The sequence below is a fragment of the Microtus pennsylvanicus genome, chromosome 6, assembly GCF_037038515.1.
Source record: "Microtus pennsylvanicus isolate mMicPen1 chromosome 6, mMicPen1.hap1, whole genome shotgun sequence".
NCBI classification, from domain to species: domain Eukaryota; kingdom Metazoa; phylum Chordata; class Mammalia; order Rodentia; family Cricetidae; genus Microtus; species Microtus pennsylvanicus.
Window position 1 is genome coordinate 24,786,899 of NC_134584.1, and position 512,656 is coordinate 25,299,554.

Sequence of the window (512,656 nt, forward strand, 5' to 3'; positions counted from 1 at the left end):
TGTGTGTTCAGATAAGTGTGCCTGAAGCATTCCTTGATTCTTCGTGCGCGCGCTCTCTCTCATCACAGTGCACGTGTAGTGGTCAGACTATAGAATTGGTTCTCTCCTGCTCTTGTGTGGGTTCTTGAGATTGAACTGAGGTACAGCTTTTTGCGGTGAGCAGTTTTACTGATGAGCCATCACGCTGTCACCGTCGACTTTTATTTTTGAGATAAGGTCTCTCTGAATGTGAAGCTCCTTAGTTCAGCTTGGCTCACTGGCCAATGAGCTTTAAGGATCTGCCTGTCTCCTCACTGCCCACTCTCTCAAGAACCTCCCAAAATCCTTAAAGTGTCATTTAGAGTCTTTGTTTCCAGCACTGGGCTTGAAGCCAGTGCTTGTGTTTGCTAGGCTACACTCTACAGTGAGCTGTATACCCAGCTCATGGTGCCATTTTAATTTCTTTCAGGTTCACCAGGCTGGGCTAACCTGTGATTATTCAGAACTCCCTCATCACATCAGCACAGAAGAGGAAATTGAGTGCCTTATTCAGTCTGTGTATTATCTACTGAAAAAACTCCCAAAGCCTACTCTTGTGACAATTGCAAGGTATGTGTGACTGGCTGAATAACAGTCCAGCACAGATGGCCGTGCCCTACCCTCTGGAACCCGTGGCTGTGTTGCCCCTGCACAGCGGAGGGGACTTTGCAATGTGATGAACGCAAGGGTTTTGAAATGATTTACCCTAAATTACCTGAGTGGAACCAGTGTTGTCACAAAACTAGTAAAAGAAGTCTGAAATAGCATAATCAGAGAAGGAGCTAATGTTTGGAAGGGGCCATACTGCCAGCTTTGAAGATGGAGAGTAGGTCTCCTATTCTCAGCAAGGAATGCAGGCAGCATCTAGACTAGTAAAGGTGAGAGGAAGAGCAGAGCCCTCCTCAAGCTATATTCTGTGAGTATGGACACACGCTCACAGAAGAGATGGCTAAGCAGTTAAGAGCATTTGCTATTCTTGCAGAGAACCTGAGTTCTGTCCCAGCCCCCAAAATCAGGTAGCTCACGACCACAGCTCCAATTCTAGGGTATCTGATGCCGTCTTCAGCACCCTGTGATGCGCCAGCCCCCAAAATCAGGTAGCTCACGACCACAGCTCCAATTCTAGTGTATCTGGTGCCGTCTTCAGCACCCTGTGATGCGCCAGCCCCCATAATCAGGTAGCTCACGACCACAGCTCCAATTCTAGGGTATCTGATGCCGTCTTCAGCACCCTGTGATGCGCCAGCCCCCAAAATCAGGTAGCTCACGACCACAGCTCCAATTCTAGGGTATCTGATGCCGTCTTCAGCACCCTGTGATGCGCCAGCCCCCAAAATCAGGTAGCTCACGACCACAGCTCCAATTCTAGGGTATCTGATGCCGTCTTCAGCACCCTGTGATGCGCCAGCCCCCAAAATCAGGTAGCTCACGACCACAGCTCCAATTCTAGGGTATCTGATGCCGTCTTTGGCACCCTGTGATGCGCACATACATGGGTGCACACTCACACAACACAAACACACAAAAATAAAATTTTAAGGAAAAAACGTTCCCTTACCCTGAAACAACACTGTGTCACCTATTCAGGGCTTGTGAGCATTAAAGAGCATGTAGGTCATGATCTGGAGTGATGGCTCTGTGGGTAAAGTGCATGCCACTTAGTACAAGGGCCGGAGTTCAGCCACGGTAGCACATGCTTGTCATACACACTTGAGAGGCAAAGGCAGGAAGGTCATGGGAAGCTTGAGACCACCCTGGTCTACATAACCAGTTCAAGGCCATCCAGGTCTGCCTAGCAACATCCTGTCTCAAAGCAAAAGTACAGAAAATTGGTCATTGTACCTGTCCTACAGAATAGCTTTTTAAAAATAATGATAAAGAACAATTCTTGTAAAGCACCTAAGGTAGGTAAACATCCTCCAGGTCTCGGGAACCCGTGTGTCGCCTCAGTGACCACAGCACACACGGCTGTCCCTCCACACAGAACAACTCTATCATACTCACAGGTCCTTCCTCTTTCTCTCTCGGCTGCAGGTCAAGTCTGGATGGTTACTGTCCTCCTGAACAGGTTGACAGCATTCAGGAAAAGGTCCTCGGTGTGTTGAGCTCACTCTACGGGACCCTGGACACTCACCTGGTATATTCAGAGGAGTCTCCTCCATGTTGAAGCTCACAGAGCACTAGGCTCCTGTGCAATTGGTACAGCAGCAGGGCTTTTGTTTGTGAGTCTTCCAGAGGACACTTTCATTTTTTGGCTTTTTGAGACAGGGTGTCTGAGTAGCCTTGACTGTCCTGGAACTTGCTCTGTAGACCACGCTGGCCTCAAACTCACAGAGATCCGCCCATCTCTGCCTCCCAGTGCTGGGATTAAAGGCATGTGCTACCACCACCCAGCCAGAGTACACTTTTTATGTTAACTTTCGGTTGAAATCAGTCAGATATTTTGAATCTCAGGCAAACATCAGTTGTTGAATACAGCAATTGGGGTAGAGGTAGGGGATGTTTGTTGGTTTGATTTTATTGTTTTTACATCGAATCTGTAAACCCCAGTTTATGGGGACTCTTGGCTATCTTTCTTGCTTTCCATGTTGTCTTTGATTTCATGAGAGATTTTTTTCTCTTCCCCAAACAGAGCTTTGAATTAGATGAGATTTATTTATTTATTCATTCAGCTGGTGCTTATTTAGCACTCTCCTCTGCCCGACACTGCTAAAGGCAAAATGCCCTGCCCTCCTGGGGGACACGGGAGCAGCAATGATGGGCTCTGGACAGTCTCAGAGAAAGAGAACAGATGCATCTCCTGCATGCAGTCAGTGCTCGGGCACCCTGGCCTTACAGGAAATAACAGTCTCAAAAACGATGCCAAAAGATCGTTGCCGGTCCATGAAGATACTGTGCTAAGGCAGCCTGTCTAAGGACATTGGAATTGTGCCCTCGCTTTTGCTAATGTTCTCCAGCATTGTTTTTATGCCAGAGGTCTGGTTGAGTAAACAAATTTTCCCTTTCTGTTGTTACTTGTAGGTTTTTTGGTGTTTTGTTATTGTTTGGTTGTTTGGTTTTGGTTATTTGAGACAGGGTTTCTCTGTGTAGCCGTGGCTGTCCTGGAACTCGCTCTGTAGAACAGGCTAGCCTTGAATTTGAAGAACTACCTGCCTCTGCCTCCTGAATGCTGGGATTAAAAGAATGCACCACCACTGCCTGGCTGCTTGTACTTTTTGATAATTGGAAAGACTTCTGGGGAGTTTTCCTTCAGGTTGTCATTGTGGGCCTCAGCTGGCATTTAGTCACCAAGTTTCACTTTATTGGCAGTCAGGGTCAAGGGGCTAGAAAGTTACTAAGCACTTTTTGCTCTTGTAGAGAACTGGAGTTTAGTTCCTAGCACCCATATGACACACAACGTCTTATAACCCCAGAGCTAGAGGCAACACTCCTGTGGCCTCACAGCACCAGACACTTATATACTAACCACATACAAACACTTAGATAAAAATAATCTTAAAAATCAAGATGAACAAATTTTATTTAAAAAGTTTTTTTTTTCATACAGTGTTAGTCTTCCCATATCCTCCCTACCTACTCCATGTCCTTTAAAAATAAATAAATAAATAAATAAATAAATAGTATGGAGTTCCTTCTGTATAGGCTAACTGCTCCTGAGGGGACTTGCCCTAGAATGTGGTTGACATACCTGTAACACACCACTGGAAAAAACTGGATTCCCCTTTCCCAGAAAATATCCATTGTAAATTTGTAAATACTAGCTTCTTGGTTACTGGTGACCACTTCCTCTTGGCAGTGCTGGGATTCTGTCTGATGTCAGCCTTTGCAGGTCCTGTGCAGGCTGCCCCAGTCTCTGGTTCACATGTGTATCCGCCTTCTTCCGTCTGGAAGATGCTGTTTCCTTGGAGTCATCCTCTGGCTCCTACAGTCTTTCGGCCTCTTCTTCCACGTAGATCTCTGAGTCGGAGGGGAGAGATTAGATGAAGATATTCCATTTAGGGTTGAGTGCTCCAAAGTCTTTAACTCTGCACATCACCCAGTTGTGGGCCTCTGTGTTAATCACCATCTACTGCAAGAAGAGGCTTCTCTGATGCAGTTGAGCAATGCTGTGATCTATGTGTATAGCAGCATGTCATTGGAAGTCATTTTAGTGCTGTGCTCCTTTAGCAGAAGAGTAGTAGGTCTTCCCCTAGGCCTAGTATTTAATCCCAGGTATTTTGCCCCTCCAGTGGTGTCAGATACGTCTTCCATCTCATGGAGTGATTCTTAAATCCAGTCAGAAGTGATTGGCTACACCCATAGCCTTTGTGGCCACTGTTGCATCAGTATATCTTGCAAGCAGGTCTTTGTTGTCTGATGATTATTTTCTCCTCCAGCATGCAAAGCACATTCTAACCTATGGACACTAGTCAGCAGGGATGAAGCTTTTAGTGACCAGGTTGGTTTCTCTGTGTTTGACAACATAAGAAGTTGTGTCTTCAGCAACAGGGCCTTACATTCATTTCTGGACAAGAGTCAATAGCCTGTGATGTTTAGGGAATGTCTATGGAACCCCTTTGTCCAGCCCGCTAACATTTTTGACCTTGTACTTACATAGTCATAGATAGTTGGTCTTTTGTGATCTGTCCTCTTATGAATAAGATCTGATGAGAACTGTGTTCCAAATGCTGGGTAAGCATAACCTACAAATATCACAGCTTGAATTTTTGCCTAAAATTTTAAAAGCTAACATTTGACGTAATTTCCCAAAAACTGCATGTGTGAACTTTAGATCTCTCCAAATAGCCTGCTTTGGGCAAGCTTTGCTGACTACCAAAGGACTGGCACTTCTTCCCCACTTCTGGCTCTTTCCTTCCACTTAGAAGTACAGTGGTTGTCTTGCTCCACCCCTCCTTCCTAGGCCAAGGGAGTGAATGAAGGAACATCAGGATCTTATAAAAGGGTTTGTTCTGCTCTCCCCATCCACTGGTTAAGTCTTTGAAGGTAGACCACATAAACGTGGCTCACAGTGGTTCCAGTTGATGGCCAAGTCAACCTCCCGGAGCTGTTGCTCAGAGATATAATCCTGCTCCTTGCTAGTAACTGTATCAGTAATGGTGATAATTATTTAGAAAGTTAGGAAAGAAAGCTGATGTCTTTTAGATTTCCTTAAACCCCAATATAACATTTTCTTGTTAAATAGTTCATTAAAATCTTCTGCTTTATAAAATTGCTTGGCAAGTTTATAAAGTCAGCAGGTTTTTGAAATTCTGATAAAGAAGGAGATTATCTAAATGCAGTCTTTAGTTGCTTCATGACATGGAGCTTTTTAAGCTTTTTTATGGTTTATTTTGCTTTTGAGTATTAATAGACTCATAATTTGACTTTTTTCCGGCATCATGCTGAGACAGGCAACACAGTGCCTTAGGAAGATTCTCAGCTAAATAGCATGTAGTCATAAGATGTCAGCATATAGCATGTAGTCATAAGATGTCAGCATATAGGATGTTTAATTCAAAGCAAAGTACCCACAAATTAAACTTTATTGCAACCTACACAAAACTTTACAAGCCTATTAAATAATGTAAATGAAGATATGACTATAGAAATATATGATATACTAGTATAAAAATATTCAGGAAGCTACATATTGACATTTCTGTAATCTCAACAGTTGAAAAGTAGAGACAGACAAAACACCATGTATTTAAAGTTAGCCTGATCTATATATAGCTAGTTCCAGGCCAGCTAGAACTACATAACTAGACCCTGTATCAAAAACTAAAAAGGTAACTGATATTGAGGGTCAAAGACAAAAATTGCATACCACTGGGGCTCTGTTCATTGCTCCAGGTCTGATATGCTGTTCCAGAGGTGTCTGCTTCTCTATGAGTGACCCGATAGGAGTTCAAGATTGGTGTTGCCTCCCAGACAGCCACCAGGTTTATTGGTGTGGCTAGATCAGAGGCTAACAGTTGGGAATGGTGTTTGACTTGCCAGGAACCCTTTTCCCAAGTAGCAGTTCTCTCCTGTGCCATTCTGGGCTTCAATGGTACCCAAGGCCATCAGGCTCTTCTCAGTGATGGTTGCCTTCATCATCTTTTGCATTCTCTTTGTCACATGAAGCCCCATGAAGATCTTGTCTCCTCCCTCCTTCCTTTCTAGAACGTAACTCCATTCATTGCCCAGGTCCTGGGGTTGCAGGCATGAGTCCCCTTAGGATGTTTCATTGTAGCTAGTGAAACTGATTTTAAACTTAAGATGTAAAAATGAAAAAATGAAAAGCCAGGAAAAAATAAATACTAATAAATGGTTTAGGTTCCAGATGCATAACTATATTAATTAAAATTTTATTAATTAAACAGTATAGTACAGATCAGCAAACATGAACAAAGTAAGATCTAGAAATAGACCTGTGTTGGTTGAATAAAGGACATCTGATTTAGCACAAAAATAGCTCTCACCCTAAATGAAAATTTGCATCAAGTCCAAAATTAAGTTTCTACTCAGTAGGCTCCCTCTAAAGCAAGGATTCTGAACTTTAGCTGTTTTGATCTTCGGCTTCACCATCTTGAACATGTAGCTTGCAAGATTTCCCTAAGTAGAACTTCCATTCTACCTAGCAAGAATGCTGAAGATGGGCAAAGGAGACCTTTCGGATATTTGTATTTTGTTCCTGGACCATCAGTTCCCAACTATGAGAAAAGCTGGTAAAAATAGGACCAGGCAGGTGTGGTGATCTATTCCTATAGTGTTAATACTCAGAAAGTTGAAAAAAGGATCACTGAGTTATTGGCCATCCCAGGCTACAAGGAGAAGGTCGGAGCTGAAGAGCTGGCTCAGTGGTTAAGAGCACTGCTTGTTCTTGCTGAGGACTTGAGTCTAACCCCAAGCATCTACATGTGCTTCACACCCATTTACACCTCTAGTTCCAGGGGATCAATGCTATCTGGGCATCCATAGGCACCACACACACACGGTACACAATCATACTTACAGGCAAAATACCCATACATGATGGAGGAAGATCATTGGTTAAATAAAAAGAAGCTGCTTGGCTCTCATTGGTTAGGAGATAGGTGGGAGGAGTAAACAGAACAAAACGCTGGGAGGAAGAGGAAGTGAGGTCAGACTCCACAGCTCTCCTCTCGGGAGCAGACGTCCGCCATGCTCCCGGCTCCTGGGCAGACACATGCGATGAAGCTCTGAAGCTCCGACCCAGGATGGACTTAGGCTAGAATCTTCCCGGTAAGACTGGTGCTACACAGATGATAAGAAATGGGCTAGTCCAGGTGGGAGAGTTAGCCTAGAAGATGCTAGGTAGAAATGAGCCAAAGCAGTGTTTAAATGAATACAGTGTCCGTGTAATTATTTCGGGTAAGCTAGCCAGGCAGCCGGGTGGCGGGGACGCACCCCGCCGCGCCCATATTACTACAAATGACGCCCAGACGTGGGGCTAACTAAATCCACTTAAAAAACCTGAGAAGGCTTAAAAATAAGGGAGAGAGCGTTTAACACAGATTTTTGCTGTTTGTTGGTGGTGTGCTGTAGAGAGATTTCCTGATTCAGCAAGAGCAGCAGAAAAAAAGCTGTGTTATTTTAAAGCGCGGCTTCCTGGGGCTGTGCCGCCAGTGCAAACTCTGGCTTTATGTTTGTGTTCCCGCTTGGGATCGGAAGGAGAGTGCTCTGAGACCTTGACGATGACTCAGAGCTCCCCGCCTGCTCCTGGGCAGAAGGCAGAATCAGGCTTAGGCAGGCGGAAGAGCATGGCGGATTCCTGCCGCCATACAGGGACGTGTTTTCAGACTGCGCAGTGCTCTGCGTGTCAGATTTGGATGTAACTTGGATGAAAAGAATTTCTGTGCTGCACGCTCAGTCTCAGAATTAAAGTGCTGAGTTCCGCTCCTACCTGGTAGCCCCAAGAGGCTTCCTGACTCAGCTTTAGCTGCAAAACCCTGCGGCTCATTAAGAGGTCCTGTCACAAAACACTTAAACGGTGTTGACGAAAAGCTGAAGGCATGGTTTTCGGTCTTCAGCCGTAGCAGGAAAAAAGCTGCTCCGTTTAAAAATGCCGGCTTTCTGGGCCATCCTGCCAGGGCAAACTCTGACTGTTTGAGGCAGGAGGGCCGGCTACCGAGAGATTACTTGAGTGTTGTCTGTTGTAGCTTGCTGGATGGCAGGGACCTTGAAATGCCATAGAGGTGTGGCTATAAATATGGCTGCAGCCTGTTTATCCGCCATGAGGCTGGAAAGCTAAGGAATGGACTGGATCTAGCTGGCAAAGCCACGGCTTTAGTCCTACTGAGACTGCTTGGTAAATTAAAGACTCATGTGGTCAGAAAAACAAAGAGAGATATACAGTAAAGAGAGATTCAGAGACAAAGAAAATTTCTAAATGGTTTACTGTGTGTTAAAAATATATGCAAGCTAAAAGTTGAAGTTCTTAAAAAAAAGGAAGAGAGTTGTGTGTCGTAGTACACACCTTTAATCCCAACACTTGGGAGGCAGAGGGAGATAGACCTCTGTGACTTCAAGGTGTGGTAGCACACGCCTTTAATCCCAGTGCCTAGAAGGCAGAGACGTACAGATCTCTGTGAGTTCAAGGTGTAGTAGCAAACACCTTTAATCCCAATGCCTGGAAGGCAGAGACAGGCGGATCTCTGATAGTTCAAAGACAGCCTGGTCTACAGATGTAAGCTCAAAAAGCAAAAAGTTAACCTAGGAATGTCACAGCTTAGATTCTTAAGCGCCTAGTGATTTAAAGGCGCAAATCAAAAGTGCTCCTGGATAGTAAAAAATTGCAGATTCACAATAGGACAGATTCAGACCACTAAATGAGTCACACTGTTGGATGAATGTACGTAGGCTTGAGAGAGAGAAGAAAAGGAATATAGAGAATAAAGTTAATGGTTAAAAAAAAAGGTAAAGTCTTTAAAGAGACAGAGTACAGATAGTTATAGATATAAATAAAAATAAGCCGCGTAAAAATGAAAAATTCACAGAGAGTCTGGATTCTTTGTATTATTGTGTTTTCTTTAAAATTTTTGACTGTGAAGGAGCTAAGTACAGACAGACATTTCATTATATGGGCTGCCCAGTGGAACCAGAACGGATATCATGAGGGTATGATTTCAGAATTTGGATCTAAGGATATGATACTTTGGAAAAGAGATTCTTCTTTTGTTTTCACAGAGGATGAGACTCTATGGATTTCTTCTATTCCGATTTGGTATGATGGACCACGTCCTCCTGAAGGGTTGCTGTGAACATCTTCAGAAAATTGCTTTGCTCAACTGCCAACTGAGATGAAACTAGCACACAGGTTATACCATGAAAGACCTAATTAACGATGCCCCCCATTCAGCAGGAAGCAGTTTGGAGAGAAAAAACTGCGCCCATGTTCCCAAATATGGTTTATAAAACGTTCTTTTACATTTAAAGGGGGATATGATATAGACATGAATAATTTGCATTAGTATAGATTTTGCTTTATTGATAGAGATTTACGGTCAATTTTGTTATATGTATAAATGTTTCTGATGTAACTTTTACTTGATAACTGTTTTGTTATATGTAATTTTGCTATGTTAAAGTTAAAGCCTTTTTTTTTTTGTTTAAACCGAAAAAGGGGAAATGATGGAGGAAGATCATTGGTTAAATAAAAAGAAGCTGCTTGGCTCTCATTGGTTAGGAGATAGGTGGGAGGAGTAAACAGAACAAAACGCTGGGAGGAAGAGGAAGTGAGGTCAGACTCCACAGCTCTCCTCTCGGGAGCAGACGTCCGCCATGCTCCCGGCTCCTGGGCAGACACATGCGATGAAGCTCTGAAGCTCCGACCCAGGATGGACTTAGGCTAGAATCTTCCCGGTAAGACTGGTGCTACACAGATGATAAGAAATGGGCTAGTCCAGGTGGGAGAGTTAGCCTAGAAGATGCTAGGTAGAAATGAGCCAAAGCAGTGTTTAAATGAATACAGTGTCCGTGTAATTATTTCGGGTAAGCTAGCCAGGCAGCCGGGTGGCGGGGACGCACCCCGCCGCGCCCACATTACTACACATACACATAAAAGACAATAAATAACTTTTAAAAAGGAAAAAGAGGGACATGCTCATGAATTGGAAGGATTAATGTGGAAATGGCTGTCCTGCCAAAAGCAATCTACAAATTAAATGCCATCCCATCAAAATTTCAGTGCCATTCTTCACAGAGGAAAAGAAAATCTTAAAAATGAATTCAAAAGCCAGTAAGGTAGATCAGCTGTTAGAGGCTTGCCACCAAGCCTGACAACTTGAGTTCAATATTAAAAAAAAAAAAGAACAATACCACAAATACCACGCTATCTGTTTCCAAGTCATATGAGTGAGCCACAGTAACAAATGCAGAATGGTACTGGCACAAAGCAACACACGGATCAGTGAACTAGGACAGAGGACCCAGATAGAAACCCACATGGGTACAGCTGCCTAGTTTTTGGCAGATGCTGGTGAAACTGGACATCCACATGTAGAATGAAACTAGAACATCTTGAAAAAGAAAAATCAGCTTCAAATAGATTAAAGATCTTAACAGAATACATGAAACTATTAGACAATTAATTATAGAACTACTTCAAGATAATTGGCATAGGCAAGGACCTACTAGATAGGGCTCCAGTCAGCCAGGAAATAATGCTGAACAATTGACAAATGGCATTTCATGAAACCAGAAAACTAAACAGCAAAAGAAGCAGCTGAGAAAAGAGATGGCGTACAGAATGGGAGGACAGCTTTGCTAGCTGTACGTCTGACAGGATTGATAGCTAGAATATATAAGGACTCAAAAACTAACAAGAAACCCAATAATCCAGCTAATCAATGGGGTCATGAACAAATGGTTCTTGAAAGATAAGTGCAAATGAAAATCTGTTCAATGTCACCAGACATCTACATTTTTTTTGTAATTCTGTAGTATAGATCACACATGTTTTCAGTTCAAGGGCATGAATGCAGAAAAACACAGAATGTTACAGCTGAAAGAAATCCTAGAAACAATCTCTTCAACCCCCTTAATTTCAGATGAAGAAATTGAGAGCCAAGAAGACTAGGACTTGCTCAAAGTCAGAGTCATTCAATAATGGGTCAAAGGTCAAATGTCATTCTGACATTAACACTTGGGGCTCCAGAAACCCTCTCCAGTGCTCTGTTGTATTGTTTGGCCTGTTTAAAAGAAATCTCCCAGTCAGGCATGGTGGCACATACCTTTAATCCCAGCACTTAGGAGGCAGAGACTTGAGTTCTCTGAGTTCAAGTCCAGTCTGGTCCACAGAGCAAGTTCTAGGATAGCCAAACCAACACAGGGAAACCTGTCTTGAAAAATGAAAGAATAAAAAAAGAAAGAACTCTCCCAAGCTTAGTGTGTTTGTACCTGCCTGTAATTGCAGGACAGAGGAGGCTGAGGAGGGAGGGTCAGTCATTAAGATAACAAGTGTTAGCAGGGCAGTGTTAGCATTTGCCTTTAATCTCAGCCTTTAGGAGGCAGAGGCAGGCAGATCTCTGAGTTCAAGGCCAACCTGATCTTCAAATCGAGTTCCGGTACTGTTAAAAGAGAAACCACGTCTCCAAAAACAAGAAAAGAAAGAAAGAAAACAAGCACTGTGGCACATGTCTGTAATCCCAGCACCTGGGAGGTGAAAGCAGGAAGATTGGGGAGTTCATGACCAGCCTCAACTGTATAGCAGGTTTGAATCCACCTTCAGCCACATGAGATTTTGTCTACATAACAAATGCTGGCAAATGGGGATTTAAAAAAAATTTATACACCATTGGTGATAATGTAAACTAGGCCATAATATAAACAACCGGATTAGAAGTCTGAAGCCTAGTAAGTGGGAGAAAGATACAATGAAAGTGTTTAACTAGGTGTACTGAATACTGAATAAGGAAAAGAGTTCTTGACCAGGTGGGTGAGGAAGGGGGCACGTCCAGAGAGAGCATCACTCTTCTTATACCTCACCCTGTGTACCTCTTCATATGCTAAGGCAGTAAATATGCTATAGAATCTGGAATGTTATCTTTCATAAAGTATGCAAAAACCTCCAAATCATCTCTATATTTAAGTTTGATTGTGTGTGTGTGTGTGTGTGTGTGTGTGTGTGTGTGTGTGTGTGACATGCTTGTTGTGAGTATAGATATGCACATGCCACAGTATGTGTGTGGAGGTCAGAGGGCAGACAAATTTAGGGAGTTGCTTTCTCAATGGGATTCAGGGATCAAACTTGGGCTTTTAGACTTTAATAACAAACCTTTCCTACTGAGCCATCTTACTGGCCCTCTGCTGCCTCATATCAAAGTGAAAAGGAATATCAGATGTCAACCTGATGGATGAAAAAAAGAATACAAGTCTAATTCTTACAGTAGTGGTACAAGAAGATAAAAGCCTCCTTGCTATCATATCAACATCATATACAATGTCAAATCAAAGAGAAAACCTAAGACCAGCAAACGTGATAAGATTCTAAATCCCAGCCTCCATGTTCATAAGAGGTGCCAAATATAAACACAGATTATGGAATTCTTAGAAGGTACCTTTGAAAGATGAAAGAGATGACCCAGCTGAGGACCAAGTGCCTATACTATCACTTGGAAAGTAGAGACAGGAGGATTGTCTGGGGCCCAGGACCAGCCCAGACCTAAATTATTTCTCGTACCAGAGTAGAGGTGTGGGAATGAAAACACAACTCACATGACTTTATCAGGAGGGAGTTTTCAGGGATCCTTTATGAAATCCTGAGTTCACATCCTGAAAATCCCTGTGTTTATTCTCCAAACAGATTTTATATCAAAATGTAAACTGAGCAGGAAGCTCATTAGCATTCTGTTTCCTAGGTAGCCGGGAGAATGACTGTGGTCACTTCCACAACTATCTATGCCCACTTTGTCACGTTTTCCTATCTATGCCTGCTCTGTCACATAAACTGAAATCACCTCTTCCTCAGGTGACCTCCTTTGTTACAGTAGAAGGAGCAGAACAACATTAGCAATCCTGATTTGGGCTATCTCACTCTCAAAGGCTAAGTGACCACCTTCTGTGTGGAGGTTGCAAGTTGTGCCTTGCCAGGTTGCTCAAAATTTTGACTGCCGTACAATGTAGAAATATGGCCCCTACAATCCAATTTTTCTTATTAATTTTAATAAAAACCTGTGCTTTGGTAGCAGGACAGATAATTGCATCTGCCTTAGGCAAAGACTCCTTTACTTAGACTAAGCTGTCATCTGAAACAAACATTTTAATCATGTGAGGTTTTTGTCTTAGGCATCTGGGGAGAAGCTTTAAACCTGTCTGACTGTTGACCTCTGTGAATAAAAGAGATTGAGGGAGAGAAATACATTTGGGCTCCTATCTTGGAGTCATACTTTTTAGTTAGGAGGGCTCATAATGTTTTATGAATAATCATATTCCTAAAGACTATAGTCTCCTATTTAAAGGAGAGGAGGATTGCCTGGGTTGAAAATGGTTTTTTATCTGGTTTAGAGCCCACCTCTTAACAATTTTATATTGTATTAAAAGCTCCCAAGGTCCCAATGAGGAGCAGAAGGAGTGAGAACATGAGCAAAGATGTCGGGACCACGAGGAGTGCACCCACCCACTGAGACAGTGGAGATGATCTACTGCGAGCTCACCAAGGCCAGCTGGACTGTTACCAGAAAAAGCATGGGATAAAACTGCACTCTCGGAACATGGCGAACAATGAGGGCTGATGAGACGCCAAGGACAATGGCACGCGGTTTTGATCCTATGCAATGTGCTGGCTTGGTGGGAGCCTAGCCAGTCTGGATGTTCACCTTCCTAGATATGGATGGAGGGGGGAGGACCTAGGATGTACCACAGGGCAGGGAACCCTGACAGCTCTTTGGACTGGAAAGGGAGGGGGAGAGGAGTGGGGGGAAGGGGAGAGGGGTGGGAGGAGGGGGAGAAGAGTGGGAGGAGGGGGAGAAGAGTGGGAGGAGGGGGAGGGAAATGGGAGGCTGGTGGGAGGAGGTGGAAATTTGTTTTTTTTTTTCTTTTCTTTATCCTCCTTTTATCAATAAAAAAATTAAAAAAAAAAATCTAGAATTTTTAACACATGCATTAAATCTAAACATTTGCAGGGCATGCCAAACTTTTTAAACATCTTATAAGCAGTTACAAACATTATGAGGTCAATATCATAATTTTAGAATGAGAATTGACAATAAATCCATAATTTAACATATTACAATTTTTAAATCCATATTAGTCAAAAGAAAAGAAAATTTTTTTTGATGGGTGAAAGTCTAATGAATTGTTGCTATCAATACCAGTTCCAGTCTCTGAGCAGCAGTTAAACCCTTAGGCTTCCCCCCTTTTAAGTGAAGAGGGGCTTTAGTCATTTTTTATTTTGGTTTCTTTGTTCCTGAGGGGAAAGTTTGGGTCTTAGTTTTTAGGTCCAATATTTTAATCAAAATGAGTTTTGTGTCCCAAAGATTAAAGCAGTCGAATGTTTAGTCTGTATTTTTAAGTTAGCTCCAAAGCAAACAGGATTTAGACTGTAAGCAGGTTATTGTCATTGCAGTCATCGCAGCAGGGCCTCTGTGACTGTGTGTGTCCGAGTGTCCCACGGATCAGGCACTTCTCCGTGGGGGTAGGGAAGACTGGACCAGGGCTCTCTCTCCTAATCCTCAGGGGGGCATTTGCAGCTACGATGTCATGGGGACTGCCGCTCCTTTTTTGTCCATGTAGTCATCTCACTTAGCGTGTGTGTGTGTGCGTGTGTGTGCGTGTGTGTGTGTGTGTGTGCGTGTGTGTGCGTGCGTATGTATGCGTGTGTGTGTGCGTGTGTGTGTGTGTGCGTGTGTGTGCGTGCGTGTGTGTGCGTGTGTGTGCATGCGTGTGTGTGTGTGCGTGTGTGTGTGTGCGTGTGTGTGTGTGCGTGTGTGTGTGTGTGTGCGTGTGTGTGTGTGCGTGTGTGTGTATGCGTGTGTGTGTGTGTGTGTGTGTGAAAAAAGCATAAACACATCCTCAACCCCAAATTAATATAGGGCTGGGTCTTTTTATAATTTATTGTAAGGGCTTTTTTACCTTGCCTTAACAAAGGTCATCTTGGTGTCACCGTGTTAGATTTGTCTGCATCTTTTATCCTTTTGATTTTAAGGAGCCATGGCATGTTTCACAATTTTTTATTATTAATCATATATGCAGTTCTTTTGTTGGAAGAGCCATTTATAAAATTTAGTATAATGTCCTTTAAGGGATCTTAAAGGATTAAGATTAGCATTATATACATTAGCAAAACATAATTGTGTGAATAGCACCAACGATCAGCTGGAAAAAGATTATTACTCTGGCCTTTAAATTGAGCAAACACAATTTCCAAGAATCACTATCTTAAAATTATCAATTAATCTATTGCTTAATATAAGAAACATTGATCATAGTCAGTGCTCTGCTAAAACATCTCCTAGATTTTATCCTGCTCTTTTGTATTAAACAAACTACTGCTTTAAATTAAGAATTTATTATTTTAACTAGCAAAATAGAAAGGTGCAATCGTAGAAAGCAGACCACTTTTCCATAAAACTGCTATAGGAATAAGTTTTGTATTTAATATACAAATATACAATATTTGCTAAGGCTGAATCAAAATGAACATAACGTACTTGCTGGTTATATACTCTACCTGCTGATATGTACTCTACCTGCTTGAGCACCTGTTTGGCAGCTTTTGGAAGCTGTCTATTGAAAATTGGCTCATTGCTTCCTCTAAGAATGTCTCAAGATCTCCCATAAGAATATTATAAATAAGGCTTTAGCCATTGTATATCTCATTGAGAGTTTGTAAACTATCTTTCTTATAAGTTGTAAGTCTGCCTAGTTTATAAGATAATAGAAAAAAGAAGGCATATTTTACTAATGATGCTGGCATAACTGGGTATTAATATGTAGAAGAATGAAAGTAGATCCATATTCATCGCTATGCACAAAACTGAAATCCAACTGAATCAAAGACCTCAACATAAAACCAACCACACTGAACCTCACAGAAGAAAAGGTTAGAAGTACACTTGAAGGCATTGGTACATTTCAAACACAGCCCCAGTGGCACAGACATTGAGAGAAACAATTAATAAATGCAATCTCCTGAACTGAGATGCTTCTGTATAGCAAAGGACATAGTCAACAAGGCATAATATCAGACTATAGAATGGAAAAAGATCTTTACTAATCCAGTCTAAAACATACAAAGAACTCAAGAGTTTGGTTGTCAAAAGAACAAATAATCCAATAAAAGTATATGGTACGGACCTAAACCAAAAAAACTCTCAACAGATGAACTTAAAATGACTAAAAGACATTTAAAAGATGTTCAACACCCTTAGCCATTAGAGAAATGCAAATCAAAACAGCTCTGAGATTTCATGCTATTTCTGTAAAAATGGCCAAGATTAAAAACACTGATGACAACTTATGCTGAAGAGAACGTGGGGTAAAGAGAAACTCCCCCATTGCTGGTGGGAGTGCAAACTGGCACAGCCACTTAGGATACTAGCATGGCGATTTCTCAGGAAACCAGGCAACAATCTGCCTTAAGACTCAGCAATACCACTTTTGGCCTGTACATAAAAGATGCTCAACCATGCCATAAGGACATATGCTCAACTGCGTTTATAGCAGAATTATTTTGTCATAGCCAGAACCTGACAACAACCCAAAATGCTCCTCCCTTATACAAATGATAAATGAGATAGATATCAGAGAAACATCACCCTTTACAAATAGCTACAAATACCTAAAATATCTTGGAGTAACTCTAACTAAACAAGTGGCAAAACCTACATGATAAGAACTTTAAATCTTTGAAGAAAGAAATTAAGACATCAGACAATGGCAAGATCTCCTATTCCCTTGGGATGGTAGAACCAACATAGCAAAAATGACAATCTTACTGAAAGCAATCTATGAATTTAATGCAAATATCCATTAAAATTACAGCAAAATTTTTTACAGACCTCGAAAGAACAATCCTCAACAATCCTCTTTTCATAAGGAAAACAAAAACTCAGGATAGCCTAAACAATACTGAACAATCCTGTACAATAAAGGAACTTCTGAATGCATCATAATCTCTGGCTTTAAAACTTTACTACAGAGCCACAGTACTGAAAACTGCTTGATATTGGCGTAAAAACAGATGTAAAGACCCGAGGAACTAAATTAAAGACTTTGGATATCAATCTACATGCCTATGAACTACAGATTTTTAACAAATAAGCAAAAATTGTGAAATGGAAAAAAGAAGGATATTTAACCTGCTTGTTTATTTTTTACAGACCTTTAACTGTCCTGAAACTGCAGTTCCCTGAGGCTACCTTTTTTCAAACCTGCCTGTCAGCTCCTATCTGAAGCTGGGTCGCTTGGCAGGGGCAGGACGATCTCTCTCCCTCTGCCAGCCTTTCTGCCGTACTAGGGACCAGGCAGTGCCCGTTCCTCATTCCCTGTTCTGCCTGGGGATAGGCCATGTTTTCTAAGTTTAAAAGTCCCATCAGAGGTCGGTGGTAGGGGCTGCTAGTACATTTACAGATTCTCTGGCGTCTGTCAGCGTGGCGGCTCTGAAATCTGTAGCGTGAGATCACAAGCCCAGGTAAGTTTATCTACGCCGGGTTTTACTATCTTTTTTTTTTTTAATTTTAAGTTGAAACCATAAAATTAGGATAATTTTTGAATCTTCTCCTCTGTTTTGTTGGCCGACTCTGGGTGCTGACTGTGGGAGGTAAAATTAGCTCTGTAAACTTTGTCTCCCGCTTGCCTCAGGCAGATTAGATTTAGCTGGCTGCTGCGCACTGGGCAGCTATAGCACAGGTGTGTAGAACTAACGCGCTAGCTTAGGGGTAACCTAGGTGATCGCTAGCAAAAAGCTATATTTTTTTCATATTTTCTACCCATTTAGCAGTGATAAAATCTGTATCTCCACGATCATAATGCCTACCAACTTTAAATATCTCTGTTTTTGTTTTTAGCTATCAAAATACATAACTGAATACTCTTTTCTTATCTCCTATATATAGCTTATTATTTATAAATTTTTACTCCCGATTTTATTCTCCCACTTCTCATTATGCTTTTTTAAATTTTACTCCTGAATTTGCTAATTTTACTCTTAAATTTATTTTTGAGTGCTCATTTCAACCTTTTTACCTATGGTGCAGTCTTTCGTAGGTTTTTTTTATATTTTTCTCTGTACATCTGGTCATTACTTCATGTTTTTGAGGTTTACCAATCAGCCCCACGTTGAGTGCCATATCTCGGGGTCCGGGACCAGCCTGGACCTAAATTATTTCTCGTACCAGAGTGGAGATGTGGGAATGAAAACACAACTCACATGACTTTATCGGGAGGGAGTTCTCAGGGATCCTTCATGAAACCCTGAATTTACATCCTGAAAATCCCCGTGTTTATTCTCCAAATAGCTTTTATATCAAAACATAAACCGAGGGGGAAGCATTAGCATTCTCTTTCCTAAGGAGCTGGGAGAAAGACTGTGGTCACGTCCACACCTTTGTATGCAGTTTTGTCACGTCTTCCTGTCTATGTCTGCTCTGTCATGTAGACTGAAGAAGTTCCAAACCACAGGAAGGTCTGGAGCCCCCAGAGAGAGTTGACCAGCCAGACTAGCCTAAATTACAAGCTCTGGGTCCCATGAGAGACCGTGTCTTGCAGCTCCATGTCTGATGTCAAAGGGCTTACTTAGATGGCTCTACCTTTCCGACTTTGCTGCCCACAACACAATTCTCTCTCCACCTGGTTCCATTCCTTGTACGCAGATATCCCACAGCTCTGGCACCTCTAGCATCTTGGAGGCTCTAATGCAATGTGGGCTTCACTTTCACAGCTTCACACAATGCCTCCATGCAGGCATTCCCCTGCCACACACCTGGCCTCAGAATCTGTCCTTAACTTCATGGGAAGATTCTCAACCCATGTATCCTTCATGACTCTAAAGCCAGAATCACATGGACACACTGCTAAATTTGACTACCTGCTTAGGATTGATTACCTATTACCTTTTGGAACGGTAGTGTTTAGTCTATACTATTATATGTTAGAAGTATATGGTTTGCTTTTACAGTGGGATTACAATTAAGCCTCAAAAGAGACTTCAACTGTGTTGAGCCTGTGAAAGACTATGGGGACTTTTGAATTTGAACTAAATGCCTTTTACATTATGATTTGGTCATGAGCTTATGGGGGCCAGGGAGTAGAATATGTTAGTTTGAATAAGAATGGTCCCCATTCTTACATACATTTGAATACTTGGCCCCAGTTAGTGGAACCATTTGGGAAGGATTGGGAGGTATGTATGGTCTTGGAGGAGGTGTGTCACTGGGATCAGATGTTGAAGTTTCAAAGACTCCTGCAATTCCCACTGTTCACTCACTCATGGTTGTGGAGTTAGATGTGAGCTCTCAGTGATTTCTTCACTCTGCCGTCATGGACTTGACTCCTCTGAAACTACTGGCCAAAATATAAGCTTTCTTCTCTAAGTTGCCTTGGTGATGGTGTTTTATCACAGCAATAGAAAAGTAACTAAGATATCTGCCTCAGTATATAAAGTAGAGAATGCCTTACAGAGTACAATCGTACAATGACCAGCTGTGAATGGAAAGCCCAAGAATCTAGTGGCTGCTCAGCGTGAGGCTGGGTGTCCCAGCTGGTCTTCTGGATGTACTGGAAAGGCAAGGGCAAGCAGGTGAAGAACACCCTTCCTTTTTCCATTGTCCTTACATAGGAAAGGTGTGGCCCAGATTAAAGGTGTGCCTTCCAGCCTCAAGATCTGGATTAAAGGCATGTGTCATTCAGCCTCAAGATCCTGATGGCAAGTGTGCCCTCCATTTCTGGATTATATCGTTCATTCCAGATATAGTCAAGTTCACAACCAGGAATAGCCATTACAACACCCTAATGTGGGCTTTGGTTTCTCAAGGGAACATAGCATTCTTAAGGATAGCTATATATACAATTTTTGGTGACTATCCAAGTTACATTGTTTACAGTGTTTAAAAGATTAAGTAAGAACATTTTGTTATGTTTGTATCTAAGAAACTTGTGTTTAATGAGTCATGAGATCATGATGGTTCTTAGGTATTTGGCTCAGAATAACAGTCTGAAACCATAAAGGTACCTGATAACACAAAACAGGTCACTGTACTTGTGAAGTTCCAGAAACGCAGGGAAGCACTAAAGAAAACCCAAGAACTTTATCCTCTTGGTTTCCCTTGGATGTTTACTTGCATACACTACTCACATTAGGAGAAAAAAGGAGGACCCTGTTTATCATCCACAACATAAAGGCCACTCAGGAACAAGTCATCAGAGTCTAGTGGATGTCATGTGGTCATTTCGCCCTGACTGACTGATGACAGTAACAAGTTAGTTGGTCTCCATCTACCACCAGTAAAGAACCGACACTAACCTGTTTTATTCCTCACTTCCTGTAGCCCTGTTAGAACTTACTGTTGCTGTGGGACAATGGCCTGTACCCTCTCACTTGTATTTTAAATAAACGCTGATTGACCTAGTAGCTCGGGCTTCTTATTAACTAATTCTTACATCCTACATCTTAACCCATTATTCTTGTCTGTGTTAGCCACATGGCTTGGTACCTTTTCTAGCAAGGCAGTCACATCTTGCTTGCTTTATGTCTGGGTGATGACTGCAGACTGAATCTTTCCTCTTCCCAGAATTCTAATGGCCCCACCTCTACTTCCTGCCTGGTCACCTCGCCTATCAGCATTTATTTAAAATATTAGATTCAGAGTTCTTGTTTTGAAAAAAAGGGGGGAGTGCTGTGGGACAATAGTCTTTTATCCTGTCACTTGTATTATTTTTAATAAAATGCTGATTGGCCAGTAGCCAGGCAGGAAGTAGAGGTGTGGCAATGAGAATTATGGGAAGAGGGAAGTTTCAGTTTGCAGTTGTTACCCAGACAAAGAGCAAGCAAGATATGGCTGCCTTGCCAAAAAAAGGTACCAAGCCACATTGCTAACACAAACAATTATTATAGGCTGATATAAGTTATAAGAATTAATTAATAAGAAGCCTGAGCCAATCAGTTTAGTAATAATGTAGCCCTCTGTGTTTTTCTTTGGGATTTTAACGACTATGGGAAACTGGGCAGGACAGAAACCTCAGTCAACATACTATTTTTTTTAAAAAAAAAAAATTCTTATGAGCTTAATTATGACTAGTTTGTAAATAAAACCATTTACCTCGGAAACAGGACCCTCTATTCAGCTTGAGAGAGAGAGGCTGAAAATAGGAGTTCAAGGCTGCACCAGACCCTATCTCAAAATCAAAACAAAACTATATGGTTTATATTTTATCAAGCAGCATTTGGGTTTATATGTCTGCTTTCATTGATGAGAAATATTTTAAGAGTTATTTAACATTTTTATATTTACTGAGTTTTCCAACTAAATCAATAATGTTTTGGGGGGATTTGGGGAATTCTAAACACTTAGTAAACACTTTTAGACACTAACGGAGATGTTTCTTTTTCTGTTAATTAGTTCCAAGTTATATAAAAGGGGGGGGACAGAGAAAGTCTGATCAATGGCTACCATTTGACCAAAGTATAAATAGCGTATCTGTCCCCAGAAAAAAAATTAATAGGTTCTGTGGTAGGCAAAATAAGGTTGTTTGCCCCAAAGAGTAGTACATTTGTATAATCAGCTGTGTTATATGGCTAGGGAGAATTAAAGTTGCAGTTAGGACAGTGGAGATTGGCGAGTATCCCGGCTCACCATGTTGGATCCAGTGTAATCAGAGGGTCCTTATGCATGGATGAGGACACAGTGTCAGAATGATGCTCCCTGAGGAAGAATCACCGCCAGTGACTGACCCTGAAAACACACGGGGACCACCGGACAATACAGTCTACCTCTCTACAGGTGCAGAATTCAAAGACACATTCTCTGGGTGCCTTAGAAGGCACGGAGGCCCTGCCAGTCCTTTAATTTTAGCCCGCTGAGATCTATTTCAAATGCATGATTTAAATGAAGGATTATAAAACCGCCTGTGTTGTATTTAAGCCACCAAGCATGTGATAATTTATTGCATCAGTGTGGGGGCTCAGAAAAGGACACCAAAGCGCAGCATTTCGGCATGCTGAGCACTTTGAACTAAGGGAAATTGGAAGAAGGCCTAGGAAGCTGCTCGAGAATCAAGGTCCCTGGGATGTTGTTTCCTTCCCCCACGGTGCAGGGAGAAGCTTTTCTCTGCAGTCCCCTTATCTACCTACACGCAGGAGCCATAAAAAAAAGCACAAATTTCCTGCAATCCTCTTACGGAAATTTCATTAACCAAAGAAGATTAAATTCATCAGAGGAAGAGACTGAGAATCAAACACCACGTGTACAGCCCAGTGAACTCTGACCCAAGCCACTGTGTGTTCTGTGGGCCCTTCGGTTCTCCTCTAAAAATGTTCCACCCGTCTGGATTGTCTAGCCCCTCTACACCATCCCTCAGTTTTCCTTCATATAACGCCAGATGCATAAATGTATGAATCTTATTGAGTTATTGAATACTCTCCTTCCTGTAATTCCTTTAAAGCCCACACACCCTTTCTCTAATCTCTTGTCACTTTTTCAGCCCACGGAAAGACCCAAGCCCTAGTGAAGTGGGAGAGAGACCTCTGCCCTTTATAAAGCAGCAACAGTGAACTCACAATCTTTGTTCATTATTCACTTGTGTAATTGAGGAGGTTGGACACAAGGTGGCAGTAGACTACCAGATTCGTTTGCACCTCAGCGCTCATCAGTATTGGTCAACTCTCAAATTCAGTCTTGATGAATTTTCTTATTTTTAAGGAAATGGCCTCTCCAGAGCTAATGGATCGAACCCACTATTGTATGCATGCTAGGAAAGGGCTCGACCACTGAGCTGCTCCCCTAACACTTATTTTTTGAGGCAGGGTCTCAATGTCACCCACTCTGCTATCGACCTCTGTGACTATAGCCCAGGATTGTCATCCTTCAGTCTCGGCTTCCCTAATAGCTAGAGCTACATACTTAACACCAGCACCAGCTTGAATTCACTATGAAGCTCCAGCTGCCTCCAGCTTTAGATCCTCCAGTCTCTGCGCCCTGAGTTCTGGGATTAAGGCTTGCACCGACACACAATGACTAATCCTAAGGCACTTTAAAACCGATTTCTGGCAATATTGGTTTATATCCACACGATGAACAGTGAGCAAATGAAACCACAAGAATATGTGTCCCAACAGTAGAACGCTCTGTTTCTAGTGCCTGGAACGCTGATGGTGCCCATAACAGATGCCCGATAAATAATTGAATAGAAGAACATCTTGTGCCCGATTTGCATGTATAAATTGTTAGTTGAGTCTCTTTTCACATTAACCTGAATATTCTGGAACGTGAGTGAAAATCCTTTTTCCAGGATTTGCTAAAGCAGCGCTATGCACGGAGCACTTGTTTATTCAAATGCAGTTGCTGTGCATTCTCTGTGTTAGAAACGACACAGCCATTTCTCTTTCTGTAGCGCTTGCTGACCGGCCCAGGTGTATCCCATTTAAACCCAGCGGTCCCCAAGCTTCCTAGTCACCTCTCCTCACATGTAAGTGATTTGGAGGGAGCTTGTGGTCAGCCCAACAATGAGGCAGAAGCACCTGGGGACAGAAGGAACCTCTCAGTACTCGGTGCCTTTCACTGTCACCAGTGCTTTGGATGCCCGATGCTAGCTCCTTCCCGGGGGTGGGTGGTGGGAAGTGAGGGTAAGAGGTCATCTTCTATCGCCTGGCAAGCCCGCTGTGGCCAAAGGAGAAAGCATCCTCTTGGGAGACTTGCCGGTTGTTGCAGTGGGAACAGGTTTTCCCTCTATTTTCCACAGTTAACTGGAACTCTCTATGATGAGAGAAAGGAACAAGAGAAGAGCAGGCATGTTTTTTAACCTAAATTCCTCATACCTCCTGGATGTGTGGAAGAAAACAAAGAAATCTCTAGAGTAGATCTTAAAAACCAAACAAACAAAAAACCCAAATATTTAAACATCAGGCTGAAATACTATCGGGCGTTGAAACAGTGACAAGAAAGGCCTGGAAAAGCATCCTGTAACAGAAACAAGTTGCCGTGTTTGTGGATTTTGGTCCTTGTTTCTTCACTCTTTGTTCAAGGGATAAAGTCCACCCCTTGCATATGCTGGGCACACACACACACACACACAAAACAAAACAAAAAAAAAACCACTCTCCTACCCTACCTCACCCTCAAACTCTAACCCTTTTTTCCTGGTACAGCAAAGACACCTTACAAGTTGGATTTCTTTTAGAAATGTAAATTTTGTTACTGAGGGAGGTGAACCTACATAAACCTAGCTTCTCTACCCTCATGCTGACTTAACAATCCCCCAGTAAAGCTCAGCACGGTAAGGCTTCGTTTCCCACTGACATTACTGTGAGCAAGACCTCTGGAGAGTGGGCAAGACCTCTGGAGTGTGGGCAAAGCTAGCAGCTGCCTAGGTTGGTTTTCTGGGACTTGAGGGCTGTTGTTTGTAAGAACCCTGACTTCACTTAAGCCTGCAGATTCTGAAGGGTTATCAGACCAGGTGAGTCTTGGCATCTGTCTTCATATTGTGTCTATCATCTGCTGTCTTCATCTTTCCATAGGAATCTCTACTTCTGCATAGAGAGGTGGATGATTTGATAACTGCTTTGTTTAGAACTATAATGCATCGTTAGCATAGGTTTGCCTTGTCTCTCCCTCACCGGGTTTCCTTAAAGGCTGAAGAAACCTATCAGCCACCTTTTCCATAAACTCTAGACCATAAAAAGAGACAGCATTCAAATTCCTGGAAACATGGGCCTGTTCCCAGAAAAGGCGTGAATATATTAGGCTCTCTCCTTCTTTATTCCTCTCCTGTCTCTGGCGTCTCAAACCCCTAGAACCGAGGAACTGGTGTGTGAGCAGAACTGCCCCTTAGCACAGAGTAAAGCTTCTCTCTCATGCTTGTGGCTCCTGGACATTGGCTTTCTGTGGACTAACCTTCTAGACCTGGGCTTGGCAACCGTCAGAGCTATTCTTACATCTGCAGTTTCTCAAAATAGCCAGCTCTACACAATCAATATGCCAAAGAGGCATATTTGAAAGATGGCATATTCTCGCCTTGTACTGGGTGGTTTTGTGTGTCCACTTGACACAAGCTTAGTCATCAGAGGAAGGAGCCTCAGCTGAGGAAAAGCCTTCACGAGATCCAGCTATAACGCATTTTCTAATTTAGTGACCAACATGGGAGGGCCTGGCCCATGATGGATGGTGTCAACCCTGGGCTATTGGTCCTGGGTTCTATAAGGAAGTGAGTTGAGCAAGCCATGGGAAGCAAGCCAGTAAGCAGCACCCCTCCACGGCCTCTGTATCAGCTCCTGCTTCCAGGATCCTGCTCTATTTAAGTTCCTGCCCAGAATTCCTTCAGTTATGAGCAGCAATGCTGAACTGTCAGCCAAATAAACCCTTTCCTCCCCAGCTTGCTCTTTGGCCATGGTGTCGAAGCAACAGAACCCCTAACTACACTCACGAGACAACAGTATATCCTATTATATAATAGTATAGATGTCCTATAAATGCTGCTGCTTTTCCCTCCTTCTTTTTCAAGTTGTTTCATAGCTAGTTGTGGAAAGTGGTACAGAATTAGAACTTCCCAGTGACCGTGGTGCTGCATGCCTGAAATCCGAACACTTGGTAGGGGGAGGCCGGAAGCCTAGGAAGGAGTTCAAGGCCAGCCTAGGACACAGGAGACCCTGTCCCAAGAAACTGAAAGAAATAACTTCCCATAGTCAAGGTGTGTGTTGTCCTTTTATGTCTTTGCCGGACCCAACCCATAATGGAGACAACAGGAATGCTCCTAGGAAGAGGGAAAGAAAGAAGGGTTGAGGGCTCAAACTGATACCAGAGGATGGTGGTCTGGCATGCTGCTCACTTCAAACAAGTTCCCATCAGGAAGGGCTTTCTCTGAAGTTCCCTTAACTTAGCAATGTTCTTCCAGAAGCCATGCAAGTCATCCATCTGTCCATCCATCCATTCTGCCCCCCACAGTCATCAGCTAAAGAACACTGACTTGCAGGAAAGGGGCCTAAATGTCTGTATTTACAGTCTGGATTTTTTTGTTTTGTTTTGTTTTTGCTTTGTTACTGTTGTCGTGTTTTGAGATAAGATCTTGTGTATTCCAGGCTGGTCTCAAATGTGCCATATAGTCTAAATTGAAGTCTTGAATTTGAAGCAATGCTGCTTCGGCCTCCCAGTTGCTCAGGCTACAGGTGCGCATCACACCTTGCTCCTCTGTCCCATCATTGCTAAGCACCACTCGAGAGACTCTACAGCACAGCCTAACAGCCTCCCTGCTCCATGACCATGCTTCCCCTCTCCATCGCATGGCTATTCATTCTTCTGGACATCCCAGACCTCTTTGCTGTGGCCACTTCCTCTGAGAAACCCCTACTTTTTTTCTGTAGCTCAAAGCGCTATGCAAGCTTCGACCACCTGGCCCTTGGAGTCTCATATTTTGTTGGTTTTTTTTCATTTATTTATTTATTAAAGATTTCTGTCTCTTCCCCGCCACCGCCTCCCCTTTCCCTCCCACTCCCCCAATCAAGTTCCCCTCCCTTGTCAGTCCAAAGAGCAATCAGGGTTCCCTGCCCTGTGGGAAGTCCAAGGACCACCCACCTCCATCCAGGTCTAGTAAGGTGAGCGTCCAAACTGCCTAGGCTCCCACAAAGCCAGTAAGTGCAGTAGGATCAAAAACCCATTGCCATTGTTCTTGAGTTCTCAGTAGTCCTCATTGTCCGCTATGTTCAGCGAGTCCGGTTTTATCCCACGCTTTTTCAGACCCAGGCCAGCTGGCCTTATATTTTGTGTGATGCCTATGTGCAAGCGCATAAACACATCCGCGTGCCCATTTATACCCACAGACTCAGTTATCAAAGCTTTGGAGGGCAGAGGGGAAGTTCTTATTATTCCCGCAGAAGGGCGGGGCTGGCTCATCATCGGCCTCGTACTCAGAGGGGGAAATAACTGGTTCGATTTCTCAATGCCTAAATATGTATGTTTGTGTATAGTTAACCCAGAAGAAAAGAAACAAGATTATGTCCAGTTCCATAGAATTTCTGTCTGCAAGCCCTAGAATAAAATATGGGATCCAAAACCAATGTGTTTTTACTTTTTAAAAGATAAGAAAGGGATTTGAAGGCAACTTGCAATTTTTTCCTTCAAAAGAGAGTGATTTGCCATTCTTTAATTTGATCAAATTTTTTATGCTTCAAACACAGACTAGGGCTTTAAATATTAATACTCTTCAGAAAGTGGGAATGAAATTGTCAAGCTTTCATGAATTAATTATCACAGTTTTAAAACCCTAACTTTACAAAGTATATCACAAAGTGAAAAATGGTTTTTCCAAACCCTCTCTTCCTTTTGGTGTTAATTCGTGGTTAAATCATTTTTATTTGTGCTACATTGTGTGACCATATATACTTTGAAGGTTTCTGTTTCTTGGTATAATACAGTTGCAACTCTACATACATTTACTAACATAATTCTAATAATTAGCGAACTATGAATGTGGCTTGTTGGGAGAGCACTTGCCCAGCGATCACAAGGCTCTGGGCTCTAACCCCAGGAGTACACAAACAGCAATAGTAATAAACAACTTTTTCATTTTTACTAGAGTGGTCTACTTGAACACTATGAAAGGTCAAACATGGACAAAGTGTATGCTTTGCCAACAGCCCTTTGTGTACCCTCTTGCCCCTCTCGTCTACCGAGAAGACAACTTCTTTCTTCAGCTGTTTTCACTGATTGTGCTCTCTTATTTCTAGACAGTATCTAGAAATTATCTATGTCTCTTTCGATATTTTTGTTTTGCTTTCATTTCATATCTTGGTTTCACTCTGTACCTGGGCTGGCTTGGAACTCACTGGTCTAGCCTGGTTTTAAACTGAAGCGGTCTTCCTGCCTCAGTCTCCCCAGTGTTAGTATTAAAGGCATGAGTCTCCATACTTGGCATTAGCCCTTTGATTTGAAGGAGAAAGTGACTGAACGTGGAATTCTTGATTGAAAGCTCATCTTTTCCTGAAAGTGTGTAGGTACAGCTTGATTATTTTCTACCTCCCATTTGAGAAATTTGATGTTATTGAGGGTTTTTTTTTTTGTTTGGTTTTGATTCTTATTGCTTGGTTGCCTATAAGTGAATGTGGGGTGTGTGTGTGTGTGTGTGTGTGTGTGTGTGTGTGTGTGTGTGTGTGTGTGTGTGTGTGCGCGCACACACGCACCTGAGTAGACCAGAAGAGGGCATCAGATTCCCTGGAGCTGGAGTTACAGACAATTGTAAGCTACTCCATGTGGGTGCTGGCAACTGAACTCAAGTCTTCTCGAAGAGCAACAAATGTTCTTAACTGCTAAGCCATTTCTCCAGCTATTGAATATGCATTATAAAAGTACCATTTTGTTTTGTTTTAGGGGTACAATATTCTCCCCTACATCTCTGAAAATAGACTATCTTTTTTTCTGATTCTCTTTTCTCTCCATCATTTGAGTTTTCTGTGGGTTCTTTTCCTAAAGACAAACAGCCATAAACCTGGTTTGGTCTGGCTCAGCCTGGAGACCCACCTTGATCTCTGGGACCCACATGGAAAAAAGAAAGAACCAATTCCTTCAAGGTTTTCTGGCCTCCATAGGCATGCACACACACACACACATATAAATGTGAAAGAAAAAATGATGTACTTACTGGGGCATCATTTAAATGCGACAGAATGTATATTCACTTAAATTTTCCACCCGAACTTGATCTAAATTTCCCAAGACTCCAGCTCTGTTCTTGCAGGGTGCCATCCTAGCTTCTAGTGCTCTAGAATCAGGAGGAATTGGGAAGCTAAGTGTTTCTGTGGTGCTGTGCACAGGCTCGCTCACCTCCCTGGTTTTCAGTAGGCGTTCACGGCTCCAACAGCCTTATGCAAGCCCATGGCCTGGAAAGCCGTGGGGTGCTATTTAGAGACAGCAAAGGAAGAACTGAGAGGAGGACTCAGTGGGGACTGGACGTCTTGTATTACTCACCCAAGCCTCTGCCTAAGCCGAGGGCCCACATGGTGCCTATAATCAGCTGGAGTATTTATACAAATGCCGAACAAAGGCAAGCGACTCCTGGAGCTCAAGGCTGCACTAACTCCTGGCAGGTGCATTTGCTTGTCTTCCTCACCTTAGCTTCCATCACTAGCTCAGAGGAAGAAAACGGCCTGCAGCCCTCCTCCCACATCAGACTAAAAATCCACAGAACACTGGAAAGGTCGAGCTCATAGCACCAGCCTCAGACACCACCGAGGACAAGTCATGGTGGCCACCTGAGACACTGATACTGAAATGTCTCTCACACAGACATAATTCTACCCCAGATTTTCTCCTTCCTTCCTTCCTTCCTTCCTTCCTTCCTTCCTTCCTTCCTTCCTTCCTTCCTTCCTTCCTTCCCACCCTTCCTTTCTCTTTTCTTCTTCCCCTCTTTCTTTTCCTCCCTTCCTTTCTCCCTTCTCCTCTTCCTCCTCCTTCATCATACCCTCTCATGTAGGCAAAGTTACTCTGGAACTTCAAACACATTGGCCTCCTGCAGGCCATATGGCAGGTGTGGGATGCCATACCAAAGTTTATTAGCAAATTGCTAAGAAATTTCTCTTTTCTGTCCAGTTCCTGAGTCTTTGGAGCTGTACAGTGTAAGGTGGGCTGGCTGCTCTCTGCTTAGCTCACTGCCTATTTGGAACTTGCTTTCTTGAGTCCACTAATTCATTTTCCATTTGCCACTTTTCCCATCTATTTTCCAGTGTCCTTGTTTTCCTACCAGTTCTTTTTCTGCTTACTTTTTGTTTTTGCTTTTTTTTTTTTTTGACAGAGTCTCACTCTGTAGCCTAGGCTGACTTCAAACTTGTGGCAATCTTCCTGTCACAGCCGTGATATTACAGGCATGAACCATCAGGTTGGGCTTCCAATTTTTATGATGGGTTTCTGCTTTCCCAAGAATGTTTATTATGGAAGCTATAGCTCAGTGATTGAGCACGTGCCTAGCATGCACAAGCTTCTGGATTCTAACCCAAGCATGGAAAATATGATAATAACTTTTATTATTAGTTCCCTAATTGTCACAAATGTACCTCACTAAGGGAGAAACTCGGCAAGGGGCATATGGATGTTCTTTACTCTTTGCAACCTTTCTAAAAATATAAAATCATGATTTTGAATTTTTATTCTAAAAAATAAAACCTTGATTATATATCCTTTAGTTAATTAATATTACTTATTGTAGTTTTATGCAATAGTAACGTCATAATCTTGGCATCTGTAAGGCTGGCACTTGCATGTCGTCCTTCCTCAAAATAGTGCTGGTGAGTCTGAGCCCTTTGTAGTTCTGTGCAGTTCTGAAGTCTACGAAACATCTTTTCACATCACCTCAATCACACCGTTGAGATTTTGGTTGACTTTGGCTTTCTAGATTTATTTGAAAGAGTTAAGAGCTTTATGCTATTGAACCTTCTATCTAGGAATACTTTATGAAGTAGGTTGGGCATGACTATAGTTTCTCTGCAGCTCATTAAGGAGTCTAGACAGGTGGGTAGCAAATCCTCGATGCCCAGCTCTCTGCAGGCCAGTGCAGGAAGATTCCGAATTCAGGAGTAGACTGAGCTATATCCTGAGACCCCTCTTACAAAGAAATGAAAACCAAGAGGCAGAGCCTGTTCTCGGCCGTGGCTCTGGGTTGGCTCTATTTGCTTTGTGTAGCAGGATGTGACAGAAGTGAGTTTGGCAAGTCCTAGAAGATGAGGCGAATCATTTCTGACTTCCTTCTGTGGGCTGCTGCTGCCTGCCTTGGAATGCCATTCCAGGATCCAAACCCAAACGACAAAGAGAAGCCCAGGCTCTCCTGGCAGCGCCGTGGCTTCAGCGCAGCTGAATGCATCCATGTCCATGAACCCAAGCAAAAGGCAGAGAACTGCTTGGGCTGTACACAGGGTTCTATAGAATGGTAAACTGCCGTTGATTTGAGCTACTACTGCCTCCCATGGCGTTCTACTCTACAGCAGGGACAGGCTGAAAGGGAAACTGGCTCCTCATAGAGGGTGCAGCAGTGTAACAGCCCATGAAGCCCTGGCTAAGTCTGGGCAGTGAACCATAGAGGACAGGAGGAGACTTGGGCGGAGCTAGAAAAGCACTGAAGAAAATTCGGTAACCTTCTAGAAAACTAACAACCCACGTCTTTTTGTTTGTTTGTTTGTTTGTTTTGTTTTGTTTTGTTTTTCAAGACAGGGTTTCTCTGTAGCTTTGAAGCCTGTCCTGGAAGAACTAGCTCTTGTAGACCAGGCTGGCCTTGAACTCATAGAGATCCACCTACCTCTGCCTCCTGAGTGCTGGGATTAAAAGCGTGTACCACCACCGCCCAGCCAACCTTTGTCTTATGTGAGAGAAAAGCGGCAAAACCATCACTTGGGGCAAGGTGGGGGTGTGCGACTAGGAAGACAATGTGGTAATTCTTATTGACTAGCCTTATAGATTAGGTCTGAAAACCTTGCCCACATGAATTAAGTGATGTCATTACTGAGGAAGTAAGTTCATCATAACAGAGAGAGTTCAGTTTCTTTTCTTGCTCCTGTGCCTCTGCTGCTTTCTGCCATGTTATGATGCTGAATGTAGTACATGTATTATGGTGCCGCCAGAAGGCCTGTGGCAGACAGATCCTAGCACTGAACTTGGGCTTCCCAATCTCCAGACTGTGAAAAACCACCTTCTATTCCACCTAAATCATTCCACTGTGAAAAACCATCTTCCATTCAGTGTAAACCATCAAGCTTCTGGTTCCTGCTGAAGCAGCACAGAATGGTCTAAGACATAACCTGCTAATCTACTTATACAAGTTTACGTGACAATGAAGCCGTCAGAAACGAAGTCCCTACTGGGTGTGGTGGCTCAGGCCTTTAATCCCAGCACTTGAGAGGCAGAGGCAGGTGGATCTTTGTGAGTTTAAGGTCAGCCTGGTCTACAAAGTGAGTTCTAGGACAGCCAGGGCTGTTACATTGAGAAACCTTGTCTAGAAAAACCAAGGAAAAGAAAGGAAGGAAAGGGGGAGGGAAGGAAGAAGGAAGGAAGGAGGGAAGGAAGGAAAAAAGGAAGGAAGGAAGGAAGGAAGGAAGGAAGGAAGGAAGGAAGGAAGGAAGGAAGGAAGGAAGGAAGGAAGGAAGTTGCAAGGAAACTGGAAAATTGGTGTGTTTTTAAAGACATTTGTGCTGAAAAGCTGTTGAAGGACAATAGGTTATGATCTATGATAGTATCTAGGAGCAATTTAGCAAGACTTGATGTTCAGATTCTTGCTGTCTCTGTCTTTGTTTCTTCCCTCTAGAGATAAGGTACGTGAGGGGAAGGGCAGCTGGGATTCATGGCTCCAGGGGAGAGTGGCAAAGGCGTTCAAAGAGGCCTTCTGCTTCTGCTGTATTCTCAAATGCCACGGTGCTGTACTTTGAAATAATGTGCCCTAAGCCCCCAATTAAACTCCCCTCCCAAGCCTACCTTTTCACCTGGTTCTTTCCTACTTTGCCCCTAGTAGACAGGCCACGAGCAAAGGCTTGACAAATCCTTGCACACTGTGGGACCTTCCTTTGGGATACTTCTCGGAACCAAGCCATCACGCTCTGAGGAAATCTGTAGTAATGCAGAGAAGACTGCACAGAAAAAAGCCAGTAGCCACACCCACTCCCAGTTCGAACTTCTCAGACACCCTAATATCACAGCTGTGATGGCTAATCTTCATTGTCAGCTTGATTGAATTTAGAGTCATCATGGAAATACACCTCTGGGTGCGTCTGTGAGGTTTTTACAGAAAGGATTGACTGAGGTGGGAGAGCATATCTTGTGTGTGGATGGCTCTAGCCATCCCTTTTAAGAAGGCTAGAATAAAAAGGAGAGAATAAGCGAATCGGCAGTCATCTCTCTCTGATGCGCTGTGACCGACTGCCCCCAGCTCCATCTACCTTGACCTTCCCACCCTGTTGGACTGTGTACCCTCAAACTGTGAGCCAGAGCAACTTTCCCTCCTGAATTGCTTTGGATAGGTATTGTATCACAGCAATGAGAACAATAACTCTTTCAAGCAATACCACATACAGCGAAAGAAACACATGGCCAACCCATAGATTGCTGGGAAATGATTGCTTGTTGTATTGAGACAGTAGACTTGGGGGGACTTTTATATAGTAGCAGAGAGTTGAAACACTAATGAAAATATGGCTCTAATAGTTATAGACTAAACTGTATCCTCTTGAATTCATTTGTTACAGCCCTGACCTCCAATTTTGCTGTACCCAGAGAGTAGGTTCCTGGAAAGGCAGTGTTAGAGGAATCATCAGGGTGGAACCTTTATTGATTGATGCCCTTTTAAGAAGAGAGACTCCAATAATCTGTCTGTTAGTGTCTGTCCTCTGCATACGTATATGGGCACACAATGAAAAGAAAGCCATGTACAAATAAGGACGAACTCTTGACCAACACTAACTGAACTTTGATTTTGGACTTCTCCACATCAGAACTTTGGCAGACTATGCCACTCAGTCCATGGGGACATTTTAAGGTGACAGGCCAAACAAGGTAACACACTATTTTTTCTAGGAAGAATATCAAAAAAGGTTCATATTTTAAGTACATGTGATGTAATATAGGAAGATTGTATTAAACAAACAGCAGTTGGCAAGCAGAAATCCAAGAAAATTTAAGCACTCCAGGACCTATTGGGTTAGAAATTTAAACTGTTTTAAATTTCCAGTCTTCCAAACTGGCAAAAGATTCTTAGAATAATGATACATGGCCTTAACAAAGATGAAATAAAACCCCTTTGAAGCATCTCGGAGACACTTAAATGTAATCTTATAGAGCTGTATAAAGGCGTTTCTAATAATCCTAACAGCATGGTTCCGTCGCTTCTTGCATGCCTCAAAGGAGCAAGAGACTCCCTGGAGGGTGGCGAGGATGTGCCTGGGCATGGTGGTACACACTTGTAATTCAGGCACTCAGGAGACTGAGGCAGGGGGATCAAAAGTTGGAGATTAAGCTGAGGGCAGTGGCTCACATCTGTGTTCCCAGGATGTGAGCGGAAGCAGGGATGTGGCCAGTCTGTGCTACAGTACAGGACCCTATCTCAACAAAACAGAAAGTGAGTTGGAGATCAGCCCGGGTTCTATAGATTGGTACTGAGACTCTGTTTCAAAAACACAGAATAAGAAAATAAATGTCCTATTTAGGGTAAGAGGAGACCCCACTCATAGTCATAGACGTTCACAAGATTTTTAATGTTTTTTATTTGGTTGGTTTGGTTTTCTCATAAAGGTGCTGTCATGTTGGATAAAACAGAACAGATGTGGTTTGAAAAGGAAGAGGTCCCTGGAGTCCACCTTCCTATAGCTGGAGTAAATACAGGCTGAGAAGACTGTTCAGCCACAAACAAACAAAACAAAAAAAAAACCCAAAGGCTACTTCTTACATTATAAAAACATATTAAAGACTGAGGGAAGCTTTCAGAGAATGGATCCATAACCCATAGGTTATAAACAGGAGCCCAGACACTGACCCAAGTCAAGGCAATCATTGAGCTACTGGTAATAGTACCTGGGTAGATTTCCAACCTACTCAGAATAGCATCCTGTAAGGAACCTCTTATAAATGATCCCAAGAAGCCACTGATTTGCTAAGCTAGATTTGGGTGAGGTTTTTTTTTTCTTTCATCTGTTGTCATGGTCCTCTCTGTTGGTGAGCAGACATTTGTTTACATCCTCCCAGAAAAAAGTCACATGACACCTTTCTGACTCTCCCTCCTCACGTCCTCCAAGGTCCTAGTAGCTACTATTCCATTCTCCACTTACAGGTCAATGTTTTAGCATCCATGCCTATAGACTATGTCTTTCTTATTTTACTTAACATGATGCCTTGTTCAGTTACACCCATGTTGCTGCAAATTTCATTAGTTTTCATGCCTCACCTCCTCCCACTAAACCATGTTAGCGACCAAATAAGGCCCCCACGCACTCAGGGCAAGTAATCTACCGCTAAGCTGCAATCTCAGTCCCTTGGCCTTTTAAAAGGATTTAAAAGGTGTATTTTCTTATTTATTTACTCTATGTGTGTGCATCAGTGTGTGTTCTATGTTATCTGTGCCGAGTGGTGTTTCCATGTCCTTGCCAAAGAGCACAGGGAGGTTGGAAAACAACCTTCAGGAATCATTTCTCTTGCTTACCCCTGGGATCCAGGACTGAACTCAGATTGTGAGTCTCATGCAAGCCCTTGTATTCAGCGGGCCATCTCTCCCGTCCCGTTTTCTGATCTGAGTACTTTTAGATTTCCATTTCATCTTTCCTGTGGTTTGTTTTCCTCTGTGTTTTACTGTTTTGTTACGGTTCACAGTGACTGTTCTCGGGCTTACAGTGCTCAGTCTCTAAACGTATCACAGCCTAACTTCAAATAATGCTTCCACCTAAAATGTAATTATCCTTTCATTTCCTCCCTTTTGTTCTTCATGCGACTCTTGTCAGAGTTCCACTGTCACCTACATTAGAAATTCTATGATACGTTATTGCTCTTTGTTTTACATAATCAAATAGTCTCTAAATAAAATTAAAAACAAAGGAAAAATCTTTTATATTTGCATACTTTAAGAACCATTATTCCCATTCTTCATTTCTTTGTGCAATCCCAGGTTAACTCCTATTATCAAACTGGACCTTTTGTTATTGTTGTTAATTTAATTTTTTAATAGTAAATTTTGTTCTTTCATACATTTACACCATGTACTTTTATCCCTTCCCCCTCCCCACTATCTCCCATTTCGCTCTTGCCTCTACCAGACTCCCGCCCCCAACATAAATCTCTTTCCTTTATTTATTAGTTTTGGTTTTGTGTGGTACACTGTGGTGTTTAATCAGGGCTGTTTGTGCGGCCCTGGGTTTGGAACTAATGTTCTGAACCTGGGGGCTCCCTAATGTGTAGTCAACTTAGTACCATGCCTCCCCGACTCCCAGGATCTGTTGGTGGACAGTATGTGCTGGTAGGAGTACCAGGGTTCCTTTCTCTGTAGCTGACTGTTAGGGAGACCCAACTTCTGTGGGCCCAGGGTCAGCATGCACGGCTGTTAGGAGTTCATGGTTCTCACATCTTTGTCCTGCTTGGAAGCTGATGCTTCTCAGATTCTCTCCCCATCCTACAACTCTTCTGTTCTCTCTGCTCCCCCTTTCACAATATTCCTCGAGCCTACAGGAGTGGCGTAAACGTCTTGTCTGTGATCGAGCTCTCAGCTGTCCTTTATTCTCAGCATCTTTTGCAGTTGTGGGTCTTTGCCTTACCTCCATTTCCTGCCAAGATAAGCATCTTCGTTTGAAGCGGAGAATAGCATTTGTCTGTAGGTATACACATAGGTGTAGGGTGGGTGCTATGCAAATTTAGCTAAGTCTTGGGTTATTGGTGTCTAACTCATGTGTTTTAAAAGTAGGTTTACAATACTAAGCATGGAGTCCCTCTTCTAAAGGAGGCCTCAAATTCAATTGGTGAGCAGCTACTGACCCACGTAGCAGTCAGGACATTGTTATTACACCAACAGGCACATCTTGCCTGGCAGGTTGGTATTACAATTCATAGAGTTCATAGCTGGATAAGATTGTTGAAATCTGCACAGCACCAGTTGGCACCATGAGAGCCAGCCAGAAGGAATCTTCCAGGCTGGTCCCAGGTTCATTTCTCTACAGCTTACATCCAAGGAGTGTGGTGTCTACAGCAATGGAATCCTCCTTACTCTCTAGTTCTGTCCAGTAACCAAGAAGAATGGCAAGATCTTGTATTGTTTTTTGGAGGGGGCTTTGTGGTTCTTTTAGCCAACAGTTGCTACAGAGGTGTCCTGCAATTGTCACTGGAGCCTGTGTTTAATAAGCCATTGCTTCTAGGACCTAGTTGTCTAGTTTTGCAGGGTATAGTACCACATAGGTTAAATGGGGGTGGGGAAAGGGTATATTGGGTGTAGAAATGTCTAAACACTAATGATGATCTTGCTTATTCATCTTTATCTTGAGGTATTTCTGTACTGATAATATTAAAAATGTAATCCAAATGACTATATGAAAGGCAGAAAGGCCAACCCTTTATCTGGTTCTTATATTCTTTCTGTCCCTTCTTTTCATAGCACCTTAGTGTTGTCGGAGGTTTCTGTCCTGCCTGGTTCCCACAGTCATAAAGACCCAAAGGAATCACACAGAGGTCTACATTAATCATAAACTGATTGGCCCATTAGCTCAGGCTTCTTATTAACTCTTATAACTTACATTAGCCAATTATTCTGATCTGTGTTAGCCACATGGCTCAGTACCTTTTTCAGCGGTGTAGTCACATCTTGCTTCTTCTGTTTCTGAACAGGACTGCAGAGGGAGCTTCCCTCTTGCCAGAATTCTCCTGTTCTCCTTGACCTGCCTCTACTTCCTGTCTGATTGTCCTGCCTATACTTCCTGCCTGGCTATTGGCCAATCAGTGTTTATTTAAAACATAATTGACAGAATATAGACAATTGTCCCACACCACCTGAGTCTTACTATCTGGCATTGGTCTAACTCTAGTGGGAGGAGAACCTTAATTTTTCTCTTTATCTTTCTATTTTTAGGGGAGTTGGTGGCAAGTCTTTGTGGGCTTTTTCCCTATAAAATATAGCTAAGGAAAAGGCCAAATATGAGAAACATAAAGATTACCAAATGAAGACTGACAACAGTGAGAGCCTGTGGTCATAAATACAAGTTTTGGGGCTCGCCTTGGCCAAGACGTCATACCTACTTACCAGCAGCTGGTTTTCCACTGGGCCCTATGACTTCCCTGGGTTTTCTAACTTCTCAGTACCAGCTATGAGTTTCCCCGTGTGGACTAGACCTCAAGTCCAACCAGAAAGTTGGTTGTAGCTGTAACTACTTTTGTCATTTTTGTACCATCTGATGCATCTTGTCTGGTACCATCTATCATGAGGAATGAGGAATCCACAGTTGAATAGAACTCTGAACCATAATTCTCCCCAGAAACCTTACCAGTTCCTTCCAACATTGTAGGAGCTAGCCGACAGGGAGGGGACATGACTAGCCTTATTTGTCTAAGTCCTATAACCAAACCATGTGACATCTTGGGCAGTAGGGTCTTACCATCTAATTCTGGAATGTAACTAACATCAATAACAATAACCTTTTTTTTTTGTTTGTTTTAGGGGCCTCTAGGTTCTCCTTGGCCAACATCCAACCCCAGCACTAACATTTTTTCACAACTTTATGGCTTTGGGGGACCTCTGCTTTTACTCTAACTGGGCATCTTGTTTATTGTTTGCGAACTGATTTTCCATCTGTATTCCTTTATGTACACCCACATATCTCTTAAATGGGTCCCTAAATCTGTAAACACTTAAGGATTAGCTTTGTGTTATCTATATGGAACAAAATCATTTTACAGAGGATGGGCAGTTTACCAACTTAAAGTCCTGAGCTTCCATTCCATAATAAATAGTGGGGTTACAGAGATAACCTTTGCAAAGAGCTCTGGAAGTCTATCGTCATCTATTCTGAGCGAGTGTCTGGTGATCCCAGAAGCTGGGACGATACTTCATTATCAAAAACTCACAACAGCATAGGTGACCGCTCATGAGAGCTGGAAACCCTGGAGCTCACTGCACAGCCTACAGGCAGCTCAGGCAGGAAACTGCCCTTTACTGGGTAGTTCTGGTGGCCTGAGACTCTTCTAGGAACATTGGCTGGTCTCTGTCTCTTTTGGGTAGCTTGGCTGTCTGGAGAGTGTCTCCTAGCAGTTCTTGCTGCTCATATATACCTAGAGAGGGAGTGGGCTAGACTAGCTGTTTCAGTTCAGGGACTTTCTGAATCTTTTGAGTTGTTTACTTCCAGAGCTGAAAAAATTTCCCTGCAGGATGAAATGACTCCCCCCACCCATCCCCCACTCCACAAGAACATCCTATATCACCAGGCCTGGAGGCAACTACCTTTAATCTTAGTACTCAGGAGGCAGAGGTAGGTGGATCTCTGAGTTCCAGGTCAGCCAAGACTACACAGAGAAACCCTGCCTTGAAAAAGAAAAAGGCAGAGAAGAGAAAGAAGGAGGAAGAAGAAGGAAGAGGAAGGAGGAGGGAGAAGAAGGAAGAAGGAAGAGGAAGGAAGGAGAAAGAAGAAGAAGGAGGAGGTTCTATGTTTTAATAAGCATCCCTCAAAGATGGCATTTATCTCAAAAAAAATCTCTACACAACATGGCTCAGGGACTAAGAGTTTTTCTTTTTCAGAGGACCAGAGTTCAATTCCTAGCACCCACGTGCTAAGTAAAGCTGAAGACTAGGTTAGTGAGCACTTTACTTGGTGATGTCTTACACTATAGCATTTTCTATTTGGAGAGTATTAATTTAGGCACTATCTGGTTAGTTCTCATTTTGTCTTTCTACAGACAAGGTTTTGCTATGTAGCTCTAGCTAGATTGGCACCACTTATATAGCTCAGACTAAACCCAAGTTCTCTGTGCTTCCCTTACCTCAACCTTAGTGAGTTCAGGGAATCTAGACATGTGCTGCCTGGCACCCTTGGTTTTAAAAACCAAACTACCACCACCACCACCACCCTCCACTTCCCACCACCACCACCACCATCACTACCACCAACCATCACGGCCACCGCCACCATCACTACCACCAACCATCACGGCCACCACCACCACCACCACTGCTCTTTTCCCAATCATTTCTCCTTCTTCTCCCTGTTTCATAAGCCTTTACCCGTTTGAAAAGAAGCATATTAGCCATGGTACCAGCAGGGAGCTGACTTCAGCTCATCCCCATGAAGGGCCTTTAGTGAAATGAAATGCGTCTTTCAGAGGGGTGGATAGGAACAAAGGGTAGTGAGAAAACCAAGGCTGGCAACTGAGGACAGCCATTACCATATCAAGCGCAGAAGGGACAAAGGAGGAAACAGAATACTGAACCCAGTGAAGACTGAAGATGTGGAGAAGGGCAGGCAGCAGTCAGTGGTTGCGGATGGATGCAGCTCCTGTCAGACTTCACACCAACTCAGGGGAAGGAAAGGAGAACCCAATTCTAATCGCTCTTTTCTCACCCCCATCCCCTGCCTTAGCTCCACGACGGCTGCTGCAAGTCAGTGGTCAGGGAACTCAGAACATCCAGTCCACCACAGTCCCCTCCTGGGCAACCCCAGCAGGGCTGAAGACCAAAGGTGGGGACAAAAGGAGAGCCATGGATGAAGGAGGATTGGCCAAAGCTCCGTTGTACAACTCAGGAGAAAGCAAGATGTGTGAAAACCTACACATTTTCAATTGCATAGTGACAGAAACAGAAAGCCAAAACCAGTTTGTGAGGAAAAAAATTATTTCTTTACTTTTGATGCCTGTCATGTATAGAAATAGATAAGGATGAAGATGCAAGCATTTCCAGTTATAAATAAGATTGGTTCATACTGCATGTTTCATGCTTTAGAGTTATTCCTGGTTTGTTGATGCACTGATGAAACCGACTGCCCCTGGAGGGAAAGAATATCAACCCTGAGTGGAACAGTCAGGTCTGAAACTGACCAGACCGAGACATAAGCAGCTCCTGGCATGTGTGAGCGAGGGCAGTTTCAAGATCCGTCTCGGACCTGTCACAGATGTCTGTAGGGATTTGCTTAAAAGTTCAGATGCCGCAGATTCATTCCATGTATGCTGAGAAACCGATGGTGTCTTCAGTCATAAGTTCTGCTGTCACGAAGGTGATCCTGGAAGTACGATTGGTTCCTAGTATTCCATTGCTTTTCTGATAGTCTAGAAACCTTAGCAGTGTCCCACAGGGCCTGGTATCACCCCCACTTCTCTGAGCTACGGTAGACGTTTGGTTCTCCCCCTCAGCACCACACATTACTAAGTGCTGTGTCTTATTTCCAGCTCTGTCTTCTTTGGCCAGGAATCAATTCACAGCCCAGAGGACTGTGAAACTCCCAATACTCTGAGACACCGGACTTGAATGCATTTGCCCGAGGAGATCTACTAGTCCTATAAACACATGAGATTTCTTACCCCCTCGCCCTCCATATCCATCACCACTATCTGGTCTTCACCCCTGGATGACCTTTTAACTTTCTAGTTCATCATTTCAGCTTCTATGCCGTTTATTCAGTAGGTATCCCAGAAAAATCTCAAAGGAGTACAGATAGGCAAGTGAGGACCAGAGCTAACTATCTGTAAATATATTGAATATAAATAAATGCTTTGGAAGGAAAACATGGGGGAAGAATGAGAGAACTAGTAGCTTGTCTGTTGTCACAGCATAAATTGGGGGTTTGGAGATAGCACAGTCAGTCGGGTGCTTTTTGGTCAAGCGCGAGGACCTGGATTCAATCCCCAGCACCTTCGTAAGAAGCCAGGCATGATAGCTGTGCTGGTTAGCTATCGCCACCATCTAGACTCCCCTGCAAGAGAGGATGTCCAGATGGGGTTGGCCTGTGGGCGTGTCTATGGATTATTGTGATTATGTCAGCTAATGTAGCAATACCCACCCAGTGGGCGTGGCACCATTCGCTGGGCAGGGGATTGTGGATTGTATGGGAGTGGAGGGGACAGCTGAGCACTGGTATGCATGTGTGCACACATTGCTCTCTGCTCTTGACTGTGAACGTATGTGGTTCAAGTTGGAGGTGTTGCTACCTACTTGCAATGACGGACAGTAACCTGGAGTAGGGAGTCGAATAAACCCTCCTCCTTTAAGATGCTTTTGTCGGGGTATTTTATCATGGCAGCCTGTAACCAAATGAAGACAGAGGTTCACGCTTGTAGCCCCAGCTCTGTGGTAGCAGAGACCAACATATCCCTAGAGTTATCTGGCCCGGCAGCCTAGCCTAATCAGTGAGCTCCAAGGCCCAGTGGAAGACCATGTCTCAAAAGTCAACATAGTGAAGAACAGCTGCTGAGGAACAACACCTAGACATGATTGGTCTCACGATCTAGGGACGATTCATTCTCTCAACAAGACTTTCCTCGCATCTTCCAGGGTTTCTCCATGGTGGTAGAACCACATTGTCCAGTCAGCCATGGGGTTATAGGTAATACTGATAGACTATGTTGTACTCCATCCTAGAAATACTCTACTATGTGTATATAGATAATTATTTTGGGCATGGCAAAGATTTATATAGATGGGGGCAAGGAAAAAGTCTCAAACGCAAATGCCTATTGGGGGCGGGGCTTCATAGGAGATAGGAAAGTGGTATTAAGTAAAGGAAATTTCTCTGTGTCTGAAGGGGGCAGCCTTTACTCAAATCCACTTTTTAGATTAAAAAACATTACAATTTGTAGAAGTTGGCAACTAATTAAAAACATTTTAAAACAGTGTGTGGGATGAACATATGTTTTGAGGGTGTATTTGGCCCAAGGGCTGTCAGTTTGGGTCTCCCTGAAAAGGAGTTGTTCCCAAGCCTGGCTACAGATCAGAATCATCTGTGGAGCTGGAGAAACACAGATGCCCAGTTCCCTCCAGACACGTTGAGTAGAGTCTTCCAGGGGAGGGAGACGCACAGCCAGGTTGGAGACTCAGGGGAGCAAGGACTGGCTGATGGTCAGTAGCCACCATTCAGTAACTTCGAATCTCGGACAATGGGGCAGAGGATGTCAAAGCAAAGTGAGCACCATCGCTACTTGTGGGAATGCCTTCAACCAACCCTCCCATCATCTTTTTCTGTCTGTTCAATTTGCTTTTTGAGTTAAGCTCTCGCTGTCTATTCCTGTCTTGCCTCACGATCCTCCTGCCTCTGCCTCTCAAGTACTGGGATTCTCCAGTATACGTATCACCATTATTGAATTTCTTCCCCTTCTGTGTTTTCTCATATGGTAACCATTAGCCATGTGGGGATACTTAAGGTTAGGTAAAGGCCTGACGACGTGCCTCCGTGCTGCAGGACTTGCCGAGTATGTATGAAGTGCCTGGTTTAATTCTCAATATTAAAAACCAGTTAGTTTCTTGGATGTGGTACCCATATTTCCAGTGCTAATCACCAATTGTGACTAGAAGCTACTGAATTGGACAGCATGGGTATAAAGCTTCCAACAGTAAAGCCAGACTTACAGGACGTCCCAGGTATAGCTAGAATGTGTGAAGGTCAAGAGCACTTTGAAGACCTTTTAAGCCATTCATGTGGAACTCTGTTATTTACAGGGAGTAGCAATAATTAATACAGGATATAATATTTCAAAATAGGCCACATGGGCTTATGTTCACTAAGAAAGATGCTTACTTGAATGCAAATTAATTAGTAGGTAGAAAGTTGTTTTTTTTTTTTTAAGTAAAAAGGTATTTGTGCAATCATTAGGCCAATGTTGATCTAGTATTTTCTAAATGCCAAGCACTTACTCTTTGGGTTTTAAATTATTTATGTAAGACTGAAAAATCGATGTGGGCAACTTCTAAGAGTTATCTTTCCAGGTATGCTGAAATGTTCTCCTTTCTAAGCCTCGGTTTCTCTTTTAATTATATGATACCTCATGTAACTACAATAGCCGTCACCAGGTTATGACATTGTTACTTAGTGTCTGTAACATAGATGAATTGTTAAAACAGAAGAAAAGAGAAGTCGCAGTGGCTTATTGCATAGTTTTATCTCTTCCCAAAGTGTAGCTTATCTGGTGAGTCTTGGCACAACCATGTCCAGATGTGGAACCTGACTCCACCTAGCAGGGACCGTATGACACCACCCAACCAGAGCAGCGTTCTACACGGTATTCTGCACCAGTCCACACATACGTCTTGCTCTTGCCTGACTGCTTTCATTGGGTCAAAGGCTTCAGAAAGACAGAGAGAACCCCAGCATCAAGGACTTTGGGACTTGTGGTCAAGGGTAAACCTTTTTAACGATTTAAGTCTTGAATTCATTCCCTGGTTAGGTTTATTTCAGCTGCCTCCTCCTTCTGTACGTGGATGCTCTTTTCCTCCTTTGTGGTTGTTGCTTTGTTTGTTCTGTTTTGTTCTGTTTAAGTCAAAATGTTGTGGGCTATTTGTATGCTGTGCAAGATGTGATTGGTGTAATAAAAAAACTGAATGGACAGTAGCTAGGCAGGAGACGAAAGACAGGATTTCTGGGGAGACAAAGGTAGAAGAGAAGGAATCTAGGAATCTAGGCGCGCAAGAAATGCCAGGAAGACACTGAAGAGGTCGGACATACAGTACAGAGTAGAGGTAACCAAGCAACGCAGCAAAATGTAGATTAAAAATTATGAGTTAATTAAGTTATAAGAGCTAGTGGGATGAGCCTAAGCTAATAGTCAAGCTTTCATAATTAATAATAAGTCTCTGTGTCATTATTTGTGGGCTGGCAATCCAAACATAATCTGACAAGAAAACTTGCTACATCAAGGTCTTATTATGCAGCCTAGGCTGACTCAGGATTCCAGGCTCATTTAGAAATAATTTCCCCATCCTTTGGAATTTCAACACTCAATTTAACACTAAAACCAATTATTCTATGTTTAATGATTCAGTGTGTCCTTGATAGTAAAACCAATGTTATGTTTGTTTGTTCTCTGTGTGTGTCTTTATCATGTGTTTTTTTCACAGTTTTGAAAACCACAGCAAAGAGAGATGTCTCTCGTCTAATATCAACCCTGAATTCCCTCGGGCTCCCTTTAGGATCTGGTTTTCCAGTAATTTAAATAACTGCACAGAAATAGTCAGAAGCATCAGACAGCACACTCTTTCTCCTGTGTCAAATACCTGGTGAAGACAACCGCCCGGCAGAAGAATCAGAGGTGTATTCTGTTAGTTTCTGCATCCAAACTCGGGCATTTTTTAGGCAAAAGGCTTAAAAATATGACAACCTAGTGGGTTTTGACATCAGAAATGTAACAATACTGGCTTTTCTTTCTTACAGCCTTCATCTCATAGTATTTATGTGCCCTGGAGCAAGTTCCTTAACTTTTCTGTACCTCAAGTACTTGGTATTTAACTGGGAGTAGTATCTAAGGCTAGCTGCAGGCCTCTATCCAGGGCCTAGTAAAAAGTGACAGGTTCTATTGAAAACTCATTCCTCCTCAGAACTGAAGCCAGCAGGAGCGAGTGTTGTCACACTAGGATCCTGGGTTGACAACTTTCTCTTTTTCCACTAGAAAAGAAATTTAATTAATTTAAAAATTTTATTCTTTGAGAAACTCAAAGGTATATCCAACACATTATGACCATAGCCACCTATTCCCTGACTCTAAGCCCTCTGGACTCCACCTAACACATCTTCCTCCCAACTTCATTCTTTATTTGGTGTACGCATAGAAGCAGGACTGGGGAGGATCCACCCCTACCTCTCACCCCTAGGTGAGAAGCTATTGGCAGTTGATGGTGGCTAGGAGTAGGGAAGGAGGGTCACATTTTTTTGGTCACTGGGAAGGTTACCCATGCTTCATTGGATAGCCCTACATTTATGCACATACAAGCAGCAGTAATTGAATTCAGTGGGCTATTGAAAAAAACAAAGAAGCAAAAATCGTTCTGTATTTCTAAGTGATACAAAGAGTTTGCCTGCCACGTCCTGAGCAGCACAATGGAGGGAGAAAAGGATGATGCGGTTGGCAAGCGTGCACAATGCTCACAAAGGACCTCGGGGGCTTGGCTTTGCCAGCTACCAGAGGGTGCCTGAGAGCGGTACTCGGGATTACTGCACCCGGCTCCACCAGGAGCATCTAAATTGCGTACTTTTATTTTTTGAGATTTCCATACATACATAAAATTTATTTTGATAATACAGCCCCTCCTCCCTCTAACTTTTCCCAGACCCATGCCCACCCCCACCTTACAACTTCATAGTCTCTTTGGTTTTCCTTCCTTCTGATCCACCATGTCCGTTTTGAGTTGCCCGCCCCACGTAGGTGTAGAGCTATCTCGACTGGAGCATGGCCATCTCCAAGAGTCCACACCCCTGAAGAAAACTGGCTCTCCTTCCCCCAGAAGAAGCTCTCAGGAGAGGAAGATCCTCATGAAACTCTCCTCCATCCAACCTGGACTGTTGCTCATCTTGATCTTGTCTAAATGCCACAGCCGTTGAGAACTCACAAGCACACAGCTTTTTTACATTTACAGAAGACAGTATTTTGTGACAGTCCTCCTTAACTTCTGGCTCTTACACTCTCTCTGGCCCCCCTTTTGTGATGTTCCTAGCCTTGAGAGGAAAAGGGTGATATAGATTCCTATTTGGGGCTGAGCATCCCACAGTGTCTTATCTCTGTACTTGACTAATGAGCCTCTGTATTAACTGCAGCTATCGCAATAAGAAGCCTCTGTGTGTGATGAGGGTAAGAACTGTGCTCATCCATGGATAGAAAGGATAGAAGGCAGTCTGATGCTGTGTCCACTTAGCAAAATATCAATAGCATGTTTTCTTCTAGGACATGCAACCTCCTCAACCACTTGGTCAGGTTCTTGATCAGGAGTTGCTTTCTGTAAAACAGGCTTATATTCGAATCATAAAGCGGTTGGTTATCCCCATAGCGTGTATACCACTGCTGTACAAATGGGTACATCTTGATGTATACCACTGCTGTACAGATGGGTACATCTTGATGTATACCACTGCTGTACAGATGGGTACATCTTGATGTATGCCACTGCTGTACAGATGGGTACATCTTGATGTATACCACTGCTGTACAGATGGGTACATCTTGATGTATGCCACTGCTGTACAGATGGGTACATCTTGATGTATACCACTGCTGTACAAATGGGTACATCTTGATGTATGCCACTGCTGTACAGATGGGTACATCTTGATGTATACCACTGCTGTACAGATGGGTACATCTTGATGTATGCCACTGCTGTACAGATGGGTACATCTTGATGTATGCCACTGCTGTACAGATGGGTACATCTTGATGTATGCCACTGCTGTACAGATGGGTACATCTTGATGTATGCCACTGCTGTACAGATGGGTACATCTTGATGTATGCCACTGCTGTACAGATGGGTACATCTTGATGTATACCACTGCTGTACAGATGGGTACATCTTGATGTATACCACTGCTGTACAGATGGGTACATCTTGATGTATGCCACTGCTGTACAGATGGGTACATCTTGATGTATACCACTGCTGTACAGATGGGTACATCTTGATGTATACCACTGCTGTACAGATGGGTACATCTTGATGTATGCCACTGCTGTACAGATGGGTACATCTTGATGTATACCACTGCTGTACAGATGGGTACATCTTGATGTATACCACTGCTGTACAGATGGGTACATCTTGATGTATGCCACTGCTGTACAGATGGGTACATCTTGATGTATACCACTGCTGTACAGATGGGTACATCTTGATGTATGCCACTGCTGTACAGATGGGTACATCTTGATGTATACCACTGCTGTACAGATGGGTACATCTTGATGTATGCCACTGCTGTACAAATGGGTACATCTTGATGTATACCACTGCTGTACAGATGGGTACATCTTGATGTATGCCACTGCTGTACAGATGGGTACATCTTGATGTATACCACTGCTGTACAGATGGGTACATCTTGATGTATGCCACTGCTGTACAAATGGGTACATCTTGATGTATACCACTGCTGTACAGATGGGTACATCTTGATGTATACCACTGCTGTACAGATGGGTACATCTTGATGTATGCCACTGCTGTACAGATGGGTACATCTTGATGTATACCACTGCTGTACAGATGGGTACATCTTGCAAAGCTGGTCTTTATTGCAGCTTTCAGCATTGACAGATGCATAAGACTGTTAATGACTTTTCTTGCCCCAGTTACACCTGCATAGCAACTTCTATTACTATGAAAGCTAGCCAGGTCAGTACCAGCGTGGCTTCTCCATGCCCTGCCACAATAATCGGGCCCCACCATCAGGTTCTAGTAGGTGACCAAGAGCAATGGTAGTGGCAGGTATTGGGGAGTAGGGGTCTCCTCTGGAACTCCCCTGAGGAACAATTGGAAGGCAGGTATTGTAAACCTGGCAGTGGTTTTCTGTTTGAGAACCTGCTAAATCTGATAGGAGCATCCTCCAGTTCCTCCCAACACATATATAAGGTAACTTCAATGAAACTCCTTTTAAAAAAATGTATAAAATAATAGGTTTTCATATGACGAACATCCTAGGTATTTGTTGTTCCTTCCCAACCCCGCCTATGCTGTACCACCTAAATGCCCCATTAATCCCCTTTCCTTTTTAGGTTACCTGTATGGAGTGGGAGGTGGGAAGCAGAACAATGGCAAACTCTGTATAAAAATCTGAACCCTTGAGAAGCAGAAGATCTAAATTTAAAAAGCAGAGTTTTAGGTTTGAAAGAAATAATACAATAATTCAGGGGAAGACATTGCTAGATGATGTCAAAAGATGGTTAGAAAAACATGGCCGGGTGTGGTGGCGCACGCCTTTAATCCCAGCACTCAGGAGGCAAAGGCAGGCGGATCTCTGAGTCTGAGGGCAGTCTGGGCTAGAGTGGGTTCCAGGACAGCCAAAGATACACAGAAAAACCCTGTCTCGAAAAACCAAAAGAAAAGGAAAAAAAGCAGAGATGATTAGCATGACGTAAGTTGGTGACAACCCTGCTAAAGGTAGGCAGCTGCGGGGGTGAGGCAAAGTGGGAGCCTTGGGGCCCTCTCTGCTCTCTAGTAGTAAGCAGTTAGTGAACTGCTGGGGAAGCGAGGATTAAATGGCAATGGCTTGACAAGTTCACGGTTCTGTCTGCGGTGTATATCTGTGGGTATTCTGTGGTGTCGGTGTGACTGGGAGGGTAACGGGAAAGGTGGGAGCCGCTTTGGGAAAGGAGGAAGACATAAATTTAAAAAGCAGAGTTTTCGGTTTGAAAAAAAATAATACGATAATTCAGGGGAAGACATTGCTAGGTGATGTTAAAACATGGTTGAAAAACATGGCCGGGTGTGATGGCGCACACCTTTAATCCCAGCACTCAGGAGGCAAACACTCTAAATCTTTATCTTGGCCGTGACTGCGTGTCTGATGGTATTAAGGAGTTCTGCATAGGGACTTTCTTGCAGGAATTTTGCTTGATAGTGGCCTTTTATTTTAGAAATCTTGGTTATCATCTTAGAAATCTTAGTCTTACCTCACAGTAGGAACTAACTCCTTTATGGAAATGTCAGCCAGGTCTGTTGACTTTTATCATCACTGAATGTATTACACAAAAAAATGGACTTTGGTAACTTACGAAAGAGGATGTCTCTCTTTTGTATACTCAGGCACACACACACACACATGCACTTGGGGGGAGATGATAGATAGATAGATAGATAGATAGATAGATAGATAGATAGATAGATAGATAGATAGATAGATACCTCTACCTGTAATGATTCACTATGTTCCATGATGAAGCAAAAAAAAAAAAAAATCTATAAAAACCCAGACTTAGGGCCAATGAAATGGCCCACTGCATAGAGTACCTAGTACCTAGCCTGAAGATCTGAGTTCAGTTCCTGGGTCCCATCCAGTGAAAAGAGAGAATTGACTTCTGTAAGTTCTCTGACCTCCATACCCATGGTGTAGTACACACACTCACATACTCACTCACACACGCACAAATAAATAGATAAATAATAAAATATTAAAAAAATACAAATCGTGTTCTTGAAGAGATGGTATTTCTGTAGGGAAATATAAGGACATACAAAAGGTAGGAAAATGTGGACACAGACTGGGCGAGACTGTGGAAAGCCACTCCCATTTCATCACAACAAAGACAAAGAGCAATGAGGATGAAGCACTTCTAGGCTGAGCACAGTGGTGCACACCTATAATCCTGCACTGCACAGGCAAACGTAGAAGGATCAGGAGTCCAAGGTCAGCCTTAGAGAGTTGCAGGCCTGAGACCCTGTCTCAAGTCCAATCATAATAACATGGAGCATTTGGTGTTATCATATGGCGCAGGGTTGGACCTTGGCGGGTCCAAGAAGTTCCATGGCGGGTGAGAGACAGACACTCCAAGCAGACAGAACTTACATGGGAAGTTTTATTAAGAGAAAGGTGAAGCACAATTAATAAAATCTAAGAGAGAGAAATTGGGGTTCAAGCTGAAGACCCAAAAAACAAAACAGCCACTAGCTCTTACCTTAACCTCAGTCTGAAATAGCGATCCTGAGTCCCAGAGTCTCAGAATGAGGCTGTGTCTGAGAGTTGTCTCCCCCACCCCCATCCCATTTTATATTCCTCTCTAGGTAGGGCTAGGATTAAGGGCATGCACCACCCAATTTCTATGGTAACTAGTGCGGCTACTGGGATTAAAGGTGTGTGTTACCATAACCTGGTTTGTAAAGCTGACTGGTGGGACTGTTCTACTCTCAGATCTTCAGGCAGTCTTTATTTATTAAAATACAATTGAAATGCCACTACGGAAAGGAAATGAAAAAGTGGGGAAGGGAGGAGGATACTGGCCTCTGGGGACAGGAGCAGCGGAAGAGAAGAGAGAGAAAGCGGGGTGGGGGGGGGGCAAGACCTGCCTTTTCAGAGGAGCAATGGGAAAAAAAAAACAGAAATGGGCTTGTCTCTTAAAGGGGGCATGGCACATGCGCACAAACTACAGACTATGTAATGACACAAGACTACATAGTGACGTGGCAGCCATAGGGCCATTGCCTGAATCCTAATATTTGCTGTGCTGTTATATCCAAAGCAACAGCATTATGATTTTAATCTTGGTCACCATTCCTGTGTGACCCCAAAATGGCCCCAAATCCTCCTACCGCCAGACTGAACCCAGCTGGAGGAAGAACCTCACTTGAAGGCAGAAAAGAACTAAATAGTTGTTTTAGGGTTACTGTTGCTGTGATGAAACTACATGATAAAAGCAACTTGGGGAGGAAGGGTTTTTTTCAGCTTACATTTCCACATCATTGTTCATCATCAAAGAAAGTCAAGACAGGAACTCAAGCAGGCAGGGACCTGGAGGCAGGAACTGTTTTAGAGGCTATAGCACTATAGAGGGGTACTTTGTAATGGCTTGTTCCTCATGGCATGCACAGCTTGACTGACTTTCTTTCTTTCTTTCTTTCTTTCTTTCTTTCTTTCTTTCTTTCTTTATTTATTTATTTATTTATTTTTGAAGTTTGGGGTTTCTCTGTAAAACTGTCTTGGTTGGAGCTCGCTTTGTAGACCAGGCTGGCCTCAAACTCACAGAGATCCACCTGCCTCTGCCTCCTGAGTGCAGGGATTAAAGGCGTGCAGCCCCACCACCCGGCTCAGCCTGCTTTCTCATAGACCCAGGGATGGCACCATCTTTCTTATAGAACCACCAGCCCAGGGATGGCACCACCCACAAATGGCTGGGCCCTCCCCCATCAGTCACTAATTAAGAAAATGCCTGGTCATCTTTTTCTTTGCATCTAATCTTCACTTATGAGTGAGTACATACTGTGTTTGTCTTTCTGGGTCTGGGTTATCTCACTTAGGATGATTTTTTCTTAGTTCCATCCATTTGCCTACATGTTTCATAATGTTATTGTTTTTACCGCTGAGTAATACTCCATTGTATAAATGTACCACATTTTCTTTATCCATTCTTCAGCTGAGGAGCATTTAGGTTGTTTCCAGGTTCTGGCTATTATGAATAATGCTGTTATGAACATAATTGAGCAAGTGTCCTTGTGCTATGATTGAGCATTTGTTGAATATATGCCCAATAGTGATATTTCTGGGTCTTGAGGTTGATTCCTGGTTTTCTAATAAACCACCATACTGATTTTCAGAGTTTTTACTCCCATGAGCAATGGAGGAGTGTTTCCCTTACTCCACATCCTCTCCAACATAAGCTGTCATCAGTGTTTTTGATCTTAACTATTCTGACAAGTGTAAGATGGTATCTCAGTGTCATTTTGATTTGCATTTCCCTGATGGCTAAGGATGCTGAACAATTCCTTAAATGTTTTTCAGTCATTTGAAATTCTTCTGTTGAGAATTCTCTGTTTGGATCTGAACCCCATTTTTAAATTGGATTATTTGGTAGTTTGATGTCTAGTTTCTTAAGTTCTTTATATATTTTGGAGATTATCCCTCTGTCAGATCTGTGGTTAGTGAAGATCCACAACCTCAGAGAAGCTGGGTAAAAAAGAGGACCCTAAGAGGGACACGTATGGAGGGCCCCAGGAAAGGGAAATAGTTAAGATCTCCTGGGTAGAATGGGAGGGGGTAGAAGAGAGAGTGTGCGACATGGAAACATGAGGGATCGAGATGGCCAATTTGGGGGCAGGACAGAGAGGGAGAGCAATGAAAGAGGTGTCTTGATAGAGAGAGCCACAGTGGGGTTAGGGAGAACCCTGGTGCTAGGGAAATTCACAGGAATCCACAAGGATGACTCCAGCTAAGAATCCTCGCAATAGTGGAGAAGGTGCTGACCTTCATCTGTAATCAGATTAGTGAGTACCCTAACCGTCATCATAGAACCTACATCCAGAAACTGATGGGAGCAGAGGCAGTGGTCGAGAGCCAAGCACTGGGTTGTGCCCCTGAAGTTCAGCTGAAGAGAGGGAAGAGGGATCATATGAGCAAGGGGGAGTAAAGATAAAGATGGGGAAAACAACAGAGACAGTTGACCTGAGCTGGCACGGACACTGGACTGACAGCTGGGGAACCTGTGTAAGACCTAACTAGGCCCTCTGAAGGTGGGAGACAGTTATGTGGCTTGATCGGTTTGTGGGCCCCTGCAATGGGGCCAGGACTCATCCTGGGTACGTGAACTGGCTTTTTGGAGTCCATTCCCTATGGCAGGCTACCTTGCTGAGCCTTGATGCAGCAGGGAGGGGCGTGGTCCTGCCTCAACTGGACATGCTAGACTTTGTTGGCTCCCCAAGGGAGGCCTTACCCCCTCTAAGGAGTGGGTGGAGGGTGAGATGAGAGGGAGGTAGGGAGTGGGAGAAGGGGAAGGAGGGGGAACTGAGCTTGGTATGAAAATGAAAAGGATTTTTTTTAAATTAAAAAAAAAGAAATACCATACAGCTGTATCTTATGGAGGCATTTTTTTCAATCGAGGTTTCCTCCTTTTAGATAACTCTAGCTTGTGTCAAGTTGACCCAAGAGTAGCCAGTACATTAGTTAATGAAAGAATAGATTCTCATAACCCAGAGTATGGGATCCAAACACTATATAAGTGAGTATATTCTTTGGGGCAAGAAAATCAGTGCTATTGGGCAATTTGGAAAAGAACTTCAGGCCAACATCTGGAACTGTCCAGTAGACTTGTCTGTCTGTCATCAGAGCCGGCAGGGAGACATCTGGCTAACGGTGGGAAGCAGTGATGTAGAAAAGCTTCAAATGTCGTGAGATCCATTGGCAGCCACACAAACAGAATTAAAGAATTAAAAGCAAAACCATACACTTTGGATAAATTAATTTCTGACTTTATCTATGAGGGGTGGGCCTGGCCATGGGTAAACAGTTATCTTTTTATTGATGATATGGAAAACAGTGACATCATATTGTAAAATATTATTATGGGTAGGATATATGAATCTGTAATAACTGCAAAATATCCTAAGCCTTCTGGCTGCTTTTCTTCCCCTGACCTGTGTTCAGTCAGCAAGTCCTGAATTGCTGGGTGAATTCTGGTTGACAGCTAGTACGACCTACACACCAAGTAATGACTGTTTTGAATGAACCCAGTTGTATTAAGAACGAGTATACATATCTGGTGCAGACAAAATACAGCCACTGGTTCTAACACAGTCAAATTGTAGTTTTAAGCCAACAAACTTTAAAATAGTTTTCTTGGATCAGTCCTCATCAGTACATTAAAAAAAAAAAACCTTAAGATTTTTTTCCTTTAGCTATTTCTGGAAGGAAGAGATTCATTTGGATGTATAAGTTATGGCCTGATAAGCAATTACTATTTATAATAAAGAGGAATGCATGAGATAGATCTTGGGTTATTAAACTCCAGAAAGATTGTATCAGAACACACAACCAAGTTTCTTTTGAGCCATGCCCATGACTCCAGAAATGAAAAAAAAATTAAAATATTATAAATCATATTAGTTATTGAGGCATTACTATTTGTATATTAGTTATTGAGACTTTGCTGCTTGCATCTTCAAACTGCAAAGAGTCTTAGCAATTACTAGTGACTGGCAGCCACTTAACATTGTGATACTGTTAAGGTGCGTCTAAAAATAAGCATTAAATTATGACAAAATAAAACACTGGAAGAGCTGAAAACATGTAATTTTCTATCTTGGTGCCAGCGTAGACACATTAAAAGCTGATTAGAAAACGTAAGAAGTACTCTCGCTTGCCCTGTGAGTTCACTCGTCTTCTGGGTCGGGTGAACTGTAGCTTGAGTGTGTGCACTCACCTTGAGCTCCGGGTTAGCCAGCTCAGACCCCGTTAATAGATGAGCAAGGAGAGATATTTCAGACTCTAGAAGTGAGGCTCTCTAACCTGTCGCCCTTGATATTTGTCTTTGTGGAAAATGCCCCAAACATGCTTGTCCAGGGACCAGCCATGAACCAAACGAGAGGCTCTGTGTGAGGATGGATTCGGGTCTGTGAGAAGCTGTAGCTGCCTCGCACTTACAGCTTTGCTTTCCAAACTCTCTCACAGATGATCTTGGGATGTGTCCCAGGATATCTGCAGCCTCTTTTTATAGATGGAGATTCCACAGGAGAAGGCTTAGTGATTTTACTCATCTTACATGCTCAGTGCGGAGCTGAGGACAGATCGGTGTCTCCCAGCCCTCGACTTCTACCATGTTCTAGGATAGCAAAGGTTTCAAGACCAGAGAAGTCCACACAGAGGACCACGCGTGGACACAGAAGGGTCCCATTTAGGCTCGTGGGCACTTACCTCCCCTCTTACGCAGCCGAGACTTTGGGTGTCCTCAGGTTTGTGGCACAGTGCCTGGCCTATGCCAAGAACCCCACAGATATTTGAGCAGGGCGCTGACAGGCCTCCAGGGTTTGAAAGAGAGAGTGAGCTAGTCCAACAGCTGGACTCCCCACAGGCCTGAGCTGTTAACACTCCATGGGAGACCTACCTTTTTCCATCTCAAGAGGTCTCCCTGACTAGGGAGGGAAGGAGAGTCGTTTTTCTAATTACCCAGATGAAAGTTATTTTGATTGGTCTGCTCAGTATGCAAGTACTGGCAGCCATGTGGGAAAGGAAGACCAGCCATGAAGTTTTCATCCATTTGAAATTTGGCTTTGTTTAGTCAGTCCCAAGGGTCCTACTGTGGAGTTGAGATGAGACAGCAAGGCCCTCCAGGAAGTTACTTGATTTACAGCAGACGGCCTCTATGTTTAAGGTTAGGCCTGGGAGCCAGCCCTCACCAGCTGTCTTGGGAGAGAGCCCACCCTGGAGGCTTCTGCGCCGGGCTCCACTAACGCCACTCAGTGTGGGATGTTTGTCTCATTCAAGGGAAGAGCTCACGGTCTGGTGATGAATTCTCCCTCACAGTCTGCAAGCACCATCCCTTTTCCTTGCTACTCTACACCACTACCGAGCTGCTGGGCTGCCGTCCAACTATCTCAATTAAATATGGCTGCGCCGTTCATCCAGCTCCATCCAGCCTTACTTACCTTCCATATGTGGAAAAGCTACTCTGGAAGCAAGGATGACACATGGCTAGTTCCCAAGATGCAAAAAGGGCTCTGACAGTCTTCCTCTACTTTCAAGAAAGCATTCTCACACCTCTTGCGAGGCAATGGTGGCCCTTAATAAATCATGTTAGTTCCCGAGGCATTGCTATTTCTGTCTTCAAACTGCAGAGATTCCCAGGGATTTCTAGTGCTGGCGAGGACTGGTTCCATGGTTCCAGCAGAGAAGGCGCTCCTCTGCCCCAGCCCCTATTGGAACTCCTCTGTGAGTTCTGTGGGCACGGAGAACATTGTGGAGGAGAGTGGGAAGACAAACAGGTGAGGACAGGGGAGAAACTGTGCTTTCTTCCCCTTCTTCCCATTTCTCCAAGTAGTCATCTTTATCTCTAGATCAGTAGATGTCCTTTGGGGAACTTAAGAGTTTTTAATCACTAGGAAGAACGTGAGTAGGACTAGAGGAAAGTGCTGCAGGTGGAGTCCCTGGTGTCCAAGCCTGAGGACACGAGTTCAAATCTCCAGCACCTTTGTAAAAGCCTGGGGCAGTGGCACGTGTCTGTAACCCCAGTGCTGGGAGTGAGGAGGGGGATCTGAGGCAGTGGAGAGAGGTGGATCTTGGCCTCCCTGGCCAGGCAGCCTAGTCACTTGATGAGCTCTCAGTTCAAAGAAAAAGCCTGTCTCAGAAGATAAGGGGGAGAGCAATAGAAGAAGACAACTAATTTTGCCTTCTGGCCTCCACAAGCACAAGCGTGTACATACATGTCCATACACAGACACATGAACACACACACACACACAAAGAAAGAATAGGAGTCTTGGCTGGTGCTCTTACTGCATATAGGGTCCATTCTGGAAAGATTCTATGAAAATAAGTGTAATGTAAACATCACCAGGTATCTGGCTACAGAAGTAGCAAGACCTAGTGCATTGTGAAGGTCAGCCTCCCTCCCCTGTGGCATGGCGTGGCGTGGTCAGACCAGAATGAGTAACAAGACTTCAGTGTTGGCCTTTGCTCAGGAAGCCCACTAAACATTAGTTCTGAGGTTACTTTTCTGTCCTTCTACCAAAGGTTTGGTTTTTGGGGGGCAAGGAAGACCAAGAAAGTTGTGTGTGTGTGTGTGTGTGTGTGTGTGTGTGTGTGTGTGTGTGTGACTGAATGAAACTTATTCCTTAGTCTTGGCCAGGAATTGTAAGGAAGGCTCCCATGAGATGTGACAGCATGCTGTTCACAGGCACGTGACTGGAAAGGACACTGCCCTTGTCCTTGTGGCCCTCCCAGGAAGGGTTCTCAACCACTAATTCCAGTGGGGGCTGTGAGCTAGTCTCCTGTTCTGAGCAATGACAGCCAGAGTACCGTGCGAAACTGTCTGCAGCTCTGTCACTCAGGTGCCATGGGAAGTTGGCCCTGTGCCATGTCTGCTATAATAAGCATTTTTTTTTTTCTGAACTGGGAAGGTCTTTGCTTTTAGGGTACCTCCGAGGGGTTTATTTCTGGCAGAATTCCTAAGAGAGGGAGAAGGAACAAGAGACTTCTCAGCACAAAGGTAGTGCCTTTGCTTTACGGAACCTGACCTGCCTGGTACTTTATCTCACTCCCACCATCTATCCATCCCCCCGGGGCCTTCCACCTTTCCCTGCCGCTTGGCTCAATGGCTGACCTTACCTCCCCTTTCTGCTCAGTGGCTTCCCTGCCTTCCTTTCTGCCCAGTAGCTTACTTAGCTCATCACCCTCCCCAACTCAGTGCTTGCCCTGCTGGCCCCTCCCCTATGCTCAGCTGCCGTTGCCTCTCCAGGTATCAGCACCTGTCTTCTCTCCTTATCCAGATGGATAACGTGGACCTGTGTCTTTTGACTTGCTGAACTGACATAACTCTGCTGTCAGGTGGATGGCAGAGCTTCTTGACCAACAGCACACAATGTGAGCTGCCATAGACCATGGCCCTGAGACACTGAAGTCAGGATGCTTCATTTTCTAGTAAGCCACGGAAGTATATCACCCTTACACAGTTCTTCCCAGCCCCCACCTGGCTGTGCCAGGCCCTTTGAGAAACTGCTAGCGAAGGGTGCATTGACCAAAGCCTTCCTCCATTTGATTGAATGAGGTGGCTAATCACAGCTGGACACAAATGTAGCAAAATCCAGTGCATTGTGAAGGTCAGCCTCCCTTCCTGGTGGTGTAGTTACAACAGACAGAAAGGAGCAACTACAGTGCTGACCTTGGCTCAGGATGAATGCTAAACTTTAGTTCTGGGGCTGATGGTCTACCTTCATACCAAAGGATTTTCCTTGAGAAACCAAGAAAAGTGTGTGGTGTGTGTGTGTGGTGTGTGTGTGTGTGTGTGTGTGTGTGTGTGTGTGTGTGTGTGTGTGTGTGACAGGTTGAACCTTATTCCTTAGTCTTGGTAGGGAATTGTGAGAAAGACTCTCAAGGGATATGATGTCGCGCTGCTCGCAGGCACGGGGCTGGCAAGGAGACTGCACTTGCCCCTGTGACTCTCTCAGGAAGAATTCTCGGGGGACCCTCAATTCTACAGAGAGAAGGAAATGTTTTCCTGGGAATTGCAGACCAAAATGACAAGGAATCCAGAGGCAGTGCGCTAGGAAGGGCAGGCAGAGGAGGAACACGAGAGTGTTGAGACAAAGAGGGCCTTCTGCAAAACTAGAAAAGCAGGGTGTGCTGTGCATGGAGCCCTCCAAGAAGCAAATGTAGCAAATGCCTGTCATCCAAGCTTCCAAGAGCCTGAGGCAGGAGGATTGCCATGTGTTTGATGTCAGTATGTACATATCGAGTACAACACTAGTTAGGGCTACATAGCAAGACCCAATATCAAGAGGGGGGTAGGGGAGGAGGAGACTCTTACATGAGGACCTGCATGCCCAGAGCTGCCCAAATCAGTCCCTGTGGAAGCAGACAGAAGAAGCAGAACTGGGCAGAGGGAGGAGCTGGTGTGTGATGCCATCTCAACAGAGGCTCTAGCCAACCTGGGGAAGCTGGGCTAACTCCTGACATGCCCTGAATCAGAGCAAGGGCTCTGGATCTTCATTTGGCTTCAGGAGGCAGGTGTGCCCTAGGGCCAGGCAGCTCTTTTTAGCTGAGGCAGTTCCCAGAATGGCGATAGCTGACTGATACCCTTGAAAGCACACGTTAGCAAGTCAGGCAACCCAGTGTTCGGTGGACGACAGAATGGGAGATATCACAGCCAGGGCACTCAAATGAAGGAACGCTCCAGCAGGGCTGTGAGGAATTAGATGAGAGCTACACGGACTGTTGGGACCAGGCCAGGAAAAGGCCTCCGTGTCCTGGCATGGCCTCTGTTTCCATCGGTAATTGTGGAGGGAGTGATGTGGTTGATGGGAGAGGGCTCCTCCCAGGGTTTTAGCCTCCCTGAGAGCAGCTTGTCTTACAACTTTCAGGGAGAAAGAGTGAATTTGTCAAAGAAGTTGAGATTTTACAATAAACTATAAGATGGCCACTCCCTTCTGCACCGCTTCCTGGAGTGGGCTTGGTCCTAGGATACCAGCTCTCAAACTACCAGCACCACAGCTTACTAGAAGATGGGCTACTGTCCCCTTCCTGAGGGTCATTTTGGGATAAAGATGAACTCGAGTGAACCCTGGTGTAGACCAGCTTTCCTGTGCCTGGGTGTGCGTGTAGGGAAAATAGCAGTGCCCTGTTCTGTTTCCCGTTCCCTCCAAAGGGGTGCCAGGGCTAGACGGATAACTTCTCAGAATGCATTTTAACCATCACACCAGTTGAGGTAGTCCGTGCTGGCTAGTTTTTGTTGTTGTTGTCAAACTAGGATTAGCTGAGAAAGCGCCCTAGTAAGTCCGGCCTGTAGACAAGCCTGTGAGAGTATTTTCTTAATTAGTGATTGATGTGTGTTGGGAGGCCCAGCCCATTACAGGTGGTCCTGGGAAATAAGATAAAGTGAGCTGAGCAACCCGGGAGGAATAAGCCCCACTCCTCTATGTCCTCTATATCAGTTCCTGTCCCTGATTTCCCAGAATGATGGGCTGTAATCTGTAAAGAGAAGTAAACCCTTTCCTACCCAAGCTGCTTTTAGTTACGGTGTTTCATCACAGTGATAGACACTCAAGTGAGCATCTAAACTGCAATTGACTGTGTGCGTGCAAGTCTATGCATATCACTCTGTACAGCAATGCCTGTTTCTTTCACCCCATTCTTCTACATTTCTTCCATTCTTCTGTATTTCCACCCTCCTAAGTGCAATGTTTTCTACCCATAGCATTTGCTGCTGAGAGTTTCAAATGGAGTAAACTTCTTTCTTAGCCAGGCATGTAATTCCAGAACTTAAGAAGTGCGAGATAGGCTGAGGGAGCAGGCCCGAGCCAGAGACCACTGTGGGATGGGGCCCAAGCTAGGGACATCTACAGGAACAGGCCTGAGGCAGCAACCTCATTGAGAGCAGACCCAAGCAAGCAATCTCTGTGGGAGCAGTCCCAAACGACTCCCAAGATTGCAGAGCAACACCTGGGAGCACTGAGCGACCTCCGGAAAGACCAAGTGACCTCTCCGGTAACTGGAACTGTGGCCCTGACTGCATTACAAGGAGCAACCATCTGAGCCTTGAATCCACTAGCACCTGGAAGATTGATCACCAAAGGTGGGTAGACAAGGTAAGAACACAACACCACAAAGAACAACACAACACCAATAAAAACTAGTGGCCCTATAACAGTAAGGCTTGAACAACCAAATATAGATGAAACAAAAAAAATGACCTAAAAATAACTTTAGGAGAATGTTTGAGGCCCTTAAGAGGAAATGAAAAATTCCCTCAAAGAAATGGAGGAAAAGACAAACAAAAGATTGGAAGAAATCAACAAATCCCTTAAAGAAAACCAAAAAAAGCAAAAAGATGAAAAAAAAAAACAATTCAAGACTTAAAAACTGAAATAGAGACAATAAAGAAAACACAAACTGAGTGAATTAAAGAAACAGAAATTATGAAAAAACAATTAGGAACCACAAATGCAAGCACAAACAGCAAAATACAAGGGATGGAAGAGAGAATCTCAAGCACTGAAGATACAATAGAGGAAATAGACTCATCAGTCAAAGAAAACATTAATTATAACAAAAGTTTAACACAAAATATCCAAGAAATATGGGACACCATGAAAAGACCAAACCTAAGAATAATAGGGGTAAAAGAAGAAATTCAACTTCAAAGCACAGAAAATAGATACAACAAAATCATAGAAGAAAACTTTCCCAACCTAAAGAAAGATACGCTTATGAAGATACAAGAAGCTTAGAGAACACCAAATAGACTGGATCAAAAAATAAATAAGTAAGGTCCCTTACCACATAATCAAAACACTAAACAGAGAGGATAAAGAAAGGATATTAAGAGCTGCAAAGGAAAAGACCAAGTAACATATCAGACCTATCAGAATTACACCTGACTTCTCAAAGGAAACAATGAAAGCCAGAAGGTCCTGGTAAAGCGTTATGCAGACATTAAGAAACCATGGATGCCAGTCCAGACTATTATACTCAGCAAAACTTTTAATCACCATAAACAGACAAAACAAGATATTCCATGACAGAACCAGATTTAACCAATACCTAGCCACAAACTCAAACCTACACAAAGTACTTAAAGGAAAACTCCAGCCCAAGGAACTTCGCTACATCCACAAAAACATAGACAACAGATGATCTCACAGCAGCAAATTCCAAAGAAGGAAAAAACACACATAATAACACCACCAACAAAAACTAAAATAACAAGGGCTAGCAATCACTGGTCATTAATATCCCTTAATATAAATGGACTCAACTCACCATGAAAAGACACAGGCTAATAGATAAAAAACAGAATCCATCCTTCTGATGCATACAAGAAACACACCTCAACCTTACAGACAGACATCGCCTCAAAGTAAAGAATTGGGAAAAGTTTTTCTAATCAAATGGACCCAAGAAACAGGCTGATGTAGCTATTCTAATATCTAACAAAATAGACTTCAAACTAAAATCAATCAAAAGAGGCAAAGAAGGACATTTAATATTAGTCATAGGAAAAATCCATCAAGAGGAAATTTCAATACTGAACATCTATGCCCCAAATACAAGGGCACCCCTCGTATGTAAAAGACATACTTCTAAAGTTTACACCATACATTAAACCCCACACGCTAATAGTGGGGGACTTCAACACCCCACTCTCACCACTGGACAGGTCTGTATGACAGAAAATTAACAGAGAACTAAGAGAACTAACAGATGCTGTGACTCAAATGGACTTAACAGACATCTATAGAAATTCCATCCAAACATAAAAGAATATACCTTCTTCTCAGCACCTCATGGAATCTTCTCAAAAATCGATCACATACTAGACAACAAAGCAAACCTCAACAGACAGAAAAAACTTGGAATAACTCCATGTATCTTATTGGATCACCATGGCTTAAAGTTAGAATTCAACAGCAACACTAATTCCAGAAAGCCCACAAACACATGGAAATTAAACAATGCTCACCTAAAACACCAATGGGTCAAGAAAGAAATAAAAGCAAAAAATTAGATACTTCCTAAAATTCAATGAAAATGACCACACAACATACTCAGATTTATGAGACACAATGAAAGCAGTGTTAAGAGGAAAGTTCATAGCACTAAATGCCTAAATAAAGAAGCTAGGAAAGGAAGCTGAGTATTGAAAAAAAAAAAGTCAAAGTCATAGGCCATCTTTTGAACACATTGGTTATTTTTAATTATTTCATTGGCTTTAGGTTGGCTTCTGAGCTAGAATGCAATGGATTTGTTAAGAGTGAATACCAGTTTCCATGAGTATGGGTGGGCCAGACAAAGGGAAGATATTTCCCCTCTGCCATGCAAGCATGACTGATGCGGTTCCCATCCACACTTGCTTCCTTTCTTCCTGTCTTCCAATTGTCCATCATTAACAAAGCTATGAGGACCTGAGTTCAGAGCCCCAGAGCCCACATCAAAGTCTGATGCTTAGGCAGAAACAAGTAGACTCCCGGAGCTTGCAGACCAGAGAAATCTAGTAAAATTAGTGAGCGACAGGTTCAGTGAGCGACCCTTTCTCAAAAAATAAGAGAAAATGAGTAGAGGAAGACATTTGACATCAACCTCTGCTCTCTACAAATATACACATGTTCACATCCCTATGTGTACCAGTAGGCAAACACACACAGGAACGCATACATCACATACACATACACACTGCACACAATACATCCTTATTGTCACAAATTGTGTTTAAGATAATTGGAGGACATTTGATCAAGTAAGGGAACAAAGAAAGCCTCCACGTTGAGACATTCACACAGGCAGGGGTAAGGAGCCTGCCCTGGGGGGTCAGATTACTTGCATTTGAGTCCTGGCTCTTCCTGTCACTGAGGATGGAACAGATTAATTACAGTCAATCCACTGAGGATAGATTAACATTTCAGGAAAAGTTGTATTTAATGAAAGCTGAAGCTATAAATTATGAAAATTTTTATTTCATCCAATAGAGCATAGGTTATAATTCAAACTACTGCTCATTCTTGGAATGAAAAAGAATAAATCTTATGAATTGTTCTGGCATGATCTTTAAACTAAAATTCTGTGATATTGCATGATACAGTAGTCTCCACTTTGTGTGTAGTTTTGGCAAACATATTAAAGTGTCATTCATTTTCTCAGGGTTTTCATATAATTCATTGACATTAAGTCTTCACTTTGGAAAGCCATGTATTCTTACCGTTCCTTGTGTTTTCTTCTCCAAATGTTAACTGTTTTACTCAGTGTGGTTGTTTGAAAGAAAATGGCTTCCAAAGGGAGAGGCACTATTACGAGGTGTGGCTTTGTTGGAGTGAGTGTGTCACTGTGGAGGTGGGCTTTGAGGACCTATATACGCTCAAAACATGCCCAGTGAGACAGACCACTTCCTCTTGCCTGCAAATCAAGATGAAGGACACTTGGCTACTTCTCCAGCACCATGTCTGCCTGAATGCCACCATGTTGTACCATGATGATAAAAATGTAAGCAACCCCAATTAAATATTTTTCCCAGTAGAAGAGTTGCCTTGGTCACAGTGTCTCTTCACAGTGATAGAAGCCTTAACTAAGATTCCCGATTTGTGATACTTGCTCATATGCATCTAGTAATATCTCATTACTTTCACCAACTTCATTGACTCTTTCATCCTTTGAAATAATTTCACAGGTGCTTTGCAGTCAGTTTGTTCTCTCTCTCTCTCTCTCTCTCTCTCTCTCTCTCTCTCTCTCTCTCTCTTCTTATGGATCTTTAATAGCCAAACCATTTCTCCAACCCTCATTTTTATTTTTCATTCTTCTTTTCTTTTTGAAAAAGATTTATTTTTAATTGTGTGTGTGTATATATATATATATACAGGTGTCTGAGGAGGCAGAAGAAGGTGTGAGATTCCCCACAGCTGAAATACTGGTAGTTATAAGTCGCCTGACATGGGTGCTGGGAACTGAACTCAGGTCCTTTGCAGCACTCTAAACCACTGAGCCACATAATACCCTCACCCCACCTCCCACAAACACTGTACTTATAATATAAAATAAGAGTAAATCATATAAAAAAAACAGAAGAGATGCGGTAGTGAGCTGACAACCTGAGTTTAATCTTACACACACACACAGACACAAATATAATTTTAAGAAAACATTCAGAGCCCCCTTATACCCTTCACCAAGACACCCCAAATTTCAAACACTTACATATCAAGAGAACAATGCTCAAAATCAGAAAATCAATGCTGGAGCATAATTTTTAAATTAATTTGTTGGTTAACTAATTTTGTAGTGTCAAGGACTAACATCCCTGGGGCATTCTTTCCCTGAAGATAGTGAGGGCACAGGCCACATTCCCTTGATCTAACAACTGGGTCAGCCGAGTTTCTTAGGATCTGTTAGCTCACCCTAGAAGTTATTTTACCTACACGAAAACATCGACAACGATTGTCAGCAAACTGTGAATGATCAACATTCTAAACACGTCTGTCTCCCTAAACATACATGGATAATTATTGAAGTGATCATTTTTCTCAAATCCTTACCACACACTGGGCCTTGCTCAAGGTAATTTCCTCAGTATGACTTATATAATCTCTATGTAAACCCTATGAGGTGGTGTCTTAAGGTTTCTATTGTCATGATGGAATATCATGACCAAAGCAACTTGGGGGGAAGAATTTATTTGGCTTACACTTCATCACTGTTGTTCATCACTGAAGAAAGTCAGGACAGGAACTCAAACAGGGCAGGAACCTGGAGGCAGGAGCTGAAGTAGAGGCCGTGGAGGGGGGCTGCTTACTGACTTGCTCCTCATGGCCTGCTCAGTCTGCTTTCTTATAGATCCCTGAACCACAATCCTGGAGATGACACCCACCATGGGCTGTTCTCTCCCCCATCAAACATTAAGTAAGAAAATTCTTTGTAGAATTGCCTACATCTTGGTCTTACAGAGGTTATTGTCTCATTTGAGGTTCCCTCTTCTCAGATGACTACAGTTTGTGTCAAGGTGACCTGAAACTAGCAAGCACAGGTAAGCTCCATCACCATCCCATTTCACAGCCAAGGAAACGAAGGTACATTTGCATTGAAGATGTCCCAGTTGTGCTGTAACAGAGCTAGAATTCGGGCCAGGCAGTCAGACTCTGCAGCCTGTTCTGTCTCTCTGTGGGAGATGCTCGCTGTCCTAAGCCACCACTAGTTTTGCATTTGAGCTAAATAAATTAAGACTTACACAGAGGTGGGTTTTTTTTGCTTATTTCATTTTATTTTTATTACTGTGTATGTGTGTATGACATGTATACATGGGACAGGTGCACATCGGAGGATGTTTTCTTCTTCTTTGAGGGCTCAGGAACCACGCTCAGATTCTCAGAATTGCACAACAAGTGTTCATATCCACTAATCAATCCCCAGCACATTTTTTTCAGCTTACTCTAATGGGTGATTGCTTCTCTTTTTACCAATGGGTAGAACCTTACTTTTCTGAGAAAAAAGTTGGGATGTAAAATGGAATATTGGTATATTATTAGACCCCTTGGGGAATCATTTTAAGGGCAGTTGACTCATTAAGAGAATAGGACTTTGCACCCTGGCTCTAAAGAGGGAATTATTTTAGCTGGTCCTTTGACCATGGGTGTTTTGTCTGTTGTCACTTGCTAAAGATATGACATTGTGCTCTTAGCTTGGATTTGCAGCTAGGAGACCTGTGTGTGTGTTTTCCCACCTACCTCAGGAATGCAGCCAGAAAAGACAGTGGCATCCTGGAGCCATCTGGGAATGCTTCCTGAACCTGCTCTAAAGTGGGGCACAGAGCCAGCTGCACACTCGCCAGCTTCAGAGTTTACCTGGATTAGACTCACTGCAGAGGATTTATCGCCACAGAAGATTTATCTGCGATGCCAGCTGTCTGCCTTTGATGAGCGGTTCCCAGGGTGGGAAGCAGCTGGGGGCAGCTATCAGTTTAGTAGGTGAGGCTTGGAGCTGAGGGGCTCTGTGACTCTGCCACTGTCAACCACTAGAAGTCTGGGTACATCCCTCACTTTGATTGCTTCCAGATGCCGGTTGCCTACTGGAGAATAATGGGTCCCTATGCTCAGGAGACACCAACCCAACTTTCTGGCTTGCTTAGAGGAAGCAGAGAGCCATATGAGAGCCGCTTCATATTTGTTTAGGCAATGGAATTGGACCAGTTGGGGGCTCCTGTCATAGAGCAAAAGCACAGCCAAGGGAGAATAACTAAAGAGAGCGCAGTTGACAGAAAAGTTAAGGGAAAGCAAGAGGGATGAAGGAATCCAGAGGTAGCAAGAGCAGTGAGCTGTGGCTGCCCTGGGGCAGAATAAGCACGAGGAAGGAATCTGTACAGAGACTAGGCTTGTAAGTAGCCAAGTGGGCCTACTAATTCATGCCTGCAATACTCACACTCCAGATAAGAAATGGGAAGGTGGAAATTTGTTTACAACCTAGGCTAGATAGCCAGACTCTATCTCAAAACACAAAAGAAAAGTAACAAAAGAGGGTGCAGGACAGATTAGAAAAGTTCTGATCAGAACTATGACCTTAGGGAGAAAAGCGGATCGCATCACCAACCTATGACCCAGAGGAGAAGTTGGAGTAGGGGAAGGAGTCAGCTGCCTTCTCCTTGATTTCCTACCTCTGGCCTTTGACCAATGGTGTGTACTGCTCGAACCCAGACAGAAAGCAGAGTCAAAGGAGCAGAACATGAGGTTCAATGGTGCTTCCAGGGCCTGGAGTTGAGAGAATGGCAGGGTCATTGGGGGGCAAACAGGGATAGTTGAGCCCAGGAGCCATATATTAGCATGATTTTAGGCTTTTAGGTTTTGACGTACTGGCTTTTCAAAGGTCTCACATTATGGACAATTAAATATGCTTACTACAGACTGCTAAGCAGAAGAAATCAACCAAAGAACAATTCAGGTCACATATGACAAGAGCAAAATGATGTTGAGGCAGATATCTCCCCCACCCCAAATCAAGGAGTCTAGAACTAATTTTTTTAAAGAGCACAATAATTATTTATAAATGTTATCTAACTTTTACACTTACCAGGCAAATTACTAAATAGTATGTGTATTTTTCCTCCTGTTACCCTATCACAGCCTATGAGATTATTGTTAATCAACAATTTCTTCAACAAATATTTTCTAAATAGCCACCATGTGCCTAGAGAAGTCACTTCTCTAAACCAGTTCAATACAATATTTCCTATCATAAAACTTGTGCTCTACCTGAAAAAAAGTAAATAGTAAGTGGGCAATTTCATCAGGAATTAAGAGCAGTTGAGTCAGAGTTCTAATATAAAAGCGTTTTCATGGAATAGGGCATCTAGCCTGACCTGGGAAAAACTCTAGCTTTCCTAGAGTTAGTCAGAGTCCTGGAGAAGAAGAAGGAACTAGAAGAAGGGCAGGAAAACATCGCTCATGGCAAAGGAAACAAAAACTCCCAAGTTCTGGGGGAATGAAACAGCGACATGGTCTGTTAAAAGGAGGGAAAGGCAAAGAACACTTCTGCATTGGGAACTTGGGGCCAGAGTGTGTAAGATCTGGTGGTTTGGATGAGAATGACCCCCAGTAGACTCATATTTTTAATACTCAGCCCCCAGTTGGTGGAACTGTCTGAGAAGGATTAGGAGGTGTGGCCTTGTTGGAGGAGGTGTGTCACTGAGGGCTGTTTGAGTTTCAAAAGATTCAATGCCATTTCCAGTGTGCTCTGCCTCCTGATTGTGGTTCAAAATGTGAGCTCTCAGCTGTTTGTGTCACCATGTCTACAATCTGTCATCATGGACTCTAATTCTCTGAACCCTGTTAAATACTTTATTTTCTTTTTTTGTTTTTGTTTGTTTGGTTTTGGTTTGGTTTTCAAGACAGGGTTTCTCTGCGCACCTCTGGCTGTCCTGGAACTCACTTTGTAGGCCAGGCTGGCCTCAAACTCACAGAAATTTGCCTGCCTCTGCCCCCCTCCCAACACCCCCTCCCACAAGTGCTGGACTTAAAAGCATAACCCACCACCGTCTGGTTATACTTTCTTTTCTAAATTGTTTTGGTCATGGTGTTTTATCACAGTGATAGCTAAATAGCTAAGACATACAGTGAGAGGAAGAGCGGGCTAGAGACATGGGTCTCGCTTTTAGGGGCGCTAACAGAGCTGGGAAGCTTTTAAAAAGATGGTCAGTTGTACTGTAGAGAAGGACTCTGGGAAGCTTTAATGTAGGACTTGTCGAGGAGATTCCTGCAATAGTATAGATCTGGGGCAGAATGGGAAAAACTTTCTTGTCAATGGGTAGAGAGCAAATATTTCATCTTTAGGGCTCTATCACATCCAATATTCACGCTCAATTGTGCCCTTGGAGTGCATTCAGACACAGCGATGGTCTAGGACATTTTCTTTGAGAACCTCTAGGATATAGGACAGAATGGTCAAGACTCAGACTCTAAGGATTCGAGGAAGAATTGAGAGGACATAGTTTTGAGATTTGAGAGGCAAGGGCCTTTGAGAGTTTTGGTTTAGATAACTGTGTTCTACTTCCTGGGGTGGCCAATAATAGAGAAGTTTTCAGAGAAGGGAATCATGAATTCAGTTTGTAGTTAAAGAGCTGGAGGAACCTGAGGGCCTTGTAAGTCTCCTTCATGCAGAAGAGAGAGGTAGGTCTCGTTCAGGGAAGTCTTGTCAACCTGTGTCAACCTGGAGGATTAAGAAGGAAGGTTGTTTTTAGATAAGACAAAGAAGTCAGAAATCTGACCTCCATTGAGAAGATAAAATATAAATTAGAGTGGGTAGAACATAGAAACAAATATTAGATTTTGTCACAAACCACTTAAGACAGACAAGTGAAAATTCACGGCCTACCGAGGTTTCTGTATTCCTTCCATGAGCATTCCAACCGACAGCACACACTCGGGGCAGGGCAGCCTTCGTGCCCGATTGGAGTTTTCATCACAGTTGCCACCCAGGAACAAGAGTGTTTAGATAAGCAAGTGGTAGAAGTAACAGGACATAAAGTTCCCCCACACTGCTCCTGACAGTGAGCTATGCGCTTCCCCGTGTTGTGATCAAATAAACAGACTCCACTAGAGACAGCTGCTGGGGAGCCTGGGCTGTCAGTGCAAGTCTGGCAAGCAAAGGAATGTTAAGACGAGCGGCTGAGGACACGGGACACTTGTTGGCGGTAAGGGTAGGAGCGCCAGTCGGCACAGAGTTTGGGGAACATAGAATAGGAAACCACATCAGGGTCTGGACAGGGCGTTTCCATGACAAGTCCGTGGTAAAAGGGGATAACCAAAGGCTTGCAGGGGGCACAGGCCCGTGGAAAAGTGTCAGAGTGAGCATTTAAATTTCCCATGCCTCCCGCCCGCTGCTGAACCCTCAAGCAGCAGAATTCAGCTGATGTGCAGAAAATAGAAAGCATGGATATGATGGAGACTGTCTGCCAAGTGTTGACAAGTGTGCTCTCAGGATGCGTGTGGTCATTCAGCAGGGAGGGGCGAGGGTGTGGGCAAGAGCAGAAGAGTTGCATCATTGAGTTGCATCTGGATCCAGCTCCCCCAAGGTCACCCCAGACTCACTAAAAATCCTAAACTTGTACCCAGCTTGTGCCATTAATTATGACCACTGAACTTCTTCCTGCTTGGTGTCCAAGCTTTTCAGCCTTCTGCCTTCAGGCTTCTGTATCCTATGGTTCTGTAAGAGAACCAGAATCAAAACCGGGGCCAAGAAAAGGAGACATTTGGAACATTCTTATCATCTGTTTTCAGGGCTGTGCCCCATCCAGACAGCTTCTGGTTCTCGTACCCGATTGCTTTACCCTAGTTCCCACCAAGTTAGGTCGTTCTATCTTTGGGACTATTTGCTTTGGATTTGAATAAAGATTTGCCAATTGACTGGGCAATGGTGCTGGTGTGCACCTTTGATCCCAGCACTCAGAAGGCAGAGGCAGGTGGATCTCTGTGAGTTTGAGATCAGCCTGCTTTACAGAGTTCTAGGACAGGCTCCAAAGCTACATAGAAACCATGTCTGGGAAAAAAAAAAAAACCGCAAAAACAGCCAAAAAAAGATTTGCCAATTAGCAATTCCATGAAAAAAATAGATTTGCTTTTGGAATAGATTGTCAGCCTTTGCTAGGGAAAAAAAATGTACACACCTACAGTAAAGCAAGTTTGGGAAACTTTGCTATATGACCAGGCAGTCATATCTGTTAAACCGTTTGATCTCTAAAAGCACATTTTTTTCTTTTTGCAGTTTCGTGCTGGAGATACAATATTGATAAGCTGCATGACATTCTGACTGATAGCCGAGATTTCAAAAGACTAATAAGAAAAGTCACATTCTTGGAGGAGCATTTGGGATTTATCATAAGGAATTAATTTATAAGTGTGCTGCCCTCATTGGAGATTACTTCGTCTCCTCGGGGCCATGGAGCAGAGGTACCCGTCTGTGGGAGGGAATGTGAATGACCTTAGTTTTTGAAGCTGGCCCACGGTGTGGGATGTGGATGAAGTCCTAAGTAAATGTGTGTCGTTGACAAGAGCGTGGCTGTGTCTGGGACCTCAATGCCTCACACCAATGGAAACGGCAAAAGCCTTCCCCCAGTCAGGCTCAGGGAAAGGGCAAAGCCTGTGGGTGATGGTTGACGGGTATTCAGAAAGTGCAGCCTGCAGCTTCCTCCTCCAGGACGTTTTCAGCCTGAGACTACTCTCCTATAAGAGGTAGATTTTCTACCTCTTACACAGATTAGCTAAACCTGTCTCCTCATTTAGCTGTGTTCAATAAACCCAACTCCTCCACCAGCAGTATATAGTAAACTGGAGGAGTTTCTAGCTGCTGCTGCATCTCAATTAGTGCACACGGCCGCATTATAAAAGTTTTCGGTACCTGCGTCTGTCCTTTCTTCATCGTCCCAGTCAGGTTTCCAAGGTCCAGCCACACAAGTCACAGCAACTTGGTAGTACTCAACACTCCAACGCTATGAAGGCTGCGGCAGAAAGACTGAGAATGTCTAGTCGGGGTTGCCTATCAAGGTTAAGGCCATCTATCCTGGATAGGAGAGAGAGAGAGAGAGAGAGAGAGAGAGAGAGAGAGAGAGAGAGAGAGAGAGAGAGAGGACTTCTTCCTAGGTAATTAACAAAACATACTGAAGAGGTCTCCTTTGGGAAGGTCAGAGAGATGGCTGGGCCGTTTAAGAATGCTTGCTGCTCTTCCTAGAGGACCTGGGTTCAGTTCCCAGAACCAACATTAGGTGGCTCACAAATGTCTATAATTCCAATTCCCAGGGATCCAATTCCCTTGGGCACTGGATGCACACGTAGTACACATACATAGGTGTAAGCGTTCACATGTATTGAGGGCTACTGAGTACCAGACTCAGCGTTCCTTCAGGGTTCAGAACTGGACTTCTACATGTGAAAACTAGCTCGTGAACGGGACTGAGGGGTAGAGTAAACTAACTGACTCAGGCATGTTTTTCCCATGTGTTTCTTTATTCCTTGGGGGAAGAGGAGCAGAAGGGCATCAGGAATTAGGGTAAGGGAAAAGCATAAGGCTAAGGGCAAGGGATGCTATAGAAAGGAGAAAAGCCATGATTTCACAAGATCTCTAAAGAATCGACAGTAACTTCTCCAAAGGACAGATGTTCCCGTAGCTCTGCAGAAATGGGTTACTCCAAGTAAACACTTTCCATGGATAGTCCAATAAGTCTGTCAGCTGTAATTCACTGTATAACACTTGTGGGCTCACCACACACATGCACACATGAAATAAAAATAAATAAATCTTTAAAAATAAAAGAGGCCTCTTCTGGGCTCTAGAATTCTGGGATCTTTTTGCTTGTTAACACCTGCTTGGCTTTTTAAAAAAAGTTGTTTATTAATTCTTTGAGAATGTCATACAATACATTTTGGTCACATGTATTCCCTCGCTACGCTCAGTAACTCCTCCTAGTTTACCAAATCCCTAACCTCCATCTTCATATTTTTTTTAATCAATTGATTTCAATTTGAACTGCCCATAAATTTCTGGGTATGGGACTACCAACTGGAGTGTGGTCAGTTTACTAGGTGCCTGTCCTTTTTTTATTCTTTTGGTTTTTTTCGAGGCAGGGTTTCTCTGTAGCTCTGGAGCCTGTCCTGGAACTTGTTCTGTAGAGCAGGCTGACCTCCAACTCACAGAGATCCACCTGTCTCTGCCTCCTGAGTGCTGGGATTAAAGGCGGGTACCACCAGCACCCAGGGGGGCTATGCTCTTAAAACTGGCTTTCCCTCACCCCCAAACTGTCAACTATCCACTGCTACTCAATAGGTATGGGGGCTCATTTCCCACTTTGTGCTAGAATACTGCCTGGCCTGATCTTGTGTGTTATGCGTTCATGAGTGCAGACATTCTATCATGTCCATATAACACCTTTTGCTTGGGTCCTCCCCAACCCCTGGCTCTTAACATTTCTATTTCCTCTTTTGAAATGGTCCCTGAGCCTTAGAGGTGTGTGTGTGTGTGTGTGTGTGTGTGTGTGTGTGTGTGTGTGCGCGCACGCTCATGAGTGATATAGACATCCTGTTTGGACTTGAGTAGTGACACATTCTCTGCACTTTCACCAAGTGTGAGTTTCTGCATTAACCTCCATCCACTGCAAAAAGAAACTTCTCTGATCAGAGCTGCACTAATCTGTATGGGTAGAGAGATAAGAGTTACACTATATCCACTTAGCAGGATGATAGCAATAGATTCTCCACAATTATGGTTTCTCAACCAGGTTTTCAGTACCCTGCATTTGCTTCCTCCTATGGAGTGGGCCTTAAATCCAAGCAGAAAGTGGTTGGTTGCTCCCAGAACACTTGTGCCGCTGCTGCACCCATAGGTCTACGTTGCCATGCCCTTCATTATTGCATTTCACACGGTTCATAGCTGAGTCAGATGTTGCTATGGCCTCTCCTCCAGCCATCTGAATAGCAGCTTCCAGGCCTATGAAAGCCATCAGCTTTCAGTCTTTGGGTTTCTTCCCACGTTATTTCCTTGTGATCCAATCAGACAAAGCACAACAGCAAGCTATTTATTGGAAGATAGTCTAAACCATGTGTGGTGACACACACTTGTGTGTGGTGACACACACTTGTAATCTCGCCCCTAGGGAGACAGAGATGGACGAATCACCACACATCTGAGATCTGTGATGAGGTCTTTATTACCAATTTGACAGGATTTAGAATCACCATGGAAACACACACCCAGGTCTGTCAATGAAGGTGTTGGTAGAAAGATTAGATTAGAAGCCAAAACCCATCCTGAGTGTCTGTGACACCATTCTGTAGGCTGGAGTCCCCAGCTGAATAGAAAGGACAAAATGATCTGAGCACCAGCCCTGCATCTGGATCTGCCTCCTGCTTTTGATGCAGCCACCTTCCCCGTGCTCTCACCGGCACGCTGGCTGTGCCATGGTGGACTGTCACCTTTACCTATAAGCCCAAACAATCCCTCCCTCCTTTAAGTTTCTTCACAACTTTTGTCACAGCCACAAAAACTTAGCTAACACAAGGTGGTGGAGGGGACCCCCAAACAGCGGGGTTTTCCTCCTGGTCCCGGATTAGGCACAAACCACACCCAAACACCAGTTTTCACAGAGAGATCCTTTATTAAGCAGGGACAAAAGCTAAAGTGACTGCAGCCAATGACCTCGCCCAAGAGAAAAAATTGAAAATCCGTGTTAGAATGGACTAGAATGTGGTTGTGAAGGAGACAGAGGATGAGAGAGAAGGGGAAGGGGCCAAGAGAAAGGAGCAGGGTTGTTTGTCCCAGAGGGACAAAAGATTGACTGCCTCTCGATAGAATGGAGTCAGACCTGGCACATGGGCTAATGGCAGTTTATAAAGATAAAGGGGGAAACCCTGTGATAGGATGAGGTGTTTCATTTTAATTAGACATGCTAATTAGGTGAATCAAAGGGGGCTTCTGATAGCTGGTTCTTGGTAGTCAGCCTCAGGAGGAGGAAGTGGCCAAATAAGGAAATAAGCCTTGGTGGCTGACTTTAGGAAGGTAATCTAACAGTTTTTAGCAAGGTGGAGGAAATGGGGAGAAGGGCAAGGCCTGCCAGAGCCACGTGTTCAAGTGTGTCCCCGTCACAAGGTCCATCCAGTTTACACAGGGAGTCTTAGGACAGGTAGAACCCCGTGGTGAGATTTTTGTCTCAGAGAAACAAAACTAAAAATAAAATAAAGGTAGTTTAAATTATTTGCTTTATGGATACACACATCATAATAAGGAGAAGAAAAAGATGAGTCATTTTCCCCAGAGTCACGAGAATTTTAACATTAAAGAATTTTTATGTCCTCCTACTGGCCAGAAAGAGATAAATGCCTTGAGTTACATAAAACCCAGCCAAGACCATGCCTTTCTGGGCTCCATCAAGAAGCCGCTGAGAGGAAGACTACTCTGATGGGCAACTGGCTTTTGTTTTTGCTACAGGTAACCTTTCAAGTTCACCTTAGCATTTAAACCAAGGTTCTAATTTCTGTGGGCTTCATTGACTGATGATGCCCTTGCAGACAGCCAAGATGCAAAATGCATTTTTAATACCTCACTAATTGATACACCATGTGGAGAGGATGCCGACGATGACTTATCAAGTGGTCCTGGTGGCGTCCTTCGCTACTGAAGGAAAATGTAAGGCACCTTATCTGTACACACTTCGTGACAAACGGAAACCTGCATCCCAGTGGCTGCTGTTCACACATGCTTCTCATTTGGACGGGAATTTCATTTCCTTCAAAGTGCTACCGTATCTATGTTCTCTTTAGGGACCCGAGATCCTAATGAAGACCTTTAGTGGCGAGGAACCTTGTCATCATTTTAGAGAAACTCACCCCGCGTTAGGCCCAAGCTTCCTCGTGTTGCGATCGGTCTCAGAACACAGTGCTCGCTCTCTGTTGTCTTCCCAGATGAATTGTCACTTCTGTCTTCACGTTCCGAGTACCAGTAAAGACAGATGCTGAGGTTGGCAGAAGAGGTAAGGATGAAGAAGTAAATTTAAAGAAAAAAAAAAGGAAACAGCACACACGAGTGATATCCTTTTTTTTGTATGATTACCTTTTTTAGATGATTCAGTGAAGCTACTTAGAGGTAAAAATAGCATGTGACTGACTTAAAAGTGACGCTTTTCCCCCCTGAGCTGTGCAGAACAGAACAAGGATGATCAGCAGGGGAGCCAGGTCGGGATTGATGATGTGCTGTGCACAAAATCAAAGGCATCGCGAGCGGCTTACCTAAGGAGTCACGTCTGGATACGCAGTGATTTGACTGAATTCTCCCCAGGCTTGTGGAGTACATCTGCACTAGGGCAGCAGAAGCCTCAAGCCAAAGAAGACACGATGCCAAGTCCCATCTCTGGTTTGCAAAATAAAGACCAATTATAAGAAAACATAACAAAATCACAACAACAACAACAACAACAAACCCTCTGTGCCCGTGCGGCAATTAGAGCCACTTCTCCTAGAGATGCTGACTGCTAAAGACAGGTTATACTAGTCAAAGCTGAACCTCCCCTTTCTCCTTCCTTCCAAGATTTAGTAGATCAGTGTTGCTGGTGCCCTAATCCTGAGGATCAAGTAAGCTAAAACACAAGCTGAATGTTGTTGTCACCCGCAGGAACCTGCTGGACTGGGCTCGGGGAGTAGCTCCATTATAAAGTGCTTTCCTAGCATGAATGAGGTCCTGGATTTGAACTCTAGAACTCTCTGGCGCCGGCTATGTGTTGCATACCTGTAATCCCAGCATTCAAGAGGTAGAGGCAGAAAGATGAGGAACTCAAGGTTAGCCTCTACGACATGACATTTCTGTTTTGAAAAACAAAACAGGATCTGTTGGATCCACACTACATTCTGGAACCCTCTTACAAAAAGACATTGAGTCTCATATACATATATACATATATATGTGTATATATATATATCATAATAAATAATAAGTGAAGGGCTGAAGAGATGACTCAGAAATTAAGAACACTGGCTTCTCTTCCAGAGGACCTGGGTTCAACTCCCAGCCCCCACATGGCAGTTCAGAACTGTCTGTAACTCAGTTCCATGGGATCTGACACCCTCATACACACATACATGCAAACAGAACACACATGTATATAAAATAAAAATAAATAAATATTCAAAAGAATAATAAGTGAACTGTACTGGCTGGTGTAGAATTGTTTTTTCCTACCAGAATGTATAAAAGTGCAGCGATCAATGTTTTCTTAGAAGTGGAGAGCTGAGAATCACAGTAAGAAAATAGATTAGCTTGGTTGTCTTAATACATCATAGTGTGTTTTATTTTTAAGGCAATCCCACTCATGAGCAAGTCAAAACATCCGTGTATGTGGAACTATTAGACAGCTCTGAAAAGACAAAACACATCTGTCCAGGTCCCGACATCCGGCTCATGCCCCTCTTATGGAACATCATTCTCATTATGAATAAGAGAGAAAGTGCCAAATCTTTCCCTGGACATGTCTTTCAAAGAGCATCCATCAACTGTAGGTCCATTTTCTATACTGGCTAATAAAAGACTTGGCCTGAGCCCAATACCTATTACAAAGTTCCCATCAAGGTTTAAACTAAAATCTATCACTGCTGTGATCAGCTATTGGAATGTGAGCCTGGGACTGCTTCCTGCTCGACTCCAGTGTTTCTCATTGTGGTTCATCCAAAAGCAGTCACGGGGCTCTGGGTTATGAATGAAAGATGCAAGCTCCCCATACCCAACACCAGCTTCCACACACCAGAGCAAGAAGATCTCAGGGGAGAGGAGACCAAGGATAGAATTTTCCTATCTCTTAATAACCCTTAAACATAATTTGTTTTGTTTTTGAGCAGTTACTTTTCTCTTTAAGCCCTTCCTTGGTCAGGGGATGGCACATTCCAGGTTGAAGTCATGAAATGGAGGTTTTAGGGGTCAGTGATTTGCAGAAGAAAGAAAGGGTAGCAGTTAGCTGAGTAAACAGGAAGCTAGATAAAATGAACAGGCTTGGGGATAAAATGAACCAACAGACGCAGAGCAAAGTGGGACCCCAGCAAGCAGCTGATGTAGGCTCCTTTTCCTCCTGGAAAGGAACTTGGAAGAACAGTGGAGGAGGAGCAACAGAAAGTATCAAAACTTTCAGTGTCTTGTCTAGAAATACGTGAAGAGGTGATCTGGTGGGCAGATTCTGCTTCCTAAGAAAAATGCTCAGAGGTGCACCAAGTGTCAGTGCAGTATGTAATGACTGAGATGATACACTTCTTTTTCTGTTCACCAATTTTACCTTCTGTCTTAGTTATGGTTACTATTGCTATGATGAAAAACCATGACCAAAGCAACTTCGGGAGCAAAGGGTTTATTTGACTTGCACTTCCACATCAATGAAGGAAGTCAGGACAGGAACTCCAAACAGGGCAGGAACCTGGAGGCAGGAGCTGATGCAGAGACTATGGAGGAGTACAGCTTCCTGGCTTGCTCCTCATGGCTTGCTCAGTCTGCTTTCTTACAGAACCCAGGGCCACCAGCCTAGGGGTACCACCACCCATAATAGACTGGTCCTTCTTCATCAATCGCTAATTAAGAAAATGCCTTCCAGCCTGATCTTATGAAGGCTTTTTTTTCAATTGAGTTTCCCACCTTTCAAATAACTCTAGCTAGAGTCAAGTTGACATAAAGCTAGACAGCACAGCTTTCCTTCCTAAGTCTTAGTGTTTCTATGCCCTATTTCCTCCTTCACGCCAAACTAAAGTGGCAACTTAGATGTGCTAATCTGTGACTAACTACTTGATAAGAGGGCAGAAAGGATTTACACTCTGATCTTCAAACAATAGAAATCAAATGACTTAGGTTGCCAGCTTTCAAATCAAGAAGACTGCAAAGGCAAAATAAAATTTCCACGCATTTGCTTGGCCTCTTGCGAACTGGAGCTATTATTGATGAGCAAGAACTCATGAAAACATATGGGAAAAATAGCAGATGAAAACTTATTAGAACCAGAGGCATTTTAAGCATGTCAGAATGAGGCAGATAATAAAAGCACTTACTTGCATAGATTCATGTGTAGTATAAATCACACATCACATACACATATATTTAGTAATAACTCAGTTATCCGTGTGTGTGTGTGTGTGTGTGTGTGTGTGTGTGAATGTGCTGCTGCTTGCATGTGTAGGCCAGAAGGCAACCTAGGGTGTTAGTTTTCCCCTTCCACCTTGTCTGCAACTCCCACATCACCTGTCTCTTTTTGATTGTTGCTGTTTACAGTTTTGTACGCTAGGCTGCCCCCCTCTCCAAGTTTCGTAGGCCCTCCCTCCCCCCCAGATCTGCTTCTCAGCTCCTCGAAGGAACACTGGGATTAATGATGTACTACCATGCCTGGCTTTTCTACTTGGGTTCTGGAGATTCAAACTCAGATCTCCATGAATGCAGGGTAAGCCCTTCACCGTGCACCCAAAAAATTTAACTTTGGGAAATATTTTTTGAGTGGCTGGTATTGGGTTGGACACTGCACTGCACTGCACTTTAGAAACACCATAAGCTCGGTTTATTTCTTTGGTTTTGTTTTTTGTTTTCTAACTTCCAGGAGCTCACAAGCTAGAAATACACGAGACAAATGCTACCAGCTCCACGGTTTAGCGCACCCGAGAAGGGCTCAGTTATCGGTATGAACCAGGGGATACCTTTGCAGGAATTAAGGAGGATGAGGGCACTTGATGCTGGTGCCGCGTGATGAGAAGCCCTCCCAGAAGACAGACAACTCAACTCTGAAATCTCAGCAGACCCTGAAGAGTGAGAATGCCATTCTGGCAAAAGAAACAGAATTTCCAGGTTGGAGCACAGGTCGATAAGAAAGAACAGTGAGAACGTTTGGAGCGATGGCCATTTGCAATTTCAGTTGATTGCCGAGGGTAGCAGGGTTGTGCCAGGTACTGGGTACAGAGGCACAGAAGACACAGGTGCCTTCTTCACGGCTCCTGAGATTGGAAGAGGGGCGGTAGCAGGTGAACCTGGGACCTCTGAACAAGCAGATAGCACTGAATAATTGTGGAAGGATTTTTAGTGGCATCCTAATAACACCTTTCTAAGCAACAGTGTTTATTTCATTGAACACCTCCTAAGTGCTACACAGAGCAACTTACCGCTGCTCCTTACTCCGTTCTGCCTGCTAAGTGTTTCTCTATTCATAGACAGGAAAAGATGCTCCAGGTGCTGAAGACTGTGCAGTTTGTGATACAGGAGGCCTGGATCTGTACAGGCATTGATCACTGCGGCTTGGGAATCATAAAGGCTGAGGAAGAACTGGATCCAAGAATGTCTTGAGCCCAGCCCCTGCTGAAAATACTATCTAGAAATTCCTTGGGTCTACTCCAGTCTTGATGCTGAGGGACAGCTCTGTGGGGTCTGCAAATGACGCATGCCTATCTGCTCTTCCAAGATACCACAGCTTATTGCCTTGCTGGGCAAATCTAGAGTCCCTACCCCCCCCCCCCATCTTCCTCAAAGCAAAGATTTCCAATTACTGCTCTGCAGAAAATGTCAAAAGCATTATTCAACAACTCGGGATCCCGAGGTTTGTAATTTTTCGTATGTTTTTGCCCTTATCTGCCAGCTCTTGAAAAAGACCAGCTTTTTCCTCTCCAGAGAGCTTAATTTGCAGAGCTGTGCAGTCTCCCTATTATGCGCTTATCGTCCTCTCCCTGTGGTAGGCAGAATGACGAGGATGACAAAAAAAAAAAAAAGAACCAAAAATATTTGAAGGCTTCCTGAAAATCTATAGATTGAAACATCCGAAAAGCCGAAGGCTTCCATTCCCCCAGTGACCTGGAACAAGGCGAAGGGCGGTTGGCCTTAGCGCTTGAGGTCTACTCAGCAGGAGCCCCTGACTAGAGCTCACAAGGTCCAAATCCTTCTTCCTGGGGCCCATGGAATTTCCTCTAGCGGCTTAATTGAAGGATTAACAGCTCTGAGGTTCTTAAAGCACAAAGAGGATCTCTCCGGAGGAATGCCCACACCACTGCTATATTAAGTTTTGGTATCCTAAGGACCAGAGGCCAGGGTAGCTTGCATAGCTTGGCCAGGGTAGGCTGACTCTTCTCCTGTCTGTCTTGCCCACCCATTCTCTGATAAGGCAATTGACGTTTTTCTCAGCGCTGTTAAGTGCTATACAAAAGCAAGTTCAAGTCTCCTAGCTCTCATTCTTTCACCTAGATGGCGCCCCATACCCTGCCTGCATGGCAATTCTGAGCCGCTGTCTCCCTGGATCGGTTCCTCCCAGGATCCCCAGGAAGCGGGCGCACCAGGACTGCTGGTTCCCTGGGAGAGCCGCCCTGCCCGCCCAGGGGCTTACTCGGGGGGAATCCCCGCCCACCTTGTCATTCCTGCAGGGGAATCCCCGCCCCCTGGGCCTGTCACTCCGGGAAGGTAGTTCCCGCCCCTCGACTCCAGCGGTGGGAAGGAATCCCCGCCCATCCTGGAGGCTCGGAGCATCCCCTGCGCGGCGCAGCGAGCAGCTCACTCCCAGTGCCAGTGCGTGCTGGCGGCGGGCGGTGGAACGCGGCGAGGCGGCTGCTGCCGGCGCCCCCCGAGCGCCGGGGCCGATCGGAAGACGCTCGGGATTGCGCCTCCCGCCGCAACCGGCGAACCCCTGCGGCGCGGCAGCTCCCCGCAGGCGCAGCGGCGGCACCGGTGTGGCAGGGGCGGCGGTAGCTACGCGGGCACCACCGGGCGGCGCCTGGGTCTGGACGCGCCAGGAGCGGCTCGAGCCTCCGCCGACTCACGAGCAGGTGAAGCGAGCGGGCGCTGCGGCCGCGACGGGGGTGGGGTGGGGTGGGGGCTTCGGGTGGGCTCTCTGGGGAGCGGAGCCGGGTAACCCCAAGACGGTGTGCGCCGGAGAAAGTTCAGTAGCAATCGGGTACGGGAATCCCGGTCCAAGCAAAGGGTTGAGTGAGGTGGCGCAAACTCCTCTTCCATCTGGTGGGAGGTAAGCGGGGCACAGTGGAGGAGAGGGATGGACCGAGAGGGACGGAGGCAGCGGGATAACCGCAGGCGCACTGCTTGGGACACCTAAAACCGGTCAAGAGCCCTTATCCCACTGTGTTGGCTGGTCTCTCTACCCTAATCCGTTACTGTCTGAAGGACCATCGTCCCGCGCTTTATTTCTTGCTACCCTCACCCCCTCACATCCCCCCTACCTCCATGGCCCACTAAGCGGCGCGAGAAAGAGTGGGCATGAAGAGCAAGGACATCTTTGGGGTGATAACGGCATCTGCCAGAGAGAGGAGGGATGTTCCAGTAGGCAAAGTATCCCCCCCCCCGAAGTCTCCCCAACACACACACCATGAAGCACAGAGTGAATTGAGGGAGGGGGGGGGAGATCTAGGACAGCGGACAGAGTTTGCCAGAAGCCTGCCCTCGGCAGCCCTACTCTGTGCATAGTTCTTGATAAGGAACACTGGACTCAAACCAGGTCTGACATGTGTGGTGGCAGACACTGGAAAGAGACACCCAGACACCGGAGCATGCCAGAGGTTGGGCATTGTCGGAGGCTTGAGCTGGGTCTTGCCTCTTCCATGTGTTTAGCTTGACAAGTCACGATGAAGCTCCGGAATAGGTAAGTGGTTGCTGAGTGGCCGAAGAAGGTGAGCTTCTATTGCGGACACACCCCTGGATCTTCAGAGCGCCTTCTGGGGAGGGAGTGTCCTCCCACCCTCATCTCTGCTCCTGGCTTGGGCTTTAGGCCCCCACTGTTCCCACTGGGTCAGCCTTTTCTGGGCTGTGACTTCTGGGTGGGAGCCAGGTAGGTAGAGGCTGGCAGGTGCGGTGTGGGAGGGCGGCTTGTGCAGGCGGAATAAAATGTCTCAGAGCACACCCCTGGCTGTGGGTGGCTGTGCTGGCTACATGAGTGTCTTCTTCCATTGGGATGGGCCAGGAACTGCTGCTGATGCTACTATAAAAGCCACACCATGGTGTGAGCTCGGGTAGCATGTGACGGGGTAGAAGAAGCGGGGTGGTAGGTCTTGGGAGAAGAATCAAAACCGTGTGAAGTGTATAGATGCATCTCCCTTGACATAGTTAATAAGCGCCTGGAAAAAACATCGAATCATGCTTTAAATCTATCATTGAAATTGATTTTGGATGCACTTATAGCAGTTTACTATTTAAGGAAGCGTAGGATAATTCCTCTATTCATTTCTATCATTTTGGAGCACCTGTGGTTTGCTGGGCCCAGAGTTTCCAGGAGATATATGTAGAGGAATGAGGCTCGCTCTATCCCCGCTGTGAACATTTTGGTGTAGCAGGAGACAGATACCTCAACAGTGATGGGCAGTGATGACGCAAGCTGGTGCCCTTCTGATCTGTAGTAAGTCCCCTATGTTTAGTGGGTGACGGATTGAAGGGATAATTGCATGAATAATTCAAGTGTGTTCCAAATGAAACATCTCAGGGATCCGGAGGAGAAAAAGGCCCCCTTTTCCCCCATGGGGATCTGAAAGCCTCGTAGAGGGCCACCTAGGCCACCTAGGTGTGTGCTGAAAGGTCGACCCTGTCTCCAGATTCTGCCATAGCAGAAGAGGCTGAGCTCTGCCCCACAGGAATCTAGTTCTCCAGACAGTTGGGGAATGTTTGGGATTTTTGAGCAAGGGTCTGCCCTGATCAGGTATGGGCTCTTGGGCAATCTCTGGCAGAAAGAACTGAGCTGGGGAGAGAGGAGAGGCAGCAAGTCTGCTGGGGAGATCATGCTGTGCGGTGGTGGGGGAGGCAGCAAGGTCCTGAGCTGGCGGATGGAAGTTTATGAGGAAGGAAGGAGAGTCATCAGCTGTGGGCTTGAAGTGCGAGCATGGGTGGGATTTAGCAAGCAGAAACAAAGGCCGCCTGCAGGTTCTAAGAGCGAGAAGGTGAGCTAAATGAGGGAGTTTGGGTTTCTACCATTGGATAAGGCAGCAATCTGGAGAAATCCTCTTAGACTTTGTGTCCGTGTCTGTGTGTCTGTGTGTGTGTGTGTGTGTGTGTGTGTGTGTGTGTGTGTGTAGAGACGTGTGGGTGAGTGTCTGTGGATGTGTGTGTGTGTGTGTAGAGACGTGTGGGTGAGTGTGTGTGTGTGTGTGTGTGTGTGTGTGTAGATACGTGTGTGTGTGTGTGTGTGTGTGTGTGTGTGTGTGTAGATACGTGTGGGTGAGTGTCTGTGGATGTGTGGCATGGCTCATGTGGGGAAGCGAGAGGACAATTTTGTGGAGACTGTTCTCTCCTTTCACTTTGGGTCCCAGGGTCTAGGTAGACAGACTTGCATAGCAAGTACCTTTACCAACCGAACCACCCAGCCCACCCCCCAGCCTTCTTTTTCTCACTATTTGTTGCAAAACTTGTCAAGGCCCTGAGGACCTATGGGATAAATAGTTCAAACCTTAACTGTCTGCCTAGATTTCTCTCTTGCCACATTACCCAGCACACATACACACATGACAGACAGATACAAACACACATGTCACTCACACACACGTGACACATACAGTTACATAAGACAGACATGCACACACATGTGCAAGAGTCAAGGAATAGTCTTCCTTAACACCTATGGTCTTTGCCTTACAAAGCCATTTCCCCTGGGTGGTGAATTCTAGATTAATATTCTTTCTTCTCTGGTGGTCCTGACAAACTCCCTCTTCAACAAGATCCAGTTACGGGGCCGTGTCTGTGACTCTGCCACCGTTCTCCCAGGAGACCTTGTGCTGCTTTCTTTGCTGCCCACGCTAAAGAGCCTGAGGACCTGCCCATCAGGCTGCCCTGTCTCTCTAGGGCAGTGGTTCTCAACCCACAGGGATCAGATGTCAGACATCCTGGACATCAGATATTTACATTACAATTCATAAGAGTAGAAAAATTACAGTTATGAAATAGCAGCAAAATAATTTTATGGTTTGGGTCACCACAACATGAGGTATTACATTAAAAGTTCTCAGCATTAGGAAGGTTGAGAACCACCGCTCTAGGACCTTATTATATACTTGTGCCCACATGAGCCTTGGGACAGTGGCCTCAGTCTAGACAAAAAGAGTCAAGGGGGAACTGCCCCAGGCTAATGGCACTCTGGGGTCTCTAAACCCTGAGAGGGAGCGCTTAGTGGGCTGGCAAGGGAATAAGACTATTAACCTAGATCACATGAAGCTAGTGTGTCATACCTTGGTGGAGGAGGCATCGTCATCTAAAGGTAGCCCTAGGCCTGGGTACATCAACCACAAGGGGAAAAGCTATCTCAAAGAAGAAGAACTGTTCCCCCCCCCCGCCCCAAAGGTCACAGCCAAACTCAAGAGGAGGCTGAACCTCTGGGAGACTTTCTTCTGTCTTCTGGAATGTCCCCTGAGTGCCCAGCAGGAGGCTGAGCCCATCATGACATAGGAAGAGCTAGGTTGGCCCTCGGGGGTGGGGGTGGGGCAGAGACTGGCAGTGAAGCTGGTGCCCAGAGAGTTGAAGAGGTAAGGCCACTGGAAGAGACTGAGAGCAATCTAACGCAGAGGCTCTCAACATGTAGGTTGTGACCCCTTTAGGGGGTCAAATGACCCTTTCACAGGGGTCTCCTAAAACCATTGGAAAACACAGATAGTTGCATTGCAACTCATAACGGTAACAAGATTACAGTTATGAAGTAGCAACAAAAATAATTTTATGGTTGGGGGTCACCACAACACGAGGAACTGTATTAAAGGGTTGCAGCATTAGGAAGGTTGAGAACCACTGCTCCAAAGGACCGTCACTGAGCCAGCTTACGAAAGAGGAGCATGATTGAAAAGAGTGAAAACGGGGCCTCCCGAGCGCCAGCTACTCTGTGGAGTGTTTGGAGAAGGTAGTGGTACCTGAAGGAAAGTGTTTTGAGGAATGAGTCCCAGTTTCCCCTTCCCAGACCTGTTTGGCAAGCAACAGAAAAGTAGGAGAAAACAGAAAATCCAAAGAAGGGGTGTCTGAGAGGGATGAGGTTGGGGACAATCAAGAACAGGTACAGGGAAAAAAGGTTGCCTTCTGCCTTCTCGTAAGAAGGAAGGCAGAGTTTGGGAGCACACTGAAGAGAGGAGCCTATAGTGCCACACCCCGGGGATCACAGACTCAAGTCTTCTTGGTAATCTGGGAGTGCTCTGCTGAGAACTCCTCCTTAGGCTGGGGGCTTGAAAGGAAGACCCTGCCGGGTCACTGCTTGCCCGAGTGGTGAGCTTGGTTCTCTATGAGGTTGCTAAGGGGGAGAAGAAGGATTCCTGGCCTGGAGAAGGAGACTTGGCTGGAATTTAGGCAACGTGGAGAATTTTGTTGATGACCGGGTCGTTGGAATTTCCGAGTAGCTACTTCACAGCTGTTTTTAAGAGATATACAAAGAGGTGCTGAGGTGTGGAAGTTCCCAGATGACTGCCTCCAGTGTGCAGTAGGCCCTTGGAACAGCTGGATGAGAAGGGAATACATCTCTTACCTTCCCGTTCCCATTGAGTATAGTTGGGGGAACGTTAGAGGAGGTTTGACCATGCAGGCTCTCCTTCAGTGTTGGAGGAAGAGCCTTGGATTGCTCTGCCCCACCTGCCCTTGCTGTTCTTACATGAAAACCTCTGGGTTTTATCTATTGGCCTACAGTAGTGGCTCCACCTTCATCTGACATCCCTCTTAGGCAAAGGTCCAGTTTCTGGGCTCATCAGGATGATCTGCCCTGACCCCCTGTGATCTGGAGAGGGACCATATCTCATCCCTTCCAGGTCCTGTCTTTGTGAAAAGTAAGGCCTGGGAAAGAGAGCAGTGATTCTATCCCTCAGCCGGAGTTAGAACTGCAGCAGACCCTTGCTTTATCCGAAGACTCTTGTCAAATTCAAAGCAATTGAGTCTGATGAGGTAGGCAAAAAAGGAAGCATTGTACCCACTCGGTTTTATTAATGGACCTTTGATTGCACACAGAAAAATGAAGGAAATATTCTTAGTTACTAGTGAAGAAGAGGAGAAATGGAGTACCTCTCTTTATTTCCTAAACACGCAATGGATATATGCTGAGCTAAATTAACTTGGGGAGAAATAGAAGTCTAGAATGCGGTTCTCCCATTCTTCATTTTCCAAGTGGCTAGTTCATGCCTGGACCATGCTGTCCTTTGGGCTTATGCATTGGTTGCATGTAAAAAGAGAGATACCTTAAGACATTTAAAACTTGAAAATCCTTCATATTGGTGCAATGGGGAAGGGGTAGAGTTTGTCTCTGGGTAGATAGACTTTGAAAGCCAGGCAGGTCATGTGATTCAGCCTGACCGTGAACTGAAGGGTTCTATATTCTGTTGACAAATGTGTTTGACAGAATACCATGTGTTTACAGCCTGACCCTACTCAATGGTTGCAGCTGTCCCTTGTGCTGTGACGAGGCCAAGGGACTAGTTTGCTAAGGGGCAGGTGTGTGGACAAGACACCTGTATCTGCTCAGTCTCTGTCACTCACCTGGGGGCCATCTCTCTCTTAGATGTCAGATGACTCGGTCCCTGTCACATCTGGTCCTGGCTGTTCCATGCTTTTCCTACCTATTTGAATACATTGTGAGCAAGTGACTGGCTAGAAACTTACAGAGAACAAAAACCTTAAGGTTCTTAACTCTTTCTGACACAATCTAATGAAACCAGACAGCAGCAAACATCTGGCCCATGTTCAAATCATCATTAGGGGATTTTTTCCCCCGTGACTCAAATGTACTCTTACAACTTAGCGGTTTTAGGGAAGCAGGGATAGGGAACTTCTGTGTACAATCTGGATTTATTTCGCACAGAGGATTATTTTAAATTTTGGATGAAGTAATAGTAAGAAAGTGGAAAGATTTGTCAGAAGCATCTGGGTCCCTCCAGGAGGATAAGAAGGAATCGAAAACTGGGCAAATCCTAAAACAGGGTAATCTACTGCTTTGCCTGCAGGTTGAAGTCAATTGAGGCCTTACCCAATAGGACCTATGCTGGTTTAACAGTTTCTGGGCAGAGAGACCGCTATGGCTTATTTGTCCTTTGCATAATGATGCCCCAGACAGGGTTCTCCGAGGTGTTTTGCAGGAGTGGAAATGGATTTGAGCAGCTCTGTTCCTGGGCTCACTCTTATCAACACTTGGGCACCTCTAGTACTTGACTTTGTAAGGACTAGTTTTACTCTGTTATCTCAACCGAATCATCCACTCTAAAGCATGCAGCCCCTGTTGTCCTGGCCTCAGAAGAGTGCTTGTCCCTCCTTGCTAAAAATAAAGATGGCATTCAGATCATGCCACAAGGGATTCCTACTGTGAGCAGGGGCATACTCAGTGCTGTGTAAACCCAAAGTCAGTTCCTGGCTGGCACCTGCCGGCTAAGGCAGTGGGAGTTGAGCTGGGAGGGGGGGTGAGCAAGAGGGCAATTTTAGATGCTGTTGTTCTCAGTAGGGGACAGAAGTCAGGGATCTGAGCTTCTGTGCAGGGGTGGTTTCTGGGCACCAGGAGGAAGCTGGTGGGATGGGTCAGGGATTCTGGGAGTTTTGGCTTCCTGGGAACATGCCTGGCTACAGTTGCCCCAGGAAGCGTAGGAATTCCTCAACAGGGAGACAGAATAAACAGCAACTCCCCACTCTTCACCAAAGGCCAGCCGGGTTCATCCTGTTTAAATATGCTAGGTTATTACTGTAATTCTGATATTCTATACCCCGCTCTTCTTGGAGAGAGTTATAGTGTCTTTTAACTGGAATGACTTTGACTGACATATATGTGTTTGAACACCCAATAATGCTGTCTCCCTTGAGGAGCTCCAGTGATGTGGCCCCCAGAAGTGTCATCACAACCTGACCCCTCTCTATAGGAAGCAGTAGGGGGCTCATCATATGACTCAGGTTTACACATGGGTGAACACAGGCAATCTCGACCTCTTCTCAAGTGTTCCAGCATTGCTCTTTCTACACCCAAGACGATGCAAATGGAGCCAAGGTTAATGAAATAAGATGGCAATAAACTCTGTTTGTGTGTGTTGGCCAACAGACACTTATAAAATGTCGGATTTCAGCTGTGTGTCAGTCCATTCCCGCAACCCTGTTGCCTGCCCTATTTGGCACAGTGTATTTTATAGAGATTTGGGTAAAACTAGATTGAGCTATATGGGTCTCCTGGTGAGGAAATTAACTTTCAAGGCTAAAGCAGCCATGCAGATACTATTACAAATCACTCAGCATACCAAATTGGCATGGCTCCCTCCCACAGTTTCCCCTAAACCGCTCTCCACCCCCACGCCGCCCTGGTCATTGTGATTCCCAATATCATTAGGCTAAGAGAAGAGACAGCTGTGCCCAGAAAATAAGCTCCGAGTGTCCTCATCAGAAAGGGTTCTCGTGAGAGCTGGCCATGAGAGGCGTGAAGAGAGGAATGTTCCGGAAAGGACTGGCTTCGCCCTCTCTCTGAGTCTAGTGCTGATCCTGGAAACCCTAAGCAGGTGTAAAGCTGATTGACTGTTGGATTGGTGACTGTGGCGCAGCAATGTTGGGCACCAGGGAGGTACCCTTGGTACCTGAAGCACTTGTCCACCTTCTGGTCCCTTGCCTGCCCGGTTTCCTGAGCACTGTCCTTACCTTAAGCATGAGCCTATCTTAAGATGAGCTGTCATTGTCCCTTGCTCTCCAGGATTCAGCACAATGGTGAGTGTGTGGTAAAAATTAAGATGCTTCTAATGTTCACTGTTTGGCAAGCACTATTCTGAACACTCATTCAAGTCATAATAATCCAGTGAGGTGTAGCCTTTTATTGGTCTTAGGGATGCCAAAACAAATTAACACAAGCCCTGTGGCTGAAAGCAACAGAGATGCATTTTTCTCCTGGTTCTGGGAGTCAGAAGTCTGAGGTCAAGCTCTTTGGCAGGGCCGTGTTCTCTCCAAATGGTTCAGGGGGGAAAACATGGCTCACCTCCTCCAGCTTCCGTGTCTGTTGACATTCCTTAAGGCTGTGTCACTCCGCTCTCTGCCGCTGTCATCACACGACCGTCTTCTCGTGTGTGTGTGTGTGTATGTGCGCGCGCGCACGTGTGTGTGATGTGTGTGTCCTCTCATGATGGCATGATTCCACTTTGTGTCTTTTCTAAGGACATTTGAGATTAAATTTGGTGGCGAGCAGATTGTCTTAGTTGGAATTCTTTAGAGGAATAGCACCGATGGGATTGAAAATCTATTAAAAGGGTGTTTATTAGACTGGCTTATACACCACCACAGTCTAGTAGTCCAGCGATGGTGTCTTCACGTTGGAGAGGTGATTGAGAACCAGTGATTACTCAGTCCGTAACATGCAGCCAAAACACTCACATACATAAAATAATAAAATTTAGAAAGATAATCTTTAAAACACAGTTCAAGTCATGTCACTTCCTAAGTTTAGGCTTAAGATTTACTCAGTGTGATTTGAGCATGATGTGTGTCCCTTGGGCAGACCCATATCTCCTGTGACTGTTATCACCCATTGTCCTTCCTCTGTGCCTGACACACTGTCCTTTCAGTTCTCGAACCTACCATGTCCCATCATGCACTGGGGCTTTTCCGCTTTTCAGAACGCTTCCCCCAAGAGCATCACAAACTGGTCATATAAAATGGAACCTCCTGGGGCTCCATAACATGATTAACATGATTCCTGTTTGAAATAGAGCCTTGATTTATTTGCTTATTTTCTGTATCACCTCTTGGAATATGATCATTAAAGCAAAGACCTTGTTTTGTTGATGTATCTTAAGTGCTCAGCACAGTCCTGCTACGCACTAGTTTCTGCTAGTTGGAGTTGTCTTTCCACCTCTAGCTCATTGCCAACTGTGGAACCGTTGTACACTTCACTGTTCTCAGATATCCCGATTTCACAGAGTGTATCAGGGGATACAGTCTCAGAAAGGTTAAGTGACAACCTCATGCCCTCTTCATTTGAGTCCAGATCTCTGTCCCTCCTAAACCAGAGCCCTCAGCCATATTCTACAAGGAATCTCTGAGAAGCAGGAATGGCCCAGGATCCTGGCAGTCCCTACAGACTTCTGAGTCTTCTAAAAGTTCATTTCCTTCTCACAGATGGTTAATACGTCGGGAAGAAATCTCAGTCTCAGAATCTCAGTTTCTCGGAGAAGTTGGCCTAGAATTGAAGCTTGAGACGCCAAGAAGTTAATTTTGCTTTCTCTCCCCTTTGGGCTTAAGACTTTCCCTGATCTATCTTGAGATTTGATGGGTTAAGTGGTCTTCCTTGAATCCTCACAGGGAAGGTAGAGATGACCAGGTCCAGTCCTTATAGCCAACAGTGTTGAGCATGCGTGTCCTGAGTTCATGAGTAGGGAAGGAACTAGAAAACTCAGAGTGTGTGAGGAGCATTGGCATCTGGGCTATTCCTGTTTCTCAGAGGCTCTGTGTAGAACATGACTGAGAACTTGGGCTTAGGAGAGAGAACTCATTTGGAAGAATCCCGGAGGTCTTTGTTTGTCTCGTTTTTCTTACATGTGAACATTTTTTTTCTGTACTTTTTGGGTTTTGTGGCCCCTCCATCTCTCACGATGATGGAGTCCTTGGGTGACTACATAGACTTTGTCTGTAGGTTGGTAGACAACCTACTCCATTGAATCTTGCTAAAAGGCTGGCCCCCTCTGACATCAGCTTTGGGCAAGTCATGGGAGAAGCCAAGAACAAGGTCTTGCCAGGAAAGAGAGCAGCTACCTGCACCCCTTTGTTGTTGACTCAATCTTCGTTTCTTTGTTTTCTTTCTTTTTTCCCTCCCTCTTCCCTTCCCTCTCTCCTTTCTTCACTCCCACCCCTTCTTTTTCAGAATCTTGCCATACTGGTCAAGCTGGTCTTGAACTCTTAGGCTCCAGTGATCTTTGCCTCAGCCTACTGAGTAGTTAGGACGACAGGCTTGACCCACTGTGCTCAGTTTAGACATCTTTAAAAAATAAGGCCAAAAAATAAATAAATAAAAATTAAAAAAAGAAAGAAAAATAAGGCCAACCTTGAAAATTACATCAGCATGCTCGTAAGTAAACATCCAGATTTGGGGGAGGAAAAAAAAAACCCACTCTTTCAGGCCAGTAGTAATTGTAATTGAGAGCATGTCCAAGCCCTACAAGTGTTGGTTGGCCTTCCCTCATGGAGAGGGCTACCGCAGCTGATCAGCACTGCTGGCAGACGTAGCTGCTTTCCCTCAGGAAGGCAGAACCCTGGGTATTTGATACAGCATGCACTCCACCTCGGCGGTCGTGAGTGAGGTTTGCTATGGTAACCAGAACTTGCCTGAGGGTTGTGCATGTGAAGTGCCACTCATTGGTAGTACCCTTTATTTTTAGCAGCTACCAAAGAGGAGCTGCTGCTCATTGTCTTTGGTAACAGGCAGGTGGGTAGTCACAATGGAGCCAGGATGAATTTTCTGTGCTGTTCTGTGTGGAACGTTACCACCCACCACCGTTCTCAGTTATTGGATCATGGTGTGCTCCTGGGATCCCATTGGTTCCGATCCTCGCCAGAACCTGCACGCAAAGACAGTTGGACGTACTATTTTTTAATAACATGCTCTCAGCTGCTGTTCCCCATCTTCGTCTTGGCACAGCATGCCCACGTTGTAACAGTGGTGGTCCTGTAGCTAGGAGGTGGGTAGCTGCCCGTAAAAATCACGGAGAGCTGAAAGCACAGCAAACATTTGGAGGAGGTAGTATTTTTCCTCTCAACAGGATGCTCAGTTTTCTCTTAGGGCTTACACTCTACCCTTGATGCCCTCAAACTTGTTCTCCTTTCTTTTTCCCACTCAGCTAATATTTATTTAACAGATGCCACATAAAGAAGTGATACACATGCCTCCCATTCTGTCTATGGGGCAAAAATCAATGAAATTCCGATTTCTTTGAACTACCGACTCTATCAAAGTGCTCAGCATTCTCGGAAGATTGACAGGAGAGATGGGGGTTGCTTGGCAGGCCCTTCCCTTTCAGCCTGTACTCACTCCCTGAACCATCACTTCATCTGATCCTTTACTAGAACCACCAGCTTCCCGTGTCTTCTCCTGCCCTTGTGCCCCAAACTTTCTATGTCAAGTCAGCTCAGCCTCTTCTGTTTTCCAGCCCTTGCATGCTGCTGGGTCTAGGGAGAGAAGAATTGAGAAAACACTGCTTTGGGAACATAGTAGACCTGCAAACCTATATGCCCAGCACTTGGGAGGAAGAATCAGGAAAATGAGGGGTTCAAGGTTATCCTCAGCTACTGAGTTGAGTTTGAGGCTGACCTTCATTGCAAGAGACCTTGTCTTTAAAAAAAAAAAAAGACCACAATGAGCCCCCAAATCCAATTTTCTGGGGACTTGAAGCTGGCTGGGATCCTTCTGGGTAGGGGCTGTGAAGATGGCTCAGTGGATAAAGTGCTTGTGTTGCAAATAAGAGGGCATTAGTTCAAACTCTCAATGCCTACATAAAAGCCAAGTGTAACTGTGAGTGCCGTAACCCCAACACTGTGTGAGCAGAAACAGAAGGGTCCCTGGGGCTTATTGGCCATCCAGTTTAGCAAAAGTGATGGTTTCCAGGTTCAGTGTAGATTTTCTCTCAAAAACTAAGGTTCAGATTGATAAAGAATTTCCCATGTGTCCCCACGCACACACGCAGATCCTCCTTGGCATCCTGTTTTACATATCTAGTGCTCAGTGGACCCACATGGTTTGGAGTGTAAACTGTAGTCTACAGTGGAGACAGTCTTGGTGTCATCATTGGTCAAAGAGTAGAGTGGAAGGCTCATCGAAACCTTGACCGTAGGGCCAGTGAGACGGGTTAGCAGCAAAGGCACTTGCCACCAAGCCTCACAGCCTGAGTTTGGTTCCCAGAACCCACAGGATGAAAAGAGAGAACTGAGCCCTACAGACCATACATGCTCTGGTTTCTGCAGGCATGCCGTGGCTGCACATTCACACGCATGTGCACACATACACGCACACTCTAAATGAAATGGAGAAAACACATTTCTAGACTATTTGCATGGTGTTGCTGAGACTCAAGCGTTCGCTGATCCTGGGCTGTGATAACATTCATGCTTCATGAAGCACCTCTATAAAAGAATGAAATTAGTGTTTCATGTCTAGGGTGGAAGAGAAGAAATGGGACATAGCTCACACCTGAGCCAGGGAGATGCTGTATCATCAGATAGTCCAGATCGGCTGACAAACCTTCTGATGAAACCTGAAGCGTCATGCTGCCACTAACTGTTCCTTTTCAAGTGGGAAGAGTCCCATTTTGCATATAATTTTAGATGATTTCCTGAATAGTGATGTAATATGTGCAAAATTCTGCTTATGTGGTCAATAAATCAAGTATCTATTTGAGACCTACCATGTGTGAGCCCCTTCAGTTACAGTAAGACAAACATCCCATAAACTGAGTCCAGATGAGCTTGTATTCATTCTCTCCTTGATCCACACTTCCAGCTGCTTATAATCTTCTCTTCTGAAGGTTGCCAGTGACGCCACATTTGCTAACTCCTAAGATAACTTCTGACCCTGCCCTGGATCCCTCCAAACATTTGACATTATCGGTCTATCCTCTGCTCTCCTTGAGGTACTTCTTGCTTCTGTATGGCACATTTTGTAGGCGTTCCTCTTTGATCCCCACATCAACTTTCTTTTTCATTTTCAAGGCTGCCTCCTTACTCTACCCCTATCCCTCTTACAAAGCTGACGAGCCCAAGATTGAGCATTTGGATTTTCTGCCCTTCTCTGATGTCTCTCATTCTATGGCTCCAAATGCCCGCCAGAAGTCAAGAGTGCTCACCAATATACCTCCATGTTGTACTGCTCCCATATGTAACTACTTCCCTGATCCATAGGGTTCATCCTCTTCTCCCTCTTCTTTTCCCTCCTCTTCACTCCCCTTTCCTTTCGCCCTCTCTTTTTGTCTTCCTCGAGGTGGTCTCATGTAACCTAGGCTGGCCTGATTTTGAACTATTGGTCCTCCTATTTCTACCTTTCCTGGACTAGGATTACAGGTGTATGTCTGTTGTATGCGGCGCTAGGAGCTTTGTGTATCCTAAAAGCACTCTGCCAGCTAAGCTGTATTCCCAGCCCTCTTTCCCTCCCTCCCTCCCTCCCTCCCTCCCTCCCTCCCTCCCTCTCTTCCTTCCTTCCTTCCTTCCCTCCTCCCTCCTTCTTTTTGACACATAGCTCTGGCTGGCCTCAAATTCATGATTCTTCTGCCTCATACTGAAATTACAGATATGCCACCATACTCAGCTCAGATATTATGTCTCCACTTGGTCCTTTATGATATACCTGGAACCTAACCATTTCTCAACCCTTCTCTCATTCAAACTTTCCTTATCTCCCCACTGGGTATTTTAGAAGATTCCCAATGGCTCCTTTCCCGTTGTAGTTTGTTCTCAATGAGCATCCAGAATTATTCTAGTAAAATACCAATCATTTCATGTCACTTCTGTATATAGATCTTCCCAGTAAATTCCCATCAAACTCAGAGTAAAAGCCTGCTCATTGCATAGGCACCAGGCCCTTGCTGGTGCTCCCCCGCCCTGGTCCTCCCTTCTCAACTTCATCTGTTAACTCTTCCTGCTGGCTTTAGCCACCTTTGAAGTATTCTCCCTTAGGACTATGATGCCATTCCCTCCAGAATGTTCTTCCATCTTACTTTCTCCAGGTCTTGATTCAAATGCCCTCTATTCCATCCTGAGGTTTCCCGGTCCCCACTTCTCAGCTGTGTGTGTGTGTGTGTGTGTGTGTGTGTGTGTGTGTGTGTGTGTGTATACTGCTGACTTTTTGGCTCACTGCTATATATATCACCAACCTTTAGGAAAAATGCTTGTCCAGTAGTCGGTACTCAGGAAATATTAGTTGAGAGAATGAATTAGAATCAGTGGCATTTTAAATTTAAATACTGGTGCTCTGGGGCCCGTGATTTAATTGGCACAAGGTAAAACCCAAGCGCGGATATTTCTTGAAGGCTCCCAGGGGGATTCTAATGTGAGCTAGGGTTGCCAACCACTGCTTTGTGATCCGAACTCTGTGTTATTTTTTGCTTTCTTGGAGTTTTATGTCTGTGGCATATGCTGTTATATTCTTAGAAAATCCATTCATTTCGAAACCTAAATTGCAGTGAGCGGTGCTAATAAAGCTAGCACTGCATAGGGTAGCAGATTAGGGTTTTAATTGGAGCATCCTATTGGAGCGAATATTCTGGACATTCATCCCTGTATAGTCTTGGCTGAAGCTGGACTGGGAGGAACAGGCCCCGTATTACAGTGTTCTCTGTGAGCTTCCCAGATTAACCTTAGACTTTTAAAAAGGAGGGGGGACTTGCCTGTGGCTGTTTCTAAACTCCGTGTGCCTGAGTCAGCCACACACATTTTCAGCCCCTACCCCATGTCCGCCTGCCCGCTGTCTAAATTCTGCCATCTCTTGAGGCTCAGGCGACAACTCGTCTTCCTTTCTTCCCTGACTGGCAGCTCCTTCCAGGACGCTTGGCACTGTCACTTGGCATCCAGCCCATGCTGTCGAGCAGGTGAGCCTGCTGCCGAAGGCATCTTGTGTTTTGTTACTTTCCATTTTCCCTCTCAGGCTAGATTAGACTTTGTCTAGGGATGCCTGGTCACGATTTCGACATCTTTTGAGTCCCCAGCAGTAGGTGGTAAGTAGATGCTGATGGAGGGCTTGAACTGTTCCCGTTGGCAGTATGGACAGCATAGTCTAAGGAAGGCTGTCTGGACGAAGGCTGGTACATCCTTCATAATGAACACCCAGCATTTTCCACTCGGGTTTATCATTGATCTATATCATTCTCATTTGATGACTTTTTTTTAAAGCAACTGAACATGTGCCTTATGAGGTTTAAAATCCCAGGATTTCAGAACCCTGACTGAAAATGTCCTCAAGGAAGCCCAGACATGGTGACATTTGGCCTTCTTTCCAAAGGGATAGAATTGTAATTGCAACCTAGGCCTAAGAGGACTTGGGCAAACAGGTCAGTGAAGGGATTTTTACGAGGTCTCTGCCTATTCCAAGGAGTTACTTTTCTTCTTTTTTAAAAAAAATTGTATTTTTTGCTTTTTTTCAAATTTATTTATTTATTTAATGTATAAAGGTGTTTTGTCTGAAAGTATGCCTACACTCCAGAAGAGGGCGTTGGATCTCATGGAACTGTAATTGTAGGTGGTTAAGAGCCCCCGTGTGGGTGCTGGAAATTGCACCCAGGCCCTCTGAAAGAGCAGCCCAGTGCTCTTAACCACAGAACCATCTTTCTAGCCTCTGGAGATATTTGCCAACTAGAATCCCATTATCTTGGTGACATTCTCCATTGCAATAGCTTTGGAGAGCAGGTAACCTGATATCCTAGGGTTGGAGAAAGGCCTGAAACCCAGCCCTTAACACCTTTATGTCCTTCTGAGGCTTAAGGGAAAACGATATCACAGTGAGTTGGGAAATGTCACAGAGCTATAAAATGCCAGAAAGCAATCTTCATCTGGTTGGAGGTGAATAAGAAACCACAAAGAGGAGTTTCTTGTGTTTTCCCATGAAGGGGTAAGGTTATCAGAGCAGCTCTCCAGAGGGGTACTGTTGATCTAGACTTCACAGCTAGGGTTTGAATGGTTGATAAGACTGTCTTTTCATTGCTTTGTCTAACACAGGATTTTGCTGTGTAACCTAGATAAGTCTCAAATTTGCTGTCCCCCTGCCTGTCCCAATGGAGTGCTTGGATCACTGGCATGCGTCACTGAACCCGGCCTTTGTGATATCATCACAGGCAGAATGGCCTGGCCAGCAGTGGCCACAGCTTCAGCGAGGGAGGTCTTTAGGTAGCCAGCTGTGTACCCAAAGAGGTAGATGGATTGGTGTCCCCTCACCCAGAGAGTGGGTTCCAGAGAGCTCTGCACCGGCATTAGCCTGCTACTGTTCTAACGTTTTTTACCAACAACCTGGATAAAGGCGTGGGTGACATGTTTCTCCTATTTGCTCATGACCCAGATCTGGGAAGCATAGTGACCTCATTTCACTCCAGGAACCAGAATGGAAACCACGGCCACGCCTCGCAGAAGTCAGCCAAGGGCTCAAGTAGAAGAATCTGCACTCAGGTCTGAAAACGCCAACCGTGTTTATTACGGGATGGCCAAGAGCCGGTCTTAGCAGTAACCTTCGTGGAAAGGATTCATTGTGGTGTGCCCAGGTGTGTGGGGCCAGAAACACAGCACCCAGTTCTGCCCTAGTGCCCCACATTTAGCCTGCACTGCTTGGCAGAATGTGGGGTGTAAGACAGCATCTCCAAAAGAAGGGCCCAAAGTAGGAGTCGGTGGGAGATTCCGGGAAAGAGACTTGTTGTCTTCCAGGCTCTTCCACCTTCCAGCCCATACCTGTGTGGAGCATCGCTTTATCAGCTCTTTGGCTGCTGTCTCCAGCTTCCTACCCACTTCCCACACCCTCAATGTTTCTACACTAAGTCCATCCACCTGCATTTTCTGCCCTTCTGGTCTGACTGCTAAGCTTTCTATAGAAAATCAAACAAAAAACCACCCAATCTGGGTGTTGGGGTGTATGCTCCAAATCCTAGCACTTGGGAGGCAGAGGCAGGGAATTTCAAATTCCAGGCCAGCTGGGTCTTGTTGTGGGAGGCCGCTAGTTCATTTCCTGACCGCCCTGACCCAAAATAATCACACAGAAACTAAATGCAATACTGTTTGGCCAATAGCTTAAGCGTGTTTCTGGCTTATAACTCTTTCATCTTAAATTAACCCATTTCTATTAATCTGTGTATCACCATGTGGCTGTGGCCTATCAGCAAGTTTCCGGTGGGCTCCTGCAGAGATGTATGTCTCCTGCTGGTGGCTACATGGCCTCTTTCTCACTCTGCCTACTCTCTCTATGTATCTCTTTCAGCCTGGCCCTACTCTGTTAAGCCATTGGCTGAAATCAACTTCTTTATTAGTCAGTGGTAATAAAACATATTTACAGCATACATCACCTCCCACATCAGGGTCTCCAGACACAAAAATCCAGACAACAGCCAGATCCACCCACTTGCAGTGGTGTAGCTGCTGTAGCGTTAATCTCTAAAGCCATCAGATGTGTGCGCTGATACGGTATAGATGCACAGTCTGGCCCTGGACCACGTTGCTTACCGTCCCAGCATCTACCCTAACTCTGGCCTTTTCTTTAGCGCCTTCCAGTGCCTTCTCCCTCCCTCTTAGGAAAGAGCCTTAGTGGGTGTTCAGAGAGAGAAGCAGTAGAAATTCCCCCACCATGTTCCCTCTCATTACAGACTACCCATTTCCACACCCTACCTGCATGCCTTCCTTCTCATTTCCAGTCACCAGTTTAATGCTCTTGGGGACTGTGCTCTCTGGCTCTACTCAGGATCACAGCTGACGAGGAGTCTCTCTCTAGCCTTTCTGTGTCTGCAGGAGTTTCCTCACCACTCCTTAATTAAGACTGCTTTGCCCTACATCCATAATCACCAAGTCTCTTGAAAAATGGGTCCCTCATGACTGTTCCTGCTTCTCGGATCTCTCACTGGTTCCTCAGTCTGCTCTGAGGTCTGATTTCCAACACAGACTCTAGTGAAATGCCTTTGCTGTGTCTACCAACACCTGATCCACTAGGGGCTTCTCAACACCATCATCGGCTGTGAGTCTCCGTTTTCCGGGATTCTCTGATGCCGCTTTCTTTGTTGATTTCCTTCCACCCCCTCCATCTTCTACCTGAACTCTTTGCCGAGGAAGTTCTCAGTGAATTTTTGGAGCAACCTTTAGAACCCCAGTGCATTTTTGGAGATAGGGTCTTATTATGTAGTCCAAGCTAGCCTCAAACTCATGATCCTCCTGATTCAACCTCCTGAGCTCTGAGATTATAGGCATGTTCCTCCTTTACTTATTTCGATTGGATTTTGGGCTTTGCTTTATACCCATCATTTTTTTGTGTGTGTCCATACTCTGCCCCCCCCATAACCCCAGCAATCTAAGGCCCATCTTCAAACTGTATTATTTATGGATCAATTGATTATTCCTACATCTGACCCATCAACATGGTCTTCTCCTGAGCTCTGCTGTCTCCATCTGGGCAACCCTGGCTCCTCTAAAGCCACATGTCCCAAACTATAATTATCACATTCCACCTACAAATCTGCTCCTCTTCCTCAACCCCCTAGGTTGACCAGTACCCCATCCCACAGCACCCCTTTAAACAAGGAGTCTAGACTAATCCCTTATCTCTTGGTCATCTCTATAGTTTGACTTGATGGGTTTGAAGCTATAATCCATCGTGGGACCAGTGGCTTTATTGCACACGACTTATTTTTGAACAAGGGTCAAAGCATTGTAGCCAGTGACTAGAGAAGCAGTCCCATGTTGGGAATTTTCTTCTTGTATTGTCTTCTGAAAAGATGTGGCAAGCTTGTCAGATGCCTTTTCCTACAGGTGTCAAGTAGGGACTGGAGGACCCATGTCCCAAGATTAGACTTTGCAGCTCTTCTAACTCGCAACTCACTCCAGCACCGAATTGTCCCCTCTGCTTGGTCTATACCACTTAACCCTAAGTGCTCGCTAGGCTCCTTAACAGCTAAGGAGCCATGATTCCAGAAACAAGTACTTTTGCTAAGGCCATCCAACTGAGTAACTAGGCTTCCATTGCAGACCTGCTGTTCCCAAGGCCCCCTCCTCTCAGCACACCACTGTCTTCCTTTTGGTATTAGAGAGAAACTTCTTTTCAATTGAATGCTGCCAGTTGCGCTTCCTCATTGGTAAAATTAAATTTTTGAGGATAATAGAAAGACACAATTCTGTGGTTTGCAGCTTAAATTGGAGCCTAAGTTCTTCTTAAAGGAATCTCTGTGCTTCCTATATGTTACTCTTCCTCCATTGCTATAACACACAGGGCAGCTTTCTTTATTGGCCACCACATCTGTTTTCCAGAGGCACTGGAGAAACACATGAGGAACGGTTGGTTAACTCTTTGCTTTACCTAGGAAGGGTTTTAATTAAGTGTGGGTCCTAGCCTCAGAAGATCCTGGCTGTGGCTAAACAGTTTGTGATGATTTTGAAGAGGTTTATCCTGGGTCTTCCTTTATAAGCTGGCAAAAAAAGAAAATGACAGCTTATATGGGAAAGACTTCAAGCCCAGAAAGGAGACTCTCTATATAATATATGTGTATACATATACACACATATATATTATATATAATATATAATGCATATGTATATGCATACAAATATTTACCTCCCTTTCATTTTTGCCTCTAGACATTTTTTGCCAGACATTGTACTGGTGGGACTCAGAAGCCCGATTTAAACAGCATATAAGCAGCAATCTTGGAGACAAAGTAGGACAGTAACCAGGAGAAAAGGGCAAGGGGGAAGGTTGAATCTGGATCAGAAACCGAGGCTGTCAAGGCTGGACTCAAGGGTCAGCTGTGAACAGCTACTTTGATAGCACTCATTAGTGGCTGTCCTCAGCACTCAAGGAGAACTCATCTCTCCCACAGCATCTGACTATGCAATTGCTCTCTCCTTCCTTCATCTGATCCCAACGTTATTGTTGCAGCGTACCGAGCGCACGCTCGCTCGACCTGTGAGCCTGAGGGACTGCTGAGGCCCAAGTAATTAAAGTCTGCAATCATTTCTTACCCTAAAGATAGATGGAAATAACCAGCTCCTCCAGCCATCCTTTACTCAGGGGCCCAAGTGAAGAGTGTCGAGTGGAGTGGGGGTGGGCGGGCAGGCCAGGGTGGTGGAGGAATCGGGTGGGAACAGGGACAGAAATCTGGAGTGGATCAGCAAATGCTCTGTTCTCTCATCTAGTCTCTGTCTCTGTCTCTCATACTTTCCTCACTCACAGAGGGAAGCGATGATTATTAGTAATCCCCCAAACCTCTTTTCTCAATGATAATAAAGTATAACAGCTGGATGAGGTGGCACACTTAGGCATGAGAAGAACCAGGGGTTCAGCGTTAGCCTTGGCTACAAAGTGAGTTTGAGTTTGAGGCCGGCCTGGGTGACATGAGCTCGTGTTACAAAGCTAAACTAAAAGGAGAAAATGTCTGTACCAGGAGTGGCGCCATACGCACCTGTAATGCCATCATGTGAGAGGCTCAGGCAGGAGTTCAAGGCCTGCCTGGGCTACACAGTGAGACCCTGTGTCCGAACAGCAGCAAAACCAAAATAAACCAGCCTTGGTGGTCTGTCCATACCTGTCAACTCAACACTTGAGAGGACACTGAGGGATCAGACGTTCAAGACCAGGTTCAGTTACGTAAGGAGTTAGGGGCGAGTCCGAGATACCCCATCTCAAACAACAGCAAAAGAAAACATCGTAATACAGAGTTGTCGTTTTGTTTGTTCATTTGTCTGTTTTGCTGTAACCACACCGCCTGCCTTAGTCCTTCTCGCTTCTCTGTAAAAAGTACCATAAAAGACATGGCTTGTCAACAACGCAAGTATGTATTTCTTGCTGTGCTGGGCCCCAGACCTCCAAATCAAGTTGCCACTAGACCGGGGTGGCCATGCTGGTGCGTGGATGGAGGTGTTCTTGTCCTTGTCCTCGGAAGGTACAAGGGGTTGAACTGCTCCTTGGGTCTTTGAGAGTAGATCTGTGATTGTCGTGAGTGTTCAGCTGTTAGAACCCAGTCACCTCCAGAAAGGCCCACTCCTGTGAGCACCGTTGGGCTAAGTTCCCCGGAAGGACTCAGCGGAGAGCCACAGGCATTCAGACCTTTGTGCTGGCCATTGAGAATAGCCCTCCTTTCCTGTCTCATGACTAAAGACCCAGTCACATGGGTAGTGGTTTGGATTTCACCAGGCCTGGATGAATAAATTCCTCTACACTAAGCTGCTCGTGAAAGTAGCCCATTTGTGTTAGGAATAATTTCTACAGCTAGTAAAAGATTTACAAAGGTGTAAAAAAAGAAAAAAATTAGTTCCTTTCCCTAAAACTTTCTTCCTCAGACCTTAGAGATCATCTCTTCTAATTTTACATTTTCTAAGTGAACACATCCAGAAAGGCGAGACGGCTTTCTACGGGTCACACAGCAAAGACTCCTGCCCCAAATGGCAAGATACTTGGCTCTCGGCACTTAAGAGAAAATTACAGTTTTATTTCCAAGAGGGCTATTTTTAAACAAGAGATTCATTCACCTTGGAATTTTTTTTTTAAGGAGGAAAAGAAAATAAACAAGTGCTCCAGATTTGTCCTTTTAAGCTGGTTTAAAAAGTGAGCCTTCTCCGCTGTTGAAGCTGGCAGGCTGGCATCCTGCAGACACGCTGTTCTGGTCGGCTCGCTTAGCTGTTATCCCGAACGCCAATCTGACTCACGGGTGAGATCATGAGAAATCTGGACTATTTTTCTTGATGACTTTTTCTTTCCTATTCCAATTTTCTTTTTTGGTTTTTGGCTCTGTAAGACATCCATGCTGGGCAGCAGGCAGCAGAGCCTTGAAGATTGTTCTGAGGTTGGTCGCTGCTGTCCTGTGAAACCGAGATAGCCAGAGCAGGCTTGGCTACTTGGCCCTATGTGGTTTTGGTGCAGAAACTTGTGTGTGTGTGTGCGTGTGTGTGTGTGTGTGTGTGTGTGTATGAGTGTGTGTGCGCGCGCGAGCGTACTCTGTGCGTATGGTAATGACTTTCTGGGAACTTCTGTTTTATGGTATTCGAGTTCTTTTAATAAAATGGATCATTCTCATTTAACAAATGCTTTTTGGAGGGTTGGAGAGATACCTCTGTGTGTGCCATGCTTACTGTGCAAGCATGAGGACCTGAATTGATAGCCCAGGAGTATTATAAAGCTCGGTGTCACAGTGCACACCTGTTATCCCAATGCTGGGTGCAGAGACAGGGATACTGAGGGCCCACTAGCCAGCCAGCCAAGCTGAACAAGGTCCAATGAGAGGTCCTGTCTCAAAAAATAGAGTGAAGAGTGTGTGAGGAAGATACCCAGTGTCATCCTCTGGCATCCACATGCATGCAAACATGCATATGCATGCAGGTCCCCCCACCCCAGTGCACCTCCCAATGTTGATACATCTTGGGAGCTTCTACCTAAATGAATCAGTAAGCAGGACCTATTCTGTTGTATTAGGATGATGATAGGTGGGGGGACCATTCACCCACCAAGTTTTAGTGTCGCTTATGTTAATTTAACATAACAAAGTGTTTCTCAGCCAGGCATTAGTGGCACATAACTTTAATCCCAGCACTTGGGACGCAGAGGCAGGAGGATCTCTGTGAGTTTGAGGCCGCCCTGGGCTACAAAACAAGTTCCAGGACAGCCAGCACTGTTACACAGAGAAACCCTGTCTCAAAAAGAACAAACAAACAAAAAAAATGATTTCTCTTCACACAATAACTTCGTGCAGAAGCTCCTTTCAGCAGGGGTCTCTCCCTTCATGGAAATTAAAAAACAAGGGTCATTTTTCTGTCTTCCACAGTTTCTCAGGTTTCCAGATATTTTGGCTCTAGCTGGTAGGAGGGACAAGAGATAGTGGGGGAAGAGTCACATCTGTCTCTGACTTGGAGATGATACCCAGGACATGGCCCTGCTCTGATGTAAGAGGGACAGGAAATGCCATCTGTGATGGTTTTGTCTGAGTGGTCTAAAAGGGAACATCTGGAACTTCTGGAACACATGGGATTTGGGCTCCTGGTTCTGCTGTTGGGCCTTTGGGATACACTTGGGACACGACCCACTCATGGAGAGAGGAACCTAATGTGGATCTGCAGGGGAGTTATCACTTGGCCTCTGGTGACCTTGGCCACAGTTCTCCGTGCTGCCTCTCTGTGTCCTTCTCACTATGTACCGCCCACTCTGGTCTTTGACCTTCCCCACCCCATCCCATCTTGTCCATCCTCTGCAAATCCAGTTCACATGTGTCTGAAGACAAATTATAATTTTTGGGGATCCGAGGGCCACAGGAGGTACTTGTACTTATTGCACAGAAATGTTATGTGTCATAAACTTCAGCACTCAGAAGAGAGAGGCAAGAAAGCCTTGAGATAATGGAGAAGAACGGACCTTGAACTTTGACGCCATTGGGAAGGGAGCTCTTCGGTCCGGTCCTCCGAGGTAGCGGTCAGGCTATTTGGGTTCATGAGTCAGCTGAGCAGGCTTGCTTCTAGAGAATAACTCTGTACCTGGTTTTCTTGGACTACCAGACACTGCCCCCCCAATCACGACAGGGAGACTTATTACTAATTATGAATGTTCAGCCTTAGCTTATTTCTCACTTGTTTCTAGCTAGTTTTTTTTCTAACTTAAACCCATTTCTATTAATCTGTGTGCTACCCTGAGGTTCATTTACCTCATCTATGAACTGTTCATTCTGCTTTTCTGCTTCCTCTTTGTCTGTCTGTCTGTCTGTCTGGGCTCCAGCCACCCCTCCCCGTTTCTCTCTGTCTACCAACCCCACCTATCCCTCCTCTGCCTAGCTATTGGCCGTTTAGCTTTTTATTAGACCATCAGGCACCTTAGGCAGGCAAAGTAAACAAAAACAACACACCTCTACATGGTTAAACAAATGCAGCATAAACAAAAGCAACACACCTCTACATAGTTAAATACAGCATAAACAAAAACAACACACCTCTACATAGTTAAATACAGCATAAACAAAAACAACACACCTCTACATAGTTAAATACAGCATAAACAAAAACAACACACCTCTACATAGTTAAATACAGCATAAACAAAAACAACACACCTCTACATAGTTAAACAGTTACTCCATTTCACAACATAACTCAGGAGATGTTGTGCGTGCTGGCTAAGGAATGCGGTGTTTCCATGGGGCAGAGGTGCTGTTCTGGTGGTGTCTGCTCAGCCTAGAGACCAGGAGGAGTTATTTACCCAGTCCTGCACTGAAGTTGAAGGATGAAGTATGGAATCCTCCCAGACTGGGGTGATCTTGGAACGAATGTATCTTCGTGTTCCAGTGGTCCTTGATCTTACCAAGGGACCTTACAAAGGTTTTAATGTGGGACATAGGAAAAGAGCACGATTCTGCAGCCGAACTTATCGCCTTGCTCAAAGAGTATTTTCTTCTAATTATTTTTAATGATTTCCAGGAGAAGTGCTCTTTTGCAGTTACGTTGACAAGTTCATACGTGCAAGTGCCTGCTGGTCCTGCATTTACAAGGTGATGGCTGTTTTTACTGGCTAGGTTACCACTCATGTTACCTAAAAATAGACCAGTGAACTGTGCTAAAAGACTTGGCAGACTCCATTAGGAAAGGGGACAGGAGAATGCCACTGGCTCTCTGCAGTCTGACAGCTTGGCTCTCTGAAGCCACTGTCTGGTTATACCAGGAGAGATCAGTTTTGCTATGAGGACATGGCAGATGCCATCAAGAGCAAAGTATCAGAGGTATGAGGGACAATTTTAAGGTTGGGCACATTGAACCTTTCTTAATTAGCATTATTTGCAAACCCTCAGTCTCTTGGCCATCCAGACAGTCCAAGCTCAGACTTTATTCGTGCACTAAATATTGACAGATTCTACTGTGCACCTGGGGAGTTGGGCTGCAAGCTTCTGGGCCCATGTGGCAGCCACAAAGCCAATGAAAGCATAGGCAGTGAAACCAGAGCAACTGAAAGCTTCTTAAAGAAAATCAAAGCAGGTTAAGGACTATGGAGCATGGAGGGGTTGCTGTGAGGGCCAACTACTGTGAGAACACGGCGTTTGGCTCAGAGGCTGGGACAATGACGAGTTAGACACTGATCACAGGGAAGGGAGAGTCAAAGAGAAAAGGACAAAAACTTGACTAGGACTAGGACTAGGGGAAAGAGTAGAATACGCCTTCACACAAACTACAGTTGTCCTCCCCAGTCCTCCCACTCATAGCAGCAGAGCAGTGCTCCCCATCACCACAGCAGTCCTCCCCATCAAACAGCTGTCCTTCCTGTCATTTCTTCCAACTTCCCACTCACTTCATGTGTCCTCCCAATCTCCATGGTCTTCCTATTCGCCAAGTGAGTCCTCCCCATCACCACAGTGGTCTTCTCTGACATTCCATCCTTCTTCTCACTCATTTCATGAGTTCTCCCAATATCCATAGTCTTCCCATCACCGCAGCCATTCTTCCTGCCATTCCATCTATCCTCCCACTCCCTTCATGAGTCCTCCCAATCTCCAGGGTCTTCCCATTCATCACTCGAGTCCTCCCCATCACCACAGCTGTCCTCCTATCACTCTGTTGGGCCTGCCCTGCCACATACACAAGAACGTGCTCATTCTTAAAAGGCCAATAATAGGGGGCATCGCTGGAAGGCAGGAGCTGTGGGCTAATGTACTTACATGGTAGTGCCTCAGTTTGGAAGGTAAAAAGGAAGTCTGTGGAATGATCAGCATTCTCTAGCAAATTAAGGTTCTCGATGTTCTACCAGGTGAAGCTCTGGGGGTCTGCTGTCTGGTCTTTACAGGAGTTTGTTTTTGATATAGAGGAGAAATGATGAGCACAACCAACCTTGAACACCTGTTTACAGACAGCTCTTTGGATGCTGGCAGAGCATCAGACGGTCCTCTGTTCCTCCAAACCCCAGTGCTGCCCACTCCAGGCATGCTCAGGCTTGTGGGGGTGCTCTGACTCTCCTCAGATCACTTGGGGGTTCACGTCCCATTGTGCAGCTACCTTGACCATTGCCTGGCGAAGCCGGCTGATCTTTCTAGTTAAGAGCAGTGCTCTTGTTAATAAACCCTTTGAAGTCATTTGCCTTTGCAGGGGTTTTATGACACATCTGCATGTCAGGATCATCTAGGGTTGGAGTTTGGTGCTCCCGCTGTTTCTGCTGTCATAAATAGATGGTGATGGCCGTGGCGAGGGTTATGTTCTGGAGTTGTGAGTAGATGAGCTTTGAAAACATCAATCCTATTTGCGGGCTAATGATAGGCTAGGGAAAACAAAATAACCCTACTGCAGCAAATGCCTGGATGTTTCCTAAGCCCTGCTCTTAAATGAGGTATAGTAGGGAATGAAGGATGAGTGAGAAAGGAAAGCGCTAGCTACGAAAAAGGGGAGACATGGCTAAGAGAGTCTTAATATTCTTGTTATTGTCAGCCTAATAAAAACGAAATCAGGCCAACCAAGGCAAAGGAGAAGTACTGATTCCCCCTGACTGACCTGCCCCTGTGGCTGGGTCACTAAGGAATCAATTCTCTACCACTGGGACTCTCCACTCCACTGGTTTCACCCCAGGGGACATTTGTCAATGTCTGGAGACATCAGTATTGGCTGTGCTGGGATCGCTTTGAGTATAGGCCACATATGCTACTGGCTGTATGTCAGTATACAAGATGGCTCCCTTGAGCCCCAGACAACCCATCCTTTGTCTGCATCAGAGAGGCTGAGAACTGCCCATCACAGCTGAAAGGTTTCTGCGCTAGTGACCCTAGCGGGTGCCAAGACAAATAAAAAAAAACATGTAGAAAACAGAATACACCATGCAGAGGGAGCTTGGGCGTGGAGAGTTTATTTAGTGGGTATTGGGAGGAAATAAGAGGGTGGGGAGAGTATGGGGGTGGAGAAGAGAGAAAGAGAAATAGAGGCACACACACACACACAGAGAGAGAGAGAGAGAGAGAGAGAGAGAGAGAGAGAGAGAGGAAATGGGGAGAGAGACAGAAAGCTGCCTCTCTTAAGAACAGCAGGCCGAGAGAGAGAAAGGAAAGAGAGAAGGGGAAGCTTTTTAGTCACAGCATAGGCTGAATGAACTGGAAAAGACACAGGGATGAGCTCTTTTGCCAAAGGGAGAGGGGACCTGGGGAGGAGGCTCATTTGGCATAGTGCTTGTAGCACAAGCCTAAGAACCCAAGTTTAAACTCAGAACCTACGTGAAAAGCTGGTTGTGGTGTGTGATCCATTGATGGCGAGGTAGAGATAGGCGTGTCCCTGAGGCTTGCTGGCCAGCCAACCTAGCTTACAGGATAAGCTCCCGGCCAATGAGAGGCTGTCTCAAAAAGCAAGACGGACAGTTCCTAAGAATCAGCACCAAAAGTTGGTATCTGGTCTCCGCATGGGCATGCACACACATGCACACATTCGCGGTGAGGCACGAGGCGCCTTGCATCCTACTTTTAGATAATCCCATCATTCATGTAACCGGGTGCTCTGTGTCTTTCATGTAGCTGCCACCCTGCACCCCCCAATCCCCTAAGAAACTTGGATATTGCCTCATATAGGCAATGAAATAATAGTAATAATAATGTTAAAAAAACATTTGTTGAAGATCTATTCTTGGCCAGGACTGGATCAAACCCCCTAATAAGTCTTGCATCATGAAACTCTCCCCAGAACCCATGGCACAGTTTAGCAGATGACAAATCAGGAGGACACCAGGCTAGTCATCATGCCTTGGCCTTACTGGACTCCAGAGTGGACACCCCTAGCCACTGACCTCTTCTGTGTGACAATTAGAAATTGAATCGTTAGTGTGGAGAAAAGACTAGGTTGTTTTCAATGTGTTTTGATTTAAAAAAAAAAAGACATACAGATATGTTCTTCTGTTTATACCCAAATGGGAATTCAATAGGCCCACAAGTCTATTGCTGCTGATCACTACAGTGAGGGTTGGTTGGTTCAGGCTCTCAGGAAGAGAGGCCCACACTATTGTCTATCTTTGACATGACTCAAGGCTCAAAGGTGTCTGGAAAAAAATGGTACTTTGTTTAGTCTTCCAGGTTCCTTCCAGTTTTCCCAGGTAAGGATTTCTGAGGCAGGTCCTTCCCATCCCCCACTGGCCCTCCTCCTGCTGGGTGCCTCTTCTTCTTGTCCCAGGAGGGGGAAGCTTTCCTCCAGGGATGACAGTACGTCTGGTTTCCTTTGATACCACTGAGGACCTTCTCCATCTCCAGAAAGCCCTGTTTGCTCGTTTGAGTCTTACATTTTTTTTTAAGGGGGTGGAATATAGGAAGGAACTTCCCTGGGGAAGCTGAGATGCACAGGTGTGTTGGCCTGAACTCTGGGGAGGTCTAGAGAGTGTCTGGGACAGAGGAGAAGATTCAAAGTTCCGGAAGAGCAGCCACAATTATGCAAAGGAATGGGGAAGGCTTGAAGCAGATGGGACTGGAGGGGAGGGACCCTTTTACATACCACTGAACCCCAGGAATTCTGCTAATGAAACTCTTTTCAGCCTTCTAGAAATGCTGTCACTTTGCCCATTGTTATTTTTAGCCTTTGTCTGTTTCCTATTGTTAGGAGCAGTGAGAATTCTTAGGAGACCTTTTCTGTGTGCTTTAGCGAGAAGGTTTGAGATACTGTGGGGTGGGGCGGGAGAGAGAAGTGGCTATTGTCCTGCTAAAGTCCCCTCAAGAAATCACTCTAGTGTGGGGATTGAGGTCCCTAACTGGGACTATTCTCTTACCTGTGGTCACTGGTTCTGAAGGGCAGAACCAGTCACAGTAAGTGATGGCAGATGGAGGTAGCTTCCTCCTTACAGTCTCTCTGGGACAATGTATCCCAAAGTCTAAACCGCAAACTGGTGTGCGGAGGACTCCCATTGGCGGGCTAGCGACACTATCTTATGAGCCCTACACACAAAAGAATATGATCCCTCAGTTGTCCATTCATATAGGTGCAAAAGGGGGGTTCTAGATGCAGAAGACAAGTTCTAGGTGCAGAAGGTAAGAGTTCTAGGTGCGGAAGGGGAGTTCTAGGTGCGGAAGGGGAGTTCTAAACATGGAAGGTGAGTTCTAGATGCAGAAGGGGGTTCTAGACATGGAAGGCAAGTTCTAGGAATGTTTGAGTGGGATGGGCAGGAAGATTTGTCAATGCTGAGAGCTGAACACTCGTTTCCTGTGTTGTAACCCTAATCCCCACATGAAGGCATGTAGAGAGAAGGTCTTTGGAAGGGGCTGAGGACATGAGGGTGGAACCCACACAGGCATCATTGATCACATAAGGAAAGACGCGAGGTTGACGAGGCAGGTTTTTTACCAGGTCTGTCGGAGGAGCTGACAGTCTGTGGGGCTGCTTTGTGATCACAGCTTCTGCGGATTAAGACAGACAGGAAGATGACAGGTCACCAGGCTTGAGCGCAAGTGTTCGTTTGTTGCCACACGATCGCTTTAAAGAACAGTGCTGTGCTTTTCCTGCTTGGAGGAGATTAAACTATGAAAGAGTGATATTACTCACTTGTGTTTATTTAGTATCTTTATTGCAAAAAATTAAAATAGTTTTGTTCCAACAATAATTTATAAAAAGACTTTGTTGGCTTGCAAAATCCAGATGTGTAGAAATCATGGAATTGGGACATTAGGAAAATGGAAGGGGGACATGATGAGAATATGGACTTGGGTGTTATCGACAGGAAGGAAGGGTCTGGTGGGGGTGGGGCGGGGCGGGGGTTGTGTCAGGCTCTTTGTGGGTGCCTCTGAATATGGGCAACCCAGTAGTGACAGGAACTCTTAGGACACGTAGAAGCTGTGGAAGGAATGGATCTGGCCACAGATAGACCATTTGGGAACCATAACCATAAAAGTATTAATAGCTGCTGTCTGAGGATACGCTGTGATGAGCTCCAAGTCTAAGGTTTCATTTCATCAGTGAGACAGCTTTTTGAGGTCAGGGCTGTTGTTATCTTGGGGTTACGAATAAGGCCAGAAAGAAATCGGGTAACAGTGTTCTCTCACTGAGCGAGGCAGATGGAAGGCGGGTTCAAATACAGGACTCTGGGAGCATACAATTCGAGAGGCGCTCGGTCATTCTGTTATGCCACTATCTATGGGAGAACGCGATTCTGGGCTTGGATGAGATCTGTCTGATGAAAGGAATGGAAAGAGGGGATAAGGTAGAGACTAAAAGAATTTAATTAGGGCCTTCAGAACTCTCCAGATCCTGTCACTTCTCAGTCTCCTGAAGGGGAAAATCACGGTACACAGAGATCATTGACTGGTCAGCATTGTTCTGTATCCCATTGGGCAGCCTGGGATCAGCATCAACACACACACACACACACACACACACACAATGTGTAGGGACAGTGCTCTTCTTTGGGCAAATAACCAAAATAAAGTGATCTTGAAAATCACCCAGGTGGATGGCATGACTCGTAAGATCTAAATGCTTAAAAGTTCCCAGAGCAGTTAAGGGCCGGGTTACCATCAAGCCCAGGGTTGCTTGTACCCAATGGGAGAATGGCACTGGAGGGAGAGAGAAAAGGAGCATAGGGAACTTTCAAGGCAGGGATGGTGCATAGGATTGTTCATTGTCTTTGTGACAGGTGCATCGGTCTATACATACGCTAAAAGCTAGACTTTGGATCGCAGTGGTGCATACCTGTCCGTCATCCCAATTCTTTGGAAGGCTGAGAAAGGAAGATTGCAGATTCAAGGCCAACAAGGGCAACTTAGTGAGACTCTGAAAGAAATTAAAAGGAAAGAAAAAAGAAAAGGAAAAGAAGAAGCTGCCAAGTTAGGGCTTCTTGTGATAAAACACCATGACCAAAAAGCAGCTTGAGAGGGAAGGATTTATTTTGCTTTCTGCCTCACCATCCATCATAGAAGGAAGTCAAGGCAGGAGCTGAGGCAGAGGCCATGGAGGAATGCTCCTTACTGGCTTACTCCTCATGACTTCCTCAGCCTGTTTTCTAACACTATCCAGGACTACCTGCCTAGGGGTGGCACCACACAGAGTGGACTGGACCCTCCCATGCCCATGAGTAACTGATACAATGTACCATAGGCTTGTCCACAGGTCAGTCTGGTGGTGGTATTTTCTCAGTTGAGGTAACCCCTTCTAAAATGGCTCTAGCTATGTCAAGCTGATATACAAACCAGCCAGGCCAGAAACAGGGGAGAGTTCAATAGTAGAGTAGTTGACCGAGCATGTGCATGGCCTTCGTTTCAATCCCCATTAACGCAAAAGGGAAAGAAAAGAAAGCACATCAGATTGTGTAGTTTAAGCTCACTTTATTACACACCAATGACACATCTGTAGAGCTCTTTATAAATGCCCAAGCCTGCCAGAAAGATGGCCAGCAGACATCCCTAAGGACCCGTGTTAATGGTTGGATGCTGAGGGCTGAAGCTTGCAGAGCCTGGGAGGTGGGAGCAGAGGCTGGGCAGAGTGACAAGCTGGACCGCAATACAGCACAAACCTCCTGGGATCTCTGGGCTAGCACAGCCCTTAAGAACTGTCCTGTGTTGTGGTCTGGAGCCTGACATCTATCCTCCCACACTGGAAGCAGCTACTGATGACTGTTCTTTGAGAGACTGTGACCAAGGGTTGTGTGCAGCGGTGCTTATGGGCTTGGTTATCAGTTGGAATGCCCTCTGAGCGGGTCTTCACAGTACTCTCTGGAGTTCAGACACTTTAAGCTGTATTTCTTATGTCTGGGTTTTGTTTGTTTGTTTTTGTTTTATCAGAGGGAGAATTAGCTGTGGTTCATCCCCACTTGGTGGGTCTCACAATACCCTTTAAGTCACTTGGTGACATCCAAAATCGCTGCTCTGCCAGACTGTCTGCAAAAGGTGGCAGGGAAAGGTGGTTGTGTTAGCTTCTGAGCCTTCATTAGGCTAGCCAAGGAGGACTCTCTTGTTTGTGTGTGGGGGTGTTGGGGGACACCCCTTTAGCAAGTTTTACCTTCTGTGATTTCAGCTAATCCCAGTCAACTTCTTGCTGAACATGTTAGTGTTTATCTTGACTCTTGGGGTAGGATGGGAGTAAGGAGGGGAGGAGAGAGAGAGAGAAAGGGAGGGAGAGAGGAAGGGAGGGAGGGAAGGAGAGAAGGAGAGAGGGAGAGAGAGCACATTCACATAGCTTTTAGTGTAGTTAATTGTTATAATTGTTCTGTTATTAGTTATTGCTGTGCCTAATACACATTACTCTTTGTCAGAGGTTATGTATGTATGTGTGTGTGTATATGTGTGTGTATGTATGTATAGGGAAGTATATTAACTGGTACCATCTCCATGGAATCAGTGATCTGTAGATTTGGGGGACCCCTGCGTTCCTCACAGTGCTTGTTAAGATGGCAGGTACTTCTCCTCTTTCTCAGCTGAAAGTCCATGGCGGAGTGGCACAGATTCCAGATTTTCTGGGGGAAAGCAAAGTATTTGTTTTCATTTCTGCAAAGCAGCTTATGTTTAAAGACATTTCCAGCAGTGCATGTCTTCGGAAGTTTCCCTCTTAAAAACAGGGTTTTTTAGAAAGTAGGTTAAAGCAGTTTGTCTTTCACCCATGAGATGTTGTCACTAAGAACCACACCCGGGAAGCTCTCCAGAGTCTTGTGGGGTGCTGTGACCTTAAAAGATACTTGCCACTGCACCGTCTTGCCCGGCATCCAGTTGTATTCTTACGTATCAAGCAGTCAAGTTTTGATTACCATGTGCCACGTATTGTTTCCTGTGTCTCAAACATATTAGCCCATTGAACTTACTCTTTCCAGCAAGCTTGTGGAATAAAAGTCTGACGTTTGGACTATAAATTTGGAGAGTCCCATGCTTATCCCCACTTAGCCCTTTGAACTCTACCTTCAGGAATGAAGATCAGAATTTTGAAGGTTCCCTTCTGATTGTCTCAGCTCCTGTAATACCAAACCTGCATAAACAAAGGATCAATAAATTTACCCCCACAGTGTCTGGGAGTATACAGACATAATACATCCAGACAGAATACTTAAACTTATATAATATTTGTCCAGTTTTTTTGTCAAGTCTTTGAATACCATGGTTTCAGACGTTTTAAGTGTATTTTCTTTTCCCTCTTGCTTGGGTAGCAGATGTAGGATCACTGTGTGTCTATAGTGTCCTCTGTGTTCACGAAATGATAGAGAAGACTTCGGAAGTCCCCATTCTTCCCCTCAGTCTTTCGTTTGCCTACATTGAGAGCAGCTGTCCCTGAAACACTGACTGGAGGTGGCCAGGCAAGAACGGGACCCCACGATGGCTGCCCACGACAGTCTGTTTTCTGTCAGGATGATGGAATACCCGAAGCTGGCATTTCCACAGCAAAGAGCTTTATTCAGCCCAAATCTTTAAAAATTCAAGGGTTTGGGCTGAGGAGATGGCTCAGCGGTTAAGAGCACTGGCTGCTCTTCCAGAGGTCCTGAGTTCAATTCCCAGCAACCACATGGTGGCTCACAACTATCTGTACTGAGATCTGGCACCCTCCTCTACATGGAGGCAGAATGTTGTATATATAATAAATAAATAAATCTTTAAAAATAATTCAAGGGTATGACAGTGGCACTGGCTCCGTTCTGGTATGAACCTTATGGCATTACGACAGTGCTTCCAAGAGGCAGTGACTGAATGGAAAGAGGAAGAACTAACCCGGGGAACCTCGAACCCCTGGGCATTACCTTAGTCCCATCCAATGAGTGGTCTCTGTGCCCTAAACTCCTCCCAACAGTCTCCTCTTCTTAACACCACCAGGCTGAGAACCAAACTTCCAATGTGCTTTTGAGGGACAAAGCGCATTTGAGCCATAGCACTCTCCATCAGTGGGATTGTAGGGGACCAGTCTGATGGTGCCATTGGCTTCTCTTTCCAGGAAAGGCTCTCGTCAGATAGGAAATTAGAGAGGTGTAGGGGGGAAATGGGAAACATTTGTCTTGGAGATACTGCAAGGGAAAGACCTCTACCCGTCCTTCAGATGGAGAAGAAATAGTTATGGGCCTAATGAGACAGGTCTAAGTCCTCTAGATCATTTTATGAGCATGAAGCGCACGCTAGACACACAGTGATCCTACATCTGGTACCCAAGCAAGAGGGAAAAGAAAATACACTTAAAATGTCTGGAGCTTAATATTTGAAGAGACATGGTCTTCAAAGACTTGACAAAACAAACTGTACAAATTCAACGCTTTTATGTATGTCTAGGTTTTTGGGTCCAAATAAAATCCCTGAGACCCATTGCTCCTAAGTGGTAAGACTGACCTTGGCTTGGTGTGAGATTTAGTCACCTGTGAGCTTGGGAAAAACTGCATTTGGAAGGTCATTTTTCAGAGACAAACCAGCCTCCAGAAGCTAAGTCTCCCTGTGCTCTCTAGAGAGGGGCTGGAACCAGCCTGCACGCAGGTTGTTGCGTGTGGCCAGACCCTGGTGGTGAACACATGCCAGCCAGGAACAAGTCCACGGCTTCTCAGCCTTGCCTGCCAGCCTTCTGCCTGGATGTGTGAGCTTAGTTACTCCACTGCTCTCTGGAAGCGGGGCTGGCTTGACCTTGAAATCTCTGAGCCCGCGCCAGGCCCTGCTGGGTTTATTAATGCCTCCTGTTGTGGGTACAGTTTCGGCAGTGCCCAGTTGGGCAGCTTGTCTCCTGCCATTCTAAGAGATGCCCCATAGCCTTTCACCAGCCTGGGCTTCTCAGATAATGACTGACTGCTGATGCTGCTTTGGGGGGATTGGCCAAATTTGCATTTCTTTCTCTGGTTCCCTAAGCCTTCTTAGCCTTAAGGTCGGCACCTGTAAAATAATTACCACCACCCACGTATGCAAATGGCTTTTCCCATGAATGGAGCTGCTCCTTGGATGGGAAATCATTTCTGTTTCCTTTATCATGTGATAAGCATTAAGAGCTTACAGATTTTGGGTTACTGATGCCCGATGACAGCTGTTTTATTTGTCATGAAATTTTTTATTGTGAAATTACTTTAGATACACAGAAAGCTTACACTGACGGTAAGAGTTGGTCCTGGCCCTGTTCTGTTTAGTTATTTATTTGCTTATTTTTGGGGTCCTGGGGATCAAACCCAGGGCTTTGTCATGGAAGACTTAGCGTTGTGCCCTGAAGCGAACCTCCAGTGTGTGCTTCCGCTGTCATTAATGCATCGCACAGCTGTGGCATATCTGTCAGAGCTGAAGACTGACTGGCATGGTGCATTTTCCTACACTCAATTCCATATTTCATGCAGATCGCATGACTGTTCTTCATCTATTCTAGGACCCAATCCAGGATCCCACAGAGCTCTTCCTAGCTTTACAGCTTAATCTCGGAGCATCTCACCTCAGCGCACTCAGAAGACAATAAAGACCGAGTAGGAGAACTCATGCAGAGAGTACATCTTTACAGTAGCAATTAAACACCAATTAAAACTTGACTGCCAGTTGTCAACCTTGAGTTGCCATAGAGTTTTCCATTAGACTAATTGTTCAACTTTGGTTTGATTCAATCACTTCTGTTTATTAGTTTCTTAATAATTTCTTTATTTTTTGTGTGTATATTAATGTTTTGCCTGCATGTGTATCTGTTTGCCACATGTGTGCCTGGCATCCCTGGAGGTTGGAAGAGGGCATCAGATCCCCTGGAACTGGAGTTAAAGTGGTTGGGAGACATCATGTGCGTGCAGGGAATTGAACCTTGGTCCTCTGCAAGAGCAGCTAGTGCTCTTAACCCCTGAACCATCTCTCCAGTCTCTGTTTACTAATTTTATGCCCTCAAAAACTAAAACTCTAAGTTTTGCTTCTCCCATAGTGTATTAGTGCATATATTCTTCATATGTGAACATTTCATGTTTGTGATATACATGCATACATGTCTATGTGTGCCTGAGTCTCCACACCTGTTCACACTTGCCTTTTCTGCCATTTGAATTTCAAAATGCCATGTGGGTTCTCAGACATGTAGAACTCACCCTTCATGAGCTTATCACTGTAATAAAAGGTTTGCCTTTAGAAAAAACAGATTTGACGTCATTTCACACTTGTAACCTGATTCTAGCAACTGTTATTAGTACCAGAGTTGTTGGGTCGTGGTTTTGAGGAATATAGAAATCTTTATGTAAGAACCTCGGCTTGCCCAAGCCTGTTTCTCTAAAGAAAAGAGCATTTAAGAAAGCGCAGCAGAGAAGTGTTCACACCAACTAAATATATTGTAGTAACATAGTTTAGACTCCTTAGCCAGATGTAGAAAAATGCTTAATATAGGACTAAAAGAAGGGTATAATTTTTTTTTCGAATCACCGTATTCTTTTTTCTCTCTAAAGCCCACAGACATAATTATATGATTGGAAAATTATTCCCAGGAGGCAAGTTTAAAGAAACCAAGATAGGCTTCACCAGAGGGTGAGATAATGACCTTCCTGTTACTGTAGATCAGTGGTTCTCAACCTTCTTAATCCTGTGACCCTTTAATCTAGTTCTTCATGTTGTGGTGACCCCCCAACCACAAAATTAGTTTATTGCTACTTCATAATTGTAATTTGCTGCTGTTATGAATCATAGCATAAATATCTGATATGCAGGCTATCTGATATGCGACCACCAAATAGGTTGCATCCCACAGCCTGAGAACCGCTGCTGTAGAGGAAGAGGCAGGGAGAGAGAGGTACGTGCATAGTGTCGTCAGTATCTTGGGCAGTCCTGAGTACGACAGAGGCCAGCGTTTGTCTGAAAAGCTTATAGCTCTGTGATCAGGTTTAAGCTTTAGTATGCAAGGCCAATAATAATAATTTGATTTGTTCCAATGCACTATGTCTAGAGTTAGGAAAAATGCACCCAGGGAAGATATCAACCCTTCACGATAGCTTTGTGTTTCCAGAAGCCTGGCTGCCCATAAAAGTTAGTTCATTAGGAGAAGTGGAATGACACACTCTTGCTTCCAATTAAAAGCAAAGCTTTATTACAGCAAATGATGCTGGCAATAACTGTTACTAATAACTTTGTAGTCAAAGAAGGCATAAACTTTTAAAGACTTCTTAAAAAGTACAAATAAGGGCTAATTGGGTGCCTCTCTTTCCCATTTAAAACCCTTGGCAATGGCTTAGTTGGATTTTGTTTGTTTGTCTCCTGGGTTAAATAAAACCAGCTCACTCTCAATCTTTAGGCTGTGTGTATGTGTGCCCGTGTGTGTTTGCCCATTGCGTGTGTGTGTGTGTGTGCCCGTGTGTGGGTGTGTGTACCTGTGTGTATCTGTGCCTGTGTGTATGTGTTCATGATTCACCCATTTTGAGATCTGAGGACAACCAAACATTGAGATTCTACAGATGAATTTTCCCATTGGGCCAAGAAATCCATTTTCTGCCACAAACTGCTCTATTCCTTTTCTGTCCTCACTTCTTCTTTCCCTGGCTTTCTAGTCCTCTTTCCCTACTTCTTCAGTAGTACATGGCCAGCTGCACGAACCCCAGGACATCTCCCCACCCCCAATCAGACGGGCCTGACCAAGGCTCTGACTTTATCTCTTCAAGGGATCTCCTACCTGACCCTTGCCATCTGGTGTTTACCAGTTATCTGCATTCGGTCCTTAAGGTTTGCTCATTAAACACCCTAGTTGGCAGCTCTGTGGTTCCCCTGCAACTTTTATAGCTTGGCCTTGGGTACTGGCTGCTTCCAATGGAGCCTGAAGGTACAAAATCTCAGAATATTAAACAAACAAACACACACAAAAAACTCCAGAAAAAAAGGTCATACAATTTTCCTTCTGGCTTAAAAGGAACTGTACACAGTTGAAGTAGGACCATATTCTTTATTTGAACTTTTTCTTCCTTCCTGTCTTTTAATAGTACTTATGGGGATGTTTTTAAAAACTGTGCAGGGCTAGAGTGATGGTGACCTGGTGGTTAAAGAGCACTTAATGTGTAACCGTGAGCATGGGTTTGGGTCCCAGCACCTGCGTCAGCTGAGTGTGGCCTTGTGTGCACCTGTAACCCAGCACTGCGGGAGGTGCAGAGGAAAGGAGCATGGGGGCTGTGGGAGTACAGAAGGGGCTATCACGTGTCTTCTATCACGCTCGACTTCATTCCTTTGATGCAGTGAGCATGCAATTTTTTTTTAATTTCTTAATAAACAAAATAGTCTTTTTTTTATTTTTTCATTTATTCTTAAAGCAATCTTTTCACATTTTACATACCAATCCCCTCCTCCCTCTCCCTCCCCTCCTCCCGCTCTCCCACCTTCCACCCACTCCACTCCACATCCACTCCTCAGAGAGGGTAAACCTTCCCATGGGGAGTCAATAAGGTCTGGCATACACTTGAGGCAGGACCAAGGCCCTACCCACTATATCTAGGCTGAGCAGGGTATCCCTCTGAAGAGAATGGGCTCCAAAATCATTTCAGTTACTAGGGATAAATCCTGGTCCCATTGCCAGTAACCCACAGACTGCCCAAGCCACACAACTGTCACCCACATGCAGAGGGCCTATTTTGAGCCTATGCAGGTTCCCCTGCTATCAGTCCAGAGTCATTGGACTCCCACTAGCTCAGGTCAGCTGTTTCTGTGGGTATTCCCATCATGGCCTTGACCCCTTTGCTCAAATTATCATTTTCCCCTGTTTTTGACTGGACTCTGGGAGCTTGGTCCAGTGCTAGCTATAAATCTCTGCATCTGCTTCCATCACTTGCTGGATGAAGTTTCCATGATGACAATTAAAGTAGTCATCAATTCAAGGCCAGTTCAGGTACCTTCTCCACTATGGCTGAGAATCTTAGCTGGGGTCGTCCTTATGAATCCCTGGGAATTTCTCTAGTGCCAGGTTTCATACTAGCCCCATAATGGCTCCTTCAATCAAGATCTCTTTCCTTGCTCTCCCTCTCTGTCCTTCTCCCATCTCAGCCATCCCCTTTCCTCATATTCTCCTCCCCTCTTTCCTTCTCTCCTCCCCCTCCTCTCCCACCATCCCTTCCCCCAATTTTCTCAGGAGATCTTGGCTATTTCCACTTCCCAGGGGGATCTATGTATGTCTCGCTTAGGGTTCTTGTTGTTACCTAGCTTCTCTGGGTGGTGGACTATAGGCTCTTTCTTCTTTGCTTTATATCTAATATTCACTTATGAGTAAGTACATACCATGTTTATTTTTCTGGGTCTTGGTTACCTCATTCAGGATGGTTTTTTTCTTGTTCTATTCATTTGCCTGCAAATTTCAAGATGTCATTGTTTTTCACCACTGAGTTGTATAAACGTACTATATTTTCTTTATCCATTCTTTGATTGAGGGGCATCTAGGTTGTTTCCACATTCTTGCTATTGCAAATAGTGCTGCAATGATTAGAGATGAGCGAATGTCCTTGTGGTATAAATGTACATCCTTTGGGTATATGCCCAAGAGTGGTATTGCTGGGTCTTAAGGTAGATTGATTCCCAGTTTTTGGAAAAATTGTCATATCGATTTCCAAAGTGACTGTACAAATTGCACTCCCATAAACAGTGGAGGAGTGTTCCCCTTACTCTGCATCCTCTCCAGCATAAGCTATCATTAGGTGGTTTTGGTCTTATTCATTCTGACTGGTTTAAGATGGTATCTCAGAGTTGTTTTGATTTCCATTTCCCTAATGGCTAAGGATGTTTAGCAGTTCCTTCAGTGTTTTTCAGCCATTTTTAATTCTTCTGTTGAGAATTATCTGTTTAGATCTGTACCCCATTTTTTAATTGGATTATTTGGTATTTTGATGTCTAGTTTCTTAAGTTCTTTTTGTCTTTTAGAGATCAGTTCTCTGTCTAATGTAGGGTTGGTGAAGATCTTTTCCCATTCAGTTGGCTGCCATTTTGTCTTATTGACTGTGTCCTTTGCTTTACAGAAGCTTCTCAGTTTCAGGGGGTCACATTTATTTATTGTTGCTCTCCATGTCTGTGCTACTGGGGTTATATTTAGAATGTGATCTCCTGTGCCCATCATTGAAGGCTACTTCCCACTTTCTTTTCTTTTAGGTTCAGTATGGTTGGATTTACATTGAGGTCTTTAATCCATTTGGACTTGAGTTTTGTGCATAAAGGTATATATGGATCTATTTTTAATCTTCTACAGGTTGACATCCAGTTATGCCAGCACCAGTTGTTGGAGATGCACTTGATGGCAGGGATGGTGATGCCTCTGGAAGTTCCTTTAATGTACAGAATTGTTTGGCCTATCCTGAGTTTTTTTGTTTTTCCATGTACGTTGAGTATTCTTTCCAAGTCTATGAAGAACTATGTTGGGATTTTGATATGACAGAATTGAATGTTCATAGTAACATCAGGCTGGTAGCAAAGGCTTCCTGGAGGTGATGCCCAAGTCTGGTAGAGAAAGACCAAAGCCTGAACTCAGATTCTTAGCTCCTCTATGAAGATTGTCTTTCCTTCACTTTCCAATGTTATATCCCTCATTTGCATCTGACCAGAATGATCTGTTTGGCTCCATAATTGTTACTTTTCTGTCCCTGTGGTAGAACACCATGACTAAGGAAATTGATAAAGAAAGAGTTTAATCAGGCTTATAGTTTCAGATGGTTAGAGTTCATGGTGGTGTGGCCGTAGGAACAGCTGAGAGTTCACGTCTCCCAAGCAAGAGGCAAAGGTAGAACATGAGTCTCTTGAAACCTCAAGCCTGTCCCAAATGACACAGTCTTTAACAAGGCCACACCTCCTAATCCTTCCCAGACAATTCCACCAACTGGGGACCAAGTATTCAAATATATGAACCTATGGGGCCACTCTCATTCAATCTACCACAGTAGCCATATTTGACCAAACATTCTATTCATGCCAGTCCGTATTTTTTCTAACTAGCATTGCTCAGAGTTCTAGAGGCTAGAAACATGAATCAGAGCACTGGCATGGCTGATTTTAGTGAGAGCTTCCTTCTTGGTCTGCTGAGTCCTCTCTGTTTCCTCACATGGCCAAGTGGGACAGGGAGGAAGTGAAGGTAGGGAGAAGAAGTGGGAGCCTGTTCCTTAAAAGTCCCCTCTTTGTTTGTGTGTGCTCACCTGTGTGTGTTACCATGTGGGATCCAGTGTAAGGACCCTCAGTCTATCTTTCTCTCTCCCTTATTTTTTTGAGATGGGTTTCTCACTGAACATGGAACTTGCTGTTTAGTCTAAGCCAGCTGGCCAGTGAGCTCCAGGGATCTTCCTATGTTCCCCACCCCCAGCCCTCTAAGTTCCCTATCTTACAATAGTCACATGGTAGTTGTCAGGGGGTGGGTATTGGGATTTGGCATATGAACACGGGGATGGAAATGTTTTAATCATTTATTCTTGGAATGGCCCATTCATGGTTTTTTATTGGCAATCCTTGGGGCCAGATGTGGTTTCAAGCTCAGCCTTTGAGGGGGTCTTAGGAAGATCACCTAATGGCTGTACTGTATCAGGAAGTACTTCCAGGCGGGGTTTGGAGTTGTGCCTGGTTTCAAAGTGAATTACTATCGCAGCATCCCAATGTAAGGTGACAATAAGGACCAGGTAAAGAGAGATGATGACATGGTCCATCATCCCAGTGTAAGACAACTCTAAGGACCAGGTAAAGAGAGATGAAGTGGTCCAGTATCCCAATGTAAGGTGACAATAAGGACCAGGTAAAGAAAGATGACATAATCCAGCATCCCAGTGTAAGACAACTCTAAGGACCAGGTAAAGAGAGATGAAGTGGTCCAGCAGTTCAGCAAATCGGACAGAGCTTTGCTGTCACATGCCTCATGAAGCTAGCTCACAGTCCAAAGCTATTTGGATTGTGGAGTTACAAACAGATTTGTGCACCTGCCTTGGCAAAGGCCTTGGTGATTCTCCTAGAAGTGTGTGTGTGTGTGTGTGGGGGGGTGATCAAGCAGGACTGTGCCCCCTTTCTCCCCTGGGATTTGCTAACCCCTAAGATCCCAGGCCTTGAGACTCTCCACCAAGAGAATCCCAGCACCTTGCACCAAACATCAACCCATGTTCCTTTCTCCTCCCTCTCTTTTTGCAGCAGACCCCAGCAAGTCCCCTGCTGAGCCTCTTTTCTACTTGTCCTTCTATGCTCCCAGGTGAGCATAGAGCAGGCTACACTTGAGACCACACAGGCTGAGCACTCTTGGGGTGGGAGGTGGTGGCTCAACAGGCGATCTTCCCCGGAAAGCTGAAGAAAAGCACTTCAAGGGACCTCCTAGGGCCCTACCCTCTGTTTTCCCCTCTGTGGAGATTGAATAAATACATGGCAACGTTGACTGAATATTTGCTCTGCTTGAGAGAATCAGGTTTCTGTAAGAAGGAGGTTGTTAGCCAGGTCACCATAGGGCAAAACCTCTCTTTGAGAGCTTTGTGTTGAGTTTACAAGCCTCGAGGCAATTAGCATTTTCAGTTACCCAAGCAGACCGGTCAAAGGCATCAGTCAATTGTTTCTTTCTTTCTTTTTTTTTGGATTAATAGACTTTATTAAAAACGAGCTTATTTATTCAGATTGCTAAGCTCCATTTTGGTGCTGGGTTCTTAAAAGATTTCACAAATGTATAATCACTACAGGAAAAAAAACCACTGAAAATGTTCATAGTCCTTGAACTGCAATGCCCCAATATTTTCTTTTTTATTTATTTATTTATTTATTTATTTATTTATTTGTTTGTTTGTTTGTTTGTTTGTTTATTAAGGATTTCTGCCTCCTCCCCGCAACCGCCTCCCATTTCCCTCCCCCTCCCCCGATCAAGTCACCCTCCCTCATCTGCTCGAAGAGCAATCAGGGTTCCCTGACCTGTGGGAAGCCCAAGGACCACCCACCTCTATCCAGGTCTCCTAAGGTGAGCATCCAAACTGCCTAGGCTCCCCCAAAGCCAGTACGTGCAGTAGGATCAAAAGCCCACTGCGATTGTTCTTGAGTTCTCAGTATTATGTGAGGACTGCTGGGGCCTGGAAACCAATGGGGTTTAGGATGGACTTGTCCCGGCCAGGCCTCCTTTCTAGGCACTTGTAGCCATGAGATGGGCTGCTGTTCAAATGGGTCCAGGCCGTGTATAACTATGTGGAGAGCCTGATATGTCAAAATATTGGGGTTTAATTTAGTCCTCACTTTCCTTTCCTCTTACTGAATCCTGCAGAACACCGTCATGGTGGATCCTACTCACATATTCCTGGGCACAGTCAGCCAATGTTTCCCTGAGGAGGTCCCCAGAGAAACTTCAGGCATTTGTTTGTGGTATACTGATCTCTGGGGCAGGCAAACCTCTGGGAAGTTATATTTTCCTTGTGAGTCTAGTTTATCAGAGTCTCTGTTCAAAATAGGGCAGGCTTGTGTTTTGATTGATGATTGATTGATTAATTGCCCTGATGGTCAACGCTGAGGCATCTCTGGGTGGTGTCTTGGTTTCCAAAGCCTTCCTTGTGAAGAGGGAGAAATCCCCCCACAGGCCCACCAGAGCTATTTAGGTGCCGGCAAATCCATCAGAAGCACCACTCAGGTCATCTGAGATCTTGTCTCCTTGTCCCCACAATTAGTCACTCCTGACTTTTAGAAGGAGCCAAACCTCAGAGATAGGTCTAGTAAAAATATCATTTGAGATCAAAACTAAGTTCAGCTCCAAAGTGCACATTCCTGAGGCAGCAGCACAGAGGTAGGACACTGTCCAGGCCCTTCTCTTCCAGATGGAGAGAGCCGTCCATGTAGGGTTATGTTCCCTCCATCCCGGTCCACGTTGGCCAGCTTTCCTCATTTCCTATCAGTTTGCCCATCTGACGAATGGAAATAGCGCATGGAGTTGTTGGATAGCTTGTCCAATGCCTGGTGCCTGGAATGTACTAGTTCTGGTCCAGAGATGCTTCCTGTCTTGCTGCTGTTCAGGATAGTGAGTGTGTTACCCTCCTAAGAGATGGCAGTTGGGATTAAACGGACACGCTTTTGTTTTCTGTCAATTTTGAAGGCCTTTGAACCCAACACAAAGAGTCAGCAGGGCCACACTGCCTCTTGAAGCTGCTGGGAAAGCTATAAGCTCCTTAGCTATGACTGTCACTATGGCTGTCCTCTGCTGCTGCCTCTGTTCTGGCTTCTGTGTCTCGTCACTTTCAGCTTCTCTTGTATGTGTATGTGGCATTGCATGTCAGGAACTCCTGGATGATACAAGCTAAGTATCTCCTTTCATGGTTCCCACAAAGACCCTTCCTTCACAGGATGGGACAGTCGCAGGTTCTAGCAACTAAGATGTGGACACTGGAAGGGACCGCCAACCAGTCCTCTATATGAGATAGATACTGGCTGTGACGATTGCGGCGGTCACCATGGACAACACAAAGCAGCATGGAAATACTGGCGCGTCCAGGGCTCTGACTGGGAATCCTGAGGTGGCTCCCCAAAGGATTCTAGAGGCTGGCTGACTCAGCTCTCCCTTCTCTTGTATTTGGTTTTGTATTAATGCCTTAAGGATAAGAGAAGGCAGCATTGGTATTTGGTGATGCCTACAAGTGAAATTCCCGGTGAAGAGGATGCCGTAGGTTAGAAGTCAGCAGTGCAGGCTGGATGGAAGCTCAGAACCTGCTCAGAGCCTGCGGGTGGAGAGGAGTGGGGAAACTCTTTTCTGTCTCCTTCTAAGATGAGGTTTGGGGGAGGTATAGCCTCCTAGAGCACCTCAGCAGGAAACTCAGATGAACCTCAGTATCTGTATGCATTCAGCGTTCCCAGGTGTCAGCTTGATGCTGAGAGTTACTTAGCCATTTAGAAGACACTAGAGAGAAATCACTCCCCAGTGTGCTTGCTCATTCTCTAACTTGAGGATCAGTGAGAGCCGTGGACTTCTGGCTCAGAGTCGGGAGGCTTTACTGGCTTTCTGGTCAGGAAACTTTGAGGAAGTTCCTTAATTACAAGTGAGAGGCGAGAGTGCTAAGCCCACTGGCTGCCCAGCCTGAGAGAAGAGCAAGTGACATGTCCTCCACCTGAGCCCTCCAGGAAACCATCATCCCTCACAACCACAAGGGATTAAAAACATGTGACCGAAAACAATACGTACAACCCTAACTAAGATGGTGGCATTGAAAGTGTCAACAGTGAAACCCTGCATCTAGAAGTTTAGTGTCTTAGTTAGGGTTTCTATTGCCGTAAAGTTGACCATGGCAACTCTTATAAAGGGAAACATTTTTTTTTAATTTTATTTAACTTTATGTGCATTGCTACAAAGATGTCAGATCCCCCTGGAACTGGAGTTACAGACAGTTGTGAGCTGCCCATGTAGGTTCTGGGAATTGAACCCAGGTCCTCTGAAAGAGGAGCCAGTGCTCTTAACCCTTGAGTCATCTCTCCAGCCCCTAAAGGAAAACATTTAATGAGGTGACTTACAGTTTCAGAGGCTTATCCCATTGTCATCATAGTGCCTCATGGTGACATGCAGGCAGACGTGGTGCTGATGAGGGAGCTGAGATTCCTGCATCTTGATCCCACAGGGGACAATAAGTCATCTATTTCACTGGATGTGACTTGAACATAGGAGAGAGACCTCAAAGTCCACCCCGACATGTCACACCTCCTCCTCCAACAAGACCACACCTACTCCAAGACCACATCTACTCCAACAAGACCACACCTACTCCAACAAGACCACACCTCCTGATAATGCCACTCCCTTTGGGGCCATTTTCTTTCAAACTGCCACAGTTAGCAACTAGAAACACCAGAGTGCTACCTTCAGTCACGTCCTGCCCGGCTTGTTGTGAGCTCCAAGGAGTCAGCGATGGGTCCTTCTGTGCTACTCCAGGCTTCTCATCCACTGATGGGAGCAAATGACTCTTCTAATGTCTTCCCAGCCTGGGCTCCTGGCTTGGGTTCTATTATTTATTTTTACTTCCTATGTTAGTTTCTGTTTCTTCTCCAAAATCCACCTTCAGAGCTTCTAAATCCTCAAGGAACCTTTTTTGGCCTTACCCATACATCTTATTCTCTATTCCTGAGAGTGTCCCTTCAGGGCCCACCTAGAGTGAAGAGTTACAACATTGAAGAGATGTCCAAAATCTCAGTTATCAAGGTCAATGATATTTTAAAATACCAGTATACTTTTAAAAATCAAGGTTATGCCAATAGATCTCTGTCGAACCCAATGTGTATTTGAAATAGGAGACTAAAGGGCTGGCAGGACTCCTCAGCTGGTAAAGCTGTTTGCTATTAAGCCTGACAACCTGAGTTCGATCCCCAGGTTACTCCCTTCAAGTTGTTCTCTGACCTCCACGTACCCTGTGGCGTGCGTGCCCTGTCCTAAACAAACAAACAATTAAATAAACGTAGATAGAGTAGAGACAGGATCCTACCGCACACTCATAGAAGGGAGTGACTCAGCCTCACTCCCTTCTATGTTGTCCCAGCTCTGCCCACAGTAAGTGAACTGGGGAATGTAGCTTGCTAGTAAAATACTTGCTTAGCATGCATGATGCCTTGGGTTTGATCCCCAGTGCCATAGAAAACTGGGTATGTCATGCATGCCTATAATTCCAACACTTGGGAGGTTGAGACTGGGGGATCAGAGGTTTGGGATTATCTCAGATGTTGGGTGAGTTTGAATCTGCCTTGTGCTCATTTGAGAGCCCGCCTCAAATAAAGTGCAAAACAAAAATATACAAACAAAAGATTTATTTAGTTTTGTTTTACATCTATGAATGTTTGCCTACGTGTTTGCATGTGTGTCTATATGACTGGTGCCTAAGAAGGCCAGAAGAGTATGTTGGATCCCTTGAAACAGAAGGTTGTGAGCTGCCTTATAGGTGCTGAGAACTAAACCCAGGTTCTCCAAAAGAGCAGTAAGTGCTCTTAATCACTGAGTCATCTCTCTAGACACGTTTTATTTATTTATTTATTTATTTTTGTGTTTTTTCAAATTTTCGCTCAAGGTCCCTTTCCTTGCTGGTCTTGGCACACACAACCATAGGTGTTTATCTATTTGCACGGTCTCCCTGCCACTGCATCACAGACTGTGCGGGCAGGGACAGCCTCTTTTAATTTGTGTGGGGCCTCCATGCCCAGCTTTTGCTCCCTCCTCTGCCTCCTCCTCACACTGAGAACAGAAATAGCACTGCACTGGATTCAGCCCAGTCAGTCAGCAAAAGCAAGTGCTGAAGGATGCGGGTTTTCCTGACAATTTCATGGGCGAGACAGGAGCGCAGCATCTTCAGAATCCTCCTGGAGACGGTTTTTGATTTTCTTGCCCAGAGTTTTTCATTCCTGCCAGCTGCCTTATCTTCTCTTATCCTTCTTATTTCCACAGGAGAGAGAGAGAGAGAGAGAGAGAGAGAGAGAGAGAGAGAGAGAGAGAGAGAAGGAGAGAGAGAGAGAGAGAGAGAAGGAGAGAGAGAGAGAGAGAGAGAGAGAGAGAGAGAGAGAGAGAGAGAGAGAGAGAAGGAGAGAGAGAGAGAGAGAGAGAGAGAGAATTCCTGAAAGGTGGCGGCTGCTATGACTGTGGGGGGAGGGGAGGGCTGGGCTAAGTTAATGTCCTGACTCAAGGGCTCGGTGTTGCCCCCTAGATGGCCTTGGTGTATAAGTGGTGGATGAAAGAATAAATGAACGGATGAAGCCTGAGCCAGCTGGGTGGGAAGCCTGGGGGAGATGTCCCTTCCTCAACAGCTTTTGTCCCTTTTCAGATAGGATCTTGGTTGTAGCTCAGATCAGTCTCAAATCCATGATGCTCTTGCCTCTGCCTCCCAAATATTGGGACCACGGGTGTGTGCTACTGCCCCTAGCTTCCTTCCCTGTGCTTCTTCCTGAACCCGAAGCATTTGGTCTCCCCACCCATAAATGCTAGGCTCCTCTGACCCATGAATACCGGCCAGTAGAGAACCTAATGGATCAGAGTGACCCCACCCCCCGTCATCCTGTGTTAGGAGAGAAACTTCCAGCCCCTCCCATCACAAACTCTCATGATACTCTTTTTAAGTAAAGGGTTCTATTGTCATCGTAGCACCCCCGAACCCCAGGTCACAGAGACCCAACCTTCCTGTGTCAGTTTGCAGAACAGGGCTGAGGGTTACAACTTGATCCCCATCACTGAGTGTCTTTTTTATCTTTCTATCACTGTGATAAAAACACCTGACCCAGGCAGCTTATAAACGAAAGGGTTCAGCATGGAGCTCATAGTTATGAAAGGTTAGAAATCATGACCATCATGGCGGGGAGGATGGCAGCAGGCACACAACAGTAGCTGAGAGCTTGCATCTGGTCCACAGGCATGGACCAAAGCCTGCTCCCAAGCTTTCTCCAGAAAAGACATACCTCCAAGTCATTTTCAAACAGTTCTACTAACTGTTCTACTCATATTCAAACATATGAGCTTTCTCATTCAAACCACGACACTGAGTATAACTTACCTGAGGCCCAACCTTCTCCTGACATGGGACTGGTCCTTTATTAAGAATGACATAAAGCTAACCACCACCACCACCCCCAACAAATCCTTCCTACCTCAAAATATACTGTTTGAAAATTTTTAAAAATAACTTTTGAAAATTAATATAAAGAATGACATGAACATTGTAAATGCTGTCAGACAACCCAGTGATAAAAGAAAGCTGATCTGTCTGGAATCTTGCTCTCTGACATAGACTTTGATAACAGCCGTGCTAGGCTGTTCTTCTTACTAGTTACTAATGGGTCAGGTTGGGTACCACATGCTTTTAGTTCCAGCATTAGGAGGCAGACAGAGGCCAGCTCAATCTGCATAGTGAGAACCTGTCTCAAAAAAACTTCTGTATTGATCAGGGAGGGGGCTTATGAAATCCCACCCCTATCTGAGGAGTGATTGGCAGTTGCTGACTTCTGGGGGGAGGGGAGTTAAGTTTTCTTCAAGGATGCAGCCATCCTCTTGATCTTGTTGGACTTTTCCCCATGTCTCTTTGCAAAAAATAAAATAATGTTCTTTTGAGTTTGGAGTGAATTTCTGCCTGTGTAACTTTCTAGGCTATTCTTTGGCCACTGAGCCAGTGGTGGGGCAGGGTGTGGAGGGCATGGCCCTTGAATCTGCTTCTTGGGTACAAAGAGCCCTCTGAGATACCTGTGTTCCCAGGCAAGGAGCATAGCGACCTTGGGACCTAGTCAGGGTGCTTTAGACAGTGGTGTCACTCCAGGGTCATAGTCCAGAGCCGGTCTTTGTCGCCTTCCTCATTTCCTAAGATCAAGTTGCAAGAGATGTATGTTATGAATACAGTTTTTGTTATGAATACAGGTTTTATTTGGTTCTGACTATTTTGGCACCACAGGGAGGAAAGGGGGGTGGGACTGGGAGGAAACCAGTACTAAGCATCTGATAAATGCTAACAGTTTTACATAATTTCATTTATTCCTTATGACATCAATGAGTCATTATTATCTTCTTATTATGATCGAGAGACCAGGGCTTGGGAAGCTAGGAGCTTGGGGTGTCACCAAGAATATTTACAACACCGAGCCATCTGCCTCCAGAGCCCAGGCTTTGGTTTAGGAAGGGATAGAGAAGATGGTCTATCTTTGCCTGGACTGTTTTCACGGGAGATCTGACTACTGAGCCTGACCTGCTTGGAGGGTTGGTGCTGTTTGGCATGCACCAGGCTGCAGGTTTTCGTGGCTACATCCCATACACATTGTAGTGTGCTGCCCATGGGCATGGAAGTTGTAATCATGAGCTTCATTTCCTCTTTGTCTGATACAGTGCTCTGGCAAATGCAACTTTCAGAAGGGTTTATTTGGCCCACAGTTCCAAGGGTACAGTCCATCATGATGGGGAAGTCATGGCAATAGGGGCTGGGTCACACAGTTGGTTACACGGCACCGGTAGTCGGGACGAAGAGGAGGAGATGAATGCTGGTGCCCAGCTCGCTTCTTTCTATGCTGTCTGGGGCCACACAGCCCATGGGATGGTGCTGCCCACATTCAGGGTAGATCGTTCTACCTCCACTGACAGAAAGCAGGTATTCCATTACAGGAATGTTTCAGGCGTGCCTCCTAGGTGATTCTAGATCCCGATAGACTGACACTCAGCATTAACCACTGGGGAGTTTGAAGTCTGCCGTGGAGTTTTGGTAAAAGAGTAACATACATCTTCAATAAAAACACATACTCTTCACTGTGTTAAGAGTACAGGGGACGGAAAACAGAAGTTATGAAATCCAGAACAGTCTAAGGAAGGTGAGTGAGGGGTCAATTCAGGAAGGCATTGGCAGTTCTCGAGCCGAAATTGGAAGGCAGAGAGGCCTGAAGAAGCATGGAGCATGTAGGACTTCATTCGTCACGGTTCATGACAGCCATAATCGGGAGGGGGCAAAGGGCAGAGGAAAGAGCTCAGAGTGTGCCCAGTGAGAATGAGGATGGGGCCACCCCTTCCCCGCTCAGCCAGACTTTGGTGTTTGGCACTTTTAGTTGCCTCTAGTCACATCTGCTCAGAAATGATGACGTTGGTAAACGCCGGGAAGGAAATTTTCTGCAGTCACAGCAGCTTAGAGGACCCACGGTAGGATTCTGAGAATCAGCTGCGCACGAGAGAAAAAGCCACCTCTTGGCTTCTGAGCAGAGAACAGCCTGGGTGGGAGATGAGCCTGCAGCAACGAGAAGTCGTTCGTAAAGTTTGGGTTGTACAGCACTCAGAATATAGTGATGAAATCTTACACTGTCCTGCCCAAACCTGAACCATCTCTTCGTCCAGGGTATCCAGGCTGTACACCTGCCCATTACTTCCCTAATCTGTTTCAATTATCAGATGCACAGTCTCCAGACTGAGGGGCTTGCTGTACGTCACTCCTACTGCTTAATAATGGGTGGGGCGGGATAGTGCATCCATTTAGTTCTAATATACAGGAGGCAGAGGCCAGCCTACTCTACATAGTAGGTCCTAGATTGGCTGAGGCTACACAGGGAGACTCTTCTCAAAAATAAATAAATCAGTAAATAATTAAAACAAGCAAATAAATAAATAAAATGGGGGAAGGATTGGATGGGGGGGTTTGAAGTCCCACCCCTATCTGAAATGCAATTGGCAGCTAATGGTTGCTGGAAGAGGGAGAATCCGTTCTCTTCCGGGATGCGAGCACTATCCATGTTCCAGTGGGTGCTCCCAGCCCCGGCACTAAGTAGACACAGGAGGTTATTAAATTATAAAGAAAGAAAGCACATGAAGATGGGAGAAGTGGTGGCAGGAATCCGTAAGGAATGGGAGGGAATGGGGGATGGATTTGATCAAAACACACTGTATGCATGAATGAATATTGAATAAAATTGTTTTTAAAACAATAGGCCTTCCCACAGGTCAGGGAACCCTGATTGCTCTTCGAGCTGATGAGGGAGAGGGACTTGATCAAGGGAGGGGGAGGGAAATGGGAGGCGGTGGCGGGGAGGAGGCAGAAATCCTTAATAAATAAATAAATTTAAAAAGAAATAATAAAACAATAGGCCTGCTGAGTGAAGAAACTTTTCCTGGGGAGACACCACACACAGATCTGTTCACCCCGATAGGGAGCGCATGACGGATCAAGGTGCAGAGACCAGCAAAGTCCAGCTTGGTGAACTAGGAGTTTTACTGGGATTACTCACAGGAACAGAAATGACTCAAAGACAGCTGCATCACCAAAGCCCACCACAGCGTGAGTGACTGCTTACAGCCTGGGAACCTGTTGCTCAATCTTCGGGGCCACTCAGGTGGTTGGAGAGTATCTGTTCTAAGCAGCTCTCAGTTGGTCTAAACCAGTGGTTCTCAACTTTCCTAAGGCTATGACCCTTTAACACAATTTCTCATGTTGCAATGATCTCCAAACAGTAAAATCATTTTCATTGCTACTTCATGACTTTTATTTTGCTACTGTTGTGAATCATAATGTAATAATGTGATATTTACAATGGTCTTAGGCCAATCCCTGTGAAAGGGTCATTTGACCCCCAGGGGGATCTCGACCCACAGGTTGAGAACCACTGCTCTACAGCTTTTCCAGGCAGCTCAGCCGGTTTCTGTCTTTTCCAGGAAGCTGGTCTGGTCTCAGAGTCTCTTGTCTTGTCTTAGGGTCTTCTTTACAGCTTGGTTTGTCTCAGGGGATGCTCAGCATTTATCACTTATTCTGGCCAGGAGGGGCCTAGTGAATCTGGTTAGTTTCAGGGACTTCCTGAAGCTATTTATGGTTGTTTCCCTTCCTATGTAAGGAGCTTCCCTGCAAGATGTGATGTTCCAGTCTTGGAGGAAAATGTTATATAACACTCCACCCCTTCCTCTGGTTCCTAATGTTCTATGTGTCCCTCTCTTCTGCAGTGATCTCTGGGGGAGGGGTAGTGGGATAGATGTTCACTTATGACAAGAAATAGGCCACCATGTCAAAGTAACAGTCCCTTGTTCCCAGAAGCTCCACTAGCAGTTATGACTTAAGGCCGGTTACAGTGATCTATGGGTATGAATGCACATGTTTAGAAGGCGGTTTGACAGGCATGTTACATCCATCTAGAAAAACTATAGAAGTTGCTTCCCCATTGGGACCTCTGACCTTGAAACCATAGGTTTTGGTTCTAGCTCACAAACCAGGCTTGAACTCCCTCTTATGGGGCAGGTGCTAAATAAAATTGGAAGACTGTTGGTGTTACCCAAGATAGCTGGGCCACTATTGCCCAAGCAGGCATGTCCTTGCCTTGCATGTTGGTGTTTTAACAAGCAGGGGCCATAGCCAAACAGGAATGTTGGTAATAGTTCTCCACCAGAAGCCTGCCTGGCCTCTCCCTGCCAGTGTAAGCAACAGAAGTTGAGAGTCCCTCTCAGACTAGTGAAGTTTCGAAGAAGACTCTGAGGCCAGATCAGCTGCCTGGAAGAACAAAAACAAGTTGAGCTGCCTGGAAGAGGTTTAGACCAACTGAGGCACCTGGAAAGGACATTCTCCTACCTGTTGAGCTCCCGGCAGGCTGTAGGGTGCACCCCAGTTCTTAGCTTTGTGAATTGTCACCCATGGTTAGGTGGGCTCTTGAGTCATCTCTGCTCCTGTGAGTAACCCCTCACCCATGTTCCTGTAAGTACCCTCACTAAAGCCCATGATTCATCAAGTTGGACTTTGGTGGGATCCATAAAAGGAAAAGTATCAGTTCAGGACCCCAGAGACCAAGTTCTCAGTACAAAGAAGATTTGCCCAAGAAGGACAGAAGGCAGGGAACAATAGATAAAGACAGGCGAAAGGGTAAGAGAGAGAAGGGGAAGGATACAAGCGAAAGGGGGTAAGGGTATTTGTCTCAGAGGACAAAGAATTGCCTCTGGATAGAGAGGAGAAAGATGTGACCCATAGGAAAATGACAGTTTATAAAGGTAAAAAGGGAAACCCTATGTTAGGAGGAGGTGTTTAATTTGAAATGAGTATGTTAATTAGATGAGTCAAAGGGGGCTTTTGATTGCTGGACTTCAATACTTTGATAGCAGGACCTTGGTAGACAGTCTCAGGAGGGAGAAGAGGGGAATTGACCTTGGTGGTTAGCTTTAGAAATGTAATCTAATGGGTTTTTTTGTTTTGTTTTGTTTTAGTTTAGTTAGTTTGTTTGTTTTCACAAGGCAGAGGGAATGGGAAAGAAGGGCAAGGCCTACCGGAGCCGTGTTTGCTGTGTTTGAGTTGACCAGAGTCCCTTCAATCCCTACTTTGGTCTGTCATGTCCCTATCTGGAGTGAGATGTGTGTGTTTTGTCTCCCTACACATTTTGTTAAAAAAAAAAATAAGGCCCCAAAGTTAAAAGTAGCAAGGCTGGAAGTGTAAACATGCCAAGGACAGAAAATGCAGCTGTACGGTACAATCATGGGAATGCGGTTATTAGGAAAAGCATAGTATGTGTAGGCTTTGATACTCTTGCAATGTTGAGCATCTATGAAAATGTTGGAGGGAATTCCATATGGGTAAGCAGACATTGCTGAAGCCCTAAAGCTTAGAAGAGCACTGCAGAATTCTTTGCGAGTCAGTTCCCTATGAGAGAAGACCACCCCTTGACTTCTGGGAGGTGGATATGAGCCTACGGCTTTGGAGAAGGGACTCATTCAAGCTGACAGACAGCTGCATGGAGGCGAGAGGAATGGACTCGAGGGGATGAGATATGAGCCAGATCAGGAGGAATGGTCCACACTGAGATAGGGTTGGGCCCAGAGAGCGTAAGAGAACAAAGTAGAGATGCTGCCTGCTGTGGAGTGGAAGGGAACAGAGCAGCTGCGGGCCAAGGAATGATACTGCAAAGGAGAGAGGGCCTCTTGACAGATGAGCAGGAGGAGCTCATAAGTTAAATGGCTGGCTTCCTTTGGTTGTAAGTATAGAATTTGAAGGCTCTGCCCAAGTTCTTCCTGCCCCTTCCTTTTGTTCTCTTTCTGCGTCCTGGATCCTTGTACCTGCACCTGCCTGCCTTGCCATGTCCCGCAGCTATCCCAGGGCCCATGGTAGGGTCTGTTTGGTATTCTTCTCAGTTTACGAATAAGGAGACTGAGGCAGAACTGTCAAGCCTGTTTGATAGTCACAGTGAGATGTGGATGGAGAAACTGTCTGGTCAGAGGAAGAAGGAAACAAAGAGGGCACCGTCAACTCATCCCAGTTTGTCAGGGCTGGGCTGGCAATGCCAGGATGCCCTCCTGCCCTGGGTAGAGTACTGCTCATGACCTAGATTGAATGGGGAGAAGACGCCATGGAGTCATCCTGGTGTCCTGGGACTGCTCTTAGCTAGTGTCCCCATCCCCCAGGGCTGCTGTGCCATGGCTCCCAGCCCCTTTGTCTCAGAGGACACACTTGCCAGGTTATACCTGGGTCACCCTTGACTTTGCCTGAGAGCTGACAGATATTTGTCCTTCTGGAGTCACTTGCTGTCCAGGACGTGAATTCTCTGTCCTCTGTGATGAGTCTTTTACAGATCCAGCACTCAGTATACAGTGGAACACCCTGCACCCCATCAATATCTACCCAGTGGCTCTAACTTTTATGTGGCCAAGTTAAACCTGGGTAATTACTTTTTCCTGACCTATTCAACAGCATAGCTATAGCTTTGCACATGCACACGCACACGCACACGCACACGCACACACACACACACATATCTCTGTTCACACTCCTTACAGCTTCATCCAATTTTATTTAGAAAATCCAATAACTTTTCTAATCTCCCAAAGCCTGTGCCCTCCAGGGGAGGGGATGAGGGGTGGTTCCAGTGCTCAAGACGGCTTTGATGTCACACATTTGCATCTGGGGATGGAGCTCTGGTCCTCTCTCCCTCTCTCCAAAACCATGGGGATGATGGGCAGATGTTTTTCTAATAATGAGAAGATGTGCAGGCGCCAACACACGAGAGTAGTTTCCAGTCTGTAAGTTAATTAGCAAGCCAGGGAGCCCAGATAAATAAAGCTTTCTATTTCCCTTCCTGCAGCCTAAAATATCAGATCTGGAGCTTCCCTCCCTGCCTTCTCCTCTTCTCCGGGCATCAGGACTTGAGGGGAAGCTTTTACATGCCTAGTAATTTGTGTGAGGGGGAACTGCTTCCCACACAGCCTGTGTTCTGGATGGCACATTGGCTCTTGGACATGGAGTCCATTCTTAGCAACTCACCGGCTGATTCTCACTTCCCCCTTGCAGGATTGCTGGAAGATTATAGGCGACCTGAGAGTACCACTAGCAGGGGAATGTGGTGGATGAAAATCCCCACCCCACCCCTACACCCAGCCGTGATGCAGAAAAAGGAAATACTGAGAACAAATCAGTCAGCAGCACTGTTTTCCCATTGTACAGATGGAAAATTAAGGCCTAGACAAGTTAAGCTCCTACAGCTGTTACACTATTACATAGGGAAATGGATTTAAAGTGGAGGTTTGTCTAACAGCAGGCAGGTCCAACGTCTTTATCACTGAATGTATTTTACAGTTTAAGAAGAGCCAAAACAAACAAACAAACAAACAAACACAAACAAAACCCAAACACCCAAGTCAGGGAGGAAAAGGTTTATTTGGCTTACAAGTCAGCATTGCTGTTCATCACTGAAGGAAGTCAGGACAGGAGCTCAAACTTGGCAGGATCCTGGAGGCAGGGCCTGATGCAGAGACCATAGAGAGGTGCTGCTTTCTGTCCTGCTCTCCATGGCTTGCTCAGCCTCCTTTCTTTCATGTAGAACCCAAGACCACCTTCCCAGGGATGGCACCACCCACCATGGGCTGGGCCTATCAATTACTAATTAAGAAAATGTTCTTCAGGCTTGTATACAGCCTGATCGGATGAGGTGTTTCCTCAACTGAGTCTCCCTTCATGCTGATGGCTCTAGCTTGTATCAAGTTGACATAAAACCAGGAGCACAGTGACACAAGCCAGCCTTCCAACTCTGGGGTCCCCGTTTGTCCTCTCTGTGGTTCATTAGCTGTCTCCTCCCCACTCCTTTCAATGTTTCCGATTTTACCCTATCAGTCTTGGTTCTTGTGTTAGTGGTGGTATTGTTCGGAGAAATAACACAAATCGGCTCAGCTAGTAGTGTTTGTCAGCAGGTAGCACAATTATTTCCCGGATTTCAGAGAAAAAGAACATAAGGTATTTTCCAAATTTATTACCACCAAACGAGCTCTGTTTCTTCAGGAAAGAAAGAAAAAAAGTCCCCAGCACTGCAGAATGGGAGACTTGAAGTTGAACGAGAGTGTCCCCCTAGTTGATGGTGTGTTTACCAATTCTCAGTGTCTGTTGCTAACTGTGCTTTGAAACGAGAGACATGTGTTTTTAATAGAATTGCAAGTTTTATGCCTTGTTAAAAATACCCACATGGATGCTGGCTAGGACTCTGGCGGGATGCTGCGGAGGGGCTCTGAATTCCATTCCCAGCCTGCTAGGACAGAGGAGAGGAAGTGGGAAGGATGGCCCATGCCCTCCCATTTGCTTGACTGTGTACAGCCCTCCCCGGTCTCTTTGGAAATGAGTGCTGGCCCCCAGCCGAGCTCTCCAGCCCACCCCCATGTGGAGCAGCAGCAGAGGGCTCCCTCCCCTCCCAGCAGGATGACAGAATACTCATTTTTCACTTCCAGACAAGCTTTTGCTGTAATTGGGAAGAGCGTCCATTGGACTTTGTGGAAAGCCTGAATTACAGGGTTTAAAAAGATGTGCAGCCCATATTATGACTTAACGGAATATTTTCTGAACAATAGGAATGGGGGTAAAGGCCAGGCTCCACAGTAACTGGTCATCCTCTTATTTCCCAGGGCAACATATGTTAGTTACCAAAGGGGTCTTCTGAAGGCGTGATTTGACTCCAGTTTTCAATTCTCTCTCTCTCTCTCTCTCTCTCTCTCTCTCTCTCTCTCTCTCTCTCTCTCTCGTGTGTGTAGATTGTAGAAAAAATATCTACGAAATGAAGCAACTTTAATCTTAATTTTACCACCTATAGATGCTGTTCATATCAAGTGATTTCTTTTCAATCTTTGTCCTATGTGTCTTATGTATGGATATATAAATAGAATGCTTCTAAAGTTTGTGGTCATGTTCTATAATTTGTATTCCACATTTTCTCCAGTATGACAGTACACTGTGAAGTTCTTCTCATTTCACTATGGGACCTTTGAAGTGAGTCTTTTAAAAATGAATGAGGGGCTGGAGATGTAGCTCAGTTGGAAGAGTGCTTGCCTTGCATGCCTGAGGCCCTGGGTTTGATCCCCAGTGCTACATAAACTGGCATCCCGGCACACACCTGTAGCCAGGAGGATCAGAAGTTCAAAGTCATCCTTGGCTAAATAGTGAGTTTGAAACCAACTTTGAAATTAGGATACATGAGAACTCTTTTCAAAAACAAAAATGGAACAAAAATGTGTGTATAATCCTCAGTCCAGTGACTGCCTCACAGTGATATAACTACTACGCCTTTTTTCCAGTGTTTTGTCTGAGTGCATCACAGGAACCTTCTCCTTTGCTTCTAATTATGTGAAGTGTTTCTTGTGCTTTCCCCCTTGTCAAAATGTAGACATATTCTAGCAACATGAATCAAATTTCTTTTAAGTGCAGAAGAATTCCACAAGTTAAGAATGTGTTGTTTCATACACAGGTGCTGTGGGACAATGCCCTTGTATACTGTAAAGATTTGTCACTCATATTGGTTTAATAAAACACTGATTGGCCAGTAGTTAGGCAGGAAGTATAGGTGGGGTAACCAGATTAAGAGAATTCTGGGAAGAGGAAAGAGAGTCAGGAACCAGCCAGATGCAAAGGAAGCAAGATGAAAATGCTGCACTGAGAAAAGGTGCCAAGGCATGTGCCTAAGCATAATCAAGAATTATGGGTTAATTTTAAGTTGTAAGAGCTAGTCAATAATAAGCCTAAGCTAATAGACCAAATGGTTTATAATTAATATAATCTTCTGTTTGTTTCTTTGGAACTGAATGGCTTTGGGACTGGACAGGACAGAAACTTATGTCTACAAACAGGGCTGAACTTAAAAGACAAAATAGTAAGTAAGATTGGGAGAGAATGTTTGCATAGTACATCAACTTGTATGTAAAGCTGGACTATATCCTGTGGACATAGAATATACACTATATATGAAATTCCTTCCAGAAGTTTACTATCTGCTCTGCAAGGAATAATAAAAGCATAGCACATGAAAAAAATACTACAAGCTATGCTGCTGATGAATATACACTAAGAGGAGCTAGAAGAACAAGTTGGTTTTAAAGAATATCTGGGATTTAGGAAGATAAAAATTACCTTATATTGAGTCCCAGCAATGTGCTTAGTATATCACACATATCAATTAAAATTTCCTTACATTAACCCTGCTGATTTTCCATAAAAAACAATTGAACTTCTCATAAACACATACATACACAATAAATAAATAAATAAATAATTGATTTTTAAAAAATTTCCAGCTAGATGACTCATTGGCATTTACCTCCAAGTCTGATCTTGACCCTGGTATCCACATGGTAGAAGGAGAGAATAGACCCTTGTTTGTTTGTTTTTTCAAGACAATTTCTCTGTGTAAGCTTTGGAGTCTGTTCTGGAACTCACTCTGTAGACCAGGCTGGCCCCAAACTCACAGAGATCTGCCTGCCTCTGCCCTCTCTCTCCATACCCCCTCCCACAAGTAACCTCAGTCTGTAAATAAGGATCAAGTTTCATGGTAGTGGGGACAGAATGTGACCTCCTTGTGTCTGAAAATGGGGCTCTATCCCAAGTTCATATGATAAAATGCTAATATCCAGGATAACTGAATTTGGAGGGCAGAGGGACTAGGACCCTTGTAGCAGGAAAAGACACCAGGATACCCCTTTCTTCAGCACACAGGCGCACACCAAGGAAAAGCACGGGATGTTGATACTGTACTTCCAGCCTTAGAAACTGATAAAAGGCACCTAGTCTGTGGCAACTCACAGACACTCTGTAGGCAGACAGGAGACAGACTCGTTCCCACTGGGAGACTACTGCCAGGATCACATTTGGTCCCAGAAGCCCAAAGCATCACAGCGTTGATCATTTTTAGCAGACTTGAAATATGATCAGTCCCCTTTTCTGCTCCTACGTGGCGTCCCTGTCTCACCTCCTCATGGTGGTAACATCAGCTCCGATGCCCTCATTCTTACTTAGATTGGTGGAACGCTGCCAGAATCAGGCAGCGGGGAAGGCCATGCCCATATAGATTGTACTGATTGTGTGCGATCTCTTCAATTTTGGTCTGGCATTTTCCACCATATCTTTTGCAACCTTTTTATCTTAATCCCTGGCCCCTCCTTGCCTGGCCCTGTTCCTACTCTGATCTTAGATACTATTCACCCACAATTACAAATCAAAATTGCATATCATGGGAGCGGGTAATAGGGGGACAATCATGGTCACTGAATACCCTTTACTTTTGGCATCCGGCTCCAACCATAAATTCCCTTGGGCCTAGGGGAGGGCCACGTGGCAGAAACTGGGGCATTTGTTTGTCTTTGGCTGTCTTCTAGGCTTGAATTATGCTTATTTTTCCCCTTCAAGCTTATAGAACCCTCAAAGCTATTTTAAAGGGAAGATTGATGCTTGGGTTTCCATAGTACGAGGAGGTACTCTCTCTAAGTCTTTTCTCGAGCCAGCCTGCCATATACAGTGTGTGCACCCCTCAGATTAGAGGAGCGAGATTCATCAAGCCTACTTCATGGACTTAGCACTTGTGTACAGTAAGTCTGGACTTGCAGCCTGGTATCAGGCAATATCAGTTTGGAATCACTTACTCGTAAGGAATTTCATTCATTCTCCCATTATATAAAAAGCAGTAGGGGAACCCCCAAGCCTTAGGTTCTCCTTGGGACTCCCTTTTTAAATGTCTCTGCACCCCAGTTTCCTAATGCATAAGCACAAGACGTCTGTGGGCCTCGTTTCATCACAGCACTGTGGGGGTTAGGGAGATGGCTTCTGTCTTAGGCAGGGTTTCTGTTGCTGTGAAGAGACGCCATGACCATGGCAACTCTTAGAAAGGAAAACATTTAATTGGGGGTGGCTTACAGTTTCAGTGGCTTAGTCCATTATAGTCATGGCAGGAAGCATGATGGCATGCAGGCAGACATGGTGCTGGAAAAGGAGCTGAAAGTTCTGTATCTGAATCTACAGGCAACAGACAGAAAATGAGGCATGAAGGCCACATTGCCTAATAGTACCACTCCCTATGGGCCTATGGGAGCCATTTTTATTGCAATTTCCACAGCTTGCTTGCAAAGTCACTGATAGAGCATCAGGCACACAGGGAGTTAGCATTTGTAATGAAAAGTACAAGTCACAAGCCTTTTCCAGGGATAGCCTGTAGGATTAACTGTTGAAGAAGCTGCTCTAATCTCCTTATGGGTGTTTAAACAGAGGTTATAGCAGCTAAGGGTGTCTCCAGATGCTGGGGACCAGGCATAACATTCATCTGTGGCAGATCTTGGCAAAGGCATCTGGACTGTCCTTTTTGCCAAAACAAATCCAGGTGACAGGTGGTGGTGGCACATGCCTTTAATCCCAGCCCTTGGGAGGCAGAGGCAGGTGGATCTCTATGAGTTCGAGGCCAGCCTACTCTACAAGAGCTAGTTCCAGGACAGGCTCCAAAGCTACAGAGAAACCCTATCTTGAAAAACCAAATAAAAAAAACCAAACAAACAAAAAAATAAACCCAGGAAGCCTCATGCCTTGTGGTTTTGTAGCAGAACATGCTACGTATCCTAATTAAAGGGCCGAAGGTACTCTGCCCCATGAAACCAGAAAATGTGCAATTCCTAAGGTACTCCGCATGTGTGTGTATGTTAAGGGTGGGAAGGTTTAAAATACAGGAGTGGGTCATAGGAGTTTCCTTAGGGTGAAGTGTCATTGAGTTCTTACATAGAAATCTGTATTAGTTAGAGTCAAGTTACCACAATAAAATACTTGAGATAACTGAGTAAAGATAAACTGTTTATTTTTATTTATTTTAAAATATCCTGTGAATTACATTTAAATTTGTATTTAGTGTGTGTTTGTATGAGTGTGTATGTATAAGTGTGTATGTTCATGTGTGTGTGCATGCATTCATGGAAGTCTATGTGTAGGTCCCAGGGGTTGAACACAGGTGGTCGGCTTTTTTTTCCTGGTGAGCCATCTCACTGGCCCTAAAACCATTTATTGGGCTTACAGTTCTGGAAGCTCAGGTATGAGATGGAGTGGTCCCCATTGATCTGGGCCTCCAGTGAGGGAATCCAGATGACAACGACAGGTGTGTGTCAGAACACACAATCACATGTAATTCTATGGAAAAAAGAGGAGCCCCACAGTGGCCCTGGAGACCTCCCATTATGCTCCATTTCTCCCAAGCCCACAGCATCTCATATACTACAGGATAGTCCCTGCATCTAAATGGTAGTAAGACCCAGAGAAAAAGTAAGCCCATTGCTTGACTGATATACGCCTAAACCCAAGGGGACCCAGAAGGACATGCACACCCAGTACATGATAGAGGACATGTTTTTCTGATGCCGTAGCCTCCTTTCCCCGCCTCCACTGTCCATGCAGGGAGGAGGAAGCCAATCTCTCCTAAACTGTGACTCGAGATGAGTGGCCGGCTATACTCGTCCCTGTTTCCTTAGCTCTGAGCTCGACACCTCGTGCATATAAGTCTCAGTGTCTTCTTCTAAAAATTCACCAGTTGGGCCCTTTAAGCTTTGGGACCACACGTGGTTTTAGCAGATCAGGCATAGCTGGAGCCTGTGGTCACCCTATGCTCGGAGCAGGCGAGGGCTGTCTTATCTAAGGCAGCCTTGCAGCTCGGTTCTGGGGTCTGCACCACCCCTCTCAGCTCAGGCACTGGCTGCCACTCCCAGAGGCACCAGTCTCGGAAAGAGGAGGTGTTTGCCCTTTGGAGCCCTTAAAAATAGAACAATAACTAGACGACACTTAGAATCTTTGGGTCTAAAGTCAGTAATTAGCTTGCATTCCTGAGGCATTCCTGTCAGCCTAGGAGGGGGGTTGGCTGAGAGCGGCTGTGGAGGATCAGAACTCTGGTTTATCATTCCGATGCCAGAGTCCGGTGCTGGCCTGGATGTGGTAAGACTCCAGGGGCCTTGCAGAGCCCCAGGCAGTGCTTTCATCTCTCTGTAATGTGGACGGGGCCTGGGCACCGATGATCCCAGGCAGCTCCTCTCAAACTTAGGGGTTGCAACAGCCATTTTATATGAGCTCATGATTCTGTGGCCGAGTGACTTGGTAGAGTTTGACTAAGCAACTTTTTTTTTTCTAGATGTGGAATCACTGGGTCTCTAAGTGGGATTCAGCTTGTGACTGGGCTGATCCACAGGATCTAGGAAGATTTGCTTTTAAGTCAGAGGTCCTGGCCGGGAGAAGTAGGAAGGCTGAGTTTAGCTGAAGCTCTGAGGTGGCTAAGCAGCTTCTTTCTTTCTCCCTGTAGCCCCAGGGCCTCTCCCTTTGTAGTTGCTTTCTCCGTGTGATCTCCTTAGCCAAGTCATCATACTCTTCCAGGGCAGCTCAGAGTTTAATAGAAGGATGGGGTCACTTCTGCTGTGTTCTATTGATATAGCTGTCACAGAGCTGCTCAGCCTTGGGGGACAGAAAAGCAGGTTTTCCATCTTAGGGGAAGTCCTGAAGACAGCCATCTTTGAGAATATGGTACCCTGGGCCATGAACGATGGGAAAATTGGAGCCAGTGGTCATATCAAGGGTAACGAAGACTGATGATGTCCCAGTGCCTTCGAAGGTACATGTGGTGATTAGAACGGAAATGGTCCCTGTAGGCATAACTAAGGAAGTCCACAAGCCCGGAATGAAGGATAGCTGTTTATTTGGGGAATGCTCACAATAAGAAAGCCGCTGAGGTCCTCTGCAATGTAGGTGCTGGGAACTGCATACAGAAACTCAGACCACCAGCCAGGAAAGTGAACATGCTTCCTGTCTGTGCTGATCAATCCACATGCAGTATCTCAGACCATGCCCTAATGGGTAGGTACACAAAAGGCTGTTGACTGGATGAATTCCCACAACAGGTCCCCATAATCTCATATATTTGAATGCTTGGTCCCCAGTTTGTGGAACTGTTTGGGAAGGATTAGGAGGTGTGGCCTTGTTGGAAGAGGTATGTCAGTGGGGTTGCCATTCCCAGTTAGCGTGGTCTGTCTGTCTCCACACCTGATATAAAACCCCATAAGCATCGATCATGGCCCTCTTGGAAATAAGATAGTGATGTGCTATCACCTGTGCTATTCTGATTCATTCTGTACCTGAATCTGACCATGCTGTTCTTGTCACGGAAAGGAAGCAGGTATATTCATTGGTGCCGTGTGGTTTCTCACATACCCATTTACAGGATTCACTTTCTTCCTGGTGTTTGCCTACATCCTGGTCTTCAGGGCCTGCCTCTTCCTCAGACTCTGCTGTGCCCCTTCAGCTTTTAGAGTCCCATAACCTTAGGTGATGTAGGGGTTTTGCCATTAGAATCCACTGTGTATTCCTATTATCTTTATATCTCTGTGTTAATTATTTCCAGTTAGGCTACTGGGTAACTGCATCACTGAAATCCAGGATATTTCTCGGTGTCCATTTTTCTGGCCCAGTGAATTGTCTTATATCCTGATGCTAATGGCTTTAAATAAGGACTAGAAGTTTTTTTTTTTTTAGGGAGAATCTCACTCTATCCTACGCAGGCCTCAAACTCATGGCGATCCCCCTAAATCAGCCGTCCCAGCACTAAGATTCTAAGCATGAGCCGTTACCAAACCAAGAGAGGCTCAAGTCTCTGGAATCTGTTCTGCACACAGGCATTTATGGCAGAAACAGGTGTATATCCACAGGCATGGCTCTGAGGATCCTGCCAGGAGTGTTTCCCGCGTGGAAACAAGGGTCCCTGTGGTGGGCCAATCCTTGGGTACTGGTTCTGGTTGAGGTTGTTGAATGGCCATTGTGAATGTGTTTGTAATTTGTTTGGTGGGTTCCATGTTGACCAGGGTCCCATTGTCCTTGTTGTTCATGGTTTGAATTACTGCTCTGAAATGCTGAAATCAATTTCTGGTGTTAAATCAATACATGAGAGAGAGCCCAGGCCACGAGAGAGGGAAATTGTGTAATTGGGGTAGCATGAGAAACTCTAAAGGTCTCCCGAATGGGAGCTGGTGATTGAGTGGCTGGAGTGATTGAATGGCTATATCCAACCGCACACCTCCAAAGAAAAGACTTTGATCCTTCTTGCCTTTGGAGGGTGACTGCTTACTCGGTACCCACACCCCTGTATCTGGGACCCAGAACTGTGAAAGTAGATTCTTTCAGGTCATATGTTGCTATATAAGGTTTGTCTCTTTGGGCACATAACATCCCCAGAGAAGAATGTGAAGAAATAGACAGTACAGTTTATATTATTTGTTCCTAATAACAGAAATGAGTGATTCCATGGAACCTGGGTGGCTCTGTGGGTGGTGGAGCAAGGGGAGAAATTCAGTTCAGGGTAGGGCTGTGAATACCTGTTTTCTGTATCAGCTGTTTACTAGAGAGCTGGGACTGCAGCTCAGTTGGTGGTGTGCTTGCCTAGCACGAGCTAAGCCCAGGGTTCAGGGTGCAGCCATACAAGCCTGCATTTCCAGCTCTTGGTGGAGGAAGGAGGATGAGACGTTCATGGTCATCCACTGCTAGTGAGAGGCCAGTCTGGACTGTGGGAGACACTGTCTCAAAAACCACACCAAACCAGATCTCTCGTGGAGGAGGACTTGATAATTTTGGGTCGAGATTAAATTTGTCTGTTCCCCTGGAGATTAACAGGCACAGAGCTGATGCCTCTGGGAAGGGTCATATTTCTTCGGATGCTCCACAGACAAGTCATGCTTTGTCCTGGTCCGGCATTCAGCAGGTCACTCAGAGTCTCTGCAGAGTCACCTTGTGTACACCCAAGAACCAAATTGTAATCAGGATATACTTTATGATCATCAAGAATGATAGGTAATTAAGTCAGATTAATTGATCTAACATCAGAAGCCACACAGCATCTAAATGTGCCCTCGTCATCCAAGGAAGACGAACTTATATACAGCCCAGCCCCAGCGTGGACTGAATTTCATGTCACTGCCTTTCTGTAACTGGTCACCTCGAGGCTGTTGAAAAGCCACTTGCTGAGAACAGTGACGACAACTCACACAATTTACTGAACGCTGGCCCGCGAGCTTTCCCAGATACGGGGCAGCAGGCATTGTGCACCTGGGATCCTCATCTCGGCATTCTGGCTTAGTAGGCACCTCTGATGCCCTCATTAAGAAAACACGTGAAAGGGGCATTTCCTTCGCCCTTTTGTTCTGCTGGTTTGATTGGATTTAACGGAGCCATTCCTGAGAAGGAAGATGGGACGTTTCACTTTGGTGCAGAGAGTGCTGACTGGATCATCCGGTCCTGTGTCCCTGGCCTGGGCAAGCTCTGTGGGACACATGCTGAAGGAAGGCTGTCTGTCCTTCTGTACATCGTTATTCATCGCTCTTGCCCCAAACACAAGACTGGGGACTGCCCGTGTTTGGACTTGGCTCATCTTCTCACCAAACTGGCTTCCCTTCTTACTTGTATTCATTTTAATCACACACACACACACACACACAGAGAGAGAGAGAGAGAGAGAGAGAGAGAGAGAGAGAGGGAGGGAGGGAGGGAGGGAGGGAGGGAGGAAGCGCCACTACTCCCCCCTTCCTTTTGAAGAAGACGGGCAGTTTGAAAGGATTGGTTCATTTACTGAATTCTTATTCACGTTCAACTGTCTGTTTTAAAACACACCTGCAATTTGTTTTAATCAGATGTGGTAAGACCTGTAAATACAGAGATGTCTGTCAAGAGCAAGAAGTCTATATTCAGGCCCCTCGGAGGAGGCACAGCACGCCACTCGGGGCTGTGTGGGGAAGTACCTCGGTTGCTCAGAAGGATGGAGAAGGGAAAGTGGAATTTAGGGTCTTTGAGGCAGGGCCTGGGGAAGCAGTGGACTCAGGAGAGTAGGGCTGTCCCTAGTACCCGGTCCTGCAGGGAAGTAGAGCCGGAAGTGGCAAGTGAAAATTGAACAAAGGAGGGGCTTTGCCCTCTTGACCAATCTCTTTAGGTAAGAAAGAGACCGCTGTAGGCTAGTGGTTTAAAGTCTGTAAGAGCTGAGAAGGAAGGACCTAGCGCAGACAGCACAGCTGGCTTGTCACACCTGGGAGCCTGAGAAGTTTCCTTAATCTTTTAAAGACCTTAACTCAGGGAAAACTGGATTCTTGGTTTCTATACAAAGAATCTCAAAGTAAACCGATATGAAATACGGTTTTGTTTTAATTGCATGCATGCTCACACATGCGCATGTGTATACACACACACACACACACACACACACACACACAAAGCATTCATTCTTGGCCTTGAGCGCACGGACCATTAGAGGTGGCAGAGGGTGTCAGGTCCCTGGGAGCTGAAGTCACAGGTGGCTGTGAACTGCCCAACTTGTTGGTGTGGGGAACAGAACCTGGGTCCTCTGAAAGAGCAGCACACAGTTTGACCACTGAGCCATCTCTTCAGCTTGAGTTGGGATTCATTTAAAAGACTTTTTAATATAGATTTTTTTAAGCACAAGGATTAAAAAAGACACAAGGGGAAGAAGCAAGACACACCTGAACCTTGGGTTTGGGCTTCTCCCCGAGAGTGGAGCTTTGCTTCCTTGTGGGTTTTGAAGCTATTATCATGCTAAGACTGCTGAGGGCCCTAAATGCGGTCGCCCCAGGGCTCCTGACAGGATTCCACTTGATAAGGTGAAAGTCTAGCCCGCGGGGATGCTGGAAGGCAGAAGACCTCTGTGTAAACAGCTAATTTCTTTTTTGAGATTCCCAGAACACCCTGAGAAAAGGGATGAGGCCCTACCCAAGGTCATATACGGGCTGGCCTTAAGCCTGGCTATTGCTACAATAACAAAATATCTATGTATGACAGGAATATTATCCTTATGTTGGTGACCTTCACTGCCAATGCTGTTAATGTTGAAATTCTCAGCCGGTGAGAGGCCTTGGTAATTCCAGGGTGAAGGTCTCCTTTCTCTCTCCTGTCCTCAGAATTTTCCAGGTCTATCCACTTTGCCTCAGGACATACCACTGAGATAGATAGCAACCTTTAAAACAGTGGTTCTCAATCTGGGGGTCTCGACCCCTTCACTGGGGTCACGTACGACCATTGGAAATTCCAGATATTCACATTACCATTCATGACAGCAGCAAAATTATACTTATGAAGCAGCAACAAAAATAATTTTATGGTTGGGGTCATCACAACATAAGGAACTGTATAAAGGGTCACAGGTACTGTATTAAAGGGTCACAGGTTAGGAAGGCTGAGAACCACGGCTGCATGCTGAGCACCTTGCCTTTACCACTCCGGGTCCAGTCAGGAGTCGTTCATTCTAGGGCCACTATGAATGTATCATGCTGAGCCCGGACATAAGCTTGCTCGAAATACAAGCGCTACCTCAGGAGAGGACATCTAGGCTGAAAAAAAAAATGTTTAAATATATTTTTATCACTTGACGGTTGCCATTAAACCTACGGTCTGTAAAGCCGTTTCTCATGGGGGTCCCTGCCGCAGAGAACGGTTGTGGTCGCCTGGCCACGGGAGTCAGAGTTCCTCATTCCTTGCTGCCACTTTATTAAATATTCTTCTCAAAGAGAGGATGCCCTGAGACAGATTTCCGGTGAATTATCCTTTAGTCCCACTGTGGGAAAACTGGGATTGGAGTTCCAAAAACAATGGACAGGACAGGTGAGCCAATCCTCTTGTCCCGCCCACCCCTGAGGCACGCCCGAATTTCTGAACTCCAATAGTCTTGGGCTTGGGATCCCGGTGAAACCGCAGAGGGGCGTGGCCAATCACCTGTCCCTCTGCCCTTCCCCCAGATTCCAGTCCTTTCCACCTACTCCAGATGAGGCAGAGTTTGTATCCCATCCCATCCCATCCCATCCCATCCCATCCCATCCCATCCCATCCCATCCCATCCCATCCCATCCCATCCCCGTTCCCGCTTCTCTTCAGGAAAGCCATGGCCCCCTGACTGCCCAGGGTCTCTCCTAATGGGCCTGTCTTTTTGTCCTCGGTACCCAACAGAGCTCTGGGTGTTAATTTGGAGCAGCTGTATCCCAGCTACGAGTGGGCATCTGGAAGGGGAACAATGTGGGAGGGAGGCCCGGCAGGGTAAGGCAGGAGCCCTCCAAGGGGCTAAGCCACCCAGAGCGCCCCTTTCAAAGGCTCTCTTTTCTCTCTTTCACTTTAATTTCCCATCAGGCCTTCTAAAGGAAGCCAGTGCCCACTGACTGAATGGTAGCCTTTCTGTGTATGAATAACTTATCATGCGGTATTTAAGGGTCACTGTTCCTTATTGTATTTGGGCCAGAACAGAAGGCTAATAAGGAGGGCATAAGGTGTGTGCTCCAGTGCCTTCTCGGAACTTGATCCTCAACCTTCTCAGACAGCGATGTGGGGGACAAACTGAGGCAGGGGACTTGCTTAGGGAAGAAGGTTTGATGTGGGAAGCTGCAGGTCAGGCTCTCAAGAGGTGAGGAGGCCTTAATGAATACCCCAGTGATTGTGCCTTGATATAAATTTATTCTTCTCATATTCCAGAGATTGGAAGCTTGCAATCAAGGTGCCCAGAAGTTTGGTTTCTTCTGGGCCCTCTTTCCTTGGCTTCAAATGGTCACCTTTTTCCATGTGTCTTCATAGAGCCTCCAGCCTGTGTGAGCGTCTGTGTGACTCTCTCTGTGTCCGCATTCCCCTCCTAAGGACACCAGCAGACTGCTACACTCCGACAGGCTCTTACACTAAATAGCTCTGTGAAGGTCCTGTCTCCCATACTGTAGCTAGAAGTCCAGTATAATTTCATTTGATTTGTTTTAGTAAGGAGAGAGCACCAGTTCAGCCAGAGCAGGATAGCATGCTTGGACACACACACACACACACACACACACACAGAGAGAGAGAGAGAGAGAGAGAGAGAGAGAGAGAGAGAGAGAGAGAGAGAGAGAGAAAGCACAGAAGATGGACTATTAAGGGAGAAAGGGGGGACTCTACAGTAGGGAGCAGTAAGGTGGTTGAGGGGTACATGTGAATTAAGAACAATAATGTGTGTGTGAATGTATAAAAATGTTATAAAAACATTTTTTTATGCACTTACCTCCCCCCAACTTCTTTTCACTGAAAAAGATAGCTCAGGTGCCTGGAGTGTATGAGAGAGCGTCGTGACCACGCAGCAAATGTAGGTTCAATGGAGCCTTTTAGACGAACAGGGAGCAAATCTGCTGGAGGGGAGAGGAGGTTACCTTGTCATCTGAAATCCCAGCTGGCAATGGCACAGGGAAGGGAAAGCTGGGACAAAGCTGACCAGCCCATCACGTGAGGTTTCACTCCAGCATTTGCTTGCCCGACCGGTGTTTGCTCGCCAGGCGTTTGCTCACCCAGTTGCTTCCCCCCCCCCCCCCCGGCTCTTACTGACAAATAGCAGGTGCCACTGTTGTTTTATTTTAAAATTCTCATGGCAGCTCACAACTGTCTGAAGATCCAGTTGCAGGGGATCTGACACCTTCACACCAATGCACATAAAATAAAGCTAAATAAATCATAAAAAAATAAAATAAAATTCTCTGGGTTGGAACGTGGAGCTGACCAAGTCCTTCTTCTTCATGTGTTTGAGGGCAGCACACTACACTGTCTCTCTGAGCCACGGAAACATCATAGTGTTCCAAGGAAATACAGTTTGAGAAGCACCGGGCAAAGCAATGTCTCTAGGCTTTCTCTTGCTTAGTAGAGATGTTGGGAAGGTTCTTCTCACCCTTTCTTCTCCGAGGTCCCCTGCCCAGGTACACTTAAATCACTCCCCTGAGAAGTTCCTTCCCACAGAGCCATAATAATCCTTACTGCTCCTATCTGACCATTCCACTCATGGTGACCAAAGAAGATTTCAAAACGTCCTCATTGCATGAGGCTTTCCAGAGTTTGTTTTCCATGGCTGGGACAGAAAGCTCAGCCTTGCAGAGGCTGCCATGACCACCTTGCACAGAAGACCCACCCCTTCTGGTCACCTCTGGCCAGCCAAGAACCACCGTGAGCTTCCAGCCATGCCTTGAATATGACCTTGTGCACCTAAGCCCCAGGCCTGGGTACAGAGCCCATACCCTCATACTGCTGGTTTGTTCTTATCTGTTAGGCCTCGACTTAAATGTCACATCCTCTGAGAGACTCATCTTGTATTAGCCTGTGCCTTACCTCCCCAACCTGGTATTTTCTCTGTGTAGTTTCCTGTTTATTTATCTTCTGTCCCTACCACAATAATCTATACGTGATTTGGATGTACACTCGTAGATGTCTAATGGAGCAGGAAAAGCACCGGCCTCCGAAGTAGGAGCACTGCCTCCTCCCCTTGCCCGTGTAACTTCGGTCCTCCTTTTCCTTACCTGCAGAATGTGAGGGGCAGTCCCTGTTCTCGAACAGGTCTGTGGGAGCGAAATCTGTGCCTGCCTGGGGCTAGCTATTCATCCTAGAAGTATATTTCCCAGCATGCCTTGTCTTCATTTGGAAAGATGGGGCTGCCTCGGATCCTGAGACCCAGATCAATACAATTGCCGAGACAAAGTTCCTGCATGATGCAACAGCTCAGATAGTCCTGGAGCTGTACCTAAGGGACCAACTACCTGAGGATGTACCTTGCACACTCCCGTGTGCAAGACACTCCCCTGTGAGCTCAGACTTGACCCTAAAAGAACCACCATTCAAATAATGGTTTGAGGGAAAGCTAACATTGCAAAGAGCCGGTGCTGACTCTGCCTGTTCACTCTGAGACGACTCCAATGGAAGAGTGGCTGCTGGGAAATTATTCTTTCTCCCAGTACTATCTATCGCCCTTTGCAAAAATGCCAGCCCACAATTAAAGCCAGGCTCTTGTTTTAAGAGCAATTAGGACACAGTGGCTGGTCATATAGGTCAAAAAAATCTAAAGGTTTCCTCTTTTGTCTCTAAGGCAGGAATTTTAAAGCTCAAAACTAATGACATTTTGAGTAGGATTTTTTTGTCATGAGGAAGAGGATTTTCTTGCCCACTAGTGGAAGTTTAACAGCATCTTCTAGCCTCTACCCACAAGATGCTAGTAGTACAACCCCCTTATTTGTGATAATGGATTATAACCTCAGACAGTACCTCTATGAGCAAAGTCCCCCCCCCCAACTGAATATATACACCTATAGAGAAACACTGCCCCCAAAGAAACAGTACAGAGGATAGATGAAAAGAAATCAGAGGGGGAGGAAAAAGCGGTGCTAGAGGATAGGCTCACACAGAAGCATGTATATAAGTCACTGGGGTGCCTGGCTGCAGAAGAGCCCGTGCTTCTGCACACTGCCTGGGTATAGGAAAGCTGATGGAGACCACACCTGCTATGATGCTGTTTCCCTGACCTAGCCTGAGAAACTCTGAGATCAACATGCTCCTCAGCTGCGAAGATTGGTTTGTCTGAATAAAGGGGATGTCCATGAAACTAGGATGTGTTTACAGAGTGAGTAATGATGGGGGCTGTCGGGAGGGCTGGCAAACACGCGGCAAACCCAGCCTCCGACTCATAGCTCTTTAGGAGTTATCCATTCATTTCTAAGTCGTATGGTATTTATATTGTAGCTGTTATACAATGTGTCTCGTCTACGGTCTATTTATATGTCTGTCGCATTTGGTGTGATAGATCTTACTTGGTTTATACATTTTAATATGTACTGGTGCATCTTTATTTTTCTTTTGCATATATGTATGTGCATATGGGGAGGTATGTGTACACGTGTGTGCGGTGAAAAGGTTCACAGGCTCTTGTATGCATGCATTGGAGGCCAGAGAGCAACCTCGGTTATCCTCTGGAAGGCTCCGCATTCCTCTGAGACAGAGTCTTTCATTGCCTTGAAGCTCATGGAGGAGGCTAGGCTGACTGGCCAGCAAGCACCCAGAGCCTGCCTGCCTCTGCCTCCCTGGCATTGGGATTGTAAGTGAAGCTTGCCAGGCAATGGTGGCACACACCTTTAATCCCAGCACTCAGGAGCCAGAATAGGCAGATCTCTGTGAGTTTGAGGCCAGCCTGTCTACAGAGTGAGTTACACATCAGCCAGGGCCACACAGAGAAACCCAGTCTCAAAAAAAAAAAAAACATTAGAAACAAACAAACCAAAAGGACATAGTGTCAGGCCTGGTACTTTCTTTATTACCTCATCCATGTAAACCTAAATATTAATTAACATATGGTTATATATGTATGTAAAATTTGCTGTTCACAACCACCCATGATATAGATGGCATGACACCATTTTACAGATGGGAAAAAGTGATATTTGGGAAGCGTTAGCATTTTTCCTGGGTCACACATTATCCTGTACAAGAATAATGTTGGAACTCAGCTCATTAGGGCTTCAGGACTTGAAGAGTGGTTAGGAAAAAAAAGGTCTGTCCTCAGATCTTTCCTTCCATCCACCAATTTAGGAACAACCTTTTCATCAGAACATTGTTTTTGTGGGATAGATACATGTGGCTTTTCATAGATCTGGCCTCACCCAACGTCATGGAGACGCAAGAGGTCACAGCATTTATCTTGTCTCCCTTCGCTCCCCACATGTGGTGCAGAGAGTTGCTGCTTTCTAACTCTCCGTGGTTTGCTTTTCTCTGTTGTCCGCGTACTTCTGGCAAGATTCAGCATTGGAAGAGGAGTGAAAACCCTTCGTGCCTCTTAAGGAATGGAAACTCTATCTCATCGTTTAACTCTGGAGAGGAATTATTTCTTGCCCTCCAATTTCAGTCCCCAGGAGCAGCAGCTGTTGTGAGAGGGCGCGTGTGTCTGTGCTGGCACTTGCGTACACATCCTTCCTCTCTGTTCAGGGCATAAGTGTGTTAGTGGATGGTGTGGATGAGATGAGCAGCCCTGAGAGCTGGGTCAACGCTCCATGCTGCTATAAGCACGATACAGCTGACAAATGCCTACTTCAGGAAATTGAGTGTGGTATGTGTTTGTGTGAGTATGTGGACTGTGGGGCACACATGGTGTGTGTGTGTGTGTGTGTGTGTGTGTGTGTGTGTTTGTAGGAGATCTCTACTGGTAAGTGGGGGCTCTCACAATCAGCGTCTTTAATAGCATCTGGAACGAGCCTCCGAGTGAGAAAGTCGTTAGCTTTATCATGGGTTGGATCCTGAAATTATTTATATTGGAAAACGTGCCATGTATTCTTAGTCTAAAAGGGAAGGAAGCTTTGAGGCAAGGAACAAAGGAGTGAATGTTTGGGTGACGGCTCGCCTTGCTGAGTCTGCTGAAGTAGCTGATTAGGCAGCCTTCAAACACCACCGCGTCTTCTCAAGGTTGTGCGGATCATAATTGGCCAAAAGCGAATTCCTTTGCTTTGTCTCCGCTTTAAAGCAAAATGACTGCTCTCACCTGCTAGAGCTCCCAAAATATTTTCCAGCCTACATGGCTTCTTGGCCTTTTGGCTTGCAGGCTGTTGCTGTGTCTCCATCCCTGGTGCTGGTCTGTCGGTTGGTGGTCAGAGGTCCAAAACCTTTTGTGCGGTCGCTGTCTTGTTTTACATTTCCAAATGGAGAAGATGGCTGTGGTCTGGGCATGCATGCCTGGTGAAGAGGCCCAGAATGATAGGGCTTCATGATTGCTGGGCACATTGGGTGCCCATGATAGCAGACAGCCTGCCAACACAGGATTGGCTTTATTTATGGTTTTTTCTCCTGGAGGTGAAATGAACCAATTTAAAGTATATATTCCGATAATGCTCAGTTCATTCACCATTTTATGTAACTGTCACCCCTGTCTGATTACAGGACATTGTCGTCATACCCCAAGGGAGACCGTGTACCCACTAAAGTTGTCACCTCTATTTGTTGCTCTGCATAGCCCTAGGTAGTTCCAATCTATCTCCAGGGATTCAAACAGTCTGGCTATCATGGGATCATACAATATATGACCTTTTGTGTCTGGCTTCCTTTTTAGCATAGGGCTTTCATCTGTCATGCAGTGTCTGCTGGACCTTCTCTCCCCTTTGGGCCCAATTGTACTCTGCTGTATGAATAGAGCTCGTTTTGTCCATACATTCATCTCTTGGTGCTTTCATTGTTCCTCCTACCTTTGGGCTGTAGTAGACAGTGCTACTGTGAGCATCCTAACACAAACACTTATTTGGTCTCTGGATTTAGCTCTTTGGGCATACACCTCAGAGTAACATTGCTCAGTCCCTGGTTGTTCCATGCTTTAACGTTTTGAGGAATTGGGGCTGGTGTTCGTGGTTTAGACTTTGGTCTGCTGTTAGGACTCTGAGATAGGCTTGGTTGGAATCATGAGTTCTAAATGTTGTAATGAGCCTTTCCACTCCTTACCTGTCTCAAGAGTCTGAAACCTGCCTCCAAGAAGCCCCTGCATCTTCTCCACACAGTTCTAGCACAGAAGATGCCTGCCTCCCTTGGATGGTCGTTTCCCCGATGGCCATTCCTATCTGATGGCTTACAGTACCCGGCTCCACTGGGAAGTTCCTACCTGGAGTCTATAAACGTTGGGGATTTACTCACAGCAGAGTTTCAAGGTCAAGAAGGAGTTTGTAACTTCCATTAGCTCTTTAAAATTCTAGAGTGATCCATCGGGGTCTTTTCTTCTGCCTTGGGCTTTTGGAGGTTTTCCGGAACATCATCACTGAGTGACTGTAGCCTTCTGCGGACTGTGGATACCCAGACACCCAGACAAGGCCATGTTTCCCAGTGTTCCCCTATGAGAGGACAGAGCTGAGGCTGAAAGTTTGTGTGGGAGGAGGTGGGAAGCAAAGAACCATGGCAGGTCACTCCCACTGGCCCTACTTGCCCTTCATCTTGAATATCTGTGGTTAACTTCAGATACCAGAAGAATCTGAGTATTTGGTTTGTGGAGAAGGGCTGTTTCTGAGGGACCTGGTGTGTTTATTTGGAAAGATGGTGGGGGTGCTTTGGACAGTCACTGCTTTTGCCCGTTCTTCTGGCACACAGATCTTGATTCGTTTTTAAACTATGCAAAACAGAGGGTAAGAGGTAAGTGTCTAGAGCTTGTTGGTCCTCACTCAACTGCCTGCCGATGGTTATCAGAAATCACCTAGCAATGGCTGTCCATAACCCACAGTAATGTGCACAAAGGTGTTCAAAGACGGCTATGTTAGGAGTCACACTCAGAGGGACTGCGCTGATTGGCAGGGGCCCTAAATCACGATCATGTAGATAGGGGTAGCGCTAACAGAAGCACGTGTCATGTGCTATATGGATTTTCAGCTATTTACGGGTTGGGAAATACTTCCGTAAAACATTCAGTGATTTATGAGCAGTTTGTAAGCAAACACAGAGGATATTGTCAGAACGATCCATCTTCGCCATGTTTGGCGTATCCTGCTGTTGCTGCATCCAGAGCTGAGGGCACTGCTGTATTGTGTGAGGACCTGTGCGAGTGTTTGGCTGCCGGTGACCTGACCTAGTTCCAGGCAGAGTTTTTGTGCTGAATCCCACAAGTCCGCCAGCAGCTCCGTGACCCTGTTTCAACTTACTGTCCAGACTTCTTTGATGAGTGTGCTCACCCTGATGTGAACGGCTGCGATATGACAAAGAAGGGGCTTCTACAAGACCCGCAGGGAGAAACAAGATTTCAGATCTTGAAGTCCCTTTGAGGCTAGGGCCACATAATCCTGTGTAACTAGAAAGAACATGAAGGGGACCCTGACTCAGTCGCCTTGTTCTATGTGGCATAGAAGCAACTTGCTTACTCAGTGGTAAAATGGCCACACCCAGGTCTAGGGTGCCCTAAAGCAGAACACACACCTACAGCTTGGGGTGCTCTCAGCTGCTTCATTGACCTTCAGGGCAGATTTGGATCTGAGGAGGTCCTTCCGCTAGCATGGATGTCTTGATCTCTTCCTAGCCTCTGAGAGATGCTAAGCAAAGACTGGAACAACCACAGGTCATTCGATAATTTCACTTGTAGCTATGATTTCAAATTCCCCCACCCTGTGTGGCTTACAGGAATGTAATATGGATGGGACCTTTTAGGTTTTATCTCTTTCCTTCTGCTCCCTCTGGCAGGAGGCTAGAAAGCGATGGAATTCAAATGAAAAGAGTGCTAATAATTTATAGTTGAATAAATCTGCTTTTGAGCTATACCCCAATTAATAGAATCAGAACCAGCACTTGCTCAAGGTTCTTCCTACACCAGGTACTTAGGCAGCTGCTCTTATTAATTCTCACCACCCTAAGGGAGGCCAGCGTCGCAGCTGGTCCCACTTTTCAGAAGAGAGAGCAGTGTGTATTAAGTAATAGTTGCTGTCTCCTTGCTAGGACAAAATGCCTGATGAAAGCAACTTACAGGAGGAGAGGTTTGTCTTGGCGTTCAATTCAGGTCACATAGTCTATGGAGGTCAGGCAGGACCAGAGGTGTCCCTGTGGTGGTTTGAATGAGAATGTCCCCATAGACTCACATGTTTGAATGTTTGCTTCACTGTTGGTAGACTGTTTAGGAAGAATTAAAAGATGTAGCCTTGTTGGAGGAGATAAGTCACCAAATGGATTTTGAGATTTCAAAAGCCCACAATCAGACAGGGTCTCTCTCTCATGGGTATAAGAGTTGAGTTTTGGCTATTTTCCCAGCACTATGCCTGCCTGCCTGCCTGCCACCATGCTCCCCACCATGATGATCATGGATTCATCCTCTGAAACTGTAAGCAAGCTCCCAATTAAATGCTTTCTTTCATAAGCATTGACCTTGTTTTCAGTGTCTCTTTCCACAGCAGTTGAACAGAGACTAAGACAGAAAGCACCAAATACTGCTTCTCACTTCCCGTCTCTTTTTATCTTTATTTTTATATTTATTTCATGTGTGTACATGTATGCTTCTAGGTGTGCATGTGTGCATGAATACGTGCCATGGTGTGTGTGCAGGACAGCTTGCACAACTCAGTTCCTGATCCTTCCACCGTGTAGGTTCTGGGGATTGAATTCATGCAATCAGCCTTGGCAACAAGCACCCTTGCCTGGTTAGACATCTTGCTGGCTCCATCCTTTTCCCTTTTTCTTCAGCCTAAGACACCAGCCCTGGAATGATACTGCCCATATTTAGAGTGAATCTTACTGCTTCATCTAGAAAGTCCTTTGCAGACATGTTCACAGATTTGTTTCCATAGTAATCCCAATTCCTGGCGAGTTGAGAAGCAAGGTTAGCCATCACAGCGAGGTTTGGTGAGGTCAAGTAACTTGCTTCCAGTGACCCGGAGTCTGCAAGGACGATGTCAGCCGCCATGAATGACAACGGTCCAAAAGAGAAGCAGTGAGGAGGATATCCTTGCTGGTTCCAGAGATGGGGATGGCCGAGTACAATATCCACAATGAGTTTAGATCACGAGAAACTTTCCCACCTTACGTCACTCCAGCAAGCAATGACAGTCCGTGTGTATTTCTTACTTTTCTATTGCTCTGATAAAATACCATGACCAAAAGCAACTTACGGAAAGGTTTATTTTGACTTAGGATCCCCGAGGGCTAAGAGTCCAGCCTGCCAGGGTGGATGGCAGCAAGCAGTGGGCAGAGTGGCAGGAGCAGCAAGCTGTGAGGTCACATCTTCAACAACAAACGTAGAGTGGAGAAAGAGAACCAGACATGGGGCAAGTGATGTCCTTCCTCCAGCACCGTTCTGCGCCTAAACCCTCTCACCAGCCAGCAAGCCAGTATTATAACACATGAGCCTATAGGGACAATTGTCATTCACGCCTCCACACATGAGCCAATGGGGACATTCTCACTCACACGGTCTCACCCAGAGGGTATTCTCAGTTTTCAACTCTTTCTTCATGTCTGCAGGGTCTGAAAACAGAAAGAACTTACCGCAAGCGAGGAAAGATGCCACTAATGTTAAGTTTCTGTTGGGTTGTACATTTTATGTTACTTGGGACTTGGGGGGCTGGGCTTGTCTGTCCTCGTGAAGAGCACAGGGAGGCTGGGCAACGATTCCTGGGGAGAGGGTGACCCCATAGCTCCAGTTCACCTTACAAGCCTTGTTCTGCTGTTTCTAAAAATACTCCTGACAAACAGCTAATGGGCATTTTGGCTGAACAGCCCTAAACCGCTGCTGCCGTTTCCAATGGAACGCTTCTCCAGACCTGCTCGTTTTGATTTATATGATTAGGGTGAACGCAGCCATTCCATGGAACTTCCCAGCAGCCTAACTCACACGAGGTCCTTCAGAACCAATAAAGCACATTTTGCATCTTTTAGCGAGTGTTGCTTCTTTGCTCATCAAAAATGAAATGAACCAAAAGTTCATTGGCAAGTACACACCTGCAGCCACTGCCTAAGCGCTACCCCCATAGGTAAGCGGAGGGACCCCCACCCCTCTAGAAGACTGGGTGGTTCCAGAATTGAAGAGGAAAGAATAAGTGGGTTTTTTTGAAACTGTACAATTTTATAAAAATTGCCACAGGTTTTTTTTGAAAGCATATTTACAACATATATGAGGAAACTCAAAGTGCACGCTTTTTTACCCCAATCCCATTTCTATAAACACATCTTGAAGAACCAAGTGAAAATAAAGATAGTTCTATACTTATCAAGGCTTCGTTTTATGCTATACCCTAAAATCCCAGAAATAGAATTAGTAATGTAAATAATTTGGTGGCTTGTTCATTATAGTATTATAAAGTTATTAAAGTCTTTGAAGAATTATAATACTATAAAAATGTTGAAGGTAAAAGCAGTGAAAATATCTACTTAAAAATTATATTGATGGGGCTGGTGAGATGGCTCCGCAGTTAAGAGCACTTCTGCTCTTCCAGAGACCTGAATAAAGTTTCCAGTGCCCATGGTCAAGTGACTCACAACCACCTAAAGCAAGAGTTCCAGGGAATCTACCCTCTTCTGGCCTCCCCAACCATCCAAGCATGTCACACACACACACACACACACACACACACACACACACACACACACAATCTTTTTTAAATTTTATATATAATTAAACATGTGAAATACAGCATTATGTAAATTCCAGATAGGATTAAAGAAATCCAAAATCATGATTATCTCTTGGTTGATGAGAACTCATGAAGATCCAATTGCCTCTGCCTCTGCTGGGATTAAATGTGTGTACCACAATGCCAGGCCAAATGTAGGGTTCTTAATGACTCCAGAAGTTCTTCCAAATCTGCCTTTATCTTCGTCTGTCCATCCTTTCTTAACAGATAATGAGTAGCTTTTCCCACTGGTGAATTTCTTCATGTTCTTTGACCTAGACTGACTTGTTCCCTTTAGCATAGACTCTGTAATAAATTTCCTGTTTGGCTACATCCTGCTGCCCCTTACTGACCATCATCTTCTCAACTAGCGTGAACACTGCTGTAGTTTTCTGTTTTTCTATTCTGCATGATGCCAAGTGCATTGGAGATAATTGATACATTGCTCACGGAATGAATAGCTAAAGTCGTTGCTAGAAGGAGGTAACTCTTGAAATGAGTGGGGAGGGCAGCCAGTGGCATCTGAGTGCTTGTGGGACAATCACTGACAACAGTAGCACTTGCCTGCCCCTTCACCTAAAACATCTCTACGTTTTGAGAGGCTAGTAAGGAAGAAAATAAAACAAATGCTTCTGAACCCAGCAAGTAGGCTAGGCAACATCAAAGGTGGAGGTTCAGGTGTGTGTGTGCGTGTGTGTGTGCATGCGTGCGTGTGTGCATGCGTGCGTGTGTGCATGCATGTACGCACACTCGTGCTTTTCTAGACTTTTTGTTTTCCTCTTTAAGTGTGTCTTTTTACAGTGTGCGTGCATGCATGTGTGTGTGTGTGTGTGTGTGGGTGTGTGGGTGTGCATGCATGTAAATGCACTCGCATTTTTCCAGACTTTTCATTTTCCCCTTTAAGTGTGCCTGTTTACAGCGACTATACTGCCTTGGAACATGCAAGCCTCAGGGCTGGTCTCCATAGTCCCTAGGATCCCATCTAGTTCGGCCTGGGGCTCTTTGGGGTAGCTCTGTGCCCACACTTGCCAGTGTTTTCTCCTTGCCCAGGTTGAGCCATGGTGTGTGGTCTCTCAGAGGCTACCGCTGGGTGACTACCTTAGACAGTCCCAGTCGTGTTCCAATTTACAGGTCATGCCCATGCACTGAAAATGTGTTAAGTTTTCTGAGATTTGGTGGTTTAAATTCTTTTACAAACTACTGGCAGGGGAGTTACTATGATCACGAAGATGGTTCTCCTAGGCAAGGCACATCTACAGCAGGCTGACCTCTGTGATGTCCCCAGATGTGGGAAACTTGATGGCTTAGTTTTTCATAGTGGGAGACTGGGTTCCCACTCTCCCCTGAGAATTCAAGATTAAAAAATTAGCAATAGAACCTACCTCCTTCATGTTTACTGGCCTGTGACAGCGGAGAGGCAGGGGGCGTGTCACGTCGTGAGGTGAACCTCAGAGAAAGTATCCTTCCTGACACAACCAGTCCTCAAGACAGGATGTTAATTCACTTCCAAACAATAAAGGAAAGAGAATACCTAATGAGTGTGTTTTGATATTGAGCTCATTTGAATGAGTCATGTAGTCTTTTGCTCCTGACATTTAATATCTCCTCCAATATTATCTTGATGTTAATTCTAAAGAAAAAGAAAGAAAGATTCCCCCTCTGTAATTTGAATAGGAAAGAATCTTACTGTGAAGACACTGTATTCTTATTTCCCCCCTTTTTCTGTGTATAATTATTAAAGCTAAGAATACATTGAAATTATTTCAGAGGATGTTTTGCAAACTTATAGAAAAACTTCATAACAACTAAAAAGTTTTAAGAAGTTTTTGGAGCTGGGAGTGGTGATACACACCTTTACTCCCACTCTCAGGAAGCAGAGTCAGGTAGATCTTGTTAGTTCAAGGCCAACCTGGTCTACAAAGTGAATTCTGGGATATTTTGGAGGGGAGGTATTTTTTGAAGTTCTGTCTCAAAAGAAAAAGAAGAGCACTTCTTGGGCTGAAGAGACGGCTCGGTGGATAAAGGCGCCTGCTGCCAGGTGTCATGAGCTGAGTCTGGTGCCTGGGACTCACATGGCAGAAGAGAGACAACTGCGTTGACTGTCCTCTGACCTTCACGAGTGTGTAATGGTGTGTGTACTTACACATACAATAAATAAATATGTGAACTGTGAGTAAATTCTTAATTCTCCATGTTAAAGGAAGCAATAGATTACGAGTCATTTCTGTTCTTAACCTCCTGTTCCACATAGCTGCTCCTGAGTCCACATGGCGACAGCCTCACAAGGTGTCTGTAGAGAGAGGAGTATGGCAGATGGCCAGGCTTCTTCATATGGACTTCATAGTCCACAGAACAGGTACTGAGGGTCCTGGACTTCCTGTTGCTTTATCATGTGTTGCAGTGGCTTCTTTTTAATGTTTTAGTTTTTGAAACAAAACTCTTTAACTTTTATTCTTTGTGTGTGTGTGTGTGTGTAACAGAGAGACAGAAAGAACAATGTATTACAGTGTGTGTCTGTATGTGTATGAGAAAGAGAGAAAGAGAACAATGTGGGGTGTGTGTGTGTGTGTGTGTGTGTGTGTGTGTGTGTGTGTGTGTTGATAACAGGACAACTTTTAAGTCTGTTCTCCTTCTGCTATGGGGTGAGTTCCAGGGACTGAACTCAGGTCATCAGGCTTGTATAGCAAGCTCTGCTTTTATCTGAATTATCTTACTGACCCTAATATTTTATGTTGATAAGCCATATTTTTGATTAATAAAGAAATTCGTGCTGGATGTGGTGACTTATGACTTTAATCCCAGCACTCAGGAGGCAGAGGCAAGTGGATCTTCATGAGTTCAAGGCCAGCCTGGTCTACAAAGTAAGTTCCAGGACAGCTAGGGTGATTACAGAAAAACCTTGTCTCAAAGACATACAAAAAGAAAGGAAGGAAAGAGTTGACATTTGTTATAGAAAACTTTAAAACATGATGAACTTCAGGGGAAGAGACAAAGATCAATAATTTCAGTGTCAAGATAAAAACATAATTAATTCAGCCATCATATATATATCTGTGCACAGAGGGAGGGAAGAAGGGAGAATGTTTTAATGCTGTTTATTTTGCTCATTGTATTTTCCTCAGTTTCTAGAATCATGCCTCATACACAATATGTGCTCAATAAAAGTTTGATCAGAAAGTGAAAATGGGTTCCACAGGACACTGGCACGTATCTCAGACAGCCTTTCCCCAGGTCTGTCTCTATGTGACCCGAACTGCCCCCATTCATCCTTCCGTCATGCTCAGCTGCCTCTCAGCTCCCACACTCTACCGCTTAGAGGCTCTTCCATTTCTAGGAAGGCATGCAATTGACCTTTAGGTCTGCCTGTAATAGCGCTCTCTCCCGTTGGGAGGAAAGGGCTTTTTGTTTGTTTTTTTACTAGAGAAAAAGTTGCATTCTGTTTCATGTTATTATATACCACATCACCACAGTCCGATGGTATTCCGGATGCATTTTGTAATAGGGTGTTCCTACCCATGCAAACGAATCTCTATCAGAAAATAGAGTCTAGGAATCAGCAACTAAACTTCAGTAGAATTTTTTTTCTCAGTTGTGTCTCCTACCACTGCCAAAGTCTGAGAGAAGAGAGAAACCAGTGACATTTGATATGTAGAACCAAGTAGAGGGCCCAGAATTCAGCGAGCTGCCACAGACTGTTCTCATAGCAGCACAAACAGCCAAATAAAGGGCTCGAAATAGAGCTGTGCACTCTGGCTGGTTCGGTCTGATTGCAAGTCAGAGACGAGCGGCTGGATTCCGGGCATCCTAGGCAGGCATTGCTGCCAGTCCCCAAAGACACTCGAGAGTGACGGCTGGGGCTTTGGCCAAGACAGGCGCCTAGGTGCAGTGAGGAAGAGACTTTGATGGCTTTTCTCTCCTGGCCTCAGACGAGGTGTGGACTAGTAAGGGCTGATCAATATTGACTGCCGGGTGTGTTTCTTTAGCTGTAAAGGAAGTGTTTTCAAAAGCATTCGTGGCTTTGACATGGTGGGTGGAGTAACACCTATTGTGGGCATGGAAGTGAGTTTTGTCCTTTCCCTGCGCTAGAGACTGCTAGAAGAATGTCTCAACCGCTAACCTCTGGAAGATGGGATAAACTGATTCGCATTTTCATTAAATTAGGGCCCCGCCCCCCTTTGAGACAAAGCCTCAATATACATCCCTGGCTGGCCTAGCTGGAACTCACTATATTCACCAGGCTAGCCCTGAACTCACAGAGATCCTCCTGCCTCTGCCTCCTAAGTGCTGCGATTAAAGGCGTGCACCATTTATTTTCTTGATGTTAGACCTTCTGACTGAGGTTAGAGACAATGGCAAAGTTGTTTTAGTATGCATTTCCTAGATGGGCTAAGGGTGGTAAACACTTTTAAATATCTAAAATTTTTTAAAAATCACTTTTTAAAGTGGGGGTGGTGACCTACACCTTTAATCCCAGTACTTGGGGGAGCAGAGGGCAGATGGATCTCAGTTAAAGGTCAGCCTGCTTTACATACAGAGTTCCAAGCGAGACGTACACAGTGAGACCCTACATCAAAAAAATACAAATAATAAATAAATAAATGAATGAATGAATGAGACTACAAATGCTATTAAGAGTAGAGAGAAAGGAGGACCCTTATTCCCTCCTGGTGGGGGTCTAAACTAGTACAGCCATGCTATAGAAATAAGAATGGAGGTTTCTCAAAAACCAAACCAAAGCAGAATCTAAAACTCTTACAAGTAGAACTACCCCAGGACCCAGGAAGCCCCTCTATGTGCACACCCAGAGAATGCTAAGTTCTGCCCCAGAAGTACCCACACACCCGTGTTCACGCTGCACAATCACTAACAGCTAGGAAGTGGAAGCAGACCAGATGTCCACCCACAGATGAACGGGTGGAGAATGTGTGCTTAGGGCTAATGAAGAGTGGTCGTTGGAAAGAAATAGCACCGCACAAAGGGGTGTGGTGTAACTAAGGACCATAAACCGGCTGGAGAGATGATAGAACACGGCCTGTCTGTCCCAGTCTGCCCTGTGTCCGCACAGAAAGGCTGCTGCTTTGTGGATCACCTCTCCAGCAAAGGTCTCCAGAACTGCTTCAGGACAGAGGGCAAGGGAGAGTGGGCGTGGCCTCCTTCCATCTCAGCTTCCCCGGTAAACGATGAACCACACCAGCATGAGATACCTCAGAAACCTGACGACTGAGCTTGGACAGCTCGCTATTGCTGGCTTGTGCTTTTAAAACCCTGGGTCAATTTCTATTGCCAGCAAGGTCGCTGGTTCTCAAATGACTCTGAAAAGACTCAGGCGACGCAGGACTGAAGCCACCAGTTAAAAATGATGCGGTAGTGGGTGGCTGACCCCGGACTGCAGAGGCTCCTTCTGAAGGTGGCTCGTTGGCAGTATTCCTGGCAAGTGGGTTGGGCCTGCTGAAGACTAGCCCATTTCCCAGCCTGAACAGCAAGACAGTAACCTTTGACCTCCTACAACTCTTTGTTTGTTGGGTTGGTTTGGTTTAGCTGACATCTTGAAATGAGAGTGTCTGGTTCGGGAGACTTCATGCAGGAACTGACCTCGCGCATGATCTGGACTTCGTCATGCCTGCTCAAGCTCCTCCGTTCTTCCTCTGGGAAGCGGCTGGGTGGGCCACGAAATGTTCATCAAGCTGTTTCCGAAGTGGTCCCCTCCTTTTTCAGGATGTAGCATGCAACTGCAACATCCACCGCTCAGATGCTCCCAGTGGGTCTCAGCATCTCTTCAGAGGAGGCACAGTGGGTTTGGGGAATCCCCCCGAAGATGACTGTTGATCCCCCATTTCTCGCTCTCAGCCTCTCAGCCATCTTTTGGAGAAGGCTGTCCCTGCATGTAGGCATTCCCAGCACGGGGTGGCAGGTGGGAAAATTTGGAGATGAAATTTAAATCTGTCCAGTTTGCTGCTTGTCAGCAGCTCTGATCACACACACGCTTGGCTGAAGCAGGAGTTGAAACCAAAGCCTCTGAGAAGGTTCTTAGGTTATCTGGGCACTGCAGTTCCAGGTGTGTTTATCGGTGCATTGCGGGTCCGGGTGTCAGGTTATCTACACGTGGCAGGAACAGACTGTAGGCTCCCTATGCTTTGCAGTTCTGCTGGGCTGGCTTCATTGCTCCTGGGAGTATGCCGAGTGGGTGGACTGCTCCATTCTTTATCTCTCCCGAGCCCTGGCTCTCCCGGGCAGTGATTCCCAAGTCTGGAAATAGCACTTGGAATAACCCTGATCTTGAGATGCACCAGCCCCTTGTCAGCACTTATTAAAATTAGAAGCAGCCTTAAGCGAGCAAATAAGACAGAGTGACTCGTTCCTTTATCTGGGCCTCTTCATTTCCAGGCATTTCTTCAATCCCTGCAACACCCTGGGAGGAAGGGGTTAATTGGAAGATGCTCCCTTGCTTATTAGTCTCCTGGAGAAACTGATTGTGCCTTTCCACCTCAGCAATGATGTATCGTCTCTAATCTCTTGGCCCAGATCACTGGCCGAGCAGATCAAAACAGTGGGTACAGAGTAGCTTATCTTTCAAGAGATGGATTGGCTAATGAATGAGGACATAGAGCTTAGAGGAATGGGCGACTCACTTGGTCCTAAGTCTGGCATACACACCTGCTTCCATCCTGCCTGGCTGATTCCAGACTAAAGAGGACAGCAGTGTGACCCTCATGTCTTCTGCCTCCTGATCTTGGCCTGCATGGCTTCTGACCAGGTTTCCTGGCTTGCCCTGTAGGCTTATTCTCAGAATCAAGCTGAGCGGTCCCCGGCTCCTTCTTCTCAGGGAGGCTCTCACCTGGATGAGAAGTACAGCATTGGTTAAGATAATTGCCGTGTTGGGTGTGGGGCGGTGGCTAAGTCAGCAGACCTGTTGGCTATGCAAGCTTGAGGACCCTGGATCTTCACCCATCCACATCAAAAGCTAGTGCTGTAGCGTGTGTCTGTAACTCGAGGCATGCTGGAAGCTGGGAGGAGACAGGCAGATTCAGTAGAGTCCAAGCCAGGTCGGTGAGCTCAGTGAGAGTCCATTCCTCACAACATAAGCTGCAGGGGCTGGAGAAATGGCTCAGTGGTTAAGAACACTCACTGCTCTGTCAGGGGACCCGAGTTTGGCTCTCAGTACCCACATTGGGTGACTGACAGCTATCTATAGCTCCAGTTTCAAAAGAGCCGGGGCTCTCTTCTGGCCTTCATGGATATGCATTCTAACATATGGGCACGCTAACATGCACACACACATACACACAAATAAAAATAAATTTTGATAAAAGGTGAGGTGAAAAGAAATCAAAGGTGGAGCCTCATGCAGGGCATGGTGGCACACACCTTTAATCCCAGCACCTGGGAGACACAAGGGAGGTGGATCTCTGAGTTTGAGGCCAGCCTGCTCCGCAGAACAAGTTCCAGGATGCTCAGGGCTACACAGAGAAACCCTGTCTTGGAAAAACAACAACAACAAAAGGAAGTCGCACCTCACGCCAGCCTGTCACCTCCACAGTCGTGCACACATACATGCGTGTGCACCTGCAAGGCCACAGGCACACAGACACACAAACTCACACTCCTACACAGGCTGGGGATATGAAGGAGAGAATGACATCGTCCCACTGACTGGGTCCTGTAACTTCCATCACCTGCTCCGAGGCTCACCAGCTTGGTGTAGCCACCCAGGTGCTGCACCCACTTGCTTAGGGCAACCCTTTAATTAAAGGTCATTCTTTAAGCAACCAGCCCCTGGGACTGGGAAAAGTTGTCTTGCTTTTTCTGTGCGCTGTTATCAAATGCTAAGAGACCCCAGGAACTGACCTTTGCGTTGCTTGGACCAGTTTGCCCTCGTCAGCCCCCACAACACACAGTCCTGGTTTTGCATTTCCAGTCCTGGCTTCTCTCTCACATGGAGACGTGATTGCTCTCATTGGAGGTACTGCTACAGATGGCCCCAGAGACCACACTCTTCCTCCTCAACCCCCTCCCCTGACACTCAGGCTCCCTCAGCCCACCTATGCATCCTCCATCCTGACCTCTGCTAACTCCCTTGTACAGAGCCTGGGGATCAATCTTTATGCCAATCAAAATTAGTGAACTGCTGAGATCTGTGACGCACACTCACTGAGATGCAGGGATGCTCAAAGCATTCCTTCTCCCCATGAAACTCACATTTTAGTAGGGAAGACAGATAGTAGACAAGATCTCCCAAGGAGGGATGCTGAGGGGCAAAGTGGAGTGAGGAGCTGGATGGTGAAGGCTGACATTTATGGTCATGTGTTTGGGAGGGCCGGAGTGGATGACGGGGAGCTCTGTGTGGTTCTAGGTTCACATAGTTTCAGGCAGGAAGACCCTGAGGCTGAAGCAGTTTCACAGCATTCAAGAAAGAGCAACAAGCCAGGCATGTTAGTACATATCTAGAATTCCAGCTCTCAGGAAGCTGAGGCAGGAGAGTAGCGAATTTGAGGTTAACCTAAACTATGTAACAAATTCTGTGGACTCGGGCTATTTACCTTATCTACTAAATAAGTAAATAAATGAATGGCAAAGGAGCCATTGTTGCCGTGTGTTACAAGCCAAAAGGGGATGCTTGGCCCCTGGCAGATGCCTGGTAGCCAGCTGAGTGCTGTGACCAGAGGGTAGTGAAGTGGAAAGAGTTAGCCAAGGGTAAGGGTACCCTGCATGTTGAAAACCACTGTCAAGATAGCAGGTTTTATGCCAGGTAGGCAGGAAGGCTACTCGGTGACTCAAAGTGTAAGAGAAATTAGGTCACTGACCTTCTTCCATTGTAGAGAGCTCACTGTGTGGCCGGGTGGGGGTGCAGAAGGGCAGGCAGGACCAATTGGGAGGTTCTCACAGAGGCCCAGGTGGGAAGTGACTTGGGTTGGAAGATAGCAATAAAGACCACGAGAAGAGAGCGTGGGCATGCGTTTTGAAAATGGAGACTGTGAATTTGAAGACAGGGTTGACTAGGAAGCCTGTGCTGCACACCAAGGCCTTTTGTGTTCCAGCACCAGGCCGGAACAATGATATGAAATCTATATGTTTGCCCACTTCCTTCTCTGGAAGTGGCGAACTGTCTGCAGGGCCCTGATAACCCAGCCATCGCTCCATAAGCAGCCAGCACCACAAGACCAGCAGCACTAAGCCTGACGCCCTCCATGATGTCAGCATCTCCCAGAGAGAGCTTGGGTATTCTAGTGCAGAAGATCTTTGTGAGGGTGGTCCTTTAGAGCACACAGCTGTCATAATGTAGTAGTTAAGATGCCACCTCTGCTTACCTGAAGCCAGGTTGCTGAGGAGGAGGTAGCCACACTACATGGGAGCACTTCCCTCCTCCTTCCGCAAGAATCCTGTTCGGAGAATTACTCACTGTTCCCTGTACACTCTGTGCCTCTCTTCCTCTGGAGCGTTCTCCCACTCTCGCTTGCTCTCTTTCTTTTCTTATCAAAACACCCCCCTCTTCCTACAAGCCCATGCCAAATACTCTTTATGCCCTGTAGCACAGGACGAGCATGGTGAGGAAGGGCGTTTTCTGTGTCAGCAGGCAGTGGTGGAGCTCCGGTGGGCGGAGAGCATGCACCATTTATTCATATAAAGTTATAGCCGAGTCTTGCTTCCGATCCTTGCCACGGTGTTGCAGGGCAGTTGCTTTGCCAAGAGACGCTGCAAACCGAGTCTCTGACATGAAAAGCGCTTGCTTCTGGGTGCTAACATATGCCTCTGCCCTCCTCCTGCCACCCCTGCAAACACCGGGGGGGGGCTGACTACCAATGAGATCTATCATTTATACAGGTGTTAGACTTGGTCCCCCTGAGAGAAAGAAACACATTCATTAGGAAAGCCATCCAGGTGCCTTTCGGTAAGAGGGGGATGTTTGCATCTTGTTTTCGTCCTCCAGCCTTTTGTGTCTCCTTGCCCAGCTTCCTCTTGAGTGGGAACTGCAGGGTTCCTATTACCAGTGGATGCCCAAATCCCAGCTTCGTGTGGCATAAGCACTTCTGTAGCTTGCCTTGAACTCTGTGTCTCGGGCTTTTTTCTTTTCCTCGAGGAGTGGTTTAGATGGAGGCTGCAGTCTTCTGCAAGGGATAATTGGTTTTAAATTGTAGATTTAATAACATGATGTCGGACTTAATGTGTTGCCTCTCAAGCTCAGCTTGCAGTCCTTGGCAAACAGCAACTCATCGATCCCCGTGCTCTCCTTAGGAGGGGACAGCTGCTAGGACCCAAGGCCATCCCAGGATAGGACAGAACTGCAGGGAGGAGGGGACAGATGCCTCCCTTCGCCCTGGGCCACTAGGCAAGGAGGTGATGGACTCCTTCTGTGTCCTGGGCACTGGATATGCGGGGTTTGTGGTCGCCTTACTCTTCTGTCTCTACCTTTGGGTCTCCCCACAGCTCATTAGGCATCCACGGGCAGCTGAATAGAGGATCTCCAATTCCGCCATGTGCTTTCTGGGCAGAAGACTTAATTGGGAGAAGGTATTAACTTAATTGGCTATCATCAGGCTTCTGGCTGTTTTCTGTATTCTAAGAAACTTTTTCTCATTTTCTCTTCCTCTGGCCAGTAGAGCATGCCTTTAAAAGATTAAATCTTGTTTTCCAGTCTCTCTGAGTGAAAAGTGCTCTGGTTTTCAAGTCAAGAGCCTGGATTCCGACTGTGGTTTTCCGTGGACGATCTTAAATTCACTCACCTTTCCCCACTTCCTTCCTCGCCCAGCAGGGACCATGTGAGTCCCTCCCCAAGCTCTCCATGGATGGCTTCAGTGTTTCTGTGTGATGACACTGGCTTCTCCTAGGACGACAATGGGCTCGCATGATTCAGAAGTCAATCCAAATACCCATCTACATATGTTATACAACGGACTAACCAAGACTTGGACGAGCGAGGGCTTGTTCAGCGAAAACGCAGCATTTATGTTATAAAAAGCACAGTGAAGGATGCGGATGGTGTGTGATGTGGGGTATCTTGCTGCAAATTACAGGCAGCAGAAGCAATGACAGGGCAGTGGTGCACAGGCCAACTGGGGGCTGCCTGTTATTGGCTTCCCAGGCACACCCTTGGGACAAACCACAGGCGTTCTGAACGTCAGGTTCGATTCCCTGTGGAAGATGGGCAGGGCCCTCTTGGTCTACGCTCCTGACTGCCTTTGGTCCTGCACGTGTTGCTGGATGGCTTTTTTGTTTTTGTTGGAGATAGGAGGAAATTATAACATGGGAAGGATGAGTGGGAGTCAAAACGGAGACAGTGAGCCTGGAGATGTTTCTGTGGGCTTGGAGTCTGTGGTGGCCTTGATGACCGGCACGGAGGAAGCAGAGATTGTAGAGTCTGAAGGTAGAGCTACAAGAGCGTCCGTTTTGTACCAGTGTGGTCTCCCATGAAGCTCATCTTTCATTCTGTCCCTCTGGTGGGCCCACTTTGTTCCTGAAAGCCCCCAGGCTAGACTTCACTCTCCTGTCTCATTCACGGCTTTGTTTGTTTGTTGTTTGTTACTCTGTAGGAGGTGTGTTGTACATTTTCCACGGGTAAATAAGCAGCAGCTGCTAGCAAAATGTGTTGTCTTAAACATTCGTCAAAAGGATGGGATAGAACAGAATGTCAGGTTCATCAGAACAGAAACATGGCTCTTTTTCCAGAAATTCTGCCCGGCTCTCTGTGAGATACAATCTCAGCTTCTAAATGACAGACAGCTGTCACTAGTGACAGGTTGCCTGGCTGTGACAGGGAGTGAGGGACTGCAGCCTCTAACGGAGGCTGTGGATTTACTGCCTGGGAGAGATAAAATGGGTTATAGATAACTGCCCACGGGGACTCTGGGTCTGAAAAGGAAGGTCTAGGTCCTAGCTATAGAAGACTATTGTCTTTGGATTTTAAACTTTTGGGGTGGGGGGAGTTGGGCGGTAGAATCTCCTGTATCCCAGACTGGTCTCAAATTTACTATAGCTCGAATAACGTTGAATTTCTAACCCTCCTGCTTCTACCTCCTAAGTGTTAGATTACAGGTGTGTGCAACCATACCCAGTTTCTGCAGTGCTGGGGATCGAACCCGGGACTGTGGGTGCTGGGCAAGCACTCTACAACAGCTACAGTCTCAATCCTCAGACTTCTCCAGAAGGGTGGTCGTGATGGAGAATGGCAGAAGAGCGTGGAATTGAGTGAAGCAATATCTGTCGGATGTTTCGAGGTCTTGGGTTTACCTGCCTGTAGCCTGTGGTCGAGAATTTACCTCTGATCTAAGAGACCCTTGAGGATGAGGCCTGGAGCGAAGACAAGGCTGAGTGTATGTGAGGAGTTTTCTGAAGGTTGGTTACACGCTGTGAGACAGCGTCCAAGGCCGTCTTCTCTCTGAGGGGTAGGACCGCTTTCAGTGTGTGCTTATCAGTGCCTCTCCAGCACCCATCCGTGGATGTCACCACTCACAGACATCTGGTGAAAGCAAAGGAGGGTGGGAGTTGAGGAGACCTCATGTTAGTGCTGGCCAGCCTTTCCCTTGAGTTCGTGTAGGTTCTGTGGCCTCAGCAAAGCTGTTGGCACCGTTAGCCCCGGGAGCACTCTCTAACAGAGTACCTCTGGATAGTCTTAGGAAAAGAATGTAGCAAAGGATACGGTGTCAACAGGGCTAGAGGTGACACCTGAAAAGGTATGGCTGGACAGAGGTGGCTTGCAGGATGACAGTGTTGGTCACAAGGATGGACTGGGGACCGGTATGCTGACTTAGCACCTACGGTGTTGCTGGGTGCCTGTGCTGCGTCATACAAGGGACCCCTCCTTCCTCCCATGTGGAACCTGGATGGTGGGATGGGCAAGAGAAAGACAGGCATACCCTGAGACGTGAGTAGTCTTATCAAGTAAACCCAAAGAAAGAAAGAAAATCAAAATACCGCTGCACAGTTTAGCATCTTCTAAAAACCAGATTCTTTATTGAGGAGTGTGTGTGTGTGTGTGTGTGTGTGTGTGTGTGTGTGTGTGTAGGTGAACATGCTTTGGAGCATGTATGGAGGTCAGAGGACAGCCTGCAGGAACCGACTCTCTCCTTCTACCACGTGGGTCCTGGGGATGGAACTCAGGTTGCCAGGCTTGGTGACAAGTGCCCTATCCACCGAGCTACCTCATCAGCCCACATTTTCCATCCAGTCACAGTGGAACAGGCCAGTGGGTTACAGTGTACAGAGACTGTACCTCCAGGGCCCCAGACAGCTTAGTGGCCTAGGTGGCAGTCTCAAATTCCTCCCTGTGAGTGGAAGCCTTCTTACGATGTAGAAGGGAACAGCCAGGGTGGTTTCGTTATCAACTCAAGCTGGAATTCTTCTGATGGCCCCGGGGTGGGTGGGGCAGCACTAACCACGTCCATTTTCCTGTCCCAGTGACCAGCTGTTCTGAGCAGTCATTTTCCTGAGGGTTGAGGGGGGGCAGTGAGGACTGTGAGCCTAGCCTTGTACTCTGTAACGTTCTCTGCTTTCTGGGGGTTTGCATTAGTTCTTGTTATTATTGTGCTGTTAATTCTAGCTTCTGCCTGTCTCCCTAATTCATTCCACATGTCAGGACCTCTCCGCCCTGGCCAGAAGCCATCTGTTTGTCTCCGTCTGCCCAGTGTCGGCAGCTGTCTCCTTGGGAGAACTCGTAAAGTTCTTAGGTGCCACAGTCAGGGTGGCCTCCCCTCCTCTCAACCTTCTGGCTTCTGAACTTCCTGGACCTTCACTGCCTGTACTGTCGTTGTGCTTCTCTGAGCCCGACACACGGCAGAGGCTCAACAACCCATTCAATCCATGAATGGTTCCATGTACGTTGGAAAACCGCCCATCGTAAGCTGTGCCAGCCAACATTGGAAAGAGCAGGGATGAAGTCATCCCTGCATGAAGACTTGCAGTTAGGGTCGTTTAACCCGAGGAGGTATACACTGGGGTGGGAAACCTCGTGTGGATCCCAAAATGGATCTCAGATGGCACTTAGCACATTTGATGGAGTCTCAGTGTCTGTGTAGGCTCCAGATCTAAGAGAGGATTTTACCCTCACTCTTGGGCCCTGGACAGCCTGTCCTTTGTGAGAACATAGTCACATATTGATTTCAAATGGGAAGGGATCTCTAGCCTGGAGTTTTCTAGAATGGGTTCAGTCCCTCCTATTTCCTTCTTTCTTCCTTCATCTTGACCAACTCCTTTCAACTTCACTCATAAGGCAGAAACAGTGGAGAAGGTGGGTAAAGGGTCCATTTCAGGATCTAGCCATTCCCCCCGAAAGCCCGCACAGTGTATGGCCGCCCCCTTAAAAGCTGAAAGATAGCATGAGTATTGCTGGTCCTGCCTCCCCACATTCCATCATTCCCACTCCTTCCTTCCCTTCCTCCTCCTCCTCCTGCTCCTCCTCCACCTCATCCCCAACAGGTGCTCACCCATGATGAGCCATTAGCTTTGCCCCCATCCTAACCCCATTTGCAGTGCTCCAAGAACCCACATGGTGAACGCCCCCACACCAGCCGTCAGCAGCAGCCCCCACCTCCCTTTGTCTATGCCCACTCACTCCCCCACCTTTGTCCTCCGTGGTTACCATTGTTGTTATCTCTAGATGCCTGGGAGGGAAGAGCGTGAGCGGGCTGCTGCTGCAGAAGGACGGGGTATTGTGACCACCCTCCTCACCACCACAGCGTGCCTTAAAAAGGATGCATGCGACAGCTGTCGTCACGCACGATCTTTGAAGAGGGTGGGGCGAGATGGAAGCTTCCCGGTGGGAAATCAAAAGAGCGATTCTCTATGCCTTCATCTAAAACTTCACGGCAGCCTGATTTGCCAAAGCTCTTGTTGAAGTTAGAATTCGAATGCGTGGTCTATGAAAATTGGTAGGCGGTTCTCAGAAGAGAACACGAGGGCTGGGAGTGTGCTCAGTGGTATAGCATGCAGTTAACGCGGGGGAGGCACCACCAGATAATGGGGGGCGGGTAGGTATGATGTTGGAACTCACTGTTACATCCCTTCACTGAGAGAATGCTAACTGGTGAGGGCAGTTATGAGTCTGGTGAGGGCAGGGCCTGTGTAACTGTGGCTCATCCTAATGCCTGAAGAGAAAAGATTTTCTTAAGAAGATTTTGTTTTCATTTTGAAATATGGATATCAATGTATGTCCCTACAAGGATACATAAATACGCCTGCAGTGCTCAGAGAGGCCAGAAGAGGGAGTCAGATATCCCGATACGGGAGAAACAGGTGGTTAAGCCACCTGATGTGGGTACTGTACTCCGGAAGGAACTTGTTCTCTACAAGAACAATGGGTGTTCTTCATCGCTCCAATCCCTAAAAGATTTAAAATCTAAGGGATTTGTGAGAGAGTCACTCACAGCCTCTTCTGCCCTTAGGATGCCACACTTGAAGAGCATCTCTTGGATGGGGCCTAAGGACATCCCATTCTATATGGAGCAGTGCAAGGAGGAAGGGAACAGGATTGCTTAGCACTGCTTTAGAGAAATCAGATAATAACGGGAGAAAGGTCACCCTTAGTGGGTAAAGGACAATAGAGTTGGTGGCTCTAATGTTGAACTCAGGCACAGTTGGTTGACTGGCAACAAGTATGTCCTGGGCACCTGCAGTACACTCAGTCTGCTTCCTAGGAGGAGATACGTGCACAGCATACTGGGTACTTAAGCAACAAGGAGCTCAGTCCGGGCATGTTTTGGGGATTCAGGAAACGGGTCTACATGGATGGAGTGATTTGAAGCAGTAGAAGCCAACAAGTAATAGTTATTGTAGCATGCTTAATAAAAACCCAGAGACAGATACTGGGGTTCAACCTGAAGGTCAGAAAAGCAAAACAGCCAGCCACTGACTCTTACCTCTACCTCTGTCCGAAGTGGCAAGCCTACCTCCAGAAATCTCAGAATGAGACTGTGTGAGAGCTGTCTCCTCCTGTCTTATATTCCTCTCTATGGCTAGGATTAAAGGTGTGCACCACTACCACCCAGTTTCTATGGTAAACTAATGTGGCTACTGGGATTAAATTGTGTGGTCTGTAAGGTTGACTAGTGGGGCTGTTTTACTCTCTGATCTTCAGGCAAGCTTTATTTGTTAAAATGAATAATTTTAATAAATAACAGTTATTATTTATTAATAAACTATTTATTAAAATGAAATATTACTACAACTATGAACAGCAAACTCAAGAGAGGAGGTGGGTGTGTCTAGGGTTATAATGAATACATTTGGGAGAAAGTGAGACATGGGGTAGATGGGACACTGATTGTCCCGTGATAGTGTGTGCATGCCTCAAGGAAGGCCTCAGTCTCCATTTTGTCCACACGTGTTCCTAAACACTTAGCACTTGGCACCAAGCGGCCACAATACCCAGTTTGTGAGTAAGTGGCAGGATAGAAGAAAGAGAATTCCAGAAGTGGCTGTAGCACAGCAGCATGGGGTGGGATGAGTGGACGTGGGGAACTCTGGGAACAGGTGGTGGGTTCGGCACCCCACTAGGGGGTAGAAAGGTGGGACCGATAGTAAGGAGCCTTGACTAAAAGAATGGAAGTGCATCTGTGGCGCTGAAGAGTCTTAATTTAGGAGCTAACATGAGAACGCAAGGAAAAGCCGCCGAGAAGGAAAACGACCACAGCAGCCATGGTTTCGTTCTGACTTTTGGCCTTGTCGTTGGGGGTGGGATGAGGGAAAAGCTGCACTCTTCCCTGTGGGGTGTTAGGAATGTCAGCAGTCTAAGGGGTCGGAGAGATGGTCCCAGTCAGGCAGAGCTTGTAGGAGAAGAAAATGATGGTGACAACAAGAAGCAGAAGTTTAGCACCCTCACCAAATGGAAAGCAGAATGGGAAGGCGTGTCTTAAAGTCCAATTCTGGGTGTTACCATGGTCACGGTCATTAGCAGCCATGACTGAATAGCCTTCCTGAAGGTAGCTGGAAACAGTATGTTGAAGTTTGGGTGAGAAGTTTTAGAGAGGAACAGGGGAGGGTAAGGGCGGTGGACGGAACTATACGTTCATTCACGCATCTGAACATAGCTGAGATAATTCATGCATCTAAACATACCTGAGATAATTCACACAGCTAAACATACTTGAGATAATTCATGCAGCTAAACATACTTGAGATAATAATTCATGCAGCTAAACATACTTGAGATAATAATTCATGCAGCTAAACATACTTGAGATAATTCATGCAGCTAAACATACTTGAGATAATAATTCATGCAGCTAAACATACTTGAGATAATTCATGCAGCTAAACATACTTGAAATAAGGTAAGTCAGCTACAGGGGATGTTTGGGGTCTGTTAGCTGGTGGATCTGTGGGGCTGGTTCCACCATCTAGTTCTTGTGAACAGTGTTGCTGTGGGCTTATGTACAAAGCTGTGGCTTTGCACTTGTTTTCCATCCTTTGAGTGTGGAGCCAAGGAATGGAATTGCAGGGTTGTGTGGTAAATCTGTTTAACTTCTTGAGGAACTGTCAGACTTTTCCACAATGGCTGCACCAGGCTACACACCCACTAGTGACATGGGAGAGTTTCAGTTTCCCCTCATCCTTGCTGGCATTTATTTTTCTCTAAGAATCTCACTGCCCTGTGCTGCTTCTTTGAGGGACAAAGACTGGGAGAGTCCAGTGGGGGAACAATATCGGTCTCAAGACCTGGCTCTGTGATGGACTACTGGTCACCACGACCGTGATCAGTCGGGAGGGCTACCTTCATGCTGGTACCTCATGTTTGGCTTCGCAGTCCTGACTCACCACGTCACCCCTCCTGCTTCCTGCCCAGTCGCTCTATCTCTTTCCCATCTAAAAGGTTGGGAAGTCCAAGCAAGGAAAGGATAGGAATACTTCTCGGGCCAGAAGAGATCTTTCCTTCCCCTCAGTGTGACTGATCAATATTAATTCACTACTGTCCCATCAGCTGTGATAGATGCTGTGTGTCACGTGGCTGCCGGGGACAACTGGCCAAGCCACAAATCAGGTTATCAGATGGGGACACTAGATGGTATCAGGGCTGGGGAAGAAGGGATTTGAAATGGAGCATTGAGTCTGAGAGCTAACCCCAGGCTTCTTTCCAGCTCCCTCCAGATGTTCACACTTGGACTGACCCTTACAGGCATGTGTAGCCCCTCTTCTGCCCTCTCTCCACCACTTCCCCTCAGCAATGCTAGGACTGGGGATCTGAGTTGAAGTCAGGGTGGAGCTCAGCTGAGTGGATAATTAAGGATGTGATTCTTAAGAAGTGCCTAGGGGTTATTTGAAAAGAGAATGTCTATTCGGTTCAAATAAGAGTTACTGGTATATGAAGGCAGTGACTGACACGTTGTTCTCCTTGTTCTTAGAGGGTGAGGGACTCTGAGGATGGCCCTTCGTAGCTCAGGATGAACCTTGCCAGCACCAGCATGTCTCTGTTGAGTCCCTTTGTGCCAGGGTCTGCAGCTTTTGTGGTACCACACATGCAAGCTGATGCTTCCTATCATTACCCAAGGCAGAACCCAGCATGCTGCGTCTCTCTCAGCCAGAGTGCGGAACTTAATAGCTGTGCAGTTTCTTGATTACAATAGACTGAGAGAGGGAGAGAGAGAGAAAGAAACTCATGAACCTCAACAAAACAACAACTGACCAAAAGAGCAAGTGGTGTTTAGGCACCACACTGGAGGGAAAGAATTTAGAAGGAAACCACTTTGGCAAAGCCTTCACGTAAGTTTTAACGATACGTGTGTGTTCTTAACTATAACTTGAAATTAGAAACATGGAAACTCTGAGAAGTAGAGACAGAGAAGGAGCAATGTCAACAAGAAAGAGAATAGGTGGCTGGAGATGTGCCCCTCGCTCACGGAGACCTCGAGCCAACAACACACAGACCACACATACCTCTTGTAAAAGATTCAGAAACCTGCAGAAGTGTGCAACTCCACACTTTATCGGTTGCGCCCAATCACATTTGGCTCAAAGTGGGAGTTCCCAGTGTCTCGCAGTGACCAGAGCCTGTACAGCTAAAGGAGGCCAGGCCGTCCTGGGATGTCAAGATCAATCTCAGTGTGTGCCAGGTCTCGTTGGAGGGCATAGAAGGCCAAGATGTGGCCTCCAGCCCTGGCCAGATCAGAGGCATCAGAATAGGTCACCTCAGAAGCTGTTGCGCCTTCTGAGACAGATGACGGTGGGTCATCCAAGTGAGGACTGCCTGTGTGTCACAGAGAATGCCAATCCACTTCTGCCTGGGACTCAGAACCCAGTGTCTTTCCGCTCTCCACCTGTGACAGCTGATATTGCTCATCAACTTGATAATCTAGAGTCACTGTCTTAGTTACTTTTCTACTGCTGTGACCAAGGCAACTTATAAAAGAAAACGTTTTGGGGGCTCATAGTCCAGAGAGTTAGAGTCCACGATCGTTATGGCAGGGAGCACAGCAGCAGCGAGCAGGCAGGGTGATGGAGCAGTGGCTGAGAGCTTACATCATGATCCTGGGGGCGGGGAGAGAACATGCTAACTAGGAATGATATGGCCCCAATGACACACGTCCTCCATTAAAGCCAAGGTTCCTACTAATCCTTACCAAGTAGAGGCCAAGCTTTCAAATGTGGCCTGTAAAATATGGCCATTCTCATTCAGACCCCCACATCCACCGAGAAGACAAATCTTTTGGCACATCTTTGAAGGCGTTTTCTAAATCAGCATAATTGAGGTAGGAAGAATTATCCAAACTGTGGGCAGCACCATTCCAGGCTGAAGACTCAGGCTGCATTAAAATAGGGCAAGCTGAGTCGTCCTGGCGTTTGTCTCTCTCTCGCTCCTGGTTGCAGCTGCACTGTGCCCAGCTGCCTCCCGTTCCTGCCACAGTGATGGACCACACCCTCAAATAGGAGCCCAAACAAGTCCTCCTCTGTTTAAGTTGGTTCTGTCAGGTATTCCGTGGTAACAATGAGGAAACGATCTCATGGTAATCCATCATCCATTCCCCTCTGCTGCCCTACCTGAGGTCACATTGCTTATGAAGACGTAGTAAGGCATGATACCGACCTCGTTTTAGTTTCTTTATATGTTCTTGTCTATATGTGGATGTATGAATATGTATGGCAGCGCCTGTGGAGGCCAGAAGACGGTGTCGGAGCTGCGGCTGGAGATGGCCGGCAGCCCCTGATGTGGGTGTGGGACCTGAACTCTAGTCCTCTGTGAGAGCGAATGTGTCCTTAATCGCTGAGCCGTCTCTTCAGTCCCACTGATTTAATTTTTTTAAAAAAGAAAGTCAGGTAAATGGGAAATGACATGGCTGGCTCTTTCCTTCACTTGCCCCTTCTTTAAGATTTCAAAGTGTTTTGGGGACTCCGGCTCACGGCTTCAGGCTGCCACTTGTGTGCCGTCTGCTCCCACCCCTCTATGTCTCCGCCTTCCGCTTTCAACCCTTCAGGTCTCAGCCATGGGACTGAGCCCTGAGGATTGAGGTCCTGGGTTTTTGCTCTAGACCAGATGTCCAAAACTTCTGGCACTCCTGGAATACTTGCCTCAGGGAGTGAGGGGAGTGTCAGGTAAATCTCTGGTTTACACAAATTCAGGCAAAGAAAGCTTTTGTTTCCTCTCAAAGAAACGTTACCTTCTCATTTGGAGTGTTGGTACAAGATGGCTCAGCTGCTAAGGCACACGCCACTGAGCTGGTGACAGGAGTTCATGGGTCTTCAGGACCCACACAGTGGAAAGAGAAATGATTCCCACGAGTCGCCTTCTAATTTTCACGTGTGTGGTCCCATAGCACATAAACACACCAAATACAGAAATGAAATAAAAAAATTCGCACACGTCCACATGCTCACCTGACCCACATTTCAGACCCGTATTCCGCATGGTTCTGCCTCTCACCGTGTTTCATCACACTTTCTTCCGCTGCCCCGGTGTGCCGGAGCCCTATTTTTCAGCATCGTTTAGTGAGACTGCTGTCATTGCCTCAAAACTGTCTAAAGCAAACAGGCAGAGGTGGGGTAGTCTCTTCTGGCTCATCAGTGGTGCTTCTCTCTTCGAGCGCCCTTACTAGTCCCCTCTGGCATCATCCAAACTGCCACATCTCAGTACCGCTGACCTTCCTGCCACGGCGCTGCTGATGGCTACTGGAGAGAAAGTTACACCTGTCCCTCCATGGACAGTGCCCGTTCTGACTCCCAGACAGTTGGTGGTGGCCATGCGTCTCTGTGATTCTCAGTCTCTTGGCTTCCACCTTAAATCCCAAATACACATCTGGGAGAGCACTTCTTGTGCATGATGGGAAATGCTTTAAAAATGGTAATCTAACTTATAATGAGGACAAAAAGTAATTTCCTGCCCACCACTGTGTGTTCCTTCTCTTTCTTTCTCTCCCTCCTTCCCCTCCTTCCTCTCTCCTTGCGTCCTGCTGTAGTCTCTGAAAAATACAGCTTGAGTAAATATGGCCCTGGGGAATACTGGATGTGAGAAAGCTGTGTACCCTGGGCTGGAAGGCAATTAGTTATCCCGGAGCGGTCTCCATGCAAGCACAGACACATCTCGGAGGCGAGGAGGCAACAGAGTGCTTTAGTTCTGTGCTGGATGGCTTGCCGGCAGCATGCGGTGTGCCCTGGAGTCCCAGGAAGAGTGGCTAGCAAAGGCAGAGGCTACCACTTACCTTTGCCATGACCCTGAGTCGCGTGAGTAAGGAAGGGAAGGACCAAGGTGGGTTGGGACTGTGGGTGTGTGCCTGATTGGGAGTGATCATTTAGACTTAAAACAGTAAGCTAATATTCTGTATGCCTGGGTTTTGCTGGACACTGCTTTTTGTTTAAAATACAAACAAAACTGAGCTTTGTTGATGGCTTTATTTCCCACACCGCGGAACCCAGATGTGTACATCTGAGAGATGCTAATAGATGGATATGGAAAACAGAGTTCTCTGTTTGCATGCATTTCAGAGGCTCCAATTGAATAGTTTAAGCCTTAAATAGCTTTCTACAGCTCAGGACCTCCCAGAGCCTTCCCTCGGAATGATGGCTTCAAGGAGACACGTTCTCAAATGTCTGACAGTGGGAAAACCCTTCACCCTTATTGGCTAATTCCTTTGAAAAAAATATTTGGTGGAAAATGTTTTGGTGTTGTCCCTACTCCCAGACTTTGACTTTTTCCCCTTCTTTTTCTTTTCACTCTTTCCTCCCCCCTTCTTTTAATTGAGGTAGGACTCAATATAGCCCAGGTTGGCCTCAAAATTGCTATGCAGTCAAGGATGGCCTTCAATCTAGTCCTCCATCCTCTTACCTCCTGAGTGCTGGGATTACAGGTGTGTGGCATGACTTCCACCCTACTGAGCTTTCAAAACAATTAACTCCTTACTTTGTACTCATTTCTTTTACATATTTTTTTTATTATTTTGTTTTAAGGAATGGACCCCTTTGGGCCAAGTCTTAAAAGATACACCTATCTTCGTGAAAAGAGGTGAGGATTCTTTTCAAGTTTTCAGTTGCCCTTATCACCAGCAGTACTAATAAAAAGGAAACTGAGGCCCAAAGACATGAAACCAGAGTCTGTGATCAGGTTGCTGGTCAGGCATTCCAGGGCTGAGTCACACAGCAGGGTTTCCCACAGGCTGGCTCAGTGTCCATCCATGGGGTGCTCCCTTTTCCATGCAGCACGTTCTTTGACACGAGGACCCCACTCCTCATTTGTCCCTCAGTTTTTTTACTTAATCCATTTCTCTCTCTTCTCTCTCTCTCTTTCTCTTTCTCTCTCTCCCCTCCCCCACCCCATTTTTGGGACAGGGTTTCTCTGTGTAGTTCTGGATGACCTGGAACTCACTCCGTAGACCAGGCCAGCCTCAAACTCAGAGTTTGCCTCTGCCTCCCAAGTGCCAGGCCTAAAGGCATGTGCCTCTCTGCCCAGCTTAATCCATATTTCTTAAGAGGCTTTGTCTAGGCCTCTTAAATCAACTGCTGTTTTGACAGTTTCGTGTTGTCCAAGTTTAAGCAAAGAGATTCCCTGACGTGTATCTTTTGGGTAATGGATTTGACAGCAAGGCGATAGGGTGGGAGCAAGTAGAACATTGCTCCGGAGCTTCTCTGCAGCCTCTGCTTTTACCTGGTGTCACCACACCCACAGGCTTAGGCAAAAGGAAAAGGGGCCGTGCCAACTGCACAAAACCCGGAGCTGGTCTGGAGTCAAGTCTCTGCACTGGTGAGGTAGGAGTGGCTTTAGTCGAGGGCCTGGCACCAGCACATACGGTTCAGGTGAAGAGTTCCAGGCCTCCAGAGGCTGGTGAGCATCAGAAGGGAAGGCCAGCGAGCAGCTCAGGGGACAAGACGACATTCTAGATGCTACCATGAGAGCTTCCCTGAGCTAGATGAGGCCTGGGCAGCCAGAACTCGGGCCGGGTCACCAGCAGCAGTGACCCTAAATCAGTGCTAAATTAAAGGATATGCTTGAGTGGTTCTTCTGTCCTTCCCACTGATGTCGCAATCGCATCAAAGGTCCGGGCAATACTAAGCAGGGTTAGTGACTGAAGGGTTCCAGGTAGGGAACAATGATGGCCAATGATTGCACACTGTACTTTCCCCACCCTATCATTATGTTCGTTGACGTTTTTCACAAATTCCCTGACATGGGGGACATGGTTTAGCTCATCTTGGTACTGCACGTGAGCACCACGCCATCCCCCAGTTATCAGTAAACGGCACGAACAAGGGCAAGGGTGACCTATTAGCCAGCAGTGTGGATAGAATGAAGTTTACATGGAAGCCTTGAGATGCACATCTTCCATTGCTGTGGGCTTCCATTGCTGCTGAGCCCCACTCCAACAGTGTTCACAGTGCTGACCGGACAGCCTGGATACTGTGTGGCTGAACTGACGCGTCTGAAAGTAAACAACATTGTCTCTCAAGAATGCAGGTGTCTGAAAGTAAACAACGTTGTCTCTCAAGAATGCAGGTGTGTTTCCTTTGAACTCTTTGGTCTCCCTGTTTGCCTCCCTGAGGATGAAAGAGAATCTCTGAGTCCCATGGAGTGCCAGAGTTTTAGGCCGACAGTGACATTTCCAAAGTCACTAGCGAGGGTTTCTCAATTACCGCTTGTAATTTGGAGTTCCAGTGTTGGAGAAGGACACAGATCAAACATTGAAAAGTGCACATCCTCCAAGGTAAAAATAGGAGGGAAAGTCGATACTGACTTAATTTTTGACTAATAGTACCAGGTTTCTGTCCAAACGGAGGGCTTGGGTTTTATTTTCGTAGCTTTCCTCCTTGTCCTTTAAAACCCTGGTGTGTTCTGAGTCACTGAAGATTTGGAAGAGGGCGGTTAATTTTTAATGCGCAGTGCAGAGTTTGGAAGGGCTTGACGCCAGGCCCAGCCACGGCTGCAGGAGGAAAAGGTCTTAGGCTATGAGCGGAAGTTTGCTGTCACTCAGTTAGTTCATCAATAGCATCTTGATTCTTGTTGAACACTTTCAGCTGAATGTGAACCTCCTTTCAAGGGGCGGATCTGGATTTTATTATTGTTTTGTTTGTTATTTTTTTTTCTCATGCCTGGTCTCGTATGCGTCTCCAAGTGAAGTCTCCGTGGCTCCTCTGTCTTGGTTGGTGATGTCGCTGAGACTTATGAGCTCTGGCAGATGGGCGCAGGCTCTTCTCTTCCCAGAGATGAAAAGCGTGTCACTGAAAGTATTAGGCTGGAGCAAAAGCTTTGTGCGCTCTGCATAATCACAAAGGAGGGGAAAGTAGGTCACGTGTGGAGGCTGCTCTGTTTGTGGAGGTAGAAAGAGGATGAAGAAGTAAATGTCAGATCATTTGGTTTTAGCGCAGCTTCTTAAGCCGACCTGATGGGGTCACAGGCCTGGGGTTTGACACCACCGTGAATCTCTGGCCTCTGACAGGTTTATAGCAAACCTTCCCAAACCAGGCTTAGAAACTGTCACACAGTGGACTCTAATACAGCCAGCTGGATAGGATTCCCTATAGATTTCCTTCAAGGAGAATTTCCCTTGCCACTAAAAGACAGGTTTCTTTATTGCAAGAAAGGTTCTGGAGGTGTGTCTCTTTGGGCCTAGAACTGTAAGGAGATGTTGTCCCAGGAATCCTACGCCTTCCGTACGCCAGTTCTTGGGTTATCGCTTGGGGAAGAGTCTAACGAACGTATTTGCTGTTTGTAAGTGGAGAACCTTTGTAACATTCTGAGTCTGTGACTCTGCATCTGATGAAAGAGAAAACAGTGCCACAGGGACCATCTGTTACTATTTTAGCGTTCATATACCTGCCGAGAGCTGCGGCGGGGTCCCAGTCTCTGTGGATGCTGAGGCGTATCTTGTGCATAGCTGTCTGTCATCCCTGAACTCATCGTCAGCATCGTCATCAGCAAGGAGCCAGTGCACCCTGCTCGGGGGCCTCTACATGATTAGTCCGTGACTCCCTCTGCTCATGGGGAGGGAGGTGTTGGCAGGTACCAGGGCCACCGGAGTGGATGAGAATTTGCAACGTGGAGAGGCAGAGGATGTGGAATTAAGTGAGCCGTCCTGGCAGGTCTGCTGCTGGACTGGCCAGGGTCCACAGACAGGAAATCTAAACAACAAGTGGGCGAGCACAGGTAGTGGAGCCAGCTCCAAAGCTGAAAAGAATGATGTCATTTCCGCGCCATGGAAAACAAGTAAATTTTTTTTGTGTGGTAAACAAAATAATAGGGTGAGGGGGACACTTCTCCAGGCCAAGGTCAATCGTTTGCCACAATAAGGGACAGATGAAGCAGGAGAGAGCTTGGGTTCAAAGAAATGGTTCTCAACCTGTGGGTCACAACCCATCCAGGAATCTGATGATCTCTTCACAGGAGCTATCTAAAATCATTGGACATGCCAATTATTTACGTTATGGTTTGTAACAGGAGCAAAATTACAGTTGTGAAGTAGCAACAAAAATGGTTGTTTGGTTGGGGTCACCACAGCAGGAGGCACTGTATGGAAGGGTCGCAGCGTTAGGAAGGCTGAGGAGCACTGGAGGCTGATCCGCTATGGTCTGTGTAATCTTTGCACCCCTGACTCTGCCCCAAGATTTTCAGTCCTTTAGTAAAGATGTTAGAGTGTCTCTCAAACGAGCTATTTTTAAGGCACCAGAACCCTTCCTTAAGGGACACATTAATAAAGAAGCCCAGTGTCTAAATCAACAAAGTGGTTGTGCTTTGTTCTGCTCCCTGGGGATGAGTGGGACTGGGACTTCTGACTACTTGGTCTCTCTGTCTTACACATCAAGGCAAACTTTTGACATCACAGGTACAACTCTGGAAGACACGGCCTTGAATAATGAGTTAGAACCCCGCCCATCTCAGAAGATTGCCATTGCCCGGAGCTGGAGTTATAGGTGATTCTGAACCCCTGACGTGCTGGAAACTGAACTTAGGCTCTCTGGAAGAGAAGCAAATATTCAATGCTATGCAGCCATTTTGCCAGCCTGACACCCAGAACCCTGCTGACTGAAGGCTCATAGTTTAAATTTCAGTGCTGCCCGACCCAGGAAATGAAATGCTGGGGACGGGAGCATGGTGTGACACATGCCTTTAGTCCCAGAGGCAAATGAAGATGACCTAGTCTACACGGCAAGCTCCTGGCTAGCAGGGACTACCTCGTGAGTAGGAGACCAGGACAGCAAGAGACTGAAGGAAGAAAAGGCAGAAAAGACATGAGTCACAGACCTGAGGAGAGAAAGAGAAGAGCCCTCTTGCCTTTGCAGAGGTTATCCCCCCCACACACACACACCGCCATGTGGAGATGAGAAGACAGCATCAGGCACCGTACACAGAAGCACAGTCCGCCTGTGAGTCAGGGTCTGTCACAGGCCCAGACCTCACCAGTTAGGCTAAACTGGCTGGCCACTGAGCCCCAGGTGCCATCTGTCTCTACCTCCCCGGGAATGAGGCCACAGAGGTGCACCCACACACCCCACTCTGTCACATGGATTTCTGGCCACTGAAACAAGTCCTCAATGCTTGTGACGCAAGAACATTACTGCGCCATCTCTCTGGCCCAGAGGATTAAAGGATTAGCTCCAATACGAAGAATATACGAACCTGTGGAAAATATACAATAAAAAAAATATTTAAAACAACCATGCGCTAGTCCCTCCTCCCAGAATTAATGTTTTAACTGCTTTGCTCCCTGACTTTTTACACACATCAGATTTCATACAGCTAGACCTTTAGAGACGGGAGAGGACCCTCCTCGGCTGTACGCTGTTGCGTGTTTTAAGAAATGGTTGGCTGTGCTAGGGCCATCCTGCCTCACACGGTTTGCCAGCTTCCCCAGGGTAAAGGCTCCCACCGTTGCTGATTTCAGACTACCCAAATGATGTCAGCCAGCTTGGAAACTTCCTGCAAATTTCACAGTCAGCTCTTGGGAACCAGCAGGAGCCAGAGCCAGCACGCTGCCAACTAAATTCTCCTTTCTCATTAGCCTTCCTCTCTTGCAAAAGTCTTTGTATCTAAACTTTAAAAGTCATCTTTGGCAAATTACTCTTTTTTTTTTTTAAGTCAAATCACTTTTCCTTTGGGAATTTGGGACCCTGTCCTATTCTATTCAAATGAGTGTAAATGTATTTTATTTGGGAGCATATTTCCTATTCCATCCCATAGATCTTTGTGGGGAAGGGACCTATACTTCCTTTGTTAGGTGTCAGTAGTAGAACTACAGTTTTAAACAAAACAAACAACAGGTGGATGTGTGAAATCAAGAGAGTGTGGTGGCCCGGAACGGATCCTTGGGTCCATTATCTGAGGACGTGTGACTTACTAAAGACATTTCTCCTACATAGCTACTCCTCTTTAGCCCAAGCGCCTCAGTTGTCCTCGGTTCCCCTCGGTCTTTCTGAGGGGCTCTGTCCCCCCTTTCCGGTTTGTCTGGTGAGATCAAGGCTACAACTGTTTGGCCCAAGCAAAGCTTAATCAGATCCACATTTTCCTGGTCGAATGGGAGCTGGAGGTGGGAATCGAAAGAGGGCGTGGAGAGCTCCCTCACTGAGCAGCAGTGTGGGAAGTCAGCTCCTTTTGGCTCTGGCGCGAGCTGTTGGCCTTACGAAGCTGGTGGACTAGCTCATCTGTGGTCCTCAGCGAGGTGGAGAAGTTATTGGTGCCAAAGGTCTCCCACGCTGGGCTTTTAATTGGCCTCTACGAGCTGAGCGTTGTGTGGGCTTCTGATAACAAGCCTGGCTCTCCCAGGGCCAGTATCCTTAGACAGGAGCAGCTGACTCAAGCTCCATGAATGTAGGGAGCAGCATGCCTGGGGCAGGCTTTAGGGAGAGGGTGGTCCATTGCCACATGAAGAAGAAACGCTTGGCTGTTCCCTCTGCTGCTGTAGCTAGTATGCACAGAGAAAGGCACATCTAATCCAGAGTCCTGACAAGAACTTCTGGGGTATCAGAAAAGGGGCTGAGCCAGCATGGGTAAGGAACCTCTCTACTGTGTGAACCCCCAGGTCTCTCCAGCACCCTGCATCCTCTTCGACTGCTTTTCTCTCTTCTTTCCTACTTGTCTAACCCTAAGAAGGTCACCAAGTAATGCTTGGTGACCCAAGAGTCATCTTAGTTATGCTTGAGGGACCCATACTCACTCTAGGGTGTATGCTGGCTCGAGGATGCCTATCTGGTCTGACTTCAATAAAGACCTCCCATCTAACTCTCTCCAAACACTTTTGAGTCACTAAAGGAACATATGTTCTTTTGTGTCTAGCAAATCCAGAAACAGAAAGTGAAAAGCTACTGATGAACTTCCTTGAAGTGAAAAGTGTTATTAATAATTAAAAGTATTGTTCAGAGAGATTGCTAAGGAAAATTGATAAACAACCTAAGCTATTTGTTCTTATGGTGAGCATTTTCCTTATTAACGCTTCTCGAAGACAAAGCTGCAATTTGGTTGCATCCATCTCTTGTTTAAAAAGAAAACCCACCAATTGAAACCACTACCAGCCCAAACCCCTTGTCTATGTAAGGATAGCTAACTGAACACACAAGTATAACTTGTCCCCACCGACCCTTTCACAGTAGGAGACCCTGCCCACGCCCTCTGTCAGCCTTCCTTGCTTGGTGCATGAGTGCCCCAAGAATCCAGTACCCTTAGCTCGTGCAGTGACTCCACTCTCCACATCATGTCTTTCTTCCTGTGTGGTTCTTTAAAGTCATATACTTAAAATATATATATTTATTGGATTATGTATTTTATATGGAGAGACACTTTGTGTGCATATATGTCTGCATATGAGAAGAGGGGATCAGATCCCATTCTAGATGATTGTAAGACACTGTGGGCTTGCCAGGAGTTGAACTCAGGACCTCTGGGAGAGCAGTCAGTATTCTTAACCACTGAGTCACCTCTCCAACCCCCAAGTTACACATTCTTTATGTGCGTGTACCTAGGAAAACTGGCATCTCCTGAAGGGAAAAGCAGAGCTCACTGAGTCTGTACTTTTCAGTTAGTTGTGGTCATGCCTGGCACAAGGTATTGGGCACCCAGAAAATATTTATTGGCCTCTGTTTGGTATGTCTTTTTTCATCCTCTTGCCAGTGGTGTGTGTTTGTTTTATTGGTACCCATGATTAATCTGTATTGTTTTCCTCTCTTCCTTTACTGTAATAAGAGCTGTACTGGAACAAGAGGCCTTGGCTTGGGTCCGTCCACTACTTGGATTGTATCTTTGCTGGTGGATTGATGTCATTAGTTTTATACATACATTGCCGTACTGTCTAGAACCTGAGGCGTGAGCTCACTCTTCAGGGTCAGTACTGTAGAGATAAACTGCCATCTGTTATCTTAAGAGGTGACTTAGAGGTGTAAGGAAATGCCTCCAGAGTAAAAATTCCAGCCGAAGAGCCAGGGGCCAGCCCAGGGGGTCCAGAAAGAGAGAGACGGGGCAAGGCAGCTCACACAATGTGGTAGGGTGAGTATGGACGGGTCTGCCCACAGCCTCAAGGATCCCAGGCTTGAAGGATGCCTAAGGATTCTGGCCTCTGCCTTTGCCCATGTTTCACAAAAACAAAAACAAAATTAGGTATAAGACAGTTCCAGACCCACGTGCTGGCTCTTGTGGTGCTGAGATAGCGAATGTGGAGTTTCTGCTGAGGAAGGGGTACATCTATTTTCCATTCTTCCTCAACAAACATGAAAGCAGAGCTCTTTTGATTTAAACTCAGAGAAAAGGGGAAAGCCAGTGTTTGCAGGAGACTGGGAATCAGCACCTTGCTTTTACCCTCGGGGATGGAACTACAGGCAGGTGGACCCAGCAACCGTCTGCACATCCTAGGGCTGGAATCTCTATGGATATTCTCTTTTAAGAGCAGCTTTAAACAGAGAACAACATGGGCAGCTGGGTGTTTCCCAGATGTGAGGTAGAGAAATTTACTCTTAACCAGCTTCGGGAGGAAGGGTAACTAGTGGTCCCTTACTGTCCACACCTCCAAGTCCTGGTTTCGCTTTCTTTCTCACTCCATCACTCCTCGCACTAAGCTCCGACTGGCGTCCTGATGGCAGCAGCCATTCCAGACATCTCACTCACGCTGATGACATCCAGGTGAAGAGAAGGCTCCTGTGTATCCCGGGGCCACGAAGGATGGGGCAATGGTCTCCAGAATTCCCCGTCAGTGCTGGGTCACTGGCTCACTCTAGAAAGCACTGCTGACCAGGGCAGTAAGGCATCCATGATCACTGATCAAAAACTTGAATTTCTCAGCAAAAATCCCAGGGGAGGGGACAAGGATTTGAGTGTGTGCTGGGCAGACAATTCGGGGTTCTGTGCAACACAGATGCCCTTTCGTAGAACTGGTTGCTGCTTGTGTAATCTAGTGGTTCAAACAATGTTTAGCTGGCTAACTTCCTTCAGATAATATCTGTGGTGGTTTGAGTAGGTCTGGCCCCCACAGTATCTTGTGTTTGAATGCGTAGCCCATAGGGAGTCGCACTATTAGGAGGTATGGCCTTGTTGGAGGAAGTGTACCACTGTGGGAGCAGGCTTTGAGGTGTCATATGCTTAAGCTATGCCCAGGCCTAGTGTGGTACAAAGTCTCCTTTTGTTGCCTGAGGATCAAGATGTAGAACTCTCAGCTCCTCCTCCAGCACCATGTCTGTGCGTATGCTGCCATGCTTCCTGCCATTGCGATCGATGATGGACTAAACTATAAGTTGGTCCCCATTAAATGTTTTCCTTTATAAGAGTTGCCATCCTCATGGTGTCTCTTCACAGCAATAAAGCCCTAACAAAGACAATATCCCAACCAGAGGTCATAGCACCTGCCATAGAAAGCCCGTGAAAGGTTGTGGCCCAGGTTTATGGTTTGAGGCTCTCAGGCCAAAAATCTCTCTGGTCACTTGCAGCATTTTTCTGTTCCTGATCACCTCCTATCCTAACACGATCATCTTGTGCGAGACCAGTATCTCTTGTGTATTGAAGACAGCTCCAAGAGGTCAGCAGGCAAGAGGGGACCAGGAATTGTAGAATTTGGACAAATTGGGAATCCAGGGAAGGCAGCTGGTCTGAGACTAGAAAAGTTAGGACCATGACTAACAGTAGTCTGAAGTGAACTGACTGACAAGGAACTTGGAGTGAGGAGCTGTGGTCTGGGGATGGCACTGGTGGCTGGGTCCAGGGATGACATTGGCATTTAGGAGGAAACAAAGCCCACTGCAGTAGGGCAAAGGTGCTGGGTCACGTTACACGGATCACAAAAGACAGACAAAGCATGCAGGTCAAAAGCTCTAAGAGCTTCTTTTTAGATGGGGGGGGGGTGTACAGGTGCACCACCTAAAGTATTGGACACAAGGTTAAATTTGAATTTCCAATAAATGACTAATATTTCAATATAGCTGCATCTTGACTGTGGCACATATACTAAGGCATACATACTACCACAGCGAAGTCATCCTTGTTTCTAATCTGAAATTCCTGTCTAATGGGACTCTGGATAGTTTTTAACTTTTTAATTTTTGGCACGTGGGTATGACATGCGTGCCATAACCTGCTTGTACAGGTCAAAGGTCAGAGGACAACTTTGTGGGGTCAGTTCTCTCTTTCCATCTTTATGTGCTCTGGTGATTTGAAAGTCCCCGTGGGCTCGTGTTTTTGGACACTTAGTCCCCAGATGGTGGTGCTGTTTGGGAAGGTTAAGTTAGGGTGGGGAGTCTTGCTGGAGAAAACATGTCACTGGGGGAGGGCTTTGAGAGTGCATAGTCTTATCCAGCTTCTAGTTAGCTCTCACGTGTGATCAGCCAGCTTCCTGTCCCCGCTGTTTGCTGTCCTGCCGTCCCCACCATGAGGAACTCTATCCTTTTAGAACCATAAGCCAAAACAAGCTCCTTAAGTGGCTTCTGATGGTGATATTGTGTCATAACATAACAACAAAATAACCTAATGTGCGTGGGCTCCAGGGGTTGGATTCCTGTCGTGGGGATTGTTAGACAATCACTTCTACTCACTGAGCCATCTCGCCAACCCCCATGCTGTGTGTACCTGGTCAACCTAACACCATGCACAGGTAGCCAGGGGGGGATCCGCTGAAACATTATGGTGCTGCGGTTGATTCTTTCCTGTGCTCTCAGCCGCACACAGGGCAGTCAGTCCCTCTTGCTCTACCCAAACAGTAGCTTTTCAGACCAACTACGTGCCACATCAATTATCCACATTCCTCACTAAGGGTACAGATGTCTATGTTCTTGTTAGATGCCGTTCTTGTTAGATCCGGATGGGATCTGGCCCATCCAAAACAGGCCTAGGTGGTTCTGAAACCTAGCCAGGCCTCTAAAGACCATTTTAGAATTTAAATCCTTGGGGATGGAGATATTGCTTTGTTTATTGTGTTCAATAAATATTTGTTGAGAGAAAGGATGGGTCCCTGCTCTTTGAACCAGTGTTTATCTTGTGGGATTCGGAAAGACCAGAGGCGGAGGTATGTTTCTTTCCATCCTCCTCCTGATTGGGAGACTCGTGGGAAAGGATAGAGTGGAAGATGTGACAGAGAGTCTTGGAGAACAGTGGGAAGGCAGGCAAAAGGCAGAACTAAGAGAGAGAGAGAGAGAGAGAGAGAGAGAACCTGAGCCTGCCAGGGAGGGCCAGGAGCAGCCACACTGGGGAGGAAGCCAAGTTCTTAATCACCTCCTTAGGTGAAAAAGACTTGAGGTTTCAAGTTGAGAACAAGCCTTCAGGTATTTTCACAGGATTCCTTTAGACTGTGTCTCGGCACGGTCTGTGCACGCAGCCTCTCAAGGAGAATGAGGCTGCACGTGGAATCCTCCACCCGGGCACCTAAGGCACACTGCTTCAGCAGAACTCAGTGGGTGGCAGATAATAACCAATTTTGCTAATCTCAGTAATTCCCCAGATCCTTGGTGGACCTGAATGTGTTCACTTCCCATAGCTCCTCTCCCTATAGGGCTCAGGAATGTCTGGGTTAGCCTTCTGTCCGTGAATATAAACCTAGAGCGGACTGCCTAAATCCGCTCCCCAAAGATACACCTGAGGGAATACACTTCCTCAAAGGAGAGAATGATGTCATGGCTAACAGGCTCTGATCCCTGATTGAGTAACAGGTCCCTTCTCAATCTGTTCCCTCATCTGTGTAGCTGGGGAGACTGCCACAGGACTGCAGGGATCTGGAAAATGCTGGTGCTTTCTAGAATTTTTATAGCAGAAGGCTCCTCAGTGGGGCCCCAGGTCAAGGGTGGAGAAGAGACTCTGCGGCTCTTGATTTTTCCTTTGTGACTCTGATCCTGCTCCCTCGTGTCCTGGCTTCTGAGCCAGCTCAGCCCCGCTGTGAGCAGATCAAACCTGCTGCTGAGTTCCCACCGTGCTAGCACTCAGTAGTCTCTGGTAGTTACACCAAACCTAGAAGGTGTCAGTCACTGTCCGTGTGTGCTGTAACAAAACCCTGGGTTACTTATGAAGAAATTATTAATTGTCACACTTTGGGAGGTTTGGGGACAAGGTAAAAGTGTCAGCCAACTCTGGAAGAGATGAAGCTCCATTCTGAGATGAAGGAACAAGAGTCCTAATTTAGTTCCATCCTGCCCTTTAAAGGGCACCACCCCATTCATGAGAACGAAGCCCTTAAGTGCTAACTTCTTAAGTCCACCCCAAGCAACACTCAGTTTCAAGATTAAGATAGGAATTGGGAAGGGACACACTGTGGCCACAACAGTGTGTGCTTCATATGTAGGAGCCTATGCGAGGTTCCCTCCTCACAACTCTGAATTTGGGAATAAAGCAAAATATTTAACATTAAAATTAACTATAAATATTACGTATGCAATACCTAAGGTGAAGAAAAACACCCAGGAAAATATATGGACTCTAAAGCTGGAATCACAGTCGTCTCGGGGGTGGGGAGATGGGCTGGAGTGTGACTGTGCCTATAAGAGATAAAAACCAGTCTTTACTGAAGCCACCATATATGTGGTTTGGAGGAAGCGGGCTAAACAGAGGGGATGGTTAGTGTGGAATGGGAAAGAAACCTGCAGGAGGCAGGAGCCAACTGATGCTTTTCTCCCCAGCTCCTAGGGAGAAGTCTCCACCAAGTGCAAGCTGCAGAAGCTGCCTGGGCATGGGGGAGGGGGCTTCCTAGGCTCCTTGCTCTGAGGTCTGCCTGCTCGGCATCCCAGTCCTCAGGGGAAAGCTTGAGCTGAGTGGGTCAATGCAAATCGCCTGCCCACTTGGTAATTGTGTTTCCAATTGAAAAATCAATGAGTGAGCTTGCTTGCTGGTAACTGTCTACACAAAATAGATGGGGAGTCTTTCAGTGTTCCCGGAGAATTTGTGCATTTAAGCCTTGGGTCCTGAACGCATGAGTGTGGCAAAGTCACCAGGTGAGCATGGCATGTCCTTGACCTGTCCTTAGCTTTTCGCAGGGGTGTCTTTTAGTTGTGCATATATGTCTACATACCTTGACAGGATGGTAAATGAATGGGGGTGGGGAGGAAAAGAAAGAAATATGGCTGTTCCTAGGTTTATTATAGGTAAAAGGGAGGCATAGCCGGGCGTCGAGACACCTGGGAGAGTCCAGAGTGGACATGACCAGACTGAACTGTGCCCCATGGGAAGAGAGGGAGGGGAACAGAGAGGGGGAGAGCAAGGAACCAGGTGCAGCAGCCAGGAGGCCCAAAGGTACAAAAAAAAAGAAGAAAAAAAAAAGGCCACCAAAACAGGGAAGGGCAGCCCAGTCCCTGGGCTGGAGACAGTTAGGGCAGGGAGCTGGATGTGCCAGCGAGGAGGGCCCTAAACAGATAGGGACTGAAGGAGAACCTAGTGGCCAGCATCTGATTTACACGGTAAACAGGCTCCTCAGTCTTTTGTCGCAGCTTTGAAACCTAACAGTAAGCTGCAGTGGTCCAGCCTCCTCAATGTCTTGGACCTCGGCAGGTTTATGGGAATACCCTAGGCAGAATCTTCTGGATGGTTTTCAGCCTTGCCCCTCTGTTTATGGGCTCGCCTGCTTCATATCTTCTCTGAATTGCTTCTCTTACACTCCTACTCAAGGCCAAGAGAACACAAGCCTTTCCTGGAGGCCGCTGAGAGAGTTGAGGCTAGAGCACCACACTCCTTCACAGGGTTCCTTCTGACTCTCGAGTTTATAACTGGAAGGGGTCAGATGGGGACTCTGTTGCGCACTCACTCCCGGGGACACTGACTTGCCTTGTCCTTGTCTGCGGCCTTTTCCCACAGGCAGGCCTGGGAAAGCGGCCTGCTTCCCAAAGAGCTGTTCAGCCGAACCTTTCTGCTCCATGATCTTTTGAGCTTCCTCTGAGGATTCTCCCTGCACCAGGCCTTCCGGCCTGACCCTTCAAGTGAGCAGTCCGGGACAAGCAGGGGGGTGGAGAGCCAGTTTCCACAACACTAGGCCCATGCCAAGTCGCGGAGTCTGTGGGGCCTCAGTAGAAACAGGATTTCCTGTGGACCAACCCTCAAGCGAGTTCTTCCCCTCTTCTTGAAACCTTCGTTCTTTCTGCTGCTCCACAGAGCTTTTATTCTGTCGGATGTATTTCTTTTTGTCTCCCGAAAGAGCTGGGCTGGGGTTGTAGGCACATGGATCTAAAACCACCCCTGGGGCTCCCTCCTCCCTCTCTCTTGGCAGATACTCAAAGTCTGATAAAGCAATTTGGCCCATCTCCTCTGTCGCTGAGAAGTTCCATGTGTTGTGTAGATGCTTCTTAACGAGCCCGGCAGCTCCGTTCCTGACTAACACAGCTCCAGCATCCTGGAGGATGCTGCAGCTCGGGGAAGAAGCATCATTCAGCCACCTCATTTGTCAGATTAGGAAACTGAGGCACAAAGACTTTAAATGACTTGCCTGGGGACTAGAGTTAGCTCATAGCGGAGTGCATTACCGGCTGTTAGAAATATGTGTGCTGTTAATTAATGGTGACGTCAGATCCTGTGCGGTTATAAACTAAGAATTTAAATACAGCAAACAGGTGATAAACCCAAAATCTAAGGATAAGAAGTGTCTCAAATAGGCCTGGGAGATGGCTCGGTGGATGAAGTGCTTACCACACACGTGTAAGGACCATGGTTCATATCCCCAGAACCCATGTGAATGACAGGTGGGAGAGGCAGCCCACCTATAATCCCCCAGAGCCTGGAAAGCAGATGGGGGACCCCTGGAACAAGATGCCTAGCTAAACTAGTTGTGTCCGTGAAGTTCTGAGTTCATTTAAGAGGTTACAGTAGAGAGTGATTGGGCAAGACTGTTAACATCAACCTCTGGCCTTCGCATGCCCTCACACACACACATGCACATGTACCTGCATGCACGTATGCGCCCATACACGTGAACGAGCATGCATGCACACACCCACCATATGCACACAAACTGAAATACAAAAACAGAATGCCTAAAACAGCCATGTGTGCAGAAGGAGTTTGTAAAAGACCTTTCCTTTAAATGAAGATGTCACCACTGTGTGATAAGAGGAAGTGATGGATATGCCCTGACTACTGATGGTGGGATCTCCAGTGGCCTGGTGGCATCAGGGCTGTGCAGGCCACACGGCGAGGACAGGATGGTCTGGTTGTAATAATGCAGAGCCACGGTGGCTGTCAACCCCGGTCTCCTCCAGGTCCCTTGTTCATTCACCAGTCACTGTCTGAAGTGTGGACTTGTCGCTGCAGAGCTGTGCACGTGATGTCGTGTATTTTCCCCTTAAGTCTGGTCTTCTAGGTAAACAGCTTCGGACAAGACTCCGAAATAGTTTTCAGTATTTGAACTCATGGTTGATATATTTTAGAAGAAGGTTGGGAACGATAACCCTTCCTAATCTTCATTCTGATCTTTTATTATTTATGTTTATGTATATGGATGTTGTGCCTGCATGTGTGTCTCATGTACCATATGAGTGCAGTACCTAAGAAGAACAGAAGAGGGCGTTTCATCCCCTGGATCTGGAATTTAGACAGCTGTGAGTCATTTTGTCTGTACTGGGAATGAAACCTTGATCCTCTGGAAGAGCAATGTGCTAGCTAGCTGCATGTCGACTTGACTCAAGCTAGAGTTGTTTTGGCAGAGGGACCTTCAACCGAGAAAAGTCTCTTACCAGATTGTTTTACGAGCAAGACTGTAGTGCATCATTTTCTCTGTTAGTTATTGACATGGGAGGGCCCAGTTCTTTGTGGGTGGTGCCACCCACGGTATAAGAAAGCAGGCTGAGCTAGTCAAGAAGAGCAAGCCAGTAACGAGCACTCTTCTGTGGCCTCTGCTTCAGTTCCACCTCCAGGTTCCTGCTCTGACTTCCCTCCACGATGGACTGTGATGTGGACGTATAAACAAAATAAGCCTTCCCCTCCCCCCATCCTGCCCTTTGGTCAAGGGGCTCTAGCATAGCAACAGAAACCCTAACCAGGACAAGCAGTACGTACTCTTAGCCCACTAAGCCCTCCTCTCTCCAACCCCCGACTGCTTTCCTATACTCACCCTGGGGAGAAAACTTTCATGGGTGCACCTGATTTTCCACTCACCCCCACTACTTTGTTATTAAGACAGAGCCCACACTTTAGTATACATGGGGTGGGTCTCCAACCAGGAGTCTCAAAATAGCTGCCAAATTATAGTAATACCTTTTCATTTTATTGTTTTGTATTCTTTGGGGGAGATCACACTTAGAAACGGAAGAAGCTTGGACCTGTCTTGGAAGGTGGCATTTTCCTCATCTGTGAAATGAAACAGTGGATGAAGTAAACCCCACAGTACTTTCAAGATCCCTGCCTTTTAGGATTTATATGGGAAGACCTTGCTCATCCCTGAAGCCCTAGGTGGAAAGTCTAGCTTCTCAGAATCTTTCCACTGCCCTCTTTTGTACCTTATGTGGCTCAGTTTGTGGTTGTTGTTTATTTTATGGTCTCTTTCTCCTGTGGAGCCTAGGTGCTCCATCCTTCCATACCATCCCGGGATGGAGAGTCAACCCATGAAATAAAGACTAAATCAAATTCTGTGGTCTCAGGGTCACAGCCCATCAGCCTGTCTGCATGCAGCCCTGTAGACTGATAATAACTGAGCAGTCAGTAACTTGCTTCGCCAAAGCATAAGCAGGGTTGAGGATGTCTTGGTGGCCGCTTTTGTGCAAGTTTCTTATTCTATTATGTGCTTGTCTATAACATCCAAGATCACACAATAAACCAACAGAAGAATTAAATAAACCAGCAGAAAGAATTAAAGTCCTCCTTATTTGATCTTCCAGTGCCCCCCGCCAAGTCCAGGCAGTAACTCAGTAGCTGCTATTTGACAGTGAAGTCCAACTGAAGTTGAGAGACTCAGGATCATGGTTTAGGTCTGAGATGAGTGTCACTAGTGAGTGCATATGTATAGCACAATTTACTACACACACATACACACACACCTACCTATAGAAATCAAATTATCCCAGGCTGTTCTAGAGCAGGTTTGAGGTATTTGAAGCATACGGTTTCCTCTCGATATCAGTAGGTGTCTCTTCTGTTCCTCTTTGTGTTTCCAGTCAATTCTGACAGACTATATCCTTCTGTTCTGGCTCAAGAGTTGCACCCGTCTTCTTAAGCATCATGACAAGCTGTTTACTGTGTGTGGCTTGGGCAGCTGAAACAGCGACTTCTGATTATAATCTCATTGTTTCAAATACACTTAAAACACTTGGCTAGTAGGGCCCAGCTGACCCCCTTCCAATAACACTGGTTTTCACCACACTGTAGGGGTCTGCAATATGGGCATCTTTAGCAGCTTTCCCTGCATGCCGGGTGTCCAGGATGTCTTCCAAGGCAAAGTGATGTTTCTATCCATTTGTATTACCTCCATATGGAATTGACAGCCTCCAGATCTTGCTGCAGAACACAAAGCAATGATATAATTTTATTCCTATTATTGTTCCTAACTCTGCGACTCCCGTCAGTACAGAAATGGCCATCCAGGGCATGACATTTGGCGGGTTGTTCAAATATCTCACATTCCATACGTAAGCTAAGCAATATCCAGTCTTCAGTCTTGATTCCCTGACACCCGGTTCCTGGGCTCTTGCCCAGTCAGTCCCACTTCTAGGTACCTGTGATTGTTTTTACTCTTTACTCTTTAAGGGGCCCCACTACCTAGCTCCCAAATAAATACGCACCGAGGCCTATTATTACTTATGAACGCCCAGCCCTAGCTTGGCTTATTTCTAGCCTGCTTTCCTTAAATTGTCCTCCTCCCCTCCCCCATCTACCTTTTGCCTCTGGGCATTTTCTTTTTCTTCTGTATACCTTACTTCACTCTTACTCTGAGGCTGACTGTGTGGCTGTGTTTCTGGCCCCTGGTGTCCTCCTCTCCTTGTTCTTGTACTTTCTTTCCTAGATTGCTGCTATTTATTCTCTCTGCCTGCTATCTGCCTTGCTATCTGCTGTTCAGCTGTTTATTAAAACAATCAGATGTTTTAAACAGGCAAAGTAACACAGCTTCAGAGAGTTAAACATAAAAGAATGCAACACATCTTTGCATCGTTAAAACAAATGTTCCACAGCATAAACAAAGGTAACACATCTTAAACTAATCTTCTACAACAGGTGCCAAATTCTGTATTTTTTTTTTTGACATTTAATCAGACTAATCATGGTGTTTAGAAGAATCCAGATGAAGGCAACTTTAAAAAAAAAAAAACCTGGACCTGTAGTTTTCCTTTTATTTCTGCTTCTCTTTCTAAAGGTCTTGGCATCAGCCACACCCAGCAATTTCTTGATTGATCAGCTTTATGCTGCATAGCTCTCTGTACCCACAAACAGGGCTGTGTTTCAGTTGAATACCTTGTTACTCCCACAAAAAAAGGGAGGAAGGGTGACTATTAGGTAGACAGCCATAAACTCCTGACATAAGCTATGTGGTTATTACAGGGAGCCTGTTAGTGGCCACAGGACAGGATCCCTCCGCAAGCTGGTTGCTGACCTGGGTGAGGAAGATGGATTATCAGATGTAGGCTGCGTGCTGATAGAGAAGGAGAAAGGCCAGAACTGCCCCCACCACTACTCCAGCGCAGCAAATTTGTAGAGAGGTTCTGAGTGTGTTTCAGAGCACACATTCCTGAAGTTGAGACCCACATTCCCGTGCCTTGATGAGCATAACTGTCCGCACGGTAGGGTTCTGTGTGCTAGAACTCTTAGCAGCTCTACTGAAAGGAGGAAGTGACAGCCAGCAGCTCCGAGAGCGCCGCCTCTGTCCTAAACTATTGGTTTCGTCTCCAGTGTGTAGAGTCACGGGCAATCAGGAATCTGGGCAATCTGTAACCATTTGGCTTCTCCATTTTGTTCCCATGGTATACTGTTGAAATCAACCTTTTTTTAGGCCAGTCCCAAAGTTGTCTTCTCCAGAGAAACATCTTCTTAGCTTCTGAGTGAGAGGATGGGCCCCGTCCTTTGCTGACCCCGTGATGCAGTGTGGCCAGCAGCAGCATCTGTGCCCTCCTACCAGGTGTAGGGTCTTACCCCCTCAGAGTTCTGCGTGGAGCCTGGCACGTGATAGGTCCCCTGGGGAAGGTTAATCAAATGCAGTTGCCAACTGGCCTTTTCCATCAAAGAAAATTCTCACCTCCGTTCCCCATAAATATAGAAAAATGATCCCTTTCACTCGCTCCTCTAAACTTCATTTTCTCTCAGAGAAAGTCAATAAAAACCCGTGCCATCTAGGGTGGAAAACATTCTCCAGCCTTTTCGGGAAGTGACCTAACAATGAATAATAACAAATAGGAGACGGTGTCAGTAATAAACGACCTTATTACTCGGTCCCCCAAAAGAGATTTCCAATGCCGTGTGCTTTGAGCTTCTAAAGAACCTGAGTGTCAGCTATTAATTGGTTCCAAATAAATCAAAAGCTTAGCAAACACCATCTACATAATCACACGGCTATTAAAAAGAAACGTAAGATCAAAGATCATCCATCCATGTTTAAAGACTGAATGTCTTCTTTGGCCAAAGTAAGTAATGCCTTTCCCTGATTCTTACAGACATATTAAAATCGTAACGAATGAATCAAAGTACTTCCAGGCTACGGACCTTCACGACTTGCCTTTCTTCATCATGAAAATGAGAAAGTTAAACTAAGCCTCTTCCAAGTTCTCTTTGTCTGGACTGAGATGTCTTCAAACACAGTTACACTGTCCTGTTTGTCTGTCTGTGCCCCCCTCTGCTCGGCGCCTATCACATCACAGACTTAATAATTAAAAAAAAAAGTTGTAAAGATCCTTTCAATTACATTTTAATGGCTTGTGATCCAAGGTGTTAGTCACAGTTCAGATGATTCCATATATAAAAATAGACCAAGTGTCATCAGCAAGATGCTCTTTAAATATCTGATCGAGGCAAACCAACCTCAAAAGTGGAGGCTTTTCTTTCCCCCTGGTGTCGGTTCGCATCCATCCATTCATTCAGGAAGTATTTGCTGAATATCTTTTAAGAACCAGGCCTTTAAGCCATTATAAATTCTTTTATTGGATATGCCTGACACATGTATTACCACCTTTGGTTTCTGAACGTTTCATAAAGAATTATGAAAGGCCAGGTGTGGGCACACACTTTTAATTCCAGCACTCAGGAGGCAGAGGGAGGCGGATCTCTGTGAGCTGGAGGCCAATCTGGTCTAATAGCTAGTTCTAGGATAGTCAGGGCTACACAGATAAACCCTATTTTGTTTTGATCAAAACAAAACAAAAAAATGAATGAATTAAATTGGTAAGCCCAGTGGTGGCGGCACATGCTTGCATGCTTTTGATCTCAGCATTCAGGAGGCAGAGACAGGCAAGTTTGAGGCTAGCCTGGTCTATAGAGCAAGTTCCAAGACAGGATCCAAAGCTACAGAGAAACCCTGTCTCAAAAAACAAAAACAGAAACAAAACAAAAAAACAACAACAAAAGAATTAAATTGTTCACCTAATCAGGCTTTGAACTTGGCTCTGGGAATGTACTATCAGTAAAGCAAATTTATTGTCACAGTATAGAGGAATTGTAGGTAGAAGATGTTAGGGAAGCTTAGCACGGTGGGAAGATGAAGGCTTAGGATACACAAGGTATTGATTTAAATCCCTTCCCAAAGCCATTCTAGAATAAATGGAATTTAGTATAGAAAAAATCTAGGATACTTCCTTAGCACAATCAACAGAGGTTGCTGGCAGCTAAGTTCACAAAATAAACCCTCCGCAAATCCAAACCATGGCTTCTCAGCAAAGCTGGGACGGTGTTTTCCCTTGAAAATTGAGCCTGGCCGGTGCCAGGAGAAAAAGGATTCTACTTTCTTTGTGTTGGTGGTGGTGGTGGTTTTTCTGAGGCAGGGTTTCTCTCTGTAGCCCTGACTAGCCTGGAACTCACTCTGTAGACCAGGGTAGCCTCTAACTCATAGAGATCCCCCTGCCTCTGCCTCCCGAGTGCTGGGATTAAAGGCGTGAGTCACCACTGCCCACCCTGGGTCCTACTTTCTAACAGGGGCATAAGTGCGGATCTGGAGCTAGAACTCCAGAGGGTAATATTCCATCTTTCAAGTGGACTGAGTAGAAAAGAAGTTATCCTGCCTCTCCATGGAGTTGATGACTAGAGGGCAAAGGTGTGGACCAGGTAGAGAAGGCGGGGCTGTCTGCAGCCCCTCTTTCTTCACTTAGCCATCCTGCATGGGCCTGCATTCCAGCCCTCCCCCATCAACTCCTTCCTTCCTTCCTTCCTTCCTCCCTCCCTCCCTTCCTTCTTTTCTCCTCCCTTCCTTCCTTCTTTTCTCCTTCCTTCCTTCCTTCCTCCCTTCCCTCTTTCCTTTCCTTTTTTGAGACAACATCTTGCTGTATAGCTTTAGAATTCTCTGCAGGCCAGGTAATCTTCCTGCCCCTCCCTTCTTCTTGAGTCCTGGCACTGAAATTATGTACCACTAAACCCAGCTAAATTCCATTTAAAACGTAACTAGGGGCCACTGAGACAGATTCAAAGGTCCAAGCACTTGCTGCCAAGCTCGGTGACCTGAGTTCAATCCCCAAACCCACCAGAGGCAAGAACTGACTCCATAACATTGTCCTCTGACTCACACCCATGTGTCTATGTTTGCGTGAACAGAGACGCACAGGCATACGTACAATGTGTGCACACATGTTCCCATATTGTACTGGCTGGCCTCAGCTGAGGAAATGCCTCCTTGAGGTCCAGCTGTAAGGCACTTTCTCAATTAGTGATCAAGGGGGGAGGGCCCAGCCCCCAGCCCCCAGCCCCCAGCCCCCAGCCCGTGGTGGGTGGTACCATCCCTGGGCAGGGTGGCTTGGACTCTATAAAAGAGCAGGCTGAGAAAGCCACAGAAGCAAGCCAACAAGCAGCACCCCTCTGCGACCTCTGCTTCAGTTCCTGCCTTCAGGTTCCTACCCTGTTTGAGTTCCTGTCTTGACGTCCTTCAACGATGAAGAGTGATGCTGAAGCGTAAGCCAAATCAACAGTTTCCTTCCCCAACTTGCTAGGGTTTCATCACAGCAATAGAAACCCTAAGACAAATACTAATACTAACAAACAAAATTGTAATTTTTAGCTATTTAGGCCAAGTGTAGTGGTCCATATCTATAATCCTAGCTCTTGAGAGGTAGGAGCAGGAAGCTAGCCACTTCAAGACTAACCTGAGCTACATTGACCATCCCCCCCAACACCCCAAAAGCCAACACAACAAAAACAAAAAACAAAAGCTGGAGACACAGCTATGGCCATAGGTTTGCCCTCAGTCCTGGGCACAATCCTCTTTACCAAAACAAGCAATGGCTTGGAAGATGCTGCGTGTGAGGGTCTCAGTAAAGAAACTGCTGAGATAATAACAGAGTTATCAGGCAGAAGGTTCTTTTGTTTTGTTTTCCCAAGACAGGGTTTCTCAGTGTAGCAGCTTTGGCTATCCTGGAACTCAGTTTGCAGACCAGACTGGCCTTGAACTCAAGAGACCAGCCTGCTTTAATCTCTTTCATCTCTGAAGATGAAAGGCGTGTGCCGAAACACCCAGCAGGTTTTTACTCGTGATAGAGAAAGAACATCCAAAGGCACCTGGAAGAGTCCAGAGCAGAGGAAAAGAGAAAGAGATCGGACGTGGCCAGGGCTAGGGAAGGCAGAGAGTGGAAGAGAATAAACAGTGGAGACCATGAGATGCAAGAGGTAGAGAATAGAGCACAAGAGAGAGCAAGAGGGTAGCAGAAATAGAAAGCTGGGGTGAACAAATCAAGTGGATTATAAAGAGGACAAGTAAGTGGGGAGAAGCCAGGGCCAGATGCTAGTGTGGGCTTTGAAATGCGTAACAGGTACTTGTGATACTGAAAGAGCCTACAGGCCAGCATGGACTCTGAGATTCTGAGAGCCTCCACAGGTGAGTGTCAATGACTAGCTGAAGAAAATGCTCTTTTGAGGGAGATGAAAACCCAGTTCCTCACGAGTTCTCGAGGAATGCTGCCTTTTCCCTAACTGCTAGAACGCCTGGAGTCCAGCTTGAGTTCATCATGGCCTGAGACCCAACTAAAGGGGGTGGGGGAGGAGAGAGCAAAAACTTTAAAGGAGAATAGTCAATGAGCTTATTGATTTTCTTCTCTTTGCAACTCAGACGTTGTTAGAAGATGACACAAAGAGATTGGGTTATATTGGGTCATTTGTCTATCTGTATCGAGTCAATTTGGGTCATGGGGTTGCCGTCAGAAGACTAGATGACTCCTAGGAGACTACTCTCTCGTCCTGACGGGTGCTGAGGAGGTAGAAGCAGTTGTCAGAGGAGAAAAAGTTATTTCAAAAAGTGGAGACGTACTCACGGATGGTTTTCTTCGTTTCTGGATGGGGTCACCAGTTAGACCAGATGTAGCCTTGACTTTATAGAGAAGCACATGCCTCTGTGTCCTGGGTGCTGGGATTGAGCTCCAGCTAAAGATATTTAATCTTAGTCTCAGGTACCCGTTTTTTCAGCTTTTAATTCCATTCTCATCATGGAGAAGTGAAGGCGTAAGTCACAAACAATGCCAATTTGGGATTATGATTAATAGGGTGATATTTATTTAAAGGGGAAAAAACTTACAGATCACTTTCAGCCCTCTGCGTAACCAGGAAGGAAGTCAAGTCACCGGCGGAGCAGGAAGTGAAGAGAGAGAGGAGAGGGAAGTGGCTGCTTTTTTAAAGGGAGAGAGACCACGCCCCAAGGGGCTGGTATCTCAGCGACGATAGGCTGGAGGAGTGGGAGGACCTCCCGCAACACCTCCCCCTTCTGTTTAAATAAGAGAGTTCTAAACCTACTATGAAATTATATACAATAAGTACAAATATGCTATTCTAACTAGCTTAGGTCTTGTATAATAAATAACTTGGCCAAGTCATGAGAGAAAAGTAACTACATCTATATAGTCTTCAACCCCATCGAAGATCTGAGAAGGGAAATAATGTTACCTGGTTAATTAGGAAGTTCAGTAAAACAACTTCCAAAACATGCAACAAATCACAGAGACAACTAGCTACCTAGGCAATCACCCAAAGTCACATTAGCAGCGTTGAAGCAACCAACTTTGGCTAAGGCCTAACATAACTGACACACCATTTTCAAAGGCAAGCAACTTTTCAAAACTATCTTACCCTGTCTTGGCAGGATAAGACAGCCCTGTTTTATCCATTGATGCACGCTCTGTATCTTTGTCAGTGGTTGAGGTATGGGCATTTCTTTGCCCCAAGGCCAGTTCTGCCAAAAGGAAAGGCTCCAGGTGGAGTGTCTTTGGTGCTCAACATTCTCTCGGGAATAGAGTGGTGTTGCCAGGAGCAATTGTGTCTCACTACCACAAAACTCTGAGTTAGATTAAAGGCCATTTTCTACAGCTCTTTGAAGAAGTTGAAGACTATCTATCTATACTGAGTATAATCTCTATATATCTAAAGAACCTGATTAGTCTAATTATAAATGACAAACTTAGATGACTATTAATCTATATAATTCTCAATATCTATCTAACTTAAAGACTAAGAAAATAAACGACTGTGAAACAAATGAGGACAATGACCTCCAAATATAAACAATGTACAAATATACATTGCAGTAGGTAAATATATATCAATACACAAATATTATATAAGTATCTTAATCAGAGGTAGAAATGTACACTGCAATATGGTAAATATATACAATATACATATCAATACAATATATGTCAATACATAAAAAAATGTTTTAAACAGAGGTAGAAGCATGCATGCATACAATAGTCAATACAATTTAACTTTGTATCAATATACAAGAATCTATATCAATATATTTGTCTAACAACAGTAACTCACAATTACAAATCTATTATCCCATCATCCCTCTTTTTTTTTTTTTTTTTTCAAAATGATCCCTGAGCTTATAAAATTCCTCCCCCAACCCTCAATCGTATACTAATTATAATCAACCCCTAAATGAAGTCCCTAAACCCAAGGGCAAACTTTACTGGGAGAGGGGACGTCGTCCTCTAGAATTACTTCCAGCTGTCATGGGGGCGACGTTCTTTCTGGGGGATCCTGTGAAAGTAAAATGATGGTTAAATTTCAAGATCAATGTCTTTTAAAATTGCCAATAGTCTCTGAGTATTTTGTGCAGGTCTGGCCAAAATGTTGTATAAGATGTGCACCATTTCAGCTAACCAAGTTGGAACTGTCTTGTGCAGCTGGTATCCAAAGCAGGTCTTGTTGTAGCGCTATCAGTATCATGACGTCATATCAACCAGGTGGAGTTGTTGTTATGGGGCCCCATCTTCTTCCTGGAAACTTCAAATGTCACTTCAGGAAAAACTCATTGTTCATTATGAAAAACTTAAGCATTAATCATATAGACATATATATATATTCAATGAAAGACATGATAGATATATTCAATGAAAAGTATGATAGATGTGAAGAAAAGCAAAGATGTTTTCTAAACTCATATTTCTTTCTGTCCCACATCATGGCTCTTGACATGAGACAGAAACTCCAGAAACTCTGGGTTTTTCTCTTACTAACAGGCTTGGAATTGGAGAGGGACTGAGCCAGAGTCCAACTTCAAAACCAGCTTTATAAATTTAGAAATATGGTTTAATATTACTTACACAACCCATTCAGTTTTCTTGATATTTCCTATCGGGCAGGTACTTTTCCATCTGTCAGTATCCAAACATCCAGGGTCCCTTGAATTTTTCAAAGATGAGTGTTTTCCTGTGGAGATAAGAACAGAACCCTGCCCCCATTCTATATGTTTTTCTTACCATCTGTATGAATATCATATTGTAGATAAGTTGTCATTTCTCCTTTCCAAGAGGTTTTTCCTCTTCAAATCGAAACTTTATTAATTTTGATGGTATCCACAATTTTTCTTCTCCTGTGGAAACAAGAGCAAAACCCCTTCCCCAACGTAGCACATCTCCTGGCTTCCATTGAGAGGTCAGCACATCTTTGAAATAAATCGGTTGATTTAGTTCAGCAGACTTTTCCATTATCCAATGTCTCTCTGCTGCTGTCGTTCCTTTCTCATTAGCGTTAAGAAAATTCAAGGTTAATAAAGCATTATGTAATCTATTTCTGGGGGTATTTTCGGTCCCTTTCTGTTTGTTCAGCATATCCTTTATAGTACGATTTGATCTTTCTATAACTGCCTGACCTGTAGGATTATTTGGTATACCTGTAATATGTTTTATATTATAATAATCAAAAAAGCGTTTCATTTTCTTAGATACATATGCTGGACCATTATCTGTCTTTATTTGCGCAGGTATACCCATGATGGCCATAACTTCCAATAAATGTGTGATTACTGAATCAGCCTTTTCTGAGCTCAGGGCAGTAGCCCATTGAAAACCTGAATACGTGTCTATGGTGTGGTGTACATATTTTAATTTACCAAATTCTATAAAGTGGAACACATCCATCTGCCAGATTTCATTTCTCTTAGTGCCCTTTGGGTTACTCCCTGCAGGCAACGGTGTTTGATTATAGAAAGAACAAGTAGGACATCTCTTTATAATGTCCTTAGCTTGTTGCCAAGTAATGGAAAATTCTTTCTTTAGGCCTTTACTATTGACATGATGCTTCTTATGAAATTCTGAGGCCTGCAACACACTTCCAATCAATAATTGATCAATCTCAGCGTTGCCTTGGGCTAGAGGACCAGGCAGACCTGTATGGGACCGGATGTGTGTTATGTACATCGGACAAAGCCTGTTCCTGATTATGTCTTGTACCTGGATAAACAATGAAGTCAACTCTGTGTCATCTGGTATAAATTCAGCGGTTTCAATATGCAAGATAACTCTTTCTGCATATTGTGAATCTGTAACTATATTAAGAGGTTCTTTAAAATCCCTTAGCACCATAAGAATGGCATATAATTCTGCCTTCTGGACAGAATTATAAGGGCTTTGTTCCACCTTACTCAATTCATCTGACTTGTAACCTGCTTTCCCTGATTTATTTGCATCAGTATAGAACGTACGGGCTCCAGTTATTGGAGCATCACGTACAATTCTAGGAAGAATCCAAGAAGTTCTTTTTATGAGGTTAAGTCTACCACTTTTGGGATAGTTGCTATTAATTTCTCCCAAAAAATTAGCACAAGCTCTTTGCCACGGTTCATTGTCTTCCCATAACTTTTTTATTTCTTCAGTAGTAAAAGGCACTATAATTTCTGCTGGGTCTATACCTGCTAGTTGACGAAGTCTCAGCTTACCTTTTATAATTAATTCAGAGACTTTTTCCACATAAGTTTTTAATTTTTTACTTGGTTTATTAGGTATAAATATCCACTCTAAAATAATATCTTCCCTCTGCATTAGAATCCCTGTAGGAGAAATTCTGGAAGGCAATATGACTAGGATGCAGCTAAGATTTGGGTTCACCCTATCCACATGTGCCTCCTGTAATTTTTCCTCAATCATTGTCAGTTCCTTTTCTGCTTCAGCTGTCAGTTCTCTTGGACTATTCAAATCTTTATCACCATCTAAGGTTTTGTTTAAATGAACTATTAGATCAGGTGTTATCCCAACAGCTGGTCGTAGACTGGAAATGTCTCCTAACAATCTTTGGAAGTCATTAAGAGTCTTTAAGCGGTCTCTCCTAATTTGTGCCTTTTGCGTTTTAATTTTCTCTAACCCTATTCTGTAACCTAGGTAATTAATAGAATTTCCTCTTTGAATCTTTTCAGGGGCAATTTGTAATCCCCACCTAGGCAAGACTTTCTTTACTTCTTCAAACATCCTTTCTAAAGTATCTTTATTTGGATCAGATAACAAGATGTCATCCATGTAATGATAAATAATGGACTTGGGGAATTGTTTACGAATTATTTCCAATGGCTTACTTACAAAATATTGGCACAGTGTAGGACTATTGAGCATACCCTGTGGGAGGACAGTCCATTGATATCTCCTATTGGGCTGAGAATTATTATAAGTAGGCACTGTGAAGGCAAATTTTTCTCTATCCTTTTCTTGTAACGGTATAGTGAAAAAACAATCTTTCAAATCAATAACTATAAGAGGCCATCCTTTTGGTAACAGAGAAGGCAAAGGAATTCCAGATTGTAGTGAGCCCATAGGTTGAATTACTTTGTTGACAGCTCTTAGATCTGTCACCATTCTCCATTTACCAGATTTCTTTTTTACAACAAACACAGGAGAATTCCAAGGGCTGGTTGATTCTTCAATGTGGTGAGCATCTAGTTGCTCCTGCACCAGCTGTTCCAATGCCTGTAGTTTATCTTCAGCTAGAGGCCACTGTTTGATCCATATTGGCTTCTCAGTTAGCCATTTTAAAGGTAGGGCTGTTGGTACCTCTAAAGGTTTGGTATTTGCTGTATGTTCTTGTACAGCCTGAATGGCTAGTGACCTTTTTCCATAATACCTCATCATATACTTCCCAGAATTATGAGTTCCTGGAACTACAGGAATGTTAATCTGGGTATTCCATTGCTGTAGCAGGTCACGGCCCCATAAATTTATGGCAATATTGGCTATATATGGCCTTAGTCTTCCTATTTGCCCTTCGGGCCCTATGCATTCAACCCATCTTGTGCTTTGTTTTACACGAGATAGGGTTCCAATTCCCAGGAACTGAACATCTACCTCTTGAAGAGGCCAATTCGGATGCCAAGATTCTGGGGTAATGATACTTACATCCGCACCTGTGTCTAATAAGCCTTCAATAAAAGTGCCATTTATACAGACTCTTAGCTTTGGTCTTTGATCATTAATAGAAGTCTGCCAAAATATACGTTTACTCTGTCCAACTGGGTTTTTTGACTCATCCTCCACATGGATTTCATCATTTAGACCAGTATTACTTTTTACAGCAGAAATTGGAGCTTTTAATTTTCTTGGTGAGGCACGTTCTCCACTGTGACTGGGAATGACTGGGCCACTGTTGGCTTGGGGGCCTGCGAGAGGCCCCTCAAGGAGTTTCCCGACGGTATCGGGTTGCCTTGTTTGTCTGTTGTTGACCTGCATTCATTGGACCAATGTCGGCCTTTACCGCATCTCCTACATATACCTGAAGGCCTAGGTCTCCTATCTTTGTCATTCCCAGAGGAGATAATATTCCTAGAAATTCTGTGCCTGCAATCCCTTTTCAGATGTCCTAATTTACCACAATTAAAACACCTGGCAGTTTGATGTCTCCTCATTGCTGTGGAAATCGCTTCTCCTACCCAAGATTCATCGTTATAGCTAAACGTCTCAACATTCATCGTATGCTGAATCCATTCATCCATAGGTGCTGATCTAGACTTTAAAGGCCCAATTATCTTTTTGCATTCTATGTTTGCATTCTCAAAAGCTAGAGATTCAAGAAGTATTCGTCTAGCTTCTGGGTCTGTTACCCCTATGTCCAGAGCCTTAATTAATCTTTGCAAAAAGTCAATAAAGGGTTCTCTCTGTCCCTGCCTAATTCTGGTATATGATTCAACCCTTTTTGCTGGATCTTGTATCCTATTCCAAGCATTTAAAGCTGCTTGGTGACATAGACACAGTACTTCATCATCATAAAGAGCTTGGACCTGTGGATCAGCATATTCTCCTGCACCAAGAATTTGATCTTGGGAAACCTCAATACCTTTTGCTCTTCCTTGCTGTTCCATATGTTTGGATTCTTCTCTAAAATAAATTCCAAACATCAAGGAAGGTCCATTATCTAAAACTGCAGACACTAACTGATGGAAATCATGGGGGGTAGCTCTAGCATTAGAAGCCCAAGTCCTTATCATTTCCTTTACGTATGCAGAGTGCAAGCCAAAATTAACAATAGCTTGCTTAATTTCTTTTAGATCATTCATTGCTATTGGCGTCCATCTAGCTTCTCTGACTCCCTTTGAGCCTTTAGAAGTTGACGCTTTGTCAGAATTAAGTATAGGGTATGCTGCTAAAACCTTTGGTAAGCCAGTTCTAATAGCTGGTGTTGGCATTGTATCCTGTCCTTGTGCCTTATTACTCTGTTCACCAGCTCCAATCATTTCTTCAATCATTTCAAGTCTTCTTATTATTGTCTTTATTATTGTCTCTTTTGAATCCTGAATCTCCTGACCTGCATGAGTTTCTAGTAAAGATTGTATGGTTCTTAGGAGTGCCATGATCTTCCTAAATGATAGAATATTCAAAAGAATACTGAAACCTAGTAACCAGTAAATTAAGTTATCCCCATAGTCATATAAACCTTGCATGATATAACCCATTGTATTGGTAACCAGAACAGTAAAATTCGCGTTGGAAACGGGAACTGCCATATTACCTATTATCCAGCAGGTGGCGCTGTTGCCAAGTCTCGACGAAAACACGGTCCTGTTTCAGAGTCCGCCTAGTATTTGTTAAAAACTGGAAAATGTAAGTTGCTCAACAAAGTAAATGTAATTAAATCAATTCCAGAGATGGAACCAGAAACCTAGAATCCAGGGGTAGAGAAGAGCAATCTGGAAGCTACTTATGCCTCCACGTGACAGAGTCACCCTGAGGGGTTGCAGCTTTCAGCAACCGCGTGCTCTGGTTCGCGCCACTTAAGAGCTGTGCTTGCAAGGGAGATTTGAAAACGACTCAGAAAAGAGCAAACCAGGCGGGCAGAGACTACGCGGGCCTGTGGAGTTTAAATCCACAGGCAGCAGCTGAGGAAGCAAGGGCTCCCGCCAAGCCGAACAAGCGCCCGCCAAGCCAAACTTGCGGCCGCCAAGCCGAACTTCCGGCCGCCAAGCCGAACTCGCGGCTGCGAGCCGGGAGAGGTTCTAAAACCAAACGTTGGGCGCCAAATGAAGGCGTAAGTCACAAACAATGCCAATTTGGGATTATGATTAATAGGGTGATATTTATTTAAAGGGGAAAAAACTTACAGATCACTTTCAGCCCTCTGCGTAACCAGGAAGGAAGTCAAGTCACCGGCGGAGCAGGAAGTGAAGAGAGAGAGGAGAGGGAAGTGGCTGCTTTTTTAAAGGGAGAGAGACCACGCCCCAAGGGGCTGGTATCTCAGCGACGATAGGCTGGAGGAGTGGGAGGACCTCCCGCAACAGAGAAGTCTTCAGCCAGTCCCTCCTTTTTCTATGCACCCTCATTTTCCTATGATTTTTCTGTAGCAAAGGCATTTTCAGCCACTTGACAATTATTTGAGATAACTCAGAGCAGAAGTTAGACAGTTTTGCAATGCAACTTAAGAATCCCATATCCCAAAATCTGAAACCTAAATTGATCCAGAATCTGAAATGTTTTTAACACTGACTGGATGCACAGGTGGGAAAAGTCCATGCCACAAGTCTCATTTCATGTTAAAATTGTTGGAAATATTATATGAAGCTATTATCATACATGTAGGAGGCCTATGGGAACCTTAAGTCAGTTTTACCTTGGCATAGATCCTATCCCAAAATATTATGGCTATGCAAATATTTCAAAATCTAAACTCCTCTGAAACCAGATACTGTCATGAAATATTTTAACTGGACAAAGATGTGTTACATTTGTTCAAGCTGTGGATTACCTTAACTGTGTAAAGGTGTGTTACTTTTGTTTATGCTGCATTTGTATAATGATGGAAGGATGTGTTAAATTATGTAAAGATGTGTTCCACCTTGCCTGCCTAAGGCACCTGATTGACCAATAGCTAGGCAGAGAAAGAACAGGCAGGGCTGCCAGGCAGAGAGGATAAATAGGAGGAGATATCTAGGCTCACTGAAGGGAGGAGGAGAAACTAGAGGGGGAAGAAAATAAGGGAGACACCCAGGGGCAAGAAGCCAGGCAAACAGCAGACACAAGAAGAAGTGAAAGTAAGATTTACAAAAGAAAGGTACCCGCCCCAGGCAAAAACTAGATAAAGAGAAACAGGTTAGTTTAAGATAAAAGAGTTAGCCACCACGCCTAAGCTAGGCCAAGCATTCAAAACTATTTAGTCTTTGGGAGGTGATCTGTGGCCCAAAAGAGAAAGTCTGGTATAAGAAGCACCTGGACTTCAGGCATTTCTTGTGGGCTCCTCAGCCTGTACTACGTGTCTATACTAAATGTGGCTCTCCACCAGTCCAGTGAAACACTACAGTGTATAAAATGTTGATCCTGAGAAGACAGAGACCAGGAATCATTAGCTGCAAACACAAGTACTGTGCCCCCTTCACGGCTGATATTTACCAGCTTCAAAGGCTGGCTTCTTTGAGAGCAGTTATCCCATCGGGGAACGGACTTCATGGACACAGAAGCCTTTCGCAACAGCCCAATCCATTTTTATCTGTTATATATAGGTCTCCAATTAGATTCCCATCTCAGGCAAATAGCCATGATAATTTAAATTAATTTTGAGTAGCTTGAAGCTGACAGCCCTAGCATTAGAATAAATGCTTTTGTTACGGAGGTAGGAGGTAATTTATTTACATGTTGCTGGGAGCTGCCTCCTCTACTGAACTGCCTTTCAGCCAAGTCATGCAGTCTCAAAAGAGGTGACAAACTTGGAAAGGGATGAAAAGTGATCCAGAATCTTCCTGAGCCTTACCCTGGGGTCTTTCCAATTGATGGGAGAAGTGGCTTTTCACTTCCCTACTGATCAAGGAAGTTTCCTGGAGAGGGACAGTGTTCCAGGTAGGGTGTGTGTGTGTGTGTGTACGTACTCGCAATGTGAGGGGAGTTACACTGGGGAGGAGTATGGAGAAAGGTATTTGGTTCCTAAAACATCCCTGCATCTGACAAATATTCATGGGCCTTTCTCGCAAGGCTAGCTGTTGTAACTCCAAGTTTTTGTTTTTCTCCTCTTCTCCCAGGTGTGAATGAGCCCAGGCAAGATGCTACCACTGCTGAAGACACAGCTGATTTCCACGTCATCTGCATGAACCCTGCTGTGAAATGAACCAAGCAAGGACTTGTCGGATGCTTCCTCCCCTCCCTTTCTGAGCACTCAGGAGCCATTGTTCCAGGGTGGTTTAATTGTGTCTTGTCCTCTCGCCAAGGCAAACATCCCAGTCTCTGAGGAGGCATCCCCAAGCTCGTCAGCCGGCCCGAACGTGAACATGGGCAGAGCTGACAATGGCAAGCGTGCCCAAGGGACATGGGTCCCCCTGGGGTCCCGTTTCCAGAAGCAGGACCTCTCATGATGCTGGTGTCTGGGAGTGAGCACCATGCCCATCACCCAGGACAATGCCCTGCTGCACCTGCCCCTCCTGTACGAGTGGCTGCAGAACAGCCTGCGGGAGGGAGCAGACAGCCCCGAGCAGCGGCTCTGCCAGGCGGCCATCCAGAAGCTGCAGGAGTACATCCAGCTGAACTTGGCTGTGGATGAGAGTATAGTCCCACCCGATCACAGTCCCCCAGAGATGGAGATCTGCACAGTGTACCTCACCAAGCAGCTGGGGGACACTGAAACTGTGGGGCTCAGTTTTGGGAACATCCCTGTTTTCGGCGACTATGGTGATAAGCGCCGAGGGGGCAAGAAGAGGAAAACGCACCAGGGTCCAGTGCTGGACGTGGGCTGCATCTGGGTGACGGAGCTGAGGAAGAACAGCCCAGCGGGGAAGAGTGGCAAAGTCCGGCTCCGTGATGAGATCCTCTCCCTGAACGGACAGCTGATGGTCGGAGTTGACGTCAGTGGGGCCAGGTAAGCCGGAAGATCGCCAGCCAGCGTATGGCCCACTTACATCTTAGTTCTTTTTAACTTTTTATTTGGGGCTGAACTTATAGACTTATGCATCCACCTGGCAAGAGCCCAGTGGCTTTTATCCCCTACAGGAAAACAGTGACTCCTGGGCTCCTAGTGCCTCATAACATCCCAGCAATTACAGCAGATAACAAGGAAATTTGATTTCAAATCTTGCTTCCTAGAAATACCATTAATTGAACAGCATCTACTGTAGTGGACGTTGTCAGTCAGTAGGTCATTGAATAACTGGTTGGTTTTATTGTTTTCTTTTTCTTTTTTTCTTTTCCATTCATAAGAGCACCTAGACTCAAGGCATTTCTCTTTCCCCAAACTTTGGGTTAAAAAGGAAATAAACACCATGTAAAACTAACATAAGAAGTATCCCACTGAGCTGGACGATGTTATTCAGCCCAGCATCTCACTGGCAACAGAATCCCAAGGCTGTGGTCCAGGAATAGTTTCATCCGAGCATCACTTCATCTGCCACAGGCACAGGACTCCCATAGACTCAAAGTACAGACGCCCATCCTGGCATCCTTGTATTTTCTACCTGTCCTACAGTATAGGAAGTTCAGACGGGACAGTTGTGTTGTTTCCACGGTGAATCGGCTTCCCAGAGCCATGGTCAGGCTCGGAGATAGGCTAGAGGGACTCTTGGTACTCTGAATAGCTGTCATGGTTACAGCTCACCCCAGTGAAAAGATGAAGCCTGAAATCAGCCATGGTGAAAGCTACAGGGTGGAGTCTAGGGGCAACTCCATGGCCGTTTTCAGTTGCCACCTAGTATCAGTGTCCATGGTACTCAGAGGTCCCTACACAGTACTGCCACACGAGGCTCCATGTCCAGGGTTTTTATGGAGGTTGGTCATGTGGTACTGACCTTAGTCACCTCATCTCTAGTTCCTCCAGTGGTAAATTAATACCATGTGGGCCAGAGCTCCCACATAAACCACGTGGTTAGTATAAGCCCTATGGCATTGCCCTGATACAGGAGGTATTCTCCTTGCACGGGATATTCCAAGGGCTTACATGTTGCATCCCAGGGCTGGTCAGAAGCCAGTTTTCCCTTGGCATATATGTGGGTTGAATGCCTCAGACCTGAGTTCATACTGTCCTGTACACCTGGACTCCTAGGTACCCATTCATGGCTTCATAACAACCCAGACGTTAACAGTGGAAGACGAGGAGACGGGCTTCATATTGCCAAGGGTAACTTCCTGGCCTTTTTTTTTGAAGATTTAAAAGATGCACCACTTATTGAGTTAGTGCCTACCAGAGAGGGCAGCTGCCAGCCAGTACCTAACTCAGTACTTAATCACGTGTCTGTATGAGAAGTTTAACCTCTATCACATTCAACTTGGGCAAGATTACCCAAGTAGGAGATTTGAACCCAGCTAAGTCTAGCTCCACAATTTATGCTCCTAACCACGGTGTTACGTCTGTAGTCTTGTTTCCAGGATTCCCAGTGAATACTAAAGTCCAGGAATGCTCAAGTCCTTTGTATAAATGATGTATTTGCCTCTAAAGTATGCACATCCTCATGAATGCTATGATCTCTAGACTATTTACAATAACTAATACAGTGCAAATAGCTGTTAGCTATTATACGGTGGTGTTCGTGAAATAGTAATAGCTCAGTACAAATCCGAAGTGTTAGTGCTTCGGTCCACAGTTCTTTTCCTTTGCAGATGCAGGGTCCATGTATATGGAAAGTTATTGCTGGAATTTTAAAAGAGGTTTTGAGTGTTTTCAAGATTTTTTTCCCATTCATTATAACTAACACTTTCTACTTTGCTATATGGGGATTTGTCCTGAGAGGTGTTGAGTAGGAGCTGGTGTTCTACTGAGACCCCCATGAACCACTTCAGGTTTTGGCAGCCTCTTCATCCCAGGGTCTGTAAGCCAAGTATTTTGGGGGCCAGTATACCAACTTCATATCTGTCTGCTAACAATGAGTCCTATCTAGTATAAGAAACTCTTTGGGCCATCTGGTCTACCTGTCTTGAGTTTATTTCTGAATTCCAAATTGTTTTATGTGATGGTATAGGCTGAATTCTTATGTTGAAGTCCTAGTCTCTAGCGCCTCAGAATACAGACTCATTCAGAAGTAAGACAACTGCACATGTCGTTAAGATGAGGTCATACTGAAGTGGGGGTGGCTAATGCGATGTGAGTGTTGTCCTTATCAAAGGCTAATTTGGACACAGACATTCAGGGGAAAAGACATGTCAAGATGAGTTATGCTGCAACATGCCAAACAACTGCCAGGAGCTAAAAGAGAACTGGAGCAAGTTTGTCCCCAGCACCAGGGGAAACCGGCTCTAACCCCTTGATCTTGTGCCTCTAGTCTCCAGAGCGGTGGGGAGATTTTAAGTTTCTGTTTCTTAAGCCAGTCAGCTTATGGTACTTAGTTACAACAGTGTTGGTGAAGCTAACATGGGTGGTACTTCGAGTCTCTTCATATTACATAAAACTCTCTGATAACTTTATGTGTTTTGGAGGAGGACACTTTAAGAGTTTTATGTGTTGAGTGTGGGAGGAACAGGTGCAAAGTGTAAAAGATGAGGTCATGGCTGCTTATTTCAAAATTACACCCATAGCCATGGGTGGCTTTGACAGCCTTTTTGTAGGGAACCACACACCTCCAGGATGGAACCCAGGCCTGAAGGAGCCTCCTCTACGGTTGGTACTATCTTGGTCCACAGTTTGTTTCTAGGTACCCCAAGAAATTTCCAGCTGTAAATTTCAGAGAACATCCTGGAAGAGTGGGAAGTATCAGTCACACATGGTATCACCCCCCCCCCCCAGATAGCTGGTAACCCATGGGAGAACCTCTGTTTATAAGATTCATGGTCACCAATCTGGGAAAGATGGGATTTTCTGAACTGTTCCGTTTACTCCTGTGTGGTGCAGGAAGAAATGGGGAAGGTTTTTAAATTAGATCCTACAAGGCATATTTCGTAGCCCTAGTCACTCACTCCTCCAGTAACTCTCTAGAAGTAAACCAGATTTGTTCCCGGGGGGGGGGGGGCAGATCATTCCAAATTGGTAACAAAGCATGGAATTAATTAAGAAGGAACCCACACACCCAAACAAATAGACTTTTCTTAAAAGTAAAAGGGTCCACGTTTCACTTTTAAAATGTGTATTTTTTTTCCCCGAAGGTTAACTTCAGAGATTTTTATAGGTTAATAAATGTGAACAGGGCCCCAGCGCAGAGGACACAGGCCTTCTAGGGAGTCGCTCTGGCTTCCAGAAACCTTGTGACTCTAAATCGGTTCCCTTGGCACAGGAGGCCGACTCTGTTTTCCTAATCAGAGCTGCGTGGTGGGTGAGAGAATGTGATTTATGGACCCGCCACTGTGAAGCTGGCACAAGGATGTCGCTCACTCCAGAGTACCTTTAAGCACCCCACCCATTCCCTCAGGGAACCTAAACCAACAGCACACACCACAATGGAGTAAAGGCTTTTGAGTTTGAGAAAGTCTCCAACTCTGCCACAGCTCCTCAGGTACAAAAGACAACGATAGTGACGTCACAGTGAGCCCATTGATCCAGACAGTCCCTACCCCTGTACTGATGGGCTATAGCCTATACATGCATATTCATGGCAAAGGCTAGCATGTATTATGTATAGGAAGAAGTTAGTCACCTTAAGTACTATTAAAATAGGACAATCATAACAAACTACTTCAATGAGTTATTTGAATGTGCCTTCATTCTCAAAATATCTTACTGTGTTATACTTTTTGAGCATTTTGGCCACAAATACCTAAAACTATGTGGTGGGCTTCTGTACTATGTAGCTGCAATGGACTGGGTGCTGGCCACTTAACTCGAAGGGACACTGACCCGTGCAGGCACAGGGATTATCCTTTCAGTCCCCTAGCCAGATAGCACCTGTGTATTCCTGGAGTCTGAGCAGTCTGTTGTCCCACTGGGTAAATGTGGCCCTGACAGACTTACGGTGACGGACCACGTGGCCCAGGAGCATGCCTTGCAATCAAGACTAGCTGAGAGTCAGCCCTAGTTAGAAGCAGCCTTCAGTCCCCTCTGCCTCGAAATCACGTGGGGAAATAAATTTAGGGTTGGTACAAGCTTAGACTCTGGTTACCCATGGCAACCTTGAGTTCTGTCTGGATTAAAGCAGATTTAGGCAGAGTGTCAAGAGGCTACGAGAAGGTGTTACTTGGAGAAAACACGTGCAGGAGGTAATGTAGTAGGAGACCAAGGGGGGAGAATCTCCAATTATAGCTTTATAATATGGTCCCTGGAGCCACTCGGCACAGGATCTTGTCTCCCTGCATATATACCCAGAGGCACCTAGCGCTCCATGTGAGACTATATATAGAGAGTAAGAGGTGGTCACCTTGATGACCTAGAGATATTAAGGAAAGGTTAAATTATACTCATCACGCTCTCTAAGAAGCCAGAGAAGCGTGTGACACACTTTAGAAAAATTTCCATTGCAGAAGGTTAAAAGGAAAACAAGTTTCAGCATTTAAAATTCAATTATCTGGAAAATTCGCCATGTGGAATAGCCCATTCCCCCAGGACGTAGGGTGAAGAAAATGGTCTATGACCCATGTCGGTGTTGTATTTCCTTCTTCTCAGCCTGCTTTCTTTCCATGCAAGTCCATTTCATGACTTTGGTTTCTGGAAACTCTCTCAGGTTTATTCATGTCCTGCCGTCTTGTACCACAGAAGAAACCGAGGCTCAGAAGTGCTTTCCTGAGAATGCGTATCTTCACAGGCAACAAATTTGTGTCCTTTGATTGGGATTCTAGAACCTTTTTCCTTCAACTGTATAAATAGTAACAAATGGCGTTAGGATAATTCTCTGGTTTATGATCAAAACAATAGAAAATTAAGTTTTCCTCATGTTTCATAAATGAGTGGGGATAACATCTAGAACCTTCCATCTCATTAGAGTATAGCTTATAGAAACTTCATGACAAGGATCATTGAGACCGCGGAGGAGGAACACCCAGCTTGCTATCTGTCTCTCAGTTCCCAACGGCCACCCTGTCAAGGCCCTGGAGAATCTGAGAGCCGTTGTCTGCCACCTTGTGGTTGAACTCCAGCACTGAGAGAGAAAGTGCTGGGGGTTGTCTGTCCCCTGAGCTGAGTGTTTCACGGCTGTGCTGCTCAGGTGGCAATTACGGCAGGCAGGCAGTCGGAGTTCTCTGTAGAATCGCACCGCCTGAACCGTGCTGAACCATCAGAATGGGAACAGGACACTCCTGACCCCCGGGTTCCCACAGAAAATGAGACACTGAGTCATGTGACCCACCCTGCTGGGCTCCTCAAGACTGATGAGGAGGGAGTTTCTCTCTTTTCTTTTTCTTTTTCTTTTTTTTTTAACTCCAGCCACTGAGAAGCAGCAAGTCTTTTAAGGGAAGTCGGTAACTGCAGTTTCTTGCACTGCACTGGCTGATGGGGTGAGTGTGTCCTTAGAGAAAGCTGGCAGTATTGGCACACCCTCATTCACAGCCATTTATTGAGTGACATTTGAGGGTCCACATTTTTTTTTTTTGAGACCACCAACTCACTATGGAGCAGAGGCTGACCTTTAGCCTCAGACACTTCTTGCCTCTCCCTCCTGAGTGCTGAGACCACAGGCGGGTACCAGCACTCCTGCTTTACGTGGTGCTGGGGACAGGAGCCCAGCGCTGAGTCCACTTGCTTTTATGAAAGAAGAGGTGGCATTAAAGAGGCGCTCCCCATGATACAACACCCTGTCCAGACGCGCTTTCTCTCACCCCAGCCACCCGCTCTCCTGGTACCTGAGCTGGAACTGAATGCCAGAGGTCCAGCCACCGACTCCTGCCCAGGAAGATGGAAAGCCCAGTGTCCCACTTTTCAACTGTGCGTCTTACGTCTAGGAACTGCTTGTCCTGGGAAGCATAAGGAGAGACGCATCTGGCATGACTGCAGAGTTACTAGTTTGACTTTCTGTCCTCTCCAGAACCTTTAGCAGGAACCTTACCTTCTCTTCATCTCTCATATTTGGCTATTGAACAGGTTTGAGTGTTCATATTCTTCCACTTTTTGGTGCTAAATGTCCCCCACGTGGCATTCATTTTCCCTAGAGGGTCTCTGAAATTCAAGCTTTGGTACCAGGATCACTTCCTACCTCCCCTAGAGACTTCTGAGAGGGAGGCAAGACACCTGGCGCAGCCTTGCTCACAGAATTAGAAAGCCCAGACTCCCATCTTTATCCATGTTCACTTTGGGTAGCGGGGTTGGGGGCAATGAAACCTCATGTTTTAGGGACTCGCCCAGCTGTGAGCCAGGTGTGGCGGTGCACACCTTTAATCTCAGTATTTGGAAGGCAGAGGCAGGTGGATCTCTGAGTTTGAGGCCAGCCTGATCCACAGAGGGAGTTCCAGGGCAGTCAGGGATACACAGAGAAACCTTGTTTTGACAAAACAAAACAAAAACAATTTGAGGCTGTAACCCATGGCAGCTGACTTGTCTGGCATGCTTAAGACTCTGGATTCAAATCTCCACCCCACAAAACTAAATAAAACATATCTTAGTTACATGGATATCCCCATACAATTCATACATATTCAGCTTTTTGAATATGATCTTCCTCCAAAGATTTTTGACTATGTGGATTTGACTTACATTACTTAAATATTTGACAGACCGTGGCTACTGGTGACTTTCTGGGTGGCCCAGCCTAAGTGTTGGGATGTCCAGAGTAAAGTAACATGGAGGTTATTAGGGTTCTCCAAGATAAAGAGGGGTGGGTAGACAGGCTTGCAGTGATAGTCTAATCCTCCAGCTCCCCAAACAGAAAAAGGATGATTTACCCTGTCTCCTGAACTTAAGTTTAGTTTTTTCCCCCCTTTGAGGAAGAAGGAGATGAAGGATAAGCTATTTCCATGGCTAAAGTATCTGTTGACTCAGCCCTTGGCCTGGGCATGATGCTAGACAGTGTTAAAGGAACTGGGATTTCTTAGAAAAGCCTTGGCCTTTGCCATGGCAGGTGGAGATTCACCGGATGAGGCAAGAATGGCTGTAAGGGTGGGAACAGCGGATGGATATCCTTACCCGGTCAGCCCATGTAGATCCAGGCTCTGTCAGACTTCAGGGTGAGTTGTGGCTGTCCAGATATGCACTCCTGAGAATTCCTTTCTGTCTGGTCCTGAAGAGTAAGCAGAGTTGTTTGACTCCAACAAAGACAAGATAATCCTGAAGGGGAAAAATACAAAACACTTAATGTGCGTGCCTCCCCAGCCCTTGTGACCTCCCTGGAAAGAAGTCCCACAAGGCACACAGTGCAGGGTAGAAGGGCCCTTACTGGAGAGCAGAGCTTGCTCTTCAGGGATGAGAGCATGCAGTGGGTGGAGACTGCTGTCCTGAGCTACATTTCAAGCAGGTTCTATATTTTTATTTATTTTAAGAAGGCACCAGACCTCATTACAGATGGTAGTGAGCCAGCATGTGGTTGCTGGGAATTGAACTCAGGACCTTTGGAAGGGCAGGCAATGCTCTTAACTGCTGAGCCATCTCTCCATCCCCTGCAGGCTCTATATTATTTATGTTTGAGACAAGGTCCCACTATGCAGCCCTTGCTGGTCTGGAATTCACTATGCAGACTAGACTAGCCTCAAACTCCGAGTTCTTCTCCCAAGAGCTAGAGTTGAAAGCATACACCATCATGCCTAGTCTATTCTATTAGAATATTATTATTAATTAATTTTATGATACAATAGATTGTAGTCATACTCTTTCCCCTCCCTCAACTACCCCCAGACTCCCCCCCCCCCAGCAGCTTTTCTGAGGAATTTTGTGCTGTCCAGGTAACTGACAGGCCTTTTTGGATTGTCTCTTGCAGAGCAATCAATAGTATGTCATCGATCTTTATCTCCTGTTTTACAACAATCATGTAAGGGTCAGGACTCCGGGAGCCACAGTAGATGGCTAACCATTAGGTCAGAATGTTCCACCTCCTTCCCTAACCCCAGATAGGACTCCGGTGCCATTATCTAGGAGACATCCAACGCCTGTTCTTCTTAGGCTGTTGACTCGGGGAGGGCGCTACCCCCACTGTCCCCAAGACTGCTAGATTCTAATCATCTAGCACAGAGCGCCACCTGTGCGTCAATTAAATCCATAGACAGTGTGTGATGTGTAGAAGACGGGTTTTATTATGTTGCCCTGTCTAGCTTTCTGAAACACCCTACTGAGACCATGAACCCACAGAAACCCACCTGCCTCAGCTTTCAAGTGCTAGGACTGAAGCCATACATCACAGTGCCCGACAAAGGTTTTATTTTTATTGATGTATCTGCATGTATGTATGCCATGTGTGGGCAGGTGCCAAGGAGGCCAGAAGGAGGGAGGTTGCCCCTAGAGCTGGGGTGGCAAGTAGTTATCATCTGCCTGGCATGGGTGCATAGAACCAAACTTAGGCCCCCGGGAAGTGCTGTAATGATGCTTAACCACTCAATCATCTCTCAGCGAAGCTTTTAACTTTTAAAAATTCTCACTGAGAGTCCTGTTTATTCATTTTAGAGCAGTGGTTCCTCAACCTGTGGGTCTTGATCCCTTTTGGGGGTCGCATATCAGACTTTATAACTCATTTTGCTGCTGTTATGAATCATAAAGTAGCAACGAAATAATTTTGTGGTTGGGGGTCACCACGACATGAGGAACTGTGTTAAAGACTTTAGGAAGGCTGAGAATCACTGTTTGAGAGCGGCGTATGTACAGTTATTAAATTAATTCATTCCAAGGATACTCAGTTCCTACATAGGCCACAGATTTTTATTTATGTCAGCAGCAACACTGAGACAGCATTTGAAGAACAGAAGAGTGTGTGTTTCTGCTAGCCTGGTCCTGATCATTTAATGTTTCTCTGACAGGCTAATCTCTAACTACATGTTCAGCTCTATTGCACTGACTCGACAGGCTTCATCTTCTTGATTCCATCCGACCTGTTTGCATTTCCAACTACCTTTCTCCACTGTTTGTATGGGAAGGCTCGCATGGTCGCAGAGAGCTATTGAACAGAACAGAAGGGTGGCGAGCGAGAACCCAAACCCTCTTCTAACTACCTCCATCCCAGAATTTCCCTCGCTTACCATTCTTGGACTGTCTTTCCAAGAATTCTTTGTGTTTTGTGACAGGGCTTCTCTGTGTAACAGCCCCAGGTGTTCTATCACTAGCTCTGTAGACAAGACTGGGTTTCTACGTAGTCCTGGCTGTCTTAGAACTCATTATGTAGACCAGGCTGGCCTCCTACTCACAGATCCTTCATGCCTCTGCATTTGGCTGTTTTTGATGCAGGGTTTCACAGTGTTGTTTAAGCTATCTTTGAACTTGAGGCAGTCCTCCTGCCTCAGCCTCACAAGTCCTGGAATTACAGGCATGTACCACAACACTGACCTTATTCTTGATGGGTATGGTAGTCGATGATGACTTAGGTGAGCATATACTTTTGGTTGCTGACAGGCTTCGGGGCTGTCCTTAACATTTCTTTTGAAAGGCTTCTGAGTCAGCCTCTTTGATCATATTCCTTAGAATGAACATATTTTGTCTAAGGACATTGTCACGAAGTTTGTCATGAATTGTTTATTCGTGTACTCTACCACAAGTGATGTGTGGGTGATAGTGTGAACATTTCTAGGTTTACACACATGCTTACTTAATAGATATACGACTTGTTTTATGGAGTGTGTATGTGTGAATGTATTTTTGAGATAGCATTTTGCTTTGAAGCCCAGGCTGCCCTTGAATCCACTACCTCCTACCTAAGCGACAAGAGTGCAAGGATTACAGGCAAGCACTATGGCGCACCAGCTTTGTGGTTTTAACTGGTACTTGATTATGAAGTTCAACTCTTCCCCACTAGGATGCTTTAACATCATGTTTCATTTGTTCGTTTGTCTAACAGGTTACTTAACTGGACAACTGTCCTCTGCCCACATGTGAGGGTCCTGAATATTGAATAGGCATTTAGAAGTCACTGGCTTTTGTGTGTGTCCTACATGGTTAAAATTCTTCCCAATCTTCTAAAAATTAATGTTAGTGCCATCTTGAAGTTTTAAGTGTTTTAATGGATAGGAGCTGTTGGGTTTTCTTTGGTTGGCTTTTCATTTTGTTTTTTTGCAGTGTCAGGGTTGGAAGCCAGAGCTGTGCACAATCCAGACAAGGCCCCTCACACTAATACTTCCCCAACCTCGGTCAGTTTCCTTTGTAATCATCTTTGCCTGCTTTATCCCTTACATCGATATCATTTTCCTAGAAACCTCACACTCTTCTACCAATTTTAATGATTGTATTTTAAAATTCATCTTCATCATTTAGATTTTAGTTTAACTAGCATATCTCTGGCTGTGGGGCAACAAAATTATATCTTAACTCTTTCTAAATTTCAGTGTGATTATAAACACCACCACTTACTAGTAATCTCTTCATCTGAATGACTTTGCGAGGCTTGGTTATCTTGGCCGCGTGTGTGTGCACGGATTTTATTTATGTCTACGCCTGTGCTTGTCCCACAGTTTCTGTGTTATGTGTATCGCTTACTCACGCTGGTCCCCTCCACCCGACGGCTGAAATTTCTGTTGCTGCTCTTTGAAATGATCACCTTTTGCACTTCCCAAAGGCAGCTCCTGAGTCATGATGTTGAGTTTCCCGAGGCCATCCTGGGGCAATGCTGGCTTTTCCACCATGCGGCATTTTTCTAGGTCCAGTTCAAGTCCCCCTAGAGAATTTATCTCTGCCCCCCAACACATTGTAAACAACTATGCTTTACATATTGCTCCAGGAATGGGGGGTAGGCTTGTAAAATATCCCGAGATTTCGCACTCCTGTCTTGCCTGTGCTGTCATACCCCTGAGCCTAAATTGGAAGGGTTTCACTCTCATGATTAAGTCGTATTTCATAGCATAGGTGACTTTAAGAAAGAGAAATGGTCAGGGTGGGTCTCACCTAATCACATGAACACATTCAAAGCACTTTACCCAGAGACAGGAGGGATAGAGAGCATGCTCCCATCTGGCCCGAGGAAGTCAAATATCTAAGTGAATAGCCAGGAATGGGATTTTAATCCTACACGTGTGAGTGACTGAATTCTGCCGACAGTAATGTTGGCAGTCCTGAGCTGTAGGTGACATGGTCCTCAGCCCCGGGGCAACATCCCATGCCAGCCATAGATCATGTTGAGCAGGGCCTGGCTATCCTGTAACTTGATCTTTCCCTTAAGAGCCTTGGTAAGGGCTGGAGAGATGGACCAGCAGTTAAGAGCATGGACTCTGCTCCCAGAGAACCCAAGTTCAATTCCCTAGCACTGATAGGGAGATCCACAACCATCTGTAACTCCAGTCCCAGGGGATTCAGTGCCCTCTTCTGGCCTCTGAGGGTACAAGCATGTATGCAGACAAAGCATCCATATACATTAATATATTTGTATACATCCATATATGGTATAATCCGAACACAATAATGATGGGTGTTTTCCCAAAGCCTCTGCATGCATGGCATTTGCTACACAATAAGATAAAAGTACTACGAGGGCCACGAGCTGGTCAGTAGCAATCCCCCCTCCAGTCTCTCCACAGTGCTCTCCATGTAGGAATTCCACCTGCCTCATGATTAAATCTCCCTGGGAATGAGATCTGCTCTGGTGCTTTCTGTGCAGCAGCATCGCCATCCATCCCACGGGATACAGAGGGGAGGAAGGTGGTTAATCCTGACAGCCCAGCATCAGCATCAGGAGCTTCAGCTTAGACCTTGGCTCAACCTTGCTAAGCTTTGGGTCCCGCTTTTAAGTGGAAATGAAGCTTTGGGGAAAACATTGAGGATGCTGTCATTACTGCCAGTGGTTCCTTCTGAAGAGAAGACTGATATGGGAGGGCTGTGGGGGTTCAGTGAGGTCATGCTTGGGGGTCTCATGGAGGGTGGTGTATAAGCACCTCTAGAAACAGTAGGTCATGGGTAGCAGTAGAAAAACACTCTTGGAAGCACCTGTTCTTCTTGCGTGCACTTCAGGGTTTTCTAATTTGTTTTGTCTGGCAGGACTCTGGTTCTTTCTCCCTCCACCCCCAGCCACCGTTCTAACCTCCACCTATTGGCCACCACTCCCGCCGCCCCCCAGGATAGATAAGCTGAGTCCCTCCTGGAGACTGATTAAGATTAAGTCCTGGGAGTTTGGAGTTGAAGCCCTGAGGCCAGGCTGCACAGTGGCATAAACAGACTTGCAAGGTCCTCATTTTAGACGCCTGGAATCGGGTCCTAGAAGCAGCTGGAATGAGTCATCCACCAGTCACAGAAGGACAGAGGAAGCCAACTCCTTTAGAGAGACTTATGAGGGGCAAACAGGGCTGAGAGGGTTCCCAGGAAGACACGGGCAGACCCTAGTTCCCACCATTCCCAGCTGGACTCTGTTCCGTGACATTTCCGTGTCCTCAATAAAAGATGTTTTACAAACAGATAAGCCCCTGTCAGAAACTGCTGTGGAGTCAGGGCTGGTTCTCATCCACCCAGGAACACCATGCCCAAGCGCTGATTCCGTATACACACAGAAGAAAATTAAATTGCTTTTTCTTTGGACTTTTTCCAGACTCTGTGAGCACAGTTAAATTCCCAGTGGCCTCTGGAGGGCACTATTTAATTAAGTTTAATTTCGTGGTAGCAAGCAGGGCACCAACTAAATGTGGTAAGAAACTTGGGTTTGTCCCGTTGCTGCCCTATGGTTTGGTGAGACCTTGCGATACCACGTGCTAGCCAGTTTCTGAGGCTCTATGGCTGCTGTACCTTAAACAATGGCCATTCCTCTGCCGTCTGGCACTTGTGGATTGCTTTCTAGAACAAGATTGCTCTTGTTTCTGCAGGCGTGTTTTTGACAGGTGCTGAACTAAATGAAAGCTTTTCCTTCCTTTTCGTTTCAATGAATGGAGAGACACAGAGGTTACAGCTTGTGAAAGGGACCAGTTCAAGTTCAGCTGGTCTTCAATTACTTGGTGGAGGGAGGACATAGTTTGTATGTTTTCTGGGCATGTATTCCTTTTTAATTAGAAGAAAAGATGAATGAATGGAGTGCAGTATAAACAGAAAGGAGAAGTGTTGAGAAACTATTCAGCCTAGCGAAGGGGAGGCGATTCCTGCATCATGTCTTAATCGCCCAGGGTGTTGTGTTGGTTTCCGACTGGGCTGATTCCTGAGAAATGGGAGCCAGAACAAAGGGGGGGGATGGGCTTTTTCTGTCTGCTCACTGCCACCAAAGCAGGAAGGAAGGAGTGAGGGTCCCCTGCTGTCTTAATTAACAGTTCTTCACTAATCCTGAAATAACCAGCTCTCTCCTTCCCTCCCTCTCTCAAACCTCCCCTTCCTCTCAGACTCTCTCCCCTTTTCTTCCCTTCTTTTATAATATATTTGAGTAAAAAACTTTGCCATTTGATGCAAGGTTTGCTCACCAGCAAGCCTCTGGGGTCCTCCTGTCCTGACTCCCCGTCACCAGGATTGCAGGTGCATGCTGCCACGCCCAGCTCTTTACACAGATGCTGGCTCCCCATCACGAGGATTGCAGGTGCATGCTGCCACGCCCAGCTTTTGACATGGATTCTAGGGGCCAAACTTTGATCCTCACGCTTGTATAACAAGCATTTTACTGACTGTGTCATCTCCTTCTCTGCTAGACAGTCTGTTAATCTTTATATTTTTGATCCATGCAAAGATGCTTATTGAATCTACACAGAGCTTTTGATTTCCTGGAATATGCCTTGGAAAACAACCTTTTAGACCTAATAGTGATGAATAATATGAAGGAATTTTAAAAGTAAATTTTTTACACTAACTTTATTGAGTATATTTTACTTCCTGTAAAAGATTTCCTTTATGATGTATGTTTACATTATTATGAGTGATGCATGTCTAAATTTAGGATATTTTCATACTTCCCCGGAGAAACTATATAGCCATCACCAGTCATCCCAGTTCCCTCATCCTCGTTTGGGTCTCTGGAAGCCACCAATCTACTGTTTATCTCTCTCCATTTGCAGTCTGTTCTGGACGTGCTTTTGATATAGGGACTGCCATGGCATGGCTTTCACTTGCTTTGGTGCTTTCTGTGTTCATCTACTCCAAAGTGTGCTTCTGAACTCCTCCACCTTCATGTTTCAACAGTTCTGAGGGTGATAAGAGCGCATTTGTCCGCTCATCCATCAGTTGATGGCTGCTTGGATATTTGGGTCATTCTCATTTTTTTCACTTTTTTTTTTATTTCAGAGAGAGAGAGAGAACACCACAGCGTACATGTCACAGGGTACATGCAGTAATCAGGAGATAGCTTCTCTCAGCTTTCTGGAGTCGGTTCCCTCTTTGATTTTGGTTTCACCGATGCTTAAGGCTTGGCGGTAGCACCCTTCCAAGCAGATCCACCTCAATGGCTATAGTGTTAGCATCATAGCTAATACAGCTACAGATAGGAACATACAGGGTTTTCCTGCACAGACCTAGGCTTTCAGGCCCTCCTGTACATAGGATACATAGGATTGGAACTGACAGTTCCGGAGGGGTCACTTTTTAAAGAGCAGCTGAACAGTTTTGCAGAATCACTGCATGGCTTTACAATGCCACCAACAGTGTATAAGCACTCTCATGCCCACACTCCTCCATGAACTTTTTATCAGCGCGCTCTCTCTCTCTCTCTCTCTCTCTCTCTCTCTCTCTCTCTCTCTCTCTCTCTCTCTCTCTCTCTCTCGCGATGGGTAATGTCTTAAGGCAAGATCCCACTAATGTAGCACAGGCTAGCCTTGAACTCACGGTCCTCCCATGTCAGGCCAGTGTGCTGCCACCGTCAGCTTATGGTGACTCTGGCTACTCCAGCCACAGTGGAGTACTGCCCCGCTCTGGTTCTGATCCCAGGGATGCAGAACATGAGCTGAGCTTTGGGCCCTCCAGGCTGTGTCTTTGGAGAAACGGTGAGACAAATGTAAACGTTGGCCCACTTTGAAAATCAGGTTAGTTACCTTGATTTTTGTTGCTAAGTTGTAAGAATTCTATCAGATGTATAATTTATGATTTCTTTTAACCTCAGGTAACTGCATATTTTAAGCAGTTGCCATTGATTGGATTCAACAGTCACCAAGGGACAAGGGTATCCCATTGATTTGTGGGGAACAGAGTAGGAATTAAAGGTCCCACCCTCATTCCTGTAAGTCACAAAGTCCTAGGACCAGCAGCCTAAGGAGAGGAGAGCAAGGTCTTAACCCTCCCGGTGTCACAGTTTGTAGCGCCTATTGGCTGTTGCATGTTGCCTCAGGAATGAAGCTTTCCCAGATGATGTTGTGCAGAGGCCTGAGACCAGAGTGGCCCTTCACCCAAGCTGGGAACACGATTGCTTCTTTCATCATATGGGCTCTGGGGGTCAAACTCAGTGGCAAGTGACTTTACCTCCTGAGCCATCTCATCAACCTGGGATAAAGTTGTTCTTGAAACCGAGTCAGAAAGATGATCCCTGAAGGTTCTGCTTTCAGAGAGCTGTCAGGCAGGTGGAGCACCAGGGGTTTCCCTGGGCTGGGTGGGCCTGGGGCTCGCATGCCTTGTTGGCTGTCAGTGACCGCCCTAGACCTTTGGGTGATTTCAGGTGTTCTCAAATGAAAAGTTGATTTTCAGTGTTCTTGAAGCCTTTCTGAGTTGGAGTTGGGGGGAAGCGTGGTGGGGGGGGCAGGCGAGGGATTATTTTAGAGGCCTTGATCTTACCATTGTAGAACCATGTTCTGAGCGACTGGTGCGTGCACGCGCGCGCGCACACACAAACACACACACTCATACTCTGCATAGAGTCCTTCCCTATGGCCCTTATTACCTGTCACCCACAAGCACCGCAGGGACACAGTCTCCAGACTAACGGAGCCTTTCCGTAGAGCCTCCCTATGGCCTCATCACTCTAATCACCGCAGGGAAGCACCATGGTAGCTGTTCTCTCTTGTCTCAGGCCAACGTGGATTTTCTTCTCGTGTGTCTTTTTGATTCTATTTGCTCAATTTTCCACCAAACCACACTCTTAAAACATTTAGTGCAATGGCTTTACTTACTTGTTAAATTGTTTTAAATTTTTTTTAATTTTAAAGAAGTTTGCTTGTGGTTTTGGTTGTCAGTGATGGGATCTTTCTGTGTAGTCTTAGCTGTCCTGGAACTCACTATGTAGACCAGATTGGCAACAAACTCGGAGATCTGCCTGCCTCTGCTTCCCCAGTGTTAAAGACATCACACCTGCTCTTGAAGAAGTTATTTATTCACCCATTTGGGGCACCCATAGGTCTTGGTCAGTCCTCTCCTTAGAATCCTTCCTTTGACCATTCTCTAATTACACCTGGTCATGTAGCACTAGCCATAGGCCACTGCTTTTCCCAGACTCTTTGATCAGCAGACTGGAAGCTGCCAGGATGAAGTCAGAGGGCCTGTCCTGCCTGAGGCATCAGCACAGCGCCCAGATGTCCTGTTTGTACCTTTCTGAGGGCTGTGGGTTTGAGCACTGGCCTCCTGTGGAGCCCTCATTGCTTTCCTGAGGGCCTTCTCAGAGACTCAGCCCTGGCTAGCCTTGCCCAGCTGTGTGGGGTCATCCCGAAGTCATGTCTCCTGAGCAGCTCTCCCAGGGGAAGAGGCCTCCCTTGTGCTTTATGAGGTGCGGCAGTCATCCCTCCCTGTGCTTTTCCTGGTCACAGCTCATTAACCAGGAGGAAAGATGTTCCAGGGAGGATGACACTAGAGAGAGGAGCCGTGGTGACAGGGACAGTCCGGTGTGACTGCCTGGGAAGCGAAGGGGGTCAAAGCGGTTGAGTTTAAGGGTAGGAAAAGTAACCAAAGGGTGGGAAAAAGCTGAAGGTGGAACGGAAAGTGTGACCAAAGAAAAGATGTTCAAAATAATTAATAGAAATGAGTAAAAAAATCTTTTAAAAAATCGTTTTAATTTTTACTGAAAATAGATTTCTTTCACACAATATATTCTGATCATCATTGCTCCTATTTCTTAAAGGAATATTTCTTTACAATAGAAGGCAAGTTTAGAATCCAATCCAATATACTGTGCGTGGATCTTTCTGCATTTCAGTTTTTATTCACTTGTCTTTTTATATTTTTCATCAATGAGAAACAAGAACTGCATGGTCTGGGGTTGGGCTACCATCTTTAACTAGCACACACCTAATAGATAAAGAAAACTTAAAGCCAGGTATAGTGCTACACACCTTTAAATCCCAGCGCTCACGAGCAGAGGCAGGGGATCTCTGTGAGTTCAAAGCTCTCCTGGTCTACATAACACGTTCTGAGGTAGCCAAGGGAACACAGGGAAACCCCACTTCAAGAAACAGCAGAAGAGGAGGAGGAAGGCAACAATATGTATTGAATTAAAAAGAGTTCCTTCTAAAAATGGGAGTATGTTAGCCTTCTGTTACTATAATAAACATCCTAAAAGGCCAACTCTAATAAATAGGTTACATTGTTTGGTTCATAGCGTGAGACTTCATTCCATGTTAAGTTGGCCCATTGCTTTGGGCCTGTGATGGTATACCGCGGGAAAAGCCAGTATTGGAGAAAAACCACTCCTCATGACTGAGAAATGGGAGGGAGGGAGGGGAGCAGGGGAAAGATAGAAACCTTTCTGTAAACCCCACCTCGTGAAGTTTCACAGTAGTGCCATGAGAGAGACCAAGACACATGGGCCTGAGGGGACATTTCAGATCCCAACTGTTCCTGGTGGTAGGTTGTGCGCCCCTGTCACAGTCCCACAATTACACAACGAGAACCAAATCCACTGAACTTTTCCTCTTCCCAGTGTGGAGTAGTGAGTATGATTTGTTTTTATAAACAGGTGGCGGGTAAGGTGGTGCATGCCTGCAACCTCAGAAGTTGGGAAGTAGAGACAGGAAGATCTGGAGTTCAAGCTTTACTGTCACTTGTAGAAACTCGATTTACGGGGGCTGGAGAGATGGCTCAGAGGACAAGAGCACTGGCTGCTCTTCCAGAGGTCCTGAGTTCAATTCCCAGCAACCACATGGTGGCTCACAACCATCTGTAATGAGATCTGGTGCCCTCTTCTGGCGTGCAGGCATACATGGAGGCAGAATGCTGTATACATAATAAATAAATCTAAAAAAAAAAAAAGAAAGAAACTTGATTTACAGAAGGCTGCCTAGTCTATTGAAGACTTTGAAAAACAAATTATATATCTAAAATGCTCTGGGAAGAGGAAGGAGACTCTACTGGACTCATTTTCCATGCTTAGTATGGATTAGTGTTGAATTTTGAAACAGGATGCTGCGCCTGGGGCCCTCCGCCCAGAATCCAGACACTGTGCTGGTGTGTGTTCTTAAGAGTGAACTAGTCCAGCACACACACTTGCCGGTGAGACGGTAGCCCAGCAGGTGACCAAGCTCCCACTAGGTCCTGGAGGGCTGACGTCAAAGCCAGCAGGAGCACCCAGAGCTCCAGACCCCACCCAGGGCCTTTATTGTCAAAGGACAATGAGCTCCCACCTGCCAACGTGCATGGTTTTTGCATTTTTGAAAGGTCACAGAAAGCTTGAGGCAGAAACCATATGTGGCCTGGAGAGCCACCATACTTAATGTCCTTTAATAGGAAGGTTTGACAATCCCTGTCCTGTGTATGTTAGCCATGCGGCTTTCACGGCTTTGCTCTGGATACCCTGAGAGCCTTGACAGCAAGGAGCCCGGATGTGAAGCTGGAGGCTGAGGATGGATTTGGACTGATTAACCAAGCTAGAGTGTGTTCTTCACAAGTCCCAGGGTTAGCGCAGCCGCTGGAAGAACTTTGGTGTCTGGTCCGTGTAAAGAAAGTGATGGTCATCTTTTCTGCTCAGACGGTCCCGCTAGGACACAGGGCACTAGTGTCTGATGACTCAGTTTTGTGAAATGGGGCTGCGGCTATCTGTGCCCCTTCCATGTCTTCTCCTGTGCACTCCTGGTCCAGGGCCAAGACCAGGCATGGAGTTCTGGGAGCAGCAGCTGGGTCTGTGGCTTCTCTGTCCTCCTGGCTCCTTAAGCTGTTTCTGAAGGTTCTGGAAGCCTGGTGGTATTCAATGCTACATGAAGAACATTAGCTACACCTGAAATATGTAAAATTAGTGGGACTGGAGGCTGAGGCAGGGAGCTGGGCTCCTGGCCTTCCCTGGGATTCCAGCTTGTCCTGGCCCACCTCGATTTGACTTTTATTTCCTTCCAATTGCCTGTCCCACTGACTTTAGAAGCCTAATGTTGACTGTTTACCTAGTTCTCACAATTGTATGAGGATCCCTGTCACAAGTTCATTGCCACCTGTTATTCCCAGGGGTTCTGCTTCTCTCAGCACACCCAACGGACCAAAACAAAACAAAACAAAAACCCTTCAACATAGACAGAGGTACGCCTAGGGAAGGTGGGATGAAGTACTGAGAGAGAAAAGAGAATGATGAGACTATGTACGCGGTGGTACATCCAGTAATCCCAGCAACTTTTAAGGGGAGGCAGGAGGATCGGGAGTTCAAGGTCACTGTGAGCTAGATGTGCTTCCCAGAATGCTGTGTGTAAGCACCCAGCCAGCCTCAGCTCTGGAATCAGAGTCCAGAAGGCTTTAAAAATTAACTTCTATTTTTTAACTCTGAAAACCAAGGGCCAGTGAGATGACTCGGTGGGTGAAAATGCTTGACACTAAGCCTGACCACCTGATTTGATTCACCTTCCATGTTAGAAGGAGGGGACCAGCTTCCACAAGGTGTCCTCTGACCACCACACACATGTTGTAGCACATACACACACACACACAATACAGAAATGTAGTTTAAAAAAAAACAACAAAAACAAAGTTCAAAGATCAAACAGCCCCACAAATGTGCGGATGAATATTCTACAACTTGTCTAGAGACATTGCTTTCTAAAAATCAATTAAGTAGAACAAAGGCAAAGGGGCATAGTTGTGTCTATGTCCTGCACAAGGTGGAGTTCTCAACAGTGGGGTTTTATGGACATAGTACTCCAACATCAATGGCAATCGACTAAAAGACCCCTGCCACCTTCCTGTCCTAACCCAGTGAGGACATCTTCCTCACAGGCCAGCGGGGATGAAGGCGAGGCTGTGAGCTTCCATCACCCACCGTGTCTTCATCTTAGCAGTGTGGGAAAGCAGGAAAGGACGCCTTGGGAGCCCCAGTGTCTCCCTTGGGGATGTCTCACCAAACACCTGTCTCCAGCCACCCCAGGTCACTTCACCTGAGGGGAATCCTTGAGTGTTCTCAGCAGAAAGAGTTTGGGGCCCCTGCTCTGGGGACAAGACCTTGTTTACTTCCTCCAGTGTTTACTGCCTGCTGCAGAGAAACAGGAAAGAGACATCACATTTGAGTTCCTTCCGTTTGCTTTCAATTCCCTTCCTCCCCGACAGAGGTCATCTTTGAAGACTGGCTCTGTTTACAAGGCTGTTGCAGTCCTCCTTTATCATTGCCGCTCCCTTGAAGAAGACTCCAGAGTTAGATGTTTGCTGTTGGGTGCTTTCATTATTTTGACCTTAACAATCGCCAGAGAAGAGAGACGTTGGCTTTTGAGTTATACATAATTGTGCAAAGGGAAATGTGGCAAGCAGAGGCCCCAGGTTTTGAGGACCCAAGGCTGTGTTAGGAAGCACATGGCTGGGAGGTTGTCGGGTTAGTATTGATGCCGTGATCATGAGCAAGTTTGAGGTTTATAACTCAGATCTACTGCCCAAAAGACAGCCATGACACCTGAGCTCTTAGGGAATGAAGAGAAATATAACTTACATTCTCAAGAAGTTCATTTGGTTATGATGATTTCTTGGGGGGTGGTGATCCCTGATGGCTTAATTATAAGGAAGTTTGAATATGCTAAGATTTATATCATTCTCCACACTTCCCATGCATCCAAAGGATAATTGTTTTCCTGCTTTTTAAACACACACACGTGTGTGCATGCGTGCACATGTGCGTGCAGGTGCCCACTGAATCCACAAGTGTCAGATCCTCTGGTACTAGAATTACAGGCTGCTGGGAGCTGAACTTTGGGTCCTCTGCACTGTTGTGCATGTTCTTAGCCATAGAGTCAGCTCTTCGGTCCCCATGTTTCTATATTTCAAGGCCCCATTTTGGTTTACTTTGTTAACTTTTGCCATCAAAATAGGAAATATTTTGTGGATTTGTTGGGGCACTTGTTGATTATTCGTTTGCATGAGACAGGCTCTCACACAGTAGCCTGAAATTCTCTATGTCGCTCAGGCTGGTTTCACATTTACAGCAATCTTCCTGCCTCAGCCTCTTGGATACTGGGGTTACAGGTATGGCCTACCACGCCTAGCAATCGACAAACACTTTGGATTATAAAGCAGTGCATATCCAATTCAGGGAAGCAGGGAAAAAATGCATCACCTGCGATTCCATCACGCTGAGGTCACCACTGCTAATCTCGGATGAATGTTCTTCTAAACTGAACAATTACATAGTAACAAATACTCACTCAGGGCATTTATCATCACTAGATAGGACTTGGTGGTCGCTGTATGCCTAAATTCATGGACTAGATGAACCTCGATCCTATCACATATGAAATGTGTGACTTTGGGCAATTTTTTAACTCCAAAGTTACTAATCCATAGCTTCCCTATGTAAAAGGGAGTAAAGAAAACACTGAAGACTTATCAGGTGTGTCTGTCGCAATGAGCACCCAGCCCATGTGAGCTGTTATTAACTTGTAACTTTCTCTTGTCGCTTTTGAAAACACAGAACTCGATATGCATGGTGGTAGGTAGCCTTGGAAGACACCCAGCTTGCCTTTATTTCATTCCGGTTGTAGTGAGGATTTGCATATATTTGAATCTTTTACACAAGTGAGCTCTGAACCCACAATTATACTCATTGTTCAAGCAAACGCCTGTGTGCATTTACAGTTGGGTGCCAGAATATTATGCATGCCAGCGCCTCGGAATCACAGCGCTTCTCCAAGGTGATTATGTTATCCTCGGTCATAAATGAGAGAAGGCAGACCAGCGAAGGAGATCAGAACTCCAAGCCCTCTTCTTCTGTGGCAGGCTTGCCCTGACACTGCCCAGTCAATAGCACATCCTTCCAGGGTGTGGAGGCAAGTCTAAAGCAGCTTCCTGACCAGGCTCCTGCTAGATCCCACATATGTCTGTGTGGGTACACATGCCATGGACAACTTAGGGGAGTCTCTTTCTCCTCTCACCTTTGTATGGGCTCTGGGGGTCGAACTCAGATCCCCAGGTATAAGCTGCAAGCACCTCTGCTTACTGAGCCATCTCACTGGCCCCAGTAGTTCCGTCCATCTTTCCCACTGCATTTCCATCACTTTGAGGAGTGGGTATAATGATATGTGTTGTTGCTTCCTCGTAGGTGCGAAGATAGCCAGATGAAAGTGATGATTGTCATAACATGATAGGCCTTTTACTGGGTGACTTAATGAATGCTTACTATGCTTTTACTACCCATTACTACATCTTACTAATAGCAATGGTATCACTTAGGTTTTTACTACCACGCTTGCTTTTAGCAATGTTTTCATGACTGGTGATTCAAGGTGCTTCCACATCCCTGGTACATTAACAACTTTCCCTGGTCTCACCGATGTCCCCCTCCCCTATTCTCCGCCCAACAATGTGGGATGTTGTTTGCTACCCTGGCCCCTCCTCCCCACAGAACTTTCCCCTGCAATCCTAGTTACCTTATATGCACTCCTCCAGACTCTTTCCCTTGGATGTGCACCTACAGGTGAGTTCGTCATCCCTTAGGTGATGTTACATGGCTCCTTTGAACAGTACCATTGGCCAAAAATATGACTTTGAAAGGTTGAGGGACCTTCTGAGGCTTGGAGAGCAAACTAGGTTTTTCATTTGATGGAAGTGATTCAAAGCTTTACCTGGTATTTTGCTATCTCTAAGCAGGCTCCATTCTAGTGGATGGAGAGTAATGGTGGACCTGATCAGAGATCCTGGAGTTGGGGGACATGGAGTGATTAGGAACAAGAATCTGATTCTTGAGGTCAATTTGGAGAGGTTGGGGGTGTTCCATACCTGTATTTTCTTGATGTGGTTAGCTGGCTTGTACCAGGGGACATTTCGATATATCATCGTAGGAGAGCAAGTCAAGGTGAAACACAATTGAATGGTAATTACTTGGGATGAGAAGAAGGGTCACAGTGGTTGAATTTAATGTGCAAAAGAAGCAATCACGGAAAGGGCATTATAAACGGAGTAAGCAGGGTGTGAGGCAAAGGGGAGGGGCTTCAACTCGGTAGTACAGAGAATGACTAGCCCTCCCCTTGTAGGGAGGCATCAGTGAAAGATGGGCCACGAAGGCTATTTTCAAGGGTTCTGATTTTTTCTTTTCTTTTTTTGGTTTTTCAAGACAGGGTTTCTCTGTGTAACAGCCCTAGCTGTCCTGGAGCTAGCTCTGGTAAACCAGGCTGGCCTCAAACTCAGAGATCCACCTACCTCTGCCTCCCAAGTGCTGGGATTAAAGGCGTGTGCCACCACACCAACTGGCAAGGGTTGTGTATGTGTGTGTAATTACTTACCATTTGTGTATAAAGAGGTTTTTATAAAAAACCAAATAGCAAGTATGAACTAATATTACCAGATTTAGTCAATAAAAAATTGCATGTGACATTAGGGAGTTGGAATGAAAATGTACGCATCTGCATCATAATTTAAACGTAACTGAGTCTCTTGTATTTTATCTTCCAACACTAGCATGAACTCATGTGGTGGGTGAGGCACCAGCCACGCTCAATGTGTTTGCGGGGAAATGGGACAGCCTCTGGGATAGTCTGTCACTTTGGATCTACTTAGAGTTAGTTTATAGCAGAACTTTCTTGGTGATGTAGTGCTCCCTATTAGAGCCACCTGGAAAGACTGGGCGTGGGCCAGGCCTACAGTCACACCGCGGCTCAGTGGGTTTTCTGTCAGGTGACAGTTCTCAGGGGTCAATCAAAGCCAAACACCTCTGTGGTCTGGAACATGTTTTGCTTTGCTTTGGTTTTGGCCCAGAACAAGAGAAGCTTGAGCGTGTGGGATAAGCAAGGGAGGTGAACATGTCAACAGGGACCCACAGCCCAGGTGTTACGTCTCTGAAGAGAGAATCAAATCATCTCCAACTGTCAGGAACACTTAGCGGTGGGATTAAATGTGAGTGAGAGGCTGCATCAGGCCAGGTGTGATGGCTCACATCCATAATCCCAGCACTTGGGAGGCTGAGGTAGGCAGACCACAGTGCCAAGGCCGTGAGCTACATAGCAACATGCTGTCTCCAAAAAGGGAAAAAGAGAATTAAAGACAATGTGTGGATGACATAGTGAGACCCTGTCTCAAACAAAACGAAACAGATTCTCTTGGGTTAGTCGGAGTTCACGGAGGCTTCTTTCAGTCAGGGGACTCTTTCATTGTATAGTTAATAAATAAATGGACTTAGGACATCTGGTTGGAGTGGGAAAACATTCCCCAAGTGGAAGTATCACTGGAAAACTTCCAGGGTGGGGTGTGAGGGGGATTCTGGAAGCTAGAGCCCACCTGAAGTTTTGGCAAGATGGAGTGGTGGCGTGAAGGGGGCCATAGTGGGAGGAAAGAGGGGGGCTGTGGTATCTAGGAGGTAATGCTACCTGAACTAAGGCTTGACATGGAAGGAGGTGGGGGTCCCCTAGACACCAGAGTAACTAAGCATAAAAGGAGCAGGAGAAAAGAGAATTTGTAGGCAGGATATGGAAGAGTTGGGATAGGTTTCAGGTGGGGACTCCATAACAGAGAAGTAGCAAGAGGAAATTGCTTTTGTCCACAAGGAATTCTGTCATCCCGTATGCACCATTTACTGCGTGCTTATAGCTTGTGACCCCTGAGGTAAGAGGTAAGTACTACCCTGAATATACCCCCAATATATGATCTCTCTTTCCAGGCTTTCAGTTTCCCTATAACAGTTAAAGGTCTGGGGCTGGGGATCATTTCTCAATAAAACCTTTGCAGGGATGGGGGTGGGGGGCTGAGGGGTGTCTCTGAGTTGAGTGTTTGAAAGATAAATGAGTTTTATCCAAGAGAACAAGATCAGACAATGCCTGTCGCATATCTGCCTGAGCTGATAAGCTACTCGTCGTTATCCAACACTGATGGCTTGAAACTATTGGGCAAGGTTGAGACCTGTGCATCTCCTGACCTATGACCCTACTACCAGGTGGCGAGTTAGCCTGAAAGCCAACCCTTGACGCCTGCCGTATGCGCAGTGGGTAGGAGCAGACAGGTGCAGAACCAGTCCGGGAACCTGCTTTTCTAAGTTTGGCGTCGTCTCCAATGAACCTCTTCCCAGCAGGTCACTCTCTCTGAAGCATGCTCAGCCGTCTTCTGAAGGACCTCAGACATGGTGATAGAATCATTAGGGGACCCTGGTCTGTCTATGTAGCCAAAGCTGGCTCATATCGTCCAGGTAGCAAAAATAGAGATGTTTACCAACTTTTTTCACCAAGTCTCTTGACAACCTCATTCCACAGATGAAAAAAGACTTCTGACTTCTACTTTGATAACCAATAGACCCTTCTGCTGCAGATTTGATAATGTTATTTCAAGTGCCCATTGCAGCTGTAGAGGGTTGATAAGTGTCCTTCCAATGTTAGCTCACAGCCTCTAGAGCATAGAATGTGGTTGGCATTGCTTGAAATCAGTCTGCCCCCAAATGTTTTAAAGTAAATGCCAGATGAGATGAAGAGTGTAGGGATACTCCAGGCCATCAGTGGCCTTGGGGATGAATGGACGGGTAACCTTTGCTTAGCTGGTAAGCATTACGCCTGTGTAAATAGACTTGGGAAAGTTAAATTTCAGAGATTCTTTTACGTTAAGGTCTGTGAGTGGCTTGATCTCTCCATCCTTACTGAAGAATCATGGTAATTTCTGTCACGTGGTTTGGAGATGACTAGAAGAAAATACAGCTGAGCGGTGGTGTGTGCACACCTTTAATCCCCCACATGCAGGAGGCAGAGGCAGGCGGATCTCTGGGAGTTCGAGGTCAGCCTAGTCTACAGAGCGAGTTCCAGGACTGGCTTCATAGCTACTGAAAGAAAGAAGTAAGGAAAGAAGGAAGGAAGGGGAAGGAAAGGAAGGGAAAGGGAAAGGAAGGGAAAGGGAAAGGAAGGGAAAGGGAAAGGGAAAGGGAAAGGAAAAGGAAGGGAAAGGGAAAGGAAGGGAAAGGGAAAGGAAGGGAAAGGAAGGGGAAGGAAGGGAAGGGGGGAAGGAAGGGAAAGGGAAAGGAAGGGAAAGGAAGGGGAAGGAAGGGAAGGGGGGAAGGAAGGGAAGGGGGGAAGGAAGGGAAGGGGGGAAGGAAGGGAAGGGGAAGGAAAGGGAAGGGGAAGGAAAGGGAAGGGGAAGGAAGGGGAAGGGGAAGGAAGGGGAAGGGGAAGGAAGGGGAAGGGGAAGGAAGGGGAAGGGGAAAGGGAAGGGGAAGGGGAAAGGGAAGGGGAAAGGGAAGGGGAAGGGAAGGGAAGGGGAAGGAAGGGAAGGGGAAGAAAGGGAAGGAAGGGAAGGGGAAGAAAGGGGAGGAAGGGAAGGGGAAGGAAGGGAAGGGGAAGAAGGGGAAGGAATGGAAGGGGAAGAAAGGGAAGGAAGGGAAGGGGAAGAAAGGGAAGGAAGGGAAAGGAAGGGAAGGAGGGAAGGGAAAGGAAGGAAGGAGGGAAGGGAAAGGAAGGAAGGAGGGAAGGGAAAGGAAGGAAGGAGGGAAGGGAAAGGAAGGAAGGAGGGAAGGGAAAGGAAGGAAGGAGGGAAGGGAAGGGAAGGAAGGAGGGAAGGGAAAGGAAGGAAGGAGGGAAGGGAAAGGAAGGGAAGGAGGGAAGGGAAAGGAAAGGAAAGGAAAGGAAAGGAAAGGAAAGGAAAGGAAAGGAAAGGAAAGGAAATACAGGGGCTGGGCATGGTGTATATAGCTCAGTTGGTAGAATACTTGCCTAGCCTGCACAAAATCCTAGCTATAATCCCTAACGTGGTATAAACCAGGCATGGTGGTGCATGCATGCCTATAATACTAGCACGTGGGAAGTAGAGGCAGGAGGACCAGGAGTTCAAGGTCATAGCAAGTTTGGGCTACATAGCAACTTTGAGGCCAGTCTAGGTTACCTGTCTCAACAATAGACAAGTAGAGAATACACAGGAGAGTTTAGCAGGAAGCCTGCTTCATAGTAAACTTCAATACCCATTAGCCATGGTTCTTTCAAATTACCTTTATTTGTTTTGTGTGTGATGTAGAACGGGGATCATTTCTGAACTTATTGAATACTTATTATGAATCATATGTGCTTATCTCTGCCTAATAGGCATTCAATAAATTTGGGAATGAATATTAACCAGAAAATGACATTTATTCAACCAATACCCACCAGGCACCTGCATGCACTAGGCCCAGAGATGACTCCTTGGAGTAAAACAATAGACAAGGCTAGCTGCCCTTCACTGAGTGACCGTACAATCTACAAGAGTGAGCAGCTAAGTGGGTGGCAGGGAGACCGCCAGGGGGGCACCCAAGGAGGGTTCTGAAAAGGTTCTCGATGTGGGTTTCCTGGAGAAGGGGATGTCTACACCGAGTCATGAGTGGTGAGTATGGATTGGCCAGGCGGCTATGGTTAGAGTCAGGATATCCCCATTTGTGCGTTCAGGACTGTGGTAAGAGAAAACCTGTCTACACAGTCCTGGGCTAGCAGTTCATCATCTCTCCCAGGTGCCAGAAGATGGCTGGAGACTAGTTAACTTTTACACTTTGTCATATACAAATACACAGAAACCACCCACGTTCTCTGACTGTAAAGACAGAAATAGAAAATGTTGTCATCGGGTCTGGAGTGCGGGGGAGGGGAAAAGTCTACCCCTTTCCTCTGGTTTCTGTTAATGTGATTTATTCTCCATCTAGAAATGCAGCCTTTTATTTGACTGAACCAACTGAGGTCTCCCAACCACAGCTGCGCGTCCTTTTCTCTCTCACCCCGTTTTCATCCACAGTCTTACAGGCATTCCCTGGGTTGAAGGTGACTGAGGCTCCAGGCTAGGTGGTTGCGGGACGGGGCTGTGGATAAGGGTTGACACTGCAAATGTCCACCCATGGCCTCCAGACTTGTCCTGATGCTTTGAGATGGGCAGAGGATGTGCCAGGGAGGGACCACAAGACAATAGGCCATCTAAGGAAGCCCCGTGAGAAATACCCTTCGTCCCAGTGCTCTAGTTCCCTGAAGGTCAACTTGGACTTCCTTTAATTGGCCGCAGGCTCCCATACCAAACTGACTTCCAGTCAGGACTACTCTCCTGGGCACAAGTATTTGGTGGCTCTGCTTAGAGAGGTCAGGCGACTCTATAAAACCTCTGCTGTGACAAGACCGTATGCGTATTAGCAGCAAAGCCCTGCTCATCCATCTACTGTGTTTACTCAGGTTTATAGAGCAAGGCTTGAGGCAGCTCCCCCTGTGAGGCTGTGTTGAAGGGCAGGAGACAGAGGAAGAGGCGGAAAGTGTAGATTGTTAGTGGCTCCTAAGGGCTCACAGCGTAACTTCTCAGCTAGAGCATTCTTCTTGCTTTGAACTGGGGAGTCACCGGGTGAGACTGATCTGTGTCCCTTACCCGCTAGCTGCCAGAAGCAATCCTCGCTGCAGTTATGACATCTCCAGACATTACACATGTCTTTACGTAGTGAGGAGAAGGTGCGAATAGGTCCTGGGTGCGACCCCAGGCTTACTTCCTAAGCCACCATCCCGGGTGCTCCAGATACCTTTGTTGTATGTGATCTCCCTTCCTTGAGAAGCCTACATGGAGGAGCTTCACCATTAGAGTTAGGAACCCGGTGGGTGACAGTAGTGATATGGACTTTCTCCTGCCATATCTCCAAATAGACATAGAATCCTCAGGGGTGGTGGTTGGAGAGCCGTGGTGAGAGCCAAATAAGTTACCATGAGTTTATTAGAAGATCAGAGATAGAGTGTTCAAAAGAGAGGTCGCAGTGGGCTGGGGGAGGGGCGAGGAACACCAAGACGTCAGAATGGTCTTTGCGTGTTTGTAGGTAACAGGTTGATTGGTACAGTGAGTTGGGCACCCTCAGAAAAAGTCTAAAATGAATAGGTCTACCTGATTGTAAACTTGGCACAAAATAAGATTTGGTTGGAAAACACTATGTATAACAACTAAGAACAGGCTGATCTTACTGCCCAGTTTCATTGTCTGAAACAAAAATCTCAGTAATTCATGCTCTGCTATAGTTTAGATGTTAGATGGGACCAAACAGGCCCATGTGCTAACGACATTGGCTCTAGATACTCCATTCTGTGGATCTCTAAAGAGAGGGTAGTATGTAGGAAGTGCTTGGGTAATTAGCATCATGCCCCAAAGACTGTGGCACCAAAGCTCTCTCCTTCATGCTTCCTGGCCAGGAGGAATTTAGTTTTCTCCAACGAATACTTCCGGGCACTGCCACGCCCACCAAAGGCCTAAAAGCAATGAGTCTACCTAACCATGGGCCAGCACTTGTAAAACCATGAGCATCGACCTCTTCTCTTGAAGTTAATGCCATCAGGTATTTTGTTAAAGTGAAGCCAAATCTACTTCCCTGGATGATAGAAAGATGCCAAGCCTGAAATGAGAATTTAACGAGTTAAAATGCAGTGGGCCTAGGAAAGAACTTGGGGTCTAGAATAGAGACAATGAATGCTGGATTTTTAGTATTTGATTCTGTTGTACTTCACGAAAAATTAGAATTCTTGCTATAATAGCTTTGGAATCAAAGCCCCAAAAGATGTCCTATAGGGAACCACGGTTTCCCTTATGCATGGAAAATCCCAAGTTGATATCTTTGGGTTGGTTTCCATTGCAATGGTTCTGTGCTTTGGGTTGATTTCCATTGCAAATAGTTCCATACTTCTGTGGGAGCCTCGATGGTGGTGATGTCATCTTCCCAGGAAGGTTTCAAAGGGAGAAAGAGGCAATGGGGGCATCTCTTGAGATATCACTACGTGTCTGTCCACATACACCACACGAACTAAAGACCCTTTTGATTCTGAATATCATGTTCCTAATAACTATACCTGGAATGCCAGTGAGTCAGCCCTGTCTGCATGTTACCTGACTGGGGAGGATTGGCATTGTTAGTGGGTGGGCACTGTGTCAGAATCCAGAGATGTCTTCTTGTGCCTTGTTCAGCATCAGCTGCTGACACTGGCTTTGTATCTATGGAGACCTCGTGGCCTAGATGTGGCTGGGGAGCTTGGTGATCTCCTGGGAATTTCCGCTTGCTGTTTCTCTCGGGCTTTTTATAGTTACATAAGGTTTAGATCTGCTAGCAAACACTTGTATAATGATGCCTCTGTTTATAGACTCAGGATAAATTGTCCTAATGGGAAATATCTGTCTTCAGGAGTGACTTGGATCAAGGCTCTTTATTTTGTGTCTGTGTGCAGTTCATCTGCTTTTCTGAAAATCATTTTGATGTCTGCGTCATTCATGTGACTCGTCCCTTGCTGATAAACAATGGCACTCAATAAACCTCACAAAGCCTGTTTTTATCTAAAAGTAGCTGCCACTGGGAAATATGTGACCCAACCATGTTTGTTCCCATGGATGCTAAACCAAAAGACACCATTGGATTTGAAAACTCATAGAGGACATCGGATAGGAGACCCAGGAACTGACCAGAGCCTTGCCCACCAACATCCTGGGAATCTCCTTCCAATTCACTTGTCTTAGGGTCTCACAACACAAGAGAGTGGTACTTACTCAACTACTAAATGAATGAGCACCAGTGTTTAAAGATTATTTTATAGGATTTGCCTGTGTGTACATGAGCATTCTGTGTGTGTGGTTCCTATGCAAGCCAGAAGAGGGCGCCAGCTTCCCTGGAACTGGAGTTAACAGACAGTTGTGAGCCACCATGTGGGTGCTGGGAACTGAACCCTGGTCCCCTGCAAGAGCATCAGGTTCTCTTAACTGCTGAGTCAACTCTCCAGCTCCCAGCTTTTTGTCTTGTTCATTTGGGTTCTTCAGTTCTGTAAACTGAAGCATGGCACTGTCTCTGCTGTGGAATGGCTCCATCCATCCCTTTCTGGTTGTACTAGGAAAAGGTTTCCTTCTGTACACCTGGTCTGTACTTACCATGGGGCCCTTGTTTTTGTTTCCAGCATCTCTGCCCACTGACTGAGGATGAACACGTAAAGACGGGAGGTAGTGGTGTAGGGAATGGAGCCCGCCCTTCTGAGTCAGACGAAATGAGTTTGAATTGGGACTCCAGCGTTTACTAGCTGTGTTACTTCACCTCTTTGTGACTCAGTTTCTTTGTGCTCCATAAAACCAGTAATTACTCCTCCTTCACAGAGGTACTGCAACCTAAATGAGATAGATAGTAGGCATAAAATAGAACGGGCACAGTGCCCGTATAATAATAGTAAGAGCTTAATAATTCACGACTATCATCAGCTGCTGGTTGAGGAAGCAATGCTTTCTGCATGTTTAAACAGTTTACATAGGAGTGAATCCATGAAATATACTTACACTCAACATACTTATGTTCAACATACTTATGTTCAATAACCAAGGATGGACGCATTCTTAGAGGTACCCACCCAAACGCAAAGGTCCCTGTTGGGTAGATCATGGCATTTTCTCATGAGTTAATAATATTAGGCATGGAAGCCCAGGCCCTTTACTGTCACATTCGATGGGATAACTGGGAAACACTGCAGGTCTGGGACGGCATGGGGGCCCGTTCTTCAATGTGGCTTCTGCCTAAACCTGCAGGACTTGCTAAGAATGGCAGTAGATAAGCAAAGATTACCAGTGATGTAGTGTGAGGCTCTTCTTATGTTAAGCTGGTCTGTATTAGGATAAGCGAGCCTTCTTTATATCTAACCCACATGTTAATGGTGTATTTAGTCTCTTACCTCTCCTGTCCTCTGATGAGATGAAGAACAGCTGGCCTGCATCCTCTTTATAGGAGAAGACTGTTAAGTTTGCCTGGGCCACTTTTTCCGCACAGACTAAACAACTCCAGGTCCTTTAACCTTGCCTCATGGGTTCTGTTTTTCTGTCTCCTTAATCATTTTGGTTCTCTTTTGGAACTTTTCCAGTGTCTCCGCATCTTCTTTTAAATAAAGGACCCCAGACTGAACACATGCCCTGGTAAGAGTGTGTCTGCTGTCAAACTCGTTATCACAGGATAACGTGAGCCATGGCACGCTTCACTTTTATGGTGGCTTTCAACCGTCGCAAGCATCCTAGTAGCGTGTTCCTGGTTCCTGTCAATCTACCAGGCAGATTCTTAGTCAGTGCATGACCCACTTTGATCGCTACCCTTTCAGTTTGCCTTGAATCGAGACACTAAGCGCATTTGCGTCTGTCCCCGCTGATTATCACCCCCGAGGATACAATTCTGTAATCAGCCATCACTCTGAACCCCCAAACTGTCTTTAATGAGCCATTTCCTTAATGTGTTGAAGCTGCTTTGGGTTTTCTTAACATATCAGCGATTCCCTCTTGGATCCACGCTATTTGTAGTCTCTGGGTGTCCGCAGAAAGATTTCCAGTATTATTGAAACCAGACCCGAGATAAAAATCATGGTGCACACTTGAAGTCTGTCTTTGTTTACTGAGCCATTGATCTCTTTTCCAGCCAGGAGTGGAGGCTGGGGAGGGAAAGACAGGCTAGTACCTATCTTTCTGACTGTCTGATGAGAATGTCATATGTTTCCAAAGCTTTCCTGAAATTGAGACATTATGCAGATGTGAACAAATTGCTAATCCCCACCCCCATACACACCCTGAGCTGATATTCAGTGGGAAAGAGGGCTATTTGTTTGCATTATCCTTGAATCCGTAGACTACTTTAAACAGCACAAATTGACCTATCATAACTTCTGTACCGGGTTGAAGTCATGGAAAAGCTAGATGCTGACACGTGACACTCAACCAGAAAGACACCCAAAAGGGAAAAGACACTATTGGAATTCTGATCAGACAATTATTTAAGCTTAGCTCTGTTGTAATATGGGGCGACGGTGGGGCTGCGTCCCCAAACACCCCAGCCGCCTGCCCTGCCCGGCTAGCTTATGCCCCAAAATAATTACATGGACACTGTATTCTTTTCATCACTGCTTGGCCCTTAGCTCTGGCCCTTACTGGCTAATTCTCACATATTAATTTAGCCCATTTCTAATCATCTGTGTAGCGCCCCTAGGTGCGCTTACCGGGAAGATTCTAGCCTAAGTCCATCCTGGGTCGGAGCTGGGGCATGGCGTGCGTCTTCCCTGGAGCGGGTAGCATGGCGTCTCTCTGGGGCGTCTGCTCTGGAGAGCAGAGCTGTCGAGTCTGACCTCACTTCCTCTTCCTCCCAGCGTTCTGTTCTGTTTATTCCACCCACCTAAGGGTGGGCCTATCCAATGGGCCTAGCAGTTTTCTTTATTGCTTAGCCAATGAAATCAACAGATTGATATATGACACTCCCACATCACTTCCCCTTTTTCTGTTTAAACAAAAAAAGGAAGGCTTTAACTTTAACATAGCAAAATTACACATAACGAAACAGTTATCAAGTAAAAGTTACAATAATCTTTATCATAACTAAGGAAAACTATAACTATAACTAACTATTCTTAACTCCATCAAAGACTCCAGAAAGATACAATACTACATAAGCAAACAAGAAAAAAGCAACTTTTAAAACTCTAGAAATGACAGAGACATCTCTCTGCCTGGACAGTCACCCAAAGTTCCTCCGTACCGTTGGGGCATCCATCTTCAGCCTTCAGGCCCATAGTATCCAGCAGACATTTCCATAAAGCAGGAAAATTCAAAGTCAGCTCAGTCACTATCTGTTGTGTCCTGCAGAATGTCTCGCAGACTCTTTCATGAATCAGGAACCCCGAAAGATAATCTCACCTTAGGCAAGTTCAGTAGTCCTCTCTCTGCGGGTTCTCTGTGTCCAGTTTATGTAATAGTCCAGGCAAGAACAGTTTCTTGCCCAAATGGCTATTAAACTCCATAAGGAGCCTCTTCGATGCCCATCTTCCTCTTGAAGTAGATTGGTGCTGCCAGGAGCAGAGTGTCTCATTGTCATGAAAAGTCCTAAATTATTAAAACATTAAATGTCCTATTCTGTAATCTTTGAAAGACATGAAGAATGTCTATCTAAAATATATCTCTATATATCTAGAAAATCTAACTAACATGACTACAAGCTTTACTATTATCAATGCTATCAATAAAGCAAAATCTATACTAATGCAAATTATTCATATCTATATCATATCCCCCTTTAAATGTAAAAGAACATTTATAAACTATATTTGGGAACATGGGCGCAGTTTTTTCTCTCCAAACTGCTTCCTGCTGAATGGGGGCGTCGTTAATGATTTTAGGGTGTAACCTGTGTGCCAGGTTTATCTCAGTTGGCAGTTGAGCAAGGCAATTTTCTGAAGATGTTCACAGCAACCCTTCAGGAGGACGTGGTCCATCATACCAAATCGGAATAGAAGAAATCCATAGAGTCTCATCCTCTGTGAAAACAAAAGAAGAATCTCTTTTCCAAAGTATCATATCCTTAGATCCAAATTCTGAAATCATACCCTCATGATATCCGTTCTGGTTCCACTGGGCAGCCCATATAATGAAATGTCTCTCTGTATTTAACTCCTTCACAGTCAAAAATTTTAAAGAAAACACAATGTACATAATCCAGACTCTCTGTGAATTTTCCATCTTTACGCGGCTTATTTTTATTTATATCTATAACTATCTGTACTCTGTCTCTTTAAAGACTTTACCTTTTTTTTTTAAGCATTAACTTTATTTTCTATATTCTTTTTCTTCTCTCTCCCAAGCCTACGTACATTCATCCAACAGTGTGACTCCTTTAGTGGTCTGAATCTGTCCTATTGTGCATCTGCAATTTTTTACTATCCAGGAGCACTTTTGATTTGCACCTTTAAATCACTAGGCGCTTAAGAATCTAAGCTGTGACATTCCTAAGTTAACTTTTTGCTTTTTGAGCGTACATCTGTAGACCAGGCTGTCTTTGAACTCTCAGAGATCCTCCTGTCTCTGCCTCCCAGGCATTGGGATTAAAGGTGTTTGCTACTACACCTTGAACTCACAGAGATCTGTTCGTCTCTGCCTTCTAGGCACTGGGATTAAAGGCGTGTGCTACCACACCTTGAAGTCACAGAGGTCTATCTCCCTCTGCCTCCCAAGTGTTGGGATTAAAGGTGTGTACTACGACACACAACAACTCGCTTCCTTTTTTTGTTTTTTGCTTTAAGAACTTCAACTTTCAGCTTGCATATATTTTTAACACACTTTAAACCATTCAGAAATTTTCTCTGTCTTTGAATCTCTCTTTACTGTATATCTCTCTTTTTCTGACCACAGGAGTCTTTAATTTACCAAGCAATCTCAGTAGGACTAAAGGCGTGGCTTTGCCAGCTAGATCCAGTCCATTCCTTAGCTTTCCAGCCTCATGGCGGATATACAGGCTGCAGCCATGATTATAGCATTTCAAGGTCCCTGCCAGCCAGCAAGCTACAACAGACGACACTCAAGTCCTCTCTCGGTAGCCGGCCCTCCTGCCTCAAACAGTCAGAGTTTGCCCTGGCAGGATGGCCCAGAAAGCCGGCATTTTAAAACAACACAGGTTTGTTCCTGCTGCTGAGTCAGGAAAATTTCAAAATGGAGGACATACCATTTTGTGCTAGCTCTGGGGCCACCAGGTAGGAGCGGCACTCAGCACTTTAATTCTGAGACTGAGTGTGCAGCACAGAAATTCTTTTCATCCAAGTTACATCCAAATCTGACTCGCAGAGCACTGTGCAGTCTGAAAACACGTCTCTGTATGGCGGCAGGAATCCGCCATGCTCTTCCGCCTGCCTAAGCCTGATTCTGCCTTCTGCCCAGGAGCAGGTGGGGAGCTCTGAGTCCTCGTCACGGTCTCAGAGCACTCTCCTTCCGATCCCAAGCGGGAACAAAAACATAAAGCCAGAGTTTGCACTGGGGGCACAGCCCCAGGAAGCCACGCTTTGAAATGACACAGCGTTTTTTCTGCTGCTGTTGCCGAATCAGGAAATCTCTCTACAGCACGCCACCAACAAACAGCAAAAATCTGTGTTAAACTCTCTCTCCCTTATTTTTAAGCCTTCTCAAGTTTTTTGTGGACTCAGCCACACGTCTGGGCGTCATCTGTTGTAATATGGGGCGACGGTGGGGCTGCGTCCCCAAACACCCCAGCCGCCTGCCCTGCCCGGCTAGCTTATGCCCCAAAATAATTACATGGACACTGTATTCTTTTCATCACTGCTTGGCCCTTAGCTCTGGCCCTTACTGGCTAATTCTCACATATTAATTTAGCCCATTTCTAATCATCTGTGTAGCGCCCCTAGGTGCGCTTACCGGGAAGATTCTAGCCTAAGTCCATCCTGGGTCGGAGCTGGGGCGTGGCGTGCGTCTTCCCTGGAGCGGGTAGCATGGCGTCTCTCTGGGGCGTCTGCTCTGGAGAGCAGAGCTGTCGAGTCTGACCTCACTTCCTCTTCCTCCCAGCGTTCTGTTCTGTTTATTCCACCCACCTAAGGGTGGGCCTATCCAATGGGCCTAGCAGTTTTCTTTATTGCTTAGCCAATGAAATCAACAGATTGATATATGACACTCCCACATCATAGCTCCGTGAAACTTCTTAGATACTGAGGTGTCGTGTGAAGGGATGCTAGTGTACCCACCGGGATGTCCACCCGAGGCAGAAGAGCTGGAAAAGGGAAGGGAGGGGGCATTAACCTCCATGATACCCCAACTTCCTGAACTGTGGGTCATGGCCCAATCATAACAGAATGTGGGGGCAGTGAGAAAAATGGAATAGCAAAGGTTTCTAATGTTCATAGCCAAAAGTAAATTCAGTATCAAATCTATTAAGAATCTGAAGTGGTTTGCCTGTGTTGCATCTTGCAAATTTAGTGTTATCTTTGGTATTCTCCAACCCTACCACTGCCCCCTCCCCTACCATGTGTGTGCGCGTGTCCGGAGCTTGCCAAATGGGTATTTTTAGGGGTCTTTTACTGGGGCCTGTGCTTGCCTATCAGGCTATACTTGGGTGGTCATCAAACCCCAGGGCTCTTCCTGTGTCGGCCTCCAGCCCCGCTTATGCCACTATGTCTGCTTGTAACAGCCCTGGCTGTCCTGGAACTCGCTTGGTAGCCGAGGCTGGCCTTGAACTCACTGAGAGACCTACCTGCCTCTACCTCCCAAGTGCCAGATTAAAGGCGTGCACCACCACTGCCCGAAGTGTCTGCTTTTCTTACATAGGTGCTGGAGGTCAAACTCAGGGCCCCTTACTGGGACAACAAGCATATTACAAACTGACGTATCTCCCCAGCCCCACATTCTAGTTCACACCATACAATGTGACAACGTGAGCACTTTGTGTGAGTCATTGTGCCACACAGCGATGACTCTGCCGATACACCCCCACTCAGACTGTTCGTTACGAACTATGGTTTTGACTGCACAAAGCTTCCTGCTTGTCTAGAAATGTAACAAAATTTTCCTACATCATTTCTCAGAACATAAGCATCAAGTTAGTTTATCCAATAGATTGGATTCTATTAGAGTCTGTGGTTTTAAAACCTTCAGTTTACGTTGCTAAATTGAGTTTCATAAAAATCATTAAATGAACACTGACTTGGAACTAGGACAAAATTTCTAGCAACTTCTGAAATGGTCCTAAACGTACTTCTGTAGTAGAAAATGACATTTTTGGCTTTGAATTTTAGAGACAGGGTCTCACTACATAGCTTTAGCTGGTTTGGAACTAACTATGTAGACCAGGCTGGTCCCAAGCTCAGAGTTCTGCCTGCCTCTGCTTCCCAAGTGCTGGGATTAAGGGCTTGCTCCACCTTGCCTGTCTTGATATTTATGTGAACAGCATTCTCAGCTGACAATTACAAAATATCAACCAACTCTGGAAAATACTGAGGGTACCCTGTGTCCTGAAATATCAGATTTTCCACCCAAAATTTAGTTCTTTATGTAAAAAATAAACCGGCACCTTCCTATATCATACCGATTTGCTTTCATCTTTAATAAATGATAAAATGACATGTATGTGAAAGAAGTGTTTTAAGTCAGCTTCTTTATGCTTTATTACCAGCGTGTGTTTGGTTGGTTTGTCTCATTTATACACTCACATATCCAAGGTTGCGTAACAGTTTCTCAGGCTGAAAGGAATTGCGAATGGAAAGAGTTCACAAAGTTTTGTTGCCTGGAAGCAGGACGCTTTTCTGTTAAGAGCGGAGATACAGTAGCCTCTTCTGAAAGCACAGGTCTTTGGAGGAACTGGCCAGCAAAGCCGGACACACACAGCGTTCCTGGGCCCTCCACCAGGTGGTGTTGGCCACTGGGACTCCCATGTTGACTGTGAAACTGTCAAAGAAGGGTTGCCACAGCCTGGCATTCCTGCCTTTTCCCAGTTTTCCTTATACTGGTCTGAATAAAGCTGAAGCGACTGGGGGAGGGGTAATCCGAGGTCTGGTAATCCTGGCGATTATTTACCATGTGCTCCTGGGCAGCTTCTGGGAGTGGGCAGATTTCCAGCCCTGGCTTGACATGGGTTGGCCTCTCCTAGGCTCTAATTACCCACTTCAGGGGCGGGAATGGTACTGGGAACTCTGCAGCCTTCTCCGGCTTCCTCCAATATAATTAATTGCATCGAATTCCAAAAGATTTGTCCGTTGCAAAGCTCATTTACTCTCAGGAGCTGCCGGCTGTCTAGGCAGAGCCCGATAGCTTGAAGACACAGGATGAAGTGGAACTCTGCAAGATTTTGATACAAACCAAGGAGCTGGGAGGGTGTGTGCCTGTCTGCGCAAGTCCCAGGAGGGAGGCATCGGGCTGCAGTGAGCTTGTTTGTGCCGACATTCCTTCAATTAACCTCAGGAGCTCTCTATATCCCTAGCTCAACTCTGCCCGGGAGCACCAAGTTGGAGCCCTCCAGAACCAGGTGAAATATGTTTTGTTTGAGCAGCAGTTCCTTAATGGTTTGAGGTTTGGCACAGCCGTGCTTTTACGTTTCAACAAGTGTTAGGAATGGAAACATCGCAGAAAATACAATTGGAGTTTTGAAAAGAATGATGGGGCGGGGGCTCCCCTCAGCCTTCTCTCCTACTTAAAGAAAAGCAAACATTGTTTTCCTCAAGTCGTTCTTGCATTCTCATTAATTTAAGACAGGAAGCCTTCGGTGGGTGTGACATAAACAAGTTGGGCTCCTGGGTCGGGCTTCCTCGTCAGTTTGCAGCTGGAGAGATGGCTGCGCCGCCCAAGCCCTTTCGGGCCTCTCGGGGGATGACTTGTTGACTGAGCCCCGCAGAAGGTGGGAGGGGCAGGCGAGCGGAGAAGGTATAAAGGAAATGCTTTAACCGTGCAGTCACTGGCGATTGTAATTCAGGGATGGTGATTTTGGTTATTGCAGCAGAAGGAATCTTGATTTGGAGTCTCTGGAAAGTTCCCTGACATCCCGCCCGGTAGGATAGTTGTGATTTTAGTTGGGGGCTCCCCCGCCCCAACAAGAAGCCAGGTTTCTGTGGACGGTGAAGCGGAGTAGTCATGAAATGATGTTTGGAGGTGCAGCTTCTTAGAGTGTAGAACTTCGGCCAGGGTGGGGGTACTGGGTGCCGGGCAAGCTGGGGAGCGTTTTCCCAGTTCACCGCAGGAAGCTCCCGCACACGAGATGTAAACAAAAGTGTCTGAAAGAGAAACCCCAAACTCCATGCAACCCTAGGGGCGGTTTCCTTTTCCCTGCAGAGGACCGGGTGAAGGGGAAAGGACTCTGGAATGCTGTGGAGTTTTGACAAGCGAGCAGTCGGGCTGGGATTGCATTACAGCCTTTTCATAACCCCCTCCACCCGCCGAGCAGGGAGGGGTTCTCCCGCACATCCGTAGCCCGCAGGGAGGAGCGTTGGCGACGTCCTGCAGGAGCTGAGGCTCGGGACCACGGGGCAGCCTAAGGGATTTGGAGAGGGCAGCGTCCCCGCGAAGCCTGCCCCTCCCCGCGTCCCCGGCTGCCAGCAGGTGCTCCGGCTAATGACGGGTCTCTGGGGCTTGCTCGGCTCAGCCCCAGCGGATTACCCGGAGGCCAGCTGTCCTGCCCCCAAGGCTCCCGGAGTGGCTGAGGAAAGAGGTCTGAGAAAGTTTCCAGCAGTGACTTCAAAACTGAAGGTAAGAATCTAACGGGAAAACCCAGGCCTTGCGATGTGATCCACACTGGGGTTGCTTAGTGAGGCTGGATCCGCCAGTGTGGGAATTTATCCACAAGTCTCCCAGAATGAGCAGCTACCTGCCGGGCTTGTGACTTCCTACTGACTTCTCTGAGATGTTTTGTATTCGCTGGGAGGAGAGATTTGGAACTGGTTTGTCAATAATGACGTAAGGAGGGGCAACGTGTGTGGTGTCAGTGTGGTGTATGTTGTGGTTGAAGACGTCTAGGTGTCAGTTCTACTGGCCTTGGACTTTCTCCTGGCCTTTGGTCAGCTCTACCTTTGGTAGAGCAAAGCTGTTCCCTCTCCCATAGGGAACTGTGTGGATGTTTCCACACACAAGGCTGCCATCTCCTCTGGGGACAGATCTTTGCCCCAAATTACTAAACAGTGTGCTTAAACAGTAACCCTGTTCACCGATGCACAAACTGTTGTGATTAAGATACCCAGAAGTTAAAAGATTGTTTTGTTTGTTTTTTGTTTTTAAAGGAAGGATGCTTGGGAAGAGGATAGGTTTTTATTGCTGCTGTTTTGGGTGTTTGTCTGGCTTTATTGAGACAGGGCCTCCCTCTGTATGTGAGCCCGGGCTGGCCCCAGACTTGTGGCGATCCCCCTACTAAAGGCTGCAGTGCTGGATTATAATATAGTTGTGAACTATCTCCGGCAGAAGATGGCACTTTGGATCACATTGTCCTGCTGTAGTGCACAGTTGAGAAGTACTAAGAGAAGTGACTTCAAGTAATAAGAGTAAAGGTTAGGAAGCTGTCATCTTCAGAGAAAAGTTTTTTTAAGGTTTATTTATGTATATGAGCACTCTGTCTTCATACATACCAGAAGAGGGAATCAGATCCCATCACATATGGTTGTGAGCCACACATGTGGTAGCTGGGAATTGAACTCAAGACCTCTGATCTTTAACCACTGAGCCATCTCTCCAGCCCCAGAGAGAATGTGTTCCTAAGAATACAAACAATGTTTTTCTTTGCACAAAATGGGTCGAGTTGAATATGACAGGGAGCATAATTTATAAAACACAGCACTGTAACTGTTATAAATCCCAAACTCACATTATAGATGAACTAAAAAGTTAAGATTCAATATTCTCAGACCTCCAGTCATACCTACACTGGCTCTAGGAATGGCTCTGGTACCCTGGGGTGACATTCGGAGCTTTGTGAATGGAGGCTCTGTTGGATTGGATAGAAAAGAATTAGCCAGGCAGTGGTGATGTGTGCCTTCAATCAACATGTGGGAGGGAGATCTCTGAGTTTGAGGCCAGCCAGATCTACAGAGCAAGTTCCAGGACAACCAGGACTACACAGAGAAACCCTGTCTCATGCCCACCCACCCCCGCAAAGTTCCTAGATGGACCACAGCCAGAATGAAATGGGATATTGGGGGGAAAGTGTTGGGGAAAACCAATATGGACTCGGTTCCTAAGGTTTGCCCCAATCTCTGAACCTGCTCTGCTAGGTTTAACTGTAGCTGTTCGGAGGTTCACTTAGACAGCCCTGCCCCTTGTCCATAGTGGAAGGAAGCTAGTATAGGAGAGGCAGCCACACCATAAACTACCCAGCATCCTATCACACATGGTAGATTCCCCTCAGCCTCTGTTGCTGCTAATGTCTGGATGCTCCAGGGTCCTCACCCTGCAGAATCCTTGAAGGGTTCCCCTTCCTCCCTGTCTCCTGGACATGCTGTTCAGTCCTACCTTCAGTGGGATACCATTTCTCCAGAGTTTTGTCCTGGCAAATGTGACCTGCCTTCTTCAGTGTGTGCTCCAGGGAGTTGATTGGACTCTTGCCAATTCTTGTGTGACTTCTGATTCTTCTTCTGGCATCCAGCTGGAAGCCCAAGCTGTGCTTTATCAAAGTGCCCTCACCAGTAATTTTTAAGTCACTGATTGATGATTGATTGATTGATACTGTGTATCACTATGTCGCCTTGGCTGGCTTCAAGCTTGCTGCATAGACCAGACTGGCTCCTGCCTCCCAAGTGCTGGAATTAATGGTATGCACCCAGCACATTCAGTCCGAGAATCACTTATTTTAATAAGACTTATTACTGGGACAGCCATCATTCCCCTACCCCTCTCGAGCACTAGTTCCTGTGCCCAAGGACAGCTACTTTCAACATAGCCTACCCATCTTAAGTGTCGGGAGCATCCTGCCTGCTCTGTGGCTCATCTTTTCTTGCAGAGCCTGTCCTCTTCCAACTGCACCCGGAGTTTGCTACCCTTGAGCAAAACTGTGTGCATTAGCAGCGAGACTCACTTGGCAGTGGGCACAATGAACTAAAACAGTACAGGAGTGTTTTAAGTTCAGGGGAAGGAACTAAGCCATCACAGTATGCCCGTGTGTCACTGAACTGGGGATGCTTTGCGCCTTTTTCTCGTGGGCATCCTTACCATCTGAACCCCGCCCCCCAGCCTTCAGCCTTGCCGTGTATGTTCTGTTTCATAAGTGCCCAAGAAGAAATATGAAGTCAGTGTTTTGAGAGCCTCAAGCGCTAACTGTCGGGTTGAGCTGGGTTTGAACTCCACAGTGGAAATCCCTTTCCCTTTGGATCAGGAAAGTGTTGCTCATCCTAGACTTTTGGGTCTGAACAGTTTTTTTCTAGAGTTTTTATTTTGTTTTTGTTTTTTGTTTTTGTTGTTGTTTTTTAATAAGAGTTCTCTTTCTCTGTTCTAAAGCACCATTAATTTAGAGGAAGATTTTATGGACTGGATTATTAAACTCTTATTCATTCTATTGTATTTCCTGCTTCCTTTTTTAAAAGTTCTGCTTCCTGGGAAATTTCCTCATTTTATCCTCCAGACCATATATCCCATTTTTATGTCGGCCCTCAAATCTCTAAATCCCAAGAGCTGCTTAGGATTCCAAGCTGTCTTAGAATAACCTCCTGCTATTGTCTCAGGGATGAAAAGGCTCTCCACTCCACCATCCTCAGGACAGCGTCTTTGAAGAACTTCTCTCCTCCCTGCATTGTTCCTGTTTCCTCTCATTTCCCCTTAGCTGTTTGTTTTGGTTTTTAATCTCTTCCACGGTAAAGGCGTTCCTAACATGTTTGATGATCCTTGACCCATCTCTGAAATGCTAATTGGAAAGTCTGAACGGCTGGGGTTGATTCCGAGGAACATTTTCTTTTTATTAAGGGGATCCAGGGCAGTGCCTTCAAACACACAATGCCTGGCACAAGTACACTCTCCATATGGGTTTGCACAGTAACTGAACGGCGTAGGAGCTTGCTGAGGCCAGGATCCAGTAATTGTTAAGCTCTTCAAGTGACATGAAAGCGCATCTCAAGGCCTCCACTGAAGACTCACTGGCTGGTGGTGTCAATGGAGAACTCTGTCCAACAGAAGCACTTTCTTCCCTTAGGCAACTGCCTAGGTGGAGAGACGTCTCTGTGAAAGGGGACTCTCTGGCAGTGGCATTCTGAAGGGAATAAATAGCTAATAGCATTTGCTCCGGAGACCTTCTCTTCTCCCATTTACTGGTGCCCCCTCACCCACCAGCTTCAATAGGTGATTCCATGTCTGGTTCCATATCTGGAGTTGCTCTGATGCAGCTGAGAAAAGAGACAGAAGAGTGAAGGCGGGGATCCCACCCTTGGCCAGCCTACCTACATTTGGGGGCACCCCTGTCTGGTTGGTACTCCTACTTCGCAGGGGTCCCTGGGGATGCTGGGGATGAAGGCCAGCAAGTAGCCTTCCAGGCTTTTCCCCAAGGCTGTGCTAGGATCAGCTTGTTCTCATTGGAAGTCAGGTACTGGCAGTTATTACTGCTAGTTTATGTGCCTGTCCCCTTCCCAAACCTGCAGTCACTCCTCCTCCCCTTTGCTTTAGCCTAGCTCAACTTGCAAGCTTTTAAACAGCCAGCCAGCGGTGTGTAGTTTCTGCCTGATGTTCCCAGCTTCTCCCTGAGATTTTCCTCAGTTCCTTCCCTTGTGTTTATGTCCCACCCCTACAGGTACCAGCTAGAGTAGATGCACAAACAGTTGTACCTGCACATTGTACCCGAAGGGGCCCTAGGCTCTGAATGGGTTGGTTATTGGCTGAGTGATTTGGAACTGAATGTCGGTTACTGGCTGGAGCGTGTGGGGCAAAGGGTATTTCTGAGTATTTGATGCTCCGGCTTACAAGGTTCCGTGTTGATGATTTCTGTGAAGCACGTTCCTGTGCCTTTGTATCTCCAGTCCTCCCCCAGTCTCCTAACGAGTGATGGGAAAATCGTGCAGACTTAGACAAGCTGTTCTCTCAGATGCTCAGCCTGTCCCGTCAGGGCACGTTTCCTCCATCCACAACCCAGAGTTGGACAGAAGAAAGGACTCCCTTGGGTGATGAGGTGTGAAAATAGGTCTGTGTGGAGTTTGTTCACTTCTTAGAGAAAGATACGAAATAGCAGTCTTTTGTTGTCTTCCACATCTAGCTGCCTGCAACCCCTGGCCTCGAGCCTCCAACCTAAGGGCAACCTAATGGAGAAAGCCATTACAGAGAGATGGAGAATGTGGCTGGTACCCACCTTCTCCTCACCCCCTTAAGCCATTTTGAGTCAAGGTTTTGAATCATTTGTCACCAACGTGATACAGGTGGAGATTTATTCATAAATCACCTTATCTCTGAAAGGAGTTAGGAAACCACAGGCTCAGATAGGAGCAGCCCACTTCCTCATTTTATTCTGCTACTGATACCGAGTTGGGTTCCTCTCAACTCAGCCTCTTTTGCCAGCAGATAAGAATAACCTAATTCTCTTCCCACTCCAAAGGCAACAGTAACAATTGAGACACTTGGGGAGTAGGGAGAGGGTTTATTGTTGTTGCTGCTGCTGTTCTTTGCTTTGCAAATTGCAGTAAAACCTAGTGAAGACTCATTTGAATGTGGAAACCTAGAACAGTCTAACTCAAAAGCCAAGGGCCAATTTTAACCTACCCCTGGTTTCACACCACACGATTTCCTTTGTCTTCTGGACTTGCTATTTGCTTTGCAGACTTGGGGGTGTTTAAAGATGATATAAACTCTGGAAGGGCTTGGCAGTGTTGGAAGAATACAACGGAGGAGAAAACAAACCGCCATTCTGTGTTTTCTGGTTTGACTCAAGTGGCAGGGACGCTCTCTATTTTTATGAATGAAGAGCTTGTCTGAGCAATTCCATTCCTGCTCAAAAACCCCAGCCAGAAGGGCAGCCCCTTCATTGCAGAAGTCTCTGTACCACTGCTGTCCTGGTTAAACCATGTGCCTTGTTAAAGCAGGACTATAAGGAAGAAGAGTGCTTCACACTGTAATATAGCGAAGGTTTTCGGAATGAGTCCCTGCCAAGGCCCCTGTATGGGCTTACCTCCTCTACACAAGGATCTTAATGTGCGTATGTTGGGGGATGGGGGGTACACACATGCCACAGCACACATGTGAAGTCAGAGGACAACTTTTGTCACATGCCACAATGCACACGTGAGGTCAGAGGACAACGTTTCAGGGTGAGTTTTCTCCCACCTTGTTTCTGGCCTCCCATTTTACTGCAGGAGCCAACGTTAGGGTTACAGATGCAGGCTGTCAAATCTGGCTTTTTAAAGTAGGCTTTAGGATGGAACTCAAGTTTTAGCCACACAGCCCTTTTGCCAGCCCTACATAATGATCCTATGAAGATACTCTTATCCCCATTTCCCAAGGAACTCATACGAGCCATGCTATTTAAAGAAATGGTTCAAGGCGGTCAGTGCTTCAGTGATGTTGCCGAGATTCCATGGTTGGCTTCATTCAGAGCCCACTCCACGCTGAGCTTTCCACTGTGGAATTCATTGTATCTTAAACACCCTATACCGTCTGTGCTGTTCAGAGGGAATTCAGACACTGTTGTGAATGAGTAAACACAAGGATTTTTTTTATACTATAAACTCATTGATGTTTTAACGGCAGCACATTTTCCCCATAGAATCAAAGACCTTAATTTATCTAGCTCTTCTAGAGAATTGTGCAGTATGGGTTACAAAATCTGAGATCTCTTGAGAGGTGACCATGCAACATTTAGTTGTTTTTGCTTTTTGAGATAGGGTCTCGTAGCTGGGTGGCTTCCAACTCCTGACCCTCCTGGCCTTCACCAGCCAAGTCCTGGAATTACAAGCATGTATCCTCCTTTTTGTCCTTCTGACTTCTCTCTGCCTCCCCACACACCACGCTTAGGAGATGACTTCTCCTTCCTCCGAGTTCCAGATTCCCATTGCTCACACTAGAACCCTGCATAAAAGCGCATGGCATCTGGGAAACACAAATATTTTTGTGACTGTTTCCAGGGGCCCCTGTTGAAAGTTAAGCATGAGCTGGCAGAGAGTTGCTGTTTGGGATATCGATCCCTGAAATGCGTCCTGCCAAGAGCCATTTTCCAGGTATTTTTCTCATAACATGTCTTATTGCTCTTTTCAATTTAGAGATAATATATCAAACTCATTCATTATTTGAGACTTTTGGCTGACCTCTGAGATTCTTTTCTTAATTGCCAGCCGATAGGAAATACAAGTTGAAAAAGCGCATTACTGTGCAAACTTTGAAGTTTGATATCTTTGGAATTGGACTCATAGGGCTAGAAGGTAAAGGAAAATAAGGAGATGATGTTGCCTGGTTGGTGGGTGTCTTGACAGTTTCACTTTTTTGGTCATTTATAAACACTTTTTTTGGTATTTTATAAACAAATACACTATGCCTTAGACTATTAAAAAGTGTTCCAAATTACTTCAAGTTCTTGTTTTTAGCAAACTCAGTACATCTGTGATGTAGCAGAAGTTCTTGATACTTCCGTTAGGTTCATCATAGGGTCTAGTCCTTTCACACAGTGCATAATATTTGAAAAAGCAAAAATATGTCTATCTTGGGCTAGAGACATGGCTGTAAGGGTAAGAGCACTTGCCCTGGAAGCATGAGGACCTGAGTTCAAATCCCCAGCACCCACATAAAAATCTGAGCACAACTGTGAACTTATAACCCCAGCATTGAACAGTGGAAATAGGAGTCTTCCCCAGAGCTCTCTGGCCAGCCGGCATGGCTGAAGCTCAGAGTTTCTAGTTTAGCGAGACTGTCTCAAGGCAGTAAAGGGGAGACTAATAACGGGAACTAGCCAACAATCCTGTTCCTGTCTCCACATGTGTGGGCACGGATGCAAGTACTTGCACACTCATGTATATGCCACACACAGAACACACACAAACATATGTACTAAATATATCTGAATATTCACGATGCATATGGCAGACATGTGTGGCTTTCTTGTCTTTCCCGTGGCCCCAAATTCATTTTCTGGCTTCCTCTCTACCAGGAGAATCATGTTTCTGATCTATAACATTGGGTTCCCTTGCCTTTTGCTTCTGGCTGGATCCAGCCAATCAATAGGACTCCAACTGGCAGAAGATGGGAAGCAAGAGGAGAGAGGATTGAAGTGTTCGTTACTCACTCACTGTCTTCCCAAACTTGCTGAGGTTCTGACAACAGTCAATTTCTCCCAAGCTCTTGACAGGCAGTTTGCTCATGGCTCCAGCTCCTCTCCCATCTGGTTTGGTAATGCGGATTCCTTCTCCCCTTTGCTTTTCAGTTGTGAAGACGCCAACCTCTGGGTGCCGTGCCTCGCCTGGCCCTTCTGTAAACCATCCCCGTAGGAAACTCTTTGAACTCAACCTTTCAGTGTGCTTCTGATTCCTGAACATTGACTGATACATTTCTCTTCCTGATGTAATTTTTTAATCTTTCCTTTTTTTTTAAAGATTTATTTATTTATTATGTATACAACTTTCTGCCTCCATGTATACCCACATGCCAGAGGAGGGCGCCAGATCTCATTACAGATGGTTTAGAGCCACCATGTGGTTGCTGGGAATTGAACTCAGGACCTCTGGAAAAGCAGACAGTGCTCTTAACCACCGAGCCATCTCTTCAGCCACTATCTTTCCTTTTTTTAAGACAGGGTCTCACTATGTAGCCTTGTCTGGCCTGGAACTCATTATAAGACTATCCTGGTCTTAAATTCACAGATCACCTGGCTCTCCCTCACAGGTGCCAAGATTAAAGGCACATGCCACCATGTTGGGCCCTACTAATCTTTTTTTTTGTTGTTGGTTTTACTGAACTATACATTTTTCTCTGCTCCCCTCCCTTCCTCTACCCTTCCCTTCAACCTTCTCTCAAGGTCCCAATTTATTCAGGAGATCTTGTCTTTTGCTACTTCCCATGTAGACTAGATCCATGTATCTCTTGGGGTCCTCATTGTTGTCTAGGTTCTCTGGGATTGTGAAATGTAGGCTGGTTTTCTTTGCTTTATGTTTGAAAACTACTTATGAGTGAGTATGTATGATAATTGTCTTTCTGGGTTTGGGTTACCTCACTCAATATGATGCTATCAATAAAGATCTATCCATTTGTGTGCAAATTTCAAAACGTCATTGTTTTTTTCTGCTGTGTAGTACTCCATTGTGTAAATGTACCATTTTTTTTAATCCATTCTTTGGCCAAGGGGCATTTAGGTTGTTTCCAGGTTCTGGCTATGACAAACAATGCTGCAGTGAACATAGTTGAGCACATGTCCTTGTGCTCAATGACTAAGCATCAAAACAACTCTGAGATTCCATCTTACACCTGTAGGAATGGCCAAGATCAAAAACACTGACAGCTTATGCTGGAGAGGATGTGGGTGGGGTAAAGGGAACACTCCTGCATTGCTGATGGGAGTGCAAGCTAGTACAGCCCCTTTAAATATCAGTATGGTGATTTCTCAAAAATTTAGGAAATAACCTTCCTCGAGACCCAGCAATACCCCTTTTGAGTCTATATCCAAAGGGCCCTACTAGTCTTAATTATCAAATCTGGCTCTAAGATACCAAACTCATTGGCTTGACCACATCTGAATGGAACTGTCTCTTTTCTGAGTTGTTTCACATAATCTTATTTCTGTTGTTCTTCTCTATTAGATTCCAAGTCCCAGGTTGGGTGGGGGTGAAGAGAATTATATAGAGAAGTGTATCTAATAATGCTGTTTGGCATCCAGAAGTCATAACAATTTATAACTCCTGAGGTCAAATAATGTACGGAGAGAAGTGCAGGATTTGTGGATATCATTTGTCTGTGAGTGTTAATGGATTTCATAACCTGTCTGTATGTATTGGTTCACTGTGCAGTCAGTAATGGCCTGGGAGATGTTGGTAATGCATTGTGTGAGGTGCTTGGGCTCATGTCCTCCAGAACCAGGGCTCTCATGAAGGACTAGAATACTAGAATATTGAAGTAGAAGGGATTCCCACAGCATGTCTAATCCAGTTTCCTTCTGAGGTGACGTTCAGGTTGAGAAGCTCAGAGCTTTTGTCTGAAGCAGGTTTAGTAGGTGGCAGGGAGACCGCCAGACTGGGTATTCCAACTGTCCTGCTAGGGTCTGTCCCCATCTTGCTCTGGTCACACCTCCCAGTTCTCTCCTATGTGTTTCTACTGCAGCGGCTGACCTGCACCAGGTATCCTTAAAGAAGCCCTGCTTGCCGCCCCTTATTGCTTCCCTCTGAGCGGCAAATGCAAACCAGGCAGTCATGCTCTGAGCTCATAAAAGAGCCTAATGGGATACAGACGGTGGATACCAACGCAAGCTCTGGCCTTAGTGCCATGTGCTCACTGCTGTGAACCTACTCAAACTGATCCGTAGCAACTCTTGGACTTAACTCCCCACCAACTTTCAACTTGGAGTAGCGTTTTATGTGGGTGTACGAGGTGCTGAGGTTGGATTGGGTGAGTTAGAGGCTGTGCTAAGGAGAGCCAGATTCCTGCACTCTGCTGCAGGAGATGTGGTCTCTTTCAGCTAGGTCACAGCTGCTGGCTGAGGCTACCCCTGGAGGGCATTTGCACACGCGTAAGTGCATGTACGTGCGCATGCACACTCACTCACACATACACACACAGATCTGTGAAGGAACAATTGACTTTTATGGGTACAGAAGCCATAAGGAATCTTATTCTCTCTAAACCAGAACCCTTTACTGTGAAATTCATTGCCTCAATTAGTAACAGAAAGCCAAGTAGGTAGGCCACTGTAGGAAAGCTCATGTCTGCACAGATAACACCTCGGCTCTGCATGCTGCCCTTGCCTCTGTGGAAGTCAACCGCAGGCCTGATGCAGCCTTGCCCGGCATCTGTGAATCCTGAGTCTGAGAAGATGAGAAGGAAGGAAGTGGGGCGCTGGAGAGATGGCTCAGTGGTTAAGAGCATTTCCTGCTCTTCCAAAGGTTCTGAGTTCAATTCCCAGCAACCACATGGTGGCTCACAACCATCTGTAATGAGGTCTGGTGCCCTCTTCTGGCCTGCAGACATACACACAGACAGAATATTGTATATATAATAAATAAATAAATAAATAAATATTTTTTTAAAAAAAGAAGGAAGGAAGTGTAAGGATCTCATGTATTTGCTTAGCTTGGTATCACCTTTGTAGATCCTAGACCACAGGCTTGGAAGAACTGTCTATACATTTACAGCAGTAGTATAAGATGGGGGTGATACACTGTATCCACATACAGTTAAACAGGCAACATGAGGTGATACATTGTATCCACATTCAGTTACACAGGTAGTGTAAGGCAGGATGATACATTGTATCCACATTCAGTTACACAGGTAGTGTAAGGCAGGATGATACATTGTATCCACATTCAATTACACAGGTAGTGTAAGGCAGGATGATACATTGTATCCACATTCAGTTACACAGGTAGTGAGAGGCAGGATGATACATTGTATCCACATTCAATTACACAGGTAGTGAAAGGCAGGATGATACATTGTATCCACATACAATTACGCAGGTAGTAAAATGCAGGATGATACAATGTATCCACATACAGTTACACAGGTAGGATGAGGTTCGATGATACACTGTATCCACACAGTTGTACAGGCAAGCTCAGGTGGGATGATACACTGTATTCATGAGTCTCTGTAAGATGTGTGAGTCTGAGAAGTCTTGTGTTCCTAAGCTAGCTGTGCTGGCAGACATTACAGAAGATTGTGTAGCATTTCTGTCTTGGTTTTCTCAACTACAGAGCAGAGATAAGGTTGGCCACACCCTTATGAGTCGGTGTAAGAACTGAATAGGGTACAGCATGTGAACTCTTCAGTACTGTGCTGTGCTTGTGGCTTTCTGAAAGTGTGATTCCTGAGTCCCTTGTGCTGGGGCTTCATGCTTCTTTTTCTGTGTTCTTTGTCACTTTAGGGCCAACTATTAAAAGGACCCCAAATCAGTGTCATTCATAAAATGCTCTTGGGATCAAGATAAGCATTCTTAGTGGAGAGAAACACAAAGAAAATGAAGCAAGTTTTCTAGCCTTTTAAAAATCCTCTTTAAGGGCTGGAGAGATGGCTCAGTAGTTAAGAGCATTGCCTGCTCTTTCAAAGGTCCTGAGTTCAATTCCCAGCAACCACATGGTGGCTCACAACCATCTGTAATGAGATCTGGTGCCCTCTTCTAACTTGCAGGCATACATGTAGACAGAATGTTGTATACATAATAAATATTTTTAAAAATCCTCTTTAAAACATTACTATTATTATATTTATGTGTATGAGCATTTTGCCTGCTTGTATCTGTGTGTGCCTCACATGTGCCTGGTTGTTAGCTGTTTTTTCTTCTTTGCTCTTAGTTTTTTTTGTCTCCCAGCTCCAAGATAAATCACATGCAGAGTCTCGCCCCTCCTTATAATCTTGCGTCTCAGCTCGCCCGCTTTCTTGCCAGCTTGTCTTTACTTAAATTACCCTGACTACCTTTTGCTTTGGGTTTTTCCCTTTTTTGCTTCCATTTATCTTATTTTCACTCTTACTCTGTGACTGGCAGGGCGGCTGATGCCTCACATCCTCCTCTCATTGCTCTCTTGCTCCTGTTTTCTTTTCCAGATTTCTCCTCCTAGTTATACTCTCTCCCAGCCAGTCCTGCCTCACTACCAGCCGTTCAGCTCTTTATAGACTGTTAGAGACAGGCAAAGAATAACAGTTTCACAGAGTCAAACAAATGCAGCATAAACAAAACAACACATCTCAACATCATTAAACAAATGTTCCAGATCATAAACAAATGTAACATACCTTAAAACAATATTCTACAATACCTAGCGATCCTGGAGGTCAGAAGAAGGTATTGGATCTCCTGGAACTGGTGTTACCAATGTTTGTGAGCCACAGTATGGATTCTGGGAACTGAACCTGGGTCTTCTGCAAGAGCATCAAGTGCTCTTAACAGCTGAGCCATGTCTTCAGACCCAAATTTTCTATTTTATGCTATAATTATCAAACTTCAAAACATATATACTATTTTATTTTTGTATTTATTGTAGCTTTACGGACTTTCCGCAGGGACCACTGTACAAGCCAGAACAGCAGTTACCTTCCAGCCATGGTCCTCAGTTCTTAGCACTTGGGGCTCCTCTGCCTCCTGACTCACAGAAGTATTTTTCATCATCAGTCTCTTCCCCATCTCCTCCTGTCCTCATCCCTTCCCACGGGAAATTATCGGCCGCTCTGAGCAGCATGTACAACTTGGAGTCTTTCCACTGTTTCATTCCCCTTCAGTTGGTGATCCAGGTCATGGCTCCTGGTGAAGCTCGTAAGATATTAGGCTCTTCTTTTGAACATTCTAGAAAAATCTCACAATTTCTTACATTGTGGCCCTTTCTGGCTCGTATTTATATTGGCAGTGCCGATAGCAGTGCTGGAGCTGATCTCAGATACTGACTCCAAATTCCAAATTCTGTTTTCTGAAGTACCTAAGGGTGGAGTTGGGTGAGTGAGTCTAGCCCCTTCAGAAAGCAGCGATGGCATGGGTAGGACTCACGCCAACACTGGTTTCCCAGAGGCCACTCTCAGCAAATACTCAGCAACTGTCAACAACCTCATGCCACTCTGCATAGGTTATTTTTAACCAGGAAGAGGAGAGAAAGCTGGTGACTCTCAGCGTGGCTTTGTCTGGTGAGTGGTGTACCTTTTGGTCTTCAGCACCCAATATTTTAGATTCCTCTAGAGTTCCATAGAACTACCCTGAGAAAGCCCACTACAATCCTGTGCCATGTCACCATGGCTGCCTGCTAAGGAAGAAAGACAGGTGACGGGAGCTGTGTGAGATGAAGTTGAGCCATCTACCACACATGCTTAGACATTGTGGCCCTGCCCCATGAGAAGGCTACCATGGGGAAAGAGAGCACTGCCTCACGTTAAAGTCTGAACAAATCACCCCCCTCCTGCGAGGAGAGCTTACGCTTAAATTTATTTTGAACATCAAAGTATTGTTCAGGGAACACACTTTAGTCTGAAGTGACCTTGGTCATTACTGTGTTAGATGCTAAAGGAGGTCGATCGAGGTAATAGTATTTTTAAAGTGTTGGGGGGTGTGGTTTAAAAAAAAATCTAGGAATATTCCAGGGCCTCTGATCTCATAGTAACAAGTGTTGGATTTCTTTGTAAACAAGACTTTTAAAGATCATTTTAAAATGGAGCAAGTTGAGAACCTAATTTAAGTAGCGTCTTATTTAAGTAGCTTAGATCAAAGTGAAGAGGGTGTGTCTCGGGAAGCTCAGAATGAAACTCTCTTCACAGGCATAGGTGTGAAAATGCAGTGGTACTAAATAAAGCCCTATGGCGTGAGAACCAGAGGTCCGGGACACCAGTATCGCCATTGGCATTAATTTATATGTTGACATATTTGTGCGTGCACTTTATATGCATGTAATTTTCTGTATTACTATGCAGAGATGTGACTGTAAATCTAATATAATAGAATATTTATACACAGTGATAGATTCTTTCATCTGCCTCATTTATCTTCAATCTACTTATCCCCCAAATTTCTGTGGCTATCTTTTGAATGGAACAATAGTAATCATTTATATTTGGAGTCACCTTCTGATCCAGTGGAGATGTCAAGAAACATTTTTATGATGTATTACCGCTTTGGATCATTGCTTCAATAATTTCACTCATTTCTCATTTGAACTTTCATGGTTTGCAAGAATTCGAAGCAAAATACAGTGAACAGAAAAGTAGCAAATTAAACTAACCCAGATACATCGTCTCTAAAATTGGTGAGGGACTCTGCACCAGGAAGGGAGGGGATTGATATCTGAGGTCACCTTGCATCTAGGCACGGGCAGTATTTGGAGATGTAGTGAATGTTTCCGTTACTGTTGTATGTGGTCAGCCCAGATCAGAGGCTGCTGGTCCCAGCATGGGCAAAGCAATGCCACGGGCATGCAGAAATCCCCTACAGAGAAGACTCGGTCTCATGCTGCCCACCTACGCTTTTGGTGCAGCAAGCAGGAGAATTTCCCTGAGGAAACATTCCAGTTTTAGGACAGAACACACTCCATTCGGTGCTTGTTTCTCTCTCACATGGGAGTGTGGGCGTCTGTCCTCTCAACAGGGTATTTTGTCAGAGAGTCATCATGGTCAGGCAAGGAGATTTCAACTACAGTGAAAAAGTCCAGAAAGGAACCACCTCGTTGAAGAATTTTATCTTCTCATGAAATATATTTTCCCATAGATAAACTCAAGATGTTTTAAATCCCAACACGTCAGTCAACTATCTTATCATGGACTCTTCCTGCCCCAAGGCAGCTTTCCTGTAGCACTGTTACAAAATTTGGGGCTGTTTTAACTAAACAGAGAGAGTATGGCTGCCCCAAAGCTTATGATATTGGTCTATAGGTCAGATTTCTCTGGAAGCAGAGCAAGAGGAGTGTATGTATAAACACCTTCAGGTTCTCTGTATATACACAGACACATGTAGGTAGTAGATACATTTTATATGTGTGTGGGCATCAGGGAGACAGAGAAAGACCGAGGTTTGGGAAATCATATTACATAGTTGTAGTGACTAGTAATTGCACAATCTGGAGATCAGCCCAGAAGCTGGGAATTCAAGAGAACACTGGTGGCATAGTCTTCGGCTGAAGCTCCACACACAGGGCAAGAAAGAGAGGCTAGAGACTTGCCCATGGTATCTGTGTCCCCTTCCATCTAGGTCTCAGATGATTCAGAAGGACGTGCTACTGGGAGATACATTTTTACATTTTAATTGACACAGATGGTATCAGACCATACCAAACCCCACTTTTCCTGTTATGTCTCATTTCAGATCTGGACATATGAATGGTTTCATTCCTGTTAACTACTTGACTAGTTTTTTTTTAATCTCTAATTTTTCTGTTTTTCTTCCAGTGATATATATTTTGGGGGAGGCTTTCACATAGAAAGCATATAATTAGATCTTTACTTCACTCTAGAGAAAAATTTGAGATGGATTAAAAGATAAATTTAAGTAGATGAAAGGTCATGGCAGGAATTAGCATGTTGTTCTTACCCACATATGTAATCCCCAAAGACATATAGGTGGGTGCACAGTTGCTCTGTAGTTGTGACCAAATATCTGACAGACAATTTCTAAAGAAAGAGAGGGCACCCTGCCTTATGGGTTAAGAGATAAAATCCATTATGACACAGAAGGCATGGTGGCTGGGGCTCCTTGTGACAGTGGGCCTGTGAATATATAGCCATTCACTGATGCTGGTTCCGTTTATATTGTAATTCCTGTCAGTGCGGGACTGCCCAAATATGTACTGCAAATTCACAGTTTTCCTCTGAGATGTCTTGGTCATTTTAATTGTTTTCCCCTGCATCTCTTCTCAGTGCCCAAACTGAGATGATTCAAGCCCATAATTGAGTTTGCTTCTACTAAAGATGGGATTCTAAAACTGTACATCACTTCCCTAGAGACGTCTGGTTTTAGAAGACCAGTATGGTAATGGGCCTTTTTGTTTTATACTAAAATCTACTGAGATTTTTCAGATTTGGCCAATTTGAGGACAGACATTTACATGACTCTTTGAACCTCCTATGTCCTCTAACTTGCCTGTGCCTTCTACCTGCCATTTATTTTATCACAGCCTCTCTGGCTTCTCAATTAACATATTAAATCAAAAAATATTCAAAATTCTATGCACATAATGCTTTCTCTTTTGTATTTTTCCAGAGTGGCTTTAGTCTGTATCCTCATTTACAAAGATCCAAATCTGATCAGCGGGAACCATATTTTGATTGGCTGTTGGACATTCATAGCTCTGTAACTAGATGGTTATTGTTCCCTGGAGTGGTGGGCCTGGGCCAGAACATGGGCTTTATGACTTCAAGGGGCCAAATGGAAGCTGTGAATGTCCTGGCTACAGATTGAGTAAATACGAGCTCCCATAGTCTCAGACAGCGGTAGGTAGGCGGCTTGCTGGCGCATAGTGGAAGGTTACCTATAACCCTGTGGTCCATGTAACATTCACTATCATGATTGGATTTTGATTGCTTTGCAAATTAGACTTATTCTTTTAATGATGCATTTTTTTTTACAATTCTTGTCCTATAATTATATTTTCTTATGTTTAGTAGTTCTTAGTCTGGGTCTGTCCCTTCATTGTGGCTGTGCAAATACTCATCGTAAGAGTTGATTCTGCAAGCCACCCTGACCAATAAAACAAACCATAGCAATCTTTCTTGTCGGACTTTCTTGGACCACCAATCTACGAATAATGACACAGAGACTTATTAATTATAAAAAACTTGGCCTTAGCTTAAAGTTTTTCACAACTAGCTCTTATAACTCAAATTAGCCTATTTTTATTAATCTGCATTCTGCCCCATGGCCCAGTTGTCCCTCCTCAGTCGGCACTTCTGACTTGTTCCAAGTTTGCAGGCAAAAATCCGTGTACCTGATTCCTCTTCCTCTCCCTGGAAATCCCGCCTATTCTCTCCTACCTGGCTTTGACTATTCAACTCTTTATTAAACGAATCAAAGGTGCGGTGGCAAAGGCACATCTTCCGGGTGTAAACAAATCCTCTGCTCCAGTGGTTTCACTCCTGCATCCTTACGCAGAAGAACGTAACACATGTCGACACTCATCCTCTCTGTTCTTCAGGGTTAGAGCTTTCAATCATGTCCATATCTATAGAGCAGGAAACAGACCTTGAAAACCCACAGTTACTAAAGCCCTGCAGTTGCAGTTTGTACTCTAGTAGGTAAGAGACAAAACAGACTCAGGATATGTCTTAGGGTTGCTATTGCTGTGAAGAGACACCAGGACCCAGACAAACCCTATAAAGGAAAACATTTAATTGGGGTTGGCTTGCAATTCCAAAGGTTTAGTCCATTATCATGACAGGAAGCATGGAGGCATGCGGGCAGACGTGGTGCTGGAGAAGGAGCTGAGAGTTCTACGTCCAGGTCAGCCGGCAGCAGGACACTAGACCTGAGCCTTTGAAGCCTCAAACCCCACCTCCAGTGACACACTTCTTCCAACAAGGCCACACCTACTCTAGCAAGGCCAAACCTAGTCGTGCCTCTCCCTATGCAGCTGTGGGGCCCGTTTTCATTCTAACTACTGCGGGATGCCTCATCTCTTGTTGAGGTTTTGCCATGGGGCCCTCACGTGCCAGGTTCTTGTGAAGCCCAGCCATCACCAGCAGAAGCCCAGGGGGTTCTATACAGGAGGCCCAGAGGCAGCAGGGTGTCCTTGGCAGTACTGTGTCCCATATTTTAGACCACCTAGCAATGGACTAGCTGATCTAACAAAGATTGTACTGGCAAACACCATGGAATCATTTGCTGCTGCTTTTTTTTTTTTGCTTTTGGGTGGTTTTAAAGGAGGTAATTGACAGTACTAAGCAGCAACAATGACTGAGACCCATCATAGCAGGCCTAGCGTGTAGAAAACTATTCTCCAAACATAACAGCTGTCACCGTCATCAGAAAAGCTCTGGCTGCTTACGAGAGATGCCCAAGATTGGTTTCATTGACTGTTGATATCCTACACAGAACAAGAGGCTGGTGGGGGCCACAGGACTCGAACCTGAGATTCCCAGCTATCCCTTTCTCCTCCTAGGTAGGTGCATGTGATTTTGCCTAATCTCACATGACCTTGTGGTCTCTGGAGGGGCTAGAATGTGCAGACCATGAAAGACTAAGGAGGCTCCATCTATGCTGGGGGACTTTTTCGTGGTACTACTGCTTTGGGGTCACCCACATTCCTTATGTAGCCCCTCACCTGAACTCTATACATAAGCCCAGTAAGCTCTTTGGGTCTCTGAGTTGGCCTGTGGTAGTATTGGTCTTTGGCTTGTCACTGGCACCCAATTAGAAGGAGGAAGATGCTCGTTTGTCTCCCTGGGGTCTTAGGGACACAAGAGGGAACCCTGCCAAGCTTTCTTGCTCTCATTTTGTTTAAATTCTAGTGTGGAGAAACAGAAAGTTAATGTGTTAATAAATAGCCGGGCAGTGGTGATGGATGCTTATTGAATGTGTTTTTGAATGAAATTATCAGTTTATTTATTTGCTTTGTTTTTCTTTAATAGGACAAAAGTGCACAGAGGAGATGATGAGGTGCCCAGTCATGTTTTCAGATCTTTAGAATTGCGCTAACCTCTGTAACTGAAACCCTAGGCTGCTTCATAAGCTGAAGACCCTGAGGTCTGGTTGCTTCTATTTCTGTTAGGCGGCCTCAGGCTCATCTCAAGCAGATCTTTTCCTGTCTCTTCATTTGTTACCCGAGGGGACTGGACGGAATCTCTAACTGTAAACTCTGCTCTTGGAGCCAGAAGAACTCTGCTTCATCCGTGTCCTCTTTCCTCCTTTTTCTTTTTCCTCTTCTTCCTCTTCCTCCACCTTTTTCTTCCTTCTCGTCTTCATAATCAACTCAGTTCATTTAGTGTTGTTGGCACGAGCATGGATATGAGGCTATCTATGCGACTACAGACAGCCTATAGCAACCACACCCCTGGAAAGACAAATGACTCCCATCCCCCAGCAAGCATTAACTGCCAATAACTCTTCATCTGGGGTCTCCCTGGACATTTTTGATCCATGGTTTGTGGAATCCATTGATATAGAACCTGTAGACCCTCAGCAATCAGAGCAATGCCAATCATAGCATTATTATTATTATTATTATTATTATTATTATTATTATTATTATTATTATTATTTTACTACATCTCTGTAGCATCCCCTGTGGACAGTGTTAGTGCTAAGGTTAGCCTTAGGAGAAACTTTTGAAAGGCGATACACTCAAATCTATTTAGTTAGTGAGATGGGCAGCTACATGCCATCAGTGAGTAAAATTTGTCAGCATTTATTAAAATTACACACAGCCTTTGACCTGAGGTTCACCTCTCCAGATGCATGCTGGTAAAATGCTTGCATTTGAACACATTCCCTCTGGAAGGGTTTGAAATGGGGCAACATGAAAATGAAACATTTATCAGTGAAGGAATAAATAAAACATGCTAAGCCTGCATTTCTGAATGCCATGTGGCAGTTTTCAAAGAAAGGAGTGGGCTTGCATGGGCGGAATGATCTCATAATCATCAGTGATGGAAAGAAAAGCTAGGTGTGCTGGGCGGTGGTGGCGCACGCCTTTAGTCCCAGCACTTGGGAGGCAGAGACAGGCGGATCTCTGTGAGTTCGAGGCCAACCTGGTCCACAAGAGCTAGTTCCAGGACAGGCTCCAAAGCTACAGAGTAACCCTGTCTTGGAAAAAAAAAAAAGAAAGAAAGAAAGGCTAGATGCAGTCCATGACTGATTAATGACTGGTGACGCTGTGTTCTCAGACACGATGTCAATTTGTATCCAGAAAGAAGTGGGGGAAGAGAATACAGTTAGTTGGAAAGGAAGCACACAGACGTGAACACATATCTTAAGCAGTTAATGATACCTTTGTTTAACGTACATCACCACGCTAACCAGGCTCTAAGATTGGTAGACTCAGAGGTTTGATTGCCGGATGTTCATCTGCCGGCGGTGCTCCCTTCCTCCCTGACACTCTTCCTTCCTCCCACACACGGGCTATCTCCCCTACTCCCTTCCTCTCTCCCTCCTCCTCCAGTGAGGACTGCTGGCTAGAGAAATTCCTCCCTTTGCCCCCCTCCCCCTTTCTGGAAGCTGTGGCTTGGCAAATGCCCATTAGATGCCCTGAAGCAGTCTTCTTCTATGAAGGATGCTGAAAAATGTGGGCCCATTGCCACATCCCAGGACCTCCCTGTGGACCTCCATTCTCAAGTTGGAACCGAGTAACCAACCCCTGCAGGAGAGCCCAAAGGTATTTCTGCACCCAGTAGACCGTGGGAACATCTGCTGCATGCTTCCTGGGTGCAAGACCTATGGCTGCAGCCGTACAAGTACTCAGTCACACATCCCTTCTGTGCTTGAATCCTTAATGTACTGGTATGGGCCAGGCTCATTCCTCGTGGGGACTTCTGTATAATAGCCATACTCATGAGCTCTGAAAATTCTGCAAGGGTTCTAAACATGGACTTGGCAGAGTTAAAGGAATCTAAATAGTCAAAGAGAGATTATACATAGACTATGGTGTGCAGGGAGAGGCATCGGCTGACAGAGTAGGGATTGTCTTCGGAAAGTGACTCGGCCTTCAGAAATGCACAGAGCATTAACTGCCCAGAATCGCTCTCTAGAAGAGAGACTCGGGGTGTCAACAGAGGCCACCATGAGGTTCTTTTAGTGACCTCCCAGCTGATGCACGCCCACACCATTTTGGCTTGTCCTGCCTTTACTGGGGAAGCAGGTCCACAGTAGGAGGACGGCAATGTTTCCAATAGGAAGGGCTTTGGCAGCAGGGAGACCCCACTCCTGGGATCTGCAGACACGGCCTCCCTCCTCACTCTGTCCTTGCTATCAATTGCATATTGTTCTTTCTGAACAATGGAGGTGATTTTCCAGTAGGAATCTGACAAAATATAGTAGAGTTTTACAAAAAAGAAGGAAAAGAAAAACCCATTTCCAGTTAGGGAGACACAGTCAAGGCTGCCCCAGGCAGAAATGCAGAGGGTCGCCTGCTGTAGATGCTCTGCCTCAGGACCTCTCTCCTCCAGTTAAGTCATCATCAGTGCTAATTTTTTTCCCTTAAACTTTTTCTAAAAGGAAACTGAAATAGGCTGGCCCACCGAGGGCCAGGCTTAGCTTTGAAGAGTTGAAAGGTGGTGTAGGAGGAGGGGCATTGTGCTTGTTGACCTTAGGCACACGCTGGCTGTTTGGGAGTACATCAGAGAGGAGCATGTCCACATCCAAGCAGGGACCCAGGGGTGCAGCTCTTTCAGCCCATTGAGAATGGTGAAATGTGAATGGAGCAGAGGAAGCTCATGGGAGCTTCTCTGGCTAGGAATACGGGTGTGGTTAGGACAATGTACTAGCATCCATAGTGCTATGGGAGTGGGCCCTTGGTGAATTTAGTTGTTGATATGGCGGTTTTGTAGTCTACAAGTGGTATTAAATTAACTTGCGGAGGTAGGTGAGCCAAAGGCATGGTATCAGACCATCCCTCAACGGCCTCATATGCAGCAGGTCGTCTGTCCAAATTGTTGATAAGGTGGCTTTCCTCGACATAAACCAATTCCCTAAGAGAAGCCACTGAACTTGTTCTAACTACCTAGTCCCTGAAAACCTTCCTGAAAATCTCCACGAGGGCTGGGGGGCCAGTGTGGAGTGAGCTATCACAGTGCAGAACATCTGGCCCTCCAGGAGAGTGGTTCGTTTTCTTGCGGATGGGTAAACACGTCAGACTGAACGGAAATGTTCAGAATTGAGACCCTCATGCCTTGAGCTTGGAAGACTTCAGACTGACCCCCAAGTGTGTCTTGGTTGCTCTTTCCTCAGCCTGTGTGATCCACCTCCCTGCTTCCCCCAATCACACACATTCTGTGAGTTGTTCCATTGTTTATCTTTGAAGAGATTGATTTATGCATCTGTACAGAAAAAAAACCCAGCACCCTTTTCTCTTACGGCTATAAAGTTGCCGTTTAATGAGGCGTTTAGAAGGCCACCCAGCCTCTTGAAATCTGAAGTGTCACACTGAGAGATTGTTACCAACAAGTATTTACATTGGAGCCACAGTCTTGACTCTCTTTTGGCAATTGATGAATTTACTACAAGAGCCAATAAATCCTTAGACAGATGAAGAACAGATTGGAGGGGGGTGGAGCTTCTGTTTGGGCCGTTTTCTTTTGGAATGCTTTTAACACTTGGCCCTAGGAGGGTTGTGTCCTTTAGTTAACTGTTCAAGTCAGGCATTTCTGGGGCTCTGCAGAATGGCCTGTCAGGCCAGCATGGGGGGACATGGTTAGCTTGTGCCTAACACTGCTGTGGAGAGAGTGTCTGAAAAGGGTCTGCAAGGCTGAACTGAGTACGTCAGGCTGCGGAGCTGAGGGAGAAAAGTCCCTTTGCGCCTACGCCGTCTTAAGTATTGGAAGGAAAAATTGGCACTTCTGAGAATTTGGAAGCAGGCTTGGTTGTGGCACATGCAGACACTGTGACAGGCTTTTTTTCCCTGTGGACATATGCAGAGCATTGTTTTCTGTTGACAGGACTGGGTTGTTCAAGTTGTTCGTTTTTGTTTTCCTATAGCATCTCCCTATATAGCCCAGGCTGGCGTCACACACAGATTCTCCTGTCTCAGTCTCCCAGGTGCTGGGATTCCAGGTGTTTGGGCTGCCACGCTGACTGCGACCACCACACCCAGTGTACATTCCAGATTCTGAGGGCAGAAACCCCAGGGAACCTTTAGAATGGCATCATGCAGTAGAACTTTCCAGAAGAGGGTACCGTTTTCTCTCTGAGGTGGCCAGCATGGCAGCCATTAGCCCCATGTGAAGTGGAACTTATTTTTTTATTTATTCTGTGCGGTGCTAGGGCTCAAACCCAGGGCCTCTTGTGCTAGGCAAGCAAGCTACTGCTTCTGGGTGAGGCGTCCCTGAATGTAGGCCACCCCATCCAAGGATTCCAGTAACATTACCACCTGTCTATGTCCCCAGACTAAGGATTGAATTCTAATTTAAAGAGCCACGCCTGGTGATTATCAGTTACTATATCAGCCAATACAGTCTTAGGAGGGTTGTATTTTCTCCAAAGACCTCCGACAATCTTCCTATTTTCACAGCCTGCTCATGAAGGATCAAAGTCTACTAAGTAGGCTGTGTCTATGAGAGAGGCAGAGTCCCAGAGAAGACCAGTGAGTGGCTCAAAACATAGACCAATCTGAACAGCAAAGCCGGGCCCCTCTTGCCCCAACTCCCACCTCTTCCTGCCCCTCTGAGCTGACTTTCCACATTAACAGGAAGTACTACTTAGCAGGGGACCCCATCCACAAAGAAAGCTTGCCTAACATCTGGAATCTTGGCAGCGGGCCATGCATTTAATCTTCTGCTTTAAAAATCAAACAGGCTTAATGAGCAGCAAGAGTTGGGAAATCCCTCTGGGCTCTTAAATCCAAGGAGGGGTTTCTCAGGAGCCAGAGGAAGTGGGCCAGACAGGTAGAGCGAGTCCCCTCCCCGCTGGCCTCAGATGCATGGCCCAGTCTATGGTGGTTACAAGCAGAGACAGCCCTGTGGTTCTACTTTTCTATCCCTAATGCCCTGTAAAAAGACCAGACCCCAGGCTACATGCCATATACTTGGATAATCATGATTTTATCAGTGCCTCTGGCAACCCTGTTAGTGTGCCTCTTGCTGCTACTGCAGTGGTCCAGGCCAGAACCCTCAACCTCAAGTGCTTTAATTGGTTCCAGCCCTCTCCTCACCCTCGCTCAGTCTTGCTGCTCCATCTCATGATGACGACTGCGAGAGAAGCTAATTGATGATTCTGTTTCTGAGGTGCACCTGTATGTTCCCGCACACACACGCGCGCGCGCGCACACACACACACACTGCCCAAGATGGCTTTATGGGCAGGATGCTGGAGCCGTAAGATCTGGTTTGGAACGGTGCCTCGTCACCAGCACCATTGGTTCTCAGGAATCCCTGTGGGGATTTAATGCCAGGTTGGCTTTCCTCTCTGCCTCCAGTCATGAACAACCCCACCCCGGGGCCAGGTCATGCCAATACGCTCAAAGGAGCCAAAGACCAGCAAAGTTGGTGCTGCAGTTAACGAGCAAACGAGATAATTAGGAGAAAATTGGTGTGTTCATTAAGGTTACCATCCTTTCGAGTTCTTTACAAAACTGATTTCTGAATCCTCAGAATCTACCTAGTGATCCGCCTACAAGTACCGTAGTAGGTGAGGGGAATATGACCTTAAAAACAAATTTCAAAGAACAAGTGTTGGCATTTATTCATTATGTAGTGAGTGGTTCGAGAATTTCTCAGACACACCAGGGTACCTCTGGGAGTGAAAGGGGGCACTGGTAACTACACTTGGATAACCACTTTAAATCAAGGCGCTCAAAGAACAGAACAAGGCAAGCATCTCCCATGTGCTTGGGTTGGGGGTGTAGGTGAAGGAGGCTCCACATTGCCTGTCAGGGAGCTCACAGTCTGGGGGTGGAGACAGGCACGGAATACCTACCATGTTCCACCGTGAGTGAGGAAATAGCTATGAACAGAATGTTCGAGGGGGATAGAGAAGGGATGGTTTTGCAGAGGGAAATGGACCTTAGAGGTACTATTCATGGACCCACTGACTAGAAAGGATTCCTTTGGGGAGTATAGAACTTGGTTGGGTCAAATATTGGTGAATATTACATAGGTGGGGTCTTCCTGTATCCACACCATGCTAGGCTTAATAATGAGCATGCATTGTGAAGATAGGGAGAGGAAACACTAAATAGGTGAGTAACTGTTTTGTTTTCTAAAATTTTTCTTTCTGTTTTTTTCTCAAGAGAGGGGTTTTCTCTATGTAACAGTTCCAGAACTCGCTTTGTAGACCAAGATGGCCTTGAACTCACAGAGATCCCATCTGCCTCTGTCTCCTGAGTGCTGGGTGCTGGGTGCTGAGTGCACCACCACCGTCTGGCTAAAAATTAATTCTATTATCATGTGGGCACAGGCGTGTGCACCGTGTACCTCATGTGGAAGTCAGAGGGCAACTTCTGGGAGTAGGTAACCTTCTTCTGTTGAGGGTGCTAGGGATGGAACCCTCGTGTTAGGCTTATCCAGCAAGTACTTTATCCACCGAGCCATCTCATCAGCCCTGAGCAGTAAGTTTTAAGGGATCTAGATGGATTTGTAGTGGCCAGTTATTCTGAACGCTAATATGTCAGTCAGGTTGTGCTGTTCTTACCCTGTGTCTGCCTTACACTGAAGACAGCTGAAATACTTGGCAGGAGTGTGTGTGTGTGTGTGTGTGTGTATGTATGTATGTATGTATGTATGTGTGTACGCGTGCATATGTGTGTGTGCATACACATACATGTCTATCTGCTGCAACATTACAAAACAAACCAAAAAAGCCTTCAGAGCAGGCTTTAGCGTTTGCCCTATGAACTTGTCATACAGACCAAAACGTCTCAGATCTGGTTTGAGATCCGTGCAGTATGTTTTAAAGGTGCTCCATAAGATTGGAATTTGAGCTGAAGTTTTGACTGGTCTTTCATTCTTCAAAGTGCTGGCCTGCAGCTACATCTGGCTCATTCTTGAATGGGTCAGACGTCAGGCATGACACAGAGTGATTTCAACAATGATCCCTGGCCAAATTCTCCAATGGAGAAGATTGGGCCCTCCTGACTTGTGTTTTCCTATCTCAGCTTTGGCTTTTACACATTGCAGGAATAAGGTCATAATAATTTTAAAATAATTTGAAGGGGAAAATTCGCCCCCAGTCCTACCACCCAATACATATTAACTGTAGTTTGCTCTTCCAAGTTTTTCCAGACTCCTGTCTGTCTGCTCACTTATAATAACATGGTAATTATAGTGTATTCTGATTTTTATTTTGTTCTGGCTTTTCCATAGCCCAGTATTAAGTTTAGAGTGAGCTAGTGAACCTCAAAGCAGTGAAAGATAATGTTCTGAGTGTGGTTTTAGCTTCAGCCCAATGAATCTGTAATGATGTTTGAGGGAAATGTCCCAGAAAGGGAACCCAGAGGTTCACTGCCTTTCTGGAGTACATTACCTCATTGTCCTTCTTTTGTTCTGCTAAGAGCAGTGAACTGAATGTTTATGTCTCCTAAAATCAGCACGCAGCACTCCTGTCTCTTCAAGGAAAAGGGGACTTTGGGAAAGGGATAAATCCCTGAAGTGGATGGATGTTGTGGTGGTTTGAAAGAAAATGGTCCTCAAAGGTAGTAGTACTATTAGGAGGTGTGGCCTTGTTGGAGGAAGTATGTCACTGTGGGGGTAGGACTTGAGGTCTCATGTGCCCAAGCCACATCCAATGCCTCAGTCTCCTTCCTGTTGCCTTCTGATCAAGATGTAACCAGCACCTTGTCTGCATTCCTGCCACCATGCTCCCTGCCATGATGATAATGATCTCTGAAACTGTATGAGAGCCGCCCCAGTTAAATGTTTGCCTTCTGAGAGTTGCTGTGGCCACGGTGTCTGTTCACAGCAAAGGAAACCCTAAGACAATGCTGGTGGGAGGCCTTTCTGCTCTTCCTGTGACAATGTAGTAAAAAGGCAGCCAGGTAGTCAGGTGTGGTGGCGCGTCTGTAATCCAGCACTTGGGAGGTAGAGGCATAAGAGTCAGGAGTTCAATGTCATTCCCTCGCTTACTTAGACAGTTTGGGGCTAGCCTAGGATACATGATACCCTGTCTCATTATTGCTTTAAAAAAAGTTATTTATGATGAGGTTTATGAAGAGGTTTTAAAAGGTTAGTTTTATTTGTCAATGGGACATAACTTATACACATCTGGGAAGAAAGTCTCAATGGGGGATTGTCTACATCATTAGCCTGCAGGAATGTCTGTGTGGGCAGGGGTCTGTCTTGGCTGCCTTAATTGATGTGGAAAGTGGGCAGTACATTCCCGTTTGGGGCCTTGAGCTGTGTAAGACTAGAGAAAGCTAGCAGACTACTTAGCATATATACATTCCTTTCTTGAAGCTCACAACTGTGGTGTGACTAGCTGCTTCATGTTCCCGCCCTCCCTGACTTGTCTTCTGCTGAGGTGTGTCAGAACATGGCCCTTCTAATATGCTTAAGCCAATGGGTCACCTTTGAACTCCTTCCATGATCTTGTAGAGGCATGTTGTACTCCTTCCTCCTTTTTACCCAGCCAAGAAATAAACAGTCCTTTTACACACACACAGATACACAGATATGCCACATATACAACACACACACCACATACACACAAACACACGCACACGTACGCACACACACACACACGCATGCACACCACATACACACGCACACGCACACGCACACATACACACCCAGACCAAGGACTCTCCTTTTCCAAACTTGATCTTCCCTGTTCCTCCAGGACAGCCACCGTGTTGACAGCTGTTTGACAAGGACTGGTTGAGAGATGTTTTTCTTCAGGCTTTCTCCTTTCTCCATGACTGTGGATCACAGGCACCATTTTCACACCTCTGTTAGGGAGCTAACTCTGAGCAGCCATGTGCTGAGGGCATCCACATACACTCACCACGACACTGAGCAGCCCGGGGAGAGAGCGACCGGCCCTCTTCTATCAGTGAGACTGTATAAGTAGCCTTTCTTAAGTGCAGAGAGGCACCGCACATTCTGAACAGAGTGACATCCACGGGAAATGGAGGGGGACTAGATAACTCCTGTCAGCTAGTTTCCTGGTGGCAAATCTTGACTCTGAGCCCATCCTAGATGCTTTACTACCTCGTCACATTCGTAGCCGATTCCCACATTTTCTTAAACCCAGCTGCTTCGAGTCAGTCTGACCCCTGCTTAGGCTTGCCCGACTCACCCGCATTGTATGCTTTGGATTTTACACAGCACTTTTTTCCAAATGAGTTCATCCATTCAAATGAAGCTTGATGAGCCCTGTTGATGGAAATAAGAACAGAAATTGAAGATTATCTGTGGCTACAGAGCAAGTTTCAGGCCGGCCTGGGCTACTTGAGACCCTGTTTCAAAAAATAAAACAAAAAAAATCAAGGGAAGCTATTTGGTCAGTAGCCATTCATCCAGTAAGGAAACACACACAGAGTTCTTGCTATGGGTAAACCTGATCTTGTTTGTTGCTAAGAGAATAAAATAAATCTTTATATATATATATTTATAATTTCACTGTACATTCCAACCACAATTTTCCTTCCTGACCCCTTGCCTCTCCTCCAGCCCCCCCCCCATCCACTCCTCCCATGGGGAGTCAACAAAGTCTGGCACATTAAGTTGGGGCAGGATCAAGACCCCTCACCCTGTCCCCACATTAAGGCTGAGCGTGACATCCCACCATAGGGAATGGGTTCCAACAAGCCAGCTCGTGCACCAGGGATAGATCCTGGTCCTACTGCTAGGGGGCCCTCAGGCAGTCCAAGCTTCACCACTGTCTCCACCATATGGAGGGTCTAGTTCGGTCTCTGGAATATAGGACAGAGATACCAGCATGGCTGTTTCTCATGACGACCGTCTTCCTGGTTTGTGGGATGCTTGCATCCTCACTGTGCCCACCCCCCCCCCAAGCCAGGAAGGGAGCAAACAGGCTCTTAGTACCCGTTCCCACAAGGAAACAGGCTCATCCTGAAGGCTCACCTCTATAACCTCATCTAAACCTAACCGCCTCTCAAAGGTCCTCTCTAAACACCTTCACGTTAGAGATGGGGGTGTTGTCTACAGTGTTGCATTTTGGATTTTCCTTCGAGAGCCATCAGCATCCTGAGTCTCCGGGCAGCACAGTGCCCAGGCTGTTGTGTGTTTCTTTCAAGCCTACTCCAAGCTATCAGCCTTCTGCCGCTCCGAGGGCCTGCCGGTCAGAGTCACCCATTACTAGGGTTTCTCTAGACAAACCTCCAAATCTTCGAGTTGGAGGCAAAATGGAGGTATCCGGTAAATATAATTGGATGACATCCTTATCCCTTTTGAAAAATATATATTTGTAACACATGGAGATGTTTTATATTTCATAAATGTTATTTTTACTTTGCTGTGATCTTATTTCCACTTAAATCTAGGCAAATGCCCAGAGTAGGAGTTATAAGAGTATTAATTTAAGGATCAGAGGCATGTGGTTTAAGATGGCTTCTTGACATCAGTTTTAATTTTCTGTGTATATTAAAAAATGAACGAGAACATTTCCCCTTGCCATATGCGGAAGGATATCTAAGGCCGCTACCAAAGTAAGATCCACGGAAAGCTTTTGGCAGCATAATGCTCCATGAAATAGCATAGTTAATGTACTAGCAGGATGAGAGCTAATATGCTGCTAATATTACATGTGGAGACCATTAGTATTTAGTTTATTAATTTAAGTTACATACATATTTAAACTCACATTGAGGGGATAAGGATGGCTCAGTGCTTACTGCTCAGAATCATCGTTGGAGCTCAGATCCCAGCATCCGGGCGAGGCAGCACAAACCCTGTAACTCTAGCTCCAAGGTCTCGGATGCCTGCTTCTGGCCTCCACAGGCATGCACATACATGTATGCACACATAAACACACATACACATAAGATAAAATAATTTACTTTTAAAATAAAATCACACTGAAAATTCAAGCGACATTCATTTTGAATATTTTTTTCCCTACCCAGAGAGCTTATGGAACAAACTTATTCAAACTCAGAATTGCATTTTAAATCCTATAAGTCAGTTTTTCAGGGATTATAAATTCACTTCCATGCTTATTATTTAAGAGATGGCAGCTTTTATGTCCTTGTATGGTCCTGCCTTGGGCTCTTTATCCAGGGCCACAAGTGCGGATTCACACAGCCCTGGCTTGGTTCTCTATCCTCTCGTCTTCTGATGGAGAATAGCTTCCATTTATGGATTATCATAGATGCTGTTTGCATAAACTTCCCTGCTCCTTAAGTGACCCTACAAGAGAGATTCCTCCATCTCACTGTGCAGAGAGAGCTAACACCCAGGGAGGCCGAGAACCTTCCTCAGAGTTGACAGCTCGTGAGAGGTTGGGTCAAGATCCAGCCCAGCTCTGGAGCTCCAGAGCCCCTGGTTTTCACCACCCCGTGTCTCTTTGTCACCAGGAAAGCCAGCGCTTGAGGTTATGAGACTATTTCACAAATTCTTACATTTCACAAATATCTTCTCCCTCCTTACTTTAAGGCAGATCTGTATGAGTGTCTAAATCTGCATTGAATCAGAAACAATGGCGTCCTCTCCAAATCTTAGTTTATCATTCATGGTCATCAAAGAGAAGTTTGTCCCTCGCTCTCAGTGATAACAGTTTCCCCTTTGTGAGGATGATTTTAAGAGAGGAAAAATAAGGTAGCCTTTTATTTTGTTTACACCAGTACACAAGCCTAGTCAGCTAGTAAACCCTGGCTGGGATGACTATATATGTTCTTAAGGTATTTATTTATTTATTTATGAGATTCAAGGTTTGATCCTCTCTCTCTCTCTCTCTCTCTCTCTCTCTCTCTCTCTCTCTCTCTCTCTCTCGGTTTTTCGAAACAAGGTTTCTCTATGTAGCTCTGGCTGTCCTGGAACTCGCTCTACTCACAGAGATCCGCCTGCCTCTGCCTCCCGAGTTCTGGGATTAAAGGCGTGCGCCACCACTGCTGGCCACTTCCTGCTCTTAAAGACTCTTTCTCGGCTGGACTCAGATTTTAGAAGTAGGAGCTCTCAGCCTACATCTCTTGGCAATCTGTTTCTGGCATTTTTCTTTATCTTCCTTCGTTCTCTTTAGCCAAAATTTTAGCATATCCTACTGCCCCCTTTTTGATTTTCTTAATGCATTGCTTCTGCAGAGCAGCGCATCGGTGGTTTGTTGCAGGACATGTGGAGTTAGCAGATACTGAACTGTGTGCTTTGGTCTTGGGTTGCTGCTGTTGCGATGGCTGCTGCTGTTTTGTTTTTTGTTTTTTCAAGACGGTCTTCCTACATAGCCCTGGATTTCCCAGTACTTGCTATGTAGACCAGGCTGACCTTAAACTCACACAAGATCCACCTGCCTCTACGTCCTGTGTACTGGGATTTAAGGCATGTACCACCATACCCATCCAGGTCCTGAGTTTCTGACAACATATTGACATACATCATTTTCTTCAGAAAGAATGAAAAGTTTTAGGGTTCTGCTAGCTTTTTGGGGGCTGTGACCATGAAAGCACAGTAATATCTGTTGGTCTAGGAATATCCTTCTCTCCTTTTGTTAAAATAACCCAGTTGAGAACACTCATATTGGCACCCACAATGCATTGCGAACAGACTCGCACTTCCTCTCTTCAGTTCTCCTTGGTCTGTCTATAACAAGAATTCCCTTACTCGCCAGCAGGCACATCTGCTGTGGGTCAAGATGCCTTACTTCATGGGAAAACCTTGTTTATCATTCTGACCACTGATTCAGACCACAGAATCCTTCCAGTCTTCACCCAGACTCTCAGCAACTCTTCCATGGCCATTTGCTTCTTATAGACTGGCACTCATCATCCACTTCAGTGAGTTCCTGACAGCAGGTGTCAGGGAAGGTGATCTCTAGCTTCATCTTGACCCAGATGACAGCCTAGGAGGTGCCATAAAGAAGGGGCTTTCTTCTTTGAGACACGGTTTCACTTTGTAGCCCAGGCTGGCATGCAACACTCTGCTGGAATAATAAGTGAGAGCAATCACGTTCAGTGAGATTCTGTTTCTGGAACAACTTCTGGTTCCTAGACATTATACCCAGCTGTCTAGGTCTATTACCTAGTTTCAGTCCTGGCATGCCCTTTAGGGCGAGATGAGGATCTTCATGTCAGGGTCTGAGGAACTTCGCAGAACGCTACAGAACTCATCCAGTCGCATGCCCTCTGTACAGCCAGCGCTGAGCCTTGTGTACGTGTGGCCCCTGGGCTGCAAGCATGGAGTCTGGAAGACCCCGATGGACGGTGTGTGAACACGGTGTTGCCAGCTGGAATCTGCCAACCTTTTAATTCCCTTCCGTTTCTCTGTGCTCTTCTTTGCTGAGCCCAGCCAGATCTTTTGGCTGCCAACAATAGGAATTCCTAGAGCCAGTTTAAGCAGAAGACGTTGTGTTAAAGGATGCCAGGTGGTTCGCAGAATTTCTGGGAAGGACCAGGGATTGGACTGGTGTATTGTGGAGCCAGCAAAGGCACCAAACCACGCCATTGTAGCAGAAAAGGCATGCCTGGGCACTGTGACTCTGCTGAGTTCTCAGGATGCCGTGGAAAGACAGCTAGGACAGTGCCGTTCTCTCCAGCTGCTGCAGAAGGCCCAGGGCATGGTGGGCACCGTGTCTTCTCACTCCCTTTTACATTCGCGCCATATCAGAATGCATCTGATTGGCAAAGGGGAGTTTCCCTGCCTGTATTGTGGCTGCAAAGGATTATGGGAAATGTGGGTGTTGGGGGCTAAGTGGGATTGAGTGAGCCAATTTATAGTGTCAGCTATACTTAATCCACTCCAGTCCTAGTTCCCCCAAACCAGATGGGGTCTTTTGAGATGCTCTGACCAACCAGCACTAGAAGACTTTTATTTCTCAAGCTTTGGCATCTAGGAAACCCGCAACCTAAGGGCCTGGTGGACTTAGTGTCTAGGAAAGGCCCACTTTCTGTTTCAGGAGTAGCATCGCCCCACCATGTGGAGGTGAAAAGAGCCAGGCAGCCCTTTCTTCAAGGTCACTATCCTATCCATTCATGAGGGGTTGATCCCTGGTACCTAGTTACTTCCCTGAATCTCACCTCCCATTCACTGAGAGGGTTAGAATTGTATCTTCAAGAGAGACAAAAATACAGTGTTGATCCCAGCAGGCAGCTGACATCTGTACCTCAGTGTCTCGCCCCCAGTGGAGGGAGACCAAAGTGCTGAGTATACATGCACCTGTTCTAAACGCACCAGACTTCAGTTTCCATGCTAGGCTGGATTCTCATAGCTCAGCTTCTCTCCGGGTAATTGGTACAGACATCAGAGGCCGTAACCTGATGGTTCTTTATGAGAAATTACTCATCAACTCAAAGGAACTTCACTGTGTGGAAGGGTCGCCCTAGCACAGTAGCGTTTTCTGCAAAGAGCCTTTTGCGTGAAGTCCAGGATGCTATCTGGTGTTCAATCTTCCATTCTCAGCTCCCTCTCTGAAGGTCAAGCTTTTGTTCACTGGGTCCCAAATCTGAGGACAAGGATAACAAAAGAAACAAGTTACTCCTAAGAAATACACTGTGTCCTTTAGACTTCAACTTCCCAGTGGTTTTTGAACTAAAGCATCACTGGTAGGATCATTGTCTTAGAAGGGAAATATGTCTGTTAGAACCCTGGGATAAGGAGAGGGAAGCAGAAGCTAGTTACAGGGTGCTCTGCTTATTAAATACACCTATCCAACCAGCTATCCAGTCTGCAAGAGAGAAAAGAATGCAACACCAGGAACGGAAGAGTTACTGAAAGAAAGAAATGCTCAAATTTGAACATGGTATCTGATGTGTAATCTTACAGAGTTAACCTCTTAGCCCTTCGAGAAGCCACAGCTCCCCTGGGTGGGGCCGTTTCCATTTGCCTCCCATTCCCACACCGCTGCTGCCAACAATGTGGGTTTCTACCTCTCCGACATTGGTCAGTATGTGGGTAGTTGGCATCACCGGGTCAATAAGCAGATTAAAGTTTTAAGTAATTCAGAATGGGTTGGGGAAAAATACATGTTTCTTTAACACCTTTGATGGCTACAACTAGAGTTAGCGCTTCTGTACTATTAGATACAAAGCCATCATCAAGGATTTCAATTTGCGTTTTCTGGGTGCCTTGAAATCTTGATTTTTGCCAAGGGCTTGCGATATGCGTATTAATTTTCCTTCGGGGTCCATTTAGCAGCAACAATCTGCAAGCTCATTTGCACTTTAATTGGGTCATTCTCCATCCTCTCCCCGGGCTCTGAGCTGCTCTCTCTGCTGCTGAGAGCTGGAGCCAGATGTTGTCACTGCATCTGGGTGACTCAAATGTCAATGCCGGGTGGCTACCAGCCATGTGACCTCTGAATTAAAAAGCTGAGGAAATTCTCAGTTCAAGTGTCAGATATCCAAGTAACCCTACAAAAGTAGAAACTTGGCTGTCTTTTTCAAAGTATGATCACTAACCATAAGGTTTTATTGAGTGGTCCTTCCCAGTGAGCCATACTCAGCACAGCAACTCTAATACAAGGTTCTTGCTTTGAAAAGGAAAACTGATACCAGGCGGTGGTGACGCACGCCTTTAATCCCAGCACTCAGGAGGCAGAGGCAGGTGGAATTCTGTAAGTTCAAGGCCAACCTGATCTACAAAGCTTCCAGTAGTTCTAGGACAGCCAGCGCTATACAAAGAAACCCTGTCATGAGAGAGAGAGAGAGAGAGAGAGAGAGAGAGAGAGAGAGAGAGAGAGCTCACAAGAAGAGAGTGCGTGTCTTAGGAGACAACCTTTGGAAGGCCAGCCTATAAATGTGAGAAGGGCAGACAGAATGGAATAGGTGTTATTTTCCCAGATGAAGAAACCAGGTGATAATTCCACCAAGGTCCTGTTGAAATCGAGGCTGTGACAGGACCTCTTCCTAACACAGAGCTGACACACAAAGCTGGTGAAGCAAGCCTGAATTCAGGCTAGCAGCCTCCGTGATTCTGACATTACTCTGCTTGTAGGGAGTGGGGCAGCATGAAATATTTATGACAGGCCTGGCGGGGATTGGTGGACCTGGAGGTTAAGATCAGTAAAATGTAGGACATGGAGAAGGCCTTGAGTGGTGAATACTCCTCTAGTCTTCACAAAGAGTCAGTGCTTCAGAGATGACGGGCTGCTGTTTCTTTGGGGAACTTCAGTAGACACATTCTCTCTGCAGCCCACAGGACACACATACCCCAAAAAGAATACAAATGCAGCCCAACACAGATTTGCCAACACTGAGACATTTTACTTTTCTTTCTGACTCCTCAGCATGGGTCTCGGGTGGAACTTTGCAGATGGTGATGTGCTGTGGTGTTAAAAGGTTGAGCGCACCTGGTGGGGAAGCATCCTTTAGAACCCTTTCTTTACAAATAAATAAATAAAAGGGTGTAAAGGTACCGGGTGTCTGTAGAACTCTACAGTGACACCTAGGTTCTGGGGAAAACATGCCTTCCTTGACTTCACCAGCTCTTCAATTAACTTGCTTGCCGCCTCCAAGTCACTTGTATATCTGTGCAGGTGAGAGTAGATGCCAGACGACACTGATAACACCTTATATATTGAGGCAGCTCTCTCACTGAACCTGGAACTTGCCATTCTGGCTAGCCTGGCCAGCCTGCTTATGCTGGGCTTCCTGCCTCCACTGTCTGCATGGGTTCTAAGCCAGTCACCATGCCCGCCTGGTTCTTTCTATGGGTTCTGGGGATCGGAACTCCAGTCCTCATGCTTATACAGTTAGCCCCTTACCCTCTGAGCCATTGGGCTAGCCCCACAGATGCGTTCTGACCACTAGGTAGGAACCTACTGGTGTGCAGACAAGTTAGTGGGGACTTGTGCCTTCTTCCCCAAGCTCCATTCTATCTTGAAAGAGAACCTAATTTTTCACAGTGCCCCTTCAGATCAGGGCTTTGTTCCTATGCTTCTAAACAGAGCCCTTGGCTTTTCATTTGGTTAGGTTTATAGGACAGAGCTTTATGTATCCCAGACTAGCCTCAGACTTGCTGTGTATCTGAGGATGATTTTGAGCTTCTGACCATCCCGCTTCTGCCTCCTAGAGCTGGGATTTCAGGTTTGCATCACCAGACCCTGTGCATGCGATGCTGAGGGATCAGACTCATGCTGGGTGTGCATTCACCAACTAACCTGCAGCCCCAGCCCAACCTTTTGTTTTTAAGGGATGTCTGTTGAAGATTGGTTTTCAGGGGCTGGGATCATCAGAAAGTCTGCTGGTAAGCTACGGGAAAGCAAATGTGAGATTCGGGACCTCATGTATATTCCCATTGGCCATAAGTGTTCATGAGGACCAAAGACTGAAACCAAATAACTGGAGCTTTTCATGTTGGAATTTCTGTATCTGTGTGTCTGTCTTGTCTATCATTGTTTAATTGTTGGGTGTTTTTCAAATGTAGAATACTGGTTTGCAAAATATAAGGCCTTAATCATTTGTCCTAGAGCAGGGTGCTGGTGGCTACAGGGGGTTGTGGGTACCCTGCATAGAGCAGTACTACACCTTTGGTGTTGCTCAGAGATGGTGGGCCATGCCCAAGGCTTGATTCTCCATGTCACCTGCTACAGTGGGAACTCCTCCAGCCAATGGCCTTTGAGATGCTGGACCACTTTGGGCATGGTCTTGGGGTTCTATAAAAACAGATGTAGAAATGTGCGCGCTCTCTCTCTCTCTCTCTCTCTCTCTCTCTCTCTCTCTCTCTCTCTCTCTCTCTCTCTCTCTCTCTCTCTCTCTCTCGTCTGTTGGATTCAATTCCTGTTCCTGTTCCCCGCTCATGCAGAGGACTGTGATCTATGAGTCTATCCCTAAATAAAGAACCTTTTATTATACTCAGTTCTGAGCTAGTAAGGGACGACTTTATCGTGATCCTCTACAACCCACCAGGGCTCCTCAGTACTGGGAGAATGCCTCTGTGTGCCCTCAGTCAGGTGAGGAGGCCTGACTCCTCCCACTGGGTCCCCACTTGTCTCTGAGTCAGAGGTGAGTGTGTACACCTGTCTTTCCTTGTGTTGCCTCATACTTTGGGGGCGCTGGCTGGCCCAGCCCAGCAATCGAGGCCATGTGAGCAAGGTGAGGTCGTGTTTGCCTTGTGAGACCTTTGGATGTCCTAATCCAGATGCATCTATATTTAGGCTGGGTGAGGGTCACTTTTGCAAGACTGAGACCTGCATATGTTCAGTTGTTTTCCTGAGAGATGCTGGGTGTTTGTGGGTTAAACATTTCATTCAGCCTCAGATAAAAGTTCTGTGGCCAGGGTCCTGATGGAGAGAGGGGCTGCAGGGTTGGTGGGGGCTGTTTACATGAGTATAAAATAGGAAAGACACATGAGCCTCTTACCAGGCTGTCCATCAGAATTCTTAGAGGCTGTGTGTAGATACAAAATAACAGACATATGGCCTCATTTGTGAAGAGTGTGTGTGTGTGCTCTCCATAGTATTGTTGGCAGATATGGGTGCCATATGCTAGCAGGGCATGAGGGCACTAAAGAAGACTGGCAGGCACCAGCACTTGGACACGGAAGGGCACAACAGCTTTCTGGGGGAAACAGAGGATATCAGGAGGATGTCAAGGGAGAGTGGTGGCCATAGTCAGAGTTGCTTAGTCTCTCAGGGCTACAGAATAGGGGTGCCATGTGTGTGGTTGTACCTGGCACCAGCCAGGTAGATAGAGCATATTATAAACTTGTGGCTATGGGGAGTTAGGAATAAAATAAGAAATAATGTCACTCCCAATGAAGAATATACAGAGAGATAAAAGAAATGGTGGAAGGCTTTCTTACGAGCATAAGGTAAAAATACCCAGGAGGGGTAGGAGGCCCTTTGGAGGGAAAGGGAGGGAAGGCAGCCTTGAGTTCAGTGAGTCATGAACACTACTGCAGATGTAACGACCACAGGTGGAAATGCCAGCTTCCCATGGCATCTGTGTGAGAACCAAGGGCTCCCAGGGTTGAGAAGTCAGAATGGAGAAAGAACTCTCTGACGATCATCCACAGGCATCATTTTGAATATTTTAGAATTGTCCCTTGTGGTTAAAGCTGGCATAAGGAAAGAATAACGACACCCATGCCTCTCGTCAGTCAGAGATGGCCATGTGTGAGTGTTGACACGTATGTATGTGCACCACGTGTGTGCCTGGTGCCCTCAGAGGCCAGAAGAGGGTCTCGGATCCCCTGAAACTGGACTTACAGGCAATTGTGAACTGCCCAAGGTGGGTACTGGGAATGAAACCCAGGTCCTTTGCAAGGGTAGTAAGTGCTCTTAACCACTGAGCCATCACTCTAGCCCAGAGGTTTGATTTTTGTTTTGTTTTGTTTTTTTAAATAGAAATCAATTCTACTAGCTTGGTCTTGTCTTCTGAATTTTAGGGTCATCTTAGTCTTTATACCTCTCTTTCTTCTTTGCCTTTAATCAGTAAAAGAGGAAACAGGACTTGGTTCATTCCTTAACTGGGAACTCATTTAGAAGTTTTTAAAAAGCTGAAGATCATTTTACCTCACATCCATCCCTGCTCTTGATGAACTGGCCCAGGAGATGACAAAATGTCTCTCTGCACAACTCTGGGCGAGTGTTCCACGTCTCTCTTCCCTGGGAAACCTTGGGCAATGTGTGCTTGTGTTCCGCCCTTGTCAAGTACCCAGTGGCCTGATTGGAGTTGGCAGCCCCTCTGGGAACTGCTCAGCGTTGACTGCTGAGTCCTTTAACACTGCTGCTCACTGAAAGTTCCGTTTCTCTTTCCCAGTTCCCCTGCTGTCACTTCCAATTAAGCCAGGAACTCATGGATCAGGGAAAAGCCACGTGGAGCCTGGCTAGCGATGTCCCTAAGCTGGAAGGGCAGAGAAGAAACTGAGATGTGACCAAGCCACACCGTGGCGTCCCTTGGTCAGTGTAGACTGTGTAACCACAAAGGTGTTCTAACAGTATTGTAGCCAGAACTTAGCAAATGCATTATTCTGTCTGAGGAGGCTTATTAGCTACATATCACCCCGGAGCTAATAAGCAGAGGCTGCTGCAGTCACTTGTCATTTGGTGATGCTCACTCTTTTCTTTTTAAAAAATTTCTAGAGAAGTTATACTCTCTGGTCACAGCAAAATTAAGCATCAAGTATGTATCTCCAATGTACGTCCTTCCCTAACAATGTTACTAACACTCCTTACCCCTCTTTCAGGAACACCCTTCACCAGGGAGTTGCATTTGCTATCACTGATAACTGCTTGAAGGCCCACGTGTTCCTCTTGTTTGTAATTTTGTTGCTTTTTTGAGAGGGAGTGCTGCTATGTAGCTTCCTCTGTCTTTGAATTCACCGTGTTGACCAAGTTGGCACTGAGCTAGGTCCTTCCAGGTCAGCCTCAAGGATGGCTGGCCTTGTTGTGGTGCCCCACCCCACACCTGGCTGCCCACATTTCTCAGTTGAGTACAAACCAGAGTGGCTTGATCCTAAAGCCCGCCCTCCTTCTGAGGACCAGCAGTCCCAGCAGGTTCACACCTTGGCTGCAGTTTGATAGGCAGAGTGTGTGTTGTTTCTGGGCCGCGTGCACACATTGCTAGGCCCTTTGTTTTTCAGTTGCTTTAGATAAGGTTTAAGACCTGGAAGTCACTCTTGCCTCATTCCCATGGGAAATTGCCTCCAATTATTTCTAGAAATTCTTCTTGTGGGAAGGAAAGGGGAGAAACAAATAAGTGATTGTTTGGAGGCCCATAGAAAGAAGTTTACGTACACAGCTCCACTTCCTCAGCTGCTTCAGAAAGCCACGGGTTTGTGAGTCAAGTTCCCACAGCCACAGAAACATCTGAGATTCTAGGAGACTCTTCGGAGTAAAGACGCTAAGTGCCTTGAAAGTACAGCTCTGAGCCCAGCCGTGTCACAGAGTGGCCTGTGGCTTTAGATGGGGCTCCCTCCACCTTTCTCGAGGGAGAAAGGCGCTGATATCTTTTGATCAGAATGGGGCTGTGGTAAACTCCAAAAGCTGAATTAGCTTGAGATCTGGAAATTATAGCCTGCATGTGGCCAGCGGCTGAAACTCTGAACACTGCCAGGAGCTGTGCCTGGTCTCTCTTGGGCTTGTGGAAGAACATAGGCAGGAGCAGGGGCTGGGAGTGAGGAGCCACGGAAACTGGTCGGAAACGATTTTTTTTAAATAATTTTAGTTTTATGTGTATTGGTGTTTTGCCTGCAGGTATGTCTGTGTGAGGCTGTCAGATCTTGGAGTTACAGACAGTTGTTAACTGCATGTGGGTGCTGGGAATGGAACCCAGGTCCTCTGTAAGAGCAGTTAGTGCCCTTAACTGCTGAGCCTTCTCTCCAGCCCCAACACATTGTTTTTTAATTCACAGAGATTTCACACGCATTTTTACCACCCATTTGCAGCAGAAGGGATAAGGGAAAGGAAAGTTTGTTGAATGCATGCTCTGTACAGATTCCCAAAGATGTTGCCCCCCCAACACACACACACACACACACACTGCCCACATGGTTTATAGTTCCCCCATCATTCTCCACCAGCTTCACACTGGAGCTCTGATAGGCAGTGTCAGGTGTGTATTTGGAGGACAGAGATGGGTGAGGAAGGGACTAAGGATGATTTGCTCTTCAAAGTTAGACTTTTCCTAACCCAAAAGAGATTGGTCCTTTTCAGCACATCTGAAGGAAGCGTGCTTTTCCCAGGGGATGATCAGGGCCCTGAAAGGCCTTGATTTTGAAAATGTGGCTGAAAGATGACAAATAGCCCAGAGGACAGCTGTCTTTGTTGAGGACCTGGGTTCGTGGGCCACAGTAACATGCATTTCCTGCCTCATTTACCTATGCCTACCTAGTGTTACCTAGTGTTACCATCTCTCCATCTTGACTCAGAATGGCTCCTTGGATGAAGAGAGAAGGAGGAACTAAGAATAGGAGGAGGGGCTGAGCCAAGAGGTGTGCCTGGGGGTCGGGGACTATCAGAGGTGGGATGGGGCGGGGCAGGGTGGGGCAAGCTCTTCTGTGTATAGTTGAGATTGGTAGAGGTGGGATGGGGCAGAACGGGGCAGAGCTTTTCTTAGTAGAGTTGAAGTTTAAACTCAGTACCAGATGCAAAGGAAGAAGAGGTCCAACAGCAGACAGGGCTGAGGAAGAACATTTGGGGGAGCTCTCAGCAGGCGTGTTCCAGGAATATTAATACGTGCAGTGCAAAGAGGCAGAGTGGGAACCAGATAGTAGAAGGAGGTCTGGGCACAGCCGTTCAAGGATGAGCCAGTCAACAGCACTTCCCAAACTGATTGGTTCAGAGTCTTTCTTGCACAGAGCATCTCCCTCGAATGATATTCTATAGAATCTATTTTTAGAAAAACTAGATTAAGAACATTAGGAAAATGAGAGAGAGCCCTTAAGAAGGAAATTGAAAAAGACGGCAAAGCCAGGTCAGTGAGATGGCTCGGCAGAGGGGGAAGCAATTGCCACTAAGCCCAATGGCCTGAGTTTCATCCCTGGATCCCCTGTAAAGGTGAAAGGAGAAAACTGGCTCCACAAGGTTGTCCTTGGACCTCCATATGCGCACAGTGGTGTGTGTGTTTCCAGGCACGTGTGGTACACAGCCTTGCGCATGTGCACACATGCACACACACACACACACACACACACTAAAATTAGTTTTAAAAAGCAACTGATGAGCTTGGTCCTTGTTCTCATTCCTTGGCTAGCCACTAGGAGCATGCAGGGCCCTGAGGGGACACAGGAGAGGCACTGTCACTTCAGTTGTCCCAGCATTTTCATTAGAGTGAGTGCCAGACGAGATAGCTAAGCCAGGAAGGGTGCTTGCCACCAAACCTGAGTTCAGTCCCCAGGCCCCACCCACATGTTGGAAGGAAAGAACTTGCAAGTCTTTCTCTGACCTCCCCAATCACTCTGTGACACGTGCATACACACACAATAAATAAACAAGTGCAATCTTTAAAAATTTAAGCAGAAATAAGTGCCAGAGAGAAAAACACTTTCCAACATAGCCCAGAAGGTACATGGAAGGTGTGGGCCTGGCCACGTACTATCCCAAATTTGGAGAAATTTGAATCTGTGTGTGTCAGAGAGGAGGCACAGCCTGCAGTTCCCTGAGGATGTCTGTTGCATTTGTATGACTGGTTTCTCTCTCATTCACTTAATTTTCTGAACCCTGCCAGCATTTATGGTCATAGCCCCTAGGGTGGGAAGCTGTCGTGGTGGAGTGTACTGTAATATTCTAAGAACCCATGTGGCAGATGCTGTAGATGAGTCTTTGTTGTGAGGGCATCATCTTTGGTTTCTACCACTAGATACCAGCAGCAAGCCCTCCCTCCAAGCCAGTTATAACAGCCAAGAAATGTTTGCAAACCTGGCAGAGTCAAAATGTTCCTTGCTAAGGACCTCTAGTGACTGGTGGTATAACTTAGGGATAGAACACTTGCCTTGGATGCATGGAGCCCTGGATTTGATCTCCAGCACACACACACGGTGTGTGTGTATAGACTCAGTGGTATGCATGAAAGCAAACACAGGAGCCAATGCATGTGTGTAGGTTTCTTGTTTTCAAGATTTTAGTTTGTGTGTGTTTACTTGAACATGTCCACACATGAGTGTCAGTGCTCATGGAGGCCAGAAGAGGGCATTGGAGCCTAGAGCTGGAATTGTAGGTAGTTGTGGAGTGGGTTCTAGGGAACTCCATCCTCTGGAGGAGTGGTACATGGTCTTAGCCCCAGAGATATCTCCCAAGCCCCAGTGCGTGTGTTTCTGAATCTGGAAGCGGAGCTAGATCAAGGATGTCTTGGGTGCTGTATGAAGAGGCAGAGACATCCTTCAGACAGTGGAGCATTTCAAACCGGTCTCCATGTTCACTCTCAAGTACCTCTGTGTACAAGATGGAATGAAGGGGTGGGCACTTGAGCAAGTGAGAACAGTTAGGAATCAAGGCTTTAAAATGTGAAGGGGACACAAGGAGGAGGAAGGTAAGAAGGATGAAGGAAGTGGACCTGATGGGATTTAACTCCCAGGTACACAGATCAAGGTGACTCATGTGTTGAATGACAGGAGTGGCAACAATTGGAAGAAGGGACATGGAGCAAGAACCTGCTGGAGGAAGAACCTGCTGGGGGAAGAAAGTGATGGATTTCATTTTAGGGCATGATGAGTTTTTTTTTTTTAATCTTTCATTATCTATTGGCCATCCCACAAGAGGTGAACAAGAGGTAGAGGCTAGCCAGAACCCAGAGGAGAGCTGACTACTGAGGCTCAGTGCTTGTGGTTAGATGCTGTAACTATGGAGACAGAGGAGATAGCCCAGAAATTAGGCAACAGGCAGCTGGAAAGAGGGTCTTGAGCGCTGGTCAGAGACCTGGACACATCCCACAGTTGAGAAACAGATCTGTGAGCCAGCAAGATGGTAATATCAGTTTGCCAGAAGCTGCCAGATGTGAGGAGTGGCAAGGGGCATGCAGGCTACATGTGGGCTTGAGGAGGAAAGGAAGACTGTACACAGACGGGATTTTCTCTGGGTGCTTGTAAACTCTGCATTAGGGCCGTAGATAGAAGGGCGCTGAGCCTCTGAGTTTGCAGGCCAGGGCTCTCTGGCTTACACAATCCAGGGTGTTCCCCAGCAGCTTCTACACTTTTGCCTCTCCTCACAGAGCAGGGAAACAAACAGCACCTTGCCGGCTTACATATTTTTCTGTGAGTTATACTGGGCTGAGGTGCAGGGGGAAATGGGGAAACTTCACTGCTCTTGTTTTCAAAGCTGAGTTTCATTTTGTGGCATGTGATCATCTTTTCATTTTGCAGTTTTCATAGTAATCATGGCAGTTCTTCTAGAACTGGGAAGAATCGCCATGAAAGAACTAGTGAGAAGATGGGAGAAAAATGATTCCATGGGCATCCTAAGAAGTACAAATAAGTTACCGTTTCAACCTCTCTTAGCATACAGTGTTGTGGTTTCAAGCACATTCATATTGTTGGACAAAACTTCCTAGCCGTTGTCTCCAGAACTCAGTTTTTCAAAACTGAAATTCAGGGCAGGACATGGAGGTACAGGGCTAGGATCCCAGCACTTGGGAAGCAGAGGGAAGATGATATCAACTTTGTTGTATGCATAGTACATCTTGTTTATCCTTTCGTCAGTGGATGGATATCTTCAATGCTTCTACGATCAGTGCTATGTTTATGTATGTGTATTGGGGGTGGTGTTAGTGTAGGAGTAGGTATGTGTTCACATGTATGCATATGCATGTGAGGCCAGAAAACCTCAGGTGCTGCTCCTCAGGCACCAACTGCCAAGGTTGCTTTGTTTTTTGAAGGGTGTGTGTGTATTCCTAAATATATAAGCATAACCAGCTCAGTCCATTTAGCATTGTGTGTGTGTTTATATGATATCACACACACACACACACACACACATGATTTCTGGACTAATCACTTGGTACTGGATGATCAGATAGGGAGCCAATCCCTGGGAAAGACTCTTTCTCCATTCTCAGCATCCCTTAGTTGCAATGGTTCCTTGTATACAGGAAAAGCTCTATGAGATTTCCTCCTTCCATGTTAGGGTGTCTATCAGCGTTGTGCTTGTTCAGGTCAGCCATATTGTTGAGATATCATAGGTGAAGCTTCTCTGTCGTTTCTAGGAGACACAACCACATAGGAAATTTCCCAATCTTCTGGCTCTTACAGTCCTCTGAAGTTCCATATTCTGATCTCAGCACTTCCACCAGGCAAGCTTTCCTACCTCCCTGGGTCTATTGTCACCCCAGTGCAGTGAGAAGGTGTGAGGAAGAGGTCTTTAGGGTCCCTCCCAGGTCACTAAGGGTGAGAATCCAGCAGTTCCGGATCTCAGGGACCAAGGTATCCACACTACTATCATAGGTGGGCTCAGTCAGTGAGGGCCCACCTCAGAAGCCAGGGGTGGCAAGGTGCCTCGTGTGTGGCTCTAGCACTTGCTGCAGGGGCATGTTAGGAGTAAACACAACAGCCATTCCCCTGCATGCGGAGCTGCATGCTATACACCAGCCAGTCTCTGATGAGAAAGTATGACAAAGAGGTGGGAAAACTGGTTTTACCATAGATTTTTGGCAGCCCTCACAAAATGATAGAATATTCAATAGACAGGATTTACACGTCACTGTGCCTGAAGAAATCATTGGCCCCATTTCCTCTACTACGTTAAAACATAAATATAAGGAACAGGCTTTTTTCTTACTGTAAACTCAATGCAGTAGAGCAGGCTTTCCCAAAGAGGGCAGGGAAATCTACCATACAGTCAGCTCTCTAGCCTCGGGCTGAATGTCAAACTCCTCAGGGTCCCAACTGACCACCAGTGAAACAGCACAGATGACCCTGACTAAAGATGCATCACTCGGGTATGTCTCAAAGATGTGTTGGGCTGTGAGGAGGACCAGAACTGGCTGGGAGCATGTGTGAAAAATACGGCTTCCTTTGAGAGACTTGTGGTTTGTTTTTGTTTGTTTTTTAGACCTGGTCTCTTTGTTAGCTCTGGCTGTATGGAAATCACTATGTAGACCAGGCTAGCCTCAAATTCAGAGAGCCACCTGTCTCTTTGTTGTTGTTAATAACAATTTTTTAAAAATATTTAGGTGTATGTATGTTTTGCCTGCATGTATGTCTGTGCCTGCACAAAGGCCAGAAAAGGGCATGGGGTCCGCTGGAACTGGAGTTACAGACAGGTGTGAGATGCCATGTGGGTGCTGGGATTTGAACCCCAGAGCGTGGCCGGCGAGAGTTTTGTTAACAGTGCAGTAACAACCCGCCACTTCCTTTTGAATCGTTCATGTGTACTTTCCAACCTACTGCTAAGGCCCCGGGGCTGCCAATACCTTTGGCTCTGGTTGGACTTCTCGAGACCCCGTGACTGCACTGTAGACTGAAGCTATTCTCCGTATAGTAGAAATCAAGTTATATGTGTGTTGGTTTACGAGAGCCTATTTTTATTGTATTTCCTGATTAAAGTCTGGGGGAGAAACCAAATCATCTTCGCAGCTGCTGATTTTCTAGAGGGGTGTGTGTGTGTGTGCTCTGATTGGCCATCTCTGTATTTGATAGACCGTCTGTGAGAGACGATGGGATGAGCTGGATTAGAAAAGGCGAGATTTGTTGTCATGGTGACGAGTAGTCCTCCTTTACCAATGAATTTCATTATAAAATAAACTCCATTCTCATATCCATTTGAACACAGGTTTTCTTTTGTGTGTGTGTGTGTGTGTGTGTGTGTGTGAGAGAGAGAGAGAGAGAGAGAGAGAGAGAGAGAGAGAGAGAGAGAGAGAGAGAATATGCCTGCATGTGTGCACATGTACGCGTGTACGGGGTCTCTTGCTCAAGCCCTCACTTGCTGTCTCAGCAACACTGGCTGGGCAGTGAGCCCAAGACCCACCTGTCTCTGCCTCCCACCCCAGTTCCAGGAGTTACAGATGTGTGCCACTGTACTGGCTTTTACATGGCTGTTGGCAAGCCCAGCTTTGGCTCCTCGTGCTTACACAGCAAATCTCTTACCCACAGACCACCCCCTTGGCCCTTCAGAGTATAAAATATACTTAGCTCCTTCTGAAGCGCTAGGGCCACTGGGTGGAAAGTTTCTCGGCTCATTTCCTGGTGTTTCATTCTTAGTGGATGTGAAATACACACTTGGTATATGTTTGTTGATTCGTGCCTGAAATCTTAAATCCGCCTCTGTGGTCTGCATCCATATCATGAGCTGTCCTTTGCTGAGGGCAGAGCTGACCCACAGATGCCAGCAGAAGGATGCCTCCCGTGACTGCTTCCAGGGGTTTGGTTTTCCCCTGTCGTCCCCCCAAAATTGAAGCGGTTTTAAGCAGCCTGGGATTTCACACGCCGGCAGAGCCGCGTTTGGCTCGTTCCCTCACAGACACAGTTTAGCTGGATGCACTCATAAATGAAAAATGATCTGAGTGCGGCGGGTGGGTGGGGCCCCACGCTCAGCAGGTGAGGCTGGAGCAGAGAGTCTCCTTCTTCTATGCTCAGCAGAGCATGGAGCGCTGGCAGGAAGTCGGAGCACGCCATGGCGCGGCTCACGTTTTTGTTGATAGTTAGTAACCCTCTGTGAAGATCTGAATGGAAAAGGGAAAGAAAACACTGCGAACTTTGGCAACTGGGCTGGGCAAGTGGCTGCTGGAGCCCAGGGGAGCGTGTTTACCTGACCAGATCACGATGCAGGTAGGAAGCAGGCACGAGAAGCCAGTGTGAGCCTTTTTCCTTCTCTAGCCACAACTTTGACTCGACGGCTTATTTATTTGAAAAAAAAATATGTATTTAAGAAATGAACAAGAAATGACTTGAGTAGTCTTAAGCTAAATTGTGCTGATATTTGCCCACGCAAGTGTTTCTGTTCCTAGTTTGATAACCAACTGACAGTCTCAGTCTGAGGATAACTTTTAAAAATGAATCATGTAAAAATCGTGCGGCGTTTAAGTTAGAAACCAGTTTTTAAATTGGCGGGTGATAAATAGCACGTACTGTTTTAGAGCAAAGATAGTTGACCAGAAATTGATTTTCGGGCTTGAGAAATAATTACTACATTTCATAGTTCAGAACCAAAGAGGGGCCTTGCTAATTCCTTCTGGCATTTGTACTCAAAGAGGTGAATGGCCAGCAGCTGGAGAATATCCCGAGGTTGGCTGAGATCCAGAACAGGACTCCAGGGCGCTGGTGTTTTCTCGGCGGAGGTGTTCCCCCTTTGCCGAGCCTCAGAAAGGGAAATCAGTAAGAAGATACAACATTTGTCAGAGTGGAGATATAGAAGGAGGGCTGGTGACTGTCAACGGTGATGGCCCTCACGCTCAGAAGCAGGGAATGTTCTCCTGGGGCCAGCTTTGGCTGCAAACCACACAGGAAGAAAATTGAAACATTTGATTTGTGCCTTCTGTGATTGTAGCCGGATCTCAGAACATCCTCCCTGTGGTGGAGGCAGGGTGATAAGGGGATAAGGAGAAACAGAACGAAACAAAGTCCAGGTCAACCCAGTTTCCAGAACCCTCTCCAGACATTGCTTCTCCTGGCCTGACCTGACACAGGTCTCCTCCAGTGAGGAGCCGGAAAGCTGTGGAACTGAGCTGACCCTGGGTGTGTTAGAGAAGACCCTCATGGTCACTGTGAGGGAAGCCTCAGGTAGATAGAGCTGCCACCTGGATTTCAAGGCCTGTGAGCCACAGAGTTGCTTTGGTGGCCGCTGATTGACAGGCTATAATGGTCTGTAATGAGTGGCCAGGTTTTGTGGTTTTGCATTTTTTGGCCCAAGGGAGCTGGGTAGACACCTAAGGCATATCTGATCCCTGTCTCTTTCTTACGACTCAGCAGCCCACAGCTAGCACATATGGAAAGAGGCAACAAGTCACCCTTGAAGGCTTCGAACTCCTACCCTGCTGGCACAGCTTTGCTCTGTTGTGCCTGGGTTTGCCCCTCACCCTTACTTTAGACTGATCCTGCCCTTAAGTACTGTGAGGGTTGAGTAGATCTGAGCTGAGGAGCAGGCCTTTTCACGGGGCCCTTTATGGAAACAGTTGGGTTAACAAACTATGGTCCAAGGGCCACATCCAGTTTATTGTAGCCTTTTTTTTTAATATGGCCTGGAATACATATACATATTTAATATGGCTAAGAATGCGTTTGTACATTTTAAAATAATTGGAGAAACAATATGGAGATGTATAATGCCCAACTCCTGAAATATTTCCCCTCCGACCCCTTAGGGGAACAACTGTCTTCTAACACCCAGGTTTCTCTCTAGTCTTGAACAGCATGTCCAGCTAGCTGATCAATACGATTCACTGTGTGTCCAGTACTGTTTGGGAAGCGGTTTCTTGTTAAATGGCACCGCTGCCTCCAAAAGCATTGTGTTGTTCAGAAGTGAGTAATCAATAGGGAAGCACGTTAGTAGTGTGTGTGACTGTGGTTGGATTTCCATCTCTCCCTGGTTTGTGAGCCCCAGAATCAGCCAGACCTGGACTGGACTGTGGAATCACTTACCTCACCAAGCCAATGCTGGCCAGACTTCTACCATCTCAGCATTGGGGGCTGCCACTTCAAAACGATGCTTACAATAACAATATGTGGGTATATATATATATACACTTTGAATAAGAAGTCAGCTGAATATGGCTTCTCATTTAAAACAAGGTTTCCTTATGAATCCCGGAGAACACTTAGTGTAAGCCTGCCAGCCTTCCCATGAATGTCCAGTTCTCTGTAGCACACAATATCTCATTGTTACTCTCATTTCTAATAAGGGGAAAGGAAAATTCTGGGATTTTGCTTATGTTCAACTTGTGTCAAACCTGCAGGCCCGGATCCAGAGCTGGCTTCTGTGAGTAGCTTGTTGTCCTCTGCAGAAACATAGGGCATCTTTCATAGGGAGTTCCCAGCTTGAGGAGGAAAACGAAATGCCTGAGATTGAGCTTTTTTCACCAGGACATTTCATTCATCCATCCTCCTCTGGTATTTAAAAACTGAACATTGTTAGTAAAGAAGGCTGGTGGAGGAGGAGCGTGGCTTGACAGGAAAATAAGTGGGGAAAGGTGCAGGTTATGAACAGTCCGGTGCCTCTCAGGAGGGGAAGCCTAGAAACAAGATGGCACCTGTAACCCCTGAGGAGCCGGTTGTTGGAGCCAGGAGGGGTGGGTCCTTAATCTGCCATGGGAGCCGGCAGAGCCTCACCTGTGTTTGGCCAAGGGGTTGGCTCTGAATCGGGAGATTAAGCAACCTGCTGTTCCTGTATGCACTGGAATTTCAGATCTGCAGAAACCTACTTTGCAGAACTGTTGCAACCCAACCTGGGAGCCAAGGCACCGAGTTGGGGCACACGAGGGAGTTTAAGGAGCTTGCCCAGAAAGGCTGATGCATGCTGTGTGGCCATTCTTGGTGGGACAGGAGAGGATCAGCTCCAGTCCCCAGAGGGCCTCGTTTGTGTGGGTGACGGAGTATATGCCAGAGCCTTGGTCTGCCTGATATCTCTGGGTCAGAAGGGGCTTTTTCATTTCCTGTTTTAAAGACACAGGTACGAGTAAGCTCTGAAGGCCATGAGTGACTTATTGGATAACTTACTGGTGCACTTGGCAGCACTGAATCTTGAGAAGGGGCATCTGCCGCTTCTCTTGGGCCATTTGAACAGGGTTGAAATTGACATCTATTTAGTGTGTCTTTTCTTTTCAACAACAAGACAAATGGCACATACGTATAAATGACAAAATCCTTTTTGAAAAAGGCATGCGAACCTACCTACAGGAGAGGAACAACCAGGCCAAATAAAAACTGGTGATTTGAGTTCTTGAAAATCTGTAATCTGTAAGGAAATCAACCACAGTATCACAGCCCAGTGACTGGCTTTGTGTCCCCCAAACACGCATCACCCCTTTTGAGTGAAGACCTCCCAGTGTGTTTCTGTGTTTACCTGCAGTAGGGTTGAGTGTACACAGCGGGGGTCCTTCCCATGGGGAGTCCGTGGCAGCTCCGCCTTCTCTTGTGAGATGGAGAGCAAAATGGCGGCCTTCCTGCCCGGGCCTCTATGCCGTGACGCAAAGGGGGAAGGCACTGTGTGGCACACCACAGCTTAGATCTTTGGGTGGTTTTGTGGTCCCCATAGGCATGTCTGCCCCAGGTTGTCTTGTTTACTCTGCCCGGGTGTGCCTGGGCACAAGGTCACCCTGACCTTACCTCTACAGTGAGTCAGGCCCTGAAAACAGGTGACCCGGGACTCTGGATCTGCTTTCTCTGTCATGATTTCTCCCTGAACTGTCAGTGTGCCTGCATTTTACATGAGAAGACACAGAGTGACTCCTTTTGTCTAAGAGGATCACCCTGGAGTCTGCATTGTAGCAGTACCGGGGTTCAGAGGTTAGTGGGTAGGTCTAACATGGGGTGCTGAAGGACCCATTGCTTTGCCTCTGATTTCAACACTGATTCCCCTCCTCTTCCATCATAGAAGGGAACCAAACTGTAAGTGGGTGGAAGGTGACTTGGAGAAAGACACAGATCATTAGCCTTTCTGTCTCAGTCACTGTCAGACCGTAGGGGCAGATGCAACAGAGTCACAGGCTTCCTTTAGGGGACTAGATGAGCCTGTTCTTGCGTTGTGCTTCTCAAGACTTGATCTCATAACAACAACAACAACAACAAAATAGGTTTTTACGAACTCTCTATCTTGCTCCTACAGTTAACAGTTGATAATCCAAATAAAGGAGAATTTTTTATATCAGTGGGCTAGGATATTAATAATAATAATAATCCAAATCAGAAACAAGAGGGAGCCCCTGAGGCAGGGTGATCAAGAGGGAACTCAAGAGTAGCAGACTTGACCTCCCCTTGAGTGACACTAGTCCCAGAATCTATGGTGATATTCTTGATGGGACAACAGCCTTTCACTCTTGCCTCTTCCTCCTATTTCTGCCCCTTTGGGGGAAAGTGTGTTCTTCCGTTGTCCTGCCCTCCTGGCTCATCACCAAGAGAAGGGTCTGTCTTCCAAGGCACTGGTGTTTTGCCTAGCCAAATTCCACTTTTGCCTTCCGCTTGCAACATTAAGACTCACGCTAGGCTGCCTGTGGGCAGAGTGCCGGCTGCCGGCACAGCCGCTGGCTTTGGGAAACATTGTGTACATCTTATTGTAACAGAAGCAAAATAGTTTTGGCAGAAGAGCAATAAAAACCTCGAAGGGAAACACAAAATGCCTTCTAAGTGCTGCAGAGAAGAAGGTGGCAAAGAGGAAGGATGCCACTCGGATTTGTAACACACAGGCCACAGCTTGCTTGGTTTCAACTAATCCCTCAAGTGAGCCAAACAGTTACAGTGTAAGAAAGACTGAAACTTGGAAGCTGAGGAAGAGACCTGGGCATCTGGGTGCGTGTGGGCTTTTATTGGGATCCCACTGGCCTGACCAAACTTGGCATCCAACTTCGTTGAAAATCCTGCTGTTTTCATTGAATATTATACAAGATGTTCTTTTTTAAAATTATTATTCCTTGAAATTTCATAGATGTGTTCAATGCGTCTTCGCCATATCCACCCCCACTCCCTTCCTCCAACTCCTCCTGGATACCCCAATATATTTCTCTTCCAGATTTCCATCATCTTTTTTCCCCCCTAGCCCACTGATATAAGAAATTCTCCTTTATTAGTGGATTTGGTTTGCTGGTTTGGCCGATTGTTTTGCAGAGTGTAGTGTAGCTCAGGCTGGCCTCAGACTTCCAGGATAGCTGAGGATAAACTTGAACTCCTGGTTCATCTGGCTCTGCCACAAGAGTTAGGGCTACTCTATTACCACCATGACCCTTGCCTATAAATAGATATTCTAAATGTGTTTGTAAGTGTAGCAATAATTTAGCCTCCCATCTTAAATGTCAGAGTCGATTGTTTCAAACTTCAGAGGAGAAATAAGCCAGGCCTTGTGGCTCATACCTAAGGAAGCTGAGGCAGGAGGATTGTCATGGGTTCAAAGCCATCCTGGGATACTGGAACAGCGAGTTCCATGACAGTCTGAACTATAGAATGAGACCCTATCTCAACTGTCCCCCACATGCTTTGAGTGACTTACATCTGTTGCCACTGGCACTCCCGGAAAGGAAGAAAAATCTGTTACCAATTTTAGTTCTTTGTCCCTGTGTGTCCTTCATCCATTCCAGAAACAACCTCTAGGTCATGCTAAAACCAGAGACGTCTCAGAGCCAAGGTGCCAGGCAAATAGTCGCCTTCCTAAGCCAGTGACCGTGACTACCCCAGTGCTGTTGCTGTGGTGTGATTTACTGTGCCGGGTTCCTGCTACATACACACTGATGCTCTTGCCACTTCCCACCCCGACTGTGGCTTGGGTTACACAGCAGGGCGCTCTTGAAAAACAGAACCAAGCATGGGTGCGATTGTAAGAGTGAAGTCATGTGATCAGCCACAGCAGCCATCACAGCAGAGAGCCAGGGAAACCTTCAGACAAAACAGAGTTCAGCCCCAACAGTGCTCCTGGTGTGAGTCCACATCCGAAGGCTAGGATCGTTAATCCAAATCCATGGCAATAGCAACAGAAAGAACCCTCTGGAAGAGAGGCAGCAACAGGTGTCCTCCTGTTACCCCACCCTCATCTCTGTCATGGAGGTAGAGGGGTGTACCCAGATCCAAGATGATGTTTTCATTCATCCTGACCCCACATCCATCTACCCTGGAAAAAAACCCCACAGACACTTGCAGTCACGTGCTTCACTGGTTCTCTAGGTTACCCCAAAGACACATGTGATGACCGGAATTAGCCACCCCAGGTTACTAGCCCTGGAGCCATGATCAGTAGAGAACTAGATGGCAATTATAACAACTTTGCCATGAACCAGTCGCAGAGTGTTCACATGGCATGGGTTGGAGCAGCCGTTCTCACCCTGTGGGTCAGGACCCTTTCACAGGGTCGCCTAAGACCATCGAAAATCAGACATTTACACTAAGATTCCTAACAGTAGCAACAATGTTACAGGGGTCACCATAATACAAGGATCTGTACAAAGGGTCACAGTATTAGGGAGGTTGAGAACCACTGGTTTAGAAGTCCTTTCAGGTGAGCAAACTTAGGAAAAGGTTAGTATGGACACTATCCGTGTGTGTGTGTGTGTGTGTGTGTGTGTGTGTGTGTGTGTGTGTGTGTGTTGATGCTATTTCATAGTGCCATGGACCTGGACCAGGCTGTCACTGCATGTCAAAATCTTTACATAACGTATGTCTAACCCGTAGTTCCTTCTTCTTTTTTATAAACATGTGACCCAATCACCCCTATGATGTACCCTTTGTAGAAGAATGTCTTTTTGTAGCTGCAGCTCGTTCTGTAGGAGTTCAAACCATTGTCAGAAGAGTCCCCTGAGTCTGTTGCGCTCAGTTCTCCTTGGCTTTCATGGCATTTTGGGTGAGGGGGAAGTAGCCAACAGAGCAGTTTCAGATGCCGTGGGTATATGACTTTGAAATGCAAAGACAAATCGATTTGGCTTTTCCTGATAATGAATCCTTTTTTGAGACCCACAGTTGATATGACTGGAGGGAGTGTCACTTTCTCTTGGTGAGAAAACCACCCAGAAAGGATGCTTGCGGGCTAGGAGGGACAGTTAAGAGCTCATCATCAGCCCCTGCTCTAAGGCTACATTTGTTTGAAAATGGCTATGCCAGGGGAAAAGCACGCTGCTTTGAAGTGGGATCATCATGGTGTTCCGTAAGCAGCGTGGCATCTCTGCTTCAGAAATATTAGACACCAGCTTAGCGTTGAATCCTCAGTACTCGTCAGAATACACGAGTACTCATCTGTGTTAGGGGGTTGTGAAGAGCGAGCCAGGTGAGCCAAGCCCCCAGGGTAACAGCAACAGCTATCAGGGGAGGAAGTGATTGGATGAACAGATAGGTAGGCATATGCTGATCCTGATCAAACGGGAGGATAGACACCAGGGGTGGCATTTCCTTCCTTCCTGTTATACAGGATCCTGAAGCATCCTTCTAGATTCTATTAAGAGACTTGGGGGGGGGGGTAGAGGTAGGAAGTGCCCTGGACCCAGAGAGGGGAATATTTGATGTTTATTGTCATCCAAATGTAGTGTTTCCTGAGGCAGAGAAGGGCAGATCTCTGGCCCTCTGGGGCCAGTCCAATCTGGATTGTGAGTTCCAGGCCAATCAGGGCTACACAGTGAGACTCTGTTTCCAAAAACCCATGTTTCCACTTATGGTAGGTGCAGGATATATATATATATATATATATATATATATATATATATGTGTGTGTGTGTGTGTGTGTGTGTGTGTGTGTGTGTGTGTGTGTGTGTGTGTGTGTGTCAAAAGTGACCGTGTCTTTGCCACCAGTGGTTATGGCGCATGGTATTTAATGCAAGTGTGTCTCTGTGTATCTCTGTTCATTCTGACTTTAGTTGCCAACTAGGCCAGGACACCTGTAATCCCAGCACTCTGGAGACTGAGGCAGAAGGAGCTCAAGTTTGAGGCTGGTCTGAATATACTAGAACCCCGTTTCACAGGAGGTGGGACGGAGGGGTGGGGGTAGGGAGTCTGCTAATAACCTTTTTGCCATCTCTTCAGATTTAATGTGTGAACACAGCAGCACACCTGGGTTACAGTATCATGCATTTTTAAGTATTTATAGCATTGTATTTCATTTAATTGATTTTCTTTATAACTATGTATTTTACACACTTAAATGTATTGTTTTAATGGGACTAAAGAGAGCAGTTAAGAACACTTGCTGCTCAGAGGACCTGAGTTTGGCTCCTAGCACCCACATTGGGTGGCTCACAGCCATCAGCTAACTCCAGCTCCAAGGGCTCAGACACCCTCTTCATGCCTCTTTTGATGTACAGAGAGAGAGAGAGAGAGAGAGAGAGAGAGAGAGAGAGAGAGAGAGAGAGAGATTGATTTAAATACTGTTTTGAGACTTAGCTAACCAGAGAAATCGAAACAAAATATGGGAGGAAAGAAGAGGAGATCCCTATCCTAAGTGCTAAAACTGCTTTGTGTGTGCTTAGATTTTCATTTGTGGGGCAAGAAAAAAAATTAACCAAGGACACATTGTTGGGTCCAAGCCTATCAGTCACCGAGGAGCTTGAAACAACATGCCTGCTTGTTTAGTAAGTCTGGGAGGGGCTGAAAATTCTGCTTTTCTAAGAAGTATAAGTAGCCAAGATATGGCATACAGTGATCCAGATGAAGACCTGGCTCCCTGAACCCTCAGTTCCCATAACTTTAATATACCTCAGCTTGGGTAATAGCTTACTTGCCCTAATTCTTGCTACAAGTTGGGTTGTCCCAGCATGGGGAAACGTTGGAGGAAGCCCAGCAGCAGACTTCACCGACTTCAGAGGACGTATGTCACCTGGTTTGGAGCCGCGAGTTGTGGCCAGCTTGAAGCACTGAGTGGCAGCTCAGTTTGTAAGGTAGGATAGCAATGTGGACACGTGTCTCCCCGTGTGGCTGATGAAGTCTGCAGTCCCTGCTACAGCTGCGACCTCAGAAAGTTGTTTCCTGGGCTTTTCTGGACAGGCATGCGCCTCATGAGCCGGGAACAGTGAAGCAATGCCTGTCTGCAGCCGATGAGCTCCTCCCACATGCCTGGGAGAAGGCAGTGTTTAGCACCACGCTTGCTACATGTGGGCTGGCCAGATGCTGTGCGTGGAAGCGCGTGGAAGTGTGTGGCATGTAACTTTCCTGAGGGGCATTTGGTTAAGGTTTTCATTAGCTGATACAAGTTGTAGGATGTTGGTAGACATTTTAGGGTAAGGTCTTTCAGTGGCAGGGGGTGGGGTTGAACTTCCACTCCCCCAGATCTGACGGGCCATCTCCCAGGAGTGTGCTACTGGCCTTGGCGAAACTACTTAGGTCATAGTCAGCTGTGACTATGTCACATAGACTTCAGTGTGGCCACGGATGTCCAGAAATCCAATTTTGTTTGGACACCGCAAGTTCTCAGCTGCCTCAAGACAGATCCCACAGACACCGGCACCAGCAAACCCCAGCCTGGGTTAGTCCAGAGAGTCCCAAGAGAGGCAGAATCTGTCCCATGACTACATATGTCTTCACCTTCCTTCCTCTGTTGTTTCTGTCATCTTTAATTGTGTCTTCTCTGGAGAGAGATCCTTAACTATGAGGACCTCACATGGAAGAGGTCCTCAGGGTTGTTCCAGAAATCAAGATTTAGTGTCTGTCTGCATAGCTAGGGCTGAAGAATCACACCAGGATGCTCAGTGTTTGAACTGCCTTTCCTGGAGTCCCTAGCGAGCCTCCCTCCTACCCCAACTCCATTCCTCTATGCTTATTCTTCCTTCCATGTGGATTGCTGTCCTGGGTGGGATCTGAGTGTTTCCTGGGCACGCTTGTTTGCTCACTTTTTATTTATTCTCAAGGATTGTCTGTGAGGAGAGGAGCTGGGGAGCTGGGGCCCTCACAGCATGGTCTTCATTATCCAAGCCTTGCTACTGTGGGGCAATTCCACATATCCCTAAGAGACACCACAGCTTTGAGAAGCCCCACCACCCAGAAGATTCTCTCTCATGTGTTTTATAGTCATGTGCCATGTAACCATATTTCAGTCAATGACTTACCCACACATATGATGGGGTCACTTTAAATCATAGTCTAGTGACATCATAGCCACCTTACTTTGAATAAAATACTATGATGTCCACACAAAGACCAGATCATGAAATAATGTATTGCTCAGGGCAAAGGCATGTTACATGGGTTGTTAGGGTTTTTTTTTAACTATTGATTTATTTCGTGGGTATATGTGTAGAGGCACACATATGAAGGTCAGAGGTCAAGTGTCAGGAAAGCACACCATTTCTCTCCTTCCTCCATGCGGGTTCTGGGATCATATCACACTCAGTTGTCAGGTTTGTGGAGAACGTTTACACTTTGAACGATCTCATTGGTCCCAAGCAGTTCCTGATTGTACAGGAAGAATTCTGAGTTGTCATTATGGCCCTAGTCCCTAGAACTATTCTGAGTGTGGTTGCCCCCAATAGGGAGAATGTCTTTGTGGCATTGCCAACTTATCCCCAATGGGTAATGTGTTCAGGGGAGATTTCATGTCTGAACTATACTTTTCTGTTTGGCTTAAACATTTTATGTAGTGAATATGTATCACTGTACAAAGCAATGTTTTTATTTTCTTCAAATAAGACTTGCCAAATTATTCACTTAATTAGCCAAATTTGGAAACCATTACTGTAGACTCATTAGCCCAGGCCCAGAGCCCTGGTTTTATGGATGAGGAGAACAGGCCTTTGGAAATGCCTGGCTGTCACTAGGAGCGCCAGGATGAAACAGGCTAGAGACTGTGGGGTTAATGTATGAAGAGCGTGCCCCTTGGCTCATCACCTAAGCCCTGGGGCATCTTTTTTCTGGGTACGGCAGTAGAATTGTGATGGTCAAATGCCCACACATGTGGGTTGCTGGAATAGATGCAACCTAAGCTTAGTCCTCCGTTCTAGGCTCAAACTCAGTGACATTAACCACTCTGATGTTCCCCCAGCTGGCAGGCTGTGACACTGGGTATATCCACTGGGCTCTTATTTGATTGCTTTATTCCTTAGTACCTAACTTCCTCTAGTGAGAAGGGGGCAATCGATCCATTCCCATGAAACATAGTGTGAAAACCACAACAGCAGCAAAATTCCTGTTCTGAAGTGGCAACAAAATAACGTCATGGTTGGGGGTCCTAGAGCATGAGGTCGCAGCCTTAGGAGGGTTGAGAACACTGCTCTATATGGAAGCTCTGTCTGCAGAAGCAACATGCTCTTAGGACTCAGAGCCCCGTGGGAGTGGAGAGAAGGACTCGGGATTCCCATGGAAACAGGACTTCCTACTTCCTGGTTACAGTAGCTCTGTCACCCACTGATGAATCACCTCACACCCTCTGCCCTTTGCAGTTACTTTCCCACCGCCCTCAGAGCAGATCCTGCAGGTGAGCAAGTGTGTACAAGTCCCAGGATGTTGTTCTGTGTGCCCAAGGGCAGTGATGTCTCTCTCCCCACCTCCTCCGTTGTCCTGGGTGCCGAAAACCCTCCAGATCTAGCCTTTTCAGAGGGAGAGACGTTTGGACTTCGTGTTCCAAGTCTGATTTGAAACCAAAGAGTTTTTTAATATCTATGAAAAGCGGCTGCAGATGTTCAGAAAATATCCCCTAAAATAAAGTGTTTTCACCCCCGCCCCCCAGGAAATGGTCTTGCTCGGCCAGGAAGAAATACTTAGTTCATGGTAATTAGCCTCGGTGTTGCGCGTTCACTAAGTGTCTCCACAGAGCTGCACAGTTTAGAGAGACAAGGTTATAAAGAATGGAATAAAATAAAATGTGACTTCGTCATATGATAATAGATGTGTGTGTGTTTATATAGCGGAGGCCAGCTGATGCTATGAGCATCTATAGACTGGATTGGTTGGGAAAGAATTCATGAAGGAGGTTGCTCTGAGTTGGACTTTGATTCATAAGCAGGCGTGTGTGGGGACAGTTACATGAGTTTTGTGAGCCTAAGCACTGAGAAGGAGAAGGGGCCTGAGGAGACGGTGTCCTGTCACCTCGGCACTCAGAGACTGGCCACATGTGGCCCAAAGATGGAAAAGAAGAAGATTGAAAAGACTTTAGCAGAACCGAACACAAGATTTTATTAGAATTTTAATACGGGCGAATTGCGTTCAGTGGTTTCAGTCATTTTCAGGGGCTCTAAGCTGGCATCAGGGCTTGTGATCTCAGAGAGAGCTGCATGAAAGGACTGAGAAAGTGAGCTCCAGGTGGTTGGAGAAATCAGTAACACAAATCAGCAAGAACAACTCAGTGGGATACAGTTTATTTTCATTAAGTGGATCTGGTACATAAACAAACAAGGATGCCATGTTGGTGTGTGGCATCTACCAGAGGGAGGCAAGGCTGTAGTGAAGCATCCATTAGCAAGAATTTTTGCAAAATCGTTATTCATCAAGTAATAATCAAGAGAATCCCCAACAGAAATGCCCACGGGTCTACCTAATACACTTTGTAATTAAGGTTCTCAGGTGACTCTAGGCAGTGTAAAGTTGACAATTAAAACTAGCACATTCAGAATAATGCATTTATGATTCACCCATGTAATTTTATGTGTCAAGAATCTATTCTTTTGTACTGCTGAACAGCATTCTTGTGTATATAGGGTGCCGCAGGTGGTTTGTCTGTTGATTCGTTGACTGTGTGGTCATACCATATAGAGGTCTGTGTAATTATGAAGAAGGTATTCCATACCCTTTTCTTTGTCTCTTGAACAAAGATGGGTTTTCTTTCATGTGTGGTCTCTGTATTTAATTATACTAGATTAACATTTTATTGAGTTGTTGTGGTTGTGTTGATTTTTGTTTTTTGTTTTTGTTTTTTTTTTTGGACTGAAGATGTTCTGAATTATTTAATAATCACTGTTGTGAAAGGTAGTGCTCAATATATACATTTATTTATAGCATTATAAATGGACATGCTTTTTTTTTCTTTTTTTTTAATTTATTTATTTATTAAAGATTTCTGTCTCTTCCCCGCCACCGCCTCCCATTTCCCTCCCCCTCCCCCAATTAAGTCTCCCCCCAGCCCGAAAAGCAATCAGGGTTCCCTGTCCTGTGGGAAGTCCAGGGAACCTTCACCTCCATCCAGGTCTAGTAAGTTGAGCATCCAACCTGCCTAGGCTCCCACAAAGCCAGTGCGCGCAGTAGGATCAGAAACCCATTGCCATTGTTCTTGAGTTCTCAGTAGTCCTCATTGTCTGCTATGTTCAGAGAGACCGGTTTTATCCCAGGCTTTTCCAGACCCAGGCCAGCTGGCCTTGGTGAGTTCCCAATAGAACATCCCCATTGTTTCAGTGTGTGGGTGCACCCCTCGCGGTCCTGAGTTCCATGCTCGTGCTCTCTCTCCTTCTGCTCCTGATTTGGACCTTGAGATTTCAGTCCTGTGCTCCAATTTGGGTCTCTGTCTCTGTCTCCTTTCATCGCTTGCTGAAGGTTAATATTCAGGAGGATGCCTATATGTTTTTCTTTGGGTTCTCCTTATTTAGCTTCTCTAGGATCACTAATTATAAGCTCAATGTCCTTGGTTTATGGCTAGAAACCAAATATGAGTGAGTACATCCCATGTTCCTCTTTTTGGGTCTGGCTTACCTCACTCAGGATAGTGTTTTCTATTCCCATCCATTTGTATGCAAAATTCAAGAAGTCCTTGTTTTTTATTGCTGAGTAGTACTCTAATATGTATAAATTCCATACTTTCTTCATCCATTCTTCCATTGAAGGGCATCTAGGTTGTTTCCAGGTTCTGGCTATCACAAACAATGCTGCTATGAACATTGTAGAGCATATACTTTTGTTGTATGATAAGGCCTCTCTTGGATATATTCCCAAGAGTGGTATTGCTGGGTCCAAGGGTAAGTTGATCCCGAATTTCCTGAGAAACCGCCATACTGCCTTCCAAAGTGGTTGCACAAGTTTGCATTCCCACCAGCAATGGATGAGTGTACCCCTTTCTCCACAACCTCTCCAACAAAGGCTATCATTGGTATTTTTGATTTTAGCCATTCTGACAGGTGTAAGATGGTATCTTAAAGTTGTCTTGATTTGCATTTCCCTGATCGCTAAGGAAGTTGAGCATGACCTTAAGTGTCTTTTGGCCATTTGAAGTTCTTCTGTTGAGAATTCTCTGTTCAGCTCAATGCCCCATTTTATAATTGGGTTGATTAGCCTTTTACGGTCTAGTTTCTTGAGTTCTTTATATATTTTGGAGATCAGACCTTTGTCAGTTGCGGGGTTGGTGAAGATCTTCTCCCAGTTGGTGGGTTGCCTTTGTGTCTTAGTGACAGTGTCCTTTGCTTTACAGAAGCTTCTCAGTCTCAGGAGGTCCCATTTATTCAATGAGGTCCTTAATGTCTGTGCTGCTGGGGTTATACGTAAGAAGTGGTCTCCTGTGCCCATGTATTGTAGAGTACTTCCCATTTTCTCTTCTATCAGGTTCACTGTGTTCAAACTGATATTGAGGTCTTTAATCCATTTGGACTTGAGTTTTGTGCATGGTGATAGATATGGATCTATTTTCATTCTTCTACAGGTTGACATCCAGTTTTGCCAGCACAATTTGTTGAAGATGCTCTCTTTTTTCCATTGTATACTTTTAGCTCCTTTATTGAAAATCAGGTGTTCATAGGTTTGTGGGTTAATGTCAGGGTCTTCTATTCGATTCCATTGGTCGACTTCTCTGTTTTTATGCCAATACCAAGCAGTTTTCAATACTGTAGCTCTGTAGTAGAGTTTGAAGTCAGGGATGGTAATGCCTCCAGACGATCCTTTGTTGTATAAGATTGTTTTGGCTATCCTGGGTTTTTTGTTTTTCCATATAAAGTTGATTATTGTCTTCTCCAGATCTGTGAAGAATTTTGATGGGATTTTGATGGGGATTGCATTGAATCTATAGATTGCTTTTGGTAGAATTGCCATTTTTACTATGTTGATCCTCCCAATCCAGGAGCAAGGAAGATCTTTCCATTTTCTGGTGTCCTCTTCAATTTCTTTCTTCAAAGACTTAAAGTTCTTGTCAAATAGATCTTTCACATCCTTGGTCAGAGTTACCCCAAGATATTTTATGCTATTTGTGGCTATCGTGAAAGGTGATGCTTCTCTAATTTCCCTCTCTGTTTCCTTATCCTTAGTGTATAGGAAGGCCACTGATTTTTTGGAGTTGATCTTGTATCCTGCCACATTACTAAAGGTGTTTATCAGCTGTAGGAGTTCTTTGGTAGAGTTTTTGGGGTCGCTTATGTATACTATCATATCATCTGCAAATAACGAGAGCTTAACTTCTTCTTTTCCGATACGAATCCCCTTGATCCCTTTATGTTGTCTTATTGCTATTGCTAGAACTTCAAGCACTATATTGAAGAGGTATGGAGAGAGTGGACAGCCTTGTCGTGTTCCTGATTTTAGTGGGATGGCTTTGAGTTTTTCTCCATTTAATTTAATGTTAGCTGACGGCTTGCTGTAAATAGCTTTTATTATATTTAGGTATGACCCTTGTATCCCTAATCTCTCCAAGACTTTTATCATAAAGGGGTGTTGAATTTTGTCAAATGCTTTTTCAGCATCTAATGAAATGATCATATGGTTTTTTTCTTTCAGTTTATTTATATGGTGGATTACATTGATAGATTTGCGTATGTTGAACCAGCCCTGCATCTCTGGGATGAAGCCTACTTGATCATAATGGATAATTTTTCTAATGTGTTCTTGGATTCGGTTTGCCAGTATTTTATTGAGAATTTTTGCATCGATATTCATGAGTGAGATCGGCCTGTAATTTTCTTTCTTGGTTGGGTCTTTGTGTGGTTTTGGTATCAGGGTAACTGTAGCTTCATAAAAGGAATTTGGCAATGACTCTTCTGTTTCTATATTGTGAAATACATTAAGGAGTATAGGTATTAGCTCTTCTTGGAAGTTCTGGTAGAATTCTGCATTGAAACCATCTGGTCCTGGGCTTTTTTTGGAAGGTAGATTTTTGATAACGGTTTCTAGCTCTTCGCGACTAACAGGTCTATTTAGATCGTTCACCTGGTCTTGGTTTAGCTTTGGTATGTGGTACTTATCTAAAAAAATGTCCATTTCTTTTGCATTTTCTAGTTTTGTGGCATACAGGCTTTTGTAGTAAGATCTAATGAGTCTCTGAATTTCCTCTGTGTCTGTGGTTATGTCCCCCTTTTCATTTCTGATCTTATTTATTTGCGTGTTCTCTCTCTGTCGTTTAATTAGTTTGGATAGGGGTTTGTCGATCTTGTTGATTTTCTCCAAGAACCAACTTTTTGTTTCATTGATTCTTTGGACTGTTTTCTGCGTTTCTATTTTGTTGATTTCCGCCCTCAGTTTGATTATTTCCAGTCTTCTACTCCTTCTAGGCGCATCTGCTTCTTTTTTTTCTAAAGCTTTCAGGTGTGCTGTTAAGTCTCCGATGTATGCTTTCTCTGTTTTCTTTAAGTGGGCACTTAGTGCTATGAACTTTCCTCTTAGCACTGCTTTCATTGTGTCCCATAGGTTTGAGTATGTTGTCTCTTTATTTTCATTAAATTCAAGGAAGACTTTAATTTCTTTCTTGATTTCTTCCTTGACCCAGGTGTGGTTCAGTAGTTGACTGTTCAGTTTCCATGAGTTTGTCGGCTTTCTGGAGGTAGGATTGTTGTTGAATTCTAACTTTAATCCGTGGTGATCTGATAAGACATAGGTGGACACTGATATTTTTTTGTATCTGTGGAGGTTTCCTTTGTTTCCAAGTATGTGGTCAATTTTCGAGAAGGTTCCATGGGCTGCAGAGAAGAAGGTATATTCTTTCCTATTTGGGTGGAATGTTCTATAGATGTCTGTTAAGTCCATTTGCTTCATTACCTCCAGTAGTTCTCTTACTTCTCTATTAGGTTTCTGTCTGATTGACCTGTCCATTGCTGAGAGAGGTGTATTGAAGTCTCCTACTACTAGTGTGTGTGGTTTGATGTCTGCCTTGAGTTTTAGTAATATTTCTTTTACATACGTGGGTGCTTTTATATTAGGGGCGTAAATATTCAGGATTGAGACTTCATCCTGACCAATTGTTCCTGTTATGAGTATAAAGTGTCCATCTCGATCTCTTCGGATTGATTTTAGTTTGAAGTCAGTTTTGTTAGAAATTAATATGGCCACACCTGCTTTTTTCTTAGGACCATTTGCTTGAAAGATCTTTTCCCAGCCCTTTACTCTGAGTAGATGCCTGTCTTTGTGGTTGAGATGTGTTTCTTGCAAACAGCAGAATATTGGATCCTGTTTTCGTATCCAATCTCTTAGCCTGTGCCTTTTTATAGGTGAATTGAGACCATTAATATTAAGTGATATTAATGACCAGTGGTTGTTTACGCCAGATATTCTTATTGTTTTTGGAAGTAGAATCTGTGTGTCTCCCTTCTTTGAGTTGTGCTAGTGAAGGGTCGCTAGATGCCTGAGTTATTGTAAGCAGTGTTGGCAATGTTGGATTCCTTGGGTTGCGATTTTCCTTCTATTACTTTCTGTAGGGCTGGATTCGTGGCTACGTATTGTTTAAATTTGTTTTTATCCTGGAATGTCTTGATTTCTCCATTTATAGTGAACGAAAGCTTGGCTGGGTATAGTAGTCTGGGCTTGCATCCATGGTCTCTTAGCTTCTGCAGTACTTCTATCCAGGACCTTCTGGCTTTCATTGTTTCCATAGAGAAATCAGGTGTAAGTCTGATCGGTTTACCTTTATAAGTTACTTGGCCTTTTTCCTTTGCAGCTCTTAGTATTCTTTCTTTAACCTGTATATTTTGTGTTTTGATTATTATATGGCGAGGGGATGTTTTCCTTTGATCCAGTCTGTTTGGTGTTCTATATGCTTCTTGAATATTCAAAGGAATATCTTTCTTTATGTTGGGAAAGTTTTCTTCCACAATTTTGTTCAAAATATTTTCTGGGCCTTTGAGCTGTGACTCTTCTCCTTCTTCTATTCCTATTATTCTTAGATTTGGTCTTTTTATTGTGTCCCATATTTCCTGAATGTTTTGTGATGAGAATTTGTTGGCTTTGCAGTTTTCTTTGATCAGAGCGTTTATTTTCTCTATGTTGTCCTCAGAATCTGAGATTCTTTCTTCTATTTCTTGTATTCTATTGATTATGCTTGTTTCTGTAGGCTCTGCTCGTTGACCTAGATTTTCCATATCCAGCTGGACCTCAGTTTGTGTTTTCTTCCTTGCTTCCATTTCAGTTTTCAATTCTTGAACTGTTTCCATTACCTGTTTGATCGTTCTTTCTTGGTTTCCCAGGGTATTATGTACGTATTTACTCATTTCTTCAAATTTTTGGTTATACTTCTCATCCATTTCTATAAGGGCATTTTTCACATGTTGTTTAAGGGACTCTACAGCTTTCATAAAGTCAATTTTTTCCACTTCTTCTGTGTTATGGTGTTGGAGACCTTCTGTTGTAAGATCGTTGGGTTCTGGTGTTTTCATGTTGTTTTTCAGATTATTGGGTGAATTCTTTCCTTGGCGCCTGCCCATCTCCTCCTATCGATGCTATCTAAGGGGTCTTTTAAAACTGGTTCAGGTTCCCCTGCTGGCCAGGGGCTCCTCTTACAAAATGCCCTTGCTCTGTTTCCTGGTTCCTGCCGGGGGGCCAAGATCCCTCTCACCCCTCAGAAAGGTCTTCAGGAATTGGACCCGGCTCCTCCTTTGCCAGGGACCTCTCCAACCGAAGGCCTACCTCTTTGGTTTAATTGTAGTGGGGCGATCTGTTCTTGGTGTTGCGCGCGGTCCCTGCAGCCTGCTTCTGCTGCTGGGACAGTTCCCGCCGCCAGCAGCCTGTGTCCTCTGCTGCAGCTCTGGTCCCAGTGGGTCCCCCGCCGGCTGCGCTGGGCGTCCTCCGGCCGCGTTCCGCCGCCCCTTTTTGTTTTTTTCAAGACAGGGTTTCTCTCTGTAACAGTACTGGCTGTCCTGGAAGTCACTCTGTAGACCAGGCTGGCCTCAAACTCAGAGATCTGCCTATCTCTACCTCCTGAGTGCTGGGATTAAAGGCGTGTGCCAACACTGCCTAGCATTTTCTTAATACCTCCCAAACACTGAAAAATATGTATTGAGGTGAATTTAGATTTTTTTTTTTGCTTTGCCTGCAAGCATTAACATTAGATTTGTGTCGGTTTCGCATATGGGTTTTATTTTTATACGCTTACTATACTTTGAACCACGTTTACACTCTCCCTGGTTCTTGTTCTTAAGAAAGCACCAGTCGGGCTCCTTAAAGGAAGTGAGCTGCTGTTCTAACATAATACCCTTTATTAAGTTGTGATTATTACACAGAGATGCCAGAACTTAAAACCTTTTTAAACCGCGTTCAGTTTAACATTGGACGTGTTCCATTGGAAGTCTATGCTAATGACTTTGCGATATTGATGCCCACGCATAGTTATATCATGAACACAGCACTCAGAAATTTAGGTTAGAGCTGAGAAGGGGTATCATGAAAGAGGGTGATTGAAAATAATTACGTGACGGGAATGTCTGAATTTGTACCCTTTGATTTATGATCTGACAGACATAATATTTAAAGAAAACCTCGGATTTCACAACCTCAGTTGCGGGCTTGTGGGATGCTGATCTCAGCATAGAGAGCAGCTCTAAAGACTCAGCGACAACCACAAGGGCAGGGAAGTGATGCGGTTGCTGCTTTTTAATGAGAAAAGCCTTACTTTACAGAAACCTGAATTGAAGAACGGTGGTTCATGTTATATATTCATAGCCACCATTTTTGAAATTGGTGAATGGACTCTGTAGACATTTGTTTTTTTAAAAAAAATTTATTATTCCTTCTCCTTCTGCACATGAATGTGTGTGTGCACGCGCGCGTGCACGGTGCATGTGCCACAGCATGCATGCAGGGTCAGAGGACAACTTTCAGGAATTAGCCTGAAATTTCAGGAATTTCTTATATTGTAGATCTTGGGGATCAATACCAGGCTATCGGGTTTGCCAACCAAAGCTTCAACCCACTGAGACATCTCATTGGCTCTATATTCTTCTCAGAATACCAGATATTATTATATTCTTTTGTTACTCAGAAATACAGTTTCATCAAAATATTTAATTTTTTTAAAATTCACAACAAAAAATCTGAAAATAATTATTTGGGGACTTAAATGAGCTAAAATTCCTCTGGAAGGGAGGAAAGTGAGCAAATCACTAAGAAATATTTTAAAAAACTAAAGTGAGGGAGGATGCATTCTCGTCGGTCTGTGAATTAGATGTTAAAGCTCTAGTAATTAGGACAGTATGGCACCCGCCTCAGCAAACAGACCCGTGGGACAGAGTGGCGAGTCAAGACAGTCCCGTGCGTATGAGGGAATTCACACATGGAAATTTCATAGTTCGACATGAATATCAGTATAGAAGCATGAGTAAGTGTTGCCGAAATAATTAACTCTAAAACTTTGTGGGGTGGACGTACCGTCTGAAAGCCTACAGAGAAATAAATTCCAGATGGATGCTAAACATGAGGCTGTCTGTAAAAGTACTCGCAGGAGATAAGCATGTATTTTATTTTCTAGGGCTGGGCAGTCTTCTAAAGTGAGCCTGTAAATGCAGGAAGCATGAAGGAAGCAAAGTCACATTCAGCTGTAAATGCAGGGCAGTGCGCTTGTCAAATGGGGATGTCTGGGGTGGTGGGAGGGACCGTTCCTGTTGGACTCAGTATACTTCCCTCACACGAACGTTTTTTTAAAGAGTGGTTTTCCAGTGTGCTCGCCACCATGTGTTGGCTATGGCAAACACACACTTAAGTTACAGCCGCGACAGTTCTTTTAAAATCTGTTTCTTTAAAAACAGTGATTTCCATTTGCGAACTGCAAAAGCCCCATAGCAAAATGCTTTTGTGAAATTCTCTTTAAGTTTTAGAATGCGTTGCTTCTTTATTGTGGACACTCTGAATCTGTTTGCCTGTAGTTTCTAATGGCCACCCCGTGTAGAAAGAAGGTAAAGGATTCCGTTCTGTTTTTAAATGAGCAGTGGCCGCTGGCTTACAGAATGCTTCAAAGTTTGCTGTATTTCCTGGAGAAGGTGGGATGCAGCACAGACTGAGGGTCCCAGAGGACTAAGAACTCTCCTTGAGACATTCATGGTCTTGATTAGCATGGTGCAGGAATAAAACCCACTGGCAGCTGATCATCAGGGCCAGGCACCAGGTCTGCAGCAGAAGCACCGTCTCCACGGGAGTCAGGTGGCGTTGGCTCAGGAGCCCAACCATGGTGCAGAAGCTTGTGGAATCCCACTGAGCCCGTGCTTCAGCATGGGTTGGCTCATGTGCGGTCCTGCAGGAGGCCACCTCACAAGGATGGTTTGTTTGGCGGGTGCCTGGCTTTTCCTGGCACTACTGTGGAGTTGCCGCTCTCTGCCCTGTGGTCCAGGGCCCTGCGACTGGTTCTCAGCTGCCCAGCGTTTCATCCACTCCAAGTGGGCCCTCATTCCTTCCTTTCCCCTGGGGATTTTTATTGATACTTGTCACCATATGTGCGTCCGTAGGTGGGGATGAAGTCCCTGTCAACTGTTCTTAAGTGATGCCACTTTCTGCCTTCTGTCTAACATCTCGTCGTCGCTGTCACCCATTGCAGATGGAGCAGTCAAGGCCGAAAGAAACCAAACTTGTTTCCATTTGGTTCTGTTTTCCTACTCAGTGTTTACATATTTCTGCTTGGAGGTGGTGATTTTCTTCCTTCCTTTGGCTGATGTTGGACAGTTTATTCTTTTCATAGTTCCTTAAGGTTTTGTTATTTGAGATCTTTCTTTCTCTGAACTGGTATTATCACAGGAATCTCACTGCTAAAACTGTGTGTGTTTGTTTGTGTCCAGGAGTTTGGATAGGTTGAGGTCCACACTTAATTTCTCTTAAGATATTTTCTGACTGTCCTTTTGAGTTTTTTGCCTTTTTTTAAATGTCCACGCACTTGTGAATTTTCCAGTTTTCTTTATCAACATCTGGTCTCACCCCAGATGTTGGAAATGTGGTTGGAAAAGATACTTGATATGATTTTAATCCTCACAAATGTGTTAATACTTGTTCTGTGGTCTGACACTTGTTTCTGGAGAATGGTCCCCATGTTCTCGGAGAATATGCATGCTGGAGAAAGGAGTGTTTTGTGTAGCTGACTTGGTTTGTTTGGCCCATAGTGGTGTTCAGATCTGCCTGTTGCTGGAACAGCACGTGGAAGTACTCTGCTGTAAAGGTGTTCATGTCTCCCTTCAGATCTGTTAATATTTATATAGTAGGTGCTCCAGGATTGGGGACGGGGGGAATACAAGAGAAAAGAGCAATGAAACTTTGGAATTTTTTTTAATAATGGATATTTAACAAGACTAGAAAAAGACAGAAAAGAAAGCCACCAGATGTGGTGGCTCATGTATTTAACCCCCAGCACTCAGGAGGCAGAGGCAGGCGGATCTCTGTGAGTTCAAGGCCAGCTTGGTCTCCGTAATGAGTTCCAGGTCAGTCAGGGCTACATAGTGAAGCCCTATCTCAGGGGTGGGAATAGGAAGAGAGGGAGAGTCAGAAAAAAAAGAGAGATAAAAAACTCTAACAAATAAGACTGTGAATGAAAGAGGAGGCATGGTCATTGATGCCACAAAAATAGAAATAATACAGTAATAAAGAAGATATCACGAGTCTATGAACAGGGCCAGGCTGGAGAGCTGGCTTAGCAGTTAAGAGAACTGGCTGCTTTTCCAGGAATCAGTGTTCAATTCCCAGCAGCTGTATCGTATCGTGGCTTACAACCATCCTTAGCTCCACTTCCAGGGGACCCAGGGCCCTTTTCTGGCCTCGTCTGGTACCAGGCACACAAACAGTGTGCATACATACACGTAGGCAAAATACTCAAAATTAAATCTGTCTTTTAAGAGTCTATGAACAATTTCTGTTAGCAAATAGGAAATTAAGTCGGTGTGGAATGTGATGCCCATGCTCTTCTATTTATGAGAGCTTGATTCCTTCCTTACAGCCAAGATAGGAATCACACCCAGGTGTCTAACCACGGATAAAGTCAATGTGGTATGTTTGTATGCAATGGAGTACTACTCAGCCTTTAAAAAAGGAATTAAACATGTCATTTATGACGTGGATGAACTTGGAGGACACTACTATAAATTAAGCCAGACACAGAAAAACAAATAGCTCATGACCTTAATTTTATGTGGAATTAAAAAAATAATAAAGTTGAATTCAAAGCTGTAGAGAATAAAATGGGATTGCCAAGGACTGGTAGAGAAAAAGTTGGAAAGACACTGATTAAAAAAAAATCTGTTGGACAGAAATAATTCTGGAGACCTATTTTACGCCACTGCGAGTACTGCTGATATATGTATAAATTGCCCAGGTAATAGATCTTAAACATCTATTGCTGCAAAGGGTCTGACTCAGTGGACTACTTCATTGGCGTGGTTTTTCTCACATCACAGAGGGAACCACAGTGTTCATATAATTTAAATAGTTTTTACATATCAGGCCTTAATAAAATTTGGGGAAAAAAAAACAAGTAGGAATCACACAATAAAAGGAAGGTGAAAGCAATTGACTTTCCCATGCCTCAGTTAGTAAACAAAAGGACACACAGTCAAACCCAGCCTGCCAGTTCCACAACCTGCCCTCTGGCCATTTGGCTGGCGGGATCTCACCTGCCCACTCATCAGGAAATACGGCACATACTTCCCATCCTACAGCGAAAAGTCTCAAAACTCCTTCTGTCAGGGTTCAGCAAGTTCCCGAAGCTGCAGCTTTCCCATCTTCTAGTATCCCCTCCACGGGTGTCTCTCTGGACCAGGTGCACAGACAGGCTCCCAGAGTCTCTTCCTCTTTCAGTGTTCCACCCATAGACGCAGCTATCTGGTCTACCTCACAGATTTCAGTGGCTGGATAATGATAGTGCTAACAGTGACACTCACATGGCCTTTCAGGTGAGGTCTGGGCAGGGCAAAGGCCAGAGTCTTCAGTCGTGTTTTTTGATATGTCTGTCATGCTTAACAAGATTAGCATTTCAAATGCTGTGTGAAAATGTGGGAGTTGGCCCTATGTTAACAGGTGCTTTGATAACTTGTCCAATATGGTGAGACAATGGGCAAAGAAAGGATGGTCATAGCACACAGGTCAGCTCTTTCAGTAGCTTGTAAAGGCCAAGAGGTAGGCTTTCACATCTTCATTGCTCCTCAGCAACCTCTTCAGTGTGCTTGGTGAGGGGGTGGGGGCAAAAAAAAAAAACCCTTGATGCCTCCTGACTCTGATCCAGAAGCAATCAGCAGTTAGTGAGCCTGACTCTAGGCAGCTGGCACCCCCTCAGGCTCCCACCCTTGGGTAAGCCGTGTTGGGAAGTAACCAGGGGTTGACAAAGACCTTCCAGACACTTGTGATCTTATTCAAGGTGATAATGTGTCAAGTCTTTATTGTGTGAATGAAAACCAGAAACTAAAATTATGGCTTAAGGATTTTCTTCTGACACAGAGTGGTTTGGGAAGCAAGGACTGAATGAGTGAGAGGGCTCGTGGTCTAAGATACTGACACCCATCAGATGGTCAGCTCTGTCCTCCGTGGGGGTTTCTCTCAATAGGTGATCTTAAACGACCCCATCCACTGAGAAACGTTTTCATCCCATGAGTACATGGGGGATCACTGGTTAGACAGGAAGCAGAAAAGTTATTGAGGAGCATAATAATGACGTCACTCTGTCCCTCTCAAGATTCTCCACACCATCCTACACCAAGGCAGACATGGGAGTGCGTATGCCTAATACTATTACATAGGAAATAGAGATAGGAGAACCAGAAGCTTGAGGCTAACCTAGGCTAAATGGTGAGTGGGTGAGCAACCTGGGCTACATGAGACCCTGTCTCAAACAGTACCTCTAAAGATTTAAGTTAGACTCACCTAATCAAAATTCTGCACTGCAGGCCATTGAGATGGCTCAGCGGGTAAAGGCACTGGCTGCCAAGTCTGACAATCTTAGTACACTTGCAGGGACCCATAGGGGGAAGGAGAGAACTGTTGCCCGTAGGTTGTCTCCTGACCTCTGCATATGCCCACACAGATGCACATACTCTAAAATAAGAAAAGGAAATGTAAGTTAAATAGTCTATAACACAGCCACCGCTTCTTCTGCTCAGTGCTGCTGGTTGTCGAAATGGAGATGGCACCCCTGATGAGGAAATGCTTGAGCACCCCCAGGGGATGCCTGAACCCACAGGCGGCACCGAAGCCTGGCCATGCAATGAGCACATACACATTTAATATTTTTTCCATCACACACACTTCTGCTCTCCCAGTGCTGTCTCATTCTGTCTTTGTAGCTATGGGGACAAAAGATTCCCTCTTAGTTAGGCTCTTAATCCTATTTTTCTCTCTTTCTTTGAAGTGAGAATATTTAATTTTTGTTTTGTTTTCGAGACAGGGTTTCTCTGTGTAGCCTTAGCTGTCCTGGAACTCACTCTGTAGACCAGGCTGGCCTCTAACTCGGAGATCCACCTGCCTCTGCCTCCCAAGTTCTGGTATTAAAGTCATGTGCCACCACCATCCAGCTGATAATATTCACTTTTTAAGTCCAAGAATGCCTGCTGCAGCTTTTGTTTGAAACTACTGAATTTTCAGCCACTCCTTGGACACTTTGGAGCCGTCATTTTTAAATTAAGTGCCGTTCAGACAAAGTCCTGCAGTAACTGAGGCAGTTAAGCAGCCACTACGCAGGGAGCATATGCAGCATAGGAGGGATCTGCGTCCTGAGCAGGACAGAGCAGGGTGCCTACGGACTGTGTTACTCAGAGCAGTGGACAGGTAAAACAAGCTGTTCATTTCCAGAATTTTTCATTCAGAATTTTCAGACTGCAGTGGAATGTGAGTAGCTGAACCTGCGGAAAGAGAGATCGCAGCTAAGGGAGGACAGCTGTGTCGTCTGAACAGCTGGGAACCTTCTCTCTCATCTTGTCATTTAGACGTTAAACACGATCATTTTCAAAACAAACCCCCAAATCTTACATAATTAAAGTTCAAAAATTCCTAACATGGAAGAAGTAAGACACAGGCTTGGATTCTCTGCCAGTGTTAGTATTCTCCATTATAAAATGCACACATCTAATATGTTCAAATGATGTGTATTTAAGCTCCAGTCTGTGCATCATCTTTGCCTTTATGGAATAATCCCAACTACCTGAAGCAGTATGCATCATTCAGGAAAGGTGGGAATTGTCTTGATGTTTTTTAAACATCCTTTTTTAAGGATTAAATCCATGTTGAAAACCTCTTCATAGAGTAATATATTTAAAATGGTTTTGTTTCCATATAAAACACGATGGAATTGTCTTAAGCAGGTCCTAGAAGGTGTACACCTTGTTGCATAAGCCCCAGGTCACAAGGTTTAGAAAACTAAAGAGGGAGACCTTGTTCACATCTGGAGAAGTCATGCATTGAATGGAAGCTTCCCTCTGGGCACAAGATTGGGTTCTTCTAGAAGTTCTGAGGGAGGGTCCTCCTCCTGCCCCTATGCCTGCTGGAGACAGTCTCTGTGCTGGGGTAACAAATGCTCATTCCAACTTCCCCTTCTTTTCCCTCTGTGGCTCCTTTAAGGACACTCTTGGCATTGAGCCAGAGTCCACTCTAATCTCATATGATCTCATGTTGATCCTTAACTACAACTCCAGGAACTCGGCTTCCAAGTCATATTCTTTTTTAAAAATGATAGTTATTAAAAATAATGGGTTTTATCATGACATTTTCATACATGCATACCAGGTATATCCTCCAGTCATGTTTACCCTGTTCATATTCTCTTGTCTTGTTCCCCATTCCTGCTGGCTCCACCCTGACCTTCAGTAATTCCCCATTCTGTTTCCACACAGACAAAAAGTCCACATATTATATATTTTTCTCTCTGGGTCTGGCTTATTTTGTTTAACACAGTAACCTCCACTTCCATCCGTTTTCCTGTAAAGTATTCGTTTCATTCTTCTTTATGGCTAAAATCATACTCCACTGTAGATTACGCCACACTTTCTTTACCTGTCCATTGATGGACACCTGGGGCTGATTCCGTAAGTCAGCTCTAGTGGGTAGTGGTGGTGATGGGACTCACAAGCCTGCACCTGCTTGTGCCCGTGAAGCCAGCCCATCCGCAAGCAGATGTGCTCGCTATCCATGCCAGCATGGTTTTCTTCCGGAGCTGGAGTGTCACGTGTCTGCAGCTGTCGGCTCTGAACATGCAGGGTACTGTCTGTCCATTGCAGTAGACTGAAGCATTTAATAAGAAAACAACTGAGTTTTGGAAGACTCTGGGAAAGGCCCTTTTGGGAGACAAGTGAATCGCTGGAGGCAGGGTTTTATCATTCAAGTGTTTGTAACAAATGGAGACCAGAGAACAGTTGTTCTGCCTGTAGGTCAGAGGTGGACAGACACCAGCGGAGGCACTAACTCCCCACTCCCACACCCACACAGGATCTATTCACATCTGACTGGTTTGTGGCCGTTGCCGCTGACAGTGTAAGCTGCTCCCATGTTATAAAACACAAAGGGGCCAGCTCATCTAGTGTCCTGCCCGGGAAAGCCGGCCTCCCAGGCTCCACCTTGAGTTCTGGGTCAATTCTAAAACATCTAGGACCAGCCTCAGAGTTCAAGTGAGGCCAAAATGCTTGTGGTTGCTCTGAAAGTTAGGGAGTCACCCTCTGGCCAGATGGACATGGAAGCAAAACCAAAAGTCACTGTTAGTCTCTCTCATCTCTTTCTGGCAAAGAGCAAAGTCTGGGCCTAACTGTCCTCGGTGCTGTTGTCTGCACTAGCCCCCACTGATGTGTGCACACACCACCCTGTCGTCCTGAGCACAGTGATTGGGGTTTATGAGCTCTTATGACTTCTGGGCTTCAAACATATTGTCAAGGCCTCTGCCCTAGGTTGCATTTGCCTCTTTAAGACTCTCAGTTTGAAACCCACTTCTGACACTATCTGCCTGGGTGAACTTGACTTCTCCAGATACCCCTTTCCTGAGACATAATCTCCTTTGCCCAGTTCTTACTATCAAATCTTCTGGAAGGTGCCCGCCTGTACAGAAATAGCAGGCAACTCGTTGACTTGTAATTATCTACCACATTTCTAAGGGGAAGGGTTGTTTATTGGTGTTTAATGTGCTAGGCTAAAATACAGCCATCCTGTTCATCATCCAGTTGAGTAGTCTAATATCCCCATTGCTAAACACTATGAAGTTGGTCTCTGGGGTTAAGGTCTTGCTCAAAGACCCAAATGGCATTGCTGAGAACCAAGCCAAGGGCCATCTTGCTCCAGATGTTTTATTTAAATGAATTTCATAAAGCCAACATTTTCTGTGTGGCTCTGGGGATCGAATCTGGGGTTTCATATATGCTGGGTAAGCTATTTACCATGGGGCTGTAGTCCCAGCTTCTCCAGCGCTGTCGGAGTATAGTCCAGTCACAAGCAGCCCTTTGCTCTTGGTTTTTCTGGCTACGAAGCAGTGAAGGAAATTTTTGTGAATGGCATTCATCCAACTTCTCAAAAACACCGTCTGCTAACTGCTGAGGTTGCAGGGGGAAAGAACCTTTATACAGTGTTGGAAACCAGGACACGGGGTTCTCCACGTGCCCAGCTATCCTATTCCTGGGAATCTACCCACGGGAAGAAACTGTACGTGCACGTTCTTTGCAGCACCGTTGACAATAGGCTGATGCAGGATCCCCCTGTGCAGAGAGCATGGTGCATACTCACAGTGGACTATCAGCCATAACGAAGAATAGATCATGACATTTTCAGGAAAATGGATAGAACTAAAGGTCGTCATAGCACGCAAAGTACGCCAGACACGAGTGTTGTCTGTTTTCACTCAAACATGGCATCTGTTTGTTTGTTTTCTTATTTTTAAATAAATCCAAAAGTGTAGTAGTTGGGATATTAAAACAGGATTGGGGTATATGAGGGTGGGATGTAAGATAGGGTAGTTAGAAGGGGAAATACAGTCAAACACAATAATGCATGTATATACGGAAATGTCACGGGGAAACTCATCCGTATATAATTCATATATACACTAATTTTGTTAAGTAATAGACTAGTTTTACTTTCAGATTTTTTAAATTTTCCAAACTTTTCTTTCTTTTTTATTCTTTGCAGTTATCGTACATGTGTACAGTTTATCTTAACTTTATCCCCCACCCCCAACTCCTTCCCACCCAGCAGTTAAGAGGACTTGCTGCTCTTCCAGTGGACCTGGGTTAAATTCCCATCACCCACATAGTGACTCACAGCCCCTCTGTAAGCCCAGTTCCAGAGGCTCCAAAACCTTCTTCTGGCCTACATGGGCCTTCGGTACACACGTGGTATAGACATACCCAATCCTGTTTTAATATCCCAACTACTACACTTTTGGATTTATTTAAAAATAAGAAAACAAACAAACAGATGCCATGTTTGAGTGAAAACAGACAACGCTCGTGTCTGGCGTACTTTGCGTGCTATGACGACCTTTAGTTCTATCCATTTTCCTGAAAATGTCATGATCTATTCTTCGTTATGGCTGATATTCCACTGTGAGTATACATACAAGCAAAATATCCATGCACATAAAATAAGTCTTTAAAAAACAACCCACTGAGTCTAGTCTAAGCTACCCATAAGTCTCTGAGTGTGGGACAAGGGCAGCCCAGCTGTAGCCACCCTCTGAAGATACATGACTCTTCCTCCCACAGAATCCGTCTGCTGCCAACAGCTACTGGGTTAAGGGTGGCCTCTTTATAATTTTTAGAAAGCCGCCTTACTGGCTGCTTCTGTGCTCAGATTAGCCGAGTCCTTCTCTCCTACTGTTGCTTTCCAGCTCCTGCTTTGGGGGTGCTGCCTTGTGATTCTAATTACATTGCCCTCACACGTGGGTTCTCCAGGAGCAGGTGCTGATTGGCTGGAGGTAAGGATGTGAACTGTTAGTGGGAGCAAAGCCTGAGAAGAAAGAAGCAGGGCAGATGGAGGAGGGGAGCCAGTATGCGTGATCAGACCTGAGTTCTCTCGGCCCAGTGAGGGACAGAGATGGCATGGGCCAGGAGGTGGCACAGGACTGACAAAGACCTATGCCCCCACTTTACCCAGTCATTGGCCAGGAATTACCCAAGTAATGTCGACCTGAAAAGTTCACTGCCAGAGGTCATGGCCTCATGCTGCTCATCAGCAAGGTCCCACCTGAAAGAGCTACATGGTGTGGTTCTATGAGTCACATAGCGTAGGAATTTGCCTGTCCCCTCTTAGCCCATCTTTTGTGACAGTGTGCTATCATCCATGTGAATCCACAAGAGGCAGTAGCTATGGAGTAAACGGCCAGCAGTAAAGACCACATTCCCTCATTAGAGGGGAGAATTCCTGAGCAATGTGTCCCTGGCAGAGGCCAGCATTGCAGAGGTGTCTTGAATTTGCCATTTTGCTCCACCTCTGCTGGCCAGAATGGCTCCTTAGTGCTTTGATTTTTTTAAAATAAGTTGAACAAACATCACCTCCATTTCTCCTGCATTCTTAGAGACTAATGCAAGCTCATTACTCAGAGATGAAATGAAGAAGTTGGCCACTTCCGCCCACACCCTAAGGAACTACTTTTTCTCCTCCCTGCCAAGCGGGCCTGCCTGAAAATGCCCCTTGCTTCCCCTCCAGCCCTTGGGTATGGGTGTGAGACATAGCTGGGGTGTTTACTTACTTACCACTGAAATGGAATTCCTGGTGATGCGTCGAGGCCTCTTTGCCTGTTAGAAGTTGGCAGCCCTCTTCCTGTTTTCAAACCTGGTGTGTATATATTTCAAACAAGCGTCGCCTTGAATCCCAAGTTCGTTTCCAGTTTCTTCGGAATTAGGTGGATTTGAATCCTGGCTCAGTGGCCCTGCTAATCTTACCAAGCTTTGGCTTTCTCGCATTGGAAAAGTGAGTCATGGTTTCTACCTGATGTGTCATCTTAGGTTGACTGAACATGGCATGCAGTTTGATGCTAACCGGTACTGGTCCCTGCCCCCCCCCCCTTCTATGGTTAAATTCACTGGCGTGGAGCACTTCTAATGCAAACAGTTAAAAACAAGTTTTGCATCTTTAACATGTGTCCCCGCACATCCTGCCGTTTTCTTTCTTTGTGTTTCATAGGCAGTTACTTTAAAAATCCTGATAAAGAGGGAAAATGCAAAGGCATTTATCTGAACCAGAGGCCTCCAAGAGCGCACACTATCAGAACTCAGTTCCAGCTCCTCGGTGGATGCCAAGAGTTTACCATCGCTCTCCCCACAGCTGGAAAGGCGTGTTTTGTCTATTTTTCTAGGCCAGAGTTCTGTTGACTTGGCTTTCTTGTAATCAGAGGCCCCTAAACCAGCAAGAGTCCTAATGGATTGAAAAGATGGATGGCCCACGGGGAAAGGATTCTGCGTTTCTTCCAGCTTCGTAGTAGCACCCTTTACCCCAGGGAGGAGGATTACAAGCTGGCAATCCATCTGCATGAGCCTTAGTAGATTATGGGTCCTGTTAGCCTAGCCATGCCTGCCAGAAAAGAAATAAAAAAGGAAAAGGAAGGTTCTATGTGTAGAAAGGGTTTAGAATTAGGCGGGACATGGGCCAGAACATGTAGGTGGGGAGAGTGGCCTTGCTCTCTCTTTTAGTATCTTTTCTGACTTCAAAACAGTGAAAGCTGTTCTAAAAAGGAGCCCACAATTTTGATGGAAGCTGTTTTGACATAAGTGAAACCAGGCTTGGCACAAGCAGAGGGCAGACTCAGGCCAAACCCGTGGAACGGACCCTGGAAGGATGGAGGCAAGCTGGAGAAATTGTTTCAAGATGGGTCTGGATCCACTTGAAAGTCGGGGAACCAGAGGGTGCAGACATTTCGTCAATGTCTGAATTAGCATGTGAGAAGCCTCATATGGCCTCCCGAGACACACGGGCCTGTGCAGTTGCATCTTCTCTCAGTTAGCCCTGAGGAAGGGAGAGGGACACTGTGTGGACATCTGCTGGTTGTGGCTGTGGCTGGTTTGGGGAAAGCAGAGAAGAAAGAGAGAGTATGGCCCTCGATCCCAGGGCTTCCAGCAGTTTTACTGTGGGAGGAAGTTGGGAGACGCAGCAGGGGAGCATAGGAGTCATCCTCACATTGGGGGTTGGAGTGGGGAGTGGCTCTATTCTAGAAGATAAATTGGGTGTTATCGCTTAAAAATTTAGTTACTCCAGGGGTTGATAGAAGGGAAGATGGAGGCAACATCCTTTGTGGAAAGATTAGGAACTAGCATAGGATGTAATCCCTCAGGACTGTAGACTGCAGGAAATGCTTTGAGGAAAGCAGTCTTCATGGGAGCTCATGGATGTGCTGGAATGTACTCGAATGGGCCAGGATTCCATTTCCCTCCTGAGAAGTTGACTGGAGTCACAGATATGCCTGGTTTCTATGTTAAAATTTGCTGGAGAGGTCATGAAATCAACCCCATGTCTTTGAGATGTAAACTACCGAGACAAAGACGAGTGATGACCTTGTCACATGGAAACCAAGATGATTTTCTCATCAGCCTCATCAAAGGACTTGGCCGCTTTCATCCGGTTGTTTCTCTGCAGTGCCCCCACCCCACCCCTTTATTTCTAGAAGATCTTCGAAGGGAATTTAAAGAGCACATAGTCCGCTTCAGCGCGGAAGGGATGGCAGAATTGTCTCAGAGGTTGCAGGAGTCAGCTGGCGCAGAAAAGATGTCTATATTCAGTGCTGAGGGACAGAAATCTCTCCGCTGTCCTCAAGACTGACACCCCAGGTTTAATCAGGATGCTGTAGACATTGCGTATTGTCTAGACTTCAGATACACATTGATTTACATTTCTAGTCACCGGTGCCCTTAAGATGCTGCGCTTTTATAAGCCTGGTGTTAGAAACAAAACCAATTACCAACCAGCTATTCTGTGCCTTCTTCTGCTGTCAGTGAAGAACTGTGGTTTTGCCCGACTGATGGGACACTGGTTAGCCTGCCGTAGGCTCATGAATGACGACAAAAGAAAGGAGGCTTCTGGGTCAAGGATGACAGAAGTTTACTGTCCACGGGAATAATAGTACGCAAATTCTTAATCTGTTTGTACTCAGTCTCGTTTATTGATGTTTGTGTTACTCATGGTCTCTCGCTCTGCGAATAGTCAATGGCCAGTTTCAGAAATGACTCATAATTTTTAATTTTGCACCATTCTCAGCAGCATGAGGGACTCTTGAGTGATCCCGCTCTGCCTCACCCAGGATGGGTACCATCCCTTCGTCCAGGGTGACTATGCTGTCTCTACTGCCAACTTGTTAGTCATTTAGCTGACTTGGTTAGTAGGTCAACTGTCATGCTAACCAATTGACTGTGCTCAGATAACCCCTATTTTCCTTAATTTTAACCAAAAAGCACCAGACCAGAATTAATGACAATTGAGATGTGCCAACGACAAGCCTTTAAGTGAAAACCTGGAAAACGTATGTAGGGAGAACAGCAGTCTGTGGAGTGGGTACTGTCCCTTCATCGAGCATCACAGGGAGGTCTTGGAATACATTCTCCATAGATAATCTAGATCACCGTAGCCAGAGTATTGGTGCATCTCCACCATCTCCCCAAACCCTAGTTCGCCATGGGTAGCACGCACCCCCACCCATGGCTATCCATTTTCCCTTATTAAATGTGTGATGCTGACAGATTTTCTTAGAGAAAGTTGTGGAATCAGTGAGTCTTGTCCCTCAAACTCAAGCTGTCTGAGAGACAGCACCTAAGGCAGACTCCCACAGCCAACTGGGTCCCGTCCCCTCTGTGGATCCGTCTGAACTTGCCTCCCTCTGTTTCCCAGCCAAATCTTCCCGGGGATATTAATCTCCATGTATTTAACATTTCCTCCCAACCCACATTTCTTCAAAACGCCTGAACAACCTCGGAGTCCTCTGGAATGACGAGGTTTTAGCCCATTCCAAAGAACCATAGGATGACAGCCCAACCTCCATTACTTCTCAGGAGAAAGACAACCGTGGGCAAAAACAGATGATCTCCATTTGTCCAAGGTTAGAGGAGCTGTTGGAGCCTAGTCTGGTGAGTGTGTATGTGTGTGTGCGTGTGTGTGTGTGTAAACCCATAGTCACCAAATACCTAAGGTGATTTTTTTCAAAGGCACCTGGAGAATTGTTCCTTTTGATGGTACAACCATCAGAATATCCCGATTATATCACTATCTCCAGGGCTCTTGGACAGGAAATGGTTGGACAATGTGTGACTTTGGCCTTCCAGTTTCTGTCTGAATTTTCCCTTTTCTTACCCTGTATTTCCTCACATTTATTGTTGAAACTTCAGGCACCTTTATTATAGTGTCTGGTCTCTGACCTGACCACTCATTCCACAGTCCCAACCACCAGAGAGCGTAGACTCCAGAACAGAACAGGGTGTCGGGGACAGAGATCTTCCAAACTTCAGTCTGGGTTAGACACCTATGTGGGGCAGGGAATGAGCAGGTGACTTCAGAAAAAGAACAATAAAAAGGGAAAGTTCTAGAATCAGAACCCTGGCCCGAGGGGGCCAGTGATATGTTGCTCTTAAAGCACCCATGTCAAGAGGGCTCAACTGCCCGTAACTCCATCTCCAGGGGGTGTCTGGTGCCCTCTTCTGCCCTCCACTGGCACATGCACCCACACACATGCACAGACACGCTCACATACAGATGCACACGTACACACATGCACAGACACGCTCACAAACAGATGCACACCCACACACATGCACAGACACGCTCACATACAGATGCATACATACATACACACTTTCTTTGTTGTTTTTGTTTTTTAAGACAGGGTTTCTTTATATATAACACTGTCTGTCCTGAACTATCTCTGTAGACCAGGCTAGACTCAAACTCACAGAAATCTACCTACCTCTGCCTCCTAAGTACTGAGATTAAAGGTGTGTACCAGCACCAACCAGCTATACACAATAAAATCAAATAAAATATAATAAATCCTCATTATCAGATATATTGGCCTTTCTTTATTTTAAAGTCATCCTAGGAAAGTTAAAGTAAAAATTTAATTGAATTCATAATTTTGTTTGCCAAAGGAAAAATCTAAATTTGGGGAGTGGAGAATCGAGACACTATCATAGAGATGTGCCTGAAAAACCGTAGGCCTTTTTGTGAAAATGAAATCCATTTTTCTAACCCTCAGACATCACTCATTGCATCCAGTTCTTCCTTTCTCAGCTGCAGCACCACAGTGTATTCCCAGCAAAGCTCGGGCCGAGGCTGGTCACTGCTCCTGGCCCTGCTTGGAGGTCTGGTAGGAGGTCTGAGTTGTGAGTGTATTCAGGCCTCTGTCACTGACTGTTTATTCTCATGGGACTGGACAGGTTACCTCCAGAGCTGACTGCTATAAACTGACCCCATCCCTTGCTGCCCCACCCCCCGCTTCCTGGATGCAATCACTTGCCCTTCTTCCTTCTGCTCAAGGCCCCTGTGAAACATGCCCACCCAACCTAACTCCCCAGCCTTCAGCGTCCTGAGCCAAGATAAACCCCTTTTCTTGAGGAATAGCCAGGGCTCAGAGTTCTGTTCAAACAGCCCAAAGCCAAGCAAGACCTGCTGATTTGGAAGTTCAGTGTAAGGTTGCTAAGGCTGGAGGTAGAAAGACAGCTAGGTTGGTAAAGGGTTGCTGCACAGCCAGGAGGACGTCAGTTACAAGGCAAAGAAAATTGTCAGGCATGTTGACACACATGTGTAATCCCAGGACTGGGCAGAGAGGCCTCACTGCCCACCCAGCCTTCATGGTAAGGACCAAGCTGGTGAGACATCTTGTGTTGGGGGGGAGAAGGCTGGACAGCACCTGAGGAAGGACACCCAAGGTTGTCTGTCCTTGGTCCTTCATATGCACACAAACACATGCATACACACCTCCACATGTACACACATGCACACCTACACGGGCACACACACCTCTAATGCTAGATAAGAATCCTGCTACATACAAGGGGCTTAAGTGGATGAATTACAGGAAAGTATTGGAGAGACTAGGTAAGTCATTTGGATGCACAGAGACAGAGAATATGGGTCTGTTAGATGCAAAGTGATTTAAGAAATCTAAGGAAATGACCCTCTAGCAAAAGTGTCTTTCTCACTGGCTTATTATGGGGTCCATAATTCAATTAATTACTCATTGTCTTTGAGATGACCTTCTGAGATCCAGAGTCCAGGAAGGGATAAAACAACCCCTCTCACAGTTCCCGTATGGTGTCAAAGTGCTATTTATTGCCAGGAAGCCAGAAGAAGGCAGAGAGATGGGGCAAAACTGGAGATAAACTATTTTTGGCTTTATAGTTTTGCCCAGCGTGGACCCTGTAGACAAGTCAAATGTTGTTTCTATCAGGGGCACCTTCCAAGGTTCTTGGAGCACCTACGAGATCCGTGAGAACACGTATGGAGAAAGATACTGTAGGCCTTGTGCTTCAAAACAATAGGGCAGCCTTTTTGGTACTAAAGAAAATATCTGTGTATAGAGCATATATCCTACATACATACATGAGAAGAGTGAGTGTGTGTGTGTGTGTGTATGTGTGAAAGAGAGAGAAAGAGGGTGTGTGTGTGTGTGTGTGTGTGTGTGTGTGTGTGTGTCTGTGTGTGTCTGTGAGAGAGATAGAGAGTGAATATCCCCAGTACCAGGGCACTGATCTGACTATTTGGTGTGGAGATCCTTCCGACTGGACTTAGAGCATATTCCTAGCAATCCAGTCACTACGTCTTCCCTTTCTGACACCAGCGTGTTGCTGACATGGAAGCTCACGGTGAGATGACAGGGAAGATGGCCCGTCCTCCTTCCCACATGCTGACAGCTCAGCTTTCCCATCTGATTTTTCCTGGTGACAAAATCACAGAAGGGCATCTTAATGTCTACTTACCCACGATCCTCTTCTTAGGTGTCAGCACTGCCTGGGGAGAGAGCAGGTGGCTCTGTGCGCTTCTGAAGCCTCTTTCTTTACTTCTCGCTTACTGAGGATGGAGGCCACATAGCCTCTAGACCTTTTTTTTTGTTATGTCTGTCTTGTTTTTGTGTGCATAGGAAGGCCAGAAGCAGGTTGGATTTATGAAGGATTTAGTTGTTGACACTCTTTGCTTGGGAACCGGTGATGTGTAGGAGGTGGCAAAATTCCAGCGGTATAGGCATTTCCCCAGGATCTCTGGGGAATCTGTATATATTTATCTTCTTGGGGAGTGGCAGGTCCAGTGTGTCTTCACTTCCTGACTTTGAGGAAGTCTTTACTGTAGCTTTAATGATCTGAGATCCTGAATACCAACAGCTCCTTGCTTCCTTTCTCCCTAGTCTTGAAGCTCCGGGGTAGATACTGCATCGCACTTTGCGCGCATTCTCTCAGTTCTGTTGTCTTCGCATCTTCATATGTCCCGACCCTCAAATTACAGAAAGGTGACGAGCTGTGACCTGTCTTCTCTCTTTCGAGGGTCCCTACTCCTCCAACCATCCTGGTTGGTTGTTTCCGATGCCTTTGTCTGTCCTTGTCCGACATCTTTTTCTCCTCTAAATGTGATGCTCTGGAAAGGCAGTCCATGGATGCTATGAGCAGCCTAAACTAGAGCCGTTATCAAGAAAAAACCCACACGTGGCTGCCAGTGCTTCCTTACCAAGCAACACATGAATGCCACGTCCGTGCTCAGTGTTGGGCCTGTTCTCAGCGCATCTGCTGCAGGCAGAAGTTCTTATCGAACTGAACGTTTCCTTCTCAGTCTAAAATCAGAACTCATACTCTCTCCAGCCTGTTTTATATCTTTTTACAATCTATTTTATTTTTGATGTGTATGAGTGTTCTGTCCATCTGTATGTATGTGGGCCCTGTACATGCCTCGTGCCTGGAGAAGTCAGAACATCATTGGCTTCCCTGGAACTGGAGCTACAGATGGTTGTGGGCTCCAGCTGGTGCTGGGAACTGAACCCAGGTCTTCTGCACAACCAACAAGTGCTCTTGACGACTGAGCCATCTCTTCAGCCAGCCCCCCCTCATCTGTTCTTTGGTTTGGGGATTGTATCCCCATCACACAGATGGGAGTGGTGTGTAACTCTAGTGCAAGAGATTGTTGCATAGTGGAGGATATATTTTGGTTCAGTCTCTTCGCCTGCTTAAATATGCATGATCATGTTTACCTGCGGGATATAAAGTGGGATTTTCAAATACACGTCAAAATGATCTGATCAAGGTAACTGGTACCCGTCACCTCCAGGATTGGTCTTTTCTTTGGGAATGCTCAGAACCCCCTCCTAGCTACTTTAAAACATACAACTAAATGTTGTCAACTATGGTTGCCCTGTTATGCTAAGGAATAATAGACTTTACTTCTACAAAAATTTTCTTTTTATTGACTTTTTATTTTTTAAGAGCACTGGTGCTTTGCCTGCATGTATGTATGTCTGAGGGTGTCAGATCCCCCATAACAGGAGTTACAGTTGTGAGCTGCCATGTGGGTCCTAGATTGAACCTGGGTCCTCCAAGAGCAGCCAGTGCTCTTAACTGCAGAGCCATCTCTCCAACCTCCAAGAATTTTTCTTTTTTTAAGGACTGGAGGTAGAGCCCAGAGGTAGAGTGCTTGCCTAGCATACACGAGGTGCTGGATTCATTCTTCAGCACTGCAAAACAAACAGCATAAAAAGAATCTTAGTTTTTTTAATACTATGTTGGGATTGACTCTGCTGTAGAAAAACCCAGCTTGGGCTCTTGATTCTAGGAGAGATAAATTAGAAGTTTCAAGTCTGTGGGGTCTTCTGTTTGCTTGAGTTATTGGGGATCATTTCAGTATCAACAGTGGGATATGGTGAGGTGTAGTGCCTCAGTCCCCTGGCCAGGGTTGCAGTCACCAGGTCCTGGTTGGATGCTGACACTGTCCAGGAAGGGCTGGCCTCTAACCGCACGTGTCTGTGTGTTACAGTTACCTGGCTGAACAGTGCTGGAATGGCGGCTTCATCTACCTGATCATGCTGAGGCGCTTCAAGCACAAAGCCCACCTGACTTACAATGGCAACGGCGGCAACAGCTCGGAACTGGGAGAGGCACCTACCTTGGAGCTGGGTGACCAAACTTCCAAGAAGGGGAAAAGAACAAGAAAGTTTGGGGTCATTTCTAGACCCCCTATCAACAAGGCCCCTGAAGAACCCAAGAGCAGCAGCAGCTGTGATGTGACCGATGACCCCAATTCTGAGTTGGAGAACAGCACAGACCCCAAACTCGGAAATGGCCATGCCTTTGAGCTAGAGAGTGGCCCGCATTCTCTCAAGGATGCGGCTGGACCCCATCTGGAGAGCTCAGAAGGGGACAGAGGGGCAGAACTCAAAATTCCAAATACAGAAGCTCCTCTGGACACCAGCAATGACAAACGCCGTTCCTCAAAGACTGGCAAAACAGACTTCCAGTCGAGTGACTGCCTAGCTCGGGTAAGGTGCCGTTGGATCATTGAATCTGATCTCTTTTGTTTTTTCTCCTTTCTTCTGAACATGCATGCATACATGCTTGCCTGTCTGACCATCTTTTGGTGTGTTGGTACATGTACACATATGAGTATTGTGAGGAGGCTACATGCACATGCATGTGCACATATGAACACGTGTTTGGGGGCTACATGTACATACATATGAAAACACGTGTGGAGGCTAGAGGACAATGAAAGGTATCAGTCCTCAGGTGCCCTCCACCTTGTGTCTTTCAGCAGCCTGAATCTCACCAGACGGGTTAAGCTGAGTGGATGACAAGCCCTGGAATCCACCTAACTCCCATTCTCCAACATGCTACCATGTCCAGATTTTTATATGGATTTTGGGCATTGGAATTGTGTCCTCATGCTTGTAAGCCAAGCATTTACTGTTATTATATTATATATAATATAGTATATATTATAACAAGCAGTTATCTCCTTGGTCCTAGAATCTGAAGTTTAACATAAATATTGTTGAAATCACTTTTCAACTTTTAAAAAAAAATAGACCTAAGATAGCCTTGTACTTAGAAGGCAACAAATTCATCGCGATAAATGATCAGAGCCTTACCAACAACAGAAGTTCAAGTCTTATCCCACTTAAGGAGCCGGTGAAGTGATCCTAAGTGGAAAATTGAAGCCTTGTGTGCTAACGTTTGAGCCCTCTGAGGCCCAGATAAAGCATTGCGCTGCCTGGTTATCCATCACGACTGTCACAGAGAAATTGCTACTTCAAGGCCAAAGATTCCTGGTGGCAGATGATAATGCGGGCGTCCCAGGCTCAGCGTGACACAGGAAGGGCGGCCGGCACGGGGAAGCATCTGCATTTATTTTTAACAGTTCAAAGCCGGCGCTGTTTTTATGAGATCATGTTATTACACTGGTAAATTCCAGCGGCACACAGAAGCGTCTTGCCGAAATCTCATCTGAGTGCGTTCTCTGTCACGGTTGAGATCAGTCCTTACGGAAGCGAGAAGGGGACTAGGGTGGGTGAACTTCCATCTCAGGTTGTCTTCACCGGCATCCTTTCTTAGGAGTTACGTTTCTGTAGGGCGGACATGCCTGGGACATGAATCCTCTTGGCAGAGGGTGTTATGGAAGCGATAGCTTCCTGAGTGGGCGCTGACTGGCTGCTCTGACTCGGAAAACACCTGGAGGGGTGAAAGGCAGAAGTGGAGAAGAGGTGTGGAAGTGTCTGGTTTAGGTGCTGAGAAAACGAGCCCTGGGAGCGAATGGATTCATATGGCTGTTTGGTGCAGTTCCTTCTATATTTTGTTATGATTCTGCATGAGATTAGACCTTGGCAGGTGCGTCCGAACACCAAACATGCAATGCACACAGCTTAAGTCAGGAAGTTTATTGGGGGAAGGGAAAGAAGTGAGGGAAGGGAGAGAGAGGAAGAGAGAGAAAGAGAAGGGGGAGAGACAAAAAAATACAGAGAAAGAGAGGAACAGAAGAAACAGAGAGAAGTAGGCAGAGTTCCTTTTTTTAAAGGGACAGGGTACTACCTGCCCTGCATGTGGGGTGACTGCCAGGTCCCCCAGGGGGCGGGGCCAGGTGTGCCTGGATGCTAAGGCAGGATTCAGAACAAATGACCCCTCTCTCATCTACAGAAAGCTTTAGACAGAGGCAGCGTTCCCTGTGGCTGGATGGAGGAACAGATGAGAAAAAAACGTCAGTGCTTCTGCTCATTTTCTGGGGTTCCCCCAGGAGGTCTAAAGATTAAACAAGAGTATAAACTATGCCACCCCAGCACTAAGAGCACTAGTATTCTGGATGCTCTCACTTGATGGTCTTTCCCCCCATGGGGATTAGACTGTGTCTCCACAGAGTGTCAAAGATGAAAACTTCCAGGTGGATCGTGTTGGCTTCCTGGATCGTTTCAAGGGTCTGGGTGCCAAAGGAGGTTGAATCTCACAGTCTTTAAAGAAAAAAAAATGGTTTTAATGTCCTGGATAGGATGGAAATAATTGGGGATGATTTGTAAAGAAGAAGAAAAACGAAAAAGAAAAACACCAAACTTATAGGAAAGCTCCCATCCCCCCTCTCTTTAATTGAGAAAGAGAGAGAGAGAGACATTAAATTGAATTTCTGGATTAGACTGTGAAGACTCTGTATGCCACAGTCCCTCTTGCCTGCTTTTGGAGCTCAAGGTAAAATGACCCAGAAGGTGTAAAGATTTTTCAAAAAAATATTTTCCAATTGCAAATTCTAATCTATTACTATTAGGAACATTTTTTAAAATTACATTTTGCACATTTTTATTTGCGGTGGGAGCTGTGCCTGCCACTACGCGGTCAAGGACAGAGGGCATTTTGAAGGAGATAGTTCTTTTCTCCCACGTGTCGTGGTCCAGGGGCTGAACTCAGGTTGTCAGTGCCTTTACCCACTGCGCCATCATCCCTTCAGCCGTGTGGGACAATTGTTCAAAGCCACATCTTTTTAGAAGAAAAGAGCTGTCATCTGCAATTGGGGGATTTTCTAAGGATTCATAATGCACAGACTGAGGGTTGACTCCGGTCAGACTGTGGATGTTGGAAAGTGAGAATGGGCTTCAGGGATTGTGCTACCACCCACCAACCCAGAAGTTTCTTTGCTGGAATATTTGCTGATGAGTTTCACTCAAAGGTCCCCAACTCCACATCAGCAACCCTTGGCATAGCCCTTCGTGAAGACTGACTGGGTTCTCGGGCTGCAGCGAGTGGGTTTTTTATTTTTCCTCCAGCACAGTTGAGACCAAGGTCACGCCAAAATGGAATTTCCAGAAAATAGCTACTTACCTCTTAAGACTTTGGGGAGGGGAATTCCATTCTGTCTGAATAATAGGAGCGTTGACATGTCAGTGTAATTCCGTTTCTGCTTTACTAATGATTTAATACATCCATGGAGACTTCATAAGTTACAGGAAAGGCCTACAATGCCCGGTCAGACCATTTTGTTTGGCAGGTTCTTCTTTTTTATAGACTTATTTATTCTAAGAAAATATTACATTAAAATAAATCCCAAGTCATTGCTTTCCCACTCTGTGCTCTCTTAGCAGAGCAATAGGAAATTCATTTCCTTTTAACAATTTTGTTTTGATTTTGGAAACAGGACTTGTTACCCACTTCTGGGTGGCCTGGTACTACTTAGCTCAGGCTGGCCATGAACTCCTAACACATGCCTCAGCATCTCCAGTGCTGAGGTGACAGGTACCCACCATGCCCGGCTGCAAATACTTGCCACAGTTCAAATGTAGACACTTGAAGTTGTCAGAGGACAACTTCTCAGGAGTCAGTTCTCTCCTGCCACCGTGGGTCCTGAAGCTCAAACTGAGGCCGTCAGGCTTGGCAACAGGCAGCCATCTCGGCAGCTCTGAAAGTTCCATTCTTCAAGCCTCCCACACAGGCAGTGGGTGCTCTGCTTTCTGTGCAGGTTCCAAGTTGCCTTTTCCTTCCTCCTTCAAGGTCCTGCAAGAGACCTCTGTGGCCTTCTGGCAACCTGCTCATTATCAGGCCTCTTCACCCTGAGTCCCTGCATTGCCCCACCCCCTGCCCATTGGCACACAATTCAACATATCCTAGTGACCATTTAGCTTGTGGTATCCCCATGTTCCTATTTAATTCTGAAGGACGGAGACTTATATGTCTTCCTGTCACCAGTTCTAGCTCAGGGCTGTGTACACAAAGTGCTCTGTATATCCTGATGTAAGCAGAGGTTGCTCGTTCATTTTTGGCCACCCAGACCCAAATAATCACATAGAAATTATATTAATTACAACACTATTTGGCCAATGTCTCGGGCGTATTTCTAGCTAGCTCTTACATCTTAACCCATTTCTATTATTTTATATTTTACCATGAAGGTCATGGTTTGTTACCTCTTGCTTCTTGGGCAACTACATGGCATCTCCTTGACTCTGACTACTCTCTATATATAACTCTGTTTGGATTTCCTGCCTGGCTTTGCTCTGCTAAGTCATTGGCTAAAACCAATGGTAATAAAACATATTTAGAGCATACAGAGGGAAATCCGACATCATCCTTATTAAAGAAGATGCCCAGAGACACCAAGATTAGATAGAACCATGGTTTCTAGCCCCAATTCCACATCTCTGTGACCTTCAAAGCTTCCTTGGCTTTTCTCTGGGCTGTTTTCTTGCCTCTACACTGAGCACTGTGGTCTGATGACTAAGGGACTTTAAGCCCCTGACACTGTGATCACACATTTTTTATTTCTTACTGATCATCCTAAATAAGAAGGGATAAGCAAATGGTCTCAGAATAGGTTTGCAGTGCAGGCCAAGACATTAACTGCAGTGAAATTCTGTTTGGATGATGTGTCTTCTCACATTTGGGGCAAAGATGCTGTTGTAAAAGGCTATTTTGGCTTCCAGTAGAAATGAGGCCATTTAAATGCTGCATGGCAGCTCTCTAATGTACCGCCCTGTTTTAGTAAATAAATCCCCATGCTGGCTTCAGCGAAAACGCCACATGTGTGAACTCACACAGTAGTCGTGGGTCACAGGAAAGGCTAGCACTCTGACATTAGGACAGAAGTCCACAGCAGCCTGTTTTTCATTGTTTGGCTTTTTTTCTCCATGAACTCAGAGCATCATTGCCCTTTAAGTCATTGTAATAGAAAACTAACAGCCAAGCCATCTGTCTTTGAATTCAGTTGTCTCTACAGCTAGATCTGTGTCCATATTCTGATTATTGGCAAACACACGGGTCTCCCTTCTGGAAGAACTTCCTAATGTCTATCTCGGTGGTGCCCAAAGAACCGTAGGATTGTGGATAAGCACTCTAGACGGGTTAATTCCTCTACACTTATGGAATATTGTTCTGTTCTAGTTGCTAGCAATTCCATTTGGTAAGTGAGCTAGACCAGATTCCCGTCTCAGTGGCATTTACAGCATAGAAGGGGCTATAAGCAATAAAGAAGCTTATAGAATACCAGATAATAACAAGTGCCATTAGTCAACTAAACCAAGGGGAAGAGGGAGATGGCAGGGCCTGTCACCCACTAGAATAGTTGATATCAGGTGTCACAGAGACAAGCTCCCTGAAGAGGTGGTAATGTGAGCTGAGCTGTGTCCTGGAAGAACAGCCTACAAGAAGGTCTCAGGAGAATCAGCAGAAGCAGCTGCCAACAGCAGGGGCAATAGGGTATTCCAGGAATGAGAAAGGGCCCTAGGAGAAGGACCCAGGTTAGACCGGCTAGCTTATAAAGGTGTTCTGCGCAATCCAGAGGATGATCTTTGACGGCCATATTCCTTTTCACTGAGCAAGCTGTTAAGCATATAGTCAGCCCGAGTCAAAGAGCACATAGCAAATTAGAGAGCTAACAAAACATCGTTAAACTGCGAACTCGGAACATCCAGCAGAAATCAGATGGGGAAGCCCCTCTAAGGCACCCAGCTGGAGTTCCCAATAAAGAGAATGCCAAGAAGATTAGTGGCCCCTCCAATGAGGCTTCCAAGAAAAAGAACAAATGGCAACATGTAGAGATAACGCCATCAAATCTGGAGCTCACAGTGTCCAGCAGAAACTGACTGGGGACATTGAGACCCTCAGCTGGGGTCTTGACTGAACTTTCTCTTCATGGCTGAGCTTCTAATGGCTGACCTTCCAGATTCCCCTCCCTACCGTAGGCAATTTTACCCCGTGGGTAGACAATATTAATGTTTTCTTTGGAATTGGTTCATGTTCCAGGACACAGAGTTTTTCCCCTTGTGCTGTTCTGCCTTTCCGGTTATGGCGTTAGGGTAGTCATCTCATCCCCAGACAAGGTGCCACGGAAGACACTCTGAAATGGGGGGTACAAGCCCCCTTCAAGAACAAGCTCCTCAACAGGCTCAAACAACCCATGACAGTTTACCAATGTAAAGTGTCCTGCAGAAGGTGGGTGCCCAACACAGTGTTGTTCCCACAACATGGACTTGTTCCCAGGCCATGGCTAGGCTAAGCCCTGGAGGGGGGTATGAGCAGGGAGTGTCATGACCTGGATTCCTGCAGAACAGATTGGTAAACGAAGAGACCTGAGGCAGGCTTGTCATTCCAGCCAGAGACGCTGGTGGCTTTGGGAAGAGGTGGGGAATGTGAGAAGGTAGGTATGGAAGTAAGGCCCTACAGATCTCTCTAGTGGTTCAGATGTGGGAAATAATGACGATCACACGTGGAGTTGGCGCTGACATGTCTGTCCTCTGCATCTCAGGCTGGTGGATGGCCCTTTCCTCCTGAGCCGGGAAATCTAGGCATAGGAGGGAGGAGTCTTGCTTTGACCCTGATAAAGTCTGGATTAGATTACCAGAGTGCAGCTGTAAGCAGGCAGTTGGAAACAGTATGATTTTTGTTTAAGGGAGCCTGTCCTGGAACTAGCTCTTGTAGACCAGGATGACCTCAAACTCAACAGATCTACCTACCCTCTGCCTCCTGAGTGCTGGGATTAAAGGCATGCGCCACCACCGCCTGGCAAAGAAGCCTGGTTTCATCTAGATTAGTTGAAGTGGTTTATAACTTGTGAACTGTGGGAGGGGGGGCACTTGTGCCCCAGTATGCACGTGGAGGTCACATGACCATTGCCTCCTCTTTGCTTTGAGGCGGGGTCTCTCTTGTCTCTGCACTGACTACTGCGGGTTGACTGGCACATGGGTCTCCAGCTGAGTCTCCTACTTCTGCCTCTCACCTCACCCCAAGAGTCCTGGAATTGCACTTGCATGCCTCCATGTCTGTTTTCTTAAACATGGGTCCAGGGATCAAACACTGGGCTTACGTAGCAAGCCCTTTCACCTGCTGGGTTACCCCTTACCCTCTGATATGTTTTCATCTAGCTGTGTACGTTGGGTTCAGGAGCTTATAGAGCACATGAGTGTTCTTCATGAAACTGTCAGAGAACATGTTTAGGCCCCTATTCAATCTCTGTGGACACAGATTCATATGCTGGTTTTTTTAAATCATGGGTCCTACCTTTTAAAGCATTTTAAAGTGAGGAACAAGTCTAGTATCATCTATTCTGTGAACCATACCTACGTAATTCTCCTAACGCAAGGACAAGATAGTAAAAAGATGATGTGAACTAATAATGGGTAGATACATTTTTACTACTCTGGGCTAAAACCAAATGAGTTTTCTTTTGAGTTCATTACTCCAGTAAATGGACCCCATTGCTCTTTGAAAGGAGAGCCACAGATTTCCTTGGCTGGGGGAGAAGGAACGGTGTCTTATCTGCTAGAACCTGGGGGTGGGGAGTGGGGGAAGGAAAACCACTGTTTACTGAGCCCAGGGAGGCCGCCAAGAGGGCTGTTTGGATGTTGGCCTGGGAGACAGAGACCAGCATAGTAGCTGACCAGCACCTCCTGAATCAGTTCTTCCTGGCGATGTGTGCTAGGACATCGGGCCTCCTGTGTTGGAGCTATTGCAAGCTGCTACCTTGGCAATCGCTCTGGTTCCCAAGGATAACTTTTGGATACAGTGGGGCTGTGAGAGAGGTGAAGGCCAAAGAGGGTGTTTCTGAATGGAGAAGAGGAAGGTGTTCCAGAGGTCAGAGGCAGCAAACCAAAACTGTGATATTCAGAGCAAGGCGATTGGATGGGATGGGGCCCGTGGACAAGTTCGTGAACTACTGCGGTAAGCCAGTGACTTCTGAAGTTGCATTTGGCCAGACAGGCTGCATTTGCCTGTGGTCAGTGGATGGAGGAGACAGTTGGCACCGCTGCGTGCTGCTGGAATGGCGGCGCCCCATACAGAAGTGTAGGGCCCACCATGTCTCTGCCTGGTAATAATTTCCCCAGACGTTCCAACTGCTGCACATCAGTGGGTGTTCAACATCTGGGTCTTTTACTATTCATGCAGTCTCTTTTCAGTTTCTGACAGTGTGTATTTCAGGTTTTCTAAATGCTTCACATTCTTTCTGTTTTGTAAGCAGCTCTCGTGGGCAGGTTGCCTGCTTCCAGGGGGGTGAGAGCCCTGTTTGTACAGGATCCTAATGGTTCCACAGAACCCCTTCGTGATGGATTACAAAGGCATATGCTGGGGAATGTGCTGTGACTCATGCCATAACACTAGTGCTAATAATAATAATAATAATAAATACAGAGCTGAGCCTAAAGTTTAAGAAATACTTTTAAAGGTGTTAAGAGTCTAGAGAGATTGTGCAGTGGTTAAGAGGACCATAGTTCAGTTTCCAGAACCCACATCATACAGTTTACAACAGCCTGGCACTCCAAGTCCAGAAGGTTTGATGCCTTCTTCTGGTCTCTGTGGGCACTCACATACATGTACACACAGACACACACAACGAAAAGACTTTGAATCTTTTTAAAGATTTTATGATTTAATTTCTCTGAACATTGCAGTCTCTCAAAGAATGTAAACATTTTGTAGGGAGCATGTTCACACCTTTAGCACGAAGCAGGAATTCCAGCAGAGAATAAACCAAAGCTAAAAAGCACCAAGCAACAAGAGGGCTTAAGGTATCAGCCTTGGATAAAGGACAGATTTTGATACAGGTTCAAGCACGCTGTCATGATTAAGTAGCATGCAAATCAATGCCGTCACCTGCCCTGTTGACCAACACTCAGTATTAAATTCATGAATTTTCTGCCTAGGTTTCTCATGTATGTGTTTTAAGGAAGTGTAAGCTTCAATTTGATTTGTTCTTACAGGGTCGGTTGTTTTTACATGATTGGTTAAGTGATTCTGATCTTAACATCAAAAATCCAAAATACTCTTAAAATCCAAAGTTACTGCGACACCATAAGTGAGCAGTTTCACCCTTGATCTTTGTGATGGGTCACACACAGTCAAGATGACAAGTCTTACCAAAAATATGGAATATTACCTTTAGTCTACATAAGGTAGATATGAAACAAAGGAATTGCGTGTTTAACTTTGGACTCCAACCCCAAATGTCTCATTATGCATGTGTAAATATTCCAAAATGCAAAGCAGTCTGAAGGCCTTTTGGCCCCATGCATCTCTGATGAGGGATGGTCACCAAGGAGTATATGGTTCTCTGCCAACATCTGTCATGCATCTGTCTGCTCAGTCTTACCAGTTCCCGTGGATGTTTCATTGAACACTGTATGACAAACCTTGAAAAATTAATAATGACTCTCACCTTAGAGGCAAGGAAAGTTATTTCTGTATTGGGTAGCAGAGAATCCTGCAAACTACTTAAGGTTTCCTGGTACCCAAGGCTGAGCTGAGCTTTTGCCCTCTCACCTTCCTGCATGCCTTGGCAGCTGTGTACAGAAGCAAAAGGATCGCAGAGTAAACCGTTGTTTGTAGACACAATGGCGCCTACATCCAAACTGGAAGATGTGTTACCCACAGGACACCTGATAGGATGCATAATGTCAGAGCCAGTAAGTAGGATGGCTACTTAACCAGTTCACTGAAAGTAAAAATTCGATGCGTGGCTGCCACCACACATTTTCAAACACTCCATGGCCTCATGTGTAGCGCGACTCCCTACAGAATGACACGGACAAAACATTTTCGTTATTCTAGAAAGTTCTAGACTTTGGGCGAGTCAGCAGAGGCCTTTTCTTCTGGCCTGACTTGTGCTGCTGTCTAGTGACAAGCGATAGATGCTTGGCCTGATATGACAGGGCCACTCCCCGTGTCAGGGCTGTGTATCTGTCAACGTCCTTCACGCATGCTCCCTTTTTCTTCCAAGGAGGAAGTTGGCCGGATATGGAAGATGGAGCTGCTCAAAGAATCAGATGGGCTGGGAATTCAGGTTAGTGGAGGCCGAGGATCAAAGCGCTCACCTCACGCTATCGTTGTCACCCAAGTGAAGGAAGGAGGTGCCGCTCACAGGTGACTAGTAACTCTCCCCCATCCTTCTGCCTCTCTTCTCCCTCCTCCCCCTTCCCTCCCTCCGGTGCTGGGTGCTTGTGCCTTTCGCTTGATCAAAGCTCTGGTAATTACAGTTCATAAAAGATATGCGGGAGCCCAGGAGGGAAACGGACAAGAGCGGCTAACGGAACACATCTCTGAGCATAGGAAGCGGCTCGTTAGGGAGGGTACTTCGGGATATTCTAAACCGTGGAGCAGATTTGATTTCTCTGCACTCCCTTTTAGATTACTTGCTCAGCCTAACCCTTGGAATGCGGGCAGTCGCTGTAGTAACATGGTGATTTATCAAGAAAATGCCACTGAAGTCCCGTGAGTCTATGACTGATGACTCAGGAAAGTGGTACTGGCTCAAAATGTGGCTGCCATGCAAATGTGCCAGATCTGTCAGAGTTTCACACACACAGACACACACACACAGACACGTGCATGTGCTTGCACTCACATGTGTCTATTGCACACGAGGAAGGAGAAAGAGAAATGTGAATCTTCTACATATAACTTAAAAGGCCCTTGAAAGTGTATTTTTTTATCTGAACAAATTGTGTGACGTATGAGAGGAACGGTATTTAACTGGAGCGCATATGAAAAGTGTTACCTGAGTGTGAGGGCCATAGCCATCCTCAAATGTCAAGCATGGTCTTCGCCCTGCTATGGCTTCCATTCATGTGGGGGATCTACTGTTTACAAGGCATGGTAGGGTCTGTACATAGGTTGCCCTGCCTACGGGTATATGGTAAGAATACAAAGAGAACTGCACTGATAGGAAGGTGACTATTGTCTTTTTATCTAGGCTGGGATTTCTTCAGGAAAGCTAGCTGGATTCCAGGAGGGACATGATGGGTCAGAGCAGGTATCAGCGTTCTCAAGACTGAGAGGGAAACTCTGTCTCAAGATGTAGCTGAAGGACCTAGAGTTATGCACAGAAAACCAGCAGGCTGCTTCCTGCTCTTCAGCCTCGCATAGCAGGATGCTAAAAACTCCTCTAGCTGCCGATTCGCTACCGCTGTCAGTTATCCAAGTGACAGTGTTATTAAGAGATTAGGACCTCGGATTGTCTTAACCCAGATGAGCATCATTAAACTCCCTGAACGGCATGGCATTCCTGATATACTATAAGGAACTCTGAGCAGCTCGCTGTTTTCCCATTAATGCTATGTCTTACGTTCTGGTTGATCTGGCAGGTTGGCAATTGGGAAATTCCTGTGCTCAGAGAGAAGCTTTCTGTGGAAGATGCTCTTGTCGCTTTCCCCTCGGGGCTACGGCTAAATCCGTCCCATGGCTTCCTTTTCCCCCTTAGCCTGGAGTGGTGTGTGTCTCTCTTCTCTGGGGTGTATGATGCATCGGTGGGGTTTCTAATTAGTAACAGGAGAGGAGAGAAATGGAATTAAAGGGCAGGATAAGGAGAGGAATGGGCTGGGATGTTTTGGTGGTGTTAATAAGCAAACCAGGATCGTTGTTGAATTGTCTTTGCCAGGTCCTCCCCCCTCCATAGGATCAGCCATGCACCTCCTTGAGATTCCCAAGTGTTTCTCTCCCTCGTGACTTTCCCATTCCCTCCCTTTCGCCGTGATGAATAACCAGTGGGGCCCTAAGCATTGCTCCACTTTATGGAGCCAGAGGCTGTTGGAAGTCCCTTGTGCCTCCTGTCTTTTATTAAAGCCTACACTCATAAAAAAAGATTATTATGTGTGCTGTAGAGGAAGGAGACAGCAAGAGAGGTGCTGTTGAAGGCAGAAAGAGGGAGGTAAAGATGAGAGGGGAGACGTTGTTGGATTCATTGGGAGAAAACACAAAAGAGACCCGGAAGGGTGCAAGGCGTATGCAGGTTTCCCGGCAGCACCTGAGTGGTGGTGGTGAACCTGGTGAGGAAGGTGGACCCCTAGGCTATGGTCTCTACTTCACTGGATCTTCTGTCTGAGTGTCAGGCTCCTTTTCGGTCACGGGAAACCAGACCATCACCAGCTCAGTGGAATCCACTGCCCGGTATGTTAGAGCTGTGTGCACTAAGGGCCATGGCCTACCCTGAGGAGACATTCCGGTGACAGCAGAGCCTCCTGTCAGCCAGTGAGGAGGAAGCCCAGAGTGAGCCCCAATTCAAGTGAAAAGGAACAGTTTTTACAACCACAGGAATGAGCCAAGTCTCAAGCCTGTAACAAAAGCAAACTCAACAGTTTATTGTTGTGATCGGTCCTCCTGCTTATGTAGTTTTCTCTGTGGAGTCCCAGGGTGGGGGATAAGCCTTGAAAAACTTGATCTTCAAGGTTCTGTAGCTCTGCTGGTGGGGTAGGGAGGTACTGACATTGCATCAGCCTCCGGTTTCCCAGAAGGATTCCTGCCTCCGTCTGATGGGGGGCCGTAGACCTGTGAAGGGCTTCAGGTAGGCTTAGCGTGTCTTGGCACAATCTACACTCAGCTTAGCACTAGCACCGAGCTGATGACAGAGAGGATTAGGGAAGGAATGACTTGACTCTCCTAAAACCCAAGGGTCTTAGTTGCTTTATCGCCATAACCATCCAGATGAGGTGTCATTGACGGCGATGTCAGATAGGCTGAGCCTAGGAGTGAGTGGATTACTAAGCGACCATCAAGAATGCTGGAGATTTTCACTCCTTTCCCAGGAGTCTGGATGCTAACGTTAAAGCAGTCCCACCCCAAACCATCTTCCTCCTTCCACCCCGTCTTAATTGTCCCTGCTCATGACTTTGCCTAGCTCCTAGAACATGACCCTTCTCCGGCCCAGAATGTCTTGACAAGGGGTTTTCTCCCCCTCTCCATTTCCTCAGGGATGGCAGGCTGTCCTTAGGAGACGAGCTACTGGTGATCAATGGTCACTTACTGGTCGGGCTCTCCCACGAGGAAGCTGTGGCCATTCTGCGCTCAGCCACTGGGATGGTCCAGCTGGTGGTGGCCAGCAAGGTAGGTAGCTTTTGTCGTTCTTAGTCATTTACGATGGTGGTGTGAAGTTGGGTGTGAGCTTTTCCCATGAGAAACATTTGTGTGCGTGCTTACAGCTACCTCGGGCTACGCAGTAGCCTTGATTCCCGGGATAAGCGCATGTGAAGGCCCTTGACTGAAGTAGGCTCTATTATTCAAGTTATAAAAGATGGCTGTTATTAAAAAGCCATAACAGAACCAAGGAGAAGGTAAGGAGTAGGAGGTGTGGAAGCATGGGGTGTAAGGAAGGAGGAGACTGGATGTCACTATAATGAAATGCCTGAAATAAATAATTCAAAGAAAACAAATGATTTGGGCTCATGGCTTTAGTCTAGGGTCAGCCGGATCCACTGCTGGGCCTATGACCAGGTATGAACATCCTGGCAGGAAAGTGTGGTGGGCAGAGGAAGGCTGTCTACCCCACAGCAGTCAGGAAGCAAAGACACTGAGATGTGAAGAGACCTTGCAAGGCACACACACACACACAGACCAGTGACCCCTTAGTTCAACCGGCCCCATCCTTCCGTTTCAAACACCTCCTGGTACTCCAATTACAAATTCATCAGTGGGATGGCTTGCCCATTGATCAAGTGAGAACCCTAGCATCTGACACAGCCCTAAGCCCCACTCTGAGCATGGTGCCAAGGACCACACCTTCAGCACAGCCGGGGCTGGGGTGGGGGATAGGGAATGGTGGACACTTCACATCCAAAGCAGAGCAGAAAGGAATGCATCTTCTAAGGCTGGAATGACGGAAGCATCAGGGCTGTTCATGGGCAGCACAGGAGCCCTGGTTCAGTCACCCTTCCAGAGTTAGAGCTGGAGGAAGCACTGGGCCTTATTTGTCCGGCCTTGTCCATCTTTCCTTCTTCCCCACTATATGGATAAGACGGTGGAATAGATCACCCATGGTGGCGGCCATCTTGCAGAGGTCACATTGCTGTCAGCCGTGCCAAGCACATAGCCCTCTGTCTACCCCATTCTGCTGCCGCCTCTCCCTCCTGGGTTTCACTGTCTTCATGGGATCATGAAACCCCCTGGTTGGAGCCTCATTCACCTGTCTGTGCTAATGTTTTGGCTGTGTCATGGGCTCCCAGCATCTGCATTCAGCCCTGGAGAAAGACTGCTGATGCTACCAGTCTGCGGAGGACAGGAGACAGTGCATGCTCTCATTTCTGCTGTGTCCTCTGGTCGTCTTGTTGAGACCATTAACGAGGCCATGTGACTCAGGAGTGAATACCGTGGAGCCTCGCGGCTGTTTCTGCCGCTGACTGGCTGACCGGGAGACTCTGCGTGAGGTCACACACATCTTGGCTCTGCACAGATGCTGTTGCCAATACTTCTAATTCCTTTTCCAGCTTCCCCATTTTTACTTGGAGCTTGGAATCTGTAGGTTTCCATATATTTTTCCTTCTTTTAGATTACAAGATCTATTGCCAGTTTCAGGAAAGAGTATTTACATTGTCTTGTTAACCTGCAAATGATTTAAAGTGTACCAAAAAAATGTATACAGGTTTTATACAAATACTATACCATTTTGTCAGAGGGATTTGTGTACCCTTGGACCTGGTGTCTGCGGGAAGTCTCTCGCGGGTAACAAAAGGCAAATATATAGATGAAACAAATAGCTTAGGGTTTCATTTTGAGCTGTCTGAAAAAAACTGCCTTCCATTCTACCCCAGACCTCCGACTAGAACTTTAAGTTTGTGAGGACACAGCCTTGAAGAAGACTGTAAGCCTCAGAGACAGAGCTGACCCATTCTTCCCGGGAGGCCTTTCCTCCCTCCAGCGGTGCCATGAGCCTTGGGAACTTCTCTTGAGTCTTTGACACCCAGAGGTCTATTGGTGTCCCTTGCTAAGGGCAAGGAAGAACAGCGGTCCTGAGGGTTTCCTGTCTCCCTGCTGATCACTCCTCACTGGGAGAGGAGGTTCTCAGGGGAAGCAGAGACACCTCCTCTCTTTGCCGAGCAGATTGGGAGTTTGAAAGCATCCCTGGGTCTTGTTCACACTCCTGTGTTCGCAGTAAACCTGTTTCATTGGCACAGCCAACCTCTGGCCAGGGAGCAGCTCAAGTGTGGTCTTCTGCCAGGACTGTGCCTTGTACCATCTGTACTAGTTGGGGCTTCTGTTGCTGTGAAGAGGCACCATGACCACAGCAACTATTATAAAGGAACAGATTTAATTGGGTGGGGAGGGTTACGTTTTCAGAGGTTCAGTCGATTATCATCCTGGTGGGACATGGTGGCATACAGGCAAGCGTGGTGCTGGCGAAAAAGCTGAGAGTCCTACATCTTGACACCCCACCCCCACCCCAAGAAGTGGTCTGAGTGTCACACTAACGAAGGTTACAAAAAGGGGACCTCAGAACCTATTCCCACAGAGAACACACTTCCTTCAACAAAGCCACACCTAAGAGTGCCACTCTCTATGAGCTTCTGGGGACAGATTCAAGCTACCCCACCAGAGTTTCATTCCTGTGCTGCCTGCTTTCACCAGCTAAGTGTGAAAGGTGAAGGGGCGGGGCGTGTCTTTCCTATGCTAAACAGTTATCCACAATGGAGAAAATGGGAGATAAAGATAAAAATGGCCCACTGCTCGCTGACCGGGAGTGTCCACACATCTTAGCTCTGCCCAGAGCTATGCAGTTGCGATGCCTCGCTCTCCTCCTATCCTGTACCTTAAAAGAAGAAAGGCAACGTATATAATGGTTGTCAGACACTAAAATCATCTCACTAGACTCTAAGCCCGTCCCTTGAGGCAGATGTGTGTTCTTTCTATTCAAAGGGTTCCATTTAATCCCTAGTAGCCATTTAACTTCCCTGAGGCCCCATGGCAGTAGACAGAAGCCGGTTTTCTGCCAAGTCCAGTGCATTGTGAAATGTCTGCTGCTTCTATACGCACAGCCGCCCCAGAGGTAAAGACTATATAAAGAATACCAGCATGGTGTCCGAAGAAGATCGCGTGCTCCTCCCAGAGGCTTTGCCTCTCAGGGCATGTGCTGGGGTCCTTGGAGGACTGAGCAACCTTCAGAAACCCATTCTCAGTCCGTGGGCTCCTGGGCACCTGACCAGGACCTCAGAGGGAACTCCTTTCAGTCAGTACCATGTGTCCTCTTTACACATGGCTGTCAGCTGTCCAGCCTGCTGCTGCTTCTTAACCTTGCCCCCAGCTGTCTGGAAGGAAGGAAGGAGGAGCACCCCACTTCAGTCCCCCCCACCCCGGCATCCAACCGTTCTTCCTCTTTATCCGGCCAGAATAGGACAGCCAGGGCTTTTGTTTCGTCTTCACACCTGGGGTATGAAGGATTGGGGAGTTTCCGACTTCTGACTATAAACAATAAAAAAATGTAAAATATTATTCTTTGAGAGCTAGGGCGCTTGTCACAAAACTTGAAGGTATGTCTGCCCTGCAAAGTCAGATTCGCTAATGTCCTGGTTAGTGTTTTGTCAGCTTGATGTAAGTCAGGGTCCTCTGGGAAAAGGCAGATTCAGGTGGGGGAGGGGGGATGCCTCCTTAAGATTGACCCATAAGCAAGTCTGTGCAGACATTTCCTGGTTGATGATTGATGTCCTGGGGCCCAGGATACTGTGGGGAGGTCACCGCTGAGCAGGTATTTTTGCGTTCTATAAAGTCAATTTGAGCATGCCCTGGAAGTGGCATTCTGCTACGGCCTCTGCTTCAGCCTCGAGGTCCTAGCCTGGAGTTCTAACTTCCCTTTGTGATAAACAGTGATGAGGATGTCTAAGCCAATAAACCCTTTCTTCCCCAATTTGTTTAGTCTTTTTTGTTTTTTTTTTCTGTCTTAAAAAAAAAAAGTTCTCTATACATAGCCCTGGTTGCCCAAAACTCTCTCTGTAGACCAGGCTGGCCTCACGCTCACAGAGACCTACCTGCCTCTGCCTCCCTGGCACTGGGATTAAAGGCATGTGCCACCACACCAGGCTTTTAGTCCATTTTCTTTATTATAGCAAGAGAAAGGCAAAACCAGGACAGACAAGGTGATTTTGATACTTTTTATTTATTTACTCGTGTGTGTGTGTGTGTGTGTGTGTGTGTGTGTGTGTGTGTGTGTGTGAGAGAGAGAGAGAGAGAGACAGACAGACAGACAGACAGACAGACAGACAGACAGACAGACAGACATGTGGAGGTCAAGGACAACTTGTGGGAATTGGTTCTCTCCTTCCACCACATGAGCTCCTGAACTTGAACACTGACCGTCAAGCTTCCACAAGTGCCCTTACTGAGCCATCTCACCAGCCCAGTTTTGATAGTATTCCTTTTAAGATTTGTTGTATTATTATAAATTGTGCATATAACATGTATGCAGGTATCCAGAGAGGCCAGAGGCATCACTTCCCCCCAGGAGCTGGAATTACAGACAATAATAAGCCACCTTTTGGGTGCTGGAACCAGACTTGGATCCCCTGAAAGAGCAGTATGTCTTCTAAATTACTGAGCTCTCTCTCACCAGCCTGGTTTTGACATTCTTAGTGGCATCATGCAGCCAGAAAGTTCTCTTTCATGCTCTTTTTTTTCACTCTTGGTTTTAATGGGCAATAAACTAGGAACCAGTGCTTGTTAAATCTTACATAGAGGGCTGGAGAGATGGCTCAGTGGTTAAGAGCATTGCCTGCTCTTCCATAGGTCCTGAGTTCAATTCCCGGCAACCACATGGTGGCTCACAACCATCTGTAAAGATGTCTGGTGCCCTCTTCCGGCCTGCAGGCATACACACAGACAGAATATTGTGTACACAATAAATAAATAAAATATTTAAAAAAAATCTTACATAGAAAGCACAGAGGTGATCATGCTCTGCCCATGCTGCCATTAGTACCGTCCACTAACTGTTATGTGCGTTAGCTAGAAACGTGTGCGCGCGCGCGTGTGTGTGTGCGTGCGCGGGCGCGCGCAATGCGTGCACCCATATTTTCTTTTCAAAGAGACAGAGCGCATCTTGGAGGCCATCTCACTGGGGCTTACATGCCAGCTCCTCCCTGAGAAGAGCTGTGTGTTCAGGGCAAGTCATTGCATGTTTAAACCCCGGTTTCCCTCCTGCACAGCGAGAATCGAATCGGGAGCTGCTTCTGAGGATATCGCAAAGGAGGCTGGGAAGCCCTGAGCAGTGCAGCTCCTCAGGGAGCAGCAGAGAAGCGACTGCCTTCCTCTTCGTCATATAAGAGCACATGTAGTCTGTAGTCACACACGCGGCTGTGTTCCACATGCTTTTAATCAGTCTGTTCACTGGGTAGCATCCTGTGAGAGCCTTTACCAGAAGTACGTCTTGGCAACACGAAGCCATGACATAGTCTGTCACGTGGCTGCTCTGTGATTTACTGTTTAGAACCTTTTTTTTTTTAACTCTTTCTTGTGGATGGTCCAACAGAGCAGACAACATGGAAGAGAAATGGACTCAAGTTTTGCCCAATAACTTCTTTCCTCAGAGACAGACAGTGCAGGGTTCATAATTACTGGTGTAAAATGATTATGGATGTCCTTCACATTGCTCAGGGTTGGAAATGACATCGAGCTGGTGACGAGCATTGCTGACCTTAGATGCCAGATTCCTAAAAATGTGTAATGTCTGTCACAACTTGTCAGTTGGTTTGGACTCCTGTTCTCCAGTCTGTAGAGAGGCAAGCAATTTGATGGTTCAAAGTCTGTGGTATGTTCTCCTTCCTGTAGAAGTGGCTAGGATAAAGAGATGAGGAGAGAATAGTGCCATCTTTCTGTGACCTGGCCTTGGTGGCTGGTAGCCTTGCTAGGAAGCGTGCCAGGCTCCTGGTTGCTCCTGGTCACCTCTGTGCAGGAGCAGAGGGCACCTCTTGGAGTCTAAACATAATGGAGACTGAGTCCATGTACCAGTATTGGTCTTGACAATTTATTCAAGAGCTGTTGTCATGGAAAAAGCATCATCGTGTCTCAGGTTGGCATTTTGATTCTGTAACAGGATGTCTTTACTGAGCATGTGCGAGTAAGATAGTAGGTCAGGGAAAAGGATCTTGTTGGCAATAGAGCTTTGGGTTAGGCCTAAGTGCTCAGTGATAACATAGAAATGGTGCTTGGAAGCAGGAGGCATACAGGGGAGAAAGACAAGTGGAATTAGATATATGTTGCAGAGGCTGAAAAGAAGCAGCCAAAGATGCTGGAGAAGACAGGGCGGATTAGTGGTATCTGTCAATCAAAGCCAGGGCTTCAACCATCAGGCCGTATCACCAGCCCTCAGCCCTCCAGTCTTAGGAGGGGCTAACAGATTGCCTCCGGAGACGGCCCTGATGGTGCAAATCAATGCCCCCACTCTTCCGAGTAGGCCACCGTTGTGAGTGGTCCGGGGACAGGGTGGAAGGCAATGCCAGGAGGATTTGAGATGATCTGAGTGGAATGTGAGACTAGAGGAAGGGAAGAAGGAGGCCTGGAGCACTAGGCGGAGACGGCGGCGCACCTGCTCGCGAGAGGACTTCACTCGTCTAAAGAGCAGCAAGGGAGGCTCGTGGGAGCACTGACCTTAGAAACCCAGATTCTTTAGGAATAACAAAATCGTTTTGGCTTTCAATCATGTCACCACCCCTGACATGGATGGTGACACCACACATGTGTACCATAATGTCACATGCTCTCTGGGCCGGAGCTTGTGGCTGGCCTCGTCTCGTTGACTTCCCTCAGCAGCTGGTACCCGGGGGTAATTCCTGGGCCTTTCGTGTGTCCTCTTAGGAGAGCTCAGCGGAGGATCTCCTGAGGCTAACGTCGAAGAGCCTGCCTGACCTGACTAGCTCAGTGGAGGATGTGTCCTCCTGGACTGACAACGAAGACCAGGAGGCAGATGGGGAAGATGAAGAGGGGACAGGCTCGGCTACTATCCGGGGCACGGTAAGTGAGCCTCTGGCTGTTCCCAGCGCTAGGATGACGCTTTGCTGAAGACGTGGGTGACGGAATCGGAAAAGAACACGGCGCCTTCCTTTTCTGTTTTTCTCAGAATGTTCTGGAAATGTCTGGAAGGGAGATGCATTTCATTTAAGAAAATTGAAACCGGAAACCACAGGCTGTTGAGTTGTGTGTGTCTATCGGCCTCTAGAATGCTGTCTCATGCGTACGGAAACACCCTTGCTACTTCTCGAGGGTGCTTAGAAACAACCGAAGGCTTAAATACACACTTCCAGATTTCTTCTTGAAAGTGGCAGAAACCACGCAGACAAATTAGTGTAGAATACAATGCTTCCCCTACATGCAGGAACTGCTCAGTTACAACGTAGCACACACAGGAAGGCATCCTGCGACTAGGAAGCAATGTGGATTCCTGATCTCTCTCTCTCTCTCAAATGTGAAGAGTGTGCCTTTAGTTTAAGTCCTTACTGCTCTTGAGACAGGCTTCTTTCTGCCATTTAGACCCCGGGACTTCTCTCTCTGGGCCCTGAACTTAAATAGCATGAGCATTGGGTAAGCGTTGGAAAATGAGCTCTGTTGATCGTGAGGCCTTCAGGAGGAAAACAAATGAACAAAGCCTACATTTTTTTTGTCATCGTTACTAGAAAAATGCCGTTACTTTTGAGGGGAGGAAAAAAAGTTGCTTATTCCTCAAAGAAGAACTTTCTCAGAAAGCAAGCGGGCAAGCCTATCCTAAAGGACCGGGGTTGAGGGGGCTGGTTAAATGATCCTGTGGCTGTTCCTTCCTCTACATTGTATGGTGTCATTCGGTGGCCTTCCTTGGCTTTCAGCAAGAGTGGAAAACGAACTAATTTCCACAGCCTCCGCATCCCTCTGCCTGCCTGTCTGACCGCTCTTTGCACCAGACTCATCATTAATTCTAAGCAACTGCGCTCTGCCTTCCTGTAGCCCCTCATGGTGGCTCCCTGTGTTCCTGCCCCAGGACCTCTGCTGGTGCTCTTCTGTCCGTGGAAGTCTCCGTGTAGAGCTGAGTCAGGCTCCTCTCCAGGACCTCGTAATCTGACTTCCTCAGAGGGACTGAGAGCATGTCTGCCGTCTGTATTGACCGCCGCCCCCGCGCCCTCCCCCTTCCCCCTACCCCCAGCCCCCCATCTCCCCTCCCCCCACCACCACCCTCCCCACCCCCACGCCCGGCTTACACTGGCTGTGCATGTGCATCTGCATCTCCGTGAGCTGCTGGCCCCAGACTATGTTTGGCAAAGATCTGTTGTGATGTGTTTCTCCTGAACAGTTGTCAGCTGCATGAGGCAAGGGAGCCTGACTGGCCGGGTGTATCTGTAGACCCTGCATCTGGTTTCTGAGCTCTTAGAAGCTGGGGCGTGGCTCTTGTTGGTAGAGTGCTTGCCTGTCACGTGTGAAGCCCTGGATTGGATCACCAGCACCGTATTAACCAGGCATAGTGGTAAACACCTATAACCTCAGCACTTGGGTCAGAAATTCAGGGTCATTCTTGGCTGTATAGTGAGTCTGAGGCTAGCCTGGGCTACATGAGACTTTTCTCAAAAACAAAACAAAATGAGTTGCAATGCAGTACAAGGGGAAGTCCTAACACCACTGGCTGCTCCATGTCACAGCACCCCCAGGAGGCTGTTTTCCAAAACACACCAGGACACACATTCATAGAAATCCTGCCGTTTGCTGCTCTATGTAGGAAAAAAAGGAAAACGAGATCTACCTAGATTTACCCACCATCAACCAGCTAACCCCAGCACAGCAGTCTCAGAGAACCCTGACGAACATCTGGTGTCGTTGGCTGTGGGCTTGAGGATAAGCCTGGAGCCTGAGCAGCCCACACCTCATCTCTGATCAGTGCACCCACCCTTCAAGGCCAGACTTGTCCTGCCTGTGCCCCCCTTCTTAGGTCTTCTTCAGCTGTACACGGACAGCAGTCTCCCCAATTTTTTGTCTCCATAGCTGGCACACTTCCCAGCCCTAGCCCAGCTCCCATGTTGAGACTTGTTTTAGCCACACTTCCTCCGCTAGAGAATACTCCCCACACTCTCCTCCCTGGCCCACAGCCTAGACAGGGGCCCCTGCTCAGCAGATACCTAGGGACCTCTCAGCCAGATTCACTGGGGTCCAGTGGACTCCCAGCCTAGGGACCAGGAGGCCTGGTAACTCAGCATATATCGCCTTTGGATACAGTCCCAACCTCAGTGTTCATAGTAGTTCAGTTGGCGGGGGGGGGGGGGGGGGAAGATCACAGTCATTTTGATTCCCAAAAATTTCCTAGATTGTATTTATTCCCTTGCAAAAAAATCTCCCAAGTAATTATTTATGAATTTTTATACTAAATGCGCTATGCTAAATGACCCATTACTTATATTCAGTATATTGTTACATATTTTTGAATTCATATGTAACATTACAATATTCATAAAAGAACTTTTCTAAATGTATTATGATTTAAACCATTGCATGTAATTTATATGGAGTTTTCTGATTATCAAAATAGCATTTCATCGCATGGCTCTTTTTGACCCAAAAACGAAAGAGGAGAGGGCATAGCCATGGTGATCAAAGAATGCGCCCTTTACATTCTGCTCAAGTCTATATTGATTTTCATTGACGATATACAAACATGTTCATGAAGTGACTGTGGTCTCACATATCTAATAGTGAGCACCCCTGTGTCACTAAAGGGTCTGCAAAAGCATAGCAGGTGGCAAATATTCCAAAAACATGAGCATGTCATACCAAATTCATATTTCTCCTATGCATATTTAGTTTAATTTTAAAGATAGGGACTCACTCTGTAAACTCTCCCTGTAGACCTCCAGGCTGCCCTGAAACTCACAGGGATCCTCCTGCCTCCGCCTCTGAGTGCTGGGATTAAGGTATGCACCCCCATACCCAGCTCCATGTTTGGTTTTTAAGACAGTAAAGAAAGCTATATAGGACATATTTACCACTCTATTTCTGTATATTTTTTTATGATTCCTTTTTAAGTAGATTGTAGTAGGTATGCTATAAATCACATGGTGTTATAAGGAGGCCGCTTGTTTGTTTCCTGGCCAAAATAATCACACAGAAATTATATTATTTCAATCACTGCTTGGCCCGTTACTTAAGTGTATTGCTAGCTCGCTCTTATATTTAGAATGAACCCATCTCCATTATTTTATATTTTACCATGAGGTTCGTGGCCTACTGTCAAGGTTTGAGCATGTCTGTCTCTGGTGGATCCATGGCTTCTCCTTGACTCTGCCTCCTTTCTCCCAGCATTCAGTTTAGTTTTCCCTGCCTACCTAAGTTCTGCCCTATCAACAGGCCAAGGCAGTTTCTTTATTAACCAGTGGCATTCACAACATACAGAGGGGAATCCCACAACAGGGTTTTCTAAGAAGGTTACACACATAAACACACTACACAATAATATATTAATAAAAATTACTAAGCCTTCATGGAGAGCAGAACTCTTGGGCTTCTGGGAGGTGGAGACAGCATTGCTCTGGTGTATACTGCGATTTGGGGGAGGAAAGCAGGCACTAAAGAGAACCAGGAAGACTTGGCCTTGGGGTGCTGCCCCTCTGCCCTCCCTGCGAGTTATCTAAGCTCCATTGTTCATCAAAGACCAAAAGTCATCCAGGACTCCCACCCCATTGGGAGCATCCCCAGTCACCTTTCTCTCTCTCAGTCTGCTGAGCAAAACTCCCCTCGCACTGGTTACATTGTCCTCTATTTTATCTACTTATGACTCTGGGGAAGGAAAGAAATGTAACTTTTCTTATTTTTAAGCCAGGAGTAGAGATCCTGAAGCTTCCTCTGTTCAGCGAGGTACCTTGTAGTCAACACTTACTTATTTCTTGATTATCAAGCCATCTGCTCTCAAGATATCTGTGATGGTTCGCAGTGGGGCCCCCACACCAGCAGTATGAGCATGCACTGGGAATCTTCTAGAAATACACATCCCAGGGGCCCATACTAGACACACATTCTGCCACTGAGCCACACCCAACCTCCCAGGGATCTGTTTAAAATCCCATTGATTTAGACTTAAGACTAAGGTTTCAGAACCTCCACCATGCCACGATGACATACCCTTGTTGCCATGACTACTATTATGCTCTACCCAAGTATAAATAATTCCAGCTCACCTGGAAAAGGAGGTCCTCTAGAAGTGAGGTCCAGGCTTGAGCCCTTCCATAGAGTGACTCTTTCTGAAATCAAGAGAGAATGAAGAGAATCATCATCATGACAGAACATGACAGGGATGGTGAATCAAGCGACAGAGAGTTTGTCTCCTTTTTTGTATTTTTTTAATTAAAAAAATTTAATGGGAGTAACCTCTGTCATGTGTATAGTTGTCTCAGCTCAGCCGGGATGGTTCAGCCTTTCAGTCAGAAAACCTGGATCTGGCTTCCCTTGGCATCACAGGAGTCGGTTCTGGGATGACAAGTTTGGGAGCTCTTAGAGATGGCTGGGGAGATCAGAGCTTGGGAAGAATAAAGGCCCTCACCTAAAATAAAGAGCGAAAAGCAAGGCTGTATCTTACAACCCTGTGAGTCAGGCTCAGGCATCTGATTCCTTTCGTTAGGGGAGCAGCTGTAGAGATGAGATCCTGAAATTCTGTGTTCTCGATAGCTGTTTCTCTGCCAAGAAAGAAGTGGGCTGGACATCTGGTGAGGTGTTTGCTCTAAGTGTCCCAGACGTGTCTGGACATTGGAAACTTACTGGAGCATCTAAAAGTATCATTCCTGATTGACTTAGGTCGCCGTAGCTGAGAAACTGTTTCATCTTTGGGACCTGAGTTAGAGTTGTGGTTTGTTTGTTTGTTTGTTTGTTTGTGGTGAATCTGGAGTCTCACAAGCATGATGAGAGTACCATGTGGATGAGACTGAGCTTAAGAACGTGACAATGGGAGGCATGTTATCGTACTAGAAATCAGATCTTCACAAAGTCTGGGAATGAAAAAAAGCCCACTCCAGGCTCCCTGGGTTCCCTAAGAGATTGTTCTCTTCCTACAGCCTCAAGGTCATGTTAAGACCGGGTTCTCCTACGGACAGCAGCAGGAAGTGGTGTTCTGGTCCCAGAATCCCCCTGACCACATGGCCTCTGCAGTCAGTGCTTAGCAACTCTCTCTCTAATCTTCCTGGGCAACAGCTTCCTACTTCTATTGCTTTGGGACTCTCCTCTTCCAGGAAGTCTTCCAAGACATAACATCTGCCTGGGGCCCTGGCGTGTTGTGCGTCTGTGTTATTCTTCATGAACCATAATACGGATTATCATGACACGCTTCATGCATGGGACAGTTTTCTTAATGTCATTGTTCCTCTTTGTGGCAGACCCAGGAAGGAACTGCGCCAGGTTTGCCATTTGTCCATCTACATTCTGACTTTAGACCTTCCATGTGTAGAGAGGACCTAGATGGGTAGAGAGATGGCAGATAGGTGGCCAGTTCCACACGGTAGCTGGAGTTTCCTTAATACCCTCTAGAGACCTCTAACCAAAAGGACTGGTTAAGTTAGGACTTGATGCTTAACACATTAACAGTAGCGACATAGGATTGAGCAGCCCAACAGAAATGGGTGCCATCCAAGTGAAATGTGGATGGAGAGACTAGCCAAAGGTCGCAGGGGCTTAAGCCCCAGCTGCAGAGGACACAGGCTCTGGGAAAGAGAACGGGAACATGGCACACCTCTCACGTTTTAGGTTAGAAATCCTTGATGAGAGAGAGAAGCCATTGAGCGCCCACAGATATCAAGCTTGCCTCCACCCCACTCACCTCTCTTCACCTCCACCTCCCCCCAGCTAAGGCAGCCAATCGGGAACACACAAGAGCCAGGGAGAAAAGTTAGCAATTGTTCACACACTCCACAGACGTGCAGGGACCAGTAGAGCACCACGGCCAGGGAGGGAGGGTGTGGCTTGCTGGAGGGGTGTGACTTGCAGGAGTGTGGGTGGGTTTAAAAGATCTGAGAGTGCTGGGGCCCAGGAGTCCAGGCTTCCTGAAGCTCCCACGTGACTGCCGCTCAGCAGAACTGTAGAAAGCAGAGGGTCACCCAGTAGAGTGGCAGGAGCCTCTCTCCCTACCACACCCCCACCCTCACCCCTCCCTGTGCAGGACACAGCCTAGAGGAGAGATTTTAGACCCCTCTCCTTCCTGCAGAGGTGTGCTGTGCACGCCTGAAACTCGGAAGCCCGAAGTCCTTCGGAACACACACTTACACATCGTGTTGTTGCTGCCTTTGCATATACCTGTTCCTCAGATAGACTGGCAGTGTGCTTGTGGGAACTATTGAGCCAGCTTCAACTTGGGCGGATGCACACCTACCTGGATTGCATGTTTTTCTCTCTGTGTCCCTAGCTATGAACTATACCACCTTTCCTCTCCATCCTGGACTATCCTAATCAGGCCTCCGCTTAGTTCACACTTTAAGCAGCTCTTTCTCTGGGACAGGGCAAAGATAAAAGGCTGGGTGGAACTCAGTGCACTGTGCAGAACTGCCAAAGCCAGAGAAGTGAAAGAAGGCTGCCATTAACACCGGCCTAAGAAAATAAGATTTAAATTTGGGGGTGGTTTTGGTTTGGGTTGGTTTCGTACTTAAGGAGATGAAGCGATTAGCGGAGGAGAACAGAGATAAGAATAATTATTTGCCCAGGATGAATTGCTCAGAAAGCTGCTGATGTTTGGATTAGGCTTATTCTTGTAGCAACATTTGCAGGGGCTTGCTGCAACTCGCTACCTGGCTCCATGCCTCCTTCCCGTCCATGCAGTTTGCAGTTCTCAGGGAAGTAAACAGCCAGTGCTATTTGTATAGAAAAAATGAATGTTGTACCCTATATATGGGGGCTTATAATGCAGGGGTCTCCAAAGGGAAGTGGATGCACCTGAAGTGAGGCCCCCTCTTTCTGGGGTGCATGGGGAATATTTAGAATGTTTAGATATGCGGGCTGCATTTCACTTAGTATATTTTCATTTTTGTGGGGGGTTTTGTGGGGTTTTTTTGTTTGTTTGTTTGTTTGTTTTGTTTTTTTTTTTTTTTTTACTTTTTGAGACAGTTTCTCCGTAGCTTTTGGTTCCTGTCCTGGAACTAGCTCTTGTAGACCAGGCTGGCCTCAAACTCACAGAGATCATCCTGCCTCTGCCTCCCGAGTGCTGGGATTAAAGGCATGCGCCACCACTGCCCGGCCCTGGTGGGGTTTTTTTTTTTTTTTTGAGTTTTGTTTTGTTTTGATGTTTTTGTCTCTTGAGACAGGCTTTACAACATAGCCCTGCCTAACCTGGAACTTGCTGTATAGATCAGGATAGATTTGAATTCATTCCTACCCTGCTTTCCAAGTCCTAGGATTAAGGGCAGGCACCACTACACCCAACCCTCATTTTATTTTTTGAAAATTTTTATTACATTCTATTTGGTGTGTGTATGTGTGTGTGTGTATATACACATTTTGGGGGAAAATACTGTTAAAGAAAATTCCATCTGTATGCAGTCAGCTTTAGGACTTGAGTCCTTCAGATTTCAGTGAAGACAATATAATGGGCCACTAGAACGTGTAATATAGATATCTCATATAATAATCTATAATGTAACATAATGGGCCACTAGAGCATTAATAAAGTATCCTTGCTCTTCTGTTAATTTCTTTGTGAAAATTATATTGTAAAAGTCATATGATTTTTATCACTTTAGATAAATGGCTTTCTGCCTTTGCATGGTCTAATACATTGTTAAAGACACCTTTCATGTTCATCCTTTTATTATACAGCTTTGCAGCATCAGCACCACTCCCTGCTCTCTGAGTTTGGATCTGCTGGATTTAAGCCCTCTGGAAACTTAAGTCTTTGGTCCATACATAGCAGAGTAAAGGGGATGTGGGGAGTAAAAAGAAGGGGAAGCTCTGAAATAGAAGATGTAGGTGAAAGAAAAGGATAGCAAGCCTCGTTTGAGCTTTAAGAACTCCTTGGAATGCATTTGTTTTTTCAAACTTCTCATGGATGTAATGCTGGCATAGTCTAACCTCACCCAGGCAGGCGGTCCCTTCTCAGCCTCCCTTCCAGTTACTGTGATGGTTTTTAAGAAAGTGGGCCATCTTGGGCCAGCAAGATGGCTCCGTGAGTAAAGGCCCTTGCTGCCAAGCCTGAGGGCTGGTGTTTAGTCCTGGCACCCCCACGGTGGACAGGAGAGGGACTTTGTGCCAGCTGTCCTCCAATCCGCACACATGTGCTGTGGCCCAAGCATAGCACACACAAGCTTACATGTAATAAAAATATTCCTGAAGTGGCAACATCGCCTTTGATGGTTCTTGGATGTGTTTGATATATGAGATGTAGATGCTGGAAACACATCTCCCCAAAAGCTTCTCTGTGCACCAGAAGGCAGAATTTCTTGACTTTTTCCCATTCTAGCTGCATCTTATGCAACATGGTAGCACAGAGCCTGGGGAATCCAAACAAAGCAAAATAGAAAAGGTCAGAAGTTCTGCTGTGGAATTTAGGGCAGAGATTTCTCAAAGGAACAAAGATGCTCAGGACCAATAGAATTCCCCCACCCTACGCCCTGTGGACTGTGTGCCTAGTCTTTTGTCTGCTGCTTGTTGGCTTGTTTTTCTTGCCTTACTGTTTACATAAGTGGTGGTTTAACTCCCTAGGTGACATTTGCAGAGAAAGACCATGGTCTTGTTCCTTACTTTACTAAGTATTCCTCCTCCCGTATCTTTCTACATTCCTCATTCTTTGGAGATTTTTTTTGTCACTCTTGCCTCCATTACCTCTGTTTTCTGTGGTTGCTGATTTTGAGTGTTTCTTGGCTGTTAGCATTCTGAGTCAGAAAGTCAGCTGATCCACAACTTGTCAGTAAAGCGCTCCTTTTCTCTTTCTCTCTGTGATATTTGAAATTATTTCCCCTTGAAATATATGTCTACTTAATAAATATTTGCCTCCCTTGGCCAACATCTCTAATTCTTTGTAACATTCCTCCCACCCTGACTGTGCCCAGCCACAGAAGTTTATCACGTGGCGTCGCAGGTGCCCACAGCCAAGCCATCATATGAGTCACCTTGCTCTGCAGCCAGCTCTACGTCTCCATCCACACAGTGAGCGTTTTCTGGTGTGCTTCTCTCCTCTTGCAGCATTTTTTATATTCCAGCATGAATTACTGTTATTTATGTACATTTTGTATCCCCACTTCTGCACAATAAATACCTAGGAATGCTATATTGACCTCAGGGATATGACAACTTCTTTCTTTCTTTCTTTCTTTCTTTCTTTCTTTCTTTCTTCTTCTTCTTCTTCTTCTTCTTCTTCTCCTTCTCCTTCTCCTTCTCCTCCTCCTCCTCCTCCTCCTTCTTCCTTTTCTTTTTCCTTCTTTGCCTTCCTCCTCCCTGTCTCCCTCCTCCTCCTTCAAGACAGAGTCTCTCTATGGAGCTCTGACTGTCCTGGAACTCACTCTGTAGACGAGGCTGCCTCAGACTCACAGAGATCCACCTGTCTTTGCCTCCTGAGTGCTGGGATTAAAGGCATGTGTCACTACACCCAGCATGACAGCTATAACTTTTTCAAGGTGGATGGAATAGTATTTGATTATTTAATGGGATTCCCACAAAATCACTCATGGAAATGGGTGGCATTCTAGTGTAAAAACGTAACCCACACTGTTCAAAGACCAACAAGAAGTTGACGGAGCCATATATTCAGGCTGGGCCTTTAGTCCAGTCTAAGAACAGGACTTCTTTTGTGACAGTTGTTCTCATAGGTGGCTTTGCAGTTGAGTGGCAGGTGTAGTTTCTGTAGTGGGATCCTTGGGCAGTGAGAGAGAGGGAAGGTTTGGAGGCAGACAGATGTGGAGGCCTTTGCCGGCCTAGCTGAGAAGGAACAAGAGCCGATGCAGAAGAAGGGGCAAACAAACCGGAAAAGAAACTGGCAAGGGGTAGAGGTGGCCCGTGAAGCAGAGCCAGCCTGTTGTGTGAGTGGCTGGGTTCTTGCAGCAGTGGCCCCTGGTGGTGGGGCAGGGTTGGTGGCTGAAGCTGTTTCTGAAGGCCGGGCTCCTGAGTCGGATGATAATGGGGTTCTGTCCACCTTTGGCTTGGCTGTCCCCTATCTCAGTGTCGCTGCTCTCAACTGTTCTATACTCACAGCCTGTGACCCCAGAGAACCCTCTGCCCACCCACAAGCTGCCCCTCCTTCCTCTGTCCCCAAGCCCACACAAGAGCCCACGGACAGAGCTTTCCATTTCTTCCAGGCAGCCGGCTTGTTCCTAAAGCCCTGATCTGGAACCAACGCTGATGACTGACCAGCCCGTTGATGTGTAGGAGGGGTCCCTTTCAACTCACAAAGGCTTTGCTAGTTCTTGTGAGTCTCTTACTGGTGCCACTTTAAAATGGGATTTTAGATAAAAAGCGTGCAGTGTAGGTGAGTCTGTGACCTTCTCGGCCATCTCCACACGTCAGCTCCTTCCTCTGCATGCTGAGCAGGTTTCCTGCAAATGGCCACCTTTCTTCCCAGCTTTAGGTGGAGAGATGGGGGAGGAGAAGGGAGGGAGTGGGACTGTGTAGAAGTAGAGTCAGCAGCTAGGAAGGCCAGGGGCCTGAAGTTCCCAGCTTTGACCACAAGTCTCTGTTCCCCAGCTTTGCCTTTGTATTGTCAAAGCAGCCACAGGCAGTAAACCCGTCAGTGCTCCTGGAACCCAGGAATCCGGTGTAGACCTCCAGCAGGAGTTTATGGAACCCTGCTATGGGTAATGGGTGGTAGGCCAGGTCCCAGTTTCCTGTTTCCTCACCTGCTCCACACAGCACACCTACAATTTCTTGTCGGATTCTTAAAGACATGCCCTTAGGACAACTGGTCAAGTCGTATAAACTCCGGGACTCCCAGAAACAAAGAATTCAGAGTATAACTCCCCATGGGTCAGTAAGGCCCTAAGGTTATTATGCAGGGAACCTAATAGTAAGCCAGAGTTGGACCACAGTGAAGCCCTTCTCTCTGCCTAAGCCCTCCTGGATTGCGTGCCCAGTCAGAATAGGCTTTGTATAGTATCACAGTCCACGGGAGACTGTGAGGTGTGTATAGGAGTGTGTTCAGGTGGGGTGTGTGTATAGGAGTGTGATCCTGTAAATGGACGCTGCTCCACTAGGGACCTTGCACAGCTCATTTGCAACTTTTCTCCCAGGCCTCCTGCTTGTCCTGCTCACATGTCATTTGCTAATATATTCATTTTTTTATTTATTTACTTACTTTTGCAGGGTTGTGGTTTGAATCCAGAGCCCATGTTCTGCCTAGCCTATGCCTTCTTTTCTTTAAATCATGCTTTTGACTCTCTTGAATTTTACCTGTGTACGTTCACACACGCGCACACACACACACGCTGTTATGTCGCTCTGGGTTTAGGGTGAAGCTATCATGGTGGTGCTGACAGAGATCTGTCACTGTGGGAGCTGTCCACCAGCTCCTGCTGAGGAGTCACCCTTAGTGTTCCCACACCATAAACCTAGAAAAGAGTTCCAGACCCCGGGCTTCTCACCCACAAGGCTACAGGAGCACAGCAAGCCATGAGCAAAGCTTCCTGCCTGAGAATGCCGGCGTGCTTGTGTGCCACCATTGGAGGAGACGTGCCAGTGCCTCTGCCATCAACACACTCAGATTTGTCCTTAAAAAATGTGAAAGTCCCCGAGGGTACTGTCCACCATACGGGGATCACACCGGGGCTCATGACCATTGGCATTCCCAGGGTTTCAAAGGTGACGTCTTTACCACAGCTCTCTATGTGACCAAGAAACTTTCTGAATTTGTGTGCATAAAACCATCTAAATAACCCCCAACACAGTCCTTTCAGCCCATTCAGATTTGCTGGGGGCGGGGTGATGAATGGGCAGAAACTGGAAACAGGCTCCCACAGAACAAGGGCAATATTATCTCCCTCGCAGGGTCCCAGCTTGGATGTCTCTGTGGACCTCAGCTACAGCCCTTCCCCCTCTGCATCTGAGGGCTTCTGAGCTGTGCACACACTCTCTGCTCCGAATGGACCAGAGCACACAGAGATGACAAATTGGTCTCTCCGCATTTGCTGTTTTTCTCCTCAGTCCCCAGCTATTCTCTTAGATGGAGAGTGATGGTCCAGCAGAGGGGTGGAGTCCCTTTTAATTTCTGCAGGCAAGTCACAGGCTCCTTGCCACTCAGTCCTGATTAAACTGTGTGCACGAGCACAGTGTTGCTCTGATTTCCTCTGTATGAATGCTTATTCATCTTCAGCGCTGGCCTCTCTGATGGCCATCTGGTTCTCTTTTGGCCACTCACACATCTGCCCCAGAGATTTGGAAAATGGGCTTCATTTAGAAGCTTTAAAACCATCTTCCTGCAACTAAAGCATGAAAGGGAAATCACGTTGTTCTATCCCGTGGATCCTGACCAGTGGGTGAACCAACCCAGCTTCCCCTGGGATTTAGAGCTGAGATGTCTTCTGTCACATCTGCAGATCCCCCCCCCGCTTTTTTTTCAAGCGATGGGAACAATAAAAACCCTAGTGTGAACTAGGAGTGACCATTTCTCCCAAGGTTTTCCTTGGGACCAGATATGCTTGTGCAATGGAAAAGCTGGAGATAAAAGCCATGCTGTTTGTTTGTGAGGCCTCTGGAGCCAGCTGAGGAAAACAGATGATGTTTAGGAGCCAAACGTTAGCTGAGTCACCGAGTGTTTGAGGCGACCTCATCAGTGCTGCAAGCAGCATCTCCAGAACATCGCTAAGTCATAGACTTTAGCTTGGACTCAAGGGGCCGATTCCTGGGGACACTGAGCTTCCTCTGCTCCCACAGATGATACCTTGGAACCCATGGTTTGTCTTGTTCAAAGTGACACTTTTTGGCAGTTCCACCCTAAGAGAAAATGTCCGTGGAATAATGATGCTTACGTGGATGCTGACAAACCCTTTGCAGACTGTGATCCAGAGGCTAAGAATCCACTGAAAGTGATTGTCATCTAAATTTAAATTTCCTTGACCTTTGAGTTACGAAACAAAAATAAAACATAAAGACGCTTAATGGCTGTCTTTGGTATCTCCTACATCTTATTTTGTTCCATCTTAGCTAATGAGATTCTTGATGTTGCATACAGAAGAAAGATTGGTTTTCCAACATCTGTAGATTAGACTGCTTCTCACTGAAACACACAAACAGGGTTCTTCCGTTCCAACAAGATTGGATTTGTTAGTCTCACGTGTTCTTTACTTTTCATTTACGTGAAATGTAAATGAGCCAGAGAGCCATGGACCCATAACTGCATCACGTTATTAACCCACTGCCTTTGATATTAAAAAAAATGGGGAGTGGGAGGGGCAAACTATAGACAGTGTTTGTTCCAGATAAAAAAAAAAATTATTTTTATTTTTTTTTAAAAAAGGAAAACAAACTGTCTTTTTTCATTATACATACCAATCCAAGTTCCCACTCCCTCCCCTCTTCCTATTCCCTCCACACATCCTCCCACCCCACCCCCATCCAATCCTCAGAGGGTAAGGCACATTAATTTGGGGAAGGTCCAAGGCCCTCGCTACTATATCTAGGCTGAGCAAGGTATCATCCAAAGAATTAGGATCCCAAAAACCCAGCACAAGCAAGTAAGGATAAATCCTGGTGCCACTGCCAGTGGCCCCTCAGTCTACCCCAGCCAGGCAACTGTCAACCACATACAGAGGGACTAGTTTGGTCCTATGCTTGTTCCTTCCCAGTCCGGCAGGAGTTTGTGAGCTCCCATTAGCTCAGGTAGAATGTATCAGTGGGTGAACCCATCATGGTCTTGACCTCTCTGCTCATATTCTCACTCTTCCTGCTCTTCAACTGGACTTTGGGAGCTCACTCCAGTGCTCTGATGCAGGTCTCTGTCTCTGTTTCCATCAGTTGCTGGATGCAGGTTCTATAGTGATATTTAAGATATTCATCAGCCTGACTACAGGGCAAGGTCAGTTCGGGTACTCTCTCCTCTATTGCTTAGGGTTTTAGCTGGGCTCATCCTTGTGGATTTCTGGGAATTTCTCTTGCGCCAGGTTTCTTATTAACCCCATAATGGCTCCCTCAATCAAAATATCTCTCCTTTGCCCTCAACTCTGTCCTTCCTCCACCTCAACTATCCTGTTCCCTCAAGTTCTCCTTGCCCCTCCCCTTCTCTACTCCTCTTCTCCTCCAGAAAAAAATCATGTTCCTGGGACTTCAATTTTTTTCCAGGACAGTTTCAAGCAGTTAAATGAGTTTGAAAGTGTCTTCTGCAGAAGACATGCAGTTTCAGGTCAGAAGCAATTTTGACTGTTACTGAAGCTACCACAGCTAGGTTTTAGCTTTCTCTGGTCTCGGGTGTAGGATTCAGTCCCAGGTCAAGGCTGTTTGATTGGCTTGAAGCAAGCCTGACTAGCCTTGGCTCAAGACAGCGACATTATATTTCTTTTACTTCATAGTAAACAAACCTACATCTCCCTCCTGGGACACTGTCTCCCATGTTAAGTCTGTTCACCCAGGATAAAACCCAATCTATGTTTCTCTCACAAGAACGCAAAAGACCGGTGGAGAATTATGTTCCAATTGGTTATAACAGAAGCTTGGTAACAGCACTAAAGAAAACTCGAGGATGAAAATGTACCAGGGGTGGGGGGAGGAATAGTGAGATGGCTCAGCAGTTAAGTGCACCCACTACTCCTACAGAAGACCTGGGTTCAGTTTCTAGCACCCACAGGGGAGCTGACAGCCATCTTTAACTCCAATTACAAGGGATCCATTGCCCTCTTCCTGCCTTGGAGGGTACCAGGCATGCATGTGATACACTTCCTATTTGCAGACAAAACACTCACCTGTAAGATCAAAATAAATACTCTTTCAATGACAATGTTCTTGGCATCTCTGAAGGATGCCAGCTGTCTGGAGCTTGTAGCCCTGGGGAATCTTCCTCCCAAGGGAGGCTGGCTAGAATCAACCTGGTACTGCATGAGAGGCTTTTAGTATGAATCTGAAAGCTCCTGTATTTGCCTTTTACCCTTTGAAAACAAGTCATCCGTTTCCTGCTGTCCTGTATCAAGTGTGGATTGTGCCTCTAACAGATCCTCCATGTTTCAAGGAGCAGGACTTTCAGTCCTGGGCCACATTTTTCAAGTTTGCTCCTACTTGGCCTAGAATTCATGAGACTGAAGATGGAAGTATCTCCTCCCCACCCCACTCGCGTTTGCTCAACTGGGGACGTGCTCTGCATAGTCCTGAGCCAGACCTGCTCTGACATCCCTGGGCGCCTGCCCTCGGGCCTCTGTCACTTGCTTCTTGAGATTCATCTTGCCTCGGATTTAAATGTTGCAGGGTTAAACAGTATTGCTTCCCGCTGTACGTTTTTGGTCAGTAATTGGCGACCTCTGGAGTTTTGTATCCTTCCCCTTTGAATTTCTTTTTTACCTCCTTCTCCACTCACCTTCTTCACAGTTCTGCTCTGCCCAAGTTCAGACGCCTTCTCAAATATTCCTTCTGTCCCTTTGACTTTTGGCGCAGATGTTTTGTTGCCAAAATACTAGTCTAGATTCTGTCTTGAAGGGCCCACTGTTATGGAGAAGCAATCGGGGAGCCCTCTACTTGGTGAAGTAGCCATTGTTCAAATGCATTTTGTACATCGCTATCAGTTGAGAGTCAGCCACTGCCCAGGAAATCGTCCCTGTCCACCAACATCAGGTTCTTTGACTTCTTCCTTTCCAGTTTAGATCCCCTTGATCTCTAGTTGTCTTATTGCTCTAGCTAGAACTTCAAATACTAGATTGAATAGGTATGGCGAGCATAGACAGCCTTGTCTTGTTCCTGATTTTAGTAGAATTGCGTTGAGTTTCTCTTTATTTGGTTTTGGCTGCCCAGATCTTCTGGGGAAGGGGAAATAGAAGAGATTTCATGAATGGGGCAGGTGGGGATGGGAGCTGGAGTGATCCAGTGGGGGGGGGCAGGATGGAAGAGGAGAATACTGAGAGGCTGCTGAAAACGGGGGATGGGCTTAGTCATTCCTTGCTCTTAGGAAGCTCCCTCAGAATCCACCCAAGGTGGATACCTGCAACCATCACTCCGCCCTCCACACCTGGACCTGGCTGAGCCTTCCCTTCATGGTCATTTCCAGGGATCCTCTGTGGGCAGTTTCAGCTGTAGGGGTTCTCTATGCAAAATGGGTTTGCCGCTCAGCTTTCTCTAGTCCTCATTTAGGATTCAGCATAGGTCAGATCTTTTCCATCCCATCTGATTGCTTATTGGCTTCCAGAATAGTCTCATATTCATATTCCTTCTCTTTCTTTCCCTCCCCCTCATTACCCTATTCTCAACTGGTTACTGTGGTTTTAAGAGAAGCCTGCCTCCGCGAAGCAGAAATCCACGTAGTAGATTGAATCCTCCCCTGCAGCCCCATATTTCAGATGGGGACACTGGCTGGAGCTCGGGACACGAGTCACTGATAAAATGACACAAGCGGGATAGGTCTCTGCCCACCCCCCTCTCTGCAAAACCCAAAGCTAAAACTGCTTCGTCACTGAGAGAGGATTTCACAGGTCCATGAGGCTCTGCCACGGGATCTACAGCGGTCTATTAAGATATTACAGCCTGGCCTTGTGCTAACTGGAGCTGCCGGACTGAATGGAGAAATTCCAGAAGAACTTCCTGCTAATTTACTTCCAGTACAGCTACAAATGTCATTTCCAGAGTGGGCTCCTTTGTTCTGTGAATTTGGAGCAGGGAATACGCCCAGCAAAAGGATTCTCTTAAACGGGGGCATTTCCACACAATAGCACAGGACTAAGGGAAGGCCCATTGTAGTCAAAATGATACTTTGTACACCGCTTCCTGCTAGAACATGGAGCTAATGTGTCTCCAAAGCCCACTTCCTGTTCTTTGAGTTCCAAGCCCAATGTGACAAACAAATTTTCTGTTAAGGGAGGAAATGGTCCTATTCCAATTCAGAACCCCTTTGCTTTGGTTTAAATAAAGCCTATGTTGGAAACTTTTCCCGCTGTGTGGTGTTGGCTATTTAGCATGAACCGGGCCTTCAGAAGGGCAAGTTTGGCCCTTTGGTCTTTTGCCGTGGCCGTACACAAAGCACCTCGACCAGGTATTGGCTCCTCAATGTTGGATTCCCCAGCATCCAAAATAACAAGAAATGGAACTCTATAACTGAGGAGGACCTTGAATTCATAATCCCCCTGCCTCCACCTGGGGAGTGCTGGAGTTGCAGGTGTGTACCACCACACCCAGCTAGGTTTTCCTTGTACAGACCAGTCCTGTGGTGTGTGTGCTGTTACGGCAACACGAAATGGAGTAACATTCCTGTGCTAACACTTCATTCCTGCCTTGATCTCAGCCGCTTGTCCTTTGAAGTGTTTTGCGGTGTATCTAGATCATTCACGTTTCAGCCACAGTTTACCGAAGGACTTCTTTGGCATCAGCAATCTCACAGCTTGTAAGTCACAGAAACTAGGTATCATTTCATTCTTTGTTGCTTTGGGAGATTGAAGGGGGGATGCACTGTCCTTGAAGGCTTTGGTTGACCATCTCTACTTTGAAATCTCGCCCTCAGCTCCTGCAAATGCATGGTCACTGCATTTTTCTGGCATCTCCAGACTTTAGATCTGACCTTTCACGTGCAATCTATTGTGGGTCTTGAATATCCTCAGCACAATAATACTGCTTAAATGTCTCTGTTTTCTTCCCTCATCTATCAGATGGGTCCATCGCTGCTTATCTCGGAAAGCATATTCACTGGGAAAATGAAATGGCAAAGAACTGGACTGAGCAGAGCGCACACTTGGGCATGTTAACTGTCCACATTACTGTATTAGCTATAGTAGGTTAGCATAGTAGGAGCGAGAGCCTAGTAAATATGAAACTGGAAATCAAGGAGATGGGGGGTCTCTGCATCATGGACTTAAGAGTTTGCGTGTCATTCCCTGAATCACTCTGATTCTGTGGAAGGCCTGTGGATGTGTTGGAATGATGGAGACCAGAAGAAATGTGTTCCTAACTCCAGAAACAGGGCCTTGGTGGGGAGGTGGAGGGTCCTTCCTTGATCTAAACATCTCTGGCCAGTTTGGTCTTGGCTCCCACCCATTCAATAGCCCCAAAGCCACATGGACGTGCAAGCAGAGTTCACTTTTTCTTTAGGCAAGCCACAGCCTCACCCTGCACTGAGAATTGTTGTTCACAATGGCGATTCTGCCTCTTTCCGTGTCATTGTTCAGCTCTCTGATTCCTGTTTGCACAGTTCTTTTTACTGGGTTTACATCGAGGTCAGGGTTTGAGGTTGACAAAGGCATCCATTCCTCTGGAAAACCTATAAAACAACCCTCAGGATTCCCTTCATAATCTAGCCCTGGACACCAGCCAGTCCCTGACATTGTAAACTCTTTGTTTATTATGACAGGATTCGTTTCCTTCCCAGTGCCCCTTCCAAAACTTCTGCCCATCTCTTTGTCCTCTCATCCTATGCTCCTCATTCTTATCTGAAAAGATACTTGAACCTTAAGAAGAAAGGGAATTTTCAAACCTACGGAATACATATATATATATATATATATATATATATATATATATATATATATAATATCTTTATATATTTGATATATATAACCACCTCACAAAAGACAGGGCATTTGAGAGATAGTTTTAAATTTTTTATAATTTACATACGGAATTAGTTAGACATATGCCCCTTGCAACTCTGTGTGCATAGATAGCATGAGCTCATCTATTTTAATATGAGGCTTTCCTCTAGAATCTCAAAGGAAAATAAAATTCTAAGGGGGAGCATATTATTTGATATCGTTAATACGTTTTCAGTTTATCCCTTGAATGTGATGGGGGCTGTAAATGTTCATGTGCTTGTGTGTACGTGTACATACAGGCAGGCAGGCATGCACATATGTGCATGCTTGCAGAGGCCAGAGATTAACTCTGGCTGTCTTCCTCAACAGGGCAACCGAGCTCCACCTTCTTTTTAGGATTTATTTTTATTTAAAAGTCTTATTTCTTGAGGCACCATCTCTCAAAAAGCTCCAGAGACCTGCTCCTCTCTGCACACACACACCCCCACCCGCATCATTCCCAGCTCCTGCTATCCTTTCTGCTGGAGTTAGATTCAGGCCGCCACTCCCCGCTCTTTCCTTGGGTTCTGGGAATCTAAACACAAGGCCTCAGACTTCCATGAGGGGCACTGTATTGACTGAGCCATCTCCTCAGTACCCCTGGCCCCCCAAATTTTAACAATTGCTCTCCAACACCCAAGTCTCCTGCTTCAATCTACTAGCGTACTTTTGAGCATGGTTAGCGCTGCTGGAATGCCTGACAGCCTGACCTTTGGGGTGATCTTTTCTGAATCGCTTTCTGGAAGCTGATGTGAAAGGTGACCTGCAGACATTCGGCCTGACTGACACTTCCACAGAACCTGGACAGTTCAGGATGAGGAGTGTGGCTCATGGAACGTGGGGGTGGGTTGAAGGAAATACACTCATGATATTTTAGCCACTGGTGTGGGTTACATATGCAGTGGTGAGCCCCCGGAAGATTTACGGAGTGACATGGTAGTGCCACAAATGCTGATGCCGACATTAGCCTGTACCACCAGATGTGAGACACCCCCCCCCTCGGTGTAGGGTGTGCAGTTCTATCTGGTACATAGTACCTGACAGTAAAGACTGTATTCCTCATTGACGTATTTTCTATACTACACATGTTTATCCTCAACAGTTGCTTATCTTACAAGGTGAATGTAACAATGTTGTGCCTGGCACTGGTCTCTTGAATGTCAGGAGCACCCCACCTCCACCCCTAGTGGTGGGCCTAGGTCATTGAGGTCTCCCTAATGGCAAAATTGTCTTAAACCACATTTCCACAACACATCCCTGACTGTCACTGACACGAGTTGAAGTCTAACATCAGGTTTGGATTTCTGGTTTGATGTCTATCTGTGGCAACCTGCCTCCTACTAAAAGCTCAGAGTTATAAGCCAGGAGACCTAGACTCTCAATCTAGCCTTGCCTCTGGCTAGCCTGGGGTGATCTTGACCAGGTAAAATGGGAGTGGAAACAGCCCCAGGGGTCCTTTCCTTCAGGTCTGAAATCTCCCTGTTGCCTCTGAGGAACTTGCCAGCTTGTGGCACTCTGGTTATCTGAAGGGTGGGGTTGTCATTCTGTGAGCCATTTCTTTCACGTGACATAGGTATTGCTGCTTCTCCTGCCTGCCTGAGATAACTCCTTGGAGGCCTAGCCTCTCCCTTCAGCTCTGTGCTCTGCCTTCTAGATGCCCGACTCAGAAGAATCCCAGGATGTAGGCAGCTCTGAGGAATCCAAGGGGAGCTTGGAAAGTCCCAAACAAGGCAACAATAAGATGAAGCTTAAGAGCCGTCTCTCAGGTAAGTGGCAACACCCTGCCTGTGGAGACTGAGAGAAGGGAAGCGAACCCGTCAACAGGAGGAACACTTTGGGGAGAGCCCTCAGCTTGTCATGTATCCCAGACTGGCCTGGACTCCAGTCCTCCTGCCTCATCCTCCTAGGTGGAGCCCTTCATCTCCTTCAAATCTCAGAACTGTCTCCTCCAGTGAGGCGTGCCCTGGCAGAGCACCTTAAGCCTAGCTGCCCACGTGACTGTTTCTTCTGAGCCCTTACAAAGTGCATGTGCGTGCGTGCGTGCTTGCGTGCTTGCGTGCGTACGTGCGTGCGTGTGTGTGTGTGTGTGTGTGTGTGTGTGTGTGTGTTGTCTGTTGAAACTTCAGTTTCCTGAATGTTTAGCTCATTTACCTTAATGAGGCTTCAGATGACCCTCTCAGCGCCAATGCTCGGGAGGCCCATACTCTCAGCATGCACGTGCCCCACCCCCGCCCCGCAGAAACAACTCTGGGCCCACTAGAACAAGGGGCAGAAGGATTTTATCGTACATCTCATGCCTCCTCAGCTAAGCAGGAGAAATGACGGAAAAGATTGCAACTTTCAGAACTGATGGCTTCCATATTCAATGTGTACTGCGTTCTTCCCTAGATGCCCTGGCCTGTGCTCTGGGGGAGACAGCAGAAGACACATATGACTTTCATGGGTCCTTGGCACTTTTGCCTTGTTGGGTCCTTTTTTTTTTCCATCAAAAAATAAATTTCATGACTGTGTTCCCATGCAGATGTTTGCTGGGGACTGGGGAGATGGCTCGGTGGGTCAAGTACTTGTTAACCAAGCTGCAAGACCTGAGTTCAGATCTTCAGTACCCAAGAAAAAGCCCAGTTTGGCCCATGTCTGTAATCCCAGCACTGGGACTAGGGTAGGGCCGAGACAGGTGAGTCCCTGGGGGCTCACTGGCTGGCCCCAAGCCTGAGGGTTTAGTGGGGGACCCTGAACTCCAGCCTTCACAAGCAAACACAGACCCAAGAGCAGCTGCAGGCACACATGAAACACCACACATGAACATAAGGGTGTAGACAGCAGACCCCTGCCTGGCTCCATATGTGCACACATACGCTGTATTCATGTGCATTCTGTCACTGTCAGTGAAACAAGTAAATGGTGCACAATGATAGAGCAAGGGACCTAATGCCAACCTCTGGGCTCGAGACACACTGCATGGACTTGCAGAGTTCCATACACATATGTGTATAACACACACTAACACAAGATATGTACTGAGTTCATTACTGTCTTCTCTCGTTACCATCGCACTCAACTTTTCCTGCATTTAAAAATGCACTGGAGCATTTTTAGGGTCTCCAGATGTGGCGTGGGCTCCTGGCACAGTGCCTACTGGCATAGTAGGTGACTTGGCTCCAGCCACCCACTCACAGGTATTGGGAAAGGAGGTAGAACTTAGCTTTGGGCCCTTAGCAGTTGGTAGCCTGGCATCCTTAGGCTGTCTTTTGTTTGTTTGTTTTTGTTTTTTGGATTTTTGAGACAGGGTTTCTCTGTGGCTTTGGAGTCTATCCTGGAACTAGCTCCAATAGCCTAGGCTGGCCTTGAACTCACAGAGGTCTGCCTGCCTCAGCCCCCCCCCCCTCCTGAGTGCTGGGATTAAAGGCATGTGCCACCACCACCTGGCCCCTAGGCTATTTTCAACCTCCTTCAACTTCCATTTCAACAGCTGTCCAATCTAGCTGATACCCTGACTTTGAAAGATTAGGTTAATATTTTTATTTCACCATGTATTTATTTATTGCTGCAGGTGTGTGTGTGTGTGTGTGTGTGTGTGTGTGTGTGTGTGTGTGTGTAGACGTGTAGACTTGTGCATGCTGTGGCCATCAGGATTGCACAGCAAGTGCCCCCACGTCTTATTTTTAAGTCTCAGGAAATCACCCAGCACAACGCATAGTGTGTTAATATCCCCTATCCCATCATTTTCTTCTTCTGCACCCAGATCCCTGGCACAGAAAGACAATGCTGCCAGCCCAGACAATGCCCCCATCATCTAGCTCTCTGCAACATTTAATCTCAGGGAAGATAAATAGTGTGAGACCAAAAAGTATATCCTGCTAAAATTCTAGTCACAAAAAATTAGTTATTTTATTGAGCTGGGAATAACTAAGCAGCATCATGTTAGGTTGACTTTTGGCAGAAAGATATGGCATTGGGTAGAAGGCTCTCACCTAGAGGCAACAAGCAGCCCCCCACCCCAGCTGAAAGAGACCCTTTAAATCCTGTGTGTACAAGGGCGGAGAGGAGGCAGTGGCCAGCTTGGCAGAGTTTATCACCACTGTAGTCAGTCCCCAGGGAGGCTCTCTGAGTTCTCAGGAGACACAAGGATCTTTGAAACCGCTGCAGTTACATTCCTTATTTTATAGATGAGATCAGAGCAACTAAGGAAGTCCCAAAGGTCACTGGATTGAAGCCAGGAAAAAGGACCTACGTTCCAGTTCTTCCCACCACTGGCTTCCTGGGGACAGTGAAAAGAATTCTGCCCCCTACCATGTCAAAGGGTTTCTAGATTCGGATGGGAGTGGGGGTGTAGCTCGAAGATCTTCCAGATGTGCCCATATTGTCAGTTTGGTGCCAGACTTGCCTTTAGCTGATAGCCAGTCCAGGGCTGCTCACCGTTTGCCGCAGGGAGTCTCACCTTCTTCTTAAGCCATGCAAACCTGTGATAGAGGAATACAGAATAGGGGAGGAAGCATGCGCAAGCATCAGTGGAACTGGGTTCAGTTTCCAACCCAAGACAAGTGACCTGGGGCCCAGTGATTTCTTCATCTGGGGAAGGAGGATTACACTGTGCGCTGGTTCTCTCAGCAGATGCGAGAGCCTTCCATGAGTCCCCCCTTTTGGAAGACTGAGGAGAGAATGTGGTTGGTACTGCCACTCCAAGGTGTGACAGCCATGGACCCTTCCCTCAGGAGCACCCATTCATTTTATTGTTGGGGTCATGAGTATAATGGTCATTTTCATTCTGATTGTTCTTGCCTCTTTCCTTCTCAAGAGGGAAATAAGAGTTTGAATGGCCTCAGACAGGAAGGCCTTCGTGAGAACTCTTAGTCCCCAGGGAAGGCAGCCCACATGTACACATAGCGGTGGCCTGGGTAAGACACACATGCAAGCGGCGGAGTGGCTGGGAGTCCCTCTGGATTGTGGTGCTCGTGGAGGCCTTCGGAAATAGCAGGATAAAGGAAGGCTGAGACATGGGTAAAAGACTGGAGACCAGGAGGAGAGGAATGGGAGATTTTCCAGGCAATGGGGAGGATGAAAGACATTTTGGGCAACTGTTTTTAGTCCTCTCTCTTTTGAAAGGCCCAATATCGTCTAGTGGCAATGAGTCAGTCCGGTAAAGCTTGGCAAGAGTGCACAGGGGAAGAACGGCAGGCTGTGAGGTGGGAAGCGATGGTGTTGGGTAAAGTTGTGTAAACTCGTGATACTTCTATCCCAGTTCCAGAAAGAAAGAGGAACACATCCCTGACAGCTATCAGGATAGAGCATATTCACGGGGGAGGGTGGGATCTGTAAGCCTGGCAGCTTCATCTGGAGACATGCTAAAGAAGCTGGGGGACCTGGGCTCTGACGGCACTGTGAACTGCTTTCCTTGAAACACATTTGCATGTGGGAGTTTGTTTATTTTTAATATGAATGTTTGTGTGCCTATGTCTGGGCCCAAGGAGGTGAGAAAGGCGTGGGCTCTCTGAAGCTGGAGTTCAGACATCTGTGAGCTGCTTGATGTGGGTGCTGGGAACCGAGCTCTGGTCCTCTGTGAGGACAGCATGTGCTCTTAGCCGTTGAGCCATTTCTCCAGCCCCACAGAGGAGGTTTTAATGCCATGGAATCCTCACTTGTCTGTCTTCCAGATCTGAGTGTTTGTTTCATATTCTCGAAATGAGTCACTGCGGTGTTCATACATTAGGGCATTATCAGTGGAAGCTACCGTGTGTGGTTTCTCTCCTGTCAATGACAAGCGCCTCCCTGTCAACCCAGAAGGAATTTGCTTCAACTAAATCTTTTTCAGATGAGTAAGCATGCCAAGAAAGATTAATCTGGCCCATGAATTACAAAGTTATGAATTATTTAAGTATGTGCGTGAGGTTTTAGCCATTTCCACGAAGGCTTTGCCTAGTCTGGCTCCAAAATGACTAAAGCAACATCATCCGTCATCTCACAGAACAGTTTTTCTAATATGCTAGCCCAAGTTTTCCTTCCTGCCTACCTCTTTTCTTGCCAGCAGGGGTCTCCTTTAACTTCAGTACTTTTGATTTATCCATGTTAACCTCTTAAGTTTGCCGTCTTTTTAAATGCAAAATTTTCCTTGGCTGCAAAGGGATTTCAGATGTTTGAAAACCTCCTTCACAAAGTTAATACTTTGCTTTTGAAAAGCTAAGCCTTAAGTGACATCCATTAGCTGTTATCACCACCATATCATTATTCAAAACTCAACATGAGGCACACACACACACACATACACACATATAAAATTATCGCAAAGGTTTCCTAAATAGGATCTGAAAGCATCAATTATAAAAGTAAAAGCTGGTTTGCATCCCTGCTTGCAAAATTACAGTTTGGTCCACAAGGGGCAACACATATAACTGTCGTCCCATATAATTATATCGAACAGCGCTATTATGGCCACCCATGATGGCTAGTTTCAATTGTCACCTTGACACGATCGGGAATCAACTGGAGGGGTTCCAAATGAGTGATCGTCTAGATAAGGTTCCCCTGTGGGTATGCCTGTGAGAGAGTCGCTTTATTGGGTTAACTCAGGTGGGATGACTTATCCCTGAATATGGGGTGGGTACCATTGGATGGGTGGGCCCTGGACTGGAAGGGCGAGCTGAGTGCTAGCATGCATGTGGTTGTTGCTCTCTGCTCCCTCATGGGTTGTGATATGACGAAACTCCTCCCTGTGATTCCCCGCCATGATCCACTACAACCCGGAGCCATGAGCTAAGATAGACCCTTTCCCTCTATGTTGTCAGGGAATTTTATAAAGCAACTAAATTTAGATTCTGTAATATCTAAAATGATAGAAAAGAAACTATGACCCATCTTATTTTGTGTAAACACACCACACTCCTCGAAACACCCTGTCATTAAGCCATCGATGGCTACGTCATACCTGTTAAAATTACGACTTTTTATTCTCCAGAAAATACCATTAAGACAATGTAAGGCACAGATGTGGAGAAAATATGTATAACTCATAGATCCCACAAAAGATTCATCATCTCACACATTACAATAAAAACCTTACTAAGAAATCAGTAAGGAAATCTAATAAACGAATGGACAGAAGATATAAACACTTTACAAAAGGGATCGGCCGATGCTGTATACACAGAGGTGTGAGCCCGTCCGTCATCAGTGGGATGAAGATTGAAAGCCACAGTGAGGTCCCTTTGTGCACCCAGGGGGACAACTGACATTAAAGACAGATAGGGGAGCAGGGTGGCGTGGGGAAGACAGAGCTCATCCTGCAGGAAAGAGTACTGAGGAAGAATGCCAGGAGCCAGCACCTCCACACCGACATGGCACTGGGAAGACCTTACCTTCACAGGAGGCGCACGTGAGAATACAATAGCTGTAGCCTTGATTCTTGATCAGGAGTCCCACAGATGCATACCTGACCCACAATGCCTTCTGCATTTCTAGTGGGCTGCTTAAAAAACAGTAATGTGTGGGCAGCAATATACTGAGTGTACCAACACACACACACACACACACACACACGTTACTACTGTTTCACGTCTCAAGCTGGAAACAGGCCAGCGTCCCTCAACAACAGGATGCATAAAGCATAGCGTGTTTATACGATGAAATGTTACGCAGAGCGGAAGTGATCAAACTGTTGGCACATAACCAGCACGGTTGCGTCTCACAAACTAAGTCTGCGAAGGATAGGCAAGACAGCTCGGTGAGTAAAGGTTCCTACCCATAATGCTAATGGCCTGAGTTCCAGTCCCAGGACCCGCATAGTGGGGGGAGAGAACGGACTCCTGCAAGTTGTCCTCTGATGGCACGTGTGCCCCGCATGATAGCACATGTTCCCCCACATGCATACATACACAAAATAAAAATAGAATAAATGTAAGAGCAAGGAGCTCCTATACACAGAAGTACATATTGGTTTATATAGAGTTCAAAAATAGACAGAGGTGATCAAGGATACTTAGATCACTGGTCTAAATATCACATTACCGTCGGATGAGGAGCAATCAGTAACCCGAGGGGGCTTCTGAGATTCTGGATTATGTCTCTTGATCAGTGTGTTAGAGGTCGTGTGAGATTCCATTCATGCACTTTTGTGTACATTTAAGTTATGCTTAATAAGCATGAATAAAAACAGCCATTGCTAAGCCAGGCACAGTTGTGCATGCCAGTTATTTCAGAGCTCAGAGGTTGGAAGTCACATGGCACAAGAGAATTCTGAATTCCAAGCCAGCTTGGCAGCAGAGCAAGACCTACATCAACTGTACATCTCAAAAAAAAAAAAAAATCAGTATCATATGTGGAGTAAAAGCACCCACCTAGCAGTGAAGCCATGGCCACTGTGAAAAGATGCCCCACCATTGCTAGGAGACCACCTGCCAATGGTCCCCTCACCAGTTTCTTGCTGTTCCCGCCACCCCTGCATCTGGCTCGGTGCAGACATTGCTCCTTAAGCTGATGCAGAACCTGGGGCTAGGCCTGCGCAAACTTGGTCGTTTATGCATCTTCAACCCCAGACCTTCTGAAACCACACAGTGATTGCAAACGTGGTGTTCGGGCCTATTGGTGCTGCTAACACTCTTCTCAAGCCTTACCAAGCCCCGACTCCATTTTTGTTGTTGTTGTTGTTGTTGCAGGAGGTGTCCATCGCCTAGAGTCTGTTGAAGAATATAATGAACTGATGGTACGCAATGGGGACCCCCGGATCAGGATGCTGGAGGTCTCTCGGGATGGCCGGAAGCACTCTCTTCCCCAGCTGCTGGATTCTACTGGGACATCACAGGTTAATCCCGGGCTGTGGGGCCTCTGGGTCGCTCATAGTCACTATTACTTGGTTAGAGACCAAAACACAGATTTGGAAACCCTGCGTCTCTGCAAGTGTGTGTGTGTGTGTGTGTGTGTGTGTGTGTGTGTGTGTGTGTGTGTGTGTGAGAGAGAGAGAGAGAGAGAGAGAGAGAGAGAGAGAGAGAGAAAGAATACATTTTATTTCTTTCCAAAGATCTCTATGGACCCCTGTTCAGAAGAGCTGCCCACTGATAAGGGTCATGAGCATTTGGGCCTAGAGAGACAGAGCGAGAGCCATGGAGAGAATATGAGGTCTACCCAGAAAGATTAGAAGGAAGCCAGCTCAAGGGTTGAAGAAAGTAGGGAAATATCTCTTAATAGATCTCAGCATCTTGGTTCTCTTCATGCTGTGTGTTTTGGAACTAAGAGTTGCTCTCAACTGCCAGGAGACAATGGCGTCTCAGAGTCTGTGGCAAACCACCATTGCTTATTCAATAGGAACGTCACGTGTCAGAATAACAACTCTGTTGGTGGCGTGAGCACAGGCGCCTGTACCTTGCCTGGGGTCCCACCTGCTGCGGAGGACTAAAGTAGGTGATTAGCATGACAGAGCCTGTTCCCATCAAGAACCCTGACTCTCCAGCCCTGACTAAAAGTTCCTCCTCGGTTATCCTGTCCCTGGCCCGCTGGAAGCGAGAGGACAGGCTCACAACCAACTTGGAAGGAGGTTCAGTCTCCGGGAAACTTAGGGGTTCTTTGGGTTCTGGTACTATGAGTCAAACAGGAAATCACTAGCATTTTTCCCCTGGATCTATCAGAAAAAACAGGGCTGGAAGAGGAGGTTCCAGCAGTGACATCTCTAATATCACACTTGGGGACTCCTGGGTGATAGGAGTCTAAGGGGCTTGGACCCTGACTTCTAGTGTGTCAGGACCGCTCTGTGATGGAACAACTGAAACTCAAAATGGCTAAATATTTTACTCAAGGTTATGTGTCAGAATCTCTGAAGAAAGATTATAGCTAATCATGGTGTCAATATCAAGTATTTATGGCTTTTGTTTTTTTTATGTTGCTCAGGAAACTCATGCTGGGGGTAGACAGTCTTACCAGAGAGCTTTCCCTTCCTCAGTTTGTCCTTTCTCTTACCTTTGGCCCTCTTCTCTTTCTCCCAGGTTTTACACACACACACACTCTGCTATTTCCTCCACCAAAAGATGCTGCCCAGTGTAGTTACTCAGTAAAACTTTGGGCATAGGTATAAGTGGTTTGCACCTGTAGCATCCAAGATGGCAGCTACGTGTGTCTCAGCCTGGGAATGCACTGGCGGAGTTGAAGAGCGCGTTTTAATCGTAGTGAGCCTTAATTCAAACCTGTAGCCTCTGGTGGCCGGTGGGCGGTGCATTATAGACAGCACAGGTGCACGCGGGGCAGAGCGACCTCTTGAGCTCTCAAATGTCCACATGAAGCACACAGACCTCTGGCTTCTGCTTGTTTCCAAGAGAGGGAGCATGAAGCAGGGCTGAAGACTGGTGATCAGAGAAAGGGGGTCCCCAAGGGGATCCTGCGTGAACCCCTGTGTTCAAAGGTTGGCCAGCCACAGGCTGTGTCTGGCGCGCTCTGCAGTGGTTTCAGTAAATGGGTGGTAACACTGCCAAGCCCACATCGTTTATTTAATGAGACCAAGTCTGGGCGGCCCATGTTACTGGCAGATACTCTGTCAAAGATCACAGTATAAACTCTTCCAAGCCACCAGGGGATGCAAACTAGCCCTGGCGGGAGGGAACATCTCATTCCTCCATATGAACGAAGCAGATACAAATCAAGTATGAAAACTATTTTGCGATGGCTCTCTTCTCAATGATATTCTTCTACCTGTGCTGTGATAGACACAGAAGACATTTATTATTCTAAGAGCGAGTCAGAGGGCGAAAGGCTCCCTTTAGCGGGAGCTACTTAATCTCCTGGTTATGTTATCAGTATGCACTCTGCTGATACATGTGGTTAGCATGGGTGAGGGCACAAAAGGGGGGTTGAGGTTGGAGCTGCTGCCAGAAGGGGAAAGTGTGGCTTATGGGAAAGTATTTGATTTTTCCAAATACGAGGGATTAGAGCCGAAAGGCCGCCGTTTCTCAGCAGGGCATTTTATGTGGAAAAACAGTTGTCTGGGTCTGTGGTTTGCAGTTTATAAGACACATGGGCTTGCTGAGTTTCTGAATGAGTAGATTAAGCTTGCAATGGTGAGATACGTTTTAAACATGATTTTGAACTTGGGGCAGGGGTAGGAGAGATTTTCAAAAAGAGCCCAACCCCCAGGATGGTCATCTTTGTTCTCCTGACTCCATTCCAGAAGGATCTGTGACTTACGGTTAAAGACAAAGTGTGTGACACAGGTGCTTGGGGTCACTAAGCAGCCCTTTGTGACGGGGTAGGTATGGCAGGGTACGGCAGAGGGAGGCCCTGCTCCAATAGTCTTTAGAGTAAACTTGTTTTAAACCAGTGGACCACAGACCGACCATTGGGAATCGCTAACTCGAAAGACAGCTGAGATTTTCAAAGTCTCTTTGTATGCCCGAGCCCGCAGCAGGGTAAATGAAAATATCTGGTGTTGCCTTGCGCTGGCTTTCAGGAATACCACATCGTGAAGAAGTCCACCCGCTCTCTGAGTACCACCCACGTGGAATCTCCGTGGAGGCTCATTCGGCCGTCCGTTATCTCCATCATCGGGCTGTACAAAGAGAAAGGCAAGGTGAGCTCCTTTCTGCCAACTCTTGCCCTCCAGGTGAGGGGTAGCCTGCTCCCTTAAGTAGCCTGTTTGCATGTTTAGTTTGGTTTCGTTTTTACATTTAAAAAATTAACATCTAAAAGGGGATGGCATAACTTCCCTGTCATTCCTTCCTGTGACCCTCGCAGTGAGAGGCTGGCACACCCTCCTTGCCCAGTTGATTCAGGGAGTTGCCAGCCCCTCAAGAGATTCTAGGGTGGAAGGCAAGGATGGAAAGAATGATCTTCCAATCTTTTTGGTTCTGTTCCCAAATCTTTTCCCCATTGTAAGAAATATACCCCTGGCACCCTTAGAGAATGCTCCATCATTTTGAGTGATATTCATGGCTTTGCCATTAGGTAAATGTACAAATAACTTGATGCTATATAAATATTGAAATACCTGCTTTGACAGCATACAAAATGGAAAGACTGAAATAAATATGGCGACCGCAAGGTGTGGAAGAGCTTGAAGAGCCATTTGCTCATCAGTGGGAAACTCTGATTCTTGGAGTCAAAGACTGTCAAATATTAGAAACTTCAGATAGTCAACCTAGATCCCTCCCTTAATATGAATGGCCTAGTATACTACGGCTAAATCTGAGGAGGGAAATAGGGAAGGAAAACTTGAAATTGGTCTCCTACTTAAACCCCAAACCTGAGTAGAAAAGATACCTCGCTCAAATACTTATACAGAGGGAAAGGTTTTTGCGGTTAAATTCTGTAGTGTCAGCCCAAACTCTTGTCTACTTTGAACACAGGGCCTTGGCTTTAGCATTGCTGGAGGCCGAGACTGCATTCGAGGCCAGATGGGGATTTTTGTCAAGACCATTTTCCCAAACGGATCAGCTGCGGAGGATGGCAGACTCAAAGAAGGTAAGCGAGAGTCTCTTGGTGATCTGTAGTGATAGCCTGAGCCCTTGAGAGTCTGTACCCTTGCGAGGTGTGACTAGATGTCATGGCAGCTGAGGTCATGGCCTTGAGAGTATGGTGGACCTGACCTGAATCCAGCACCTCGTCATCAGGGTCTTGGGAAGACCACGTAACCCAAGCTCCACTCTCCTGAGCTACTTGGAGCAAACTTGGAACGTTAATATCTACCTTGAAGTATTTTTTGTGGGGGGTGAAAACAGATTGAAAATGGAAAGTAGCTTGATGTTTCTGTTGCAGACCGTAGGTTTTAACCATGGCTACACTGTTAAATACTGGTCCTTGCTCGGGTTCTCTGCCTTAAATATTCCTGAGAATTTGGCAGTCCAGTCTTACCTTAGCACGGATGGGAACACAGTGACTTTAGTAGCTTTTTAATGTCTTGCTGTTGGAATCGATACTTTGTAGCTGGCTCCTAATTGGATGCCTTCCCGTTCTCCATAGCGTCCCCCATGTTATCAGACATAAATACAACAGACAAGAGACTTTGGGTGTAGATTAAAGTATCACCAAGGTTTTCAGTTACACCTTTCAAATAAGATTTTCAACCCTTTAATTATACCTTGTATTTTTTTGGCCCTTTAAACATTTAAAACATATCTATGTATTTAAGTTATTTCACTAACTGTATTACAAACCTGTAGAGCAGGTATTTTGGAGTGAGTCTTTTGTAGGCCAGGAAACTGGCTCTCAGAAGTGTTCAGTAACTAGAAACCTCCTCTCACCGTGGCTGTGTAGACCACGCTGGCCTCTAACTTGGGAAGATCTGCCAGCTGCAGCCTTGTGTATGCTAGAATTAAATGCATACATCCCCACGCCCAGTCATAGTATTTCTTATAATAAAGAGATTCTTCTCATTGTGTATGTTGTATAACTTACAAAATATTTATCTGGATTAAGATGTTGATGTAATTTCATGAAGCCAGTTCAGTTGTGAACATAACTGCGTAGCACAGACCAAGGCAAGAAGCCTGTTTCTCCCTCCCTTCTAATATGCATCTATTTTATCTTTAAGTTACATGTATTTATTTTGGTGTATATATGTGTATGTGCAATTGGGTCACAGTTCATATGTAGATGTCAGAGTTAGGGGTCAGTTTTCCATTCCCACAGTGTATGCTCCAGGACTCAAACTCGTGTCATTAGGCTTGGCCACAAGCCCCCTTACCCATGGAGCCATCTCACTGGCCCAGTATTTGCCTTTCCTGGGGTGATTATGTCAGGATATTTCTAGTTATCTTTAGAAATGATTTGACTGTCCGGTTCTGTTGAGTCGAAGTGGAGTGGCCACAGGTTTACTTCTGTTTTAAGAACGGAAAGAGGGAATCAGTGTGTCCTGGTTTTAGGTAGAGCTTGTAGGAGACTTCATGTAACAGTATGATTTGACCAGGCATAATACTTCTTGGGCAACATATTTACCTCTTTCTCTCTGAGGAAAAGTTAACCCCCAGGTGCTCTTGGGATCTGGTTTCAGAGCAGCGTAAAAGTCTAGCCGAGGTGTCTTAGAATGGATGTATGTGTTCATTTGGTTGAAATTCATCCTGTGAGGTTGGTCGAATGAAGCAAAATGGGGCGTGGACCTTTCATCATTATGAAAGGTTAATAGTGGATGATTCTTCTAAATGTTATGTTTTCATATGTGTTCAATCTATGAGAAATGTAAGTCACTTGGGCTGGGCTTCCAGCCGTTGAGTGATACACCTTAAAAGCTCTCATGTAAATTCTATGCGCATGCATAACTGTTTCAGTGTTCCTGTCCTGCGCCCGTGTAGGTACACCCTTCACCCTCCAGTCATAACTGAACAGTTGGTGAGGCCAGGCTGTTCTGAAAGGAGAGCATTGTGTGGCTTGTGCAGTTGCGTTGAAGAGAACGCATGGGATGCTGCTGCATTTCTCTGCCTCATCCAGCGGCTTCCCATGTGCACGGCGTGCTCTGAGATTGGCTGTCTGCAGCGAACATGTGTGGTTTTCTGCTGGTTGAACTGTCTTGTCGTACAGAGCCTCTCTCCCCTCCTGCACTGCCGGGCAGAGTCTGTCTGCTTTTTCTGGGGCATCTTTATGTTTGATGAGCTATTATTCCAAAACCTAGCCCATGTCACAAGAGAGCAAATGAGAACCAAGTTCTCAGAAGCCAATAGGATGTCCGCATCACCTGACATTCCCAGAAGGCACTGTGAGCAGCGTGAAACATGACCTGACTACAGGTTGTCACAGTGTTGGAGATGAGAAGTTATTGGAGTCAGGGAGAAGCATGTGGACACTGCACACACACTGCTCACAACTTCGCACAACCCTGCAATCATTGGCATCAGCCTGCAGTGATCTCTGAGGCAGAAACCTCTAGTCTTGCCAGCCTGAAGATGGAGCCTGGGACCTGCCCCGATAAGCCCAGATATCCAGACTATTTCTGGAAGTGGGGCTATCAATTCTCAGTCACATCTAAGCGAGATTTTCTCTCTACTGTTAATTGAAACCCTATTCTGTATCGTGTTGAGTCTCTGCACTTGGACAGCTTGTCTTTCTGCAGATAGGAGTGTGGCTTCTTCACAAGCATGCCTGTGTTCAGGTTTCCTTTGGTAGGTTTATGTTTTTAAATAAGACTATACAAAACCTGAAACTGCAGCTCAGTCTCTGAGCATATTTTTTGTCAAAGGTGTCAATAGTTAACAATCAGGTCTTCAAGCTTTCCATAGTGGGTTTTGCCTTTTGGTGGTGGTGGTTGGTTACTTTGTTGTTGCTTGATATTTTATTCTTGCTTTGTGTTTGCATGTGTTCTTTTTGTTGATTGATTGGTTAGCTTGGTTTGGGATTTTATTTTGTTCTGTTTTTGGTGATGGTAGTGGGTTTTGGTTTGTTGGTTGATTGGTTGTCAGGTGTTTTTGGTCATGTTTTAGTCCAGATAGTCATATTTGGTAACCCAAGCTGACTTTGAATTCACTTTGTTACCCCAGCTAGCCTTGATCCTCCTGCCTCAGCCTATCCAAATCTAGGAATCCAAGTGTGCCCTACCAAATCCAGCCCCAAAGTTGTTTAATTATTGATTATAGAATTATTGCTGAATAATATGAGTATATTTAAATTTGTATTTATTGTTCCATTTAGGGGACATCCCTAGGAGCTAAGTTAGTTAAAATGGATCTGAACCATAAGAGTTATGTTCATAGGGTATGCCACTGTAGGTCAAGCCAAGCAGAGTCCAGTAAATTAGAGATTAACGTATTTCCTCACGTTTGGTCACCAGGAGATGAAATCCTAGATGTCAATGGAATACCAATAAAGGGCTTGACGTTTCAAGAGGCCATTCACACCTTCAAGGTAATGGTGTCCCCTTGGGTCTCCTTTGTTCTCTTCCTTTTCTTCCCTGCTTCCCCTATGGGTTTTGCCATCTGACAGTTTCCCACGCGCCTGCTTGTTTTGCAGCAAATCCGAAGTGGGTTGTTCGTCCTCACGGTGCGCACCAAGTTGCTCAGCCCCAGTCTTACCCCATGCTCCACTCCCACACACATGAGCAGGTCGAGCTCCCCAAGCTTCAACAGCAGCGGGGGACCCCCAGCAGGAGGAGGTTCTGAAGAAGGTGGTTCTTCATCCTTGGGGCGGAAGGCTCCTGGGCCCAAAGACAGGATTGTCATGGAGGTCACCCTCAACAAAGGTACCGTAGCGGCTCCCTTACTCCCTGGCTTTCTTCTCCAAGGGGACACCGTTACCTGCTTTTACTTACATTCTTTAAACCAGGCCTTTGGAACCGCCTGCTGCCTGGTGTCTAAGTGGCCCGGGGCATTACAAGGAGAGATGTTGAATCATTTTACAAAAGGGAGGCGAAATTGCTGGCCAACAGTCTTTAAAGTTCTCCCCAGATGAATGAATCACCATTTGTCAGGGACTTGTGCTAAAATGAGTAGTCCAGCCTTCTAAAATTGTGAAGAAAGACAAGAGTAAGTCAACACCAGTAACTCCAAGTCCCAGGTTCTCAGCAGATCCGGATGCCTTTTCTCATTTCTCCCCTCCTTGACTAGGACTTACTGTAGAAGGAGAATCAACGATTATAAATAACCAAGAAATTAGCTGACAGTCAAAAGTCTAAAAGGTTTCATATTCAGGCTTAAAAATATTAGTCATTCTCCAGCTATTTCCAGACGGATTTGAGGAAGTCCCTTAGACTAAGCAGAGAGTAGAGCCTGAGATAACATGAGAAGCAGGATTTATATTCTCCGTCTGGACCAAACCAAGAGCGTATTGGTCTGGATATCTGTTAACTCTGTTTGCACGTTTTCTGGTGACCGTGTAACATTCGCTTCTGTTGTCTGTCCCCTCCCAGAGCCCAGAGTTGGACTGGGCATTGGAGCCTGCTGCTTGGCCTTGGAAAACAGCCCCCCGGGCATCTACATCCATAGCCTAGCCCCTGGATCTGTGGCCAAGATGGAAAGCAACCTGAGGTTAGTGACGTCCCTGGCATATAAGACCCCCTCCCATTATACAGTCCTGGTGTGGTCTTGAGTTGTGAAGACACGCGTTATTTGCTTCAACACAAACAGGGACAGAGAGAGACATATAGCCCAGGCTGGCTTTGAACTTACTATATAGCCAAGGACGACCTTAAACTTCTGATTTCCCGCCTCTGCCTCCCTAATGCTAAATTATAGGTGCTTACCACTATGCCCATCTGTTCTACTTAATTTTTTTCTGTGGAATTCAACATCTTTGACTTTCTTTCTAATAATCTAGCCAAGACTAATGTTAACAACATCTCCAAAGATGAAAACCTCATATGAATCAAATTTGGTTGAATCATAGAACTTTGAATCTTTGTTTCTGCGATGGTTTTAATTGTTAACTTGACACAATCTAGAATCACCTGAGAGTCTCAATGAGGGATTGTCTAGACCAGCGTGGCCTGCGGGCATGTCTTCAGGGGATTATTTTATCTTAATTGTGGTGGGAAGCCTGCCCACTGAGGGTGGTGCACCATTTTCTAGGAAAGGGGTTCTAAATTGTAGAAACATGGCAAAAGCAAAGCAAGTGTGTGCTCTTGACTGTAGATATGACTAACGGCTTCAGGTTCCTGTGTCTCGACATCCGCACAGTGATGGAGCACACCGTAGAGCTGTGAGCTCCGCGAGCCCTCTGTCATGGGCTGCTTTGGTCGTGGTATTTCATCACAGCCATGGACGACAAAATGAAGACCGCTTCCCTACCTGCTCTGTGGTGTTGGGGCTCGGAAGTTCAGTGTTAGAATTTTGCCGAAACAGAACTCTCGGCAGATCGTCTGTGGCTATTTCAATACACTCACTCATCATTCATTTGTGCAAACATCACTCCACAACCTGGAACTGCTTATACTGGTTCAAGTGACCGGATGCAAAAGAGCCCTGGAGTCATGTGTTTGTGGGAGGTCTCGTTATAAAGGTTGAACTTTCTCAGTAGTTTTCCTCGCCATCTGAGAGAGGACAACCACGGTCTGTCATCCAAAGTGCTGGACCATCAGATTTCTTAACTCAGTTGAATCGTGCAGTCAGCCTTCTGTGCACACAAGAAATCGCAGTCCTCTTTCCTACGGTAATCGCAGTGGCTGGTGCCCACCTAAATATCACAAAAATGTGCACACGTTACACAAAGCTCTCTGTGCAAACAGTATCACCTTTCTCCCCCGCCCCAGCCCTCATAAGCATCTAAGTCCTTTGGCAGCAGAAGAATTGTCAAAACACCATTTGTTGGTTGCCATTTTGGAGGCTGTGTTAATGGATTATGTTACATTTTTTGTTAATCATCAGAGTGAATTTCCACATTGAAAAAAAAAACTTAGCAAATCATCCAAAGTACATTAAAGAAAATATACTTTTAGAACCGAAGGGGAAAAAAATCCTTTAATGACATCCCAAGTTGATGTTTCTTTCTTGAATGGTTCCATATGCCTGGGGCGAGCCAAATGAACATTCCTCAACCCCCATGTAAAGAGTCTTTGTTCTCTCTTGCTGAGCTCTCTCCCGATAATTCCAAGTCAAAATAGGCAACTTGTCGTAAATTTCTCATTTGTTCAAATTTGAAATATTTTTACAAATTCTTAGGTAACCTTGGCGCTTCAGATATTTCCTCCTTTGACTATATTACAATAATCATTTCAAGATGGTAGGAAGAAAGACGAAACTGATGGCGGTCAAGAGGCTATCATGCGATAACCACACAGACCTGAGAGAGCTCAAGGGAGCCTCCTTTTCAAAAGGAATACTTAAACCTCTCTCAAGTGTTATATAAACCACTTTGTGTAGGACCTCACATACAGTAGGTGCTCAACCAGTGGTGCCCTTCATTGTTGTCTTTTTAGCAGTTTTATTCAAGTTTACTATTTCTGAGAGTAGCCTTGGCCAACTTAAAATGTGATGTGTATATGAATGTATTGCTTTAATATAAAGATGAAAGAAGGCCATTTGCTTCTTTGAAGTATTTACAAAAGACTTTATATTCTAAACCCCATCCTGAAAGAAAGCTGCGTTAGCTTCTACAAATCTGACTGTTGCCACAGTGTGTTGTTATGTCTCCCTCTCTAGCCGGGGTGACCAAATCCTGGAGGTGAACTCTGTGAACGTGCGCCATGCAGCCTTAAGCAAAGTGCACGCCATCTTGAGTAAATGCCCGCCAGGACCCGTTCGCCTGGTCATTGGCCGACACCCTAATCCAAAGGTGAGCTGTCTGACCCCGCTTTGGGTATGGGACGATGGTTTGGCTGCTTGTGCAGTCAATGACAGTGTTCATACCCGAGTCTCTCCACTTCAGTGAGAGTTCACTCAGCCGGGGCTGGGTGTCAGCCTGTGACTGATGTACATGGGACGTGAATAGAGACACTATTGTCACTCTAGAAAGTTTTATTGGAAAATGTTGTCGAGGTTATTTGATGAATTTTTAAAATCTGAGCTCCTGGAAAGTAGCACCCTGGTAACCCCCATGGCTAGTTAGCTGCTGGTAAGATACTTCTTACCTACATCAAGAAAACCTGAACATGCCAGACTAAAGATGCATCAGCGAATAAAGCAATTGTCATAATGTGAAATTCATTACCTAATGGTTCCTTGAGCTTTCTCTGGGTAGAAGGCGACAGTAGCATCCAGAGCTACACAGATGGATGAGATCATAGTGTCCTGAAAAAGGGACTCTTAGCCTGACATCCATGGTGTCTTAGGAAGACTTCACAGATTACAGGAACCTATCTGTGCTTGCGAGTGACAGCCAATTGCTTATGTCAAACTTTCAGTCACCCATGCCCCCAAAGACAACCGTTGTATCAAGGTGAAAGAACGTTAGATGAGGGGGCTGGAGAGATGGCTCAGAGGTTAAGAGCACTGGCTGCTCTTCCAGAGGTCCTGAGTTCAATTCTCAGCAACCACATGATGGCTCACAACCATCTGTAATGAGATCTGGTGCCCTCTTCTGGCATAGAGGTGTACATGCAGGAAGCACATTGTATATGTAATAAAGCTTTGGGGAAAAAAAAGTTAGATGAGATAACCGAACTATTTTAAAGAGCTGTCCCTGGCACACGCCTTTAATCCCAGCACAGACGCAGGCGGACCTCTGGGAGTTCAAGGCCAGCCTGATCTACAAGAGCTAGTTCGGGGACAGGCACCAAAGCTACAGAGAAACCCTGTCTCGAAAAACCAAAAAAAAAAAAAAAAAAAAAAAAAGATCTAATAGCTTAAACAAGAACTGAAATAACTTTTTTCAACCATTGACCCATAGAGACTATTTGGTCCTCTCTCCTCTGTTCAGTTGCTTTTAAGTAAACTGTAGATACCTCAGCAAGTTCAATTCAACCCACTGTATAAAATTATGACCAGATTGTATTTAAACTCAAAAGGCTCAAAACATTAGCACTTCTGGATTTGTGGCACATGAGATGTGGTATCATTTTTATTATCATTCTGGGTGGTCCCAGGCTCCTGTGCATCTTAGACTTTTATACCATTTTGTTCCAATAAAGGCCACAGCTGCTGCTGCTGCTGCTGCTGCTGCTGCTGCTGCTGCTGCTGCTGCTGCTGCTGCTGCTGCTGCTCCTCCTCCTCCTCCTCCTCCTCCTCCTCCTCCTCCTGTTGTTGTCATTATTCTTGTGCTCTTGCTTTGTGTGTTTTCATGACATGATTTCTCTATGTAGCTCTGGCTGTCCTAGAACTCACTTTGTAGACCAGGCTAGCCTCACACTCAGAGATCCGCCTTTCTCTGCTTCCCAAGTGCTGGGATGAAAGGCAGGCACCACCACCATTCCGCATCTGCATCTTCATGATGACATCATTCTAAACACTAAGTGACATTTGTTTGTAGCATTGGTCCTGCCCTGTGCAGGCAAGTGCTGACAAGCATGTCTTGGTCTGGGAGTGCGGTGGCAGTGATGATGTTGGGACAGAGATCCCTTGAGAACAATTCAATGCCCTGGTTTTTGCTGTTGTGGATTTGCTTGCTTTCTTCTCTTGGACTGTTTTATCTACATGCATTTTCAGAAATGTCTTCCCTGATCCATATTTTAAGGATTTTGGTTTAGAATCTGTTCTACTGGGTTGAAACTCTTTCTGCTGCTGTCCTTGTGGTTCTCTCTGGGTTCCATCTGGCACCATTTTGCCTTGTGAGCCCAGCAAGCAAGAGCCGCTGCCAGCTCGCTCCCCCACGCAGACCCCAGCGTTCCCATCCTCTTTCCACGTGGTACACTGTCCAGCATGTAGCTGACCTAATGTCCCCCACCCCGGTGACATTAGAAATGTAAGCCGCAGGCCTCAAGGCAGAGCTGACTTCCAGCATCGCGTGGGTGGTGATTTATTCAGAGTCTGCTTCATCTCAGCCCAAAAGCCATTTTGCCACCACGACCCATATCAGAACACTATTTCAGGGCAAAGCCTAATCGTCCAGATGGACGGGTGGTCTGAGACCCCCGTTGAACACACAAATTTTCCCAGTCACAATTAAATGGCCTGGGGAAGACTGGTGGTGTGTCCAGCAAAACCACACTAGAGTATTGGACTGGTTTTCATGTTTCTTCCTCGGTAAACATGATGTTCTTGGTTGTCACATGATACTGTATTTTTCTTCTGGTAGAGATTCCATCTTCGATTTAATGTATTTTCGTACCACTAATTCAGCACTCCGTGCCAGGAGGACATTTTGATATAGAATATATGCACTGCCGTAGTTTTCGTGTGGTTCCAAAAGAAACACCGCAGCATTTTCTCCTCTCCTGTTTCTCATGATGTGTGGAGCAGTGGCTGCCCAGCTGGGATATTCAAACCTTCCAGGTCTAGACAGCTGAGATTTGGATTTGTTCCGATAGCAGCTTCCTGCTTACGCTGAGTAGAGAAAAGACGGGGGCAGGCAGGTAACAGAAATAAACCGGCTCTTCTCCCTCTCGGAGAAACAGTTGCAAATACCGAAAGTCTGTTTTCAAGAAAAACACCATCATTGATGCTGACATTTTCCCTGGCTCATTTGTACTCGTACATTATTTGTACGGTTATATTTTGCTTTGTGGAGGGGTGCATTGTGAGCCAGCCCACATGCAGAAGTGTATTATTTTATTTCCTGTGAGCCTCACTCTAAAGTATCACACACAGGCCATGGTGTCATTATGGTTCCTCTATTAGCATAAGCCTGTATTTATTTATTGAGACAAATCCACCTTCTTATCCAAGTAGGATTTATGTTAAATATTATTTTAGTATACAAAATTACCATCCGAAATTTAAAATAGCCTTACCTTTGAAACAAACTAAGTTTTCTAGTTATCTTTTGAGATGGGATCGTAGTCCGGTATATCTCAAGCTTTTATAAATAAATTTCCCATGAGAAGTGACAGTGAAGGATAATGATTAGGGCCCCGGGAAATGACGCAGTGGGTAAGGTGCCTGGTACACAACCACAAGGACCTGGCTTCAGATTCCCACCATCCTGGAAAAGCCAGGTAGCACACTGAACCTCTGTGAACTCATTGCTGAGTAGGGGGTAGGGCCAGATGGGCCCCTGGAATGAGGTCATTCAGCCTAGCCAATCATTGAACTCTAGGTCCAGTGAAGAGACCCTGTAGAAGGAGCTATGGGCTACATTCCTGCCACTCGGCTCCCAGCCACCTATCAAGACCCTATCTCAAGAAAAGAAGCGATAGAGGGAGACATGCATTTTTTGTGGTTTTCCAAATCAAGGTTTCTCTGTGTAGCTCTGGCTTTCCTGGAACTCACTCTGTAGACAAGACTGGCCTCGAACCCAGCTCTGCCTGTCTCTGCCTCCCACGTGCTTAGGAATAAAAGCATGCACCACCACCACCCGGCCCACAGAAATATTTTTAAAACAGAGTAAACTGAAACTATTCTAAAGAACAGGGTAGCAATGGAGAAAGATTCTCTGGATGTATCACTGCATTAATAAATACAGAAAGAACAGAAGAAATACAAACATCATTTTTTTAAAAAAATCATAGTAATGATTATTTCAGCAAAAAAAATAATAAGTAATACTAAAGTCAAAAATGCCAAGATAAGATCTGGTAGTTTGTATGCTAATTAAAACATTAATACTATACATATAGACACTACCACACACACATGGGTTCAGGAACCTTCCATAGTCTCAAACTATCTCCATACAGATTACTCACTAATGACAAAACTTCCACCAGAGAAGTCTGGCTCATTTCAGCATAGCTAAGAGATAGAAGTCATCATATCCATTTGTGGGGTGCATGGCCCCTGAGTGACTGGAGAGGAAGCCACTTCTTAGCCTTTCTGAACAAACAAGCAGAATCTGAAGCTAAGAGAGAAGCAACTATCATACAGATCCTAAGAGAATCTTTGGATTGTCCTGGACTCCTCCCAAACACCTGTGTCTTGAAAGACAAAAGACTCCATACAGGTTCAGATTTCAGAAGGAAGAAGAACTTGGGAAGCAAAGCAGGCAGATCTCTGTGAGTTCAGGGCCAGCCTGGTCTACCATAGTAAGCTCCAGAACAGCCAGAGCTACATGGTGAGACCTAATCTGGGGGCTGGGGGAAGGGCCGGAGACACAGGGCAGCTGGGTCCTGGATGGCCAGAACAAATCTTCCTACAGAGCAAAGGAACCTGGACACAGGGATTCATAGCAGTTCTGAAACACGTTGAGTGACATGGCACCGGAGTGCAAATCCTGGACGATACTGTACACACTGAATGCAGGAGGAAGTCAGGAGGGAAGTCCTGGCCTCTGCACAGGCTGGTGTCACACACAGCTGGTTGCAGCCTATAGAGACTTTGGAGCAGGACCTCAGAAGAATGAGGTTAGAGTGACCACCAAAGCTAAAATACGAAATGTATGCTATACTACACTCAATAGCATCATCCTTCCCGCGTTGGTCAGAGCCTCGTGGTGATTGGATGGAGCTGCTTTGCTATCAGGAGATTCACAATTATGTACTTACAAGCAAAGTTCATTGTGTCTGCAACTTGCAGGTGACTTAGCAGCAGGAGAAGGAATATTTCAATGTGATGAGGTTAAAAGTTAATGGATTGAGGGGACTGGGGAGATGGTTCCATGGCTAAGAGCATTGGTCGCTCTCACAGAGTTAATGGATTGAGGGGACTGGGGAGATGGTTCCATGGCTAAGAGCATTGGTCGCTCGCACAGAGGACCCGGGTTTGGTTCCAGCACATGCACGGCAGCTCACAGCTGTCTGTAACTCCAGCTCTAGGGGACCCGACACCCTCTTCTGATTTGAGGACACTAGGCATGCACATGGTATACATGCACACATTACAGGCAAAACATCCATATGCGCAAAATAAGTAAATTTTTAAAAAGAATAGTGAATTGGGGCCAATAGTCTTAGACATTTCTTGCATATGTCATAGTTTTTGTTAGGATAGGGTTCTTAATTTACAGTTTTACTTTTGTGTAGGGTGCACATGTGGAAATCACAGGTCAACTTGTGCTACTTTGATTGTTCCCTTCCACCACGCTGGTCCCAAGACTTGAACCCATGTCCTTAGGCTTGTGGAAGACACCTTTGTCTGCTAAGCCATCTTGCTACCCCGAGGTTTTTTATTTTATATCTAGTCTTAAATTTTTCATTGCACTTATTTATTTCATATGTGCGTGTGGACATGTGCACACCATGGTAACTGTGGAGGAGTCAGGACAACTATCTAGAGTCGGTCATCTTCTGTCATGAGGGTCCTGGGGATTGAACTCAGGTCATCAGCCTGACAACAAGCACCTGCATCTGCTGGCCTTACATTCTTTCAGAAGGATGAGAACTAAGTGTTCGAGAGAGGGGTGGATATAGTGAATTTGGTAATCATAGCATCCAGTGCAACTCGGGACGAGTCGGTGGATTTGTTGTGTATACACTGTTTGAAGCAACCCACCAACCAGCTGGACTTCCATGCTCCGAGTTACTGCTGCTAAGGCATTCCCAATCTCTGACCCTCTGGTCCCAGCCACTGTTACTGGGGGGAGACTAATACATGCAAACATCTAACTTGTGTTTTCTGCTGATAAACAGGTTTCCGAGCAGGAAATGGACGACGTGATAGCACGGAGTACTTACCAGGACAGCAAAGAAGCCAACTCCGCTCCTGGCTTAGGTATGGTCATGGCACATTCGCGATCACCATTGAGAAAAAGTTCCGTAAATTCACCCGTGGGCACTCCGCAAGCAGTAGCATAGGATTCTCTGTGGTTACCAGGGCTGGCCACAGTTGCTGTCAGAGTCTATACACTCTCTCGGTTCCTTCTTTTGATTTCTGCAGTTATTTAATGTATTTCATTAAAGACCTAATCATGCATGCTGCTGACATGACCCCCGTAAGTTAACAGCTATTCATGAATCTTGTTTGAAATACACAGAGGAGATTGAACACCAAAATATGAGTAATTTGATAATACAGAGTTGTTATCCATCCAAATGCTGGGGTTTCTTTATACGGATTTAAGTTTCAATACAAACTGCCTTCAGTTTGCTGCTGGAGGCAGCAAAAATTCTCAAGTTTTTCTCCGGTAGAAATTTTCAGGTAGGGAAGGAGTGCTGTCCTCCTTGGCATGTCTTACTAACTTAAAGCATTTCTTAATAACACTTAAACCTGTATCGAATTTTAAAACAGTTTCCTTAGTGTGGAGACCTAGGAGGTTTCTACAATCGTTGCCTGACTAGAGGCGGCTCTGACATTTAGATTGATACCCCGGAGGAAAAGCAACTCGGAGATATGAGTTACTGGATGTCAAAGGAAAAGGAATGGGATTTGGGACAGCCGTGAAATCTCTGATGATTTGCATCCATAATTAATATATTTAAGGTGGACTAAACCATAATGGGCTCTTTATCCAGCCCACACGCTGGGTTCTCTTATCCCAACACTTCTACTTGATCACTCAGCAAAGGTCTTTTTTTTTGAAGCCGGAATTCTCATGCCCTAAATCTCTTTTGCCTGTGACATGTAATTTAAAGTCTACAGGCTGAGCTCTTCGCCCTTCAGCTAAAAAGTTAAGATCGACTTCCAACCACGTCTCTAGTCCTTTCCGTAGTTTTCTGGATGGGGTTCATTGGTTCATTCATCCTGCTGGCCATGCGCCAAGTGTCACTGAGTACTTAGCAGACACCAGGTGTGGTGTGCAGGCAACACCACTGCCCAGTGGGCTTGCTGAGTAGTGAGAAAGGGGAGCTGCAAAGATCCACTCCCCCTTAAACTGTCCGGTATGCACAGACATTGAGGTGTGAGCCAAATGAGACCCTCGGTGATATCACAGAGCAGGAGGAGTCACAGCCAGGGCCCTGCGGCGTGAGCAGAGTCTTGAGTGAAAGAGGGAGGTGGGGTAGGAGGGGGGTAGACAGGTACCCAGGTAGACTAGATGCGGAGGTGGCTACTCAGGTAGGCTATGCATGCATTTACCTATGCATGGAACTCATTAGTGACACTCAGGCAAAGGATAGTTTGGTTAAATATACTTGGCTCCCCCCACCCCGCTTTTTGGTGAAATGTCTGAGCCTGCTTGTAACTTGAGATTGATCAGATTAATGATTTTCCGAATGCCCCCCCCCCCACAGGTACCCCCTTGAAGAGTCCATCTCTTGCCAAAAAGGTGAGTCAAAATGCACTTGGGGACCACAAACTGATTTTTAGAGGCTTCCCAGTCAAGTCCCAGACCCCAGCACTTATTTCTGCAAAGGGATCTTTTGGCCACTTTGTACAAGAAAGTGGCAACCACACCACTTTGAAAACCAGAGCCCCAAGGTGTGGTTCTCTTGTTAAGTATTCACCCAAGAAAGAAAGAGCAGAGCAGAAAAGTCAAAACCCCAAACATTTCTAACTCTGCTGAGGTTTGGGAGAGCCTGCAGCTACTGGGACACTGTGGGGCGTTCCTCAGTCCCACTAGAGCAGGATTTACACCGGGCCCCACTAGAGCAGGATTTACACCGGGCAATCACCCGCCCCGCCCCACCCTACCCCACCACCAGGTGTTCCATCAGTTGGCTGGGTCACATGGCTTAGGTTTTCATTCTCCTTTCCTAGCCTCCTTGCACTGGTTTGTTTTGGTTTTGCTAAAAGGATTAATAAACTACTGTTGTGGAGGCTGGGGAGATGGCTCAGCAGTTGACTGCTTTGCCAGAGGACCTGGGTTCAATTCCCATGGTCCCACATGGCAGCCCACAGCTTTCTCTAACTCCAGTTCCGAGACCCTCACACAGACATACATGCAAGCAAAATACCAATGCACATAAAATAAAGATGTAAATCATTAAAAAAAAAAACCTACTATTGCGGTTTTTCTGGTCATTGCTTAAAAAGTGCCCCTCTCCATCAAAAAGCAGTATCAGCCACGTTTTGATGTATTGATTGTCGCTTTAGCCACCCTACAGTAAGTGGAGATTGGCAGTTGCTATCATAGCTGGTCCCAGTGATCAGAGATTGGCTCTGGTATTTCTCCCTAGACTCCAGCATGTTCTCTTCCCAACAGGACTCGCTCCTCTCTGAAGCCGAACTCTCCCAGTACTTTGTCCACGACGGGCAGGGCTCCTTATCAGACTTCGTGGTGGCTGGCTCTGAGGACGAGGACCACCCTGGAAGTGGCTGTGGCACCTCAGATGATGGCAACCTGCTTCTTGGACCCCCTGGTGAGCAGGGGAGCTTGAGGGAATCGGGGACTCAGTAGTGCAGTAAGCAAGTCTCTACTAGGGGTCTTGTCCAGGACAGCGAGGAGAGAGAGCTGGAAACAGTGCGTGTGCCTGGCTGAGTAGAGGCTGCCTCTACCCTCAGCAGTGGCGACCAGCTGTCCACGCCACAGTGAGTGGTTCAACGCATTCTAGCTCCAGCGGTGAAGGTGACTTATCCAGGTCCCTCCACATGCTGTTTACAGCATGTCATCTTGAGTTTCGGGGCATCAAATCAGAGTAAGCAACCCAAGGCACTCACAGTTGAGGGGATCCCAGGCAAACCCCAGATCTCTTCCCTCTAAACTTCATTCTTCTTAGACAACAGTTAGAGATGTGGGACTGGGAGAGCCACTGTTAGCAAAAGGTCACTGCTACTCAAAAATCCTTGAGTCTCTGTTCAAATGTGATCATCGAACTGAATTGAGCTCTCAGACTTCTTCTGTTTACTCTTTGAGCTTCAGAGAGGCAGACATGGGAGCCACAGTGGGGTGTGCAAACGGCATGCTTGTACTTTCGCACTGTTGTGTGGACAAAAAGCATGCCAAGACCTGCAGAATCACCTACTGTGTCCTCGAGGAGCAGACAGCTTGGGCTGTGTCCCACGCCCTTTTGTGACAAACAAGGAGGGAAGGACCCAGGTGGTGAGAACACAGGTGTGAGGGACATGCTAGCCGCAGTACCTGGTACCTGGTGTTCTCGGCATTTAGGTCAGACCCTCAGTAACTCGGGGGACAGAATGAAGCTGAACTATAGATTCCCCACCCCTAGAAAGCCCACCATTCAAGTTAAATAACCAGAAGTTGGCTTTTGTTATTGTTCTTAAGGGTGAGATGGCTCCGTAGGAAAAACACTTGAAGCATGAGTTAGGGATGAGTTCGGGTCCTAGGAGCCACGTAAAGGCAGAAATCGGGAATCCTAGCACAGAGAGAGGGAAGGCAGGCAGGAGAACCCCCAAGGGGTTTTTAGGTCAGCCATCCTGCCATATACAATGGCAAAAAGCAAGACACTGTGTCTCAAATGAGGTGGAAGAGGAGGACTCTGGCACCTGAGATTGTGCTCCAACTCTGCCCATGTATAAACATATGCCTACTCACCTGCATTCACACTCAAACACACACACATGCGCACACACAAAGATATGCATGTGTGTATATGTAGCAATATGTATGTCTATGTGTATAAAAATGGGGCAAGCAGAATAAAAAAATCAAGACTGGCTGCCCTTGCTGTTTGAACCACAAGAAACCATGTTGTTTACATGGAATTTCAGTGGCTGGAGGCTGTGCCTGGCACCTGTAAATTCAGAAGTGCTTAAGGACAGTGACAAGAATGTGTTTGTTTGTTTGTAAGTGACTGGACAAAGCAGTCTTTACTCTTGATCAAGAGTGTGTGCTTAGAAGAGCAAACACTGGGTTTTATTTCTTTAAGGTGATAAAGTCAGGCCTAATCGGAAACCTGTTTTGTCTGACTCTTCTCTCTCCTTCCATTGCAGTTCACAAGGAGACAGGGAAAGCCAGGGCCAACAGCCTTGTGACACTTGGAAGCCAGAGGACCTCTGGGCTCTTACACAAGCAGGTAACCGTCGCCAGGCAAGCCAGTCTCCCTGGAAGCCCACAGGTCCTCAGGAACCCCCTCCTCCGCCAAAGAAGGATACGCGGCTGTGATGGCAATGACGCCAGTGACGAAGAAGACTTTGATGGTGAGGGGGACTGCATTTCACTCCCAGGAGTCCTCCCAGACCCCAGCAGGCCTCTGGTAGATGACGACACTCGGCCCACCTCGACAACCTCTTCCAAAAGCATTGATACAAGTAAGCAAGAGGACCGACCCCAGAAACCACTGGTCAGCAAGGCCTGCTCCGTGCCTCTCCTTGGCAGTGTATTGGACCTAGAGCATAGCATCCCTGATGGAATGGTGGGTACTCCTCCCAAGGCATCCAGCCTGCCAGGCTCTGTAGAAACCACCAAGAGTGGGCCTGGAGGCTCTGGGAGAAAGGAACTCTCAGGGTCAAAAAGTTCACCAAAGCTGGAATACAGAGTCCCCGTAGACACCCAGAGCTCAAGGAGCCCAGAAAACGCCACCTCCCCACCACAGAAGAATGGAAATCTGGTGTCCAGACACAAGCCTGTGGCTAGGATCAGCCCGCACTACAAGAGGTCTGATCACCTTGAGGCCCCCAGTGGAACAGCCAACGGACCATGTGGTCAAGACCTGAAAGTCCAGGCTCCAACCAGGAAAGACGCAGTCACTGGCCATCAGCCAAGTGGAACTGCAGAGAAGGTAAATGACCGGCTTTTCTGTTAAGTCTGAATGTTGCGCGAGTGACTGCCGAGGGCTTTGTGAGGCGCGGGGCAAGCTGGATGAGCATGTGGTGACGGCCGGACTATCTTTCAACAGTCATGTAATGGGTGCCCATTAGTGAGGTGGCAGGCTGTCAGTCATGGGATGACTCAGCCAAAGATCTGTGCTCACTGCCTCGCAGGGCACGGGGCCATCAGTGATGATGCGGAGCGGAGGGATTAAAGCTGTGGGCCTGGGGCCAACTCCACTGACCAATTGACATGAGTTGAATGATAGCATGGGCAAAGCATTGGACCTTCTCGGGCCTTGATTTTCTGGGCCCGGAGGCAGGGGGTTGCTTTCCGCCTTGGTTGGCTGATGGGAATGACCAGTAGATGTTAACTGTTGTTGTGTCCAGCTGATAAGGTCAGGAGGGACCCTCGATTGCTTCCAAGATCCCTACAAGGGAGTGAGTGTGATCAGAGCCACATAGACCCTTCACGTCATGTGAAGCCAGGCGTGGCAGCACGAGCCTGCAATGCTAGCACTCCAGGAGGTGAAGGCAGGTGGATTGGTGAGCTTGAGGCTAGCTCTGGATACATAACAGCCCTGTCTCAGAAAAAAAAAAAGAAAGAAAGAAACTAAGAAAATGTCACACAAAATAGTGTCCATCCACCACAGGGGATGCAAATTAATTAGTGTAACTAATTGCTCGTGTGTTCATTAACATTTCATTGTTCACTTAATTTTTGCAGTATATCTCTTTGCTAGCAAAGAGGAAAGGAGAAATTGTCCAGTCTCTGAGCAAAGACTCTGAGATGATTTTTAAGGCCTTATTAACGAAGATAGTTTATTGTGGTTTAAAGTGGATGTGTACATAAACCGGGAAAATACAAAGTCATAAAATTTGTATGCAGTAAAAGTCCTTTTTTCCCTTAACCTTAGGCATTCATAATTTCTCCTCTCCTCAAAAATTCTAGTTACTGAGCCTGGAGAGACAGCTCAGCACTTAAGAGCGCTGGCTGCTCTTCTAGAGGGGTTGAGTTCAATTCCCAGCAACCACATGGTAGCCCACAACCATCTGTAATAAGGATCTGGTGCCCTCTTCTGGCCTGCAGGTGTACATGCGGGGCACTCAGATATTTTATATCTGATATATATATATATCTGATATATATATATATATATACTGCTAAGCAGCACATGTTTTATGATACATGCCATTAGTGGGTGTGTTCTTTCCTTTTATAAAATACCATCTAGACGGGAGGTGTAGCTCAGGGGTGCAGTCCTGGCCCCGTACATGGCACATACACAGCCCTGGATTTGATCACCAGTACCCTATCCCTCCCCACATGCTGGCTCACCATTAAGACCACCGTAGAAGGCCAGATCAGGATTTTTATTCATAATTACTGATATCTATTAAAAAACAGTTCTTGCCAAATATAGTGTCACCTGTCTGTCAGGTTAGCAGTTCTGATTTGACATGCTATAGATGAGATAGTTAACACGAGCACACAGATACATACCAAGGTGGGGGCTTATATATATATTCTTAATTGTATTTAATGTGTGCATGTTCCGCCTGTCTTTCTCTCTCTTGCTCGCTCGCTCTCACTCAGTCACACATGTGCTGAGCCACCAAAGTAGCAATCAGAGGCCAACTTGAAGGATTCGTTCCTCTCCTTTATGTAGACCCCTGGGATCAAACTGAGGTTGTCAGGCTTGGAGGCAAGTGATCTTACCCACTGAGCCATCCCAGCCCACGATTTTCTAACTTTGAAATAGTTACAATAAGAACTTTTGTGTGGTTGAAGAGATGGCTCGGTGGTTAAACACACTGGGTACTCTTCCAGAGAAGCCAGGTTCAACCCCTAGCACCCGCGGGTTGGGTCACAGCCGCCTCCAAGGGCATGAGGTGCACAGACACACATTCTGGCAAACACACAGACAGAATAAAAATAAATAAAACCTTTAAATGGGGAGGGAGGTGGCGGTGGTGGCAAACACCTTTAATCCCAGCACCCAGGAGGGAGAGGCAGACAGAACTCTTGAGCTCAAAGCTAGCCTGATCTACAGAGCAAATTCTAGGACATCCAGAGCTACACAGAGAAACCCTGTCTCAAAAAAACAAAAATAAATAAATGTTTTTAAAATTGGAATGGGGGGGAGCTTTTGAGCAATATTTTTATGTCAAATACTTTTCTCATAAAAATTTTGGTTCTAAAATTTGACTTTACAAAAAAGGAAGGAGAATGTCTCACTCACCGTAAGACATCCTCAGATATGAAGCTGGTGTCTTCTCTTTCAGTGTTCCCACTGTTTCTATTAAGCACCTTTTAAAAGATTTTGTGATGTGATGGTTGTTGGTATGTATGCACGTGTGTGTGTATGTATGTATGTAGGTACGCATTCCCATGGGCGAATGCATAGGTCAGGGAGGGCATCAGGTTTCCTCTCTATCACTGCCTGTCTTATTCCCTTGAGACTGAGTCTTTCACTAAACTGGCACATGCTGATTTCCAGCTAGTGAGCGCCAGTGACTCACGCCCCAGCCCCAGGGCTGGGATCTGAACTTAGATCTTCATGTGTGTGTAGCAAGCGCTCTTACTGAGCCTTCTCCCTGGTCCTAGTAAGAACTCTCTCATGTAACAGAAAATGAACTGTTTTAAGATATGCAGTTGAGGGACCCTTTCCACTCCATCTTCTGTCCAGCTACACTCTTCTGCTTTCGTGTTTCCGTTCTCCCTCACCAGAACTTAGCTAAGTTAAACACTACGCTTCCCTCAGCCGATGACTGACACCTTACAGAATGAGTTTTCACATTATACCTTCAGATGGACATCCCTCCCCTTCTGCCACCACCTTTGGGCCACTTTATGATGCACCAACTCAGTGGGTTAATTTCAAATAAATATGATTGGGCTTTTTTGTGAGTTTTAAATTTGTTTTTGTGTTGAACATTCCATAGAAGAAAGGAAGATAAAGTAATTGACGCTTGGCCTAAGGGAAGTCTTGAAATATCTCATACTGGTTTCATTTCTCCCAATTTGCCCTCTCCCTCGCTATCAAACTTAGGAATTGATCTCACAGTCTTGGCTAGCCACATGTTAGAAGGTACCTTCCACCTATAGAAACCTTACCTGCTGTTCTTATAGCTATTCTCATCTTCTCTTTAAAACTTTTGAGATTTGGCAAGTCTTTTCATCCCCTCTTGAAAGCTGAAAAATCTGAGGCTTAGAGAATCCAGAACCTGGATCTGCCAGCTCCCAGCCCCGTCTTCCGGCTCCCAAACCGATTCTGTCTTAGGATGCAGAAACCCTGAAAAGCTATTAACGTGGCTTCTGCTTCTCATTGTGCCAGGAACTTCGGGGAAATCCCACCCCGGGGGACAGATATGTCCCCACCAACTGTGGAGCAGCCAGTAGCCCATGCCACCCAATCACTGGATCCCCCACAGAGAGCCTGCAGGGCGGTGCACCAGAGTGCGAGCCACACCCTGAGACTGGTAAGACTGTTAATGTTGGTTCCATTGAGGGACAGGGAAGCAAAACCGCTGAGGGAAATCAATATTTAGGTGTCGACTTCATGAGATCGCCATCCTTGATCACTGTGCCCACCCACCCCATGTGCGTCCCACGTCGAGCGCTTCCGTGTTCGGTCTTCGTTTTGTGACAGGGATGAGACCTAAGAAACTGGGATTCCCCGCCCCTCCCCCCCCCCCCCCCCCCCCCCCCCGCGAATCTCTCTAGTCTGCTTGTATGAAATCAAGCGCACTGAGAAATGGCAGTAAAAGCCTCCATGAAGAAAAGTAAGACGTAAATAAATAATAATGTAGGAAAACTGCCTAAGCATCATGGGAGACGGACTGACTGCATGAAAGCGGAAATCATGACCAATTACATCTTCAGGTGTTTTTTTTTTTAAGTCAAGCTGAATTAAGTGACTTAATTCTTCTTAGTGGCTGGTAATTACCATAATGTCCTGATAGCCACTGAAGTGTTGGTGGTCTGTGGTAATAGAAAAATCAGGTAGCTCCCTTGCCAATCAAGGCAGTCCCATAAAATTTGTATTACGTTTTATTTATTTAGTGTGTATATTTGTGTGTGTGGATGTGTACGTGTGTGTGTGTGTGTCCGTGTGTCCGTGTGTCCGTGTGTTTGCACGTCAAGGTCACAGGACAATTTCCCATAGTTACGTCTCTCCTGGGAATTGAACCCAGGTCTGAAGGTTGACATCAAGAGCCATCACCGGCTCAGGGATGTCCTACAAATTTAAAATTTGGAACTTGTGGGCTCCCTGCTACAGTCAGTCCTGGGTGCTCGAATCACAGGCTTATGCCACCATTCCTATAGTCTACCTACACACTGCTGACTACTCACAGAAAGCATGCAGACCCCCCCACGCACACACACACACATACACGTGCGCACACACGCATGTGCAAACACACACATGCACACAAACACGCACGCACGCAAACACACACGTACGCACGTGCACTCAGTTGCTCCTCCTTCCTCAGTCAGTGATAATTCGGTTACCATGGTTTCTGCTCCACCTTTCAGGTCCAGTTCACAATCACCCACTACTGAATGAATGCTAAATGGACAATTTTTATTAGCAATTTGACTCTACTGCTAAGCGCGTTAACTTAAATGGGGTTCCATCTGCAGAATATGAAGTTACACGGAGGCAGTTCAGGATATCCCCTTTCAAAATAGCCTTCATTTGAGACCAGTGCCCAGGTACACCCTAAGAGTGCACGTTCTGTAGAATGTCAGAATGTTCTCCTGGGAGCCTACATTGTCCTCCAAATAGAAGAAGCAAGAGACCACTTTCTTTTATCACCAAAACCAATCTCCTCCTAATTTGAAACAGTGCAGAAAATGTATCCACCCAAGGAGTTATTCTAGACGGGCTAATTTTCCTGGTCCTCAGGGGTTTGTGCCTTTGGGAGGTGTTTATACAGCCAAGCTCTTTGGGGACAGAGAGGCGTTTAGGCTCCCAGCCCCAGAGTCAAAAGACATCTGCTCTGTGTTCCCTAGAGCTGTCCCACCTGTTCGGCTGTGCTTCCAACCCTCTGCAGGTGTCTGTCTGTCCCCTCTGGAATTTACACCATACAAGCGTCAGGAACTGATGATGATTAATACGTAACAATACATGTGCACGGTTTTAATTAACATATAAACCTTGAATCTTACCAAGCTGCTTATCGTTGAAGTCTCACGTTGAAGGAGCCTGAGAGAGTTGGTGCAATGATGCTCTGGCGCCCTCTAGGGCTCTGGCGGTAGACCTGAAGTGTTTGATGCTCTGGCGCCCTCTAGGGCTCTGGCGGTATACCTGAAATGTTTGATGCTCTGGTGCCCTCTAGGTTTCTGGAGGTATACCTGAACTGTTTGCCCTGCATATTAAGTTTCATGACTCCTACAATTTTTAGTGTTCCACCTTTTTGTGGTATTTTCATTCTCAAAGGGACCTTGACTATTGAGCATGGCCCTTCTTCCTTCTATTTTATCAAAACTCAATGCTTTCCAATGTACAGAAAAGATATTCTTCAAAATGTAAATTTTTAAGGGAAAGATCCTAAAACACACAATTGATAAAAGAAGGAGCTCTTTACCTTTAAAAAAAAAAATCTGGTTTTTGAGCCCATGAAATGGGTCGTCAGATAAAGATGCTTGCTGGCAATCCTGAAGACTTGAATTCAACCACCGGGACTCATATGGTAGGAGAGGACTACTGCCTCCTACAGGTTGTCCTCTGATCTTCATACAGGTACCATGGCACCAAGTCCCTGCACATATACACATAATCAATCAATAAATAGTTCTGATTCTTAGGACATGTCTGAAAAATGATACAAGGCAAGAAATATAAGACATATACACAGGCCAGGTCCGAATCCAAGCTCTGATACAAGCAGGGACTCCTAACAAGTCACACAAATCCTCAGTTGCCTGCCTCGTGCGCTGGATCCTGAGGCATCTGTGAGGTTTCTCCATGTACCCTGTACTAAGAAAGCACTGTTAGTAAAGCAGTATGCATTATGTGTATGTGTGTATGTGATTTTCCTAAGGGAAAAGAATCACACCTGCATGTATAAGCTGAGCATGTGATGGGCATTTGGTAGGGTACATACAGGCACACACAGTTTTCCTGAGATGGCTTTCAGAAAGAAAGAAAGACTGGTTTGTCCTTGTGTGTAAGAACAAGACAATAGCTATGCTGGTCCTGAGGGCTGACCTGCAGCCCAGGCAGCCATGATTGGTTCTCTTAAAACAGGAGCAGGGACCGAAACCTCCAAGGACTCGGCAGAGCTATTGTGAGAGAAACTCAGAAGAGGTGTGGGGAGCGTAGACGCCCTATTTGCTGCTAGCTCTATAATGAAATGCAGGTCTCTTTCTTGTATAAATTAGGAAGTTGTTGACCCAACCGAGAAGATGGAGAGGAGTTCTCCATCGCTCTTCCTCTGTGTGTCCAGTCGGTACTGCTAGGCCCATTGTGTGTACAACAGGCACAGGATCAATCACATCCTGTGCCGCTGCTTTTCTCGGTGTGGTACCTAACACACTTCTTAGCCTCGGGCACCCAGAGAAAGCCATGGTCAAGCAGCTACCGTGGTGACTGTTCCTGCATGGCAGGGATGGCATGAGCCACACTGAGCCCTGGTGACTCAGCAGCACTGCGGTCTGCTCTAGGAGGCAGCTGGACCTGCATCCCTGAAGGCTTCCACCCTGGGGGTGTGCCCATGGGGGACATCTGCTGGGGTTTCCAAATGAAGCATCGAAAGGCAGTCCAAGGGTTACCTCCAGATAACCTCATCTCCTGCAGAGGGGCTGGGGAATAAGGCTCCATTGATACAGGGCTTTCACAGACACATGAAGCCCTGGGCTGGATCCCAGCATCACAACTGGTTGTGGTGGCTTACACTTCTGTAATCTGAGAAGGAAGGTTGGGAACTCTGAGTTCAAGGTTGGCCTGGGGTACACGAGATCCTGCCTCAAAATAAATAATAAATAAATATGCAAACCTCTGAAGATACACACTTTGCAGCAACTCAGCTCACTAACAAAAACTGCGCAGCAATGTGCCTCTTAGTGAATGTTTAGTCAGCGAATCTGAAACTGTTAAGTGGCCTTGGCAGCCAGAGACGTGGCTCAAGGGTTAGATCCCTGAGCCCACATACAAAAGGAGGGAGCGTTCCCTTTACACGCTGTCATCTGATCTACACACACACACACACACCATGATAAATGCTTTTTTCAAAATGGCCTGAGTCCCTTCCTCTTGTCACACTGCCATCCACACCCCACACCCCCCACACCCCCACCCCCGTGTTTGGTGTCAGCAGAAGTAAAGATGTTACACTTGAGAGTTCACAAGCACAGGAATGGTACTTGGCCACCTGAGTTTAAATCCCCAGTACTTACGTGGTGGGAGAGAAGCAACTTCTACAAGCTGTTTCTCTGACTTGCACATGTAATACAGTATGGTCTACACACACACACACACACACAATAAATAGATGTAATTTTGAAAAAAAAATTTTAAATTGAGACTGGGCTACATCAGTGCTACCCACCTTAATCCCAGTGCTCAGGAGACAAACAGATGGATCTCTTTGAGTATGAAGCCAGCCTGGCTAGCCATGGCCTCAAAGTAAAACCCCTTCTTAAAGAAAATCTAGAGCTGGAGATAGAATTCAGTGGAGGAGTGATTGCTTGGCATGTTCAAGCCTCTAGGTTCAAATGCTCAGTACCACCAAACAGAGAAAGAAACATTGTAGCTAAAATCCTATCATTGGGTATGTAGCAGAATTAGTTGGGAGAGTGCTTACCTAGCCTGTGCCAGTCCAAGGCCCTGGGTTTGCTCCCCAGTGTGGCATATCTGAGCACAGTGGTACAGATCTGTACTCTCAACACCACAGAGTCAGTAACAAGACTATCTTTCTCTCAAAAACAACCAAGAGCAGTTGTTGGCACACATCTTTAATTCCAGCACTCTAGAGGCAGAGACTGGCAGACCTCTGAGTCTATACAGCCTGGTCTATACAGACAAACCCTGTCTCAAAAAAACCACCCGGTGATTTCATAGACAAGACGTGAGAGGAACTTAACATTTGGGGGAATGCTTCTCAAACCGAGACTTCTTATGGCTCTGAGCCTGCTTCCCCACTGTGAGATGATACATGCCAAAGTGAGATTTGCCCAAGAGAGTGCCCACTGGAAGGCTTTCCAAGGGGACACCTCCAGGTCAGGGCAACTCTCAGAACCACTCTGGGACTTGACTTCTGGCTGCCCCCCGGCCCCACACCTCAGAGCTCCGTGTTTTGTACCTGTCTGCTTTCAACCTGTTTTACTCCTCACCATTTGGGTCAAACTGTCCCTCATGACCCCTCTCAAGATCCCCCACTGCTGAGGTTTTTTGGACTAGCTGGTGTTCAGGTCTCCTGCTTCTCCAAGCCATGGCAAAGGCAGAGCTAGAGCCCCGTGTCAATGGGAACCCTAGCTGGAGCATCTGTCGTTCCCTTTAGCTCCATCTCCTTGCTAAAAAACAAGCCCTTTGACTAAGCGTGCAGGCACAGGCCTGTCATGGAGGATGAGTCAAGAGGGTCCACAGGGCCCCACAGAGAAACCATCTCAAAAAGCAAATTGAGGGCTGGAGAGATGGCTCAGTGCTTAAGAGCATTGCTTGCTCTTCCAAAGGTCCTGAGTTCAATTCCCGGCATCCACATAGTGGCTCACAACCATCTGCAAAGAGGTCTGGTGCCCTCTTCTGGCCTGCAGACATGCACGCAGACAGAATATTGTATACATAATAAATAAATAAATAAATATTTTTTTAAAAAAAAAAAAGAACCGGGCGGTGGTGGCGCACGCCTTTAATCCCAGCACTTGGGAGGTAGAGGCAGGCAGATCTCTGTGAGTTCGAGACCAGCCTGGTCTACAAGAGCTAGTTCCAGGACAGGCTCCAAAACCACAGAGAAACCCTGTCTTGAAAAACCAAAAAAAAAAAAAAAAACAAATTGAAAAGGTAAGTCTCTTGAGATTGGAGGTTCAACTAGTTGGTGCAATTTGAGGCTGAAGTCACTCATGACCAGACAGGTGCAGGAATGGGAAGAGACCTGACGCCTCTGCCCAGTCTAGGCCAAAGCTAAGGAATAATACCAACGGCCTCTCCCCAAAGCTGCTGCCGGTAGAGGTGCTTGGGTCAAGAAAGCTAAGCAGGGGATTTCTGGTGTCGCCTGTCTGAAAGCAAACAAAGAGAAATGGGCAAGTTTAAATGTCCGTCCTGCCTGTCTGAGTTATTTTAAGGCCATTAGAGCAGGGTGGTGGTTGTTGGCTGTGAGGACTCTGCAATTTGAGAGACGAAAAGAAAGACCAGAAGGTCTATAGGTAGGCTGAAATTATTTATACTTTTTTAAACCTCTAAAAGGTTTCTGTTTGCTTACACTTTCCCTATCACCCGATACAGGATGGGATGGTTCCTCAGTCCCCCCTCCCCCAGGGAAGAGAAGGGAAGCTCATCCTGTCTCCAGCGAGGCTTCCACCATCACCAAGCAAGTTGGCCAGCCTTTGTCTCCCAGGACCACGGAGCCTGAGTCCCAGGACATATCTAAAGTGAAACCAGACAGCGAGCAGAATACGTCTCCCAGAGAGAAGGCCTTGGCTCCTCCTGACTTCAGCAGGACTTGGGCTGCACCTGGGAACAGCTCTCCCAACACCAGGAGAGCAGCTGTCCCCACGAGCACAGGAACAACACCAGCTACCGCCATCCCCCATCTCTCCCTTGTGTCCCAAGAAAGGAGTCGAGGTCCCAGCAAGGCCTTGGAAACAACGGAACTCTGCATACCTAGAAGCTGGAAGGATGGTCCTCAGCTCGAAGATACAGCTTGTATGTCTGGGAAGACGTCACATGCCAGCCCCTCTCTGCCACTGACTCCCGACAGGACCCTGTCAGGGAACAGAGAACGCCCTGTGACAGACAACTTCATCAGGGAAGCCTCTGAGGCAAGGTCACAATTCTCCCAGAAAGCAGACTTCGGGACTCACCTGGGCATTGTTGAGGACCAGTCACAAGAAGGAGGTGGGGATGGCAGTTCCCACCGTGCCCAGTCAGTCAGAAGTGACCACACATCCTCCCCAAGGAAGACTGAGGGCACAGGCCCTCCCCCGCCCCCACAGTGGGCGTCCCAGCCTTCCGTTTTGGATTCCATCCATCCCGACAAACATTTTGCTGTGAACAAGAACTTTTTAAACAACTACTCCAGAAATTTTAGCAGTTTCCATGAAGACAGTATCTCCATCTCGGGCCCGGGAGACAGTACGGAGCCATCACTCTCGTCCATGTACGGCGATGCTGAAGACTCCTCTTCCGACCCTGAGTCTCTTGCCGAAGTGCCACCAGCAGCCGCCAGGAACAGCTGGTCGCCTCCCCATTCTCATGGGTCCTCTCATCAGGGAGGAACTAGTGAGTCTGAGGATGAGCAGATAGAAATTTGCTCCGCAAGTGGCTGCCCCGAGAACCCGGGCGCTGCCCATCCCCCTGCCCGGGCTGCACTCTGTCGAATTCTGCCACTCCAGGATGGCACTCTGAGTGAGCCGGCGGCGGGGGGCGCCTGTGAAAGAGTCTGCTCCTTGCCAGGGACTTCACACACCTCCATCTCAAGCTCTTCCCAGCCGTTTTCCTTCCTGGATGTCAGCTCTCAGGAGCATGAGACGCAGGTGGGCATAAAGGCTTCACAGAGCCGCAGGCCCTCACGCACAGAAGAAATCGTGGCCACCACCGGCACGAGCTCAGTCGTAGGAGACAGCCAGCCTTCAGAAATGGCCAGCCATGGTCACAACCTGCCATTTGCACTTAGGAACTCGAATGTGGTGAATGGCTTGGAATGTGACCTGCTGGGTAAAGGAAGCCCAGACGAAGAAGAAGCTGAAGCAGCCGCCGCTGGCATGATGCACGGTATCTACGCCCTGGGTGCTGAGGGCCCGAAGAATGGAGAGACTGTTTTGGCAGACCTACACATTGCCAAGAGTCGCAACCCGGACGATTTACTACAGAAACCAAAAACAATCTCCAGGAGGCCCATCATGGCCTGGTTTAAGGAAATAAATAAAAATAGCCAGGGTACACATTCGCAAAGCAAATCTGAGACGGAACAGTCCTCGACGCTGACTACAAGTCCCGGCTCCAAAGCCCAGACAGTGAGCACCAGCCACAGCAAGGGGTTGGCTGTGCCTAAGGGTTTTCCTCCAGTGCAGAAGAGCGAGGAAAATACAGACCTCACCAAGAAAACTCCAGTGGAAACACAAAACTATCAGAAACCCAAGTACGGCCCTAGGCTGAGGAGACTGAGTGGCAAAGGCAAAGGTGGCCCTGAGGGCCCCGTGGCCAGTTCTGTCAAGGCCAGTGGAACTGACCACAGGAAGACCTTGGTTTCACCCCAGGCCTCCCAAACAATGCTTTCCAAGGCGGTGTCACACCGGCTCCACATAGCTGACCAAGAGCCTAACAACGCTCCTGTGGACACCCCCAAGCCTGAGGGCAAGCCACCCCTGGCTCCCTCGGGGCCACTGAGGACCTCGGCATCAGATGCGGGCATCAAAACCTTCGCTTTACCCCTGACCTCCCCCAAGACTCTCCCTGAGCAAAGTGCAAGCAGTCAGTTCCACATGGCTGTTTGCTCGGAATCTGACACAAGTTGTCTGGCCGTCTCCAGGTTCCCAGGGTGTGGAGCGGAGGGCAGGGTGTTTCATGGTGACTCTGAGTCAGTGAGTCCCACAGCACCAAGGATCAGACAGAGCAGGCCGCTCACACCCAGCCGAGTGGACTTGGTGGTGTCAGAAGCAGCCCAGCCTGGGGGGATCATTGAGAACAGAAGTGAAAAAATCACTAGGGATCATGTAGAAGGGACAAGCCAGCTGAAAATAGTTGATATTTCTTCTGAAAGAACACCAAAGAATGTGTGTGGTGACAAGCCACCTGATGGTGACAGACAGGGAGGGCTCTTGACCCAGAGCAGCTGTAGGGAAAAGAGTGGACTTGGTCTCCGGCAGTCGGCGTGGTCACCTCCCTCTCAGGCCTCCCAGGTGGAGCAGGAAATGCGCTGGCCCTTCGGCATGGCCAAACCAGACTCCTCCCCGCAGCTACCTGCTAAGACATCAGATTCCTCCCAAGGCAGATCAAGCCAGATGCCAGCCTCCCTAGGGGTGCCCAAGAATGGTATACCCATAGGCCCCGGGGGAGAGGAGCACCCCTACTTCACACCGAGGCCAGCCACCAGGACTTACTCCATGCCAGCCCAATTCTCAAGCCACTTTGGACGAGAAAGTCCTTCCCCACATAGCCCAAGCCGCTCGTCTCAGGATCCCCAGGTCCCTGTGATGAGTATCGGTCTCTCTGAGACAAAGGCAGCCAAAGGCGTGACTAATGGACAAGGTACGTACAGTGTGAAGCCTCTTCTGGAAACATCAAAGAACCTGCCACCTATGGATGGAGGGGACACCAGCGCAGTCCCTGAGGCGAGCTGCCTCGTCCCAGACAAGGTCAAAGCCACTAGGAGGCATTACTACTGTGAGCAGAGCTGGCCCCATGAATCTACCTCGTTTTTCTCTGTGAAGCAGAGGATCAAGTCTTTTGAGAACCTGGCCAATTCTGACCGGCCCGCAGTCAAGTCTACCACATCCCCGTTCTTATCCGTGAGCTCCAAGCCTCCCATTAGCAGGCGGTCATCTGGCAGCATTACTTCAGGGAGCCTCAGCCACCCCAGCGACGTGACAGCAAGGTCACTGAGGCGAAGCCTGAGTTCCTGCAGTGAAAGCCAGAGCGAAGCCAGCGGCCTTCTTCCGCAGATGACCAAGTCCCCGTCCAGCATGACGCTGACTGTCTCCAGGCAGAATCCAACAGAGACTAGCAGCAAGGGCCCCAGTTCAGACCCAAAGAAATCACTCGTCCCTGTGGGCATTCCCACTTCAACAGGGACCCCAGCCTCCTCACCCACGAAGAGGAACAAGTCCTCAGTACGCCACACCCAGCCTTCCCCCGTCTCCCGATCCAAGCTCCAGGAGCTGAGAGCCTTGAGCATGCCAGACCTGGACAAGCTGTGCGGTGGCGAGGACGACTCCGCTGGCCCGGGTGCCGGGCTCTTCAGAACCCAGCTGGAAATCATCCCCAGAAGGTCCCTTGGTTCCCCCGCTACCTCTCCAGCTGGCTCCCCAGCTAGAGGTCATCCAGGCCTCGACGGCGCAGCCTCCCCTGCATGTCCTGTGAATGGTAGGACCAGAGTCTTCCCAGGAGGGAGCCCTCCAGTCAGTGACCCCACCATACCCACTGGAGTCAGGGAAGGAAATGAACCTGCTCGGGTCCTACCTTCTGGGAGAAGCTGGTCAATGACGTGAGTATCTAACCTCCCTCTTTCTTAAGCCATTGAGAATGCTTGTAGATTTAGACAGTTTGTAAAGGTGATAGGGGAGCCCCATGCCACCTCTCCCCACTCTCCCTAATCAACACCTTACACAACTCTGGTCCATTAGTGAGAAGTAAAGACTTAACCCCGAACAGCCAGCCATAAGTATAAAGCCACCAGCTTCAGATTTGGCTGAATCAACTCCGCAATGTTCTTTTCTATTCCAGGATCCAATCCAGGCCATCATTGCATTTTCTTTTCTTTCTTTCTTTTTTGTTTTTTTTTTTGTTTGTTTGTTTTTTGAAATGAAGTTTTTCTGTGTAACAGCTCTGACTGTCCTGACTTGCTCTGTAGACCAGGCTAGCCTCTAGCTCACAGAAATCCATCTGCCTCTGCCTCCCTAGTGGCGGTTAAAGGCGTGCGCCACCACCACCTGACTACAGAGCATTTATCAGTCCTAGAAGCACAAAAAGCCCTGGAAGCCACCTGTGCCCGCCAATGTGTGGTGACTTCAAGGACATGAGTAACAAGAAGCGGGGGAGGTGGTAGGGGAACAGGCTATGCCTCAGGGAATTCTGGGCTTCTAGAAGCAGCTGGAAACTGCTAACTATGTGGAAACTCTGGCCATTTAAAAATGTTTCACCAGGGCCTCCGATTTCTAAACATGTCAGAGCTGTCTGCTAGACTCCTGCTCTGATCCCTTACCACCCTAGAGGGGTCCCCAAACTCACTTGCTACACTGTCGGGGAAGGATATTCAAGCTGGCTTTGCAGGATTCTGTGGTTACTCTAGGGCGGGAGGCCACAGTATGGCAGGAAGTCCTCAGGAAATGAACAGGTTATTTTCCTTTCAACCTTCTTCAAATGTGTTTTTCACTTAGTCTGGACCAACTCCTCGCCTCAGCGGGGGACCAGCAGAAAATACAGGCTGTTTTATCATCAGTGGGCTCAAAATCCACCATTTTCACGCTCATTCAGGAAGCGAAGGCACAATCAGAGGTGAGTGGACACTGGAACGGCAGGGCAGCGCCGCTGGGGCCATGGGGGCAGATGCTGGGCTCAGTCTGTTTGCTGCGCTGGAGGGGCTGCACCTTGCTGCGATGGAGGTGTCCCCTGCAGCACTGTTCGGCAGCCTTTCCACCCCATGGACGAGTTTGCAGGGGAAATGCTAAACCACTGTGTACTTCTGTGTACCTCCGTCCTTTCCAGTGTGGCCATAAACTAGGAAGGGGAGCCACCTGCTGGTAAAAGGCTCACACTGCTATAGTCTCACTTGGGCCCTGAAGAGCTGCTAAACCCCAGGCCCTGTGTGACAGTGAGGAGTAAGGAAAGACAGCATGAGTTCCCACCTAGAGCTCCTCTTGGGGTAGTAAGAAATTGAACCTCGACAGGTGAACACGTGTAGAGAAAAAAAGCGAATAGAAATGACTGATAACATGCTGGGTTACTAATGGCATCTGCAAACACTATGAAGGCAATTACCCGCCCCGCCACCTGGCACCATCTGGAGTTTCTCCGTTAAGGGGCAGCCTTACCTTCTAATGGACCAGGATGGGGAGGAGATGGGGAAGGGAAGTGGGGGTAATCGGAAACAAATACCTGCTAGTTCCCTCTCCATTCAGATTCTCAGCCGATTGGTTCAGGTACATACAGTCGAGACCCTTGGTGGGGTGGACAGCTTTAGCCATCGTCTTGCTACCTCCCTCACTGGCAGGCATGTGTCATGAGCCACAGTCTCACTCTGAGACATTGTCTCATTCCTGCCAGGCCGTCTTTGCTCCAAAGGTGTTGAAGCAGATACAGTGCACAAGGACACAAGAAAGCCTCAACCAGACAGGGACATAAGATGTACTCTCAGAAGGCAGAGGCAAAGCAGTGCTTTGGGTGCAGACCCAACGCCAGGCCCCGCTATTGGTCTGACACCCTGGACAAGAGTGCGATTTGGTGTTGAGGACCATTGGTGGGTCATCAAATGTGGTCTTCTTTCCCTGTCCCCCTCCCCTCCGTCCATGCCAGCGGCACTTCTCTGCTTATCCCACGGAGCGTGGGACGCAGGGGCTAACACCAGAACTGCGCAAACCAATACCCTGGGGCCTTCTGGTGGTCCATGAAAGATCAGAGAGGTCAAAATTCCAGGTTGCTTTTCTGGCTACCACACACTCAAGCTTTGGTGGGAGGACGCTGTTTATCTGGCTTCCCAATGCTGTCCCAAGTTTCTCAGGCAAAATCGGCCCTGACCATCAGCCACTAGTATATTTGTTTCTCCAAATACCCCTGCAAAAAATAATTTAAATAAACAAGTTTTGATGACAGCATGCCCATTTTAAGGTGCACTGTCCCTGCTCTAGGAAGAGTGTCCGTGTCCCAGCATCAGACTACCATCCAGAAACTGCAAAGACCACTCACTAAGCCACATGTGTGCAGCTGTGTTTGTTGAGAAAGCATAGAGGTCAGGGTCACCTTTCTATGCACTGGTCCAGGTTGGCTGAAGGTGCCCAAGTCTTCAGGATTTACCAATAGAACTAAACACTCATCCATCAGATTTCCTGATCAACTGAACCCACGAGTGGTTTTTGGCTCCCTTTTTGCCCAGTCCTCAAAGTTCGTTAGCTTGAGGCTATCTTTGAAGCCTTTGGTGATTGCTTCATGAAAAACCGAGCACTGTAGAGCTTTAAAATGTTAATGGATCATGTCTAAAACGGGGGTGAAGTCAAATTTCAAAATACTTTGTTTAATGACAAATATGAATTGTACCTGCAATTCAATAACCAAATATGGGCACACTGGTGTATAAAACATGGCTGCAATGGGCCTTTATCCTGGCTCTTGGTACTTATTTTGAAGCCCAGGTTTGCTAACGATTGTGGACCTGGGGAGTGTGGCTCCCGTTGTAGAGTGCTTGTACGTACAAGGAATGCACAGTAAACTGTCTTCTTTCTCTTCACCAGAACAATGAAGACACTTGCTTCATAGTCTTGAATAAAAAAGAAGGCTCAGGTCTTGGATTCAGTGTGGCAGGAGGGGCAGACATGGAGCCAAAATCAGTCATGGTAAGCAGTCATGCTACAAGGCTCTTGGAATATTCCTCGGTAAGCAGCAGAATTTGATTAGAACACACATTCCAGTCAGAGATCTGAGTTTTGGTCCCTTCTACCATCATGAAAACGGGAGCATGGGAATGTGGGATCAGGGCAATGTGGAGCCCCAGGCTCACTACTGCCAAGGCAGGCAGCACCAGGTTCCAGGAAAAGCCATAAGCTGACACCACCCAGGGAGGGCCAGCATCTAAAGGGTAGGACCTGATGTCCGACCATTAGCCAAGATTAGATAAGATGGCCAGATGTCCCTGAGCCCAGGAATCACCTATTCCCCTTTTGCCAAGACCCCTAGACCAATGTTAGCCAATCAGGGTCCTGAACCCTAGAAATCCCCTCACCCCAACTTCTACTATGATAAACTGGGCTTGGTACTTTCTGCTGCTGAGTCTGACGAGTGAAGAGTCCAAGCTTAAATAAAGGCTCTTTGCTTTTATATACGAGTATGAACTCCATGGTGGTTGTGGTTTTGGGGGGACCCTGAGGTCTGGGCTCAACAGGAGAAAATAGTGCAGTGTTTCCAGTGTTTTTACCCAAAGCTAACTTGATGTGTAGTTCAAATGCAATATATGTCAGCATAATGCTATATTGTAGCAATTTTATGGTTATGCAATAGAAAAGAGTCAAGTGCCCCATGCTTGCAAATTGTAACATTGTAGCACTCGGCGACCTTGAGGCCATTTTTAATGGGCAAGCCCAGGTCTTATCCCTGTGGACACCTGGGTCAGGCTGCTACAAAGATTTGTAATTCCACCCTGCTCACTGTGCTCACTGGTAAAGTGAGGACTAGCTCCTTGACTGGGTTTGCAGCTACCCTCTCACTATCAGTTTTGTGATTTGTCTTTTCCTTTCTGTCCTAGGTCCACAGGGTGTTTTCTCAGGGTGTGGCTTCTCAGGAAGGGACCCTGAGCCGAGGGGATTGCCTTCTCTCCATCAATGGCACTTCCTTAGCTGGTTTAGCCCACAGTGAGGTTGCAAAGGTTCTACACCAGGCCCAGCTACACAAACACGCCCTCCTGATCGTCAAGAAAGGGAATGAGCAGCCTACGCCCTCTCTCAGGCAGGAGCCTCCCTCCTCGGGTGGAAAGGGTCCACTCCCCAGAAAGACCTTGCCACTGGAGCCGGGAGCTGGTAAGTCTCCACAGATAGTGAGCAGGGCGGGTACAGCTGGCTGATAGAGCAGACTGTTCCAGGACCAGACTGTACTAGAAGATAAAATAGCAGCCTTCGTAACAGGGAATTCAGTGTGGAAGGAGAGATTTCTGAACATGGTGAATCCTTGAGAAACATCAGTTGGCACTGTCTCCTGTTTTTAGCGGACTATAGGGAGATGAAGGGGTGAGCGTGTTTCTGTGTTTAAAGATAGAGACTGTTGCCTTTATGTGCCCAGAGCTTAGGAGAGGCTCAGAATAGGCCCCCTTTGCACTGTCCACCCTGGCTCAGAACAGCCTCCCTGGCACCATCCACACTACTAACTCTGTTCCAAGCCTAGGCTCTCCAGCCGTCAGAGGAGCCCCGCAGACTCCCTCAGCATCCTCTCCCACCATCTTTCTAGAGGGCAGGTAGCCCCCATCTCAAGGCAGGCAGGTCTTTGTTTCTTCTTAGTATCCATCCTGAGAGTCAAGGTTGACCAGATTTCTCTGCTCAATTTGGCCTCGATGTGGCATGAGCTATCCGTAAAGCCTTTTTGGAAATGCTCTAAGTTTGATTCTGTTAAATACACAAACAGTCCTGTCCAGATGCTTCTGCAGAACACGCTGTTCTCGGTATTCCAGTCCTGCGTGGTCACCTATCCTCAGAGCTGCGGTCCTACCCAGTCTAGGGAGACACCCCAGTCATGGCCATGCTCACCTCTATCCAGGCTGGCACCATCTAAGCCGCTTGGTGCATCCAGGGGGAATTCCGCTTGTCCAAGGAAACACTGAGCATTCAGTCCTGATGGCTTCCAGAATGTGAGCCACGTTGAGTTCAGTTACAGATGACTGTCCACTGTCACTGAAATCCAAGATTCCTGGGGCATGTCTGTGCATCTAGCCTGAACCAGACTGCAGTGTTCCACCTTGGGGGCTTCCACTTATTGCTATTTCTGTATTCCATTGCAACCTTCCCCCACTCTGCAGTTAGCCCATGCCAGACTGATAAGGATCTCTCTGATATAGGCCTATCTAGACAGGGGAGGCACCCGGATAGCTGCTCAAAACCCTGATGACCAGAAACTCCCCTGCTCTACTGAACCAAGAATTCTGGGGAGCAGGGACCAGGCATGAGTACATCTGCAATGCTGCAGGTGACTCCAGGAGAGAGCCCAAGGTGGTACCCATTCTGAAAGCCTCCTTCCCCCCTTTTAGCAGCAAGTTACCCATTAAAAAAATTATACCACTCGCAGTGGTGCATGCCTTTAATCCCAGTACTTGGAAAGCAGAGGTAGGCAGATCTCTGAGTTCAAGGCCAGTCTGGTCTGCAGAGGAAGTTCCAGGATAACCACAGAGACTAGAGAGAGAGACCCTGTCTCAAAAACAAACAAGCATAAATACCACTCCCAGTATTAACAAATTAGGCCACACGGATTGGTATCAAACTGCAATAAGGAGCTGACAGTGAGGTCTGTCCAACTGTAATCCTAAGGTTTATATTAGGGAAGCAGCTTCATCTATTCGTGGTCCCTCTACTGCCTTCCAAGCAGCTGAGTATACCTTTCCGTTCAACTCCTCAGTACAGACTTAAGGGAACTAAAAGGCAAATGTACAGTTCCTATTCAGTCCCCAGCCTAGCCCTTCCAAACAAGCCATAGAGTTCATATCACCATGGAAACATCCCCCCTTCTTGCCCCAACAAGAGCCAGATGCCAATGAAGGATGCCAGTGTGAGGGAGGCAAACACACCCCAGGGATGCTGAGCTTCCTCTCATAGAGGCACAAAGGGCACAGGGCAAGGAAGGAAGCCCTACCCAGTTCCAGGGAGCTTCCCAATTATGCCAGTCTCTCTCATGAGTCGGGCACTCCCATGCCTCTGTTTTCAATAGCAGATGGTGACATTCTGTTGCTATGGTAGCCAGGGTTGGCAGGAAATCGAATTTGATTCACTGAGTGTGGCTTCCATCCTCACCGGGATGTGTGCTACCAGAATGCGAGACTTGCCAAGAGCGGTTTGTCTCCCGGGCATTTCTGCCTGGGAGAGAAAGCATTCTCTGCACTTGCGGGATACAAGAAAGCAGAGGATGTGAATCCAGTAAGACAGGATTCACAGGAGGGCGCTCCCTCCTGGGGGGGAGGGGTCAGCCTGATGCCGGGATCAAAGATGGTACACAATTCCCAGCAGACAAGACTCGGGGTGACCAGAGTCCACAGTGCCCGGGGCAGGCAATGCGTTTTGGGGGGCATTAGACAGGTGACATGTTGAGCATGCTGCCTGTCGTTTTATCATGACAAATGTCCTTCCCGCAGGGAGAAACGGAGCTGCTCACGATGCTCTGTGTGTGGAAGTGCTGAAAACCTCAGCGGGGCTGGGGCTGAGTCTGGATGGAGGGAAGTCATCCGTGTCTGGAGATGGGCCCCTGCTAATTAAAAGGGTGTACAAAGGTAAAGTATATCTCCATGGAAACCCATCCCTTCTGTGTGAGGACCGAACTGCTTCCAAAGCCTGCGGTGCTTTCTGTAACGATGAGTTGTATTGTGCGTGTATTAAAACTCCCAAGGCCCGGGTAGGTGCCAAGGTGAGCATTATCATCAGATACGCCAGCAAGAGCACCGAATATCAACCAACAATCCAGTGAGTTCAAATACTAGACTGCAAAAAAAGAGGGGGAGGGGTAAACGGTATTTAATAGTTTCTTCATCAACTTGAAATTCTCATTTTATGACCTTGGGAAATTGTTTGGGCTGGGGAGATTCTACTGTTATTGTTTTTTGCACGTTTGTGTGTATGCACATGTGAAGGCCCACAGCTGCTATCAAGTATCTCCCTCAATTGCCCTCCACTTTATTTACTGAGACAGGGTCTCTGGGCCCTGTGCTCACCAGCTGAGGTCTGCCTTCAGAGTGCTGGGATTACAGGTGATTCGTACACATGCCCAGCTCTTCTGCAGGTTCTGGAAATCTAACTCTGGCCCTCACACCTGCGTTCATTCTAAACAATCAGAAGTTACATAATGGTATAGCTCATATCAGCACATACACACAAATAGACCAGAAATTTATAGTTAGAAGATACAAGAAAGTGATTAAGTCATGAGACTGCTTGTTCTTAAGATCGATTGGTTTGGTGTATGTCTTTGAAAAAAGAACAAAAAGCAGACAGGGTCTCACTACATAGCCCCTAGCTGGCCTGAAACTCATAGAGATCCACCTGCTTCTGCCTCCCTGATCTGCTTTGATAGTTTCTGAACTTGTGATCTCCTGAAACCTCTCTCTACTCCAGACACATAGTATTGGTATGAGCTGTGCTTTAAAAAAAAAAAATAAAGTAGGTAGCTGGGCGGTGGTGACACACACCTGTGAATATCTTGAGTTCAAGGCCAGCCTAGTCTACAGAAAGAATTCCTGGACAGCCGAGGCTACACAGAGAAATATTGTCTTGAAAAAAACAAAAAGGAAAAAAAATTAACAAAATAAGAAGGCGAAAACTACCAGCTTATGCAACCCCCAGAAGCCACAGGACAAAAATAAGCAGGGAATGCTGGCCCAAGTTGTTGGGCTGCTCCTTTCTAAAATTTCTCTGTGGGTGCAGAACTTCCATGATCTGGTCACAAGGCCATCTCAGACCCACCTTCCTGCACCAAGACCATCCCCGTTCCTTCCCTGAACCTGTCACATTTTGTCCTAGCTCTGTTCAGTCACAGCCAAATACATATGAACAATGAATGTGTTACATCTTAGGAGAATAGCTGTAAAACATCTCCAGCTGGGTCTAGTGGCTCATGCCTGCAGGCCCAGCACTCAGGAGGCAGAAGGAGCTGTGGCAAGTCTGAGGCCAGCCTAGACTATATACAGGGAGTTGTAGGCCAGCCAGCCAGGGATACAGAGCAAGACCCCACCTAAAAACAAAATCAAATTTCCATGCGAAGGAGCAATGAGCCCCTGGTGGTGAGCTGCCCTGTGGGGCCCAGAAATGCACAGTCAGAACTGAAGCTTACAGGCCACGAAGGACAGGAGCTGAACACCTGTTCTGTGGACGGTGGATGTAGGTACCTAGTGATGGGAAAGACTGGGGCTTGTGCCCTAACGGTGAACTAGAAGCAAGACAGCTTGCTTGATAGCTCACAGTCCCACACACATGCAGAAAACAGGCGTGAATCTGGAGTCAACCTGTTATATGTACTATAGAGGCTTAGCAGTACAAGGCTGGAGGAAACCCCCATGCTCATCCACCCATTAAACTGACAGAGCAGAAGGAAGCAGGAAGCCAGTGGCCTGTAGGAGTACTCACAGGCAACAACTCCCAGGGAAGAGGGCACCAGGGCATCTGCTGCCAGCAGAACTCACACTGAGAGCCCGTTAGATACTAAAGGCAGGGCAGCAGCTGGGCAGTCCCTGAAGTCTACATCTGCTGGCACCTTGAGCTTGGCCCTCCCCATTTTTAAAACAATCTCTGGCTTTCCCGTCTTCTGAAGCTTCCACCAGAAAACAGTGATCGATCATTACATTCAGTCGGCCGGTGCCTTAAGCCCAAGTGAGAACGTGTTCTATATTCTGCCCTCCTGGATTCCTGTCACTGCGGGTGCCTCGCTGAGTCCCAGCTATAGACAAAGCGGTGAAGGGCATACAGGATGGGACTAAAACATACCGTGGGCCATCTCCCAGAGAACCTCGCCAACCCGACAGATGGGCATGTCTCTAGTCCTTTCTGTTGCCGGCTGTATCCTCATCAGATTTGGTGTGGGTGTGTGTCCGTGTGTGCACATCACTATCCACGTGCAGAGGCCACAAGACGATGCTGGAAACCCTGAAGCTCCTCTTTCTGGTGGGTGTAAGCCACCAGACATGGGTGCTGGAAAGTAAACTTGAGTCTGAATTTGGGGCCTCTAGAAGGGCAACAGCAAGATGCTTAACTGCTGAGACATCTCTCCAGCACCTTTCTGTAACATTTTACCATGGCGGTTAGAGCACAACTTTCTCAGTTGGTCACCTTTACCCACTGAGCAATCTTGCCAGCCCTAAAGACCTAAGATGGCTTTCAGAAATATATATCTGCTCAGTCTTTTGAGACCTGAAGTTTCTAAGAAAGTCAACTTTTTTTCCTCTCATACTTCCGTTTTCTTTCAATGGTGACATTTCTTCCTCGGCGTGATTTAGCTATTCCATAGCAGGGAGGAAATGGAGGCAAGTTTAAGATTGTCTTCTGAAAGCCCCTAAGTGTGCTCTAACTTCCACAAAGCTGTGGAATGTAGAAACATGGGGAGGTGGGAAGCTCTGCATGGAGGTGAGCCATCAGATAAGCTAGCACCACAGTCCCCATGACCTGATGAGCAGCTCTTCAACCACTGGTGCTCAGAGCCTGACACAGCCCCAGCCCCAGCCGAGATTCTGCATAATCACGAGCTTGTCAGAAGTTGATGCTTTAGTTCTTGGCTTCCTTTGCCAACTCTGTGTTACCGGTTTGTTTGTTTTTTAAAGAGATTTTACTGTTTGAGTACACAAGACTTCCAGTATTGCAGAGGCTGAGAATGATTCATATCGGAGTGGGAAGTCCTACTTAGTCTTATAACATGCTGGCTGGTAAATGCCACTCTATCCTAAATGTTACTCTCTATCCAAATCAGGCAGAATTTAGCATCCTTATCCTTTCTGTGTCCCAGGATGCTTGTGAACAATGACTGCATTTTGTTTTTCGAGACAGGGTTTTTCTGTGTAGCATTGGAGCCTGTCCTGGAACTCACTCTGTAGAGTAGGCTGGCCTCAAACTCACAGATCCTCCTGCCTCTGCCACCCAAGTGCTGGAATTAAAGGCGTGTACCACCACCACCCAGCACAACTCCTTTCTTAATTAAAGGGCAGATAATTAAAGATAAATAAAGAGAAGAACAAAGGCAAGTCTTTTGGACTTAAGGATTTGTGCAACATCATGAGTCCCTCAGGATCACACCAATTTGTGACCTTTCTTGGCCAGTTTATAAATCTGTTCCTTCATGTAGTTAGACATCAACTTCATCCAGGTGGAGATGCACTGGAGTAGGGCAGAACCCTTCCCTGGATCCTGCATGTGACCCATGATGGCGGTGTCCTGATAGCAAAAAGGTGATGTGTGGTTCTTTATAGTGTGGATACTCCATTTGAGTAAATCCGTTATCTTCCCTTTGCCAGTTGTAGGCTTGTTTATATGAGGAAAAATGTGCTCCAAGGTTACTTTATATTAACTCATGGGGGGGGGGGGGTAGTGCCCTCTCCTAAGACTACAGGAACAACATCTTTCCCATTTAAACTCTTAGATGCCTCGTTTTAAGGATGCAGGTGCTAACAGTTTTTTCTGCATTTGTTCTGGCAGGTGGCGCAGCGGAACAAGCCGGAACAATAGAAGCTGGCGACGAAATCCTTGCTATTAACGGGAAGCCTTTGGTTGGGCTGGTGCACTTTGATGCCTGGAATATTATGAAGTCTGTTCCAGAAGGGCCTGTGCAGCTAGTGATTAGAAAGCACAGGAATCCGTGAGTCTTAGCCAGAATCCCCTCCCCCAGACTCACTTCTTTTAAGGACGGATGGGCTCTGGAATCAATACACAGCTGATACAGATATCCACGACTGTACTTTATGTAAGCCTGGACCACCGAGTCTGGGGAGTGTCATTTCGTTCAGTGCCTGCCCCTGCCCCTGCCCCCCCCTACACACACACACACATTTGCAGTGGATCAAGAGCTCATCTGTTCTTCTAGAACACCTAGCTACACCTTTGCATCCTTCTTGCCACCTCTCCCAGCAGCAATCCTGGTGAGTGGGGACCAGAAGGGTAACACACATGCCCCAGCTAAAATGATGTATGTATGTAGATTTATATAATTTTGTAAGTAAATGACATAGTGCTTTTAGGTACATACATGCAGTGGAAGGCAGAGCTATGGGTCTATGTATGTTACCCTGAAAATGAGAGACTTAAAAGAAAATGAATTTATGACCTAATTGTTAGGCAGAGCTCAGGAATTATGCAACAGTGAAAAAGATGACGATTTTAAAAAGTGCTATTTTTTAATGAACGTAATGTATGATGTGGACTGGGAGGTTCTGGTCATTTTCTGTTTATGAGAGTGTAAGTCATAAGGCTGTTACAGAGTGACAGTTCCGATGAATTGCAATAAATAGCTGAGAACTTCCCTGCTCGGGAGGAGGGAGTTCTAGCCTGAAAGCACCTTGCATCTAGTTTTCAAACTTGAGTGTATGTTTGAATTCAAGACTGGTCAACACAAGAGCAGGCAAAATAGTGTGTTTCTGTGCCCACACACACGCACACCACCTTAAAGGCAGTTGAGAGTTTAATCCTTCATCTTGCAAATGTAGTCTGTGGTCCTAACGGAGTTTCTTCTGTGCATCCTCTATGGAGAGTTCCCTGTTGGTTTTGTTCCTTTCCCCCACCAGACCTACAGCAGCACAGAGTCTGTGGTCCGGCTCTCTTCCCTGACAGAGCTCTGCAACGGCTCAACTTTTTGCTATTTTGGTGTTTACCATTTTGCAAATTTTGCTCTTGCCAAAACTGGGGTCCTGCAGACCATTCTGACTCAAGGTTTATGAAACACCTCTGGCTGCCTTGGGCCTCTCCGCAGCCCTCCCTCCTCACAAAGCTGGCTTTCTGCCTCTGCGTTGACCCGATTTTCTGAAATCCCAAAGCCTCACCAGCTTCACTTACCAAACAAAGAGGAAAATGGAAAACCAGGGTGAGTCCCTCTCAAGGAAAAGGACTGTACAGTGCTTCCCATCCGATCCTCAGAGGGTGCCACCCAGTGCTGGGTCCTGAGGGTCTGGGTGGAAACATGCATTTGTCAACAACCCCACATGCATGATGCTACGATTTTGTTTCTTTAACCACAGCTGGGTCTAGGGAAGAAAATAAAAATCACTGAGGTGCTGAGCTGTTGCCTTTGTACATCATGTTTTCCTGAGCCCATCCCTGCTGGCCACCTGTAGAGTACACCCAGAGGGTCCTCAGATGGGCACAAAATAACCGGCTCATTTTCAGCAGGTTTCACAAAGAGTTAGCTAGAAAAGCTGATTTAGCATCTACTTTTCATTACAGTTACAAGTAGGATACTATAAGACGTCAGTGCAAGGTGCATGCTAAGTTGTTAGTCTCTGGGGTCAGTTTCAGCTTTCTTACTTGAATGATAATTTGAAGTCAGCACGATAAACTTTTTTCTTTTTGCCTCCACTCCTTTACAGTCATGCCTATTAATTAATAAGTCAAGTCCAGTCCTTTGTGATCAGATAGGACTTTCTAGAGCGATGGAATGGTCTGAGTGTTTCCAGAGCTCCTCGCTTTATTATACAAGGAGGACCTCTGGCTTACCACTCTGTACATCACCAGGCATCTGGCTGGCTAACAGTGGGAAGGTAAGGGACAAAGCCAATGCTAGCCTGCCTTCGACCCTGAGCTGGAAAGCTATCTGTCTTCAGTGTTCAAGGCATGACTAGTACTGCTAGTTAGTCTAATAAAGCCCCACACTTCCTGCGTGAACACTAATGGTATTGTTCTAAACCTGTTTGTTTTTTTTTAAAGTGGTCAGTCATTCACAGTGAACTATGAGGGTAAAATGTGTCAAGACATAAATCGTAGTTGTAAGAAAATTCTATGATGGCTCAAAAGTAGGTGGGGTTTCATTTCCGCCCTCCCTCACATTGCATTGCATTGGATTGTATGGTTGACTTAATTGGCACCGCGCCTGTTGTACATTATACATTATTCTTTATTTATGTAAAATAAAATGCCTTATATATCAAAGAGTAAGTGCAATAATATGAAATGGCCTGTACATTTAAAAATGTTGCCACCAGTTATGTAAATCCACATCTCTGTAAACAATTTTTTAAGTAATTTTCAAAAAATAAACACTGCTTACTACTTGATTTTGCCTCATTATTACATAATGAGTAATACCAAGTTTTTGAAAATGTGCCATTACCTTATTATCCCCTACACTGGTAAAAAGAGGCAGGGGTCCTTGGTTAGCTGCGCGTTTGCATGGCTACACAGAATCCAGCCTCAATGCAGCATACCTCTAACATCTGTTTACATCTGTATCTGGCTGGCTGTCACAAATTCCTGGTCACTTCTTCCCACACGCTTCCCCACAGGCCTAGGACTTGCTGCACTGCCTGTCTGACAGCCAGTCCTAGAGCCTTGCAAATGGCCAGAATTCTGGCCTCTACGCCTGTTACTACAGACAACTCCCAAACTCACAAGGGAAAATCCGCCCTAAAACTTCCTGATTTCCAACTTCCAGTAGATCTTCTTTGCTACTCAGTAATTGTTTGCATTTCCCCTCTCACTGTTCAGAAAAACATTCTTTCCTAAGAGGAGCCCTATCTTGCCCTCAGACTTTCACAGTGAGAAAGAAATAAAAACCATCTTTATTGACGCTCTACAGCTTTAAGAAATGAGTCCTACAGAAGAGGTAAGAACACAATCTCAGAGTAAAGTTCTGGTTGCCTTAGCAGAGAGAAGCCCAATGAAATAAACAGGAACTCTGGTTGTGATACAATATGGAAATAAACACCAGCCTGTTTTATGAATTTGGAAAATTTTTACCAACATATATAGTAAGATCCAAGACCACTTTTCTCTCTTAATAGGACACAGGTGGTAGGAAGTGCGGGTTCTAAAAAAAAAAAAAGCCACCAAAACCCTTCATTTGGAGAAAGGTCTAGGCTGGAAAGATGGCTCAGAGGTTAAGAGCACTGCCTGCTCTTCCAGAGGTCGTGAATTCAATTCCCAGCCACCAATGGCAGCTCACAAACATCTAGAATGAGATCCGCTGCCCTCTTCTGGCGTCTAGGCACACATGCAGGCAGAACACTATACATAATAAATAAATCTTTAAAAAAAAAAAAGAAATGGTGAAAGGTCTAGACTAGACAGAACGTGCTCAATTGGAATCCTCGACATGCCTCAGGGCAGTGCGGGGAGAGGGCAACAACTTTCCTTTTCCAAGTGGTAACAGGCAAGGCACCAGGTAAGATCCTGCAATAGAAAGCCCAGAAAGGCTATAGCCACCATCAATCCATGTGGGCTGTTCCTGATCCCACCTCCCCAGACCAGGTAATGGACATACTCGGCTCTTGGCCTAAGGGATGTACTACACAGAATACACTGCAGTCAAGGCTGGGCACTCTGGCCCTGCCTAGAGCTAATTTTACTAAAGTAAATTAGGCAATTTGAAATGTATGAGTGGTATGGAAAACATAAGCAAAACGGACACAACTGATAAACATTTACAAGTTCATTTTGACTCACAGCTCCAGACATCTTGTTCCATGGTCACTTAGTTCTGTCCTTAGGTCTGTGGCAGCGTATACACCATGGCCAAAGGTGACTGTCTACTACATGGTAGCTAGGAACAAAAGATGAGAAAGGAAAGGCCCCCAAATTCCCTTCAGAGGTATGCCACCCTCCAAAAGGTTCCACCACCACCTCTCAACAGGGCCACACGTGCAGCCAAACCTTCAGGATATGGGCCTCTGTCTGAGACTGGAACCAACTGAGTGTAGTGCCAGGCAGTGGAGGCAAAGGGATCAAAGTTCAACCAGTCTGAGATACACAAGGTCCCATCTCAAAGAACAAAATGAGTGTGCTAGTTCAGGTAAAAGACCAGAATCCTCAGAACCACTCCAGAACAGAAAGGAGCTAGAGAAAAGGCACAGGGCCTACATCTCTATTTCACAAGAATTCATGTTGAAATAAGAATACAATGGACTTTAAATCCTGTGCACAAATCGTAAAAAGCAGGAAGAGCAAATAGAATCCCTGCAGACAACAGGAGCACAGGAAGGAGCACACATCCTATGCCCAGGAAAACTGACTGCAAACCTCAAAATGCACTCGAATGCACTGAGAAAAATAACACACACACACAAAAAAAAAACAAAATCAAAAAAAGACAAGACTAAATAACGGTATCAAAATAGAAAAGTTCCTAAGTTCAAGGTCTACTCGGGAGGCAGCCAGTTATAATGACAGCCTGTAACCCCAGGACTCAGAAGACAGAGGCAAGAGGATCACTGCAAGTCTAAGACTAAGACCAGCCAGGGCTACATGATGACATCCTGTGTCAGAAACAACCGGGGAGGCTGGGCAGTGGTGGCATACACCTTTAATCTCAGCACTGAGGAGGCAGAAGCAGATGGATCTGAGTTCAAGGCCAGCCTGGTCTACTGAGTAGAATTCCAGGACAACCAGGTCTATACAGAGAAACCCTGTAACAAAACAAAAACAACTGGAGAGCTGGCACAGTACAAAGTGCTTGTACTTAATATGGGTTCAGAAGCCAGGTATGGTTTCATACATGTAAACACAGCTCTAAGAGGTGGAAACAGGAGGGTCGCCTGTCCCAACCTAAGTAGTGAGCTTCAGAGCAAGGAGACCAAAGGAGATAGATGTTCCTGTGGATGACAAACATGCTCACATTAAAAAATAACAAACCTATATAGCTCAGAAAAAAATGTCAGGAGAATCATTTAGAAGCACCCATTCGCAATGAATAAACAAAGCAATGCCTTAAGCTAGAGGACAAAAGGAGGAGATGTCTAAAAACCAATATAAAACAGACAGTAAAGAACCCACGGGAAAGTCACTAGCATACCTCACACCAGCCACACTGACAAGCTCCGGGTTCAAGCGGAACAACAGAGAAGGTGGAGAATGACAGAGGAACACCCTCCGTCAACCTGTCCTCCACACACACACGAGCACCTGCGCACACAAAAATAGAAGGTGCAAGGTAGGGCTGCAGAATACTAAAACCAACCTGCCTGGAATTGAGGAAAGGAAAAAGACTGTACACCACATATATCCAAACCCAAAATATTCTGCAATAACTCTGGGAGAAACATCCAGAAGGCAACCAGACAAGAACATGTTTACAAAGGACAGAACATTACCAATTGCCAGCGTTTGACAAGAATGCTTTATGCCAAAAAGAACGTTCATAAGTACAAAAAAGAATTTACTGAAGAATGGCTGCACTTACAATGCAGATACGCAATTACCAGAAGTGAGGGGAGAGCAGAAGCAGCTCGCAGACTGGCATACACAAGGTCCCAGGTTCAATTCCCAAGGCTGCCAATAAACAAACATGCCCTGAGTGTCAAGAGAAAAAGCAATGAATATATAATACTTTAATTTGAACACTACTAATCTTGACAACTAGATTCCTGATATGGATAAGACAAAGGAAAATTCTACAGCTGTACGTGTGAATCTGAAGTACCATCAGGAAGTCAAGAAGTACTTTTTTAAATTGTTGGTCAATGTAATAAAATATACATAAAATGTACTAATTCCATCACTACAAGAGTACAGTTTAGTAACATGAAGTGTATCTAAGTGTGTTGCTACCACCACCTCCAGAACCTCATCATGCCAAACTTAAAATGTTAGTTATTTTTATACATAAAAACCATATACAAAATGTTTTCTTCTAAAAGCAATAATCACAGTAGAAGCAGTCAAGTAAGAGTGCAAATTGTGGCCTTGAAGTACTATTTCATGGAAAAAGAATCCATGGCTTGTTGGAGACACTGATAATTCCATATATGGGGTAGGAATGTACAAAGTAAACCTAGAATCTCTTGCCACACCAAGAGGTCATCAAAAGACTACTGGGACTAAGCAATAAAAACTGAAGCTCCAGGCCAGAGAGACGGCTCTGTGGGTGGCGGCATCTGCTTCTAAAGCCTGCTGACCTGAGTTTGATGCCTACATCCCAGGATGTGAGGAAAGAGCAACTCCTGAAAGCTGTGCTCTGACCTCTACACAGGCAGTGCACGCAGGCACCTCGGTGTTCTCTCCCTTCCCGCCCCTGCAAATAAACACAACTGTATTTTGATTTTTTTTGTTTGTCACTCTGGCTGTCCTAGAACTCACTATGTAGACTAGCCTCACGCCTCTTGAGTACTGGGATACAAGGCATGCGCAACCACACCCAAACAGAAAATGTTTTTAAAAAGATCTCTGAAGAGAATTTAACTGTCCAAGGATAGGAAACTCGAGTACTGAGGGTAACTGTAATATAACAAAACACATGTCTGTTGCACCACAGGATAAAAAATAATCGGGCACTAAAAAATAGTTATGATTTCACTTATATGTGGCCTAAAAAAACCAATTTACTAGACCAGAGCATAGAAAAGCAGTTAGGAGAAGTCTGGGGTAAGAACAGAAGTGATTAATAGAAGGATATAATGTTCCAGGAGAGTTTACTGCACTGTGATCAGCAATAATGCAGCTCAAGGGCCGCAGAGGCAGCACAAGGAGAGAGCACAGGTTTCGTATGCACGAGGACCTGGACCAGAAACAAAGGTAATGCAAAGCCACTGAAACATTAACCATTCTCACCAGAGGAAAGCAAGGTGCTCAGGTGCGGGATGAGGCAGAACCTTAGGTTCATTTGCTCTTTTCCACAATATATACACAGATCAAAGCATAACATGACACCCCACAAATACAAAAAAATGCTTTGCAATTGCAGGTACATAAATAGGTACACAGCTCATTTCCAAAAAACAGCTGGTTTTTATGAGCACATGTGTGCAAGAGCCCATGGAGGCCAGAAGAGGGCAGGGGATTCCACCAAGGCCTAAGTTACAGACGGTTGTGAACAAGTGCCCAATATCTGGTCCTCTGCACCAGCAGCAAGCACTCTGGAGAGTTGGGCCATCTCCCCAGCTTCTGCTGCCATAAATTCTTTAATATCAGGAAACCAACTCTTCTTTGAAAATAGGCGAGGAAGCTCTATGTGCCCGACCTCTGTGGAGTGTGCTGGAAGGTAATGGGGACAGTGGTCCTGACCCAACATTCTAGTCAATATAGTAGTCAGATTTCAAATACTACCACTTAACACCCCAATAAACACCAGGATTATCTGGAGACATTCAAGATGCTGAGGCAGGAGTTCAAGGACAACCCAGGCAACACACTGAGTTGTAGGGCAGCTCTGTCTCAAAAGAAAAGGAGAACAGGGTGAAGCCTTTAGATGGGGCCCAGAGTGTTGCCTAGATGGTCTTCCCACAGGGAGAAGGGGAAGTGGAGAGGAAGACAACCAGGAATCCACAGGACGAGAACTCATAACCAGGAGCTAACATCACAGAGGTAGCATGTTTGTGCCTCCTCATGAAAGTACATACCACCACTAACAAGACAGTTTCACCAATTCAAGGAAACCAAACACGGATACCTTCCAGAGCTGATTCCCAGTTCCTGAGATACAAAACATGCAGATGCGATCAGTAAAATCTAAACTTTGGAAACCTCCATAGGACAAACATTTTCAGTTTCATGATCAACTGTCAAGAGAAAAAACAGGAAACATCCAGGGAAGAACCTATAGAGTTAAATAAATTAAGATTTATCAAGTAGAAAAAAGAAAAATCAAAGACACCTAGACTAGGGCATGTTTCAAGCACCAAGAAGACTAGGATTGGGAGGAACACCTGAACAGCTTCTCCCAGGGCTGTCTTGTGTCTCGAATAACAGTTTAAAGTATATCTGCCCTAAATTGACCTTTTTTTATTTAACCTTAATTTTAATAAAATACTTGGTTATAGGTATTTTCATAATACTTACTTGGTTTTCCCATGTGTTAATCATATCTCCTGAAAAGGAATAGCTAATCCACAATCTAACCACCTGGCAAATATCATTAGTATGACAATTAAGAGCTCTACTAATTGGGCTCAGCAATTAACAATAGACACTGCTCTTACACAGAGCCCAAGTTCAAATTCACTGCACCCACTACATGGCAACTCACAATCTGTAGCTCCAAGTCCCAGGAGTCCTGATGTCGTCTTCTGGTTCCCATGGCACCAGGCACACATGGTACAGACACACATGCAAGCAAAACACCCATATGCATAATGTACATAAAATAAATTTTGTTAAGTTAAAAAAAAAAGCTCCACTGATTACATAATCGAGCACTGTATACTTTCCTGATATTAAAGAAAGCAAAAAGAAAACCACCACACCACACCAACTCTAAAGACTGAGAAAACTACCAGGTGGTGATGGTGCACACCTTTAATCCCAGCACTCGGGAGACAGAGGCAGGTGGTCTCTGTGAGTTCAAGACCAGTCTGGTCTACAGAGCTAGTTCCAGGACAGTTAGGGATAGACAGAGAAACCCTGTCTCAAAAAAACCAAAAAGAAAAAAAAATAAAGAAAGGCAAGCCGGAGAAAACGAACTATCACAAACACGGGTTGTATCCTGGAAAATGAATACATAAGACAGCTCATTACAAAATACAGGCAAGGCCGGGCGGTGGTAGCGCACGCCTTTAATCCCAGCACTTGGGAGGCAGAGGCAGGCAGATCTCTGTGAGTCCAAGGCCAGCCTGGTCTAAGAGCTAGTTACAGGACAGGAACCAAAAAAGCTACGGAGAAACCCTGTCTCGAAAAATCAAAAAAAAAAAAAAAAATACAGGCAAAGAATAAACCAAAATTCATAGAAAAAATGCAAACCACCAAAAGATCCTAACCAATAACCCTGTGACAATTAAAACAACTTGTTAGTTCTGCCATAAGAGCTAGGCAAAGGCCAACAGCCATATTACTGGTGGACATATTATATCAGCAACAATCTTAGAAACCAGCCGGACTTGATTTGTTACATTTTAATGTTTATTCTTCCATGCAGTCTATTTCTGTGAACTTCTCCTACAAAAGTCAGAGAAACATAAAGATGTAGTCACAAGACTACTTCTAATAACCAAAGATAAGCAATACAATGGAGTTATTCGGAAAGACAATATTCACTTGTCAAAGCAAACTGCACATCAGTGATACTTGGTGTCTACCCACTATTCCGAGCATAAATGCATGGCAAAGTCTAACATTAGACTGAGACTGTGTGCACGATTAAAACCATGATACCATTCACACCTTCCTGAAGATCAGCATGCAATGTTATGAAGCAATACCACCACTTCCCCAGTGCTGCTCAAACATGATGTCTATGACAGTTTACTCAAGATGGGCTTCGAACTTCAGGACTCGGTGGGCTGGGATGAACTATGTTTGTCCTTTTCAAGATCAAAACAGAACGGAGTGCTCTAACTGGCAATAGCTCTAACTTAATATACAATGGAACTTTATAAAGATCTCACATAAACTTATGACACATACTTCCCAGGCTACTGGGGCAAGGCGGGTCAAGCCTGGCAGACATGACTCCCATGATCAACATACTGGGGGGCATCACTCACTAGCCGTGTTTGCTGTTGTTGTTGTTGTTGGAGTGATGAAAAGCTAAGGCACTCACAAGTATATACCCACCTGGGGCTGGAGAGATGGCTCAGCAGTTAAGAGCACTGGTTGCTCTTCCAGGACTAGGGTTCAATCCCTAGTACCCACATGGCATCTCACAACTGTAATTCCAAGTCCAGAGGATCCGACACCCTCACACAGACACACACACAAGTAAATCAATGTACATAAAATAAAAATATGTAAATCATTTAAAAAATTACTTACCCACCTGTTCACAAATAATGGAAAGGCTGGCTGGGCCGTAATGGCACACACCTTTAATCCCAGCATTTGGGAGACAGAGGCAGGCAGGCGGATCTTTGTGAGTTTGAGGCCAGCCTGGTCTACAAGAGCTAGGACAGGCTCCAAAGCTACAGAGAAACCCTTTCTTGAAAAAACCAAAAAAGAAAAGAAAAGAAAAAAAAAAAGGCCTAAATGGCGGAATAAATCAGAAGTTCCTGCTACCTGAGCAGAACAGTGACATTCTTGGCCTTCTAACATATTTATGCTTCTCTAAAAGCCATTTCTCACATCCCTATAATTTAAATAAACTACACCAGCATGTCCTTTAAATTGCCTTGAGAACGTTTTGCATATCTGCTGCTCTGGATCTGTCTCTCAGAGAAAAACAGCCTCCTCCTAGTGCCCAAGTAAGAAAGGAAAACTGTAACTGGATGCCACCCCCGTTTGCTCTTGACCTTGGGATCAAAAGTCTAAGTAGCTACTAGAGTTAGTAGTCTAAGTAGGCTGGGAATGTCACAAGGACTTCACAGGCAGAGAAAGTCCTTATACAGTCTGTTCGACCACTGTACTGGTTCAGGTTTTCTTCAGAAAGCTTAACAATTAAACACTGTGTGGTAAAGCCAAAAGGAAACAGTAACTGCTCATTCTTAGACACAGCAGACATTCACACAGACTTTATAAAATCCACTGCCATGGGCATCTTGGGCTAACAGCTTTTAATTTTACATGAACTGCAGGGATAACTATTCCCACGAAAGAATCACCATTCTTGTTTTTTTTTTTTTTTTTTTTTTGGTTTTTCGAGACAGGGTTTCTCTGCGGCTTTGGAGCCTGTCCTGGAACTAGCTCTGTAGACCAGGCTGGTCTCGAACTCACAGAGATCCGCCTGCCTCTGCCTCCCGAGTGCTGGGATTAAAGACGTGCGCCACCACCGCCCGGCTACCATTCTTGTTTTTTTAAGAGGCTTATAAGTGCCAGACATGGCGTTGCACTCTTTAATCCCAGCATTTGGGAGGCAGAGGTAGGCAGATCTCGGAGTTCAATTGAGACCAGTCTGGTCTACATTGGCAGTTTCAGAACAACCAGATAAAAAAATAATAATCAAAAACAGAGAGAGACTTATAAGCAAAAATCTTTGCTCGGGGAAGTTCCCCTTCTGGATCTAGAGCCACTCACAGGCTGAGTCAATTGTAAAAGACCCTAAGATACATGCAGAAGTGAAGGCCAGACCCCTAATAACTGCTTGGTTACTTGCAGAAGCAAGTACCTTAGAGACACCTATTCCTCCTGCTATTTTACTTCTAAAATCCTTCGAAAGAAAAACAATTTTTCCCAATAAAATGTCAGTGGGGCTGGAGAGAGAGCTCAGCAATTAGGACTTCACTGTTCTTGCTGAGGACCTCCCTCATCCAGTTCCCTGCACCACACAGAGGCTCACACCTGATGTACTTACTCTCCTGGCTTCTGACAGGTACCAAGCACTTTCGGAGTACACATACATACATACCCACAGGAAATACACTCATACATATAAAATAACAAAACTAACTTTTAATTTCAGTGTACTAGTGTCAGTTTTCAGTATCCATGTCTAAAAACAACAACAAACAAACAAACACCACACCTTTATTGCCAACAGCTGTGTCACTGGGTGGGAATCAGGTGATTTTAATGTCTTCCCCCAAGCATCATCAGAGGGGATGGCAACTATTACCATAGCCAGCTGTCTGTTTCTCTAAAATTTTGCCGCCATTTATTTGTATTGTCAGTGACAGCTTTCATTGAGCAGAACTGAGTTTCTACAACAAACACCGTATGTGGCCGCAAAGTTTAAAGTACGCCCTTCCCGGCTCCTTTAAGACAGTTTGCCAAGCCGTGCAGTTGAAATGTCACTGTGCCATACTAAGTAAAACTTCCCTTGACGCAAAGGAGATGACACAAAAATCAAATGACATGCTCATTGTGATTCAGGCACTTTCAAGATCATAGTTTATTTATTACTTCAGATAAAAAGATAGTATACATATTAGGGAGTCCCTTAAAATTCAACTCTAAAGTTATACGCATCTAGTATTTTTGCATCAAATGTTAACCAAAACCTTCTAGACACCTGAAAGCCCCACTATTAACATGAACTATGGTAATAAAAAATTTGACATTTAATTTGTTCAATGTATAGTATTTACATTATGAAACCAATGGTACATAAACAGTGATAAAGAATAAAATCAACATTAAAAAGCAGAGGTTTGTAGTCTTACGATGTGCTAATTATCATAATTGTATATAAAATTAAAATATAGCAGAGCCTTCTGTTACAAAAGTCTTAATCATCTGCTCGCTATCAATTTACATGCAACATCTGCTAGGACTGATATCTGATCTTCTTTTCTCAAGAATGGATGAGTAGATAAATGATATTTTGGAGCAGACATTAATTTACTTAAGGACAGAAAAAAAAACTGTACTCCAGATTAGTACTAGTCACAAGCCTCTTTCCTTCAGAAATCATAAAAATGGGAAGAATTTTAAAAAGTCACAAAGGAGTAACATGAGGGGCCCAGCTCAGAAAGAGCTGAACAGATCACATCTTTCTCTCCTTCAACGATGAGAGGTCGAGTTTGCCACCAAATAACAATGAAGCTAGTGAAGGGAACTAGGTGCACAATTAAATTTTGCAGAATACTAAGATGAGGCAGAGGTGGCCAGAAGAAGGGGCGATTCATATATAATCCAAACTATATACAGCATAAGTGGAATGCAGCCCATCTCAAACTGGCTTTGTGAAACAATTGGACCTTTATGATTTAATAGCTAAAATTATAACACATGTAACCACACAATAGATTTACATAGGAAGCAAAATCCAAGGGGCATTTTATATTACCTATTTACTGTGCTGTTTCAATTTAAAAATAATTTTGCTAAGTATACATCTCAACTGAGGTCTATGTATAAAATGTCCTAATAGATACAGATATTTACCTTTGGTGAGTTGAAGGCCTTGTTGTGACTTGTCTGAATTGTAGGCAGAATGCCAGGTGGGAAAACACAAGCTGAGGTAATCCAAAAGCTGTGCATGAGGTGACTGGAGGTACTCTGAAAGCCAGAGTACAGCAGACCCAACCAGGTAACAGTGAGAATGGCAAGAGGGAATGGAGTGCCAATATGGCAGTAAGGTTGGTTAAAAACAGAAAGAGGAAGGCCTCTCGTACCAGCAGAATCCCGCGTACATACAAAAAGAAATTGCCACCCACAATTTTGTAGAACAAAAGCCAATTATTAGTATGGGAAAGTACAAACTACAGAAAACCAGATGTCAATAGAAGAAAAACTACTGGTTCACGAGAAAAAGGAAACATTCCATTCTGACAGTTACTTGGTAAATGCAGCTACCACGGCCCATAGGACTTCATTGGTATTGGCCTTCAGACACTCCACTTCTGGGTCTAAGTCGAGAAGCTGCCGTACTCTCTTAGTGGCTAAATCATACTGCTCGTCCAGAAGAGGAGCAAATGCATTCTCCAAAACATCCGAGGCATGGGCTAGGTAAATGAGGGCCAGCAAGCGCTTGTCCATTCGGTGAGGGTCATTTACCCATTTGTCAAGAACAGCTTCTTGTACCTTCTTGATGAGGCGCTGCTTAATGTTGTTATTGGTGAGAGGATGTGTCGTCATGTCAAACAGGAGGAAGTTCTGTTTCTCTGTCGTCAGTACACCTTTTTCTACCAGGTTTTTAGCTAAACGTTCACGTACATTTCTTAACTGATAGTGCAATTTTAATGGATTCCACGTCTCACCTAAATAAGAATGTTCCAGAAGTTAGAAATGGTGCGTATTATTTGCTGAACTACAACAACAAAAAATGAACTATTAGGTAAGCAAAAGAAATTTGATTCTTGCCCCCTCTCCACTAGGTCATGAAGTCCAAGTTTGGATGACTGGGTTCTAGGCACCCAACGCTTTCTCAGGCACAGTAATCTTCAAATCACAACCACCCTTAATCTAAAAGAGTAATGAACCACATATTCAATTTTGTTCCTGCCTGCTCTGGCTGTTATCAAAGACAGTCAATAAGGCGGAATGCAATGTGGTAGAGCACACACTCACCAAGTGGAGGCAGAAGGATCTCAAGCGTGGAAGCATGTGGGCTACACGTAAGAGACCATTTTACACAATAAAAGCATCACAAGACCCTAGGTTCAACTCTGACGACAAAAAACAAGGGGGAAAAAGAAAAAGAAAAAAAAAACCACCAAAACCAAGTCTCTATGGTATAAAAGCAGCGATTTGTCCCTACAAACTACCAATCTTCACCAGACAAAGGGAAACGATGCTCTCTGATTATAAATTATTCCTGAAACTGCCACTAGGACAGTCTATAAAGACAGCAAAGCTTGTGTGGACAGGATGAAAAATTATATGAAGCGGAAAAAAAACATCTCCAAAGTTTTTGTTTTGTTCTGGAGACAAGGTTTCTCTGTGTAGTCTTTGCTATCCAGGAATTCACTCCATATACTTACTAGGCTAGCTACAAACTCAGAGGTCTGCCTGCTTCTTCCACCCAAGTGTTGGGATTAAAGGCATGTGCCACCACCACCTGGTATCATTTTCAGATCTTAAGTCTGTCATCTATAAGCACTTTCTTTCGAGACAAATACTTTAAACATTTCCAATTAAAATCATTTACTTTCAGCCTAGCGTGGTGGTGCATGCCTTTAATCTACAGCTTGGTCTACAAAGCGGGTTCCCGGAGAGCCAGGGCTACACAAAGAAACCCTATCTCAAAAGAAAAAAAAAGAGAGAAAACCATTTATTTCATATGAAAAATATTAGTAACTCTGGTTATCTTTCAGATTATACGTAACAAATTTAACTGTATTTTCTAAATGATCACCAATATTTTTCCAGTTTGGGAAAAAAAATACCGAAGTATTTTTTTAAGCAACACATTGAAAATCAACCCCAAACACCTTTCTCCACTGTGAAAACTCTAAAGCTGAAGTTCTAGAACACTAAGAATCAGTCTTAAGCTACATTACCGAAGCCAGTAACATGGAGCTATTAAACTTAAAATGTACTTAAATTTTCAGTTCCTCAGCTTTGCAAGTCACATCTCAGTACCAAAAGCCTTGCGTGGCCGCCATTAGTTACTCACTAGATAGCTCTGAGCACTGTGGCACCTAGAATGTATCTCGCCCAACAGTGAAGAATATCCCTGACAGGAGCTCAGTGACAACCACCCACGATGATGCTCACACAGAATATCCAAGTTTGATCCCCAGCACCTATATCAGGTGCCTCACAGACAGCTCTAACTCCAATTTCCAGGGGAAATAATGTTTTAATCACCTTTGTAAGCACTCAGTACAAATACATACAATCAGGGACACCCATATAAAATAAAAAACTACCTTGGACAGCAAAGCAATCATCAATGTTATTAGAAATAGAGAAAATTAATTAAAAGTGACTTTTCAGATACTGGTCATAAAACATTCCAAAAACCTATGACTCAGATAAAACTTAATGAGCCACAGAACTGCCCGCAAGTACACTACCTAGAGGCATATCCAAGGGAACAGAGCAGGAATGAGCATTCCACAGCACAGCACAGCACAGCAGACACCCTGCCCAAGTCTGTGGGCAGAGACCAAGATAGCTAAAGCAGCTGAAAAATACAAGGCAGAGTACAGAAAATCTAGAGTCCTGCATAATATTCAAGTCTCAGAAAGCTAAGCCATAGAAGTTGAAGTGAGAATCTGCAAAGCTAAGCAAACAAATAAAGGTAAAGAATGCCAAGAGTTTTCAGAGAGGTGAGAAAAGCCTGGTCACCAAACTAACCTGAGGAAAAAGGCCTTACTGAGTCCAGGACGTAAGGGAACTCAGAAAGACCACACTTCAGGAACAACGTTGAGCTGGTATCAAGTGTAAACTAGTCTAAACCTGTACTATCCAAGCCTTAAAGTGTAATCCACAAGTAACTTACTGGCTTGTCTACCAATGCAAAAGCCAACACCCCCAGTCCTCCCCGGGAAAGGGAGCGAGGGAAACAATACTGAGATTGAATTTAGGACCTCCCACGTGCTAGGCAGGCACCCTAAAAACAAACAAACAAACAAACAAACACTCTTTAGACAAAGATAACAAAGTTCAGCACTTAACAATCTAATATTCACAACATTGAGTATTCAATTTTAAAACAGTAACAATAACACATTAGATTTGCAAAGAAAAAATATGCCCCAAAATTAATGGGGGATGCAAATAGCCAACCAAGTCAGTTACGAACAAAAAAATAACAAAGATGAGAAAAACAACAGACAAGGAGTTCAAAGAGAACCAGTGTTAGCACCTACATCATTTAAAGGAAATGCACACAAAATGGGAACCATGTTTTAGAAAGACTATATTATCTGGGACAGTCTTTTATTACATTATTTAGTATGCATGTGAATGCATGTGTACGTGAACTCACATCACAAATGTCAGAGAACAGCTTTCCATCATGTGAAATCAAACTCAGGTCCAGGTCATCAGGCCTGGCAGCAATACCTTTAACCTCTGACTCATCTCACTGGTCCCTAGAAGAGTCATTAAAATTTTGCAATTTATTTTGGAAAAGGACTTAAAGTATATGATAAAAGGCTGCTACTATAAATTATTAATAATTAAGGCCATTTTGTGCATAAAACCATTTCAAATAAAGTCAGAATAAATCAGTGTCTACAAGTGCATTTGGGCTCAAGTGTATGCACACGCGTGCACACACACACACACAAAAGCAAGTTACTTGGTAAGGTAGTATTTACAATGTTCTCAGGAATCATAGTACCAAGAATATAAACATTAAGACTTATTTCTAACCTTCTAAGTATCACATTTAAATGGTGAGAGAAACCATCATAATTTACTGGCTAGAAAAAAAATGGGAATGAGGTCCTATATAAAAATATGAGTTACAGGGGAGGGGCACTCAAACTACATCTAGACTTCCAGAAAGAATAAATATCTAAGAAGAAACAGGAAGAGTGCACACAGTGATGACCTTCTTGTAAATGTCCTACGACTTCCAACTTTTAACTCAATCCACTGTCTCCTAAAGTGTCTACTGATCACCTGACAGCTTGGGTTTTAGATTTTACTCTGTTTTCTAATGCCAGTGTTAGGAAGGCAGACAACCATAAACTAAAGTCAGACAAGATATAATAGCTGGCTTTGGGGAATTCAAATTAATACAACATAAAATAAGCACATTTATGCAAATACTTTCTACAATTAACTATGCATACATCTGTGTACCTGTCAGACAGGACAGGTCTCACAATCCAGATGACATCTTGGCCATCTATTCCCAAACACTGCAACTCAGGGAAGCTTGGCAGCCAAGTGCCTGGTTAACTGCTGAGCCTTCTCACTGGCCCAATCTAATCCTTCTGAAAAGGTACACTTTCTTTTGTGTGTACAATTTTTACCTTTCAAAGGCGTAGTCTAAAGTCTACTTCCTTTCAACTTCTAAGCTTCCTCGGACGTTTTTCTGAACCACCAAACTTTTAGAGAACCATAAGTATTAAATTATTAGGCACACGTGGGTGGTCGTCAATCTCCAAGTGTCTCTGTTTAAGTTCATAGTGCCTATGTCAGTGCCATGCAACACTGGCATTCAAGTAGTACACCACATACTTTTCTGTTGTTGGTGCAAGTGCAAGGTAAGCATCAAATCCTGGGTTTTGCACATTCTAGATCCTTAAGGACTATACCTCTAATGAGGACAACTTTAAAACAACTGAAATTTAAACAAACAAACAAAAAAAAAACTAAAGACATTCTCAGAGTGACCACAGACCTACACACTTAAATTCATAGAGTGGGAAACCAGAGTGATGGCTCAGTGAGCAAAGCCACTTGCTGCCAAGCATGACAATCTCACATGGTGAAGGAGAGAACTGACTTCTACCCTGTGCCAGGACACACTAACCCCTGCCACACACCCACAAACACACACCCACTAAAATAAATAAACATAATAAAAAAAAACTTAGTTATTAACCAGTCAACAGAAATCTGGTCCATTTGCTCAACAGAAAACAGGTGAATGGAGCCAAGCATTCTATCACTAAACTCTGACCAGAACCGCTGTTCCAATACTCTAGCAATGCGCTTTGTTTTCTCCTCCCAAGCTGTGTCCACTTCTTTCATGTCAACAAGGCAGCTCATTCCTAATATACACCTAAAATAATATATGCCTAATAATAAGATGTGCTGGACACAACATTCTGGCACGTATAGCCAATCAAAAAACATGGGATATTGCCTAAATATCTGTCTTGTGAATTCTTACCTATTCCACTGGACATCCTACTGTATTTCAATATTTTGGGAGAAATCTCTTTAATGCTCACTCTGGTGAGAAGCACACAAGAGGCTCAAGTTGAAAGTCAAGTTCAGTCAGCACTCACACTAGTAAGATTTGGTCAGTCAGCAGCCATACAACGTTAACTAGTTGAGTATAACCACTTTAGCCTATCAACCCAGTCCAATCCCTTAGGACAATACTGGTTTGGTTGTACCACTGTAAAAGAAAATCCAGTGACCAAGACACTGACCATCAGACTGGACCAAGCCCAATGAGTGCCTGGTACACATTAAGATGAAGAGATAGCATATAGTTTATGAAGACATCATCACAGCTTGGCCCACTCTATACAGTAAACTGTCCCAAAATAACTATGATAAAGAATGATTGGAGACAGGCATGGTGGTGCAAGCCTTTAATCCCAGCACTTAAGAGGCAAAGGCAGGTGGATCTGAATTGTAGTTCAGTCAGGGCTACAAAGTGAGGAGACCTTGACTCAAAACAAAACAGAGGTTAAAAGAAGACTATTTGCTTTCTCATGTAAAAGGAGATAATTTTTTCTTAAATTATCATCCCCACCACCATCTTCCATAATTAAAAAAAGCATCTACATTAGCTTACCACTAAGTAACTCAATCCAGTTCTGGACCGTCTCTGGAGGTTGAGTCTCCTTAACGTGCTTTAGAGCTTCGTCAAGAAGAACGTCCCCTGTTGGAGCATCCGATTTACAGATCACCTAAAACGCAAGAGGTCAGAAATGATGCACTGGTACCTTCTTCCCTCATAAACTCATTAGATAAAAAATATAAAAAATAAGCAAGTATGCAAATATTTCATGCTCAGATACTTTACACTTACTGCAATTCCATTTAATGCTGAACTTTGAACTATTTAATGCACAAATTCATTCATTAAAATATTCTTAGACCCAGAAACACTCAACTATATGGAAGAACTCATATAATAAAGACATTTTACATAAGAAAACTATTTTTCTCAAAAAATATCATTAAGGGGCTGGAGAGATGGCTCAGAGGTTAAGAGCACTGACTGCTCTTCCACAGGTCCTGAGTTCAATTCCCAGTAACCACATAGTGGCTCACAACCACCTATAATGAGATCTGGTACCCTCTTCTGGCCTGCCAGCATACAGACAAACAAAACACTGTATCCATAATAAATAAATCTTAATATATGTGTGTGTATGTGTATCATTAAGGAAACTTTGACAAATTGAAGAAAAAACCAAAATTAAGATATAGCTCCCTTGAGCTTATGCTTAATAAAAGATATGAAGGGGAAATATAGTTTTAGGAAAAAAATTTTTAAGACTGCCACTTCTAGCAGAAGCCTTAATGACTATGGAAAGTTATTCTATCTCCAGCCCCAAGAGGGTGAGGAACAGAGATGGTAGGGGCCCAAGGACAGAGTCTAAATCTGTAATAAAACCTGTATTAGGTTAAGATATTAGCAGTGAAAAGTGGCTCAAGAAGGCTGTTCTTACAGGACTCAGCTTTATTCCCAGCAACCAGCTCACAATAACCTGTAACTCCAGCTCCAGGGACTCTGACACCTTCTCCTGGCCTCTGCAATTACAGCATGCATGTGGGGGATAGAAAGACATGCAAATAAAACACGTAAAAGAAACCTCAAAAACAAGAAGAGTGGAAACTCCTGGGAAGTGGGTAGGAAAGGAGCCCTCACTGCCATGCTAGTTAGCCACTTAGGTTCCCACGGGCTCCACTCAGTCATAGCCTAAGCAATGCATTTCTAGTTAAATCTATCACAGCACCTTAGAGCGGCTATTAAAAATGTTTAATATAACTGTGTTCTCATATTTTTCTTCAAAAAGGTGCCTCTGTGGGTTTTTCTTTTGCTCAATCTCACAAAAGATTAATATATAAGAGCTTATTCTTTAGGATTACACAAGAGAAATATAAAACCATAATGCCAACCACAAATTTAGCCTCAAGGAATTGAAAAAAGGTGAAATGAATTATAAAATATTGGTTTTAACCCAATATAGCCAAAACCTGGCCTATAAGAGATATTCACTTGAAAGCTGAGATATTTAGTGTTTTCACCAATACTGTTTTTAAAACTTCAGAGTGTTTTTTATAGCACAGCTCAATTTCCAATGGTGGCATGATTACTATGCTGGACGGTGCAGACACAGAAATATTTAGAATGTTCACTCCATAGTGCTTAGTTAGACTAGGGTTTACGGGGAAGAAAAAGAACTTTAGGAGAAAAGAACCCTACGTCTGTGACATTGAACCATGTGACCGACTTCTTCCTTCCACTCACTACTCTCTCCATGTGGCCAGGAGCTATCATCATCCACTTTGCTCAAGCCCCCACTATGAGGCAAGTGGTCTATCAGCATCTGAACAACCTAGCTATGGAAAGGTAATTTATTCCTTCTAAGTCCTGCTATAGATCTTCCTAATATGTGTCACTCCCTCTATAGTCTTTGTCTGAATTTTAGCCCCTAGTGTGACCATTTTTCACTTGAAATAATTTGTCTCCTGACTAGAGGACTTCAACATGTTTAATGTTGTAGGGATACTTTTATTTATTTGATAATTTTATAACATATAGAACATTGAGCATATCCAACCCAAATTCTCCACGTTCCCTTCCCCCAATACTTCTCCTCTCACCCCATTCCCCCACACTTAAATAATCCACTGCATCTAACTAGTGTTGCCTGTTGGGTGTGAGGCTATCCAACATAGCACTGGCAACCTACCAGTGGTCACGCACACACCAACCACCCCCTGCAGCCATCAACGAGGAGGTGGAGCCTCATGAGCCAGCTCCACTCCTCACTAAGTGGCTTCATCTTGTGCAGGTAATCCCAGCGGCTGTGAGGCTGTGCGTGCATGAGAACAACACTGAGCTCTTGAGGAGACAAATCTTACTACATTTCATTGTTCCCGCTCAAAACAAATCAAAGATTCAAACAAGTTCTAAATTCCTTTAAATTTTCAAGACTAGCTGGCCAGTGGTGTTGCAGGTAGACCTCTGAGTTTCTGAGGCCAGACTGAACTACAGAGTGAGTTCCAGGACATCCAAAGCTACAAACAGAAACCCTATCTTGAAAAACAAACAACAACAAAATATTTCAAGAATACGTGTGGCTTCAAAATAAATATCCTCTACTTACTGCCTACAACATAGGAGAGATGAAAAGAAGAGAAAACAAGACCTCTGAGAAAATGCATTATATAGACAGAGTTTCAAAAGGTCTCAGGAATTTAACAGAAAAGATTAGCAGAACAAGAGGCCCAAGGTCAGTTGTGTGGCAGTGATGTGGCACGGGTGGCAGGCAATGAGGACATGTGGGCAGATGCAGTCAGAAACTAAGGAGCAAGATTAAAACAACCAAAAGCCGGGAAGGGGCCGGGGCACGCTGGCTATAAGCAGATTCTCCTTTAGAGTCTTCAAGAAAACACAACTACATCTCCTAACTCTGGCCTCCAAAACTGAGAGAATTCTTTCTTGCTTAAAGCCACTATGGCTGTGGTCACTTGTTAAGGTGGCTTTAAAATGAATTAAAGACAGAGTGGTGGCACATGACTTTAATTCTAGCACTCAGGAGGATCTCCTAAATTTGAGGCCAGTTGGACTACAAAGAGACACTGTCAAAAGAAAGAAAGAAAGAAAGAAAGAAAGAAAGAAAGAAAGAAAGAAAGAAAGAAAGAAAGGAAGGAAGGAAGGAAGGAAGGAAGGAAGGAAGGAAGGAAGGAAGGAAAGAAAAGAAAAGAAAAGAAAAGAAAAGAAAAGAAAAGAAAAGAAAAGAAAAGAAAAGAAAAGAAAAGAAAAGAAAAGAAAGAAGCTGCCAGGATCAGAAGTAATGAATGAGGAAACCTTTGGTCTTCTATCTGTATCTATCTTAATTAAATCAGCAATTACTTTTAAATTTTAACTTACTAAATCATAGAGGATATTTTCCAACAACCTTTTCGTCACATCACTAAGACATCACTAAGAAGCAGACTGACTTAAGTTTCACCACTTTTTCCCAGTCTAGCACAGTGCATGATGTACTAAAATAATGAATGCACAATGAATAAAGGAACAGACGATCACCAGTCCATGGCTCTTTCTCATGTATAGCACAAAACTGACTCCTGCTAGCACGTTGTTTTATTTAGGCCAGGACTCTAATGAAAAGTTCCTAAGTTACTAACCTGTGTATGCATTCTATTGATACTACAATGACAGTTTCCTCAGGTTGGTTTTCTCCGTAAGTTACTACAGTTGAAGAAATAAAACCTGTTTTATGACATAGTTATCCAAAACAGTAATTTGTTAAATTCTCTCAATGCCAGCTCCCTTGTCTTAAGGGCAAATGGCTGGATTTACCATAGAGATGCCACGAGAGCATTTCTACGGTGTCAGCCTGTAATCTCAGCCATTCAAGGACTGTCAGAAAATCTAAATTCAAAGCCTGCATAAGCTACACAGCAAGACTGATTCAAACAAACATGCCCACATTATTCCACCCACCCAATACTGAGCTCAAACACAGGCTGGCACACCCGCTAAAAGAGCACTCATCCTGAGGTGCATGCACTCCAACCCAGCAATATTATTTCCTGCACATAACTTTCAGTAACACATTAACAGCATCCCTTCTCATAAAATTACCATTCTCTGGGTTATCAGTTGGCAAGTTCAAAGTAAGGGACGCAGCACAGGCTTTACTCTTAGTGCTCTAGAGACAGATACAGAGTCTCCCAGTCAAGGCCAGCATGAGCCACTAGTGAGTTCCAAACAGCCTTGGTCATAAAGTGAAGACTCTTGTCTTTAAAAACTAAATGGCAACAAAATGTTTGGTTCTGGCCTAACTTTTGGATTTATAAATATAATACATTACTAAATAAAAAAAATAGTTTTGAAATACCATGTCCAGAGTATAAGAACAGACTTGAAGAGAAATAATCTTGAATATCTGAAATTGAGGCTAAAGTTAAAAATCTAAAAACTAACGTAAGGGCTGGAGAGATGGCTCAGAGGTTAAGAGCACTGACTATTCTCCCAGAGGTCCTGAGTTCAATTCCCAGCAACCACATGGTGGCTCACAACCATCTGTAATGAGATCTGGTGCCCTCTTCTGGTCTGTAGACACACATGCAGACAGAACACTGTATACATAATAAATAAATCTTTAAAAAAAAAAAACTAACGTAATATATTTCTGCTCCTCCAGAGAAGCACCTACCTACAACTTCACCATAGAGAAGAGACATAAAAAGCAATCATACTCTTCCAAAAAGATGGGTGCCCTAGGAGTAATTAATTTCCACAAAGCTCCTGGATTATCCAAAGTTGTCTCAAAGTCTTCACAAGGAAATAAAACTGAGCATCTCCCTAAAATGCAGTAGTCATGGATCCTAATAATGACTGACATTTGTTGCATATGCAAAGAACCAGAAAAAACAAGAATGCAATCCAACAGACAATTTTAGACTATTTACACATTTTAAAGCTATTAGAAATATTCATCATTTATACAGAGCAAATTCTTGCAAAGGGGGTATTATTTAGAAGTCCTCTTACCTTTCTGGTTAAAAGACTTTTTCTTCTCATTCCACAAGCCTCTAGTTGTAACCTTCCTTTCAAGGCTAATTCAATTAACATACAGCCACGTAATCCAGATGATATACAGTCATTCCAAAATGACGTGTAACCCTATTTAAAAAGAACAAAGAAAACAAAACAGCCAATTCACCTTGACTCAAAAGTAGAAATAGCTTTAGCCAAAGCTATTTTGAGTACCTTTCACCACACATGTGTACCAGGCTTTTTCTTTTAGGCAACGAACCGGCTCCCAAATCACGAAACACAGACTTAGCTTTGAATGCTCGGCTTTGGCTTTGCTCTTTCCTTGGTAGCTCTTATAACCTAACCTGTTTCTCTTCATCTACGTTTTGCCTTGGGACTTTTTTACCTTTTACCCTGTGTATGTCCTACTCCTATCTAGCTGGCTAGTCACTGCCTGGCTTCTGGCCCAGGGCATGTCTCTCTTTCCTCCCTCATTCTCTTCCCCTTTCTAGCCTACACGTCTCTTATTCTCTCTGCCCAAAGACCAATCAAGTGCCTTAAGTAGGTAGGCAAGGTGAAACAAATGCAGCAAAACAAATATAAGACATCTTTATATCATTAAACAAATGCGGCATAAACAAGTGCAGCACACCCTTACGCAGCTAAAGTAATATTCCACAGCACAAACAAATGTATCTTTGCCTAATTAAAATATTCTACAATGCGTATCTTTTTATAACAAGACACTAAAAGTGCACTTGGTATATTGTAAATCTAGGATGTGGGGGAGGGTTTTTTTTTACCACACATTCTTACATATGGGTAAACAACAACTCCAGGCTGGAGAGTCAAACTGGGCAGCGCAGCACTGGAGATAAGGCTTAAGAGTTCAAGGTCATGCTAGGGAGGTGGCTCAGAGACTCTAAGAGTGTTTACTGCCCTTACATATAACTGAAGTTCAATTCCTAGTATCTACATGGGGCCCAAAACTGGAACTCCACTTAACAGGGACCCAATGCTCTCTTCTAGACTCCTTGGGCACCAAGCATACACATAGTGCAGACATACATGAAATCAAAACATCCATACACACAAAATAAATTAAAACTTTTAAATAAGTAAAAGTGAAAATCCAGCATGGTGGCTCATACCTCCAGAATTCAAGCCAGTCTGGGCTACATAGGGAAGGCTCCCTGGTCAAAGCGATCAGCTCATTTTTAAGAGAATGGCTGACCACCAGAGTTCACGGAACTTCACTAATGATGTGGGGACTTAAAGTGCAAGCCCAACTACCGCTTTTTGTTGTTGTTGGTTTTGGATTTTTTGAGACAGTGTTTCTTGTGTGTCTTGGCAGTCCTGGAACTCACAAAGATCTGCCTGCCTCTATGCTGGGATTAATGGCATACACCATCACCACTTGGCTCAAACTATCACTTTTAATGAGAACTTTTAGAAGGAGAGCATTTAGATAAAGGGAACTAAAAGGCAAAAGCAAAAGGAGTTTTGTCAGGCATGATGGTATATGCCTTTTAATCCCAGCACTCAGGAGTCAGAGGCAAGAGGCAGGGTGGATCTCTGCGATCTATGCAGAACAGCAGCTGTCTACACAGTGAGATCCAGGACAGCCAGAGCAGTAATTCAAACAGTAATTGATAGAAATCAAGTGAGATCTGGAGCAATTAAAGCCTTGAGAAGCTTGGGAATTGATTCCACATGAAATTACATTACAGCTGTGTAGTTTTCACAGGCCTGAACACACAAATGGGGTTCCTAGGTGAAACACCACAGTACAGGCAGAGTGCACTTCATGAAGTCGGTGGGTGTGGCAAGCAGACCAGTCTGAAAAGGGTGAGAGTTAGCAGTTTACCTTTGATGGCGGATAGCAGATATGACTAGATATGACTGTCCCAACTATTTTCTCTGGGTGTTATGAGTCACCCAGAGATGTCAGCAAAACAAGGTCTTTACTACAGAGTTCAGGGTAACATTTAATGAAAACCTGGCTAACTCACATAGGAAAGTAGATGAATGAAAAAAAAAATCTGTACCTAAGTTTCTGGGGTTTACCAGAAATAAACCAGATAGATGAAGCCAAGAAAAGCAGAGCAAGCAACAGAGTAGCCCAGTATTTTGATAACCTCCTAGTAAACCTGTATCACAAAAGCATGATCTTGGAATTACCAGAGGAAGTTTTTGGTTTTGTTTTTTTAAAGGCTGAGTAAAACAGACCCAAAAGAACAGTTATACTGGTAGTATAACTGACCAGTAACAATGCCACATGGGATTAAGTCTCTTAGGGGAAAAGTAAATCAGGAGAGTACCAAGTGACTGTACCCAACTTCAGCCAGCCCAGTTCTCCAATGAATCCACAGCAAGGTCTAGACCACAAGCTAGCAGGGGAAGCACTCAGAGTGAGGAGCTAGAGAAAAACTTGGCCTTGTTTCTCTAAGAGAAGAATTACAAGAGCCTACTGGAGGACTACATACTCAAAGCATGTTTTATGTGTGTTCCTCTTTCTAGAACAGCAAGTTAGCCATTTTTAATAAGGTAGCTGAAATCTACTGAAAGACTAGTAACGGGCAGTATCATTTTTAGTTCAGTAACTAGCTGTGTTTACATATACAGTTGTTAGAGAATAAAGAATCAATGATGTATGCAGGTGGTACCCAACTCCTAGAAGCCAAACAATTCAACCTTCCAGAGGTTTGAAATTCTCCAGAGAGTAAAGAAGCAGGCATCTTTGAGGCTCAATCCAACAAAAGGGAAATAGAGTTCAGAGGTCAGCCACACTCAGGAGAGTACTGGCTAATCAGATAGCTGTGATGAAGAACCAGAGACCAATGGCTGTAAGACAGTGCCCCTCATCTCACTACTCGTGAACAAGACAACTCAGACCTCAGTTTGATCATAGGACCACTGAACAATCCGAGGCATTACAATTTTAGGAGTGTGATTTAAAAAAATTATTTCCCCCAATCCCTATGTCCTAAAACTTTAAGATTGGGAAGGGTAGGCATTCAAAAATAAAGTGGGTTATGTACTTCAAGAATCCAGACATGGCAAGGATCCAAAACAGGATAAAGCATACAACAGAGCATGCAAAAAGAAACCCAAGTATTCTGTATTGGTCAGGCGAGATGCTAGCAAACCTAAAACAGAAGAGTTGAGGAGATGGAACAGTGGTTAAGAGCACATGCTGCTCTTTCCAGAGGACCTGGAGTTTGGACTCCAGAGGACTGGAGTTTGGACTTTCCAGAGGACTGGAGTTTGGACTCCAGTACCTACCCTACATCAAGTCACTCTCAACTGACTGTAACTCCAGTTCCAAGAGTATCCAATACCTGTAGGCTACCAAAGATACCTGCACTCAACATATACAGCACACAAAGACAGACATTTAAAAACAAGGACCAGGCGTGGGGTGCACTTCTTTAATCACAGAACTATGACAGCAAAGTAAGTGGTCTCTGTGACTGAGGCCAGTCTGGTCTATACAGCAAGTTCCAAACCAGTCAGAGTTACAAAGTAAGACTGTCTCAAAAAGCAACCTTGGTTTCTTATGCCTAGGAATAGTTCTTCTTGGTCCCTCACCCCCTAAAATACAATGCCTGCTCCAACTTCACCTATACAGCCTCCATGGTGTCTGCAGTGCTACTGAAGTGACCAGAGACACTCACAAATGAAAGCCTCAGCATCCTGACAGTCCCATATCCTCAGACCTTAACTCAACCCTTAGCCACAACTTCCAAAGTAGGGGGCACCGTTTCAAGGGACATCAACATAGCAGTCAAATTCATTGAGACTGGTGCTGCCACAGTTAGAGTGGCTGGCTCTGGGGCTGGTTTTGGAACTGTTTGGGGAAACCTCAAAAACATCTCTTCTACTCATGTCTGGACTTCGCCTTCTCAGAGACCATGGGCATTTTGTCTATATAAGCATACATACATACACAATGACCTACTTTTTAAGTAGGTAAGAAAAGGATTAGCAGTTAATAACAGCTGACAGTAATGGTTAGTTCCACTTGTCTGTATAATCAGATAAAATGGAACAAGAAAAGAAAAAGATTAGCTATTCAAGCTTATAAGGAAATAAGATGTTATCAGTAACACAATAAAGGCCAAGTACTAGAAATATTAAAATTTGCAACTGACATACCAACTCTCAGTTTCTCAACACAGCCTCTGAATATAAGGCTATCTCAGTAAGCCTGGCTCTTCCAATCCTTTGAACCTCACCCAACAGCATACAGACTATTTGAATTTTGTTTAAAAGGCATATTTCTACCACACTCATGCCTTAAACTCAACCGAACCATCTTATTTCCTCTCTCCCATAAGCTATGGTAATAATGAAATCTTAGTAATTCTGCCTCTTTTGAGGCATTGCATGCATATGTTGTAGACATAAAAAAGCAAGTCAAAATACCTATATGGGAGTGTGTGTATTTGTATGTGTGTACATATTAAATATGCATCCTTTAATCTCCCAAGACTGGCATCAAATTTCACAAATTCTGGTAATTTCAGGCCACTGAGATAGGTGTTAGCAAACCACATACCTCCAGACCCACGAGGTGAAGAGAACCCACTTTCAGTTATATGACCTCTAAATGCACACCACAATGCACACGTCCATGCGCACAGAGAAGTAACTGGAAACACATTTAGTCACCCCAAGAGCCCAATGACTTTGGTGTCTCCAGTTTTTCCACTCCTTTCTACACTCACATCTTTCAAAAATCTTGTCTGTATTATTATCATTGTCTTTAAAGCCCACAACAGCTTCTGTTACCAATTCCAGAATTTTGCCAACCTATGCCAGTATTTTCATATTCCTTATTCCATACATAATCTCCATCATAACTTACTTTTGACACAATTTTATTTGCCTTTATAGCTGCATAAGATCACTTACTTTCAGAAGAATAAACTTTCTCATACAGATTCTTCCTGTGTGTCCTGTCTTTTTCTGTCTGGTATGTCACAGCCCATATTTCACTGTGCTCAACTATCTCCAAGTACAGGAGCATAGAGCACCTGCAGCCTAAACACTTGAGAGCCTGAAGCAGAGGATAACTTGAACCAAGGAGTCTGGGCTGCCCTGTCTCAAATTAGACATAGAAGAAGAGCTAAGAATGCAGTACCGTAATAGGAACTTACGTGGTGGGGTAATGCCCTCAGCATTGTAAAAAATTTAAGAAACATGGAAATGGGGGGGGAGGGGGATTAGGGACTGGGAAGATGTCTCAGTGCACAGCACTGCTGACTATGAAAGCACAAGGACATGAGTTCAAATATCTAGGACCTGACAGCCAATTGTGCCTGTAACCTTAGCACAGGTGGTTCCTGGGAGCTTGATGGCCAACCAGATTACAGGCACAGGCCCCAACCCACCACACATATGAATTACATTTTTTAAATTATTTTTAATTTTATAATAAAATTGTATCATTTCCCTCTTTCCTTTTCCCTCCCTACAAATCATCCCATATACCATCTGCTTGCTCTCTTTGAAATGCATAGCTTTCCCATTGTTTACTTAATATATATATGAAATCTTGAAAGGACTGTGAACCAGAGTCAGGGATTTAGCTCAATTGGGAGATTTGCCTATCCCCAGCATGGCATAAACCAAGTGAAATGCCTGCATAAGACAGTGGCTGCAATCTCAATATTCCAAAAGTAGAGGCAGAAGAATCACTAGTTCAAGCAGTTCAAGGACCTCCTGAGCTACACAGAGCTGAAGCCCAGCCTGGGCTACCTGAGACCCTGTCTCAAAAACAAACAGTGGGTAAAAGCGCTTGCAACCCAAGACCTGGTAACCTAACTTTGATTCCCAGAATTCGCACAATGGAATAAGAGAACAACTCCCACAAGCTGTCTTCTGGCCTCCGTACAGTAGCCCATGTGTTGCACACCCACACAAATAAATATAGATGTTATTTTCTTAAATAATTTTTAAAGGTTGTAGAATCCTGACCTAATCACCGTCTGTGAAGATTCTGGCTTTCAAGATAGTAAGGATTATTTTCTTCCCCTAAAAAAACAGAGCACCAAAGAAGAAATGAGAAAATCAAATGTGGGAGGAGCTGACTCCAACAAGGGCAGAGAGGCCAGACATCTCTCAAACTTTCCTCTGGAACCAGAAGGATAGGAAACAAGACTCACTGCACGCCAACTCCACCTGGCACTTAGTACAACGCAGCTGTCACAAAAGTCACTGACTCTGGAAGTTCAGGAGCTCCTGATAACTCAAGAAGAATGAACAGTATTCTGGAAAAGAGAAATAATGAAAACAAACACAGACTGGGCTTACATCTAGGGAAAAGAAACCAAAAATACGTCAGGTTCCCAGATTTCCCACCCAGATGGTCTGAGATTACAGAAAGGGGGATGCTTTACATACGCACACTCATCCATAATTAGGAGCTGCAGTGAAAAGGTAGATAATATAGTGAATATCTGACTCTTTCAGTTACTTATCAAGTCCAAGATGGTCAGGAAATAACGACAAGAATGGAAGCTGCGCTCAGTAATAGAGCACTTGCCTAGCATGCTCAGGGTCAGAGTCTGATCCCCAGCACTGATGTGGGAGTGATTTCTTTCTAATCTGTTGCTTTCATTGGTTAATTAATAAAGAAACTGCCTAGGCCCATTTGATAGGCCAACCCTTAGGTGGGCAGCGTAAACAGAACAGAATGCTGGGAGAAAGAAGCTGTCTCAGGCAGTCACCATGATTCTCCCGCTCCAGACAGACGCAGGTTAAGATCTTTCCTGGTAAGCCAGCTCGTGGTGCTGCACAGAATATTAGAAATGGGTTAGATCAATATATAAGAGCTAGCCAATAAGAGGCTGGAACTAATGGGCCAGGCAGTGTTTAAAAGAATACAGTTTCGGTGTAATTATTTCGGGGTAAGGCTAGCCGGGTGGCGGAACACAGCCTGGCCGCTCTTTCATACTACACAGCACTGGAAGGGTAAGAGGGAAGAAGAGAAGGAATCAATCAACAGTATTTTTTAGTCTAAGTAATATAGCAGCCCTTGAGTCCTATTAACAAGTTACGGGACAGACCACAAACAAAGGTCTGTTTTGCCCAGAAAACAAAGAGGCTTAAGAATTCAAAACATTTAGCTTAGGTCTTCCAACTGGAAGTCAAGAAAGGCAAGGCTGTAAGTGAAAAACCATGGATAGTTTGTGTTGGTTACATTTTTTGCTAACTTGACACAAACTAGAGCCTCCAGAAAAGAGTGCCTAAATTGAGAAAAGGCCCCCCATAAGACCAGCCTATAAGCAAGCCTGTAAGGTATATTTTTTTTTATTTGATGATCGATGTGGAAGGATCCAGCCCACTGTGGGTGGTACCATTCCTGGGCAGGTGGTCTTGGGGTGTGCAAGAAAGCAAACTTAGCAAGCCAGGAAGAACAAGCCGGCATCCCGGATGGGCTCTGCTTCAATCCCTGACTCAAAGTTCCTGCCTACATTTCTGTCCTGCCCTCCCTTAGTGACAACTGTAAATTGAAATAAACCCTTTCCTCTCCAAGTTGCCTTTAGTGACGGTGTTTATCACAGCAACAGGAATATAACTAGGATAGCAGTCTTGTGGCTCCTGATCTGAGGCTTCCTCCCGAGTCCTAGTCTTCAACCTCTATTTCCTCTAAAGTCAGCATCCAATCACAATGAAATTGTCTGGAGATCTTGTCTCCTATGTAGACTATATGTCAATTAAAAGTCTAAAATAAAAATCTTTGAAACATCAGCACCTAGCAAAGAACTGACACATATATTTGCATTAACTGGGAATACAAATACCAGTTAAACCTGTTTTAATATCAAAAACTGGCAAACTCTATTCAATGATCAAACTAATTAATGTAATTTTCTTGTTGTTTTGTTTTTCCGGACAGGGTTTCTCTGTGTAACAGCGCTGGTTGTCTTGTAACTCACTCTGTAGACCAGCCTGACCTTGAATTCACAGAGATCCCTGCCTCTGCCTGGGAGGATTTTTTGTTTTTTGTTGTTTTTTTTTACAGTATAAAACTATTTAACATTGCATTTAAGAAACTAGAATAGAGGTTTGGGAAGGTCTCAGCAGTTAAGGACACCTGTTTTTGCAGAATACCCAGGTTCAGTTCTTAGGACCCACATGCTGGCTCACAACTATGCACAAAACTCTAATTCCAGAGGATCTGATGCCCTCTTCTGACCTCCTAGGACACCAGGCATGCACACGCTGCACTTACACACACGGAAGCAAAACACTTACACATAAATCTTTAAATGAAAAAGAAAATGGATTTAGGGTTGTCACTTGAAGGTAAAACCCTTAAGAATATATATAGCAGGCACAAGGCCCTACGTTCTTTCAGTCCCAACCAAGAAATGGTGACAGTAACCACCAGCAGCCGACATGTAAGCCCTTCAATCTCTAGTCTTTCTCAAAAAGCCAAGAGTGGACAGATACATGTTCTCTTCACATGGTCACCTAAAATAACTTTTTTCCTTAAAATTTTAACTCATAATTTTCTATAGTGTATATGCTAAAGTGTTCCTCAACCTACTAATCTCAGCCAAATTCTGTTATAAATAAAATTCCTCTCAATAAAGTTTGTTGTTCTTTGAGAAAGAAGCTCATTGTATTGCACAGACTAGCCTCCAACTGGTGAAATCAGTCCCCCTGCATCAGCCTCCTAAGTGGCCAGACATGTCCCCACTGCCCCTTTCTAGGACTAGGGATGTAGCTCACTCAGATGATTCAGGTAGGATGCCAAGGCTCTGGAAGCCAATCTCACCACATACACCAAAAAAACAAAACAAAACAAAAAGTTTCCCAAGTGACTTAAGTGCAAACTTGCGTAAGAGTTATTTTACTGTCCCCTGGCCAGTTTCCATTGTCCCCACTATCTCTTCCCTCATGAACCATAAGGTGAGCTACACACTAAATTTACATGCTGGATGGCTAAGCTTTAAACATGAAGTTTTTCCAGCACCACCTCCAAGATCAGTATTCATTCTCTTGGGAATAATTTTGTGTTAAGTGTATGATTTACTTAGAATATTTACTGAGTCACGGGTATAGGTCAAGGTGAGATAAGTCAACTGTACAAGCAAAATTTCTAAACTACATCTGTTGATGCCAACTAAACACTTTCTCTAATAAACCAAGTAAACCAAATATAACTTAAGTTTAAAAATAAATTAACTTTAGGCATGAATATGTAGTTTGGCTGCTTGCTTAGCAGGTGCAAGGCCCTGGGTTAAATCCCCAGCACCATCAAAATAGGAAGAGGAAAGACAGTGCCACTTTACTGTTTTCTACCCCTACCTCATGTATGCATACACAAGTGAATGTGACTGTCCACCGTTTGTGTAGTTCCAGGACCAACCTCAAATGTCAGTCCTTGCTGTCTATCACTCAGATCTCATCATATTTATTTATTATTTTCAGGGGACACACATTAACACACACCACTTTATTGTAGGTCAGAGCACAACTTGGTGGAGTTAGTTCTGTTCTATCATTTGGTCAAAATCAGGCTTGGTGGCAAAGGCCTTTATCAACTGATCCATCTTCACTGGACCCCCCTTCCCACCTTTCTTGAGACAAGGTTTTTGTTGTTCATTGCTAAACACATCAGGCTACTTGGCCTGTAAGCTTCCAGGGATACTCCTGTGTCTAGCACCCATCTTGATTCAGGAGCACTAGAATTACAGAAGGGCCTTGCCCAGACCCAACTCTATGAGCGCATGCTGGGGCTATCCAAACTGAGATCCTCCGCTGGCACTGCCAGCACTTTACCCTGAGCCATCTCCCAGGCCCCATAAGCTGTACTGCAACTCTGCAGCTTATGAAAGAAGAGAAATATCCTGTTTTCTTTAAGTCTGTGTATGTTAGAGCATGCTACATTATAATACTGTAGTGTATATACAAGGTTACCCTGCAACAGCGCAGTGTGCTAACAGGCTGCACTCTTTCCCGCTTATTTTTTATATAGGCTATAAACTTCATACTTGACTTAAAGAGATGAAAATGCAAACCCTTCAAAAATATCAAGGGAATATAATTAGTATTAGGAAAGAAATCATAGCCAGGCAGTGGTGGCATACACCTTTAACACTAGCACTCAGGAAGGCAGAGGCAGGCAGATCTCTGCGAGTTCGATGCCAGCCTGATTTACAGAATGAGTTCCAGGACAGCCAGAGATACAGAGAAACCCTGTCTCAAAAGACCAAAAGGGAGGGAGGGAGGGAGGGAGGGAGGGAGGGAGGGAGGGAGCACTGGAGAGGAGGTGGGAGATCCACTTGCCTTGAAAGAAGGGAGAAGAAGGGGGGGGGGGAGAGAAGAGAAAAAAAGGAATCATAAAATTCAAAATTATTTTACTAGATTTTTAATTACTACCAACATTTAGCACATCTTGAAGTTCTGAAAATATGATGACTAACTATTGGCTTATAGATTTGAGAGTAGAGCTGTTATACATTAATTGTATATATAGAGGTAATTTTTATTTTTACAAAACAGTTATAGATCTTGGTAAGTGAGTACTGTATCCCAAGGATTCATTTCAAAAAGAACTCATTTTTGGACACTGTGAAAACCACACAAAGTCAGTTCCATCTTATAAACTTCCAAGCTAAGCCTGGCAGCACACCTTGTCATCACAATACTAGGAAGATAGGGAGGGGGCGGATCACAAATTCAAGGACAGTCCTCAGATTCAAGAACTGCCCAGGCTATACAATAAATTTGAGGCCTGCCAATTACCATCTTTTCTCCAAATACAGCTAATCACTACTTATTTCAAGAGTTACTGCAATAGAGTTCTTCTAAGCATTAGACATGCTGTCTTTAAAGGGGATGTTACTAAAGGCTATTAAAACTTAAAAAATCAGGTGACTAAAAAACAAAAATAAAATGACAGTAGAAAAAGACAGCACCAGAAGATCAGGAAGAAAACTCAAAGAAACATGTTTGAGAACACGATACACACAAGAATACTGTTCTGAAAGGGTCTACAGAATACCATCCCCTCCCCAAGACTTTTTCCTCCAAAGTCTCTGGGGAGAACCACTGCCTGGACAAGTCTAGCTATAGCGCAAAAGAACAGAAGACACTTCAATAAGAAGCTCTCCTAAAGCTGTCAATAACCCTAACATTTGAGAGGCAGAGGCAGGAGGATCCAGAGAGGGTTCAAGAAAACAAAAAGAAGCAATCCTTGCAGCACCCAAATTTATTTAGCCCCAGTACTCGGGAGGCAGAAGCTGAAGGATCTCCGTGAGTTCAAGGCCAGACTGATCTACAGAGTTCCAGGATAGCCAGGACTATGTAGAAAGACCCTGTCTCAAAATGAAAGGAAAGGAGGGGAGGGAAGGGGAGGGAAGGGGATGGGAAGGGAGGAACAGGAAGGAAGAAAGGAAACAAGAAGCAACTCTAAGGCTAAACACAACGGAGAATCCCACCCCTCCCCCAGCAAGACAAAATGAAAAGTGTAAGAGAAGTTTATTCTAGTAAACAGTAAGAGTCACAAAAGCACAATCTAAAGCATTTGAAGTGACCATTTTCCCACTTTTTATGAAAATTGTGAAACTTTTACAAGTATGTAAAGCAAAGGAAGACTACAAAGCCTCACTTATATTCAACAGGCATACCTTTTTCTTCTTTTACTGTTATGTGCAGGTATTTGTGCATGATGATCATGTAGAGGCCAGAGGTCACTTCAGTGTTACCATCAGATGCCAACCACCTTGTTTTCTCAGACAGTGTCTCACACTGGTCTGGAGCTTGGAGGATGGCTGGTTCAGGGGCTGCAATGAGCCACTGTCTCTGCCTTACCTTGCAACACCACTCCCAGCTTTTCACTTGAGTGCTGGGTAGTAAACTCAGAACCTTGTATTTTGTGGCAAGCACCTTACCAACCCTGCTATCTTCCCAAATTAAAATGGACATTTTAAATAGTCAAATTTGGGCTGGAGAGATAGCTCAGTAGTTAAGAGCACTGGTGGCCACTCTTCCAGAAGACCCAGGTTCAATTTTAAGGACCCACAGAGCAGCCTACAATCATCCATAACTAGGAGATCTGATGCCCTCTTCTGGACTCTTCAGGCATCAAGAACACACTCTAGATGTGCATACGCACAAGCGTGGGCAAAACACTCAGTCATACACGTAAAAGAAAAATAAGTAAATCTTTAAATAGCTAAGGAAATGAAATGATCAAATCCAACCTCAAGTATTTAGATCTGTCACAATAAAGTAACTCAAAAGTTAGTGGTGGTACAGTATGTGTGAGGCCCTTGAATTTAATCTTCTAAAACAAAAGAAAAATTATAACTTTGGTTATTTAAGGTAATTCTTATTGAAGTACACTGAAATTACTCTAGTAGATGCATCTATGGAAAAAGCACAAATAAATAACGGAAAGAAAAATACCTACCACTTGTTCTGTCCCACATCATTCAAAGAAATCCTGCTAATTACTTAATTTGACCTCATGGGTGAACCTATCTGACACTCTAGTAGTGAGTGGCTTCTAAATACCATACACTTCACCCAGACGTAGTGCCAGAACTCCTTAAAGAGTCCCAGGTACAGGTGTTTCAAGGAAAGAAAAAAACTGAAATGCCAACTTGAATTTAAAAAAAAAATCAATTGTCAGGACTGAATGCTGTTGCTAGGTATAGGTTGAGGAAAGGTTTATTGTAGATAAAAACAGGCAGGGGCATGTGGAAGGGTCCAGACTGAACCTGGCCATGTGAGAGGAGTGAGGAGATCCCCTGGGAGAGGAAGCAGAAGTCAAAAGGCTAGAAGTGACCCAGGAGCAAGCGGCCAAGAGACCAAAAAGCCCAAATGGCTGGGTTATATAGAAAGAGCAGTAGTACATGAAGCTCAGGGGCTGGAAAGGTTGAGGGTTGGGGACTGGGTAGAAGTGCTGAGGAGTTAGGACTCTGTAACAGGCAGTTACTGGTGATGTTGACAGAGTCAGGCAGCCAAAACCCGCTTTGATAGGTACCCCAGTTAGCCATTTGTCCTGAGTTTAAGACCTAATAAGGTCTTTAAACAAGTTCTGTTTAAGCAGTCTAAAGCCAACTGATTTCTCATATAGCTCAGACTGACCTCCAATGGAGTAGGAGGTCCTTCTATATTTGTGTAGCCCATCCTCTTACTACACTCCAACTTACTATGTAGGTGAAGATGTCCCTGAACTTCTGATATTCTTGCTGGGATTATAGGCATAAACCACCAAGCTGTTTGTGCAGAGCTGGGAATCAAATTCAGAACTTCATGCAGTGCACTCTCTAACTTCTAAGTCATAGTCCCAGCCCCTAAAACTTTAGTAAATAACAAATTTAACAAACTGAAATCTAATACAGGCTTAAGTGCCTAGGGACAAGGTAAGAAAACTCCTGGTCCTTGAAAAGGAATATAAAGTATGTCTATGACTCTAGCACTAGGGAAACAGAGGCAGGAAACCAGGAGTTGGAAGTCAACCTACACTACACACCAAGACCTTTGTCTTTTAAAAACAAAATGGGCAAGGGAGAACCTCCCCAAAAGAATAGATAGTTTATAGTTCTGGTCACTGGTATGTATACATTCAATGAGAAGAAGAAATATATACAAGAGAATCTCTAAAACCAAGAAGAAAATGCAAAATCCTAGCCTCCTGCACACTATCACTTCTTGGACTTGCCTATATTTTTTTTAACAAGCAAAAAAAAGTCAGGCAGTAGTGGTGCACATCTTTAATCCCAGCACACAAAGGCAGAAGCACACGGATCTCTGAGTTTGAGGTCAGCCTGGCCTACAAGAGCTAGTTCGAGGACAGGCTCCAAAACAACACAGAGAAACCCTGTCTCAAAAAAAAAAGCTAAAGATTAGCTAAGAGTCTGGCTGAATCTTGGTCATGACTTATGAAGTAGACTATTTATGCAAAATAATCACAACAGATGGTTTCAACTACCTGGCATCAAAGAACTTCAAAAAAAAAAACCAAACTATGTATATGTCGCAATATCATTAAATTTCAACAAATTCTTCCAATTATCTTCATGGGAACCAATCACAGAAAAGTGTTGACAGCTTTAGCTTAAACATTCAGAGTAATGCCTCTAAAATAAAAGGTGCTTTCTCACCATTATGGCTCAGTGTGACAACATCGAAAAGGAGGTTTTGTTAAGTTTTAGCTTTACAGAGTTCTATCCATACGGAATCAAAATGCTAACCCTGAAATACAGTCTTTTTTTTTTGCTTTTCTTATATTTTCTAAAAATGTCTCATAATCTGTTTTGTTCCAGAGGAGGAAGGGAGTAAAGAACAATGTGCAGTACTGAGAAGCCTACTTTCTCAATCTTAATATTTTCTAAATGAATACTTCTAAAATTGCGTTACTACGGCACTAGCACCTAGCTTTTAAATCGCAGAACAAAAAGAAAACACAGGTCACCTGCTTTCCTCACAGTAACTGTAATTAAACAGGTAGTGTGCCCCTTTACAGTCAAGTGTCTTCAAGTGCCATCAATTGTCTTCAAGATGACTACTAGTGAGGCACGTGACCATTTCCATCAAGACTCACTTCCCTGGACAGTTTAATATCCGGGGAACACAAACAGTCCAGGAGGGGAAAAAAAAAAACAACTCATCTTTCTACCGCTGATAAGTTTGGGGAACTAAAAACTTTTTTTTTTATAGGTATGAACTGGAGTTTTTCTGCTGTCCTTTCTGAATTCTGAAAACTTACACCTGTCTGACTCGCAAAATGTGTTGTCTATAAAGTTTCCACACTGAAACGAAACAAGCTTCCGGGCCACCTCATCATACATGATTTATGAAATATCCAAACCTGCAAGTCTGTCTTTAAAAATAACCTCTTCCTTTAAAGCATGGGTATGTAGTAAGGTGAAACGTTAACTACAGAGTCCAGATGTTGGAAAGAGACGGTCACTAGCATGTTTTCAACTTCTCTGTAAAATTTCTGGGGTGGGGGGTGGAGCGCGAACGACCCTTCCAAAAGTCAGAATACAATTTAAGCCTATCTAAATCTTTGCGGCCTTTCATCAAATCACAAACCCGGTATTCCCAGCACTTCACGACAAAGCCCTCCCTTAAAATGGCAAAACTAAGGGCGACAACGGATAAACGAACCGCAATCCTAACTCATCTCTCTCTCTCACCGAGTTCACCCAAAAAGTTACTTCCTAGGTTTTAAAGCAATTTTCGTTGACTTTTTATACAAGACCCAGTAAAATAATTTTGCTAATTCTCAACAGCACAGAGTAACTGAAGTTTTACATAAAAAGAGGCCGGCAGCAAGTAGCTCCAACAGCAAGACTCAATAGTTGGGAGCGCTGGGGGCCTCCGAGACTTTGGGTGTACCGAGCTGTCTCAGGTCGGAACTGCAATCGTTTGCGAAAGAAAGCAAGGCAAAGACGGCCAAGATTTCAAAAGGAAGAATGTTGTGAACGGAGGAAGAGGAGATCCAAGCACTCGGGGTCGGTACCGGGAGGATCCGGAACGCACAGAGCCCAGCCGGACGGGGCTGACCCCCACACTCCTCGGGACAAATTGGGCGTTCCGGGCCACTGGGTTCCCGAGCCAGGGGCAGGTGCGGCCTCAGCCGGCGCCCACCGGGGCCCACCTGGAGCCCGCGCCCCCGCCGCCACCCCGCCCGGCTCGCCCGTCCGCCCGCACCTCTCGGTCCTTGAGGCCCAGCAGGAGCACCTCCTCCATCAGGGTCAGCCGCGTTTCCTTGGAGTCGCCCTTGTCGTCGTCGTCCTGCTCGTCGCGGCGGCTCTGCGCCTCGTCCTCGCCGCTGCCGCCGCCGCCTCCCGCCGCCCGCTCCTTGTCGGCAGCGTTCCGGGAGGCCTCGGTGCGCCGCTGCACCAGGCCCGAGCTCCGCTGGGTCAGCGAGGTCATGGCTCCGGCCGAAGCGCCGCGCCGGACCGACAGGGACGCGGGACCGGCCGGCTCTCCCTCACCGCCCCGGCCCCAGGTGCTTCCGTGTTAATCCTCGGCGCTGGGGCGATGTCCGTGGGCTGCGGGGCCGAAGGCGGTCATGAGGAGCCGGGGCTGGGCGAAGCCGGTGGGCCGGGAGTCGGCGGGGTACACAAGGGTGCCTTCCGCCCGCGGTCGTGGCCCCACACAGCCCAGGATCCCGAGCGGAGGCGGCGGCGGCAGCGCCAGCGGCAGCGGTGGCGGCGCTTCCCAATATGGCGGCGCGCGCTGACGTCACCGGAGGATGTGGCAGCGCCGCCGCGGGGCGGGCCGGGGTGCCGGAAGCGGAGCGAGCGAGGGGCGTGGCTGGCCGCCTCCTACCCCGGCTGACTGCAGGGCTTCCAGCCGTCCTGGTGTCACTCGGGTCAGGGACTGGAGGTCCGGAGCGGTGTCGGACTCCGCTGTCATCTTCCTCTCCCTTTTCCTTCACGGTCCGACCTGGCGCCAGCGACCAGCCAGGCCTCTCCTGGATCCCGGAAGCAGAGGCCACGGGAGGGCGGACCCCGCCGAGCCCTTAGCGTCCCTATCAGTCCTCGGAGCAGCTCCTAAGCCCAAGTGGCCCGGGTCCCCACGACGTATTAAGAAGGACTTGGCTCGCTGCCTGTGGGACTCCTTGGCTTAAAGGAAGCCATCTACACTCAGGCGTCTAAAAGTGTTCATGTACTGTGTTCCATTGTAGAGAGGTTAAACAAATCAACGAGTTGCGTTTGTAAAACTTTTATTTCCTGCGTCCAGCTGGGGCTGTAAAGTAGCCAGGGCGCAGGAAGCACTGTACAGTTAGGATCCTTTTATGGCGACACTAAACCTCTTGAGTTTCATGCCACGTCTTTGTAGTCCTAAATCTCTTTCGATGTAATTACTAGGTTAAATCTTCTTGGCGTGCTTGGCAGTTTGTGCAAATCAAGTGAAAAGGAAAGCTGCCAAACCCGAGAGGGCTTTGGAGGAGCAGAAGGGTGGAACTTGTGAGAAAACATTACCCAGAAACCGGATCGTAGAGCCGTTCAGTGTTATTTAAAATAAACAATAATCACTGGCAGTGAGTAAGCGAGGTTTATTAGACAAATTCTTCCTCTCCATAAATACATTGTTTCAGCTCCTAAAAGGACAGTAAGTCCCAGTAGGTCCCTCCCACCCACAGCCCCAAGCTACCTTCTCTTTTTCCTGCAGAAACAGTTTGTCCTCGGCCAGTTTCTCCCATTCACATCATCATCTTTTTGTTCCTTCAACGCTGCTAAATCTTCGCCAGGTGACTTTAAATGCTTCTTTGTAAATTAACTGATTGTTTAATTCAATAGGTTAAATCTGAAAGGTACAAAGCTGTGTACAGGCTGTGCCTGCTCAGCTAAGTGGCTCCTCTCCGTGTGTCCGTTTTAAAATGTAAAATGGGAAGCCTCACTGGGGAGGTGACCAGCAGGCAAAGAACTTGAAGACAACTTAGAAACTGGCTCTGGGGCAGCAGAGACAGAATCCTGGAGGCTTTCTTGCCGTGAGTCTAGGCAAGCCCCTAGGCAAAGCAAAACCTTGTCCCAGAAACAATGTGAGGTTGGAATGGATGGCTCATTGAGTAAACTGCTTTGGGTGCGAGCATGAGGATCAAGCTTCAAATAACCCAGCAGTGTATCCTGTAACACCAGCCCTGGGGAGCTGAGACAGGCAGAGCCTGGAAGCTTGTGACGCTGTAGAGGAGGACACCTGAGGTCAGCCTCCGGCCTCCGCAAGCGAGTGCACAGGCAAGGGCCACACGTGTAAGGTACACATACACACACAGTAAAGGAGAGCGGCACCCGAGAAACAATCACAATTTTTTGCTGTTCGTTTTTGTTGTTTGCTTCTTTTTTGTTTTTCAAAACATGGTTCTCTTGCCTCTGCCTGCCAAGTGCTGTGATTAAAGGGGAACACCACCACCACCTGGCCACAATTTTTTTTAAATGTAATACCTAATCACCTTCACCTTGAGGTGTGGCCCAAACTTCAGGACTCCTCCAATGAAAAAAAATGTGGTCTAACCTACATGCCTTTTCAACACTTGGTTGCCCACACCCCACAACCACATCTCTTAGGTTCTGGTTCTGTCTATTCAAACGCCAATACATTATCCTCCAATTCAAACTTCATATCAATTTTGTGGCTTTTTTTTCCCCTGTGTTGTTTCTGTTATTTCTTTACTGATTTTTTTTTTTTGCACATTTCAAAATCACCTTGGTAAGAGGGGAAAAAAAGAAGAAAGAGAGGAAAGGAAAAAGTAAAGAGGGGGGGGAAAAGGAAGGGGAGAGGAAGATTTAAGAAACAAATATTTATTGCTAATAGTGACAGTGACATTTTTATTGAGTGATTGCTGAATATGTACCAGGTGTGTTTTCCAGTCACGCACACCCCCACCCCAACCTTCCAGGGTAAGTCTGCTGCTGCGCTGGACAATTCCTTGTAGGCTCCAACCATCAAATTGCAGCCTGGGGAGTCACACCTATGTCTGTGTGGCAATTCTAGAATCTTAGAAAATTAAAGTTAATACCTACTTCTTACCCTTCTGTCGCCCAATGAGTTTTGTTTTATTGTGTTCCCAGGTTGGCCTGGGAACTCTGTGTAGCCGTGGCTAGCTTCAAACTCACACTCCTCCTGTCTTGGGCTCCCCAGATCTAGGATCACAGACACACAACACCACCAAACCGGGCTTCTCTAATGGATTGCTGGAAAATAGGTTACATAACTTCTCAGAAGCTTAACCACGCTTCCAGTCCCTCCTCCTGATCCCTGGCCCCTCCTTTAGGAAAACTGCTCCACTAAAAGCCTTTGTTTCACCGTTGCTTTCTAGGGAATCCAGACTGAGACCCCCATCTCACTGGAGAAAAGAGAGTTTCTAGGAAATGAAGTGATCTGCTCTACATAGCACATCTGGCAAATTGCAAGCAAGGGATTTTTTTTATTACCCTTTATTCAGTCATCAAATAAGTATTTATTCTTGTTTTCTGTGGTAGCCATTGTGCCAAGAAGTAGGGTTATGACAGTGGGCCAGGAGACACACACATATCCACAGTTTTTGTGAAGCTGATGAGACATAGGAACTAAGTAAGACAAAATATATAAAGTGTGCCTGGGGTTGTAGTTCAATGGTAAACTCTTGTCGAGTTCTTTATTAATTTTATGTATATGGGGCTGTGTCTACATGAATCAGCACACCAGAAGGGGCATCAGATCCCATGAGGCTACAATTGTGAGCTGCCTTGTGGGTGCTGGGAATTGAACCCAGGACCTCTGGAAGAGCAGCCAGTGCTCTTACCCACTGAGCTAACACTCCAATCCACAGTAGAGTACCTGCATTTGCAGAGACCTGGGTTTGAGCCCAACACTGAAGAAAAAGAAAAGGAAGCATTCTATAGAGACACCACTTCGCAACTGCTCATGGTGGCTTTAATGAAAATTCTAGTGACAAACATTGTCAAGGATGTAAAGACATGTAAACTTTCATATAGTATTTGCAGGGATTCAAAAGATGAAGACATTTAGGAACACAGCTTGTCGGTTTCTCATAGCATTACACAGAATTTCCACATGATCCAACCCTTCCACTTCTAGGTAAATACCCAGATGAACGAAAACCTTGTTTACACAAAACCAAGCATACATGTTCACAAACACAGCTGTTTGCAACAACAAACTGAAAACAGCCATGTTCATCGACTGATAGGTGGCTAAATAGCATATAGTTTATCTACACCACAGAATACTGTGAGCTATAAAAAGAATAAGGTAGTGAAACATGCTATGTCATAGATAACCCTTAAAAACAGGCTAAGTGGGGGAAACCAGTCACAATTACATACTGTGGGACTCTATGTGAAATATTCCAAGTAAATACATTTGTACAAATGGGTAGTACATAATTGTTTGCCCACCGTTGACAACATAGGCAGCAATGCCCCATGAGTATGGACTTCTTTTAAAGGTGATTTTTTAAAAAAGTTCTAAAACTGATCGGTGACATATTTGAATATGTTAAAAGAAAACACTGAATTCTACTTTTCAGGAATAAACTTTGCAGTATGTCAAATTTATTTTAACAAATGTAATAAAAGTATGACTCTTTACATTAGGTTTGGGTAGTAGTATGTTCCAAGATAATTTATTACTGAGGAAAATTTTTGTTTATATATATATATATATATATATATATATATATATATATATAGAGAGAGAGAGAGAGAGAGAGAGAGAGAGAGAGAGAGAGAGGCAGGATTTTTTGGAAAGTATTTTTCTTATTGTTTGGGGTCTTCGAAAATATTTTTACCTATTCTCTGACAATTTCATACACATACATAATGTGCCTTGATTGTATTCACCCCAACTCATCCTTCCTACTTCTCCCTGATCTCCCTGACATCTCCCCCCATCTTCTTACCTCCTCCCCCCCTTTCTAAAAAAATAATTTACTAAGTCCAGTTAGTGCTGTACACGTGCTTATGGGTGTGGGGCCATCCACAGGAACAGGAGCAACTCACCTGCACCCACACCCACACCAAATGCCTCCTCTTCTTCTAGAAGCCATCTATTGCCAGTAACAACTAGAGGATGAAGCTGGTGAGCCCCTCCTCAAGCCCTGCTGGGATGCTGACTGGCTTGATCTGGTGCAAGTCTTGTGGGGGGAGCTTAGCTGCAGTAAGTTCATGGGTGCAATGACCATGACATGTCCTGACTGCGGCATGTTCTAGTTCTTCTTCCCATCTTCAGCTCTTATGCCATTCCACTCCCTCCTCCGAGCTGTCCCCTGACCCTTGAGGAAACTGATGCGGATGTCTTTGGAGTTAGGACTCTCCGCAGTTTTGGGGTGGGTACCTGCGTGGCTGTGTATCTCTGTTGGGGATGCCTCCATGCCAGAGCATGCAAGTGTAGGGCAGAGGACAACCTGTAGATTCTCTTCCTCCGTACAATTTTTCACGTACGGAGATTGGATGGAGGTAGTCAGGCTTGGCAGCAAGCATCTTTAACCACGAAGCCATCTTACTGACCCCCAACAGTCACTAATTCTTAGCATTTTGATGAGTTACGAGTCTCCTTGGTGCTGCTGCCCACTTCTAAAGCACCTTCTCAAAATAAATAAATAAATAAAGCACCTTCTCTGACCAAGGTTGAAAGTAGCATTAGTCTACGGATATTAATATAAAGAGCCAGAGTCCAGCTCCAGAAGGGTTCAGGTCCCAAAGTGGAGGTGTGGCGTCAGCGAAGGGAAGGGGGAGACCAACACTGAGGGTGTATCGGAATGGCTGCCGCTTCATGGGGGCGGGGAAGCTACACCTTTCCTACTCTATAACTGTAGAATAGTTTAGCCCCGGGCAAGACTGAAAGCAGACTCAACAATCCAGGGATGAAAGAAGCCACTAACTTTATTAGAGCATTTTTCCTGACACAAGTTTAGCAAGCACCTAAATTGCTATTGTCCTCAAAAGTTCAGTAACTCCACCAGGTGCCCTCTTACAACCATGGAAGGGCCACAGTTGTCAAGACTGGCTCGCTTAGCAAGCAGGAATTTTCCTTAAGGCACTGAGGGAATAGAGGCCCTTGTCCAAATGCCTGACCTTGGGAAAAGGACTTCCTCTGGGGACTAGACGCTCCATAATTTTTCTTTGTTTGTTTTTCAGACAAGGTCTCTCTGTGTAGCCCTGGCTGAGCTGGAACTCACTCTGTAAATCAGGCTGGCCTCGAACTCAGAGGTCTGCCTCCCTCTGCCTCCTGAGTTCTGGAATTAAAGGCATGCAAAACCACCACCTAGCTAAAATCCTTGTTTAAAGAAAAAAAAATCACACCATGTTTGGTACTTAGCCTGTAAGACTATCCAGAAGGGGAAAAAAAAAAAACACAGATTAAAATTGAGGTGTCTTGATGAGGCAGTAGCCCCTCAGGGAATCACATGTAGTTCCTGTTTAAGAAGTTACCTCACATGGAGAATGCACATTCAAAGGACTTACATGAAGTACACTACACATATAAACTCACTAGCAAGCATGTTGTTCTCTTTCATTATTACCCTTTCTCGGAGTAAAACGGAGGAGACGAGCTGACCATCGGCATGCATCTCTCTCTGCTTCCTGATTGCAGATGCAACCAGACCAGCTGCCTCACTATGTGATTGCCTTGTCTTCCCTGCCCTGATGACTGTACTCGCTAGAACTGTAGGTGGAAACAAACCTTTTCCTCTTTCCTTCCTTTAGTCACTTTCAGCAGATATTTTGTTGCAACAACGAGACAGGTCATCAATGCAGTTTACCTAGGGTTGGGTGACAGCACTCACCAGTGTGCCTATTTCAACTTTTAATTTTAATTAATATTTCAAAGTACTTGGTAACTAAGTCATAAATGGATCAAAGAGCACCATGATCGGATTGTTTTACGACCTTAGAGATGAGAAGCCTTGGGTTCGTGAGATGACGCAGTGGGCAAAGGTGCTTGCCACAAAAGCTTGGGGACTTGTGGTCAAGCTTCAGAACCCATTGCAAGGGTGGAAAGGAAGAACTGATCCCACAAAGCTGTCCTCTCCTCTACAAATGAGCACCTGGCACACATGTTCGAATACACATCATGAACACAGATAAACAATAAAAAAAAGAGATGAGAAGTCTTTCTTAACTAGCACCCAAAATCCAGAACAACCAAATTATATGTTAATAAGTATGACTTTTATAAAAAGCAGTGGAAAAAAAGTCATAAAGTCAATACATGGCTAATAGGCTAGTAACCAGCTGTCTTAGCTAAGGTTTCTCCTTGCTGAGATAAAACACTTTGTTGGGCTTACATTTCCACAACACAGTTCATCGTCAAAGGAAATTGGGAAAGAAACACAAACAGGGCAGAAACATGGAATCAAGAGCAGATGCAGAGGCCATGGAGGGGTTAAACTTCCTGGCTTTCTTCCCCTGGTTTGCTCAGTCTGCTTTCTTATAGAACCCAGAACCACTAGACCAAGGATGGCACAATCTGTTGGGCCCGCCCCATCAACTAACTATGAAAATGCCCTGCAAGGTTGCCTACAGTCCAATCTTTGGAGGCACTTTCTTTTTTAATAATGTTTAGAGGTTTTCAAGACGATTCCCTTCTCTCAGATGACTTTAGCTTGTGTCAGGTTGACCTAAAATTATCCAGCACTCCAATCTACAGGAAAGTGAACCTAATGGTGTCTAACTATAAAAACACTCATCGTTACTACTGACAGGAGAAATACCTTAAAACCATACTGGTGATACTCTTCCTCCAGTTACATTAAGTTTGGTAATGTGGGGCGAAATAGCAGAAAATGATAACTGCTTTACATTTCAGGTAGAAATATAAACCATTGCTCTAGCACTCCCCTTCTCGGACTTCATGTCCTGGATTCACCTGCCTTTGTATGAAATGGCATGTAGACATGGTTGACGCCATAGCCTTGTATGTCATCAGAAGCTTCCTCCTGCAGCAGGTGGGAACAGACACAGAGACCCACAGCCAGACACTATGCAGAGACGGAGAGACCTTGGAACACAGAGCTCTAAATGAGACATCTCCATCAAATCCCTCCCCTTACAGCTCAGGGAACCCCATGGAAGAGGAGGAGAAAGAGTGTAAGAGTCGTGAAAGAAAAGTGTAAGAGCCAGAGGGGCTGGAGGACCCCAGGAGAACAAGACCCTCTGCACCAGCTGAGCAAAGCTCACATGAACTCCGAGACTGAGGCAGCAAGCACAGGGTCAGCATGGGTCTGCACCAGGTCCTCTGTGTGTATATCACAGCTTCCAATTTAGGGTTTTTATGGGACTCTTGGGTGTGGGAATGAGTGGATCTCTGATTCTCATGCCTCCTCTTGGGCTCTTTATCTTCTATTGGGCTGTCTTATCCAACTTTGATGTGATGGTTTTTGTCTTACTCATTATATTTTATTTTGTTATATTTTGTTGCTATCTCTTAGAAACCTGTTCTTATCTAAAGAGAGACAGAAAGGGAGTGGATCCAGATTGGAGGAGAGGTGGGGGGCTGGGAGGAGGAGAAGGAGGGGAAACTGTAATCAGGATATATTGTATGAGAAAAGAATCTATTTTTAATGAAAGGGGGGAAAATAAAATACCCGGTAACAAAAAAGATCAACAACTAAACAGCTCAGTATCTCACACGGTTGTATGAGGCATTGTACTTTTAACTTTCAGATCCCCTTTCCTAAACATGCTGGGACATTTTCTTAGGGTATCGAGGAGTGTTTATGATTGCAGAATTAAAGCTGTAATATCTTTTTGTTTTGTTTTGTTGTTTTGTTTTTTGAGACAGGGTTTCACTGTAGCTTTGGAGCCTGTCTTGGAACTAGCTCTTGTAGACCAGGCTAGCCTTGAATTCACAGAGATTCACCTACCTCTGCCTCCCGAGTGCTGGGATTAAAGGCATGCACCACCACCACCCAGTTTAAGGCTGCAATATCTTTAATAAAAGCACCCAACACCAAAAAAGAGTAAAAATACAAATGATATACCACAGAGTATACATTAATATGGCCTTGCAATTGTAGTCTACATAAGGTGAGGGTTTTATAAAACTATGATGTTTAATCTTGGTTGTCAACTTAACTGGACCTGGAATCAGCTGAAAGACAGATGATGGGGCAAACCTGGAAAAATTATTCGAAGTGGGAAGATGTACCCTCAATGTGGACAACACCTTCTGATAAAAGGAGGTCTAAGTAGCTTAGTTTTTTGCCTGCTGTTCTTCACTCTCACCGGCAAGGTCACATACGCTGCTGCTGCTTTTACTGCCCTCCTTCCCTGAGTCCAGAACCCAGCTTCCTTGAACTTCCAACATCAACTAAAGACCAGTGGCTCTCCAGGAATCCTCCAGACTTTTGGTGCCAGACTGGAACTGTTGAAGCATCCAGCCTCAAGGACTGAGCAGCTACTGGATTTCTTGGACTTTCAGGTGTAAGGCAGCCATTTTTGGATGGTCCATGCTGTATCTTGTAAGCCATTTTAGTAAACCCTCTCTTTATAAGCATTCGCTCTGTACGTTCTGCTCCTCTAAGGAACCTTAACTGAGACACCACTCATAAAGAAGGATGCTTTATTGGGACTCAGGATGTAGCCTCAAGTGGCACAACAAACAGAGTCCAAGTTATAAAGGCTCATGCAAATCAGCAAATAATTTTCAGTTGTGGTTAATCTCATGATTAACATGAGACCTAAGTTTCAAAAGTATGGCTAAGGCAAAAGACACATGAGTCATAGAAGAGGGTATAAACCTCGTTGTTTGTCTAGTTTGTCTTTGGAATCTTTTTTCCCTAGTAGATAAGTACACCCAAACACAACTGATAAGTGGATGTGAAAAATCCAGTGTGAAGCCTCACAGCTTCAGGACAGCTGTTCTAACTGGGTAGAACTTTGTTGAGATGTATAGACTTTGAGTCTGGCTAATCTTGCTATATTGAAGCATGAATAATAAAAAAGGGTCAGAAATTGGGATTCAACCTGAAGATTCAAAAAGCAAAACAGCCAGGCACTGGCTCTTACCTCGACCTCAGTCTGAAATGGCGATTCTGCCTTCTGAAATCTCAGAAGGAGATTGCACATCTTGAGAGCTGTCTTCCCTGCTCCTCCTTATATTCCTCTCTAGGGCCTGGATTAAAGGCGTGTACCAATGGGAGTAAAGGTGTGTGTTACAATAACTGGTCTATAAGGCTGACTGGTGGGACTGTTCTACTCTCAGATTTTCAGGCAGTCTTTGTTTGTTAAAAATACAATTGAAATGCCACTACATTTCCCCTTTTTGTCTAAAAAAATATAAGAAGGCTATAACTAATATGAGAAAACTATATACAATAAGTACAATGACTATATACAATATATACAGGCAATAAGTACATCAACAATGTCTAGTCCATTTGCATTTGACAAATTCAGAGGAAATATTTCATATCTATCCTATCTAGGTGAGTCCAAAGTCTTATACCTAATTTATTTTCTATCACAACTTGCTTTCTGTGTCTGCTAAATTATAACTATAGCTATCTAATCTTCAACTTTCTCAGAGACCCAAGAAGTAAATAATATTAACTGAGTAAGCAGGAAGCGCAAGCAAGCAACTTCCAAAAAATGTGAGGAAAGAGAAACAGCTGTCTGCCTGGATAGTCACCCTAAGTTTCTCTGCAACATTGGGGCACTCATCTTCTGCCTAGCATATTTGACAGACTTTTCTGTGAAGCAGGATATTCTGAAACTCTATCCTTCCTTGTCTTGAAAATGTTTGGCAGTCACTTCATTTTGTGCCCTGCTTGTCTAATTAGGACAACATAATGTCAGCTGTGGAGGCAGGGACATTTTCTTGCCTGGTGGCTTACTTTTGCCACAAAAGTAAACTCCATGTGGAGTTTCTTCAATACCCATTATCTTCTCTGAAGTAGATTGGTGCTACCAGAAGCAGACATGCCTCATTGTCATAAAAAAAGAACTTAGGTTATTAAAATACCTTAAATGCCATATTCTGTAGATCCCTGAAGTGTTTGAAGATGACCTTTCTATCTAAATTATATCTTTGTTTGACATTGAAAACATACCTAATATGACTATAAGTTCGATTATACTAGGTGGCTAACTACTAACCTATATTTCTTTATTATCCTAAGCACTTGATAATAATAATTTTCAAGGACTAGAATTTTGCTCAGCACTGTGCAGTATGCTCAACTCCCTGTTCCACTGTATCTAATAAACACACTGAGCCTGTAGAGCGCTGAGGTCTCTCCACCAGAGAGCCCAGTCCACCTGATTGCAGCTTTCCTGTGTCTGTTTGTTCCTCAACTCCCAGTCAGGTCCATCCCGGGAGTCATGCTGGAGAAGGCATAGAGAGACACAGAAGAAATAAAGAGGAGTCACAGGATGTGGGGGTTAGTACAGGGATGTAGATTAATACTGAGTTTACATGTTATTTGTTCTATGAAGCACATTTTTAAGAAATCTATACAGTCGTGTGTTTGTATTTGTATTCAACCCTATGTTTACCTTTTGAAAGGTCAGCTCTATTGAAACATAATCCATATACCACATAGTTCATCCAAATGACCCAAGTGGCTTTTGGAATAGTCACAGAATTGGAAGCCATCATCCCAAACGATTTTGGGTACTTCCATCATTCCACCTTCTCCCAAAACCCATGTCCACTCGCAGACATTTCCCATCTCCCCCACCCATCCCGGCACCCCCCTGTTCTACTTTCTGCCTCTGTGGATCTGCCTGCTATATGAGGTGTTGGCTCCTACTTCCTCTTCCTGTACAAATTTGATCCACGTGTTCATTTACAGCTACTTCTGCTTACTTTGCTGCAATCCAAACATCTCCAACTGTCACCATTCTTTATTTAGCTTCCTTTCTATAAATGTTCTACGGCAGTAACAAATGACATCTGCCAACTTCCCCATGGCCACTGTCCTTAGCTGACATAGGATCTCTCACTAGTTTTCTGCTTTATTCCTCTTCGGCTCTCTGTCTCTCCTGATGCTTCACCTGCCACGGGGTAGTTAGTACTCCACACACAGTGTGTGCAGGTCAGAAGACAGCCTTGGAGAGCCAGCTCTCTCCTTCCATCACGGGTTCTAGAGATCTGCCCCAGGTTGTCAGGTCGGGCTGGCCACTGCTTTTCCCCGTTGGGTCACCCCACCAGTCCTCTGGTCTTCTAGTTCTAATGAAATGCCAATGCTGTGCAAACAGCTGCTAGAGTGCATTTGTTAGGGAATAATGAAAAGGACTTAATAGCTTTCTTGTTGGGCACTGGCTAACTTTACAGATTCAAAACCTGTGAGCTGAGAGACAGCTGGATTCGCCTGTATTCATCCTGAAACTTACTAAGCAAGTCTGTCTCTGCTACTTCGCAAACCCAGAGAGTGACCAGGAGTTGGTCTGTAGGCTTAGATAGAATCTTTCATTCCCTTAGGCCCTCCCCAAATCAAAAGGTGACATCAATTTCCCCATTTTTAAAGCCAGAGCAGGCCCTGAGACAGCCTCATGGCACCAGGGTTTGATGAATATTGGCTACACAACTTGGGGGTTTAGACTATCAAATCATGCGGGGCCGCTTTGTTGTCTTGTGATGCTGACTCTAGGCTGGCAGTCAGCGAGTTGGAAGGAAATAGGGGGCCCTGTGGGAAGCTCACGTAGACAGGGTCTGAGCTCCATGGGCCACAGCCCTAACTGAGCTCTCAAGTAATTGGCCAGCCATATACATGAACTATCTTGAAAATGAAGCCTTTGGCCCTCGGTTGACTCATCCCTGTTGATGCCCCACATGAAGTACCTATGACCGCCGAGTCATGAGAAATAGCTGAAATACTCTCCAGAAATAAGCATTGGTGCTAGAAATTTAACTCTGTGTGGAGTGCTTGCCTATGTAAGCAAGGCTAAGGGTTTGCTCCCCAGGGATGCAAAATGAGATAAAATTCATAGAAATAATTGAATCGAAAATAAAAGAAGGAAAAGGAGAAGGAGGGAAAGGAGGAAGAGAGGAGCAAAAGTTGTTTTCATGGCTCAGCCTCTTCCAGACCAGGATCTGACACTGCATTCACACTCCACTTAGACAATTCTGAGAGGAAAAAAAATGTCTTGTTTGGAACGGGGTTAGTTTGGGTCTGGGTCTGGTGTAGCCCAGGCTGGCCTTAAACTCTATGTGTAGCTGAGAATGGCCTCAAAATCCCGATCCTCCCTCCAGCCTCCATCTCCCAAGGGCTGGGATTACAGGGGCAGTACACCACTGCTCTCAACTGAGAAGAGTGACTTTGTCGCTGGGCAACGGTCACCGTGTGCATGCCTGTAAAGTAAGACAGCTAAGATGCCCCGAGGATATGTGCTCTTAGGGCACAGCCTGTAAAATCATCTGTGGGCCATGTTTATTGAACAGCACTTTTCCATCACTCCCTTCCTCTGGAAGCTAGTCATGTCAGTAATGGAGAATTGTTATTAGTTGCCTATGGGGCTCATCACTCCCCCACCGGCGTGCTTTACCCAGCTAAGTGGCTTAGCAAGAGTGAACTCTGTAACTCATTTTGTAGGCTGGAGGCTTTAGGAAAAACAGTCGTCACTGGAACACCAGGGCCCAGAGCCATGAGGCTGAGAAAAATAACTGGAGGAAATGCTATTCACTAGAGGTTGCCGAGAACTCGAGTCACTGGAGCGGTAGTTGTCACAGGTCGGAGAGACAACTGGTCAGTAAAGTGATTGATGCACAAGTCTGGGCCCCGGAGTCCGGTACCCAGAACCCATATAAAAGCCTGGGCAAGCCGGGCTGTGGTGGTGCACACCTTTAATCCCAGCACTTGAGAGGCAGAGGCCAGCGGATCTCTGAGTTTGAGGCCAGCGTGGTCTCCAAGAACAAGTCCCAGGACAAGCTTCAAAGACAGCCAGGGCTACAAAGAAGAACACTGTCCCAAGAAACTCCGTCTTGAAACAAAACAAAACAAAACCCTGACATGATGGCAAAGCACTGTAATCCCAAAGCTGGGGAGGCTGAGACAGGCAGATCTTTGAGGCTCACTGGAAAGTCAGCCTAGTGCGATTGGCCAGCCCAGGACCTAATGAGATAGCCTGCCTCAAAAAAACAAGGAGAGTATTGGGATATGGGTCCGTAGATAAGGCCCTTACTGTGGAAGCATGAGGATTCTGAGCTCCTGCTGGGAGGTGGGAGGCAGAGACGGGAGAACTCTCTAGCGTGGAGACAAGCTGACCTGATTTACAAAGCACAGAACAATGCTGGTCCCAAAATAATGAGTTATCTCAGCTGATTGACTGTTCAGTCAGTTACAGATTAGCAAAGCGTGGAACAAGGTAGAAAGCAGGGCCCCACACCTGAATCTATTCTCTGACCTCTAACATGTGTGTCATGGCATGTGCCTGTACTCATACAGGTACACAAGTATAGACATAGAGATGAAAGAGAGGGAGGAAAGAGGGAAGGGAGGGAGGGAGGGAGGGAGGGAGGGAGGAAGGGAAGGAGGGAGGGAGGGAGAGACTAAAGATGGAAGGGAGGGAAGGATGACCATAATAGGTCTTTCTTTGGACTGCCAGCTCCAAAATATGGAGACTTTATTAATTATGAAAGTTTGACCTTAGCTTAGGCTTGTTCGCAACTAGCTCTTAAATTAATCCAGTCAATCTATGTTCTGCCACATTACCACCTCTCAATACCATACATCCAACTTCCTCTGTGTATGGTTGGTGAATCTCCTGCCTCCAATTCTTTTCTTTTCCTGAAGTCCTGCCTATCCTTTCCTGCCTAGCTATTGGCCATTCAGCTCTAGTAAACCAATCAGCAGGTACCTTAGGCAGCTGAGATAAAAACAGAGACACATTTCACACAGTATACAAAAAGATTATCCCAACAGTTGACAGCTCCTAAAGAATGACACCTGGGGTTGACCTCTGACCTCCACAGACACACAGACACACAGACACACAGACACACACACACACACACACACACACCAAAGAGATAAAAAAGAAATCAGGGCCTGAAGAGATGTCTTTTTAGTTGATCTTCCAGAGGACCCAGCTTCAATTCAGCCACAAGGCGGCACATAACTGTAATTCCAGTCCTAGGTGATCTGATGCCTTCTTCTGGCTTCTGTGTGTATTAGGCATGTACGTGGTACACAATCATGCAGGCAAAACTCACTCATACACATAAAATAAAATAGTTTACAAAAAAAGAAATCAAAGATGGTACTCTTAACATGACCATGTATAGCTCTCAGAAACAACTATATTTCCTTTTTAAACTTTCTTAATATTACATTTACTGTGTTTGTGCATATGTGTACGTGTGTGTGGTATTGAGGTGAACACAAATACACACATGTGCATGATGTTAGGGCTCAAACCAGGAACAAATGGCTAACTGATGTACGCATTTAACATATCAAAGTGAACCTGGTCAGCCACCAGGCTCTCCCAACATCCCTCAGTCCCTACCTGTTACAAGGTATGACTTGCATGCCCCGCCTCCTGCCCTCAACTTTTCCAGCCCAAAGGCTGGGCTGCCCTTCCCTATATAATTCAACCATATTGGTTACCCCATTCTGTTTTATCTACCCTTTACTCTCTTGACTTTCCCCTCCCCCTTCTCCTCATGTGGGCCCGCTTAGGGTCATGTTCACGCTGGACTCTCCCAGATGTCCCTGCCTGTGGCTATACTTCCCTTTTATCCACAAGAAACCCTCTCCTCCACCATACCCAGGAGCAGTCCTGGCCTTCCTTTTTAATGTTATTTTTTCCATTCACATACCACAGCTCCAGTAGGGGAAGTCAGAGGACAGCTTGCAGGAAGCTGGGGTTCTCTTCTCCCACCATGTGAGTCCCAGGGATTGAACTCAAGCCGCCAGGCATTAGCAGCAGACGCCTTCATCACCGAGTCCTCTCGCCCACCTCCTTCACCTTCACAACCCGAAACTTCGTCAGCATTTCTCTCTTTCACTGAGCTGGCGCTTAAAGAATCTGAGTCAGTTATTTTAAGAAGTGTCCCCTACCTGTTCCAGCCCAGTGGTTCCTCATGCCTTGATTGAGTTCGAGGTCCCCTGGGAGGAGATAAACACTGAGGTGAGTACACAGTCTCTTCTTGAGGCATCTTAACTGGAGGGGCCCCATCAGTCAGCTCCCCCCTGGGGGTTGAGGTTAGCTGAACACCTGATCCACAAGTTATCTGGTTTCTCCACTAAATAGCTATAATTTTCTCCTTGCAAATGGCAAGCTGTCTTCTGAGACACCTCAGGGCTGAGGAAATATCCTGTCCCTTAGCAGACATTATCTCTAAATTTAGCGATCACTGCTTCCTGCCCAAACTTTTTTTTTAACTGTTAAGACTGTAAAGCAGTATTCCAATCTATTCCTCCTTCCACTTATCCCGCATGTCCTCCCCCTCTCCCCTCTGTTTAATCAGTTCACCTATCAGTATGAAATGGATGGGTTTCTCGTGTGCGTGTGTGTGCGTGTGTGCGTGTGTGTGTGTGAATGTATGTGGTCTATATGTATGCAAGTCTACATGTATGTGGGTGAAAGTGTTTGCGAAGGTGTGTATACATGTATGAACATGCATGTGAAGACCAAAAGTTGGTACTGGGTATCTTGCTCAATTTTCTACACCTCATACACTGAGGCAGGTTCTCTCACTAGAACCCAAAGTTCATCAATCCTGTTAGCCAACTTGTTTGGCAATTCCATCTCCTGAGTGATGGGATTACACACAGGCTGTGAAGCTATCCTGGAATTTACCTGTGATCTGGCAATCTGAACTCTGGCCTTCACAGTTGCATGGCGGGCATGTCTTTTCCAAACTAAGCCATCTTGTTGGCTGTTTGTTTTGTTTTGACAGAAAGCTACCTTTAGCTCAGGCTGGTCTCGAACTTGCTATGCAGTGAAGGATGACCCTAAACTCCTGATCCTCCTGTCTCCACTTTCCTAGAATACTATAGGCACGCATCTGCACTCTGCTTTACATGGTCCTTGTGCAGAAGTGGACTTTAGTTTGAGATTTAGTTTTAAGATAACCCAAGGGACAAGATCTCCTGAATAAATTGGGAGCACAGGGACTATGGGAGAGGGCAGACGTGGGGGAGGATGGGAGGGAGCACAGGGACTATGGGAGAGGGCAGACGTGGGGGAGGATGGGAGGGAGCACAGGGACTATGGGAGAGGGTAGACGGGGGGAGAGGATGGGAGGGGAGCACAGGGACTATGGGAGAGGGTAGATGGGGGGAGGATGGGAGGGGAGCACAGGGACTATGGGAGAGGGTAGATGGGGGAGGGGAGAGGATGGGAGGGGAGCACAGGGACTATGGGAGAGGGTAGACGGGGGAGAGGATGGGAGGGGAGCACAGGGACTATGGGAGAGGGTAGACGGGGAGGATGGGAGAGGAGCACAGGGACTATGGGAGAGGGTAGACGGGGGAGGATGGGAGGGGAGCACAGGGACTATGGGAGAGGGCAGACGGGGGGAGGATGGGAGGGGAGCACAGGGACTATGGGAGAGGGTAGATGGGGGGGGAGAGGATGGGAGGGGAGCGGAGAAAAATATATAGCTCAATAGAAAAGATAAAAAAGAGAGACCAAAAACAAAAAACAACAACAACAAAAAAACCAAGGGAATTCTAGTATGTTCCGGGAGCACACATGTTTTCCTGTTTATTCAAGTCTTTTGTGTCTGAAGGATTTTATTTTGGTTAACTCTATTACCTGCAGAGTTCTTGAGGTTAGAGCACATTAATTATTTCTTTTTTAAAATATTTATTTATTATGTATACAATATTCTGTCTGTGTGTATGCCTGCAGGCCAGAAGAGGGCACCAGACCTCATTACAGGTGGTTGTGAGCCACCATGTGGTTGCTGGGAATTGAACTCAGGACCTTTGGAAGAGCAGGCAATGCTCTTAACCTCTGAGCCATCTCTCCAGCCCTTAATTATTTCTTTTTGGTCCTCCTATCAGGCGTAGTGCTTAGACACCAAAGGTGCTTAAACTACTAGTTTAAGTGAAGGGCGATTTGGGGTTCTTGCCTTACCTCTCTCAAAAACAACCCACCTGCTCTGTCCCCAACAGACCTTCTAGTCTCTGTTTTCTTTTTTGTATGTGTACATATGAGAGTGTGTAGTGTGTGTGTGCGTGCATGTGTGTGTGTGTGTGTGTGTGTGTGTGGTATAGGCATGTGACCCTGTGTACAGAGGCCAGAGGTGGGACACCCTGTTCCTGCTTTCATTCGTACGAGACAGGGTTTTCAACTGAATCTGGAGCCAGGCCAGTTAGCAGCAAATTCCAGGAATCACCTGCCTCTCCCTATCCCCACCCCTAGCATTAGGGTTACAAGGTCACGTAGCCACACTTGGCTTTTTGCACGGAGTGTGGGGTTTGAATTTGGGTTCTCATGCTTGCACACACTCTTACCCGCTGAACTATTTCCCCAGGCCTGCTGTATTTGAGGACCTAGGTGGACGTGAATTTGGGTTCTCATGCTTGCACACACTCTTACCCGCTGAACTATTTCCCCAGGCCTGCTGTATTTGAGGACCTAGCTGGACGTGGAGAGTGAAAGTGAGGGTAAAAATTGTCCTTGTGTAAGGCTGGGGATATCACTGGCTAGGCACTTGTCAGTTCCTAGTGCGGGGTGCAAAAAAAAAAAAAACTGGTCAGGAAAATTCCCGATTAAAATATGCAGAATAGTTCTGAGTGAAAATAACATAACTGGCACCTTAAATCAGATTTGAAGAATTCCTTCTCACAAGTGTGGTGGTTTGAATGAGAATGGCCCCCATAGGCTTCCATGTTCGAATGTTTGGTTCCCAATGAGCAGAAATGTTTGGAGATGATTAGGAGGTGTGGACTTGTTGGACAAGGTGTGTCACTGGAGCAGGCTTTGAGGTTTCAAACACCAAATCATGCCCAGTGTATCTTCCTTGGCCTGCAGCTTGAGGATCCGATGTGAGCTCTCAGCTCCTTTGCCAGCACCGTGTACCGGCTGCCGTGCTCCCTGCCGTGATGATCAATGATTAACCCCCTAAAACTTAAGCAAGACCAATAAATTGTTTCCCTCTATAAGTTGCGTTGGTCACGGTGCCTGTTCACGTCAATAGAACAGTAACTAAGACACTTAGCATCCTCCAGCTTTGTGTTTATGTCACGAGTGCTGACATTAGTTCGGTGGTGAGGAGAGGCCAGTGCAGCAGAGGCCAGTCACCGTCTATGAGGTGAGAGACCTTGGTGACACTTTCAGGCACTGGCCACCAGCACAGCCTTGCAGAAATCCATGCAGGATGTACATAGGAGTGACCTAAAGAAGACAATCTAATCAGAGGCGTGTGTGTATGTGTGTGCATGTGTGTGTGCATGTGTGTGCGCATGTGTGTGTGTGTGCGCATGTGTGTGCATGTGTGTGAGCATGTGTGTGCGCATGTGTGTGCGCATGTGTGTGTGTGTGCGCATGTGTGTGTGTGTGTGTGTGTGTGTGTGTGTGTGTGTGTGTGTGTGGAGGCCAGAGGTTAACCTCAGGTGTTTTCCCTCAGGAGCCATCCTCCTTGTACTTTGAAATAGGCTTGGATCTCTGCAGGTAGGCTGGCCGGCCAATGAGAAGCGGGGCTCCATCTGTCTCTGCCTCCTTGGCCCTGCGATCATTAGTGCCACCACACCCAGCTCTCCAGGAGGTGCTAGGGAGTGAACCTGCATCCTCATTCTTTACACAGAAAGCACTTTACCTGCTCCCCAGCTCCTCGTCTGAATTTGGGACTCTGACGTCATGAAAGGTTTATGGTATAATTTATGGCTTTTCAACCACGTTTTAGCTTGTATGACTAAGTAAAGCTTGCTGGTTTATTATATAAAAAAAAACAAACTTAGCTCCGCACAAACATATGCTTGCCATATATAATTGAACTTAATGGCTATCTACAGCCTTCCTTCTGCCTTGGTCTGAAACATAATCCCAATTTGGGAGCAGAACTGACAATTTAGTTGATTTTTTTTTCACTTCTCAGAGTTGCTGTAGAGGGAGAAGGGCTCAAGTCCTATTAAGGAAGAGCTGTTCAGAGCGCCTGTAATTTCATGCATTTCAGATGCAAGTAGGAAAGGCTGGGGCATATACTTCAGTGGAAGAGCACTGGCCTAGCTTGTGCAAACCTCTGGATTGAATCCTCAGCTAAACAGACAAACAAGGTGTAGTAATAAGGGCAGCGGGGCTGCGTCCCCAGCACCCGGCCGCCCCCACGGCTAGTTTCACCCGAAATAATTACACGGAAACTGTATTCTTTTAAACACCGCTTGGCCCATTTCTATCTAGCCTCTTCTAGGCTAGCTCTCGCACCTGGACTAGCCCATTTCTAATAATCTGCTGTAGCCCACGAGCTGGCTTACCAGGAATGATCTTAACCTGCATCTGTCTGGATTGGGAGAATCATGGCGACTCACTGACTCAGCTTCTTTCTCCCAGCCTTCTGTTCTGTTTACTCCACCCACCTAAGGGTGGGCCTATCAAATGGGCCTAGCAGTTTCTTTATTGCTTAACCAATGAAATCAACAGATTGATATATGACACTCCCACATCAACAAGGAAACAATTACATACAAGCTGAACTCTCTTCTAACCGGCAGCAGGCTTTGGGATCCACTCTGTCTCCCTGGATCCTTCACTGTGGTCAACTCAGACGTCTGTCTTGAAGGCCCTATGGGACTGTTACATATAATCTACTGATCAGAACTGCTGACCCGAGAGATAATGGGGTGGCTCTGAGGGTAAAGATGCCCCTGCCAAGCCTGACAACCTCAGTTCCACGTGGTGGAATGAGAAAACTGACTCTTGCAAGTGGTCCTCTCCCTTCAGACACTGTGATAATTCATGTCCTCCTCCCCATAATACAATAAACAAATTAAAATCTAATTTTTTAAAAAATGTATTATTCTCATGGTGGTACATGTATGTCTTTTTCTGTCCTGTCAGCCAGCTCCCAAATAATGACATGGAGCTTACTATCAGTTATGTAAGCCTTGCCTTAGCTTAGGCTTGTCCCACCAGCTCTTATAACTTAAATTAACTTATTCATATTCATCTGCATTTTTACATTATCTTTGGCCTGCCCATCGTGCTTTCTCAGTGCCTCGAGCTTCTCCTGAGCGCTCGGATTCCTCCTCCTCTTTCTCTCTTCACCCGCCTATACCACCTGTCTAGCTAATGGCTGTTTAGTTCATTATTAAACCAATTGCAGCAATATACCTTCACATAGTGTACAGATATCCCACAACAGATGCGTGTAGCCACAGCTTACTTGGCAAACTGCAGCAGAAGGAATAGTAAGATTGAGGCTAGCCTGGGCAGAAACTGAGCAAGTTCTCACTTCAAAATAAAAAAGGTTTAAAGGGTTGGGGGTGATCTCAGTAGAATGATGCTTACCTAACATAATCAAGATCCTGGCTTGATCCCAGTATTTCAACCAACCAATCAAAATCATTCCCTACAAGACACATCACAAACTCACATGGTGGAGTCCCCCCAAATCTGCCAGAGAAGGGCTACAGTGTTCAGCTACTCCAGAGAGACCTCAAGACCAAACTGAGGACATTTTGACAAGAAGGCTCTGTTTTGGCCTTGTGTGTCTCTTTCTTCACAAGACTCTTCATGTGTTGTGGCCTTGTTTCTTGCCTTCTCCTGAGTCCTGTGAGAGTGTGAAGACCCGGTTGCTTTCTCCTTCCCCTCATGGCCCCCCTCACCACCTGTTCTATCACCTGGCGTCCTTGGACCACTCAGGCAAAGTGAGATGACTGTAGGGTACCCACCAGAGGGGACTTCTGGGAGTCTTCATTAGCCAGCTGGCAACTCTCCTGGGCTGGAATCCTAATGTAGCCCTGAGCCTTTCTCAGGGTGAACTTTTAAGCACAAAAAAACCCACATCCTGGGTTGACATCCTTCAGTTAACAAGAACAGTTAGCCAGAAGCAGAACTACAGAAGCCAAAAAGCAAGGTCAGTACATTCAGGGACTTTCCTAGAATTCTGATTTTGATGGATTAGGTCTTTGTTTTCACGTTGGCAGGTGGTACTGTCCCTGTGTGGTATTGTATGGCCCGAATGGTACTTCTCTCATTGAGTCAGCTGTGCTAAGGTCTGAGGGCCTGCTACAACAATGATCCTCTAATCTCAGATTCCTCAAATCAGTTCTTTAAATTGTAATGCAAGAGGTCCTAACATTCCTCTGTTCATTCTTGGAACTCTGGGAGCAGAGGGTGAGAGGCCAGACCCTGTCTTCGCCCCGGACTCCTGTTCTCAGTGGACAGATCTTTTCTTTCTCTTCTCTTCTCATCCCTCCTCTTGCCTTTTCTATTTTCTGAGACAGGATCTCACGTATTCCAGGCTGTCCTTGTACTAGATATATAGCCAACAATGACTCTGGCCCTTCTGCCTCCACCACCCGAGTCCTGGAATTATATTCACATGCCACCACCCCCAGGTTATGTGGTGCCAGGACCCTGTGCGTGTCCGACAAGCGTCCTATCAAATATACTGCAACCCCAGACTGGAGATTTTTAGTCTAGAGCAGTTACAGGCAGAGGGGGCCTGGGGCCTTCAGAACATTCTCTGGACATTTTCAATGGCCTTCCTGATGGCACAGAGAAAAGACTGACTGCGGTATGAAGAAGCTTAGCTGCTAAGTCTGTCCCATGGACACGATCGCTATCCCCGTAAAAGTCCATCTCTGTCTCATCAGCGTCCCTTACGGGGTCAATGGCTTTGGAGGTTCTTGAGGTTAGACCCCTATTGCTCACAGTTGTCTTTGTAAGAAATAAAATCTGATGCTCATTCTCAAAATAAAGTGTCTTGAGTCAGCTTTGGTCTAATTACAGATACACAAAAATCAACCCCCATAAAACTCTGCTAGTCTAGTAGCCCCCCACCAAAAGTAGGCGTTTAGGGTAAGACGTTATCACAGCCAAGCTCACCGAACTACCCCGAAGATACAACACGATCATGAGCCTGTTAATCTTTGAAACAAGCAGGATGTGAGACAGAGATGAACCCATTGTGCTGGCTGCTGTCCTGACAATGTGACCCAAGCTCCAGTCGTTTGGGAAGAGAAACCTCAACAGAGAAGCCGGCGGGCAAGCCTGTGGCGCATTTTCTTGATTAGAGACTGACGTGGGAGGACCTAGCCCGTCGTGGGCAGTGCCGCCCCTGAACTGGTGACCATGGTATAAGAAAGCCAGATGAGTGGACTATGAGGAGCAAGGCAGGAGGGACATTCTTCCACAGGTTCTGCTGAAGTTCCTGCCTTGAGTTCCCTTCTGGACTTCCCTCAGTGACGGAGTGTGAGCCGTGAGTTAATGGTTGAAATAAATCGTTTCCCTGCAAGCTGCTTCCAGTCAGGGTGTTTTATCACAGCAATAGAAATCCTAACCATGATACCCAGGCACAGTATTTGTCAAGAAGGAGACGTGTGAGACTCCGCAATGGTTACTCAGTCAATGAGGAAATCAAGGAAGGGACCTGTGTTAGGGTTTGAAAACAGGCCCTCCATGAGCAGGCCTGTCATTCTGAGATGGCACCTGGCTTTGTAAAGTCACAAAAGCACCTGCCTTGCTCTCACTACGCTCAGTCCCTAGTGTTCTTATTAGGAAGTGAGAGTTCTCTTATTAGAAGGTGTTAGTCTCTGTTTCCCATTGTGCGTTCTCAGGTTGGCTTCTATTGTGTGATGCTATTTCTGGGGCTCTACGAACAAATGTTCACTTACCCCAGGGAATCAATTACAGATGAAAAGGTGGATACCACTAAAGTCCTGTTCTGATGAACCACGAAGTGTTACTGGGTCTTCTTACAGGAATATGGGTGAAGGGTTACGTACAGGACTGAAGACAACCATATCACCAAAATCCCACCCCAGCGTGGGTGACAGCCCACTACAGCTGGAAACTCGGAGCACAGTGCCCAGTCACAGGTAGCTCAAGAGATTAAAGGTTGTCCTTTCCCAGTAGCAGTTCAGTTGGTTTGGGCCTTTTCCAGGCAGCTCAGCTCTGGGCTTTCTCAGGAGTCCTTATTGCTTATATCCGCTTGGAGAGGGAGGAGCCTAGTCTATCTGGCCAGTTTCAGGGACTTCCTGAAACTACTGAGTTGTTTACTTCCTGAGCTTAATGAAATACCCTGCAGCATGGACCATTCTACCTCCCAGTAAACATCCTGTTGTGTTTTCTGAGCTTCCCTCCAACATGGAAATGATGCATGGTAGCTTTACGTTATTTTTCTAAAGTCTTTGGAACAGACAGTAGTGTTCATACACATACACAGCCCAGTGATTCTCTTGTTTCTGCTCGCCCAGTAGTGGGATTGATTACAGATGTCCAATATGCCTGTCTTTTTAAAATTTTTATTTATGTGTATGTGTATTTTGCCTGTGTGTATGTCTGTGCACCGTGTGCATACCTGGTGCCTGAGATGGGCAGAAGAGATTATCGGATCCAGTGAAATGTTAATCATTATGTGGGCTCTGGGAGCCAAATGTGGGTCCTCTGGAAGAACAACAGGTGCTCCGTCACTGAGCCTTCTCTCTAGGCCCTGGGCTTCAAATGTTTGTCCTAATTACATTTATTTGTGCATCTATTTATTTAGGGATTATGTTGTGTGCTTTTATGTCACTGCATTAGTATGAAAGTCAGATGATGGCTCTCAGGAGTCACTCCTCTCCTTATGCTGTGTGGGTCTTAGGAACCAGACTCAGATGGGCAGGTTTGTGCTAAACACCTTGCCTGGGAGCTATCTTGCTGGTTGGCATCTTTCTTTCTTTCTTTCTTTCTTTCTTTCTTTCTTTCTTTCTTTCTTTCCTTCCTTCCTTCCTTCCTTCCTTCCTTCCTCACTCCCTCCCTCCCCCTCCCTCCCCCTTCTTTCCTCCTTCCTTCCTTCCTTCCTTCCTTCCTTCCTTCCTTCCTCCCCATCCCTCCCTCCCCCTTCTTTCCTCCTTCCTTCCTTCCTTCCTTCCTTCCTTCCTTCCTTCCTTCCTGTAATAAGGAACAATAACTCAGGTCCTCCTGCTTGCTCAGAAGTATTTTCACTAACTGGGCTCTCTCCCCAACCCCAGACAGCATTCTTTGCTCTGTATCCCTGGGTGGCTTAGACCTCTCTGTAGCCCATGATGGCCTTTAACCAGCAATTCTCCTGGTTCTGCCTCCCAAGTGCAGGGATTACGGGCATACCCCAATCCATTCCAATTAATTCTTAAGGAATCTGGCAATTTGTACACCTTTGTTCCTTACCAGAAAGCCTCCAGCTAGATAGTAATTTTGTGCTTTTTTGGCCAGCTTAGAGTGTCATGTCTCCACACAGGACCAGAGAGAGAGACTCAGATCCATTCTTTTGACCACTAATTGAAGTCCTGCAGGTTCAAAACTGGTTTTACAAGTTGCTGAAGGAGGGATAGCCCCAGTGACCTGCCTAATGCTGTTGGCTGGCAACAGGCCCAGACTGGGCCACTCACAAGCTTTACCCTGATGCCTTGGATCTAGAAACAGGGGAAAGTGAGTCTTTGCTAGTGCCAGAACTGAAAAGCACAGGGTGTCTTTCAGTGGACGCTTTCGCTCCCTGAACCAACAAAGACTGAGGAAATGAAGACGAACCGAGAAAGCCTGAAGACGAAGAAGGAGGGGGCATCATTTGCATGTGTTTCCAGTAACTGCTGGGGCGCTGCTGCTTCTCATTGAGTTCCTGGTTAGGAGATCATCACGGTGACTCCCCGCTTCGGGAAAGGCGTAATTGAGTTGGGTTTCTGTCTGTTGAAGTCAAAGAGGTAGAGGGAAATGTAAGTAATTCCTGGCTTCACTGTAGAAAGGAAGAACAGTTTTGAAACTGTCTGAAGAGGCTGCCGGGGCACTGGAGAGATGGTTAGGAGCACTGGCTGATCTCCCAGAGGACCCAAATGTGATGCTCAGTACCCGCATGATGGCTTGCAACCCTCTGTGACTCCAGTTCCAAGAGACCCAATTCCCTCTTCTGGTTTTTTGATAAATGGAGCACAAACCACACATGCAGACAAAACACCCATACACAGAAAGTAATAGAACAAAAGAGAAGAAGTTGCTGAAAGCCAGCCAGGAATGCCTTTGCTTTGTGATAACAGCTTGACATTTTGAAATATTTTTTTTTCTTCCACTTTCCTACAGATAAGCATAAATGAAATCATGATTTTTGTTTGGTGTGATTTTTAAAGCCCATGCCCTTATCACTTACAGATTATACTGTAGGCATTTCTATGTCAACATCCTTCAAAATGTAAGTATTGCCCATGGTAATTAATGTCTTTGATAGGGATCCAACTATGTGGGTATGAGTGCAAGAAACAACTCCACTTGGCTCTTTCCATTTCTAAGAATAAGATCTGTGATGTAATTAATAGGAAAGAAGAAAGTTGGTCAACACAGAGAGGCAACATTTATCTCTGTCAAGTGGGAGAGAGGAAAAGACCCTGTATAATGCAGCTTCCTTGGGAAATATATCACTGGTAAAAAGCCAGTGTTTTCTTTTCTTCTTCACCATTTACCCAAACAGAGGAAGTGGCTCTAGAGAGAAAATGTCAACATTTTCTAAGCAGCCCCTTAGCTGCTTAACAAACTTGGCTGGTTAGCTGTAACAGGTACTGGGCTGTGCACGTTACACAAGAGTCCTTTAAATGTATTCAAATATTTGTCAGGCAGTGGTGGCACACACCTCTAACCCCGGCACTCGGGAGGCAGAGGCAGGTGGATCTCTGTGAGGTCAAGGCCAGCCTAGTCTACAAGAGCTAGTTCCAGGACAGGCTCCAAAGCTACAGAGAAACTCTGTCTTGAAAAAAAAAAAGGTATTCAAATATTTATCTGTAATATTGAGTTAGCAAATGGGTATTTCTAAGTCCCTTATCGATACTGTAAGAGAAAAGACACCAGTATAAGCCTGGGCAGAGTGTCATGTGGATGAGTATTTATGAAATTAGTATTATGTTAATATAAAAGTTATGGTGAAGTACCCAGGAGGGTCCCAGGCTTCCTGACTTGCCTTCCCTGGAGGCTGCACTCTATAAACCTCATGGCTGGCAGCTGAGTAGCACATAGATAGTTTCTGACCTGGGAATCTTTCTCAAGACTCTGGGTATTGCTTTCATTTTGTGAAGGCAGACAGGGCTAGTAATGATGGCCCCAAAAGGGAGCTCACAACTTTACTCTAATGTTGTAGGATGCTGCTTGTTTGTTTCCCAGCCACTCAGACCCAAAATAATCACACAGAAACTATATTAATTAAATCACTGCTTGGCCTATTAGCCCCAGCTTCTTATTGGCTACCTCTTACATCTTAATTTAACCCATTTCTATTAATCTGTGTATCACCATGTGGCTGTGGCTTACGGGCAAGTTTCCATCCACTGTCTGTCTCTGGCAGGGCTCCATGGCTTCTTCTGACTCTGCCTTCTTTCTCCCAGCATTCAGCCTAGTCTTCCCTGCCCAGCTCTATTCCGCCCTGCCATAGGCCTAAAGTAGATTCTTTATTAATCAATGGTAATCACAGCATACAGAGAGGAATCCCACATCACTCTAAGGGCAATCAGAAGGCGCTAAATTCTCTCTGCTCTGGTTGCTTCCATGGGAAAATGTCTCTTTTCATAATCCCTAACAATAATCTATAACCATTTGTCCTTATGCCCACAGATAAGTGTAGTATTCACCCCATCAAAGAAACCTCTCTTTGCAACAGGTGGAGATCATTACAGAAAACCACAACCAATCAAAATATAGAGTGGTGGAGCCCAGTGGATACATCCAGAAAACACTCTTGCACCTAAGGTTCAGTGTTGCGGGATATTTGTTCATGCTATGTGAAGCTGTGTCTGTCTTTTGCCTCACCTGTCTAAGGCACTTGAGTAGTTTAATAAAGAGCTGACTGGCCAATAGCCAGGCATCCAGGAGAGAATAAGTGGGTCTTCCAGGCAGAGAAAGGAACTCAGGGGTTAGAATCTGGGTGTGGCAAGAGACACCAGTGATTGACACACAGAGGGAGTTGGACATATGGAGTGGAGGAAAGGTAAAAAGCCATGTGGTAAAATATACATTATTAGAAACAGGTTAATTTAAGTTATAAGAGCTAAAACCAGGTGGTGGTGGCACACACTTTTAATCCCTGCACTCAGGAGACAGAGACAGGTGGATCTCTGTAAGTTTGAGGCCTGACTGGTCTACAGAGCAAGTTCCAGGAAAGGCTCCAAAGCTACGGAGAAACCCTGTCTTGAAAAACAGACAAGCAAACAAACAACAACAAACAAACAGAGTTTTAAGAGTTAGTTAGGGATAAGCCTAAGCTAAAGGCCAAGCTTTCATAATTTGCAATTAGTCTCTGTAATTATTTGGGGAGTTCAATGAAGAAGATTGGTACATGTGGAGGTCCGGCCTGTATATGCAAAAATAGGGTCTGAAAAAGCTGAGAAAAGTCCAGGACACAGAGACCACTGTTTGCGGACATACAGAGGTGTGGCTCCTTTAAGAGGCCCTGCTATGCAGCTAAGCACTTGAATGGCACTCTACTCGAAAGAATGGGAAACTTAGATAGAAACACCTTTCATAGCATGAAACCAGCAACTCTGCAGAGCTGGGGTGGTTAAATGTGGCTCCCAGCAGGGGCCCAGGAGCATGAAGCTCAGCTCTCACTGACCCATGGCAGAGCAGAGCCAGCTGCCAGGATCATGTGCTAAGCAGGGCCACTAAAGGTTTGGCTCACGTGGTCAGAGACTGCTGCAGACACATAGTAAAGCCAGGTCCAGATGAAGAATCCTCTAAATCGGTACAGGGGAAGAATCTTAGGTACTCAGAGATGCCAGTGAGACATGGAGGGGGTCAGATGTATGGAAGAGAGGTAACAAGCTATGTGGCAGAACATAGATTAATATAAACGGGTTAATTTAAGTCATAAGAGCTAATTTGGGATGAGCCTAAGCTAAAGCTGAGATTTCATTATTAATAAGAAGTTCCGTGTCATTATTTGGGAGCTGGTGGTCATGATAACACCTGATAAGCCTGGCAACAGCTCGGGGAACATTGAGGAAGAGAGGGTGCAAAGATGTTAAGAGCTGGAGGATCAGAGAGTTCGCTGTGAGACTGTGTCTCCTAGTAATGCCAGAAGCTACACCCATAAGGACTCACCAACATGTCTGCCAAGCATGAGATGAACAAGAACCGCACCAATGGACATGCCAAAATGGATGAGGAAAAGTCCAAGAGGCCTCAGCCCTACAAAGAGCTGTAGGCAACTGAGGAGATCTGGGAGGAGTGGTTGTCTCCAGGGAAGAGCACACCAGTACAGGGCCAGTCAGCCCTGAAAATATATATGCAAATATCATTATCCATACTGAGCAGGCTATATTTAGGAACGTATATGTATGTACATGTACATATATGCATGTGATATTAATTAGTGAGAAAGAAGGCCCCGAATTTGAAGGTGGGCAGGAGGGGTAGATAGGAGGGTTTGGAGGGAAGAAAGGGGAGGGAGAAATGTGAGTCTACTACAGTCTAAAATACAACTCAAACCAGAAAGGAACACCACAATGATAACTGGAAGTACAGCTGAAACTGTTCAAGGTTTTCATTAAATTTAAACTCATATGTAAATTATGTACAGAAATAAAAGAAAATGTGTCTTCTAATAAGTGAACCTTGCTTGGAATTCAATCCCATTTGAATAAATTCTCTTGCCCAGTATCTCTGTGTCTCTGACCAATTCTTTCTTCTTGAGATGAAAGAACCTGGGTACCACTGAGCGCCCCTCAAAATCCACTGTTATCAGCTAGTGAGCCAGAAAGGAGGGTAAAACCAGTGAACCCAGCCCTAGGGACCCAGTCCGGGAACCCAGAAGGAACGCTCTAGAGCTGTGAATTTGTAATCAGTCTCAAACCTCTTTTCAGAATGAAAGCAATACAGCAGTGCTGTGCTTAATCTGACTTGTCAGCCTAACATGGTTTAGAATCACACAGAAATGAGTCTCTAGGCACATCTGTGAAGTTCTGGAATAGGCTAGTTAAGGCAGGAAGATTCGTCCTGAGCTGAACGAAAAGGAGCTGAGCAGCAGCATTCCCTGCTCTCTGTGTCTGGACTGTGGATGCTGCAGACGGACTGCCTCCAGCTCCTGCAGTCACGCCTTCCCTCTAAGTCCCCTCCTTGATGGACTGTATCCTCAAACAGCCAAAATAAACCCTATCCTCCTTAAGTAGATTTTGCCAGGTATTTTGCTGCATGAATCAGAAAACAAATGATAGCAGTTCCATCTTAAATTGCTTGTGCTACAGGGATTCCAGCCAGGTTCTACTACAGGGGATCCAGATTGCTTCTCTTATACTCTTACCCTATAAGATAAATTTAGGACAACAGCCCTAAATAACATGGAAGTCATTACAGAAGACAGACTGGTCCTTCAGCACACACCCACACACGTGTGCACACACCCATAAACACACGCACAAACACTCACACATTCGCATGTATATGCACACAGACAAACACATACACGTACACACACACACTCACATATGCACACGTACATACACACAGACAAACAAACATACTCACCAACACCAACACCCCCAAAACTTCTGTAACCACAGTTCTCAGGAAAGAGTGGGGGCAGAATAGTGGGGCAGTAAAGTCCAGAAAGCTTTAGTCAAAGACTGCAGAACTAACATGTGACAAAAAACAAGTTGGCAAAGGGGAAGACTGGAAACCTTTGACTGAGACTGGCTCATAACACAGGCATAGGCACAGGGGCGTGCTAGAATGTTTAGGAGTCAACCACATAGCCCTGGGTGGGGCTATGAGATGTTAATGAGCGATGTTCTGCATCCACAAAGTCATATACGGAACCAAAAAACACCCAAGCTATGAAATGAGCCAGAGAGCTGTGCTCTGCAAGAAGTCAAAAAGCCCTGCCCTAGGGGAGCAGCAGAGGCCCAACACTTCCCGCAGAGGAGCTGCAGGCTGCAGAATGCACTCTTCCTCTCTTCTCCAACTTGCTTTCCTGCTTGCAAGTGTAGCTTCTAATAAACGACCCTGGCTTAGAAGTATAGCCTTCCTGAATAAATTTTCTCATTTTTCTTGCTAAAAACAAAACGTGGTAAGTGGCATTTTAGAAAGACCCCGCCTACAGAAAGGTGACCAGATTGGAGAGAAACAGATGAAAAGGAGGCATGGAGAAGGTTTGCAGAGCAGTCCAGGTACACGCAGGGCCCAGCCTGGAGATACCCGAGAGGGTGAGAAGGGGGAGGACACAGAAGACAGGAGGAAGACTCGGTAGATCTTGAGGGTCAATTATGGTTGGGAAGTGGGGAGGTGGGGAGGGGGTGATTGGGCAGGAAGGAAGAGAAAAGGGAAGGGAGGAAGGAAAGGGAAAGGAAGGGAAGGGGAGGGAAAGATTTGGAGGCCATTTGTGTATAGGCAAGAAATAAGGTTTTGGGATTCACTTCTATGTACAAGGTTATAAAAGCTGGGCTGGAGAAATGACTCAGTGGGCAAGGCATTTGCCACCAAGCCCGATGATGTGAGGTCAATCCTTGGGACCCACGTGGTAGAAGGGGAGGGCCGACTCCTGCAAGTTGCTCTCTGACCTCCACTCCTGGCATGACATGTGCCCACATGCACACACAAGGTGCACACAAGATAGAGAAAGCTATGGAAAAGAAAGAGGACGGAGGCTAAGAGGAGAGCCTGAGGTCGCAGGTGTAGCTCAATAGTAGAAAGCTTGTGTAGCGTGCACGATGCTTTGGGTTTGACTCCTGCCCACCCCAAAAAGAAAGCTTGGCTAGACAGTGGAGGGCAGGAGTTGGGGTGGGGCCCTCGCTTGAGGAAGAGGGGAGGACCTTGGCATAGGTGCTGGACCAGGTTGGGTTGCTGCTCACAGACAGGGTGAGGAAATTAAAGAGCTGGGAAACAAAGGAGAGAACTGAAGTTTCCTGAACAGGCAAGGAATGGCAGCCAGGGCCCAGCTGCAAGGACCGTGTGGATAGGAGGCACAGAGTGCATCGGGCAGACACATTAGGAACCCAGAGGTGATCCAGAGAGTGCGGCAGGAGCCCTGGCCCCATGAATGTCCCGGTGGGATATGCAAGAAGAGTAAAGGCTCTCTTTCCTCTCTCCTCTGTAATAGAATTGCTCTTCTAATCCCTAGGAAGGTCTCCATTTCCAAACAGCAGAGGCCTCTTATCCTAACATAACGTACCCGAGACACACATCTCCACATGCGTGGCTGCTGCTTTTTATTTTTCTATCATAAAACCTGCTTTAATGAATCGCAAAATTCTGTGACAGATTTTTGGACAAATTGTTTCCATTAAAAAGAACTGATTTTAAGGCTGGGTGGTGGTGGTGCAAGCCTTTAAATCCAGCACTGGGAGGCAGAGGCACGGTGATCTCTGTGAGTTTGAGGTCAGCCTGGCCTACAAGAGCTAGTTCCAGGACTGGCTTCAAAGCTACAGAGAAATCATGTCTTGAACCACCCCCCAAAAGTACTGATTTTAAAAACTAATAACTTAAAATTGCCCCCCCCCACAAGGTCCACAAAACATTCTCCTTCCCAATGGCGGTAATAGCACACACCTTTAATCCCAGCAGTTAGGAGGCAGCGTCAGGAGGATCTCTGTGAGTTTTGAGGCCAACTTGGTCTACAAAGCTAGTCCAGGACAACAAGGAGTGTTACACAGAGAAACCCTGTCTCAAAGAAAAAACTAACAAACAAATCACAGCAACAACAAAAACATTCTCCTTCCCTTCTGACAGTTTCACAATTCACTGTTATCAGTAACTTGTCTTTGACTACTAAACATAAAAATGTGTAGTTGAGACAAACATGTCTGGGACTGTTCCTCCACCAATGACTAAGACATCAGTGGCGGGTGTTAGGGATAATATTTATTTAGCCTCCCAAGCTTTCTGGGAAGCTTGATGACCTTGCCAGCCTTCTTGTTCATGGCTTTGATGACAGTCACAAACAGCAAAATCCAGGGAAGAAGAGTCAGAGAAACTCTCAGCATACACAGGCTGAGTCATTCAACAATGGCTCCATCTCCAGATTTCAAGCATTTAAGACCACCCTCCAGCATCTTACAAGAATAGCAGCCATGCCATGTGGTGGTGGCGCACGCCTTTAATCCCAGCACTCGGGAGGCAGAGGCTGGCGGATCTCTGTGAGTTCGAGGCCAACCTGGTCTACAGAGTGAGTTCCAGGACTGGCTCCATAGCTACTGAGAAACCCTGTCTCGAAAAACCAAAAAACAAAAAGAAAACAAAACAAAGAATAGTAGTCAGTCTTTTGTTTAAACTCAGCAAATTTGCATGCAATCTGAGCCACGGGACAACCGAGGGCAGGGCCATAACCTGTACTAATTTGCCCTGGCTGGATCAGTGGCTTTCACTAGTGGGTCCTCTTGCTGTCACCAGTAACACTGGCACATCTACCATCTTTGAGAAACACACTATGGACATCGAAGCCCAGACTGTCCCCCCAAAAGAGCTTTACCCACAGCCTCGTGGTGCATTCCATCAGACTTGACCTCAGTTGCCAAAGCTGCCTGGAACAAAGGTAAGCCCCATGGCTGGATTTGAGAACACCAGTCTGCACTCTGCCCTAAACCACCAATTTTACAGATACCTTGTAGAGGCAGTCATGTATAGGTTTGTGGGTTGGACGAGTTGGTGGCAAGATAAAATTCAAAGCTCCCAGCAATGTGGTTCCATTAGCAGCCCACATCTTTAGGGGTGGCTTTTCATGCCTTGAACCCAGGCATATCATCATTTGACTCCCGCACGTTTTCACCATTCCAACCAGAACACGGCACAAGTGTTACTATGTCAGGGCTATAACCAGCTTTCTTAATGTAGGTCCTGACGTTCTGAACAGCATCCTTTCATCTCTTCTGGCTGTAGGGTGGCTCAGTGGAGGCTGGCATGGACCACACATGGACCACTGCTGCTTGACAAAGCTCCAGCATTTCAACATCACAAATTACAGCTCTCCAGCACCTTAGAACTTTCATTTTTAATGATTCTATGTCTTTTGGGATTTTCCTTATTCCTCTTCCTTTGGAAAATTTTGTGTGAGCCTTGGTGAGGGATGAAACATATACAATGGCAGCCTCTAAACAAATTGATTCTTTGGGAAAAAAAATCCCCGTCAAGATGGAACTGTATATCACGACGACTCTGCCTACTCCCCACACAGGACTCCTCATTGTGCCTCCCTCTCCCCATATCACACCAAGAATAGAGAAGTTAAAGATTTACTAACTGGGCATACCTGGTCCCAGGGATGAAAAACACATGGTAAAGAGAAACAATGGGTCCAGACCCAGAGCCTGAGGCCATTAAGGGCAAATGTTTAGTTAATAAGTATAGAACAGTGCCCATGATTCATGGCTTACTGGATGAGTGGCAAGACCTGGAATGCTCCATGGGGAACAGATTCCTTTAAGAAGTCAGACTGACTTGATCCCCTCTGCCCTATACGGGAGCATACCATGAAGGGTTCAGCATAGTACGGCACAATGAAAAAAGAGTAAGATGTCAGGACCTTCCCTTTGGGAGGTTCTGAGGGGAGGAAGCCCGTATCATAAGACTAAGGTGCAAAGGAATACAATCAGGAAACAGTTCAGTGGTTGTTGTGCTTCGTGGCACAAACTATGTCATGCCCCTTGAAGAATGAAAATTGCTCAGGGCTCAAGGTATGACACCTCCTGACCACAAGGCCTGAGAGCGTGCAGGAGGAAGTAGAAGAGGGCACCTGGCAGGGGCACTTAGATTCTTGCTAAACTTATTATTGTTATTATTATTATTATTCAAAAAAATGCTGTCATGCCTTCAATGGCCATTTTCATCCTGGGATCATTAAGTCTGCTTTCAATATTGCCTATGGCTAAGCTATAATGCAATTACAGAGTAGGTAAGGTGAAGCCTATTTTCAACCAACAGACAGCCATCCTGATACACCCTCAGATCACGTCAGTCTCCTTCCCTCGCTGACTCCACACCTCCTCTTTGGGACCTGAACCTGCTGGAGTTGGACTCTGGCAAGAATTCATTTTGCTTGCACCAACCATTAGCTGTTTCATGCCCAGTGTGTGAGCCAAAAGCGCAGGCTCACAGACCTGCTCATTCTTGCACATGCCAGCTTCAAACTCACTGACACCAGCAGCAGCGATCAGGACAGCACCATCAACCTGAGATGTATCTGCAATGATGTTTTGATATCATATTTTATATCATTATACATCCTGGAGTATCAATGATAGTGGCATAGTGTTTGCTGGTCTCAGATTTCCATAGGGCGATGCCAACAGCGATACCACGCCCACACTCAGCTTTCAGATTGTCCAAGGCTCAGGCATACTTGAAGAAGCCTTTCTCATCACAGAAACCTCCTTTCCAATTGTACAATGGTGCATTTGTCAGCCCACAGCGCTGTAGACTAGATGGCCAACCATGGTAGATTTGCCCGAGTAGCAACAATGTTGATGTGTGTCTTTTCCTTCCCTGTTTTGGCTTTGAGTTAGCAATCGTGGTGGTTTTTACAACACTTACCCTCTGATTTTACAACAGCAAATCCACTGCAAAACCAAAATAAAGCAGGTATTGCTTCTTCCATGTGCATTTACTAAGCTGAATCAGAAAGCCTGGTTATAGAACTAGCCCATTGCTCCCGTATACTATGGGAGGCCTCATGTTCGTGTGAAGCTCAATAGGAGCCAGAATGGAAAGAAGGACCCAGAAAAGAAAACCTGGTCCAAGTGGAGAGAGTCTAACAAAAATGTGGGGCACTGTGATCCAAACTTAAGGAATTGTCATAGACTGGGTGGCCACTGAGTGGACACCCATTGGAACTCCTGGGTCCCATCACTCTTCAGCATGGGTGCCCATTGGAATTCCTGGGTCCCAGTTATTCCTTGTCTTAACAGCTTGGCTGCTTTCCACCTGAGTCAGACCTGGATAAGTCCTCCTTGTGCCTGGAGTACACTGAGCCCTTATTCCCTGGCGTCTGCTATGCCATTACGAAGAAAACCGACGATTCTTGAATCTGCTCACAAAGGAGATGTAGGTATGTATCAAACTGGCTCTGCAAAAGGCAGGAAATGGCTTGTGTTGTGTTATGTTTTCCTTACCACCTACTGTAAACAGATGCTATTGGATTTCTTGGCTTTTTACTAATCTTGCAAAAGTCACAAAACATCTCTTTCTTGGAGTCGTGCTACTCTGCCAGTGCTCCACGGTTTGGAGGGTTTGGGGGTGGGGCAGGGCTGCTTACCACGCTCCAAAGGTTGTTAGAGGTTTTTCAAACCACATGGCAGCCATGGAAGTACTGTGTATAGTAAAGGCACTATATAAAACTGATTTATTTAATAAAAGCTCAACTGTAGGTTAAGGACTAAATCCCTTAATTATCCAGCTAATGCAGCGTGTTTATAAAGCAAGGGACAGTGTGGGTCAAGTCTTCAATTCTGGAAAATCAGCCCTGTAACCAGAATCCCGAGGCTGGGTACAAGCACCTCTCTGGTAGAAACAGGAGACATTGCCAAACACCCACTGGGCTTTGAGGACGCAGAACACTGCTTCTTTATGAAGGAGGGGCTGCCCCACATTCCAGACCCAGGAGAAACCAAGTAACTTAGTTTGAAGCAGGAGGAAGTTTGGCAGCGTCTGTGGTGCCTGGGCGTGGGAGGAGGCGGCCAGAGTGACCCGGGTGAGAACACTGGCTCTTTACTCCTGACTCAGGGCAGCGAGAAAAGCAAGAGGAAGAGATGTGGACCTCAGCAGCGCCTGACCACTCCCATGTTCTTACAGGAACAACCTGAACTTAGTGTTTCTGTAGTCGCCAGATGCTGGTGATCGCCCACTGTATCTTCTAATGTTTATGTAGATTTGTGTGTAACTATCGAGGTATAGTGAGAATTCCGAAAGAATATTGCGGTGGCTTGAATAAGAATGGCTACCACAGGCTCCTAGATTTGAATGCTTGGCCGGTCTCCAGTTGACGCAACTATTTGGAAACAATTAGGAGGTGTGGCTTTGTTGGAGGAGGTGTGGCTTTGTTGGAGGAGGTGTGTTACTGAGATTTCAAAAGCCCAAGGCATTCCCAGTTAGCTCTTTGTCCCGTGCCTATGGATCAGATGGAAGGACTCAGTTACTGATCCAGCATCACGCCTATCTGCCAGCTTCCATGCTCCCTGCCATGATGGTCATGGACTCAGTCTCTGAAACTATAAGCCCCCATTAAACACTTTCTTCTACAGGTTTCCTTGGTCACGGTATCTCTTCACGGCAATAGGAAAAGTAACTAAAGCAGAGAAAAGGGAGAATAAAAGACAGGAAAACAACTTTAGAGGGAGCTCACAAGAGAGACAATGCCAGCAGATGCCATGTGAGCTTGCCTGTGAAGGAGGTATGGCTGTGTCTAACTTCGGTTATAACATTAAGTCTCGGCCGGGCGGTGGTGGCACACGCCTTTAATCCCAGCACTTGGGAGGCAGAGGCAGGCGGATCTCTGTTAGTTTAAGGCCAGCCTGGTCTACAAGAGCTAGTTCTAGGACCGGCTCCAAAGCTACAGAGAAACCCTGTCTCAAAAGAAAAAAAAAAGTTTGTTAAGGGAGCTAAGGAGAGGGCTCAGTTGGTAAAGTGCTATCCCACAATTAAGATCAGGCCTAGAAGCCGGGCGGTGGTGGCGCACGCCTTTAATCCCAGCACTCGGGAGGCAGAGGCAGGTGGATCTCTGTGAGTTCGAGACCAGCCTGGTCTACAAGAGCTAGTTCCAGGACAGGCTCCAAAACCACAGAGAAACCCTGTCTCGAAAAACCAAAAAAAAAAAAAAAAAAAGATCAGGCCTAGAGATCCAGCATCCTCCACTATCCCTGGACAAGCATGAACAAGAGAATCCCTGGGGCTCTCTCACCAGGCAGCTTAACTGAATTGTGGAGCCCCAGGTCCCAGGAGAAACCCTGTCTCAAAATGTCAGCTAGGTGGCATCTGTGGAAAAACCACTGTTGTTGACCCGGGTCTCCATGTGTACACACTTGCTCACATACCTGCACACACACAACAACACACCAAGAGGTTTGATGAGAAACCTTAGAAAGAAGAGGCTGTTGACACCCTGCTTTGAAAAGACAAAGTCCTGAGACAGTCATTATGCCTCCTGAACAAATAGCTATGGTAAATGGTAGTATTTACACGCATTATGAAATCTAGAGTATGTCTGCACCTATTCTGAATTATGTTATCATATATTAGTTGTCCTACCATGTCTTACTATGAAGGGGAAAGTACTTTGCTGTAATTCTGAAGCATCTGGATGTCTCAAGGCCATGTCAAGTGTAACAGTGATGGAGGAGGGTCATCTTTCTATCTGTTGTTTCATTGGTTAAGTAATAAAGAAACTGCTTGGTCTCTAATAGGACAGAAAATTAGGTAGGCAGAGTAGACACAACAGAATGTTGGGAGAAAGAAGCAGTCAAGGAGTCGCCATGATTCTCCCACTCCAGGCAGATGCAGGTTAAGATCTTCCCTGGTAAGCCACCTTGTGGGCTACACAGATTATTAGAAATGGGTTAGATCAATATGTAAGAGCTAGCCAATAAGAGGCTGGAACTAATAGGCCAGGCAGTATTTAAAAGAATACAGTTTCGGTGTAATTATTTCAGGTATAAAGCTAGCTGGGTGGCGGGAAGCAGCCCGGCTGCTCCTATTACAACGTAACAGAGAAGTTAAAGATTTGGGCACAAATTCAGACCAGTTTTTCAACCTTGAGCTGTTATCATGCAAGGTCAGACACTTCTTCATTGGGGGTGGGGCTTGTCCTGTGCACTGTTGAGTGTTTGGCACCACCATAAGCCACTAGAAGCTAACAGCATTCATCTTACCC

The 512,656-nt window shown here is 45.6% G+C and overlaps 3 protein-coding genes and 2 pseudogenes across 10 annotated transcripts in view; 3 read left to right on the forward strand and 2 right to left on the reverse strand.

The window, feature by feature from the left end:
- Positions 1-3,607, forward strand: part of C6H5orf22 (chromosome 6 C5orf22 homolog) — a 19,719-nt gene extending 16,112 nt beyond the window's left edge. For 2 of the 4 annotated variants that reach the window (XM_075975852.1, XM_075975854.1), the window contains exons 9-10: positions 449-588; positions 2,053-3,211. In XM_075975852.1, the coding sequence (XP_075831967.1) occupies positions 449-588; positions 2,053-2,185 (273 nt within the window). In that variant the 3' untranslated portion in view covers positions 2,186-3,211. Of the gene's footprint in view, positions 1-448; positions 589-2,052 lie in introns of all 4 variants that reach the window. The other 2 variants (XM_075975853.1, XM_075975850.1) reach the window with 2 other exon arrangements.
- A 77,033-nt stretch (positions 3,608-80,640) lies between these two features.
- Positions 80,641-436,724, forward strand: Pdzd2 (PDZ domain containing 2). Of its 5 annotated transcripts, none has more exons than XM_075975855.1 (25): positions 80,641-80,991; positions 214,822-215,651; positions 341,448-341,949; positions 351,648-351,790; positions 354,613-354,745; positions 361,475-361,630; positions 381,923-382,034; positions 388,914-389,059; positions 391,688-391,807; positions 392,583-392,697; positions 395,993-396,066; positions 396,172-396,400; positions 397,067-397,184; positions 399,294-399,426; positions 405,251-405,332; positions 406,790-406,824; positions 407,701-407,857; positions 409,389-410,176; positions 413,543-413,687; positions 419,657-423,575; positions 424,468-424,585; positions 426,535-426,636; positions 427,542-427,812; positions 430,125-430,259; positions 434,161-436,724. In XM_075975855.1, exons 2-25 carry the CDS (start codon positions 215,176-215,178, stop codon positions 434,322-434,324), a joined length of 8,373 nt encoding a protein of 2,790 aa, XP_075831970.1. In that variant the 5' UTR covers positions 80,641-80,991; positions 214,822-215,175; the 3' UTR covers positions 434,325-436,724. The 5 variants fall into 5 exon arrangements, with proteins under 5 accessions (XP_075831970.1, XP_075831972.1, XP_075831973.1 ...); XM_075975856.1 differs by lacking the exon at positions 80,641-80,991 and adding an exon at positions 81,799-81,818; XM_075975857.1 differs by lacking the exon at positions 361,475-361,630.
- On the forward strand, positions 161,375-161,524 carry LOC142853168 (U1 spliceosomal RNA; annotated as a pseudogene).
- Positions 436,725-446,323: 9,599 nt separating the features above from the next.
- Golph3 (golgi phosphoprotein 3) lies at positions 446,324-474,498 on the reverse strand. The gene is made up of 4 exons (XM_075975860.1): positions 473,960-474,498; positions 458,288-458,419; positions 453,341-453,455; positions 446,324-448,163 (listed from the first exon to the last, which is right to left on the reverse strand). Exons 1-4 carry the CDS (start codon positions 474,182-474,184, stop codon positions 447,739-447,741), a joined length of 897 nt encoding a protein of 298 aa, XP_075831975.1. The 5' UTR covers positions 474,185-474,498; the 3' UTR covers positions 446,324-447,738.
- Positions 474,499-499,310: 24,812 nt separating this feature from the next.
- Positions 499,311-509,438, reverse strand: LOC142853027 (elongation factor 1-alpha 1-like; annotated as a pseudogene).
- Positions 509,439-512,656: the final 3,218 nt, after the last annotated feature.

What these genes read in the sequence shown, in the direction of transcription:
- Golph3 (XM_075975860.1), bottom strand. Translation starts at nt 474,184, where the DNA reads ATGACCTCGCTGACCCAGCGGAGCTCGGGCCTGGTGCAGCGGCGCACC. An exon ending in AAAGTCTTTTAACCAGAAAG is followed by an intron (nt 453,456 to 458,287) that starts GTAAGAGGACTT and finishes CTTGCGTTTTAG; the next exon opens with GTGATCTGTAAATCGGATGC. An exon ending in CTGGATTGAGTTACTTAGTG is followed by an intron (nt 448,164 to 453,340) that starts GTAAGCTAATGT and finishes ATTCTTATTTAG; the next exon opens with GTGAGACGTGGAATCCATTA.
- Pdzd2 (XM_075975855.1), top strand. Translation starts at nt 215,176, where the DNA reads ATGCCCATCACCCAGGACAATGCCCTGCTGCACCTGCCCCTCCTGTAC. An exon ending in TGTACAAAGAGAAAGGCAAG is followed by an intron (nt 391,808 to 392,582) that starts GTGAGCTCCTTT and finishes CTTTGAACACAG; the next exon opens with GGCCTTGGCTTTAGCATTGC. An exon ending in AATTAAAAGGGTGTACAAAG is followed by an intron (nt 430,260 to 434,160) that starts GTAAAGTATATC and finishes TTGTTCTGGCAG; the next exon opens with GTGGCGCAGCGGAACAAGCC.